This window comes from Stegostoma tigrinum, chromosome 27 (genome assembly GCF_030684315.1).
Source record: "Stegostoma tigrinum isolate sSteTig4 chromosome 27, sSteTig4.hap1, whole genome shotgun sequence".
Classification (NCBI taxonomy): Eukaryota; Metazoa; Chordata; class Chondrichthyes; order Orectolobiformes; family Stegostomatidae; genus Stegostoma; species Stegostoma tigrinum.
In genome coordinates this window covers 17,685,752-18,131,242 of record NC_081380.1, presented here as the reverse complement: position 1 = coordinate 18,131,242, position 445,491 = coordinate 17,685,752, and the positions used below count along the sequence as shown (strand labels likewise).

The 445,491-nt window shown below is 40.3% G+C and overlaps 8 protein-coding genes across 18 annotated transcripts; 4 read left to right on the top strand and 4 right to left on the bottom strand.

Annotated features, from left to right (window-relative positions):
* Nucleotides 1-64,999: 64,999 nt before the first annotated feature.
* tyw1 (tRNA-yW synthesizing protein 1 homolog (S. cerevisiae)) lies at nucleotides 65,000-177,820 on the bottom strand. 3 transcript variants are annotated; one of them, XM_048557258.1, is made up of 16 exons: nucleotides 177,624-177,820; nucleotides 176,157-176,296; nucleotides 175,544-175,678; nucleotides 170,784-170,885; nucleotides 169,654-169,848; nucleotides 168,457-168,750; nucleotides 164,342-164,461; nucleotides 154,106-154,229; nucleotides 135,272-135,324; nucleotides 133,072-133,190; nucleotides 130,824-130,933; nucleotides 129,000-129,177; nucleotides 126,351-126,486; nucleotides 82,175-82,285; nucleotides 77,339-77,506; nucleotides 65,000-66,121 (listed from the first exon to the last, which is right to left on the bottom strand). In XM_048557258.1, exons 1-16 carry the CDS (start codon nucleotides 177,691-177,693, stop codon nucleotides 65,903-65,905), a joined length of 2,274 nt encoding a protein of 757 aa, XP_048413215.1. In that variant the 5' UTR covers nucleotides 177,694-177,820; the 3' UTR covers nucleotides 65,000-65,902. The 3 variants fall into 3 exon arrangements, with proteins under 3 accessions (XP_048413215.1, XP_059511297.1, XP_048413216.1); XM_059655314.1 differs by lacking the exon at nucleotides 177,624-177,820 and having other exon boundaries at nucleotides 175,544-175,709; nucleotides 176,157-176,258; XM_048557259.1 differs by lacking the exons at nucleotides 77,339-77,506; nucleotides 82,175-82,285.
* Nucleotides 177,821-182,536: 4,716 nt separating this feature from the next.
* On the top strand, nucleotides 182,537-190,741 carry sbds (SBDS ribosome maturation factor). The gene is made up of 5 exons (XM_048556712.2): nucleotides 182,537-183,105; nucleotides 184,449-184,578; nucleotides 187,876-188,076; nucleotides 188,900-189,064; nucleotides 190,381-190,741. The coding sequence occupies exons 1-5, from the start codon at nucleotides 182,978-182,980 to the stop codon at nucleotides 190,507-190,509; spliced, it is 753 nt and encodes a 250-aa protein (XP_048412669.1). The 5' UTR covers nucleotides 182,537-182,977; the 3' UTR covers nucleotides 190,510-190,741.
* A 13,315-nt stretch (nucleotides 190,742-204,056) lies between these two features.
* Nucleotides 204,057-269,305, bottom strand: nf2b (NF2, moesin-ezrin-radixin like (MERLIN) tumor suppressor b). The gene is made up of 17 exons (XM_059655456.1): nucleotides 269,107-269,305; nucleotides 256,828-256,956; nucleotides 253,912-254,037; nucleotides 245,508-245,630; nucleotides 242,322-242,405; nucleotides 239,833-239,901; nucleotides 237,491-237,573; nucleotides 236,721-236,796; nucleotides 233,904-234,041; nucleotides 232,080-232,154; nucleotides 227,254-227,367; nucleotides 227,027-227,149; nucleotides 224,223-224,440; nucleotides 221,135-221,237; nucleotides 220,012-220,139; nucleotides 215,584-215,743; nucleotides 204,057-205,502 (listed from the first exon to the last, which is right to left on the bottom strand). The coding sequence occupies exons 2-17, from the start codon at nucleotides 256,915-256,917 to the stop codon at nucleotides 205,446-205,448; spliced, it is 1,767 nt and encodes a 588-aa protein (XP_059511439.1). The 5' UTR covers nucleotides 256,918-256,956; nucleotides 269,107-269,305; the 3' UTR covers nucleotides 204,057-205,445.
* Nucleotides 269,306-269,854: 549 nt separating this feature from the next.
* mrps17 (mitochondrial ribosomal protein S17) lies at nucleotides 269,855-277,848 on the top strand. The gene is made up of 3 exons (XM_048557362.2): nucleotides 269,855-270,841; nucleotides 275,506-275,641; nucleotides 277,154-277,848. Exons 2-3 carry the CDS (start codon nucleotides 275,519-275,521, stop codon nucleotides 277,457-277,459), a joined length of 429 nt encoding a protein of 142 aa, XP_048413319.1. The 5' UTR covers nucleotides 269,855-270,841; nucleotides 275,506-275,518; the 3' UTR covers nucleotides 277,460-277,848.
* A 4,996-nt stretch (nucleotides 277,849-282,844) lies between these two features.
* Nucleotides 282,845-312,185, top strand: nipsnap2 (nipsnap homolog 2). Its single transcript, XM_048557391.2, has 10 exons — nucleotides 282,845-283,000; nucleotides 288,357-288,496; nucleotides 288,584-288,629; nucleotides 290,483-290,577; nucleotides 291,209-291,279; nucleotides 294,223-294,363; nucleotides 300,765-300,796; nucleotides 305,253-305,347; nucleotides 307,537-307,620; nucleotides 311,192-312,185. The coding sequence occupies exons 1-10, from the start codon at nucleotides 282,879-282,881 to the stop codon at nucleotides 311,254-311,256; spliced, it is 891 nt and encodes a 296-aa protein (XP_048413348.1). The 5' UTR covers nucleotides 282,845-282,878; the 3' UTR covers nucleotides 311,257-312,185.
* A 107-nt stretch (nucleotides 312,186-312,292) lies between these two features.
* psph (phosphoserine phosphatase) lies at nucleotides 312,293-331,667 on the bottom strand. 4 transcript variants are annotated; one of them, XM_048557393.2, is made up of 7 exons: nucleotides 331,168-331,562; nucleotides 329,721-329,876; nucleotides 327,879-328,013; nucleotides 327,312-327,457; nucleotides 323,393-323,541; nucleotides 323,147-323,208; nucleotides 312,297-315,401 (listed from the first exon to the last, which is right to left on the bottom strand). In XM_048557393.2, the coding sequence occupies exons 2-7, from the start codon at nucleotides 329,858-329,860 to the stop codon at nucleotides 315,236-315,238; spliced, it is 798 nt and encodes a 265-aa protein (XP_048413350.1). In that variant the 5' UTR covers nucleotides 329,861-329,876; nucleotides 331,168-331,562; the 3' UTR covers nucleotides 312,297-315,235. The 4 variants fall into 4 exon arrangements, with proteins under 4 accessions (XP_048413352.1, XP_048413350.1, XP_048413349.1 ...); XM_048557392.1 differs by lacking the exon at nucleotides 331,168-331,562 and adding an exon at nucleotides 331,569-331,667 and having other exon boundaries at nucleotides 312,299-315,401; XM_048557395.1 differs by lacking the exon at nucleotides 331,168-331,562 and having other exon boundaries at nucleotides 312,293-315,401; nucleotides 329,706-329,820.
* Nucleotides 331,668-339,513: 7,846 nt separating this feature from the next.
* On the bottom strand, nucleotides 339,514-388,642 carry LOC125464785 (sodium/glucose cotransporter 2-like). 4 transcript variants are annotated; one of them, XM_048557623.2, is made up of 15 exons: nucleotides 388,477-388,642; nucleotides 371,151-371,222; nucleotides 370,500-370,604; nucleotides 369,269-369,328; nucleotides 368,691-368,795; nucleotides 368,301-368,406; nucleotides 358,912-358,992; nucleotides 356,447-356,676; nucleotides 354,803-354,938; nucleotides 348,604-348,711; nucleotides 346,932-347,082; nucleotides 346,574-346,742; nucleotides 344,209-344,424; nucleotides 342,449-342,587; nucleotides 339,514-341,788 (listed from the first exon to the last, which is right to left on the bottom strand). In XM_048557623.2, exons 1-15 carry the CDS (start codon nucleotides 388,600-388,602, stop codon nucleotides 341,574-341,576), a joined length of 2,019 nt encoding a protein of 672 aa, XP_048413580.1. In that variant the 5' UTR covers nucleotides 388,603-388,642; the 3' UTR covers nucleotides 339,514-341,573. The 4 variants fall into 4 exon arrangements, 3 of the variants coding, with proteins under 3 accessions (XP_048413580.1, XP_048413583.1, XP_048413584.1); XM_048557626.2 differs by lacking the exon at nucleotides 388,477-388,642 and adding an exon at nucleotides 385,596-385,703; XM_048557627.2 differs by lacking the exon at nucleotides 344,209-344,424.
* A 10,680-nt stretch (nucleotides 388,643-399,322) lies between these two features.
* tbl2 (transducin beta like 2) lies at nucleotides 399,323-416,748 on the top strand. 3 transcript variants are annotated; one of them, XM_048557500.2, is made up of 7 exons: nucleotides 399,323-399,514; nucleotides 402,612-402,742; nucleotides 405,320-405,504; nucleotides 409,889-410,040; nucleotides 410,932-411,058; nucleotides 411,283-411,435; nucleotides 413,387-416,748. In XM_048557500.2, exons 1-7 carry the CDS (start codon nucleotides 399,397-399,399, stop codon nucleotides 413,841-413,843), a joined length of 1,323 nt encoding a protein of 440 aa, XP_048413457.1. In that variant the 5' UTR covers nucleotides 399,323-399,396; the 3' UTR covers nucleotides 413,844-416,748. The 3 variants fall into 3 exon arrangements, with proteins under 3 accessions (XP_048413457.1, XP_048413460.1, XP_048413458.1); XM_048557503.2 differs by lacking the exon at nucleotides 399,323-399,514 and adding an exon at nucleotides 404,561-404,640 and having other exon boundaries at nucleotides 402,632-402,742; XM_048557501.2 differs by lacking the exon at nucleotides 399,323-399,514 and adding an exon at nucleotides 404,561-404,694 and having other exon boundaries at nucleotides 402,632-402,742.
* Nucleotides 416,749-445,491: the final 28,743 nt, after the last annotated feature.

Genomic DNA, 445,491 nt, shown 5'->3' with positions numbered 1-445,491 from the left:
AGTGGAATATCATAAGGATGAAGAGCCGCAGGAGCATTGTTGCCAACAAAGGACCAGAAACTGACAATTTGACATGCATTGTGTGACATGAGGGAATAGTTTACCCAGGAGTTGATACAGGAACAAATGAAGTTATCAGGGTGATGTGAGTACTGAAGCTTACAAGAAAGTGGTCATAGATTGTTGTGTCTGTGGTCAATATATGGGAGTAGGAGCCATTTAAAGTGATAAGGTGAAAGGAATGACCATGAAAATTGGGAGCATACTTTTTATGGAGTGAAAGACTAAAGGAGGACAGAATGGCTGCAACACTAGAGGTGACGACAGACTGCGTTATGATGGATAAGGGAGATTAAAATCATGATGGATGAGGAATTACACAGTGCAGGAGAGAATTCATGATGAGGCTTAGTAAAGTGATAGAGAAGACAATTTTGAAAGAGAAACAAGAGGATGGAATAAAATTATATGCTTGGAGCAGGAGAAAGTGACTGAGCAGTAGAGATACAGACCAACTTGAACTTTGTTAATCAGCATGGTAGTCAAAGAGGAGTAGATTATGCAAAGCATATCCAGATGGAGAGGCCTCAGTAAGCAACATCTCTCATGTTATTAATGGCAACAGCTTTGATGGCAGTATATAACTTTGATAGCGTATTATCAATTTCATATCTACTCCTAATAAAAGATTTTAACTGAATTTTCAGGGAGGGTTGTGTAGTGTCCAATTGTTTGGTTTTTGACTATTCGTGTCTGTTGATTTTTGACTTCTGCTATGTTTGATTGATTATCCCAAGTCCAAACCCCCAGGCTTAAAGTGAACAAATTGTAGAAAGAGCAGGGAGCCTGAGCTGAAACATGGGTTAGACATTTTAAAGCTCTGTGAATAAAACTTGACATACACATAGAAGCTAGACTCATCTCTATATAGACCAGAGGCACAGAACTTCGATCTGAAGGAAGGCCAAGAAGCCCAGGCTGTTTACTACTTCCCTAGACACTGAATGAGTATAATTTACTAGGACATGGCTCACAAAATGAGTGAGCAACATGTGTTGTGAGAAGACTGCACCATATCACAGTGGGCCAGATGGAATTACCAGCAGCCAGTACAAAATGTGCTTCTCTATGTTTTACAGAGACTTACGGAAAAGATGCTCTTCCTCATGAATTTATAAGTTATTACACAAAAAAAGGGTTCAAAGGCATTTATTAGCTTTTGTAGAAATTAAGTATATAATGATAACAATTATTGATAATAATTGTGATGCCATGATTGTGACATAGCACTCTCCCATTTTGCTGCATTTCGTGTTGAAGGTCAGTTGCCCTGCCTCTCATCATTACTTGCTCCATTAATTTTACAGTGTTTTTAAAAATCTATCTTAAAAATGAAGGAAAAAAGATTTAAAATGTTTTAAATGTTGTAGCTGCAGGTTATTTGGTTGGCTATGTTTCAGTTCCAGTCTTTATATAAACAACTAGGATTTTCTACTCAAAATGCTCAGATGTTTGGGTTGATTATTCAGCTAAAGCTTTGCAGAAGTATGTTTTTGAAAATTGAACACCCTAAAATGAGGCATGTTAACATTCTCCAAAGTAGAATTAACTGCCCTGATATTACATTATTGCTTCTATCTTTTGGCCTGAACATTTTATTTTAAGAGCAAGTTTGGTTTCAATAATTGAAACAACTTGGCCCTGTGGTAGCAAGCACATAGTTTTAAACAGGGAAGCTGGTGAGCATTGAGTAATCCTTGTAAAAACAGAAACTTGTTAAGTAGAGCAATGGCAAGAATTTAGTGAAAGGAAGAACTTTATGCAGAGGATGTAAAAGATGCAAATGAATAAAAGAGGCAACAGAATATATAGGCAGAGCAATTCATTACATAGTTAATTTTAATTTCATCCTCTCTAGAGTTTATCAACATTGAAGGAAGGAAGGAAAAAGTAAAGGAGTGTAAGATGATTTTCAGACTATAATAAAGATGGGAAACTTTAACTGTCCTAATATTCATAGAGTCATAGAGATGTTCAGCCCCTTCAGTCCAACTTATCCATGCCAACCATATATCCTAAATTAATTTAGTTGTATTTACCAGCATTTGGCCCATGTCCCTCTAAGCACTTCCTATTAATGTACACATCCAGATGCCTTTTAATGTTGGAATTGTACCAGCCTCCACTACTTCCTTTGGCAGCTCATTCCATACATGCACCACCCTTTGCGTGAAAACATCGCCCCTTAGGCCCCTTTTAAATTTTCCCCTCTCACCTTAAACCTATGCCATCTAGTTTTGGACTCACCCACCATGGGGAAAAGACCTAACTATTCACCCTATCCATGCCCCTCATGATTTTATGAAACTCTATAGGGTCACCCCTTGGCTTCCGACATTCCAAGGAAAACAGCCCCAGCCTATTCAGCTTCTCACTGTAGCTCCAACCCCACAATGCTGGCAACATATTTGTAGATCTTTTCTGAACCCTTTCAAGTTCACAACATCTTTCTGAGAGCAAGGAGACCAGAATTGAATTGCAGCATATTCACTGGGTAAATAACCATATAGAAGACAAAAAGAGTGGAAAAAGCTCTTGAAATGTGTGCAAGAGAACTTTCTTGATAAGTATTTTGATAACACATATAGAAAGAAAGCAGTGCTGCATTTTATGCTGAGAAATGAAGTCAAACACATTTGACTGGGTTAGCATTTGGGGAGAAGTGATCACAAAATCATTGGGATTGGAATAGTTATTGATGAAAGTGAAGAATGAATGATCATGAGGTACAAATCAAAAAAGTAGCAGAGAAGAGAAGTTTATGGAAATGTCAAGTTCATAATTCAGCAAAAACTTAAATAAATACTAAAGTACAAGAAATAACTGAAGTTGGAGAGGTAAAGAGAGCATATGAGAATAGACTAGTCAACAGCGATATGAGTAACTTTCTCGAGTGTGAATGTATTTAAAAATATTTTTACACTGTAGTCAAAGCATGGGCTGGGTGATTAGTGACCAGAAAGAAAATCTGATAGAGGCTGAGGTATTTAAAAAAGTGCATTACATCTGCATTCATGAAAGAAGATGCTACAAATGTCATAGAAAGGAAATGATAAGGAAATTGGATGGGATGAAAATAGGCAAAGAAGAGGGATTTAAAGGGTTCCCATGGAGCCGACTAGGCTTGATTGACTGAATGGTCTCCTTCTGGACTGTCTCATTTTGTGACTCTCGGTCATTCATTCCAGTTCAGTGAAACATCTTCCCCTTGTTCAAGTTCATTTCTCAGAATAAATGATAGCACTACTTTCTTCTTCAATGGGTTATCAAAATACTGATCAAGAAAGTTATCTTGTGCACATTTCTCAGTCTTTTACTCTATTTCTATTCCAGGACATGAGCATACAAACTCGACTGATATTCTGATACAGCACTGAAGGTTTATTTAATTGCCATTTTCAGAAATGACCATTCCAATGAGCGAAGTGAATATCTTAGCATTTTATTTCAAGTTAACCAGAAAGCCCTTCAGTTTCCTGACCAAAATTCCATCACTGTTCTCCTTTTTGAACCTCACAGGGCTAACTTGTGATTCACTTGTTTGCTATTTGTGTGATCCAACCATGCACACATTTGCAAAACCACAAGCATGTACAATATTATGCCAAGATGTGAAGCTCTGGCTAGCAACTCCATTAAAAAAACTAATTAAAATCTAATTTCACAAGAGGAGCTGTTAAAGTCTATTCCCATTTCCATTGAGGCATAGAACTCAATAACAGTTTCAAAAACAAGCAGTTGATCAGCTCAACTGCATCACGACAGATAAATTGAAGCATTGTCAGGAGCTGCTATTGGACTGTGCTGCCTCCTAGTGTCCAATTTGGAACAAGACTGTCAGACTACCCACCTACAATAATGAGCACAGGTATGTGACCAAATCTGCTGGTAAGGGATTAAAACAAATTGCAGGGATTCCATACTCTCAGAAACGTGTTAAACCTTCATAAAAAGAAAAATCAGGCCCAAATGTCAGCTTTAACATATTTATGCACAATGGAATATTCTCCAGGCCTAAGATCGTTAATGGTTAACCCAAGGTGGTAGTGGCAGAGTAGCAGCGTCCAGGCTCCTGCTCCTTCGCTGCTTTCTTCACTCCATTTCTCTTTTCTTTTCTGTTCTTTTCTTTGTACTTCTCTTTTCCTTTGCCCCTTGGTGATTTCAGCAGTGGTGGAACCAACAGCATCAGCAACAGCAGAGAGTTTGGGCTCAGTGGCAAGTGATGGCGCCAGAGCTTGGCGAAGTCCATGTCGGTGGGCCTAGCACAGGACTTGAGGCGGGGGTGGCTGTGGTACTGGCATTGAAGGGGGCGGCTCTGACCTCAGCATCTGTTCAAAGGGATACACGCTTCCATTTGTTCACAAAGGTTGCGGATTCTGATACATTAATTGATTCCGAGATGGCGGCAGGGTCAGCAAAGTGGGCCCAGCGGCGGGTGAAGGAGCCACAGCATGGCGACGTCGACCTTGAAGAATCTGGAGCTGGTGGCAGTGAGGGCCTGAGGTGGTGGCATCGGTGTGGCAAAGCAATGGTTGCAGCGGTGACAGCACAAGTGGCATTGGTGACCCCAGCTCACTGATCGTTGGCATATCAGCAACAAGCGTGATCTGGACATTTTCTTTACCTTTTGTCTCAGTTTCTGTTTCTTTCATTTCTGCTCATTTTTAATTCGATCTGTTGTACTCTGAGATGGAGAGCGGCGACTCTATATACTTTTCACTGTACTCCTGTACTTAGGTACATACGACAATAAAATCTAATCTCATCTAAGGCCATTTTCACCTTGCCAGAGTGTAAATAATGGATTAGAATCTAGATTATTGTTGTTCATCACAAGAAAAATGTTTGCACAAAATCAATATCTTCAAATTAGATGCAGATTAAAACACTGGTAGAAGGATCGTTCCAGATGCTCTCTGTAAAATATTATAAACACATTTAAGTTTGAGACATGTTTGAATATTGCTACACACAGTGGATTCAATCTTCCTGGATGGTGCTCTGCTTAGTACATACATACTGAATAAATGTAGCAGCGCTGATGCTTAATTCGGGTCCTGTCATTCATTAAGTGCTGAAAGGGACAGATGGTAAGGCATTGGTAATGTTACAGGACTAGCAATTCAGTGAACCAAACTCTCACAGTCTTTATTGGAATATCCTGAAGACTAATATGATTCATGAGTGTCACTTAGGGAATAAAATATATTTTTCTTACATTGCCTGATTTCTACATGGATTCAGATCCACAGAAATGCGACTGATTCCTAAGTGCCCTCTGAAATGGCCAAACAAACATTCAGAAATATCAAATTATAATGCCAAAGAAACCAATGAGATTAGATTCCCTACAGTGTGGAAGCAGGCCCTTCGGCCCAACAAATCCACACCACCACTTGGAGGATCCCACCCAGACCCATTCCCCTATAACCCACACACCCCTGAACACTACGGGCAATTTAGCATGGCCAATCCACCTAACCGGCACATCTTTGGACTGTGGGAGGAAACGGGAGGAAACCCATGCAGACACGGGGAGAATGTGCAAACTCCACACAGACAGTCGCCCGAGGCGAGAATTGAACCCGGGTCCCTGGTGCTGTGAGGCTGCAGTGCTAACCACTGAGCCACCGTGCCATCCGAGAACAAGTATTAGTCTATTAAACTATTACTGAAAAGCTTCAAAAGTATTTGTATCCTTCCTTAAGGAGACCAATACTATGTACAATATTCCAGATATGTTTTCACCAATTCCCAGTATAACTGAAATATAACATCCCTACTTCGGTACTCAATTCCCCTCACAATAAACATTGACCTCTATTAGCTTTCCTAATTATTTGTTAAAACTACACAAAGGCCTTTTATGATTCAAGCGCTATGACACCCAGATCCATCTGCAGCTCAGATGTTTAAAACCTCTCACCATCTAAATAATATGCTTTTGTATTATTTTTCCTGACAAAATAGACAATTTTGTATTCTCCCACATTATACTTGATTTGCCACATCATTGCCCACTCACTTAACCTATCCATATCCCCTTGTAGCATCTGCCTTTCTTTTCACAATTTACTTTCCTACCTGTCTTTGAGTCATCAGCAAATTTAGCAATCAGTCCTTCCGTCCGTTCACCCGTCATTTATATGAACTGTAAAAACAATGGTGCTACCACTCACATTGCGAATCTGACAAAGACTCATTTATACCTGCTGTCTGTTTCCTCTTAGCTAGTCAGTCTTCTCAGAGTGCATACTATTCTCTACACTATGAGTCTTTATTTTCTGTGACATCTTTTGATGTGGTAACTTATCAAATGCCTTCTGGAAATCTAAGTCACATTCCATCAAATTCCATTTATCTACACCACACATTTACTCCTTCAAAGAACTCCAATAAATTGATTAAACTTGATTTCCCCCTAACAGAACCACATTGACTCTACTTTATTCACCTTGAATTTTTCCCAGTCCCCTGCCATCGCATTTTTAACAGCTTCTAACATTTTCTCTATGACAGATGTTCGACCATCTAACGTAATTTCTTACTTTCAGTCTCCCTTTCCTCTTGATTAAAGATGAATATTCACTGAATTGTAATGTAGTGGAACTTTTCTAATATCTAGCAAACTTTGGAAATCAATGCAACAATTATCTCATTAGCCATTTCTTTAAGACCTTAGAGTTGGACTTGTGACATAACAGTGGGGAAGGACATCAGGATGAAATGTGCCTTTACTTTGTGCTTTCTCTTACTGACCTCACAGACCTGCTGCAAGCTATGGATGAACGGCAGAAGTAAATCCAGCAGTTCTTCTTGCAGACCTATCACTGATTAGGAACTGCCAGAGAAGACAGCAAAAGATAACTTGATCTGCAACATTGACACCAACAGCAGCCAATTTCACCATCTGCCCAGTCTGCAGAGAGAGACACTACCAGACAGGAGGGGAGGTCTCTCATAAATCAGGTCAACAGGCTTTGGTGCAGCTATCCTGAAATGAGTGACAGCCATTGTCAAAATGTCTCAAGAAGTCCTGCACCATCATGTCATACCTATGAAAGCCGTCAAGCTGTGTCCACAGGGACCAGGTGGCAATCCCACCCCAATATGCCTGAAGGTGTGAGGCTTTTTCATTTAATAGGGATAATGGGAGCTGCAGATGCTGGAGAATCCAAGATAACAAAGTGTGAAGCTGGATGAACGCAGCGGGCCAAGCAGCATCTTAGGAGCACAAAAGCTGATGTTTCGGGCCTAGACCCTTCATCAGAGACGGGGATGGGGAGAAGGTTCTGAAATAAATAGGGAGAGAGGGGGAGGCGGACCGAAGATGGAGCGAAAAGAAGATAGTTGGAGCGGACAGTATAGGTGGGCAGGTAGGGAGGGGATAGGTCAGTCCAGGGAGGACGGACAGGTCAAGGAGGCAGGATGAGGTTAGTAGGTGGGAAATGGAGGTGCAGCTTGAGGTGGGAGGAGGGGATAGGTGAGAGGAAGAACAGGTTAGGGAGGCGGGGACAAGCTGGGCTGGATTTGGGATGCAGTGAGGGAAGGGGAGATTTTGAAGCTTGTGAAGTCCACATTGGGCTGCAGGGTTCCCAAGCGGAATATGAGTTGCTGTTCCTGCAACCTTTGGGTGGCATCATTGTGGCACTGCAGGAGGCCCATGAAGGGCATGTCATCTAAGGAATGGGAGGGTGAGTTAAAATGTTTCACGACTGGGAGGTGCAGTTGTTCATTGCGAACCGAGCGGGCTTTTTCATTTCTTTGCCAGTGATGATTTTATGGAGCTACTGAGGATCTCTTGGTTCAACGGAGAGTGCAAGAGAACATGCCAGGGCGCTCCAGGATTATCCTGAAACTGAGGTATCAAGCTGGTGAAGCTACAAAACAGGACTATTTGCGTGCCAAGCAGCATAAGCAGCAAGTGATATACAGAGTGAAGCAATTCCACAACCAACAAATCAGACTTAAACTCTGCAGTACAACCCCATCCAGTCATGAATAGTGGCGGACAGCAAAACAACTCACCAGAGGTGGAACACAGCAGGCCAAGCAGCATCTCAGGAGCACAAAAGCTGACGTTTCGGGCCTAGACCCTTCATCAGATGAATGGTCTAGGCCCGAAACATCAGCTTTTGTGCTCCTGAGATGCTGCTTGGCCTGCTGTGTTCATCCAGCTCCACACTTTATTATCTTGGATTCTCCAGCATCTGCAGTTCCCATTATCACCAGAGGAGGAGTCTCCACAAATGTCATGATTCTTAAAGATGGAGGATCCCAACACATCAGTGCAACAGATAGGGTTAAAGTGCTCATAAAAATCTTCAGCCTGAAGTTCCAAGTAGATGATCCATCTCAGCTTCCTCCACTGGTCTCCAGTATCACAGATCACAGTCAATTTGATTCACTCCATGTGATTTCAAGAAATGGTTGGATGCATTGGATACTGCAAGTGATATGGGCACTGACAACATCCCAGTTAAAGTACTGAGGACATGTAGTCCAGAATGTGCCATATACCCAGCCACTTTGTTCAGGTACAGCCATCACCCCAACAATGTAGAAGAGTGTCCAGGTAGGCCCTGTAGTCAAAATGTACAACACAGCCAATGTCAGTCTGTTGCCAGCTCGTCAGTCTACTCTCAGTCATCGGTAAAGTGATGGACGGTGTCATCAGCACTGTCATCTTTCAGCACTTGCCTTAGTAAAAGTCTACCTACTGATGCTCGTTTTGAAGTTCAACTAGGACCACTCAGCTTAACACTATCCAGGACAAAAACAGCCCACTTGATTGGCACTACATCCACAAACATCCATTCCCTCCACCACCGACGCTCAGTGACAGCTGTGTGTACCATCTTGTTTGATTGATTGTCATGAGCACTGAAATACAGTGAAAAGCTTTATTTATACGTAGTACAGGCAGATCACAGCAAACAAAGGATGTCCAGATCAAAAAGACTGATAAGCGTACAGGTTACATTGCAGGTTACATCATTTGAGGATAGAGAACATTCAACAGTCTGATAATGGCTGAGAAGAAACTGTTCCTGAGCCTGCTCATGAGTGTGCTTAAGGTTCTGTATCTTCTGCCTGACAGAAGAGTTTGTCAGAGGTCATTACCATGGTGCAATGGGTCTTTGATGATGTTGGCCATCTTTCCACGCCAGCGAGCTGTGTAAATAGAGCCCATGGATGGAAGGTTGGCTTCCATGATCCACTGCAAAAAATTGTTGTAAGCTCATAAGCCAGTATATTCCAAAACATTTAGAAGGAAAAAGGCAACAGATTCATGGGAAAACCCATGAATTGCAAGTTCCCTTCAAAGTCATTCAATACCCTGACATGGAAATATATCACTGTCCCTTCACAGTTGCTGAGTCAAAATACTAGAGAATTCCTTCCCTAAGGGCATTGTGGGTCTACCCACATTAAATGGACTGAAGTGCTTCAAGAACTCATCACCACCTTCTCAAGGCACCTAGGACGAGCAACAAGTACCAGCCCCCAGCCAGCAATACCCACATATCATGAATGTCTTTTTTTAAATCTCTCCCTCCAACACAATAGCAGGAGTGTACACCATCCACAAGCTGCACTGCAGAAATTCACCGAGGCCACATTGCAAACACATGATCACTTCCATCTACAAAGGTAAAGCTGCCACAGTTTTGCCAGACATAGGGCTGCTGTCTCATTAGACAGAGAGAGACACACACACGCTCAGCTGGCAGAAACTGAGGGTCATCACACCTCAGGTGAGGGGAGAGGTTGAGAAGGGGAGTTCTTCATGGTAGCATCAGCCAGTGCAAGAGTTGAACTCATGTTGTTGGTGTCACTCTGCCTCACAAAGCAGCCAGTTAAGGGCAGCAGTAACACGGGAACACCACCAACTGAACGTTCAGCTCCAAGCCACTTGGAAATAAAGCACTGTTTTTCCTTCAGCATTGCTGGGTCAAACCCTGGAAGACACTCCCTAACTGGAAGGGTTATGGGGTCCCTATGCGGGATGGACAGCAGCAATTCAAGAAGGTAGCTCATTACCACCTCTGAAGGGCAACATCCTGTGACACCCACAGCCCACCAATAAACAAAATAATTGTTTCACGGGATTCAGCACATAAGTGCATCCAGGATGTCACTGATGTTCTCTTCACATGAATCCACAAATTTTCTCCTCATGAGGGGACTCAGGGAGTGAGAGCATTTGGATTCAAGCCGTCACTTACTTCCTACAGGTGCCCGTGATAATGGATCGCACCGACATCATATTAAGTGTGCCCTTTCAGCAACCAGCAGTCTTCATAAACTGAGAGTGGCTGAGTGATAGGAAACAAAGTATTTGTGAATGATAAAACAAAGAACTGCTGGAGATCGGAACCATGCAAAAACAAATTACAGGAGAAACTCAGCAGCTCTGGCAGCATCTCTGGGGAGAAAGCAGAGTCAACATTTTGGATTAAGTGACCTTCCGCTGTCTCTGCTTTCTCTCCACAGATGCTGACAGACCTGTTGAGTTTCTCCACCAATTTCTGTTTTTGTGTGCTTGTGAATGGGTGCTTCTCAATCCGAGGAAAGGCTATAATAGGGCTCTCAGAAGTTGAACATTAGGGCTGTATGTTAAAGACCTATAGAGATGAATATAGAGGGAACATTTTGAAAAATTGTAAATGACATAAAAATTGTAAATATTCTCAGTCATGGGGAGGATATTGATAAATCTCAAGGGTGCATAGAACAGTGGAATACACAGAGGTGTTGCAAATTAAACTTACCAGGGAGAACTGTGAAGTGATTCATTTTAGTGAGAAGAACGAGGAGAGGTAATGTAAAGGTACAATTTTAAAAGAAATGCACAGATTGCAGATGGCAGGGCAGTTTGAGAAAGTAGTTAATAAAGCATACAAGGCTCAAGAGTTTATAAATAGAGATGAGATGTTGGGAAGCAGGGAAATTATAAATTCTTTTGAATCACTGATTCACCCTCAACTGGACTTTTGCTTCCATTTCTGTGTGCCACACTTTAGAGTCATTAGGAGTGGTGCAAAAAAAAGATTTACACGAATGGCTCTAGCTAGTAGAAACATCAATTGTGGGAAACAAGATATAACCATACATATGATAGAAAATTGGAAGAAAACTGGAAGTCTCATCAATTCTGGTGTGGTCTGAATGGTTAGCACCTGCATGTTTAAAGAATTTAATAAAGAGATGTCATTGCTGATATTATGTAAGGTTAAAAATCTGTTGGAAAAGAAAATTTCAGAGCCGGTGTTCTCCCGGGAGGAGAGATAATGAAGAGAAGATTTGTTAGACGTGTTCACAATAGGAGAGTTTGGATTGGAAAGAGGAGAAACTGTCCCCACCATTGAAAGGGTTGAATCCAGAAGAAGCCAATTTAAGTTGATTGATTACAGAAGTAAATGCAACACAAGGAAAACATTTTTTTGTACGGACTATGGTTAGGATTGGAAATGTAGTGCCGGAGTGTGATAAAGGCAGATTCAACAGGGAAAAGGCAAAATCCTGGGACTAGACTAATTGTCCTTGGAGAGACCAAGCACAGAATTGATGGGCTGAATGGCATCTTTCTGTGGAATAGCATTTTTGAGTGGAAAGATTTTGAGCCTTATTGAAAGGTCTAAGAAGTCTTGGCTCTTTATAATGAAATGCTATGAATGAATAATGAGACGAGTTCAACATTTAAATTAAAGGAAAGAAAGAAAAAAAGAGAGAAAGAATGATCTAAAAAAAAAACTACAGGCAATAAAGGAGAGGACGATAAAAGGAAAAAACAGTCAAGAAAACAAAATAGCAAAGAGAAGTGTAAAATTAACATCAATGAATTCAAAGAATTAATCATGAGTTATTTTACAGGCACACAAATAACAAAAGGGAAATAAGTGTACTGTTAGTTTTACATAACACAATTTAGTACATTGAAAAGCAGAAACAATGTGCAGTTACTTTGATTTCATTATTTTCTGGGAAAATTAATATAGCAACATGACATTTTGAAGAAGGGATCAAAGAAGACACCTGATAGAAAATGGGAGAAAACTGAAAAACTCATCAAATCTAATGTGTTCTGGATGGTTTACACCTGCATACTTAAAGAGGTTAGTGAAGAGATAGCTTCATTATAAAAGCTTAAAAATCTCAGAGAAAAGAAAATCCCAGATGTTAGTAAATGTTATACAATATATAAAAAGGAAGATAGAACTGGTCCAGGGAAGTACAGATCAGTTAGAATCAGTGATAGCAAAACTAATGGACTATTTATTCAAGGATGTAGTGGAAAAGCAATCATAAACTAAAGACAGAGTGAAAAGCAGTCAGCACAGATTTCAAAAAGGAAGGTCATGCTTGAACAACCTTATTGAATCCCTTATGAATGCAACAGAATGCATAGACAAGAGAATCATTGAATTGTTTTTCTTAGCTAGTATCTAGTATACTGATGACAAAAATCAGACCATGTGGATTCAGGGGACAGATGTACAGAATGGATAGCAAGCCAGTATCAAGACAGAAAGTCTTCTAAGGAATGGATAAGCATGACTGCTCAAATTGGTGAAAGATGGGAAGCGGTGCTTGATTGTGGTGCTAGGATCTTTATTGTTTGTAGTTTATGTGAAGGATTTGGGTTCAGGAATCAGAAGAGCAATTTCAGAATTGCTATCCATAAGAAGAATGTGACAAAAACAAGATGATATTAATAAACTTGTTGAATGAGTGTGTATTTCATGATGCACTTCAGTACAGATACAGGTGAGTGCGATGTGGAGCATTTTGGGAAGAAGATTAAGCAATGTACATACTATTTGGACAATAAGACCAGATTATTGCTCCCCAGCGCATGTAGTTTGGAGAAATTGTCTGGGTCATGGTATTCACCTCAGGAAATGGTTTCCTAGAGTGGGGTGGGGGGCTGGGGGAGCGTGCAGGATCTTAATTTCAAGGGGTTATAGACGTCATAGAATCTCTACAGTGTGGAAGCAGGTCATTTAGCCCATTGAGTAAAACTGACCCTCCAAAAAGCATCCCACTCAGACACAACCCCACACCCACGATCCTATCCCTGTAACTCTGCATATCCCTGGAGACTATGGGCAATTCAGCCCGGCCAATCCACCTAACCTGCATATCTTTGCACTGAGAGGAAACCCATGCAGACACAGGGAGAATGTGCAAACTCCACACAGACAGTCACTGAGGCTGGCATCAAACTCAGGTCCCTGGTGCTGTGAGGCAGCAGTGCTAACCACTGAGTCACCGTGCAGCCCATCCTAAAATGAAATAAAGAAAATACTAAGTATTTATTACAGTCTTAACTGCATAAAAATACTCATTGATGAAAGTCTATTCAATTCATTTTAATCCCCTCTAATGCAAACTGTTGTATTTATAACTCTGCATCAAAGACAGCTAATCCTTTAACTACACATAGAATATGGTGTGTGTTTCTACGCTCTATTTAGAAAGGATATGGAGGCACTGGAGAAGGAGTAAAACAGATTCATCTAAAGATGGTAAAGAACAAAGAACATAGACTTATCAGGAAAGGCAGATTTTACTTTATTCCTCAAGAAGAGGAATTGGAGAGAAACAATCAATAAAGATCTTGAAGCTTCTGAAGTCTACTACCTATGCAAATCTTCGTTCCATTTTGTCTGCCTTCCTCTGGCAAGAGGGAATGAGGAGAAACTCAGTTTTTGTATAGAGAGCGAGACTCAGTGACACTTCTGCAAAATTGTACTGCAAGCTACAAAATGTTGCCTATATCTCCAGCAAGGTCCCAGAACAAGCAAGTGTAATGATCCTAAATTCAACTTCAAAGTCGACATTATGATCCCAGTCAAGACCACAAAATTAAGTTACAATCTAACGTTTCAAGTCGAGATGACTCTTCATCAGAATTTCATCTCTGATGTCGAGTCATCTAGGCCTGAAACGTTAGTTTGCTTTCTCTCCATGGATGCTGCCTGACCCACCGTGATTTCCAGCACTTTTTTTGTTCATAGTACAGATTCCAGCAACTGCAGTAATTTGCTCCTACGTTACAGCCTAGTTAGGGTCCAATAACCTCTTACTTTTAATGCAGGCAAAAGATGACATCCTACAGACTTACTAACACAACAATGCATAAGACTCTACAATTTTGAGCAAACAATAAATTTTATTGGACGATGTTGGAACAGTAATACAATCTACAATAAATGGAGAAACTATTTCTAATGTCAAGGAGCACATGGTAAATACAGATAATAAACTATGAACAAACACTTCACAGTACACATCACTAGCAAAGACAATGCAGATAGGTCCAACAATTTTCCCCAAAATGCTAATGATATGGATGGTCATAAAATCTGATTAAACTTCACAAGTTTCCACGTCACCAATCTTCACTTCCACTAATCCCACCTTGAAGATCCTTTGCCAGACTCTGTCGTAAACTTCATCAACTTACCGCTTCACAAGTTTCCACGTCACCAATCTTCACTTCCACTAATCCCACCTTGAAGATCCTTTGCCAGACTCTGTCGTAAACTTCATCAACTTACCGCTTTCTCAGCTCCCCAGGACTTCTAAATCCCAAGTCCAACTCTTAGCCGCCTACCAATTTGTAAAACTTCTCCCTGAGTCAGCCCTGATGGATGGATCTAGCCCCAAAACATTGACTCTTGTACTCCTCTGACGCTGCCTGACCTGCTCTGTTCCTGCAGCTCCACACTATATCAACTCTGACTTCAGTATCTGCAGTTCTTGCTATCTGCAAGTGAATTATAACCCCAGTGTGAAGCCTCTTCCAAGGATGCCTACCTTGAAGTTGTCGTCCTCCCACCGAGAGTCCTGAAGAAGGGTCCAGGCCCGAAATGGCGACTCTCTTACTCCTCTGATTCTGCCTGATCTGCTGTGTTCCTCCAGGTCCACGCTGTATTCATTCTGATACCAGCATTTGCAGTTCTTGCTGTCTCCAAACTCCTCTTGACTCCTCACTGAATCCCCTAATCAAAATTTATGCAGTTTAGCTGCTTTCCCAGCAGCACAGCTAACTGCAGCACTACTGAAATCGATTTGGCATTTCTCTCCTAGCTGTTCCATCAAGAACTGTCTCAATGACTGCCCTGGTCCGCTTGATCACTCTCCTTTCCTGGGTTATTATATACCATAAATCCATAAACTATAGTCTAGCACTTAAAAACATGCATGACTCCAACTATTCGCCAACAGCTAGCTTCAACAAGCTAGTAATTCCAGTATTCTTCCCTTTAACTCTAAAATTACTCAATTGAATTCAGCAAAGTGTTCCTCGGCTTTCCAAGCCATACTCTCAGCTGTACTGAACTATTGGTTATGCACAAGTTTCTTTTGAGCACTTTACAGCTCCTACAACTTTGTTAAACTTTGGCTCTCCAGAGTTACTCAGACACAATAGGATTTCCTGAAGCATTCCAACTACACAGATTCAGTGTAGTTCTGTTGCCTTCCCTGCAGTACAACTAAAAATCAGGACTTCTAACATGACTCTACTCTCTTTCTCCTTCACTTATTAACAGACCTTCAGTCCAAGCCAGTCCCTTTGGAACATGTATTGAGTGATTCCTGAGCTGTCCTGAAATGACCTGGTGAAAATCTTGCAATAAAGCCCATTCCTATTGCTGGATGGAATCATACATAACAATTCTTGCAATCAAGTATACCCTGATGTTACATCTAGTGGACAACTCTGGCTTGCTCGATTAGAAAGAAATGGCTACAACCAAAGGATGTAATCCCACAGGATGCATAGAGATTCATAACTATGGTCATCGTACAGCCACAGGCAATACAGCCTTTGTCTTGTTTTGTGGTTGCAACTGTGTTGGTAACAGTTGACAAATTTCAGTCATGATCTTTTAGTGAAGGAAAGACGCCTTGAGCATTGCTCATTGCTGAGAATTGCTCCCTAAATGGTTCCTTCAATATATATTGCTTCCTGCTGAAATTTCTGCTCCCTTTCTTTCTCCTCCCTCTTCTTCTAGTAGCCTGTCCTTTTCCGCATGACTTCAGTTCATTCTCCCAGTTACATTCAACTCAAAAAAGGAGGCCCCCACGAAACTACCCACGTCTGAAAATTGCTCGTTTCAGCAAGAGCTCTTAAACAAATATAAAAGTACTGCAGCACCAGTTAGACCACATTCTGTGAACTATTGAAATTATAGGTGAATATAAGAAAGCTCCAAAATACATCAGCAAGAAGGAATAATCCAGCAACTAACGTGCAAATAACCTATGATCCCTTTAAATAGGATTAATGAGAGATAAGTGATGGGTGTTCATGCTGTTGATCTGTCATTTTGAGTTTTGTATGTTTAGGACACAAGATAAACTGAATGCTGATGTTTGAAAATGGGAGCTTAATCATCAAACCAGCATTGTATATTGCTTGACATCACAATCTGTCTACTCTGTATTCTGCCCACGGTTTCTGAGTCCATGCATGCAAATCTCTTTACCAAGATCCTGCCTTGCATTCTTACTGTCAGAATCATTTGGGATACCATTTTCCAAGTTATAAGAGGCCAAATATTATATTAAACATGGAGTTACAATGGCCAATCTGTCTCCCAATATCTCCACATATTTCAACACAAGAAGTTGTAAAACAAAGATACTTGTTGATAAATTCAATCAGAAATTTTGGAGTAACTTATCGACCCAAAGAATAGCTAAGAATGAGGAACATGTTATCACAAGTCGTTGAGGTGAATAGAAATGATGCATTTAAGGATAAGTTAGGCTCATAATCTATACCATGAAATAACAGGATTGTAAGAAAGGAGCTGTGTAAGAAAGAGTGAGTGATTTTAACCTTCATTTACATTGGATGAATTTAAATTGAGAAAAGGTAGTTTTAGGTCTTAGTTCATAGAGTTTTTTTTCTTCCTATCAAAGTGAAATCTCACACTGTTCAACATTAAACTCTACCTGCCAAATGTTTACTTACTCACTCACTCAACATACCCCAATCCCCTTACAGATTTCATATTCCTTTATCTCAACATGCCCTCCCACCTATTTTTGTTTCACCAGCAAGTTTGAATACATTACAATCCTCAAAGCCATTAGTATAGATAGTAAATAGTTAGACCCTTGGACCGATCCTTGTGGCACTCCACCAGTTACATCTTTCCAACTTGGAAAAAGCCACAATCAGATCATCTTATAGAACACAGAACATAGAACAGTACTGCACAGTACAGGCCCTTCAGCCCACTATGTTGTGCTGAACTTTTACCCTAAACCTAAGGTCTGTCTAACCTCCACCGCTACCTTATACTATCATCCATATGCCCATCTACTAGCCACTTAAATACCCCTAAGTGAGGCCAACTCCACTACCCTCTATGGCAATGCATTCCACACCCCTACCACTCTCTGACTAAAGAATCTACCTCTGATGTCTCCCCGACATCTACCTCCTCTCACTTGAATACGATGTCCCCTCATAAAAGCTACCTCCACCCTAGGAAAAAGTCTCTGGCTGTCTACTCTATCTCTGATCATTTTGTACACCTCTATCAAGTCACCTCTCATCCTTCGTCGTCCTAAAGAGAAAAGCCCTAGCTCTCTCAACTTTCCCTGGTAGGACCTTCCCTCCATTCCAGGCAACATCCTGGTAAATCTGCTCTGTACCTTTTCCATGGTTATTGCGTGGTGGAGCCAGCTCGAAGGACCAAATGGTCTAATCTTGCTCCTATTTCTTGTGTTCTCATGAGGAGGAATAGAAGACACCCAATAGTGTTAGAGGATAAGGGGTGGGGCCAGGATAATACAGAGCGTAAACACTGGCACAGACAATGTGAAATAATTGGTCAGGTAGATTGTGTACAATGCTTTGTTTGAAACTCCATTTAAATTGCAGTTGCCTCGTCCAATCAGCAGACAAAAACTGTTGTGAATAGTAATAATAATGAGATGCTACAGAAGTGCAAACAATCAGCACATTGCTGTTCTGATGAGTAAAGTGCACATTCCAAAAATCAGGGCTAAAAAGTCAATTTGATCCTTTGTAAGCTAGAGGAAGAACATCAATTCTGACCTAAAAATTAGGTGCCACCCTCAGTGCCCTTTTTCAGAAAACGTTTAGAAGAAATATCATTAATTATAATAGTTAGTTGCTTAATTCTGTCATTTGAAGTATATTTTAGTGTAAATAGTTTTAAAACTGATACAATTAATGTGGCCTGTTGGACACACCCCATGAGAAGTAAAATTAATACACTCACACAATTCATGCCAACATTTACATTTCTGTTGACATTAATTCAGCTCAACACTTTCACATTAAGTAGCATGGGTTCAATTCCCATACCAGCTGAGGTGACCATGAAGGACTCTCCTTCTCAACCTCTCCCCTCACCAGAGATGTGGTCGTCCTCAGGTTAAACCACTAACAGTTGTCTCCCTCTCAAATGAGAGAGCAGTCTTATGTCTTGTAAGACTATGGTGAATTGACTTGACTAGAAAAGTTGGGAAATCAATTGTGGAGATTAGAGGGAACATGTTGGGATGCAGGGGGACAATAATTATGAAAGGGAGACAAGTCAACAAATAGGGGACAACACGATAGTGTATCAGAGGACATGGGTTACTGCAGGAGAGGATGTCATCAATACCAGGCTTCAATGATAGGGACAATCCAGCATGTTGGTTAGCAAAATTAAGCTGTAGGGTATATTTGGCATGTGGGAAGTCTAGCACTCCCTTGGACAGCATTCTGAGATGTGTTGAGGCTCAGAATGGGAAACTTGTGCAGTTTGTTTCTTGAGTAGCAATACATTTATGAAAGTGTCCTTGTGTTTACAATGAAGTGTCAGCCATGTTTTCTATGCACCCTGAGAAATGTGTTTTTTTTATTCCCTCTTCATTACATTGTCATGATCCCAGCTAATGTTATAACTGAACAAGTCAAATCCCAGACTGAAACCTGGTCCAATAGAGTATAGTCTGATTTGTTTTGGTTCTAACAAAGTGATCTTGTTGCAAAATAGGCATACAATTGACAAAAAAAATGAAAACTAAGTAGGTTAAACAAACAAACAAACAAACAGCTTATAGCACATATTCAAAGATGCTTAAAAATACAGCTAAAGTACAATTCCATTAATCACAAAACCTTTGCTACAGTAAATTGAAAGGAGAAACAAGACCTAGTGTACAGTGCCAAAACACACGTTGTATAGTTTCCAACAATTAATCTGAACTGTTAATAGTTGGAATAGCAAAACTGTTTTGATAATGAATTAGTGAATTTACAGTAGCAATTGACAGTGATAAACAGATTAGAGTTGATGAGAAAGGATATTAACGTGCTTCAGTGACATCCCTGATTTTGAGGTTTCAGTCACAGAACGGAACGTTTGGAATGGCACGGACTGCAACATCAACTGGGCAGCACTCAATTTTCCTTCCATTTAATTGTATGATGAAGGCAGATTGCTGGAATTTTAAAGAGTTTTTTTTTTCTCCAATGCAAATGCCGCTGTTCGTCCATCAGAAATATTGTGGTGTGTGAATGATCTAAATCATAAGATTTGGTTTGTCATCTATGAGCCAGTCTTGTAGCTGCATGATCCTTTTAAAAATTCATCATAAACACAAGGAAAACCAATTGGTCCACTATGCCCATCAAATGACAGAAACCTTTTTTATATCAAGCAACAGTGATATTGCTTTCTCTTTAGAAAATAGTTTGATAAATTTTGATGAACCATGTATATAAAAATAATTTTTAAATTGGATCTCTTTTTTCAAAGAAAGAGAGGCAGATGGATTCAGATTTGTCCATTGGAGGTCATTTTTTTTATAAATACCAGGTGGTAAATTTGGAACAGTGAACGTTGGCCAAACTGATGCGGAATCTACAACGGAGCAGATTCTAAAGGACCTGCTCAGAAAACTGATTTCTTTTGATTTAAATCAGAGATCTCAGAATTTTCTGATGAAATGAAGCAAAAAGGAGTTACTCAGGATAAGTTATATTATTATATACATGAATTTACTGTTAAACAGATCCCATACTTACCATACACAACCCGAGCAATACTGCCCTAGACCATTTCTAACCCCCAGACCTTGACCCAACATCCCGCCAGGACTTGATGACCCGCCAATCCCACACTTGCACACCCCCACCCCCGACTTGACGCCTGAATTGACCTGACTTCCACTCTAGCCACCTGCTAGACCCAACCCAACAACGCCCATTTCACTACTGGAACTGGACCTGTCCCGACCAGATTCTCCAGCCACTGGAACCCATACAATCACCCAGCCATGAGATCTGATGCCATTTACTCTGTCCTACCTGACCCCTACCCAGATCCTATCCCCTTCCTACTCACCTTGCATCCTAACTCCTCTATCCAGCTGTCCCCCTACATATCTGGTACTCTACCACTACTCATATGGCATCATGGTCCTGGCACCAAATCTCTCCCAATTGGCATTCTGCCAACTTGATGCCCTATCCCTCCCCTGTAGGCACCCTTCTCAGTTGAAATCCTACATACCTGATGCCATACACCCAACTTCGCATCCTGGCACTCTATTCCCCCAAGCACTCTAATGCACACCTATCTTATATACTTACTATGAAGTGGCAACTGACAACATTGTTGCATATCTTCAAATTTTAGAACATGGCAGCTGAGTGCTGTGAAAAGGGGTGGCATGGCTCGTCTTGTCCAGCCCCAACAGTTCTGTACTACAAAAGAATTGTCAGAACAGGACTACGGCATTGCATTACCGAAAGAGACCTGTCAGATATGCAAAGCTCCCTTCTTTCATAAAGAACAAAAGTGAAAATAATATCGCCGCGAGTTTCCCCTATTTCTTTAACACTGCAGCTACACATCTTAGTTCTACATGTAACAATCTCATGAAATCTCAAAAATTATACTCATTGCGCTTCTCTTAATCTGTGATCCCCATATTTAGCTTTCTTAATTGATCAAAAGAATTCTGAAATATTCTATATTTAAGAATCTCTGCTAATTGTTACTGGTTAAATTATTCTTTTTGTGCGTATCATGGTTTTATCCCTTATTGTGTTGACTCAAGAGATTAATTTTCAGGCATTTTTTAAACAACTTTAAATGGATAAGAACAATTGCGAGCCTTGTTATAATGTGTTAATAGCTGATTAGTTAATATCTAATAACTACTTCTCTGGTGCCAGCCCATTGATGTAATTATTACAGCTCCATATAGGTTTATTAAGTTTCAGTTTGTTCTCATTAAAAGTTTGAGAAGCATGGGTAATGAAGGCAGTAAAGATAATTTTAAACCAATTGGGCTAATGGACTAATTTGATATTTAAAGCAGAAATATATACATTGGACATTATGTGGAGGAGTCAATATTATTCACTTCATTTAGCACACTTGCATAATAATTAATAAATATATGACACCCCATTTCAAATTGAGAGTGAGGGAATTAAACACAATGCAAATTTGTAGATCTATGACAAGTAATAAAGAAAATAAATTGTTTAACTAATAGTTTCACTGGAAGCCAGAAATTTAATGTTGCATGTGTTTTATACTCATCAAAATTAAAGTTCATCAGACACCAATGAGTTTAGAATGGCTTGTTAAAGATTAAACCTATTTATTATTCAGAATATTATTTTTTGTTTCCTTAATTATTACTTACCATATATGCTGAATGAAATAGTGTAGCATTTCTGTTGAGAACTAACTACTTTGCTGGAGCTTAACTGCAACTTTCTCTGTTCCTGAAAAAAAAAGATGCCCTTGAGTTTAGGTTCCAATGAGTTATTCCCATAATAGGAATAAAGTAAGCAATTGGACACTCACCTGACCAGCCACATCACCAGCGATGGTGTAGAATTTGCTGGGGGAGATGATTATTATGTGGAAATCATTAAGCTTACATTTTTAGAAGAGCAAGGAGCAGTGAGGATAGATTTTAGGAACAAGAGGCAGTTTCAGTATCCATGGCTACTGATCCCCAGAGAAGTCCCAAAATAAGCAGAGTGCACTTTGAGGAAGATATCACATGTCTACTTGCTGTTCCTCCATATCCATCTCCAACTGAAAATTAAATGCTCCACAAGCTGATGTATTCTCATTCAATGGAAGAGGATGTGTGCGTGTATAATGGTAATACATGGTGGTTAAAATGGTGACATCCAAGCTTTTACAACTTAAATTTGTGTGATAGTGGCACATGGGCTCAACCTGTCCTTTGCAGCATTTCTGGTGAGGAGAAGGGAGCAGGGTGAATGCATTGATTGGCCAGTGACATTTCTCTATTCAGCTTACAGTTATGTTTCCCTGTTCTGCTAACTCACAGTCACAGTCACACACACACACACACACACACACACACACACACACACACCTCCTCACTACCACTACGGCTGCGCGGAGTCACGTAATTCCAGATAGTATTTTAAATTTTAAATCTGATTTAAACAGCTTCGGCTATATGTCTTCGAAATTAAGAAACCCAATCTCAGTTCTGTCAGACAACAACTTTTGTTTAAGGGAACGTCAGTTCACTTCCGTCCTGGTCTCACTCATGCACCTGTGCTTTTGAATTGATGTTAAACAAAGCAAAACAAGAGAAAGCTGAAAAGTGTAGTCATAAGCAGTTCCCTTGTTACAGCTTATAATCAGCACTAAAACAGTGGCAGGAACAAATCAGCTGAACTCACTCATTCTTATAAACCATCCCTCTAGCAAGATCATAGCCCCACTATCCAGCTCAAAAAAGGAACATAAACCATATAATTTGTGCAGATTTTAAATTGAGAAGCTGGCTTTAATGCGATGCTATTGAGAGTCTGTGCTGTTAATGACCCACAAATAAAGTCATCCTGATTAAACTCATTTCAGATCATTTTCTTTTGTTTCTTAAAAAAAGACATAAACAACCATTTTGATGGAAGCTGCATCATACAATATCATAACAGATTTCAATCAGCATAATTGTGGAGCTTTAATATGTGACTGTGGGAAATGTTCCCTGGTGGCTTCTGAATGTTTCATCTTTTGCTATCTCAATTTGCTTCAAATGTGTCAGATGTGATGAAAAGATGATTCTGAAGCAGAAGTGCCTGCTGAACCTTTTTATCAATCAAAGGCAGTTGACCCAAATTCAGAGGAGCACTTTGTAAATGACAGCTCTGAGTAAATTGCCAAAAGAGATCAGCCAATCAGAGCGACTCCACCAGAATTAATTTAGTGTAAAATGTTTTGTAGGAGAAAGGAGCTGCCTTGTTTACTTTTACTTTGCTTCATCGCTCATCACCACTTTTCATCTTTTCTAGCCAAGACAGCCAGGCCACCGTCTGCTCCCAAGCCTCAGTCAACAATCCGCTGAATTGCAAGTAACCTTCTAGGTTCAGCAGTTATAGTCAGAGAGTCATACAGCATGGAAACAGACCCTTCCATCCAACCAGGCCATGCTGAATATGATCCCAAACTAAAACTTGTCCTACCTGCCTGCTCCTGGCCCAAATCCTTCCAAACATTTCCCATTGGTGTATTTATTCAAATGCCTTTTAAATGTTTTAATTGCACCCACATCCGCCAGTTCCTCAGGAAGTTCATTCCACACACGAAACGCCCTCTGTGTAAAAAAAATTACCCTCATGTCTTTTCTAAAATCCTTTTCCTCTCACCTTAAAAACATGCCCCATAGTCTTGAAATTCCCATCCTAGGGAAAGATGACTCTCATTATTTTATAAACTTCTGTAAGGTCACCTCTCAACTTCCTACGCTCCAGTGGAAAAAAATGCCAGCATATCCAGCCTCTCTTTATAACTCAAACTTTTCATACCAAGCAACATCCTGGAAAATCTCTTCTGAACTGTCGTGAGCCTAATAATATCCTTCCTATAACGGGATGACCAGAACTGGACACTGTTTTCTGAAAGAGGCCTTGCTAATGCCCTGTACAACCTCAACATAAAGTCCCAACTCCTATGCTCAAAGGACTGATCAATGAATTCAAATGTACCAAATGCCTTTTTCACCACCCTGACTATCTATGATACAAACTTCAAAGAACTGTGTACCTGCATCTCTAGGCCTCTCTGTTCTACAACCGAGGCCCTAGCATTAACGTATACGCCCTACTCTTGTTTCTTGTACCAAAATGCCACACCTCACATTTAATCAGATTGAATTTTATCTGCCATTTTGCAGCCTATTGACCCATTTGATCAAGATCCCTTTGTAATCTTAAAAACCTTCTTCACTGTCTGCAATGCCACTAATTTTGGTATCATCTGCAAACTTGCTAACCATGCCTTCTATATTCTCATCCAAATCATTTGTAGAAATGCAAACAAAAGAGTTCCCAGGGCTGATCCCTGTGGAACACCACTGGTAACAGACCTCCAGTCTGAAAAGCAGAAACAGCACCCAGATGTGCCTAAAATTGAGATGCCAACTTGGTGAAGCCACAATACAGGTTATGTAAATGCTAAACAGAAATAAATAAAAGTAATAAAGTGATAATGCAAGTCCACAAACAGCAGATCAGATCTAAGCTCTAGAGCCCTGCTGTAGCCATCAGTTGTGCACAGTAGTGAACAATTAAACAGCTAAGTGGCGGCTACAACTCCACAGATATCCCCATCTTCAGTGTTGGGGGGTGGGGTGGCAGTGGGGAAGCCCCAAACATTAATGTAAAGGGCAAAGCTGTCACATTTACAACCATCATTTTCCACTAGTGACAATTGTATGGTCCTTCTCTGCCTCCTTCTGACATGCCAAGAGCCAAAGGTACCAATATTCACATAAATTAAATCACACGCGTTCAAGAAATTGCTGAAGGTACTAGATATTTCAAAGATTATGGATTCTAACATCAACCCAGGTGAAGTACTGAAAATACATACTCCCAAACCAGTCAGAGCCGTAGCCAAGCTGTTCCAGAACAGATGCCACAGCAAAGCAGTCTTGAAACATGCCAGGCAGTTCTCAGCCTCTCTCTTTTTCTCTCTCCCGCTTGTTTGCATTTTCTCCAGCGACGTTGTTGTAGTTTGATGTTCTGATGTGGTGGTTTGTGGGCATTAATGTTACCAATGCCATTATACCTGCCAAAATGTTTATTATGCCAAGATCCAGGGATAGAGTTCAGGTATGTGCAGTTTATACAAGGTGTATTGTGAAAATGGCACTAAGAGGAATCATTACATCGTGAAGTCTGGATTGAAAGGCAATGCCATGTCATAGAGACAAACCAATGCACAGAAGCATAAAATTTCATTCATGTACATCTGTTTCTTTAATCTAGCTTTTACCTTCTGCTCCAGAAGGAGTTCTGTGCTCATCACACCAATAGACACTGTCAAACTGGTTGCCAACGTACAAATGCTACTCTCACATCACAGCGTCAGATAAATGAGCCGTGGTGTATTTGTGACTTTCCGACATGAAGGAACCTGTAAATAAAAAAGGCATTTTAAAAGAGAGACAAGTAGTCGTTAAATCAACATCAAATAGTAATTTGATTTACTAACCAAATTATATGCATTGAGTTTTTAAATAAGACAGCTACCCAGTTTACTGCCGAGGAACTGTCTAAAGATGATGGAGCTGTTTATTGCAAGTGACTTTATGGATCGATTGAATTAACCAATAACGTCATTTAGGTCTGATGTCACACCGCTGTGCACCAAATTGACACTGAATAGATGCATCGTTTCTTTTACATGTTGCTAACCTAATATCGGCGTAATTTATATGCTTAAACCAAATTAATGCAATAAACTTGATGCAAAAATATTTAAATGAAGACCTCTCACGAATCTCAAATTTTTAATCAAACCATTCCTTATTTTGTTTGCACCAATTTGAATGGTTACAACAAAAAACCGAAATGAAATAAAAAGGTGTAGAGCTGGATGAACACAACAGGCCAAGCAGCATCAGAGGAGCAGGAACAGACCCGAAATGTCAGCATTCCTTCTCCTCTGATGTGCTTGGCCTGCTGCGTTCATCCAGCTCTACACCTTGTTGTCTCAGATTCTCCAGCATCGGCAGTTCCTACTGTCTCTATACCTAAATGAAACATTAGTTTGGCCTCAACTCGTGTTACTACATTCAGGCGTGGACACCACAGCTTTGGAAGGGTGGGAAGATAATAAAGAGAGTGCAGAGAAGATTCCTGAGAATAAATCCAGGGATACGAGGAACTTCAGTTAGGTCGCAAAAGCTGAGGCTGTTCTTCCTTCTTAAAAGAAGTGCAAACTTGATAAAGGGTATTCAAAATCATGAGGTGGTCTGGAAAGGTTAGAAAGTTGGAGACTGTTCTGATTGTGGAATGATCCAGAAACAGAGAAAATCAGATTAAAGTTACTGGAAAAGAAATGAAAACATGAAAACATCTGTTTTATGCAGCAAGTGGTTAGGATCTCAAATTCACTGTCTTACAGTGTAGTGGAGGGAGATTCAAATATAACTTCCAAAGAGCATCAGATAATTACCCAAAAAGAAAAACAAATCTTGTAAGGTAATGGGGAGAATGCAAGGGAGTGGGATCACATGTTTTGGCTTGCAGAGAGCTGGCGTAAAGACACAGGCTAAATTGTCTCCTTCTGTTCTGTTATCATTCCATGACACTTTGTGAGGTACACCTGATTGAACATATTTCCTTATTTCTAAAATGCTGTGGAAATTTGTTTTGAAGGAAAATTAAAAACCGTATTTGCTCAGTATTTGGGCATGGATTCAGTTGTGTGGTTTTGCTTATAGTGATACTGTGGAGACCCACTGGTGGTGTCCAAGACCGTTGCCTTCTAAATGACCAGCATGGAGCTAAGACACTAGAGTTGTGTATGCGGGCCCATCTAAAAACTTTGAAGGAATGAAATCATGTTGGTAGTGATACTGTAACAGGCAAAAGAGCTGAAGCTCTGGAAGGAGAGAGGGAGGGATCTTGATGTAGGATCCATCCACAAATGATATTTTGTCAGCACCATTCCTATTTAGCAATGAGCCAGGAGTAGAGCCTCAATAGGCTATAATTCAAATGGGTGGTAGTCAAGATGCCATACCATCTCTTTCACCCAGCACGGCTGACAGGTTTGATTTTTTTGAGGAGATAACAGGAGTCTAGGTAAGGTTAGCATAGTTGATGTAATCTACAAAGATGGCAGTAAGGCCTTTGGCAACGTGTTGCATTGGAGTCTGGTTAAGAAGTTAAGAGCTCTTGGTATCGACAGCAACTTGGCAAATTGGATCCAAAGTTGGCTGAGTAATAGAAGGTAGAGAGTAATGGTCAAATATTGTTTTCTTTTTGACTGGAAGTAGGTTCAGTGCTGAGTCTCTTACTGATGGTGCAGGATACCTGCTTTTCCTCGTGGCTCTTTCGAAGCTGAGCAGCCGTAACTGCTTGACTGTATGAAAGTCAAACACATGAGTGGAAGGCAGGAAAGACTGAAATAGTTGTGGGATGGAAAGCAGAAATTCTACAATCAGTCCATCTGTAGTTTCCTTACTGCTAGTTTTCAGGATAGAAGATGAAGAGTGAGCAGAAAAGTTATATTGGGCAGCAATCGATCTTCACTCTCAATGGTACTATACATAAAATAGATATACATCCATGCATACCCATGCATAAAATATATACGCGCATGCACATGGGTAGGGATGTTTGGATTATGTTCCCACTGCAGCCAAATATGTTTAGATAAGCACAAGAATATGCAAGAAATGGAGAGATATGACCAAGAGCAGGCAGGAAGAATTAGTTTACTTTGGTGGCATGTTCAGCACATCATAGGCCAGAGGGCACATTTCACTGCTGGACTGTTCTATATTCTAAAGAGTGGTTCAAGAAGGCAGCTCACCACCACCTTCTCAAAGGCAACTAGTGATGGCTAATTAATGCTGACCAGCCAGCGATGCCCATGTCTCATGACAGACTAAAAGAAAGGCAAAGATGTGGTGGGAATGTCTTCTGCCCATTATTTTCCCTCTCTATGGAAATAAAAATCAGGACCAATATGTGCACAGCAATTTCTCAATTTCTGCTATTTTCCTGTAGTCAGCATTGGCATTTGAAGTTGTGCAATGGAATGGTGCAAAAGGAGTCAACTGGCACACACACACATGTGTGTGCATTTCAAGACTCAGTAAAGGAGGGGAGGGGAAATGAAAGTGTTTTTTTTGTGACCCATTGATCCTGGCAATGTGCACACGTCAGAATTGGTAACACAAACATTGGCTTGCTAGGGCAGAGTCCATTTAGGTGAGTAACATATTGGAACTCACAATTCGGGCAGATTTCAATCAACAAAGTTATTTAGGTTCAGGGCTTAACCATCCAGACACCGCCAAATGGCAACTGCCCCAAGAAACTGGTACAGTAACTGTCTAATCAGCACCACTTGATAAAAAGGTATCAAAGCCTCCCAGAGCATGACCAAGGCAACCTTCATTGATTTGGCACTTCATACTGCTCGCATTGACATTTGGCAGTCGATAAACCCGCAAGCCTGGTTACTCTCATGTTATCTCTGTGCAACCAACCCAAGATAAAACTCATTCTCACACAAAATTTTGGTGTGATTTGCCGCTTCACCCCAAATGTGCTCAGCCTCATCTTGTGATGCTTGGGAAAATAAAACTATTGCCTGACCTGATTCATGCTAATATTTTTCATTCAAAGCTAAGTTCCTTAAAGAAATCTAGAAAGTCTTAATTTTGGTACCATTATAGCATAATACTTGTAATCAACTGGTACATAAAGTCTACCTATTATGTGTGATTATCCTGAGTTGAGATACTAAAGGTGCAACATTTTGTCTAGACACTTAGATCTAATGAGCTTCAGCAAGAGGAAATGTGTTATTTCTGATACAGGCTGTGCAGAATTCATTTAATCAATCTCCATTTATGAAATTAACTAATGTTTCATGCCTAATAAATGTAAACGGACAAAAGATTGCCTTTTTAATACATAAACCATCAAACAAAACAATTGAACCAAGTAAAATACATTCCACTTCAAAATTAGAAATTGGTGTGTAAAACACATGTGGTGTTTTAGTTTCCATAGATTTTCAGTTCTAATATTTTAAATTAACAACTTGGGGATGGTAAGAGCTTGGAGTTCAGTAAAGATTTTCTTATGGTGGCAATTGGCCCAGACTAGCAGGGTTGCTGACTTTTGATTCTCCTTATCTGCATGTTCTGAGATGGCTCTCATTTGAACATTAGTCAGTGTAGCTGAATACCCCAGGGTCCATTAATTTACAATGGCATGGTTGTACACTGAGCAGAATTACTGCCTGTAAAGCATAGTTGTGGGTTCAAATTTGCAGCAATTTAGCTGCTGTCAACAGCGCCACAAATTTTCATTGCTGTCTAATATAGCTAGCACTTACCTTGCTCTTAGATCTTACCTTAGCTGTCCATTTCTGGATCCTCCATTCCCTGAACCCCTATAAACCTCTCATGCTATTTAAATTGTTTCATGCCAGTTGTACAACTATAAATGCTTAAATGGAAAATAGATGCACTGGCCTCAGATCACGAGGGTGTCATTTCCCCTGGGGGAGAGTCAAGAACTAGGCAGCATAGTCTTTAGATAAAGGACTACCATTAGAACTGAGATAAGGAGAAATGTTGAATCTTTAGAACCCTTTACACAAGCTGTGCATGTTTTATCATCAGGGATTATCTAGACTAGGGCTGATAGGTTTTCAGACCGTAAAGGAAGATAGAACATAGAAAAGTACAGCACAGTACAGGCCCTTCGGCCCACGATGTTGTGCCGTGGATTAATCCTAATCCAAAAATAAAATAACCTAACCTGCATTCCCTTCAATTCACTGCTGTCCATGTGCATGTCCATCAGTCACTTAAATGTCACTAATGACTCCGCTTCTACGACCACCACTGGCAAACTATTCCATGCGCTCACAACTCTCTGGGTGAAGAACCTCCCTCTGACGTCTCCTCTATACCTTCCTCCTAACACCTTAAAACTATGACCCCTCATGGCAGTCAATCCTGCCCTGGGGAAAAGTCTCTGGCTATCGACTCTATCCATGCCTCTCATTACCTTGTACACCTTGATCAGGTCACCTCTCTTCCTCCTTCTCTCCAGAGAGAAAAATACGAGCTCAGTCAACCTCTCCTCGTAAGACAAGCCCTCCAGTCCAGGTAGCATCCTGGTAAACCTCCTTTGCGCCCTCTCCAAAGCCTCCACATCTTTCCTCTAAAAGGGCAACCAGAACTGGACACAATATTCCAAGTGTGGTCTCACCAGGGTTTTGTAGAGCTGCAGCATAACCTCGCGACTCTTAAACTCGATCCCCCTGTTAATGAAAGCCAAAACACCATATGCTTTCTTAATAACCTTATCCACTTGGGTGGCAACTTTGAGGGAGCTATGCACTTGAACACCAAGATCCCGCTGTTCCTCCACACTGCCGAGAATCCTGCCTTTAACCCTATATTCAGCATTTAAGTTCCACCTTCCAATATGCATCACCTCACATTTATCCAGGTTGAACTCCATCTGCCATTTCTCAGCCCAGCTCGGCATATTGTCAATGTCTCGCTGAAGCCTGCAATAGCTCTCGATACTATCAACGGCACCTCCAACCTTTGTGTCATCAGCAAACATACTAACCCACCCCTCAACCTCCTCATCCAAGTCATTTATAAAAACTACAAACAGCAGAGGCCCAAGAACAGAGCCCTGTGGGACACCACTCAGCACTGACCTCCAGGCAGAATACTTACCATCTACAACCGCTCTCTGCCTCCTGTCAGCCAACCAATTCTGAATCCAGACAGCCAAATCACCCTGTATCCCATACCTCCTGACTTTATGAATGAGCCTGCCGTGGGGAACCTTATCAAATGCCTTGCTGAAGTCCATGTACACCACATTCACTGCTCGACCCTCGTCAACCTGCCTCCTCAAAGAACTCAATAAGATTTGTAAGGCATGACCTGCCCCTCACAAAGCTATGCTGACTCCCTTTAATCACGCTATACTTTTCCAAATAGTCGTAAATCCTATCCCTCAGAATTCTTTCCAAAACCTTGCTGACCACAGACGTAAGACTGACTGGTCTGTAATTTCCAAGGATTTCCCTATTCCCTTTCTTGAAAAGAGGGACAACATTTGCCTCCCTCCAATCTTCTGGTACGACTCCCATGGAGAGTAAGGAAGCAAAGATCTTTGCCAACGGCTTAGCAACCTCATTTCTCACTTCCCGGAGCAACCTAGGATAAATCTGGTCTGGCCCTGGGGACTTACCAATCTTAATGTTTGCCAAAATTTCCAGCACATCAACTTCCTCAATCTCGATCTGTTCAATCCTGTTTCCCTGCTCCTCAAAGTTCTCATTCACAACAAAGGTCCCTTTCCTTACTGAAAACCGAAGCAAAAAACTCATTTAGGGCTTCCCCTATTTGCTCAGACTCCACGTACAAGTTCCCTGCGCTATCCCTGATCGGCCCTACCTTCTCCCTGATCATTCTCTTATTCTTCACTTCCCAGTAAAATGCCTTCAGGTTCTCCCTAATCCTGCCTGCCAAGCCTTTTTCGTGTCCCCTCCTGGCCCTCCTCAGTCCACTTTTGAGCTCCTTCCGAGCAAGCCTGTAATCCTCTAAAGCCGTGCTAGACCCTCGCTTCCTCCACCTTACGTAAGCTGCCTTTTTCTTTTTGATGAGAAGCACCTCTGTTCCAGTCATCCAAGGCTCCTTAATCTTACCCCTTCTTACCTGTCTCAGAGGAACAAATTTATGCATCACTCGCAACAACTGCTCCTTAAACAGTCTCCACATGTCTGTTGTGCCCTTTCTGTGGAACAATTGCTCCCAATCTGTACTTCTCAACTCCTGCCTGATAGCGTCATAGTTTCCTTTTCCCCAGTTAGATATCTTCCCCTGGTAACTGCTCCTTTCCCTCCCTATGGCTATGGTAAATGTGAGGCTGTTGTGGTCACTGTCACCAAAGTGTTCTCCCACTGCGAGATCTGACACCTGTCCTGGCTCATTGCCGAGCACCAAATCCAAAATGGCCTCTCCCCTCGTCGGCCTGTCCACATACTGAGTAAAGAAACCCTCCTGAACACACCTGACAAAAACGGCTCCATCCAAACCATCTGCACTAAGGAGGTTCCAATCTATATTGGGAAAGTTGAAGTCACCCAGAACAACAACCCTACTATGTTTGCACTTTTCAACAATCTGCCGGCCTACGAGTTCTTTGATCTCCCTACTGCTATTTGGGGGTCTGTAGAAAACCCCCAATGAGGGGACTGTTCACTTGCTGTTCCTAACTTCCACCCATACTGACTCAGTTGACAAACCTTCCTAGGCAACCTTCATTTCTCTTGCTGTGATGCACTCTCTGATTAGCAACGCTGCACCCCCTCCTCTTTTTCCCCCTCCCTGTTCTTTTTAAATATTCTAAACCCTGGAACATCTAGCAACCATTCCTCCCCTGTGAAACCCACGTCTCCAATATGGCCACAACATCATAGGCCCAAGTACTGATCCATGCTCTAAGTTCGTCACTCTTATTTCTGACACTCCTTGCATTAAAGCAGACACATTTTAACCGACCCCTTTGTTCCATCACATGAAAAACCTTCCCGGTAGACTCATTGCATCCTGCTTCTGCCTCATCTACTACAACGCCCCCTCCCCCCTCAGATGTGTAGCTCTGGTTCCCACCTCCCTGCCAAACTAGTTTAACCCCTCCCGACCCACTCAAGCAAATCTCCCACCCAGGGCATTTGTGCCCCTCCAGTTCAGGTGCAACCCATCCTTCATGTACAGGTCCCACCTTCCCCAGTGGCCTAAGTATCTGAAGCCCTCCCTCCTGCACCAGCTGCGCAACCACGTGTTAAGCTGCACTCGCTGACTGTTCCTCACCTCGCTATCTCGTGGCACCGGTAGCAAACCTGAGAACACCACTCTACTCGTCCTGCTTTTCAGCTTCCAACCTAGCTCACTGTCGTCCCTTTTCAGATCCTCAATCCCTTTCCTGGCTATGTCAATAGTGCCAATATGTACCATGATTTCTGGCTGCTAACCCTCCCCCTTCAGAATCTTGTATACCCGATCAACGACATCCCGGGCCCTGGCATCTGGGAGGCAACATACCTTCCAGGAGTCCCGTTCCTCACCACAAAATCTCCTGTCAATCCATCTAACTATTGAGTCCCCTACCACTAGCTTTTTTCTATTCTCCCCCCTTCCCTTTTGAGCCACAGTGTCAGGCTCAGTGCCAGAGACCTGACAACTATGGCTTTCCCCTGGTAGGCCGTCCCCAGCAGCAGTATCCAAAGCGGTATACTTATTGCTGAGGGGAATGGCCACAGGGGATCCCTGTTCTGTCTGTCGGTTCCCTTTCCGCCCCCTGACTGTAACCCAGCTGTTCTTATCCTGCGCTTGAGGAGTGTCCACCTCCCTGTACATCCTCTCAATTTCCCCCTCAGCCTCCCAGATGATCCACAGTCCATCCAACTCCAGCTCCAGTTCCCTAACTCGGTTTTCGAGGAGCTGGAGTTGGGTGCACTTCCTGCAGGTGTGGCCAGCGGAGACGTGTGAATAATCAAGAAAGAGCAAATTGGATATCGCATGAAGATGGAACAAACATTGAGGATCACTCACAAGGGCTTCATGGGTCACATGATCCTCTCACTGCCATTTATTATGGTCTTACTTATATGAACCGCAACAGAGCTGGCTTGTCTTATTTCCCCAGGTCCCTGCATCTCAAAAGGCCCAGCTGGCAAGTTGTAGGGCCTATTTTTTTTCCCCCAAGGCTCCAGACGATAATGGATGAAAATAATGCAGGAGGCTTCTTGCTATCTCTACTTGATTATTCCACCCCCACCTTCCCCAACATCCATTGTTCTAGAGGAAGATGGTTCTGAAAGGGTTAATGTTGGGGACAGCATTTGTCAATTTAATGTCATAAGGATTTGAGCGGGAAAAGACAGAACATCTTAGTATTTCGAAATGGACAGATATGTTATCCACCAATCTCGTCACAGCTGTAGTAACAATATCTAATGCGTCTAAAGTAATTAAAGTAACTTGTACCTGATTACCCTTATGTAATAAACATCATCTCATTTAGGACAACAGCATCTGCTCGCTTAGACTCCGAATGGTTTTTCTGTACCACAGTGAGCCAAGGATGTCCTTGGCTCCAATAGAGGAAGGATGTCCTTGGCTCCAATAGAGGAAAGGATGTCCTTGGCTCCAATAGAGGAAAGGATGTCCTTGGCTCCAATAGAGGAAAGGGTGTCCTTGGCTCCAATAGAGGAAAGGATGTCCTTGGCTCCAATAGAGGAAAGGATGTCCTTGGCTCCAATAGAGGAAAGCAGATGCTGGCAGCACAACCAGAAGTTGGTAGCAGTTGCACTTCAGCATATGTAACTGCTATGCCTGTCCGACCTTGATATGCACATTATGTAGAACAGGGGCAAAACCCTGGTAGTCAATGTGAATCAGATTCGCCTGGCGGAAACTCGGCTCAGGGCAGTTAAAGACAAACATATCTCCTTGGAACTGATCCCTTTCTCACCGCCCACGAACTCAACCTCAAGGCTTCTGCAAGCAGCTGAGGTGTCCACGTAAAACAGGTTGAGACCTAACAAACTTACAAAATTCAGCTCCTGTTACACAACTGGGTCACTGATTGAAGTTTAACTTCAGTCTAAATGGGGAAAGCCACCTCCAGGTGAAACAAGGTCTAGTTGAAGGATGACAGACAGAAAGATGAAATAGAATCTTAGGAGCAAATCATTGCAGACGCTGGAATCTGCACTGAAAACATGTTGAAAATCACAACAGCTCAGGCAGCATCCATGGAGAGAGAGCAAGCTAACATTTCAAGTCTAGATGACAGTTCGTCAGATCTGAGATAGAATCTTACTGCTGGGACAGGAGGAGAAGAAACTGTCATACATGTAACTCTAATTCATCTTTCAACACATCTGACGCAGCAGGTTGTTCAGAGTTTACAGCAGCCCAGAGACAGGGGCAGCTCCAAGATGTCATTGCTATAGGGTTTCAACTGGCTATTTATTGTGTAAGCCTGAGGTTAAGTGATGATATGTATTGTAACAGTTAAGCGGCTGAGCATGAAGCGCACAATACATTGTACTTTCAAAATAGGTTACTGTCAAGCAAAAGCAGTGAAATACAACTGTGCTTGCATAGTCATTGACAAGGAAACAGAGGGCAAGAGCAAGAAGGATATTATCTGGTATAAAGACCTGAAAAAAGTACAGCCATTCCAGCTCCACCCTATTAAGATATTCCAATGACATTCCCATCTATCTCAGAGGGAGCTACCAGTGCCAAACAAACGGGTGCTGATCTGCACTGATGGATCACCCATTTTGATTTGTCCAGTGTACATTCCTTTAGAGACCTCAGAGAAGTGTAATGCAATCCATCAATTTCCTGGACTAGTATAGTCAGACCCAGCCCTGAAGAAGCAGCCAGCTGCTTTCACTCAGACAGGCAGTGACAAAGGTGGCAAGTTAGCAGCAAAACTAAACTGAAATTGAAGATTAATTAAACATTTAGTGGAAAACAGCTGCTTGGGTTTCATAGGTAATAAAATTCTCATTGAGAATTTTTATATGAATACTCTGATATCATTTTCACTGAAAGATCTATAATGATTCTATTTTCAAACTATGTTCCCATATCAGGGTAATTGGAATCATGATGATTAATATCACAGCCAGCTACCAATAACTTTTAAGGAATTCTTAATTCTACAAATAGGTTCTTGCTCTTCAGTTATAGGATTCTTTATTTATTGAGTTTCCAGTTTTCTACCATTAAGAAAATTTTCATTATCACTCTACATTTGCAAACTGTTACCAAGTAAATTGGAATGTTTTAATTACATGGTTACAAGTGAAAATTGCAAAATCATAAATAATCATCTGCAAACTTATGTTCAGTTCTGAAAATGTCATATTGGACTCAAAACTTTTAACTGTTTCACACTCTACAGATGCTGCCAGACCAGCTGAGCTTTTGTTCTGATTTCAGATTTCCATCATCCACAATATTTTGCTTTTATTTAGTCCACTTACTTCCTCTGTATTTGTTCAGTTCTGTAACTCCCGGGGCATTGGACATTGAAGAGCTGAAGCTCCCTGTAATACCATGGCTTGGAGTTCTAATGGCCTGTGCCACCTGAAATAGAGAGTACCTTAAAAAAGGCCTATTTCAAAAGGTTTACTACTGCTACAATATGCTGCACTTTACAGTAGCAGGATTGTTCTAACATTGTCTCAAAACAGATCTTGTTACTAATGCAGTCAATAGATAAATGAGCAGAGCAGTGAAAGCTAGTGCTCATATAGCACTTGTCCCAAGAATGACCCAAAGTCCACCTGCTTGAGAGTAGCCTGGGCACAGGTTACCTCTGGGGCCCCTCAAGCAAAGGAACATTTCATGTGAACACTCATGTGAGTGCACATGACAGTAAAGCTATTTCTAAAAAATTCTTTTCCAATTTTGAGAGGCAGGGCAAATTGTTGTAAAGGATGTTGGTGACGGCTGTTCTAGAGTACTTTGAGTAGTTCTGGTCACCCTTTTATAGGAGGATACTATTAAACTGCAGAGAGTTCGGAAAAGATTTACTAAGATGTTGCCTGCTATGGAGGATTTGAGATATAAAAATAAAGTGTAACTTTTTCCATTGGATGTATAAGGTTGAGGGGTGACCTTACTGAGGTTTAGAAAGTCATGAGGGGCATTGATAAGGTGAATGGCAAGTGTCTTTTCCCAAGGGTGGGGGAATTCAAAACCAGGGGGCATATTTTTAAAGTGAGAGCAGAAAGATTTGAAAAGGACATGAGAGGCAACTTTTCACCTCCCCCACCACCACCCCCCCCCCCCCACCCCCATCGTGGTTCATGTGTAGAATATACTGCCAGACAAAGTGGTGGATTTGGGCACAATTTTAAAAGATATTTGGGTGAGTTCAGAGGTTTGGAGGGATATAGTCCAAGCACAGGCAGGTACGGACTAGTTCCGTTTGGAAGCGTGGTTGACAGGGACAGGTTGGACCAAAGGATCTGTTTCCATGCTCAGTTACTTAAAACACACAGGCTAGAGGGGGGAAAAAAAATCAACCAACCCTGAGGAGGAAGAGATAATGGGAACTGCAGATGCTGGAGAATCTAAGATAACAAAGTGTGGAGCTGGATGAACACAGCAGGTCAAGCAGCATCTTAGGAACACAAAAGCTGACATTTCCAACCTAGACTCTATATCAGAAAAGGGGTATGAATGTTCTAGGCCCGAAACGTCAGCTTTTGTGCTCCTAAGATGCTGTTTGGCCTGCTGTGCTCATCCAGCTTCACACTTTGTTACCTCAGGAGGGAGAGGAGGGTTTTGGTGGTGGTGGCTGGGGAGGTTGGTGGAAATTTAAACATTGAAATGAAGCTGCAAACCTCATTTATAACAATTATTTTATATTTAACCTTAATCAGCTGCATTTTCCACTCCTTGGGATATGTGGTGACTAAAGGCAGATGAAAGCTGCTGAATTCAGAACGTAAGTGTTTTTTTCCCCTCACCTGTAGGATCCACGTAACTGTTTGTCACATTCTACCCTCCACTCCAACATTTTGTGTGAAGCACATAATTAAACACTTGCAGCATATATCAATCAATCCAAATTATTTGCACTCTATTACCTACTTTCAAGGTCCCAATTCTATCACCCACAGTTTAATTACTGTGCTGCCACTGGTCCTCCTCATCATCATTACAGACTATAATAAACATAATTTGCACCATAACTGACCTATGCAAACATACTTTCTTATTATCCCATGTCCTATTGTGCTCCCCTCTAATATCATTTTAGCCTCCCTAACACTGCTTCTGGTCATTGTCACCTTCCTCTCTCTGAATAACTATAATACCAGGTTTAACTCTTCTTAATTATCTGTGGCCACATCAACTCTCACATAGCTTGTGATTTTTCTTTTTTGCTCACACTTACTGAAGCAAGGACTTGGTTTCCTTGATATTTTCTTTAAACTAGGCTGTTCTTGTGTGTTTCGCTTATCTGCATCCAACTTAGGTCTTGCCTAACCACTGTTAGATCTCTTTTCCCTTCTGTAATTTGAGCCTTATTATAACGCAACACCATTGTATTGCTATTTCAAAGCTCGCTGCAGTTCTGTATTTTAATTTCAAATCTGAAAGATGTTTCTTCACCTTTATCATCAGCAGCTCATTACCAAACATTTAATTTAACATAGATAAACCCCTGTAGGTGGGTGACAACCTGTTTCAACCCACAACAGGCTGTCCAAATGGTGAGTTAGTTAAAATTCCCAGTCTCTGAAGGCAGTAGCTCAGATTGAATTTCTGCCTTCATTTTGTGGCAATTTTTCCTCATGGCAATTTAATTTGTCTCCACATGAACAACATTTGGTCCCTTTCGCACTCACTCTGATCCCTCATTTAGCAACCTAAAATACAGAAGAGTAGAAGTTAGTGATAATGGGAACTGCAGGTGCTCCTGAGATGCTGCTGGGCCTGCTGTGTTCATCCAGCCTCACATTTTATTATCTTAGAGTAGAAGTTAGGTGCTTTTATCCAAACACATTTCCAGCAAATTAATTAATCATGGAAACCCACCAGGAATAAACTACTTCTGAAACAACTCCACCATCACTAAGTCACCCATTATTTTCACATGCATAATACTTGATGTTGGTCCTGCTTCCTCAGAGCCAGCTCTCAAGAGTGAGCAGAACCTCTGGCACTCCTGTTTATGTCTGTCAGCCAGGGCTCCCTGATTGGACCAGGTTAGCCTGGCTGACCTCATTAAAACCATTAATTGCCAGGTAAAAAGATGAGGTGCTATTCCTTAAACTTGCATCGCGCTGCTCAGGAACATTATACCCATTGAAGGACAGAAAGGTCAGAGTTGGAGCAAGATTGACAATTGTAGTGACAAACCACATAACGCTCAGGATAATGCTAACAAACCAAAAGAGCTCATTCCACAAAGTGGACATCCCAGTTTGTTTTCCTCACTGTAGGCCACATCATTAGCAGGGAGTACAGGATACTAAAATTGAAAGGTATACAAATCAATTGCTCTTTCACTTGAGTGTTTACATGGTTAGAAGGGAGTAGGGCAAAGGTATTTGTTTGCATGGAAAGGTGGCATTGGAGAAGAAGGAGTTATTGGAAAAAGTGATTTAGCATTGAACCGTGATACTGGAGAGCACGAACAATTCAGAAGAGTGGAAGGCAGTGCTTCTAAAACCTTTTCCCAGTGTGACCTTGCTTTAATGCCCCAGACAATCCGAGAAGTATGAGAGATGTATTTTTAAGTTGGGGAAGGCGCCTTTAGCAGCTTACCGAAAAGGGCTGTTTAAAGGAAACGAACACCAAATTGTTCACTATATTCTCGATGTGCAAGTACTGGTGTTGGACTGAGGTGGACAAGATCACAAGGCACATGACACCAGGTTATAGTCCAACAGGTTAACTTGAAATCACAAGCTTTCCAAGCGCTGCTGCTTTGTCAGGTAAAGAGAGCACCCAGGCATAGAATTTATAAACAGAGAGATCAAAAGATCATACAAATGGAGTGAGTAGAGTGTTGACGGGCTGAATAATAGGTCTCTGCAGGTGATCAAGAGTGTCAGATGGTGTGAATAAAGTGTCAACATTTGAATAACAAGCAAAGGACGGACCTATAATCTGAATCATTGAGGCAGGCAGATAATTACAAAAAAATTAAAAATAACAGTGGTGCTGGAGACAAGCTAAACGACTGGAATAACATGATAGGTATAAGAATCAGATGCCAAGGGCCTAGCAAGTTACAAGTAATCCAAAACCACAAACTAATTAAGGTAGCGAGATCATAACAAGTTATCAAGGTGATGGTGTCAAGACAGAACATTTTACAGAACAGTATGGTGGGGTCACATGTAGCGTGACAAGAAGCCAAGATCACAGTTGAGGCCGTCTTCATGGGTATGGCAAAGCAACCACCAAACCTTAAACAGACCACCATTTGCAGCAAACTACCCAGTCTTCAGGACAACAATCAACACAACATCATACAATCCCAGCGCAGCAACTTCTGCACGACTTATTATATCACCGACATGGAAAATACCATCACACATGGAAACACCACCCACCACGTACATGGCAGGTACTCATATGACTTTGCCAGTATTGTCTAATTCATACATTGCAGGCAAGGATGTCCCAGGACATGGCATACTGGTGAGATTATGCAGATGCTACGACAACAGATGAATGTGCATTGTGCAACAATCAGCAGTCAGGAATGTTCTCTCCCAGTCAGGGACCACTTCAGCGGTCAAGAATATTCAGCCTCTGACCATTGGGTAAGCTTCCTCAGAGATAGACAGCAGTGTGAAATCGGCGAGCGGAAACTGATAGCCAAGTTCCATACCCAGGAAGACAGCCTCAGCTGTGATCTTGGGTTCATGCCACACAACATGTGATCCCACCACACTGTTCTGTAAAATGTTCCTTACTGTCCAACTTCGGCACCAGCACCTTGGTAACTTGTTATGATCTCTCTACCTTAATTACTTCGTACAGTTTTGAGTTACTTATTACTTTGTCCAGACTCTCAGCATGTGACTATTATACCTAGCATGTTATTCTAGTCATTTGGTTTGTCTCCAGCACCACCTTATTTTTAGTTTTTTTGTAATTATCCCACTGCCTTAATTAAATCAGATTATAGGTCATCCTTTCACTTGTAATTTAGCTATTGGCACTTTACTCACACTGTCTGACACTCTTGATCATCTGCAGAGAGCTATTATTCAACCTGTCAACACTCTACTCTCACCATTTGTATGACCTTTTGAGCTCTCTGATTATTAAGTCTGTGCCTGCATGCTCCCTTCACTTAACCTAATAAAAGGGCAGCGGTTAGAAAGCTTGTGATTTCAAAAAGACCTATTGGACTATAACCTGGGGCTGTGTGACACTTCTGACTATATTTCTTTACAACAGGAATCAGACCTTAGTGGTCCGTCTGATAGGTCGTTAGAAAAATGCATAAAAGAGGCTCGTGGCTGTGAACAGCCAATTGGAGCTTCACAGCAGCATCAAAGCTCACAACACCAAAAGCTCAATGCATGAGTACACCTGGGGGTCATGACCCATAATTTGGGAAGTCTTGCTGAAAGGGAAGGCTATACGTTGACAGTTACATCATGTTGGAGGTTTTGGAAATGGCAAAATGGCACAGGATAATTTATTGAAGAGATAGTCAGGTACAAGAAGCTGAGAATAAAGAGAATCCTACCATGGTTCTTAGAATAGAGGAAAGGTAGTGGGTGGGGGTGGAGGAGCTGAACGAAGGAGGATGAAAGTAGTAATGCATAAAATAGATTGTAAACAGGAGAGGGCCCAGCGTAGGGAAGAAAACTCAGTTGAAGTATCAAATGGAGACCTTCACTGCTTACGAATGAACATCAACAGGGATTCATTAAACGTAGCTATTTAGAAAGCATGTAGAAGTGGACATCTGCTGGAGCATAACAGATTCAGGATCCTGTTCATTATAATTTGGCAGCATTATGACATAGCTCCATTTGGTTGTATCATCAAGAGTGGTTTGACTGACCACTACTGACCGAGCTGTCTGATTCCTACAGGACAGTGATGCTGGACTGCATCTACAGTAGATAATGAGGCAACCAATTAAGAGAAAATATCTATTTGACCTTAAAGTCACCATTCTACCAGTTGCAGGTATATCTAACCATGGTGGTATTGATACAATGACCATTGCACACTCCTTGTGGAAGTAAAGTCTCATTTTCACATTAAGGATGCCATCTATCATTTGGTGTGACACTATCAATATGCTAAATAATTACCTTTCAAAAATATTGAACAACAAAAATAAAATTGGCCACACATGCATAACAATCAAAGCACATGGACATCCTGGAAATCAGTTCTCCATAAACAAGAAGCAAAATTAAGGGTAAATTACATAAACAGGAGTATTTACATGGAATTAAGACTTTAATGGATGATAAAATCCTTTGCCCGTCTTTCCCTCCCTCCACCAGGCTTCTTCCTGACAAAGGCACCCTTACCTCTAAAGGGCATCCACTTGACTGCTCTCGCTTCCTTGCATGGTGATCTCTCTCACCATCGCCACCTGCTGTTGGAGTTCGTGTTATCCACACTTAAGATGTGCCACCCCAACAACTACACACAGTGTACAGTGATCACTTACAAGAAGATGTTTGTTCAGCACATTTGATAGCATTATGATTGTTAGAACATTAGTGGAAACATTCTCCTCTCCTTTAACTGATCCAGACAAATGGAGTTGGAATGATGTTTTCAAAAAGACCTTCTCAGCCACTTATTTGTCCTTTACTTTCCATGGGATCCAGGCTCTGGGACAGATCAGCCAGATTGGGGTCTAGGATGTTCAGGACTCCTATAATCAGTAGCACTGTTGCTTTAGTTACTGCCTCCTGACATATCAAAGCTATTCCTTCTTCTCCCCGCTCCTACCCATGAACCTCCTGGATTCACAACACACAGGTCACTCGAGGATTCCTCACTGCAATTTGACTCTACTTGTCTCAAGCTATCACACATCAATGTTTCAAGTTCTGCTTTATGGCTGGAGTCAGCTGCATGCATTCACCAGAGCTTTGGTCAGGTGATTGCCTTCTGTGAAACATTTTGTGAGGCTGCCCTCCAGCTATAGGTTCAACAACGTAAATGTGGCCACCTATGTCCAGCTGCTGGATGTCTGTGGGACTCAGAACCCGAGACATCCTGTAGTTTATTCCAAACTAGATACTCCGATCTCAGAGGAATATGCTTTGGAGATTGGGTGGTCTGCTCTGTCAGTTCTGCTATCATTTAATGTTTTACTTCTCAATTTTCTCAGCCTTCTCAGATACAGCTTCAAATACTTGGCTTAGCCTCATGAGATGTGCCACCATTAACGACCTGGTCATTTCCAGCTGAAGGTGTGGTGACCCCATGGAGATGGCCCATAGGAACTAGGTGGTAAAGCAGGTTCTGAAAGGGATACAAACTACTTCCAGAAAGATGTGTACCTCAAGGATCTGAGATATTTGTAAATGATCTGGATGAAGGCGTGGAAGGGTGGATTAGTAAGTTTGCAGATATTATGAAGGTGGACAGTGCGGAGGGAGGGCTGTTCTAGGTTACAAAGGGACAATGATAAGATGCAAAGCTGGGCTGAGAAGTGGCAGATGGACTTTAACTCTGGAAAGTGTGATGTGATTCATTTTTGGAAGGACAAACTTGAAAGCAGAATACAGGGGTTACAGAAAGATTGTTGGCAGTGTGGAGGAGCAGAGGGATCTTGGGGTTCATGCCCACAGTTCCCTGAAAGCTGCCACCCAGGTGGGTAGAGTTGTTAAGAAGGCGTATGGTGTGTTAGCTTTCATTAATAGAGAGATTGAGTTCAAGAGCCGTGAAGTTGTGCTCCAGCTATACAAAAGCCTGGTTTGGCCACATCTGATGTGTTGTGTGCAGCTCTGGTCACCTCATTATAGGAAAGATGTGGAAGCATTGGAAAAGGTGCAAAGGAGCTTTACCAGGATGTTGCCTGGAATGGAGGGAAGGTCTTATGAGGAAAGGTTGAGAGCTAGGGCTTTTCTCTTTAAAACGAAGGATGAGAGGTGACCTGATAGAGGTATACAAAATGATCAGAAGTATAGATAGAGTGGATAGCCAGAGACTTTTTCATAGGGTAGAGGTAGCCATAATGAGACAGCATAGTTTTAAAGTGAGTGGAGGTAGATATAAAGGATACGTCAGAGGTAGGTTCTTTACTCAGAGAGTGGTAGGGGCATGGAATGCATTGCTGGAGAGGGTAGTGGAGTCAGCCTCATTAGGGACTTTTAAGTGGCTATTAGATAAGCATATGGATAATAGTGCAAGATAGGAGTGGAAGTTAGGTACACCTTAGGTTTAGGGTAAAAGTTCGACACAACATTGTGGGCTGAAGGGCCTGTACTGTGCTGTACAGTTCTATGTACTAAATATTGATAGGTTAAGTAAGCAGGCCAAACATGTGGCAAATGGAGCATAATGTGGGGAAAATGCAAATTTTGGGAGGTAGAACAGAATATTATTTAAATGAAGAAAAATTGCCAAAAGCTGCAACTTAAGACAACTTGGAAGTACTTGAGCATGAAACACAGAAAGTTAGCACACAGGTGCAGCAGGTAATCGAGTAAGCTAGTGGAATGTTGGCTCTTCTTTCAAATGGGTAGTATAAGAGTAGAGAATTCTTACTGCAACTCTACAAGATACTGGTGAGGCCAATTCTGAGCACTGTGAGCAGTTTTGGTTTGCTTATTTAAGGAAGAATGTCATTTTATTGGATGCAGTTCAGAGAAGGTTCACAAGGATGATCTTTGTTGATCAATAGAGGGAATGTCTCATGAGGAAAAGTTAAACAGGTTGGGACTGTATTCACTGGAATTTAGAAGAATGAGAAGTGATCTCATTGAAAACATAGGATTCTTACAGGGTAAATAGTGAGACAATGTTGCCCTTTACGGGACAGTCCAGGGACAGAAGGCTTGGCCTCAGAATAAAAGGACACCAAATGAAGACTGAGATGAAGAGGAATTTCTTCTCTCAGAGGGTTGTGGGGTCTTTGGAACTCCTTGCCACAAAAAGCCGTGGGGGCAGAGTCCTTGTGTATATTTAAGGCTGAGATAGGAGCATTCTTCATCTACAGGTGTTAAGGGAAAGGACAGAAAAGTGGATACGACGAATGTCAAATCAGCCATGATCCTATTGAATGGCGAGGTAGGGTCAAGACACTGAATGTTCTACTACTGTTCCTATTTCTTATGGCCTTAAGGTCTTAGGAAAGACTGGCCTTTTTAAAGAAGAGATATTATGGAGAATAGTCTGTAGAGTGTACTATTGTAAGCATGGAAAAGGCTGGAAGGTACTCAGCCATATGTTTACTGAGGATGCAATATGCAAGGACAGTCATACAGGGTATGATTGAATTATTTGCATTGTTCATTCCCTTCTGGCTGATAGGGGGTGGTGAAGCTCTTGACAATGCAATAAACCTTGCAAAGTCCCTGTAGGATCCTGCTCTCAAAGATGGACCCCTGATCATTGTGAATCTGACAATGAGCACTGAAACTTCCACTCAGTCTGCAAAAAAGACCCTGGCCTTCCAGTTGCTTGCTATTTTAAGACAGCATCTTGTTCTGACGTTAATTTTACTGTCCTATGCCTGCTGTAGTGCTCCTACAATATTGGCTGAAGGAACAGCACCTCGTTTTCCACTTAGGTATTTTACAGCCTTCAGCACTCAACCTTAAATTCAACAACTTTAGGACGTGAACACCGTACTCTGTTTTGAATATATCCCCTTTTGCCCACTTGGATTTCACAAGCTTCAAAATCTCCCCTCCCCCCACTGCATCCCAAAACCAGCCCAGCTCGTCCCCACCTCCCTAACTTGTTCTTCCTCACACCTATCCCCTCCTCCCAGCTCAAGCTGCACCTCCATTTCCCACCTACTAACCCCATCCAGCCTCCCTGACCTGTCCGTCCTCCCCAGACTGACCTATCCCCTCCCTACCTCCCCACCTACACTCGCCTTTACTGGCTCCATCCCTGCCCCTTTAACTTGTCTGTCTCCTCTCCACCTATCTTCTCCTCTATCCATCTTCGGTCTGCCTCCCCCTCTCTCCCTATTTATTCCAGAACCCTCTCCCCATCCCCCTTTTCTGATGAAGAGTCTAGGTCTGAAACGTCAGCTTTTGTGCTCCTGAGATGCTGCTTGGCCTGCTGTGTTCATCCAGCTCCACACTTTGTTATCTCAGTACTGTGTCTGCCTGGGTTTGCTGCTAATAAAAACCTGTTCTATTTTATTCCATTCACACTTGCCTTGCATCTATACTTATTTTATGACATTAGCTCTCTCATTGTCTTTTGCTCCCATCTGTTCCACTTGCTCCCTCTCTTTTTGTTAACAGTATAAGTATTAAAAAAAGTCATTTTCCAGCTCCCTTTCCTTCTGAACAACTTAAAACATTAACTCCATTTCCTTATCCACAGAAGCTCCCAGTCCTGCTGAGTTTCTCCAGCACTTTATGTTTTTATTTTCGATCTCTAGCATCCACCCTCAGTACTTTGCTTTTATTTTTAGTGAGCATATTACACCTGGTACCACATCTGTGCTGATGGAGTAATCTACTGCAGTTATTTTACATGGAACAGCTACTTTCTTCATCACGTTGTGATTGCCAAACCTGAAGCACGTAGAACTCTCAAATTTCTCAACTTTGATCCTTCTCATATGTAGAATTTAGGTAACATTTGAACCAATACACTTCTCACACTGTTGACATGCATCCACTATCCAACACTGTAATTGAATGCATCTGCAACTAAGGCATCCTCTATAGAGCTAATGCTTCTGGCTGATCAGCAACAACGATTTTTCTCCTGAATTTTCAACATCTTGTGTCATTTCAAAGTCTTCTTATTTCATTGAGGACAACTCATTTGGAAAACGATATTTGGAGTTGCATCTGGAAAGTCTGTTGACAGCTCAGTGGTTAGCACTGTTGTCTCCCAGCGCCAGGGTCCCGCGTTTGATTCTACCCTCGGGCAACTGTCTGTGGAGAGTTTGTACATTCTCCCTGTGCCTGCGTGCGTTTCCTCCAGTTTCCTCCCACAATCCAAAGATGTGCAGGCTAGCTGGATTGGCAATGCTAAATTACCTGTAGTGTTCAGGGATGTGTAGATTAAGGACTGGGTGGTTGCTCTGAGTGTTGGTGTGGACTTGTTGGGCCAAAGGGCCTGTTTCCACACTGTAGGGATCCTATAAAAAATATACTCCATTCATTGCTAACACTCATTCTTCTATTGTAGTTCCCCAATTCCTGGCATCACTATTGTCAATCGTTTGGTTCTGATCCTTCTTCCAAATTAATACTCCATTAAGACCTCCAGTTTTTGTTACGACTGTTGAATGTCTCACTTGCATGAGAAAATTTGCTTTTTTTTTTAAAATGGCCTCTGACATCTGTTTCAGAAGTATACTTTTGCTTCTGAAAATTTAATGCTTGTTAATTCTAAAAGTCTACCTATGTTTGTTATCTTAGTCCAATCCAAAATTTTAAAGGCAAATACACAATTAACAATGTCTAAGTGGAATTTTGCAGTCTTGCAGATAGAATATATAACAAAATTTATCAGACGTTGAACAATAAATTTAGAAGGCTGGATGGATATTCTAAATCCCATGCTTCATATATATTTAATAGATGGTCTTTCTCATAAATGTCATCCATAAAAGGTTAATAGATTATCCAAACCTTCCTTGTGGTTTAATTGATGAATCTCCTGCTACAAAACTACTTTACAACTTATCCTGCATTTCTGAGAAGGAAATAGTGCCAAGACCATACTTCGTTTTCTCCTTAGTAAGGATATAATTTATGTCCGCATAGCCCCTTCATTTTTCCATTTATCATAATGTTCAGCTTCACAAAACATTGGCGGGAAATTGACTGCCAATACTTGGCATTTTGTTTCAATCACCCTCCTTGACGTAACTCCGATTAATATCTTCTATCTGGAAGAATTCAAAACTCCAAAACACAATACACTGCTATCAATGTTATTAGAATTCATTGCAATTAGCATGATTGAAACAAGACACATCTACATTGTTAGGAGTTTATTTGACTCTTACCCAGTGCCACATTTGCTCCCTATTTCTACGTGCTCAGACAATTAATAGCCACTGCCAATGAATACAGATCAGAACCCCAAAATTACTTACCCACATATTGAACTTCTGAGCCAGCACTTTTGTTTAAAAAAAAGATAAAAACTGCAAGTCAAGCCTGGCTGACAACATAACTTCTAAGAATAGAATAGTTGAAAGATTCACTGAGAATCACTGGAATGTTGCACCTTATAGTGTGCCAAGGAAGCTTCCGAGAGGCAGACATCAAAGTCCGGAGGAGCAAAGAAAGCAAATTACATCATCTCAGCAGGAGGGCTTCGCTTATGGGTTAATGTTCCAAACTGCGCATGAGGTAAAAGAAAGTGTGTGTTTTACCTTTCCACAAATGCATAAAGTAGGTTTTTAAAAGAAGTCAACTGCAACTGTGAAGGTCACAACTTGAGGACAGCTACTAGACACCCCTGTACTGTACGTGAAGACAACCTACTATATTATTCCAAATCCTGGAAACCAGGCAGCAAGGGAAAAAAACAGGACAGAGTTTCAGCTAACCTGTAATGTCCAGAATCTTGAAACTGACTTCTCAACTAATAGCATTAACATTCCTGGTATCACCCAACGTAATGGTCCCAAAGTTCAAATACCGACACTTCACGAACAATCCAGAGACTTTTTTAAACTAACCTCTCATTTCTAATTTGTACGTACGTTGTGTTATTGTTTCTTTTTGAGCTTAGTAACTAATAACCACAATCTTTCTTCTTTCACTCAAGAAAACATTGCCAAATTCGTTCTTTGTTAAAATATAAAACACAGTAGGCATTCAATGATAATTTTATTTGGTCTGGAGTAAGGTATCCACAAGGGAGCGGGTACTAGCGAGTTTTGAGAAGATTTGTAGCTCAGGTTGAGGTTCTGGATGTGAGTTTGCTCGCTGAGCTGGAAGGTTAGTTTTCAGACGTTTCATCACCATTCTAGGTAACATCATCAGTGAGCTGCCGACGAAGCGCTGGTGTTATGTCCCGCTTTCTATTTATGGAGCGGGTCCTATTTAATTACATTCCAACTTAAGAGGGTAGATGAACAAGGGAGGAACCAGTTGACCCCCTCCTCACCTAGTAAGATAACAATCTACAGCATCTCATCTGGAACTGTAACAACTTGGTGAACCTCATTCAGGCGCTGTTTTGCAACATTACTACCTGTTATCTTAACCTTAAAGTCATTAACAAATTAAACAATGTGATTAAGCAGTCATCAACACTACTCATGCATTCACCTACAGGAAAAATAACAGTGCATTGAAGCTCTGCATACAAAGCATGCTATTTTTTTCAGTTAGCATCTCTTCTGTGAAAGTCAAAGGATCTGTGTATTTCAGTGGGTTATTATTTAACCTGGGCTTTTCTGGTTGTAGACTAGATTATCCCGCGACTCTTAAGTAATTGACGGTGATACTTTCCCCAGATCATTCTTTGTAGAATTCCCTGGATACACACAACATCCTGCTCATAAATCTGAACAATCCAAGTGGAAGACCTCATTATGACAGTGGTTAATGCACACTCAATTGATCTTTTCTGGCTTCAGGCCAAAATCAATCTTAATGCTTGTTATCTTAATAGTCGGGTGGGCTTTTTGCACTTTTGGAAGTGGAAGTCAAAACTTGTTCTTCAAAAATAAAGCACAGAATTGGGAATACATTATTAACTTCAACTAGAGACACCCAGGGCTGATTGAAACCTCATACTTTGGATGCTAGGGCTACCAGGGCTTCAACATATAGATTCCTCAGGCCAGAGGCATCGAAAGCCATGTTTTTGACCTTTATTGGTGTTCACTTGTCAAATAAAGCCGGCACATGGACTGCCAGTCTAGGTTTGAAATTTTGGTTATTAACTGTGCAACGAAAGGTTCTAAATCAGAAACTCATGTGTTAGGCATCTTAGTAACAAAGAGCTGTCACTATTATTTTTATTTGTATGGAGTTTTATTTGCAATGACAGAATAAGAACAGTTTAATAAGAAAAACTAAAAGGGAACAGAAATGGAGGGACATTGTATACATACCAAAAATGAAAGAAATGCAAGTGGAAGAATGCAGAGAAATGGACAGCTAAAAAGTTGTAAATGACACAACGAAGAATTAAATGAAAATGAAAGTGCAGGTAAAAATAAATCAAAATATAGGATTAAGGATACAAGATAGAAAAGAAATGGAACAGTCATAAGACAATGTATTAGAAGCACTTTGGTGAATAATTGTTAAGCAGATATAGACATTAATTTTTACTTTATTTGCTTCTATCACATACATTCCATCATGAAACTTTCCTTCACAATCGGTGCATTTGATGCATACATATTTCTGTCATTATAATGTATAATTTTAATATTATGTACTCTAATCTGATTGACTTGCCATAACTTCCTCACATTACTTTAAACATATATTACTTTCTCACTCTGTAATAAAATTATCAGGATTGTAGATTGATGGTGGACTTTCATTCAACTTACAGAGTTGCTTTTTTGAAGTAAGGGGAAATCTAAGCAATAAACCATGAAATACAGTTACATTAACTAATTGCAATAAAGTGTAAGAATATATTTTAAATATGGAAATCAACATCAACTGATTTATCAATGTGCTAAAACCCTCAACAACATACATCTTTAATGTGAATTGCACTGTCAAAACCATTCTTTTACGCTTCTAAAAACTTAGTTATATGAATATTTACTTTTTTGGCAAAATTAGTTGGGGAAATAAAGAATCTATCACCCATTCACATGACATGGCACACAATGGGCACCTGCTATAAAGGACTTCACAGGCCCAGATCTTCTGGTCCGTGGCAAAGTTGTGATTTATGTTTAAGTCTTTCAAATCTTTTTAGTTGGCAGCAGCAGGGGCTTGCTGCCCTGGCTCCCATTCAGATGCAATGATAAGGTAATTTAAGAAGTCTGTAGCCACGGAGCAGATTTCACGGAAGTCACTACTTCTTTGACATCGTGAGCTGAAGACACACTCCTTGATGTCTGTTTCAATTCAAAAGTTTCAGTTAGTGTTTTTCAGTGTTTGCAATTGCTTTTACATGCATTTCATGTATTTCTTTCCCACGAAGGGGAACAAGTTCTCACTGTTGCTCCTCATTAAATCTTAAATAATTTGATAATTCGTTATTAAAATCCAGTTAATCTTCCCTGTTTCACTAATAAAGCCTTCATTTTCCAAGTCTTTTTTTAGTAATGGGAAGATATCAGATCTAACATTTTGCTAGTGACTTTGCACTGTATTCTTTCCATGATAAAATATTGCTTCCAGCTTTCTGTGATTTAGAAAGCCACAGGCTTGAATATGACTACATGCCAAAGAGTGAAGATACTGATGCAAGGAAAACACACATGACTTTTGAACCTTCTGTTCATCAACCCAGGATCATTATGTGGAGAGGGATGATAATATTAAATTGCATTAAAATTATAATGCTAAATGAAGCGATAAAGGCAAAAAAGTTAATAATTCCTTCTCAACCTGGTTCGTGAGTAAGTACATTCCAATGATTACAACATTCAACTCACTTACGCACTGATTATGGTTAATATCCAGTATCAGTCAGCCTTAATAAACCTGGGCTGTCATGCACATCTGAGATAATGGGAACTGCAGATGCTGGAGAATCCAAGATAATAATGTGCGAAGTTGGATGAACACAGCAGGCCAAGCAGCATCTCAGGAGCACAAAAGCTGACGTTTCGGGCCTAGACCCTTCATCAGAGAGGGGGATGGGGAGAGGGTTCTGGAATAAATAGGGAGAGAGGGGGAGGCGGACCGAAGATGGAGAGAAAAGAAGATAGGTGGAGAGGAGAGTATAGGTGGGGAGGTAGGGAGGGGATAGGTCAGTTCAGGGAAGACGGACAGGTCAAGGAGGTGGGATGAGGTTAGTAGTTAGGAAATGGAGGTGCAGCTTGGGGTGGGAGGAAGGGATGGGTGAGAGGAAGAACAGGTTAGGGAGGCAGAGACAGACTGGGCTGGTTTTGGGATGCAGTGGGGGGAGGGGAAGAGCTGGGCTGGTTGTGTGGTGCAGTGGGGGAAGGGGACGAACTGGGCTGGTTTTGAGAGGCAGTGGGGGAAGGGGAGATTTTGAAGCTGGTGAAGTCCACATTGATACCATTGGGCTGCAGGGTTCCCAAGCGGAATATGAGTTGCTGTTTCTGCAACCTTCGGGTGGCATCATTGTGGCACTGCAGGAGGCCCATGATGGACATGTCATCTAAAGCATAGGAGGGGGAGTTGAAACAGTTCACGACTGGGAGGTGCAGTTGTTTATTGCGAACCGAGCGGAGGTGTTCTGCAAAGCGGTCCCCAAATCTCCGCTTGGTTTTCCCAATGTCGAGGAAGCCACACCAGGTACAATGGATACAGTATACCACATTGGCAGATGTGCAGGTGAACCTCTGCTTAATATGGAAAGTCATCTTGGGGCCTGGGATAGGGGTGAGGGAGGAGGTGTGGGGGCAAGTGTAGCACGTCCTGCGGTTGCAGAGGAAGGTGTTGGGTGTGGTGGGGTTGGAGGGCAGTGTGGAGCAAACAAGGGAGTCACGGAGAGAGTGTCTCTCCGGAAAGGAGACAAGGGTGGGGATGGAAAAATGTCTTGGGTGGTGGGGTTGGATTGTAGATGGTGGAAGTGTCGGAGGATGATGTGTTGTATCCGGAGGTTGGTGGGGTGGTGTGTGAGAACGAGGGGGATCCTCTTTGGGCAGTTGTGGCGGGGGCGGGGTGTGAGGGATGTGTTGCGGGAAATGAGGGAGACGCGGTCAAGGGCGTTCTCAACCACTGTGGGGGGAAGTTTCGGTCCTTGAAGAACTTGGACATCTGTGATGTGCGGGAGTGGAATGCCTCATCCTGGGAGCAGATGCGGCGGAGGCAGAGGAATTGGGAATAGGGGATGGAATTTTTGCAGGAGGGTGGGTGGGAGGAGGTGTATTCTAGGTAGTTGTGGGAGTCAGTGGGCTTGAAATGGACATCAGTTACAAGCTGGTTGCCTGAGATGGAGACTGAGAGGTTCAGGAAGGTGAGGCATGTGTTGGAGATGGCCCAGGTGAACTTGAGGTTGGGGTGGAAGGTGTTGGTGAAGTGGATGAACTGTTTGAGCTCCTCTGGGGAGCAAGCGGCAGAACCCTGCAGCCCAATGGTATCAATGTGGACTTCATCAGCTTCAAAATCTCCCCTGCCCCCCACTGCATCCCAAAACCAGCCCAGTCTGTCTCTGCCTCCCTGACCTGTTCTTCCTCTCACCCATCCCTTCCTCCCACCCCAAGCCGCACCTCCATTTCCTACCTACTAACCTCATCCCACCTCCTTGACCTGTCCGTCTTCCCTGGACTGACCTATCCCCTCCCTACCTCCCCACCTATCTTCTTTTTGCTCCATCTTTGGTCCGCCTCCGCCTCTCTCCCTATTTATTCCAGAACCCTCACCTGATCCCCCTCTCTGATGAAGGGTCTAAGCCCGAAATGTCAGTTTTTGTGCTCCTGACATGCTGCTTGGCCTGCTGTGTTCATCCAGCTCCACACTTTACTGTCATGCACATCTGTTGCTTTCAAAAATAGTTATTTCATCGAGGTCAGAAGCTAAAGCTATATGATTAAAGTTATCTGTTAACAGCATACTTAAATCAAGACCTGTTCAATCACTCAAGCTTGATATGGTTCTCTGCAGTGGCACTTAGAGGGCACCTTGGTCAACATAAGCAAAGAACATGTAACGAGCTTCATTCTTGATTTGCTGAAATTAGAACTCAGAACACTACCAGCAGCTCATATAATTTTTTCTTAAAATTTATGTCTCCTGTAACATTTTTATTGAAATATTGCTTTTGAAAAATTAAGTGAAATACTAAATAATACATACCTCCATAATATATAAACTAGAAATTGCTTGTGCCCTCCAAATCTGAAAAGGGATGAGTGATAGTTCACATTTTAGTCACATTGACTGAAGACAATTTAAAAGTGTTAACATTTTCATTTACCTTCGTATAGGAAGGTAAAGAGGACTCCCGGTTCCTGCCAGCATCGTTTTGTAAATAGTCACTTGGATGCGTTTGAGTGCTCCCGGGTTGACTCACCTGCAAGTACTTAACTGCTTCCCCAATGAGCTCAGTTTGTAAATTAATTGCACAAAGTGTAAAGCTCAGCCTTTCTCTGTCACTCTTAGGTCAGTCATTTCTTTTCATGACTAACAGGGTTTGATTCACAATTTCCATGTGATTTCAGGCCAGGTTTTTAAAGCATTTTTTTACGTTCCACGGATTCAAACGCAATTACGTTTTGTCTGCCATAGACAATTAATAATATGTAATATGTTTGGAAAAAAGTACAAGTATTTTCAATTTCCATTAGGTCCCCGAGCAAGAACATAAAACGAACTGCAGTTGATTTTAAGTAAGTAAATAAAATATGGCAGGTCTTCAAAAAATCCTTTATGCTACATTGATATATTTGAAGCCCCAAGTCTGATTGAATAACCCTGCTCACCCACTGTCCACTCATCTTCAGTTGTAATAAAATCAAAAGCATTCACACTCCTAAAGGCTAAATATACTGCAAAGGTAAAAACATTCAATTAGGTTGATTAATAAACACAAAATAACAGTGAAGCTTATGGCTTTTGTTGTTATTTATGTACAAATTCAAGTTCAAGTGAAGGGTAAACATACATTTAAGCATGAAATCCATCAGTTATTGTACAAATTGTGCTATTTGCTCATGGGCTTTGTGAAAATGCTCACTATTCATCATCATCCACCATAGACAAATCTTGTAATTTAAATAAAACAATTTGATGAGTGTTTCTTACTGATGCGTATTTTGTCTCCAACATGGTATATATACCTGATATGATACAAAATCTAAGAAATTAGGACATGAGTAACATGGTATTGAAAGAACCAATGGATATTTATTACAGATAATATGTCCAAATATCACAGTCACAGGCACGCAAGTATCTGGGCTAATATTAAGTAACATTCAGGAGAGGCATGCTTCCATTAGCATATCATACTTCAGCTGTTGAATTAAGATGGGCGTCTGAGACCTTCAGGTCACATACTACGATTCGTAATCACACCATTAACATTTATTTAATGGTATATTGGCACTAGAGTCAGAGTCATACTGCACAGAATCATACCCTTTGGTCCAACCAGTTCATTCCAAACATAATCCCAAACTAAACTAGTCCCACCTGCCTGCTCCTGGCCCACATCTCTTCAAACCTTACCTGTTCATGTACTTCTCCAAACATGTTTTCAATGTTGTAATTGTACCCACATCCACCTCTTCCTCAGGAAGTTCATTCCACATGCAAACCATCGTCTGTGCAAAAAAAAAGCCTCTTGTCTTTTTAAAATCTTTCTCCCTTATCTTAAAAAATGTGGCCTTAAGTCTTGAAATCCCCCAGCCTTAGGGAAAAGACAGGAGCCCTTCTCCAGAGGGGTTTCATACCACCTCTGAACAGTCACAGTGAGAAAATATCTACAAAGTGATAAAACCTGATTAACAAGATTAACAATCAAAATTTAATGCCACATTTGTTTGACATCTTTCTGGGCTTGCTGCTGGCTTCAGATAATCAACATGTCCACACAATCATCATCACTGAAGTTTTCTTCCTCAGTCTTCTTGTGCATGATTGATGTGCTTGATATCGGCCTGAGCTGGCTTGTGTTCTTTTGCAATAGAACCTTGATCAGTGATTGTATGATTTGGGCTGCTTGCAGATTCTAGAAATTTGTGTTGGTATTCAAGTATTTGTATTACTATTTCTAGTTTTCACCCTATCCTGTGCACATCACCACCTAATTTACTGTGTCTATTTTTCATTCTCCTTGGTCTTTGAAAAAGAATTTCCAATTTTTCAAAATTGTTAGCAGTGGATTGCTGAGAAAGGTCATTTGCACTTGCTTCTGAGCATAACTTGTCCTGAGGATGGTAGCTTCTTCTCCATTAGCGTTGCATGAAAAATGCAGGAGTATAGACATATTACAACAATTGCGTCACTAGCACTGAAAACTAACCATATCAGTTGTGTAGGCTGATGTGCAATTGTGTTGTCTTTAAGCCAAAAGTTTCTGGGTTCAAATCCTCCTTTTGAGTTTGAATGTAATGGTCAAAGCTGACTATACAGTACTGAGGGAGTGATGCACTATCAGAGGAATTTCATTTTTGATGAGACTTTAAACTGAGGTTTCATTGTCCATATGTGGGTACATGTAGTGTATAAAGATTTACATGGCATGACTAATACTTCAAAGAGCAGTAGTGGAATTGTCCCTAGTGTCCTGGCCTATAGTTGCTTCTCAAAAAAGGATCACGCAAAGAAAAGATTATTTACTCACCATTTTATTGTTTCTTTGGAGTCCAAGTTTAAAACTGACTGTTACATTTCACGCAACACTTCAAAAGTACATTGGCTGTAAAGCTATTTGAGGCATCTGTTGGTTCACATCTTTCTTTTTATCATAAATATAGAATCTCATTCGCTCAGATTTCAATTGTTGCTTGAGATTTAAAATAGTCAATGGTGAAGCTCAGGAGAAAGATAAAATATTGGTCGGTATTAAGAGGACGAATATGAATGTTACATGTTTGCGCAGACAATTATTGAAGAAACGTTGCTTCAGATATAGAAGATCAGGAGGATGTCATGTAGCACAGCATGCTTACATCAGCATTTTAAAAACTATCCAAATAGCCCAATTCCCACGTTCTTCCCAGCAAATTATATCTTTTCAATATATATCCAACTCCCTCTTAAAGTCATTATTGAAACTGCTTCCAACATCACTTTTTGATAGTGTGTTCTAAAGCAGAACTCTCAGATTGGGGAAAAAAGTTTCCTAATCTCTGCTGTTTCTTTTATCAATTACCTTAAATTTGTCCACTAGTTACTGACTGTTTTGCGACAGGGCACTGGTCCTCCTCATTTAAACTGTGAAAACCTTTTCACGATTTTGAATATCATTATCAACGATTCCTCTAGCCTTCTCTGCACTAAAGGAAGACAGGCTATTTTCTCTACAATCCCATGCAACATAAGTCTTTCATGCCTGTGCCATTCTAGCAGGCCTCATCTGCAATTTACCTAATGTTTTGACCTATGTCTGTATGTGTGGTTCCCAGAATTGGACACAATACTCCGGCTGAGACCTATCCTGTGATTCATTAGATTTCTTACAACTTCCTTGCTTTTGTAGTCTTATGTTTCATCCATAAATCCAAGTAACCTTTCAATTGTCAAGCTACCTTCAAACATTTACGCAATACATCACCAGTCTCTATGTTCCTGTATCACACTTAATATTGCACCAGTGTATATTGACTGTACTCATTCTGTCTCTTCAACAAAATGGATCAGATATTGTTTATAAAAGTCCTGGGAGCATCAGATGATTAAGGATCAAGAAAGGTTTTCAGAGTATAAATAAGAGAAAACATTTCCATGTTGCAGAAGAGTTGGTAACTAGAACTAGTTAAGAAACTCCTGGCTCTCTTCGACAGATCATTTTTTTTCTTTTTTTAAAGAAGTTAATCAACTCTAGCTCAATCATTGAAGAGCTCTTCAGTGTTATTAACTGAGGAGGTTTGTGCATTATGGGTCATAACTGATCAAGACAAGTTTGATTCTTGTTGGATGCAAGTCTCAGATCACTAAAACCCAGAACCAGGGTTCTTAGTTTAAAGGATAAGAGGTTAACCTTTTATGACTGAGATAAGGAGAAATTTCTTCACCCAGAGTGGTGAGCCTGTAGAATTCCCTACCACAAAGTTGTTGAGGCCAAAACGTTGTGTTTTCAACAAGGAGGTTGATATAGCTCATGGCTAAAGGGATCAATGGATATACGCGAGAGGGTGGGATTGGGATATTGAGCTTGATAAGCAGCCAAGATCATGTCAAGAGGTGGATCAGGGTCAAGGGGTCAAATAGCCTATTTCTGCTCCAATCTTCCATGCTTCTCTCTGAAAATACAGCTTCAGGTGCCTGTGTGCCACTACATTATAACCCTCCCCCACCTCATGAAAACATTATCCCACACTTCATTCAGTATTGTTTCAGGAGATGGTAGGAACTGCAGATGCTGGAGAATCTGAGATAACAAGATGTAAAGGTGGATGAAAACAACATGCCAAGCAGCATCAAAGGAGCAGGAAAGCTGACGTTTTGAGCCTAGACCTTTTCTAGGACTGAAATGTCAGCTTTCCTGCTCTTCCGATGCTGCTCGGCCTGCTGTGTTTATCCAGCTCTACACCTTGTTATCTCTCTTTCAATATTGCCACAGGCACAGCTCCCATTATCAAACAATGATGCATTACTAATTGTGAAACAGTGGTTATAGTAAGGTGTGGGGCTGCAATGACCTTGCAAGGACACAAGTCAGAAAGCAATAACAAAAAATGTGCAATTGTTGCTGAAAATAATTCAGAAAAAATAACATTTGCATGCAAATCTGATTGAGAAAATGATTTCGTTCTGAGTTTATAATGGCTTTGGGATTGATAGCATAATTTTTATTGCTTGCATGACTGGAGAGAGGAACATTCTTATCTGTCCCCTCTGCTGAACATAATATTATTTCACTGACTCTATAGGCAGAAATATTATAAAAAGCTAAATACATCCAAATCCCTGTGTACTTCTGTTAATCATTTTGTCAGTCGTAACTCAGTGGTAGAACTTTGGTTGGAGTCTGAAGGTTAGACTCAAGCTTAGTTCCAGAGACATGAACACCTATTCCAGAATGGCACTTCAATGAAGGAGTGCAGTAGAGCCATGGGTACACAGTCTTTTGCATGAAATAGTGCATTAAGAAGAACCCATCTGTCTGTTGTGGCGGAAGTAAAGAAATCCCACAGCAATATTTTCAGAGTTGGTTCTCCCATTAAACTGGATTAAACATATTCTTCAACTAACACCAATAAACAGATGATAAGGGTATTTATTTCACCTCTGTTTGAGGAGCCTTTCTTTGAATTCAAACAAAAGTTAGAGGGATAGATGTTCCCAAGTGCATTCTCCATGGCAATGTCTTAATAAATGAGTCACTTGGTAAACAATCTGTCCCCTTTCTCTTATGCAACCTAAATAGCTGTGCCCTTCAAATTTTGGTGTTTTTGCATCTGTACTGCTGAGTGTAAGACAAAAAGCTTCAACATCTTTTTCATCAATACTCATATCTGGCAGGTAAAACCCCATTAAAATATGTTGCTCTAAAGCAGTTATCGGTATGATTTATAACTTGCCTGATATTGGTTAAAAATGTCCTCTCAGCCCATTTTCACTCTCCAGTTTTATATAAGGCGCTATTCTGATGTTGCCAAGCACAAAACCAATGTAACAGAAGATAGATGTTCTGCTTAAAAGTTATAATTGTAGCACTTATATCGTTATTTTACGTGCACAATTACCAAAATATTCAAAAGCAACTCTAGGTATATTGCCTGCATTTCCACAAGAGATAGCAAAATACTTCAGCTAATCAAGGTAAGTAAACACAGTCATCTCTTCCGTCTCACTCAGTGTCAACCATTGCAACAGAGTATAAGTCAGTCATACAGAGGATATTCAGAGGAAATAGTTGCTTCAGTTCAACTCGTCAATCAGATATTCTAGACTGATCCAGTCCCATTTGCCACCAAGTGACCCATATCCCTCTCAACCCTTCCTATTCATGGACCCATCCAGATGCCTTTTAAATGTTGCAAATGTACCTATCTCCACTGGCGGCTTGTTCCATATACACACCACTCTTTGCGTGACAAAGTTGACCCTCAGGTCCATTTTAAATCTTTCTCCTCTCACCTTAAACATATGGCCTCTAGTTTTGGACTTCCCTTCACTGCAAAAAAGACCCATCACCCTAAACATGCCCCTCATGATTTTATAAACCTTTATAGAGTCACCCCTCAGCCTCTGATTCTGCAGAGAATTAAGCTCAAGTCTATTCAGCCTCTCCTTATAGCTCGAACCTTCCAATCATGGCAACATTGAGATGTAACTCATCACTTGGTTAGTAACAATTTCATGCTTAGTGCAATGTAACTGTAAGCAGGCTGACCTATCAGCTTGACGTATCAGAGATGATAGAAGTCAGTGATACAAGCGCTTGGGGTCTGGCTGTTCACAATCGTTATCAATTACTTACATGTGGGGGGCAACTGCAACATTGCCAAGCTTGTGAATGATAAAAAAAAGCTAAGTTGTGAGGGGAATGCAAAGCAGCTTTAGATACGCTGAATGAGTGAGCAAGAACATGACAGATTAAGTATAATGTGGATAGTGTAGGAGAAATGAAGGTCGAGAACATTTTATTTTTAAATGGAGAGACAGTGGGAAAGGTTTTGTTCAAATGGACACAGGTGCATTATTCACAAGTCTCTGAAACCAGTATGCAGGTGCACAAGATGAACTGGTTCTGAAGTCATACTAGACTCAACTTATTAACTGTTTCTCTCTTCACGGATGCTACCAGATCTGCTGGCTTTCTCCGATCACAGTATTTTGGCCTTATTTAAAGCTTATTAGGATGCTGCAGTGTTGATGAGGAGTATTTTTTCATGTTTTGAGAGAATCTGGGGCCAGAGATAATAGTTTCAGAGTTAGGGATCACCTGTTTAAGATAGGGAGGGGGTGGGGGTTGGGGTTGGGGTTGGGGTTTGGAATTCTCCCTTTCAATGGGTAGTGAATCTGTAGGCTTTTTTAAAACCACAGAGGGCTGTCGAGGTTGGGTTGTTAAATGTATTCAAGTTGGCGACAGAGATTGAATCAGTAAGGGAATCAAGCATAATAGGGATAAAGTAAGGTGGTTCAGGTTGAGAAATTATCAGATCAGTATAATCTCACTGAATGGCAGCGCAGATTCAATGGGCTGGGTGGTTTACTTCAGACAAGTACCTTATGCTCTTATGGAATATAGACAGTTTAAGTCTGAATACTTCACATGTGCGGGATTGGACGCTCAGTGATAACGAAGGATAGAGTAGCAAACCCTAATAAAGAATGTAAAGGAAGAATGATTAAAAGAAAACCCCAAAAGAGTTGCAGTTGCTATAAATCATTAACAAATTGCTTGGAGAACTCAGCAGGTCTGGCAGCACTTGTGGAGAGAATGCCAAAATTTCAAGTCCGGTGAAAGGTCACTGAACTCAAAACGTTAACTCTGCTTTATCTCCAGAGATGCTGCCAGGCCGCTGAAATTTCCCAATGTCTGTTTTTGATCAAGGTCTAGCACACAGTTATAATGTATCTGATCATGAGAATAAAATCAGAATGCAAGTTCTTTGAAATCAAAGGTATAATTTTTGAAGAATAGTCACCATTGATGACCAATGTTGCAGCTAATTCACACGAAAGATCAAGGTTCCACAAACATCAAGACTTTTAGTGCTGTTAGTAGATGGAAGAATCTTGCTCAATAAAGGAAAAAAGCACCTTAGTTATTATTTTTCCCCCCAAAAAAAGCCACCTGACAGACATTCGCAATGGCTCAGGCACTCCAATACACCCACAGCAATGAAATACATCCCAGGTTTCAAACAAAATATGATCCCACAACATTCTAACTGAAGCATGACACTTAAAAGTTAATTGGGGAGGAAGGGAAATAGGTTTTTAAAAAAGGGGACATGACTGTTATCAAGAATGAATTAATTCAAAAGACTTTTAGTTGTTTAAGTTGTAAGATGTGTAAAGAAATGGTGATTGCTGCACTAGTGTTAATTTATCCAAACATTATAAAGGCATTTGACAGACAAGGTGAAAAAAAGCAACTGAACTGATCCTCTGCCTGAACAATATCTCAATTCAGAAATTTGCAGCTTAATTTTTACATCTTTTATTAGAGTTTTGTTAGTGAAATGCAGCCCAGTGGTCCACTATGGCCCCTGTTGTCTTTCCTCATGCAATCCTCTGCTGTTCAACTCAATAGTTTTGTAATCAGTTTTCCTGGTGCCCAAGTGAATGGGGCAGCAGATATGCCATGCTGCTGCAGGCACTTTGCAACATCCACACCATATTTAAATCCCAGACACTAACCATTTCAAATGATGCAAGTTGGGTACTGCCCTTCACACCGTGGCCCTAAAAGAAATGCCCCAGAAAGGCAAGTTCTCTCCTAGGCTTTCCAACAGGGGCTTGGAGGTGCTGGTGGAAGGGGGTGGTGAAAAGGCAGTGCTTCTGCCTGCTACCCAACAAAGGGGGCCATGCCACGAACTCAAACCATTCACAGCCAGATAGCAGCAGGTTTGTGTACTGTCCTGTGTGATGCTCAATGCACAGCAATGCAGAGAATTATAATGATCTTCTGTTTTCTCTAAGGACAAGGGCTACTACTTTCTTTCTACAACCTCACACACTGGGCCATCAATTATCAACTCTTCCTCTGCACACAACTCAAGTGCCACAGACTACCAAGCTCATTATACCACACATCATATATACTCAATATGCTACCGCACACCTTTCAACAAATTAAGTCTCTTTGTCCCAATGCAGGTAATATATGGACACTTGGTTGAATAAAATACACGGTATTTGCTGCATAAGCTGCTGGCATGCGATAGGTGCAACATTGATGAAGCACAGTGGTGTGCTCCAAGTGTAAAATGAGTGTGTGCTAAGAAAGTAAACTAAGAGCTATAAGATGCACCGTGTGGATGAATGAGATGTCTGCGCATCCTGGTGGGTAAGCAACACGGCAGAAGCAAACCTGGTGTCCCTGTGCTCCCAAGTGATGTTCTGGTGCTTGAGAGTTCATCCGAAAGCAATCTTAATGACCCATGCCGACTTGCAGAGGTGTCCACGTGGCATGCAGGTGAATGTTATTGAAGATGTAGTTATCCAAAGGTTTAGAGAAGCAAGCACAAGCTGGTGTAGACAGCTTGTAGTAGTTTGTTGTAGACAAACTGGCACCATCTGATTTCTCAGGGAATGACAGGAGAATTGGAAGCTGCATAGAATTGAGTCAAGTTTAGCTAATGATGAGATATAAATGCACAGAAGTAGAATAGTCACTGATCAATAATCAGAGTCAAACTTGCTGTTTAAACACCAACGGCAAAAGCAGAAATCTTTTTCTTAACGTTCTGTGTATTTTTCCCCACTGATCTTCACCATATTTTCCCAACTTATCCAGTATTGCCAAAGTCACTCAAGGGAACATAGAATTCCACCCTTGGAAACACAACCTGTACCACAACATTGTTTTTTTTTCCAGAACTACCAACCAAATTTGAGGAAAGGTGAAAACGTGGACCCATAAAACCCAAGAATTGGTCCAACCAAACTTACATAGCATACTGACTACAAATAGGCAGAAGAGACATTCAACTTGTTAGTCATGGAATTCAATCCAGCGCTCAGATATGAAACCCAAATTCTATTGTTTTAAATGAGTTTCAGGACAAAAAATGTCAATGATGTGCGAATTCACAAGTGTTTTTTGTAACCCCAACACTACTTAATGATCACTGCATTTTATTGAAATTTTTTATAGACTGAACATTAAACATAAGTAAATAGTAATTCCCATTCCAATAAATAGCTGCCTGATTTTGCATCACCAATCAAACACTAATGAAACTACTTTGGTTTTATTAGAGGCTGAATGAATGCTTATTCAGAGCAGGGAAAGCTGAGGAGGCAACTGTGCATAAATACCTCACCTACATGGAATTAAATCCAGGCTCTTTTACATTTTCCCCTGAAATATACAAACTTTATACCTCGCACATTATTAAGAGATTAAGACGTGATAACTGATATACCACAGTCAATATGGTGAATTGTCTTGGAAAAATAAGTTTTCTGGTGTATACTGCATACCAGCCTAAAGAACACTTTCACTATTTCACTCTGTTGATGCTCTCAACTTTGATTCTTTTGCACCTGAAGAGCATGCACACAAATGGTGCATTAATGGTACTGTTGGGAGTTCTGGCTGAGACACATTACAGAACCCGACTGAAACAGATATGCTCAATTTAGCAGAGATACCTGATTACATTAACCTAGGGCTAAATGCTAAAAAACTTCAGTCATGTTTGATTATTCAGTCACTCCACACTGCGAGGATCAGTCTAGCTCCTCTCGGTCCCTTTTCTTCAGGGTGCTGTTTGTACTTTGTGTTCCAAAATATAAAGATTTAACCCCCTTGAAAACTAGAAATAAGTAAAATGGCGCTGGTTACATAAATACTAAGGTATTAAAATGATACAAATATCTTAAGCAGAACTGTTCCTCTGAGAATGAGCATGAAACAAAAAAATGCAGAGAATAGTTCCAAGTGTCTCTGTTAAATATATGTTTATGCTGCCAATAACTTCAAAAGTTGCAAGGCTGCTGCTTAAATTTGCATAATAATATGGCTCAATGGGTCCAATTCTGGAGTTTTAAATCTTCTTGTCTACTTATAAGTGCTCTGTATTTCAAATTACTAATATTTGCAATGGCCCTTCCAAACGCTTGCAAATATTACAGGTAAGTAGTTATTATATTACAATACAAACAAAGGATACAAAGTTAAAACATTTTTAAAAATATTATACTTTGTGCTCAAGTGATATGAAAATGGAATTTTGTTTTCTTCGATGAGGCCCACTCTAGGGTTTTTGTGAAAGATGGAGGGTGAAACTGGAGGCAGAACAAAAAAAACACAAGTACCTGTCAAAAGAATGTCCCAACATACAAAGAGCAGGGGCAGCAAAAAATAAATCTAAAAGCGACCAATAACTTTAATAAAAATATTCAACTCTCATCCTTCAGTGCTCAATGTATATCTCCAATGGTTTCAGATACACTGTGTATGAGTACTCCAAGGGAGCCAGACACAAATTTACAAGGTGTTACACACTACTTGGCAATTAACCAAGGATCAGATACAACAAGGAAACTGAACATGTTAAAAAGGAAGTAACTGCAGGGGAAAGAGCAAGGGCATGAGATTAAATGGACAGCCCTTAGGAAGGGCCAGCATAGACAAATTGGGCTGAATGTCACCATTCTTTCTTTGCGTAACTTTGATTATAATTTCAATGAAATACCACCATCAACAATATGAAAAAAATAGAAATTATAACAATTTATTATCACATTCTGTATAGAAGTTATTACAATCATTATAAAGTTTAAAATTTAACTAGAAAATAAAGAAATAGGCCATTTCAGACAATAGTAACAACTTAAATCCTTATCAACTGTTGCCAACTGTGAAGAAGCAAGTCCCAACAGTAAAGGTGAAAGTTATAAGGGACATAATCAAAAACCAGATTTAAGCATGGGATACATTTCAAATTGTCAGTTTGTTCTGGTCTGGGGCACGAAGTCCACACCAGCTTGATGGCTATTTAGGTGCAGGCACGCTAGCCATGGAAAATATTGTGGGCCAGACTTGGTCATCTGGCAAGCTGATATAGGGAAGGCAGGAAATTAAACATCTTGCATGAGAAGTGGACGAATATTCCAATGACTCAGGATTCAACATTGCCTGACACATAAACGTGTTACCATCAAATGTGTGAAGTGTGAAGCTTGCACCATATGAATGTACAGGAAAGCCAAATAACTGTTGCTCCTATCCTGATCCCTATTATCATTCAAGTGAGGTTACAGAGCTGTGTCAGAGGTCACGAGGACAAAATTCAAGGCACAGGCAACTAACTCAGACGAAGATAAGTTCGTGAGGATCCGTCAACAAATGGGAAATCTGAATAAAACAATAAAATGGAAATAATGACAGTAACATTCACAGGGTTTAGATAGTTACACAGATTATGCTGTCATGTACTTTAGTTAATTGATAGTTTGTAGGGCAGGGATACACCACATCATCTTCCTGTGATGCATGTAGGTTCCTATTCTGTGCGTATCTTTGGTAAATTTCTCAACTTACATCAGCTAAAACACCAATATACATTTATAATAAAGAACAATATGAACTGTGCATAATGTCCAGTCAAACAGTCTTAACAACCAGATATGTCCTTCTTTCGTTTCCTTAAGAAGCGAGTATCAACTGGATCAAAACCCCTCTGCTTAGCTCCAAAGACTGCCCAGGATGGTGTCTTCGCCATGTAATCTTCTGCACAGAACATCTTGCTGCTATTGTTCTCCTTGTTTTCTTTGACAAGGTGCTGAAAGTGGTCATAGTCTATCCAAGTCCACCATTCTCCATTCACTCTAAACTAAAATAAGGAACAGAAACCTCTATTAATTCAACTATCCAAGTGAAAAAGACTGCACAAATTTTCAGTGAACCTCTAGTTCAGAGTGTTAAAGATTGAGTTAAAGCATAGAATAGTACCTCCACTCACGTTAAAACTACGTCTCCCCCCAAGGGCTACCTCCACCCTAGGAAAAAGTCTCTGGCTGTTTACTCTATCTATACAACCGATCATTTTGTACTCCTCTACCAAGTCTAAGTTAGCTGATATTGACACATTACTAGAATCTGTTGTGTCATCAGGTCAAGAAATGACAATTATCTAAAACTTTCAACGTAAGTAAGGGAACTAAATGTGGTTTGATCAGCATTATTAAAGGAAATTTCGACTTAGGTGCAATAATTCAAATAACAAATGAGAAAAACTGCTGAAAAAAACTTGATAAAGGAATCAGACTGTGCATCTCTATAATGTTTAATAATTCTTGCCAATCTTTGAGTGCTGTGAGAAGTCAAAAGCTCTGTTAAGATTGTGGGGTGCTCAATGAATGTTGCTTTTGATTATATCAAATTATTGAAATTTATGGAAAACTAGTCCATGAGGTCAGTTGGTTGGAACAGAATAGGCATTGTGCCTTTATCAGTTGTGGCATAGATTGAAACAGCAAGGTTACGTTGGAGCTATACAAAAAACTTTGATTAGGCTACAACTGGACTACAGTTCTGGTCACATGAATAGAAGGATATGACTGCAGTGGAGAAGGCGCAGAGGAGATTCATCAGGCTGTTGCCTGAGTTGGAGCATTTACGCAGACAATGGATAAGTTTGGGTTGTGTTCTTTGGAGCAGAGAAGTTTGAGGGGTGCTTGATTGAGATGGTTATGATTATCCAGGGCATGGACTAAGTGGATGGGAAGCAGCTATTCTCCTATGTTGAAAGGGCACTAACAAGGAGGCATTGTTTTATGGTGAAGGGCAGAAGGTTTAGGGTGGATTTGAGATAATCATCTGTCACCCAAAGGATGATGGGAGTCTAGAACGCACTGCCTGGGATGGGAGTAAAGGTGGGAAATCTCAACTTTTAGAAAAATGTTTGAAATGAGCACTTGAAACGTCACACCATTTAAGGTTATGGATGTGGGCTAAGTGCAAATAGGTTGGTGCAGATTTGGTGGACTGAAAGGCCTGTTTGTGCTGCAGAACTATGGTTCTATATATGACAGCAGAATGAATGCCATGCAATTGGGAACTGAAGAATAATGATGATTTAAAATGGTTGGGCTGAAGAGAAAGAAATAGCTTGATGATGAACCTGTGGGAAATGCACTTCCTGTACTTGCTAATCATTTAATCAAAATGACTTTGTTCAACAATAAATTTGCTTTCAATAATTTTCATAACATTGCTGCTTAGTGACTGATTTGCTGTCAACACATTTTCAAAATGAATCTTTAACAACTGACCAATAAAAATGCAGCTACTTGCGAGGGATAAATCACTTTCATATTCGGGGGGAAAAAAAATTACTCATAGACTTTGCCTTCAAACTTACTCAGCAAACATATTTATTTAATTTAGATCCAATCTAAATACAGATTCAACCAGGAAGAGAGTAATCTAGGAAGTTCATTCTGCACTTCAATTTATTTTCATTTGATTTGCTCTACTGAACTTTTCTCGGGGAGCTTGTCAACTTGTCACTATTAGAATAATATGGATCTCATTTGTTTTGTATATGTTACTTCATCATGAATTCTGTTTCCATCCACCTTTCAATCTTGCAGTGTCATCAGGAAAAGTATTATGAATGCTGCCAAGCCTGATCAGAATGAGATCAAATTGAGCAGGAATGTCAACTAGTCTTTTTTGCTGTGTGCCACACTTGCCAATGTGGCTGCACATTCTTTCAGGTACTGTCACTGCTACTTTATATTTTATCTTGCATCATTGTGTATTCTACAGATCATAAGCTCTAACAGATATCATTTCTCATGCCTTTTCTTCACCTCAATAAATGTCATCCATCAGCATTTATCATGGGAGCAGCTCATTAAATGAAGGATTCAATTTTATTGCCTTTGAAAAATTCAATGAGAAGTACGCAGCATAATTAAATCTTTTTGACTATCAAAAATTATCAACGTCATTACATCTATCCATTAAGGGATTTGTTAACTGCATTAAATATTACCACTCTCCAAGGTTCAATGCACAGCTGTGAAGTGGCTGTTCAAACATGTCACGATTTCAAAATCACTTCATTTCTTTGAATGAAGCAGGATGCCTTTAGATACCAAACATATTTTTAAAAATTAGTTGATGACCGCTAGTCCTGCACACATTATAGCGGGTTTTTCTGACTTTAGGCAATGTTGTAAGAAGTAGAATATCAAATACAGCTGCAAATCAAAAATGTGTCAAATGTATAGTGATATATGACTGGCAGCTGAAATGATAAATCACCCATTTTACATTATTGTCTGAAAATAAAACTATTTCCAATAAACAAAGTGCACTAAAGCTCTGCAGGTGATTAAACTTAAAGGAGGAGGGAAAAATTGGACAAGACTGCACAAGTATGCTTCAATCCCAATTTTATCAGTTATATACTGCCCCTATTTTCAGCATTATACATAACTTTCCTATTTTTATTCAAAATGTCTATCCATGTGTGTAAGAGAAACTGGACAGCTAAATTTTACACATAAAGTGTTTACTATCAGTGATTCAACATTGAGATGATGTTATTTAAAAAACCGAAATAGATACCTTCTGTTATAATTATTGACACAGGAATGTATAATGGAGCTGTCCACCTAAAGCCAGTGTTGCAGCACTATCAACAGATTAACTACAGCAGTTCAGAAAGAATACCCCATTTTCTCAAGGGCAACTGGGAACAGGTAACAACAGTAGTTTTGCTAGTGATGTCAATACTCTGAAGAATGACAAAAAGAAAAGAAACTCACCAAAGAAGAGATAGGCTGAAGGGACAGCAGGTTAGATTTATTAGAAACAATAGTTTCTGGTTAAATTATCACAGTATACTGAAAGCAAATGCAACAGATGGTATGCTTCTAAATTTTCCAAAGCATTTTGAATAAAAAGGTCTCTAGTGTCACACACAGCTCGATTTTGAATCTGGAACTGGAGACTTGATGCCCCAAACACACTCAGGTCCTAAAATGCAAAATGTCTGAATAGACTAGGGGTAAGGGTCCTGACGTTGCCTAGACGTGGGACCTAAAAATACAGAGCTGTTTGAAAAAGGCAAGAGCAGCAGCAGCTGTTTGCTGAAGTGAGTGAACCTGAGGAGGCACAGGTTGGTACCCATGGTGGCCCCAAGATTAAGTAATTAACTGAGAAAATTGCCAAGAGGAGGGGAGAGGTCTTTCCCAGTGCCCAGTGAAAATTATGCGCAGACACAACACTAGTAGAAGAGTGACCAGAATGACATGATTCCAGTGTCAAAAATATTTATGAAGCAGCAAGTGGTAATCAACAACAGGTAACAGGCCTCAAAATCGGCATACAACAGAATGTCATCAAGCTGAGCAGACTGAAAGCCTACAGTACTCCTTGTTGTTAGAGCAAGTAGCCAGTTGCATCACTAAACCACAATGAGGTGGTGGTACTGTGGAGGTCTACAATAGCTCTCATCAATGACATGCTTCAGTATGAGGGAGGCAAGGCTTCATTTCCTCATCTACTAGAATTGAATGTGTTCTGCTTCACAACATGTGCAGTTGCTGATTCAAGATGCCACACAGGTGTACAACAATCCTGGAAATGACCCAGAGCATAAACATTTGAGGTCACGGTTTGATTACTCTGGAGTCCCTGAGTGCTCAGGTTAATGTAGAGAAGACAGCAAAGAGACCCAATAGTCTGGACATGCTCAGTCTCGAGTAGCATTGGCACATTTTATTTGCAGCAGTCCCTCCACTGAGGACCTCCTGATGAGGAGGGTACACATGCTGAAGTTCTCCCATAGTACTCTGTTCAATGTCAGGCAGTGTAACATACTCTTATTTCAACTTCCTCAGCTGATCCTTAGTCATTCACCAGGGTCACCTCTGCCAACCCACCCTCCTCATGTTAAGAATTGACCTCAGTTAAGTCAAACAATATAACCGGCCTTTGTATAACAGCAAAGAATAAAATATGTGATATGCCTGGCCACTTCAGGGGGTTTTCTTGATTGGTTAAGTAAATTAATTTTTCTTCTGCAACCACTAAAAGCTTCCTCTAGGATTATTATTTACAGTCAAGAGCAATGCTCGACTATGCTTTGTCACCTTCTGTTCACAACTTGAAGGGAGTAGGGGTAGGTTTCCAAACTGGGTGTTGAAACCCCAACTGGGATCATGAGTTGAAATGTTGGGATTGTGATCTCACAGGCAGTAATGCCATGTGGCTTTGCCCCCACTCAAACTCTCCAGGCCCTTCCCCCTTCCTCTCATTGGTTTTGGGAAAACCAATTTAAGACTCTCAATAGAGACTAAGCAGAGAAACATTTGTTATGCACTGGGTTAGTGAGTATGCCACATAATTGATGCAAGGTGTTCATCAATTCTAAAAAAAATGATTTTTTAGAACCTGGATAACCAACATTAAAAGATTAATCTATTAGTATTTTAATCATCTCACAGCATTTTGCACTAAAACTCAACATTGAAAATCAACTTCTTGTTCAGGATGATCAATACCAGTGGCCAGTACAAAATCCTGAAATGAGATAGTATTAAAGGGAGGAGACATTGATCAGTATTGTGCCATATACAACTCATCATGGAAAAGTGATAATAAACTGAACACGCAATGCTAACATTTTCTCAATTTTGTGCCATTTTCATCTTTGAAACAATTTGAGACCAGAAGCAACAGACCCATACAAATGGCACTTGATTTGTAAACTCATGATTACTCATTTCGCTTGCAGCTTGCTCAACTTCAAATCTGAAAATACCAATCAATCTGGTCCCAACATTAAGAACAATTACATTCATAAAATGCACAAAGGTCATCAATATAGTAGTTTGATATTGCTATATTGTCATTGCTGTAGACTACATTGGATAACACACTGGAATCCAAAGTAAATATCATCAACACTTTTTGCAAATATATACCTTTATGACCCATGTCAGTTTTGCAGGGTAACCGTCATACCCATTTTCAATTTACATTCATAATTTTTCACTGCAGTACTGTGTCAGGTAAAATTGAAGATTGAGTTCTGCTTGATAGCACATTCTGACAATATAATTTTAGTGCAGAAATCAGTCATAACAATTATTCTAAAACATTAAATGCTGCATTTAACTAATTAGTAAATGAGTTACTGTGAAGGGACATACTTAAATTCATCAAAATTTGATATTCCTAAATTGTAGGCAGCCTCATTCAGTGCATGCCATGAACTGACAAATGCATACTAATGTCTCATCACATATCCGAGCTCAAATTTAGGGGCTAGGTACGCAGAAAATCTCAGTCTGAGTTCATGAAAAATCAAATAAAATCAACTGAGAATATAAAACATTAGTTTTTTTTTAAGCCATGTATACAGTGTTTCTCATAACTTTTTATGTGGGAATTACACAGAAAAATACCTGTGAGACAAGGGTTAAGGTACCAAACCAAAATATAGTGAAAGAATTTTACCATGACTTTGGTGACTGTCAGAGTCAAAAATGAGAATCTGTCCCAATTCTCAAAGATGTTAACAACATCCTGTAATTTCTTTTGCACTTATTTTAAATGCCCTGTAGTTGCTGACTCATTGATTAGTAGAAAAGCTTTCCAAATATGTAGATATTAAATTTCTTTGCAATTCTGCACACAGCTATTAAATTTTGTAATCTTCTCAGATCTAGTTCCTTCAGTCTCTCCTCATACAGAAGTGTCTCATCCCTAATACCCCTTCAGTAAATTTTCTGTGAACCCTCTCTAGGCTTTCAAAGCCTCTGTGTATTAAGGTACATTATACTGGATAGATCCAAGGAGGCTGGTCTAAATAAATAAGAAGAAGCATTCCTACTCCCAGCTATTTTCCACTAGGCTTTGTTTTATGCAAAGAATGCACCCATGAAGAACAGGAAAGAGTGTACTGATTCAGTGCAATTAAAAAACTAAGATTAATGCCATTTTGGTTCAGTTAACTGTGATCAGTGCTAAATCTGTTCATAACTGACTGATGTTCCTTAATAAGAATCACCACAAACAGATCTGAAAGCAAGATAATTTATTTCGGCATGCTGCTGTCAATGGGATGAGTGCTAATGATCAGACTGCACCTTGAAGTTAATCTTCACCCTATTCGACAATCTTGACGCCCTCTCACTGCTACCAGTCAAACTCTGTCCTCTAGCTATTTGGTATAGCTCTACTACACCAGCTACCAGCAGTTCAATACCTCTCCTCCGTTGCCACCAGCTAAATTGTAATCTATCTGCATTCAGAATATGCCCTTCTCATAACATTTGAAATTCCATTTTCTCGGACTGGTTTAAAAAGCTAATCAGATTTAAAGTGAATCAATAACACTGCATTGCAGATGTTTAAATTATACATTCTACCTGATTATTTGTAACAAACCTCTACTTAATATGAAGAAGGGTCTAGGCCCAAAACATCAGCTTTTGTGCTCCGGAGATGCTGCTTGGCCTGCTGTGTTCAGCCAGCTCCACACTTTGTTTACTTAATATTGTCGAATGGCTTAGATTCATGGAGTCATACTGCCTGATAACAGATCCTACTCATTTATGCCAACCCGGTTTGCTAAATTAAACTAAGTCTACTTGCTTGCTTTTGGCCCATATCCCTCGAAACCTTCCCCACTCGTGTATCTGTCCAAATGTCTTTGAAATGTTGTAACTGCAGTTGCACCCACCACTTCCTCTGGCAGTTCATTCCACATATGTACCACCGGCTGTGTAAAAAAGTTGCCTCTCGGGTCCCTTTTAAATCTTTCTGCTCTCACCTTAAAATTATGCCCTCCAGTTTTGAACTCCCTTACCCTGGGGAAAAGCCCTTTGCTTTTTGCCTTAGCTGTGCTCTTCACACAGTCATGATTTTATAAATCTCAATCAGGTCACTCCTCAAACTTTAATGATCCAGAGAAAGAAGTCCATATAATTCAAACCCTCCAGTACCAATAACATCCTTGTAAATCTTTTCTGTACCCTTTCCAGTTTAATAATATCCTTCTTGTGGCAGGATGACCAGAATGGCACAGTACTTCGAAAGTGGGCACACCAACGTGCTGTACAACTGCAACATGATGCCCCAAATCCTCTACTCAATGGTCTGTGCAATGAAGGCATGCGCGCCAATTGCTTTCTTCACCACTGTCTACTTTCTGAAGCTTTATCTAGATCAAGTTATTGAATCAATAAGTTCTTCAAAACACTTCATTCATGTTGGTAACCATGACTCTTTTTAAATAACCCCACGTGAGCTGTTATTGAAGATGACATTTGGAGGCATACTACTTTACGTAAAGTTAATTACAGCTTCCATGCATTCCTGGACTTCATTTCCTTTCATCTTTGTCTGTCATTTTTCAGTCTCCTTCTGTTTTCACTTTGAGCAATGAATTTACATCCCATTAAGCCTTTCCAAAAACTTTCAGATATCTCGAGTTCTGAAGCTCCCTCCCCTTTAATTTTCATATGTATGCAATTCTCAACTCCCACCCTCAAGCGCACAAATAAATATGCACCTTTCCTATGATGTTAATTAGTTACAAGCTAACCTCTTAAAAATTGCGTGCAGAATTTCTACTGGCATCTGAACTGAAGCTGTTATTGTAAACTGTTGGAAATCTACACTATTAAATCCATCCCTTTTTTGAGTATGGAAAGCCTGACTATCCCTTGTGCTGCAAATCCTATGATCTCCTTCTAGGTTACGAACAATGAGAGCACTTCTTCTGTAGCGTTGTGAATTTGTGGGATCAAATTGCTGCAGTATACGTTGTAGATAAGTGCACCAGAGCTGAAGGCCCTCAGGAGAAGGAACAGCAAAATGCTTGCCTTGATTATAAATAGAACATTTTGGAGTTGTCGATATATTATGTATCTGGAATATGATAGATTCTGGATATAGTTCAGAGAATCCCTACAGTGTGGATTTGGCCCATCAAGTCCGCATCGACTCTCCAAATACCAAAACACCCACCCTACCTTATCCCTGTAACCCTGCAGTCCCCATGGCCAATCTGCCTAACCCACACATCTTTCGACCATAGGAAGAAATTGGAGCACTCCGCAGACATGGGGAGAGAATGTGCAAATTTTGCGCAGACAGTCATCCAAGGCTGGACTTGAACCGGGACCCTGGTGCTGTGAGGCAGCAGTGCTAACTACTAAGTTACTGTGCAGGAAATAAAATATTCGTAAAGATTTACAAGAGAAAACAGGCAATGCTAAATGCATACAAATCATTGGTTAGGCTGCAGTTAATATATTGGGTTAGATTTTGAAGGCATAAGGGGGTAAACAACTGATGGTGGCTAAATTAAGTAGGTAGCTCTACCGAATCATCACACATCACCAAACATTAAATAATAAAGTCATTGAATGATACAATCATTCCCAAGAATCTGTTTACGGGGGTGGCACACCCTTTTCTGTAATTAAAAAATGTAGAAATCCAGAGTCTAATTGCTGAGTGAATAAGTAAACACATTAGTTATTGAGACAGGATGCCCTCAGGCACGTCGTTCTGAAATTCAGGTTAGCTGGTGATTTACACAACGAGATTCACACGTAAACAAAGGCATTGTATAGCATAAACACAAAGTAAAATATTTAAAATATAGAACAAAAAATAACTGGGATAAATACTGAATGCTTTGGAAACGTAAATGAAAATCAAAAGATTTTCCTGAAAAAGTAATATTTCAAAATGTTTAGAAAACATAAGCAAATATGTGATGCCAATTCATAAATTTCAAATTAACAAATAGTTCAGTGGCTATCAAAACTTAAAGAAAATCATTTTCTGCTCCATTTTCTATCCCATTACATCAGATTCACCCCTCCAGAATTCAGAAAGAGACATTCATAAGGGTATTAATTCTAGTATGGATAAATACATTTCTTGATATCTGTGATGCAAATTATCTAAATTAACACATGAGAATTCCTAAATGTGTTTGAAAATTTTAAAAATGGACACTAAGATACATAAGAAAGAGAAGCAGGACTAGCCTGTTCTACCACTGTGGCCTATTCCTCCATTCAACAACATCATGGTTGATAGAGAGTCTGAGCTTAATGCGCTCAGGGTCTCGTATCAGCTTGTTTTCACATTTACCTTACAACTTTGAAACATGTGAATTCATGATAAGTTGTACTTAAAATATAACTGATACCATAATGATATTGTAGTAAATAGGGATGATTATAGGCTTTATTTATATGCCTGAAATAAAATTTGACAGATAGTGGCAGGAACCTGCTGCACGGTATTTTTTAATTATCTCTAATACCTCTTAGAAATGTTTACCTTTGAAGATGAACCCATCCTTAACTGTATTATGTATTGGTGAAATTGCACCAGGTTAGTATTCTTAAAATAGATTAAGCTAGATTTTTTAAACAAAAAAACTGCTTTCATTTTCATTGATTATTTTGTCTTTTTGTTTTGTTATGGACCAGGCCAAATCCTCTCAAAACATATTAAGAAGATAGCCAAGACGCTGACTTGTTCTTATGGTAAAGGTATTGCATTACAGATGCAATTTGATTGGTTGAACTACTTAACTTTAAGCAAAATGCACTTTATCTTTACAATATACTTAAAATACAACAAAATAAAAAAATCAGCTTAACAGTAACTCTACGAAATGCTTAACAAAAAGAAAATATATACATATCAACTACGACTCATTAACTGATCCACTATAGCAATATCCCTTAAACACATCCTTGCCAAAGGTAAATTCAGTAAAACAGAACATCTCACGTGCAATGTTAGCAGCAGGAAGAGGACCCCAGCTCTTAGCTTCTAACAGAGAGAGGAATAAGAGCTTCCACATCCAGCTTCAAGACCCCAGCAACTGCTGAAAGCTAAAACCAAAAATCCTGGTTCTGTGGGTGTTAGAACAGGTGGGATCAATTTTTTCAACTTAAAAAAACCTAAGGCCTTACTAGGTTTTTACTTTATTAGCTTTGAGCAGACTGCTTGATCTGTCTCAACCTTTCTTCAAAAAAAAGACAAAAATCCTCTTAAAGCCATTGTTCTGTCACAAATTATTTAAATATATTTTACTTGCAATCTAAACTGTAATCTAATTTGTGCAATTTTGAGCTTACTGCTACATAATTCCCCAATTATAATCAACGCAGCTGTGCTGTATGCCCTTGCTGAAAGTTAACCCAGCACAGTTTGTGAAAGAACACCAATTTATTCAGGTATGGTTTGTGCAAAGTTCAATAAAAATAAAACTACATTGGATTAACCTCTTACAATAAATACCAGCCAGAAGACTCAACACAAACACAAATACAATTAGCTGAAATTAAGTTGCAACTGAACTGATCATAATGCTACATTAGTACATGATCAATTTAAGGTAAATGGCAAAGAACCAAAAAAGTCAAGTGAATGGAGAAAAAAAAAACTCTTGCTTGAGTGTGTGATGGAGGCAGATCTAATTGTACCTTTTAAAAAGGGAATTGGATAAGCTTCTGAAGCAATGAAAAATGCAGGACATTAGGGAGCAGAGCAGTTGAACTGCCCTTGTGGAGATTCGACCTGCCTATGGCAAGCTGAGTGGACTATTTTTAAAAAAACAAATAGGTATTTAATATTTCAATGCTTTGCAAAACCTCAATTGTGGATGTCTTTCCCTTTTGACCTTTGCTATGTCTTTGGCGCAGTGTCAATGGAAAAAACAATCTAAATCAGCATTTTGTTGCAATAGCAAATGCTTACATTTTATTGAATATTATAATTTTCATAACGACCAACACTGCACATTAAGTTTTACCAATAAATGTACATTAGCAAAACAAATCACACATCAAGACCCAAGACAAACTGAAAAAGCTCCCAGAAAATGTCTGACATTGCAATGCAATAGTCATATAAAATCACTCAATGTGTTAGCCATCATGCAATTTTCTATTGTACAAGTACTTATTTAGCTAAATCTAATGTTTTGAGTGTAATATAACCAAATGATGGATAGCTGCAGATCATAAACTAAAACGTAAACGCCACTCACCTTTTTGTGTGCTATAAGAAGGCAGTTTGAATGCTCATGTTCACAAGCAATTTCATAGTCTATGAGAAGATCAGCCAGCTGTTGGACAAAATATACAACCTCGTCGTGCCATGGAACATTAGCCATTGTCAGATTACTTGCTGAGCTTTCGCCACAATATGTCACTCCCTAAAAATTTAAAATATTGTCAATACAATATTCTTCTTACTAAGTCTGTACATCAGAGCCATTAATTTAAATCAATGTATAATTTAAGCTCCACCACTATCTAACAGTTCTCTAAGTAATGTATTTCCAGGCTGTGATGTGAGGGGTGGCAAGAAAACACCAGAATTTTCAAGAAAGTGATAGAGTTGAAAGAACAACATCTCATGAACCTTTGCTGAATCTTCTGCACAGTTGTTATACAATTGTTGTCAAGTGTCAGACTGTCTTTTGCCCAAAGTTTTGGTTTGTGACCCAATGCACAATGGAAACCAAGGGAGGAAAGGATCAGAAGGGGTCAAAATAATGAACTTGGAACAGAACACAGTAAGGTCTTTGTGGGAATGTTATAGGCAAAATTTAAGCACACAAACTACATGCTGTAGAGTAATCAACAGATGAATTTGCCATAAAATGATTAAGAAGACATGGTGTCCAGTCTTCTTTACTCATTTCTCCCCTTGCCTTAAATAACTCTGAAGGTAAAAATTCAGCCAAAGGGGATGAATTTCCAGGAGTCTTCCAGATCAGGATACGGACAAGCATCAGAGGTCAACACTCTCATCACTGCATCCTGGCATTTAAAAAGTTCTCTCATAGTAAGAATCTAAGATTCTCAAATTCACGTATTCTAGGTCAGTTACTGTTTGAGCTCTACAGGAAGAGCTGAACTCCAGGTCGAGTTGGTAGTCTGCTCGGGATCCTCCATCTCTGTTTCCTAAAGAAGCCCATACTACATGAAGGGAAAACTACAGGGCCCAGTTAATCGAGGGTAAGGTAAGAAATAGCTTTAACATTAGCAGATATCTTCACGTTCTCCTTGACCACAGGTGAGGATTGAAAGAATTGGAGATAACAAAGGTAACAACATTGGCTAAAGAAAGGAATCATGGATAATCCAGTTAAATATAGGCTAGTGAGTCTGACATCTGTGGTGGGGAAGCCGTTGGAGTGTATATGCACATTTGAAAGAAAATGGACTAGTTAGCGACAGGCAGCATGGCTTCGTACAGGGAAGATCATGTCTCACCAACCTGATCAAAGTTTTTGAAGAGGTGACAAAGATAATTGATGAGAGAAGAGCTGCCGATGTGGTTTACATGGGCTTTATAAGGCATTTAAAAAAGTCCCATGTGGCAGATTGGTACAAAAACTGAAATCACATCGGATTTGGAGTGGGCTGGCTAGCTGGACACAAAACTGACTTGGTCATAGAGACAGCGGGCAGCAGTGGAAGGGTTTTCAGAATAGACACTGATAACTAGTGACATTCCACAGGGGATCAGTCTTCGGCCCTCTGTTGTTTGTAGCATGTATTAATGATCTGGAGGAAAACGTGGGTGGTCTGATTAGTAAGTTTGCAGATGACACAAAGATTGGTGGAGATGCTGACAGCGTTAATGATTGCGAAAGGATACAACAGGATATAGACAGATTGGTGACGTGGGCACAGAAATGGCAAATCGAACTTAATCCAAACAAATACGAGGTGATGCATTTGAGAATCAAGCTTAGGTGTGGTGTGCATAGATCACAGAATCCCTACAGAATGGAAACTGGCCCCTTGGCCCAACAAGTCCACACCAACCCTCCAAGCATCCCACCCAGACCCATTCCCCTATAACCCCCTTAATCCACACATCTCTGAACAGTAAGGGCAAGTTAGCATGGTCAATCCACCTAGCCTGCACATCTTTGGACTGTGGGAGGAAACCAGAGCACCCGGAGGAAACCCACGCAGACACAGAGAGCATCTGCAAACTCCACACAGGCAGTCACCTGAGGGTGGAATCGAACGTGGGTCCCTGGCACTGTGAGGCAGCAGCGCTAACCATTGATCCACCATGCAGGTCCACACCTCCCTAAAAGTGGCAACACAGGTGGCCAAAATGATTAAGGCAGCATATGGCATGCCTGTCTTCATCAGCCAGGGCATGGAGTACAAGAGTTGGCAAAACATGTTGCAGCTTTATAAAATCCTTGTTAGGCTGCATTTGGAGTAATGTGTGCAGTTTTGATCACCAAATTACCAGAAGGACTTGGAAGCTTTGGAATGCAGGGAAGGTTCACTAGGATGTTGCCCAGTCTCAAGGGCATTGGCTATGAGGAAAGGTTAAAGAGACTAGGATCATTGGAAAGACTGAGAGGAGACCTGACAAAGGTCTATGAAATTATGAATAGGCATAGATAGGGTGGATAGTCAGAGGCTTTTCACCAGGTTGAAGTTTCTATTATAAGGGGGCACAAATTCAAGGTGAGAGGGCCAATGCTTCTCAAGCAGAGAGTGGTAGGAGCCTGGAATGCACTGCCAGAGATGGTGGTGGAAGCAGACACGTTGGCGACATTTCGGAGTTAACAGGGAGGGAATATAAAGATACGGACCGAATAAGGGCAGAATGTTTGCTTTTCAGTTTACTCAGGGCATGACGATCGGTGCAGGTTTGAAGGGCCCGGGGGCTCTTCCTGAGCCGTAATTCGCTTTTGTCCTTTTTCTGAGCAAACTATTATCAGACACTAACCTCCAGGAACTTGTCAGTCATGTCAACAGATTTTTAATGCCTCTGGACTTACCAAAACACTCAATTTGTAATTAAAACCCTCTTCTACCCTGCCTTCTTTAATTTTGGGTGTGCACATGCATGTGTGCCTATGAATGGATAGGCAGACTGGTGAAGCAATTCCTCTTAATTTTGAACTTTTTGATAATAAATCCTATCGTCGATTTCACCTTGAAGGTTTTGTTTGTGAGGGTTCACTTCAAAGATTGGAATCAAAAAACCAAGGTTTGGGGTCATACTTAAGTCTACTTCATTAAGAGATGAGAATAAAAGAAGGAAGTTATAGATCAAATCAATCAATCAATCTTGCTATCTTGGGCTAACGATGGGAAAAGCAACCATTACATAAACACCTTTCACCCTTTGTTTGTGACAGAACATTTGGAAATGCTACAGGGTGATCCCATTTTCAGCTCAACCCAAGAATGTTACAAGTGTTTAACACACCTGTGTCACATGCCTTTATTACTTCTCTATAGACATTGCTCATTTGTTTCCAGTTGGTTACCACTTGCCTAAAACACAAAGGGCCTATCGACCTCAAGCATCTGGACGCAGATTTTACCAAGTGAACTTTCTATTCTGATATGTATCTAGACTTATTCAGCAGAAACACAGAAAATTTGATTTATTTGGCACTGAAAGCAGCACATTAAGTCACTGGGAATGCAAAACCTGTATCAGTAAAGAAAATACATTTATGTGAGAGCTTTTCATAGTGACAAACTTGCCCTGATAACATCAAGGACATCTTGAATGAGAACTGCTCACTGCAATTTTAAGAAATGTAATGAATAACATATGAATAAATCCAATAATGAAAAGAGAAATGTCTCCACCGAGTAGTTAGAATGTGGAACTCGCTACTACAGAAAATAATTTAGGTGACTAGTTTAGATGCTTGAAGAAGGAAACTTGATGAATATGTGACTGAAGAGGGAATAGAAAGATATACTTAAAGACTGAGATTAGACAGAGGGAATGGAAGTACTCCTCAGGTGGAACATGAGCATCGAGAGCCTAGTTTATTTCTAAGTTCTCTGTTCTACACAATGCTATGCAATGTACACAAATATTTTGTCAGTATGGTTCGTCATACAGCAGGCAGCAATGCCTAATCAGAATATTTTATCATTAGAGCATTTTATTCACTCATGGGACATGGCCATCGCCGGTTGAACTGGCATTTGTTGCCCATTGCTAGCTGCCCTTGAGAAGGTGGTGGCGAGCTGCCTTCTTGAATCACTGACGTAGGTAGCCCCACGATTCTCTCAGGGAGGGAATTCCAGGTTTCCGACTCAGTAACAAGTTCGGACAACGAGTGGGGAATTTGCAGGAGGCGATGTCTACCTCCGTCAGTGATGCCTCAGTCCCTTAGATGAATAAAAAATAACTTCATTGACAGGTATTAACTTAGAAGCCTTCAAGTTTTTCTTTTATCCTACATTTAATCAATTGACATAACACAACAAATAAAACAAAAATGACAAATTGGATTGCATGCAAAGGGACAATGTCTAGCCAATATTAATCTGCAAGCTCTGCAAACACTTACTTTTCTAATAAATCAGAAATAATTAATTCATTTCCCAGAGTATTGCTAATGCATAATCAGAGACACATGGGTTTATCATAAAAGAACTGCTATCAGCATAACGTGATAGAAAAACAGAAATAAGAAAATGTTCGCTGATCTCTGAACGCTTCCAGCATTTCCTAATTGTGAACCATATTCCTATTTTATGCTTATGTTTGTCTTTCAAATATTGTGGCTTTTTAATCATGTATTTGTGTTAAAATAAGAAAACTTATTCCAGGTAGCATTCCTTTCTGAACTAGAAAGGAATCCTTAAACAGAGAAGCTGGAGCAGTGAGAAGGCTTGTTCCTGGAAGGAACATATTACTAACGCCATCATATCAAACCTGATGCTGATAAAGGATTGGGGAAGAAGCTAACTATATTTTTTTCCCCACAGAGAATAAACATGCCTTTCTAACTTTTGTCATTAACGCATATATAAGAAACAACTGCATACAACAGTACTTTTCTACGACATCTAATACTTTGGCTTACTTTAACTTCAATGAAGTCAGGTTTCCCAATCTCAATCAGGTCAGCATAAGATCGAAGTTCATCCACATTCCAGGCCTTTACCAGAGTTAGTCTATATACAGTGCGCTGTTTCTGCAAAGTTCAGAAGAGTACAATTTAATGTATAATTCAGCTACCAGCTTTTTTGGTAAAAATATTTTTTTCTCTATATTTAAAAGAAGAAAATCTGTTATTGTCATGCCCCATAATATCAAATAAATCTGTGTCTTGAGCTACGATGCAGGTCTTGGTAAAAGGTCTCGAAATGGATGCACTGAGCTGATGTAGTATAGTAACCCATTTGTTCTGACCCCCATTCTCTGAGACAGAATTCCTCAGTTTATAAGATGTTTCATCTGGCAAACCAACTAGCATACTAGCTTTACTGGAGAAAGCTTCCCTTTATGTAGCCATACTCATCCAACAGCTGATACTTACAAATTAACAACAGCAAAAACAGCAATATTCACAGGCTACTATATAAATAAGCTTTATTAGAATTAGATTTATTGTCACATATACTCATGAATACAGTGAAAAGTTTACAAGTCACCACTTACGGCACCATGTTAGGTACAAAAGGTACCTAGTACAGATTAAGTACAAGTTCATAGGAAAAAAATTAGAGAAATAAAGAAATAAAAAGTCCAGCATTATACACCTTCAAAAGTACAAAATCATAGAAATGAATTAGAAAAAATAATGACATAAAGTTCAAAATAACAAATCTTCCACGATAACACAAGAAAAAAAATTGGAATATTAATTGATACTTAAAGCACTTTCCAAATGGTCGGCATTGCTGAAAGCAAAGACAAAAGAGATAAACGAAGGTAAGAAAATTGAAGAGTTTAGGGCAACAGCTCCTGTTACAAGTAAATAAAGGCATTTGTAACCATTTACGAGAAACTGAACTAGACTAGCCATTTAACTAATGTAACTGCATGAGCAGTTCAAAAGTTAGGAACTCTGCTGTGAGTAACTCACCTATCAACTCCCCAAAGCATGTCCATCATCTACAAGACATACACTGGAGTCTTATGGAATACTCATAACTTGCCTGAACAAGTCCAATTCTGACATGACTCAAGAAGGCTGACACCAACCAGGGCAAAGCAGCTCACGGGATTGGCACCACATCCACAAACATTAATTCCCGTCACTCTGACGCACAGTAACCGTAGTGTGGATCACCTACAGGCTGCATGCAGAAATTTCTAAGTGCTCTCAGACAGCACATTCCAAACCCAATGGCTTCAATCCTTCCAACATTTAATTGGAGGAAATTATTGTTCATCTGGTCCTGGATTTTGATATGGAATCTGCTAATTAGTGGTAGGGAGGTAGTGATGGATGTCATCAGTGCACACCTGGAAACTAACATTGTGATTTTGGATGAGGGTATCATGGGGCATAGTAGGAGGGGACCGAGGCCTGACCTTTTGTAACATGTAGAATGGGAAAGACGACCATTACAAATGATTACATAGCTAAGAGCAAAGCCAGTTGACACCAGTTACCTCCCAGCTAGTTGACAGTGAAAGACATTGCAGAAGAACAGTAAAGTCAACTGTGTCAAAGGCAGCTGACAGGTCAAAGTCACAAAAGGGTAGTTTAGTTTTGTCACTGTCACTTAGGCTGTAATGTAATTTTGATAAGAGCCATTACAGCACAATGAGAAGGGTAGAAAGCTGATCGAAGGGGATCCAAGATAGAATTAAGGGAAAGATGGACACAGATTTGAGAGGCAACATTACATTCGAGAACTCTGAAGAGGAAAGAAAGATTGGAGATGAAACTGTATTCTTGCAAGAATGGTGGGCTGACTTATTGGTTTTACTGAAAATAGGGCTAAGGATTGCTGATTTAAAAGACAGAGGCAACAAGACCTAAAGCCAGGGAATTGTTTCCATTGTTGTCTGACAGGGGGTCGAGGGAGGGGAAGGTGGGTGGTCAGCAGTTTAGTATGAAGATGTTTGAAACGACAGGAAGCAAGTCTCATGTACAAACTGAGTTCAGAGAGTATAAAGGAAGATAAGACAGAAATTATAGAAATTTCAGTTCGGGCGGTGGCGAACATCAAAGGAAGTTTAACTTGGCAGGATAGCGGAGAGAAGGGATGCAAAGTGGTTGACATCTAGCGAATTGTATTGTTTATACTACTGTATTTTTGATTTTGGTCTATTTTAAAGGCAGTTTTAAAAAACAAAGACTGTGGAAATAATCGCCGTACTTTTAAAAATCAAGTTACCTGATACTCGGTGTGAGTACTAACTACATTGTTGCTTGTTCAAGTAGTGGGGTAGGTTTAGTTGCAGACCAGCTTGGTGACATACCGGAGATCTGACCAGCAACATATAAAGCTGATTATCTGTGAAATGGTGATGTGATGACACTGACAAAGACCTTCTACCTGCCAAATGTGCAACTGGCTCACAGGTAGCTGAACAGTTTGTAAGGTGAGTGCTTAGTCAGTTTCTCAGCAGCAAACCTCACTGAAAGCCTTTAGAAAGTCAGTTTATTTTCTATCACCAGTTGCTATAAGCTGTTGCATTCAATAAGTCAGTGACTTTAAAAGTGTGAAACTATCCTTCTGTGTCTCTTGCAAGCAAAACAAAGCACCTGGAAGAGGGGAGATGAGCAAACAGCAAGTCCTGGTAAACCACAAGCATCATCACAGTGGGACAGGGATCTTTCAATTGCCAGACTTTCCCTCCACCCACAACACTCATGTTCTGTTTGTGTCTGCCTGTATGGTGTGAAGGGAAATTAATCACGGGGTTAGAGTTTTTAACTAGTAGAATTATATGTTGATGGTTTGCAATTGTTTACCTGTAGCTGGAATCTATTCATTTCTACTAAATAGTCATTCTTGTTAAGTAGAGGGATCTGGCCATGCTTTTTGTCAATGTGGATCTAAAAAAGTCAAGTACATTAGGGAATTACATGTACTTCTGGAAAACCTTGTAACACTTAGTATCAAAACGTACTGACCCAGTGAGGCAAAACAATATGGCTGCAAAGTCGCTTCGTGCCAAAGGTGTCCATGAGCTCCTCAAACACTTTGAGGTGAAAATGAGGGAAATAGGGAAAATAAAATTAACAAGACAGGAAAGAAAACATGATGGGATCGCTTTTGCATTTCTGGAATGGTGAGCTGCTCTAGTAGGTGTGAGCAAGTTCCAAGAATGCTTGGTGGCCAGGTCAGATCTAGCAGTAGATAGCTAAAATCAGTTTTCTGCCAGACCCTTGTAAGTTTGCTCCCCTTGGACTTGAGGACCTGGAGAAGAGGGACACATCAGAAAATGATCAGGTCAGAAAGAGTAGTTTGTGCAGTTTTGGGTGTCCATAAGGGAGGATGTACTTATACTGGAGGCAGTACTGTCAAGGTTCATCAGACTGGCCCCTAGAACGAAACAAGTGTCCTATGGTTAGACTTTGAGTAAACCGAGTTCATACTCTCCAGAACTTTGAAGAATGAGAGGCAATCTCATAAACATGCAAGATTCTAAACAGCTTGGCCCAGAGGTTACTTCTGCTGGCGAGGCAATCTAGAACAGGGGCACATTCTCAGCATAAGGGATTGATCATTTACGGCTGAGATGAGGAAACATTTTTTTCCCTTTTGAAAATGGTGTAATCTTTAGAATTTCCTACACCAAAGGATAGTGGATTCTTAATTGCTGATGATGTTTAAGGTTGTGATTAACGGATTTTTAGTTTCTCAGGAATTCAATGGATGTGGGAGCAACCATGGAAGTAGAGTTGAAGCCCATGAGCTATGATTTTAGTGAATGATGCCGCATGTTGATGGGCCACATGGTCGACTCCTGTCCCCAACTCACCATCTTAAGTACTCGCATTATTGGGAACAAAGGAATCAAAGGAAGAGGTGAAGGTGCACTGAGTAAGCCAGTAAACATGGTGAATAAGTGGCCAAAGATTAGACAGTGTGAAAATGCTTTTGTAAGTCAAGTGTCTGGAGATTGACAAAATTATGGGTGATCATGAATTGGATTTATTTCAGGATAAAACATGGACAGAACTTTGAATGTGTTGGAGTTTATGCAGGAAATTGCTCAAGAGGACAGTTAGAAAGGCATTGGAAAAAAAAATTTAGTTTGTAATAGAAATATGGATGAGGGTTTTTATTGGTGACAATATTAAATACAAAAACAAAAGTGATGCTGCAGTGGTACAAGGAGATGTTCTAAGTGGCAGATAGGTTAAGAATATTGATATGTATATAAGCTCAGGCAATTAGTACATCCATGTTTGCACAGTCAGGGAATGAGACGGAATCAGGAACTAATGCACAGAGCTATTGGTAGCAACCAGATGGGATGGCTTCTGCCTCGCTGATATAGTGTTGAAAAAAGATCTGACTTATCCATAATTTAATGTTGGACAAGCTGTCAGACAGCTTGTCAAATGCTGTGCAATGAATATAGAGCTCAGTGCTGTTAGAACAAAAATAGAAACATTGCCATTCTGACAGATAATGTTAGAGAAGCAACCAAAAGGAAAGGAAAAGGAAGAGCCAAGTCTAAATCTTTGGCATATTCGCAAAGTCAATTGGTAGAGGAAAGATGGGTTTTGGGGAATTATAATCATGAAGAAGGAATGCAAAAATGAACAGCTGATGATCGATTTGCACAAAAAAAGGCCTGTGAGCCTGGGGGGATATAAACTATTTGGTGATTGAGTTTAAAATGAGACCTAGTAAGATTTTCAGGTAGTAAATCGTGAGGTAAAGATCCAAGGTGGATGTTGGATTCTACAGTGAAACAATGGGCTGAAGTTCACATTAAAACTGGGGCCATGCAGTGGTTTCAAGACTTCCCTCAGTGTGTGGGTGTGATCATGAAGGCTGGAGGTTGGAGCTGGTAATGAGCAGGAAGGAGATCAGATCCCACAAATGGTGGGAGAGAGCTTAAACTCTTAGTGGCAGGTTGAGGAACAGGGCACAACTGTCATTCTCTCCACTAGTGAGATGAGCAAGGTGAGCTGGTGGACTTCACTGTAAATAGGGCAAGTACACTTTGCCATGGAAGACTTGCACGTCATGAACTGAATGTGGTGGTCTGAATCTGACATTGTTGGGTCAGCAAAGGAAGGAGACAGCCAGATGCAGGAACTCTTCATGTGCAGTCACACTTGCTTTATGTGAAAAACGCTCATGCTCACTTTGGCCCATAAGCTGGTATTTAAGCCTTTTTCACCTGTTGAGTTTCCCACCATGTGCTGAAAATAAAAACACAGCTAAAATGGTGTGCATTATCGCAGCTTATTGTAATATAGGTCAAGCCAGGTCCCAAAGTGAAGCCTGCTGCGACAGATTATTCGTTTTAATTTTGCAAATTGATTACTGTGGTAGTCGGTTACTGAATCTCATTTCAAAATTACTCGTGTACCTTTAACAAAGAAACACAAGCGTATCATGCAAAAGTAAAACAAAAGATCTTAAACAGTAAAACCAACATTCTCCTTTTTAGTGCTATCATTTACAGATACTCCACTTCAGTGGAATATCACTCGTATCTTTACTTTTAGATTTCTCACATAGAATCATAGAATCCCTGCAGTTTGGAAACGGACCCTTCGGCCCAATAAGTACACACGGACCCTCAGAGCACCCACCCAAACCCATCCACCTATAATGCACATAAGATGCAGGGATAGCAAGCCAAATCAACTCGCACTCTCACTGGATTCACAATGTCGCAAGATTAAAACATTTAATGACCCAATTGTTCCTAACCAGTCTTGGACAGATTCAAACCACCACATTCAGTTCATGACGTGCAAGTTTATAATTTACATAAAAATAATAATTTATTAATAAGTCTGGCAGAACACAGATAAAAAGCTGGTAATATAATAGCTATAATATAAAGCCCAATCTTCTTTGATCATAATCCCCACTCTCTAAAACAGATGCAGAGTGTTAAGGGAAAAAATTAAACAATGAAAATAAAAAGAACTGTAATTTGCAGGCTCCATGAGCAATTTCAAATGATGGATACCCAGCCATTAGGAAACCCCTGAACAATGGTTTGTTCACAGGCAAGTTGAACATATATTTTGTTGATTTCCAAAGTCACCAGTCAATGTAATGGCTTCTAGAAATATTCACTTATTTCTCAGAGTGGGATTCCTTCCTCTCAACAACTCAATATTCAATAGAAAACCAGAGACAGCAACATACAACACCTGTCTGTGATCATTCTGCCCTCTGCAGAAACAAAGTCTGAACCGTTTCTTGTTCCCTTTCCAATCAGCATTCTGTGGTTGACTGGTTAGCAGCCATCCTCTCTTGACTGACCAATTTAACATCTAACCAGCTGCCAGCTGGAGCAGATCAACAGCTCATTGCTGATTCAAGGAAGTTGCATTATCTTCAAAGATCCCAACAGCAATCATCTGTCTTCGTTTGAGATAAGAGAACAGTCTGATGTTCAAACTTCAGCTCGTAATCTCAACTCTCAGTTCCAAACCAAAGAAAATAAAAATGGCAAGGGCTCTATATACTCAACGGACTTTCTGCATATTAACCAGATACAATTTTCTTGGCCTCCCCCAAAATACACTCAACTAACGTCACTGATTATTTTCCAGCCCAACTCCATGAAATGTTGAAAAAGCTCAAGTCTTCTTTTCAGCTTGAAATGCCAGCGTTGATTGAGACATGTGGCTTAAGGTTCCTTGCAAAAGCTGCCTTTAGTTCACACTTCCAAAATAACATTGACATTTTCTTAAAAAAATCTTCACATACACAAATACCTATGAAAACTTAAATTCTTTTTTCTCCACTTTAGAATTCAAGTTCCAAAATATATTACAAACCATAACAATGGGGGCAATCTAGAATGTAACAGAATGACATTCACAGGGCCCTCTGGTGGCACCATGGTAGTGTGCCTGCCCCTGGATCAGAGGCTGGATACAAGTCCCATCTGCTGCTGAGGTATTTAATAATATCTCTGCACAAGTTGATTAGAATAACAGATCAATTAAAAAAAAATTAAAATAATATCCATAATTAGAGACCAACCATTCCAATAAAATGTGTTAACAAGCAAAGGCAGAAGAGACTAGGGCTATATTCCTGTCAACTGAAGTTAAAGTGGGATTTCAGCAAGCTCAAAATGATTAAAAAAAACAAGGCAAACCTAAACATATAAATAATTACTTGACAGTACAAAACATAAACGTTCTTAAAAAAATAAAGTTTTTTAACTTGCACACATTAGGACTGGAATACTAAGCACATTTGGAAAGCAGACAGCACTTAGTACAGCATGGGCAGAGTGTGTTGATTGGCATTTTGCTTACTACACAAACAATTAAAATGGTATGAGTTTCAGTGACTTTGTGGTGGCACTTATGTAGACTATGTTCCAATGTTTGAGAGACCATAATCAAATTAACACACCCCGTAACCATTCGCAGCAGGCAACATACCGATCATATGTACCCAAGTGTAAAGGCATTGGAACACATTAGATGTGATTTTGCTACTATGTAACACTTAAATAATCCAATCTGCTAAGAACTGTACTAATTTAGTAACAGATTCACAGTGAAATAGTAGAAGCTACATATATTCATTCACAGGGCCCTGTTTTATGCAGATATACATTTTAACTTTTTCATTGGGCAACTACCAATCTTTGCATTCCCATAGCAACACACTGACCAACTGGAGTCAACATGCCTGGTCTGAGAACTAAGACTGTGATAGCTAATTACAAGCAAAATATCTTGGATGCTGGAAACTTGCAATTAAAAACAGAAAACACTTGTGAAATTTAGCATGTGGACCACAGCTAACATTTTGTGTCTGACTGTTTTTCAGGTCTGCACCATAGTTTTGAACAAGTCATATGAGATTTGAAACATTACCTCTGTTTGTCTCTGCACAGGTGCCACAAGACCTGCTGGATTTCTCTAGCATTTTCGGTTTTGACAGTTAACTGCATCTCGATACCAACAATGGCCCAACCCATCAACACCCTATTATCACGCTGTAAACATTAGTGCCTTCTTCGATTTTGTTTCTTGCATCCAAGTCCAAACACATGGAAGATAAATAGCTTCAACTCATGTGCTCTTTAAGTACTGTTTATACATGGCTATTTTGATTGACGAAAGAATATTAAACAGGTCATGATCTGATAAACGTGCACTGATACAGAAATTTGCTATTCACGTTTTGGAAACTGCAGAAGGGCTGTAGGACAATCATTTCAAAGCAAACAAAAATTAGATGTTGGGGCAAAGCTAGGAAAATTATGAAAAATAAATCTGCATTGAAAGTGTCTCAATTCAATGAAGACAAGAAGAGTTAATCAGTCTCCTCCTGCACTGAAATCTGTTCCTAAGTTACACACATTCAGTACATGCTTTAAGTTCAAAATGGAACAATCAATATTCAGCTATGACAACTACATCATTCATTCAAAAGACTGGAAATCTCTGCACATGTTGAGATGGGCTTTTATTTTTCCCTTGCATCTAATCGCTAATTAGCTACACAAAAAGCATTTTTACATATGGGCTTTTCAGTTACATTATTACTCACAGCTGAAATTTCCATATTAAACAGTTGTAAGTCTCTAAACAGCCAGATTATTCCATTAGCCACACTTGATAACTTTAGGTCCAACTTTCTCAATTTTCTATATGAACTCCCCACCCACTCTCACTCTAAATTTATCATGCTCATATTACTTGATTTATTAGATTCCACACTAGGTGATGCTGTCATCGTTAACGTACTTTTCCATGTGTACCCTGTTCTCCATCACATTGCATTCAAAATCCTACTCATTTTCAAGTCTGTCTTCAACTCAATGACATCCATCTCTGCAATAGCTTACAGCCATATATATTACGACATTAAAGGAACTGTGGCAATCAAGAATAGGTTGGTTGAAGAGGTTTACTAAACTTAGACTTGGTTCCTCGTGCTCCATACAGGGCAGTGAGTTGCGAGACTCTGCAACTGGCCTTCAGTCATCACAATGTGTTTTGCTTCCAACCCAAGTGGTGTGTCAATCTTGGAGCACTTCCTTAACTGTACTTAGGCCTTCTTCGGTTTCAGCCATGATCTTCACCAAGCCAATGGTAAACCCTCTGATGCCATTTTTGCAGGACATTAAGGCCAGGGATGAAGAACTCGCCCTGTCAATATCAGTTGTTTGTCTTAAAACTCTACAGGCAACCTTCAATGAATCATCTGCAGTTAATTAGTCCACCACTAATGCTACCACTCAATGTGATACCCAGGATCTTCTGTAGGCAGTACCAGTGAAACACATCCAAGTTACATGACACCAGAAAAATGCTTTTTCACAAAAAAGGGTGATGAACAAGTGAAATTACACAGGATATATGACAGAGAAGCAGGTTACTAATCCAACCAGTCTATGATGGCATTTATGCCCTTGTCTTTCTTCAACAAAATCTACCATTGAAGCCCTTCAGTGGCCTCTCCCTTCTTTGCTTATCAAGTTGTTTCTTCTTAATCTATAATAACCACTTCAACTGCTCTTTGTGGTAGCAAGCTTCATACTCATCACTCTAATTCACTAAAGAACTTCTGAATCCTCTAATGGATTTGACCACAAACTGATGGCTTCTGTTTCTGCTCCTCCTCAAAACAGCAAATACTCCCTCTAATTCTCTCAATCATAACCTTTGCAATTTGTAAGATTCTATTATGGCAGCGCTCAGCCGTCTTATTTCCTAAGGAGAGAGAGAGACCCAGCCATTCATTCTTTCCTACTATATATACACCCTCAATACTGGTATTATCCTTTTAGGTCTTGATGGAATGCTATTAAACCAAAACCTTTTTGTCAAAAGAACAAATTGTGGTAGGGTAAACATATTATCTAACCTAAAAAAAAACACTAAATTACTTTCTTTAAAGAGAGTACCTTCTAACCAAACATCAACTGAAATGCAATGATACTCAGGAGGAATTCATGTTAATTGTTCCAACAAGTTAAGATTTTCAAAGCTTCAAAACATGTTCAATGTCATGGATTTCATTAATAATAATCTTATCCAAAGCCATGTTGCATAAAAATCAAAATATTTGTGGAGAAGCTAAAACACAAGCACGTAAATTCAATTAAATCAAACTTTTGGCAAATTTGACAAAATTCTGATGCTGAAGGTGGTTATAGAAGACAGTCCCATAGTTTCCTTGGAGAACGCATACTACATTTCTGCTACCTGAACAATTCAGAACCTAAAGTTCCTCCACATACCACACAAAGTTTCATAATTTGCACATGGTATACAAAAATATATACTTTTCAAATAAATTATATAAAAGCACAATTGAGATCACTTTTCATTTCTGTGGTTTGCCCACATTCCAAAGTAAAAACCAACACAAAGACAGAAAAGCAGTTAAGATACATCTTCAAAGCAGAATCAAAACAGTGAGCTTCTTTATTTCAATTCAATTCAATTTTCATTTAATTTCAGAGGGGCTTCCTATCTTGCATGCACCAAGCCCAGGTCTCCATGTACCTAAACTGTCTTTATTTAAAAATCGTGCTGAGAGTTAATACATACTCAATGCAACAAAAGACACACTTACTTTATGTGGCATTCTGTAGATATCTTTTCCAGATATGGTTTTACTATTTAAGAAGGGATGATGAGCAAAGACACAAAATGCAAAACATAAGCACAAGAACAAAATTATACTTGGTCAGAAATTCAAAAGGGAAATTGAATTTGTCAAACAAATAAGAGTTCAGAATAAACTTACCAACTTCAAAATTAAAGTAAATCTGGGAATGCGTTCTATCAAAAACGTTACCACTTTATAACATTTACACACAAATAAGAACCAGTCAGTAGCATTTACTGATGAATGTGAAATATTTTTTCTATACCCTGTCAAACACAGGTTATTTCAAAAAATGGTTTGATTCCCATTCTACTCAAGTAGCACCATTCCTTTCAGTACCACTTTCCTTTATCATATGACCTTCTGCATGAATGGAAACAGACATTTCCCAGTGCAGTAATCTCATTCAATCAAAGTCAAATCTTCTTCAGTGCTCGTAAGTTATAGCTAACAGTTACCTTGATCAATATCTGATTTTGGAGGTGAATGATATTTTCATTAAGTGGGTAGTTTTAATCAAGATTGTGATCATAGTATTTAAATCACTTCACTATTCACTGACCTTGAAAAATGATAACCATTCCTAGACATTAAGTGCATCAACGTAGTTCATAACTTAATTTACGATCAAGCTGATAAGTTGCTGGGGTCAAACAGATAAACTTATCAAGTATAATGGGCATGAAATACAGACATCAAGAACTTGCCAAATATCACTAACAAAACCAAAAAGAACTGCAGGTACTGTAAATCAGGAACAAAAACAGAAGTTTCTGTAAAAACTCAGCAGATCTGGCAGCATCTGTGAAGAAAACATAAATCAGTAAAATAATGTTCAATCATATCATCATTGTACTCAACAAGAATTAGGTGGCTCACCTCTTAATTCAAAGTAATGTTCTCTCGTTCTGTGGCATGGAAAGGTGCGAGAAAATATCGGCGAGTATTTAATGTAGGGGAGTTGGAGATGGGTTAACGATCTTCATATATCAAATTCAGATGCTAAGGAGAGCAAGATATGGTTATTCATTTTTAAAGTTTCATTTGTAAGCTTGAAACTTTGATGATGAGAAGGCCAGAGGTTGGTTTATTTTCTTGTATTTTCGTAAATTTTGCTTTCACTCAGAAGGTGGTCGAGGTCTGGAACTGACTTCTGAAAGGGTGGTAGGCAGAAAGTTTTCGTTCATTTGAAAGATGCTTGGATATGCACATGAAGAACTGCAACCTCAAAGGCTATGAACTTCTCCATGGCTGACAGAGATTCTGAATTGCTCTCTCTTGGCAGTCTTCCCTATTTCCTACCAACTTCAATTTTAGTCAAACTTCTTGATGCCATTCATTCAAGTCGCTTGTTAATTTAAACGGGCAACCTCTCTTGCCTTGCTTTGCCTTCAAAACCTAGCTACTGTTCCCAATGTTTAGACCAAGGATGTAATGAGATATTGTGCTACGTGACACCAGTTTCTATAATCCTGGGGTGCCAGGAAGAAACCGAAATGATATCCACTTGGCATTTCTACCTGAAAATGGCTACTTTGGGGATAGTCATTGATCCTCTTCCCCCTGTTACATACTTACTTGTCTGCCATCATTCGTGACTTGATGTGGAAAGACTGCACAGCTTAAATTTGATCTATTATTTATCTCTCTGTAGTATGATGCTTCTGTTGTTTAGCAGACCAGTACTCCTGGGTTGTGCCTTCCCCTGACCAAAGTATTTTTTCCTCACAACCCACAGTATCATGGTCACCAGTACGAATACCAGCATCTCGTTACATTTACATCAATTATACAGGCTTACTTGGAAAATGGAATTTAAATTACTCAATTTCAATGATAGCATTTGAACTCTTGTACTAGTCCAATGACATTATCAGTATTTTATCGTACCACGCAGAGGTGTTTACCGGATAACGCCTTGACCAATTTTATGCATTCATGGAACATAGGCATCATTGGCAGGAACTGAACTGAAGTCCTCAGAACATTACCTGGGTCTCTGGATTAATGGTGCAGCGATAGTACCACTTAGGCACTGCCTACCCATACATATTTGTTTTATCTAAATCAGTGTGCTCTACTTCCCAAGGCTTGCAAATCATAAAATTTTCAGAAATAGGTCACATCTGAATAATGCTACAAAGTTTTGGGGCTCCCTCTTTCAGGTAAAATGATAGAACAGGAGGTCAAAATACCAGCTCTGAATTCTGCCCACTAGCAAGCTTGGGAGGCTTGGTTGTTTATGTTGAAATGGATGTTCAGATTGTCTCACCGGAAAAGAGTTGACAGATGATCATACAAGTGGATCATGTAAGAGCATTTCTGATAACTGCGAGTAGGCAGCGTTAGGAATGTCAAACATTATAAATAGTTATACTTTCAACTGTCTGACTAGAATGCAGTTGAAAGTTATGCATTCTGCCCAGGCACAAGGCCCACGTGATTCATCTTCCTTTGAAGATAAAGCAAAGACAAGAGTCCAAAATAAATCACTGCAGTTTATCAGGGTTTCCATGATATCCTGTAAATTCTCAGACACACAAGGCAGTTTACAGAAATGTGAAGCAGAAAGCAGGGGTCAGAGGAAGCCAATCCTGAGTCTGAAATCAGTTAAATATTGATTCTAAGATAGTAGGAACTACCAATGCTAGAGAATCCGAGATAACTCGGTATGAAGCTGGATGAACACAGCAGGCCAAGCAGCATCAGATGAGCAGGAAGGTCTCAACCCGAAACGTCAACTTTCCTGCTCCTCTGATGCTGCTTGGCCTGCTGTGTTCGTCCAGCTTCACACCATGTTATCTTGAATATTGACTGTTGGTCACCACACAAAATGCAGATGGAAGCTCACACTAAAATTGATGAGATCATACTAATAACAATTTAAAGATGGCTGGAAAGTTCATTTAACTTGGTTTAGAGTGTAGGAATCTCCAATGTAACCTGTAAAGTAAAAGTCATTTCTTCTGATCAGGAAAGAAAAAGGAAAGTTATCAGGAGTTCAGAATAATCTTGGACTGGGTCCTGCAGACTGAAATGCCCACTTAAAGGGCTGTGTAAATCACGGCAAGCATTAAAAGGGGGAATATCTTTTCTGTGCTTTAGAGGTCAAATTTCTATGAAATAACATTTAGTCAGAGTCACTTTTAGCTTTATAGAAAAAAAATGTTAAAATTTGAAATCTTGGCATGTGATAATTTTATTTAGTCATTGGAAATTTAAATGTATTGTTAAAAATGAGCAGTCTCCACTCAGATTGTAATGTTAAGAAACATTAACATGGATGTGACAATTAAAAAAAGCCCATCCACTCAATTTTCCTTCCAAACAACTACAGACAAAAACTTAACCACAGTGGAGCACTCATTTAGTCAGCTAATATCACTGTAACACAACAATACAAGGGCATATTCGAACTCCCAAAGACAAACTGAGCTGTGCAGCCCAGGTCACTTCCAACCTCAAAAGTCAAATTCATTGGTCCCTGGTATTATCTATTGATAAGTGGCTACATTTCAATTGTTGCACATTGTTTTGTTTAATTTTATTTGTATTTATCTGTATGGTAACTATTGTTATGATATAAATGAAACTGTTCTATCATAGGCAAGTGAAGGATTCAGTATTTGCATTAATGGACCGTGGCTACAATACAGAGGCAGACTTTCCAACCAACTCCAATTTGGAAATTCCAAGATTGACCTAAAATGCTAAATCTTAGCTCCAATTCCACCTCAAAAATAGATTTCCTAAGAGTCACCGGCTGAACAAGCTGACCAGGATGTTTGATAGAAACAGCAATGCACAATAGAACTGGGAATAAATTTAACCTGGCAGTTGGACTTAAAAGTAGCAGTGTCAGGTCGTTTTTCCGTTATACGTATTATTGATGTTCAGTTCCACTGTCCAAAACAAGCTGCTACCCTTAATGTTTTACTCTGATTCAAATTTGTGCATAAAATGAGATCATTGGTGTTTAGTGAACAGTTGTGAGGTCAAAACAGAAAATGCTAGAGTAACTCAGCAGGTCTGGCAGCAGCTACGATGACAAAAACAGAGAGTTAGCATTTCAAGTTCAGACACTGAGTCAGAACCAGTTGTGAACAAGTCACATCAGATTCAAAACATTAACTGTCCCTCCACAGGTGCTGCCAGACCTACTGAGTTTCTCCAGCACTTTTTGTTTTCATTTCAGATTTCCAGCATCTTCAGTACATGCCTGCACATCACAAGTGAAAAAAAAGTTGTTTGAGACACTTTGATCCATTGAAGCAAATAAAATTCATAATTTCCAAATCAAAAGGAGAGACTTCAGCTTCTAAATTTGGGGTTGTGCACCTGTTCAATTAATCCTTAGTCATTTATTTACATCTGGTGGGGGGGGCTGCCAATTTTAGTACCTTCCACACTCCACGTTAAGGGTTGAACACAGGGTTGAATGCAAGGATGGTAGCCTGGACACCCTTAATTACACGTTCCCTAAGCTAAAATACATATGACATGTCATATCCAACCCCCTCCTTCTATTTCTTTTGGGCCTTTATTTAAATAGTATCTTCCAAGACGCATCGGAAAGCAATTTACAACTTTTGCAATGGTGACCTTGGACAAGAACAAACTTATTTGATGCCATATTTACAGTATTAGTTATTAGATTTATCAAGAACTTAATGAAGGTCATACACATAACACTTATTTGCAAGGGTGACTCTTGCTTTTCAAAAATTATGAATGTAAAATGTTGCTTTTGTCAATATTTCACTCTTGTTTTTATACATTAAGTAGAAACAGACAATTGAAAAGAAAAAAACTGGATATTTTTAAATCGACCTCTTCAGGTATGTTACGACACATTCTGGAGCAAGTGAGACGTGAAACCAGACCTTCTGGCCCAGATGCTCAATCAATATCATGTGCCACACAAGAACCCTAAAGGCTTGAGGCCGCTGGAAGTCATCTCAGCTCCAGTACATCTTTATAGAAGCTCCTTAGCGCACGTATTTGCATGGCTTAGAAAGGGTGGACGCTGGGAAGTTGTTTCCATTAGGCGGGGAGACTAGGACCTGTGGGCACAGCCTTAGAATTAGAGGGGGTAAATTTAAACCTGAAATGAGGAGACATTTCTTCAGCCAGAGAGTGGTGGGCTTGTGGAATTCATTGCCACGGAGCGCAGTGGAGGCCGGGACGTTAAATGTCGTCAAGGCGGAGATTGATAAATTCTTGATCTCACAAGGAATCAAGGGTTATGGGGAGAGTGCAGGGAAGTGGAGTTGAAATGCCCATCAGCCATGATTAAATGGTGGAGTGGGCTCAATGGGCCAAATGGCCTTACTTCCACTCCTATGTCTTATGCTCTTATGTAATCTTGCATTTCTGTATCTTAGATTTCTGCAATCTCTCCCTACTTAAATAATATACTTCTTTCTATTCTACTTTCCAAAGTAAGCAAGTTCACATTTTCCCATATTGTATTCCATCAATCATTTGTTTACCTACTCACTTAACACATTTATAACTCTTTGCAGACCCGATGTTCTCCTCTGAACATTTTTCCTACCTTTCCTTTATCACATCAAACTTAGCAACCATAAATCCAGTACATTCATCTAAGTTATTGATATGCATTGTAAACAGTTGAGGTCCCAATACTGATCACTGTGGCCACTGCTTGTTGCATTGGCCAATTTCAAGTTGACACAACCTTTGCCTATCAACTGTTCCACCAGTCAATCCATGCTACTATGTTAACCTATATACCACGGTCTCCTAATATGTACTAACCTTCAGCATGGCAATTTTTCCAAATGCTTTTGGAATTCTAAGCAGAGTACATGTACCTGTTCTCCTTTATCTACATTATTTATTAATTCCTCAAAGAATTCTCAAATTAGTACCACATTACATCCTTTTCACAAAACCACGCAGGCATCGTTTGATCGCATTCAGACTTTCTAAGCCCCTTGCTATAACTTATATCAATATGAGCCTGTACGTGAAAGTCTGCCTTGTTTAGTGTGGATGTGTGCATCTTTTTAGACTGTGTACTAATGTGTTAGAACTAGCTAACATTGGTTATTTTACCTGGTAGGAAGTTTTAATTTACATTCATCTCTGATATGAATCAGGGTCAAGATTTTGAAACTTAAAGCCCAAAATTCCAGTTTCCCACCTTTAAAGAGATATGTCTAAGATGCATGGACAATGGTACATTCATAACTCACCTAGGAATTAACAGCAAACCATTGAAGCATTATCCATTGCTTTGATTTGACAGAGGAAACTAATGTAAATGTGCTCAAATATAACACGTGCAACAAAAAAATTAATCTGGGAAACCAGAAGCAATATTTAAAGAGCAAAAGTAACAGAAGTGCCTCAAGATCATACCTTGGATCAAGAACTGAGATGTACTGGGGTTGAATATGGGTAAAAATTGAAAAGTATTTTAAACTAAATTGAGTGTGTCGGAGACAAAAGGAATGAACAATACATTCTCAACATATCAGCAGCTGTACAATATAAACACTACTGCGACTGAGTTTTGTTTTTAAATTTCTTTTGACCACAAAGCAAATGAAAATATTACAGAATCAGTAACTTAATTACAGTTAAACATAGGCTCAATAAAAAAGAGCTAAATGCAATTAAGAATATCTGCTGTCCCTGCATGGCGATGTGTTGTTGATTACAATACTACTGAATAAGCTGCTATAATAAGGCCTCAATACTCATTGCACCAACTGTGTTCTAGATATATTATTTTAACTAATTAATTGTAAAATTACGATCTTATAAACTGAGTTCTGACTTGCTTCCAAATTATGACAGCCCTCTTGGTGAATAATCTATGCAAGACTACATTTCACAATTGCCTTTTTGTAAAATATCTGCTTAACGCAATTCATCACATCCCTTTTGAGTGCATAATATGCTGCTGCATATTTGGTCCCTTTGCAATAATAGTCCAGTTCAAAAGGCAAACATCTGAAAAAATTAAAAGGTAAGACATCAAAAACACTTACAGCACATTTTGATACAACTGAAGTTTAGAGAAAGAGAGATTGGAACAGCTGTAGATGAAAAGATTGTGCTGGTTCATACAAGTTCAATGATAAAGTATGCAATAGAATAGTTAAAGTTTAGAAGGATAACAGAGTGGCAGTTCCAATAAGAGGTTAAGAGTACATGCAGACAGTATTTAAAATTTACAGCACAATGTTCCCTTCAGCACTTTTCAGGCAAACTGAAATCAAAATAGTTCAACACTAAAACAAAACGAAGAACTGCGAATGCTGGAAATCTGAAACAAAAACTTAAACTGCTGGAGAAACTCAGCAGGTTTGGCAGCATCTGTAGAGAGAAAGCAAAATTAATGTTGAGTCCAGTGACCCTTCTTTCAGACGTTTCATTAAAAGTTCAGACCATTTTGTTCAGCTCTTTATCTCTGCGTACTGGGCTAAGCCAAACCATCTTCAGCTGTTTTGTCAATGACCTGCCCTCCATAAGGTCAAAAGTGGGGAAGTTTGCTGATGATTGCACAATGTTCAACACCATTCATGACTCCTCAAACACTGAAGCAGTCCATGTTCAAATCCAGTAAGATCTGGAAAATATCCATGCATGGGCTGACATGTGGCAAGTAACATTTGCGCCAGACAAATGCCAGACAGTGACTACCTCTACATGAAGTGGCTACAAGTGTGGGTCAGAGCTTAGGAAAACTGCAATGAATAATTCACCTCCTGACTCCCCAGAGTTTGTTCACCATCTACAAGGGCACAAGTAAGGAATGTGATGGAATATTCCTCACCTGCCTGGATGGGTGCAGTTCCAACAACACTGAGGAAGCTTGACGTCATGCAGGACAAAGCAGTCTGCTTAACTGGCATTACATTTGCAAGCATCCACTTCCTCTACCACCAATGCTTGGCAGCTGCAGTGTACCATTTACAAGATGCTCTGCAGAAATTCACCAAAGCCCACGACTACTTCCACCTAGAAGGTGGATAAGGAGAGCAGATACCCGGGAAATCCTCTCCAAGTCACTCACTCAGAATTTTTTTTAAAAGATTCATCAATGGGATGAGGGCATCGCTGGCTAGGCAGCATTTATTGCCCATTGGGCAGTTAAGAGTCAACCACGTTGTGGTGGATCTAAAGTCACATGTAGGCCAGAACAGGTAAGGTCAGCAGTTTCCTTCCCTAAAAGGACATGAGTGAACCAGATGAGTTTTTGCAACAGTTGAAAATGGATTCGTAGTCATCATTAGATTTTTAAATCCAGATTTTTTAAAATTGAATTCAAATTCCACCATCTGTTGTGGCAGGATTTGAACCTGGGTCCCCAGAACATCGTATGAGGGTCTGGATTAACTGTCCAGTAATAAGCCATGAAGCCATTGCTGCGTGCCCCACCTCCACCGCTGCCCAACCCCCATACATTGCCATTCTTCTCTCAAGGATATGGTGAGTCAGTTGATAACACATGGACTGCAGCAGTTTGAGAAGGCAGCTCATCATCAACTTCTCAAGGGCAACTAGGGATGGACAATAAATGCTCGCCAGCGAGCGCTGCCCACATCCCACAATGGAATGAAAAAAAAGCAGCAAAACACAACAGATTTTGAAAATTTTGAAAATATTCACTTGATCAAGTAGTATTTGGGATTCAAGAAACTTATACGGTTGATGACCTGTTGTCAAAACTGAATTTTATCAGCTCTAGATGTATGTACATACTTAGGCATTTATATTAAAATGATACTGTATAAAGTGTAGGAGAAAATAATAATGTATTTTTACTCTTTTGGATTAAGTAAACAAGAAACCTAGTCCATTTTCACACTTTGTATCTTTTCAGTTTTAGCCTATATGTATGAGTAAATCAAGCAGCTCCTTAGAAGAAAATGAGAAGATATTAGAGAGGGTGCAATCTGCCAACATATCCATTAAAAACTCTGAGGTTTGAAAATTTTTATCTGAAGACAAATATTAGTCAGACAGCTCTGTCTCCACTAAATTTGTCATCCAAATATCCGAAGTTATTTTCTGCCAATTATTTGTAATTCCAATAATTAATTTTTCAAAACGGCATTCTTTGTTCCTCTACATTTTCTCAAAAGTGGCTAGCACAGTGTGAGCAATTCATCAATTTTCAAGGAAAATAATGTTCGACTACTGAAATCTTCTATTTCATTGAACTACTGACATTTTCAGCTTTTAAGAACTAAGTACATTGCTCTATTTCTCTGTTCAATGTATTTTGCAAGTCTGTTCAGTTGAAAATCCAAGACAAATTGTGCTCAAGTTATCTCTGAATACACTGCAAAAGTTACACTTTTCATTCTGCTCCGCATTGAACATAAAGCCTGACTGACCACAGTAAAGTCACAGAATTTAGAAGCAGATGCTGGAAAGTGGTCTTAAGTAGTGACGCTGTCGACTTGTATTCGTAGATATGTAGAATTTATGCTCAATATTAACACAGGATATGCATATATCAATGGGTGATAGGATCTCATGGCAAAATGGTTTAGATTCTGTACATTTTTCAAGAAACAAAATCTCTACTTTCTCAACATTACTGACTTATTGAAGTACGTTCCAAACTAAAATAGATCACTGAACTATAAGGGAGCCAAGCATTATAATAAACAGGCAGGAAAGTGGAGTTGAGGCCAAATGTATATCTGTCGTGAACTCAGTGAATGGTGACGAAGGTTTAAGGGGCCATTTGCTCGACCTGCAAAGATTTCTTAAAACCTTATGCCATAGTTTGGTATCACTCAGCTTCTTTACTTTCTGGAAACACTTGCTCATCCAGGTATCATAGATATATCTGTTAGAATCATTCCTACCTCCAGAAACACCAGATCAAAAATCTGGGTTGATAGTCTAATACAGCTCAGAGAGAGCTTCACTGCAGACGTGCCCTCTTTAAAATGAGATGTTCAACTGAAACCAGATTTGTCATCTAGGTGGATGCAAGGTTCCTTGGCATCAAATCAAGGAGCAGGGAAGTTATCTCTGGTTTCCAGATTAGAATTTATTAGTCTTTAAGATAGACTATTTGATCATTTTTGTCATGATTAATCTAATAATTAATTTGTCAAGGATGGACTAGCTGTAAGTTAGTTTATTTCAACTAGTAAAATACTTTGGGCCAGAATTTTAGGATAGTTGTTACCACTCAAGCATTTTTGTTTAATGAAGGAAGGGAGTTCCACATTTCTCAGAGGACACTGTGCCCAGAGCATTCTGACATTTATCTTGCAGCATAGAATGGTTGGAGGAAAGGTAAACTATGCTCCCTTTTCACAGCAGTCAGTTGCTGAATTCTGAAATTTAAAGGTCTGGAATGGCACTTTGACATCACCTGTCAAAGGCAAGTTTACTAGGTAAATGCAGTGATAGGGTGGGGGAGGATGGAGTACCAGGTGAGTACAGCGTCAGCTGGGGAGGGAATATGGGACCCCAGGACTTGCTTGCAGAAGATAGGCATTAGGGTGCAAACTAAGTCAGACTCCCGGTGGGATGGTGAAGCTGGGTATGATGCCGCATTAAGGGGTCAGAGTGGCAAGGGGGCAGGGAAGTGACAGTGTTTAGATTAGGTTGGGGTGGACAGGAAAAAATTGTGTTCTGCACAAGGTAGAGAGGAACTGAGTCAGGAGGTGGGGCTGAGGCAGTTGAGGCTGTCAGAAGAGGAGATGCAAAATAAAGTCTGTAATAGGCCTTTGTGCCAATTGCTAAGCGAAGATTAATGGCTTGCTTTCCTGCATCTAGTAATCATAGCTCAGTTTAAACTGATTCTGCTCATGAGATTGGTGAGCAGCTGTATGTTGCAAGTTTTACAATCTGCAGGTTTTGTCACCGATTCTAACATCTGTTGCAATTCACAGGGGTAGTACGTTGGCATTTTCCCTAGTATCAACCTTAGCCAATAATGGAGTCATCATTTTTCTGAGGGCAGATAGGTTAATTTTTGGCAAACACTTTGGACAGTACCATGACATTGCCAACCTCATGAAAAAATCTGTGTGAAACGTGTTCACCATTCTGTCTCATTCTCTGCACCATCAGATTCGGATTTGTAGATTACTTCATTTATAAGCCTCTGGCAGGATTCCAGATGGTGTTTATTGTAGCATGAAGGTATTTCTCATGTGTTGCCTGTCTGTGTTGGAGCATGGCTCTTTGCGGCTGCATTAATTGTTGCTCCAGAGCTCTGCCAAAGGCCTTTTCTCCACATCCCCTGCAAAATGACTGAAAGTTGGGTATTTTGTGGGTGCAGAAGACCACATCTTCCATATGTCCTGCCATGTTGGGATAGTCTCATAACTGCATCAATTGTCGAGATTGTACTTAAGACTTGCAAGTTTCATTAGCCTGTGCAGATCACTTCACAATTATCCCCATAATTTGGAACCTCCGCAATGCCATAGATTTGACAAGTAAAGCTTTATGGAAAGCGTCCATGGGGGTGGACGTGATGCCCAACTCTCCATCTGAAATGTTGCATAATGAACCTTTTCTCTACCTTTACTGACAAAATGGTCTACGGATTCTATAGGCTTGTGTCAAAATGACAAATTCTAGTCAACAAACATCGAAGTTTAACTGCAAAGTGGTCATATCTTTTGGGGATATTTTACATCTTCAGCTGTTAATGCTGACTCAAAGTCTGTAATAGGCTTTTGTGCCATTGCTAAGCAAATATCAATGGCTTGTTTTCTTGCATCTAGTAATCAGGGTTCTGAATACAGTTTAAATATATTAAATTTTGTTAGAAGGACTGCAGTGTCCCAATTTAGGGTATTTTGCGGACATTCTGACTGTAAGTTTTTGACTTTCCCCTCCTTGCTGTCTATTGGGCATTCTTCTTGATCACTTGCCTTACTCAAGTAAGTTGAACTCAAGTAAGCCTCCTGTTAGGGATTTATGAGTTTACCAGCAAAGTGTGATTTCAACAAGCTCAGGTGCTAAAACAAACAAAGACAAAGACAAAGGTTTGTCTCATGGACTTTAGATAAATTAAAGCTGTTAATCACATGTTTCACTTGTGGATTAACTTGCTTCCTGACTGCTCAGGTATGATGAGCCTCATCAGTATGATTATTTCTACTGCTGTTTACCATCTAATAATCAACCACTCGATAGGAATTAACTCCATGGGGTAATTTATTTAAAACCATAAAAGACATTAATATGTCATTTACAGCAAACTGACTGTGTGTGCAGTTCACAGTCATATGCCAGGCTGTGCCATAACATTAGGGACTCCATGCGTTGTGTGTGTGTAAAGGTAAACCCCCTTAAATACAAAGTACATATCTAACAACTACATATGTCCTGTAGGAGTGCTGTGTGCAATCTGGTTGTTGCATTTTTTAAATGCTGTTTCAAAACTACTTAATTCACTATAAAGTGTGTTTCGGTGTCAGGAGGTTGCAAGCAGCATTATAAAAGTTCAAGTCTGTCTTTCTTCATGCACAATTTCATGTGTCTTAATGGCACTTTGCAATCTCAGTCCTGACATGGTTTGTATTGCAATCTAATCCTAGTGACGGATGGCAGCCCCCAGATGTGTCAGAAGAGGGTCACCAGATAGTAAACAGATTAAGACATTATTGGTTCATTTTTTTCTAAAATCCATTCACTCAAATGGACACTGAAACACGCCAACTGCTACTCCAGTTGACATTAGCTAACAATTCAAACCGTGACCAGATTAAAACCTTCTGCCCTAAATTGCTTGTTGCTTCAAGCTATCTTTAATGCAATGATTGCTACTTTCCAACTCACTACCTTACAAACATTATCCTGGCTAATTACATGTAACTTCTAAATCAAGAAAAGTAGAAGAAACTACGAATACAAGTGAATACGAAACTAAGAAAGCAGTTTCATAATCATGTTTTGAGAGATAAACATTCAGTTTCACTTAAGAGGATAAAGCAATAGATGGAAACTTCCAGGTGTGTAGGTAACGGATCAGTGTTCCCATATTTGCAGAAGATTCTGAAACGCCAGGGCAAAAATAAAAATTATGGAGAGGTTCCTGTGTTTAGAAGTAGCTCAGATCAAAACTTAAAGTTGTTTTTCTTATCGAGCTTCAAAATTAGCTGGAGTGTATGGAATTCAGTCAGATTGACTGATTTGGACATTTTTTTCAGGACCCAGGAGCTCTGGCTAACTGTGAATCATATTATACATGGTTACAGTATTAGCAGGCATGTAGCAGCAAGATGATGTGTCTGCGTCTGCTCATTAGTCCCGACTATTGTGCCATTGATCATGGATGACTGGCATGTCTAACATTAGAGACTTTCCAACACAAGTTTAGGGAGCACATTCATCATTTTTCCTGTAGATTTAAACTCTATAGGCAGAATTAAAATTGGTACCAACCTTACAAATGTCAAGTCATGAAATCATCTTGAACAGTTACAGTTCATGTGGTTAAATATCTCCACATCATGAGACTAACCCTGGTTTCCATCAAACAGCAAGAACTATGTTGTGTAATTCATTGAGGACTGTTCTTATTTTTATTTAAATCTTAGACTCTTAATAATTCTCTATTTCTATGTGTTAGATACAAATAAACATATTAATTTAGTCAATACACTGTTGCCATGTTTGTCTCCACTTCTTAAAAGTGGTGGGAAAAGGTGCTGAATATCCCACACAATACAGCACTTAAGAGTAATTGCTTAATTCTGGGCTTGCCATCTCATTTGTGATTTAGCAGAAACTGGTCACTGCTGGGGAACTGCATTTTTTTTAGAAAGAGCACAAGACCAAGGTGTTCAGTCACACATGTTGACAAATACATGCTGAAATTAATCAACCTGGAATGGCGCTTGTTAACAAAAGGAACAAAACAGCAGAGGGTCTCATGAAATTTCTTCTTTATAAATTACTTTGAATAACTTTTGTTTATAACACTGTCAAAATGCCTCAAAGCACTTCTTCACAACAAAATAAGATTGTTAGGCCTTACACTTACCCAGTCACCAGGAAAAAGTTTCAAAATGACACAATTATGAAAGTGGTTGCTTCCCAATTTATGATTTTTCAACTACTAACTAATTCTACAGAGACAATGCATAAAGGGGGTCATGAAAGAAGCTTCTATGCCTGTATTTCGCCAAGTATATCTCCTACGTGACTGTCATGAATTATTACTTAAAATATTATGACAAGAAATGTTACAATTCAGAGACATGTTGTAGAAGCTTAGAAGTATGAAACAAAAATGGAGGAAATAAATGTGTGCAAATAAATGGCACAGAAATATCTACTGATTTTCACAATAAGATGTCAGCTTTGAATTAATTGTAGCGATTTGCCTTGAAGTCAGAAGTTTGTGGGTTTGAGTTCTACATGGTAGAGCAAATGGATTCAGTGGAGTAGGAAGGCAGTGCTGTATTCTGAAGTGCTGCCTTTCAGATGATATATTAAATTGAGATTCCATTTACTTTCTCATTTGAACATAATGAATCTCAAGACACATGAGCGTAGGGAAGTTTTGTTGTGTAGAACCAACGTTTATCTATCAAGTTACATCATTCAAACACTAACTGATGATTTCATTCATTTCTGTATCATGTTTCCATGCAGTCACAAGAAATCCAAGACCATAATATTGGAAGATTCTTTGTCAGGTTATTCTTTGAACTTCTCGGTTCTAATTTGAAGAAAAAATCAACTACTCAAGCTTCCACTTTCCCATTATTCTCATCTGTCATAATGTCGTGAATTTTCTCTGGATCTTTTCCACTGTTTGTTTTCTCTTGTAAGGAGATGCCAAAAATTGCATGTGATATCCCAATTTTAAATTAAACTACTGTCTTAACACAATTTTAAAAATGACTGAAGCTAGCACTTATAGCTCTTTAAATATTCAGACATGGTGCTGCGAGTTGAATCAACAAAATGTTTCAGAAATAGAGGGTGAATGCTACATAGACAACAAAGTGTGAAGCTGGATGAACACAGCAGGCCAAGCAGCATCTCAGGAGCACAAAAGCTGATGTTTCGGGCCTAGACCCCTCAGAGAGGGGGATGGGGTGATGGTTCTGGAATAAATAGGGAGAGAGGGGGAGGTGGACCGAAGATGGAGAGAAAAGATAGGTGGAGAGGAGAATATAGGTGGGGAGGTAGGGAGGGGATAGGTCAGTCCAGGGAAGAAGGACAGGTCAAGGAGGCGGGATGAGGTTAGTAGGTAGGAAATGGAGGTGCGGCTTGGGGTGGGAGGAAGGGATAGGTGAGAGGAAGAACAGGTTAGCGAGGCGGGGACAGGCTGGGCTGGTTTTGGGATGCAGTGGGAGAAGGGGAGATTTTGAAGCTGGTGAAGTCCACATTGATACCGTTGGGCTGCAGGGTTCCCAAGCGGAATATGAGTTGCTGTTCCTGCAACCTTCGGGTGGCATCATTGTGACACTGCAGGAGGCCCATGATGGACATGTCGTCCAAGGAATGGGAGGGGGAGTGGAAATGGTTCACGACTGGGAGGTATAGTTGTTTGGATCTGTAAAAGAAAGGATTTAAGTAGCAACTGGGAGATTTAATCAGCTAAACCCAGATGTAAATTAGGAACAACTTTCTTTCAGCAATGCCACGTCTTACTTGAAGAATACTGTGACAGGTGGAGCTTAAATTAGCATATCACACAAACAATGGAAGCACTGCTAGCTGGGCAAGAAGATCAAAGACAAGATGGTAGAGTTACAGACGACTTGAAAGGAAAAGAATCACTGCATTTGCTAGAAGTCCATAATAATAGTAAATGTTATTTCTGCCTGCACTGTTAACAAGTAATTAAGGTTAAATGGGCAGTGGTGTTGTGGCTTATTAATTGACATCTAGATACCAAAAAAGGGAAGTTGCTGGGCTTGGGCGAGTGAATAATATAGTCAATAAAGTTGCTGCACAAGAAACCTCCAGTCCTTTTAGTTGCTATTTGGCCAGCCTAATTAGAACCTATTAACAACTTGGATGTGTCTCTGATTATAAATTTCTGAGGCCCAAACGCTGATATTTTGTTTTTCACTTGCCAACCTATAAATGACCAATTTATTTCTTCTCCCAGTTTTCTGAATATTTTGAATAATTAACATCATTAATGACAGTCTTCATCATTCACAGATTGGCAACAGGTGATACTGCATGGAAACTAAATCAATGCGAAGAATCAACCGCTTTAAACTATTTTACAATATCACTCATTAAGTCATGAAGATGTGTTCGATCTAATGCAGTCATGACATGCAGTCATGACATGCAGTAATACACAATGAAAACAGGATTGCACATATAACGCAGTTCTGAATTTCAACCTGTTGTCATTACATAATGAACTATTGCAGGTTTCAACTAGGCAATTTAGGTCAGTATGAAGTTCTTCCAAAATCTGCCGTCACTGTTTAGATTTGCTCAAGCATGGCTAGGCTGAGCATGAAGCTCATCCCTTTACCATTTTCTGAACTGCACTATCAATCATAAGTCATGCAAATTTCTTTAAAAGCAATTTATCATCGATCTTTGCTTGGATATCAATCATATGGCTAATTAACTGAATATTGAAGAGTTATTGTTATTTATCATTGACAATTTCAAACAGTGCTAATATAAATGGCTTAGATAAAGAATTTAATGCCATTTTTGGTTAAAATATACTTAACCCAAGCTGTTTAAGGTATACTATTGACTTTACATCCATATTGCATACTGTGAAAACTGCACAAGCTTAGTTTCCTGGTATGATGTGTGTTCACGGCACTTGTACAACAGCAACACTCAAGTCGGATAGAATTAATTTATGGGGCTGTTTCGGGTACTAAGAGTCAAAACATTAATCACAAATTACAGACAATTACTGACAAAAGTTTCAGACTTCAAAAGATTTCAAAAGTGTTCATGTACCAACAGTTGAGTTTGTAAAGAGGCTTCCAATAACAGCTTACATTTAATAACAGGGAAAGTAAAGTGCAACATGGCAATTAACATAAAATTTGTGCAAAAATCAATACAACTTGGAGAAAATCTGATGACAGCAGCATACCAACAGTACAACATGGAGCTACCCAGTGGAGGGGGTGGCTGTACACAAGAACCTCCCAACACTCTACTTTGTAGTGAGATTGCTATGAGGTTTCCCCTTCAGCTGCATTCTTTAATTCTACCCATCACTTATTCTTTGTTCTTGGCTCCGATTCCTCCTCTTTTGATTCCTCACTGTATATCCTTCAAAATCAGCCATCAAGTATCCAATCAGCTGTTCCATTGCTAGCTTCTACTTGCTTCACTGTCACTTATCTCATTCTTAACTTTCATCCATTTGACCCTCATTTTCCTTAAGTCAGGCGGTAAGAGATAATCAGTCTCAACCTTCATTCTTGGTATCTCACTTCCATCTACTTCCATTTCCTTCAAAAAGCTTTATTGTCTTCAAAGCTCAAACATATCTAATTTTGTTGAGAATAGTCCCTCTGCTTCACTGGTACCAGCAATTAAAATATTGACATTTGCTATCAGAAAAGGTCGTAACTGGCCCCTTTCTGCATGTTAATTCTATTAGGAAGATACAAGGTCATAAGGAGTAGGTGCTGAGTAGGCCACTTAGCCCTTCAATATTCTGGTGTTAATATTCATCTTCATTGTATATTGGACAGACACTGGAAGAGCAACTGGAATAGATGCCCAATGTTGTCAGCAAAAGATTGAATCATTTTCCAGATTGGGTTTCATTTGAACTGAGCAGGAAAACTCAGAAGATTTACATTTGATTAAACATTCAGTTGTAAGGAATTAGACCAAAAGGATAATAAAATGTGAGGTTGGATGAACACAGCAGGCCAAGCAGCATCTCAGGAGCACAAAAGCTGACGTTTCGGGCCTAGACCCTTCATCAGAGGGTCCTCTGATGAAGGGTCTAGGCCCGAAACGTCAGCTTTTGTGCTCCTGAGATGCTGCTTGGCCTGCTGTGTTCATCCAGCCTCACATTTTATTATCTTGGAATTCTCCAGCATCTGCAGTTCCCATTATCTCTAGACCAAAAAGATTAGCCTTTATGAAGTACAACATTTTAAATTCCTATTATCAATAAATTCTTACATTTACCTCTTCAGCCTCTTAGGAAGGTTAAACTCCCTTAGCCTACCAATTAGAAGTAATGAAAATGGCCTGGAATAGAAATATATGATCCAAGATATAACATTGCAATGCTGAACAGACAACAGATGTACCTAAAAGGTGCCTGTGTGTATAGCTCACAGGAAAATGTTTGCTCTCAAACTTATTAAAACATTATGAAATCTAACTTTATCTTGAAAATGGTTCAAGGATCCATGCTGTGAACAAAGAATGAAGAATCATGATGCCAATTGTAGTAAGATTGTGCTGACTATGCAAAACAAAAAAAAGGACATCACTCATTTGAGAATTTGTAATTTGTCACATAAAAAGATATACATACTGAGAAACTTATTTTTGAGGACTGCAAAAAGGCAGGATTTTATTTGAAAATATTTGCCAACACCCTAATTTATATGGCCGTAACAGATTTTCAACTGAAGTACAAGTTGTGCTTTCTTTCTTACTGTTAATAAACAGATGGTAGGGGATAAATTAGATGTGTATAGGGGTTTGAAATGATTTTGATAAAACCTCAGTGAGAGACTCCATACACATCCACATCCATAATTAATCCTGCACCACCTGTGCTATGTCCCTTTCTGTAAACAATTACTGTTCTTCAGCACAAAATTAATATTTGTTGAGCCCATTATTTCTCATGAATTTTAGTATGCTACTGCCACCATTTCCAGAGCACTCCAATCAAAAACACAGAATAACCTATTTTATAGCTCATCTCTAGTCGCCAAGACTGTGGTCTTGTACCTCCTCCTTTACACACTGAAATCTGTGTTTATGATGCTCACAAAATAGTGTTAAATAAGGAATTACAGAAAACAGAGATAGCAGCAACAGTGAGATACAGTGAAGTCAGTACATCTTGCCCAAATATGTTAATTACACACTGTAGGGATTCTACGCTGGATGAAAGATGTTACCACGTCATTGTTGCTTGAATGGCATGCATCACAAGTGGGGCAAAAAAATAAAATCACTATAATACCAGAGGACTGAAGGGCTGCTTTCTCATTGGTGAAAGAGACATGACTGGGTGATAAGTCTCACCAGAGGGTCACCATACCTCAGGCGAGAGGCAACCACCTACATTGTGACCTCAGTTGGTACAGGAATTGAACCTAGGCCTTTGGTATCCTCTGTATCACAAACCAATCACCCAGTCGACTGAGCTAACCCACCGCCAGTGCTTCCTGCCCATATACTGCAGGTGCACCTATTAAACAAAGCCTGGATGACATGGGGCTTCTTGTATTTTATTACAGTTATAATCATCCTTCAGGGATGAGCACTCCATTACATTTTTTACTTACACCTTGTGAATGCTGAATAAACTTTGTGGTGTTAGAAAGTGAAGTGACAAATCACAGAGTATACTGCACCTGCCTTGGTTTTGTAACTATAGTACACAAGTAATTGACGCAGTTGTGATCCTCAGACATCAATGGTGAAGTGCTTTTCAATAGTCATGAAAGCACAACTATTGCTTTCAGCCGTTCAACAAGACTATCACCTGGCACATGCCGCTTATCCTCACTGCACAAATGTCATACCACTGCAGAAAATATGACATCAGATTCCTATGTTACTTCCTACGTCATCCCCAAGTAAAAAGTTATTTTTAAGTAACTAACTTGCACATATGACTGAAATAAACTCACTGAAACAGAAATGTAAAAATTGCAAATTTCTCTCAGGATGCAATACAGAACAACTAGTTTCAGATGAAGTGAAGCACCAAGCATCTGTGTGTCCAAACTTTGGCTAGTTGGTTTCCCAATGGTCACTATTGAATGGGAAAGTATCAAGACTGAAATAGCTCGGTGGATATACCAGCTTCAAGCAAATTTTGAGACAGTAATGTAGAAAAGACTAGCTATACGTTGAAAGTTAAATGGTGGAGTGGTAAGGTCACTGGCCTAGTAATCCAAAGGTTCTGACTGATATGCTGGGGACAGGAGTCCAAGTAGGGGGAGGGGCTTAGATTAGTTCACAGGTCGGCGCAATACCGAGGGCCGAAGGACCTGTTCTGCGCTGTATTGTTCTAAGTTCTAATTAATAAATTTCAAATTTAAAGCTACTCTTAATAATGGTGATCTCAAGGACTATCAATTATCATTAAAACCCATCTAGTTTACTAATGTCCTTTAAAAAAGGAAACCTGCTGTTCTTACCCAGCCTACATGTGACTCCAGACCCATAGCTAATGGTTGATTCTTAACTACCCTTAGCAACAGCCTAACAAACCACTTGGTTCAAAGGCAATTAGGAACAAGCAATAAATGCTGGCCTTGCCAGTGATACCACTTCCCAGGAAAACAAAAAAAATCTGTACAGACAATTTGGACAGTCCCAAAAACTAATCTCTCTCATCATTCAATGCTCAGAAATTTCAGAGAGTTTCACTGCATACAAGAAGCCAACCAGCTCATCACAAGTAGCAAAAACAGAAGTTGCTGGAAAAGTTCAGCAGGTCTGGCAGCATCTGTGAAGAGAAATCAGAGTTCACGTTACCATTGAGTCCAGTTCTGAGGAAAGGTCACTGGATCTGAAACATTAATTTGGATTTCTCTTCACAGTTGCTGCATGGTGGCTCAGTGGTTAGCACTGCAGCCTCACAGTGCCAGGGACCTGGTTTCGATTCCAGGCTCAGGCAACTGTCTGTGTAGAGTTTGTACATTCTCCCTATGTCTGCTTGGGTTTCCTCCCAAATCCAAAGATGTGCAGGTTAGGTGGATTGGCCATGCTAAATTGCCCGTAGTGTTCAGGGGTGTGTGGGTTATGGGGGGATGGGATGCTGCAAGGGGCAGTGTGGACTTGTTGGGCCGAAAGGCCTGTTTCCACATTGTAGGGAATCGAATCTAAGCCAATCTAAAAGACCTGCTCAGCTTTTCCAGCAACTCCTGTTTTTGTTTCTGATTTACAGCATCAGCAGTTCTTTTGGTTTCTAGCTCATCACAAGTACTGGTTCTTCCGTTAGTGACTGTTTCGAAGTGCCAATGACAAAAACCTTCGGCAAATCTTAGCTCACATCTACGAAAAGATCCTACGTTCTCTCCTTTGCCATTTCAAGCTATTTCCCAAATGATTCCAAGATTTGTCTTCAAATCACAGGTAGTATTATTCTTACATCTCTAACATGTACCAATTATTTAGCAGCACAATTTTAAAAAAAGGCTTCACTTAGAATGGAGGTTGAATTTCTCAAAGTTTTCTTTAAACAATGGTTCATTAAATGAAGTATTAATTCTCACAGGAATCATTGATAAATCTCAAACTCTAGCTCCATCCTCCAAGTTAAAATTCAATATTACTTGCAATTTTAAATGGCTAAATTGATACATATGTAAATCAAAATTAAAAATTAATTTGAAATATACATGAATGTTGCATGTAGCACGGAATGTTGACTGGCTCCATCTAGTGACAGAAATCAGTCAGTGCAACTGGATGCACTGACTGAAGTGAAGCCAAGACCAAACCTGGAGTCAGAGGTAGGAATTGTTGGGGTTGAGACAGAATGAGGCGGTGAAGAGACAAGACCCATGGTAAATGAGGCAAGGATGGAACAAGCTGGGTGGCAAGACTGGGAGTAGATGAAGTCGGAAAACAAAGCAAAGGACAGGGCCAGGCACTTAAGCTGAGTGACAAGGTCAGAAAGCAAGGCCAATAGCAAAGTAAAGCTCTGCCTGTAGCTGAAAAGGGAGAAAGTGTCTGGTATGTAGGCAACGCAATACTGGATTCTGATGTCAACAGTAACAGAAATCAACAAAGCACAAACTACCAAAGCAGAAGGGTGATGCAAAACAAAATAAAAAAGCTCTGAACAGTAAACTACACAAAAACTAAATAAACTAAAATGGTACAACGTTAAATGAGGACTACTTGTACTTTTAAATGCAACATGATCAGATCATTTATTGGAGTCACAAATACCATTGTTCCAAAGAGAACGGCTTATGCAGTGCTCAATTTGTAACAGCATGCATTCAGTGCATTTCTGAAAGCTGTAATCAAATTTTTAAGCAGGGCAGGTCGGGGGTGGGGGGGGAGCATTCAACAATCCTATATTTCCAGATGTGAAATCCTTTTCTAATTATTTCCCAAGCAATCGCAACAGGGATTTACCTGGCTCCAACGTGAAACAGAATTAGCCTGAACTCAGTACTTCAATGTAAATGAACTCAAAATGCTAAAAATTTAATCCTACATCTTTTCTTCACATATTAGATAGAATACCAGTGTTGCTGGTTCAGCAGCATTAATTACTCATCCCAAGTTGCCCATAAAAGGTGGTGGTGAATTGCTTCTCAAATCACAGCAGTCTCTGGGGTGTAAATATAACCACAGTACTGTTAGGAAGGGAGTTTCAGCAATCTGACCTATTGATAGTGAAGAAACAGCAACATATTTCCAATTCAGTATGCTGTAGAGTTTAGAAATGAATTGGCAGGTGGTGGTGTTACTACGTATCTGCTGTCCATTGCTGGTTTTGGAAGGTCGTATCAAAGGAGCCTGGATGAGTTACTGCACTGCATATTATAGACAGTTCACACTGCTGCCAAGTGGATAGTGCGGTAATCAAGGGGGCTACTTTATCCTGGATGGTGTAGGTACTTGAGTATTGTTGGAGCTGCTCACATTAAGCTAAGTGGAGAGTGTTCCTCAACTGTCCTGACTTGTGCTTTATGGGTGATGAATTCTCTGAAAATTGTCATCTGTACTTCTGGGGGCCTTAAGAATAGGCAGAGATTAATCATCCATTCAGCATTTCTGGACAAACGTGGATGCAAATACTACAACCTTATCTTTGTACTGATATGCTGGACTTGCCTTATGAGAACGAAAACATTTGTGGAACTCCTTTTCCAGTGTTCCACCACCACTTACAACTGGATGTGACAGGACTGCAGAGCTTAGATCTGGTCTGTTGGCCCTGGGATCACTTAGCCCTGTCTATCACATGCTGCTTACACTTTTGGTGTGCAAGTCGTTCTAGTCTGTAGTTTCACCAGCATGACACCTTTTGCTCCTGGCAAGCCCTCTTGCACTTTTCACCAGCCCAGTGGTTGATCCTACACCTTGATGGCAATGATACTGTGGGAGATATACTGGGCCATGAGATTAGAATTTGAAAACTAATGCAATTCTGCTACTGTTGATGGCCCACACCACCTAATGATGCCCAGTTGTGCGTTCCTGGAGCGGTTTGAAATCGATACCTTTTAGCAGCATGGTAATACCAAACATAATGGAAGGTATCTTCAACGTAAACACCAGGCTTCATCCATAAGGACTGTGCAGTGGTCACTCCAACTAATACTATCATGTACAAACGCATCTGCAACAGGTATATCGGTCAAAATGAGGTCAAGTAGGATTTTCCCTCTGGTTGTTTCCCTCACCATCTATTGCAGGCCCAGTCCGCAGTCATGTCCTTCAGGACCCAGAAATGCTACTGTCAAGCCATGCTTGCTAATGAACACTGAAGTCACCACCCAGCATTCACTCGATGCCTGTGCTGCCCTCAGTGTTTCTTCTGAGTGTCGTTCGATATGGAGGAGTAAATTCATCAAACAAGGGGCTGGGAAATATATAATCAGAAGGTGTCCTCACCCACATTTGACCTGATGTCATAAGACTTCATAGTGCTGATGATCAATTTTGAAAACTCCCAGGGTAACTCCCTGCTCGCTGTATATCACTGTTTTGCCACCTCTGGCAATACTACCCTTTCAGCAGTACAGGTCATACATTCAGATTCTGTCGGTGGTGTCTAGGATGTTGGCTGTAAGGTACGAATCTGTAAGTGGGATCTGTCAGGCTGTTGCTTGACCCATGTGAAGGGAAAGCCTTCCAGTATACGTACAGGCACAAAAATGTTAGTAAGGACGATGCTGATGGGTCGGCCAGTTTGGGTCTGTCATTGTTATTTCCGCTGCCTGGGTTGCTGCCGGATAGTTGGTCCGGTTTCATTCTTTTTCTGATGCACAATGGAGATTTGATTACCTCTCTACCTCACTTCGGGGGATTTAAAAGTCAGTAGCTGTGGGTCTAGACTCACATATAAGCTAGAGCAGGTAAGATGTTGGATTTATTTATCACCCTAAAAAACATTAGCGAACTAGATGGGTTTTTGTGGAAAATAATGGTTTCACTGCTGCCATTAGACTAGCTTTTGTTTCCAAAAAAATCCAATTAACCAAATTAAATTTCACAATCCGATGTGGTGGGATTCAAATCTAAAACTCCAGAGCATTAGCTGGGACTCTGGAATATGTTACCACCGCACCACTGGCCACCAGAGTGCCACTCTCAAACACTTAAATGTTTTTCTATTTCATTATTGCTATATCTAGTCATAAAATTACAATCTATTAGTTTTAGGTTTTATTGCTCCAATAGATACTCTTCAAGCCACACTGTCCCAACAGTTTACTTCTTAATTCCCAGAGTAATCCATTTATTTCTGAAGCACAAAGGACAATCATTTATACTTGGGTCATCAATTGCATCTAATTATAAAGTAATCAACTGGCAAAATACATATTCATTCAAAGTAGAATATGAATTCCTCTCCTATCTTTCACTGAAAGATGGCATTCCAAATTATTTAAGCAAGTGCACACCTTTTTGGATTGCACCTAATTAATTAGTGGACTAAAATGGCAACCCTAACATGACAATCAACTTTGTGTATTGTTGCAGCCAAATAATCAACAGGAGCCATGGAATGTGAAAAAAAATCCATTCTGTATGAATACTTTGACGACTTTGTCTTGACTTTGTAGATGTATATTAATGAAGCACGTTCAGCCTTTCACGGTGCTAAGCTCTGGATTCTCCATTTATGAATTATTTCTTTTTCCAGGTTCCGAGATTTATGACTGACATTATGTAATAATGTACAAAAAGGTCAGCTTTACATTCCATTCGCATAACTTAGCTTCCGCACTGCCTATTTTTATTAATGTTAAAGCCTTTCCAAAATAACTTTCACCAATGTAATCTGCAGCTTTGTGACAAAATTTTTTTATACCATTTCCTTCCTTTCCAAAAGAGAGTGATTTCACATAACTTATCAATTAGCAAATTTGTGCTTGTATGCCACTTTCATTCAGACTATAAATATCAGAGGTAGGGAATGAGGACCAAGTCTATGGTGCAACTTGAAGATACAGACTTTAAATTCAACAGACGGGTTGGGGGGGGCGTGGAATGGAAATCTGTAAGGACAATATACTACATTTTTCTGAAGGGGAACAGGGCGGGGAACTTGCGTTATGTACAATTGACAAAAACAGTTGTATTTTACACATCTTGGAATATAGTGATGGATTTTTATTGACAAGAATCTTGTCATACTTGAGCATGGCTAAGAGCTTCAGTAGTGAAGGAGTTAAGGTAGAAACAGATGAAAATAAGTGGCCTTATTAATGCAAACTCTGAATGGCTTCTCTTAAACAGCATTTCAAAATCACCTACAATCTCATTCAGAATTGACTGTATCCAAAGAGGGTTTATGGTTTTAGAGACCAGAGTTTGTCCTTGGCAGCCAAAGAAATGCTTCAATTTTCTGATCTTAAAAGGTGGATATGATGTATTCAAGACAGCACAGAGATGACAATTTGGCAGTAACGAAGTGACTATGCAGTCAAATATGGTTGTCAACATTCCCTTCAGACCCCTTCTGCAGATGAACGGGTAGAATATAAATTGGAGTAAAGAGGAAGCCACATGTAAGAAATATTCAGCAGGTCAAGCAGCATCTATACAGAGAGAGAAATATAATTAATGTCGCAGGTGGATGATCTTTCATCAGAATGATGGAGCTTGACAGCACAACCACCAACAAGGATTTTGAGAAGCGATGAGACCTAGGGGACAGGGTGAGGTGGTCAAAAGGAAAAGGAACAGAAGACCAGGAGATGTTGCCAAAGTGTGATCTGAACAATAGACTATGCTGCAGCCATTGAAATCTGGATGGTGCAAATAATAGATAGTAAAATCAGGTGGGAAAGTTTCAGAGGGAAGAAAAATATTGCCACTGTCAGTCATTAGTTAGTGCTCAGCTGCCGATCTAGACAGATGACAACGGTCTTAATTTTAAGAGAGCAGTGAAGTAGTAATTGCAAACTGAAGTAGTATCTACAATGGTAAGGAGACTAAAAAGATTTATAAGAATTGGGAACAGATGTCAGAGTGAGGGAGTGAGGAGGTGCTCAAGCTCTGGAGAAGTTTGATGATGCACGCAATAGATAGAACCATAGAATGATCTGAGATTAACAAGGAGCTCATTCGTGAGAAATTCAAACCTAAGAACCTGGGAAGAGACAAGATTTTATCACTATTCCTCAGTCAAACAAGAAAGTAAATCAAAGCAGGCATGATAACATACAAAGGAAGAAGAACATGGCTGAAAGTGGAATCATAGGGCCAGATAAATTTGGCAAGTAAAAAATGGAAGATATATCGGTTCAGATCCGAACAAACAACAGTCACAGTATGAACTTGAGATAATACTACAAAAACTAAGAAGATACTAGCCTTTTATTTGTATCTATTCAGTTTTAGACTTCAAATGTGTTCAACTAGGTGCTTCCTGTCAGCTTAATAATTGTCACTTTATTCTTGTGCAAAATATATAGAACAGTAAGTTGACCAGTTGGTGCAAACTTTGATTGGCAGAAGCCAAAATGGACAGTTAAACAGTTCAAGCTAAAAGTACACATTAACGCATGGATTAAAACATTCTACAGTAGAGCATTGTTGGATATTAGGAAATTGGAGATCAATTTTTTTTATGTATTTTAAACTGGTCTACAAATTTCAGACATAAAATTACACAAGAGGTCTATATTTTTTAATTTATAACCGTACATCTAAAAATGATTTTGCTACTGCTGCAGAAGAGGAGTTATGCAAATATTTTGTAAATTAGAGCAGAGTGTAAATATTGGAAGAGTTGGAAGTGTGCAATTTTGACATTATAAATTTTTTCCAAACTTTTATGCATTACAAAAAAATTAAATATACAGGTAATTATTCAATCACAGCATTTATTTATTAAATTGGCAGTTTAAAACTATTCCTTTGGGAATATTTGAAAGAATTACTGAGAAAATTAATAAAAGCAATGGAACAAAGTGAATGCAAGTTATAATATAAAATGATTTAAATCTCAACACCACTTTCATTAGAACTGTCTTCAGAACAGAAATTATTTAGAGTACATACAAAAGTAAAATGCAAACAAATATGGGAGAAAAAATATAGTTAATCTAAGAAATAATAACAATATAGATATTTGAAACAGTGTGCTAGACATTTTTCATTATTTATCCTGGATTTATGGAAACAGCATGAAACAAATTCTGCACATTGCTTTTTAATTAACTGACTAAAGATCGTTTTTGCAGGGGTATTTGAAGTCAATAAAATCCAAACTCATTTACCAAATGAATCATTCACTATGAATTTGCAAAGTTGCTATCTTCTGATTTCCCTTAAGCATTGTAATTAACATTCAATAGAAACCACCATAAAAGTTCTGATCACCAATATGCATACATTACTCCTGTTTGTTCTAAGTAATTATTTTACAGTCCACCTTAAAGATGACAAAACAATGAAACTAGGCAATCGCTTCAGTGCGCATCCACCAGAAGCCCTTCCAAGAAGTGTCACCTGATCAGGGAGATCGTGCAGTCAGGAAAGGAATCCAATCTCAAATTCAAACTGTGTAAACAGCATTCTCCAAATCATCCAACCTGTAATGCTCTTTCTCCCATAAGTAATGGGACCAACTATCTCATGATGTAATCAGAACATTATTAAAAAGGTCATGTTAGCCCTCATGTCAAAACAAGAGAAGTGTTTTCTGCCCCCAGAGCTTCACTCACCCTTACTGTCAAAACCCAAACATATTAGAAGTGCATTTAGCAGTTGAGGTGGGAGAACACATTAGAACTTGAAGTATAGTCGCTGCAGTGCTGTAAGAAATATGGCACCCAACATATACACACTGCAATGCAATGATGACCAGAGGATTTATTTTGTGATTGAGACACAAACATCAGTCAAGGCACGGGATAACTCCTCTGCTCTTCTTTGATGTGGTGCTAAAGAATCTTTCATATCCCATGCAGTCTGGCAGGTGGGGGTCATGGATTCAAATTTTATCCACAAGAAAGCAGCTCCTACAGCGCTGCAGCAGAAAATCATGGGAATCGTGAAGATCAAGAAACAGGCTTGAAATTTTCTGGGGAATGATTAAAATAAAAACACTTTTCCAAAATGTTTTCAGTAGAGCTTTAAAACCAGCTAGGTACAGAGCAGAAGTTGAAAATATTTTACAGAGAAATCACCAGGAGTCAACAAGTTATGGGCAGCTCAGTGGCTAGCACTGCAGCCTCACAGCACCAGAAACCCAGGTTCAATTCCACCCTTGATGACTGTCTGTATGGAGTTTGTACATTCTTCCGGTGTTTGCGTGGGCTTCCTCCAGGTGCTCTGGTTTCCTCCCACAGTCCAGGTTAGGTGGATTGGCTATGAAAATTTGCCCATAGTGTTCAGGGATGTGTAGATTATAGGAGGATGGGTTTGGGTGGGATGCTCGGAGGGTCAGCATGGACTTATTGGGCCAAGGGGCCTGTTTCCAAACTGTAGACATTGTATAACTGTTTAGAAGAAAACTAAGACCCAACGATTATCAGAGAAAAACCTCATGTCAATAACATTCACAAAAGGAATAAAATACTGTTTTTCCCAGGATCTAAATGAGGAACGGGGAAGCCGAAATTGTTGATAAAAGCATAGATTTTATAAATGTTCGTGGACAGGGCTGTTTCTTGCCCAGCCCCACCACAAATTTTTCCAAAAGTAGGAGCAGCATTGAATTGTCCACCTGATCCTGGGCAAGTTGAGGCTCTTATGTGGATATTAATGACCATGTCGGGGCCTCACCCCTACACCAGCTGAATTTAACCTGTCACAAGAAAAGCCCATTTCTACTGTGGGGGCCAGTAGAAGGTATGGAATAGGGACGGTGCCCCTCAACCTATGACAGGATTCTCCTTCATAGGTCATTCACCCTCCAACAGGTGCTCTCTTCCACAACCCAGCTACTCTAGATTCACCATTCTTGCAAAATTCAAGTGAGTTCTCCCTTGTCAGGGCTCCCTAGTCTTGCTTGAGCAACATTTCCATCCCTTATCTCTCATTCCGGTCCCTCATGCTGGGACTACTGTAGTCCCTACATTGACACTGATTGCTGCTGAGCTCAGAACTGAGAGCTCCCAGAGATAGGACTTCTACCCAGAGTGTTAAATAGAATGAAGTAAAAATGGCTAAAGATTATTTCCTATCCTCTAAATAGATTAGCATGCAAAAAGAAGCATATCACCAACTGGAGAGAGATTTAATGCTACTGAAACTTATTACCCCATGCAGCAATCATTCTCTACGTCTACGTCAAGTGCAGTTGGTAACATTTTGGTTCATATTCCAGTTTTCAATTCCATCTGAAAGTTAGCACAAACGGCTACATCAAAGCCAGGCTATCCACAGCTACTAAAAACACAAACTGCATGCTTCAGTTTCATGCATGCAACAGAAATAAATACCACTCTAACAAAAAGGAACTGTTCAATGTGTCCACTCACTAAGCTTTCATAAATGAAAGACATCGACACTACTCTTAAAACAGCAGATTTCATTCCCTTTGAGGGAGCCCTTTGCCACCAGCCAGCCACATACCCATAGGACACAAACACAGTCAGGTTATCCAGGGAGAAGGATGGAAGATGAAGACGCCACCCCAGTAATTAAAACTTAAAGACTGCTCTGTTCTGACTCAGAACCCAGGACTTGATTGTTAGTTATCACAGGATAAAGAATCAATCCCATAAGGGCAAACCCCCACGCCCACCACCTGGATCTGGATAGTGGCCTTCTGGGACTTGGTGGAGCATCCTGACCCACTATAGATCATCCTTGTTATAACTGTAGTACAGGTTCAAGCAACCTGCCTAACATGTGCAATCTTCCCCCAGTGGAGACAAAAGCCTGCTCCCACGTTTCCCGATTGCATATCAAACAGTCCCAATTATGATGAGAATGAATGCTTGGGCATGGGGCCTTTTTCCCTGGGCTATGACCCTCCATTTGCAGAAGACTGGTGAAGTTGATCTGGAGATCAAAAAGGAAGCAATTATGGAATACCTGTATGTTCAGACTGTCAATATATGCAGAAACGAGTTAAAATAATACATGACTAGAAGCTCAAATAGGGAAACTTTAGCTTTGTGAAACAGTACAGTGCGGCACAGTGGCTCAGTGGTTAGCATTGCAGCCTCACAGCACCAGGGACCTGGGTTCGATTCCCACCCCGGGCGACTGTCTGTGTGGAGTTTGCATGTTCTTCCCGTGTCTGCGTGGGTTTCCTCCCAAAGTCCAAAGATGTGCAGGTTAGGTGGATTGGCCATGCTAAGTTGCCCGTAATGTTCAGGGGTGAGTGGGTTATAGGGGGATGGGTGTGGGTGGGATGCTTCAAGGGGCGGTGTGGACTTGTTGGGCCGAAGGGCCTGTTTCCACACTGTAGGGAATCTAGTCAGTACATACTGCTGTATTTGCAACCTGTCTTTCCCTTGCCTGAGAAGTCACGTAGGACAGATGCCAAAAAGCTAGAGTTCATAGCATCTGTACACTCTTATCTTCACCACATTCTGCTTCAATTAATGTATGTCTGGCTGTCTAAGTAACGGCTTTACCTTGCTAAAGTACAGTACAACTGTAGTTTGTTTTAGAGGTAATGTGAACTGCAGATGCTGGAGAATCCAAGATAACAAAGCTCTGATGAAGGGTCTAGGCCCAAAACGTCAGTCTTTGTGCTCCTGAGATGCTGCTTAGCCTGCTGTTCATCCAGCTCCACACTTGGTTATCTTGCAGTTTGTTTTAACTGGTTTGTACCACTAATTCTGCCCATGGCCACATTACGTTTGCACACGGTTTTACGTTTTGTGCACAGTTGATTATATTCTGTATATTATTAAAGGTCGGGGACTGTCCAACGTGATCAGAGTCTCCCTGAACATCCTGTGAGACTGTCATGGAGCACTCCCTGCTGTAATCAAATGCAAGCTTGAATAAAGAAGTGCTACTGCTGAAGCAAGACTCTCGTCCTTGTGGTGTGTCTTTTAGAGTTTGAGAAGACCCCCTACACTCTTTGCAAGAGTGAATATAAAGTGAATATATTGTAAGTGAATATTAATATGGCAGATATAACTGTGACCTGTATCTTGGTGCATAACAAATGTAAATGTAATGTCAATTTTTAGCCAGGAAGATACAAACTTAAAAAGAATTAAAGCAGTCAGTTGGATTTATTAGATCAATTACTGAACATACACAGCAGTTGTCAGTGTAAGATTAAAATTTGCAGGTGGTGAAGAGTGGGCACTGGTAGTCTTTTGGAAAATGTGGTAGCTCGGATATTGGGCAAAATACACGACAACATATAGATAGTTGCATTCTTGTGCAACCTCATGCTATAGAAGATCGCATTGGGGGAAATCGCTATACTGTACAGAAGAAAGTTTCACTATCCAAACAGCTTCCACTATTCATCAATCTCATTTCAGCCAATTCACATTAATGAAACTGCATTATAGCAGAAATACCTGTACCAATAAAAAGCTAATGCATCAAAGTATGAAAACTGAAAACAGAGCTCTTTGATTTGCAATTCAACTCAAAGTAAATCAATAATGATCTTTTTGTCTGTCCAAATCAGAAATATTTTCTTAATGCTGCACTATTTATCAACATGGCACATTGATGTATCCATACATTGCAGTATGCAGGAAACTGTGTTACTTGGCACCGTATCAACAAAAGTGTGCTATTAATCAGGATTTCTGTTATTCCCAATCCCCTTCATAGAGTCATACTGCACAGAAACAAACCATTCAGTCCAACTCGTCCACACCGACCAAGCTAATTTAGTTCCATTTGCCTGTGTTTGGTCCACAGCACTCTAGACCTTTTCCATTTGTATACCTACTCAAATATATTTTAAATGTTGTAATCGTACCTGCATCAACCTTCCTTTGGTAGTTCATTCCATACTTACCAATTTGTCTTCCTGTTTATTGGCTCTACTATCATGTTAAGTTTCTGATATTTGTGTACAAAATCACCCTAAACCCCTGGGCAATAATATTCAATAGTGTCTCACCATTTTAAACACAAACATTTTATTTCTCCCTCTCTTCTTCCTACAAAGATGAATCACATTTCATGATATTATATTCCGTCAGCCAATGTTTTAAATATAATTCACACAATACAGACAGCAAAGTAGATGTGATGGGATGTAGCAAACTCTGTTACACTTAGTGCCTTGATGTTGCAATGTTATAATATCCAGTCAGATAACTATCCTCCATCATGGACAAAACATCACTGGGTCTGCACGTGTGAACTGGGCCGGGATCAGGAATTTTAACATGTGACTGTGCAGGAGAGTGTGACAGATTGTGTGAGAGAGAGAGGAGAGAGTGAAATTGTGCACGAGAGCAGGAGTGAGATTATGTATGAGAGTGAGACTATATCATTCTACAACAAATGGGAGAGACTCACCTCCTTCTGTTACTGAGAAGCTTCTGAATTACATACTGCATTGAAATCAGATACTATGTTTGGGAGCAGGACATGGCACAATGGATTAGGACGACTGTTCATTTCAACGTTCAGAACCTCTCCCTGATACTGACACCCAATTCATACTTTTTATTTTTAAAAATGCCAGCTGGAAACCCACAAGGACATCGAAAACCAGGAAGCTGCATTTACCAGGCAAGTCAACTGTCAGCTCACTTTGTTTCAAAGAAAAGCTGGCCTACTGTTTGGAACCAAATGTTAAATGGCAGATTTCTAAACCTCAAATGTCACTCGAGATGAAACTCAAAAGCCACCCTTTGAAGGAAATTTTCTATCACTGGGCACATGGCCACGTGAGAATGGATGTGCTCATACTGCACTGCACTGCAATGTCAATTCACTGGGAATGAGTGTGAACATTGCACTCAGAGCTGCTTATCTAAACCAGTGAGAGTCTCTGTTCACCTTGGTCTTCAGTTGTAATCGTCTGCTGGGTTCTGGTTTTACTCTGATGCCCTGCTGCGCTGGGGCCCTTAGCTGACCAGCTGCTTCTCCTCAAAGAGGAAGCAGCACCTTGTGTCTGGAGTAATGCAACTCCTCAACAAAACACAGCACCATCCATTCCCAGAACATCCCGTGTAACAAAAGCTTTATTATACATTAGTAAAGTTACATAAATAATCTCCATACCTTGTCCGCCAAGGCCTTCAGGGATTCAAGAAACCTTGGCCAGAAGTCCTTAAAAAGAGGGCGATCAATTTTCTTCAGACTATCCTTTGTACTTGCATCCACGCTGACATAAAGCTGAGTAACTGGTTCAAGTTTTCTGAAGGAAAGAACATATTTGAGGAAATTATTTTATTGAAAACTTTTGATTCAGAACAAGAATTTTTCCCACTATGACCAAATCCCTAAAATTAATTACATATCTATCTACTCTTTCTTTACTTACATTGTTACCAATGGAAAAAAAATGGTTACGATGACTAGAGATCAGATCTATTCATGAATCCAAGTGAAATACCTGGTGGCACCTATTAAATTCCACCATTCAATACGATCATGGCCAGTCCTCTAACTCAACACCATATTCTGAATTCCTCTCCTTTAATGTGAATTCATTTATCAACTTCTATCTTAACTATATTCAGTGACTTGGCCTCCACAACCTTCTGTGGTAGCAAATTCCAAACATTGAGTGAAGAAGTGCATCTCCATTTCGGTTCTAAATGGCCCACTCCTTATCCTGCTATCGTGACCCCTTGTTCCAGACTCCTCAACCAGAAGGAGCATCTTCCCTGCATCTAGTCTGTCTATTTAGTTTGTTAGAATTTTATACGTTTCATTTCATTCTACTAAGCAATGGTGAATACAAATCCAGTCAAACCAGTCACAGCTCACACAACATTCATGTCATTCCTAGTATCTGTCTGTCCAGATCACTTTAAAAATAATTTAAAACACTAAGTCAAGGTCATGCCCTCCAACAGCTGGAGACATATCAGCAATGTAGATGGGTTTGCTGATCAGATGCTAATCACTGCAATCTCGGGACATTATGAGAATGTGTCAGAGAAGAACTCTCAAGGTAACCATTTTCAGTTGCTTTTTATTTAATGACCATCTGTCAAGAAATCTGGAGTGTGACTGTTGTCTGCTAATTGTAGTGTTCAGTCTCTCTCACAAACTGCAGTAGCTGGACAGTGTCTAGAAGTGGGGAAACAACTAACAAGTAACATCCATCCCATGCAAGCCCCAATCCATGATCATTTTGTACTGGATCAGTTATGCAACTATCATGGTTACAAGATGGTTTTTTCCTCATCGCTCAGGAACATTGCCTCATGCTTTATTTTCCTATTCTAAGTGGAATGTGATCAGAAAGGTGCATTTCTCGCTGCTACTCATTTAACTGCAACCTTTACCATTAACTTTATAACGTTCTCCAAAGCTGGTACTATCCATGATTATTTCACATTGGCACCTCAGAAAGTTGTCATCTGTTCTGAAATGGGTTCAAAGTTGGCTCTTGGTCACCAAATGACAAAATTCTAATCCACTGCTCCAGCTTGTGACATGTTAATGACCACATAAAAACAAAAAAATTTATGCTGTTTCAGCATGCTACCTGAACACTTGAGTGAATGTGCGTAATAAAAATTAGAACTCCCTTTGATGAACATGTATTTCTTTCCCATAATGCTGTTCTACACTGCATAAAAGGCGAATTTGAAGTGAAAAATCAATCTGCATGACAATACTGCAGTGGAAAATTTACCTTTCACTTTGTGTATTTATATCAACGACCTCTCAGCCACTATTCAAAACATAAAACTTACAAATCAATTTAACTACCTTTCATATTTCTGATATATTGTCAGATTCTGTACATTAATAGTGCTGCATCAGTTTTATTAACAGTAAAATTACAAGCAGCGTTTCAGTGATGCAAATCAAAACATTAAAATATCGACCTATTGTTTAGAACTAATTCACAAAGTAACTTCTATGACATTAAAATAAAAACATTTAAATCGTCAATACTGTAAATTTGGTGTAAAGATATAATTGTCTTAACTTTCAACATCCAGCCAAAATCAAAATATCCTATATTTGATACGTAACAAATAGTAAATCGCACCTCATTTTAAATTAGGCCCTAAGCTCTAGAGTTCCCTCCGACACCTCACCAGCAAACAATCTTTCTTTCCTCCTATAAGATATTACATAAAGCTCTTTGACCAAGCTTTTGACCATCTGAGTTCATATCTCATTTATCATGCCATATCTTGTTACATTATTTTATTTGAAGGGTGAACTATATTTTGTTAGTCAAGTTCCACCGTCCAACTTTTATGAATTTACTTCATTGCACCAAAAACTTACTGCACACTGTTTTGCCCAGCGCATCTCCAATCTTGCGCATCCAGGATTTTAAAGAAAATACATTCAAAGAAAACTTCCGGAAGTAGAAAGTGTGTATTAAATGTGCACTTTTTTTTGTCATTTTTGAAAATCACTGATGTTTCCAAGGAATGTAACCCCAACAAACAATGGGGCTCTAGAGTACATTAAAAGATATGGTAGAAACATAAGCTGCTGTTGAAGGTGGTATTAAATTGTTTAAATATTCTAATTTAATGAATTAAAAATCAAATAGTTAAATATTTCTCTTCTTTTTCACTGAAGTGTTTAAGACATAGTCAAAGCAACATATCAACAATCTTTTTCCATAAAATTCCACAATTTAAAAATATACAATTTGATTGAAAGTTAAGTTTCCAGAATGGATCACAACTTTGTCTATCAAAGGTTGCTAATTTAATTGATGATTCTCACCTGATTTCCTCTGGGAACTGTGCATTTGTTACCAGAAAAGTGGAGATTTTATTATGGTGTAACAGTTTCACTAATTCATTGATTTTGGGGTACATGATTGGTTCCCCTACCAATGACAATGCACAATGTTTCACCTTCATGCCCTCTGCAAAACGTTCACTCTTTACTCCAGGTACACCTGCAAAAATGACATATACAAGTGAAAGACATCAATTAAGAATATTTATTGTGTATTTGGATTGGTGGATCAGAATTCTTGCACTGGAGGTAAGTTTCTTGACATTTAAAAATCAGGACAACAAATTACACTTTAGTCAATATTTTTTAATATCTGGTATCAAAAATGCTCTAAGTCTATCACACAGAATAAAATAATGTGAGAACTGGATCTAAACTTCAGAGGAAAGCAAAGAAGTTGCAGTAAATCTAGCAAGATTAAACATTAGAGGTGCACATAAGCAATGAGTTAAAAATGAGCTGCCGCGAAAATGGAAGTTACTTGTCAGCTTTCCATTCGTTCTTAACTCCATTATTCAATTCTAATTTGTGTTTTGTAAACATTTCAATGTCGCATGTAACGTCTTAGACTAGAAAAAATGCATTCAGTACTACTTTCATTACACCAAAATATATGCACACAAAGAAACAGAAACAATTCCTGCATTTGGATCCTACTACCACGTGGCCAAAGATCTGTGGGTTGAGAAAAGTCCTGTTCAGTCCAATGAGGACCTACAGCAGAAATTCATAATGCTGAGAAGGTGGCGTCCTCAAATCAGGGGACAGCAAACATCTAAAGATTGGTAACATAAGTTATCATCCAAAATGACAAAATAATATTATTCCTGCAATTCATCAACAGCACCATATAAAAAGTACTGTGTGTAGATTTTGAGCTCTCAATCTCCAGATCAGAGAAGCGCAAAGGATGCAGTCACATATAACCACCATCACCTGTTTATTTCTAAGTCACACACCGTCCTGACTTGGACAAACACTGCCTTACTTATGTTGCCTCTGTAACAGAGTCCTGGAACAACAGCCTTAACAGCATACAAGGATCATATTGACTGGAGTTTATCATTCTGGTTCACAGATATTTCAGGACAGCAATCACCAGCCTCACCAGTGATACCTCCACCCGTGAACGAATTAAAGAAAATCAACAGGATGGATTTTGAAGTGACAAATTCATTCTGATCATGTCAAATAGGAAGCAAAACAAATATGAATTAAGACTTGAAAAACTGGGGCCATTTTTGCTGGAATTCAAAAGATTAAGTTGATGTGAAAGACATTCTTAAAATTAGGAAGAGACGGGAGCAGACTTTTTTGTTTAAAAAAAAAGGCCACTTCCATTATAGGAGGAAACATAGATTTAAAACTAAATGCAGCAGATTTAGGACAGACAGCAGAAGAAGCCTGTCTATTTAGCGAGGGTGAGAGAGGTGTAAGATTGTAATGCACAACTTGATTGTGTGATGGCAGTATAGGTTAATCCACACTTATGCACAAGCTAGTAAAGTGCATTAAGTAAAAGAGAACATCGCACACAGAAAAAAAGCCAAGCCCCTCCCCTAGGATCAAGATCATTGCTCTTCAGGAAAATAATACTGATTGTCTGCTTGGGCTGGATATTCAATGTTGGAAATCAAATGGTGAATACAAGGTAGAGCCCATGGTGAGAATTAGAGGAGAAAGTTTCTGTTTCTTTGCCTGTCTAACTTGTCAATCAATGACACTGCCCATTTATGAAGTGAACAAAAAAAAACTTGCCTATAATTTGCAAAATTCTTTTGGAAAAGTTGATTGCCAACCTTTTACCTTTGAACTGTTTTATCAGGTTCTGATGGTTCTCAATTGCTTCTTTTAAAATCATATCTGCTTCATCCATTTTCCAGCGCCATTCAGTTCCAACTGGATTCGTATGATGTCTGACACAACAAATTCAATATCAGTCAATTATTTATTATATCTGTAATTTTACTTTTCACTCAGTTACCCTTACTTTGGGATACTCATTCAAGTTGTTTAAAAATAGAGTACTCTGGTTCAGTACCATTAACTTCACTGTCTGCATTAGCAGCCTCCCTACAATACAGAGTGAAAATTACTTGTCAAAAACTTCATTAATGATGCACAGATCAATGTAAAAAGTGAGCCAGTGTCATTACACATCACCATCCTGAAAATCACCATGTCGTTCTTTGCCTTCAGTAGTTGGACATATCATACAATCAATAACATGACTGAGATCATAAATCAATAGATCATTTCCTTAACATAGCATGTGCAAATTGACAGTATTCAGCATTTTCAAAATAGATACAATTACAAAATCTGATTGTCATTCACAATTTGCTTCCTTTAAATTGTCTTTCAATATAAATTGATCTCTGAAGTGTTTGCTCACCTTTCCCTCCAACGCCCAAATCAGAATATCGTGGCTATGAAGTTGTATATCAAATTGACAACTGTTGACCTCTCTCACAGGCAGATTCTTTTGTCTTTGTCAGAGCTTCCTACATGTTTTTTCAAGATGCCATGAAGCAATGTCACAGAAAACACTATTTTCGATTACACATTGTTTTCAACTGTATATATGGTCTGTCATTTTACAATGATCCAAGCTTGTAGCAGTGTTTAATGAACGACCTCAGAACTTTCCCCTTCCTCCCTAGTTTAGCTAAACAGTCAACTTATTCGCCTCTCTACTGTCTGATAGAAACCAGAAATCACGTATCTTTTAGCTGATCTTTGTCTTGTCTGACAACAGTGACTGTTCCAAAAATAAACAACAGAAAGCAAAATTCACCTCAAGTACATGTGGCCAACAATGAAGAAGACAGCTGATAATTTAACAGACAAAAAAACAAGTCATTTCTGTTACACTTCCTGTCCCCCTCAATAGACATTACAACAATCAAATGAGCTACAGTCTGGTAGTAGCGGCCTGGTTCACTCAGATGGCTGGATTGCAATGTCGAGTTACACCAACATGGGTTCAATTCTTGTATCAGCTGAGGTCACCATGAAGAACTCTCCTACTCAACCTCGCCCCTCGCCTGAGACGTGGTGATGCTCAGGTTCAAAAGCCATGATGCATCTCTCTCTAATAACAGAGCAGCCCTATGGTTTGGTAGGATTGTGGCAACTTTACTTTCAAGCAGTGTTCCATTCATGCAAAAATAGAAACTAATAGAATGAAACAGAACCATTCATAAAAATATAACATCTTAAATACCATCTCAAAGTGTGTTATGTACAAGGTATTACTTAAGTGAGCACAGAGTGGTCATAGAGGCAAATACGGTGACCATTTCTCTACAGCAGGGCTACATAATTTTTTTCTCAAAACAGTGTCAAAATATGATAACTGATGATTCTGTCAGGCAACCCTTTCAAAAAAACTGAAATTTTAATAAAATAATTCATTAATCCATCTTAGATCATTTATGTTGTGATTGAAGGGCTAGACTTCTCAAATAAATAACCTTTAGCTTAGATTGATAAGCTACTTCCTAATGTTTAGAAGAAATTAAACAGTTACAGAATGCTTTAATTATGTAATTTGATTCTCTTGAAATATTAGCCATTATTGACGGTTGCATCCAGCTTTGACCTAAACAGATATGCTTGCCTATAGAACTAACTGAAACAAAGTTGCAACAATGCAATATTGCTTTGGATCAATGAAATAAGTAGCTAGAATAACTTTGTAACCTAAGTGCAACATTTCCCTTTGTAAGAACTAAGATTTTTAACCAAGCCATGTTTAGCTTTTAGAACCTTAGCACTGCAAAGCAGCTGGATTTTAAAATCAACATCTGCAAAATGAACTTCACGGCATAAATGCAGGTAATGAAAGTGACATCAACATTGCAATGGTAAAAAAAATGGACTTCTTAATATACATCCTAACAACTATATTTTTGTGCCTCAAATACTAGATACGATTATACCTCATTTAGTTAGCACACTAATTTATATCACTTGGTTTGATCCTTGAAATCCATAAAAAACCTAAAAACCTAAGGAAATCAACTAATAATGTGCAACCTCAGTCGCTTACCGCCAGCAAAAGACACATTTATTGGCACAGGCTAGACTAGGAGTTGCCTCCATACAGCGATGGCTTTCAATGCCATAGAATGTGTGTTTGTAACAGCCGCCTCTGCCTCGGAGCATGGACTGTGGAAGTAAAGAAAAAGATGCAACAAATCTCACACAAATCAATCAATATTATGTATGTACATTTAAAAATCAAGAAGAGTAAACACCAGATATCAATATGATGCAAATAGAAAAGATAGGGGAGCCAAATGATATGGTACAGGTCAGGGACTTGGATATCACAGTTGTATACCAGACAATACTAATGAAATGTGGGCCACCAGTTTTATAACCTTCCATCATCTGATTTTATTTGCAGTATTTTCATGGATTGAAAAGACTTTTAAAAGGAAAGGCACTGACATAAAATGGCTAGTGATCATCTGACCACAGGTTAAACAAAGCTCGAATGAAAAAAAATGAAAATTTATTATATGCAGTAATAACTGAAGTTTACACTTTTATCAAGAGGTCATGAAACCAGTCAGGTGGAAAGAAACATGAAACTCTTACTTCTTTAATTAGCAACTATGTGCTAAGTTTCATATCTTGGAAGTCAACATGTCTGTCATTACCCAACTTGGAAATACAGAAATGAGTAGCGGGTGAGTCGATTCACCCCACTTCAACTGTGTGTAACAAAGTGAAGATAGTAAAATATCAATTAAGTGTGCAAAATAAGGACTGGATCAGATGTGGAAATAACATTGACACAACATAGGGTCACTGAGACTTTGAGAAATATCTCAAATTTCTGATAAAATGGGAAATCAGAAGGTCTATCTATAACAGGGAAGTCCTAATAATATTTTATAAAAGGGTTCAACATAGTGAACAGTAGTTTGCCTGATTTTCATGTGCACAAATGTAGCCACAAACTAAGAAATGTAGCCCTTTAATAAAGCTTGATTGCAATTCAAAAGGGTCTGTGTGGATAACACAGAAGCTTTGCAATCTTACTGTCGCCATGAGAGGATGAAAGCCATAAACTAGAAAATTAGGGAAGAAACAGTCCAACAATGTTATAATGAAATGGAAGGAGGAAGAGCAGGAAAAATAAAGAACAAGTTTTTGTTGTCCATAAACCTGTGATTCAGCACACTCCTCATCCACTCTTGCACATTCATCTGCACTTGATATTCTAAATTGCATGATATTAAACTATTACATATCATTTAGCACATTAACCAGGATATTTAATATCAGATCAGCGGACATTTCCTCCATTTAAATATAAGTATTTACAGACCCCACCGTAAATGAATGGTGCTCCCTAGCCACCCAGGTTATTAAGTCGTGGACATCTATTTCAGCCCAATCCAAGTTTCCGATCCCCAATCTCTTCATCAAAACTATCTACTCCCACTGCCACAATATTGCCAGTCTCCACCCGACTTCAGCTGAAGCTGTCTTGCCTACTCATCATCTCAAATTGCAATGGTCTCATGGTCAGACTCTCATCTTCCACTGCTGCAAAAGTTACTCTATTAAAAACTTTGTGGATCCTCCCAATCACTGCAAAACCCTTCACTCCATCACAACCCCATAAGCACTCTCCAATTCTGGCTTCTCGTGCATCTGCAATATTGTTCCATCAACCATACTTCAGCTTTTTACTTCAAAAGTTTTGCATTCGCTCATTCAAATACAGCCTCAAATACAAAAATTGATTGATAATGCTCTTGAAGTGCTTTGGTAATTTACTATGTTTCAATATTCAGTGGCACTAATCAGAAGAAGAAGCTTGGAGATGTAAAATGAAAGGTAAACTGTCCAATTACTGTGCATGTAATGTGTGATGTAAATATTAAATAATTTTTTAGTTTTAAATGCTGTCATCTTCAGATTATGGAAGTTTTAGCTCTAATATTTGTAAAATGATGCACAAAAATATTGCAGATCTTTTTGACTTATTCATTGGATCAAACTTTGTGGACTGTCCAAAGAATTTACTGTAATAAAACAGGTGAACCTTGATATATCTTCAATGATCGGCAGCATTTATTTCTATGCCTTTGTCAAAAAAAACTTCGTGATTGAATGCAGTGTCTCATACAAACTTAAAAGTTATCCTTGTGGATCCATTTTAATAAAATTTATATGAAGAGGAGCTCAGATGAACATAAGTTCTGAGATTCATAATTCATGAAATCAGTTACCTTGGTCCATCTGCACAGCTTCACACCCGAGTGACTTCCTATCAGACGGTATCCTGAAAAATAAAATGACTCACAATCATTACTTTTCATTAATGGTTCCTGGCTCCAATAAACTACCATAGATTCTATTTATTTTCTTGGCAATTTTCTTTCCCAGTTCAATTTCATCTTGAACATCATTTAAGCATGTGGGAGATAGATAAGTTACTTGTAGAACCTTCTCATCACATGTCCTCCCCATCCATAACAATTGTAAAAGTACCAATTTATCGAAATCATCCAATTATAGATCATTAAAAAAAGTAAAATCATGGAAATTTTATAATTAGAATTTTTTAATTTCACTTGTAACACATTGTGCAAGCAAATATTACAAAGTATGTTAGCTACCTCATTGTTATTTTAAAAAATGCATTAGAACAGTTAAGTATTGAATACTTTACAACTAAAAATTGCACATCTCTACATAATAACGAGTGGCAATTTTTGCCATACACTGCTGCTTATTGGGTTATAAACTGAATCATAACAAAATAAAAGAGAAATTGGCTGTGTTGAACTTCAGTGTCACTGGAAATAAAGACATATTTTGTCAAAGCTTTTTGTCCTGCACTCAACTCCAATTAGAAAGAAATACAGAAGTAAAAATAAAAAGAACGCTTGAACTGTATGAAATTGTGGATTGTTTGACAAGTTGACTCTGACTTAATGCCACAGAGAATTTACCGGTTAACAAGAACGGCTTAGCTTTATTTAAACTTCAAACTTGGTAGTTTGAGTCCGGTTGGTCAAAGTATTTGACTTGAGAAATGAACTACAGTATGACTATCACCTGTTTGTTGAGTTGAAACAAGCATAGTGTATACATGTTTTTCCAGTCTGCAAAGAAAATGTCCCAGTGCATAAATATATGTACTTTTCAGTACATGCAGGTGCACCATATTATGAGCCTGACTGACAATCCTAAGTTGGTGTCTGTATGACTTTTAACATGATCAGGATTATTTAACGTGCTATCCAATCATGGAGCCAAAGTGATCTGGACAAGTTCGGCGAGTGGGCAATCATAGCAAATGAGTATGAAGTAGATAATGAGGTTATTCACTTTAGTTGCAAAAACAGGAAGACAGCTTATTACCAGAATGGTGATAAGTTGGGAAAAAGGGGAAGTGCTACGAGACCTGGGTGTCTCAGTATACCAGTCACTAATTAATTAGTGAGCATGCAGGTGCAGATGACAGTGATGAAGAAAATGATGCATGGCAAAAGCATTCTGGTAAAGAAGCTGGGATAAGGGCCCTGAAAAATTGCAGCAAGTTGATTCCACTGGAGCACTGTATGCAGGTTTGGATGTTCTGGCTATGTAGGGAGCACAATGAAGGTTTACCAGGCTGATTCCTGGGATGGTAAGACTGAGACATGAAGACAGACTAGATTGGTCAGGACTGTGTACACTGGAGTTTGCAAGAATAAGAGGGATCTCACCCTATAAAATTTGAAGATTAGACAAGGTAAATGCCAAAAGCAAGTTCCTAATGACCAGGAAATCCATAATCAGGTAACACAGTCAAAGGATTCAGATAGGTTATTTAAGACTGGAGGTGAGCAGAAATTTCTTCAACTCAAGGAGTTGAGCCTGTGAAATTCTCCATTGCACAAAGTAGCTGAGGCCATTACAGTTAAAATGTTTTCAAGAAGGATTCGGATATAGTTCTTTGGGCGAAACAAATCAAAGAGAATGTGGAGAACATGGAAACAGCGTTCAGAGTTGGATACAAAGGTAGCAATTGCTGAAAAGACTCAGCAGGTCTGGCAGCATCTGTGAAGTTAATGTTTCAGGTTGAGTGACCCTTCCTCAGAACTGATGGTAACTAGGAAAATATTGGTTTACATGCAGAAGATGGGGTGGGGGGTGGGGTGGGGGGGTGGGGTGGGGGGGTGGGGTGGGGGGGTGGGGTGGGGGGGTGGGGTGGGGGGTGGGGTGGGGTGGGGGGTGGGGTGGGGTGGGGTGTGGGGTGGGGTGGGGTGGAGGGGGGGGGTGGGGGGGGTGGGTGGGGTGGGGGGTGGGGTGGGGTGGGGTGGGGTGGGGGGTGGGGTGGGGTGGGGTGGGGTGTGGGGTGGGGTGGAGGGGGGGGGTGGGTGGGGGGGGGGTGGGGGGGGTGGGTGGAGGGGGGGTGGAGGGGGGGGTGGGGGGGGGTGGGGGGGGGGTGGGGGGGGTGGGTGGAGGGGGGGGTGGAGGGGGGTGGGGTGGGGGGGGTGGGTGGAGGGGGGGGTGGAGGGGGGTGGGGTGTGGGTGGGGTGGGGGTGAGGGGGTGGGGGGTGAGGGGGTGGGGGGGTGGGGGGGGTGGGTGGTGTGGGGGGGTGGTGGGGTGGTGGGGGGTGGGGGGGGTGGTGGGGGTGGGTGTGGGGGGGGTGGTGGGGTGGTGGGGGGGGGTGGGGGGGGTGGGGGGGGTGTGGGGGTGGGGGGCGTGTGGGGGGGGGTGAGGGGGTGGGGTGTGGGTGGGTGGGGTGTGGGTGGGGTGGGGGTGAGGGGGTGGGGGGTGAGGGGGTGGGTGGTGTGGGGGGGTGGTGGGGGGGTGGTGGGGTGGTGGGGGGTGGGGGGGGTGGTGGGGGTGGGTGTGGGGGGGGTGGTGGGGTGGTGGGGGGGGTGGGGGGGTGGTGGTGTGGGGGGGGTGGTGGGTGGTGGGGGGGTGGTGGGTGGTGGGGGGGTGGTGGGGGGGTGGTGGGGGTGGGTGGTGGGGTGGTGGGGGGGGTGGTGGGGGGGGTGGTGGGGGGGGTGGGGGGGTGGGGGGTGGTGGGTGGTGGGTGTGTGTGGGGGGGTGGGGGGGGTGGGGGGGTGGTGGGGGGGTGGGGGGGTGGTGGGGGGGGGTTGGGGGGGGGGCTGGGGGGGTGGGGGTGGGGGGGGTGGGGGTGGGGGGGGTTGGGGTGTGGGTGTGGGGGGGTGGGGGGTGGGGGTGGGGGCGGGGGGTGGGGGTGGGGGGTGGGGGTGGGCGGGGGCGGAGGGGGTGGGGTGGGGGCGGGGGGGGTGGGGGTGGAGGGGGTGGGGTGGGGGCGGGGGGGTGGTGGGGTGGGGGCGGGGGTGTGGGTGAGGGGGTGGGGTGGGGTTGGGGGGGTGGGGGTGGGGTTGGGGGGGTGGGGGTGAGGTTGGGGGGGTGGGGGTGGGGTTGGGGGTGGGGGGGGTGGGGTTGGGGGGGGTGGGGTTGGGGGTGGGGGGGGTGGGGTTGGGGGTGGGGGGGGTGGGGTTGGGGGTGGGGGGGGTGGGGTGGGGGGTGGGGGTGGTGGGGCACAAGGAGTTCAAAGAGAGAGAAGAGCAGTTAGACAAAGGAGTGGGCAACCACCTGGCTAGGAGGGTGAACAGCTGTTAATGCAGCCTGTTAGTAAATAACAATAGGTATTGTGTAATGGTAGACTACATGATAACAGACTTGGTTGTGGGGTTTGGGGTATGGACTTCGGGGAGCCCTAAATTTGAACTCAAGATTGAGTCCAGAAGGGTGCAGGATTCCCCCGGGACAGAAAGAGGTGCTACTCTTCCAGGTTGCACTGAACTCCAAAGTACTGTGTTGGATGATCAACCATGATCAAATTGAATGGTGGATTAGGCTCAAAAGGCTGAATGGCTAGTTCCTGCTGCCAGTTTCTGAGTCTACTGCCCGTCGACATCTTTGTGAACACAGGCATTCTAAAGGTAGTTTTTAAAAGTTTCACTAGTTTTTGTAATTAGCACATTGTTTTAAATAAAATCCGTGTCAGAAAAATGCATTGCCATGGCAACCTTCGAACACTGATGACAACATGGCTCAGAGCATGCATATTTATGCTTTAGGGTTTGCATCAGTGCTTTGTTAAAAAAAGACCCAAATTGACATGGGCCATCAAAATCAAATTTACACGAATCATACTACTGAGTGCTCTGAATTAATACATTTTTCATTAATAGTCCACAACCATACATAAACAGCAAGTGTTCTTTCTACTTCATTATTGCAGCAAAGGTAGGTGATGGTTTTGCTTTACCTATAGTTTGCTACACAGATGGAGGAAATGGGCACGTGAGCTTGATGATGGAGATGAAGATGAAGAGCAAGAAATGTATTATATCTAGAAGGCAAACCTGTCTGCAAGAGGAAGACTGTACAGACAAAGATTATTCTATTTTGCAATGTTTGAAACAAAAGTTTATTCGATGAAAGGAACAAGACTGAGTCATTATCATCTGCTTCTCCTCATAGAATTGCTATGTAAACTTACCCAAATTAAAAGGAAATCTGCAGTACAAAATTTGGTCACCATTTCCACTATGCTCATTATGTCTGTCTTACTTGACTTCAGTAGTACAATGTAGTTTTGAAAGGAAACAATATGGCCAGCGAAGAGAACGTAATATTTTAGTTGTTTAACTAGACATCTCTGACGACTGAAGGTTAGCATTTGGGTTGTAACTTTACAGAATTATTTTCTATCAGATTTGGTAATCATTTTCTTTTTATAGCTAGTGATTTCTGATTAGGAGTTTTAGATCAATTACAATGGCCCACTTTTTAGAGAGCGGCTTTCGACTGGCGGATTTTTAGTCAACATGACAACTGAGTTAATTGGCATGCTTTGCACACCACAGACATTTCCCATATCCTATGGCTATTTGGCAGATGTAAAACTTTTAATTACATGGATAAATGAGTGAAGTTATTTTATAAACGGAAGGAAATAAGGAGCAAGCAGCGATAAAGGTTAGTGTTGATAAAATCATGACATACATTGCCAGATTTTGGCAGACTCGAGAAGGTAGTTTTAGTAACAATGAGGAGGTGGAGGGCGAAGGGGCAGTGAAGGAAAGGAAAATGAGTATGCGGGTCAAAGAGACACGAGTTTTCAAAAGATTGTAGTAACACTGGAAAGCACAGCAGTAACAAAGGTTCTGTTTGGCCAGTTCTAAAATGCCTCTCTCCTACCTTCTACATTAAATATCTATTTTTTTCTTTAATTTTTTTCCACATGAGAAGCTTCAGCTCACGGGAGATAGCAATCAACTCTAAAAATTGCTCTGTGACGTCCATCACTAATTAGGATTCACCCAATTGATAGTTCCAAGATGTATAAACATAGCCAACAAAATACTCTTCATGGGGATTTCACATGTTCCCAGCAGAGATTGCATCTGAAACAAATAGGATTCCCAAAATTCTGACATGGCATCATTGATAGCACAAGAAGAATATGAAACTTGTAGTTGAAGCGTTTGTTCATCTATACCTAGAGTATGCAAGTTGCTTGTGAGACGTAAATAAGATTGCAACAATCCAAAAACATCAAGCTGCACAATTCAGTACAAACCACACGAGGGTCACATCCCTGATCAAAAGGATTGGAATGGAATCACTAAAGCAAAGGAGGAAGAAAAATAGACTGACTGACCGAGTCATATAAAGCATGTTGAGAATTAACAGAAACAATGACAACAGAAAAGCACACAAAGGTAGCCATCCATACAAACTGCAAAGTGACCATTTGTTTCCAATGATCTTTCTTTCTAAGAACAATGTCAAAATTGCAAAAACTGCCATAGGAAACATTCACATCCTATCACTTGAAATGTTCAACTGTCATCTTTGGATCATTTCCAGATCAAAACTTTTTAAATTAAATTACTGAGACTACCATGTCAACATGGTATGTCTGGTTCAGCTGTGCCAATCATGTAAACATTGGCAGTATACACTTGTTAGTCTCTAGTGCCATTACAATGAAAGCAGAAGCAGAATCTTCTGTAGCTTTGCCAAGTAATCAATTTTGCACATTCATTACCTGCTATATCAAGCAGTAACAGTTACTCAGCTTAAATGCACAGCTATTGTCTGCGTCTACATACTAATTCAAAGTAGATTACACTGACCATGAACTTTTTTGTTGACAATTACAACAGAAAATAAAGATTATCCCTATTTTAATTTATATATTGGTTTCATTATTTCTGCATCATAGTCTATTCAAATTTCACATTGATATTAACCAAATATTTAGCCAGATACTTGCTAAATATGTTGAATGGCAGGACTTCAGAAAAAGATTGATCCTAATTTCCAACTACTTTTACTCATGATTTATAAATTTAAAGCTGTGAACTCAAATTGTGTGCTCACAGCCCATCATACAGCTTGTTCAGTCATGTTTTCTACCTTTCAAAAATATATCGTTAAACTTACTTCTGCAATTCGCTCCTCAAACCATGGAGTTCCATAACCCAACACTTCATTGCAGTCCTTCTCTAAAACTCCTGAACAATGATTTTCTAAAGGCAAGGGTCCTAAAACATGGTCTTTTTTATTTACAGTCACATGTCCTTGAAATATAATCAGTGTTTGTTCAACCTTGTTGGTAACAGCTTCATATTTACCAGGATCACTTCGTGAAGGATGAAGGATAAATTAAGAGATAGTGAACCTTAGGTCTTTAGAAGATGGAGCCTAATGATCCTAACATAGTAAATGTAAACGGAAATCAATCATTGCGCCATGCAAAATAAAAATGTCTTATTTTCTTAACCCACGATTGTCAGGTTTGAAAGGGATACATTGGATAACAACACTTAACAGCTGGTAGCTGTTTGTCGCAAAGAACATCTCGTGTAATCACAATTTCCAGGTGCGCATTCAATCATGCAAATGACTATCAAAAATGATTTGTTCTCATATCAGTCGCAGCTTATTCTAATTCACATTCAGGGAGATAAACATCCACAAGTGCTGCAATATATGTCACATTTGCAACTGGCTGATGTTTTTCTTTAATTAACAAGACTGAGAGATCAGTATAAATAACTTTACCACAAATGTACACTTTTAATGATTGTTTTGCTCTTAGCAAGAGGGTTGTCAGTACTAGAAAATATAAGACATTAATATGTCAGATACAGCTCGTGTGCAGACTTTAAAACAGATTTTTCCTACTGCTCCATAACCTCGATAATATAAATTTGATACCTCCCAGTTAAGAACTGTCAAATATTTTAAAATCATTGAGAACATGGGTAGAAGTGAAAATGATCAAATAGCTGGTGAAAATTTCATTATTGTCTTGGTGACAGTGACAGACGTGCACAATTTACCATCTTATGCTGCAATTGCTGTCTCCAGCAGTCCTTTCCTTTGGACCTGCTACACAAAGGCAGGACCTTAGCATGTCTGGGCAAGTACAGTGGGACCTTTTAAACAGGTCCTGGGATAGTATTATGTGGGGATAAGTACATGAAGGTTTATTGATTCACATTTCCTGACATCTCAGATGGTGCTCTTCCCCGACACAATTTGCCATCTATTTGGGATCCATGTAAGGGCCTCCCAAGTGATGATTGATACACAACAGTTTTAAAACATTTTGTAAGATTTTACTTAGATTCAATGCATCATTATGAGATTATTATCATTTTAAGGAGGGATGAGATCATTTTAATTAAATAGGCAGACTGTGCTCCTTGTGGGAAGCACGAAGGCAAAAAAGAGCTGCAAGCAATCTGCTTTCATTAAATGAGTGAGGAAACATGAAAGAATGTGCAAGTGTGTTCAATTTCTACTTTTTCATCATCACAGAATCCCTACCAATGTAGAAGCAGGCCATTTGACCCATTGAGCCCACACCACCCCTCCAAACAGCATTCCACCCAGACCCATTCCCTACCCTATCCCTGAATTTCCCACCCTAAACACTATGGGCAATTTAGCACAGCCAATCCACCTAACCTGCACCTCTTTGGGCTGCGGGGGGAAACCCACGCAGACAGGGGGACAATGTGCAAACTCCAGACAGACAGTCGCCCAAGGGTGGAATTGAACCAGGGTTCCAGGTGCTGAGAGACAGCAGTCCTAACCACTTAGCCACTGTACCATCCTTATAGCTCATGCCTCCTTCGATAACATTGCCTCTTTTCGATTATATAAAATGAAGATCTTAAACAATCCTATATGTATGCATCTGCATTAGTTGCAGTTTAATGTACGATACATGGTGTGTAAGCTAAAATATGTTTTAATATCATTTTATTGACAGCTTGGAATTTGATTAACGACATATAGGTTTTGGTCCTGTTGTACAAGGGAGTTTAAAGATGAACTCATCACTACGTCTGAAGCCATGGCTTTTCTTTTCTTTAAAAATAAGTATGAAATAGGGAGTTCTGGAATAGCAACGGGGTTTTTTTTAGCATCAGAAGTGTTCAACCAGCATACAAGAGTATAACTGAAGAGCATTAGCCTGTTTTCAGTTTGAAAGATCAGAGGATTGTTCTTGTTTTCGACTGGAGAAGCCAGCACAGTTCAGGAAGCTTTTGGTTTCAGTTTGCATACGTCCTAACTGAAGGATTTGGATGTGTGGTAAAGTTTCTCCAAAAATAAGCTGTGAGCTCAGAACATTATAAAATAATTATTTCAGTCTAAGGATGCAAGTTTGAACATTCCAGATCCAAAAATTTTGTTTGGTTATAACCATGCAGGGATGATCTGAAGCCTTGAAAGACTAAACTCAAGGAAGAGGCTACCACTCTCTCAAGACTGGGACTTGAAAGCAACAGTTAAGTTAAATCTATAAATGCGATAAAGGGAATTCTTCCTGATGTTGCAAGAGTACTGCAAAAGAATATTGTGCATTTTTATTTAAAATCTTCTGAAATTGTCATTTATAAATAGCTCCTTTTATTTTGGCCAAATCTGCAGCATGAATGCTTGTGCTTCAGTGAAAGGCCTTCAGATTAAGCTAAAATAAAAAAGTATGATCTATCAAGCCAGATGTCAGTCTGACTTGTCTAGGAATGATATCAGCTGGAGTTATATCAATTGGTCAGTTGAGAAGACTCTTCCTTATACCACAAGTATGCATGGGTTTTATTATTTGTAATGAATGGGCTGTGTGCTTGGGAAACCTGCCCATTACAACAACTAACATTTATACCAGACATTTAATTACTTAAAATGGTAGACAGAAAGATAACTGAAATAAAAAAAGAGTTCTGCGGAAGTTTTCTTTCAATAAAGGGAAGTGGAATAGTAAGGTTTAGGGAGTGAACTTCAGAGAGGAAGGCCCAAGCAGCAGAAAGTTTGTTACTACCTGTAAAGGAAGAAAATGTAGAAAATGCTGTCCTCAGGGGAACATGGTAGAGAGAGAAGGGCATTAGAGGGCAGGAGGAAATGGCAGCAATGGAATGTGCAAATGATATAAAGAAGCAGGATTAGTTTACTGCAAGTGGAAGGGAAGATGATGTGCATCAACAAGAAAAAAAAAGGCTGACGGGTGAGCAACACATGGTGTAGAACTGTAGTACTTTGAACAATGCAGGTCTGAATCTTCATTCTTTTCATCTCCATCAAAACTTTAGCTGAGATTAGCAGAAATAGGAGGTGAAATCAGAAATATCCTGTGTCTGCTTAATCCACGAGGCAGTTGCCACAGTAGAACTTTGGATGGATTTGAGGAATTTTGATATAAAAGTTATTCAGGAGATGCACAACATAAAAGAACACAAATCAAGCTTTAATTCTACTTCAATAATCTGGCAAGCGTGTAAGAAGGTTTATGTTGAAATAAGAGATAAAGTCTGGAGCTGGATGAACACAGCAGGCCAAGCAGCATCTTAGGAGCACAAAAGCTGACGTTTCAGGCCTAGACCCTTCATCAAAAAAGGGGGATGGGGAGAGGATTCTGGAATAAATAGGGAGAGGGGGGAGGCGGACCAAAGATGGATAGAGGAGAAGATAGGTGGAGAGGAGAGTATAGGTGGGGCAGTAGGGAGGGGATAGGTCAGTCCAAGGAGGACAGACAGGTCAAGGGGGCAGGATGAGGTGAGGAGGGAGGAAATGGAGGTGCGACATGAGGTGGGAGGAGGGGACAGGTGATGAAGAACAGATTAGGGAGGCGGGGACGAGCTGGGCTGGTTTTGGGATGCAGTGGAGCGGGGAGGGGGCGGATTTTGAAGCTGGTGAAGTCCACATTGATACCATTGGGCTGCAGGGTTCCCAAGCGGAATATGAGCTGCTGTTCCTGCAACCTACGGGTAGCATCATTATGGCACTACAGGAGGCCCAGAATGGACATGTCGTCTAAGGAATGGGAGAGAGAGTTGAAATGGTTTGCGACTGGGAGGTGCAGTTGTTATTGTGAACCGAGCGTAGGTGTTCTGCAAAGTGGTCCCCAAGCCTCCGCCTGGTTTCCCCAATGTGGAGGAAGCCACAACGGGTACAGTGGATGCAGTATACCACATTGGCGGATGTGCAGGCGAACATCTGCTTGATTTTTTTTAAGATTTTTTTAAGATTCCCTACAGTGTGGAAACAGGCCCTTCGGCCCAACAAGTCCACAGCACCCTTTGAAGCATCCCACCCAGACCCATCCCCCTATAACCCACACACCCTTGAACACTACGAGCAATTTAGCATGGCCAATCCACCTAACCTGCACATCTTTGGACTGTGGGAGGAAACCGGAGCACCCGGAGGAAACCCACGCAGACACATGGAGAATGTGTAAACTCCACACAGACAGTTGCCCGAGGCTAGAATCAAACCTGGGTCCCCGGTGCTGTGAGGCTGCAGTGCTAACCACTGAGCCACCGTGCCGATGTGGAAAGTCATCTTGGGGCCCGGGATGTGGGTGAGGGGGGTGTTGTGGGGGAAAGTGTAGCACTTCCTGCGGTTGCAGTGTTAAGTGCCGGGTGTGGTGGGGTTGGAAGGGAGTGTGGAGCAGACAAGGGAGTCGCAGAGAGAGTGGGCTTTCCGGAAGGCAAACAAGGGTGGGATGGAAACATGTCTTTAATGGTGGGGTCGGATTGTAGATGGCGGAAGTGTCGGAGGATGATGCGTTGTATCCGGAGGTTGGTGGGGTGGTGTGTCAGGAATAGGGAGATTCTCATTTGGCGGTTATTGCAGGGGTGCGGTGTGAGGGATGAGATGTGAGAAATGTGGGAGACATGGTTGAGGGTGTTCTCGACTACTGCGGCGGGGAGGGGAAGATGCGGTCCTTGAAGAATGAAGACATCTGGGATGTACGGGAGTGGAATGCCTCATCCTGGGAGCAGATGCGGCGGAGGCGAAGGAATTGGAAATAGGGGATGGAATTTTTGCAGGAAGGTGGATTTCACCAGCTTCAAAATCTCCCCTGCCCCCACTGCATCCCAAAACCAGACCAGCTCGTCCCCGCCTCCCTAACCTGTTCTTCCCCTCGCCTACCCCCTCCTCCCACCTCAAGCGGCACCTCCATTTTCTGTCAACTAACCTCATCCCGCCCCCTTGACCTGTCCATTCTCCTCGGATTGACCTATCCCCTCCATACCCCCCTACTCATACTCTCCTCTCCACCTATCTTCTCCTCTATCCATCTTCAGTCCACCTCCCCCTCTCTCCCTGTTTATTCCAGAATCCTCTCCCCATCCCCCTTTTCTGATGAAGGGTCTAGGCCTGAAACGTCAGCTTTTGTGCTCCTAAGATGCTGCTTGGCCTGCTGTGTTTGTCCAGCTCCACACTTTGTTATCTCGGATTCTCCAGCATCTGCAGTTCCCATTATCTCTGATCATTATTTTGAAATAATCTTCTTTCAAATTTCTGGACATTGCTGTTGTACTAATTTTTCAGCTACCACTTGTTTTTAGTTAACCCAGTGGCATTGTCCTTTGAAAGGTAAGATAACTTGCTGAAACTCTGAGTCAAAACTAGAGACTGTCTCATTAAACATTCTACCCAGATGACAGTGGAAAAAGGAGCACAACAAATAAATTTCAATACCAATTAGGAAGGCAATGCATGTTGATCTGGCAAGATTCCGTATCTAATATTTTTTGTCAGCAATGATATATTAAACATTCTAAGTCCATTTTCATTTTTACAAAGGGACAATTTATTTTATCTTGCCTTGTCTTTTACTTCCAAAAGCCAGGAAACATGCTATTGATACAATCTTCAGACAATTCTTCCTAGAACTCAAAATGTTGGGAGAATATTCAATTGTCAAGACGGTTTTGAAAAAGAGGTCATTTGAAAGCACCTTGGAGCAGGAAACCTGATCAGTTTCTTTTCTCTTCTTAGTTCAACTATTGCTGGCAAATGGAACAACAGAAACCATCAAAGCAGAACAGGATTCTGCGAATTAGAAATATAGAAAAACACAGGCACATTCAGAAAATCTAACATGTCTGTAATCTAATAGCAGAATTCAGTCAGTACTCACTTACTTCATCTGGGGATGCTCTGGATGACAGATTCGTCAGCTGATGGAACCTATAATTATCAGTTCAGTGCAATGCAAGGGCATTCATTCAACTCGAGATGCCGGAACCCATGATTACATGACACACAGTTAATTAGCAATCTCTAAGCAACTGGAATTTTTAAAACCAATTTTCTGTCCATTTTTTCTGCTTCCTCTTCCACAGCCAGTTACTCCTGACTACACAATAGAGTATATAATGAAAGAGGATGGTAACTATCTACTGGATATTCAACCACGAGACATTTCAGCCAAACCAAAACCTCACATCAGAGGTAATAAAATGTGAGGCTGGATGAACACAGCAGGCCAAGCAGCATCTCAGGAGCGAGATGCTGCTTGGCCTGCTGTGTTCATCCAGCCTCACATTTTATTATCTTGGAATCTCCAGCATCTGCAGTTCCCATTATCCCTCACATCAGAGGTGTCCAGATATGCAAACATTCAACATCAGCTCATAGCCATTTGGAGCAAGAACCCTGGCCACTTTTCTCAACATCTTGTATCAAGGGCGACAAGATGATTTGTAACACTACATTACTACTCTATTTCAGATGAACGGCTTTATTGAGAAAAATCAAACCCAAGACTTTCAGTATACGATGGTTTAGTAACTGATTGGGTAGATGTGCTCAGCAAACAGTACAGCCTAGAAATATTTCAACTTACAAATCCAGTCCTATACACTACAAAGGTAACTCAAACCACACATACACATCCACTAAGAACCATAACTAGCCACACAGTGAGGTAATCATAATGCAGTGAACTAGATATCAAATTCAGGCTATGAGAATTAACATTTTGTCCCTGCACTCTTTTATTATTCGTATTTTTCTCACCGTTGAAGATCATACATCTTGCATCTATGCATACAGCATTTACTCTCAAGTACTTTATTTGCTGCTCACATTTCTGATAGGGAGCTAAATGCTTGGCTGAAAACATTTCAGAAATGTGCAATGTGTAACTTGTACTTGTTTAATCTGTTTAAAATTAATGCTTAAGATCATCAATTCTTATTTCTTTGTTCCTCTGTGGATTCAAAGTATATATACAAATGATCTAGACTTATTAATTGAAACAGCAATGCTGAGGACATCAAATTCTGATAAGGATTATGGAGTAAGGAAGAAGGAAGGTGCTGAAGTATGGGATAAACATGGAGACTCAGGATTGCCAATATACAATTCCTTGACAGATTATTACGCAAAAGCAAAAGAAGATCAACACGAGTTCAAGTTGTCAAGCCTCTGACAGAGCATTGGAGAAATGCTAAAATACACACACACAAACTTTCTGACTTGCACTCATCAGGGCAGGCACAAGGATGTAATATTTAAAGGGAGCAACAATTTTTACCCCACGAGAAGAGAGTGATGACTGGTCAACAAATAGACACTTCAATGTCAAGAGACTGTTAAGAAGAAACGTGTCAAGGAACTATCGTCTCCCATGCGTTTGTCAAATTTGTTAATACAAAGATGCAATACCTGAACATGTATTTTTTCTTTTCACAGGACAGCTCTATATATATGAATATATGTAGAAACTCAAATTCTTTATTACCAAGTAACGAACTAAGTCTTGAGAAGTTTTGGCACCCTATTATAGGAAGGGCATTAAAGCCATTAGAGTGTAGCATCACTATACAAGATTATACAGGGATGAGAAACTAAGGGAAGAGAAGCACAGTAGGGGATATATGGATGAAGAGAAACATTCAGGAACTAAAGGGTAAAATAATTAAAGCGTTTAATTATCCAAAGCCAGATATAGTAAGAGAAGCTTAAAAAAAGGGGGAGGAATGTATACTGAATATCCCGCATGTCTTCCAAATCAGCAAGATTTTGATCCAACACCAGAGATACAGAGATAGTAGGAATTGCTGATGCTGGAGAATCTCAGTTAACACGGTGTGAAGCTGGATGAACACAGCAGGCCAAGCAGTATCAGAGGAGCAGGAAAGCTTGATGTTTCGGGCTGACACCCTTCTTCAGAAATGGGGATTCTGAAATAAATAGGGAGACAGGGAAGGCGGACAGAAGATGGATAAAGGAGAAGATAGGTGGAGAGGAGACTGACAGGTCAAAGAGGTGGGGTTCAAGCCAGTGAAGATGAATGTATGTGGGGAATTAGGGAGGAATAGGTCAGTCAATGGAGGACGGACAGGTCAAGGAGGTGGGATGAGGTTAGTGGGTAGGAGATGGGGGTGGGGGGGGGGGGGGGGGGCTTGAGGTGGGAGGAATGGTTAGGAAAGCGGGGACTAGCTGGGCTGATTTTGGGATGTGGTCAGGGGAGGGGAGATTTTGAAACTTGTGAAGTCCACATTGCAGCCCAAGGGTATCAGAGTTCCTACGCGAAATATGAGATGCTGTTCCTGCATCTTTTGGGTGGCATCATTGTGGCAATGCAGGCGGCCCAGGATGGACATGCTGTCCGGGGGGGGGGGGGGGGGGGGGGGGGGGGGGCAGAGTTGAAATGGTTCGTGACTGGTAGGTGGAGTTGTTTGTTGCAAACTGAGCGTAGGTGGTCTACAAAGCGGTCCCCAAGCCTCCGCTTGGTTTCCCCAATGTGGAGGTACAGTGGATGCAGTATACCACATTGGCAGATGTGCAGGTGAACATCCGTTTGATGTGAAAAGTCTTCTTAGGGCCTGGGATGGGGGTGAGGGGGGAGGTATTGGGGCAGGTGTAGCATTTGCTTCGGTTACAGGGAAAAGTGCTGGGGGTGGTGGGGCTGGAGGGGACTGTGGAGCGGACAAGGGATTCACGGACAGCGTGGTCCCTCCGGAAAGCAGATAAGGGTGGGGAGGAAAAAATGTCTTTGGTAGTGGGGTCAGATTGCAGATGGCGGAAATGACGAGGGATGATGCGTTGGATTTGGAGGTTGGTCGGGTGGTACGTGAGGACGAGGGGGATTCTGTTTTGGTTATTATTGCGGATAGGGGGTGTGAGGAATGAGTTGCCAGAAATGTAGGAGACACGGTCGAGGGCATTTTTGATCACTGTGGAGGGAAAGTTGCGGTTCTTGATATTGAGAGGACATCTGGGAAGTTTGGGAATGGAATGCCTCATCTCAGGAGCAATAGCGGCAGAGGCAAAGGAATTGGGAATAGATGCTGGCCATTTTACAGGAAGGTGGGTAAAAAGGAGGAATATTCTAGGTAGCTGTGGGAGTCGGTAGGCTTAAAATGGATATCGGTTTCCAGGTGCATGCCACAAACGGAGACAGAGAAGTCCAAGAAGGAGAGAGAGGTGTCAGAGATGGTCCAGGTAAACTCCATCCACCGCCGACGTCGCTCTGCCCACCGCCTTCACAGCCAGCATCTCCACACAAGACAATGACACCCAGCCCTGCCGAATCTTCACCATCCCCCCCAGACCTATCCCTTACTGAGAACGAACATTCTGTCCTCAATAAAGGACTCACCTTTGTCCCCCTCCACCCACACATCAATGAATATAACTCTCGCTTAGACATTGAGCAGTTTATCCGCCACCTCTGCCTCCGCGCTTATTTCTTTAACCGTCAACCTAACCCTCCCTCTTCTGACCCCTTCTCCTGCCTCCAACGCACCCCCTCCTCCTGGACACCACCCCAAGGCCACCTATCCTCCCTCAACCTCTTCATCTCTAATTGTCGTCAAGACATTGATCGCCTCAACCTCTCCATGCCTCTCACCCACTCCAACCTCTCCCCCGGAGAACATGCAGCCGTCCGCTCACTCCACTCCAATCCCATCCTCACCACAGCCTCCAACCTCATCGTTCCCCAACCCCGCACCGCCCGCTTTTATCTCCTTCCCAAAATCCACAAACCCGGCTGCCTTGGTCGACCCATTGTCTCTGCCTACTCCTGCTCCACCGATCGTATCTCCACCTATCTCGACTCTATTTTCTCCCCCTTGGTCCAGGAACTCCCTACCGATGCCCGTGACACCACCCACGCTCTCCACCTCTTCCAGAACTTCCAATTCCTTGTCCCCAACACCTCATTTTTATTATGGACGTCCAATCCCTCTACACCTGCATTCGCCACGCAGATGGCCTAAAGGCCTTCCGCTTCTTCCTGTCCCGCAGGCCCGGCCAGTCCCCCTCCACTGACATCTCATCCACCTAGCCGAACTCATCCTCACCCTCAACAACTTCTCTTTCAATTCCTCCCACTTCCTACAGAAAAAGAGGGTGGCTATGAGTACCCACGTGGGCCCAAGCTATTCCTGCCTCTTTGCAGGGTATGTGGAACAATTCCTCTTCCAAAGCTACACTGGCCCTGTCCCCCATCTCTTCCTCCGTTACATTGATGACTGTTTCGGTGCCGCCTCATGTTCCCACAAGGAGCTCGAACAGTTCATCCACTTCACCAATGCCTTCCACCCCAACATGATCCTGCCTCCTTGACCTGTCCATCCTCCCTGGACTGACCTATCCCCTCCCTAACTTCCCACCTAGATTCACCTTCACTGGCTCTAACCCTGCCTCTTTGGCCTGTCTGTCTCCTCTCACCCTACCTTCTCCTTTATCCATCTTCTATCCGCCTCCCTATTTGTTTCAGAATCTCCTTCCCCTCCCCCCATTTCTGAAGAAGGGTCTCGACCCAAAACGTCAAGCTTTCCTGCTCCTCTGATGCTGCTTGGCCTGCTGTGTTCGTCCAGCTTCACACCATATACTAAAAAATAGATAGTTTGGTTCTAGGAAATTAGACCTGACATTTACTTACTGTCTTGTTTAAGTAATGTTTAGAAGTACAGTAAACATCTAGAAAACAGCAACATGACATAATTAAGTTTGATTTCAAAACTAGAAAGCAAAGTAAAGTAATCGTTTACAAAAAAGTTCTTTACTACAAAAACCCTCCAATTCGATAAAATGGAAGCTGGTCCAGATAAATTGAAAAGATAAGACAATGAAGAAACAATATTAAAAATTGTTCATCCAGATGCTTCAGGTTCTCAATGTTAGGAAAACAAATAGCGGAGCTAAAGCTAAAAATTACTGGATAGCTAGAAATTTTAAAAGGACATTTAGCAAGAGACATATATAGAATCTATGGTTATCACAGCAACATGAAACAAAGTTTGCAAAATAAAGAAGATAAATTTTTAAAAAGTGAAGAGTGCATGAAAATAAAAACTGTTAGGTAACAAATGCCAGTATTCAAGATCAGTTGTCAACATATACAGAGAATGAGAGTTAAAGAAAAAGAATGGCCAATGATAAATATAACAGATTTGCATGGAGGAAAAAAGAATGGTAGGTATACTCAAGACATAGTCTCACCTCTTTTGTCTCAGAATATTGGTGCTTGGAATGAAAGGATAACAAAAGATCTGTAACAAGTAAGCTAGAAATTAGAACTGGGATTCAATGTGGAAAAAGCAATGTGCCCTGATGGAATGCTTCCAGAAGTTAAACTCCCAGCAGCCAGTTCTGGAAGAGGCGTGAAGTCAAATCTTTAGTCAGGTTTAGATTTACTCACTTAAAAATTTAAAGTTCCTGATTCTACAAATTAACATCGGTGCTGTATAAAAAATATATTTTAAATCATTCAACACATTATGAAATGTCTCCAGTAGGACTTAAACCCAGAGTTTCTTGTTCAGACACAGGGAAGCTACAAGGCCAGGCACAAAATAGGCTGGATTTGAACCCTTGGAGACCTCAACAGATTTCTAAATATTTTTAAGTCAAACAGATCAAAAATCCTTTTATACACCACTTGAGCATGTGTAACTTGAATCTAGCCTCGTAGCTCAGAGGTACAGATACTAGTAGTATGCCACAAAAGTCCCTTCCAATGGATTTCTAATGTATTACCTTAGGTGCTTGTCTATGACCTATATCACCTACATTACCTAAAGAATCAGAATCTTAGAGCCATTTCTGGAGGAAAAAGTCTGAGACTAAAACACTGCCAGTACGTTGTTGATAAAATAGGAGATAAATAAGCCAAGATAACTGTTGATAATACAAAATAGCATTGAGTAGTACACACACTTCCTTAAATACAAGCAGATTACAAATTAATACAAGCTAAGACGATAGATCCCAACGAGGGTTGTACGACATAAGATCAACCATTTAATCATCTTTTCTTAGTAAGACTAACAACTATGATGATTAAGTGTATTAATTTTGTGCTGTGTAGTCTTTTCTCACTGCATACTTCATTGTAGATAGTTCTTGACAATCCCCCATGCGAGGGAACGCTAACTTAAGAAATATACAATGACTAGCCTGTGACTATAATTTAGCTGGAGAGCGCGAGAGCTACGAGAGAGCATGGAAGGCAGCTTGTGCAAGAGAAAGCGCACAGCAGTAAGCAGACACACTAGAGAATGCACAAAACAAAAGAATAAGAAAGAGAAAGCGAGAGAACATGAGCAATTGTGAGCACAAGAGAGAAGAACAGCAACAGAATCGGACAGACTGAATTGGTCACAAGAACCCTGCAGGTGATTAACTTTTTTGTATAACACAGTATTTCCTTTTGGCTTTTGAACAAAGAAGTTCCTGAAATGTTTCCAAAGTGGAAAATCATACAGACAGGGTTTCTGATCAAGCAGAAGTAATTTTTTAATAAACATACCTTGTTTTGTAAGTGCAGTCTTAAGTGCTGGAGTAATCATTTCTCTTGGTTCTGCTACTTCGTTTTTTCCAATGGCGCGCTTTGATGTTTTGAGTTTTACTTCTTTGGCTGCTGCCCTCTCCTGCTATAATTGCAGAGGAAATGGAAGTAAGAATTGTTACAGCACAATGGTTCTAGCATACAAACATTAGTAAAAAAGGACATGTTATCAAAGTATTTTTTTGTCTTGCACTGACCAGAACATCAAAGAATGACAACAAATGATAATCACAGAAGAAAAGGTTGTCAATTGATTGGCTGTTGCATTGTCACTGAGGAAGCAAGAATGGACTATAGGCTCCCCAAGTTCACAAGTAATTAAATGGCAGATCTTTGCTGGCAAAGAACCAAGAAAGAACCTAACATACATGGTAGCACACAGAGCTGACAGAAAGACCTACCCATGTCAGTGGTTTGAATATAAAAATACAAATGCAACGTTATCGCAACCTTTTCTAAAATTGGTAGGTATTCTGTAGTTTTTGCTGTTTTAAAAGAAACTACGCCCCCTTATGGCCACAAAGTTCAGCTGCTATTAAACATCAAGTAATGTCAGAACTCAACAACTTGACAGGCGACCGGTCTGAATCTGTTTCCACCATTATTTTGTCACAAAGTGTAATTTAACGTCAGTGAAAGTAAAGACTTTCTGGTTCCAGTGTCAATCAAGGAAGATTCAGTTGTTCAGAGACAAAATACAATCCAAATAACTAATGGTCCAAAGATACTGCTCTTCCAAGTTGTAGACTTTAGCTACAAAGGTATTATCCACCACTACTGTTGTCTCCTCAGCCAACAAGTGTTTTATAAATGAGATGAAAATTAATGCAAAGTTATCATCCAGTTTTTTTCCAAAATATTTTCAAAAGACACACTTAAATGCAAAAGAAAATCATTCCACAGTGGGTGAAAAAACGTCAATACATTATTCTGTCAAAGCTAAATAAAGCTGACAGGGTATTGATAAGCTGTCATGTTAGAAGTGATGCTCCTGATACGAGCACAGATTTTATCAATGTGTCCTTTAATTTTTTTTTGCAAGCAAAGTTGTAAAGAAAAGCTTGAAGGTAAACAAACATTTTTCCCATGGAGCTGACAAAGCATTATTCATCTTCCTCAGGAAATTGTGTACACCACACATGCTCAGAAAACAAAATCAAATTTCGCACAACAAACATAATCCAGATTTTTAATACATCACAAAACACTGATAAAGCTGTCTAAAAAGTAAAGTTCTTTGCAAAATATACATTTATGTTACAAACTTTAAACACCTAAATACAGGTGCTAGTGGAAAAATGGAGGCAAATACCACCTGAAGTCATATCTGTGATCTGGTTGACTCTATACTGATTGCTCAGATGCCATTTTTGAAAAATCCAAAATTTCTCACTGCTATTTTTCTCAGTTTAATTGCATTGCTTTTGTTACATCTTTTCCCTACCTCCATTCTGATAATATTGAATGCGAGTCAGACAGTCAGCAGCCTGTGACTGAAGAGGCAAGGCACCACCTCATGCATATCATTCAGTCTTTTATATTCTTCAGTCAAGTCACTTCTTGACTCCTAAGACCAACACCTTCTCATAAGGCAGCACAGAACATAGAAAAGTACAGCACAGAACAGGCCCTTCAGCCCACGATGTTGTGCCGACCATTGATCCTCATGTATGCACCCTCAAATTTCTGTGACCATACGCATGTCCAGCAGTCTCTTAAATGTCCCCAGTGACCTTGCTTCCACAACTGCTGCTGGCAACGCATTCCATGCTCTCACAACTCTCTGTGTAAAGAACCCGCCTCTGACATCCCCTCTATACTCTCCTCCAACCAGCTTAAAACTATGACCCCTCGTGCTAGCCATTTCTGCCCTGGGAAATAGTCTCTGGCTATCAACTCTATCTCTGCCTCTCATTATCTTGTATACCTCAATTAGGTCCCCTCTCCTCCTCCTTTTCTCCAATGAAAAGAGTCCGAGCTCAGTCAACTTCTCCATAAGATAAGCCCTCCAGTCCAGGCAGCATCCTGGTAAACCTCCTCTGAACCCTCTCCAAAGCATCCACATCTTTCCTATAATACGGCGACCAGAACTAGATGCAGTATTCCAAGTGCGGTCTAACCAAAGTTTTATAGAGCTGCAACAAGATCTCACGGCTCTTAAACTCAATCCCCCTGTTAATGAAAGCCAAAACACCATATGCTTTCTTAACAACCCTGTCCATTTGGGTGGCCATTTTAAGGGATCTATGTATCTGCACACCAAGATCCCTCTGTTCCTCCACACTGCCAAGAATCCTATCCTTAATCCTGTACTCAGCTTTCAAATTCGACCTTCCAAAATGCATCACCTCGCATTTATCCAGGTTGAACTCCATCTGCCACCTCTCAGCCCATCTCTGCATCCTGTCAATGTCCCGCTGCAGCCTACAACAGCCCTCTATACTGTCAACGACACCTCCAAACTTCGTGTCGTCTGCAAACTTGCCGACCCATCCTTCAATCCTCTCATCCAAGTCATTAATAAAAATTACAAACAGTAGAGGCCCAAGGACAGAGCCCTGTGGAACACCACTCACCACTGACTTTCAGGCAGAATATTTTCCTTCTACTACCACTCGCTGTCTTCTGTTGGCCAGCCAATTCTGTATCCAGGCAGCTAAGTTCCCCTGTATCCCATTCCTCCTGACCTTCTGAACGAGCCTACCATGGGGAACCTTATCAAATGCCTTACTGAAGTCCATATGCACCACATCCACAGCTCGACCCTCATCAACTTTTCTAGTCACATCCTCAAAGAACTCGATAAGGTTTGTGAGGCATGATCTGCCCCTCACAAACCCATGCTGACTGCATTTAATCAAGCCATGCTCTTCCAGATGGTCATAAATTCTATCCCTCAGAATCCTTTCTAACACCTTGCAGACGACAGACATGAGACTTACTGGTCTGTAATTGCCGGGGATTTCCCTATTTCCTTTCTTGAAGAGAGGAATTACATTTTCCTCTCTCCAGTCCTCAGGTACGACTCCAGTGGGGAGCGAGGATGCAAAGATCTTCGCAAGTGGCAAAGCAATTGCATTTCTCGTTTCCAAAGCAGCCAAGGACAAATCTGGTCCGGGCCTGGCGACTTGTCAATCTTAATGTTTGACAAAATTTTCAGCACATCAGCTTCCTCTATCTCTATCCATTCCAGCATGCACACCAGCTCTTCAAAGGTTTCATTCACTACAAAGTTCGTTTCTTTCGTAAAGACAGAAGCAAAAATCTCATTTAGGGCTTCCCCTACCTCCTCAGACTCCACACACAAGTTCCCTATGCTATCCCTGATCAGCCCTACTCTTTCTTTAACCATTCTCTTATCCCTCACATAAGTGTAAAATGCCCTTGTGTTCTCCCTAATCCGTTCTGCCAAGCCTTTCTCGTGCCCCCTCCTGGCTCTCCTCAGACTCTTTTTGAGCTCTTTCGTCGCCTGCCTGTAATCCTCTAGAGCTGAGCTTGACCCTAGCTTCCTCCACCTTATATAAGCTACCTTCTTCCTTTTGACGAGAAGCTCCACCAGTCGTCATCCAAGGTTCCTTTATCTTACCCCTTCTTGCCTGTCTCAGAGGGACATATTTATTCATCACTCGCAACAACTGTTCCTTAAACAGTCTCCACATGTTTATAGTGCCTTTACCATGGAACAATTGCTCCCAGTCCATGCTTCCTAACTCCTGTCTAATCGCATCATAGTTTCATCTTCGACAATTAAATATCCTCCCATTTTGCCTAATCCTCTCCTTCTCCATAGCTATGTAGAATGTGAGGCAGTTATGGTCACTATCACCAAAATGCTCTCCCACCACAAGATCTGATACCTGCCCCGGCTCGTTTCCGAGTACCAAGTCTAGAATGGCCTCTCCCCTCGTCGGCCTGTCAACGTACTGAGTTAGGAAACCCTCCTGAACACACCTTACAAAAACAGCTCCATTCAAATCTTCTGCTCGAAGAAGGTTCCAATCAATATTGGGAAAGTTAAAAGTCACCCATTACAACAACCCTACTACGTCTGCACTTTTCCAAAATCTGCCGACCTATGCTTTCTTCAATCTCCCTGCTGCTATTGGGGGCCCTGTAGTAAAACCCCTAACGAGGTGACTACTCCCTTGCTGTTCCTAATTTACACCCACACTGACTCGGTAGGCAGATCTTCCTCAACAATGGAAGCTTCTGTAGCTGTGATACCCTCTCTGATTAGTAGTGCTACACCCCCTCCTCTTTTTCCCCCCTCCCTATTCTTTTTAAATGTTCTAAACCCTGGAAGATCCAGCAACCATTCCTGCCCCTGAGAAGCCCATGTCTCTGTTATGGCCACAACATCATAGCACCAGGTACTGATCCATGCTCTAAGTTCATCACTTTTATTCCTGATACTCCTTGCGTTAAAGCAAACGCACTTTAACTGATCCCTTGGTTCCTTCCCAGGAAAATCCTTCCCACTGGCTGGTCTACCTCTTGCCATTGCCTCACCTGCATCAACGCTCACCTCTGGTATACAGCTCAGGTTCCCACCCCCCTGCCATACTAGTTTAAACCCTCTCGAACTACTCGAGCAAACCTTCCACCCAGGACATTGGTCCCCTTCCAGTTCAGATACAACCCATCTTTCTTGTACAGGTCCCACCTTCCCCAGAAGGCATCCCAATTGTCTACATATCTGAAGCCTTCCCTCCTACAACATACTCATTGCAAATATCATTCTCATTATTCTCTACTGAAATACCTCCAATTTATTTACATCTTTCCTTAAAAAAGGAGACTATGGCTAGACAAAGCATTGAAGATGTGGTCTCACCAATGAATTTTATTCCAAAAGAGGAACTGGACATAAAACAGCATTCCATTAGCTTTAATTACTTGCCGTACCTGCATACTAACATCATGTGACTAATGTAACAAAATAACTAGATCTCTCTGCACTTCAGAACACAGCAGTCATTTTTCAACGTAAACGACACTCCAAATTCTCATTCTTCTTGCCAAAGTAAACAGCTTCACATTTCCCCACATTAAAGTCCATCTGCCAGGTTTTCGCTCAGTTACTCAACCTATTTGCAGACATCAGCATTCTCCTTGTTTCATCTTCATAATATCCTTTCCTAAATACTTTGGTGCCATACATAGACAAAACTTAGTCAAGGAGGTAGGCTTCTGTGGTACCTTGTAAGATACCTTCTAGAAATCCAAATACAAAAAAAAATCACAAAACTAAATCTATGCAGAGGGAGATTATTTGGCCCAGATTCCTGTTGAAACTGACAAAACAAAAATCTAAAAAGATAAGATGTAGCAAGTGTCCCAAGAATTTCTTTTCTAATTGAGTATATACTCAATTTGCTAAGTGTGTAGTTACTTTAATTATTTTTGCATGCGCAGTAACTAGAAAGGATTGACGTATGCAAGGCCGACAGGACAACTGTCAGAAGAAACAATGGTGCAAGGTACAAGAAACTGAAATGGGGAGAAACGGTTATCGGCAGAAGGAGAAAAGTCCACGGCCCAAAAAGGGAGCTGCAGTGAGAGCAGGAATGGGATAAGCATGAAAGAAATCAAAGTTGGCAAAACTTTTATTTATTCCTCAATTTCGGTATTAAAACTTCCAAGGCAGGTCTGGGAAAGGAGCAGCAGTGCCATCTAGTGTCAAGGGAAGCTGAACTGGGACACAGGAGTTTAAGAGTTACAGCACCCCTTAATGTTGAGAATATCACTTCAACATACTGTATGTTAAAATGCCTAAATACCGATTGGTAATCCTCTATGCATGAAAAACTTCACGGGCATTTTATACACTTGGAATTTATAACTATGGAAGCTTACAGCCATTGAGAGAACCAGCAAAAAGATGTTCATTGCATTCTCCAGATAAGACAAGATCATGATGCAGTTTGATATTGAACAGGAATCTGAAAATTGTTGAAAACAACATTATTAGATCAGTATCTTCTATCACGCACGCTTATTAAGTTCATCAGGAAGCAATTCAGTCATCACAGATTTAACACTAAACAATTCAAGTTTAGTTTCCAAGAAAGACAACACAGGGTGAGCTGACTACCGTTCATATTCAACATGAAACATTCTACCTTAGCAGCACCAATTTGGCTCTGTACAATCTGTCAACACTCAGTTAACTGACTAAATTTGATGCAGAGTTTTTCCTGGTTGTGAAGTAATTCCGTTCCTTTGCTTTACACGCCTGCAAGAAAATGCTGACAGAACTGTTTAAACAACCCTCAAAGTTTAACTCACTCAAACCAAAAATAAAATTTTAAAATTCCTAGTTTTAATAATAGAATTAGTCTATATTTGTTCACTGGATGTGGTCATCTCTGACGAGGCCCTCAAGGCAGTGGTGGTGAGCCACTGTTTTGAATCACTGAACCATGGTGGCTTACATTATCGACGGAGCAGTTTAGAATTTTGACTCAGCGGCAGACTCAGAGCAGCGATATGTAGTTTCCAGTCAGGCTGATGAGCAGCTGGGAGAACTTTCAGATGCTTTGTTCACAAAGTGTAGTAGAGGTCGTGGAGTCAGAAGATTGCAGTTGAAGAGTGTTCATGGGTTGCAGCAGTACGTCTTGGAGACGATACACATTGCTGCTATTACACATACGTGGTGCAGGGAACGAACACTGAAGATGATGAATATGATGCCAATCAAGTGGGCTGCTTTGTCCTGGGTGGCATACAGCTTGAGTGTCGTAAGTACTGCCTTACAATATCCAGCCAAGTATTCAACCACATGAATTTTTGCATAGAAAACGGAGTTTCACATTTACATTTTATTTGGTTTCTGGAAGGATGTAAGGTGAATAAAAATCTTGAAAAACCTCAAAAGTTTTCTCCAGGCCTAAAACGCTCAAATATTTCTATAGACGTCACCACACTGATCAAACACAAACATCTTTCAGGTCAACACCAGCATTTTACTTTAACTTCTTTCTAATGTACCTTTTAAAGTAAGATTCTTAGAAAAATAGAGTAAGGCTATCTAAAAACAAAGCAAAATGTAAATAAATAACTACCAAACTATATTAATAGAGAAAAATCTAATATTAGAAGACCAGTTGGACTAAAATATTGCACAAAATGGCAGATGTTAAGTATTCAAATAAATTATTCACAGCAATTTTCGAAAGACATCTATGGACGCATTCCAGACATGACAAATTATGCTAAGTGACCCATAAGTTTGGAAGTGAATAAAAATTCCTATACAAAACCTAAAAGGATTAAGTATTCACAACGCACTTGTAGAGGACATCAAACATTCTGAAATCCTCAGGTAATTAAAGAATATTTTCTCCAGATTTCTACAAATCCTGGAGAAGTATGTGACAGTTGGAAGGTGGCAAATGTAGTTTCAATATTTAAGCCTACATTTGAACTTAGTAATCACAAGTCAGTCAATTTAACAAGCTGACCAAAAATACTTGACTGTCTGCTGCATAAGTGAATATTTGAACAGCTTAGCTATCAAGAGCAATTAGATCACACGTGATGGATCTACAAGAATTTCTTGACAGCATTACTAGGAAAATGGACAAGAATAACATAACAAATCTAATTTATCTAGATTTTCTGGAAAAAATTTGAAAATTTATAGACAGATAAATTTGTTTTGACAGATTTAGTGTATAAAGTATTAAGTATTCTGACTTGACGTAAGTGCTGCTTTACTGGAAACTGTTCTGGGATCACTATGATGACACGGACTTTTAAGTTTTAAAAAAAGGCTTTCCAGGCTCAAAATAACAAAGGATAAAATGGATACACTCACTACTGCCAACTATTACAAATGTGCAGAGCTAGAAAAAAAAAATTACAGCCAAATTCCCTGCTCTTCAGAACCTTCACTCAATTCAACAAACAGATGGAATAGCTAATCGTTGTGGTGATTACATGAAAGAAAACCATGAAACATGCTGAAAAGTCTGCGACTCATCCATTCATGTAAGCAACTCGTTCATTGTAAGACAAGTCTCAGCTTCTGCAAAGTGCTTCAATGGCATTGAAAACTAACTTTCATAATGATGACCGCTCATTCCTTGAGATTTTAATTACCTCAGAATCATACAGTCATACAGCATGGAAACAAAACCTTTGATCTAAATATTCCATGCTGGCCATAATCCCAAACTAAACTAGTCCCAGCTGCTTGTGCTTGGCCCATATCCCTCCAAACATTTCTTATTTATGTACTTATCCAAATGTCTTTTAAATGTTGTAACTGTACCTGCATCTCTGGAAGTTCATTCCACACTAAGAAAAAAACTGCTCCCATGTCTTTTTTATAATCTTTCTCCTGTCACCTTAAAAATATGCCCTGTAGTCTTGAAATACCCGATTCTACTGAAAAGACCCCTGCCATTGGCTTTATCTATACCCATCATGATTTTATAAACCACCTTTAAAAGGTCAGCCCTCAATCTCTTATGCTCCAAAGAAAGAAGACCCAGCCTAATCAGCCTCCTCTTTAACTCAAAACCCTGCAATCCCGGGAACATTTTGGTAAGTCTCTTCTGCACCCTCTCCAGCTTAACAATATTATTCCTATAGCAGGGCAACCAGAATTGGACACAGTACCTCAGAAGAGGCCTCACCAATGTCCTGTACAATCTTAACATAACGTTCCAACTCCTAGACTCAACCGTTTGAACAATAAAGGCTAGGGTATTGTTGTCTGTTTTAATTCGGAATCTTCAACAAAGTTTTGGTTTTTATACTTTTTTTTAAATGTTCATTTTATCTTCCCCTGAATCCAAATTTTTCCCTATTATTTTGGTTTCTGGACATATTTTGCCTATCTAACTTGCAGCTATTAGTTTAGATCTTGCATGTCTCAGTAAATATTTGTACTTCTAATCTCATTAACATGATACTGTTATATGCTCTGACAACACAAAAGCCAAGTCCCCTTTAGAAGGAGCCAGGTTTCGTCATCATAAGTTTCAGTGCAAAAAAAAAGTGCTATTCAATTATCATTTGTAACATGTAGTACATCTAACCCTTTTAACACTATTTTGTTTACACTCTAATATCTCAAATCATCTTCATAGTTCAGTTCCAAATTTGACATAGTTTAGAATGTTTGTTTTTATCTTGAGATTGGAGCAATTCTTCAGTAATGTGCCCATGCATACTACAAACTATTTGGTAACTACTATAAAAAGTTGAACTACATTAAACCTCAATAGGTTATTGCTTTTTGGAACATCAAAAACTTTTTAAGCATAACGAATAATTGCTACAGCAGAAAAACCAAAACAAGATATAACAGCTGTTAGCCAGAGTTTGCAAAAACACACAACAGTCTCCAAGCAGCTTTTCATGATTTAGAGTCATAGAAGATGTATAGCATGGAAGCAGACTCTTCAGTCCGACTCGTCTATGCCACCCAGATATCCTATGTAAATCTAGTCCCATTTGTCAGCATTTGCCCCATTTTCCACTAAACTCTTCCTATTCATATACATGTCCAGATGCGTTTTAAATGTTGTAATCACACCAGCATCCACCACTTCTTCTGGAATTTGCAACAGTCTATAAAAAAAGTAATTACTGCTCCTGGAATGAAGTAGTCAGCTCCAACACTGAAAATACCTCAAAAAAAAAGGGCAGCTCCTACTGCCACAGTTTTTTTTCCCGTCCACCATCTTTCTCTGCAAAAGATTCAGTATTATACCTAAAATCTCAAAGTAACACTGCAAATTCTCTTAATGTGGCTGTGTCAAAAACCAAGGACACAAGGAAGTTTTATGAGCAGCCATATGCATTTTAGACATGGAGAAGAAGTACTAAAGAAGATTTTTCTTTGAACTTTGAGTTATAAATCTCAAGAATGAAATTATTGCAAAGTTCATCTTTGAAAATTTCCTTAACTGGTCTAAAGATAATTTTTCCAGGCAACAACTTTGTCACATAACTCATCCATTAACTAAAGATCTCTGTAAATCAAAAAGGTATGAAAAAAGTTACGCCAGGGCACTTTTCTCCACTTGACAAAATAACGTACAAGACTCCAATTTCTGTTGAAAGCAATTAATTAAATCCAGTTTTCCTGAAGCTTAGTTTAGCTTGGTGCCAGAACTCTAATGGAGTGAGGACAACCCTGGTTAATTATGTCAGTGCTTATCATAATGATAAATGGACCTATACCTTTGCTGCTTTCATATTGTTCATATGATTGCCCAGATCCTCTACATCAAGGACAGAAGTTGATTCAGTTTCATCTTCCACTCCTGATCCTTCTTCACTCGTTGTCTCAAACAGTTCTTCCTGGAGGGAAGAATAGGAATCAAAATAGGAGAATCAGAAACAATTAAAGTTACCTGAAAATCATATGCACCACCAAATAAACAACATATATCCACATGTCACACCTCATCTTTAGTAACTTCTGGTAAAGTCTCATTTCAAATGTTGCAAGCTACTAATCTAACGTCTGTGGATTTCTACACTAAAATGGAAGTCACTATACAATTTGCCAGTTACAAAATTGATGTTAAGTTAATAGACAAGCATTTACTTGTCAATGTTATAGCAGTTGAAGAAATAAATCTATCCAATGATGAAACATTATTGACAATATCATAGACTTATTAGCATCTTCATGGTTTGAAGTTACATGTTCTCTTTACCACATGGCAGAGGACCACAGCTGGTGTGGCAATCTGTGTAAACTAAAAGTAGGTACTTTTTTATTGATTTCCAATCCTGTTCAAATCAATTTCAACAGCACGTATTCTGATTCACAGACACAGGAATGTCCTTTCAAATTAAAGGCAAGATAATGGCAACTGCTACTGTCTAAGCGTTACACATTTCAGACAAAGTGCAAATGAAACTCAATAATCCAAATTCACTGCTCAAGTTGTACTGCTTTATCATTGGCTTTAAAATAGCAGGATTTGTCATCTGACTCGCAAGTGAAATGCATTGAATGGTGCAAGATTCCCAAATTTGCAACGTAATGTACAAACTAAGCTGGTCAAAACAAAGTTGTCTTGTCCATTCCAGACCCATTTTAATTTCACGATTGTTGTTAATCAAGACTGTTGACATTTCTGGCATTGAAAACTATTACAAACATGTTATTCCTTCCTATTTGATTTTACAGAGTTTTAAAATGTTCAATTTAAAATTGAAAAGGTTTCTCCTGTTATTTCTCCTTTTGCATTTTTCCACATTTTCAATCTAACCATTCCTTCTTCCTGTGCCTGATTTGACACCAAATTCTCCACTGCACTCCACCCACCAACCCCCAAATTACACTTTGTGCTCTTTGTCCTCGACACAGAGATCCCAGATGCTCCATTTCCATTTCTATGATGTTATGAACTTGCAACAAATTAATGCACAAAAATAATTAAAAACCTAAAGAACTACAAGCCTAATTATCAATAGATTCCTTTTAAACGTCATGCCACTGCAAAGTTTGACAAAGTTTGTATACCTGGGATGAAAAACTACTGTTCAGACCGCTGACTGCAATTTTATACATGATTGAAATATCTTTCCAAAATGTATTTGTTCAATTTCTTTTTGAAAGTCTGAATGCACATGTATAAAGTGACACCTAAAGACGTTTAAGTATCAACTCTTGTTTTTGTGATAAACAATGCACCCGAAGCAATGATATGCACAAAACAAAACCCAATGCAGGGCAAATCAAGAACAATGCACGAAGCCAGTGAGCTGCAAAACGAGGAATTGAATGGCAGAGATCAGAGAGATTTTCAGCACATGAAACCACGTAACTTTGACAGGAGTCAATGCTGTGCATTAATACAAACAGATTTAATTCAGCAAAATTTGATAACACTATATAATGCAAGAGCTATCATGTTATGCCTTAATATGCACCACAAAATTAACTAAACATTTAAAATACACTGGCAACTTTAAATCTGCATGTATCCAGCTCAAGTAATATGAAAGAAAAAAGGTCTTAGAAATGTTCATCCTTGAATAAATTTTTCATTCACACGAAACTGCCACTTGAGTCATAACAATTTTTTTAAATTAATTCTGTGTTGAAAATGATTACTAATACCCCATTTTTAGTACATTACCAAAATGAAAATTTGAAAATGCTCACTAAATAGATCAATATAGTAGCAAAAGGCCTCCGGAAGGACAAAATGCAGTAACAGCTTCGATAACAAGACAACAGCAGAGTACTGTAAACACAGCAGCCTTGGAAGCTAATTTCTCAGCAAAAGTTAGTGGTGATGAAGGAGTAGAAAATTTATGAAATCTGCTATGGAGATTGCATTTAAAAATCTGTAACACCTGAGGCTTCCTGAGAACGAGGTTCAATTTGAAATAATGTAAGAACAACTGTTGCTGCATCACATCCTTCGTCGCCTGTGGCCACTTCTTCCTAATCACAAATGTCAATATCACATGCAGAGGCAAATGGTGTAACGGTCGTGTCGCCAGATTAGTTACTTCAACCTCAATTTATTGTACTATAGAAATGGTTTAGAATACTACTGCAGTAAATGAAATTCAAATTCAATTTGAAAAAACTAGGAATAACAAAGCTAATCTAATAGTAAAACATGTAACCGCTGTCGACTGTCATAAAAACTCATCTGGTTCACCAACATCACAAAAGCAAATCTGCCATTCATTCCTAGGTTGGCTGACATGGGACTCCAGACCAAGATGTGGGCAATATGTTTGTCTCATCAGCCAAGCCCACATCCCATGAGTAAAACTGTGGTCTTGAAAATGCAAGAGCTCAGAATTAGAGTATAAGGTTTAATGGGGTTGTAAGTGTGGAAGGCTGGACTATGTAACAGAGACAAGGATGGGTAAGACGATGAACAGATTTAAACAGGAGGTGAAATTTTCATATAGAAGGTGATGGGGAGGATAGAAGATCAATGATCAAAAGATGGTAGAAAAAGTTACAAGTAGAAACCTAAGCTACACCATTGGGAATTAAGCCAAGAGTTAAAATAACAGATAAAATTTTGTGACGTTTTCAATATCCAAATGAAAAAGAAAAGAATTTTACGATGAGTGTACCAAAGTTATTTCTTGCAGTAATGAAACCAATGTTTGCTGCAAAACCTTGGAAAAACCAGATTCTTTTAAAGGCCAAGAAAAAGTGATCAGACTAAAGGGTTGTAAATCATTGAGAGAGTATTGGTCAAAGTATATTTGAATTTACTATGCTTGGTCCGTTCATTTACATTATTAATACAAATTGAAAAGGGCCAACACCCCAACATATCACTGTAACATCATACTTGTATTAGTCTCCGATCATAAAGTTAACTCATTTATTCCAACATTATTCCATTCCTTTAACTAAGTTTTCATGAGCAAAATATGAGCAAAGTCTGGGCCAGGTCAATAGTTCATGTCAGGGCCTTGAGTCTTTGAGGCAACAAATGTTCAGACTAATTTGGTACTGTCTCACTGTTGACAGCTTGCAGTGGTCTATAGGACAGCCTTATACACTATGGGACAGAGGGCCTAGATTTAGGGACTCCTTAGTATCTACAGTTTTTGCCCTACCGTCAACATTGAAAGAGGTCAATGTCTCAGGGTCATTGGTACAGGAGATAGACTTTAGCAGTCAATAAGAGTTTCTCCTTCTCCAATGTTTTTCAAGGCTCATTTCCCATCTTAATCAATGCAATCAGGCACTCTGCCAGGTAGAAAATAAGTATTTATTGACAATAAAGCTAATTTTAAGACGTGTTTCCATTGAGAGCTATTGGCAAGAGGAACCAAGCTTGGCAAATGGGAAAAGGACAATAACGCAATTCAGGCAACTGGATGGTACTGAATTTGATGTCCAGTTCAGACTCCCTCTACCTTCTATCCACAAAACTATTTCAATAGAAGAATTTAACTGACAACATAGGAATAGTAATGGGTTCAATGATTCTGCAGGAAATAAATGTTACATAAAAACACAAGCAATATTTGTTCTCTTTACCCAGTCTATACATACTACTGAGAAAATTTAGCAGTACGTGACTTCTCAAATGTAATATAAAACACACTGTTGACTTGGAGTGAGTGTGGCTGTGTGGGGCCCTTGAAGAAAAGGTCTTAACCATTCACAAGCTGCATTAAGATAAGCAGGTTTTAGAAGCCCAGTAACCAAAATCGGAGTTATCATTTATCAATGAGCAAAAGAAAGGGAAATAGCGATGCAAGCCAAGTCCTTCACGAGTATATTGGAGGGCAGAATAGTAAGGGGACCAATTGTTACACTGAGTAGGTACTTTTAATGTGATATAATTTACCTCTTCACTATTGTAATCTTTTATCTTTTCTGGCACTTCTTCATTCTGATTGGCATCTTCTTTATGTTTCTGGTCTTTGGTCTTACATTGCTCCTTTTTGCAGCTGCCACTACATTTGTTTTTTTCCTCTTTGCAGAGTGCTTGTACTCTGCTCAAGAATACGGCTTGCCATTTATCAAAGTCAGCTTCAATACTGCCATGTTTGCTCTTCACTACATTGCAGTCACCTTCTCCACGAGTCATAATACGACTGGCACTCAACATCCACAGCCACATGTCAATATTCTTGCCAACCTAAAACAGGTCATGCACTGCAGTTAGTTGCAATGGTTGATTTCATTGCTGACAGTTAATTAATATGACAAAATGGGTGTACAGAAGACTCAGTTTCAAGAGTTTCCAATTGTGGAATGAAGAAAAAGAGAAAAAAAAAATCAATGCTCAGCTACAAATATAATCATGAAATGGAAAAACATGTCAGGAAAACTACATTTGTAAGTCCAAAGATGTGTGGCTGGAGTCTAATCCAAGTCAGACTGGGCAAGGGTGCAGGTTTTCTTCTCTAAAAGAGCTTTGCAAAAATGCTGGGCTTTTACACCAATCTGACTACTTCACGTTTATTTTTACATGTCTCCGATTTACATTACAGCTGTTTTTAAATCAGATTCAAGTTCTTATTTTCATAGTGAGATTTCAAATCATTCCCACATAAAACATTAAAGTACAATAAAATACAATGTACATGAAAGCCATGGACAATACATAACTATAAAGCAAAAAATGTAATCAGGATGGCTTTCATCTTAGTACTGCATTGCTAGCACCTTTAACCGAACCTTGGAGGTAACAGCAATCCATCTTATACTGTTGTATTTTCACAACATTTAAATAACATGAAAAAGAAAACCCACATAGACAAATGCAAGCAAACTTGATCAGAATGCTAGTCTGTATAGCAAAGGGCTACAGAATCTACAACAAACAAATAGAATATGTCGCTGCTCTCTGATTACCACATGCTTTGCAAAGTGTCTTCCTGCCCTCTACAGGTCATTGGCATTGGTCAAATTGCAACAAAATTGCAAAGGTAGTTAATTCTTATTATATGATAATTGAGGAATTCTGGACATATTTTTGAAGATTGCAGCCAAATGTAAGAGCCCTGAGCAGGTGCAGAAAAACATTCAATATACTTACCGTGTTGTAGTGATTTTCATAAACAGAGTTGCCCAAGCCAAATACTGCATATCTCAAGCCTTTGAGATAAGTCTTGCCATATCTGAAGTCATGCGTTGCATCTTCCAACCACTTACAAAACCAGGCAGCACTTTCATTTGGTTGTCCATCAGTGTATGTGGAAACCATGAATACACAGATAGTTTTACTGTAGACCTGCACAAACAAAGTATTTATTTCTAAATAATCTGATTAATGCAGTAAATACATTTCTGGAATATTATCTCGGCCCAATCATCTTCCCAAATGAGCATTCTGGGTCAAACTATAGTTTGCACGAATTAACTTTTCAAAATTTCTCTCTGAATCTGAGTCTGAAAAGGCTTTTTCTCCAATTCACAGAGGTGGGCATCAACGGCTAGGCCAGCATTTGGTGCCCATCCTTAACTGCCCTTGATAAGATGGTGGCAAGTTGACTTCAGAAACTGCTGTAGTCCACTCAGTATCAGTACAAATGCAATGCCATTAGATGGGGGAGGGTGTTCCAGGATTTTGACCCAGTGATATTAAGAAATTGTGAAGATTAGATAGTAGGAAATTTAGCAAAATAATTAGTTTTGGGACTTTTCTTATTTCAAAACATCTCAATTAGAATTTTTAAAATGTCATAAATTTTAGTCTTGCATGGTTAAAGATTGCAATATTCTGTGTCTTTGGAACAATACATTAAAGCGTTAAAAGTGATCCATTTCTCTCCTTCTGAAAAGGTTGGAAAGTTATTTCAACAGAACTAGAACTTAGATGCGGTTTCAATGAATAATAACCACCATAAATATTATCACGTTACAAGATAAAAACATTGTACATGAAATTAGTGAAGACAATCTCAATAAAATTCCTGCCAAAAAACAATTCATCTTCATTTCGAACTATGGAATAGGGAACTCTTAATGCTGAAACTTGCTGCTGAGACTCAGTCTGAAACCATATTTAGAAACCCACCACAAATGACAACAAACACTCATGTATAAAATAGTAAATCATCCAACTTGCCCCATGCAATGTGACGAGTAAGGTATTAGTTACTCAATTTCATATCATCAGGGCTTTGATTAAGAGCATACAAAATTAATCGATATAAAATAACCAACCTCTTCCACCAGGTTTTCATCTGGATCATATTCCTTCAGATCAATAACTTCCACAGGAAATCCTAGTTTTTGTACAGACTCTGCAAGAGTTTTGGCAAACCTCTGGAATACAAAATCTTTCTGAGAGAAGTCCTTATAAAGTCAACATGTAGAAATTACACTCCGCAAAAATTCTGTCTGGCACTAATTCTACATTGTAGCTACAGCAGTGTCAGTTCAAATCTATGTCACAGCTTCGGGAATGAGCAGTGTCTTCTAATATCTGGCCCAAGCACTTTTCAGCATGTTTGAATCAGAATAGCTAAATCAAATTATTTACAAATCCATTTCTGTTTGCCAAACATAGAGTGAACTTTCTTCTCACTCTGCAACAAAATTATACAGCACATTTAACATACAAAATATACCATGGTGCTTCATATAGGGTGAATAGAACATCAAAAGAGACTGAACAGACAAAGTTCAAACAGAATATTTCTGAAGATGGCGACAACAAGACAAAAAATTTTCAGACAATGTAAAATGGGTGAATGTCTTTCCAAAGGTGGTGAAGCAAAAGGAGAGGTATGTACAGGAAAATTAACAAATAAAAAACAGGGTGCAAGCTGGGGCATGTTTCTAAAGTTTACAAAGGTCAGTTAGAGCAAGACAATAAGCCATAGTATCAGAGATAATGGGAACTGCAGATGCTGGAGATTCCAAGATAATAAAATGTGAGGCTGGATGAACACAGCAGGCCAAGCAGCATCTCAGGAGCACAAAAGCTGACGTTTCGGGCCTAGACCCTTCTCTGATGAAGGGTCTAGGCCCGAAACGTCAGCTTTTGTGCTCCTGAGATGCTGCTTGGCCTGCTGTGTTCATCCAGCCTCACATTTTATTATCAATAAGCCATAGTTGCAGGTTTGCAATGGGGAAAAATTGAGAAACCACCAGCACGAGCACCACCACCCTCACTCCCACCCACCCCTCAAATACTGCAATACTCAGAAGGAACAGCTAATTGTAGATTTGGTTCCCGGAGCTTTCAACCACAGAGGTTTTCATTACCTTACGTCAAGAGTTTATTGTGTGCAATCAACAACTCCATCATTCTATCACATATTTACCAAGGTGATAGAAGGCAACCTGGAAAGGTCTTAATAAATATTCACAAGAAGCCCAAATCTCTCTCTCAACAGTTCGTTATACGAGGCTTTAAGGACATTTTACCATCAAAACAAACCTTCCACTCTAGCATTTCTGATGTCTGTTTTACCCCAAAACCAAGAACTCCCTACCAACTAGGCTAATGAGATATCACCAAACTTACTGTCCACTGGCCTTCCAGCATTTCCTCGATGAAATCAGTTCATTCTTCACTCATCCCCAATGTCTCCTTCACAGCCCACAACAATTTCCAATAATTAAGGCAAAGGTCATGCCACTTCACTCTTCAAGGCCCAAAAACTGCTTGAGACAAAACAGCAAAATGTGCACCTTTCTTGCAATTTATCATACTGTATAAGGTACTTTATATTGGTGAGACCAATCATAATTTGATGACCAATTTTAGAACACATTCATTTGGTCCAAAAATCATGATCAAGAGCTTCTGGTCCCATCATTTTAATTCTCCACCTTGCTCTTCTGCTGATGTCTCAGTCCTCAATCTTCTGCAGTGTTCCAATGAATCTCAATGCAAACTTGCGAAATGGCACCTCATCCTTGAGCATTTTGCAGGTCTCCAGACTCAGCAATACGTTCAACAATTTCAGACTGCAATCTGTGCATCCATTTTATTTCCTTTTTTTGTAGGTTCTGGTCTTGCTCATTTTTTCTTTTCTTTAGTTTCGGACAGTGGTTGGTTATCATTCAACCATTCATAAATTTTTCTCAACGCTTATTTTGTTTCTCAACTTGTCCCACTACCAATCCCCTTGGTATTGCACCAACTATTTCATCATTTAACTTCTCCAGTTTTCCAACCCATCACTGAACTGTCTTTTTTCATGTTTCCCCCTTTGACTTACTTGAAACCTACTATCTTATTAAGTTTTTCCAGTTAGAACAGTACAGCAATAATAATGATCAGGAGGCACATCATCTCCCTTACAACAAAATTAGTGATTGCATTCAGAGCATTTATAGATTTACAACTTTGCAGCAAGTTAATTTAAGTTTAGATCAAAACTCTCCATGAGTAACAGTGTTTTTTGTTTTTTCATTCCTTCAAGATGTGGGTTTTGCTGACAGGACCAAGATTTACCGCCCAACTCAAATTGCCTTCAAGAAGGTGGCAATTAGCTGCCTTCATGAACTGCTACGCAGTCATTTGTTATAGTCATGCCCACAGTGCTGTTGATAAGCTGTTCTGAGATTGAGTCAGTGACACAGAAGGAACAATAATAATTCCAAGTCAGGATAAGGAGTGTTTTGGATCATAAACTACACCCTTGGCTTTCTTGGCGATTGCGGTCTTGCGTTTGGAAGGTGCTGTCTCAGAAGTCCTGAACTTCTGCCTGGATTAATTGTTATTATTGAAAGTTCATCGATCTGAGCATTAACCACTGACCCCTCCACTGATACTTCCAGATCTTTGGTGTATTTCTGTTTTTATTTCATTGCTTCCAAAATTTTTTCTCCAACCTAGATTCCATTTTTAGGCTGAAAATAGTTGCAAGAGAGGAAGCATCTATTCAAACAGACACAGAACCATTATAATGTCAAAGTTCCATGGCAGGGTACTGCTGACTTCGAGCTTGCAAATCCAAAACTTCAGTTCACATTGATATTTAAGGTTCTTACCCCCACTTTGGGAAGTCATGTTTTATTTATTCATGATATCTCTGACTTTTTTGTTCTAGTATATCCTATACTCATATTCTGCTGGATTATAGATCAACAAAGAACTATGCAGGTTACAAACATGCAGTAAGCATCCCAATCTAGTTCAGGGGCATCTTGACTTTCACCGAAGGCCTGGCAATTCACCCTGTCAGATAAGATCAACAAGTCCTATTTTCACTTATAGCTCTTATTTACTTGTCCTCACTGTCTGAATTTTGAAGATTTAAATGGATTCCTCAGTGGAACAAAAATGCAGAATTATCAAGGCAAGCAATTACATCTTTGTCGGCCACAAAGACATAATTAATTGTCTAAAACATGTCCTGCAAGCCAAAACTTCCACGCTTCTGGAGATGAGCAGAAGCAATCCAACAGTCAAAAAACTTGCCTATCCTTGTAAGTTACTCATTGAGCCAGTAAGATTGGGTACACAATGATAACCCCTTGGGAGAGCTATGAACCTGACTAGCTCTGACAATCTGATCAAACACAAAGTTGGTAGATTCTGGAAATCTGAAATAAAAACAGAAAATTCTGGAAATGGTCAACAAGCCCAGAAACACCTAGAGAGAAAAACTGAGCTAATGTTTCAGGCTGATGCTCTTTCATCAGAAAAAAAAGCATGATTTGGAGCAAGATTCAGCCTTTTGGTCCTTTGAGCCTCTTCTGTCATTCAATAAGATCACAGGTGAGCTGGTCGCTGTCTCAACCCGACTTTCCAGTCTGAACCCCAAAGGCATCAACTCCTTTGACTATCAAAAGTCAATCTAATTTTATCTTGGATAAATTCAATAAAATCGCCTCCATTGGTTTCTGATGAGAATTTCTTTTGCATATTTTTGTACTAAAAGGAACATCTCATTTCTAAACCATCCAGTAGCTCTAGACTTTCCCACAAAAGGAAATTTCTTCCCAACATCCTATCCTATCCAAGCCGAAAACATTATATGATCCAATAAGACAGCATCACAACCTTCGAGACAACATGTCTAGGTCCCAAAGTTGGATCAGAACCACCCATCCACATCAGATCGAAAATCATCCACTTGCCTAGGATGCGGCCTTTTCAGGTGCGTGCATGGGAGTCAGGAAATCAGGTACCACACTGATGCAGGGTAGGGTGGTAGTCGGGTGAGTAGGTCCAGTCTGGCCTGCTCGATGTCGGTTCGGAACAAGATTGGTGTGCGTGCGCGTGTGCCTGTGTGTGCACACGCACATGTAAGTAAATCAGGTTTCAAATCAGTGTTTGTGGGGAGTATGGGATGAACAGCTGAGGTTAGTTTGGTCAGCTCCAAGGGAGTCAGGATGGGAGGGTGAGCAATTTAATTCTTATCCAGTCATTACAGCAAGTTCTAATTCTCTAACTTTTCCTGGGTAACTATTAAACTAAGGCATATTAGAACACTCCAAAGTCTCTGATGCTTACTCGGAGGTGATGTCATTTTCAGCGGATCTGGGTGCTGGGTAATTGCTCATCACAAGTTTCAAGTTCCCAGGCAATTTATGCTGAGTCAGCTATGTCAGGACCTCTGCATGCACAACTCCTGTCTACACTGCTGCAACAACTGCCATGATATCATATGAGCCTTTAGCTGATTACTCGCCTGATCAACCTAGATTCAATCTCAGTATTCAGTTGCGTCACTTTCAAACAGGCCAGCAACCACTTTAATGTGGAAACATTCAATACATTTCTACAACTCCAAATGGGTATAAACTATAAATGAAAATGCTAAATGTTATTTTCCTGTCATGAAGGGAATTCAAGCCTACGTAGTTCATCACTACATCCAACTACATATGAAAAATTGGAATCTAAAGTGTACTTTTGACATCTGAAGTATTGTAAAACTTTAAAACTGAGTGAGATGAAAGCTAACGTAAGAAGATTGTTTACTAAAATTTGAAATGCGTATTTATTTTAAAATCCTTACCTCAGCAGTACCCATCTGAGAACCAAAGAAAATCTTCACCCCAGCAACATGAATTTCCTTTACTTTTTGGACTAACTGTCCGTTTTGAATAACTCCGTCAACTATGTTTGGCGCAAAGCAGTCCTCATTTTTCTGCTGTTTAAAATATTTTGCAGCAGTCAACTTCCTTGTTAACAAAAACATTTCATAAGAAACAGTGCATTTTTCATTACATAACTGTGCATGCGCATAATATATAGGGAATCAAATATTTGCACAATCAAAATAACTAAATATTGAAAAAGTGGAAAACAGATGTAACTGCACACGGTATTTATTTTCAAACTAACAAGTTTAATTTTACAAAAAAATGTTTTAAAGACTTTGCTCGGTAACAATAAAGTATTTACAAAAGGATCCCCATTTTTATTTCATTGTTTTGGAGTCTCAGATTAGAGATCAAGAAATGATCTTCATTGATATTCTTTTGATTCATGTCATCCACCACCTCAATGTTAACTGACCACTCAAAGCCACATAACTAATATGGCAAAATAACAGACCGAAACCTAAGTTTCAATACTTTATTGCCTCTGTTACAAATCACACAAAAAGAGCTTTGTAAATTTCTTACCTTGTTGTAGTTTTTACTCAAATACTCAACAGTTACCCAAACTCCTATGGCAACAACAATGGTCGAACAGATATAATGTCTAACATGCCATAATGACAATGCATAATTCTGTAAGGAGTTCCAGGTATCAAAGATGTGAACTAGAAAAGGAAAAGAAAGAAAGGCTTTGTAAAGATCATGCGACCAATATCACTATGAAGTGGGATCTGGTCCCCTCTATGATCTACATTTAACTCCCACTTAAATACTCAATCATATTTTTTAAAATCCTGTCTTAGTCTCTCATCTATTTATTTGCATAACTTCTCTCAATTCACTAGTGAGAATGCTACATTGCTGGAGGTGCTGTCTTTCAGATTAATGCTAAATTAAGGCTATGTCTATGCACTCAAGGTGAAATCATCATTCTGTTACTCAATCTCCAAAGATCCCTCCAATGATCTAAGCTTTTATCACTAACAAAAATCTGATCATTGCATTGTTCATGGACATTTGGTTAACTATCTCCATAGAAGAATGGCTGCAATTCAACATGTATTTCAAAGGCCATGCAGAGTATATTGACGTACTGCACAAAAGCAAATGGATTCTTAATATATCTCTTCTGCCTAAACCCTCCAGCCCTCTGGCCTTATTTCACCCAGCGTGCCTAAACTATCTCCATTAAACTCTCTTGAAATCCTTCCTTCCTTTAACCATCAGTTTCTATATTTGTCTCTCCTCCTTGAAGGCCCTTTTAAAATCTGTTGTTCAGACTACAGACATGAGCATTACTCCTAATCTTTCCTTTGGACTGGCATCAATTCCTCAGGTAAATAACTTTGGACAAGTAAACACCTCAATCTAAATAATTAAGGCAGGGCAAAAGGATATAATTTCACAGTAGTGAGGGAGGGTCAGGTCTTATTCAGAGGAATAAAACAAAGAACTGCAGATGCTGGAATTCTGAAACAAAAAAAACAGAAATTGCTGGAGAAATTCAACTCAGTCTGGTGACCCTTCTTCAGAGATATTAACTTGGCTTCCTTCCCACAAATGCTGCTAGACCTGCTGAGTTTCTCCAGCAATTTGTTTTTATTTCTAATTGAGAGGAATTTCTTTCTCAAAATAGTAACCGATAATTGGACTCACAATTAGAAACAAAGTGTGCAAAAATATTAAAGATTGAGTAATGGGGGAGAGGATTCCATGTGAACAGATTAATCGAGAAAAAGTCAATTATATTTATGACTATCCCTCTTGCAATATTTTAAACAGACACGTTGGAAAAGGAAACAGAGGGGCGAAATATTCGGGAACGAGATGGCACATTGCGAAAGGAAGTGAAGTGTTTGAAGTAAGTCCTTCACTATATGGGGAATAAGGTGATGTTTTACGAATAATTGTAAACTTCGGGCGGCTCTTCCACCCGGAGCAGCAATGAGGGTATCTCCATCAATGGGAACAGGCGGCAGCGGCCTCACTCACCATCGTCCCGTTGCTCCCCACAGCCCGACCGGCAAAGGCACAACAAAACCAGGCTGAGGAACTGCCGCATGACCGCCGACCCGGCCAAGGACCCGCTCGGCTCGGCTCTAACTCAAACACCTGGGTATAAGCTACCGAGTCCGTACCGAGCTCATCACCGAGCACAAAACGCCGCCATTAGACCCGCCAAGCATGCCGGGAGCACTTCTGGACAAAAACAACTTACAGCAGCCCAAACCACATGGCCAAAGAAAGTAATATTGTACTCCTAAACACTCAACTCCAAACATTTCATCAACTGAAACACTCCCGACAGTTAGCTCCAACCGTTTCATCAGCTCGAACTCTATCAAGTTTTCTACTTCAACCACTTTCTAACCAGAAGGAGCTCAAAAGGACATGGAAAGGTGAGTGCAATGGGCAGACGAGTGGCAGGATGTTGCATGAGCCATTGCCAGCTCACTCCATTGAATAAACTGCTGCTTATGCTGAAGGTTGCTGCCACCATCCTGATTAAAGTTAGACAAACCTCAAGGCTTTCTTGGTCTTACGTGGGAGAGGAAGACTTCTACCTGGTCTAACTAGGAGAGTTTCTTGTTGTGAATAAAGTACAGTTTTACACGTCAACAAATAGCTATTACATTGTTGTGACAGACATTATTGCAAAGACTTTTGAGAAAGATCTAATGTTAGAACTAATCCCATTGAGATCCTCAACCGTTCTCCCACAAGTCTAGTATCACAACAATACTTTGATAATGTCTGTTAGCACTCCTTAACATTAATCTTTTCAGACCCATGTACAATATCAGATGGTATTTAAGGCAGAGAAGTAGGAGGAATACAGATATAATACAAAAGTTGCAATTCTAAACAACATGCAGCAGAGGGACCAGCACATACATTTGCAAAAATAATTGATTTGCCAGGACAAATTGAAACAGTGGCTAAGAAAATATATTGCACGGTGTTCTAAGTTTCATAAATGCAACTTAAAGTACAATCACAATTACATTATGTTAAACTTCTGTAGAACATTGATTCGGTCTCATCCAGACTATTGCATCAATTTTGGGTACCAGACTTAAGGAAAGATATGAAAACATTAGAGAGTGCATGAAAAAGAGTCACAGAATCCTCAAGTCCAAAACCATGATCACCACCATCTGGAAGGACAAGGGCAGTAGACATATGGAGACACAACCACCAGGAAGGTATCTTCCAAGCCACCCACCATCCTAACTTGGAAATGTATCACTATATATTTGTCAGAGGGTCAAAATTCTGGAACTCCCTCCCTAATAGTATTGTGGGTCTACCTACAAAGGGATTACAACTGGTCAAGAAAGCAGTTCACCATCACCTTATTGGGGCAATTAGGGATAGGTAATAAATGCAGGCTCAGCCACTGCAGAAGTTGGGACAGTTTTCCTTACAGAAGCCAGACAGGGGATATGACATGCTATTTAAAATGATCAGCAGTCTGTATCCGTAGATATGGAAAGCACTTCTTATTTGTGTAATGATTGAGTTCAAGAGAGCACAGATTCAAGATAATTAACAAAAGAAGAAACAGCAATGTAAGGAAATGGTTTTAGAGATAGTAGGAACTGCAGATGCTGGAGAATCTGAGATTCTTTCATTCTCTAGGCCCAAAACATCAGCCTTCCTGGTCCTCTGATGCTGCTTAGCCCGCTGTGTTCATCCAGCTCTACACCTGTTATCTCAATGTAATGAAAAACTTTTTTTACGTAGCAAATGCTGCAGGTAGTGTTCTAGCCCAGGACAGCTGCTTCATAAATGACCTTCCCTCCGTCAGAAGAGGAAGTGTTCACTGATGATTGCACAACTTTCAGCAATATTTGTGACTCCTCAGATACTGAAGCTATTCACAAACACTCAAGAAGCTCAGCAACATTCAAGACAATACGTCTCACTGATTGGCACTTTATCCACCACCTCCTCCAGCATTCACAAAATGATGGCAGCAAAACAGGCACATCCACTCCATCTACATTTCTTTATTCTTTTGTATTTTGAAGTTATTTTAGATTTTTCAACCCCTCTACTTAGTTCTGGAGACAGCTTGGTCATGGAGGTAGCAGCAGCAGCAGCAACGGCATTGCGGCTTCATCGAGTCTAGAGCATGGTAACAGCTGGGGACCTACAGCAGGGCTTTTGGCAATCAGCAACATCACTGCTCATTGTGGTCAAGAGTATGGCAGCAACTTGAGGCCTTAGTGGTCAGCTAGCAGTCTGGTGCATGGTTTGGGACTTTGACGGTTACAAATTGAGCCCAACGCAAGAAGACCAAGCCTGACAGGGTGGTGAGGGAGGTCCCTAGCATCTGTGGTGGCAGTGAGAGCAAACAGCCTAAGGTGTCCTGGAGAGTGGGCCAAAGTGGAGGTGATCCAGCCCTTGGAGGCAGTGCAAGCCCTGAATGGCTAAGCACTTAAGAGTTGGAATTTTAACTAAATTTCTTTATTTTTCTACTTGATACTAAGAAGACTTGAAATTTTAACTTTGTTACCTTATTTTCCAACTTTTACCTCACCAACAATGATGAAATCATACACTTTGCAATATTCTCATGTGCTAATGTATTCGACCACACATCACAATAAAATCTATTTCTAATTGACTTGAGCACACCAACAACAGTGTGTGTCATATACAAGATGTGCCGCAGTAACTCATTAAGGCACCTTTGAGTGCTTTAGGGTCCTAGATGATGTTATCACTGGACATGTCCTATCTCAGACTGAAATCTGGCTTGATGGATCAAATTTTGTTTTTCCTGCAGTTTAAACAAGGTGATCTTTCAGTGAAACACAAGCCCAAGACTGCATTATTGCATGTTTTAACAATAAAACAAATTTATTATACAAAAGAAATAAAGATAAAATACAATAACCAAACAATTTACATTTTTGAAGATTTCAAAACACAATAAAGACAATAAATAGAATGCCATTACTATACACAAACTAGACCGGATGCCCTTTTGCACCAACAGATGACTTGAAGCTGTGACTTCGTTACCCAGCCATAAGAACTTGATAACCTCTTCGTTGATTTATCATATAATCAAGCATCAACTTTCCCAGCCTCAAATTACCTCTCTGGGGTTTTAACTGGAATTTTTAATAAATCTCCTTACACTGAAGCAACCTATTTTAACACCTACATTTTCTTTCTCAGGAGCAATTACTCTAGATATCCAGGCTTCAGATAAGAACCGTACACAACTGCCCAAACTGAAACTAAAGAATATTTTTTTTCCAGCTGTGAGTGTTTCTGCTAAGTCCAAAACTTCCCAGAATATCTTATCTGAAAATTCAGCGCACTACTGTTTATTTTCACATATACATCTCCCAATGTATAGAAATTCCCATTAGCCTCCAAAACTGTCTCTCTCTAACTGTTTAAAAGACATCAACATTGCTACAAAAATACTTACAAGTTAATCAGCAAGCTTTCCAAGCATCTTTCAAAAATCCAAACTACAAATTATATATTAAAATGCATGTAAATCCCTTACATTAGCAAATCCTTTCCCTTACATCACATCACATTATCCAGTGTGGCAGATGATTGAGTACACCGCACCTGCGAGCTCCTCTCCAAGACATACACTGCCATGACTTGGAACTATCTAACTGTTTCTTCACTGTCCCTGGGTCAAAGTTCTGGAATTCCCTCACTCACAGCACTGTGGGTGTACCTACAGTTAGTGAACACTTTCTCCAGTATAATTAGGGATGAACAACAGGTGTTGATCTAGCCTGCAACATTTTTTATTTTCTTATGGGATGACAAAGTTCTGATATGTCTATATCTGTGTAAGAACTTGGTAGAGGTAAAAATGAGCAAGGTACTTATGAAGAAATTGAATCATTATCTGAAAAGGAAGTGCAAAGCAATGAAGTGGTGAGGCAGCAATACAATGTGCATTGATACATCAAAAAGTCAGCACAGATATGAAAAGCCTCTTTTGTGCTTCAACCACACAGAGATTCTGTGAACTCAAGAAACTCAAAACAGTTAAGTCAAAGTCCCCAACTTCAGCCCAACTGCAACAACTTGAATAGTTCACAAATCTAACAACTGCTGATGGTTAAGTGAATTCAATTTAAAATTATAGAGTTCAATGTTATACAGTTTGAGAAAATGTAATGACAATAATAATTGCATTTCTATAGCATCTTTGATACAAAAAATCGTCCTAACCCAGTTGTCATATGGAAAATACAAGATCAAGCACTCCTACTACAACTGAGAAACAGTTTGTGTTCCCAATGCATGATACCATACAGATTTACCCCACATACCCAGTCACTTACGTCTTCAGACATTTATAAGTCACTGGTGATACCCAAGCCCGTGCACTCAAATAGCCTATAGATATTTATTTCCCAATTCAGCTACACCCTGACACTTACTGCTCACTCACTCACCCACCCAGCCACCCGTAACTAATCATCTCTCCCCCACTTATCAATAGCTCCCACTAGACACTAACCCACCTCCCCTTCAACACCCACTTATCATCCTCCCATCTGATAGTAACCCTACCACTACCTATTACCTCCCCATGAGACTAATCACCTCTCCTTCACTCAATACTCAACCACATTCATCATAGACTATTATTCCACATCACCTCACCCCCCCCCCCCCCCCCCCCCAACGCTAAGCCCTGACCACTCCTACCCACCACCAATCCCGCCCTGTACCAATTCCTCCCTCATACGCCCCCAAATACTAATCCCTCCCCACACCCCCACCATGACGCAATAGTAAAAGCCGGAAGAACTGCAGATGCTGTCAATGAAGTACACAAACAGAAGGTGCCGGAAAAGCTCAGGAGCTCCGATAGTATCTGCGCAGGGAAGTGAGAGTTAATGTTTCAGGTCAGGTGACCTTTCTTCAGAGGACGCAACAATGCGCCATGACCAATCGCGTCCTCCTGTTCCCGGCGGGTGTGGATCCGGGTAGGCGGGGCCCGTCGTTCCGAATGTCATCATCAAATTCAAACCAATTCGCACAGTCCGGGAGCTGCGTGATGTTGGTCTGAGGGTCACTGAGAGCGCGAAAACTCGGCTCGAGTCCGAAAATCTGCGGCCTTTGGCGCTCCCTGAGAGGCAGCGAGCAGCTGGGGCCTGACCCTGGCCGGAGTCGGAGTCAGCGGAGAGGAGCTGGGGCCCCCCCGATTCGATCCAGGTCGCAGGGTGTAGTCGGGGTCCGATTCGATCCGGGCCGGAGGCCGCGGACAGGAGCCTGGGGTTTGTCGCTTGTACGAGGCAGAGAGACGCCTCGGGTTTGCCCTGGGTTGAGCCAGGCTTCTTTTCACAATGTCCATCTTCACTCCCACGAACCAGATCCGCCTGACCAATGTGGCGATAGTGCGAATGAAGAAAGCGGGGAAACGCTTTGAAATCGCCTGCTATAAGAACAAGGTGATGAGCTGGAGGAGCGGAGCGTGAGTATCTGATGGTCATGCAGCTAGCATTGGGAATTTTAAACTTCACTTAAAAGCTTTAATTATTTTAAAGTTTTATATCAAATCAATAATCTCTTTTAAGTGGTTCTTGTGTTTTTATAATCTGCTGGGAGGGATATTCTCTTTTGATCAAATATTCACACTTAAGTATATATTTCTATAAAATGTGAATTAAAAACATAATTTTTCCCATTAATTTGTTTGCCAAAGGTTTGATTTCCTGTTGGAGTTATGACATGGAGGCAGCTGAACCAAATCAGCCTTTTTACCAATGTATTTACAAAACAGTAAAATTGAAACATTCAGAGACTGTCAAAATTAACCCCAATGGTTCCTAACCAGACTTTTGAATAACTAATCCCAAATTCTATGAATAAATTAAATAATAAGGTAATCTTCTCCATTCTGAAGAAGGCTCACTTGAACCTGAAACTTTAGCTGTGATTTCTGTACTCAGATGTTGCCAGACATATGCTGAGTCTTTTCAAACAATTACTGGGTTGATTTTTGTTTTTGATTTCCAGCACCAGCAGTTCTTTTTTTAAAACAAAGTAATCTAACATGCATGTGCTTTAAACCCTGAGCTTTTGTGGCCAGCCCCATTCACATCGAAGATGTACAAATGAGAAAAACAGTTGAGGGATAAATAAAAGAAAATAACAAAACTGGCCCAGATTATTTGAGTGGTTTTCATGATGTATTGTTCCATAGGTGTAAATGATGCCTTTTTTTTGTTGACTTTCTGAACAAGTCAATAAGCGTCAGCTTTACAGCTTTCTCAGATAATGGCAGCAACATTTATAATCCAGTTTTCTATTTCCACAGCTTCTATGAGCTGTTTATAGGAAGTTAGGTAAGGAGCTTTCAAATGTTTGAAATCAAAGGTACTGATCTTGTTAAAAGTTTACTTCTGCTGTCTGTTTAAACATAATGCTCTTCCCTGGTGTCGAAGAGTCTGCAGAATCTTTTGACCAGGAACCACTTCCAGGCCTTGCCTCACGAATAAACAAAAGCTTGCTTGGTCCTTTTAACATAAGCTGTTACCCATAGTCCAAAAGTCATCTTTACTAGATCACAGCTCCAAACCAAAATTTCTAAAAGAATAGAATAGAATAAAATAATGAAAAATCAGTGAGGCGTTAACTGGGTCCAGCATTAAACATCTTACTTGCATCTGGGGAAGAAAAAGGACAAAAGGTGATAGAAATCATTAGTATTTATCTGTGATGGTTTAGGTGACTTGGAAAGGGAAGGATCTTGGTGTTTAATTATATATGAGTGAACACAGTTCTCCTTCTCAACATATTATTATGCATTTTCAGTGAAAAGGATCTCGATGAAGTTCTTCAGACTCACACCGTATTTACAAATGTATCAAAAGGACAGGTGGCAAAGAAAGATGATTGTATTGCAGCATTTCAGACAGATGATCTGACAGAAATATGTAAACAGGTTAGTTTTGATAATCTACTACTTAAATATTCATCAAAATCTCAACTTTTTAATGCATTTGTTTATTGATTTATTGAAATTGACGGTCTTTTAGATTGACATTAATGGTCTGTGACCTTGCAATAAAGTGGAAGAATATGCTCTATTATTTGTTCATGGGATGTAAGCTTCACTGGCATTGCAGTGGGTATCTGTAATTGCCCTCAAGGTGGTGATTTCTTCTTGAACCTCTGCAGTCTATTTGTGTAGGTATACTCCCATCACTCTTAGGATTGGAGTTCAAATTTTGATTCAGCAAATTGTGAAACAACAGTGATGTAGTTCCAAGTGTTGGTGAATGTGGTGCCAAACAAGCAGGCTGCTGGATGGCATCGATCTTGTGTTGCACTCACCCAGGCAATTCCTGACTTGTGCCTTGTTGATGGTGGACAGGGCTTTTAGGAACTCAAGATGAGGTGCTGCAACCTGACAAATATCCATTAACCATTGGTCATTTCCCATCAGTGTCCCTTATTCCGTGAATTAAACTTTACTGTCTGTTTCATCCACAAAACAGACCTGTATCAAATGCTTTTTGCAAGTTCATGTATACACCACTTAAACAGAATTACCTCTTCAAAGAACTTCAGGTTAATATTTTCACTGCTGTTGAATGCAACTCGTTTGATCTTGGCTTTTTTAAATTCATGCACAGGATAAGCACGTCGTTGGTTGGGCTGACATTTAATTGGCTGTCCCTCAGTTCCCTTCAGAATGAGGTGGGTAAGCCACTTTCTTGAACTGCTGTAATCCATTTGGAGTGGGTAGCCTCACAATATTTTTATGGTGAGACTTGTGAATTTTGAATCAGTAGCACTGAAAGAAGAACCATGTTTCCAAGTCAGAGTGGTGGAGGGGATCTTGCAGGTGGCAATGTTCCCATTTATCTGCAGCACTTGTCCTTCCAAATGGTGGTAGTTGTAACTTTGGAAGATGCTGTCTAAGGGGCATTGGTGAATTTCTGCCCTGCATCTTGGAGATGGTACTGCTACTGTATGTCAATTCTGGAGTGAGTGAATGTTTGAGCATGTGGTGCCTGCATATTGTCAAGCTTTTTGTGTTGTTGGAGCTTTGTTCATCCAGGTAAGTGGAGGGTGTCCCATCACACTTCTGACATATATTTTTCTGATGATGGGTCTAGGCCTGAAACGTTAGCTTTTCTACTCCTAGGATGCTGCTTGGCCTGCTGTGTTCATTTAGCCCTACACTTTATCTCTGACTTGTGCATTGTTTGAGCTGGACAGGCTTTGGGGAGTCAGGAAGTTGCTTATTTGCTGCAGGATTCCTAGCCTCTAATCTGCTGTTGTAAACAGTCTTTATATGGCTAGTCCTGTTCATTTTCTCATTGAGGTTAACACCTAGATTGTTGATGGGGGATTTACTAATTGTAATGCCTTTGAACGTTAAGGGACAATGATTAGATTTTGCCCTGTTGGAGGCGGTCATTGTAGTCTTGTGACTCGTATTACTTGTGTAGCTTGTGGTACTTGCCAAGGCTGGATATTTTCCAGGTCTTGATCCATTTGGATGGGGATTTTTTTTCAGTACCTTAGTTTAGCACCATTCGTGACTCCTATGTGAAATCAGCAACAAACATCCCTACCTTAGACCTGGCAGCATCTCAGGAGCACAAAAGCTGACGTTTCGGGCCTAGACCTGCTGTGTTCATCCAGCCTCACATTTTATTATCTTGGAATTCTCCAGCATCTGCAGTTCCCATTATCTCTGATACTATTTTAACCTCACTGCGAAGCCTCTTCCAGGGATGCCTAACCTGAAGAAGTTACCCTCCTCCCTCCCCTCTGATGAAGGGTCTAGGCCCGAAACGTCAGCTTTTGTGCTCCTGAAATGCTGCTTGGCCTGCTGTGTTCATCCAGCCTCACATTTTATTATCTTGGAATTCTCCAGCATCTGCAGTTCCCATTATCTCTCTCCTACCTTAGACCTACCCTCTATCAGGTCACCTGAGGTGGTTAGAACTCAGACACTACGCAGAAGAGCTCCCAAAGATATATCCTGGAACTGAGAAAACTGACCACCAAAACCATAGTACTGATTCCCATTGACTCCTTGATGCCACAGATAATATCAGTGTTCTAACTGTGCTGCAATTTCTCGACTAGGGGTGCAGCAAGTTCTGGAGCACAAGCCTTCAGTTCTACATCTAGAAAGTTGTTCGGCTGTATTGTCTTTGTAGTATCCCGTGCCTTTAGCCATAGGGTCCATTGTATTTGTGGTGTCCCACGCCTTCATGTGAGGGTCAGCTTTACAGCTTTCTCATGCATGTGAGGTGAATCGAATTAGCTGAAGACTGACATCTGCAATGCTGGGGACATTAAGAGGATCCCAAGATGTGTTATCCACTTGCCAATTCTGGCTGAAGGTGGTTTCAAATGCTTCGACCTTATCTTATTCAATAATGTGTTGTCTTGCCCATCTTTGGAGGATGTGGAAATTTGTGGAGCGAGCCTCTCCAGTGAGTTGCAGGAGCACAGATCTCAGATCTGGTCTGTTTGTTGGATCACTTGGCCTTGTCTATCATTCACTTGTTCCTTATGCTGTTTAGCAGGCAAGTGGATTTGTGTTCTGACTTCATAAAGTTAACAGCTCGTTTTTACGGTTTCTGTTGCTCCTACCTGTATGTCTCCATGTCAATTGTTGTAATAACGCATCTGATTCCCTGATGCCCTTTCTGGAAGAAAATCTGCCAACGCTACCTGGTCTGCCCTACATATGACTTGAGTCTCAGCAATGATGTTGACTGTTAACTGCCTTCCTAGGAAATGATGCCCTAGCAATAAATGCCCACATACCATGAACCAAAAAACTTGATCGGTGCATTGCATTTGTCACTTGTAAGGAAGAACAAAATAAGACAGGAGTAATGTTGTTCATTTATGATAGGCACGTTGACTGAGGAATGAATGGAAGTGATCCCATTTAATTTACTTAATGACTCTGGAATTACTTTTCACATTTCTGTAATCATTCAGAAGTAACAGATATTGATGTTTTGGCATGTGGCTCTATTGCAGTAACTACATAAAACTATCTATAGTCGGGAATTTTTCACCCTCTGTCTATTTCCAAGCTGCCTCTGATCAATAACACAATGGTCAGCAAAGCTGTTAAAAATAAATCCTTGTTTTTTATTTTTCTTTTCATAATATTTCAGGATTATTTCAGCTTGAGGACTGGATCCATTTTAATTAAACTAAGCTCAAATTTTTTTGCATATCTAAATGTTTTCTTTGACAGATTCTAGCGAAGGGCGAATTGCAAGTATCTGATAAGGAACGACATGCACAGCTTGAACAGATGTTCAGAGATATAGCAACTATAGTAGTAGAGAAGTGCGTCAACCCTGAAACTAAGAGACCTTACACCGTAAACCTGATTGAGAGAGCCATGAAGGATATCCACTATTCTGTGAAAGCCAACAGGAGTACAAAACAGCAGGTAAATAAAATGTATCAATATTTGAGTAAAATTTACAGAATGTGTTTTGATGGTCATGGTCCTTACTAGTAAGTGAGTATTCCAAAAGTTATTGTAGGAGTTTTGTTCAGACTGAAGAACTACTTTGAATAAATATAACCTGCAGTATTTAAAAATAGGATTTTTATTTTGCATTATCAGACTAGTTTCTTTCTGTCTTAGAAACCATATTTGCTGCTTTAAACTGCTTAAATGCTTTTTGAGTTTTGAAATGCAAATTTGAGAATCTAATCATTGAGGAACTTTTAGTTTCTCACTTTTTAGTTAAATTTTGGAATGATCCACTTCCCTCAGTTTGTCATACTCTTGTTTCTCAAAGTGCAAATTCTGCTAAGGGCTTTTTTTTAAGTCATTCTTAGGATTCAGTGGTCACTGGCATTTATTCCTCTTTGCCCATCTGTTGAATTATTCAGCACATACCATTAGTTTGTGCTTCAGAGGGTACTGCTGTATTGGAGGACCCTCAGATGTCACCAGGGAGACATTATTTGGTCATACATTTGTTATTTGCAGAATCTGACTATATGTTGATTAGCTGGTGATTTGACAGTGTTTAATTGCACTTTGAAAGTAATCAACTTGTTTTAACCAAATAAGTAAAAGTTGAAGATCTAATAGCAATTAAATCTGTGCAACTGCTGTTAAATATCAATACCATATTATAATTAAAATAAAATAATTGTTTGAATTAGTTTTATTATAATTTCCTCTTAAATGGATTGAAATTGTCATAAATTCTACCCAATAAAAATGATTTTAAGTAACTTTTTTATTCTTTATAAAGGCACTGGAAGTCATAAGATTGCTAAAGGACAGTATGAAGATTGAACGTGCTCAAATGAGACTCCGGCTCAGGCTCCCAGTAAAGGATGGAAAGCGTCTTAAGGAAAAGTTGAAGCCATTGATTAAAGTGATGGAAAGTGAAGAATTTGCTGAAGATTTAGATATTGTAAGTTTTATTTCAGTTCTTAGGTTATTCACTTCCACTGATGTTTGAGATGAAAACTGCACAAATTAATCCCTGTGTTAATCAAAATATTTTATTGTCATGTATTTGAAATAGAATATGACTTATTCAGCATTATAGATAAAAGAATCGAAATGTACATACATAGAATTGCATAGAGCAATTAGCAGAACACTGACCAAAATATCTAAATGCTATTAAATGAAAGAAAAATATAAAACAATGGCCCTGATGATTTCAGGAAGTGAAAGCCTACTCAGTTGAGTGAAAACAGAAATTATTTACAGTGCAAACTGCTTGACTGTCTCTGGTTTTAATGCTGTGTCAAAACAGGATTCACACATGAGACTGGGACAGTAGCTTTGAATTGTCAGCTGACCTAGTCTGACCTTGCAAAATGATCAGATTTCAACTCCTGATTGTTCATTCTTAGTCCATGCTAGGAAATATACCTATGGAAATGTTAAGTTGATTCCATGTTGGGCCAGCTGTGGGACTTGCTGCCATCTTGATATAGACTTCCTCTAGCTGCTTGAGCAGAAGCAAACTCTGTAAGAATTAGCATCTTGTATGGAGGACAGCATATAAGGACTGAACAACTCAGAAGTTCAGTATATTTTCCCATGTGAGACATTCAGAAATTAAATTCTCAAGATGAAACATCTGAGTTTTCTTTTCATGTGCAGAGAAAATCTACAGTTCCAAATAAAAAGCAGTTTATGATCTGTGGCAATACCCATGATAGTTCTTTTTGTTTTAAAAAGTGAAGGAAAACAAAAGTAGGAAGACCAAGCATTATATGAAAGGGATAATTTTCTTCAAGAGCAGAAAGTGTCTGAGAAGGGGTGAAACCATTTTGTGGATGAAGGTAGGTTATATTGTGCATGAGAGATGATTGCGAGTTAAATGGAGAAAAGCAGACCAAGGCTTGCTGTATCATCAAGGGGAAATGGAAACAATTTAAATAACTAGCATCCCAGGAGTGGCTGTATCCAGTTGATATTGGTTGAGAGAGATGTGCTATAAAAATAAGAGTTTCTGAAAATTAACATCTTTGCTCTCTAGAAAGTGTATATATAATACTCACTTATTAGGATATGTAGAACTTTACCACAACTGGCTACTCGGGCAGATTAAGCATAATTTACAATCAAGAATGACTTGGTATTGGCAAAGGATTTTGACAACAATAGGTTCAATGTAATAAGAGTTAGCAGATGTGAAAGGTGCATGTAGCTTTCTGCCATCACTTCTATCATTTCTACAACTAGTTTACATCACTTCTGGTTTTACTTTAGGTGTGTTTGATTGATCCTGGTTGCTTCAGAGAAATTGATGAACTAATCCGACGTGAAACAAAGGGAAAGGCTTCCCTGGAGGTTCTCAGCTTAAGAGAGGTGGAAGAAGGAGATGAGAAACTTGAATAAATATGAGAGCCCTACTCATCCAACTCAATAAACTTAGGTCACACAGCTGTGTTAAGTTTCCTTAAACTATGTTTGTACCAGTAAGTATTCACTTGTACACGGTGACCATATTTCTTCAGCAGAAACTCTGAATTAGTGAATTAAATGGCAATTACACTTTTTTTGCCCTGAACCAGTTAACTTTTTTTCTGAAACGTAATTATTTAATTAAAATATGTATTGAATCCCGGAATTGTGCTAATTTTTAATCATTCATTTTAAATGATAATGGAGTCGATCTGCTAAATGAGATTGCTTTGTTCTGGATGAGGATGTTTTTGAATGTAGTTGGAACTGCATTTCTCCAGGTGAAAAGACAATATCTTGTCCCTTTTATAAGTGATGGAAAATCTCTGCAGAGTTAGGTGAGTCACTTACTGCAGAACGTGCTTTCCTTTTACGTGCTCTTGTAGCTATTGTTCAAACCAAATTGGTCCTGTGTAGTTTCTTGTCAGTTGTGATCTTTTGGGCACTGGGGTGCTTAACTAAGGTAATAACATTGGATTTCAAGGAAAGGTGATTTTAAACAAGTGATGCAGTTGTTACATATTATTTATTATACCAAAGCTGAATGTTATCCAGATCACCTGCGTATAACTGCTTTACTTGCTTAAGAATTGCAAATTGAACTGAATTTCACAAACTGACTTTATAATGAGAAGAAGGTGAAAATGGTTTGGTCTAAGACAATGCCCTGAAAAAATCCTGCAGTATTGGCTATTGTCTTAGTGGTATGTTCAGTTTGTTATGTTTCTCTGTAGAGGCTTAATACAGTTGAGTGGCTTACCCAGCCTTGCTGTGGATATAGAGTTAATTAGTCAGTAATGGTGATGCTGAGCCTCCCTTGATTGTGGCTATTTGAAATGCTTTGTCCAGAGTACATTGTGCAGCACCCTTACTATCCTCGGTGATTTTTTTCCAAATGCTCTTCAACGTGGTGTGCTGATTGACTGGGGACTCTGTATTAATCAGCAGGTTTCTTTGCCCATGTTGTAGTTCATACCATGAAATCTCATGCAGTCTGGAGTCAGTGTGGTAGACTCCTGGGCTATCTCTTGATTATATGCTACTCTGCTGCCATCTCTCCTGTGTCTGTTCTCCTGCTGGAATGGATCGTTCCCAGATATGGTCCTTGTGATGTCTGTGATATTGTAAGGCATTATTCTGAGAATGAGTGCATTAGGACGTTGCTTGACTAGTCTAAGAATCGGCTCTCCCAATTTTGGCGCTAGCCCCTGGATGTTTAATGGGTTAAAAGGTCTGTGCTTAGTGGTTTCCAGTGCTTTAGTCAATGCTAAATGGTTTGGCTGATTTCTCCTTGCCAGCAGTTGATAGAGCTTGTGGCTTGGTCAGCCATTTCAGAAGGTTAAAAGCTAACTGCATTACTGCGGATCTGGCCACACCAGCTAAGGATGATGGTTTCATAGTCACCATTCGAGTTTTAAATGCTCATTTTAGCAAATTCAAATTCCACTAACTGCTCCAGAATAAATAAGACCTGAGTCTTTGGTTTGCTATTCTAGTAATAATTGATGCCTACCCAAACTTCCCACTAGCCAAGCAGTTCCTGTACAGCTACAGCAATGGTATCTAGCTGACAGGGTGGAAATTGCCCAGGTATGTCTAGTACATACACAGCTGGACAAATTCAACTCCAAGTAGACTGATGGGGCAATAATGAACAATTTATCCGTAATGTTATGGAAGGTGTCATTAATATCATGAACAAGCAGCACCTGCTAAGTGTTCCTTTTTTTCTTGGTTCTGCCAGGGCTACTCTGAATCGCAGAGGTAGGTGATTAGTGTCCACCCTTGACATTAAGGATGTCTAGCAAAACAGGAGTCAAAGGGAATTTTGAAGGAAGATGGGGTTGTAGTTGGAGGTTGATCATCTCAACACCAGGACATCTCTGTAGGTGTTTCTCAGGATAGATACAGTGTAATTGACTTGTGCTATGACATACCCCTGGAGCAGGTGGAACTTGAACTGAGATCTCCTGAATCATACGGAGGACATTACCACTACATCATGACAGCAATAAAATGACGAGCAGTTCTATCAATTAGTCAGGCAAGACGAGTCTTTCTGCCCCTGTCCCACCAATCCTTCTAAACTCCGTTGAGTACAAATCCAGAGTCCTCACTGCTCCTCATAATGACAAGTCCTTCAATCCCAGAATCATTCTTGTAAACCTCCTCTGGACCCCCTCCAAGGTCAGCACTTCCTTCCATTGATCTGGGGCCCAAAACTGCTCAGTCTACCAAATGCGGTCTGAGCAGAGCCTTGTACAGCCTCAGCAGTACATCCCTGCTCTCATATTGTAGCCCTCAAAATGAATGCTAACATTGCATTTTCCTTTCTAACTGTCAGCTCAACCTGTATGTTAACCTTATGAGAATCATTAACTCCTAAACCCATTTTGTGCTTCAGATATCTGAAGTCTTTCCTCATTTAGGATAGCCTACATCTCTATTTTACTAAAATGGATAACTTCATACTTATCCACATTATATTCCATCTGCCACTTCTTTGCCCATTCTCCCATAGAACATAGAACCATACAGCGCAAAACAGGCACTTTGGCCTTCCATGTTGCGCTGACCTGTGAACTACTCTAAGCCCATCCCCCTACACTGTCCCATCATCATCCATATGCTTATCCAAGGACTGTTTAAATGCCCCTAATGTGGCTGAGTTAACTATGTTGGCAGGCAGGGTGTTCCATGCCCTTAACACACTCTGAGTAAAGAACCTGCCTGTGACAACTGTCTTAAATCTATCACCCCTCCATTTGTAGCTATGACCCCTCATATAAGCTGACATCATCATCCTCGGAAAAAGACTCACTGTCCACCGTATCTAATCCTCTGATCATCTTGTATGTATTTATTAAATCCCCTGTTAGCCTCCTTCTCTCCGATGAGAACAGACCCAAGTCCCTCAGCCTTTCTTCATAAGACCTTTGCTCGAGACCAGGCAACATCCTGGTAAATCTCCTTTGCACACTTTCCAATGCTTCCACATCCTTCTTGTAATGGGGCGACCAGAACTGCACGCAGTATTCCAATTGAGGCCACACTAGCATTTTTTACAGTTGCAGCATGACATCACGGCTCCAGAACGCAATCTGTCTACCAATAAAACCTAACACAACGCAAGCCTTTTTAACAGCACTATCAACCTGGGTGGCAACTTTCAGGGATCTATGTACATGGACACCAAGATCCCTCTGCACATCCACACTACCAAGATCTTTCCATTGACCCAGTATTCTGCCTTTCTATTATTCTTCCCAAAGTGAATCACCTCACATTTATCCGTATTAAACTCCATTTGCCACCTTTTCAGCCCAATTCTGCAGTTTCTCCAAGTCTCCCTGCAACATTCTTCCACACTGTCCACCTCTCCACTGACTTTAGTGTCATCTGCAAATTTACTAATCCATCCACCTATGCCTGTGTCCAAGTCATTTATAGAAATGACAAACAGCAGTGGTCCTAAAACAGATCATTTGAGGCACACCACTAGTAACCGGACTCGAGGCTGAATATTTTCATCAACCACCACTCGTTGCCTTCTTACAGAAAGCCAGTTTCCTAATCCAAACTGCTAAATCTCCCTCAATCCCATGCCTCTGTATTTTCTCCAGTAGCCTACCTTCTGGAACCTTATCAAAGGCTTTACTGAAGTCCATGTACACCACGTCAACTGCCCTACCCTCATCCACATGCTTGGTCACCTTCTCAAAAAAAACTCAGGTTTGTGAGACACTACCTGCCCTTGACAAATCCATCCTATCCAAGTCCTTCCGCAGCCTGTCCGCTTCCTCAACACCACCACCTTTTCTTCATCTATCTTTATATCAGCTGCGAACTTAGTTACAATGCCCTCACTTTCCTTTTCCAGATCATGAATATAGTAATGGTCCCAACACTGATCCTGAGCAAATTCACTAATCTCTGGCTGCCATCCTGAAAAAGACCCCTTTATTCCCACACCCTGCCTTCTGCCAGCCAGCCAAACCTCCTGTCAAGGCCATCACTTTGCCTCTAACATCATGGGTTCTTATTTTGCAGCCTCATGTACGGCACCGTGTCAAAGGTTTCTGGAAATGCAAACAGATAACATCCACTGGCTCTCTGTCCAACTTGCTTGTTACCTCCTTAAAGAATTCGAACAGCTGTATGTGGCATGACCTCCCCTTGATGAAGCTATGCTGACTCAGCCCTATTTTACCATGCACTTCCAAGTACTCTGGAATCTCATCCTTAATGGACTCTAAAATCTTACCAATGACTGAAGTTAGGTTAACCAGCCTGTAGTTTCCTGTTTTCTGCCTCCCTTCTTAAGCAGGAGCATTACATTAACCATTTCCAGTCCTTTGGGCTTCTCCCTGACTCCAGTGATTCCTGAAAGATGACCACTGATACCTCCCCAATCTTCTCAGCTATCTCCTTCAGAATCCAGGGACATATTCCATCTGGTCTGGATGATTTATCCACCTTCAGACCTTTGTTTCCCTCGCATTTTCTTCAGGATTGTCACTACACCCACCTCTGCCCACGAGTTCTTGAATTTCTGGTGATGACAGTATGTATTCCTCTGCCATTCGTTTATACACCATTACTATTTCTCAAGCCATGGTTTCCAGCAGACCGGTCTACTTTTGCGCCTCTCTCTTACCTTTTTATATACCTTAAAAAAAACCTTTAGCAATCTTCTTTTATATTAATAACACGTCATCTCTCTTCCCCACTCCCCCACCATTGTTTTTTTTCCATTGTCATCTGCGTTTAAAGACAATTCTTTGAAGTTTGCATCATATGTAGACAAGGTGGCTTAAAAAAATGAATGTTTAGCATGCTTGCCTTCATTGCTCAGACCTTTTGTGTATAGGAGTTGGAAGGTCATGCTGAGGTTGTACAGGACGTTAAGGCCTCGTCTGAAGTACTGTGTCCAGTTCTGGTTGCTCAGTTATAAGAAGGATATTATTGAGCTGGAAATGGTTCAGAAGAGACTTACCAGGAATGTTGCCGACTATGGAAGGTTTCAGTTATAAAGAATTGCTGGATAGGCTGAGACCTCCCATGGAGCATAGGAGGATAAGAGGTGACCTTATAGAAGTCTATAAAATCATGTGGGGTATATATAGAGTTGTCTTTTTTCCCCTAGGGTGGGGGACATATTTTTAAGGTGAGAGGATATTTTAAAAAAGAGGGCAAATCTTTTACAGAGGGTGGTTCATATGTGGAATGAACTGCCTGAGGAAGTGGTGGATGTAGGCACAATTACAACGTTTAAAAGACATAGAATAGGAAAAGTTGAAGGAAATGGACCAGGAGCAGGCATGTGGGATTAGGTTAGTTTGGGATCAGGTTCAGCGAAGACTGGTCGGACCAAAGAATCTGTTTCTGTGCTCTGACTCTGATTATGACTTCCCAATCCTCTGACTTCCTACTAATCCTAACCACATTGTATGCTTTTGCTTTTTTGCTTTCATGATGTCCCTAACTTTCCTTTGTCAACCATGGTCATCACATCCTCCCCTTTGTGTTCCTTTCTTCATTCATGCGCTGAATTTCTGCTGGCCTCCTGAATTACTCCTGTAAATTCCTGCTATTGCTGCTCCATTATTTTCCCCACTATGCTCCCTTTCCAATCAACTCTGGCCAGCTCCTCCGTCATCTTTGTAGTTACAATTGAGTAAAGGTAATAGTTACTTTTGATTCAAGCTTCTCTCTCTGAAACTGCAGAGTGAATTCTATCACATTATGGTCACTACACCCTAGAGATTCCTTTATCTTAAGATCCCTAATCAAATCTGTCTCATTGCACATCACCAAATCCAGAATTGCCAGTTCCCTACTAGGCTGTCCCCAAGCGGCTCCAAATAAAAAAAAAAATTCAGACAGTCCACAAACTTCTTCTTGGGATCCATTACCAGACTGATTTTCCCAGTCCACCTGTATGTTGAAGTCTCCATGATTACTGTAGTAGTGCCTTTTCTACTTCCTGATTTATTTCCTTTCCCACTTATTGACATTTGGCAGGAGGCCTGTACGTAACTCCCATCAGAGTCTTCTTTTCTTTTGTGGTTCCTCAACTCTAGCCCCACCGATTCTTCTATGCCTTCCAAACCTATATCACTTCTTACTGTTGTATTAATTCCATTTCTTACTAACAAAGCAACACAGCCCCTTCTGCTCATCTTCCTGTCCTTTCAAAAGGACACATACCCTTGGATATTTCATTCCCATTCCCAGATCCCCTCGCAACTACATCTTTGTGATACCCACAATGTCTTACCCCCAATTCCAATCTGTGCTACAAGCTCATTTACCTTGTTTCATATACTGTGTGTTTAAGTACAACACCCTCAGTCCTGTATTGACCACCTTACCTGCCCTCATTTCCTGTGTCTGAAGTTAGACTCCTACAACTTTACATACTCTGTCCATTGCTTGTCCTGGAACCTTTAACCTCTCCTAAGCCCTCCCCAGCTTTTAATTTTATTCATAACTTTCCATGCAAGCGAACCCCACTAGTTTAAAGCCTTATCCACAGCCCTAGTTTTGCAATTCACAAACACTGTGGCCCCAGCCTTATCCAGATGGGGCCTTCCAATTGGAACACTCCCTTCTTCCCCTGTAATGCTCCCAATTTCCCATAATTTCAAACCCACTTCTCCCACACCAATCTGAGCTACACATTTCATTTTGATTTTGTTGATCCTGTTCCAGTTAGTTCATGGTTCAGGTCATAATCCAAGCTTATACTTTTTTTTTTTGGCTTTTTATTTTAGCCCGTAACTACTCCTATTCCCTCAGCAGAACCTCCTTTAGATTTATATTGTTGGTACCTACGTGGAGGACGACAACTGGATCTTTGCCCTCCCACTCCAGTTTCTCTGCAGCCCAGCTGGGATATCCTGAACCCTGGCTTGAAGCAGGCTACACAGCCTTTGGAACCACTGATCGCACCCAGTTAGAATAGTGGTTATTCCCCTGCCTATACTATCCAGTTATAACACCTTTTCTTGGCTCTTGGATAGCTCCCTGTGCTGATCCACACAGGCAGCGAGAATCTGAAATCTATTTGACAAGTTCAAGGGTGAGGCTCCTTCAGTACTACCTCCCGGATCCCTTTACTTGCTGTATTCATAGTTCTTAATCTTTTTTTTTCAAAAAAAATACTTCTAGTTTGTAATCTGTAAATATTTATCCTATTTACCCTCAATCTCAAAGTCAATATAATAGTCAATTTAGCAGCAATTACCAACCAATAAACACATGGTTTTTGTGTGATCTAACTCTGTCTTTTGTGTTAGACTCTGATCCTCTGCTTCAATTTATCCTATTAAAGGGCCTTACTAACCTTTCTTTAGAAAAAAACTAAGCAAAAAGCACCTCCTCTCCACCAAGTTCCGATGCTGCTTCTAAAGTCCCAGAACTATTCTCACTTGGGCTACGTCTTACTGTAGATGTGATCTCTCCTTCCTGTGTGCAACTTACTGATCTGACCTTATAATGAAGGGAATATTGATGAAGCAGCCGAAGATGGTAGGGCCTAGGCCTGTACCATTTGTATATGCATCTTTTCAAATGCCTTGCATTTCCACACAGGCTAATATCCATCACAATTTCCTGCTACATCTTGAAATTCTGTCTTTTTCTAAAACCAAACAATGTCATTCAAAACACTAAGTGAAACAGAATATAAGGGTGAGAGGATAATAATGACTCAGGCACCACTTTCTACTTTGGGCATTGTTTTGGATTTTTGCAAATGATGTCAGTTGAAAAAAAGCTCAGCTCGTGTCTAGAGGAAAAAGCCTTAAGCTTTAGAACATCAGAAAGAGTTCATAGATATGTCATGAATGACTATGCTTTCAAAGGTCCTCCAGTGGCAATTACATATTTGGTCCCAGAACTTCAGATTAATAGCCATTTAAGCATTTAAAACCTCATTCTTTTGGCTTCTGTGAAGTAAGATTCATTTGCCAAATTTTAAAAAAATCTTTGAGGATTTTTCCTCCCCTTGGTGTGTGTTTGTGCATGTTAACTAATTCTGCCCCTTCATGTAATCAGCTTGTTTTGCAACATATGGTTTCAGTTTTCAAGAAACTTGAGTGATAGATCATCTTGTCCAGTTTACAATAGGGCTAGTTTATGCTTTATTAATATTAGAATAAAACAAAATGACTTCCAACCTACCATACAAATTAATAACACTAAATGTATTTTTTGCCATTGTGATACCAGGCATGGAGGCTGAATATCCCAAAGGCTTGGGAACTGTATCAAACGGCATATAGCTTCAGATGTTCACAACAAGTACCGAAATTACCCGACTGGCTTGTACTTTCAAAATGCAAAACACCACAGTCTCAACATTAAGTGCTATTTTGCAATTGGCAAAGTGACACATGCATGTATTGGAAGTGATATCTATTAATACACCAGACCCTGTTGTTTGCAGACTGAAAGAATATATACAGTCTGAATCTGTTTCAACTTAGAACTGTTGAATTGGCTGTCAACTTTTTTTTTCTCTCAGCAATCTTTACATAGCTGGCCTAAAATTTTAACAAAGCTTGGCAGTTAATGATCAATTATCACTAATTGGTACATGTTCCATGGCACTACTATCACTAGTTCCAATCCACTTGCCAACCAATTGGTGCTGTTTGCACCTAGAATAGTGGTTTTCTCGCAAATCTTCCTGGCATACAAGATTTAAAAAGACTTCAACAGAATATATTTTCTTCCAGCAATACTCAAATTCATGTGACCACAGTAGAGACATGAGAGAAACAGTTCACTCTTTCCATATAGTAACAATATGCCATTAGGGAAATTTTGTCTTCACTGCACTTCTGGCACATTTGCAACTGCCTCTCAAAGCACACATTTCCTAAGTATGTGAATTCTCAATAATGCACAGATTTTGAAACCATAGGGGATGGACTGCCAGAAGTGCTGGGGCAGAATTGATGAGAAACATTTTAAAATATCATTTACAGGAAATGTAGAACGTATGTGTCACTCTACTGTAACAGTCTCTTTGTTACTTTGCTGATTTAGAATATAGAACAGGCCCTTCAGCCTATGATGTTGTGCCGACCATTAAAAAATCTTGATTTAGTGAATCAACGGTTCTAACGATCATGTGCTTTACACTGTATGTTAAAATACCAACATAACATTTTTTTGTTTTTTAACTTACAACAGAATCATAGCAGTGGGAAAAGGTACAGTGGCATGAAAGGGTACATGGGGAAGGTGAGGAGAAAGGACAACAGAATATCAGAGGGGCACTGAATGGCTAAAAACTTTAACACAAACAAAATTTAATGGATAGTATGACAGAAGTGCTTTTATCTGCCATTCTGTGTGAAAAAAGTGAGGCCTGCCAAAAATATCCAGAATACATAGAACTCAGAGGTAGGAAATCCAACATTTGGGCTGGCATGTAAATCAAGAGATGCCACTCAATAGTGTTATCCTCAGCTGGTGTCTCTGTTTACACGGGTTTCGGTTGAAGCATACTGGTTTCTTGCTCTCCCATCAATCAGTCTGTGCATTGGAGGCAACCACCCATGTAGGTGTTTGGATGCACATCACAAATGAAAAACCAGGAGAAGCCAGGAACTCTGCCAAGGACATAAAATACTGAGTTGTTGTCCAGTGAATAGCATTGAAAACTAATGCAGATAAAATTGGAGCAATACTTGACTTAAATCCTATTTTGCCAGTGATGTGATCAACTTCACTGCCAATATTGTGTTCATGTTTTCTTCACTTCTTTCTTAGTATCTCCTAACATGATTTGTCTTCCCTCTCCATGCTGCCTTGAAATCCTGCCAAACTAATGAATTACTGGCCTGTGCATGATTGGAATTAGACTGTTGTTAGCATTTAAATTGCAAGTAAAACAACAATACATACTCAGTGGTCTGGATCATTTCATTTTTGTTACAAAGAGGCTATAGATATTCTGAGTGACAGAAGTAAAAGAGCTAGATCTCTTGAGGTGTAATGCAGAAGTTTTCAAGCCATGATTCTGGAATCCACTGTGGTTTCATGGAGAATAGTTCTCACCAACCTATCCATTTTGACTAATAGGAATTCCTAAATTAATAAGAGAAAATGAAAGAGGCAAAAAAAAATTAACAAGTCACTACTTTTCATTCCAGAAGATGAGGAATACACTGTAAAGATATTTATTATGTAATCTAATAACAAATAAGTTTATTCAGAGCAATAATTGTGCTGGAATATACAAATGATTAAATTTACAGCATAGCTCCCCTATCTCCTGATACAGGTGTTTAGGAAGTTTGCATACGTTCTCACACTAACAAACACAACGTATTAAAATGCAGTTGCTACTGCTTACAAAGAAATGGAAATGCAAATTAAATAAGTGTATGAATCCTGATACTCCCAAGACTACAAGGGAGAAAAGACAGCAAATTAATCAAAATATAAAGTTGATTTTAACAATAAAGCAAGTGTAAATCTGACTACAAAGTAAAAACCAATTGACAAACAAATGTCTTTAACATTAAAATGTTATAAAGCGCTTCACAAAACGCAAGGATAAAAGTAATTTATTTATAGGTGTGGCATTGTGACCAATAAAATATACCTAATAAATGATCACCTGTCAATTCAATGGCTTTCAACATTTTCTTCAAGTAATCTCAAATGCAGCGACCATCCGATAATGAATATATTAGTGTGATGATAATTAAAGCAGTATCAAAAAATATGATACAAGTTAAATTCATATTTAGGACAGGGCTTTGTAGACATCAGTGGTTCATTCATCAAAAGACTAATAAAAAATGAGGAATTAGTGTTTGATTTTATGTTTGAATAGTTCAGTTTTTCTCCCCTACTTTCTAAGATCACACTTCTGACTTTGTCTTCTCAGGCGAACTGCTCATTCAGATTGCCAGCACAGACTTGACAGGGCAAATAACCTCGCTTTGGGCTGTAACCAATGATTCCAAGTACAATGCAGAAAGAACAGGCTAGTCATATGAACAGGAGTGCAATTGATAATCATGAGATACATGGTAAAGATGCTGTAATCCACACAAAAAAAAACAATGCACTTTATAATTTTGGCACATCTATTGGCATTGAGAATGCCTTTCTGGAATCCTTGGCATGTTCAATAGCAATCCATTAGATTCCCAACACTGGCATACTGGACAATCCCATTACCTATATAATTTCATTTTCCCACAACCAGTTTGTCTTGCAATTCCCATCGCAGTCCTCCAGTACTTCATTTATTCTATAAATGCCAGTGGCAGATTTCAGGAAGCTAAAGTTGCTTGAAACAACACAACAGAAGGTAACCTAGTGCAGACATTTGAATCCCCTTCACTTTGTTAGTCATCAAAAAATGAGCAACAGTGAAGACAATGCATGGAAATACTGAACAGAACTCCTCACTGTTTTAAAAAAAATCTAGTAAGGACCAACAAGCTCGTGTTTGCTATGGCCAAATATGAATATGATTGATATAAATCCACTTGAAACCTTTTGTTAAAATTTTAGTTTCAAAATGTCTTTTTTGTATCGCATTAACAAATAAAAAAAACTTTAGCTTTGAATAGGCTGTGGTTTCTAATTGAAAAAGTGTTTGAAAACAACAGCTGTCCACCCATTAGCCCCATAATTACATTAAATACAAATTACATTCAGTTAACAGGGAAATTGATCAGTTTTTATTAACTGTGAACCTTGAAATTAAATTGTAGGTAATAACAATTCTGTAATCATCAGCCCAGATGTCTCATATAAAATTTAGTCAATTGTATTTAGTATTTCACTGCAGCATGTAAGGAATTAAATTTAATCAAAATAGTTTGGGTATTTGTACAATTGTTATTGGGAGCAGTTGTTCCATGGTAAGGGAACTATAGACATGTGGAGACTGTTTAAGGAACAGTTGTTGGGAGTGATGAGTAAATATGTCCCTCTGAGACAGGCAAGAAGGGGTAAGATTAAGGAACCTTGGATGACGAGAGCGGTGGAGCTTCTAGTGAAAAGGAAGAAGGTAGCTTACATAAGGTGGAGGAAGCTAGGGTCAAGTTCAGCTAGAGAGGATTACATGCAGGCAAGGAAGGAGCTCAAAAATGGTCTGAGGAGAGCCAGGAGGGGGCACGAGAAAGGCTTGGCAGAAGGAATCCGGGAAAACACAAAGGCATTTTACACTTATGTGAGGAATAAGAGAATGATCAAAGAAAGAGTAGGGCCGATCAGGGATAGCATAGGGAACTTGTGTGTGGAGCCTGAGGAGGTAGGGGAAGCCCTAAATGAGTTTTTTGCTTCTGTCTTTACGAAAGAAACGAACTTTGTAGTGAATGAAACCTTTGAAGAGCAGGTGTGCATGCTGGAATGGATAGAGATAGAGGAAGCTGATGAGCTGAAAATTTTGTCAAACACTAAGATTGACAAGTCGCCAGGCCCGGACCAGATTTGTCCTCGGCTGCTTTGGGAAGCGAGAAATGCAATTGCTTCGCCACTTGCGAAGATCTTTGCATCCTCGCTCTCCACTGGAGTCGTACCCGAGGACTGGAGAGAGGCAAATGTAATTCCTCTCTTCAAGAAAGGAAATAGGGAAATCCCCGGCAATTATAGACCGGTAAGTCTCACGTCTGTCGTCTGCAAGGTGTTAGAAAGGACTCTGAGGGATAAGATTTATGACCATCTGGAAGAGCATGGCTTGATCAAATACAGTCAACACGGCTTTGTGAGGGGTAGGTCATGCCTTACAAACCTTATCGAGTTTTTTGAGGATGTGACTAGAAAAGTTGATGAGGGTCGAGCTGTGGATGTGGTGTATATGGACTTCAGTAAGGCATTTGATAAGGTTCCCCATGGTAGGCTCATTCAGAAGGTCAGGAGGAATGGGATTCAGGGGAACTTAGCTGCTTGGATACAGAATTGGCTGGCCAACAGAAGACAGCGAGTGGTAGTAGAAGGAAAATATTCTGCCTGGAAGTCAGTGGTGAGTGGAGTTCCACAGGGCTCTGTCCTTGGGCCTCTACTGTTTGTAATTTTTATTAATGACTTGGACGAGGGGATTGAAGGATGGGTCAGCAAGTTTGCAGACGACACAAAGGTCGGAGGTGTCGTTGACAGTGTAGAGGGCTGTTGTAGGCTGCAGCGGGACATTGACAGGATGCAGAGATGGGCTGAGAGGTGGCAGATGGAGTTCAACCTGGATAAATGCGAGGTGATGCATTTTGGAAGGTCGAATTTGAAAGCTGAGTACAGGATTAAGGATAGGATTCTTGGCAGCGTGGAGGAACAGAGGGATCTTGGTGTGCAGATACATAGATCCCTTAAAATGGCCACCCAAGTGGACAGGGTTGTTAAGAAAGCATATGGTGTTTTGGCTTTCATTAACAGGGGGATTGAGTTTAAGAGTCGTGAGATCTTGTTGCAGCTCTATAAAACTTTGGTTAGACCGCACTTGGAATACTGCGTCCAGTTCTGGTCGCCGTATTATAGGAAAGATGTGGATGCTTTGGAGAGGGTTCAGAGGAGGTTTACCAGGATGCTGCCTGGACTGGAGGGCTTATCTTATGAAGAGAGGTTGACTGAGCTCGGTCTCTTTTCATTGGAGAAATGGAGGAGGAGAGGGGACCTAATTGAGGTATACAAGATAATGAGAGGCATAGATAGAGTTGATAGCCAGAGACTATTTCCCAGGGCAGAAATGGCTAGCACGAGGGGTCATAGTTTTAAGCTGGTTGGTGGAAAGTATCGAGGGGATGTCAGAGGCAGGTTCTTTACGCAGAGAGTTGTGAGAGCATGGAATGCGTTGCCAGCAGCAGTTGTGGAAGCAAGGTCATTGGGGTCATTTAAGAGACTGCTGGACATGTATATGGTCACAGAAATTTGAGGGTGCATACATGAGGATCAATGGTCGGCACAACATTGTGGGCTGAAGGGCCTGTTCTGTGCTGTACTGTTCTATGTTATTCTTTCATGGGATTTGGGGTCACTGGGAAGGCCAGATTTGTTGCCCAACCTGAACTGCCCTTGAACTGAAAGGTTTGCTTGGGTATTGCAAAGGGCATTTAAGAATCATCATTCCCGAGATCTGTTTTATAAACTGAGTTTAAATTCCACCAGATTCCAAGGTGAGATTTAAACACATCCTCAGAACATTAGCCTGGGTCTATGAACTCTTCGTCTAGTGACAGTACAAAAATGCCATAATATCCTCCCTATCACAAGCACTAGAATTCCAACAGCTAATAGTCACTGAATTGAATGCAGCCAATAAATTGTTGTGATTATATACTTGCAACGACTGTATAAAACATTTATCCAGAAAAAATCTAAACATAAATAATAAAGAACAACCAAAGCATTGTGAAATAACCATAATAGTGTATAAACTGATGAACATCTTTGAAATAAAAAGCTGGACACTTAACAATTCAAACACAAAGTATGATATTGTGCAGTAACAAAAATAAAGATATGAAGAGCAATGAAAATAGTGATTAAAAGCTACTGACGTGCTTCGGTTGAGTAAACTATTTAATTAGTGAACCATTGACAGCATACAGTTGCTGCTTTTTAAAGTAAACAGCAAATGGGACTATGTTTAGTGTTAAAACTGGGAATTGTAAGCACAATTCCGATGTAGTTTTCTGAACGGCTAAAATATGTCTTTGTGTTCAAGTGGGTTGTATTTGCATATACTGAAGCAGTATCAATAACCCCGATAAAAGTAGCAGCTGAAATTCATTAAGAACACATTGCTAAATCCAGCCTTTTTATTGTGTGATGGCTCTGGAGTGCAGAAAGATCATTATCAAATTCCACTTCCCAGGCTGGACAGTCAAATATCAATAATATTATAGTTCTTCTAGAAAGGCCACTTGCGTCTTGGCAGTCACACTTTGCAGATTAAGCTGCAGAGTAAAAGCAAAGACAGAAAAAAAGTCATTCAAAAAGTAATTTTAAATTGTTTCATACACTTTCCAAATATGCAGGTAAACCCAAGTTTTATTCCAGCATTTATATATAGTAAATAAAAACCAGTTCTCAGGAAGAGTGACTCAACCCAAAACATTAACTCTGATTTCTCTGCACAGGTGCTGCCAGACCTGCTGAGCTTTTCCAGCAATTTTTTGTTTGTGCTTATGTATGCTATATGGCCATATATTTGCTACCCTGTATTTATGGCAAGCAACAAACTACAAGATGCCAACACAGGTTTAAATGAAAGAGTTTGCACTCGTACAGCACATTCTCATGATTTTTCAGACTCCCACACAACTATTGGATCACTTGTTGAAGTGCAATCACTATTATTTTGCAAGCAAACCTGTAGTCCATTTTTCACACAACATTCCCTCAAAAAGTATATTTTTTTCAACTATACTCATGTTTTAGTGGCAATTTATTGAAGGAAAAATGTTGAAACACTGGTAGAAAATTCTATATTCTCTTTAATAGTTGTATGGAATTTTCTCCATCCACCTGGACTAATGAATCTTCAAATTAACTTGGCATCCTAAAGACAGCAGTTTTGACCAAGCAGCACCCTGTCATGATGAACCTTGTAGAATCAGACTTTAAACTACAACCTTCTCATAAGATAATTTGTAAAATCAGGAGTAGACAATATGACTCTTAAGCCTTTTCATTCTGATCAGGTTTGATCTTGGGCTTCAACTCCACTTGTCTGCCTGCTCCCCATATCACTCAATTTCCTGAGTGAACAAAGGTCTGTCAATCCCGAACTTAAACATGTTCATTCAGTGGCACGAATATTACTACTGAACCAAACTAGAACATAAAAACCTTCAAGCTCAGAAATGCATTTAACACTAGCTATCCAACTTATAGCCATAAGGGGGCCACATTGTACCTTAGCTATATACCTGTGGGTAGCAGTATTGAAAGATTTTCTCCACTCCAATGAAACAAGACTCTTGCACATAGTCACAAGATGTACTAAGCACAAACACAAATAAGAATTTGAAACAACAGGTCTGAATAATATTTGGAAAATGAAACAGAATATATAAATACTACATACTAACTTTACACAAATTATTCTCACTTATAAGGACGGATATACACACATCAATCTGTGTACTGGCAAGTCCAAATGTTAATAACTTAAAACACTCATAATATTTATGTTGTGATCGCCACTTCCTCCAGCTTGCTGATGGTCCCATTGCCACTTCCTTAACTGACCTTCCATCATCACTTTGATTTTTCACTCCTGCCTTTCCTATCCCACCTTCACTCCTGAATTCTCATGAAGGTAAATGCCCTGGACAGGGGCTTGTGGGAGAAAGGAAATGTGCGTGTCTGTGCATGCATGTGTTTGTATCAGCACAATCAAGGAGAAAGACTGACAGCTGTGAAGGCTGAGAGGGGAGGCAGTGAGCATGAGGGTTGAGGTGAAAGAGGAGAGCTGGTTCATGAGGTGGAGTTGGTGAGGGTTGAAGGGGATGACACGAAGGTCAAGGGGATGAGGTGAGCGTCAAAGGGGGATAAGGTGAAGATTGAGGGGGAGGGAGGTGAGTGCCAAGGGCAGCGAGGTGGAAATGAGGCGAGGGTTGAGGTGGCAAAGGCATTGAGGGGGATGAGCTGAGATTCAAGGGGGTGGTGTGCAGGAGGTCTGGGTTCTGCTTGCAAGGTGAATGATCACCTGGAGGTTAGGGTGGGACGTGGTGGTGAGGAGGAGGTCTGGGCGCTGTTTGCTGGATGAATGATCAGCTGGAGGTTTGACTGGGAGGTAGTGATGAGCAGCAGCTTGTGCAGAATAACCTGTAAAATGTAAATGGAGGCAGTGCCATTAAACTAACATCCCTAATTTACAAACCACCCTAAAACAAAAGCATATGATAAGAAAAGAAAAACAAAAGAAGTAAGGATGCTGGAAATGTGAAACAAAAACAGAGACTGCTGGGAAAATCTCAGTAGGTCTAGCATTATCTGTGAAGAGAATCAGAGTTAATGTTTCAGGTCCAGTGACCCTTCTTCAAAATTCTGACTTCTTTCCACAAGGCACAGTGGTTAGCACTGCTGCCTCACAGTAGCCAGGTTCAATCCCACTGTCGGCGACTGTCTGTGTGGAGTTTGCACATTCTCCCCACGTCTGCGTGAGTTTCCTCCGGGTGTTCTGGTTTCCTCTCAAGAGTCCAAAGATGTGCAGGTGAGGTGGATTGGCCATGCCAAATTTTCCTGTACTGTCCAGGGATGTGGAGGTTAGATGTGTTAGCCAAGGGAAATATGGGATAGGGGAATGGGTCTGTCTGTGATCCTCTTTGGAGGGTCGGTGTGGACTTATTGGTCTGAATTACCTGTTTCTACACTGTAGGGATTCTATGCATGAATTTCTGAATTGCTGCCAGACCTACTCAGATTTTACAGCAATTTATATTTTTGTTTCACACTATAAGAATATGCTTTCAACGGGGGCATCTGCAACCATCTATGAAATCTCACAGGCCACTTAAAACCCTTAAGCAGGTTTTCATTTGGGCTGTTCTGATACAAGCACAAGTGGTACACATCTCTCCACTCTACCCATATGCTGCATCATTTACCCCAAAACTCTCCTCAAAATCTCTGATTGTTCCAATGCACTCCTCTCATCCTTGAGAAACTTAAACTCATCCCAAACTTTGTTGCCTGCATCCTAACTTCATCACTCTTGCGCAACTGATTTACACTAACTCCTGGTTGATCAATGTCTTGATTTTAAAAACTCATTTTATTTTAAATCCCTCCATGGCACTGCCATTCCATAAATGAGTAAACCATACAATCCCTGCAACCAGAGATGTGTGCCTCCTGCAATTCATAATCATCCCCAACTTTAACTGTTTCTTCCCATTGATTGGTTATGTTTAGTTGCCAGGGATGTGAACACTGCAATACCTGCCTCGAACTCTCCAACTCTCTTTTCATTATTAGGAAATCCCTTAAAATCTGTTTCTTTGACTATCTGTCAATATATGAACCAGTGTTGAGTTTTCTGATACAGTGAAGCACTCTAGGTTCTTCACTAAATCAAAGATACCATATACCATGGAATGGCTCAGTGGTTAGTACTGCTGTCTCACAGCACCAGAGACCCAGGTTCAATTCCAGCTCCAGGTGACCCATCTGTGTGGGGTTTTAGCATTTTCTTTGTGTCTGTGTAGGTTTCCTCCCACAGTCCAAAGATGTGCAGATTAGATGGACTATGTTAAATTGCCCATAGTATCCAGAGATGTGCAGACCAGATTGGTTAGCCATGGGAAATGCAGGGTTACAGGGATAGGATAAGGAGTCTCTACAGAGGGTTGGTGTGGACTCGATGGGATAAAAGGCCCGCTTCCACACTGTACGGATTCTACGGATGTAAATGCACATTCTTGTTTTGTTGTACTTTCCCCTTTCTACCAAAGGTGGCAGTGCAGCATATACTACTTCCACATAAAACAGATGTCCACCTGCGCATCTGCTAATGTGGTATACTGTATCCGCTGTTCCCGATGTGGCCTCCTCTACATCGGGTAAACCAAGCGGAGGCGTGGGGACCGCTTTGTGGAACATCTACGTTCAATTCGCAACAAACAACTGCACCTCCCAGTCACAAACCATTTCAACTCCCCCTCCCCCTCCCCATCCTTAGACGACATGTTTGTTCTGGACCTCCTGCAGTGCCACAACAATGTCACCCGAAGGATGCAGGAACAGCAACTCATATTTCGCTTGTGAACCCTGAAGCCCAATGGTATCAATGTGGACTTCAAAATCTCCCCTCCCCCAACCGCATCCCAAAACCAGCCCAACTTGTCTCTGCCTTCCTAACCTGTCCTTCCTCCCACCTATCCCCTCCTCCCACCTCAAGCACCACCCCATCTCCTACTTACCAGCCTCATGCCACCCCCTTGACCTGACCTATCCCCCACTAACTCCCCACCTACACTCTCCTTTACTAGCTCCACCCCGCCTCTTCGACCTGTCTGTCTCCTCTCCACCCATCTTCTCTATCCATATTCTAACTGCCTCCCCCCTCTCCCTATTTATTCAAGATTCCCCTTCCCCTCCCCCATTTCTGAAGAAGGGTCTAGACCCGAAACGTCAGCTTTTCTGCTCCTCTGATGCTGCTTGGCCTGCTGTATTCATCCATCTCTACACCATGTTATCTGTAATTCCAAATATGATCTCTTAACACAACTATCTCTTAGATAAAGAAGCAATCAAAGAAGTTGACTGCCCAGTGAGAAGCAGTCACATTTTTTAGCTTCTTGATGATCCTTTCACAAGTATTTCATGTATAAGCTGTTTTCTTTGCGAATGTAAGTGAAAATTTGTTTTAGGGAGTTTAGTCCATAAGCCATCAATCCTGGTAAACAGTGAAATCTCCTTTTCATTACTGCTGTGATCAATTCCTAGTGGACACTGGCTCAAATTGCATTATCGCCCTCTGACACTGGCCACTGCTACACATTTCCTTCTGGATCCTTTTTAAAGGCCCCTTTGCAGGGCAAAAATCTGCACTTTTGAAAAATCATACTTGCATATGCAGTTTCTGATCCAGTCCTAACTCCTCTAGAAATAACAGATGTCAAAGGGTGTTAAAAGGCTACCAAGAAATCCCATTTAGCCAAACTCAAAAACCATATCTCAGCAAACAAATGGCCAATGGATGCAGCACGAAAAGTTGAATAGATCCTGTCAGAAACCCTAGGACAAACAATGAAGTTTCTGGGTCCTCATGAAACTTCGCAGGATCCTCTTTAAGGAAAAGAAGCAAACATGATTGAATAGGCAACCATTCTGTTTTACACAGCCCACATTATGGGAAATGATACCTAACATTTATTCTGAGGCTTCAACGAACATATTACAAGCTCTCAGTGTCAAGGCATACGGCCAGGAGATGAACTGAATACAAAGGCTAATGCAGAAGGAATCAACAAAACCTAAGGTAGTGAGGTATAAACAGTGAAAATAACAATGGACAAAGAACAGAAACATTGTACAAACTCACAAAAGAAAATTACGATTTACAAGATGACCTGATGGGCTAACATGTTTTGGCTTAATTAAAAATAACTAGAACCAGCTGACAGGTTATCATAAACTTAGCAAAGTGTTAGGACTATTGAAGTCAATACAAGAAAGAACAGCAGAAGTTGACAAAGTCTTGCTTTTGACTTCCATAAAGAGATTAGAACAACACACTTCAGACTCAACCCACATGAATCCTCATGAAATTCTTAATATCAGCAATCTCTTGGTCAATGTTATATGTTATGTATATAATCAGAATAAAAACTATAAGTCAGACTTCCCAATGTTTTACAATTCTCGGGTACGTTTCAAGGAGTCTGAATACAGATCATCCTGGAAAAACATGTCGTCTATTCAGCCTATTAGGGAATAAAAGCACATTAGACTTTGGGTTTCTCTTCAGTTGTTTGCACCAGATGAGCATCAGAGTTGATTGGCATCTCCACAGTTCCAAAATTATCTTTACTTTGTTGTACGATAACTGCAACATGCATCATTGATCACCTTTAATCTCCTGGATGCTTTAAACTTGTAATTCATAGGCTGATGTAGCTTTGTAACTTGAAATATAGTCCCTGACATACATCACAAATTATTAACCATGGTCAATGACTTTCACATTAACTTATTATGCACAGAACAATTATTTTATGAAAAGAGGCAGTGAAGGGAGAAAGGCAACCTGCATTTATGAGAAAAATTAATGCCTCTGCAGTATGAGTTAATGTGGTGTAAACTCCTTGGTACAAAGTTTTTAAACACACAAAGTACATTCAAACCGAATCCAAATTAATTTGGGATGGCAGCCGTACCTCTCATTTACTCCAGCTCAATTATTACTTGAAATCCAGACCTTGCTAGTGAAGTGGAGTGAAGCATTTAACATAGCAAAAAATTGCAAGGTAACGTTCTGAGAATGTTATCAGACAACATTGAGCAATACTAAGAGATAATCGAACAAAAGACCAAAAGCATGGTTAAAGACGTAGGTTTTAAGAAGTGATTTAAAGGAGTAAAAGACAGGCAAGTTTAGGGAGGGAATTCCACAGCTTTGGGCCTAATCTGCTAAAGGCACAGCTGCTAACAGCTGAAGAAAGGAAATGAGGCATGTACGCTTATCCCAACTGGAAAAGTGCATAGATTTGGGGTTGCAGAGCTAGAGTAAGTTACACAGCTAACAAGGGATGAGATGACAGAGATCTGAGTACAAGGATGAGATTTTTAATATTGAGAAGTTATGAGTCTATTGTATACTATAATTTAAATGCTTTATGCGTACAGGCAATGCCCAGGTTGCAAACTCCATTCTGGAGTACGTGTGCAAGTCAGTTTGCACACATGTCAGAACACATTGCAGGACAATGTAAAGCAGCTATTTGTAAGTACAGGAAATGTTTGTATGTTGTATCTATAAAATTAGATCTCTGTGTGCAATCGCATTTGTGAAAAAAGAGCATTTGTAATTCCAGTATGTGTAACCCTAGTATGTCAAAAGTCATGTAGGACTTTGGGTGAGTGGCATAAATTAGGGTACCAGTTTTATCCTAAATCAGTATTATTATACTACCATACTAGAACCTATAAATAATTTTGTATGCTACAGTTTGAAAAAAGGTAAAGATATTTTAGAAAAATGGAACATTCAACAGAATTCAGCAATCCTTACAAGCTAATTTCTACCAAATCTATCACCATTGTAATTTATCATCTTGTAATTTCTCTATCCAGTAAACCAACTAGATACAACGACAGAATATTCTGCACTTTACCAAAGAGTTTGAAGTAGCTAAGCATCTTCTCAAATCCTGGCAAAGTTTCAAAGTGAAGATTTAAGACACCAGTGTCAAATTTAGGATTTATCCAAGGTATCCCTTGTTTGCCTTACAGTATTGGATGTCTCCAATTCTGAAGTTAACAATAGATGAAGAACAAGGTCAACCAGGTGGATATCATAGAGTATGAGTTCCGTAATTGGGGTTGTTCACCTAGTACAAACAGGGAGCCCTGGCTGACAGATAAGAACAGGAGTGACAGATCTTCTGTTCACACTGAGAGCTGGCCCCGAGGAAGCTGGATCAGTGTCAAGGACTCTTCACATGTAAATAAAGGGTGATTTGGTGACAGGGTACCGGCCTTTGTGGATTTAGTTCAATTTTTATGGCTCTGCTTCTGTTCAATAGAAAGCAGTGAGCTATACAGAAAGCAAGAACAGGCAAAACACCATGGTGACATGCTTTGGCTTCCTCGGCAATGAAGCAGACCAAGAAGACAGCTGCATAAAGGAAGTATGTCTCTGAGCAATTAAAGTTTTTTTTATATAAGACATAATAAAAAATATAAAATTAAAAATTAAATTTCTTTTCCTCGAAGAATCAAAATGATGAAATCTTTAACCTTATCTTTACCAGTTTTACTTTATCAAATAATTCAGTGCTATTCTATTTTGACATTTTTAAATCAAAGAATTATCAAATTCATTACACAGTCACATAACATCATTTGCCAACAAGTTCAATATCGTGTAATTCCAGTTGGCAGCAACCTCACATGGTATGTTCGATCCTAAGATTTAAAGTAAACTGCCAAGAATTCAGATCAAATGGCTAGTCTAAAGGAATGCTGGGCTGAGAACTAGATATAATAATCAAATTTCAAGCCAACTATTTATTTGAAAGATAAAAACATGACGATGCTCATTTTGCATAAAACAAAAATACAGAAGTAAAAATGAAAAGGGTATAAGAGAAAAATTCAGAGTATTAAATAGTATAACCATAAATAAGGAAATAATGGTGAAAAAATGGTGGAATTCATATTCATGCACGTTGACAAAAAGCACAGTGTATAACTACAATTTTCAAACATCTTCAGAAATATGAGGATACAATGAGAAAAATGCAGTAAAGAAAATGCAATGAATGTTTTCTGCAAAAGATTTTCAAAAGGTGCTTGATGAGAGCCATATAGGATGCTCATTGATAAAATCTGGGCATGTGGTAGCAGTGTTGCAGCATTTACAGAAATTGCTTTAGGGATAGAAAACAAAACAAGTGCAGTAGTGCTTAAAGACTATTTTTCTGATTGGAATGCTGTAAATAAAACATAAGAGCTCAAAGCAAAAAGTGCGCAAGTTACAAAACCAGCTGAAATAATTAACTTGAATTAATTGATGCATGATTAAACTGAATACTAAGAATGTTAGGTGCTCCAGTTTGGAGAGAATTGGAGCACAGAACAGACAGGACATGCACACTAATTAATTATTCCTTTGTGTTCATATTTACTTGACATAAAGGGGTACAATTCAAACTTTACTGATACTACCAAGTTATACTGGTGAACTGCTATGAAGAATACAGAAGGTTAGAATAATAGATCAATCAAAGTGGCAGATGCAGCTACAAATTATATGAATAGCACAAACTAAAAAAAGCTATGTGTGCATGAGTGTGTATACACCACATTTTTATCTATGTTCATGTATATGAACAAACCTCACATGGTGTAGCTAGGGTTAGTTAAAGGTTACTCAAATTCCAAGGTGAATATGCAAGCTCATAACATACACAGAATCTTTAGTAGGATTGCTAACGATCTAAGCCATCGAGGGCCAAAGGGCCTGTTTTGCGCTGTATTGTTCTAAGCCAGCACATAATATCTGTTTCATAATTAGAAAGGGTATGCAGCTGAAGGTGATGCTGCAAGAACAACATCACATGAGGAAATGCTACACTTGCCCCCGACACCTCCTCCCTCACCCCTATCCCAGGCCCCAAGATGACTTTCCATATTAAGCAGAGGTTCACCTGCACATCTGCCAATGTGGTATACTGTATCCATTGTACCCGGTGTGGCTTCCTCTACATTGGGGAAACCAAGCGGAGGTTGGGGGACCGCTTTGCAGAACACCTCCGCTCGGTTCGCAATAAGCAACTGCACCTCCCAATTGCAAACCATTTCCACTCCCCCTCCCATTCTTTAGATGACATGTCCATCATGGGCCTCCTGCAGTGCCACAATGATGCCACCCGAAGGTTGCAAGAACAGCAACTCATATTCCACTTGGGAACCCTGCAGCCCAATGGCATCAATGTGGACTTCACCAGCTTCAAAATCTCCCCCTCCCCCACCACATCCCAAAACCAGCCCAGTTCGTCCCCTCCCCCCACTGCACCACACAACCAGCCCAGCTCTTCCCCCCCAACCCACTTCATCACAAAACCAGTCCAACCTGTCTCTGCCTCCCTAACCTGTTCTTCCTCTCACCCATCCCTTCGTCCCACCCCAAGCCGCACCTCCATCTCCTACCTACTAACCTCATCCCACCTCCTTGACCTGTCCGTCTTCCCTGGACTGACCTATCCCCTCCCTACCTCCCCACCTATACTCTCCTCTCCACATATCTTCTTTTCTCTCCATCTTCAGTCCGCCTCCCCCTCTCTCCCTATTTATTCCAGAACCCTCACCCCATCCCCCTCTCTGATGAAGGGTCAAGGCCCGAAATGTCAGCTTTTGTGCTCCTGAGATGCTGCTTGGCCTGCTGTGTTCATCCAGCCTCACATTTTATTATCTTGGATTCTCCAGCATCTGCAGTTCCCATTATCACATCACATGAGCAGTTGAGTACAAAGCGTTTGGGTCGAAAATCAACAGTCATCCCCTCTCCCACCCACCTACACCAAAAACACACTCTTTGCTGACCCAAATTAGCAGCTAAATAATGGTTCAACTGTGAGCCATGTATACATCAGAGAGTTAAATCTACTCCACGCAGGTTACCCTTTACTTGCTTTCATTCTCCCTTCACAATTAGATACTATTTCCTACCCATGACACCGACTGCCTTCCCCTGTGTCTGGCTGCACTGTGCCTCGATCCTCCCGACGCCATTAAGCTGAATGTAGATGCTATACACATGTAAAACCCACACAAGAATTAACATACTCATAAAAGAAAACTCACATTACTGAGTGGTGAGTAAGTATTTTCATCAAATTTCATTGTTTCATTGGTAGAGATACCCATGTTAGCATGTCGTTCTTCCAGTTTCAGAGCTTCAATCTCAGTCTTTAGCTCCTTCAGTTGTTCTTGCAAGTGTTTGCTTTTCTCCATGTACTCCACACTAAGGAATCCACAAACAAAGAGAGTTAAGGACATTAAAAAGGTAATTTTATCTCAAAAGACAGCCTGGTGTGATGAGAAAAAAATCCCTGTTGTCGTGAAAAGAAATGCAATTTAGTAGCCACAACCCTTTTTCAATTATTGGTAGTCCCAATTACCATCAGTCTAGCTTCTCTTCTTCCTTGGCTTACTATCAACAAAATAAAACAAAGAACTGTGGATGCTAAAGGTTTGACACAAAACAAGAAATTGCTGGTAAGACTCAGTAGGCCTGGCAGTATCTGTGGGGAAAAAAGCAAAGTTAACATCTCAAACCCTGTGACTCTTCATCAGAACGATTCTGAAGAGTCACTGGACTCGAACGGTAATTCTTTTTTTATTCATTTGTGGGATGTGGGCATTGCTAGCTGGCCAGCATAAATTGCTTGTCCCTAACTGTCCTTGAGAAGGTAGTGATGAGCTGCCTTCTTGATATGCTGCAGCCCACCTACTGTGGATTGACCCACAATGCCCTTAAAGGGGGAATTCCAGGGTTTTGACCCAGCAACAGTGAATGAACAGCGATATATTTCGAAGTCAGGATGACGAGTAGCTTGGAGGGGAACTTGCAGTTGGTATTGCCATGTATATGCTGCCCTTGTCCTAGCAGGTAAAAGTGGTTGTGGGCTTGGAAGGTGCTGTCTGAAGATCTTTGGTGTATTTCTGCGTTGTATCTTGTGGATAGTACACACTGCTGCTACTGAGCGTCAGTGGTGGAGGGAGTGGATGTGGCATCAATTAAGTGGCCTGCTATGTCATGGATGGATGTCAAGCTTCTTCAGTGTTGCTTGGGCTGCACCCACCCAAGCAAGTGGGCAATATTCCATCACACTCTCGAATTGTACCTTGTCAAAGGTGGACAGGCTTTTTTGGTGAGTCAGGAGGCAAGTTATTTGCTACAGCATTCCTAGCCTTATGGCCTGCTCTTATAGCCACTGTGTTTATGTGGCAAGTCCAGTTGAGTTTCTGGTCAGTGGTAACCCTAAGGATTTTGATAGGGGGTGATTCAGTTCTGGTAACACCATTGAATGTCAAGGGCAGTGCTTACATCGTCACTTATTGGAAATTGGTTATAGCCTGCCATTTGTGTGGTGTGAATGTTACTTACCACTTGTCAGCCCAAGTTTGGATATTGCCCAGATCTTACTGGATTTGAACACAGACTTCAGTACGTGAGGAGTTGCGAATGGTGCTGAACGTTGTCACTCATTGAACATCCCCACTTCTGACCTTATCATGGAGGTCATTGATGAAGCAGCTGAAGATGGTTGGGCCTAGGACACTAAACTGAAGAACATATGGACTGAGATGACTAACCTCCAACAACTACGGCCAAGTGCCTATGTGCCACTATTGACTCCAACCAGCGGATAGCTTGTCCCGATATCCATTGATTCCAGTTTTATGAACTCTGCTGTTTTCCACAAATGCTGCCAGAGCTCTTGACTTTCACCATCAATTCCTGTTTTGTTACAATCAACAATCCCTTTGTCTACCTCCCCTTCTCTCTCTCCTCCCTTCACCAATCAAATCCCGCAAAACCTCCAACCTGGCTCCATCTCCACCTATCCACTCATTCCTTCTCTCCTTCTCTACAGCACCCCCTCCCAAACCAGCATAAATACCATTTTTTTCTAGCTGTTTCTAGTTCTCTAGAAGGGTCTTGAAACATTAACTGTTGTCTCTCCACTGATGCTGTCAGACCTGCTGAGCTTCCCCAGTAATTTCTGTTTTTGTTTGTTTTAGATCTGCAGCATCCAGAGTTATTTGTTTTAGTAACCCCATTAACACATATAAACAACAACAGAAATACTTAACGAGTTTTGAGAAGATTTGTAGCTCAGGTTGAGGTTCTGGATGTGAGTTTGCTCGCTGAGCTGGAAGGTTAGTTTTCAGACGTTTCGTCACCATTCTAGGTAACATCATCAGTGAGCCTCCGACGAAGCGCTGGTGTTATGTCCCGCTTTCTATTTATCTGTTTAGGTTTCCTTGGGTTGGTGATGTCATTTCCTGTTCTTTTTCTCAGGGGATGGTAGATTGGCTCCAAATCAACGTGTTTGTTGATGGAGTTCCGGTTGGAATGCCATGCTTCTAGGAATTCTCGTGCGTGTCTCTGTTTGGCTTCTCCTAGGATGAATGTGTTGTTCCAATCAAAGTGGCGTCCTTCCTTATCTGTATGTAAGGATACGCGTGACAGTGGGTCATGTCGTTTTGTGGCTAGTTGATGTTCATGTATCCTGGTGGCTAGCTTTCTGCCAGTTTGTCCAATGTAGTGTTTGTCACAGTTCTTGCAAGGTATTTTGTAGATGACGTTCGTTTTGCTTGTTGTCTGTATAGGGTCTTTTAAGTTCATTAGCTGCTGTTTTAGTGTGTTGGTGGGTTTGTGGGCTATCCTGATGCCAAGAGGTCCGAGTAGTCTGGCAGTCATTTCGGAAATGTCTGATGTAGGGGAGAGTGGTTATGATTTCTGGGCCCATTTTGTCTGTTTGTTTGGGTTTGTTGCTGAGAAATCGGCAGACTTTGTTCATAGGGTACCCATTCTTTTTGAATACGCTGTATAGGTGATTTTTTTCTGCTCTTCGTATTCCTCTGTGCTGCAGTGTGTGGTGGCTCGTTGGAATAATGTTCTAATGCAGCTTCGTTTGTGGGTGTTGGGATGGTTGCTCCTGTAGTTCAGTATTTGGTCCGTATGTGTTGTTTTCCTGTAGACGCTGGTTTGAAGTTCCCCATTGATTATTCCTCGTATCTGCGTGGGATTCCTGGAGATGATCCGGTTTCCTTCCACAGTCCAAAGATGTGCACGCAAGATAGATTAGCCATGCTAAATTGACCATAGTGTTCAGAGATATGTAGATTAGACAGATAGGTCTGGGCGGGATGCTCTGAGGGTTGGTGTGGACTTGTTGGGCCGAAGGGCCTGTTTCCACACGGTAGGGATTCTATAATTCTATCATACCATAATGTTGTGAAGTTGCAGCATCATTTTACTTCAGTCAATGCCAACACAAATATTCAAGATTTACCCAAGTTACTATATGCCTACCACATACCTGAAATCTAGAACTTTCCTCAAAGTAGAAATAAGTTTGCAATGTGAAATAAATCAGTGAATGTGTCAATCTGGCAACATTTAAGGAGCTGTGTGATAAAGTTGAATTTGGCCCATTATGTCTGACTTTCCCTTAAACTCAAAAAAGGAGCTCTCTGAGTTCTAAGAACTGGCTTTTACATACTCCGGGATTATTCCATTTTGCACTATTTGTTAACTGTATATCAATAGAATGAGTAAAACTGCAGTGTCAGCTTCAAGCAATCTAAAACTACCTCCTGTCGACAGAATCACCAGAAGGATCAGGATCTGATTATGAAGTGGAGAAAGCAACTCACGGATGCCAATAGAGGCTGGGTCTACGGAAACTCTCATCTTTACTTACAGTAAATCTGACATACTGATGCTAAGCACTGATATCTAGGAGCAAGTTGTTGAACATTACAGTATTTGTTTCTGTCTTTATTGTGTGCCACACATTTACTTTCTACATGCTGTCTCTCCCAGTCTTCTCCCATTTTCTCATGCTCTCTGTCATATGATTTTAGAAGAAACATTATAATATGCCTATGATGGATTACAATGACTGAACAGCATTCAAATAATTTCTTTAAATATAATGCACCCTCCAAAAGAATGTTTTGGGCACAAAACTGCATTACTTTTTTCGTTCCTTTGTGTAATCCTTAACTATATTACATTCAAGTTATAGCACAGAAATAGACCAGTTCGTCCAACACATCTATGCTGATGATTATGCTTCCATTCTACTGCATGAATACTAGAAAAGCATATCTTTCTATTCTTTTCCCTATTATATATGTATATAGCGCACTCTTAAATATATCAATGCTCTTTACCAGAATTAGTCCATCTGATAACAAGTTACACATTTCTAATAAACCAGTTGCCTTGACTATTTTGATAATAGAAGGCATTGGTCAAGCTGTGTTGGCACAAGGTCTTAAAGCAGTATAGCTTCATGGTAGAAGGTATCAGAATTTGATAATATTGCAGCCCGTTCCATTAGGTGGTGGGTAGAAAGTGTGGTACCAATATCTGGAAGCAAATGTCATTAACTTGGTTGTGTCGTTATCTGTGATAGCCAGGAGATAACACATCTTCACTGCGTTTCCGAACCTTGAGTGGCAACAATGGAAGAAGCAAATACCCCAACGTACCGTTCTCGTTCTATCTCCATAGAGAGTCGCTTCATATCTGTGTCTTTGAAGTCAAATTTAAAAGATCCAGATTCCAGGTTCAGATCACCAACATCAGCTGGTGGATGAGCAGAATATGAAGTGGTCGTCTAAATTAAACAGATTGAAATATTGAGATATCAGAAAGAGTTTTAATTTACTGATCTTTAAAGGAGTTGAGTCGAAGGGTCTGTTTCCCTGCTGTATGACTCTATGACTTGCATTTATATAGTGCCATTCATGTTCTCAGGATATCACAGCCAAATGACCACTTCTAAAAGCTATTTCAGATTTATGGGTAAACTATAAACCATGTCACAGTAATTTTGTGAGTATATTTGTTTAAATGGTGCAAAACATGAAAATGTCAAAGTTCTTCTTTCAAGACATCTGTGAGGATGCAAAAGTAAATATGCCTGTAAACTGTGCTTCAAAAATCTAATGAAAGAAGATTAGTTAAAGCTTTTGTGTTTCCTTTGTTTCGTGGCAATTTGTTCTCTATGGAAAATTGAGAAGACTGAAAGTGAGAGAGACTTTTAGACAATGGAATGGAAATAAATGCAGTACTAAAATAATGAGAGGAGACAAGGTGTTCCAATTTCAATGGGTGGAGGTAAATAATGCAATCAGAAAATAACAGGAAATTAGCCTCAGAAACAATAGGAACTGCCGATGCTGGAGAATCTGAGATAATTTGGTGGAGAGCTGGATGAACACAGCAGGCCAAGCAGCATCGGAGGAGCAGGAAGGCTGACATTTTGGGCCCAGACCCTTCTTCAGAAATTTTAGTCATGTACTTTACAGGATAGAAATTTCTGAAGAAGGGTCTAGGCCTGAAACATCAGCTCCTCTGATGCTGCTTGGCCTGCTGTTCCTCCAGCTCTACACCTTGTTATCTCAGGAAATTAGGCTATTGTGTTTATTTAACTAGCATTTTCTTCATACAGTACATTTTAGTTCTTCTGCTGCATTAACAAGGGATGACAGAAAAAGCACAATACTGTGTATATCAGTGACAATTTCTTAATACTCAGAAGTTACCATCTGAGGCAGGTAAATCTTAGTAGAATGATTATATAATTCATGTGAATGTTTTGATACGTACTGGATAACTGGGTTTTGTAATCTCCAACAGTCTGTGCTTGGCTCTTCTCTCTGCCTCTCTGGCTTCATTTAAATCCTGCTTCAGTTGTTCTGCTTCCTTGGATCTAAAATAAGGACATTTTAAATAAGTCTTTCTTATCTTAACAATTTCTTTGTCACGTTAATGTCATCGGCAGGGCAACACCTCACCAATGCACTGCTCCAAAGAATGGCAGAAGTAGAGATTATGCTTTTAATCTCCCCTCAATCTACTAAGAAGGCATTAAAAAGAACTTCGGACAAATTCACAAAACAGGGGAAAGAAAAACCAAAGAAACTTCAACAAATCATGTTGAATCATTCTTAAGAGCCTGGCTAACATTTGTCTCAAGCCTGCTGCAGTGTTCCAGTGAAGTTCAGTGCAATCTGGAAGAACAACACCTCATTTTCCACTTGGCCCCTACAGCCCTCCGGACTCAACATCAAGTTCAATAATTATAGGGCCTGACCTCTCCTATGTCCTAGGCCCCTACCACACACGCCAGGCCTCGTTATCACATAGCCTGCCATTACACATAAGCTATTGTTAGTCATTAACAATCTCCATTAACAGCTATTCCCCTCCTAGCCAGATCGTTATCAACTCCTTTGTCTGCCCAACTGTTCTTCTCTCTCTTTGGGCTCTACCCCACCCTTCATTACCCTGTGCACCCACCACCTGGTTTTCTGCATATAATCCAGCAGTTTCCTGTCTACCATCAGTTCTAAGGAAGACTCACCGAGCCCGGAACATTAACTCTGATTTTTCTTCACAGATACTGCCAGACCTGCTGAGCTTTTCCAGCAACTTCTGTTTTTGCTCCTGATTTACAGCATCCAGTTTTTTATAGAATAAAAGGACATGGGCCTAGCATTTATTGTTCCCATAAAGACACCTCCTGATTTTGTAAGGCTCATAAATGATTGATGTTTACAGGACAGAAGGAAGATATTCAAATTCACTGAGATAGTACGACTAGCTCAAGTTCTTCTTGATATTACTTTGTTTTCCACATAGGTGAATCAGGCTATATTCAATCAATGACATTCACAGCACCAATGTCCCAATATTGTCTCTCCTGCCCAGAGCTATCTTCAGCGTTTAACAAATGCAGTGAGCCTAAAAGTACACTGTACCTCTGTAGGCCTTCAAGCACTTAATATTTATAGATCAGATTCTCGATATGTTATAGGTATTTTCCCACAACTGAGCCCAAATTTTCCAGGTCTTGTGCTAGGAAACAGAGCCAGCAAAAAAAAGACAGTAAACTTCCCATTCCTTCCACTGCTATCAATGCAATGAACAGCTGCATGAGTAAGAGAGATAATGGGAACTGCAGATGCTGGAGAATTCCAAGATAATAAAATGTGAGGCTGGATGAACACAGCAGGCCAAGCAGCATCTCAGGAGCACAAAAGCTGACGTTTCGGGCCTAGACCCTTCATCAGAGAGGGGGATGGGGAGAGGGAATTGGAATAAATAGGGAGAGAGGGGGAGGCGGACCGAAGATGGAGAGTAAAGAAGATAGGTGGAGAGAGTATAGGTGGGGAGGTAGGGAGGGGATAGGTCAGTCCAGGGAAGACGGACAGGTCAAGGAGGTGGGATGAGGTTAATAGGTAGCTGGGGGTGCGGCTTGGGGTGGGAGGAAGGGATGGGTGAGAGGAAGAACCGGTTAGGAAGGCAGAGACAGGTTGGACTGGTTTTGGGATGCAGTGGGTGGGGGGGAAGAGCTGGGCTGGTTGTGTGGTGCAGTGGGGGGAGGGGGCGAACTAGGCTGGTTTAGGGATGCAGTAGGGGAAGGGGAGATTTTGAAACTGGTGAAGTCCACATTGATACCATATGGCTGCAGGGTTCCCAGGCGGAATATGAGTTACTGTTCCTGCAACCTTCGGGTGGCATCATTGTGGCAGTGCAGGAGGCCCATGATGGACATGTCATCTAGAGAATGGGAGGGGGAGTGGAAATGGTTTGCGACTGGGAGGTGCAGTTGTTTGTTGCGAACTGAGCGGAGGTGTTCTGCAAAGCGGTCCCCAAGCCTCCGCTTGGTTTCCCCAATGTAGAGTGAGCCGCACCGGGTACAGTGGATGCAGTATACCACATTGGCAGATGTGCAGGTGAACCTCTGCTTAATGTGGAATGTCATCTTGGGGCCTGGGATAGGGGTGAGGGAGGAGGTGTGGGGACAAGTGTAGCATGTCCTGCGGTTGCAGGGCAAGGTGCCGGGTGTGGTGGGGTTGGAGGGCAGTGTGGAGCGAACAAGGGAGTCACGGAGAGAGTGGTCTCTCCGGAAAGCAGACAGGGGTGGGGATGGAAAAATGTCTTGGGTGGTGGGGTCGGATTGTAAATGGCGGAAGTGTCGGAGGATGATGCGTTGTATCCGGAGGTTGGTAGGGTGGTGTGTGAGAACGAGGGGGATCCTCTAGGAACTCCACTTTCTGCTGTCTGTGAAAAGAGGAGAAGCTGGGAAACAGAGTGGTACTACCTTCCAGTCAGTAAGTAATTAAAACCCTTTTTTAATCTCTCAGGTTATTTCGCGAATCATTTACATCTCCAGGTCTAAACACTACTTGGGAGATATACCTCAGTTAAGAGCCTTTCCGTGGGTCTTTCAAACTTGTTTCAGCAGGAACTTGCAGAGAGTGAAAAGTATTATCCATACCTGAAATCCCAGTCAAGGTGAAGACAATTCTGGAGATGCTACTATCTGCCCATAAGACAGACTAGTATTGATTGGACTGGGTTTGCAATTACATAATCACCATGTTCCTCTTGACTGATTCTTTAGGATTTATTGTTTTCATAAATCCTTTTCTGTTGTTCATTTTGCAGTTTTTTTTAAGACTTTTTTTCACATTTGCTCTCTTCCTTTTTCTATACGTTCTTACATTGAGATGATCAGTAAATGGTGAGCAATGGTAAAAATGGAAAGAAAAGAAAGCCTGATAACTTAATGCTAACATTCAATTTCAGACTTTTTTCCTTCTTGTGGTGCTTTGAAATAAAATCCGTATGACATTTGTCATTTATCTTCTGCACAAAATTACTGATTCGCAAATGAAATTTAACCAACCTCCGCTCCGAATCTTCCACTAACTTGACAGCTATCAGCTCAGCTTCTCGCATCTTCTGTTCAATTAGACGTTTTTCCTCTTTAGTCTTCAGGGCTGTGACCTCCAGCCTATGCCTCTCCTGCTCGGCTTCTGCAGCCTTCTGAGCAAGCAGCTTGGCTTCCTCCTCTGCGATCTGTGCCTTCTCAGCAAGTAAATCAGCTGTCTCCTCAGATCGGATCTGACAAATACCATTAATTTTTTGAATGATTAACAATACTTATGATAAAACCTAAGACTTTCTGTCTATGGTCAATTTTGTATTTTATTTTGATCACTGCCAACATAACAACTAAAACTGGTTACTTCTGGCTGTAAGGCAGAATGCATGCATTAGATCAGCATTAACATTGTACTTGAATAGGAAGTCATCACACAGAACATTCCATGTTCGAATTGATTAATGGGACCACTATTCAATTTAATTAAAACATCACTTGACCAACGTTGTGAATTTTAATGTTGTAAATGATATCGTGACTCAAATTTCTGAGGGCAAGGATCAATTTTAAAATGAGTTAGTACACTCAACAACTTCTCTTTTGACTCCTCCCACTTCCTACAGACTAAGGGGGTGGCCATGGGCACCCGCATGGGCCCCAGCTATGCCTGCCTCTTTGTAGGTTACGTGGAACAGTCCCTCTTCCGCACCTACACAGGCCCCAAACCCCACCTCTTCCTCCGGTACATTGATGACTGTATCGGCGCCGCCTCTTGCTCCCCAGAGGAGCTCGAACAGTTCATCCACTTCACCAACACCTTCCACCCCAACCTTCAGTTCACCTGGGCCATCTCCAGCACATCCCTCACCTTCCTGGACCTCTCAGTCTCCATCTCAGGCAACCAGCTTGTAACTGATGTCCATTTCAAGCCCACCGACTCCCACAGCTACCTAGAATACACCTCCTCCCACCCACCCTCCTGCAAAAATTCCATCCCCTATTCCCAATTCCTCCGCCTCCGCCGCATCTGCTCCCACGACAAGACATTCCACTCCCGCACATCCCAGATGTCCAAGTTCTTTAAGGACCGCAACTTTCCCCCCACGGTGATCGAGAACGCCCTTGACCGCGTCTCCCGCATTTCCCGCGACACATCCCTCACACCCCGCCCCCGCCACAACCGCCCCAAGAGGATCCCCCTCGTTCTCACACACCACCCTACCAACCTCCGGATACAACGCATTATCCTCCGACACTTCCGCCATTTACAATCCGACCCCACCACCCAAGACATTTTTCCATCCCCTCCCCTGTCTGCTTTCCGGAGAGACCACTCTCTCCGTGACTCCCTTGTTCGCTCCACACTGCCCTCCAACCCCACCACACCCGGCACCTTCCCCTGCAACCGCAGGAAATGCTACACTTGTCCCCACACCTCCTCCCTCACCCCCATCCCAGGCCCCAAGATGACATTCCACATCAAGCAGAGGTTCACCTGCACATCTGCCAATGTGGTATACTGCATCCACTGTACCCGGTGCGGCTTCCTCTACATTGGGGAAACCAAGCGGAGGCTTGGGGACCGCTTTGCAGAACACCTCCGCTCAGTTCGCAAAAAACAACTGCACCTCCCAGTCGCAAACCATTTCCACTCCCCTCCCATTCTCTTGATGACATGTCCATCATGGGCCTCCTGCACTGCCACAATGATGCCACCCGAAGGTTGCAGGAACAGTAACTCATATTCCGCCTGGGAACCCTGCAGCCATATGGTATCAATGTGGACTTCACCAGTTTCAAAATCTCCCCTTCCCCTACTGCATCCCTCAACCAGCCCAGTTCGTCCCCTCCCCCCACTGCACCACACAACCAGCCCAGCTCTTCCCCCCCACCCACTGCATCCCAAAACCAGTCCAACCTGTCTCTGCCTCCCTAACCGGTTCTTCCTCTCACCCATCCCTTCCTCCCACCCCAAGCCGCACCCCCCGCTACCTACTAACCTCATCCCACCTCCTTGACCTGTCCGTCTTCCCTGGACTGACCAATCCCCTCCCTACCTCCCCACCTCCACTCTCTCCACCTATCTTCTTTACTCTCCATCTTCGGTCCGCCTCCCCCTCTCTCCCTATTTATTCCAGTTCCCTCCCCCCATCCCCCTCTCTGATGAAGGGTCTAGGCCCGAAACGTCAGCTTTTGTGCTCCTGAGATGCTGCTTGGCCTGCTGTGTTCGTCCAGCCTCACATTTTATTATCTTGGAATCTCCAGCATCTGCAGTTCCCATTATCTCTAGTATAGTGGGTGTATTTTTTAAAGTTTGCAGTTACTGCTTACATATTACTTTCCCTCACCTGTTCTAAAAGAATCTGAGGATGCTGTAAGCCTCTCAACCCTTCTCCTCTCCCAAAGTACCTCCTGGGGTTGCTGGCTTATGCCCCACTTAACTCTCTCCCAACTCCTGCTGCAATACCAGCAGTGACACTGCTGCTGGTGTCACTGAGTTTTCTTTGGCAACGACCATTAGCTCCTTAACAGACATCTCCACAATAACTGACAAGCCTCTTTCGCATACATTCAGATTCTTACTCTCCTAAACACTAATTAATACAAACACAATTCAATTTAGATTTTGTACATGACTTCCTTAATTTCAAACAACACAACCAGTGAATTTTGAATCACATCAACAGCTGATGGTTATCAGCATATCCCTTCTGCACTGCATGTTACTGCCAAACTAATATGACATAGTTTTCATTACATATATATATAAATTGATGGATATAGATGATATTGTATAGAACCAAGCAGTACAACAGTGAACCCACCAGGGCTTCATTGGCCAGCCTTGACTCATCCTGTAACTGGTAAAGGCGTCTCTCCAGATCTTCCTTTGCTCGTTCAGCCTCCTCCCTCAACTTTTTTTCTCTGGCCAATCTTTGGCGTTCCATCTAAAACAGAAAAAAAATCCATATTTTTAAAATAATTTGCATGCACTGCCAATATTAAATAACATAATTTGTGCCGATTTTATATCTGCATATCTGGATTTCACCTTTTTTCTAGCTTTTTCTTCTCTAGCTTGAGCTTTCATTTGTTGGACTTCAATTGAATCTACTTTTCTTCTTCTCATGAACAGGTCATGGTTTCCAATACACAACTGTAATATCTGAAAAGAGACTTCATATTAACCAGTAGAATGAAAGCACTTCACATCTTTGCACCAAATAACACACACAGATAAATATTTTTCCACTGGCTAATTTCTTTTCCCTTCACAACAAATGCATTAGAAATTTAGGAATGCTCAGGGCAGCTATGGTGAACAATCTGATTAGCATTTTAGGCACATGAAACCAGCCACTCCTTCATCAGGTGTTTGATTTACTTTGGGAATCTGCAGACTCAGTGAAATTTCAGATGTTAACCATATCTACCTAACACCTTGACTTACATAACATTCTAGGTGGCAGGAAAGGAACCAGTATAAGGTTTATAAGCTCTGATGAAGAGTCACCTATATTCAAAACATCAACTTGCTTTCTCTCCATGGAAGCTTCCTGACCCACTATGAACTCCAGCACTTTTTTGTTTTCATAAGGTTTATAATGATTCAGAAGCAACTTTCATTTTAGGTTTCAAATACACATTTTATTAAAATGCATCTCATAAACAAAGCTATTTCATCTCCATGAAGATTAAAAATAAGTTTGAAATGTATTATTTAATCCAAATATTTTTCAATGACTATTCTTACAGAGTCTTTGATTCTCCAAATACTAGAATATCCATATTGCCGCCAAATATATTAAAATATTAAGACAGTAACAGAGGCAAACCAGTTACTTCTACTTCTGAGCTACAATTGAACCACAGGTGAACGGTTGACAAAGTTAAAATGTCAATTGCTGTGGAGAGCACCACATTTAGCGAACACATTGACAAGATTGAGATCTGAGGCACAACAGGATCGGGACTACTACTTTTTGAAACATGCTTGATTTTCCCAATGCTGACTGTCATTCAAGTAAGAGCAGATACCAGAGACTGTAGCTGGTTAAAAAGAAATCTTAGACATCTTTGACTGCATCTCATGATTTCATGACTTTATGTTTTGATTCCATGAAAGAAACTACACAACCATTTGAAGTGGCTTCATGTGGACAGGGCCTGGGAAATGAATATTCAAGGCTATATGTGCTATCGAAAGGACAGACTGACAGGCAGAGGGAGTGGGGTGGCCCTGTTAGTGAGGAATGATATTCAGTCCTTTGCGAGGGGGGACATAGAATCAGGAGATTTTGAGTCAGTATGGATAGAGCTGAGGAATTCTAAGGGTAGAAAGACCATAATGGGAGTTATCTACAGGCCCCCAAACAGTAGTCTGGATGTAGGGTGTAAGTTGAATCAGGAGTTGAAATTGGCCTGTCGCAAAGGTATTACTACAGTTGTAATGGGGGATTTCAACATGCAGGTAGACTGGGAAAATCAGGATGGTACAGGACCCCAGGAAAAGGAGTTTGTGGAGTGCCTCCGAGATGGATTCTTGGAACATCTGGTACTGGAGCCTACCAGGGAGAAGGCAATTCTGGATCTGGTGTTGTGCAACGAACCGGATTTGATCAGGGACCTCAAAGTAAAAGAGCCATTAGCAGGTAGTGACCACAATATGATAAGTTTTAATCTGCAATTTGAGAGGGAGAAGGGAGAATCGGAAGTTGAACAAAGGGAACTATAGAGCTATGAGGGAGGAGCTGGCCAAAGTTCAATGGTTCAGTACCCTAGCAGGGGTGGCAGTGGAAGAACAATGGCAGGTATAAGCAGAAGGTGCAGGATCAGTTCATTCCAAAGAGAAAGAAAGATCCTAAGGGGAGGCTGGGGCGGCCGTGGCTGACGAGGGAAGTTAAGGACTGTATAAAGATAAAAAAGAAGTATAATATAGCAAAGATATGCGGGAAGCCAGAGCACTGGGAAAGTTTTAAACAGCAACGGAGGATAACTAAAAAGGCAATACACAGAGAAAAAATGAGGTACGAAGGCACACTGGCCAAAAATATAAAGGAGGATAGTAAAAGCTTTTTTAGGTATGTGAAAAGAAAAAAAAGGTTAAGACTAAAATTGGGCCCTTGAAGACAGAAACAGGTGAATTTATTATGGGGAACAAGGAAATGGCAGAAGAGTTGAATAAGTACTTTGGATCTGTCTTCACTAGGGAAGACACAAGCAATCTCCCAGATGTTATAGTGGCTGAAGGACCTCGGGTAATGGATGAACTGAAGGGTATTTATATTGGGCAGGAAATGGTGTTGGATAGATTGTTAGGTCTGAAGGCTGATAAGTCCCCGGGACCTGATGGTCTGTATGCCAGGGTACTTGAGGAGGTGGCTCTCGAAATCGTGGACACATTGGTAGTTATTTTCCAATGTTCTATAGATTCAGGATCACTTCCTGCAGATTGGAGGATGGCTAATGTTGTCCCACTTGTCAAGAAAGGAGGGAGAGAGAAAACAGGGAACTATAGACTAGTTAGCCTGACGTCAGTGGTGGGAAAGATGCTGGAGTCAATTATAAAAGATGAAATTACGAATCATTTGGATAGCAGTAACAGGATGGGTCAGAGTCAGCTTGGATTTACGAAGGGGAAATCGTGCTTGACTAATCTTCTGGAATTTTTTGAGGAGAACCAGTGGATGTAGTATACCTGGACTTTCAGAAAGCCTTTGATAAAGTCCCACAAAGGAGATTAGTGAGCAAAATTAGGGCACATGGTATTGGGGGAAAAATACTGAGTTGGATTGAAAATTGGCTGGCTGACAGGAAGCAAAGAGTAGTGACAAATGGGTCCCTTTCGGAATGGCAGGCAGTGACCAGTGGCGTTCTACAAGGTTCGGTGCTGGGACCGCAGCTATTTACAATATACATTATTGATATAGATGAAGGCATTAAAAGTAATATTAGCAAATTTGCTGATGACACAAAGCTGGGCGGCAGGGTGAAATGTGAGGAAGATATTATGAGAATACAGGGTGACATGGACAGGCTAGGTGAGTGGACGGATGCATGGCAGATGCAGTTTAATGTGGATAAATGTGTGGTTATCCACTTTGGTGGCAAGAACAGGAAGGTAGATTACTATCTAAATGGCGTCAAGTTAGGTAAAGGGGAAGTTCAACGAGATCTAGGTGTTCTTGTACATCAGTCAATGAAAGCAAGCATGCAGGTACAGCAGGCAGAGAAGAAAGCTAATGCATGCTGGCCTTCATAACAAGAGGAATTGAGTATAGGAGCAAAGAGGTCCTTCTGCAGCCGTACAGGGCCCTGGTGAGACGCACCTGGAGTGTTGTGTGCAGTTTTGGTCTCCAAATTTGAGGAAGGACATTCTTGCTATTGAGCGAGTGCAGTGTAGGTTCACGAGGTCAATTCCCGGAATGGTGGGACTGTCATATGTTGAAAGATTGGAGCGACTGAGCTTGTATACACTTGAGTTTAGAAGAATGAGAGGGGATCTGATTGAGGCTTACAAGATTATTTAGGGATTGGACACTTTGGAGGCAGCAAGTATGTTTCCGTTGATGGGTGAGTCCAGAACCACAGGACACAGTTTGAAAATAAGAGGTAGGTCATTTAGAACAGAGTTGAGGAGAAACTTCTTCACCCAGAGAGTGGTGGATATATGGAATGCTCTGCCCCAGAAGGCAGTGGAGGCCAAGTCTCTGGATACTTTCAAGAAAGAGATAGATAGAGCTCTTAAAGATAGTGTAATCAAGGGTTATGGGGATAAGGCAGGAACAGGGTACTGATTGTGGATGATCAGCCACGATCATAATGAATGGTGGTGCTGGCCCGAAGGGCCGAATGGCCTACTCCTGCACCTATCGTCTATTGTCTATAACTACCATCTATATTTACTCTAAGTTTACAATACAATAATAAATTGTAGAACAACAGTACTCTGACTGAGAACACCAAACTATGAGTCTACAAAGCCCGCATAATTTTGAACTTCTCTATATTGATGTGATCTGGACAATTATGCTAGGCAGGAGAAAGAGCTGACTAATTTACACCTTTGCTGTCTCAGATGTATCCATAGCACCTCTTGGCAGGACAAGATCACCAACTCACAGGTCCTGAAGCATGCTGATTCCATCAGCATACATCCATTTCTAATCCAACAATGTCTTTGCCTGTTCAGCTACATTGATCTGATGGTTTCTGGCTGCATACACAAAGACTGTGCAGTGAATAGGATACTGGGTCCTGAGATGCTGCTTGGCCTGCTGTGTTCATCCAGCCTCACATTTTGTTGTCTTGGATTCTCCAGCATCTGCAGTTCCCATTATCTCTAGGATACTGGGTCAATATGTCCTAAGCGTCCAAACTACCTTTACCAAGGACACTTGCAAGAAAGATATGAAAAACTCCAAGACAGTTGCTGATGGCTGCGAACTCTGGAGGCTGACTGTGTGCAGAACCAAAACGTCAGTCGGCTAAACAGAGGCTGGCAAATTGTGCATGTTGTCAGCCCACCATCTTCCACTGCAACAAATGCAGTAGAAACTCCAATGTCAGTCAGAAAGGAGCTCCTGAACCACACGGGGCAATGCTCACTAATGCAGAGTTGACCACTGTGGTGCAAACCATCATCTCACAAGACAGAAGACACCAATATTATAAAAATACAAGTTAAATTAATAAGATTATGAAGTCCAAACTTCCAAAGGTGCAGTGGTTAAATGTTTATGGTGGCAGGGCACATGTGTGCTTCAAGCTATTGTGCAATGGTACCTAGCAGCATAAACAACATCAATAGGTATGGTGATTACAAAGTAAGGTAAAAGCTGTAAATTTAACCTGTCACAAACAAAGAAATAAACTCACCAGTTTGTTCACTCGGAGTTGTGAGGAGTAGAATTTGAAAACCTCTGCCTTTTTGTCTAAAGGTTTGATAGTAAACTGCAAAAGCAAAAACAATGTTTGCATTAAATTTGCTTTAATATCAGTTATTATTTTCAAAATGTATTGTTATTTTGGGGGAATCATAGGAGCTTCATTCTGATCTTGCGGTCATGCAAAAATATTCTATGTAGTATATTAAAAAGTGCTTTTAAGTGTTTGAAAACCCCTGTTTCAGGTTAAGTGTTCTTGTCTGAAGCCACTCTAGAATGAATATTGCATTTCAAAATTTGAATTAAATCATGATGCATAACACTTTTTGAATGTTGCACATTTTATGTAGTTATAACTCAATTTCAAGGAATGTAGCAAAGTTATTCTGTTAAAAATAAATTGCATAGAAGTAGTTCCTTATGCTCAAAGTTTTGGTAAAGATCTGTAGCTCAGCTTGTGGATGAGGCTGTTGATTTGCTCACCGAGCTGGCTTGGTTTTGTTTAGACATTTCGACATCATGCTATGTGACATCATCAGTGGAGTCTCCAAAGAAGCAGTGTTATTCTACTCCGCTTGGAAATTATAGTTTGGTCCATTATGGTGAGTAGTGTTTTTTCTGGTTTTGATCTGTATGGATTTGCATACGGGGTCCAATTCTACGTGTCTGCTGATTGCACTATGAGTGGAGAACCATTCTTCTCGGAATTCCCGTGTGTGTCTACGTTTGGCTTGGGCTACTACGGTTACCATCCCAGTTAAATTGATGGCCTTCATTGTCTGAGTATACCAATATTAAGGAGAATTTGTTGTGCCGTTTTGCTTCTAGCTGATGTTTATGTATTCTGATGGCTAGTTTCCTACCTGTCTGTCCAATGTACTGTTTGTGGCAGTTGTTGCATGGTGTTTTGTAAATCATGTTGGCTATGCAAGTTGTGCGAATGAGGTCTTTAATCCTTTGAACTGTTTGTTGTAGAGTGGCTGTGGGCTTACCCATACAGATCAAAACCAGAAATGACACTACTCACCATAATGGACCAAACAGTATAAACTCCAAGCGGAGTAGAACAAAAAGCTTCACTGAAGGATCTCCTAGTATGGTGATGAAACGTCTGAACGAGAGCAAGCCAGCTCGACGAACAAGTCAATAACCTCAGTTACTTATGCTGTTTCACAGCTTTCTTGGAAATGGAAATTAAATTTCATATTTAGGACTTAGGGCTTCCATGTTAAGCTGCAAGGACAAATTTTAAATGCCATTTTTAACTAAAAAACATTGCATATGGGGTCACTTAAATCACTTAATTTGTCATGGAGAGAAGCAAAGTATAAGAGAGCACCAGATAACAGTTAACAGGAAGCTCCATTATTTTGTGTTTGTTTCCCTTCTCGATCTTCACAAATAAACCTATGTTTATTCTGAACAGTGGCTCACATCTTTTGTTCCATACCCAGAAGAATTTGCCTGAAGCAAATAGCCAAATACCACAATGTTACTCCATATTACCTATAAGCAATAACCCCAACAAGCCATAAATCAAACAAAATCCTACTTAGGCACAAAACAAAGAAGTACTTCTTGGTCAATGCAGAATAAAGTACAAATCCCAATTGTGCCCGAGAAAAGCACTCAGAATTTTCACAAAACATTTCCAAAAAGGTTACTGACAGTTAACAGTAACATGCTATGATTTATTCAATATGACTTAAATCCAAACAGAGCAGGAATGTCATAACACAAATATGAATTGCATATTAAATGGAATTTTAGCATGCAGATGTTTGACAAACATAAAGGATCTTGAATGTGTACCTACCTCTTTCTCACTATAGGAAATGTTTCTGATCCCACTCCATGCAAATGACTTCTTTGATGAAAGTTTGTTATCAGGGATGTAGATATGAAGGCCAAGTGCATCAACTCCAAGCAGTAAGTCTGTATCCTTTTTGTTTTGCTTTTAAAATGTTCAGCAACACGGTTATAATTGGAGCATTTATTTTCATGTTGCAATTTAATATTTAAACACAAACAGTCCAAGAGATAACTGTTGTTAGGAAAACTAACTCCGATACCAATATCCACCAAATCAGATGAAAAGACATAATTCAGAAATATTAACACCATATTTCGCTCCACAGATGCAACCTGACCTGTCAAATGTTTAAAACATTTTGTTTTAACTTTAGATTTCCAGAGCCCACAATATTACATAGCTTCCAACTGAATAGTCATTTTTAAAATTCTTTCATAGGATGTTGACATTGCTATCTAGGCCAGTGGTTATTGTCCACCTCTAAATGCCCTTTAAAAGGTAGTGAGTTTCTGTCTTGAAACACTGATATTCTTGGCATGTAGACATATATTACTGTTAGGGAGAGAGTTCCAGGATATTGACTGACCAATGGTGAAGGAACAGCAATACAGTTCGAGCGAGAGCCTTGGAAGGAAATTGGGAGATGGTGATGTTCCTATTCATCTGCTTCCCTGTCTTTCTAGAGGTTAATGGATGAGAATTGGAAGGTGTTGTCAAAGAAGACTTGGTGAGTTGCTTCAGTCCATTTGTAGATGGTACACATGCTGCCACTGTGCAAAGGCAATGGAGTGAATGAGTACTGAAGATTGTGGATAGACTATCAAATAGTCTGCTTCATCCTAAATGTTGTTGAATTTTTGAGTATTCATGGAGTTGCACTCACCCAGGCAAGCAGAGAACCCATTCAATTGCACCTCTGACATGTGCCTTGTAGTGGACAGTGGACAGGCTTGGGAATCAGGAGGTGAGTTCTCACCACAGGATTCCCAAACCTCACCTGCCCTCAAAGTCACAGTATATATAAATGGCTAGCCCAATTCAGTTTCAGATCAATGATAATCCCCAGAATGTTCTGTATTGTTAATGCCACTGGATGTTTCTTCCTGCAATTCTGATGGACATGGTGGTTCAGAAGTCTACTTGCATCAGTTATTGAGGCACTTCCTCTTCTCAACCAAATTGAGAGATTATTCATTAAAAAAAAATTCAAAAATCAAATTACACACAAATTACATCTTCACTTTGCTACAAAAGGACACAACGTTAACCAACAAAGACACTTACCCATCATCATTTACTACAGAGTATTCTGCATACCAAGATAAGCAGTTATGAACGGTAAACTGAATGATATGTCTTTTCTCAATTTCATCTTCAAATCAAACACAAATAAAACATTTCTCTTATTAAAACTAGCCTGACCCATTCCGGTAGTCTGGAATACAGGATACATGTTTGAAAACATACGTGCCATTTTGTTATTTACTTTATAATGTTATTTCTAAGTATTTATTTCATTCATATTTTACCTTGTTGCATTTTCACTTCGTGTTTAAGACCTTACTTAATACTCCACATCATTTTACCTTCATTGATTAACTTTATTTCTTCTATGCTTTACTTTTATTCTCATTAAATCTTTTTACTTTGGCAAACTCAATGCTCCCATATCAAAATTAACTCTACGGATCAATTCTTTCAGTGAATTATTAAAGTAAATCTGTTTCAGCCTGAAAAATGCTCTTCAACAAGGTTTTAGTTTTTTTTAACTTGAATTCCAGTGCAGCTGCTCAAGTTCCAAAGTTCTGAAGAAGAGTCAGTTTTGGATTTGAAATGTTAACTCTGGTTCTACCAATACTGCTGAGTTTCTGCAGCATCTTGTTTTTATTACAGCCTAGTACATTAATGGGACCTAAGAAGGTGATCGTGTGCATTTGGATAACCCTAAGAGTCAACTTGTGTTGTATATTTGTACAGCTTTTCTTTGATATGTTTCTTCAAATAGAGGGGAAACCTATCATAATCCCCTTGCTGTCCCTGTATGGCAATGAGAGAATGGAGTATTCATTCTGTATAGGCAGTCTACTGTATCATTCCATCATGGAGTTATAAGGTTATGGATGCAGCCTTCAGTAACTTCTGAATTTATCATGTATAATGCATTTAACTGTCATACAATTATTAATGGATTGATATTTCTCCAATTTTGTGTTTTGGGGTAATGTAATGAACCTGACATTGTGCAAGAAGATTAAGTTCTGAATCCTGGAAACAGCATTTTGCTTGTATAAGGCGAAACTCAGGATAGCTGGGTGGGAGAAACAAATAGGCATGCGACAAAGTTGCTACGGTTGCTAGCCCATGTTGTCATCATCATTTATCAATGAATACCCTTTGTTCTACAGATATCAATTAGGAATTTTTGCTGGAAGAAGTTACACCACTATTATTCAGTGCTTCTGTGGGTCTCGACTAAATTCTGGCCAAACTTGAAAACTGGTGCTGTGTGCCTTACCCCACCTTCATCATAGACTGATATAGCATAGGCAGTCATTCGACCTATTATCCATGTATCATGTGAGGGGGTTAGCTGAACAGAGACTAGGAAGGCACAAGTTCCAATCAGAAAGGACTTCATCAGCACCTCTGGATTAGGAGTTTGCATTCACATCAGCCATAATCATATTAAATGGTCGAGCAGGCTTGAAGGGCTGAATGGCCTATTCCTCCTGTTCCTTGACTTCATTAGGATTGTCCTTAAATTAGTTTTGCCCAAGCTCATCTCTGTGTTATAATTTTAGTATGGCAACCAATACTTACTGTGATCGGGAAATAGTTTACTCCATACATTTCTAGGTCTTGTGCAATCTTCAAATATTCCATTTCAGCTTCATCTCTGTCAAAAATGATAATAGCAAACATGTAAAGGTACACAAAAGAAATAAGTAATTAATGTTAACTGTATATCCATAAAATGCTCGTTGTATTGAAGACGTGGTGAATAATTGGAAATTCACCTATGCTTGTATCAATGTGATTGCTTTTAATTGACAGTTATAGTTTGCAAATGTATCACTGTAAATATTAGTGAACAGAGGCTCAGCTGCAATATTTGATTTCAGTTACTATTTGCTATCCATATTTTGAAAATTGACGCACTTGCTTCCCAGAATAATAGAAATTTTTGATCAACTTGTTCAGACACACCTCTGAGGGAAGGTGAGATGTGAAGCTGGACCTTCTGGCCCAAAGGTAGGAGCACTAGCAGTGAACAACAAGACCTCTAAAGCATTCTGCACCTGGTATTCCTAAGCAATCTCCATCCATGTACAATCAGGCCTGAATCTGCTTAGCTTCCCAGGATCAGATGGGATCAGACGTTTTCAGATCGACATGGCCATAAGCACCATGGCCATAGTTATTTTACATTCACCTTGAATAATGTAAGAATAACATTTATTGAATTATCTAAATGGGACTTGTAACAATGATATTTCAATGCCACTTATTTTGTTGCTCCAGAAGATAAAATAAACATATAGATTACATAAAAATGTATCCAAGGAACTTTACTGTGAAGCCATGCTCACCTGGTGATTCCCCTGTGCTCAGCATACCAAGCTGTTATTTTTTCTTCCCACATATCTGCTGTCATTTGATATTGCTTAAGGACCTAAAAAGTACAAAATAGAAGTAAATTGTCATTAAGCATCAGGTTTACTGTAGTGTATAAAATTGTTGTAAACTGTTCATGCCCCCAATTATGTAGTTGTGGCAAAAATGCCCAACTGTAAACATGTCAGCACTGGGACCTCAAGAGAGGAGGCCACACGAATATTTGTCGACAAACTCCTCTTCCTCCATTCCCCTTTGATAAGGCTAACGGCACAGCATAATTTTTGCAGAGTGTTTTTGCTTATATTGTTCATCAGAAAGTGTACGATCCTAGATTTAGTCTCCCACGCTGATGCACTCCATTCACAGTTCAACAAAACACCTCCTAATATTGTCATAAATCACTGGGGTGGTGCACTGCAAATCAAGCTCCAACATTCCCAGAATGATCATATATGTGAAAAAATTTTATCATTTACCCGAAGTCCCCAATTTAGTTTGAGCGACGAACTCCGGTTAAAAGAAAATGTTCACCAGCTTTCTGAACTTAACAAGAAAACAGTTTATGATAAACAAATTGTCTTTAACCAACTGCAATTAGGAAAAATGGACTGCTAACTTCTATTTTCTGCAGCTTAAATAGTACCCCGTTTTTTTCACCTCACATTCAGTCAGACAAGACATGGATATTAAAAATGGAAAATTAAAAAGAAATCAGGGAAGCATAGTAGAGCCAGCCTGGACCACATGAATTCATAAGTCATTTCGTTTGGTTTCTTCCAACTTCTTCTAGTTCTTCAGCGCACACACAAGGTTGTTTGCATACAGATGCTCACTTTCATTTACTGATTGAAAATTCATCCTTTTGCGCATTCAAGTGTTTCATTCCTCCTTAAACAGGGAATTTGCTGAAAAAAGTCAGTATGAAACAGCTAGCTACTACTGAGATTTCCAGGTATCTCCACACTGCAGGCAGAAACTGAGATATTGTGGTGCTTTCTCTTTGCAGGGTGGATGATTGTCCACTGCACTGGCCCCATTCAAGCCATTTGATCAGGAGCCAAGCAAAATGTTGCTATCAAGCAGTTATTCCTTTGTTCAGAACTCATTTACTCAGCGGTATCTGTTTCTGCTCTCTCTGATTCAGTGAAAAATACAGCATTGCGTACAAATCATGACGAGTTCCAGTCAGCATGATTTTTAAAACTGTAGCCATCTTTTTGGACAGTCTCTTTGATTTAAAACAATATCTTCCTTTTCAGTTCAAAAAAGTAAGAAAAAAGACATGACCTTTAAATTTGCATTTCCTCCTTTCTTTCAGCCAATTTCTGATGAACATCCTAGATTTGCTTGCGATATTCACTGTTTAAATTTTTTATAACAGCCATTCAGGTGGTACTTTATCAGACAATAATCTGTTACTAAAAATATTTTCAAAAGAATGAAGGTGACAGAGGAAACACGTTTTACACGGTGCATTCTGTCTCACAATGGTACCCTATCTGAAAAGGTGCAGAAGGCGAGTCACAATTAATATTTAACACTGAACTGGATAAATACTTGAAGAGAAAGCATTTACTGTGGAGTGGGAAAAGCATATGAGAGTTGATTTAAATAACTTTCGCTACTGCCATCCATCCTTGTTATATCATTGTATGACTCCAAGATTTCCTTGTGATATGAAGTCCCTTTATAACAATTTGTTAGGCAGGAACTAATAATATTAAGATTTGTATTCCCAACTTCATATTCAACATCATTTCTGTTGGATCTTCCATCTCTTACCGAAAATCAATTTTCACTGAATCTTTGCAACAGATAAAGGAAATCATAAGTGCCCTATGTTTAATTTATAATACTTTTTGTGCAGCATTACACAACAAGAATAAAAAGCTGCAATTAAATTTACATAACAATGTATAGAGCTGGATGAACACAGAAGGCTAAGCAGTATCAGAGAAGCAGGAAGGCTGACATTTCGGGTCTAGACCCGAATGTCAGCTTTCTTACTCCTCTAATGCTGCTTGGCCTGCTGTGTTCATCCAGCTCTACACCTTGCTTTATTAGATTCTCCAGCATCCGCAGTTCCAACTGTCTCTGAATCAAATTTGCATGTTGTAAAAGTACAAGTATGGTGAACTGTCACTATTAGAGTCTTATGATCTGACATAAGATGACATCATCAGCCACCTTGGCAGAAATATCTTCGTCTAACCTTGCTGCCTGTAGTGTAAACACCTTTTTAATAAATTTCCTGTTGTTTTACATTTGGCTTCCTGATCCTTCTTGGAACTTAACAGGAGATTCCAGAACTTACTCTTTTAGGTAATAGTTCATCCTGAGCCAGGAAGCCAGGTTTATGAAAATTAGGATCATAGTCTCCATACTGTAAAGGAGAAAATATAAATATAAGTATTACCACTTCTGTTGAAATATATAAATGCCATATGTTCAATATTAATACACAAACAACACATTATAAATCTTAAAATATTCTTATACTGAACTGGATTTTGACAGAGACTAAATAAATCAATTAAAGCAAATACTGAAAGATTTTTGAGCAATAAGAGATACGGAGAGACAGTGAAAACATTGATTTAATCCAGAAGTAGCCATGGTCTTAATGGCAGAACAGACTCAATGTACTGTATGGCCAATGCCTACTCATATTTCTTATTTTCTGAGTGCGAGATTTGGCAGAGTATTTTTATATATTTTCTAATCAACCTATTTAGAGATGTTACTTACACACCTCTGGAACAGTTGGGACTTGAACTCAGGACTACTGTTTCAGAAGTAGGGAGATTACCACACACCCACAACAGCACCCAAGCCTACTGCATCTAGTATTGCCAAGCAGTCTCCCATCCAAAGGTTTGAGTCTGCTTAACTTCTGACATCAGGCATTTTCAGACTCCCAATCATGCTTTCATTTGATGTTCACATCTTCTACTATGGGTAACTGAACCAAAGCCAGCAATGAAAACCTATGTTTTAGCCATTTAAGTACTCTCAAACTGCCTGACCAATTTAAGTGGCTCATGAATTCAGCATGGACCAAGAATTCAAACTAGGCTCAGCAAAACTCAACCGAGTAACTGAATCATCAAGATGAATCATTTAAGGTGTAATCTTTAATCAGAGCATAGAAAAAAGCTTCAATGACTTCATTTCAGTCACTAATCTGGCGTTTTCTCAAATTTTTAATCAAGATTCTACAATAAGTCACTGAACCCTGCAAGGAGAAAAAGTCAAGGATAATGGGGACTGCAGATGCTGGAGAATCCAAGATAACAAAGTATGAAGCTGAATGAACACAGCAGGTCAAGCAGCATCTCAGGAGCACAAAAGCTCCAAGATAACAAAGGAGAAAAAGTCAAGTCTTGTCATGCTCCTGCAAATAAATTGGAGAAGATTACTGGCTTTTCGTAATCTACACCAATTCTAGATAAAATCCAGTAAAATATCAATCATGTACATGGAATTAACAAGTACATTAAGCGAAGAAAATGCATTCCAAATGCTCAAAAAGGAGATCTAAAACTAGGAGTTGAGTCTTCTTTCTATACTATTATCCCGCTGCAACAGTCAGGATCGAAACTGTATTCCGAAGGAGGGTCACTGGCCCTGAAATGTTAACTCTGGGTTGTGAGGTTTAACTTGCTTACTTGAGGGATCTTGTTTTGGTTGTTACCTGCAGTAAAGTTTAAATCATTGTTTCAGTACCTGATTGTCTTTGAGATTTCTTAACAAGTAGCTGAATCAAAGCTAGCTGGTGGTGATTTACCCACAACAGGATTACTGGTAATAGCTTTCAAAGCCAGATTTATTCATTAATTGAATTTAAATTCCACCATTCCCTCCTTAACAGCATATTTATGTACATACACACGAACTGCAGCCGTTCAGAAGAACAGCTCACCTCTAGCTTCTCAAAGGCAATTAGGGATGGCCAATAAACACTAGCATTGCCAAAGATACCCAGATCCTGTGAACAAATAAAACAAAAGCTGCCACGGTAGAATCTGAATCTCTGTCTTCAGGATGTGAGCTCAGACCCTGTGGAATACCAGTTCAGTGACATTAGCACTACACCAGCATTAGCCAGTAAACAAAATAAATCAGACAGAAACAAAAGAACAAACTGTTCCTTGTTGATTCCCTACTGGTAATGCTCAAGATTAGACTGACTACCTAGAAGGTGGTCCTCTGTCAGGGAGAAATAACCTGTCCACCAGACAGGTCTGGGCAAAGGAAGGTGGAACACGGTTTAAGTTTATTGAAGGGATCAATCAACATCTATTGTGCATTTGCACCAGATTCCTGAAAAGGTGAACCTTAGAAAGTAGTAACAGGAGCACAAAAACAAATTAAACCCTTTAGTTTCAAGTTGCAACCAAGGACAAAAGCAGCACTTTCCCTCACTTCTCAATACACAAAGACAAATTATCAGGTCTTATTTTGGATATCTAGCACCGAGAACTTCATTTGACTCCATGGACCTCTGCCAAATTAGGTCATCTGAATAAGTCAAAATATCCCTTTTATAACCTTAATTAAAATAGCCTCCCTACACACAGAGGTGCTTAATCGCCCAATTAAAAGGGAAAAATACTAATTTAAGACTGTAAAGACATGGCCTTTCTGTTAGGAAACTTCAGCACCTTATGTAATCGCACCTTGACACAGAAAAATGTTACTTCAATTCTTTGAGGAAAAGCAAAAACAATGTGATAGCTGGTGTAAATTTTACATTTACAAATGCAGAAGTGGAATCCTCCAAATTTATCATCTTGCACAAACCTTAGCTTGAACTGCATAAGATGCCAACAACACTGAAGCCTCGGGGGAACAGTAAATCTCTTCATCCAAAATCTGCTTCTTAACCTACAAAAGTGAAAACAGTAATTAGTTCCAAATTAAGAATCTATAATTTGACTATCACATGAGTGATTTTAATTATATGAGTCAGCCAAATGTATTGGAACAAAATAGTTCATAAACTGCACTGGAAGAGAAAAAAAATCAGTGAGGTGTCACTGAAACACAATAAATAATTCTGTTTAATAAGCTCACTCTGCAAAAGTAATTGGAAAACCCATGGCACACATCAACATCTGAACACTACTCTTAATTTGCTTAGATATCATTTTAATCCAGTCATAAATTAAGCAAGGTTTACTTGTTGCAGATATTAATTTGCACCTTTAATTTGTGACTTTTCAGGCTTCTTTCAAGGCATATTACATGCTTTTTTAGCTGAAAAATTAATTAATTTCTTCTCTGCAGCACTGCATAATTCCCAGCATGCAATCAACAGATGGAGATATAACCTGCTCACTGCCACCAACTGCATCCTGCCAGCTGTGACTCTCTGCTTTTATTTTCTTTACCACAGCGATCCCTCACCTCAAATAATAAAATCCAAGCACAATTTTTATGCTTAGTTACTTGAACACAAAACCCATGAAATTATAGAAGTCTTCGGTGCTGAGTGATTTGGATATCATACATAAGTTGTAGAGAGTTAGCATGCAGCTACAGGAGGTAATATGGAATGCAAACAGAATTTTCACATTTATTACTAAGCGAATGGAGTACAAAGCAGGGAAATGTTGTTACAATTGTACAAGTCATTTGAGAGGCTGCATTTGGCCCCCTTACTTGATGAAGGATGTAATTGCAACAGATGCAGTTCAGAAAAAGCTCACTAGATTAATTCTGGGGATGAAAGGCTTGTTTCAGGAAGACAGATTAAGCAGTTTAGGTCTGTACTTGCCACGGTTTAGAAGGATGAGAGGAGATCTAATGGAAATATACAGGATGCTAAAAGGAATTGACAAAATAGACAGAGTGGATGCTTTCCATTCTAGAATGAGAGGTCATAATATTAGGCTAAGGAGTGGCAGATTTAAAACACAGTTGAGGAGGAATTACTTCTCTCAAAATGTTGTGAATCATTGGAATTCATTACACAAGAGTGCAGTGGCCAATGGGACACTGAATAAATTTGAGGAGGACATTAACAGATTTTCAATTAGTTATGGGTGAAAGGAGAATTGGGAGCAGGTAGTAAGGTAGAGTTGAGGCCATGATGGGATCAGCCATAATTGTTTTATATCGAGAAGCAGGCTTGAGGGGCTGAATTGACTACTCCTGCTTCTATCTCTTTTGTTCGATAGACTGGATTCTTTTGTGGCCCTCTCTCCATCCACATCAAAATCTCCACAGTAAGCATAGGCCAATTTCATATTTCTTATTCTCCTAGCCCAAAAATGGATTAATTGCATTCATCACTTCTTGGTCTACTGAGCCAACTTAAATCTATTTGAAGTCTTTTGTTGTCTTGCTCAATATTTGCCAAAACTCCACTTGAGCCATCAGCACCTTTGAGGTGTTATGTTCAAGCAAAATTTCTACTTCAAAGGGAACAAAAGTAGACTCAACACCAATTGTGAGGTACATCACTAACAATCCTGTTTGAGTTTAAGTGACAGTCATTATCTCTAACTTTTTATATCTTGTCAATCCACTAATTTTGTATCTATGTCAGTACCTTTTTCCTAACTTTGTGCAACAAATTGTCCATGACAAAACTTTTTAAATATTTTCTGAAAATCCATTTAGACTGCAGCACTTATTGCCCATGAAATCAACTATTTCCTGAAAAACTTACAATTTTATGATACTTACGTGACTTGTATCACAACCCTTCGACGTTTTTTTTCCTTTCACGTACCTCCCAAAAGTTTTATATTCCAGATATTGATTTTTTTTAATTACCTGATAGCAATCAAACATTTTTAGCCATTCTATTAACCTATACCTTATATCTAAAACTTCTTCTGTCTTTCAAGTTGACATTTTAATCTTCTCCTTTACCCTTGACATTAGTTAAATGCTTCACCACAAATCTAGTTAACTAGCTTGCAAAGATATAGGCACAAAATTTGTTCCATTCAAAGCCATCCCATCAAAACAAATTACAGTCAAACCAAACCTGTGGAATCTGAACACATTCTTCCCACATTCTGACTCTCAGCCATCCATTTACCTTCTTAATCATATTCATTCGTGTGTGGTACTGGCAGTAAACCTAAGATTCACTTTGAAGTACTACTACTTAATCCACCTTGTTACAGATGGAATTCTTTTGCATAACTAAATTGCTTTAAAATATTGCTTCTACTAAGAACTATAATTTTCAGCTAAATCTTTGCCTTGTCCAAATACTTCTGGCACTGTGTGTTCTTATTAGCTATTTGTTTGAAGGACAAAGTTTAATTCTAAAATTACCCATCTATTCCTCTAACGACTGAGTTCCCCAGTATCCTTTCGTTCTCACTTAACTCTTTCTTCCTTTGGATAAACACTTCCTCCAATAGAATAGTGCAGTTTACCCCCAACCACGCCTCAAACTTAGTACGTTTGAGCTTGTCAGCCCAGTGAATAACTCTTCTTTTACACTTGACTGCTCTTGAGACTCTGTTTCCAGAAAGTCCTGTATCATGAAAGGTTTTGTAATACTTAGAATGCTACATTCCCTGAAATTTAAACAAGACTGCAGCTTCTCATCAACTTGACTTCAATGTCAATCTCCTGCAGTATCTCAGCTGCCTTCTCACTCTACTGGTCACTCACAGCTTGACTGCTCTTCTTTGTATAGCCTATTTAAATTTTACCAAACAAAGCATAGTCACACACGCATTCATGATTTTGATTTGCCCTTCCTTGACTGAGTGGAAAAACTGAATACATTTCACTAGCACTTATACTGAACTTGATCCCAAAACCAGATGTATAACTGTAAAATCCGACCAGATTTAGAAAAGGTTCAGTTCTCAGTAATACTGTATCAATGGATACAGTGCCCAAATCATTAATAAGAACTAAGCATTAATATTGCGGGTAACCAAACCATTTCGGTAAACTTCTATGTAAAACAAACTTCCAAGAGAAAAGCAATCATGTGATTTTACGCACACCAACCTGCAGAAAGAAGAGGTGCTGTGTGATTTCCTGGACAAGTTCTTCTTCTACTTTTTCTGGGTAAAATTTGGCCAAGAAATGAAATGTGATTGGATCCTCTTTAGGAACCTCTTGATCCAATACCTGTTTACAGAAATACGGCAATAAATAAATTCCCTTAAGTCACTTAAAGCTGGGTCAACATCTACCTCCCAATTACCGCTCAAAAAAAGGCTCCTCTTCAGATTTTTTCAAGGGCTACTGTATGGTATTCACTGGGTCCTTTTTTCATTCTTACTCATTTATTAAATGTCACATATTAACCACACTTCCGGTATTTGTGATAACAAGGCGTAGAGCTGGATGAACACAGCAGGCCAAGGAGCATGAGAGGAGCAGGCAAGTTGACGCTCCGGGTCCCAGAGGGATCCGGAGCATCAGCTCTCCTGCTCGGCCTGCTGTGTTCATCCAGCTCTACACCTTGTTATCTCTTCCGGTATTTGTGTTGACTTATTGGGTATTGGAATCATACAGAAGCAAAATTAGAAGAATTCATCAATATCTTCAGTAATTACCAAAACTCAATGAAATTTAAAGCACAAAGAAAGCATTAATTTCCACAGTGTCTAAATTGGTACAAGACAGCAGGCATTAGCTAAGGTTTCTGCTTTACAACACCCACAGTTTTTGGTTTTTACAAGCGAACAAGATTTAAGAAAAACAACTGAGACACATTTTTACAAACAAAATCGCCACCCTAAACACACTTTCCATAGAACGGTATGATCACAGCTAATATTTTTCCATATATGCACAAAGCTAGATCATTTTAGCCAGATAATTACAGACTGATTAGCCTGATCTCGGTTGTGGGTAAGATTTGAATCCATTGTGAAGGATGAGATTTCTGAATACTTGGAAGTGCCTGCACAAAAGGGCAAAGTCAGCATGGCTTCATCAAGGGGAGATCATGCCTGACAAATCTGTTAGAATTCTTTGAGGAAGTAATGAGCAAGTTAGACCAAGGAGAGCCAATAGATGTTATCTACCTGGACTTCCAAAAGGCCTTTGAAAAGGTGTCACACAGGAGGCTGCAGGATAAGTAGAAGGGCCTGTGGTGTTAGAGGCAAGGTACTAACATGGGTAGAGGACTGGCTGTCTGGCAAAAAGCAGAGTGAAGGAATAAAAGGGTCCTTCTCAGGATGGCTGCCAGTGACAAGGGTCACCACAAGGGTCAGTGAGGAACTGTGGGCATTCTGGCTAAGATTGCAGATGACACAAAGAAAGGTGGAGGAACAAGTAGTATAGAGGAGGCAGGGAGGCTGCAGAAGAATTTAGCCAGGTTAGGAGGGTAGGCAAAGAAGTGACAGATGGAATACAAAGCAGTAAAGTGTGAGGTCATGCACTTTGATTGGAAGAATAGAGGCTTAGAATATTTTCTAAATGGGGAATAAATTTAGAAATAGGACATAGAACGTAGAACAGTACAGACCCTTCGTCCCAAGATGCTGTGCCGACCTATTATCCTACTAAGATCAATCTACCCTGCATACCCTACATTTTACTATCATCCATGTGCCTATCCAAGAGTCACTTAAAAGCTTCTAAAGTATCTGACATCACTACCACTGTCAGCAGTGCATTCCACACGCCCACTACTCTCTGTGTGAAGAACCTACTTCTGACACCTCCACTTTACCTTCCTCCAATCACCTTAAAATTATGCCCCCTCATAAGAGTAATTTCTGCCCTGGGAAAAAAGTCTCTGGCTATCCACTCTATACATGCATCTCATCATCTCGTAAACCTCTATCAAGTCACCTCTCATCCCTCTAGGCTCCAATGAAAATGCCCTAGCTCCCCCAACCTTTCTTCATAACACCTGCCCTCCAGTCCAGGTAGCATCCAGATAAATCTTCTCTGTACCCTCTCTGAAGCTTCCACATCTTTCCTGTAATGAGGTGACCAGAACTGAACACAATATTCAAAGTGCGGTTTAACCAGAGTTTTATAGAGCTGCAGTATAATCTCACAGTTCTTAAACGAAATTCCCCTGCCAATGAAACCCAACATACTGTACGCCTTCTTTACAACCCTATCAACTTGGGTTGCAACTTTGAGGGATCTATGGACGTGGACCCCAAGGTGCCTGTGTTCCACCACACTGCCATGAATCCTGCCATTTACCCTGTAATCTGCATTCAAATTCGACCTTCCAAAATGAATCACTTCATGCTTTTCTGTGTTGAGTTCCATCTGCCACTTCTTTGCCCAGGTCTACATCCTGTCAATGTCCTGCTGCAATCTACAACAGCGCTTCACGCTGTCCACAACTCCACAAAACTTTGTGTACAAACTTACCCTTCCACTTCATCATCCAAGCCGTTTATAAAGATCACAAAAAGCAGAGGTCCCAGAACAGATCCATGAAGCACACCACTGGTCACCGAGCTCCAGGCTGAATAGTTTCCATCACTACCACCCTGTGTCTTCTGTTGGACAGCCAGTTTTGTATCCAGACAGCCAAATTTCCCTGAATCCTATGCCTCCTTACTTTCTGAATGAGCCTACTATGTGGAACCTTATTGAATGCCTTGCTAAAATCCATATACACCAAATCCACTGCTCTACCTTCATCAATGTGTTTTGTCACATCCTCAAAGAATTCAGTAAGGCTTGTGAGGCATGACCTGTCCCTCACAAAGCCATGCGAGCTATTTCTAATCAAACTGTGCTTTTCCAAATAATCATAAATATTATCTCTCAGAATCTTCTCCAATAATTTGCCCACCACAGAATGATATTTGCCACACTCTAATCTTCTGGCACTACTCCAGTGACAGTGAGGACGCAAAGATCATTGCCAAAGAACTAGCAATTTCTTCCCTCGCTTCCTGTAGGGACCTTGGATATATACCATCTGGCCCAGGGGACTTATCTATCGTCAAGTTTTTCAAAACTTCTAGCACATCCTCCTTCCTAACAACAACCTGTTCAAGCATATCTGCCTGTTTCACACTGTCCTCACAAACTTCAAGGTCCCTCTCACTGGTGAATACTGAAGCAAAGTATTCATTAAGGACCTCCCCTCCCTCCTCTGACTCTGCACACGAGTTCCCTCCACTGTCCCTGATTGGCCCAATCCTCGTTCTGGTCATCCTCTTGTTCCTCACATAAGTATAGAAAGCCTTGGGGTTTTCCTTGATCCGACCCGCCAAGGTTTTCTCATACCCTCTTCAAGCTCTCCTAAGTCCATTTTTCAGTTCCTTCTTGGCTACCTTGTAGACCTCTCGAGCCCTGTCCAATCCTTGTTTCCTCGACCTTAAGTAAGCGTCCTTGTTCCTCTTGACTAGGCGTTCAACATGTCTTGTCATCCAAGGTTCCTTCACGTTACCATCCTTTTCCTGCCTTAGGAGGACAAACCTATCTAGTACCTATAGCAACCACTCCCTAAACATACTCCACAGTTCTATCATGCATTTCCCTGAGAACATCTGATCCCAAATGGAGCTCCATTGTTCTTGCCTAATAGCACTGTAATTCCACCTTCCCAAATTAAATACTTTCCCATACCGTCTGCTCCCATCCCTCTCCATGACTATAGTAAAAGTCAGACAGTTGTGATCACCATCACTGAAATGCTCTCCCACAGAGATCTGACACCTGACCTGGTTCGTTGCCAAGCACCAAATCCAATATGGCCTCCCCTCTAGTCGGCCTATCTACATATTGAGACAGAAATTATTCCTGGACACACCTGACAAAAATCTGCTCCATCCAAACTATTTGCACTTAGGAGGTTCCAGTCTATATTAGGGAAGTTGAAGTCGCTTATTTCAACAACACTATTACTTCTGCACCTTTCCAAAATTTGTCTGCCAATCTGTTCCTTAGTGTTTCTGTTGCTACTGGGGGGACTACAGAAAACTCCCAATAAAGTGACTGTTTCTTTCCTGTTTCTGACTTCCACCCATACTGACTCTGTGGATAAACCCTTATCCTTCCTCATTGGCTCTCTGCTTGCTTTATCTGTCTGTACACTGGCTACCCCATCCTCTGATCTGTAGCTCTGGTTCCCAGCCCCCTGCCAAACTAGTTTAGACCCTCCCGAAGAGCTTTAGCAAACCTCCCGCCCAGGATATTGGCGTCCTTCCAGTTCAGGTGCAACCCATCCCTCCTGTACAAGTCCCACCTTCAGCAGTGATCCACAAACCTGAAGCCCTGCCTCCTATACCGGCTCTGTAACCATGTGTTCAGCTGCGCGCTCTCTCTGTTTCTACCCCCACTAGCTCATGGTCCCAGCAGTAATCGTGAGATTATGACTCTACTCATCCTGGCTTTCAGCTTCCACCTTAACTCCCTATAATCACTTTTCAGGTCCTCATCCTGCTTCCTAGCTATGTCATTGATACCAATGTGTACCACAACTTCTGGCTGCTCTCCCTCCCCCTGCAGAATCCTGAAGACTTGATTGGAGACATCTCTGACAGTGGCACCCGGGAGGCAACATACCATCCTGGAGATAATGGGAACTGCAGATGCTGGAGATTCCAAGATAATAAAATGTGAGGCTGGATGAACACAGCAGGCCAAGCAGCATCTCAGGAGCACAAAAGCTGACGTTTCGGGCCTAGACCCTTCATCAGAGAGGGGGATGGGGGGAGGGAACTGGAATAAATAGGGAGAGAGGGGGAGGCGGACCGAAGATGGAGAGTAAAGAAGATAGGTGGAGAGGGTGTAGGTGGCGAGGTAGGGAGGGGATAGGTCAGTCCAGGGAAGACGGACAGGTCAAGGAGGTGGGATGAGGTTAGTAGGTAGCTGGGGGTGCGGCTTGGGGTGGGAGGAAGGGATGGGTGAGAGGAAGAACCGGTTAGGGAGGCAGAGACAGGTTGGACTGGTTTTGGGATGCAGTGGGTGGGGGGGAAGAGCTGGGCTGGTTGTGTGGTGCAGTGGGGGGAGGGGATGAACTGGGCTGGTTTAGGGATGCAGTGGGGGAAGGGGAGATTTTGAAACTGGTGGCTTGGGGACCGCTTTGCAGAACACCTCCGCTCAGTTCGCAACAAACAACTGCACCTCCCAGTCGCAAACCATTTCCACTCCCCCTCCCATTCTCTTGATGACATGTCCATCATGGGCCTCCTGCACTGCCACAATGATGCCACCCGAAGGTTGCAGGAACAGCAACTCATATTCCGCCTGGGAACCCTGCAGCCATATGGTATCAATGTGGACTTCACCAGTTTCAAAATCTCCCCTTCCCCCACTGCATCCCTAAACCAGCCCAGTTCATCCCCTCCCCCCACTGCACCACACAACCAGCCCAGCTCTTCCCCCCCACCCACTGCATCCCAAAACCAGTCCAACCTGTCTCTGCCTCCCTAACCGGTTCTTCCTCTCACCCATCCCTTCCTCCCACCCCAAGCCGCACCCCCAGCTACCTACTAACCTCATCCCACCTCCTTGACCTGTCCGTCTTCCCTGGACTGACCTATCCCCTCCCTACCTCCCCACCTACACCCTCTCCACCTATCTTCTTTACTCTCCATCTTCGGTCCGCCTCCCCCTCTCTCCCTATTTATTCCAGTTCCCTCCCCCCATCCCCCTCTCTGATGAAGGGTCTAGGCCCGAAACGTCAGCTTTTGTGCTCCTGAGATGCTGCTTGGCCTGCTGTGTTCATCCAGCCTCACATTTTATTATCTATACCATCCTGGAGTTTCACTCGGCAGCACAGAATCTCCTGTCTGTTCCCCTAACCAGTGAATTTTCTATCACTATCACTCTCCAATTCTCCCCCCTTCCCTTCTGGATCTCAGTTACATCCAAATTCCTTTGCTGACAGTTTTAAAGCTGTTATCTCTCATTTGTGGCTTCCCTCTCCTCCACACACCCCACCTCCCCCATCTACAAACTCCTTCTCCCCTAAAAATTAACAGTTTACTCCAATACTCCTTTTTTAAGGTGTTCCAGCACCCTAAGAACTACAGCCATCTAAGGAGGCAGCTCACCACCACCATCTTCTTCATGGCTATTAGTGATGGGTAAGAAATGCTGTCCTACACAGCAACGCCTAAAATCGGTGGACAAATTTAAAAATCTAAATCATTAATAGTGCAGTGGTGACAGTAGAAAATGACCTAGAAGAGGATCTTCATTTGGGTTTGACATTGGTATTGAATTTGGCAACATTTCCATTTCAAACAAAGAAAGCTTTTGGGAAGTTGTGCTTTGGATTACTGATGTAGTTATTGTAAATACTGTCATTAGTTAACCAATTTTTAAAGGTATCTTAAAAGTATAACTATCTAAATTGGCAGCTTGTAACTAGGTTCTGACATGAGGACGTAGCCCTGAAACATTAACCTTAGCTTCTTCTCATTACAGATGTTCCTATTCCTGATGAGTAATTACAACATTTTTTCTAGTTTTCTTACAGATTACACCCCTCACCACCATGTATTATTATTCATGCTCATAACTTGCAATGCTTTTATCAATGGCGCCTAACTAATGCTATTATGGACACCAATAAGTAGGCATGCAGCATATTGGCATACGGTTACAACACAAGATATTATGCATTTTGCATAAAATAACGCAGGAATGCATGCAAGTCCTACAACCTCACTTTTTAGGTAATATTCATCAACCACCCTTTTGTTACATTTTCTGGCATTGTCCAAAGTTGCTATTATGAAGTTTTTAAAACAGTAAGTTATTTTTTATTTTCTTCAATAAACAGTTTAAGATGTAAAACTGGCTTTTAGGGGATGTATTGGTCTAGTTTTCTCATTGCTGAACTATCAATCCAGAGACCTAGGTAATGCTCTGTGGACCAGGTTCAAATTTGAATTCAAGGCAAAAAGAACTGTGAAAGTGAGATGTTCTATGTTCTAATGATGAGTCCAATGCATTGCTGATTGGTGTAAAAGCCCATCTGCTTCACAAATGCCCTTGAGGGATGGAATCTGTCAACCTTACTTGGTCTGGTCTACGTATGATTCCAAACTCCACAGCAACGTGGCTGACTCTTAACTGTTCTCTGAGCAATTAGGAATGGGCAATAATGCTGGCCAAGTCAGTACCACCCTCATATTGTGAATGAACTAATAAAATAAAAAACGTATATTCTATCTAAATGGTCATTTGGTAGTTAGAACTTGAGCATTGATGAGAAAACACATTTTCAATGCTTTTTGCCTTGCACTCATCAGGACATTTCACAAGAATACAAATTCAAGAGAAGCCAATATTTTAATTGCATGAGAAGAGAATGCTCATCAATTGGCAAGTGGGTTCTGTTTGATAGAGGTGTTGCCATGAAGAACACAAAATAAAGCTCACTGATAATTAACTGACAGGAATTATTAAATTTTAAACCAGGCAGATTGACTCTGATTGACCAGGTTACTGCCCTAAGAAATGAAACTGAATGGCTATCACCTATTTTACTAAGGCAAAATGTGTGTGTATGTGTTTCTGTGTGTAAAGATCAGGGCCCCAACAATTAATAAAGGTACCTTCCAGTAAACAAAAATAAGTCACAGTGCTGGCCTGATGGGCAATTCTAAACGGATTGTCAGTGTAATTCCTCACATTTTCAGGAATACCAAATAAATGTTGTCCAATTGCAAAATCACATCTAATGTTAGAAACTGTATTGCTCATTTTGCAAGAAGGAGCTGGTTAGATACAGTCAGTACCTTGCTTATTTTAACTCAAGGGTCATGCTGATACAATCTGCCAGTTTTTGTGAAGTACAGCCTACATCACACCTGCACGGAACTTCATTTACGACATCACTCTGATCTTTTTTAATATAGAATCCCTACAGTGTGGAAACAGGCCCTTCAGCCCAGCAAGTCCACACCAAAAGTCAGAGCATCTCACCAATACCCATCCCCCCAATATGATGGACGGAATGTCTTTTTAGCCTGATAGCAGCATTCTATTAGTAGCCAGGATACCTCAGATTACTCCCTGGAAGGGTGATATCTCAAAAGTTTGAGTGATTGGTGTAGGTGTTTCATGCTGCTAATCTGCAGTAGCAACACAAGTAATGTTCACCAGTAACAGGATGCTGTTGTCAAGTGAAAAGGCATACAAATGTTGGTTTTCCTATTGAATTGATATTCTTGCAAAATATCTTGATGACTGCAAGGTGAAAAGCTTCGAAAAAGTATGTCTTTCTTCAGCAATATCCTATCCAACAGTATAAAAATAATACTCACACTAAACGCAACACACTGTTAAACAAGAAAATAGTTCTTTTTCTTAAAATCAACATCAAATATCTTTGAAAAATCTGTGGATTTCATTGAAACATTGTTCACTTGTAACTTTTAAGTTTCAAGCATTTTCAAATCTGATAAACATTTTCTTGATTTCTGCAGTTAACATTTTTTAAAACAAAAGCTTTTAAAAATACCCTTTTCTCCATTTTCAGCCACGCATATGTGTCTTTTACGACATATCGCAGGCCGAAGAACCAGGTTTCACGCAATCCAATTGTTCGACACACCAAGTCAAATAAATCCTTCCCTTTCCATTTCACCTACAAAATATAAAATAAGACAGTTAAAACAAAACATTCATTTCTTCACGCGAAGAACTAGTCTTGGACGTCACTATGTAAATAAGTAGCTGAAGCAAGTGCAATTGCTCTGTAGCAAAGAGTCCTGACCACTGTGGATCTGGACTTTAATTGAGAAGCTTCCTTATTCAATCCTCGTTGAGAATTAACATTGTTTATTTCACACAAACTAACATTTAAAAAGCCTCAAATATCCTCACAGTGTCCATAAGTGTAAAAAAATTACGTGAGAGCAGGCAAAGCTAACCATACCACCCAATAACTGAACTGATGCCTCACTCATTACCAGATATTCATTTACTAGCAAACAACAGTAATTGACAGCGACTAATTTCTCTCCGAGAAAGAATAATTTTGATAAGTTTGATAAAGGCAAGATCAGTTGTGATCCTGAAGACGACACTGCTTAAAAGCCATAATCATTACCAAAGCTGTAAGCAGTGTGAAACACTTTTACAACATGAGTCTCGTTATTTCCAGAAATGAAAGGGATAATTTAGCTTGGGTGATGGGAATAGCTAACAATGTTGTAACTAGTTCAATTTTTGTTTGACACACTCATTTATTAATGTAGAAGCTTTTCCAAAAATACAACAATTTTGGTGAAATTTATAACAGGTGTCTAGAGTTCAGATCACTATACCTGGTTTCTGTTTACACAGATCTGTAACAAAGTTGGTTCAAACTGACGTGTTACTATATTGTAAAGAGTCAGTCAGTTGCAACTGTGTTACACAGGTTTGCCTGTAAGAAAAGTCAGAAATAACCGCGAAGAAAAGAACATATATTGAGAGAATTATATTAACATTGTGTTTTGAAAGGATGTGCAAGTATTTCAACTATAAAGAGAGACTATAAAGGCTAGAGTTGCCTTTCCTGGAGTACAGAAGCTGAGGGGATCCCCAATTGAAATCTACAAAATTATGAAGGACATAGACTGGTGGGGTGGGAAGAAGCTTTTCCCCTTGGTCGTGGGGTCAATAACCAGGTGAACAGATTTAAGGAAAGGACAAGGGGGGTGTTGAGGGGATTTAAAGAAAAATGTTTTAACCTGGGTGTGTGGTGGGTATCTGGAACTCACTGTCAGAAAGGGTGATGCCGGTAGGAACCATTACAATAGTTAAGTAATATATAGATGAACACCGTTGCATACAATGAAAAATAGGGTTCAAGTAGATTGATGCTTCATGACCAGCACGGGCACAATGGATTCTACAATCACTGTCCTGTACTTTCAACTGTTTAAAATAGTACTATTATAGCCCAGTGTTTGTCCAAAAACCTGAAAAGAATCAAATAAACTTCGTCATCTTAAGTTAGTTATTTCTGATGTTAATTTTGTACTGGTTAAATGGAAACTCTATGTACTCTTTATATAAGGTAAGGAGCACCTATGAAATCTGTATTCAATTTTATGCTTACATTAGATTTCTACCTCCATCCTTATAACAGAAACTGACCATATTAACTTGTAAAAAATCATTCTGTAAGAAGTGCCTGCATTGAAGGAAGGGTATAATTACGAAGTTAATTATATTAGCATCCTCCATGATACACACAGATTTAGGCATATATTATGGTAAAAGATTAAAAAGTATTCATAGGATTTTGATTGTGAATATATTGCTAGTCAGTTCGCACGTGATGCTACCTACACCAAGTCAAAGAATAGGGTTTACACAATAAAAGCAAAGTACTCAATGTTGGAGATCTGAAATAAAACCAAGTGCTTAAGAAATATCACAGGTTGTTTCCAAAATGTTTACTGACCTCATCTCCTCTGGAGATCTTCCTGCCACAGCTCTCCACCAGACAGACCCCTAGCCCACACAGCCCACTTCAGACTTTCTTCCGTAAGTCCACAAACTGAACAGCACTGGCAGATCCATAAGTTCAGCTTTTTCCTGCCTCGCTCAATCTTGATTTCATTTTTTCTTCCTTCCACCTATATTTGTGATACTTCTGAAGCTTTATGTCAGTTCCACAATTTCTAGTTTCCTGCCCCTGGGCACCTTCTCTTCACCATGGATTTGCAATCCTTCTACACCTGCATCCAAAATCAGGAGCTCTATGTTTCTTCCTTGAAAGAAGATCTGAATACTCCAAACCTCATCGTTCTCCTTTGCCTGGCTGAGCCTGCTCTGACATAAAACAAATTTTCCTTTAACTTTCTCCAAGACACAGCTAAGTCTGTCTTTTTGTGGGGTGTGTGGGATTTTGTTTGTTCTAGTCTTACTCGCAATGTCCAACAACTGTTCTTTCTCTGGTACATTAATGATGTCATTGTTGCTACTTCCTAATCTTGCCTAGATTTGCAAGTCAACAATTTCAGCTGTGTTTAACCCATTTTCTGCACTTTTGCCCTCATCTTTTTCCCCTCCCTCCTTGACCAATGGCAAGGATTCCCTTGTCCTCATTTCACATCCCACCAGCCTCTACGTTCACAAGATCATCCATCACTTGCCATTTCCATCACCTCTGGCAGGATGCCACAAGTAAACACATCTTCCCCTCTCCAACAGCATTATACTTTCCCTTCATGACATCCTGGTCGATTTTCAACATCTCTTTAGCTACAGCTCATTTTGATAGGGTCTTGCTGTAGCTATACAAAAACTGGTTATCTGATTTGCCTATGTAGCAACAGTAGATACACTTCAAAGAATTCAGGCAAACTACAGCCACAACAAAACCTGACATAAATTCAAGTTTCCTTCTTTTTACAAGATAAAAACAAACTTTCTCTTTTACCTCACAGCTAAATTCCATCTCTGCATCCATGGTGATAACCTTAACTTTGAAGGTTTTGGGTTGTTTCTTCTTTAGGCCCATGATCGACATGTTGCTTCCAAATCCTTTCAACGTCTTCCACGACTAAATCTGATAATTGAAAGCACAGCAGTAAGGTCACAATCATGATGTATAACTGAATAGTCACATACATTAAATATGTAAAGTTTAACGCATTGTAAGTTGTCTTTACCGACCCAGTGACTTTACTGAATGACTTAATGAGTAGATTCTTGTTGCTATTTCTGCAAATTCTCCTGTGTTTCCAACAATCTTCTGCTGAAGGGAGTGAAAGGACCCTGCAGAAAATCCAGATAATTCTAAATGCCAAATTCAAATTTTGAGGTGATGACCTCAGTAAACTAGACTGGGCAAAAGTGAGAAAAAAAGAGCAAACATGAAAAGTGCATCAGAACCACTTACACCCCGTCTGAGTAAATTGCAAGAGATGGGCCAAAAAGGATGCACTTGATCAGTTACAATATCTGTTCCACTTAAACAAATTACAAATCATGTCAGTTTTATGAACATTAAATAAAAAAAGCTTGTTGCTAGCCTTAAAGCTTGAGGCAGTTTTGAAAAGTAACATTCCAAGGGTTCAACTTGACAGTTCTTGGGCTGAACAAATCAAAAATTAAAAGATTCATGATGGACATCTCTTCCACAATCTCCTGAATAATACAAAGCAACAGCTGTCTGAATCATCCTGAAGGCTGAACATTATTCAATGTCCCAGTGAGATAACTCACCACAAAGTAACTTGAATGTCAGCTCAGTTCAATGTGCTGTGGATTCAAAGCCCTTAGCTAAACACAATTTGATGTAAAAAAATGAATTGTCCGAAATGTCTTTTGATTGAGGTTCCAAACACTTGCTATCGCGTGTATAAAAGTCAAAGAAGTGCAGGAACTTTTCCTTATGTCCAAGACAACATTGATCCCTGAATCACCACCAAAAAAAAATTCCCTCCATTTTCTGAATGCAGGATAATGTTGCACACAAATTAGCTCCAATATTTGCCTCTATAATCGTGTCTGCACAGAAAAACTATCCATTAAATGTAAATTACGATCAGATACCCTGGTGAGCTATATAAATGGAATAAAAAAAGATTTTTTTAATCTGCCTTGATGAGAAGCAATAGCATGTTTGCTATCAATGCAAGGTGAATGCTATAAAAATATACTTTTCCTAACTGGGCTTCTAAGATAAATATTTTGCACAGCAATAATTAGCACGTATATCTCCAGTGTTTCAATAGACAATAGATAATAGACAATAGGTGCAGGAGTAGGCCATTTGGCCCTTCGAGCCAGCACCACCATACATTATGATCATGGCTGATCATCCACAATCAGTATCCTGTTCCTGCCTTATCCCCGTAATCCTTGATTCCACTATCTTTAAGAGTTCTATCTATCTCTTTCTTGAAAGTATCCAGAGACTTGGCCTCCACTGCCTTCTGGGGCAGAGCATTCCATATATCCACCACTCTCTGGGTGAAGAAGTTTCTCCTCAACTCTGTTCTAAATGGCCTACCTCTTATTTTTAAACTGTGTCCTGTGGTTCTGGACTCACCCATCAGCGGCAACATGCTCCCTGCCTCCAGAGTGTCCAATCCCTTAATAATCTTATACATCTCAATCAGATCCCCTCTCATTCTTCTAAACTCAAGTGTACACAAGCTCAGTCGCTCCAATCTTTCAACATATGACAGTCCCACCATTCCGGGAATTGACCTTGTGAACCTACGCTTCACTCCCTCAATAGCAAGAATGTCCTTCCTCAAATTTGGAGACCAAAACTGCACACAAAAAACTCCAAATGCAGTCTCACCAGGGCCCTGCACAGCTGCAGAAGGACCTCTTTGCTCCTATATTCAATTCCTCTTGTTATGAAGGCCAGCATGCCATTAGCTTTCTTCACTGCCTGCTGTACCTGTATGCTTCCTGTCATTGACTGATGTACAAGAACACCTAGATCTCTTCATACTTGTCCTTTACCTAACGTGACTCAATTTAGATAGTAATCTGCCTTCCTGTTCTTGCCACCAAAGTGGATAACCACACACTTATCCACATTAAACTGCATCTGCCATGCATCCGTCCACTCACCTGGCCTGTCCATGTCACCCTGTATTCTCATAACATCCTCCTCACATTTCACCCTGCCACCCAGCTTTGTGTCATCAGCAAATTTGCTGATATTACTTTCAATGCCTTCATCTATATCATTAATGTATATTGTAAACAGCTGCGATCCCAGCAGTGAACCTTGTAGTACCCCACTGGTCACCGCTTGCCATTCCGAAAGGGACCCGTTTATCACTACTCTTTGCTTCCTGTCAGCCAGCCAATTTTCAATCCAACTCAGTATTTTGCCTCCATTACCATGTGCCCTAATTTTGCTCACTAATCTCCTCTGTGGGACTTTATCAAAGGCTTTCTGAAATTTCAGTCCAGGTACACTACATCCACTGGTTTTCCCTTGTTCATCTTCATAGTTACATCCTCAAAAAATTCCAGAAGATTAGTCAAGCACGATTTCCCCTTCGTAAATCCATGCTGACTCTGACCTATCCTGTTACTGCTATCCAAATGATTCGTAATTTCATCTTTTATAATTGACTCCAGCATTTTTCCCACTACTGGCGTCAGGCTAACCGGTCTATAACTCCCTGTTTTCTCTCTCCCTCCTTTCTTGAAAAGTGGGACAATATTAGCCACCCTCCAATCCGCAGGAACTGATCCTTAATCTACAGAACATTGGAGAATGATTACCAATGCGTCCACGATTTCCAGAGCCACCTCCTTAAATACCCTGGGATGCAGACCATCAGGTTCTGGGATTTATCATCCTTCAGACCTAACAGTCTATCCAACACCATTTCCTGCCTCATATAAATTCCCTTCAGTTCATCCATTACCCGAGGTCCTTCAGCCACTATAACATCTGGGAGATTGCTTGTGTCTTCCCTAGTGAAGACAGATCCAAAGTACCTATTCAACTCTTCTGCCATTTCCTTGTTCCCCATAATAAATTCACCCGTTTCTGTCTTCAAGGGCCCAATTTTAGACAACCATTTTTTTTCTTTTCACATACCTAAAAAAGCTATTACTATCCTCCTTTATATTTTTGGCCAGTTTTCCTTTGTACCTCATTTTTTCTCTGCGTATTGCCTTTTTGGTTATCTTCTGTTGCTCTTTAAAAGCTTCCCAGTCCTCCAGCTTCCCACTCATCTTTGCTATGTTATACTTCTCCTTTATCTTTATACAGTCCTTAACTTTCCTCGTCAGCCACGGCCGCCCCTGCCTCCCCTTAGGATCTTTCTTCCTCTTTGGAATGAACTGATCCTGCACCTTCTGCTTATACCTGCCATTTTTGTTCCACTGCCACCCCTGCTAGGGTACTGAACCATTGAACTTTGGCCAGCTCCTCTCTCATAGCTCCACAGTTCACTTTGTTCAACTGCAATACTGACACTTCCGATTCTCCCTTTTCCCTCTCAAATTGAAGATTAAAACTTATCATATCGTGGTCACTACCTCCTAATAGCTCCTTTACTTCGAGGTCCCTGATCAAATCCGGTTTGTCACACAATACCAGATCCAGAATTGCCTCCTCCCTGGTAGGCTCCAGTACCAGCTGTTCTAAGAATCCATCTTGAAGGCACTCCACAAACTCCCTTTCTTGGGGTCGAGTACCAACCTGATGCCCCCAGTGTAGCTGCATGTTGAAATCTCCCATAACAACTGAAGTAATACCTTTGCGACAGGCCAATTTCAACACCCTACATCCTGACTACTGTTTGGGGGCCTGTAGATAACTCCCATTAGGGTCTTTCTACCCTTAGAATTTCTCAGCTCTATCCATACTGACTCAAAATCTCCTGATTCTATGTAACCCCTTGCAAGGGACTGAATATCATTCCTCACCAACAGGGCCACCCCACCCCCTCTGCCCATCAGTTTGTCCTTTCAATAGCACGTTTAGCCTTGAATATTCATTTCCCAGGCCCTGGCCACTTGAAGCCACATCTCAGTCATCCCCACAACATCGTACTTGCCAATTTCCAACTGAGCCTCAAGCTCATCCACCTTATTTCTTAGGCTTCATGCATTCATATGTAATACTTTTAATTTGTTATTCCCCTCACCATTCCTTTCAATCCCTATTTCACTTGGCTGTACTGTACGATCCCTTCTTGAGTTTTCTGCTCCGTTGATTCTGTTGTCTTTCTTAACCTCTCTTATTCTCACTTTCCCTTTAACTTCATTCTTAAATTTCCAGTTTTCCCCTCCCCCCCATTACTTAGTTTAAACACACCCATGTTGCACTGGCAAACCTGCCTGCCAAAATCCTGGCCCCCTCACCTATTAAGGTGCAACCTGTCCCTCTTGTACAATTTATCCTTACCCCAAAACATAACCCAGTGATCCAAAAATTTAAATCCTTACTTCCTGCATCAGTTCCTCAGCCACACGTTCAGGTCCACTACCTGCCTGTTCCTGCCCTCTCCAGCCTGAGGAACTGGAAGCAAACCAGAGATAACCATCCTGGAAGTCCTGCTTTTCAGCCTATTTCCAAGTTCTCTGAAGTCCCGCTGTAGAATGCCCCTCCTCTTCTTCCCGATGTCATTTGTGCCGACATGCACCACCACCTCTGGCTCTTCACCTTCACCCTTGAGGATTCCCTGCACTCTGTCGGTGACGTCCTGGATCCTGGCACCAGGAAGGCAACACACCATCCTCAAATCCCGCCTGTTGCTGCAGAAACCCCTTTAAGTCCCTCTTCCTATGGAGTCCCCATTACCACGGCTCTGCATGATGTCCGAGTCCTCAGCTCTGTCTCTACGCCAATTTTTGACTCGCAGACCAGTCCGCATCTCGGACGGGCAGTGTCATCTGTCTCGACAGTTTCCAAGAGAGTCAACTTGTTTACGAGAGGTACTTCCCCTGGGGTCTCTTGTACTTCATTGATCTGTTCCTTCCTCATCGACATCCCCCTTCTCTCTTCTGGTATCCTCAGTGTAATGACCTCACTAAGGTCCTGTCCAGAAAATTCTCGTTCTCTCAGATGATCCTGAAGTCATCTAGTTTCACCAATTAGCTCATCAGTGGAATGCATCAAACATAGAATGCTTTAGTACAAACAACACTGCAAGTTTATTTTGGCATATACAATGGATGTTTGAGGTATTGAACAATCATCCCAAGGAGGTTCATTGTATGCAATTCCAATTATTTCAGGATACTATTACAAATTGTTCAACAGGAATGAATGCTTGGCTGTGCATGGTATTTTTCTATTCAAATGAACAGCATGATCTGAAATTGAACTGGACTAGTCATGTAAATATAGTGGCTATAAGTCAGAGGCTCGAAATATTGCAGTGAGTAGCTCACTTCCTAATAACCCAAAACATGTCCATATGACACATGTCAGGAGTGTGACGGAAGACTTGCCACTTGCCTGGATAAGTGCAGTTCCAACCACACTCAAGAAGCTTGATTGATACGACATCCACAAACATTCAGCTGCTTCACCACAACGTTCAGTCATAACATTGTGCACTAACTACAAGATGCATGCAGAAATTCACCCAAAATACTTAAACAGCACCTTCCAAACCCACAAACAGTCCCATCTAGAATGGCAGCAAGTATATCAGAAAAATACCATCTGCAACATCTGTCAAGCCATTCACCGTCCTGACTTAGAAATACATTGTTGTTCTTCACGGTCATGGGGTCAAATACTAGAATTCCCTCCCTAATGGCATTATGGGTCTAACTACAGTACAGAGATTGCAGCAGTTCAAGAAGGTAGCATGCCACTGCCTTCTCAAGGGCAAACACAGGGAATAAACACTGGCCCTGCCAGTAATGCTCATGTCCTACAAGTGGGGAAAAAGGGTGCGGAAGGTAGTTACGCAACATTAAGACAGCGACTGACATGAATCATCAATCCTCTAAGTAAATGGCAAATCCTTGATCAAATGGAAACCCTCTGTGACTAACAGCTTGGTTGCTTCCTGGTGCCAGGATCCAGGACGTCACCAACAGAGCTTAATTTTGACGTCTGCATAAAAAGAAATTCAGGCAGCATAAGGCAAATGTTGCAACAAATGTTAGATGAGTTTTAATGTTTAATGCCAGCCTGATATCAATTGGATTAGTCAGATGGTTACATTAAGCAAAAGTATGAGGACTATAGATTCACTATGTTTTCAGTTATGAGAGACCATATATTTTCCATTTTTTGGAATTATAAACAGAAATGGAGATTGGACTGTGATAACTTTTTTTTTAAAAGTTTTGCAACTTGATTTTCAACTATTACATATTGTTGGGCTATGCGATACAATGTTGCTTTTTAGAACTGAAAAAAGAAAAGCTGAGACTTAAAAGCAGCAAGAATCTTTCAATTGTAAGTAATTCTGCCCGTCGACAGCTCTTTGGTTTTGCTGCAGTGTTAAAAGAGCTGTTAAAATGTCAAGAGCAGCAGAGAGTGAAACATCAAAAATCTGCAGACATCATCTCTCTCTCCATGTGCGAAAAAAGACAGAAAACGTCAAAGATTTTAAGGAAGACTTTGTGCAAGAAAAGATATAAGTTCAGTTGATCAACCAATGAATCATGGGATACTGTCACTATACCAACGACTGCATCTCACCACTGCAAAAATCAAAAGGACTGAAAGAGAAAAAGAACTTTCCACCTCGTGGTTAGAGTTTTGAACTTTGGAATTTGTTTACTTTGTGAGATTCTTTCCCACCCATACAGTATATCTTAGATCATTTGTTTTTTGTCTGTCTTAATCATGATTGTGTGTCCATATTCTGAAGAAGTGTCGTTTTGGACTTGAAATATAATTGTTTCTCTCCCCATCGGTGCTACCAGACATGCTGAGTTTCTCCAGCATTTTCAGTTTTTGTTTGGGATTTTAGAAGGTGTATTATGTGCCTAAATTAGAAATCCTTTCTTCTTCCTATTCTTACAAATTCAAGTGAGATGCTGCCACTGAAGGAACCTAGAGTGGTGTGCTTTCACCTTGAGTGGCAATCAGTCAGAGAAATTGTGTTTTGGTGGTCTCATCTACCTCCCAGTGTCTCTGACATCAATCATTATGAAATGCTTCAAGAGGTTAGAAATTGCACACATCAACTCCAACCTCCCAGACTGCCTTGATCTGCTATAATTCATGTACCATCACAACAGGCACTATCTGCCTGGCCCTGGAACATCCAGATAACAAGGACACCTATGTCAGACTCCTATTTATTGACTTTAGCTCTGCCTTCAACACCATAATTCCAACAAAATTCATCTCCTAACTCCAAGACCTAGGACTCTGCTCCCCTCTCTGCAACTGGATCCGTGACTTCCTGACCCGCAGGCCGCAATCTGTAAAGAGAGGTGACAACGCCTCCCCCATAATAATTCTCAACACCGGTGCCCCGCAACACTGCATACTCAGCCATTTTCTACAATCCTTACACGTTCAGGTCTGTGTGGCCAAATTCAGCTACAATTCGATGTACAAATGTTCTGATAACACCACCATAGTTGGTCAGCTGTAAAACAATGATGAGACAGAGCACAGGAAGGAGATAGATAGATTAGTGGCATAGTGTAAAGACAACAATCTCTCCCTCAATGTCAGCAAAATGAATGATATGGTCATTGACTTCAGGAAGCAGAAAGGAGGACATGACCCTGTCTATATCAATGGTGCTGAGGTACAGGTGGTCAAGAACTTCACGTTTCTAGGAGTAAATATCACCAATGATCTATCCCGGTCTATCCATGTTGACCCTTCAGTCAAGAAAGCACACCAACACGACCTAGTTCTTCAGAAGGCTAAGGAAATTCAACATGTCCACAATGACTCCTAATAATTTTTATAGATGCACCATAGAAAGCATCCTGTCTGAATGCTTCACAGCATGGTGTAGCAACTATTCTACCCGAGACTGCAAAAAAATACACAGAATTGTGAATGTAGCCCAGTCCATCAAGAAAACTTGCCTTCCTTCCACTGACTCCATCTCCATTTCCCCCTGCCTTGGGAAAACAGCTAACATAATCAAAGACCCCTCTTACCCGCATTATACTCTCCTCTACCCTCTTCCATCGGGCAGAAGAAACAAAACCTTGAAAACATGTACCAACAGATTTATGAACAACTTGTTCCCCACTGTTACCAGACCTACAAATGGACCTCTCATATTAGAGTAGACCTTTCTCTGCACCTTCTCTGTAGCTGTAACACTGATTTCTGCATTCTGGTCTAGTACCCTGATGTACTTACATGAGGTATGATTTATCTGGCCAACATGCAATACATTACTTTTCACTGTTTTTCCATACATGTGACAATAATAAGTCAAATCATTGGAGCTTTTATACATTTTGTGATGATTGTGGTACAGTCAGGCATGATTATTGGCACACTATTCCCAGTCAAGTCAGAACACAGTATTTGAAGGATTGTCGGAATATACATCTTGCTGTGAAAAACAACAATATGTATGAGCTTATCCATGTAAGAAAGTAAAAGTATTTGTAAGTCAGAAGCTGGTGTAAGACTTCCATGGAATGTTTATCGTTTTTTTAATCAACACAAAATGATCTGAATATTTAGTGAACGACTGGAGAAACTAGTATCGCAGATGCTGAGAATTGATCTTATCGAAGTATGTAAGCTATTTAATGAAGCAGAAAAGTTAAATTTAAAATATTACTTCAAATTAATTAGAAACTTTAATGAGGAGACATGAGTTCAGGGTGTTAAATGGTAAATTTAGAACAGGTATCAGGAAAAAGTCCACTCAAAAACGATTAAGATAAGAAAGGGACTTTTGGGTAGAGTTTGCAAAGAGCCTGGAAATAGGGAAGAAAGAACTGTAATTGCAACTGAATAGGCTAGGACATAACAGGTGGAAAATAATGTGAATGTATTTCTCAAATGGAGAGAGGTTGGGAAGTTTGTACCTGGGTATCAGTATTTCCTCTAATTTTCTTCCTTGCCGCACGGGCCTCTGAGTTCCAAGCACTACAGTGGCTTCTAGAATTGGAAATCAATGCTGCAATCAGCATGTGCAGCCACACAGCTTAGAGGGAAAATTGCTGGGTATCCTTGTTCATGAGTTACTAAATGCTACCGTGCAGGTTCAGCAAGCCATTAAGAAGGCAGATTATATATGGCTACATCACAAGTAGACTTGATTACTGGAATAAAAATGTCTTACTGCAGCTGTATAAAGCTTGCTAAGACCTTGTCTGGATTACTGGGTACAGTTTTGGCTCGCTTATTTGAAGCGGGATTTACTTCTCAGATTAATGCCTAGATGGAAGAATTTTCCAATGAGTGACTAAGGAGACTAATCCTGCATCCCCCAGGGTTTTAAAAAAAAGGTGTGTGATCTCACCAAAATGTATAGAATTTCTATAAGCTCTGACAGGATACATGTAGATAAACGATTCTCTTGAATGGTGAGTCTAAAACCAGGGGTCATAATCTCAAGATAACAAAGTGTGGGGCTGAATGAACACAGCAGACCAAGCAGCATCTTAGGAGCACAAAAGCTGACAATTTGGGCCTAGACCCTTCATCAGAAAAGGGGTTTGGGAAGAGGACTCTGAAATAAATAGGGAAAGAGGGGGAGGCGGACTGAAGATGGATAGAGGAGAAGATAGGTGGAGAGGAGAGTATGGGTGGTAAGGAGGGGATAGGTCAGTCTGGGGAGAACAGACAGGTCAAGGGAGCAGGATGAGGTTAGGAAATGGAGGCACAGCTTGAGGTGGGAGGAGGGGATAAGTGAGAGGAAGAACAGGTTAGGCAGACGGGGATGAGCTGGGCTGGTTTTGGGATGCAGTGGGGGGAGGGGATATTTTGAAGCTGGTGAAATCCACATTGATACCATTGGGCTGCAGGGTTCCCAAGCGGAATATGAATTGCTGTTCCTGCAACCTATGGGTGGCATCATTATGGCACTGCAGGAGGCCTAGGATGGACATGGAACCCTGCAGCCCAACGGTATCAATGTGGATTTCACCAGCTTCAAAATCTCCCCTCCCCCACTGCATCCCAAACCCAGCCCAGCTCATCCCCGCCTGCCTAACCTGTTCTTCCTCTCACCTATCCCCTCCTCCCACCTCAAGCTGCACCTCCATTTCCTACCTACTAACCTCATCCCACCCCCTTAACCAGTCCATTCTCCCCAGACTGACCTATCCCCTCCTTACCTCCCCACCACCTATCTTCTCCTCTATCCATCTTAAGTCCGCCTCCCCCTCTCTCCCTATTTATTTCAGAATCCTTGCCTCATCCCCCTTTTCTGATGAAGGATCTAGGCCTGAAATGTCAGCTTTTGTGCTCCTGAGATGCTGCTTGGCCTGCTGTGTTTATCCAGCTCCACACTTTATTATCCTGGATTCTCCAGCATCTGCAGTTCCCATTATCTCTGGTCATAATCTCAAGAGGTTGGCCATTTAAGATTAAGAGTTGTAAAAATTTCTTAACATAGAGGGTAGTGATTCTTTGCAATTCTCTAGCCCAGAGTGTTGTGGATGTTTAATCATTAGAACGTTCGTGACAGAAAAATCAATAGGTTTCTGGATTCTAAAGACATCAAGGGACATGAATACTGAGGTCATGATCTAATTGAACAATGGAGCAGGTTTTTGATTGACTGAATGGTGTGCTCCTCATCTTTGCTTAACTGGCAGACAGGTTTTAAAGAATTTCTGGATGGATAAATTAATAACCTATATAGTACTTTAAATAAAACTTATGTCGGCACTTCACAGGTGCATTCTATACTGTAAAGAAAACTCTGACACTAAATCTCAAATGGCAATATTCAACATGTCAAAATATGATCAAAGAAGTATATTTTTTTTGGATAAGGGAACCAAAACTGTATCTAGCAAGCCAGATAAGGTCTTAGCAAGCTTTTTAGGAATTATCTTAACAAAGAGACAGTGGGCAGAGAATGCAGAAGATGTTTTACATTGGAAGGCAGGAGAATACAGGGCTTCTAATGTTGAGAGAACTGGCAGCTAATCACACAGCATGAACATTAGAACAGTTAAAATCAGGACTGATTAAGGGGCCAGAATCAGGAGCGGGCAGTTATCTCAAAATTTTGTGGAGGCAAAACAAATCACAGAGATAGGGAGAGGCAAAACAGTTGGAGGTGTTAGGTTTAAAATCAAGCATGAGTTTTATCATCAAGGCATTAGGTCAATCTATATCAGTGATCACAGTGATCATTGGTGACCAGGACTTGATGCAAATAAGGAGATGGCCATCAGAATTTTGGATTACCTATAACATGGGAAGAACATGGAGAATGGGCAGCCGCGCATTAGATTAAATCAAATCTAAAGCAAAGGCATGAAATGGGATTTACAGATGAGCTGAGGCAGAATAAATGTTAAAAATAGTCAATCTTAGTGATGTTGTAGATATGCAATCAAAAGCTTCTCTCACGAACAAATATGATATGATGATTTAGAATTATCAGATCAACCATGATTTCACTGAATGAGGTTGGGAATTGATGGACCCAATGGCCTACTTCTGCTATTATAATTTACAGTGACAATTGCCTGGCTCATTCTGTTCGCCTGTATCCTCAACGTCTTTCCTCTGGCAGTTATGAAATGTTTGACACTTTTTCTTACAGACTTGTGAGTTCTTTCCCCCCACAACAGTGGCCTCTCAAAGCACATGTAGGTGTTTTGAGAGGCGCTTGCTACTTTAAACTGATTTGAGAATAAAATGGAAGAAAAAGGAAGATTTATTTCAATCTGTGCATCATTTATTGTGTGTGTGTTTGGTGCAGTGAGACTTAGGCTCCGCAGTAAGTTGTAAGAAACCATAAAAAGTGTGACAAGTTCAAAGGCAGTTCCAGATGGCTAAAATTACTAAGGTTATTTCTCAATTCGCATCACTGGCCATTCTGGTTATTGTTTATCTCGAGTGGAGAGATATCCACAAATACCGACCTCACAAAATACAAATATGATTCAGATTTCACAATCCAGCACATACTATATCAGGATCAAACAATTCTGAAGGCCTAAACAATAGTTACCCTGTTCTGTCCAACCATAATTGAAAATGTTACCGCAACATTCCCCAGTAAATTATCATCTCATTTGAATAAGTTCATTTTCTTTAGGCTTGGCTCCATTCAGGATTCAGCCAGTGCTCACTGCCGATACTCACCGACAAAGACCGAGCCCCGGGCCTGCAGTTACAGGCACTGCCGTGTGAAGCTGACGGTCAGCCCGGACTGTCCAACAGCGGCCACTCTCGGCCACCGGCACTGAACAATGTCACGGACTCAGCTCTACGAGCGACATCCAGAATCGGTTCATTCCGTCCGGCCCTGCGCCTGCCCAGCACCGCGGCTCCACGGAGCGACAGCGGCCAACTGCAATGGAGCGCACCCTCCCGGTGGGAGGACCGGCCAGCAGCCCAGGCGACACCTGAAAAATTTAGGATAACCCAGTGCGGAGCTGCAGGAACAGGAAAGCTGACTTTTTTCTGATGAAGCGATTAGGCCCGAAACGTCGGCTTTTGTGCTCCTAAGATGCTGTTTGGCCTGCTGTGTTCATCCAGCTCCACACTTTGTTATCTAGGTAAGCTGACGTTTCGGGTCGGGACCCGAAGGATGCTGCTCCCTGGCCTGCTGTGTTCCTCCAGCTCTACACCTTGTTATCTCAGACTCCAGCATCAGCAGTTCCAACTATCTCTATAAAAGAATTGGGGATGCTGGAAATCTCAAACAGAAACTGCAGGAGAAACTCAGCAAGTCGAGCAGCATCTTAGGAGAGAAAACAGAACTAACGTTTCCATGACGGGGTTACTCATTTGACTCTGCTTTCTCTCCACAGGTATTGCCAGACTTGTTGAGTTTCTCTAGGTCTTGGTTTCCACATCACCCCTTCTTCCTCATTCCTCCTACAACTCCCTTCCTTTAATCCCGTAGCAATACTGCCTTCCTCTTTTCTCCAGCAAGACAACTTCACTCCTTCTGTTTTTATTCACTTGTAGGATGCAGTAGTCACTTTTCACACCGTTGACGTGATTAATACCTTCTCGCTGAATATGTATGGAACGTATTTTCAGCCTTCGCTAAGATACCGCACAGATTCGCGATGTGTTTTCTGTGACAGTCCGGGGGAAGAACAAAAAGACGTCCCCCAGCGCTTTACCCGATAATATGTTTGAACTGAAAGACGATGTTCTAATGTAAAAACAAAAGCGAATTTACACACAGCAAACACCCAGAAACAGCAAAATGAATCGGTTCTGGTGAAGTCATTGGACTCGAAACGTTAACTTTCTTCTCACAGATGCGGCCAGACCTGCGTGTCTCCAGCAATTTGTTTTTGTTTTAGCTTTATTACAGCACTATGAATGGTTAGACAATCTGTTTTCTAATGTTGATAGAGAATGCAGTGAATGTCGGTCAGCACACTAAGGATAATTCCCCTGCCCTTAGAATAATGCTACTGGATTATTATCGTGCAACTTTAACATAAAACCTGCTGACTTTTTCCAGCAATTTCTGTTTTTGCAGCAGATTTAACATTTCATCAAAAAAGCACCTCCGACACTGTAGCATTTCACACAATCCAGAACCTTCTGACTCAAGCAAGAACGTTACCACTCAAAAGACAACCATAACCCGCACTTTTGAAAAGAAAGGTAAAATCAAGGGGACTGGGGTGGAATTGAATTTAGATCTACATGTACAATCTTCGTGTTCAGATCATAAGGCCGACTTGCGAACCCATTTTAGCTCCAAATGCCGAGATAACCCGCAACATAGAACATAGGCGAGGACATTGCGCGCATGTGCACACCTCAGGCAGAGGTACCGCGCATGCGCTGCTGCCAGCGGAAGTGTCCGTCTCTTCGAAATTCTCTATCCGGGAGGAGTGGACCCGATCAGGTATGTTCATGGCACATCAAGGTGCTTCTTCTACGTGATTAGGAGGTAGTAAACAACATCGATAAGAGGAAAACATTACACAAAAGTCTTACTTATTTCTTATATTTTGCTTTAAGACCCCAAGCTAATAATTATTGCCGTGCATTATTTGGTCAAATTCTCTTATTCTCTTCTCATGTTATCCGAGTGTAGCAATGTCCGAAGTTCTCAAAATCTTCTGAATTCTTTTATAGACGAAAATGAGAATTTCACTGAATAAGGAAGATGTAACCAATGTTGGTGGTGTTGAAAGGGATAAGCCTTATTATATAACATTATTATATAATGCATTTATTTCGAAGCCTTGCTTCCAAGTACTTCTGAAATCATGATAGAAAGAAATACTAATGTGTTTGAAGGAGAGATTAGTGTGGACCATATGTCCCGAAAATAGGCAGATCTTATCAACCCGAATCCTTCAGCTGGTTAATAAAATGTGAGGCTCGATGAACACAGCAGGCCCAGCAGCATCTCAGGAGCACAAAAGCTGACGTTTCAGGCCTAGACCCTTCATCAGAGAGGGGGATGGGGTGAGGGTTCTGGAATAAATAGGGAGAGAGGAGAAGGCGGACCGAAGATGGAGAGAAAAGAAGATAGGTGGAGAGGAGAGTATAGGTGGGAAGGGGATAGGTCAGTCCAGGGAAGACGGACAGGTCAAGGAGGAGGGATGAGGTTAGTTGGTAGGAGATGGAGGTGCGGCTTGGGGTGGGAGTAAGGGATGGGTGAGAGGAAGAACAGGTTAGGGAGGCAGAGACGGGTTGGACTGATTTTAGGATGCAGTGGGTGGAGGGGAAGAACTGGGCTGGTTGTGTGGTGCAGTGGGGGGCGGGGATGAACTGGGCTGGTTTTGGGATGCGGTGGGGGAAGGGGAGATTTTAAAGCTGGTGAAGTCCACATTGATACCATTGGGCTGCAGGGTTCCCAAGCGGAATATGAGTTGCTGTTCCTGCAACCTTTGGGTGGCATCATTGTGGCACTGCAGGAGGCCCATGATGGACATGTCCTCTAAAGAATGGGAGGGGGAGTGGAAATGGTTTGCGACTGGGAGGTGCAGTTGTTTATTGCGAACCGAGCGGAGGTGTTCTGCAAAGCGGTCCCCAAGCCTTTGCTTGGTTTCCCCAATGTAGAGGAAGCCACGCCGGGTACAGTGGATGCAGTATACCGCATTGGCAGATGTGCAGGTGAACCTCTGCTTAATGTGGAAAGTCATCTTGGGGCCTGGGATAGGGGTGAGGGGGGAGGTGTGGGGGCAAGTGTAGCATTTCCTGCGTTTGCAGGGGAAGGTGCCGGGTGTGATGGGGTTGGAGGGTAGTGTGGAGCGAACAAGGAAGTCACGGAGAGAGTGGTCTCTCCGGAAAGCAGACATGGGTGGGGATGGAAAAATGTCTTGGGTGGTGGGGTCGGATTGTAACACAGGTCCCAAACTCCACTTCTTCCTCCGTTACATTGATGACTGTATCGGCGCCGCCTCTTGCTCCCCAGAGGAGCTTGAACAGTTCATCCACTTCAACACCTTCCACCCCAACCTTCAGTTCACCTGGGCCATCTCCAGCACATCCCGCACCTTCCTGGATCTCTCAGTCTCCATCTCAGGCAACCAGCTTGTAACTGATGTCCATTTCAAGCCCACCTCCTCCCACCCACCCTCCTGCAAAAATTCCATCCCCTATTCCCAATTCCTCCGCCTCCGCCGCATCTGCTCCCACGATGAGGCATTCCACTCCCGCACATCCCAGATGTCCAAGTTCTTCAAGGACTGCAACTTTCCCCCCACAGTGGTCGAGAACGCCCTTGACCGCGTCTCCCGCATTTCCCGCAACACATTCCTCACACCCCGCCCCCGCCACAACTGCCCAAAGAGGATCCCCCTCGTTCTCACACACCACCCGACCAACCTCCGGATACAACGCATCATCCTCCGACACTTCCGCCATCTATAATCTGACCCCACCACCCAAGACATTTTTCCATCCCCACCCATGTCTGCTTTCCGGAGACACCACTCTCTCCATGACTCCCTTGTTCGCTCCACACTGCCCTCCAACCCCACCACACCCGGCACCTTCCCCTGCAACCGCAGGAAATGCTACACTTGCCCCCACACCTCCTCCCTCACCCCATCCCAGGCCCCAAGATGACTTTCCACATTAAGCAGAGGTTCACCTGCACATCTGCCAATGTGGTATACTGCATCCACTGTACCCGGCGTGGCTTCCTCTACGTTGGGGAAACCAAGCGGAGGCTTGGGGACCGCTTTGCAGAACACCTCCACTCGGTTCGCAATAAACAACTGCACCTCCCAGTCGCAAACCATTTCCACTCCCCCTCCCATTCTTTTGAGGACATGTCCATCATGGGCCTCCTGTAGTGCCACAATGATGCCACCCGAAGTTGCAGGAACAGCAACTCATATTCCGCTTGGGAACCCTGCAGCCCAATGGTATCAGTGTGGACTTCACCAGCTTCAAAATCTCCCCTTCCCCCACCGCATCCCAAAACCAGCCCAGTTCGTCCCCTCCCCCCACTGCACCACACAACCAGCCCAGCTCCACCCACTGCATCCCAAAACCAGTCCAACCCGTCTCTGCCTCCCTAACCTGTTCTTCCTCTCACCCATCCCTTCCTCCCACCCCAAGCCGCACCTCCATCTCCTACCTACTAACCTCATCCCACCTCCTTGACCTGTCTGTCTTCCCTGGACTGACCTATCCCCTCCCTACCTCCCCACCTATACTCTCCTCTCCACCTATCTTCTTTTCTCTCCATCTTCGGTCCGCCTTGCCCTCTCTCCCTATATATTCCAGAACCCTCACCCCCATCCCCCTCTCTGATGAAGGGTCTAGGCCCGAAACGTCAGCTTTTGTGCTCCTGAGACGCTGCTTGGCCTGCTGTGTTCATCCAGCCTCACATTTTATTATCTCGGATTCTCCAGCATCTGCAGTTCCCATTATCACTCCTTCAGCTGGTTCCAACATGCGAGAAACTGACCATACAATCAGCCTGTACTTGCAAAATTCAAAGATTGTCCAGCATAAAATATGAGATTGGATAAATTTCCTAACTAAGCCTAAGTTTGGTAAGAAATATGTTTACAACTAATTTAAGATTGTCATTTGGGGTCGCAACGTAGCACATGCATGTACAGGTAACTACATCTGGTCTCTATTTTTGGCAGACAGACATACATTATTTCAACTTTAGACATCAACTATTCTCTAGTTCATTCCTCCGAGTCGTTGTGCCAAGTTTAAATATACATAAGCTTAACCATTAACAGTCAATCACCCTCTAATTGGTGCTTTCTCTATGACAGTGTGTATATCAATGAAACCACTTGTCAGCCAATTAGCATACTTCTCACAATGTTATATAATGTTGTTTCCCTTTACATTGGTTTTGTTGTGAATGTTTTACTGAGTGTGAGACAAAATGATTTGATAAAATGCATCTTTTCTCAACCTCACTCCAATCTTGCTTAAATATGTTTCATGACTATGAGAAAAAAATGAATGTATTTATTCCCAAAGGTTAATGGATGTGTTGTTGAAGTGTGACTTGGACAATGAAGATGTGAGACTTATCCAAAGGCTATAAATGGCCAAAATAGTGAACATCATCTTGTAGAGGGACAATAAGATATATGTAAAGTAGAAAGAAGTATTGCGAGAGGTGTTCTGTTGCTGAAATTATTAATTCTGCACAGAGAACAAACATTTAATAAGTTAAACGTGCTTCAAATAGTACAAGTTGGAGGCAAGAACATAAAATTGCAGTGCACTGACAACAAGGCACTACTTGCAGAATCATAAAATATGATACTTCATGTAAAATCTATAAGTTTAGAATATAGATTTAGTACACACCAAAAAATCTCAAACAATTGTAGTTAGAAGGAACACATTACAAGAAATTGGAGTGAAAATGGAAGTGGATGAATAATGTGACACTGGAATAAGTAGATAACTTTTGTCGTAAATAAATAAACTTAACAGAAGATGGCTGATGTGATCCAGAAATAATTTTGTAAATATGAAAGATGTATTCATAACACAAAAATACTCAAGCCTAGTAACAAGGAAAGAATCATAAACTGCTGTTCATTTTCCTGTCTACCTTGAAAACTGAGAGGGAAATAGATATGTGATAACTAAGACAATAGTTAAAACTTCCATAAATTGAATAAGACAAATAAAGAATACTTGAAATTACGAATGCTGAAAGAACCCCAAGTGGGATCAGTCTAGGTGTGGATGACAGATGTCACAGAGTGGACACAGCTAAGCTGTGATGGCGCAAAAGACATCGGCCTTGAGTATGACAAACAAAAACAGCAAATCTCCTAGCAGGAGTAGTTAGAAGCAGCAGCAATGCGACCACAACCTTCTCTGCCACAGAGTTCCTTATAAGTATAATGTTGGGTTTTAATATATGGAAACTGACAACTAATTACAGAGAGCAAGGTCATACAAAAGGCAGTGAGATAAGGCATCAAGGAAATAAATATTGGAAGAACGTATCTGCTGTTTTTTGAAATGTGAAAAAAACTATGTAAATAAAAGTTGTGTCAGTAAATATTTTTGAGCTATTTTGTGTGATATTACAAAATCTCACTCACTTTAATGCAGGCAGTGTACAAAAATGTCAGCAAGAACCGCCTCTGTCCATGCCAAATGGATTATAGGAAAAGTGATTGGCACAAAAATGCAGAAGACTGCCAAAGTCAGAATAACTAGACTTGTGCTGAATCCATATCTGTTAAAGGTAAAATGAATTGTTTTGAGATGTATAAAATGTTTTGCAAATTAGACAAAGCCAAGGAAAATTTATTCATATTGAACCTTTCTTTTGTTGATTCATAATCTTGAACTTGGTTTTATTAACAATATTATGCCATGATTTAGGCAATATTTTTCCCAATTAATTATTACCAATAGTTAGTACTTCTAAAATCTGTATATCAAGATTTATTGGTTTGTAATCTGAACTTTTTCACTTATTGTTTGGTTAAAAAATTGAGAATTATGTTAAATACCCAAGGCAGTACTTACCAAGGTGTAACAGAATTTTAAATTACTTAAATATTTTACACAGTCTTCACATCACTAAATATTTGACTTTACTTAGTATCCAGTCATTACTTTGACTTTCCTAAACAGATTTTATTTTACTTTTATTTGTAGAAATATTTCTTAGAGAAATATTGTTTTGCATTGTCTCAATTCAATTTTATGTATGTGTTCTGGATGTGAGTTTGCTCGCTGAGCTGGAAGGTTCGTTTTCAGATGTTTCGTCACCATTCTAGGTAACGTCATCAGTGAGCCTCCAACGAAGCGCTTGTGTTCTGTCCCGCTTTCTATTTATCTGGTTAGGTTTCCTTGGGTTGGTGATGTCATTTCCTGCATTGGTGATGTCATTTCCCGTTCTTTTTCTCAGGGGATGGTAGATTGGCTCCAAATCAATGTGTTTGTTGATGGAGTTCTGGTTGGAATGCCATGCTTCTAAGAATATGTGTTTACAGTCACTGTCTATGTTCATGTTTGAAGCGAAGCTCAATCTTGTAGATATCAAGATTTTACTGACTATCTGTAATTTTACAGAATAAAAGGCTATAAGTTTCCAGTCCACTAATTCACATTTGGAAAATCTTGGATCATTCAATAGCAATAAAATAAAGTTGATATCAGTAACAACATGAACTTCAAGCTCTCAGACAGCCATAAAAATCCAACTGGTTCATCAGTGGCCCTTCAAGAAGAAACCCTGAGATAGACCAGTAAATGTCAGCCCTGCCCAGTGGCATCCAAAACCTGTGAAATTTAAAAAAACATGTCCAGCACCTTTGCTAATAAACACACCAGCCGGCAGATAGATCTAGAGTTCTGAACACTTTAAACTTCAGGGCAGCATGGTGGGTCAATAGTTAGCACTGCTGCCTCACAGCGCCAGGGACTCTGGGTTCAATTCCACCCTTGAGCAACAGTCTGTGGGGAGTTTGCATATTCTGCCTGTGTCTGCATGGGTTTCCTCCTAGTGCTCTGACCTCTGGGTTAGGTGAATCAGCCATGTTAAACTGTCCATAAATGTCCAGGGACATGCAGACTGGTTGGATTAGTCTTGGGAAAAGAAGGGTGATAGAGATAGGGAGGGTTGGTGTGGACACGATGGGCCAAATGGCTGCCTTCCACATTGTCGGGATTCTATGATAAACTCTTTAAAAGTAACAATTGGGTACTGTGTGTTTTAATTGCATTTTTAATGTTCATTCTTCTACAGTTTTACAATAAAAGGAAGACTTATTTTGCTCATGATCCAAAAGAACAGTGCACTGTGGGTGATATCGTGCTTCTAAAGGCTTTGCCTGAACGAAGGACCAAGCACGTTAAACACGAACTGGCAGAAATTGTGTTCAAAGTTGGAAATATCATTGATCCAATCACACAGAAACGTTGTGGTGGAAGCAGAATTATTGAACCTGTTAAAGACTCTGATTTAGATACAGGATCCCTCAGTGATCATATGAAGGATTTAGAGATCAGTGGTGTGCAGAATAATTCAGAACATAAAACCTCTGCAGGTTGAACCATAACTAAATATTTCTAAATTTGTATGTATATTTAATAAATATTCATATTGCACATGTTATTCAGAAACAAAAAAAGTAAAGTTTTTTAATGCAAAAGTAGTGTACGATGATTCTGAACATGGTGTGAAGCTAGATGAACACAGCAGACCAAGCAGCATCAGAGGGGCAGGAAAGTTTGATGTTTTGAGTTGAGACCCTTCAGACCTTGACCTGTTGTGTTCATCCAGCTTCCCACTGTGTTATCTCAGATTCTGCAGCATCGGCAGTTCCTACTATCTCTGTACAATGATTCTCTCATCTTGCATTCATGTTTTCCTGCACTTTGGAAGTGATTGGATTTTCTGAAAACTTATTAAAATAAACCTAAATGATTTCATATACTCAACATTCAATGTTTGATTTTATTTATATTCTATATTTTCACAGTCAATTATGAGGTACAACGGCAGGGTTACGGGGATAGGGTAGGGCAGTGGGTCTGGGTGGGATGCTCATTGGAGCGTCAGTGTAGAGTCAATGGGCGAATAGCCTACTTCTACACTGTAGGGAATCCATGATCAAGCTTCTTTGTAAATAAAGTTCTGGTTGATGTTTCATTAAATTCTGAAAATCTGTCAAAATATATACTGTCTAATAACACGGTGTGAAGCTGGATGAACACAGCAGGCCAAGCAGCATCTTAGGAGCACAAAAGCTTGACGTTTCGGGTTGGGAATCCTTCTTCAGAAATGGGGGAGGGGAAGGGGATTCTGAAATAAATAGGGAGAGAGGGGAAGGCGGATAGAAGATGGATAAAGGAGAAGATAGGGTGAGCGGAGACAGACAGGTCAAAGACGCGGGGTTAGAGCCAGTGAAGATGAATGTAGGTGGGAAGTTCGGGAGGGGATAGGTCAGTCCAGGGAGGATGGACAGGTCAAGGGGGCGGGATGAGGTTAGTGGGTAGGAGATGGGAGTGGTTTTTGAGGTGGGAGGAATGGTTAGGGAAGCGTGGACTAGCTGGGCTGGTTTTGGTGTGAAGCTGGATGAACACAGCAGGCCAAGCAGCATCAGAGGAGCAGGAAAGCTTGACGTTTTAGGTCAGGACCCTTCTTCAGAAATGGGGAGGGGAAGGGGATTCTAAAATAAATAGGGAGACGGCAAGGCGGATAGAAGATGGATAAAGGACAAGATAGGGTGAGAGGAGACAGACAGGTCAAAGACGTGGGGTTAAAGTCAGTGAAGATGAATGTAGGTGAGGAGTTAGGGAGGGGATAGGTCAGTGCAGGGAGGACGGACAGGTCAAGGGGACGGGATGAGGTTAGTGGGGAGGAGATGGGAGTGGGGCTTGAAGTGGGAGGAATGGTTAGGAAAGCAGGGACTAGCTGGGCTGGTTTTGGCGTGTGGTCGGGGGAGGGGAGATTTTGAAGCTTTTGAAGTCCACATTTTTACCCTTGGGCTGCAGAGTTTGTACGCGAAATATGAGATGCTGTTCCTGCATCTTTTGGATGGAATCATTGTGGCAATGCAGGAGGCCCAGGATGTACATATCATCCGAGGAGTCACGGGTGGGGGTAGTTGAAATGGTTCGCGACTGGGAGGTGTAGTTGTTTATTGCGAACTGAGTGTAGGTGTTCCACAAAGCGGTCCCCAAGCCTCCGTTTGGTTTCCCCGATGTAGAGGAGGCATCAACGGGAACAGTGGATACAGTATATCACATTAACAGATGTGCAGGGTACATGGAACAATCCCTCTTCCAAAGCTACACTGCCCCTATACCACATCTCTTCTTCCGCTACATTGATTACTGTTTCGGCTTCGCCTTGTGTTCCCATGAGGAGCTCGAACAGTTCATCCACTTCACTAACACCATCCACCCTAACCTTAAGTTTACCTGGACCATCTCTGACACCTTTCTCTCCCTCCTGGACCTCTCTGTCTCCATCTCTGGCATCCACCTGGAAACCGATATCCATTTCAAGCCTCAGAGATAATGGGATCTGCAGATGCTGGAGAATCCAAGATAACAAAATGTGTAGCTGGATGAACACAGCAGGCCAAGCAGCATCTCAGGAGCACAAAAGCTGACGTTTGATGGATCAGAGATCCCTCTGATGAAGGGTCTAGGCCTGAAATGTCAGCTTTTGTGCTCCTGTGATGCTGCTTGGCCTGCTGTGTTTATCCAGGTACACACTTTGTTATCCATTTTAAGCCTGCTGACTCTCACAATGACCGAGAATTTTCCTCCTCTCACCCACCTTCATGTAAAATGGCCATCCCCTATTCCCAATTCCTTTGCCTCCACTGTATCTGCTTCCAACGTGAGACATTCCACTCCCAAACATCCCAGATGTCCTCTTTTTTCAAGAACCGCAACTTCCCCTCCACAGTGATCGAAAATGCCTTCAACCGTGTCTCCCGCATTTCCCGCATTTCATCCCTCACACCCCCTATTCGCAATAATAACCAAAACAGAATCCCGGTAGTCCTCATGCATCACCCCACCAACTTCCAAATCCAACGCATCATCCTCCGACATTTCCGCCATCTGCAATCTGACCCCACTACCAAAGACATTTTTCCCTCCACGCTCTTATGTGCTTTCCACTCTCTCCGTGACTCCCTTGTCCACTCCACACTCCCCTCCAGCCCCACCACCCCCGGCACTTTTCCCTGCAACTGAAGCAAATGCTACACCTACACCTGCCCCTATACCTCTCCCTCACATCCATCCCAGACCTAAAAAGACTTTTCACATCAAACAGATGTTCACTTGCACATCTGTTAATGTGATACACTGTATCTGCTGTTCCCCGTTGTGGAGGCCTCTACATCGGGGAAACCAAGCGGAGGCTTGGGGACCATTTTGTGGAACACCTATGCTCAGTTCGCAACAAACAACTACACCTCCCAGTCGCGAACCATTTCAACTACCCCCACCCGTGACTCCTCGGATGATATGTACATCCTGGGCCTCCTGCATTACCACAATGATGCCACCGAAAAGATGCAGGAACAACATCTCATATTTTGCTTGGGAACCCTGCAGCCCAAGGGTATCAATGTGGCCTTCACAAGCTTCAAAATCTCCCCTCCACCGACCACATGCCAAAACCAGCCCAGCTACTCCCTGCCTCCCTAACCATTCCTCCACCTCAAGCCCCACCCCCATCTCTTATGCACTAACCTCATCTCGCCCCCTTGACCTGTCCGTCCTCCCTGGACTAACCTATCCCCTCCCTAACTCCCCACCTACATTCACCTTCCCTGGCTCCAACCCTGCCTCTTTGACCTGTCTGTCTCCTCTCACCCTATCTTCGATAGCCAGAGACTTTTCCCCAGGGCAGGATTGACTGCCACGAGGCGTCATAGTTTTAAGGTGTTAGGAGGAAGGTATAGAGGAGACGTTAGAGGGAGGTTCTTCACCCAGAGAGTTGTGAGCACATGGAATAGTTTACCAGTGGTAGTCGTGGAAGTGGAGTCATTAGTGACATTTAAGCAACTGCTGGACATGCACATGGACAGCAGTGAATTGAGGGGAATGTAGGTTTTATTTTTGGATTAGGATTTTTCCACAGCACAACATCGTGGGCCGAAGGGCCTGTACTGTGCTGTACTTTTCTATGTTCTATGTTCTATCTTCTCCTTTATCCATCTTCTATCTGCCTCCCCCGTCTCCCTATTTATTTCAGAATCCCCTTCCCCTCCCCCATTGCTGAAGAAGGGTCCCGACCTGAAACGTCAAGCTTTCCTGCTCCTTTGCTGCTGCTTGGCCTGCTGTGTTCATCCAGCTTCACACCATGTTATCTCAGATTCTCCAGCATCAGCAGTTCCTAATATCTACTGTCTAATAACATTTAGTTTGCTATGTCATTTTAACATATTAGTGTAGAATTTGATACAGAACTCTCAAAAAAGTTATTTCTAACATTTAATAATTAACTAGTGGATGCATAATGAAACTGCTCATGATGGGTTGGATTGAACGCGTGCACAAATTATAACAGAACAAAACTGTGGCCAATAGAATTCATCATGGTACGTGTGAAATGACCTGTGTTGGACTTGAGAAATTGAAATATTTTTTAAATGTTGAAAGTCTAGGGTGGAGGAGCAAAAAGATTTTGAGTTATAAACACAAATCACAAAAAACTATTACACTGATATTAAAAAATCATCAAAAATGGCACTGGAATTTTAGCCCTTGGAAAGTAAACATCACATTGTTGTGTTGAAGAAGGAGTCTGTTTGACTCATCATGTCTGCACCAGCTCTCTGAGTAAATGAGTTGAGGGTAGTAAGAGACAGATAAGCATGAGCAACAGGAGATGAGTTAGTGTACCAACTGAATACAGTACTCCACAGGGAATCTGGCCAAGCATTTTATTCTAAAACTATGACCTCTTATTCTCATGACTATGTGTGGAAACATCCTTTCTACATGTACCTTGTCAATTCCCTGTAGCAATCCAATTTCTATTCACTCCTCTAAACTGTAAAGAGTATAGGACTAAACAACTCAATTTCTCTTCATAAGACATATCGCTTATGTCTGAAATCAATATGGTGAACTTCCACTCATCTGCCTCCAATACAACTACATCTCTCCTCAAATAAGGGAACCAGAATTATACACAATATTTCAGTGCGGACTTGTACAGTTGCAGCAACACATCCCTACTTTTATACCCTATTCCTTGAGCAATAAAAGACAAAATTCAAATTGCCTTCCTTATTACATGCATACAACTTGTCTGCGATACTTTAATCAGGATACCCAGATCCTTCTGCACTGAAGCACTCTACAGTTTCTCTTCATTTTGATAATAGGCTGTCTTTCTATTCTTCCAAACCAAAATGACAACCTCACACTTATCCACATTACAATTTTGCAAATTTTTCACCCATTCACCTAACCTACCCATATCCATTTGTAAATTTCTTATTTCTTCATTGCAGCTTACTTCACCTGTTTTAGTGTCATTGTATCAAATAGTGGATCAAGCTCAAGGGGCTGAATTGCCTACTCCTGCTCACAGTTCTTATGTTCTTACCACATTATTACCACCCTTGAACAAAAATAAATAACTTAGTAGCCTTGTAGTAAAATCTGGCGCTCAAAGCAATAGCAATCAGAACTACCTGACTTTTTATTTGGTTTGTATTTTGAACACATAATTGTTAGGGCGGTCGCTGCTTTTGGCAATGGAGCATAAATGTTAAATAAGAGCACCGCGTTCAAATGTCAACAACTTACAATGTGTGCTACATTAACTGTAAGACACTTGAGATGTTTGACTTTACATAGTGATGAATAAGGGGCTATGTCGAAGGGCTGAACTAAGCTGTTTGTAAGGCCCGGTCGTAGGTGAGGGGCGGGTGCCTGTAGCGCATGCGCATGTCATTCGGCCCTGGGGTGAATGTCTCCTCCAGAGCAAGATGGCGGCCAGAGTCCTCATCAACGTAGAGGCTGGTGTGAGTAGGGCCGCAGCCCAGGTACGGGCCGAAGGTCGGCCCTTGGCCACTGCTGTTACTAGCACGAGCACTGCAACAATAACCAGGTCAGTGGATGTAAAGCCTCCCCTCTTCCAAATTCGCTAGAGGTAAACTGAGGTAAAGTTTATGCGGGGCCGGCCCGGCCCATCCCTCTCGTCCAAACACACACAAAAGTCAGGTGTTACGATGTGTTTCTTTGTTTTAATTATTCCTCACTGCAGTTGACAGCGTAACACAGTCAATTCGATGTTTGGTTTCGCAGGCATCTAAATAAACAGCTGGCAGTTAGCTGCAGATATTTTAATTCCTCGACTCGGAAGTTTTTTTTTGAAGACTCACATTTGCGATGTTGCATTTTGTCAAGGTCGTTTGTCTTTGGCAGTTTTAATAACCACGTACAATGTTGTTAGGGTTCTGTTCGTATCGTCGTTCTGTTTAAAGTAAGATAAAATTGATGGTTTGCTATAACAATTATTTCCCGGAATATATTTAATCATGTCTAAATTTCTTCATTCCGGGCAATTAAGAAAGATATTCTTTCGAGTATATGGCACACGGAATGGCATTAGTGTATTCATATGGAAAATAAATAAAGCAGTTATTACCATTGAACATTAGGTCACAGTCTCCCACAACAATGTATTTTTTTGCATGATTTCAAAAGTAAATTTTAGCAGATTTCAGTTTGTGGCTTCAAAAGAAAATTATATAACTGACCTATTTGATTTTGTGCTTTGTGATATGCACAAGCATGTGGGAGGGCAACTTGCATTACATTGGAATAGTCAAGTCAGAAAACAACAAAGTATACATAGGGCTTTCAGTATGAGATGCAAGTACGTAGGCAGTCTTAGTGATGATGCCAATATGTTCAGAAACCTGTCTTGATGTCAGTTATGAAGTTTGTGTGTGAGTGTTTGGTTTAGTTTCAGACAGTTGTTGGGGAGAAGAATGGAGTTGTTAGCTATGGATAGACGCAGCAGGACTGATGGCACAACGGCTTCAATCTTCCCAGTACTTAAATCAAAGAAATTTCTGTTTGTCCAATACTCGATGTTGACTAAGCATTTGAATAACTTAGCATTGGAGAAATTGAGAAAGGATCTGTTGTTTTAGAGCTCTATATCATTAGTGTACATGTGAGAACGATTGTCCTGCTTTTGTTGCTGAGGAACATCAGTCAATTTGTCAATGAGAAAAAAGTGACTACCAAGGACAGATCTTTGGGAAGCAGCAGAGGAAATGGTGTAGAAGCAAAACTATTGCAAATGATATTCAATCTATGATTAAATAGATGGAAATCGAGCCAAACAAGCGCAAGCAGTTGCATGGCTTAATTGATGAGTTATCTGACGTTGCTGTTAATCAGGGTGCCAGCAAAAGATTGCAGGTCCATGTCCTTCTGTGATTTCATAATGTTCATGCAGCTAAATGACAGTGAAGAGGCTTTGAAGAGAATACTATAAACAACTATGTCAACAGCTTCAGACAGGTTGCAAAGGATCTGATGAATGGTTTACCTTTCACATTTGCTGTTAGTAATATACTTGTGTCTGCCACTTTGGGACTCTGTCAAGAATTAAGAAATCTGTGAGATAAGTTTTTGAATTTGGGAGACAACAGTACCTGCCTAGACTTTGGAGAGGAAAGGAAGATCGGCAATGAAACAAAGTTTACCAGAGCATGGGAGTCAAAGTTTTTGTGGAAAGAAGAGCAGCACCTGAAGAGGGAACCATTAATATCAGCTAACGAAGGGGCAATAAAGGATGAGGGTTTCAACAAACATTAATTGAAGATGATCACCACTGTTGTACTGCTACTGAGAGATGAATAAGTACCAAATTTGATGTGAATTTAGATATCATAAACTTCTCTGATAAAACTGTGACTGATTTAATATTGATAATGTAATATGACAAAGTTGAGGTTATTTTTCAAGGGCAGTGCAAAATAAGTTATTTACTCCAGGACACAAAAATCAACAAGAATTAATGCCTTGTGTTCGAAAGGCAGAGAAGCTCGGGAAGGATTGATGTCTGACTGTTTTCCAGTGGTACCCTGCCAATCCACAATACAAAAAAAACTTCTCTGGTGCACAGCTGCTTTAACTATTTACGTGGATAGGTTTTGACCATATATGCGTGGCATGGTCTTCTAATAGGACTGTCAACTACCAAGAACTATAGCAGCATGTAAAATTAGCCCATCTTTTTCTGTAGACATACTGTGGCTCTGCCACTCTACCTCAGTAGATCAACCTGTCTTCCACTTTTGAAGAAGGACACAGAATAACACTGGGCATTGATGCTCAGCACCATTTGAAGGGGATCGACTTGTTGACACCTCATCCGTCACCCTAAAATCTCACTTCGACCAGTTCATGGTCTTGGCAGTGTGTACCATCTACAAGATGCATTGCAACAACTCATCAAGACTTCTTCAACAGCACCTTCCAAAGCTCTGAGCTGTTTCTACAAGAAAGACAAAGGTAGTGTGGAAGTAGCACCAACAGCAAATTCCTTTTGAAGTCACGCATTATCCTGGCTTCGAAATACATCCTCAAACCTTTCTCGCTGTTCAGTCAAAATTCTGAAATTCTACAGGATTACCCTGTCAGGCTGCTTTTATGATACAATGCAGAACATATTTCCCAACATCCTCCTTGGGACACTTGGGAATGACCAGTAAATGCTGACCTTACGAGAGATTTTCACCTCTTGAGTGATTTTTTTAATAGAAAAGGGACCATGCTGCTGATCAGTTTTGGGACAGTGTTATTGTACCTACCTGTGTCTGAACATCTGACTTAAGGTCCTGCCTGACCTGGAATGGTATATTTTAATATATCATGATTGTTTGATTAAAATAATTTGGGTAAATAAGGTGGTGATATAGTGGTGTTGTTGCTGTACTAGTAAAGGTTTAACCATCTGAGGGCATGGTATCAATCCCTCCATAGCCGGTAGTGAAATTCATTTAATTGATACACCTGAAATTGTGGCCGAATAGTGTAGGTATCGGATTTGAAATCTGTTGTGGTCTCCCCACACAGGTTTGAATTTTGCTAAATGCTCTGCAACAAACTTTTATGGCAGAATGGTCATGTTGCTACATCTCCAGGAGAGGTGATGGCCTCGTGGAATTATTGTTGGACTATTAATCTGGCAGACCTGGGTAAAGTTCTTGGGACTTGGGTTAGATTATTACTGTGACAGATGGTAGAGTTTGAATTCTGTTTAACAAAAAATCTGGAATTATAAGTCAAATGATGACCTTGAAACCCTTATCAAATGACAGAAAAACCCATCAGGCTCACTGAAGTCCTTTTAGGGAAGGAAACTGCCATTCTTACCTGCTCTGGCCTACATGTGACTCCAGACCCATAGCAAAGTGGTTGACTCTCAAAAGCCATCTAGACAATTAGATATGGGCAGTGAATGCTGACATGGCTACTGATGCCCGCATCCCGTCAATGAATTAAAATCCAAGCCAGAGGGTCTGTGTTCAACTCCCACATGTCACAGAAATATGCCTTAACATGTCCGAATAGGTTGATTTTCAAAATAAAGGTGCTTTGTGCACCTTTCTCCCATAACCTCTCGTTTGAATTCTTTCAGATGTGCTTTCGTAACTTCCACTAAAATACATTTTTTTCAATGGTTTACTTGACTACAGGACATCCTAAAGCAGGTCGCATCTTGTGAAGTACTTAGAACTGTAGTCATTGTTCTAATTTCTACACAAGGTCTGACAAACAATAATGAGATAAATAACTAGACAATCCATTTAAGATGATGTAGACAATGAATGTTAGCCAGGCAATAGTCAGACCTTCATAGGTTTTCAGCAAGCATTTTAAGATCTCTATACTTTCATGATACTATATTTTTGTAAATACAAAATTTGTATATTTTTTATTTGTATAAATACAGTATTTTCAACATGCTCTTGGAAAGTACTTTGATATGTTTTGCGGTTTAGAGGTGTTAAATATATAGTTATTGAAACTCCTTGTGAATTAAACATTCTGATATTAGACATTTGAATTTTGAGTTCTAAGTGAAAACGTTTGACCTTTCTACACATTTTTAAGTGATCACCAATTTATAATAAACCTTATTTTGAAAACATTGATCTATTCCCTGCCATAAGTTTTGCCATATTGAGATATTCTTCCATGATTAAGTTTTAAATATAAAAATTGTGTGAAGGGGAGCTGAACAAGTGCATCAAGTTTTATTAATGTAGAACATAGAACATTACAGCACAGTACAGGCCCTTCGGCCCTCGATGTTGTGCCGACCTGTCATACCGATCTCAAGCCCATCTAACCTACACTATTACATGTACGTCCATATGCTTGTCCAATGACGACTTAAATGTACCTAAAGTTGGCGAATCTACTACCGTTGCAAGCAAAGCGTTCCATTCCCTTACTACTCTCTGAGTAAAGAAACTACCTCTGACATCTGTCCTATGTCTTTCGCCCCTCAATTTAAAGCAATGCCCCCTCGTGCTTGCCGTCACCATCCTAGGAAAATGGCTCTCCCTATCTAACCCTCTGATTATTTTATATGTTTCAATTAAGTCACCTCTCAACCTCCTTCTCGCTAATGAAAACAGCCTCAAGTCCCTCAGCCTTTCCTCGTAAGACCTTCCCTCCATACCAGGCAACATCCAAGTAAACCTCCTCTGCACCCTTTCCAAAGCTTCCACATCCTTCTTATAATGCGGTGACCAGAACTGTACACAATACTCCAAGTGCGGCTGCACCAGAGTTTTGTACAGCTACGCCATAACCTCTTGGTTCCGGAACTCGATCCCTCTGTTAATAAAAGCTAAAACACTGTATGCCTTCTTAACAACCCTGTCAACCTGGGTGGCAACTTTCAAGGATCTATGTACATGGACACCGAGATCTCTCTGCTCATCTACACTGCTAAGAATCTTACCATTTGCCCTGTACTTTGCCTTCCGGTTACTCCTCCTGTGTTTAATTATTTGGCAGTTCTCTGGCCTTGTTCTCTATGTGAGATAAACTAGATTCATAACCTCCTTTGCCTGGCTTTTTCATATATATATTACGCAGTCCCATTTTTATTCATTCTGACCTTTTCCCTTTCTGTACAATTCTGTAGCTGCCTTTTAAGCATTTCTGAACCTGATCTGATCGTCTGTTGTAGCTAAATACTGTGGATGCTGGAAGCTTTGAAGTAAGAACAAATGTTGCTGAATTGTCATCAGATATGCTAAATGCCGCCAACTCAGTGTCTTTACTGTTATTCCTTTAGAGTATACCTTGCTAAAGTTGATTTGTTGTTTCCCACCAAAACCTAACTTTAAAAGCTGCCAGGATTGTATCACCTTGCATAATGCTACCTGACTGGCTCAACCATTGTAATTATTCATGTTTCTGTGTAGGGCATTATCTGCAACTTCTTACAACAACAGGGAAGATAGCTGGTTTAAATCGCTGTTTGTTAGAAAGGTGGATCCACGCAAAGATGCTCATTCAAACCTGCTAGCTAAAAAAGAAACCAGCAGCCTGTACAAAATTCAGTGTAAGTATTCGCAGTGTTTTTTAAAACTGTTAAGCATGTATTATTTTCAAATTGTTTCTACGTATAATTTTAAAAATTTCTTTTCAGTTCACAATGTAAAGCCAGAATGCTTGGAGAATTACAACAAACTTTGGTAAGATTTAAAAAAAGAATCTTATTCAATTTTTTTTAGCTTAAGCAAACTAATGTTTGGTTTATCTGGGGTATACCTGTTATTCACTTAATGTTTCTCCCATTATAAAAAATCGTTTCACCAGATGCCGTGTTAGTCTGTACAGAGAATTGCATAATACAGCTCCATAATACAACATTTTTAAAGCCCCTGAAATGACAATCAGTCCCTTTTTTATTTTCTTTTTCCAGCAGTGATCTTGGATTGCTTTGTTGTTACTGCAGCTATAAAGAGAAACAATATTTCCCCTTTAGGAAAATAGTTTAATGACTTTACTGCTATTGTTGAATGTGGAAAAACTTGACCTTTTTAGACTACTGTGTTAAGCTTAACAGTACCTTTCTGAGAATAAGATGCATGTGGTGCTTTGTCTTGGTAAAAATAATTCAGCAGGAGGGTGGTGTTCTAAAGCACATTTGTCAGATACATTGAAACTTCACAAAGGCATAACTATTTTATTGTATAATAAATGGAGAACAAAGAGTCTCATCTGTTGCATAGTTAAGCAACCCCTCCTTGTCCTTCTCAACCAAATTTCAGCCTTTGACATTATTGACCACAGCACCTACTATTGCCTCGCTACTGCTAACTAGTTGAATGAGTCCCCACTTTGTTTTCATTTCTATCTGTTTAGTATGATGATATGTGTCTTGAGAAGGGATGTGTCATGGCCTGTTTCTCTTGAAGTGAGAGGGTTGCAAAACCTGCTGTTGAGGTATCTGCTACATCGATAACAGTAAATAGCTTCTGGGTTTCTTTAAAAAGTAGGCACAAAAAAGCTTGAGTAGCTGGAGTCAGGCTCGCACAGAACCAGTGTTTTAGCTTTGCTTTCAGTTGTTGAAGTTGAAATTTTGCAGTTGAAGTTGCTAGACACAGCTCTCTTTCTCTGCTGCTGCAAGAGTCTTGTTGTCTCTCTCTGCTGCTAGATTCATTCTTAGTTTTGCCTTTCCCCTGGAGGAGATAGAAAGCGAGGGAAGTTTTTTTTTGCTGAATTTGCCTTTGCCAAGGGCATATTTTGGAATGCTACTATATTAGAACAGTTGATGAGTAGAAGTTAACTTTTTTAAGTATTTCAATAGAGTTACATTTATGACAAGTTCTTTATTTTTGTTTGTATTTTAACTGTGATGAAAGAATAAAATGCCTGTTGCTTAAAGCCTAGCCTTTTGACCAATCAAATCACATCTGGAACACAGCATTTTTAAACCCGCATCTAAATAAGATGAAATTGAGCGTCTAGGCTTTCTCCTATTTTAAAACGGTTTGGCCTGGTCCTAACACTAGTAATAGCTGAAGAATTATTTGCAATTTATGTTACTTATGGCTTTTGGATTGTCTGGTGTTGCCCAATAATTTACTAAAAGCAATTATTTTCTTTTGCTGTAGTAAGGCTCAAGAATTTTTTTTCCCCCTTTCTAACTCGCTATCACACTTCACCTCCCCATCCTGTCCCATCCCTTGTTGTTTTGTTAAAAATTGCAGTTAATTATAATTTTGATAAATTTGTACAAGTGGAGCTGTGTCAGTCATATAACTGTGCACATGTACAATTAAAGATGGTATCCTAGATGTTTGTAAAATGAATCCTTTACAAGCAGAAGATTTGATGGGTACACAAATCATGCAGTAATTTGGTGACGTGATCTATTTCAATATATGTTCTAAATATTCAAATACCCATCCCAATGCTGATCACAGACCCTTAGATTTTCTTTGTGTGATAGAGATTTTAGCCATTAGTATAAAGCACAACAAGTTAGAAAATTCCTTGAGTTGGAAAACTCATGAAATAAACACTAATTTGTTCTTTGCAGTGTAGAGGTACTACCAAAAGTTCATGCCGACCAAAACTACCCATGTGAACTTGTGGGGACATGGAACACGTGGTATGGAGAACAGGATCAAGCCGGTATGAATATTATTATAATCAGAATAGCAAAGCATAACTGACTTGTAAATGTTAGAATATTTTTTAATCTGCGTAGTGCTGAGATCTTTTTTGTATTCAGTTGCATTAGGAACAATAGATGTTATATGCAGACTGTAATACATTTCCTGTTGTAGTCAGTAAATGTCTCCCTGTCATACGAATGTGATTATGTCTTAAATGCTTACACCATTTTATAATTTTAATTTTGAACTCTTTTTTCTAATATTTATCAAGTTAACCTTAAAATTGTCATTATCAAATTATATTTTATGACATTCAGCGAATCCACTGCTGACTTTGCTTGAAAAATAAATGTGCTCAAAAGCAACTTTGTGTATATCTGTATGTCTGTAAATAATGTACATAGAAAGGTAATCAGTGGTTTCATTTGATTCTGGAATATGATACTAGGCTAGCAAGTAATTAGTTATAACTGTCAGTTTTACTACTATCCAAATATTAAAACTTCACTTTGTGAAGTAACTGAAAAATCATTGCTCACTTCGTACTTTCATTAGCTCAAAACCAGATCACAGAGACAACACACACTGACTCACAAGATGAAATAGAGAAGACTTGCTTTCTGTTATCCTATTTCTGTCTTTTTCAGTCCACCTCTGGAAGTATAGTGGAGGTTACCCCACGCTTACCGAGGTGATGAGTAAGCTCAGACAAAATAAGGTAACACCATTAAAAGGGTGTGTTGTAGTTCTGACGAAGTGATAGAAGATCTTGTTTTTTATAGTCTTTTGTTTATAGTAACACTTATGTAATGTGTATTAAGATATCTATACATTTTACTAGCTTCTAAAAGAAACTGAAAATCCAAATGGAAAATATATCCAAAATAATAGAATTCCTGCAATTGCAATTTTTTTAGCAGCATGAGGAAGTAACAGAATAACTATTTTGCTGAGCTTAGAAATCAAAATTTACAAAGGCTTTAAGCAATTTTGCATCCTCAAATTGATCAACTTTGTGGAAAATGGGGAAAAATTGGAAGCTATGTTTAAAAACAAAATTTAATTTTTTTTATTTCTTAGATGCATTTGAAACAACCAATCCTATTTGGACATTGCACTGTATTCCAACATTTATTTTTCAGCTAAGATTGTATGGCAATGTTATAAATAAGTTATGTACTTCCGAAATAATCAGCCTTTTCAAGAAACAAATTTTTTGTAAGAACAAATGTACAGTTTTTTAATTTGTTGCAATTCAGCATTTTTCAAAGAAGTGTTACTCACTTGGAAAACCTCTGTTCCTGGAAATTTGCAGGTAGATGTAGAAAAATAAGTAATAGATCCCATTGCGTGCGTCTAGGCAGCAAATGGTAATAATCATGGTTACACTGTAAGCTTTCCATCATATCAGTCAGGCTGGTTGATATTCTCATCAGTGAAATTTGATTTTTTTTTAAAAAAAGCATTTGAACAAATTAAGAATACTGTTCTGGCTTAATTTAAGTTTTTAAATTGTTGAATATTTATAGCTCCTCCACTTAACAGCTAGATTGATCAAACTAATAGAAAAGTCAAGTTATAGGACTTTATTAGCATAAGTTCTTTGAATGAATTGAAATGGGCAACTGATTGTAAAACATAGAATCGACAGTTGTGCACCACAACCCAACATGAATGTAAGTGACTTGTTTTAACTGTGTAGAATTTTTCACTTCTGGAAAAGTTTCCTAGTTTTCATTGTTTGCGAACATGAGGATTAAACGTAAGGATTCCACTTTCCCAATTTGAAAGAGATGATCTTTCTTGAATAACAATGACTAGACCCAGTCATTAAGTTTGTGATAATACATAGCTGAGTGATTTGCACATTCCATTATCATAGAAGTGGAGAGTCTATTAATATAAAAGATGTTGGAGTAGTATAGTAGTATATGGCTGTTGTTTTGGAGCGGATTACAGTAATTGCAAAAGAGCAATGCATTAGAGAGATTTAAAATCAAGACCAAGGTTTCAAAGTTGAATGGACGGGCAGGGAGGTGTTGTAGCTCAGCAAGCACAAGGGCAAAGAGCTGTGGTGGTGCCACTTAGCGCATAGGCAGCAGAGATTTAGATGAGCTCTATTTGATGTTGGATGAAAAGTGGGAGGCTAACCCAGAGAGCTTTGGAATTGCCAAATCTGAAGGCAACATAGGCAGGAGTTACTGTTTTAGCAACAAATGAGATGAGGTACTGCTGGGTGATGTTCTGGAGTAGGTGTTCTCAGTGAAGGTCACTTGGGATTAAGTGCAATACCATGGTTTCGAGCCATCTGATTTCAGCTCAGACACTTGTCAGCCAGTGATAAAGTCAGTGACGAGGGGAATGGAGTTTGGTTCTTGCGACAAAGTTTGTAAAGAAGATTTCTGCTTATCCGATAGTAGATGTCGTGTAATTAATGTGTTAAGTCAGAAACAATTGAGTCAACAAGAGTGGTGATGGTGGATTAGAACTTTGTGTTACCCAATGTACTATTGAAACCTAATGTTGATGTCACAAAGGTAGCAGCAACTCCGTGAGAAATGGGAAGGGGCTATCGATGGATCTTTGAGTTTCCAGAGGTGATGGTATGGAGGTGGAAAGAAAAACCGATCTACTGCTGTCAGAATTAGACTTCATTATGTAACGTCAGAATATGCATAATTCAGTATTTTTGGAAACTGGCAATTTAATGAAATTAATTGTTAATTTCAATCAAATGACACATTAAAAGATAATCCACATAGGCAAAGACACCGCAGTCAGTATTTTCATTAAATTAGTTTATGGTATAATCCTTTACTGGTGTGGGTTGCGAAATTTGGTAGTAGGTGTTAAATTATTGGAGAAGATTGAATATATTCATTTGGTTGGGCAAAACTTGATAATTGCTGGGAAAGATGGCACATTTCATCAAAGCTTTTCATCTTTCAGTCATGAGGACAATAGTAAGAAATTCCGAAATAGAAGAATCAACATATTTATACTGCGGAAGGAGAGCATACTGATTGGTTGTCAAGTGGGCTCTGGTAAAGGTGTTGCCATGGAGAATGTGCCAGATAGATGATAACTAACAGTTAGTTGCCAAATTTTGTCTATTTTTAAACCAAGCAAATTCAGTCTGAATTTTCAATGCATTAACCTGAGGAATTAACCAGAAAATGACTGCTACTTATTTTAAGTTAGACTGGTGCAATGTGCCCATATGTTCTTCCTGACCGTAAAGGATAGGACCCTCTATTAACATACGTAGCTTTGATTGCTTGGAAGTGCACCACATCACAAGCTCTATGGACAATCTTAAATTTGTCAGTGTAACTTGTTGTACATTCAGGATTTAATAGATGTTGTCCAATCATAGAATCACAACTTTTCAGAATCGTGTTTCATCAAAATATGTATGCCTCCTGCAATATTGAAAATAAGAATTTTTTTTATTTCCCAAGGCGGCCTATGGCAGTGTTAATGGTATAATTTGTTTCAGTATATCAGTGGTGCAGGATACGATTTTGGAAATGTGAGTTAGGTGCAAATGGGATTCTACAGTTATCGCAATATATTACAAGATGAAATGTCTTGGTTATGATTACATTACCTCACAAGTATGAAAAATAACAGCAACTGAAATTTATGCATTGTTTTTCAGGAGTTCATGGAATTCAGGAAGGAAAGAGGTAAAATGTTACTTTCTCGAAAAAACCAACTACTTTTGGAGTTCAGTTTCTGGAATGAGCCAGTACCTAGATCAGGACCTAATATTTATGAACTCCGATCATACCAGCTCAGGGTAAGGAACGTTTGTTTCTTGCATTTGTTTTTTAGATATATAGGTTTTTGGTGTTGATCGGTTTTGGCAGAATGTGCATTTACTGTTCTGATTGCAGCTGATGGTATGGTTGGATAGGTCAATTCTGGAATAAAATCTGGCCCAATGTGTTTTTTTTAATTTTAGTTAATGTGATTATTCATTGGAGTATTGTTAAACAGAGTAGTTACTAGTATTTTTAATAAAAATATTAACCCAGCAGAACAAAATTTTAACCAATTGTTGTAAGAGGTTGTGTTGGTCTGGAGTCTCATGTAGACCAGACCATGTAAAGATGTTTCCTTCCTTAAAGGACATTGGTCAACCAGGTGGGGTTTTCCTGACAATCAACAATGGATTTGTGTTTATCATTTGGCTCTTAGTTCCAAAGTTTTGGTGAATTCAAGTTCCACCATCTGGTGTGGCAGGATTTGAACATTACTAGGGTTCTGGATGTGCGTTTGCTCGCTGAGCTGGAAGGTTAGTTTTCAGACGTTTCGTCACCATTCTAGGTAACATCATCAGTGAGCCTCCGACGAAGCGCTGGTGTTATGTCCCGCTTTCTATTTATCTGGTTAGGTTTCCTTGGGTTGGTGATAAATAGAAAGCGGGACATGAGCCTCCGACGAAGCGCTGGTGTTATGTCCCGCTTTCTATTTATCACCAACCCAAGGAAACCTAACCAGATAAATAGAAAGCAGGACATAACACCAGCGCTTCGTCGGAGGCTCACTGATGTTACCTAGAATGGTGACGAAATGGTGAAAACGAACCTTCCAGCTCAGCGAGCAAACTCACATCCAGAACTTCAACCTGAGCTACAAATGTTCTCAAAACTCGCTATTACCAGGGTCTCTGGATTAGCAGTCCAGCAATAGTACCACAAGGCTGTTGCGCCTCATATGTTGACAATAGATCTTCTCTACTAGATTCGTCTTCTCCAAGGTAACTTTGCAGATTGATGCTCATTAGCTGGCAATTTTGAATCATCTCAGTATCCAAGTTTAAGACATCTTTACATTGTTTTCTAAGAGATTTGACTTTGAAACTTCAAGAATATTTTAGTCAATGCTTTTGATAAAATAGAAAGGAAAAGAATTTAATGAGCCGTGTTGGTATGGTAAGTGTTCTTAGCACCCATTTTACAAACGGTGACCTTGAAACATTTGATTTTTATCTATCCACAGCTGCTACAACAGCTCGATAAATTGTTACTGTATTTTCCATGTTTACTAAATATATTATCTCCGTTCATGGATTGTTCAGCTCTGAACAATTGCCTTCAGCTTCACCAAATGGTGCCATCTGGCACATGCAGAGAAATGCGTGATTAGAACTGCAACTGGATTCTCAAGGTCAAGCATTTAAGTAGGAATATAAAATTATGTATTGAGCTAAGTCATATGTTTTGCATAAATGTCAGATGAAAATTTGGCAAGAATCAAATGAATGAGAAACTTCATTATTATTTTGAGCTATTTTTAGTTACTATTTGATTGTAAGGATAAGGAAGTTGATTTTGGTGCAAATGTGAAGACAACAGTACAAATGCTGGAAATATGTGACAGGTCTGTCAGCATCTGGGGAGAAATTTAATGATGTAAGAAGTTCACAGAATTCTAATGTGCTCCCCAGCCCTGTCAACGTAAGGATTGGAAACAAAGTCTATTGAATATTAAATGCTTAAGCAGCTCCCACCATATTATAAGATAATAAAATGTGAGGCTGGATGAACACAGCAGGCCAAGCAGCATCTCAGGAGCACAAAAGCTGACGTTTCGGGCCTAGACCCTTCATCAGAGAGGGGGATGGGGGGAGGGAACTGGAATAAATAGGGAGAGAGGGGGAGGCGGACCGAAGATGGAGAGCAAAGAAGATAGGTGGAGAGGGTGTAGGTGGGGAGGTAGGGAGGGGATAGGTCAGTCCAGGGAAGACGGACAGGTCAAGGAGGTGGGATGAGGTTAGTAGGTAGCTGGGGGTGCGGCTGGGGGTGGGAGGAAGGGATGGGTGAGAGGAAGAACCGGTTAGGGAGGCAGAGACAGGTTGGACTGGTTTTGGGATGCAGTGGGTGTGGGGGAAGAGCTGGGCTGGTTGTGTGGTGCAGTGGGGGGAGGGGATGAACTGGGCTGGTTTAGGGATGCAGTGGGGGAAGGGGAGATTTTGAAACTGGTGAAGTCCACATTGATACCATATGGCTGCAGGGTTCCCAGGCGGAATATGAGTTGCTGTTCCTGCAACCTTCGGGTGGCATCATTGTGGCAGTGCAGGAGGCCCATGATGGACATGTCATCAAGAGAATGGGAGGGGGAGTGGAAATGGTTTGCGACTGGGAGGTGCAGTTGTTTGTTGCGAACTGAGCGGAGGTGTTCTGCAAAGCGGTCCCCAAGCCTCCGCTTGGTTTCCCCAATGTAGAGAAAGCCGCACCGGGTACAGTGGATGCAGTATACCACATTGGCAGATGTGCAGGTGAACCTCTGCTTAATGTGGAATGTCATCTTGGGGCCTGGGATGGGGGTGAGGGAGGTTCACCTGCACATCTGCCAATGTGGTATACTGCATCCACTGTACCCGGTGCGGCTTTCTCTACATTGGGGAAACCAAGCGGAGGCTTGGGGACCGCTTTGCAGAACACCTCCGCTCAGTTCGCAACAAACAACTGCACCTCCCAGTCGCAAACCATTTCCACTCCCCCTCCCATTCTCTTGATGACATGTCCATCATGGGCCTCCTGCACTGCCACAATGATGCCACCCGAAGGTTGCAGGAACAGCAACTCATATTCCGCCTGGGAACCCTGCAGCCATATGGTATCAATGTGGACTTCACCAGTTTCAAAATCTCCCCTTCCCCCACTGCATCCCTAAACCAGCCCAGTTCATCCCCTCCCCCCACTGCACCACACAACCAGCCCAGCTCTTCCCCCACACCCACTGCATCCCAAAACCAGTCCAACCTGTCTCTGCCTCCCTAACCGGTTCTTCCTCTCACCCATCCCTTCCTCCCACCCCCAGCCGCACCCCCAGCTACCTACTAACCTCATCCCACCTCCTTGACCTGTCCGTCTTCCCTGGACTGACCTATCCCCTCCCTACCTCCCCACCTACACCCTCTCCACCTATCTTCTTTGCTCTCCATCTTCGGTCCGCCTCCCCCTCTCTCCCTATTTATTCCAGTTCCCTCCCCCCATCCCCCTCTCTGATGAAGGGTCTAGGCCCGAAACGTCAGCTTTTGTGCTCCTGAGATGCTGCTTGGCCTGCTGTGTTCATCCAGCCTCACATTTTATTATCTTGGAATCTCCAGCATCTGCAGTTCCCATTATCTCCCACCATATTATGTTTTTTTTAACCATATGCACACAACAATAGACCTGTAGACTCTGTGCCCAGTTATGTAGATGACCTACACTCAATGCACTTCAGCACTAATTATACATCAAGGAAATACAGACTTTGAGCTTAAGGGGTAAGGAATGTGAGAAAGGTTTGAAAAACTAACAGGGCAGTTCATAATTTGTATGTTTAAACAAAAGTTCTTTAGAACATAGAACAATACAGCACAGAACAGGCCCTTTGGCCCTCGTTGTTGTGTCGACCTGTGAACTAATCTAAGCCCCTCCCCCTACACTATCCCATCATTATCCATATGCTTATCCAAGGACTGTTCAAATGCCCCTAATGTGGCTGAGCTAACTACATTGGCAGGCAGGGCGTTCCACGCCCTTACCACTCTGAGTAAAGAACCTGCCTCTGACATCTGTCTTAAATCTACCACCCCTCAATTTGCAGTTTTGCCCCCTTGTACAAGCTGAAGTCATCATCCTCAGAAAAAGACCCTCACTGCCCACCCTGTCTAATCCTCTGATATCCCTGTATGTCTCTATTAAATCCCCTCTTAGCCTCCTTCGCTCCAATGGGGACAGACCCAAGTCCCTCAGCCTTTCTTCATAGGGCCTGCGCTCCAGGCCAGGCCACACCACATCTCCTCTGCACCTTTCCCAATGCTTCCACATCCTTCCTGTAATGGGGCGACCAGAACTGCACACCGTGTTCCAAGTGAGGCTGCACTAGCGTTTTGTACACTTGCAGCATGACACCGCAGCTCCAGAACTCAATCCCTCTACCAATAAAACCTAAAACGCCGTAAGCCTTCTGAACAGCACTATCAACCTGGGTGGCAACTTTCAGGGATCTATGTACATGGACACCAAGATCCCTCTGCACATCTACACTAGCAAGAATCTTTCCATTGACCCGGTATTCTGCCTTCCTATTATTCCTCCCAAAATGAATCACCTCACATTTTTCCGTATTAAACTCCATTTGCCACCTTTTGGCCCAATTCTGCAGTTTATCCAAGTCTCCCTGCAACATTCTTCCACACTGTCCACCACTCCACTGACTTTAGTGTCATCCACAAACTTACTAACCCATCCACCAATGCCTGCGTCCAAGTCATTTATAGAAATGACAAACAGCAGTGGTCCCAAAACAGATCCTTGAGGCACACCACTAGTAACCAGACTCCAGGCTGAATATTTTCCATCAACCACCACTCGTTGCCTTCTTACAGAAAGCCAGTTTCTTAAACCAAACTGCGAAATCTCCCTCAATCCCGTGTCTCTGTATTTTCTCCAATAGCCCACCATGTGGAACCTTATCAAAAGGCTTTACTGAAGTCCATGTACACCACGTCAACTGCCCTACCCTCATCCACATGCTTGGTCACCTTCTCAAAAAACTCAGAGGTTTGTGAGACACTACCTGCCCTTGACGAATCCATGCTGACTATCTCCTATCAAATTGTTGCTTGCTAGATGATTATAAATCCTATCTCTTATAATCCTTTCCAAAACTTTTCCTACAACAGACGTAAGGCTCACAGGTCTGTAATTACCTGGGTCATCCCTACTGCCCTTCTTGAACAAGGGCACAACATTTGCAATCCTCCAGTCCTCTGGTACTGAACCTGTAGACAATGAGGACTCAAAGATCCAGGCCAAAGTCTCTGTCACCACCTCCCTAGCTTCCCAGACAATCCTCGGAAAAACCCCATCTGGCCCAGGGGATTTATCTACCTTCACACCTTCTAGAATTGATAACAACACCTCCTCCTTACTAACCTTAATCCTTTCAATTCTAGTAGCCCTTAACTCAGTCACCTCCTCTACAATGTTCTCCTGTTTCTCAGTGAAAACAGTTGAGAAATAATCATTTAGCACCTCTCCAATCTCCACAGGGTCCACACACAACTTCCCACTTCTATCTTTGACTGGCCCTATTCCTACCCTAATCATCCTCTTATTCCTCTCATACCTATAGAAAGCTTTAGGGTTGTCCTTTATTCTACTGCCAATGTCTGCTCATGTCCCCTCCTTGCTCCTCTTAACTCTCCATTGCCTCATCTGAACAATCTCGGCTCATCGTCACATAAGCCTCCCTCTTCTGCTTAACAAGAGATACAATTTCTTTAGTAAACTACGGTTCCCTTACCTTATCGCTTCCTCCCTGCCTGACAGGGACATACCTATTAAGGACACGCAATATCTGTTCCTTAAACCAGCTCCACATTTCGATTGTCCCCATATCCTGCATTTTGCTCACCCTTTCTATGCCTCCTAAGTCTTGCCTAATCGCATTATAATTGCCCTTCCCCCATCTATAACTCTTGCCCTGTGGCATGTTCCTATCCCTTTCCATTGCTAAAGTAACATAACCGAATTATGGTCACTCTATCCAAAGTGCTCACCTACCACTAAATCAAACACCTGGCCTGGTTCATTACCAAGTACCAGATCCAGCGTGGCCTCTCCTCTTGTCGGCCCTTCGACTTACTGAGTCAGGAAACCCTCCTGCACACGTTGGACAAAAACTGATCCATCCGACCTACTAGAGTTATAGCATTTCCAGTCAATGTTAGGGAAGTTAAAGTCTCCCATAATGACCACCCTGTTCTTTTCACTCCTGCCCAGAATAGTTTTGCCAATCCTCTCCTCTGCATCCCTGGAACTTTGCGGGGGCCTATAAAAAAACCTCCCAGCAGTGTTACCTCTCCTCTCCTGTTTCTGACCTCAGCCCGTACCACCTCAGTAGACGAGTCCTCATCAAAAGTTCTTCCAGCCGCCGTTATGCTGTCCTTGACTAACAAAGCCACACCTCCCCCTCTTTTACCACTTTCCCTGACCTTACTGAAAGATCTAAACCCTGGAACCTGCAACATCCATTCTTGACCCTGCTCTATCCATGTCTCTGAAATGACCACAACACCGAAGTCATCGAACAGCCAAATCATGAGATATTTGTCTGAAAAATTAAGATCTTGTTCCATTATATATTTGTAAATTATATTTTGACTCTTATTTTAATATTGGTATCATTTTTTTTCAGCCAGGAACAATGATTGAATGGGGTAATAACTGGTGAGTGGCATATTAACACTGTTGTACAATTTGTCCTGTTGTATGTAACGTTCCATTTCCATTGCAAGGTTATTTACCAGTAATGGTTGGAAAATGTTGTCCCATTAACCCTTTGATATTTGTAGTCACTAAAGAATTCCTAATTTTTCTTCAGAAAACTCTCCATATTTAATCAGTTATTTTATGCCTATCCTCAGTTTTCATAAGAATGTTTTTAACCAATTCTTATTATCTATTTATGTGTTCATTTTTCTCATTAACCCTAATTGAAACAGAAAAATTCTAACCTGACTGCACCACAAAAGTTGCCATTTAAACTTTGTAACCAGCTGTAAATACTATCTAATCTGCCCTGCTCCATAAGTTCTCAGTTGTTCACTACCATTGATTCGTTAAGTTCCATTTCTATTTCACTAAAGTAGCTTCCACATTCCTAAAAGTATCTCCTGCAATAGTGATTTCAGGGATACCTTCAGCTTGCACCTCTTCATGGTTTATACCTTGTTAGTCAACAATATCTTCTGTAGTTATGCAGTCAACTTCCAAATGAATACTGACAACAAGCAACTGTACTGCTTCGTTGTCACTTGTGACTCCATGACCACATGCCAAAAGTGATGCCTATATTCCATGTTTGATGTTTTTTAAACGAAACAACAATTTGATTCTTGGGTGAGATTCCTAGGTTGCTGAATTCCATCTTTGTGATATGACTCTTGTTTCAATTCATACCCCTACTAGGAGCCTTTTAATAACTTCGAAAAGTGAATAGGAAACATAGTTGGGGGTGCTAACAGGATTAGGTTATGACAGAAGAGCAGGGGAGCATGATTCTATCATAGTGTGTTACAAGTTTGATTGGTAAATAGTTCCCTTGCATAAGATGTTGAGAATTGCACCTTTTTTGTTACTGTTTCTTGTTAATTAGGTACTTTGGGAATTTTATTAGTTTGCGGCAACTTTCAAGTGCATGTTGTTGATGATGAAATGCCACAATAGATCTATTGTCACTTACTGAATCGGCATCTGTATCAGCCCTGATCCTTGTTAACATTGACATGGCGATGGAAGTATTTTGCTTAAAATTAATATTATTGAGAAATGCAGGGGACCCAATGGTTATCCAGGAATTATCAAGTCATTATAACATTGACTCCAATGCCAGTTCAGAATCGTTTTCATCTACTAATTGTTTATTGAGAGTTTACTGAATTCATACTTTGAGTGTAGTGGGTGATGGCCTAGAAAATGCATGGAAGGTGAGAGTGAATTTTATGTGAGCACCATTATTAGTATGTAAATTGTTTCATAATTTGTGACAAAGAAACAGCCCATGTGCTGTGATTTGTTGGATGATTTGTACTGCTCAACAGAACTCCCAAAAGCTATAATTTGTCATCAATCTCCTTGTGAATTTCAAGAGCTTGTTGTATTTGTGTATTAAATATGAGTTAAGTTTGCTGCAGCAAATTAGAGCTGACCTTTATGTTTATAGCCTGTAATGGAAATATTTGTGTACTTGAAATCCCACGCTGATACTGTGGCCCTGAAAGGAACAACTGAATTGTGGGGTCTCATTCCTGCAAGTAGTATGTGGTTCTTGGGCTTTTTTTTTAATTAAAAAAGCTTGTTTCCCCTAATGTCTCTATTTTATCTTTCTCTCAATCCAGTTTTTCTTCGTGGTTCTGGTTCTGTTTTTCTTTCTGTACCTAATTTGAATCTAGTTCACACTATTTCCTTTTCTGTTTATCCTTAAAACTCATTGATTTAAGGAGATGAAACCAACAAGTTATCATCCACCAAGCTTTCAGGGGCCCTATTGAAATTATTGGTTCGTACTTCCAGCAACTTGCAATCAAAAAATTTCAAACAGGAGGTACATATCGGGGAGACGTCAGAGGTTGGTTCTTTACTCGGAGAGTAGTAGGGGAGTGGAATGCATTTCCGGAGAGGATAGTGAAGTTGACCTCATTAGGGGCATTTAAGCAGTTATAAGATTGGTATATGAATGATAGTATAAGTTAGGGGTGGAGGTTAGATAGACCTTAGGTTTCGAGTAAAAGTTCAGCACAACATCGTGGGCTGTAGGGCCTGCACTGTGCTGTACTGTTCTATGTTCTGTATTCTAAGGGAAAGAGTGAACAGTGCGTCAAGCAGTAAGTTGCTGTGCTGCAACCAATTTAAGACCATTTAATGAGAATATCAGCACAGATGCTCCATTCGTTGATTTCTTGATGACGATACAATTGAAGCATTATATTTGTAATGTATTAGAAGGAGACTAACAGAATTTAACTTGAAGCAAAATTGTAATAATTTGCATATAAATTGTTGTGGAATTGTAAAATGAGTAATGATGGTAATTGAGGACATTTCTCTTGAGATGCTTTATTTTGTCTAGTAGTACTTCAAGATAGATATTCTGAATATTTTTATATTGAGATAAATTCAACACAAGCATTTAACGAAAGTGTTTAATGAAGAATAAAAGAAAATAAACATAAATTCTTAGAAGTTCAGAAATGTAATGTTGTGTGTAGGTAAGATTCCAGAGGCCACAGGTGATATGAACCTTGGAATTTAGTAAGCAGTGGGTGAATGATAACAGTTTGGGTTGGCATAGACAAGTGAATTAGGCAGAGCCGTGGCAGATGTAATTTTGCATTTGGTCATGTGAGGTGACACATTTTGGTACAAAGAATGAAGAAAGACAACCCAAATTAAAGGGGTACAGAAACTAAGAGACTTTGAGATGAATGTTCTCATATCTGTGAAGGATAAATGGAGAAGGCCTTCTAAAAGAAAAAGTGTGAAATTGACAAGTGTAGGGTTTTTATTTCTTCATTCACTGGGTAGGCTAGCAAATATTGCCCATCGTTTTTTTTTTACTTCTGTGAAATTACAAAAGCGAGCAAATATGTAAAACACTGGTTAGGGATCAACTGGATTTTTGTGTTCAGTCTTCAGAGTTATACTTTAGGAAGTATATCACAGTCTTGGTGGGGGTGCAGAAGAGGTTTAATGGAGCCAGCATAAAGACTTGCAATAATACAGCACATCTAGAAACATGTTGTTGACAGTGAAGTGTTTTTGAAGTGGACAACAAGCTCATACAAACAATATGCTAATGATCAGAATTGACAAATTTTGGTGAGGACATGGAGATGACTCTTACGTTTTTTCTTCTGAAAAGTGCTTATAGGCTCACTAAGATGGTAGAGAGGAATCTCCGAAATCAGTTTGACTTGTCTGATAGCACAACACACACTCGGTACTAGACTGGACTGTCACCTTTGATTTGAACTTGGACCTTTTTAGAATGATACTAGGGATAAGGGGCTCTGTTGAGACTATAGAATTGGGGATGTTCTCTTTGAAACAGAAGTTTAAAGGGGTATATGGTGTGGGATTGGAAACCATAAATGGTATTGACGTAAATAAATAAGTTGAATTAGTGTCAAAAGGATTGCTAGCCAGGCAATACAGTGTCATGGTAATAGGGCAAAAGATCCAATATTGAGGTGAATTTTACTCGGTAAGTTGTGTGATCTGAATGCACTGTCTGAAACAATAAGCAAAGTCAAATGAATAATAAATCTTAAGAAATTGAAACAAAGCTTGAAGCGAAAACATTTACAGGGCTATTGGATAAGAACCAAAGAGTGAGTCTTGTTGGATATCTCCGAGCCATCACAAGTGTCTTGTACTGTACCATGTTATGTAGCTATTTCGGTACATAAATATTCACCAAATGTACCTTTTTATTTGTTTAATGGATAAAATTAAAGTTGATGTTTTGAGAGCCAACAGAATTGGATACCAAAATCAGCTAATGAATTTGATAATCGAATGAACTAGAAGTAGGAATCATTTTTCCCTATTTTAAAAAATGAATTACATGACCATAAGTGCGAACTACTTCAATGTTATTCATATTATCCATTCTGCCTGCATCTTTGTTATAAGAAAAATGCACTAAATATCCCTTCCCTTTAGTTTAATGTGCATGTATACTTCAAAGTTGAAAATCTTGTTTTAACTGTTTAAAATTTAATGTTGCAGCTGCTTTTATATTTGAGGATTTTGGTTGGGTGAAAGGTCATTGAGTTATTGAGCCAGTCTCCATTCAGAATTTAAAATACTGTAAGTGTTGTGCATAGTGTTATTGGTGTAAAGCAATCATACTTCAACGTTAATTTATACAAAACTAAATTGATTATGAAAACTGCATGTTGAATAACTTGAAATTTCGTATAATCAGTTTCCACCTTACATTTGAGTTTTCAGAAATCTATTAAGATATTCGTTTATTCAAGAATCAAACATCAGCTTCAGTGGTCAAATCATTCAATGAAAAGAATCAAAGGCTAAGTTCTGATGCTTTAGTTGCTTGAAATAAATTAATTATTCATATGTTTTTAGTTTCATTTAGTTTTGATTCATTTAATTTTCACAGGGCTCGTGCTATTCGATATCGACAAGAGAACAATGAAGCAGTTGGTGGCTTCTTCTCTCAGATTGGTGAGCTGTACACAGTGCATCATCTATGGGGTAAATAAATCCTATCAGTCAGTGTTTTCGTGTTTCTTTGCACCTTTTGCAAAACTTAAGTTGATCATTTTTCAAAATGCAACTTGTCAATCATAATGTTGAAGAAATCAAAAAGATCTTCTCTGATTTTGTTCTTTTGTGTGTGTGTTAACTGCCTAAGGAGTACAATTATTGGCATATGACTCTGAAAGTGGAATAATTTTTTTGCTAAATGGTTAACAGAGCTGAGGTAGTTGGAGAATACCAACTCCACCTGCATCGTGATATACGTTGTTCTTCGTCTTTACGTTGTTCTTCGTCTTTACGTTGCACATGGGATGCTCTGTATTGTGGGAATTTATTTGTTGTTCATTTATTATCAGGATCTAATTTCAACCCAAGTATTCATGGTATTGACCAAAGAAGTTGCTATTGCATTTTCACCTTGCCGAGAGCGAACCCCAACTTTCTTGCCACCAATTCAGTTCTATTATTGAGCACCATACCATATTTCAGTCCAATTGGGTTTATCATGATGTCTGTCTTCTATCATCTCCAGTTGATCCTGACCCCAAACAGTACATTGCTACCTTGTCCTTAGAATCATGATAAAATTCTCCTTGTCCACCTAACCAAATTACTTCTGCCTACATCCTATCTTTTCTTTTTTCCACTCTGACCTTATTTAAAATTTTGTTTGTTTTCTCCATTTTTCACTCTTTCCAACTTTACTAACATTCATGGTTATCTGTCTGTGTTTGAAGTTTCACCATCTGTTTTTCTGTGTACAGAGGGAAGCTATCAACTGTTTCTTTCAGTAGATTCTGCTTTTATGTTTGCATTCTAAATATATATATTTTCCTCTTTTAATGTTATCAGCATTGATAGACTCCATCAAATTTAATGTCAGTGTTCTTAATTAAATTATCCTCCATGTAGTCACAGGTGAAATTAACTTGACTTTCACTTTGGAGAACCACTATTACTGTGTCTTAGAGTGGAGGCTTGGAATGCAAGATGGTGCTATCTTTCATTTTCTGTTTGACCTACCTCTCTGTTTGTGCTGTATTCCAATAAGTTTCATAATATCTTTTAGCATGTACAGTGTCTGCTTACTCCTCCTCTCCCATTGAATAGCACTTGGAATTGTAAATTTGCATAGTTTACTAAGCAGCTTGTGCAGTGTTTGTAACAAGATCAGTCAGATGGGCATCATAGAATATAAGTTCCCTGATTGCTGTTAACCTGGTCTAATTAAGGAGTCCAGGCTGATAGGTATAAACAGGAGTGTCAGAGATTCTGTTCACCCTTGAGAGCTGGTTGGAGGAATCTGGCTCAGTGTCAAGAATTCTCCATTTATAAATAAAAGGTGACATGGTGACAGGATATCAGCCACTGGAGTTATTTCACCTTTCTCCCTGGTAAAGAGGTCACATCCAGTGATGTAAAAAGTGCAGGTAGCTACAAGGACCTGAACAAGCATGTGGACCAAATGAAAGATACAAGCTAGCGAATGGTGTCGGAGGAAATTGTGCCTGGCTCTTGGACAGCCTTTCCACCTGTTCTGGAAACTGTGGGTTATTCCTCTCTGTCAAGTATTGAAGATACCTCTGAATCTGAGCTGGACACAGCAGATGCCTTTGCCTTGATGCCATTGCCACCTGAAGTGGAGAATGAATTTCTTCCAAGATTCTCCAAGTGCAAGAGGCAGGTACTGAGCGTGTTAGAGGCAGATTTAGAGGAACCTGACCCAGTGTTAACACACCCGAGGACAGGTTTCATAAAAAAGAGAACTGGCCTATGACCTTTGACTTAGCCCCAGTGAACATAAAAGAATGAGATCCCTGATTTGGGCTGTTAACCTGGTCCAATCAGGGAGCCCTAGCTGCTGGATATAAACAGTGTCCAAAGTTCTGTTCACTCTTGAGGAAGCTGGATCAGTGTTAAGCACTTCCCACGTCTAAGTAAATAGTTACTTAGTGACAGGATACTGGCCTCTAGTTATTTCAGACTGCTTTGGCAGTAACTGGCAAAATACAATTGATACTTACAGCTTGAATTTTAAAACGATATGACTAATGTTAGAATTCTGAATTGTAAATTTGATATCTTTCAGATCTTCAAATGGTTTTTAATTTCTGTAAAATAATTTCCACAATAGTGTTGTAAATTTAATTATTCATTCCAGATATCATACTTTCTTTTTGAAGCTTACAAGGACTTGCAATCAAGAGATGAAACACGGAATTCAGCATGGCAGAAGCCTGGCTGGGATGAATGTGTATACTACACAGGTATTTTCATTGTATAATTAGCTTACTGTAAACTATTCAAGCTAAACAAGTGACCTGTGATAATAAGATTCCACTTGCTGTTCCCAAGCTGTAATGACCTAAGCATTAACTGTAATAGGGGTGTCACAATTGCAAAATCAGGCAATGTTCATACTTTGGAGAACACAAAGACATTTCCTCATTCACTAGTCATCTCACACAGATCTAGCAATTTTTTTCCCCTCTAATAATCCTTAATTCTGAGAAATGAATATTTTTCTGAGTGCCAAATGTACCTCTTGGCTGCAAGGCGATGTTTAGGGTAGCATTCCCTTTGCTTCAACATAATCAATGTTAAATAAATGACTGAGGTTGATGTTTTTGTTAGTTCATATTTTGAATCGAAATTCTAAGTGTAAGCTCTGGCTTCATTACAAAAAATATAACCAATATGGCTTTTTACAAAGACTGATCAATATTTGTTTTCCTTACCTTCATTACACATTAAGCTGTTTGAAAGACTAAAGAGGAGGAAAATAATGCCTGAAAAATATTAACACTTCTTACACTTGATTACTTGCCTCAGATTTAATAGACTGTACTTGCTCAATAGCATCCTCCTCACTGATATTTAGTTTTCATAGACCCCCTAAAGTATGGAAGCAGGCCATTCAGCCCATTGAGTCCACACCAGCCCTCTGAAGAGCATCCCATGCAGACTCACTCCTCCTATCCTATCTCTGTAAAAATGCATTTCCCATGGCTAATCCACCGAGCCCGCACATCTTTGGACCATTGGAGGAAACCAACACATACATGGGGAGAATGTGTAGACTCCACACAGGCAATTGCCTGAAGGTGGAATCGAACCCGGGTCTCTGGTGCCTTACGGTAGCAGTGCTGCCACTGTGCTGCCCAGTTTAAGTTCTACCAGGACCACTTGGTTCTTGAACATATTGCTGCCTTCGTCCAACTAAAAGAACCTAAACCTAGAGATGAGATAAAGTGAGGTGGGAGTGAACATTCTCAATATCAAGGCAACATTTGACTGAGGATGGCCTCAAGGAGCCCGAACAAAATGGACTCAATGGGAAATGGAAAACTCCTCCACTGGTTGGAGCCAACAGGTGTTCCAAATAATGACTGTCTTAATCAAGAGAGAATTTAACTGTCTCCCCTCAATATTCAACATTACCCCCATGTTGCCTCCACCTGAATCCCTTGCTTTGACATCCTGGGAGTTACCACTGACCAGAAATTTAACTGGACCAGGCCAAATACTTGTGTTGGTACAAGTGCAGATCAGGGGCTAGGAACTCTTTTGCGAATAACTTATTTCTTGTCATATCCATCATCTATAAGCAGTCAGATGTATGGTGGAATGCACGACATTCCACCTGAAGCTGCCAGGACAAATGCAGCTTCAACAGCAGTCAAAAAGGCCCATCCACAACAAAGTAACCCACTGTTCTGAGGAACGGTCACCGGACCTGAAACATTAACTCAAATTCTTCTTCGTTGCTGCTGCTAGACCTGCTGAGCTTTTCCAGCAACTTCTGTTTTTTTGTTCCTATCAGGTCGGGTGCTCCGGTTTCGTCCCACAGTCCAAAGATGTGCAGGCTAAGTGGATTGGCTATCATAAATTGCCCATAGTGTTCAGGCATGTGTGGGTAATAGGGGGATGGGTCTGGATGGGATGCTGCAAGGGGCGGTGTGGACTTGTTGGGCCGAAGGGCCTGTTTCCACACTGTAGGTAATCTAATCTGAAAAAAATTACAGCATCTGCAGTTTTTTTTTAAAAGTAACCCACTTGTTTGATGCTCCATCCACCATGTTCAACAGTCATTTCCTTCACCATCTACACACAGCAGCAGCAGCAGTGTGTCCCATGTACCAGGTGCACTGCAGAATTCATCGCCCAAACCCACATACTCCTCCACCTAGAAAGTGGAGGTAGCAAATGCATAGGGATACTATCACCTTCCCATCCTAGGCGCACACTATCCTAACTTGGAACTATGACGTTATTCCTTCACTGTTGCTTGGACAAATTCCTAACAGCATTGTGGATGTACATACCGCCAAGATTTTGGCATTTCAAGGAGATGGCAACATCACCTTCCCAAGGACACAAAGGGATTTGTAATAAAGGTTGGTATAACCAGCAATGCAATGGCTACATGCTGTGAGCCAATTAAGAAAAAGCACCTGAAACTCCATTATGAACAGGATAGTAAAGAAATATATATGAGGTGATTATATGCACTTCTTTTCTTATGAATTGGAGGCTGTTGTGTCAAAACTGTATTAAATCATTTTACCTTCTGACTGTCAGAAGCAATACACAGTATAGACCCCTGGCTCCAACAGGAAAAACCTTTTCATTGTCCTTCAGATTGTGCTATCATTGCATTTACCTTGGTGGTGAGAGGAATGACTTGAAATTGTACTTTTTATGGAGTCAGATGATTTTGTGACTATTACAACCACAGCTTTCAAATGAATTACGCTGGCATAAAAACACGTAATTTGTCTGTGCAACGCAAGTTTAGCAATGAGATGTAACTTCGTAATTTTCTAGAGATTAGAATTGCATTTCCACTTCAAGCTTGCATGATGTCAGCATATTCTAAATGTTTCTGAAAACAGAGACCAAAAGGAGGCCAGCATTCAGTATAGTTTCTCCTCTGATTGTTGTTATCGCCATTTAAAATTTGGCATTTTTGTGTTGATGGCAGCCAGATGAAAAGTTTTGATAACGTGGTGATGTTTAGACTCTGGAGTCAGTTAGCTTAGTTGGTGAGACAACTGGTTTGTGATGCTGAGTAGTCGCAAAAGTATGGGTTCAATTCAGCAACCGGACGAGGTTACCGTGAAGGACTCTCCTTTTCAACCTCTGACCTTGCCTGAGGCATGCTGAACCTTCCTCTAAACCACCAGCAGTTGTCCCTGTCTCTCTCATGAGGGAGCAACCCTTTGCCTTTAATGTTTGGATTAATAATCTAGAAGCCTACGTTATATTCCTTAAGGGAATTGGATTCAAATCCCACTATAGCAGCTAATGGGAGTTAAGTACAGTTCATACATCTGGAGTTCTTCTCTGTAATGGTAATTGTGAAACTATCAATTTGTTGTTTTAAGAAAATTGTATTTTGTGTACTAATGTCCTTTTAGGGAAGCAAATTTGCCACCTTTACCTGTCTAACAGAATATAGTCTTAACCACCCTTTGAAAAAGCATAGCAAGCCTCAGTTCAAATGCAGTTGGTGATGGCTATCAAATACTGACCTTGCCAGTGATACCCGCATTTCATGCAGGAATCAAATGTTGTTTGTCAGCAACATTGAAGTTCCTATACTGAAATGACTGTTTATGTTCTTAATGTTCATTTGTTCCTTTGTTGAATCTATTGTCCAAATCGTTAGAACAAGTCATTTGTTTTCAGAAAAGACTTCAGTTCACATGTTCACTGTCAAAATTATCTCCAGATAATACTAGAGTTATGGCTGCAGTGTTTAGATTTTGATGTACAACCATTCTTTTTTCGTAATATAGACAAATTAATTACTGGTGGTCTTTTTGTTTTGCACAGTGCCACTCATCCAGCGCATGGATTCTAGGATTATGATTCCACTGAAGATTTCACCACTTCAGTAAAGATCAACTTGCAACACCCTTAAATGAAAGTAAATAACTTGTGTTTTGTCTTAATGCACAAGTTACTGACATGAGTCTGTACTTGTAATGATTTAAATAAGTATTTTAACTTCAAGATCTTTTATTGAATTTGCAGACACTTCTGAAGTGAATTATCAGTTATTAAAAGCAATATATTCTTTCTGAAGCACCAAGTAAAATTATAATGTTAGATGTGTAAAGTCCTAAATGGTTATCTTCATTTTTATTCTTATTTTTGTTGCACTGCCCTCCTCCACCTCTGGACTGAACCACTAATGATGGTATCTTCCTAACTTTATCTGTTCCACTCCTTAGCCAGTGGAATAATTTTTTGAAGACAGTAAATTTAAGGGTTTTTGGGGAGTGTGTGTGTGTGTGTGTGTGTATATGTGTATATATATGTGTGTATACTGTTGAGCAACATCATGACAAGTTATGCCTGAATCTTGCAAAAGGACTTATCAGAATTTCCTTTGCAAAACATTGACTATCCCCATTTAGTAAGGGACTCATCAGTTTTCACAATTTCAAGTGTGGTTCATTAGGGAATTACTTTTTAAAACAATATCAATTTTTGTGGAATAAACTGCTCTTGTGCTGTTTCTTGAATAATAGACATTCAGCTGTGTATGATACAAGAATAGATTATTAGTGTTCTTTTGGTGTTGCTTTATACTGCTGTAGGTGATGCATGTGTAATCACTGTACAAAATTGTAAGCTCACAATTACATTTTTAAGAACTTTGTGTGCTTATTTTTAAAATGGCACCATTATATGTAGTTTATAGGATTTACGATAACTCTGTAAATCTAATTAATGAAAGAAATCTGTTTCTAAGTCATTGGTCAACTGTCAGGCTACAATAACCAATACAGTCCGAGGGCTGTAATAAACTTGATTTGCAACATCTGTGTTTATATTGCTTATTCATTTTAAAGTAAGCAAATGCAGATTTGTTGAAATATATGTTTATATTTCAATATAATGTAGTAAATCATTCACAATATCTTTGTTATAAAGAAACAATGTATTTCCAAATTCCTCCAAGATACATTAGATTATCTCTCAATTTTCGATCATAAAATCAGTGGAACAATTTTGAAAAAAAATTACCTTATCAGAAAAAGTAAATATTCAACAAAGTATGTTAAAAGTGCAAGACATATTTCAACATTTAATGCAAGTAAGTATAAGCAAAATGAGGAGCTTGACACATAATGTGGCCTGATAAAGTAGCTACTTTCTGTTTGCTGTCTGGATTCCAAAGTTCTATAGCCTGCCAAAACTAGCACGTTGTAAGTAATGATATCTGTTCATTTGCTGAGCCGAATAGGGATAGATTAGTTTATCATATGATGGTGCAACACACTCTGAACATTCCCAGTGCCTCAATCCATCTTTCTTAACAGGTAAGCAGTCGTAGATGTTTGTACAAAAAAGGTTGGTGTGACTGTACAAGGATTGTTTTATTAAATTAAAATCTAAATGTGTAATTTGCATCAGAGGAGGTCATTTTAGCCTTTGACATATGCATGATCTCTTTGAGAGCAGTTGTGAACCCATTCTGCTGCCCTGATCTTCCCTTATTTTAAATGCATTCAGGGATGAGAAATGACTGCAATTTGCAGAACTTCACCTTTTGGATAACAAGTCTACCTTGTTTTTTTCCACAACCTTTGCTAATATTGAGGCCAGAAGCAGGCTCAGGAAGCCACCATTCAGAATTGGGACAGTGCTGATCTGACTGCCAGCACTCATCTCGCTGAGACGATGTGCTCTGTTTCTGTTGCATACTGATGCCATGGAGTTCTGCAAGCAGTGTTTGGGGGATGGGGAAGTTGTCAGAACTGGAAGTTGTGGTTGGTGGTTGTTTGAACAGAGGGGAAATTTGATAGACATGTACAAGAACGTGAGAGGGAATTTTATGTTTAATGAGAAGGATCTATTTCTCAGCAAAGTGTGGCAGCCTAATGGTTGCTAAAACAGATTGCTAACTTGGCCAAACAGCAATGGATGCTGGGTAAGTTTCAGTTTTACTTGGCCAATTTACCCAGTATTCCTTGCTGTTTGGCCAAATAAAACTCTGAAATCACAAAATCCACTGCAAACATGGCAGTCAGGTGCTAATGGCGTTAGCAAAATGTAAAAGGCAACAGTTATCCTGGACAGGCATATCCCCAACAACTTATCCTCTGAGCAGTGGGCCTAGACAGAAAGGCACTAGGTCCTTCTGCACACAGACTCTGTTTCAAACTATTAAGTGTATCTTGCTGATTGGCCAGAACTATAGAAAGTTCCAGGAAGCCATCTAAAATGTGTAAAAACAGTTCACCTGCAGACCTTTCTCTGAAATTGCCTGAGGCAGCAATCAGCTGACCATGCAGAAACAGAAGGAAAGAAAGCAATTTTGCAGAGACAGAGAAAGGGACTGCATAAATCTACAAGAGACTGTAGAAGCAGTTTAAGCTTAAGGGGCAAAACAGGATTAGAGATGGTAAGTTTAGTATTAAAAATTAGCGTAAGTTTGTTCCGAATAAAATTGGGACTGTTTTGCATTGATACCGGCTTGTGGTCATATTGATTTGACCACTTACGTATTACAGGACACCTGGGCAAATTCATTCATAAATTCTAATCAGTTGTCTAACTTATTTAGGGAGAAGCAAGACAACAAAAGGGTCAGTGACCAGGAGGTTTAAATTATTAGAGGGGAGATGTGGACAAACCTTTTCATTTAGAGTGTAGTAGGTGTCTGGAATTCAGTCCCTTAAAGACTAATAGAGGCAGAAATCTTCAACTTATTTAAAAGGTATGGATATGCACCTGAAGTCCCATATCCTCCAGAAATACAGACCAAGTGTTGGAAGATTGAATGAAGTTGCGTGGTACAGTTTTCAGTCTGTGTGGACCTAACAGGCAGTGAATACCTGTATCATAAATTTTCTATGTTTTCTAAATATCTGAAGGGGAGGAAATGTGGAAGAGAATGGAAAAGTGACAACATGCAGTTTGCTTTTTGGGAGTATCATTGTGAGGAAAAATGGGTCAACAGCCTTCCATTCTGTGACAGTATCCCTGGTTAGAGTTTTAATGGTACGTTTTCCCAGAAGTGGAAATTGATAAATTAGTTATCACTTGCAACATGTGCAGTTAAATTCTGTCATTACATCTTTGTAGAGATTTTCCCTTCACACTGTGTGTGGTGCACATTATAGTTCATCTTTTTGAAAAATATAAAAGCAGATTCTCAGACTTGTCCAGGAGAGACAGCCCTTAGGTGTTTTTGTGTGCCATTGCTTCTGAGGTATGAATTGGTCATATTGGTTATTGTCAACAGCCTTGACTGGGGGAAAGAATCTCTATAGCCAGACTAGGGTGACCATGACAAATGGAACACAACACCTGAGCAACACACATTGGACTGATCTGTGGTTATAGGCAGCAAGCTCCCAACCAAACATGCACAGAAATAGGCTGATAAAAGATTACATTAGACAACTAGCTAGGAAAGATATGTATTGGGCCATGTCAAATTTGCGTTATGGTTGGCTTAATGTCTTGTACACGACAAGTAATGCACACACAACAAAGCCCTGCCTTGTTATTGGGATAAACCACGCTTGGTAATGACACCATGGCATTTAGTTCTGTGACTTGGGAAAAAGAAAGGAAGTATTGATTTCATGAACAAACATTGCATATTCAGCTTAAAATTTTCCCATTGTGATGTGATTGTCTGCATCAATGAACCTCTTGCCCTGCCCTGCCCTGCCCCCACCACTGTGAAATAGACTAAGATCCATGTTTAGCTAAATCAATATAATGGCAGCATAACTAGCACTTATCGGTGTCATGAATCCAGATTTATTCTCAAGAAATTTCCGTATTTTTAAGTATCATGACAAAATATTCCGATATGGCACTTGCCCTCAGAGAAGCATTATGATGGAGATCAGCCTAGCAAGGCAATGGGAGACCTGCCCACACATTGAGCGTATGCCTCCTGATGATATTGGTGCCATGGAGTTTGCTGTGTCTCTGTGAATGCTGCGCAAAGGTTGAGCTGTTCTCATTAAGTGGAGTTCTCCCAGATTGGGATGAAACAAACCTGAAAAGTGACAGCCTGAAAAAAACAAACATGAACAAATGAGTGCAGCAAGTGGCAAACTAATAACAAATTTTGTCAAATCATCGACATGGAGGGTGGTGAGAGGATGAACCAGACCAATTCTTTCCAACCAGTCTCCTGCCAAGAGAAATGCTTTTATCCAAGAAGTATATTTTGGGACCCGCAATATGCGATCAGTCTCTCTTGGTCGGGCATAAAGTCCTGAGAGGCCCCAGGCCATTTGTTTTTGTGGTAAAGCTCACTTGTTAATTGGTCTTTATATAATTAATTTAAGCAATGTACTTCACAAGGAGCTCAGTTTTAATTGGTCTTTCAGAAACTGGAACCATCAGGGTAGTAATAAAATAACATTGAACTGTGAATAAGCAGAAGAATTATTCAAGACTAAAAATGGAGTCCTAAAAAAGTAAGATGCAATTTAAATGAATAATGTTATCTTTAGGCTGTTTGAATTTAAATAAAACTGTGAATATTTATTAAAGGACAAGTAGTGCTAGAAATATATCAATTGGTAGCTATGATAATGCACCCATTTGAAGTCAAACTTCCTGTGCCAAAACAAATAAGTATAGATATTGTTAATCAACCTATTCAGGTGTATTATGACACACTTTAGGTGAGATTTGTTTCTGGGCGTTATAGGCTAGAGATAAGGACACTATCAGTGCACTCTAGAGCAAGTGGGACTTAAGCCCAGGTCTTCTGGCCCAGAGGCAGTAATACTGTCACAGCAGCACTGAACCCTTGCATGGAATTATAAACCGAAGCATTTTAGTACATTTTTGGAATGTTAATTGATTTATTTCCAACCCCGCCCCAATGGGGTTCTGGAAAAATTGCAGTGGGCAATTCATGCACTTCTTGTCTGAGGATGAAGAGTTCTTGCTGAAAAGCATTCTAGGTCTATTGGTCTTTTTTTTAAGAACTGGCCAACCTACTGTTTGTTTCTGGCATTTTTCAGTTTATATTTATGACTACCTGCACCACAATCCTCATCCCTGCACTGCAGGTCAGAAGCTGGTAATTCTCAAAATGAGGAGTCCTGCAGCCAACTAGCATAACTTCTGGCAAAGACCTGCTTGTGAAGTTTTTTTTAAATGAGAGGCTGTTGCTCTGCAGCTACCAAATGGTTCTGGATCCTCACGAGATTCTTCTGCATATACTGTGTGCTATAAGTGTATTAGAAGAATTTGCAGTCAGTCTGGTTTTGACATGTCATGAATGTACCTTCGGCGGCCATCAAGACCTGGATAGTGACTTGAACCCCAACCTTCAGTTGAGAGAGAGATGAATACCCAATGCACCACGAGAGCTCCCTATTCAGCGTTGCCTTGCTGGAGCTGAGAATAGGACAAGGGAACACATGTATAATGTGTGAAATATCATGCTCAAAATATGGATTTTTTTTGTACTGTGCCTCTCTAGATAGGGAAATGAAGGAACAGCTCCAAAATTATTCATGAGACAATTGCTGTTCTTAAAGGAACTTAATTTTCAAAAATGACTTATCCAATACACTAAGTGGTAGTTTTTGTGATAATATTCTCATGGGACTGTTATAGTAGTTGTAAAAAACTAGCAAAAACACCAAAATTCAAACCACAACTTGGCTAGTTAAGTTCTCCATTGTATTAAGAAAGAAATAATTTGGCAAATTAGCTGCGTGAAGCAACAGGGAAGAGTGATCATAATATGATGGAATTCTTTATTAAGATAGACAGTGATCTAGTTGCTTTGGAGACTAGATCCTGAATCTAAATAGAGGAAACTATGGGGGTATGAGGTGAGAACTGGCTATTAAAATTGGATGCATTACTTAAAGGAATGATGGTGGGTAGGCAATGGCAAGCATGTAAAGAGAGCATGGAAGAACTGCAACAATTGTTCATTTCAGTCTGGTACAAAACTAAAACAGGAAAGTTGACCCAGCCTTGTCTAACCTTGGAAATTAGCAACAGTATTAGATCCAAGGAAGGGGCATACAAATTGGCCAAAAAGAGCAGCCAACCTCAAGATTGGGAGCTGCTTAGAGTTCAGCAAGAAAGGACAAATAAATTGATTGAGAGAGAAATAGAGTATGAGAATAAGCTTTCAGGGAACATGCAAACTGATTGTAAAAGCTTCTATAGATATGTGAAGAAAAACAGGGGAAGATGTAACAGAGAACAAAGAGGTAGTAAACCAATTAATATACTTTGGTTTCATTTTTACGGAGGACAAAAATAACATCCCAAAATATGCTGAAGAATACAACGTCTAGTGAGAGAGAAGAACTGAACAAGTTAATATAGAAATAGTGTTGATAAATTGGTGGGATTGAAGACCAACAAATCTCCAGGCTCTGACAATCTACATTCTGGAGTACAAAGGAATTGGCTGTAGAAATAGTGGATGCACTAGTGGCTGTCTTTCAAGTTTCTACAGACTCTGGAACAGTTCCTGTGGATTGGAGTGTTGCTAACATAACCCGTTACTCATAAGTCGAGGTACAGAGAAAACACTAAATTTTGGGTCAGTTAGTCTGACATGGTTAATAAGAAAAATATTAGAGTCCTTTATACAAGATTTAATAATACACCACAAGGAAAAGTGATAGGATTAGACAAAGCATGGATTTACAAAAGGAAAACCATGCTCCAGAAATCTGTTGGAATTTTGAGACAGTAACTAGCAAAGGGGTAATCAAGTACTTTAACTTTCAGAAGGTGTTCAATAAACTCCAATATACGAGATTGAGACGTAACATTAAAACACATGGAATTTGGGTTAGTGTACTAACATGGATAGAGAACTGGCTGGCAGACAGGAAACAAAAGCATTAGGTTAATTAGCCATTTTCTGATTTGCAAGTAGGGTAATACAGGGATCAGTGCTTGGACCCCAGCTATTCACAATTTATACTATTGGAGCATTGAAGTGAAGGGGCCCACAGTGGACCAGAGTGAGTGGGTCAAGTCCCATGGTGAACTGTAGTGGGCACGGATCGAACCCCACGGCGGACGGTAAGAGCACGGACCAAGTTCCATGGTGGAACCAGCACGGGCATCATGGCCTTGTGCTCTGGTGCCAGCAGGCAACCCCGTGAACCCCAGAACACTGCAAGCAGAGAGCCCCGCTGCGGGCCCAGAACAGTATGGAGAAGGAACCTGCAACAGCACATGGGAAGGAGCCCTGGAGCAGCGTACAGGCAGCAAGTTCTTGACAGAGACCAGTGTGAGGAGGCAATCCTTATCTTAGAACACTATAATGTTAACCTTTTAATACATTCCTATTTTTAAACTTATTTTCAACTCTGTAATTAAGCAACTGCTTTTATTCCTCTACTGTATCCAAGAAATTGTACCTAGGTACTTATCCTAAGATGTTGCCATGAGGCAGACATTGCAAATGCTTTTCACTGTACTTCTACAATGGAGCACATGTGACAATGAAAGGATATTTGTACTGTATTGATTTAGATGGCAGAAACTAAAGGTTACATCTTCAAGTTTTCAGATGACAAAAAGCTGGGTAAGAGGATGATTTGTGAGGAGGATGCTGAGATGCTTCAGTGTGATTTGATTGAGTGGCAAATTCACGGCAGGTGAAGTATAATGTGGACAAAATGTGAGATATTCACTTTGATTGCAAAAACAGGAAAGCAGATTAATATCTAAATAGTGACAGATGAGGAAAGGAGGTGTAATGAGACCTAGGCGTCCTTGTATACTAATTGCTAACTATAAACATGCAGATGCAACTGTACCAGATGCTGGTGAGGCCACACCTGGAGTACTGAGAGGAGTTTTGGATCATTTATTTAAGGAAAGTTATTATTTCTTTGAAGGCTCACTAGGATGATCCCCACTATGAACAGATTGTCTTATAGGGTAAGGTTAGATAGGTTGGGCTTCTATTCACTGGAATTTAGAAGAATGAGAGGTGATCCAATTAAAACAGAGTTCTTAAGAGGATTGACAGGGCAAATGCTGTGAGGATGTTTTCTTTCATGGGAGAGCATAAGACCAGAGGGCATAGTTCAGGATAAAAGGGCACCAATTTAAGACTAAGTGAGGAGGAACTTCTCCTCTCAGAGGGCTGAGAACTTTGGATCTTCTTGCCACAGAGAGCTGTCCGGGCACAGTCCTTGTATACATTTGCAGCTGAGGTAATTAGATCAGCAGGTCATCAAAGGTTATGGGAAAAAGACAGGAAAGTAGACTTGAGGAGCACCGACTCAACCATGATCCTAATGAACGGTGCAGCAGGTTCAAAGGGCCACCAGTCTACTCCTGTTCCTGTTTCTTATGGTCCGAGATGCAGCAGGCAGCAAACGCCACATTAGCTTTCATAGCAAGAGGATTCAAATATAAGGGCTGGACTGTCTTGCTGCAATTATTCAGGACCTTGGTGAGACCACACCTGAAGTATCATGTGCAGTTTTAATTTCCTTATCTGGGGAAAAGATGTTCTAGCTGTAGAACGACAGCATCAAAGGTTTACCAGATTGATTCCTGGGATGGTAGGACTGATGTCTGAAGAGAAACTGGATCAGTTAGAACTATAATTCACTCGAATTTAGAAGATTGGGGATGTGGGGTGGTATTTCATAGGAACTTATAAAATTCTAACAGGTCTAGGGTAAATGCAGGATCTTCCTGATGACTGGGGAGTCTGGAACCAAGCAGTGCAGACTAAAGATAGGGGGGCGGCCATTTAGGACTGAGAGGACAAGAAATTTCTTTACCCAGAAAGCGGTGAGCCTGTGGAATACTCTGCCACAGAATGCAGGTGAGGCCAAAATACTGAATAGTTTACAAGAAGGATTTCGATATAGTTCTTCTAGCTAAAGGGATCAAAGAATACTGTGTAAAAGCAGGAACAGGATGTTGCGTAGCTATGATCATATTAAATGGCACAGCAGGCTCGAAGGGCCAAATGGCCTACTCCTGCTCCTAATTATATTCCCATGTAATACACACAAATGACATTTATTACAGTGAAGATCAAAGACGGTCAATACAAACTCACACAACATGCACAAAGGTAATATATAGTTATTAGATGCGTACTTAAGGTTCTTTAAAGTAGCTCAGCAGAACAATTTCAGCTGGATTAGTGGTGGATGTCCCTCACTTCAGGATTAGATCTCATCATAGTGATGAGAATCATAGTTCACTTGTGTATGCTGCATGTAAATCTTGATCAGATGGGCTAAGGAGTGGCAAAAGGAGTTTATTTTAGATAAATGTGATAGATAAATTTGGAAAGGCAGATCAGGGCAGGACTTACACACTTAAAAGGTTGTAAAGGCAGCCATAATACCATGAGGACCTGGAGGAATACAGCAGACCAGGCAGCAGAGGAGCAGGAAAGTTGACGTTTCAGGTCAGGACCCTTCTTCAGGTCCCAACCCGAAACACTGACTTTCCTGCTCCTCTAAGGCTGTGTGGCCTACTGTGTTCCTCCAGCTCCACACTTATCTCTGACTCCAGTATCTGCAGTTCTTACTATCTTGAAGTGAAGGCAGCGTTTGGTATGCTTGCCATTATTGTTCAGTGCATTAAGTATGGGAATTGGGATGTCAAGTTGCAGCCATATAGGACATGGGTTAGGCCACTTCTGGAACACTCTTTTCTGTCCCTTCTATAGGAAAGATATTGTGAAACTCAAAAGGGTGTAGAAAAGATTAACAAGGATATTGCTGGGGTTGGAGTTTGAGCTGTAGGGAGATGTGGAACAGGTTGGGGCTATTTTCCCTGCAGCATCAGAGATTGAGGAAATGAAAAACCACAAGAGTAGGGGAGTCCAAAAGTAGAGGACATGGGTTTAAGGTGAGAGGGGAAAGATTTAAAAAGGGATCGATAGTGCAACTTCTTCACACAGAGGGTGGTGCACATAAGGAATGATTGGTACAATTACAACATTTAAAAGGCATGCGGATGGATACATGAATAGGAAGGGCTTGAGACAGATATGGGCCAAACAGCTCTACAGTAATTTAGGAAATCTGGTCAGCATGGATGAATTGGATTAAAGGGTCTGTTTCCACGCTTTACAACTCTGACTCTCTAAGACCCTAAATCAAAGTCCACATGTAACAGACTGCACAGGTAGGAAAGACAGTGCTGTCACAGATATCAAAATGATGCAACATTTTTATTCAATCTCTTTTTCCTTTGCTATTACTGTGCTCCAATTTCTGCCATGATTGTTCATTATGAATATTTATTAATAATCACTATCAATGCAAAATAATTTGCCATGATCAATCAGATTCAAACACAGGCCCAAGGGTATGGTGGCATTTGGGAAGGGAAGTACAAGGTTAGTAATAGGAAAAAGTTCGACAAATCAGGCTCCAAAGTTTCAGTTACATTGACTGAAATGGTCATCAAGACTTAACAATGCCAAGTCATGTTTCAATACATGTAAATTTCTTTTTCACCCTGAGATAAAACACCGCTCCTATTTTACAGTGTACAAAATCAACAAGGAAGGCCTAAGAAAGAGACTCCGTCACAAGCTGGGTTTGTATTTTGACAGGTTTTTGTCAAAAGCTATGCGATCATGAAAATAAGGGCTAAACCAAGTGTACCAGGTTCCCAAAGAAGGTAAGAAAGGATATTAGGAACCTAGTTTCTTTACATATAAATATTGATAATAACCTGGCATCCCATTTGCCTGCTCACATTAGACTGCAACACAAGACCATGAAGGATCTTGGCAGTGTAGGTGTCGACAGGATTGTCAATAATAGGAACAGAGTCTAAAACTAGGTGTTAGTTTAAAACAAAAAGGTCACCTAATCAGAACAAAATTAAGTGATTTCTTCTCCTCCTCCATTGAAACTCTCTTCTTGAAAAAGGCCGTGGAAGCAGTGTCTTTGCATATTTTAAAGACAAAAAAGGTAGAAACATTCCTGGTAAACAATGGGGTGAAAGGTGATCAGGTTTGGCAGGAATGTGGATTTGAGTTTGATCAAATCAGCCATTATTTTATTAAATGGTGGAGGAAGCTTAAGGGGCCATAATGACTGGTCTCTTGCTCCATTTATGTTGAATAAATTCAGATGACCCAGCCTCCATTACTCCTAGGGAAAATAAAGCAGAGAATATTGACCCTCAGAGATAAAACATTCATCTTATTTCAGTCTTAAATGAGACACCTAATTTTTAAACTGTCTCCCTTGGTTCTAGACTCCCGCACAGTGGGAAAACATCCTGTCATGTTGCATTAGGATCGCCTAGGTTTCAATAAGGATCATCTCTTGTTATTCCAAACTTCATTGGACATAGACCCAACTTATTCAACCTTTCATCCTAAAGATGACAACTTGATGCGAGGAATCAGTCGAGTGAACAACTTAGAAAAAAAAAATCTAAACAGCCAATACATTTTTGAAAAGGCAAAAATTTCTTGATACCATATTGATCATGGGTTTGTGTTTCAAATGTGAGCATGGCTCAATTCTTCCAAACATACAATTTCACTGCAAGGCATTAGGTTGGAATCACTCTACAGGAGGGAGAGAACAAAAATTGGAGACCCAGCTTGTGACGTTGGCAATTGCACTAACTTAAATCTTGAACCCAGCTACAGGCTGTGTAGAAGCCAGACATTATGTGAAAGATCAAGAAGGGAAGTTAAGAGTAAAAAAGAAATCATTAAAAACTAGAGAATCTCTTCACATTGATCTTAAAATTATTACAAGTCACTTTTCCAGTTCTTCAGTAATTTCTTTAAAACTTGTGACAAACCACTTGGCTTTCTCTTTTACTTGCTGTCGGACAACGTTCCCACCAAATCCGATAAATGCATCCTAGAAAAAGAAGCCAATAGTTTAACCGGGCATTTACTTTTTATAACTTAAATACAAAATGGTTGTTTGTTTAGACTTAGAAAATCAGTCCCAAAAAAGTCAATGAAAAGCTTAAGGTTAAGACTAACTAAAACAGTAAGTTACTCCTTTGAAGTAACAAAGTTCATTCTATGTTAGTACGTACTGCAGGAGGCCATGCTTCCAGGTCTGTGGCTCCATCTCCAATCATAACAACCTTCTTAAAGCCTCTTTCTTCTTTTAGACGAGCTATGATTCGGCCTTTCCCACCAGATTCTGCTGTTGGTTGAGTTTCATCAAAACCAGCATAATCACCTGCGGCAAAACAAGGTCAACTGTTGTCTAAGATAATAAAATGTGAGGCTGGATGAACACAGCAGGCCCAGCAGCATCTCAGGAGCACAAAAGCTGACGTTTCGGGCCGAGACCCTTCATCAGAGAGGGGGATGGGGTGAGGGTTCTGGAATAAATAGGGAGAGAGGGGGAGGCGGACCGAAGATGGAGAGAAAAGAAGATAGGTGGAGAGGAGAGCATAGGTGGGGAGGTAGGAGGGGATAGGTCAGTCCAGGGAAGACGGACAGGTCAAGGAGGTGGGATGAGGTTAGTAGGTAGGAGATGGAGGTGCGGCTTGGGGTGGGCGGAAGGGATGGGTGAGAGGAAGAACAGGTTAGGGAGGCTTGTTACCGCCGATGCTTAATCCCATTCATGAGTTTTATTCAGTTAAGAACTTTACAGTAGAGAGTGTCTTGGTAACTGAATCACAAAAAGCTGTGATGCAATTTGCAGCTAGTGGCTTGAAGGCAAATGAGAATGCTTTATCCTGTAAGGGAAATCAAGTCCAAAAAAGTGGAGAAGAGAACTTGTGAGGTGCGATTCAGTCCCTACCTCTGGGCCCAGGACCTACCTGATCATGACATTAAAACTAAGACTGGGAAGTAGTCCTCCAGCTGTATAGGACCAGTCTGTACCTACTTAAGGATATTATATTAGAATCAGTTCAGAGAAGGTTCCCTCCACTGATGCTTTGGATGAAAGCACTATCTTAAGAGGAAAAGTTGAGCAAGTGGAGTCTATTCCCTATGATGTTCAGAAAAATGAAAGGTGATCTTATTGAAGCATTGTGATGGACTGACAAGATGTTTCTCTTTGCAGTAGTAATCTAGAACTATGGGAAATGGTTTAAAAATTAGGCAGGCAATCTCCAATCTACAATTGGAATAAACCTTCCCGCCCCCGAGGGTCATTAGTGTGTGCGATTCTCTTCTCCAGACAGCAATAGAATCTATGTCATCAAATATATTCAAGGTTGATTTAAGATAGATTTTGATCAACAAAGGAGTTGAGAATCATTGGGACACACAGGAAAGGGATGCTGACACCACAACATTCCTCCCAGATAGTACATGTATGATCTGCAACGTTACGTTACATTGTGTGCTCCCTTTAACAAACCACACATCTTTTTGTCTCATACACAGGCATGTCAATGGGGCAAAATTTACCAGTTACTGGGATGCAAGCCTCTCTGTCCCCAATCTGTCACTAGCTGCTTAGCTTTTGTAACTTACTGCATATATAAAATATGATGAAATGATACGACAAAATATGAATAGAGATGTTCTTGACTGTTCACCACGCTCGAAAGACCACAGTCAGCATTGTCAATTGTACATGCACTAGCATAGATTGTAAATGTTTGTGATGTATGTAAGTGAGTGACAACATGAAAAGAACACCAAAGCACTTAATCCAGAGGGCAAGTCAAATCGTTTGAATTTCCGTCTCTAGAACCTCAAACTACAATGGAAGAGGAGGAAGAGACGGAAAATAAAAACCAAGGAAAATCTCAAACTTCCCAATCAGCAGTTTACAGCTAGCTCCAGGTCATTTGTCTTGACCATTTGACTACCAAGGTTTATGTGGGAACTATGATAAATAGGAAATGTTAAGGATCCATGGAAGAGGGTTCCTGTATACCTTCATATCCAAGTCTAATGATTTAAAAGTTTATGCTAGTCAAATGTCACCCTGATATACTTGGACAATATATTACACAGTGTAGCTGTGTTGAAAGAAAAAAAAAAAATCATATTTTATGGAACTGAAATAATTGTCAAAATTATTAAAAAGAAATGCCAGGTACAGATATTTGCCTCCTTTGCCACTTTTCTCCCGTCGCAACGGCTGTCTTACCTTGGCAGTACGGCTCCACAACCACCAATTGCCTTCATGCAAGTGACAACTATTCGTTTTTGAACATTAAACATTAATATTTGAAGATTATCCAATTGTGGGATATACATGACCAAATCCTGTCCTTACCCAAGAACCAATAACCACATCACGCCCTCATTAATTTACTCTTGATTTCACTGACCAGTTAAATCACCTGCTAACATTCAACAAAGACATTTGGATTCAAAGAAATAACGCACAGGAGTAGAATTTGAGTTGGAATCCCTTTGGAATTGATACTCAAGAGCAACTGGGGACAGGCATTAAATGCTGGCAGTGATGCCCACATTCCAGGATTAAATTAAGAAAACTTCGGAAAATGTCAAAGGCAAAAAAAGTTTCTTTTTTAAATGCAGCAAGAGATAGATAAATGATATGAAATGCAATGCCTGAAAGTGTTGGGATGGTAGACTCAAGCAAAACATTCAAAAGCAAACTTCATTCATACAGGAAAGGCGAAACAAACCGCAGGGTTAGAGGGCAAGCACCAGGGGTTGGGACTCACTGGACTGTTCTCGCAGGGATCCAGCACCGACTCGATAGGTCAAGCATGTTCGACCTATTTTAATGTCAAGAGCAGGCTTGCACTAGAAATGACTGTCTCCTTTTACCAGGTTAGAAGAGATCCCTGTAACACTTGCTATCATTAGGCCTCCTTATTTCCTGCCCTCAGCAGTCTGAATGAGGTGGCTGGGTCGCAAAGATCGGAGTGGTCTGGAGACATCTTCCTCGTACCTACAGCCTTACCACTGCAAGCAGCATCAGCATATTTGATGCAAGGCAAGTCATGCGACCACTGAGAATCACTGCAGTTACAAGCTGGAATAGTTAAGCCTGGAGATAATAACTGCAGAGATTAGGATTTCAGCAGTGGATGAACTGCAGTGGGGCAGAGTCACAGCAATCTTGGTGATGGCCCAAATATATGGGCAGAAGCTCATCTTTAAGGTCTAAAAAGGTCACCAAGTTTCAAATACTTTAATTGACTCTCAGACAGATCCCAGGAAAAAAAGGACAAAATGGATGGCTCAAGAACAGACTTAAAAGCAGGCAGTAAAGATTAAGTCCTCCCTATATTTCTTTGGAAGAAATTGCTGTTCATCCAGTATTTGATGTCAGACAGTACAAGGGGCAATGGAGGTATTGGGATCATTGTACTGAGACAGCTTCGAGTCAAGATTAATTCCTGCACCAACATTACTATGCTTTCTTCACAGCTGTGACGACTATTGACCTGCAAGTAGCACAGTAACTGATTCAAACGTCAGTGGAATTGTTTTTAAGCATGTTTGAAAAAAAAATCTGTTTATATTAACTATAAAGGAATCGACTGCAATTTCCTTGGGTAGCAAGAATTACTGGCCCATATCATCCTTCTGGAAGCAGGACTGGAAGCCACGTGGCAAGACAGAAAGTAGGGCTCCAAGAAGAGCTGAGCGCCGGGGGTGAAGGCAAAAATCAGCAAAGGTGACAGAGACAGAAAGAGGATGACTGAATTAATGCAGGAGGAAGCAGCATCTCTCGCTCTCTCTCAGGAAGAGGTCAGTTTCTCTGTTTGGGAAGTAAGGAGGCAGAAGCTCTTGGAGGTATGCTGCAGGCAGAAACAAAAAAAAATGGTCAAAAAGAAAATAGTCTAAAACCCAAATAATTGGGAATAGACAGTAGCTCAGCCATACTAAAGCAGAAGTAGTCATTTGGATTATTTTGGTTTATGCTTTCTCAAGGAGATTGTAACCTGTTGAGAGAAGAAAGTAATTCTGGTTACAGTCAGCAGTTATTTTCGCTCTCTCTCGAATATTACTAAGCAACAGTTTGTGGTCTAGAAATAGTCAATTACCATTAATCCTTACCATTGAAGTAAAACTTCAGCTTGTTTGCATAAACATTGGCTAAGGGAACATTTATCTGTGTTGCTAAATGGTCCACTATGCTCCTGAAACCACCAGATATCAAGAAAACTTCAACCCCACGTCGTTGAAGTTGACCGACCAGTTCCCTGTTTTGAAAATAAAGGTTTAAGAAATAGTTATGCAGGGGATCAAACAAAACAGATATTTATTGACAGCCATTTTCTGAATTCCATTGCAAGCCTGCTTTAAAATAGGTAATCCTAAACAGAACTAGTTGAGGTTATTACATTTATGTTTCTTTTGAAATAAAGGTGGGGTCCAATTTTCTCATCATTATTAATAAAAGATCCTGAGGTCACTCTTCATTCTGAGCATCCACGAGGAATAGTCCTTACGATAAGGATCACTGCCAAAAATATTTATACACAGCACAGTTGTCATAAAGAGAAATAAAGACATTTTTACCACTATATAAATTACTTCCTTATTCTCGTTGTAATTTTGTTATTTCTGCAGTAACTCAACACCAGAATCACCTTTAACATTTAGAGTTTATCAGTAGCTTACTTTATGCCCTCCGTTAAACATGGGGGGTGATCAGTTAGGAGCTTGTTCATTTGCTCTCGTGAAGGTTGTATTATAGATAGACGCTCTGTTAGAGCCTTCTTAAATGAGACGGCCCCTCCCATTGCATTTCGAGTCCTGTAATAAATATTGAAAAATATGAAGTTGATTGGAAAATGCCACGGCATGCAACAACATGCTTTGTGACAGATAACATTCTTCATGAAACTTTGCAGCCACAATTTTGCTCATTTTTCAAACACTGCAACCTGAGCAACCAATTCCAGTACAATGAGATCTGTAAAAGGGTAGAAGCAGCTTTAAGTCTCTGCCTCAAGGCTGAGGTACAAATCCAGTGATGCATTGAGCTACCTGCACCCTAAAAACAGAAAATCAGTCAAAGTAACTAATAGAGGATGACAAAAACTCTGGACCAACTACTTCCAAGGAAAACTGGTGATGGAAACTCAGAAAATTAGCACCAGAAGGCTCAGTCAGAAAGGCACCAAAATCCATCAATCCTTTGGTCAGGAGCATCCAGAGCCAAAGATGACATGTTGGAGGAAGTGTACATCATCCAAAACTATCCCTTCCAGTTCGTGACAGAGTCTACTAATCCAATGAGCGCTCTACATTTGTTTCATAACCTATCAAACGTCAATGAAACCAAGTCATCCTTGATCCGGTGGGAGGGTGGGGACTACCAGACTCTGTTACCCAGAGACACAGAGGTTGGGGTTGTTCATCTTAGAGTGGAGAAATTACAAGGGAAGTTATACAAAGTGTTCAGAATGACAATAGGCTTCCACAGATTAAATAAGGAGAAACCGTGTTTACTGACTGAAGAATCAGTAACTTGTGGACACATTTTAAGTAATTCAAAAAGAATTAGCAACAGAAGTGTTTTGTTGCAAAAAGAAAATTGTTAGGATCTGGAGTACAATGTGCATCCTAGGTGCCAGTAATGATGCTGTCTCATTACATTTCTCTACATTTTAGCCTTTGTAATGTATACAATAAAGACTCATTTTGATGAGCCAGATGTTTTCAGATTTATAAACAATGACTATTTACACTGTTATAAGATCTTAAGCCTGTACATAACCTTGGCACAGTATTACAAAATACTTGTGACTACAGCCACAACTGAAGGCGAAGCAGGTACATTTATACTGAAGCATCATACACTGTGATGCCACCTAAGTGCTTTAAAAGTATACTGCTTGTCTGGGTCTAGTTTCTACTCCATAACACACTACCCAAAAAGGAAGCTCATTTCTGAAGAAGGGTCTACCTGAAACATCAATTTTTCTGCTCCTCAGATGCTGCCTGACTTGCTGTGCTCTTCCAGGTCCACACCACATTTTTTAGAATTGCAGACCTAATGGAGAAGATTGGGACTAACTGAATGGTTCCTACAAAGAGCCTGTCCAGCTGTGAATGGCTTTTCTCCCACCAAGTCCATCTCAATGATTTGGCTGGACACTAACCTCCCAATTCTACAATCAAAAGCAGCTGATTTCTTAGAACAAATATCAAAACTATTAATTTCTAACTCATTTGAGAATAATGTCATGACATATTTGTGACTTGACAAAAGGCTGTCTTACTAGCTGCAACTTCTGCACCTCAAAAACTACCTTGCCTTATTGCCAGTTGAGTATATTTGCTGATGACATTGTTACTCAACATTGAAAGCCTTTCAATTAAGGTTCCTGGATAACCACAAGTTGGAGGATCAGGATTTATTTTAAAAGGGCAGAATGTAAGATATACCACAAGTTGGGTTAAAGACTGTTCAACAGAGGGAAAACAATGGCCCAGACAAACCTGTCAAACACCTACATTTCTGCTACTTCATCACCGACACCACAGAATGTTGCTAGTTCATCAATTCCTTCTTCTTTAATGACTGTACTGTCAACATCAAAACAGACTGCATCAGCACTGCGAAGAACAGCTTGTGTTTCAGCAAGTGTAGTCATATTGCTCTACAGGTTCCTGTAAGTCCAGAAATAAAGAAAAATTAGAATCCTATACAGGGAGAAGCTAAGGTGACTAGACCTTATTAATGCAGAGTACAACCACAAAATAGAAGTTGACCTCATTTATGTCAGATGGTCATCCATTACTCACACTTCTCACTCTATTGGATGAGTAATTGCAGTCCACAGTAGAAACAAATTTTAACTATGATCCTCCCATCTCAAAAGTTATTTTTAAACCAACTTCTTTGGACTTGGAGTCAGTTGTACAGCACAGAAATAGACTCTTCAGTCCACTCATCCACACTAACCAGATATCCTAAATTAATCTAGTCCTGTTTGCCAGAACATGGCCATTTCCCTCTAAAACCTTCCTATTCATATGCCTTTTAAATGTTGCAATTGTACCAGCCTCCACCAATTCCTCTGGCAGCTGATTCCATGCACACACTACACTCTGCATGAATGTTGTGCCCCTCAAGTTCCTTTTAAACCTTTCCCCTCTCACCTTAAAAAACTTATGCCCTTCAACTTTGGACACCCCGACTTTGGGAAAAAAAAGAGAGACCTTGGCTAGTCACCCTCTCTAGGCCCCTCATAATTTTACAACCTCTACAAGGTCATCCCTCAGCCTCCGATGAAAATAGCTCCAGCCTATTCAGCCTCCACCTACAGCTCAAACTCTCCAACCTGGCAGCATCCTTATAAATCTTTTCGGTACCTTCTCAAGTTAAATATTTTTTCACATAGCAGGAAAACCACAATTGATATGACATCTTTGGGGCAATTGGAATTTATACCCAGACATTGTGAGACTGATGGTTGCAGAAATGACACATTCCAAGATCCAGGACTACAGGTTGAGGAACTCATTAAAGCTTGGGACAGCTGCTGCCAAGACACAGTGGGGAAAGATCACACATTAAGATCTTTCTGCCAAAGCACAACTGGGGTCCATTCAGTTGCCATAGCCCCTGACTGCCTCAGTTGTATGCAAATACCAATGTATAAGAAATGAATGCTTTGGTTTTATTTTGGAGCCGTAGGGAATGCCAGATTCCAACACTTATTTGTAATCCATGTTCAAAGTCTGTACAGGACTGCTTTCATAACTTTGTATGTGCATAATTTTTTAAAAAGACAATAAAATAACCTTTGAAAAAATTACAAACTCTATTACTCCTTGAGTTTCACGATTAGCCATGTGAGGTAAAGAAAATTGGACGTTTTACTATCACCACCTAAAGCAGCAACATGCGAAAGTTCATACTGCCACAGCAACTCGGACTGAGTGAACTGTAACTCACCACCAGTTCCCTGCAACATCCTCCTGTGTTAGAGAGAAGAATGGAGGAGCTCCTATCTTCTCAATCAGTTCCGGCGCCCACAACAGACTCACAATCCAACTTTACCTCGATAATTTAGTAATCTCGGTTTCTTCGTCCCACTAAACGAACAGTGCGAGGGTACAAACCGTTGCCAGAAAGATTACTTGCAATACACGCGTCCGCGAGCTGGCTGCTGAGCTATCAACATGTCCTACACCCTATTGCACCATTCACCCACCGACAAACTTGCGCCTTCAAAAGCGTGGCCACTCTACATGCACTGCAACGTCTCGGACACAAGACTGCATTTCACTCAGCGTGAAAATCCTTACGAGATTTTTCAAGCTGTTGGAAAATTTAATGTAATTCCCTTCACGTACAATTCAAACCCGTCTCTCGACTCCCTGCCCTCCGGAGAGATCACAGGATGCGACGTGCCTTTAATCGGACCAGAACCAGCAGCCTGTATAGCCAATGGGCGCTCCCCTTACGCGCTGGGAGCCTGTCCACTGTAGGTAATTAAAAGGGCAATATCACGTCCCCACTTGGGAACATCCCCACTCGTGGACCCCACCATGTAATGATTTTGTGTTAAAAAAGAACATCCCTAGCTGTTTTGATACCATCCTCCGGAAAATGGCAGAAATACGATGTTGCCTTGACAGAATTATTTATTTCAGAACCAAATCGATTGACGAAGTTTGTGGAATGATTTTTACAAACTAGACCAACACACTATTTTATATCATTGCACAGTGAACATATCGTGTCGTAGAAGAAATAAGGATTAGTGAACCGTGAGGGGGATAGCGATATACATCAAAAGAGCATAGACTGGTGGGGTGAATAGGCGGTGACAGATGCAATTCGAAAATTAAAGTAGAAAATATTGAAGAAACTCAGTAGGTTGAGCAGCATCTGTGGAGAGAGAAAGCAAGCTTAACGTTTCAAGTCTGAAGTTTCGTGGGTGGCACAATGGCTCAGTGCTTAGCAATGCTACGTCACAGCCCAATGGAGCTTGGTTCAATTCCACCCTCAGGTGACAGTCTGTGTGGAGTTAGCATGTTCTCCCCATGTCTGTGTGGGTTTCCTCCAGGTGCTCCAGTTTCCTCCCACAATCCAAAGGTGCGCAGCATAGGTGGATTGGCCATGCTAAATTGCATGTAGTGTTCAGTGATGAGTAGATTAAGTGGGTTGTAGGTCTGGGTAGAGTGCCATGAAGGTCAATGTGGACCTTGTTGAGCTAAAGGGCCTGTTTCCACACCACAGAGATTCTATATTTAACTCTTCTTCAGAACTGATAATACAATTAATTTTGCTAAGATGAATGGGCAAAGGCAATGTAAACTATAATGCAAAACACTAAAAGGGGTTCTGCAGCAAAGGGACTTGTGGATGCATGTACACACAGTGAAGATAGCAGGGCAGATTGAAGAAGTGGTTAAAAATCTACAGGAATGGTAAACGTAGAGACCTTGAGTATAAAAGCAAGGACACAATGATGAGTCCTCATAACATTTTAGTTCAACCTCAGATGAAGTGTTGTGTTTAATTTGTGAACATCACTCCTTTAGGAAGGATGTAAATAATTAAGAGAGGCTGCAGAAAAGGTTAAAAAGAATTGCTGTGAGAATGACAAATTTCAGCTACCTGTACAGACGGTATTGTTCTCCTTAGAGCAGACAAAATTAAGAGGATATTTGATAGAGGATCACGAGGGTTTTAGAGAGAGCAAACTTTTTCTTACGTCAGTGGTGGGCAAATTATTGGAAATGGCTCTGACAGACAGGATTTATGATCACTTGGAAAGGCACAGTTTGATTCGTGATAGTCAGCTTGGATTTGTGAGGGGTAGATCATGCCTCACAAACCTTATTGAATTCTTTGAAGAGGTGACCAAACATGTGGATGAAGGTGGAGCAGTAGATGTGGTATTCATGGATTTAAGTAAGGCGTTTGATAAGGTTCCCCATGGTAAGCTCATGCAGAAGGTAAGGAGGCATAGGATTGGGGGAAATGTGACAGCTTGGATTCAGAATTGGCTGACCCTTCGAAGACAAAGGGTGGTAGTGGACGGAAAATCTTCAACATGATGTTACAAGTGGTGCACCACAAGGATCTGTTCTGTGTCCTCTTCTATGTGTGATTTTTGTAAATGATTTGGATGAAGGAGTGGAAGCATGGGTTACTAAATTCACGGATGATATGAAGGTGGGTCACGTTGTGGACCATGTGGAGGGCTGTTCTAGGTTACAAAGGGATAATTGATAGAATGCAGAGCTGGGCTGACAAATGGCAGATGGAGTTTGACCCTGAAAAGTGAGGTGATTCATTTTGGAAGGACAGACTTGAAAGCTGAACACAGGGTTAATGGAAAGATTCTTGGCAGTATGGAGGAGCAGAGGGATCTTGAGGTTCATGGTCACAGTTCTCTGAGAGCTGCTACCCAGGTGGATAGAGTTGTTAAGATATGGTATGTTAGCCTTCATTAATAGAGGGATTGAGTTCAAGAGCTGTGAAGTTATGCTCCAGCTATACAAAAGCCTGGTTTGGCCACATCTGGAGTATTGTGTCCAGTTCTGGTCACCTCATTACAGGAAAGATGTAGAAGCATTGGAAAAGGTGCAGAGGAGACTTACCGTGATGTTGCCTGGAATGGAGGGAAAGTTTTATGAGGAAGGATTGAGAGAGCTAGGGCTTTTCTCTTTAGAATGATGAAGGATGAGAGGTGACTCGATAGAGGTGTACAAAATGATAGATAGAGTGGACAGCCAGAGATTTTTTCCTAGGGTGGAGGTAGCTTTTATGAGGGGATATAGTTTTAAAGTGAAAGGAGGTAGATATCAGGGAGACGTCAGAGGTAGGTTCTTTACTCAGAGTGGTAGGGGCATGGAATTCATTGCCAGAGAGGGTAGTGGAGTTGGGCTCAGTAGGGGCATTTAAGTGGCTATTAGATAGGCATACGGATGATAGAATAAGGTAGTGGTGAAGGTTAGATCAACCTCTGGTTAGGGTAAAAGTTCAGCACAACATTGTGGGCAGAAGAGCCTGTACTGTGCAGTACTGTTCTATGTTCTATCTTCAATTTCCATCTGATGGATGGTTTAAGAACCAGAGGACAGCAATTTATGGTAAGTGGCACAACATGAAGAAAACTTTTCTTCTGCACTGTGTGGTTAGCATCTCAAATGCGCAATATGTGAGTACGTTAGTGGAGGTAGATTCAGTCATGTTTTTCAAATGTTAATTGGATAGTCAATTGGATAAGCGCCTCAATAGATAAGGGAGAACCAGTGGAAGTGGTGTATTTATATTTCAAGAAGGCTTTTGATACAGTCCTACATAAGAGGCTAGTGTGCAAAATTAAAGCATCTGTGATTGGGGGTAACATACTGGTATAAATTGAGAATCCATTGATAAACTAAAAAGAGAGTGAAACTAATTAGGTATTTTTCTGTATGGCAGCCAGTGACTAGTGCTGTACTGCAAGGATCACACAAGTGCTTGTGTTGCAACTATTTGTGATATATCAAAATAACCTGGTTGAGGGAACCAAATTCAATATTTCCATAAAACAAAATTAGGTGGGGTTGTGAGTTGTGAAGAAAATGCAAAGAGACTTTGAGGTGATCTAGGCGAATTTAGCATGTGGGCAAACACATGGCTGATGCAGTATACAGTTGATAAATGTGAAGCTATACATTTTGGTGTAAAAAACAGAAATGCAGAGTCTTATTTAAATGGTGATATATTGGGACTTGTGTGCCCTCGTACACCAGTCGATGAAAATAAGTAGGCAGGTACAGCAAATGGAAGGAAAATGGTACGTTGGCCTTCATTGCAAGAGGATTTGAGTTCAGAAGTAAGGATGGCTTACTTCAGTTATACAGAGCCTTGGTGAGACCACACCTGGAGTATTGAGTGTAGTTTTAATCTTCTAACCTAAGAAAGGATGTACTTGACATAGAGTGAGTGCAGGGGAGTTTGACTAGGCTGAGGTTGGCAGGATTGTTATATTAGGAGAGGTTGGGGTTAAACCTAGCCTGTGTTCATTAGGGTTTAGAAGGGTGAGAGGGGATTTAATTGAAATGTATAAAGTTTCTAACAGGGCTGGATAGACTCGATGTAGAGAGAATCCTCTCCTTGGTTAGGGAGTCTAAAACAAGAGAAATTGTCTCAGGATACAGGATAGACCATTTAGGATTGAGATGAAGTAACATTTCTTATCTCAGAGAGTGGTCAACCTGTGTAATTTTACACCAAAGATGACTGGGGAGGAAAGGACTCCGAGCCTCTGTGTTTCTGAAAAGGTAGTAATGCGTTGAGGGTTAGGGAAATTAGATTGCCTAAATCACTCTAAAGTGGAGTCAGACATCAGACAAAAGCACTGCTGCAGAAATGGAAGCAAGTGACTGTCAGGCAACAGGGTAGGGGAGTCAAGGAGAGATAAAGGAGGAGACCAGGCAGACTTTTGTCCATTCCAACGGGTACAACATACCAGATATCTTTGACATTATGAGAAAAGAACACATGGAGTATTCGTGAAATGTTAATTGTGGCGCTGTGGAGTAGGAACAATCCAAAGAGAGAAGGAAAGAGTAGATTTTAGTTGTAAGGAATTCACTAATTATGGAGATAGATAGCTACATCTGTAGTCATGATTAAAAATCCAGGAAGGTGCATTGATGCAAAGATAAAGGGTAGTTCAGAACAGAGAACCTTGGAAAAGTACATGCTGGGGGCAAGATTCAGCATTCTTCCACCAGGTTTGGAACTAATGACATTCAGGAAGAATAGGTAGAGCCCTACTGAGGAAATCCAGTGAACTGAATAAAAGTACAGAATTTTATATGCTAACTGACATTAGGATTGACAGATGAAGATTAAGAAGTTGAATGCTACGCTGAACAACCAGTATGGGAAAAAGATATTCAAGATCATTTAAACTCAAGTTTAGAAATCCAACCAATCACTGCTGAATCTGGTAACAGCTGGGATCTAGTGAATTCCTAGAGGAGTAAAAGGAGAATAGAAGTATACTTAAAAGGGAAATCAGGGGGCAAAAAGGAGACATGACGAAGCTTTGGCAAATAGAATTAAGGAGAATCCAAAGGGATACTATAAATACATTAAGGGCAAAAGAATAACTAGGGAGAGAATAGGGACCTTTAAAGATCAACATGGCCATCTACGTGTGAAACCTCATGAGATGGTTTTATATTAATGTGTTAATGCAAAGACTGCAATGTTTGAAATTTTAGCTTTGTTTCTTTATTTTTCAACTTAATACTAAGAAGGATTGAAATATTTATCTTTTAACTTAACTCATTTTTATGCTATACTAAAAGTGACTGTAATGTTTAACTTTTAACTTTGTTACTTATTTCTTACTACCTTATTCTTCAGTTTTTGTACTGAGGTGCTTGTACCAAAGATGGCACCGTGTGTGATGACATTGAAACTTCTCACTGCACTCCTGTACTTTTCTACTTGAGTACACATGACAATAAACCATAAATTTAATCTAAATCTATTTCTGTAAGATTCTACAGACCTACAATCCCCTGAAATTCCTCTGTTCCCCAAATCTAGTCACATTGGATATTTATACCCCGCCTCCTTAAAAATGCTCCTTAAAACCTGCTCTCTAGTCAAGCTTTTTGTCATCTATCCAAATGTAAGCTTGTGTAATTTAGTGTCAATGTTTGTTTGATATTTGTTCCTGTGAAGCACGTTGGACATTTTATTATGTGAAGGTGCATACTAGTGTTGCTAAACATTTACCCATTCACAAGTCTATCACCACCTTTTTGTCAAGGGCAATTAATGATGAGCAAAAGTGTTACCTGATAGTGATGTATCCATCCCATGAAATATTTTGTTTTAAATGTCGACACAGATTATGTAGCTACAGGGCTCACTTAACTGACAGCACTGAGAATTGTACTGTGACTGAATCATTTTATGATTCTGAGGTTCGGAATATTTAACAAGTTGGACCAAAAGGTCTGTTCCATGCTGTGTGGCTCTATGGCTCCATAACAGGAAATGAGCCAGAGCTGATTAGAGTGGTAGTACTAGAAAATGGCTAGATGCTGGCCATTAAAGGTTATATTAATAATATAAGGTTTAAAATAATGATTGAGAAAGACAAAGGTATGACCAAAACTATTAGATAAGGAAAAACTAATTTTGAGGGGATTGAGATTGGATTTAGGGAACATAAATTTAGGTAACATAAACCAATAATGAAATATTACAGATGAATAAAATAAAAAGTACAAATTTTAAACAAATTGAGAAGAAATGCATAAAATGGTCAGTCAATATGACCCTTGGTCTGGATGTATTTTACCATGCAAAAACAAAGAAGTTGGGCAAGTGAAAGAAAAGCCATTAAAATCCAGGTGAATAGATAATAAAATGTGAGGCTGGATGAACACAGCAGGCCAAGCAGCATCTCAGGAGCACAAAAGCTGACGTTTCGGGCCTAGACCCTTGAAGGGTCTAGGCCCGAAACGTCAGCTTTTGTGCTCCTGAGATGCTGCTTGGCCTGCTGTGTTCATCCAGCCTCACATTTTATTATCTTGGAATCTCCAGCATCTGCAGTTCCCATTATCTCTAAAATCCAGGTGAATGTAGCTTAACTTCAGTAAGACTGAATATTCAATTCTTTGTTCAATAGAAAAATATACAGAAACTAGATCCATAATAAAGATTTAAAAGGGAAGTTTAATGCTTTGCAATTTGATTGAATTCTTCAAAATAGTAACAGAATGAATAGAGAGAGTAATGTTGTAGATGTAACCTATTTGAATTTTCAAATGATTTTCTATAAGGTAGTGCATAGTACTACTGTAAGGTCAGAGTGTGGAGTCAGAGGAGAGGCAGCAAAGTGGATGGCTAAGTGTCTGCAAAATAGTTTTCTGAGAGTAGTGGTTAATGGATGCCAAAAGCTGGCAACATAGCTCCCATATGGATTGGTGCTAGGATCATCAATTTTCACCATTTCCAAGAATGGAATTGAAAATACCTTCAAAGTTTGTGAATTTCCCCAGATTAGGAAATGCAGATTTTAAAAATGCAAGAAATTATTAATAAAACTACTGTATGACAGTTTATCAGAAAATAAATTTCAATAAAGGAAATGAGATGATGCATTTCGGTACTGAAGGTAGTGATGTAGATTAATAATAACAAAAATTGAAATAGCACTGAGCCCCAAGTCTTGCTCCTAGAGTAATGGAGTTGAAAAGCAGGCAGTCATTGTTAAGCTTGTTTTAAAACAATGGTTAGACCACACTTTGACAAATCTATACAGCTCTGGTCTCTATATTGTGAAAAGTGATGAAGCTATTGATAAAGGGACATGAAAGATTTGTAAGGATTCCAGGACAGAAAGGTCATAACCATCAGGAAAGGTGGAATGAGCTGACAATCCATTTCTCCAAGAAACAAAAGGCTGAGAGTGACTTCCTAGGGATCGTTAAACTTAGGAAGGGACTGGACAGATAAACATGGAGATGTTTGCACTTGGTAAGCCTTTAAAAAATAGGGCACATAAATGTAAGATAGTCACAGAGAAATTTAGCAAATTTGGGAGAAATGTATTTATTCAGAGATAAGTATGTGGGCCAATTGACCACAGGGATTTTTGAGCACTTCAGCACAGTTACATTTAAGTGGAGACCAAGATTAGCATTTAAACGTGAAAATAATTAAGAGGTATGCAGAGTTGGTATAAAGGGGAGGGGAAGATCTGGAGCATAAATGTTAGAATAGACCTGTTGGTTCAACAATCCTGTTTCTGTACCATTCTCTCAATATAACTTTATTTTTGTTCCTTTATTCATTAACAGGATGGGGGTGTCACTCCCTAAGCAGCACTTATTGCCCATCCCTAATTGACCAGAGACCAATTCAGAGTCAACCACAATGCTGTGGGTCTGGAGTCACATGTAGGCTAGACCAGGTAAGGATGGCAATTTTGTTCCCTCAAGGACATTAGTAAACCAGATGAGTTTTTTTTCCCCTGACAATTGACAGTGAATTCATGGTTATCATTAGATTCTTAATTCCAGATATTTTAAATTCAAATTCTACCTTCTGCTGAGGCTAGTTCCGAACCTGGGTCCCCAGAATTTTAACTGGGTCCCTGAATTAACAGCCTAGCAACAAAACCACTAGGCCATCACCTCCCCATTTATGATACTGAGTACTTCAAAAAATTTGATTCATCTGTTAAAACCTAAACTTAATGAATGAATAAAACAGAATCATCCTCTGTTGCCACAGAAATATTAACTTTTTATTTAAAATGTTGCTTTTTTTGTTCTTGGTATCAACGAAAACAGTTGGAATATCATCTCACTTTTTGCAAGTAGTTCTTTGGGCTTCCAATGATGAACTGAGCAATTTGAATAGTGGTTCTCAGATAAGCCGGGTTGGTTTTCAAATGAGATTTTCTCACCTGGTGTTTAGATTCAGCCTCAGTGGGCCGCCACATATCCATGAATTGAAACCAATACCAAGCAGGAAGTGAAACAAAAACAGAAATTGCTGGCAAAACTCAGCAGGTCTGACAGCATCTGTGGGGAGAAAGCACAGATAATTGAGTCAGGGTTCTGCTGAAGAGTCACCAGACTCGAAGCATTGACTCTGTTTTCTCCCAGCAGATGCTACCAGACGTGCTGTGCTTTTGTTTCAGTTCTCCAGCATCTGCTGTTCTTTGTTTTATGTTGACCAAGTGCTGACGTGACATTCAGCAGAAAGCCAGGAAGTTTTAAACGTATAGATTTGTGTGGACTGCACGAGCCAAACAACTGACTGCCTAACCCACTGTGTAAGTGGGCTGAATTTCCAAGTCTGACAGCTGGGGGTATGGATGATCATTTGCTGCTAATGAAGTGGCCACAGCCCACCTCTCCCACATTGTGTGCAGAGGCTATTGCTGCAGGTCATGGGTGATTAGAACCAGTGAGAGTGTACAATATGTTTATGAATTGACTGCTGGGGCTGCTACTGTGTGGGATGCCAGCATGTATTTTTTAAAATTGAATAGGGGAGAATAAAAAGGCCATCTCAAATAAAAGCAGAAAGGTAAGGAAAGTTAGAAATGCAATGGCTTTTTAGAAATACAATTTCCAGCACCTGTTGTCATTTTCTTTTGCAACAGTATCATCTTCAATGGAGTGGAATGGGAAAAGGAAGCCCAGAGGATCAAGAAATGGGCTGTTGCATGTCAGGCAATGTTTGTGAGCTGGCTTGATGGGACAAGGGATGGTTGAGTTTCTTTGTCAAACAGAATGGAGGGGAATGAATAAGGGACACTAATTATCATCAGAACATTTGCAGAACTCAAGTGCTATTCCAAGTATCATTTGTCTATTTAAAGTCGTATTAATTACAAGATACGAAACTGTTTAAAATTAACCAGAATAAAGAAAGATTTGCATGTGCACAGTGCAATTCATGACACCATGAACCAAAGTATTTTGCAGCCAGTGAGGTAATTTTTAAACAAAAACGGAAATTTTTGTCACTGTTTTGGGACCAGCATTTGGAGTAACATTAACACTGCTTTCTCTCCACAGATCCTGCCAGAACTGCTGCACGAACTTTTGATTTTGTTTCAGATTTTCAGCATCTGCACTTCTTTATTTTTTTGTGGAGTAATTTTGAAATATAGTCTCTGAAGTTAAGAAACATGACAACTAAGTTGCAAAGAACAAAGTTTCATAACATGCAATAAGATAATCTATTTTAGTCATGCAGATAGTGAGATAAACATTGGAATTAGAAAATAGGGAGAACTTCAATTTTCTTCTTAAAAGGTGCCATGGGATCATTTCTGTCCATGTGAGATGGCACAGGTGGCTTAGTGTGATGTCTCATCTGAAAGACAGCATTGAATTGTGAGCCTGGATCGTTTATTCAGGTCATAGGTCCTACGAAGCCAAGAATGTGTCTTCAATTTTTGGATTTCTTCCTCAGGCTTTTGTTTCTTATGGCTTTCCATTCATGCAATATAAGTGAAGGGATATCCTTTACATGTCAGGTCAGAAAGGACCTGCATAGCTGCTGTTGTTTGCTTGTCTGAGTTTATCTTGAATAGCCATTTATCTTGAATTTTGGGGGCTTCTTTGACCCTGTTAGTGAACTAATATTTGTTTTGTACATTGGAAATAAGTTTGAGAGACAGGCTGAACATTGTTCAAAAGTGTAGGAGCACCAGAAATCAAAGACAGAGATACAACATGGACACAAGAAACAGATGTAATGATTATCTTGGAGAAAAGCTTGTTCAAACCTTGTTAGCAACAGTGAAATTTTTATATTAAGAGGCTACAGTTCTAAAAGACAATAAGCATATTATACTTTATTTTTTAAGCATAAAAGCCCCACAGAAAGAGTGCAACACACATCATGATAATGGCATTTATATTAACGACATTACTCCAGACCCTATTCTCACTGATATCTGTCATTTTCCTCATTTCTTCTGCCTTCTCCTCTTCTGTTGGTTCTGGCACTGACTCTGAGCTAATTCCACAGAACCAAGTGAAGCAACGGCTAAAGAGATTCTTTTTTTGTTTTGGTTCTGCAAATGAAACAAGCAAAGAATGAATTCCACAAATATCGCTTTTTAGACCTAAATTTGAACATTGGACACACTAAAATTCCCATCCCCATTTATAAAGCTGGAACGTTGTCTCCACTTACGTGATGCTTCTCGAATCCAAAATTAAAGTACTGGTCTCCCATTATACCCAATTTTATTGCATTCGGCTAATTCAACTATATCCTATATCCGGACCTTGATCATTTAGCTTCTATTCATATTATAAAACCTTCTCTCGTCTTTATCACTGACCCATCACATGGCTCAGATGGCACTTCCATAGTTCCAGCAATGTAGAAGTACATCATGTTCCATGCAACTTTAACTTTTTCTGTGTACAGAATCTTCAGAATATTTCTATATACAGATAGCAATCTGGCTGTTTTGAAGATGTTTGTGGTACATCAACTCAATGCTTTAGCTTGTAGCTTGATCCACATTCGCTGTTGTGTGTGTAATCATATTCTTTTGAATCTTTTTGTCTCATTTTTTAGTGCTGTGCTTGCATTGCGAGTTATATATTTAAATATTCATTTCACTCAGTGTTCAAAAAACATTCTCCATAAATTTCTCACCCCTTCTTTAATTTAATCTTGTTACTTTGTGATATTAGCAACATCTTATTTCTGGAGTTAGTACCTGTTGTCACTAGGTGCTTGTCAGTTGTGCCATTTTCTGCTTCTACTTGTGTTTTGATCTTTGGTTTATTCTCGTCCACAATATCCAAATCAATTCTTTTCTCACAGCTGTAGCGGAGACTGTAGACCAGCCGATGTAGCTGCAAAGTCAAACAGCTACTGTTAGTTTAAGTTGCTTCAGTCACTAATGGTCATATTGCATTATGCAGTGTGTTATCCTGTATATTAACTCATCATCCAAAACACTCACTGGGCAGTAATAAAGCTTAAATATTGCCGGAAAAAACAGACCTAACTCTGAAATTTTCATCTTGTAATAACCAAGACAAATGCAAGAATGCCAAATTTCAGATGCCCACAATAATTTATACTACAAGGGGAAAAAATGGTGAATAGTTGCCAAGTAACCATGTTTCCTGAGGTATTGCCAACGAGAAAACAATAGAGCTAATGGGTAATTCAAAAAAAACATAAGCTTGATTACATTTCTTTTCCCTGCAGTGAATGGGAACATATTGTATTCATTTGCTGTAAGTCAAAGGAATATATTCAAGCACTGTTCCTTTTTTGAATTATCTGTATGCATGGGAAGACTATAGGTCCCTGTTGCTTTCTCCAATGGGAACATCTTAGTCAATCAGAGGAATTCATACAATAAATTGGCATGCTTTTCCTCTTGTTGTATAAAATTGCTTTGATTAATGTTTGCATTCTTGTGTTTATCCTGATCAGTGCAAGATGTAAAGTTCTAGTAACATCTCTCACTTCCATAATATCCTTCTAAAATTGCAAGCAAAACCAGAGCAGAGTAGTCTTTCGACACTCCAACTATGCTCTTACTCAGGTTTGATAGAAATTTGTTATATTTTGACTTGTATACTCCTTTCTTTTGTCTTAAAACTCAAGTGTTCCATTAATAATTTTAATGGCCTTGTCTCCTTCTGATGCTGTTTACACTATCTTGTGAACTTTACCCAACTTTTCCCCGTAATTGTTACTGTTTTGAACTCTTTCCACGTTTTGTATTCATCTACTTCTATCTTTGTCACTCCCGCTGTCTACCTTTTCTGCCTTTTATTCTCTGTTTATATTCCTGTACGTATATTTGTATGCCTTGTGCTCTAGCCTCTTCTCTTTCTTCCTTAGAGTTCTCTCACCTCCTGTGATACCTTCGGTATTGTGACAATATACTGGGCTTCTAAGCTTAAGACCAAGCCTCATGCTCAGGGGTCAGAGGTTCAAGTCCCACCATAGCATCCAATGGGGGGAGAAAAAAGGTTGGAATTGAGAACCAGTCATGGTAATTGTGTAACAACCACTGATGTTGTAAAACTCCCTGTAGTACACTCTTTTATCTATGGGGAACACAAATCTGCAATTCTTGCCTGATCCATAGTAATTTGATCAGCTGTTGACTGCCCTCTAAAATGGCCTTGCAAACCATTCATTTCAGGGGCAAACAGGGATAAGCACAAAATATTGGCTTTGTGAACAATACCCACGTCTCATCTGAAAATGAAATGTAAACTCTCAGCCTTCTGTTTCTCTCTTTCCTTCCCTTCGATTGTTCTTATTTGTCTCTTTGTCTCCCTATAATGTGTACAATTTTTCAGGAAGACCTTTGAAATGAGAAAGAAACAGACCAAGGGCTGAAGTGAAAGACGTTGACTGATACAGAAAGGAAGGGAAATGGGGTGAGAAAAGGTATCTTCTCCTTGTTATAATCTGGTAACCACCAGATATGTATTTACCAGGACTCACATGTTTCTCTTCGATTGGTGGAGTGCAGACGGAGATGATGAGCACTAGCATACACGTGCAGCTGAACAGGATGATGGCGAAATGTAGGTAGTGGATTCCGCAGAAGATGAAAGGGCAGGACGATGGGAAGATGCAGCTGCCTGTGCCATAGACAAACTCAGCAATCATCCGGCAGAGGCCCATAGCCAGGCCACCAATCAAACCCCAGAAAGCACCCTGCAGGCATAATGAACAAGAACCCACTCAACTCGTATTGAATATATTAGCCAACAGGTAACAAGTAATGGATTTACTGATGTTTATGGTCTGTGTGGAGAATTGGAAAGTATTGAACTGTTTACACACTTTTGGAGTATAGAGGGTTGATTGTCATTAATTGCTAGAATACCTGCACTTGTGCTGATGGTTCCCTAGCAACCCTGGCTGGGTTTGACTTCTTCTTAAAACATCTGAAGAGTCAGAAGAAGAGAAGCAGCTGTAAATTTCAGAAGATGGTAGGTACACACTCTTTCTTTCTCCTGTTAAAATTTGGCAATCTGATTAAATACCCTCCTCAGTATTTTTAGTTACTGGAAAACCTGAGAAACTGAGCTGTGACCACTTTGCAAAGAGTTGGAATCAGCTTGATTTCTATTTGAACCAAAGCTTTGTTTACAAGATCTTCTGTAGTAATATATTCCATCAGTATAGGGCTGTCAGTAACTTGAACTGAAAACAAAAAATGCTGGAATCACAGTGTATCAGGCAGCATCCATGGACAGAAAGCTAACGTTTTGAGTCTAGATGACAGTTTGTGAGCCTGAAATCACAGGCTATGGAGTGGGACTTAAGTACATTGTGCCATTCAGCACAATCTTGTAGGGAATTGCTAGAATCAACTAATTGTATTATTGGAGTTTGTCTTTGTGTTAATGAATGGTTAAGCATGGGAATGCACAAATGGTTGTAAGTGGAGCTAAGATCAAAAGCTGGCAAGTTTATTGTAGTTGGTGCAATCTTTGGAGGTAGTTTGCCAGTACTTTATTTCATATAAACTATTTGTGATATGCTTTGGGACAGAAAAAAATAATTTACATGGTTTAGTTACTCCATATGTTACTTGTAAGGAGATAATCCTGAGATTCTAAAAGCAGTCCTGAGGGATTACTTTGAATTTGCTCAAAAAATATTCACGTCATCCTTGGCATAATCATTGGAGGGTTCAAAATATGCGTTACTGGGCCCTTCTTCATGTGACCAATCTTAGCTGTTGGGTTGGTATATGTGATGAATATACCCCGGAGACAACCATGGGACAAAAATTAAAATAACTAACATAGAGTATGGTAGCTCTCAGATTTACAGGAACCCAGGAAGAAGCTCAATGACTTAATCAGAACATTGAGGGTGACACAGTACAAAACTTAATTTAACTTCATCTGCAGATAAGTAAAAACCATAGGACACATAAAATTAAGAGAAAAGAAGAGCTTGCCTCCTCAGCTACATGCTAACTGTCCACATTGTGAGCCATTTATTCAGCTGGCCTCCAACTTAGCTCTAAGGCAGTCACTTATGCAGGATGAAGTGATTGCGTGTATGATCCTCCTATTACAAAATAACTGGAGGGGTGGATACATGTAGAGAAAACATCTGTATTCTTTAGCTGAAGAATACCTTCGTTCTTCCTTATCACTTGTTCACCATCTTTCTGCACTTATTTTACCTGCAATATGTATGAAAATATACACAATAAACCCGTTCATTCAGGTTCACTGATAGATAGGAAGAAAAGTGTTGCCTGCCAAAACTACATAAAAATAGTTTGCTGATTTGTTTTAGCAGCAGAATCAAGAGGAAAAAAAGTAATTGCTTCCATCAAATCTGATATTTCAGTCTAACAGTGTGGTAAATTAAAACCCTGGAATACAACTTCTTCCTGATTTGATGACTTATGCTGGTAACTTGTCCTTTATTGACATAGAATGTTTTTGTCGGGTGAAATTCTGATTGAAATGGCAGGATTTCTGGACAACAGTTTTTATCTTCATTCCCCTGACTTGCAAGTAGGCAACACTTTGAATCTATCACATGTTCTGCCAACAGCCAATTTCACTTGTGGAGGAATGGAACTTTGGCATATATGATTTCAAAGGATCTTATTTCAAATTCTGGTCTGCTTCATTAGAACTATACTACTCCTTCCCTCCCAAACTAATCAGAGTTTTGGATCCCTTTATCTGCATCACACCTGCCTTGGGAGGAACTTCACTTTGTATCTAACCTGTGCTGTACCTGAACCAGGAACTCTGTTGGACAGTAGAAAGATTAATATGAAAATTTATTTCATAAATTGCTGTCAACTTAGATCAGAAAGGCTTCTTACTGGTTCATTGACTCTCTTCACAAAGACTCCTAGCAGCACCACTGCACCAATGGGTGGTGCTAGGTAGCTCGTGATAGATTGGATGTAATCAAAGAGTTGTCCACTCTGTGCTGCTTGAACCACAGGGATCCAAGCAATGCTGATTGCAACAATACAAAGAATCCAGATCCTGGGGAAGAGAAGAAGCATATGTAAATCATACGTGTTTCAATGGTTGAACTCCCATTTACTGCTTGTCAGACGTTGGCGGAGAGAAATGGTGAAACACGTGCTGTTATCATTCGGAATGGCCCATGTGGCTCCATTAATTTTTAATGGTCTTCTGAAACTGTCCTAGGCCCTATTAATGAATCCTTACCTGCCAACAATCATCAACTCCTTGTTGCTGGCCCCCTTCCGGAACCTTGCCCAGATGTCCATGGTGAAAAGTGTACTGCTGCTGTTAAAGATGGATGCTAGTGAGCTCATGAGAGCAGCCAACATCACAGCAAGCATCAAACCACGCAGTCCTGTCCAGAGATACACAGAGAAATTAAATCAGTTGTAGGGCTGGGACATTGGGGAAAGTGGTATATGTATAAAGAGTGAACTTAATACAATACTCAGGTGGATACGTTGTGAAATCATGTGATATCCAGTTGTATACACAGGGGAAGAGAAAAATATGTAAAGAAAACAAGCTATGGAACAATGGGATCTGAAGAGAGAAACACTGAGAAGCTGTAGGAAAAACAGAGAAATCCCTACAGTGTGGGGACAGGCCCTTTGGCCCAACAAGTCCACACCGCCCCTTGGAGCATCCCACCAGACCCGCACACCCCTGAACACTACGGGCAATTTAGCATGGCCAATCCACCTAGCCTGCACATCTTTGGACTGTGGGAGGAAACCAGAGCACCTGGAGGAAACCCACACAGACACGGGGAGAATATGCTAACTCTACACAGGCAGTCACCTGAGACTGGAATTGAAACCACCACCCTGGTGCTGTGAGGCTGCAGTGCTAGCCACTGAGCCACTGTGCCACCTGAAGATGTCAATGTTGTATATTGTGGGCAGTTAACCAATAACATTGAAATGTATATATTTATTAATTCACAAGGCCAGCATTTGTTCCCATCTCCAACTGTCCCAGAATTGAGTGGCTTGCTAGGTTACTTCAGAGGGCATACAAAATTCACTCCCTTTCCTCTGGATCTTCAGTCACACATGGGCCAGATCAGGTAAAGGTGGCTTATTTCCTGAAGGATATTGGTAAACCAGAAGGGTTTTCATGACAATCATTCAGGTTCCGCGGTCACCACTACTTGCTTCCAATTCCTGGTTTTATTGAGTGAACATAAATTTGTGTACTCCTGTTGTCATGAGACTTGATCCTGTATCCCTAGATTATTGGCCTGGACATTTAGATTACAACTCAGTGACATTTCCATCACACAATGACCGTCTAAAATACCATGTGAACAAGGATGTAATAGGAAATGTTGTAATGGTGGCATTAAGCTTGAATTTTAAGTATATGTGAATTATTAGAGAGGTGGGAAGGCTGAGGTTACGAGCTCTGTATTTGAAGTCTTTTGAAATACTGAATGAAATATGAGGCAGAGCATGGTTTATCCAGTGTGAATCTGTGCCATTCAGTTTAGGAATAAACCAAATTCCGTCCTTGGTCTTGGGTTGAGTTTGCTGATGGTAAGGTATGGGTTGTGTGTTACAATTGGCTACAGTGACCTTGCATTAGGGTTTGACAAAAACTTGCTCCTGATCACTGTACAATGATCCTCTGCTAGAAAGTGCTGTGCCTGTCAACATTGAATGAGAAGGGGATCAGTGTCAATCACTATATTCCCTGTAAAGGAATAATGTCCCTTGAACATGACCATTTTGGTAAGATACTATGAGATGGTCATTGCCCCTGCAGCAAGTCAATCATATGCGGGAGTAGGAAAGAAACAACTAGAGAAATCAGTGGGATAAGTTCTGAATCAATCACAGAGAATATGCAGGAATAGGAAGTCTAGATTACTCACCATTGGGCATCAATGCAACCACCAGTTTTGGGTAGGCAATGTTTGAACAACCAACAGAAGTGCCACAGATCTTTTCACATTCCTCTGGCACAACGCAAGCAACCTCATCTATGGGAAAAAAAGATTAAATCATTAGAATGAACTGCATGGGTTTTCCAAATTTTCCCCAAATTACAGTAATTTCTTCTAAATCGAAGTGTTTCTTAACTTCTTGCTTTATAGCTCTGTCATTCCTATAATAAGTTTTCATGGGCACACAATGTAACACAGTACGAGTTTTTTTTAAATCAACCTGATCAGACATGTCACAACATACTCCTGGGACAGGCAGGCTCTAAACCAAGATATTATGGTTCAGAGGGAGCGGTCCTATCACCTTGCCTCTCGACATCTTAAACCCCATTTTTGTACAGAAATTAGTTAAATAATTAAATGTATATTTACTTGTGTTTTCATCTGACACAAATTAAAACTTATTGATGGCACTGAGCAGATATTTTGACAAGATATGGAGGTACTGTCAACAAAAATAAGGTTATAAGTGGAAAATAATTAAACCAAAAAGTTGAAAGTAAATGTTCTGAAGATGGAAAGTTACCTGCAGGGATCAAATCCAAATGGGATATGCTTAGTCAAGAAAAACGCACAGAGACAGGAATCAGCAAATGGAGGGAAATGATTAACCGAAAGCTGAAATAATTTTCTGAGCTGATGTCTAAACTAGGGCATAACCTTCTTGAAAAGGGGATGCCCTTCATAGCTGAGTCTTAAGTTGTTTTACTTAATGCTTCCCACTGTACATTTTTTTAAAAGTTTCTAATCAACTAGCTTGGTGAAATTATTGCATAGCATTGGAGCAGGTAGGATTTGAATGCATGTCTCCTGGCCTAGAGGTATGGACACCATCCCTGAACCACAAGAACCTTCTTAGTGCAATTTCTTTTTTTCTCCTTCATTTCTCTATATTCAGAAGTGCTCTTGCATAACAGAAGATTTGTCATCCCCATCACCAAATCACCCATGGCATTTTTTTCACCCATTAACTACCGTTTTCCCACCACCACCAAGTGAATTATCCTCGTTTTCCAATTGATGATTTTATAGGCAAGGCCCATTAACAGTTGTGAATTTTCTCCTGATTTACACAACTATGGTCAGATGTATATTGTTCTGGAGTTCCAAGTCTAATTTTTTCTGGGATCAGCTTATTGGAAATCTCATGGTATTTATGTCTGTCTATTTATTTCCTTCACAGATGCTGTCAGACCTGCGGAGCTTTTCCAGCAACTTCTGTTTTTGTTCCATGACTTACAGCATCCGCAGTTTTTTCACTTTTTATTAAGGGAAGATTAATTGGTGTCTCTGCAGTTAGATTGAGTGCACTAGGCTGGTTTCCTGGCAACTATTCTGAGCATGTTCATTTGATCCCTTTGAGGTAAATACTGTCTGTAAAGGCTGGCAAAGGTCCTGTAAAATCATATGGCTGCACCTTTGTTGGAAAAAGCGACAGAAGTTAAAAAGACAATTTTCTGACTAATACATTCACAAGCTAGCGACCAATGAGCATGGGTGATTAATTTGATCCATCTGAGGTGAACAGATGCCCAATGGTATACAGTTAGCCACCAAAAAGCTGATGGAAATCCCTGAACGTATCAACCTTGGTGTCAATGTTATCTCTCTGTGGCTGCACATGTTGCCATACCTTGTGGTTGATCTTCAGTTCACCAATTGCTACTCCTGGGACTCCCTTATTTGACGTGTTTTGCTTTAATGTTCTGAGTCTGTTTTGGCCCTTTAAAACATTCTCACAGACCTGATTCAAGCCACAGACCTCTGGTTGTGAACCTCTGACCTAATGAACCATACTAGAATGGAATAGTGGCTCAGATATTGATCAAATGTCTGCATTAGTGCAGCAGTGTAAAGACCACTGTCCCATCACATATTCTCAGGTTAGATACAGCAGTTTACATAAAGAAAAAAATACTTCACTGAACACTCTCAGGTTTGGGAGAGCTTGGGTTAGATACTAAGTGAATTTCATTCTAAACTGTAGGAGTAGTGAGGCTTACTCTCACCCTCAAAACCCCTTTTTCTTGTTTCCAAAACAGTTTTCAGGGCAAAACTCCGAATCTTCTATTGTTATGTAGTCAGCATGGAGAAATCTAATGAGAATGTGTGATTACAATCAGAACTATAGTGATTTAGATTTCAAATGCTCAAACCGGTGTCTACCTGCTGCATCAGGAACTTAGCTGTGGAGTTTCTAGAATGAAGATAGATCTGGAAATACCAGAGTTATTGGCCTCCTTCTTGAAAAACTTCACTCCATGAGGCAATGCTATTGGAACTGGCTTGCCAGGTTTTTGATAGGATGATATCATTCCAAGTCAAAGGTTGAAGAAGATTTTAATTCTTAAGTCTTTCATGAGAAGGGGGTTTCACTGGCAAACTCAGTGTTTGCCGCCCATCCTTAACTGACCTTGAACTAAGTGGCTTATCAGGCCATTTCTGAGGGCAGTTAAGAGTCAACCATTTTGCTGTGGGTCTAGAGTCACATGTAGGCCTGACCAGTAAAGGATGCAGATCTTATTCTTTTAGTGAAGCATTTGGGTTTTTTTTACAACAATCAATGATAGATTAATGGACAACATTACTGAGGGCAGCTTTATATCCCAGACATATTAGCAGGGATGGTGAAAATTGAAACCGTGTCCCTAAACCATGTGCCCTGGCCTACAGATTACTAGTCTAGTGACATTACCACTTCATACAATTACAATATCATTTCCCCTTGCAAATGTCTATTCATCAGCTACCCTCACTTTTCTTTCAAACTAGCAAATTGCTATAGTGTATCTTGTGGACAGTATACACTGCTGCTCCAGTTTGCTGATGAATATTTAAGGTGTTGTATAGGACACCAATCAAGAAGCCTACTTTGTTGGTGATGTTGAGTTTCTCGAGTGTTGTTGGAGCTGCACCAAGCGAATTGAGACTATTCCGTGACACTCTTGTCTACTACCCTGTTGGACAGATTTTGAGGAGTCAGGAAAGGAATTACTCACCACAGAAGTCCCAGCCTCTGACCTGTTGTTGTGGCCATTGTATTTATATAGCTGGTTCAGTTAAGTTTCTGGACCATTGTGACGGCTAGGGTGTTGAAAATGGGCAATACAGAAATAACAATGCCACTGGAAATTTTGAGGAATTTATTATCTTCTGTCTTGTCAGAAATAGTCTTTGCCTGGTACCTGTGACTAATCAGCCCAATCCTGAACGTTGACCAGATCTTGCTGAATGTGGGTATGGACTTCTTCAGTATCTGAGAAAGCACAATATTCAGTACCATTCTTGATATTGTCAGCAAACCACTCCTGATCTTATATGGAAACAACTGAAATTGATTGGGTTTAGGACAGTATCAATAAACTCTTGAAGTAATATCCCTGGACTGAGTTGATTGAGTCTGAACAACCGCGGCTATATTCTTTTGCCCTGGGTATGATTCTAAGCAATGGTGAATTTCCCCTCTGATTTCCCTTGACCTTAATTTTGTTAGTCCAATTTGATCCTGCACCTAGTCAATTACAGTTTTGATACTACGCCTACATTTTCACTTACCTGTTGAATTCAGCTCTTTTGTCCATATTTGGACCAAGTGTCGAATGAATAACCTGAGTGGAATGCAAACTGAGGAGGTTATCAGTGAGCAGGTTACCAATGCGCAAGTGCTGCTTGATAGTACTGTTGAGAACTACCATCACTTTGATGATGATTGAAAGTAAACTGATAGAATAATAATCGACTGGGTTGGATATGTCCTGCATTTTGTGGACAAGGTGTACCTGGGCAATTTTCCACATTGTCTGGCAGATGGCAGTGTTGTGGTTGTGCTGGATCAGCTCGGCTAAGAGTGTAGCCAGTTTGCAAGCACAGATCTTCAATGCTCTGTTGGTATGCTGTAAGGGCCTAATCACTGTCGCTATAAGCCATTTTTTGACATCACATGAAGTGATTCAAATTGGTTGATTTACTGGCATTTGTGATGTTGGAAACTTCAGGATGTGGCTGACATGAAAGATGTTCTTGGTAGTTGTAGATGAAGGTGTTTGCGATTGTTTCAGCATTGACACTTATGCTGGATTTTTACATCACTGAGGATCAGGATGTTTGTGGAGCCTTGTCCTCCTGTTAAATGGGATAGATTCTGAACAGATCTAGCAAATCATGACTGAACATCCATGAGGTGCTGTAGGCCATCAACAGCAACTGAATCATAGTCCAACACAATCTGTAACCCCATGGCCTGACATATCTGACGGGTCTATAACTACCATCAAGCCAGGGGCTTAGTGAAAAGTGCAAAAGGGCACGTGTGGAGCAGCACCAGGCATACCTAAAAATGAGACATTTTCTGAAGAAGGGTCCCAACCCGAAATGTCAAATTTCCTGCTCCTCTGATGCTGCCTGGTCTACTGTATTACTCCAGCTCCAGACTGTGTTGTCTATCCTTAAAAATGAGATGTCACCCTGATGAAGCTACAGTACAGGACTGCCAAACAACATGAACAGCAAATGATCGACAGAGCTAAGTGATTCTACAACCAATGGATTGGAGTTAAGCTATGCAGTACCACATGCAGTTGTGAATGGAGAAGGAGGCTCCAAAAATACCCCCATTCTCAATGATGGAGAAGCCCAACACATCAGTCCTAAAGATAAGGCTAAAGCATTCATAACAATCTGCAGCCAGAGTGCCAAATGGATGGTTTATCCCAGCCTCTTCTAGAGGCACTCAACAACACAGATGCCAATTTTCAGACAATTCAAATCATTCCACATGAAGAAACAATTTGACCACTGTATAGTACAACGGTTATAGGCCTCACATTATTCTGGCAACAGCACTAGATGTATGCTGCAGAACTTACTGTACCCATCGGAAAGCTGTTCCAATACTGGCATTGACTCAACCGTATGGAAAATTGCCCAGGTATGTCTTGTACACAAGAAGCAGGTTAAATCCAACCTAGCTAATTGCTGACTCATCAGTCTACTCCTGATCATCGGTAAAGTGATAGTAGGTGTCATCAACAGCGTTATCAAGCAGCACCTGCTTGGTAATAAACTGCGCACTGACACTTAGCATAGGTTCTGTCAGAGACTCTTAATTCCTAACCTCATTACAGTCTTATTTCAAACATGGATGAGAAAATTAATACCAAAGGTGAGGTGAGGTCAGAGTGGCTGCCCTTGATATTATGGCTGCATTTAACTGAGAGAGGCATCAAGGAGCCTGAGTAAAACTGGAGTTAATGGGAATCTGGGGTAAGGTCACCAATTTTGGAGTCATACTACGATCCAAAGATATAGGGGCAGCATTAGGCCACTCAGCTCATCAGGTGTGCTCCACCATTCAATCATGGTTTATATGCTTCTTATGCTCTTGACCTCTCTCCATAACCTTTGATCCCATCATCTATCTATCTGTCTCAGCCTTAAATACACTCAATGGCTTGGCCTGCGTAGCTTTCTGCAGCAATGAATTCTGCAGATTAACCCCCCCCTAGTGGCTGAAGAAATTCCTCCTCATCTCAATTCTAAGGCCTTCACTCTAAGGCCATGCCTGCAGGTCCTAGTCCCTCCTAATAGTGGAAACATCTTCTCCACTTCCACTCTGTCCAGGCTCCTCAGTATTCAGGAAGTTTGAATGAGATCCCCCTCATCCTTCTAAACTCTGTGGAGTACAGCCTCAGAGTCCTCAACTGCTCCTCACATAACAAGCCCTGTGAAATTAAGAGGATAGCCTTCTAGCAGAAAAAGAGATCAGCTTTTGTGCTCCTAAGATGCTGCTTGGCCTGCTGTGTTCATCCAGCTCTACCCTTTGTTATCTCGGATTCTCCAGCATCTGCAGTTCCTATTATCTCTGTTTATCTCTACTGGTTCCCAGCATGACAACAGTAAGACACACATTAACTTGCCTCACCACCAGAAGTGAGCTAGGGCAAGATTTCTGGCTGTGGCTCTGAGCAATTTTCACGACAGTGAAGGTTGCAGTAGCTGATTCTTTTACTTTTAGAGGGAACGCCTTAAAAAGTCTTCTGTATGTATAATTTAATACTCCACCAATGTTGGTTCGTGGGTTCATTTTCAAGAATTCATTGGCTCAAAGCAAGTGATTCAGAAAACTTACTTGGGTAAAGTACTCGACTGATCATGCCTGGCAAGACCATCAGATACATGGGTAAAAGCTTTATGTAGCCACACAGGACACAACCAGCCTTCACATGTGTAAGGTTCCTAGCAGCAAGACAACGCTGGATAATGACCTGGAGAAAAAGAGTAAGAACCTCTTGTTAGAAAATTCACAAAAGAAGAGATTCAAATTTCTTTTCTTCAAGAATTCAGTATCATCTGTGGTGTCAAATACTCCTAGCATATTATCAAGTCATTCTAGATTAGATACAGATTCAAATTCCCTTTCCATTACCCTGTCAATCAGTCTGCGTTGAGATATAGCGAAGATTAGATAATAGTCCTTTTACCCTAACCATAAAACAGAATGACCCTGATTTTGGAAGAGGAGCCCTGTTTTAACAGTTTGATATTTTCTCCACCATCCACTTCCTAGCCTCACTACCTGAGTTTAGCAATTCATTGTCAAATTTGTTTTTTTTTAAGTGCTTCCTGCTTTTGCCCAGTTTTACCCTCCACGGCCAATGAAAACATACCTCTCAGTGGCTTCTGAATTCTTCGCTGCACAAGCTCCCAATTTTTCAGGCTTCCATAACCCATAATTCATAAATCACTCTGCCCCAACTGTTCAGATTTTTAAATTCTGACCTTCCTGTTCTTGTTTATCACCTCTGTTCTTTGCAGATGGCCCCCCTGTTCTTAGGACTCATCTGTCACTCCTGGCCACACCACTCCCAGTTTTATCCCTGTCTTTCCAGGTCGACAACTTATATTTCAAACCATAAAACACAATATCTCCTTTATCTTTTAGCAAAATTAAAAACACGCTCACAGATATAATTCATACTCTCCTTTAAGTAGAATTAAATGATCTCAGAAGCAATCCAAAAGGATTCTTCACTTCCAAGGATTTATTTCTGTTGTTTTCCTTTCACAGCCTTGGACCTTTTAATCTTAGAACTGCCTTTCACAGTGTATTTCTCTTTCCCCAGAGATTCTTCCTCAGGCACAAGCCAGTTGCACCTTTAAGAATCATTTTAATTCCATATGAAGCCTCTTCAATCTGAGCACAAGTTCCCAACCTCTTTCCTACCTGGTGAAGAACAGCATCTTACTGCCAATAGTTGCTCTCCCTCTCTAGAATCGTGGGAGACTAACCTTGCGTGTGAAACTTTTAGGGATAATCTAAATGTTCTGATCTCAAAGTCTATCCCTGTGGCAGCTTGAATCACATGGATTGTCTATCCAGGTAGAAATGCTGCTAAGCAACTTGTGAGATCCCGACTCTGTTTTATCTTGGAAGTAAATGGTCACTTGGAAGTACAGCTCTTTATAGCTCAACATTCTCAACATGTTTCTGAGACTTTGGAAACTCATAGTCTATCCACTGTTAATGCACAGGTTCTCGTTATTGTCTTCAAATATAAACACTTAGCACCTCCTTACCAGTAAAACTATCTGAGCCCTTTTTTATTTCTAACAAGCATACCTCTCAGGCTTGTCCTTAATACGAATTGTAATGCATGCCTGGTACCCTGAGATTGAGTACAAACCCAGATCCCGAAACAGCAAAATTACTACTGCAGGGTCTTTTATGTTTCTTTCAAAAGAACTGTGATTCAAAGGTCAATCACTAGCCTACCTGATCACTACACCAGAACCACACTCCAACAATAGTAATACCGAAGATTAACCCTGGCCAGGGTAGATCACCATTGACAGCATCTTGCAGAAGGTTGTATGAATCAGCACGAGGAAGGTAGCATTTGTCAGATATGTTATAGCGGAGAGGATTTATTGAATCATGAAGGCTTGGCACAGCTCCTTTATACTTGTTGAATAAAGCCTGATAGCCTCCAACTTCATGGAAAGCTGTGGAAGACGGCAGAGGAATCAACAGGTTAATGCTGGAATCTTTTTAGACTCTCCTTTAGATTTCAGTTTTCTCTGACTAGGAATTAACTTTGTGGCTCTGCCATGTACAACCTCTGGGCCCTGAAAGTCTCTTTTTCTTTTATTTCTCAGCAACCAGAACCGAACAAAATATTTAAGGCACAGTATACCCTCGGTTTAAGATGCCCAGGTAAACTTCACTATATTCTAAAATTGTTTCTCCTTCGCACCTGTTTTTTCAATCTTCTTTGACATTTTTAACTTGTCATTATTTACATCTATTGTCAGTGTTGGAATTAAGCGTTAGCATTTGATGTGTGTCAGCAAATTGTGTCGTTGCAATTCTCAGCTCTACGGTTCCCACTCAACAGGCTTCCTCACTTTGCCTTAAATCACTTAACAAATCTCTATCCTATCCTTCATCCCAGTTATTATCCATTCCACTTGGATTTGGTTGTGTCACCTACAACTTTAAAGGAGACTGGTAATTTGATCCTTGCGGATTTTGACTCTTACAACCTTATATCTATTAGACCCAAGATGTGCTTGTGTTCTCTATGCCTTAATCAATGCCTTACTCCTTTCAATTGCGATGTTAATACTACAAGAGATGCTGACAAGACATTTCCATCATGTACTGCATTTTTCCCACAGTAAAGGAAAACATATATGCCATGAAGAACAATGAGTAATGCATTCTACAATTAGTCTGCTGTCTATCATTCTGTTTTGAGGCTGGTTGCTCAATGTGATGTAAATACACTACTGCCTATCTTGATAACTACACCCAAGGTAACCTCTTTTGCAACCTCCATAGGACCTAAGTGCTGATTTTTAAAAGCTTTCTTTCAACCACTAGCAGAGATCAAATGAGTTTAGTTAGCATCCAAGATCTGGATGCTTTCTTGAAAAATCAGGCATCAACAGCAAATTGGTCATTGCATGGCATTCGTGCAAACCAATGGCCACACAACAACTTTTAATTGCTTTTTTGTCCAACAGTCAACATGGAGCTAGAATGAAGGATGAATGCATTTTAGGCAACATTTGTTTGCAAGATGTCAAAAATCTGTTCAAGTCCAATTGTTTTCAGTGAAAAGGGCCCAAAAATCTTGAGCCATGACAAACATCAATGGTCCGAAACAAAAATGATTATCGTGAATGTAGTGATTGTAACAAGACCAGCTAGCTGAGCCTCGTCCCTGATTGGGGATGTTAATCTGATCCAATCAGAGAGCACTGACTGACATATAGAAAGGGTGAGCGTCAGAGATACTGACACACTGGTACTTGACGCTGTGTGATGCAGAACTATAGTCAACGACTGCTGGTGTGTAAATAAAGTGTGACTTGGTGATGTGTTACTGGTGTCTGTGGAGTTATTTTTCAGTAAAGTGATGAGTAATGTTATTGTTGTGCTGGCATAGATAGGCTGCAATATGCGCTACTTGTGAGGCAAAATAGTATTTCTTCCTTGCTCTCAGTTTTCGCCCATCCTCTTCTTAAGTTGCTGACTCTTCCTGGTTCCAGAAAAACTGGTCACCCTCTGACACCCCACCCAAGCTCTAATCGGAGTCCAGATATGTCAGCAGGGTACTCAGTTGTGAAGAGTATCACTAATCAGTCAGAAGCCAACTGGCTCACACGCATTTTTCAGGACGGTTCCTTGATTAGGAATTTGAGCTCTGGCTGATTTCCTTTGTCCCAAAGCTCCAGGTTTGATGGTCTGAGTGCATCAGTCCCTGACCTGAAGAAAATTAGTTAAGACAATGTTACATGATGGATCCTCATTTTGGTGAAAGACACACCTGGCTGGCTCCATCCTCTTTCCTGATAGGTATCTATTGAGCATGTTTATCTAATCTAATAGAGGTAAAATACTTCATTATTCAACAAGAAGAGACTCTTGCTTAAACAAGGCAACTGGGTAAAAGATACACTGGTATGTTAGGCAGTCTTAGTAAGATTGAGGGATGTCCTCAGTGTTACATCTTGCTTATCTGAGTCCAAAGCTGTTCCCTGCCTGATTCCATATTACTTCATCATATTGGTCAGTGCTTAATGTGCTCCTCAACATTAGACCTTATACAACAGAAATCTGAGTCATTCCACTTCTGTGTAGCTCAATGACTTAATAAGTGAAACTTGGTGAGACATCAAGGGGCAGTTTTAAAAATCTTTCTTTCTGAAAGGCACAAAGTGTGACTCACTTACAGTATCCCATTAGTACAAAAGCTCCAGCAATGATCACAAATGTCTGCACTGTATCTGTGTACATCAGGGCAGCCAGGCCTCCTAGAATCAATTAGAAATAAGTGTTAGTTTTGGACAGACAGGACATTTTTATTAACATTATGAGATGGCATCCAAACTACCCCTCTACCACATAGCATGCCAACTCCATCTCTTAATCATCCTCACTTCTTAAATAGGGTATTACATTTGTTTCATGCTGCATAATGCATCAAAATCTCTCCCCTACCACACTGAATCATTAATGCACCCTCAAATGAATACTCTTACTCCTCAACTTCTCATGTTGTCACGGTCTTCTAGCATTTGTTACATCAACTGTCTGCTACCATGTAGGAGGTTCCTTTCATGTCCACTGTCTATTCTACTGATTGTTTCTCCAGAAATAGGCTCCCAGTATCTGGAAATGACACACCACAGGGGGATAGTGGGTTCGCTATGGAGGAACAGACAATCGAGCTCAAGGGGAAATGAGGGGAATTTGCTAGTAGATGATGATAAGTTTGTTGGGCCCATGCCAGCAGCAGATGATAAACATTATCTATAAGTACTTTAAAAGACCCCGCTGCCACTGAACTCCAGGCTGTCTTTGTTTTGTCATTCTGTCTGAATGCTGTACATCCTCTTTTCCCTTTCATCCACAGTCTCCCACAATGAAACATCAGAGAAGTGGGCAATCATAATGGTGATGACAACAAGGAGGAGTAGGAGGTGGAAGAAAGTCTCAATTAGTTGCTAGGTGATGATGATTATAAATCATCTTTTACCCAGTGGGCAAGGGGCAACTACCTCAGCAGCGATCTCTGCAGTATTCTTGTATTGTTCTTCCAGCCTCCAAAAATCACAACATCTTCACAATGTATCATTATTTTCCCATGCAGAAGTTTAGAGACTTTCACCGGAGGAATCTATGTAGTGGTGATGGAGAATACTATCCAAGCTGAATGACAGTGAATAAGGGATTTAGAGTGGATGAGCATTTTAATGTTTCATAGCAAAGGCTGCAGAGACAGACTCCCTTGGCTTTAGAAGCAGTAGATTCTTATTTTGTTGGGCCTGTTCTATAACGAATGAATATGGCACCTAGATGTAAGCACTGAGATCAGTCTTCCATGATGTGCAGCATATGATCTCGTTCTTCACTTGGTGCATGACGTCATGTTCTGTAACACCAAGAAAGCTTTCTCCTTGCTACAAAGATCAATGAAGCATGTGATAGCATCATTCTGGTCTGTCATAGTTTCCCTGTATCAATGTCCCCGACAAAATGGTCTCTCCCCCTCACCAGAGGCACAAACTGAATCCCTGGAGACCATACAGCTGAAGCTTGAATAGGCCCCGAAATCCAGTCATCATACGATTGTGGTTGGTCTGTGAGAAGTAGCATCTCAGGGATTTCAACATTACATTATCTATCCTTTTTGGTAATGATCACCACGATCTGAGGAGCTAAACTGGACCAATGTGATAGAGCTGTGGGTCAGTGATAGTACAGTCAACTCTGAGCCAGAAAACTGCAGAATTCAGGCCTTGAACACTAATAACTACGTAGTCTAGCCTAACACATCAGCACAATGCTGAGGAAATGCTGCATTATTGGATGTGTAGTCTTTTGAAAGAGAGGGTAGAATAAGCATCTTCTGCCTTGTCAGGAGGATCTGCTAAAAAAATCTCATAGCACTACACTGAAGAAGGCAGGGAGTTCTTCCCTGTCTCCTGGTGTTATGAACCCATCTGACATTAATGGTCAGACAGCATGGAGAAAAACTACAAAGGTAACTTTGATTTACAGTATTATTGTATTTACATTCTATTTCTTTTAAAAATGGACAACCTGGCTGAAATCAGGCCGAGGCTGATCACAGCTGTATTTTCAGCAGCTTCTGAATCCCATGCATTTTACAGATATATCAGGTAAATCTGACACAAAGGGTTCAGAGATGAGCTGTCAACTTCCAACCAGTTCTGAATAAAGGGGCACATCAAGACACGTTATGCTGTAATGATCACTGGTAATTTTTACCTTGGCACCTGACAATGGCAAGTCTATTGGGAAAGGTGAAGCTATAATTGTTGGTTTAGCTACCTTCTAATTAGGTCATAAGGTCCTAAAATGTCTATCTTTGTCATATAACTAATATTGTAGCTGGGTGAATTGTTTAAAAATACAGTTCTGGGAATCTAACTCATTGTTGTTGACCTCCAAAGCAATCGCAGGACTTCAAGCCAAGATGACTATGTGTCCATATTATTGGTTGGAAAAGAGCGATACTTCACCTGCAAGAAGGAAAACCACTGAGTCCAGCTCACCACAAAACTATCATTAGGCACTGACGTTGGGAAGTTAGGACTCGTGAACTGATTGTTTTTCAATAGCCCTGGATTTACCAAAACTTGTAATTTATAACCTACTTCTTTCCCGATTTTGACTTCCTGAATTTCCAGAGTGCTTATGTGCCTAAATGGAATAGCAAAGCAATTCTTTTCATGTTAAATGTCCGTTAATCAACTTTATCTTTGATTTCATCTGAAAGGATCTTGCTGTGGGAATATTTCAAAAGCCTGAAACTGAAAATCTGAGGTCTACCTCAGTCAGGGATAGGAATAGAGGAGTAAATCAACCAATATCTCTCTGACTCTGGCTTAAGAGTGGTAAAGCAATTATAAATGTAATGACTGAAATTTATGTTTACCTCCATTCCCCCTTTGTCTGTGACAGCATTGAGAGGTCACGCCTAGGACTTGATTTATTAAAGTGAGCCAATCAGATGATTAAAAATACAAAAATTTGACCACAGTACAAAATTTAAAAACAAGCCTGAACTGGATTGAGGAATATCAAATGGAAGCCAATAGGAAAAATTCCGTGGCTACGATTGTTTCAGACAGGACCCAAAGGAAAGCCTTTTTGACCTGAGGTTAGAACAAGGGCAAACTTTGATGTGAAGACACTTTTTGAAGAAAGGAAATCTGACACTGATATCCCTGCGTACTGATCAGTTGAAAGCAGTAGCTGGAGAGTAACAGTTAACATTACCTGACAAAGTCAAAAGAAATGAAATGCTCCAAATGTTGTTTGAGCATCTTATTCTCAGCCCATCTCTGGAACAGTTAGACGGAGGGTTAGAGCTTGGAAACTAAATATTACTTCGTCGTCCAGCTTCAGTTGGGAAAGTTGAGGACGCAGCTGGAGTTTGAGGACAGAAAGAAAGAGAAGGACAGGACTTCGAGCCCTGAAAATTGGAACTGGAATTAAAGGTCAAGTAATAAATTAAGCAGATAGAAACTACTAAGGGAAACCTTATGGCCACCTCTCCTGTAATACTCTCCCTGCTCCAGAAAAGAGCCTTAAATACATAATGTTTGCGACTAAATTTGAAGAGGATGAGGGGGCAATCCTTTTTCACCACCCCTGAAGAGCTAATGGAACTGCTGCGATGACTACAGGAGATGTGGACTGTTATGATTGAGAATCAGTTAACCCAGGAAAGCTCCAGAGGTAAATTCCAGGCTGACCTCTGAAGCATCCCTCAATTATGAGCTATCATCTTTGCTGCATGTAAGTTGATCCCAGAGGCCTATCACCAGCAATTCTTGGAAGCTTGAAAGAAACGCAAGCAGAGCTATTTGGAGTTAGAAAGGTGAAAGCATATCACTTTCAAAGGATGTGGGTGGTTCTGTTCAATTACGGTGCATCTGTGATGAATAATGGGGCTGATATTAATGGAAGAAGGTAAAGATTGCATCTCCCACTTCCCCCTCCGCAGTCTGGGAATGCATTTGGAGGAACAGCAGATACTGTCAGCTAAGGATGCACCTCAAACAGTGAACAGATAAACCATCCCCTAGAGTATTTGAAAGATAAACAGAGTAAGCTAGGTAGGAGAGACCCTCTGAAAGAAAGGAAAACCCAAAGGACGGTGCAAAAAGTCCTCCTACAGTTTGTAAGGAGGCCCAACATGGCAGGGTGCCTCTTGAAACAAAACAGGCCACCCCAGACTGAAATGCTGGAAGCTAAAAGAGAAGCCCGTTGAACTTATAGAAATCCATGAGTTCACTCCGGAGTGATGTGACACAATGGGGGTTGCAGAACCTGTGCTGCAGCATCTCGGCACCCAGTAGAGTTTTCTCTATGTGTGGCCAACTCAGGAAAACTCCCAGAAAGCACAAAGAGTCCTACCCTTATGGGAACGGTGTCCTTATATCCTGTCCCAGAATGTAAGCTTTGCTAAGACACAGTGGGACTACACAATTCCTCACATCAGGGAGGTTTTATATCTTCTACCCACCATCACACCATTCTCTACCCTCCGCCAGCACCTCCACAAAAGGGGAGTGGGTGGATTGCGTGTGTCTCTATCTGTCCATGGAGTGTGTACCTACAGTATGGCTAAATCTTGGATGGAGTGATCATAGGGATTATTTCAGAGCTCCTGGGAATAGGAATAGATTTCCTACTCAGGATGGTCTGCCACAGGGGCTGAGGGGTCTCATACTCATTCTGGATGAGTAGTAGGCCAGGCTGGGCTGAGATTCTCTTTCCAAATTTATAGAGGTACCAGGCTCTTAGTTGGTGAGGAAACTGCCTTACTTCGATTGAACAGATATTCCACGTGAACCAGGGGATCCCAAAAAATATGGGACAGAACTAGGATACAAAAACAGCCCAAACCAGGCAGAGCTTTTTAAAGGAAAGAGCAGAACATCTATCGAGCTGACACCTTTTACCCAAATTTAGCAGGAAACCGAGGAGCTTCTAGATAGGCACATGAATAGTGATGGAAATGCCTCACAGAGTGAAGGGGATGCAGGTAAGTACAGCCTGAACCAATCAGCCACCTGGGGGCAGTACTGTCTCAAAAAACATGAGAAAGGAAGAGGGGCCAATGTAACAGAATGGAAAATGTTAATGCCCCTGAAGTTCCACTGCACTTGTGATTGCGAAAGGGGCAGTTTAAATGCAGATGAATCAGAATCCGACACACACTGAGTATCTACATAAAGATGAATATATCTGAGGATACCAAACAGTAATTGTTTGAAAGAAGAGACTGGAGGATCTCTCAGCTGGAAACTTCAGCTCAAAGACCCAGTTAATACCACTGACCTAAGAACAATGGAATACTTTAATCCACCCATCCCCACTCAGGAAATGGAATGAAATCCATGGGGATCTATCAGGGTCTACCAACTAATGATCCATGATGCTTATGTGGGCAAAGCCGTACTAATAAATCAAAATCCTTATCAGCTTATCACCTTAGTCCTAGGATGGAGTGTTAGAGTAATATAATCAAATCCTTGAAACAAAATTCATGAGAAGATAATTACTTCTCCTCTGCCTAAATGTTTGTTCCTTTTTACCTTTTTCTTTAAGACAAATGAGAGAATGATGTTCCTTTTTACCTTTTTCTTTAAGACAAATGAGAGAATGATTATATTCCTTCTTGATTTAAGTCCCTCTTCTCCTCAAGTATGTTTTTAAAAATTGCGATAAAATTAGTTTCTGTCATCAAGGATGAAGATGTATCATGGCCAGGGGCTATGTGAAGAAAGTCCACAGAAAACTTTATTCTCTTTCATATTATTACATTTAAATTCTGTTCCTTTTAAAATGGACAACATTGCTAACAACATAAAATGACCAAGGCTGATCACATGATTGAATTTTCAGCAGCTCCTGAACCCCTGCATTGTACAGTACTTCCAGCTAAGGCAGATACAAAGGACTCAGAGATGAGCTGTTTGCTGACAAGCAGCTCTGTACAAAGGACAAACATTATGCCCTAATATGATAAAACACTTTTACGGTTACCTGGTCACTTCTAAATGGAAATTCTAATGGGAAAGGTAAAACTATAGTGTTACCTTGTCAAGCTTAGGCCATCTGTATCTGCCTGTCCTTCTCATATGACAGAAATTGGAACTGGTTGAACTACTTAAATGTTCAATTCTGGGAGTCTATTTCAGTTGCTGTTTGACCTCCAGAGGGACAGTAAGACTCCAGGCCATGTTGGCAACTTGCCTTAGACCCTCCATTTCATTGGCTGGCTAGAAAGAAGCCTATACTTCACATGCAAGAACGAAAAACTAGCAGGCACAGCTCACTAAGGAAACTACTACTTGACCCTGACTTCCACGAAGTTCTGCAAGGAAATTGATCTTTCCTTTAAGACCAAACCTTACAATTAGTAACCTATCCTCTATCGTGTCTTCCTTACCTTCCAAAGTGCTTTTGTTCGTAAATAGACTAGCAAAAAAATTTGCCATGTTCTGAATGTTTTGTTAATAAATCCTAACTTTGATTTCAAATTAAAAGATTTTCCTGTTGGTTTACTTAAAAAGTTTTAATTCCAAAAAACAGGGTTTAGGAAACCCCTGTGGTTTACCTCAGTAGTGATAGGAGGTTAACCTTTCAAGTTCAGGTTTGATCCTGATAAATCAACACTACAGTTCCTCCAAGGCCAATAATTTCCAAATTATGGTTCCCAGAAATGCTCATAGTACTCCAAGTGTGGTCCAGCTACAACCTTGCATAGCTAAAGCATGAGTTCTACCCCTTGTATTTCATTACTGTATTGAAGATCAGCATCTAGAATAACAGGGTTGGGAGCTGGATGACAGTGGGGAATGTTTTAATTTAGAGCAGTTTTTCTGAAGTTTAGGTGGAATTTTTGTTGCAGTTCTGGTGATTATCTCAACACCATCATGGTTCTGCTGAAAAGAAATGAAACTGTTTGTCACAAGGTATTAAGGTTTCTTCCCACAGTATAATAGTCAAAAATGTAATATTATTATAAAGGGAAGGTGTACGGTTAATATTAGAGCAAGGATATTGTCAATTGGCATTCCAAAATATTCCAAGCAATCCTGTAAAAATTTAGAGAGCCAAAGGGTGAAAGGTCTCAAGACTAATTGTAATAGAACACGATTGAGGAATTTTAATTGCACAGTCATTTATGCTTTTGTCAGTGTATGTTAAAAATTAAAAGAGGAACATCTTATTTGAAGATATTGCTTAACATGTTAGTTTTATCAACCGAAACAAATTGCTATTTTGGAACAAGTGCAGCAAGGTTGTCCATTTGTTGGACACAGTGATATGAAAATAGTAAATGGCTATGTTCCTCTTATTTTGTTCTTTCAACCATAAGTAACATCAATTCAGCCAAAAACTCACATTAACACTGGGGATGGAGGCAGTAACTTGAAAATGCAATGTTCCTAAAATAATTTGCTGAATTAATGCACTATGGAATAGAGAAAACTAGATCTGATTTTGTTAATAAATCTCTGTGGGCAGTGTGTGGGCCTCAAGAAGGCAATTACAATGTTCTCACCAACGGCCTCAACATGACAAACTTTGTACACATAGAGATAACAAAGTGTGGAGCTGGATGAGCACAGCAGGCCAAGCAGCATCTTAGGAGCACAAAAGCTGGTGTTTCGGGCTTAGACCCTTCATCAGAAAAGGGGGATGGGTCAAGATTATGAAATAAATAGGGAGGGAGGGCGGACTGAAGATGGATAGAGGAGAAGATAGGTGGAGAGGAGAGTATAGGTGGGGAGGTAGGGAGTGGATAGGTCAGTCCAGGGAGGTCGGACAGGTCAAGGGGGCGGGATGAGGTTAGTAGGTAGAAAATGGAGGTGCGCTTGAGGTGGGAGGAGGGGGTAGGTGAGAGAAAGAACAGGTTAGGGAGGCAGGGACAAGCTGGGCTGGCTTTGGGATGCAGTGGGGGGAGGGGACATTTTGAAGCTTGTGAAATCCACATTGATTCCATTGGGCTGCAGGGTTCTCAAGTGGAATATGAGCCGCTGTTCCTGCAACCTTTGGGTGGCATCATTATGGCACTGCAGGAGGCCCAGGATGGACATGTCATCTAAGGAATGGGAGGGGGAGTTAAAATGGTTCGCAACTGGGAGGTGCAGTTATTTATTGCGAACCAAGCATAGGTTCTGCAAAGCGGTCCCCAAGCCTCCACTTGGTTTCCCCAATTGCTTCTAGTAACTTTCTAAATGCTGACTATGTACTCCCAGCCTAGCAAGTAAAGAGTAAATCCAGATTTTTCTGTAGAATCAAATAAAATACCTTTTATATTTTGAACCAACAAGGATTTACAGCGATAAGAGTTATCTAAATAATGGTAATTGATTTAGAGGAAAAAGGAAAATGCTTAGAATGTTATCCAATAGGTTGTTATCCTGTCAAAATCCACATTGGGAGTTTCTAAGAGCCACGGTTCATTTGCAAGGTGGACATTCAAATCACTAAAGACTGATTGTGCCACATAACTTGTTCATCTGTGGGAAGATTGTAATCAAGCCGCATTTGATCCTGTCCCCATCAGTGAAGCACTGCAATAAGAATCACTTGTCCTGAGAATGTTCAATATTTAATATTGCTGGAAGACTTAAGTTTAAAAGGATTGTGGAAAACTGATGTATTTCAAGTTTAATTTATAGTTTATTGGAATAGTATATTTAAAAGTCATAATTGAAAGTTCACTGCGGACTTTGGAGACATTTTATTAAAACAAAGATTCTTATAATTTATGTGACTGGTGATAACTACCTGTTTTGCTGTTGACCCTTGCATGGGCTTGGGGAGGTTTTATCTGGATCTGTTGGGAAAGAATATGGTGCCAGCTGATTTCTTCATTTTCTGAAACTATAACTCTTTGTTCTTTTGAAATAGTGATTGAAGATCTCAAGAATGTATTTCCTGAGCAAGCTATGTCTGCAAGGCTGATGAGACAACCATTCATGATTAATGATTTTGCCCATATGTACCAGTAAAGTAAATTGCAGCATTGGCCAAAGTGTGTGTTTTCAGAAAGGCAATCTCTACGGAGAAATCCATTTTTCATTTTCTCTTTTCTCGAATTGAATGCGTTTGCTTGTGTGTTTGGGGACTAATTAGAGGAATAAGCATTTAAATTTCTATATTATTTCCTATGTATTTTATCCAATTATTGCATCTTTATTGATTAACTTCTTTGATAATCAACTCCTAACTGTTTGATTAAAACCCTAGTTGATGGACCTTGTTGTTTGAAACCAGATATATTAAAGGTATTTAATTAGTCAACTTGATAGATGAAAAAATGTTTGATTTTATGTGTGACTCATGGAGCCATGGGACTGGAGTGCTGATGCTCTCCTCCAACCCCAGCTATACTACACTGAATATTGTTAAATACAGGAACCATTTTTTTCTTCTTCCAACATTTAAGTTTTTTTCCTGTCTCCGTCTGGCCAATTTTTGCAATTATCATGTTCTCAATTTCTTAAGTGCCAATTGAAGAATTGTTCACTTAAGCAGGATATTCACCTGCCTGACCTGAGCCTACCTGTCACAGTGTAGATGCAGGTAATAATTAGCAGTGCAATTACTGCAACATAGATGTTCCACCCTAGAGCTTGTTGGATGAAGATTGCTCCAGAGAACATGTCCACCTGTCATAAAATCAGATGAAAATCAATGAATAATGTGAATTGGACTGAAATGAAAGAGGGAGTTGTATTATCAGGCCTGGATAAATCAAAAGACTGAATAGCCATTAAGGTATCTTAAATTCAGAATAATGCATCTGGCCAACAGATAAAGAGAAAACCTGAATTTCAGGAATTCATAAGAAGAAATTTCTCCATAAGGACATCTTTGAAAGAGTTGATCTCCTCTTCAGTGAGTTTTTGTAGAGACTGTCAAGCAAAAGTGATGAAAATGCGAAAATACTCACTGAGATCTTGGTAAATATGTACAGAAAGAGAGAGATGAGAGAGAGGTAGAACCTGATTCGATTTCCTCCAAACCTCTTCATCAGGTACTGAGGCATAGTGATGACCTGAAAAAGAACACAGAATGTTAAGCAATGGGAAAGCATGACCGTCTGCAATTTTCCTCCCTCTTCAGATAGACACTGAATCAACTTAGCTCTGAAACAGGCAAGGCAAATAATAGATTATGAAAGACAAACAGATAAAAAAATGTTTCCTGGAGACATTAGTTGGGACCAGATGTTGAATTATGCTTGACATTCTAGTAGCAATTTTAATTTTGGCGATAGTGTATAGTAGGTCATATCGATTGAAGACTATGGTAATGACATTCAGGAGAGGCACATGATAATAGATAAAATGATAGCTCCAATTTTATATTAACATCCAAAGTTAAATGAACGCTACAAGTGGCATCCAACATTAAACCCTCCTCCAAGTTATCAGGTGATACAGTGTATTAGGTAAATTCATTCATCATCTGGACAAAGTATGATACAAATACCGAAATAGTGCCATGTGAATAGAATCTCATACTCACCCCAGCTGTCAAATAGACTGGGACAAACAGCCAACCCAGGAGTAACACAACAAACAGGGCCTGTGGGAAGCAAACCCAAAATTAAATAGGGCAAATAATTTCTTTATTTGTTACTGGCAGAGCCAGGTCGGGTAGGAATCTGAAGCAGAATAAAACTAGAAAACGGCATGAGAGGTGATGACGTATATAAGAAACTGATACACAGTTGATGCCATTCCAGGAAAAGAATGTGTTTGAGAACAAATCAAAACAATGAGTCTTGACTTCAATAGCATAAGATATGATAAGTTTTGAATCTAACGTCCAGAGGAAAATTGGTATCGATAAAACACTGAGATGGAGTCTAGTAGCTGCCTGTAAGGGAAGTATCCTCTACAAAATGACAACTTCAATTAAATGTTATTAACATAATGTATTTGCACATGGAATGTATGTATCTGATCCCTAGGGTCCAGGAACACTAAGGAACCATAATACCAAGATTTCCGGAAGATGAAGGACATGTAATATAATTGATCCTTAGGTATTACAGATGATGTAGAAATGCCAATGAACTTAGTCAGTGAGGATCATTAGTAGTAATATTGCAGAATCCTGAAGATTGGGGATATTAATGTGTTTGATTGCTGGTAATGTGAAGAAAGTAACATTCATATTAGCAAGTAATGTGGGAACCTGGGGACAGTGATGATTTGCAGTAATATTATCCAAAGATCAATTTTGGGTCCTTCACTCTCTTCAATTTTAATAACTGATCTAGACCCTGGTGCTGATAGCAGCGTAATAAAGTTTGCAGATGATATAAAATCTGACAACATAACAATAGTGATTATGATGGTTTTATGGTTTAGGTTGGCATAGACCAAATGCTAAAATGTGCAGAAACATAAGCAGTTAGTGTTTAACATGAAGAAGTGTGAAGTAATTGCACTTTGAGAAGACAAATATGGAAAGACAGTATTTGATAAATGTTAATGAACAGCTTCTCTATATGATCTCTATATATACAAATTCTTAAAGGTGAGACAGCAAGTTATGAGACAGCAAGTTAATAAAAAAAAGCACTTTAGATTATAAATATAATATTGTGCCCTCCAGCAGAAGGAAAAGAATCTTTGTATGTCGAACTGTAGTGATGATATAGTCCATCTTGGGGAAATATTTAGAATCTCAAAGACACAGTGATCATGATTCATAAAATGCAACAAAGTGATTATTTCACTGCACTTACATTCCACTCAAAGCCACCTACAGCCAGGCCCTTTGCTGCCCCTGTACCTGCCAACCCAACAAAGTGTCCACTTCCAATGTTACTTGCAAACAGTGAGGCTCCAACCTGGAGGAGGAATGGAGAAAGAGAAAGACTCTAAGTTTCTTTAAGAACAAAACCACCTCATGCTGCACGATTGAAGTCTTAGTTAGCAAGAAGAGTTTAAGGATTCCAAAGGGTATCAAAAAAAGTTAGTGTTGTAAACTTTAAGTTCAGAAAGTCTGATACAGTCAACTCCCATGTAAATGAGGCAAAGTTGAATGTCGTAGATATCTCAAACTGGTTGAGTTGATTTGGGGGATGCACACCTAATGGGGTAATTTCTCTATCTCCTAATAGCCTTGGAAGTTACTGCTGTTTCCACTCTTATAGACATGAAGTTTAATTCTCACTTGATTTACAGATGGATTAATCAATTACACGTATTTTCATTTCCATAGCTGCAGCCTACCAGCCAATCTAATTGTTTCTAATTTCCAAAGTCCAACATTGGTCCAGTTGTAGACTGAAATTGATTTTAATTTTCTTAAGATTTCAGGTTAACGGTAATTTACCTTTCTATATTTTAAGCAGACGTTGTCAAACAAAATTAATAAAATAAACAAAACTCACAGTGTACCATTGCATGTTCCTCCCGGCTAAGAAATATCCACCAACGGTCGCACGATTGGTCCTACACATGGACTGAAAGAAACCCAAAATACACAGATAACAGATCAGATTCATTTCAAGTCATTATTCATGCATGACCTTCCTTCCCTGGTTTGGACAGGAAAGTCAGAAATTAACAAGAGGCAGTTGTGACATTAACCACTAACCACGTTCAGAGACCATGCTGAGCAATGATAGGAAAGGAATGGGGAAACTGGTAAACATTGTAACACATTGATCTTTATTTCACTCCATTCTATTCTAGTTCACATGTACTGTCACCAAACTTATTCACCAAGAATAAAGCCAGAAGAGGGCAGGGTGCCATTGACTCAAGGATCAATTATACCTTTACTTTAAGAACAGCAACTAAGCAATAGGAGCTATGTTGTAGTAACATCAGATCCCACAGATCTGGAGCGTAAGCTTGTAAGGCTGTAGCAGCATGTTCTCTCTTCAGAAGTTTCTGAAGGTGAGCCCTAGATGCTGTGAAATCAAATCATTCCAAGGAGTCTGAAGGCCAAGCAGCATCAGAGGAGCAGGAAAGTTAGATGTTTCGGTTCACGTCAAACTTTCCTGCTCCTCTGATGCTTCTTAGCCTGCTGTGTTCATCCAGCTTCACACCGTGTTATCTCAGATTTTCCAGCATCAGCAGTTCCTACTATCTCTATTCCAAAGTGTCTCTTGGTTTGGGCCTGTTAAACCTCGAATCTGTAGGGAACAAAATTTGCTGGTTGGATCCACTAAATAAGACAGCAATAACTTGTCGAATGCTTTGCTGACAGCTAATCCAGATCATCATATTCCAGTGAGCTTGATGTGTGTAGTAGGGAAAGTCTTTAACCCCTTTAACTGTGTGATGAAATTGTCATTGAAATAAACAGATTACATGTCCAGTGCAGATTTCAAGACAGATAATTGTCCCTTTATATATGTGAGACGCAATAAGTATCTGAAACTTAGAAAGACTGTTAATGTGATGTCACATGAGATATTCCAATATCAAATTAGGAGCTGAATAGAAACGAGATTAAAGTAGCTAGAAGGGAGATAACAGAGTGGGAGTTAATGGCAGTTTATCAGTCCGGTTCAGAGATTGGTGTGCCCCTACCAGTTTCCTGTTCTGGAGCCATTTCTGTTCACGAAGTATGTCAATCATTTATATATGCACTCAGCAGGTGTTGAAATTTGCAGACGATACCAAAATAGGAAGTACAATTAATATTTCAGAAGAGAAAAAGAAGCTGTAAGGGGATATTGATAAGATGTGGAGGGGGAATGAACAGGTCTGGAGTGTGATAGATATGATTTATTTGCAGTAGATGAAGCATAAATACACAGCTATAAAAACTATTCGACTAGAATTGTTTTGTTTTTTCAAGAGATATGGGTGTCACTGTTAAGGTCAGTATTTGTTGTCTTCCGTCATTGCCCATGAGCTGTGGACTCTTGGAGGGCAGCTGAGAGCCAGCCACATTGCTGTGTAGAGTCATATGAAGACTTGACCATGAAGACAGCAGACTTCCTTTCCTAAAGGACATTATGGATTATTACAATCAATGATCAGTTGATCAATGACCCATATTTATTGCCATTGTTGCCATTCTCAATTTATTAAATGAATTTAAATCCCAGCCAAAATGGGATTTGAACCCATATCCCTGGAGCATTGGCTTGTCCAATGATATTAGCACCATGCTGTGCTACTTAGGAGTACAGGCTCAGAGCATATTAAAGGCAGCACCCAAGAAGCACTATAGATCTTTTCACAAGAATTATACAAGCCAGGAGATAACGATGATCCTATATAAAACACTAATAAGACTTCAGATAGAATACGGTGAACATTATATGCCTCCATACTACAGGTAGAATATTAAAGTCTTCAAGGGTACAATATAGATTCACAGTGTTTGGTGCAAAGAAATACATTGGAGACGAAATGTTTGAGTCTCAGTTTTAATGTAATACAAGAAAGATTAATGCACAACTTTTAACCCTTTTGTTCGATATATCAAGGCATCTGAAAAATGGCAATGAGGGCATGATCTCCACATTAAATGTTGGCAACCTTCAGTTAAATTAAGGCCAACATAGTGATGAAAAGCCAATTCCAGGTCAAGGCCAATATCACAGTCACCTCATCTGTTTGAGGATAAATACCCAACCGAGGCCAGTTGAGGACCAACCTCCAAGTTTGGGCCATTTAGGTTGAGAGTTTTTTTTCAATTCAAATTCTCTACTGGTGTTAATTAAAATGCCTAAAATTTTGAAATTCTGTGCATGTGTTCCCACATATTTTTGTACTCTCCACTCCTAATGACAGCCTCTTGGTAATGTCAAGGCATTCTGCAGGAAGGTAGCAAAAAAAATCGAAACATTTCCATTTATTTCCTCCATAATAGACCATGCAGATGACGCCACAGCAGGTTTCCTTTCAAAATGAAAATCTGTTCCAGGCAGTAAAGATGTGGAGGTGTCAATGTTGGACTAGGGTGGATAAGGTCAGAAATCATACAGTACAAGGTTGTCGTCCGACAGATTTATTTGAAATTACAAGCTTTTGGAGTCTTCCTCTTTCTTCAGGTCTTAGTGAGAGAAGTTCAAAAAGCACACAATTTATAGACAGTCAATGTGGTGTTTTATAAATTTCTACTTTAGAAATAAAATGTGTCTGACTCCAAACCCAAAACACAAACAGATTCTAATCAAGGCTGTACACACCTAACATGCATTGGCTGACTGAAAATGTCACCTCTTCTTTACACTGATAAAATTTTTAGTCCCATCAAGGCAGTGACTTGAAGGAAATTTGGAGAATTACATGTACATATTAATCAATTAAAACCTTCTAACTGATTGACGTTTTAACAGCATTTTAGGTTTGCTTAGTACATCTCGCACAAGCAGCTGAAGGAGGAGTGAGGCTCAGAAAGCTTGTGTTTTCACTTAAACCTGTTGGACGACAACCTGGTATCGTGTGATTTCTGACCCAGTCAGTAAACTAACAGAATAAACAAGAGCTTTGATGTAATGTTCTTCTTCAACTTCTGGCTTATACCGACAATTGCGCTAAATTACCATGCAATTAAAATTCCTCAGTAATTTTCCTTTGTAATTATTTGGAGGGCATTTGACTCTTGTTCTGTAAACTTTTACAGGGTCAGATGGAATATTCTGAAATGTAGTTTATGAGGGCAATGACCTTACTCTTAAGTTAACCATATCGCTCTTCATTCACAAAGAAACGACTATTCACCCTTGCACTGCTTACAAGATCAAGCAAACTCTTGGGGAAATCAGTTTTCTTCCCTTTTGAAATAAACTCTGATATTAAGGCAATAATTTTATGTAAGTATTAGGAGAATATTGTGTCAAATTTGGTTCATTTGTATTATTGCAGGGTAACTTTTAACCTATTTTGCTTTAAACGTAAATACACAGACTCATGCTAGTTATTAACCTAGACTGATGCTTCATGTTGAATGAGGTATTATATTGTTGGAAGTACCACCTGTTTTGTTCAGGAATCAAGTTAGGCCTTTTTTCAGGTTTTACACTGCAACGTAGGGCTGAAGTGAATGCAAATCTTAAGTTTGCAAAACTGCAAGTGTAGCTGCAGCCTGAAATGTAGGCAGAAACTTTCTTGCATCACCTCCTCCAGTTCTCTCTCCTATTTTGGATGTGACAACAGTTCCTGTAGTCGATTCCAAGCTAATTCACCCAAGTCGCCATTCTTCATGGAACAGACTAGACCATAAAGACCAGATTTTCTTCATTGAGGTGGTAACATGTTTCAGGAAAATTTCATGTTCCCTTTATTTAAGAGACACACTTGCAAGTAATTTTCACTCTGGGAATGTAGAAAGAGTAGGCATGGAGTTGGGTCCCTCGATTCTGAAAGTACTTTGTGGTTGGCCATAGGAGCTAGCCAGTGCCATAGCAGCGTGGTTGGATAGCACCCTTCAGTTCATCTCATTTCAATGCATTTGCAAACAAGGGTTTCTTCCACTAGTTTTCATCTTTCACAACCCCTCATGCCCCTACCATGGACCCTCACACTCCCTATACTACTTCTACACCAGTCATGTCATATCCATGCCTCCATGGCATCTCCAAAGTTGGTCAACTCAGATCTCAGGAGTCATGTGATTAAGAAAGAAATTCTAATGCAGATCTCACTTATATACACTTGATTCTAAAAAGAATTCACATACATAAAACCTGTCTGAAGCTTTCAAAACCTTCCAAGGCTTCAGTCTGCTAAAGAAAGCAAACTTCTAATCAATAACTACTTCCAAGACAGTTAATGTTTTAGTAACCTCTTCAAACTGTCAATAAAATGTAAGCTCAGCCCCTGACCGAGAGAAGTGCTTTTGTAGCTTTGAAACTCAATCAAGAACGCTTAATGACCTCAGTTAGAAGAACAGCCCTTGGGAATAATCAACAATGAACGCAATGGAAATTTCAGGAACAATTGATAATAGCTTTTCTTCAAAGCAGCACAGGTGGACTGTTAATGAAAAGGGTTATTTTAAAATCTTACACAGTTCTGGCTTGTGTTTTTATGTTTAAAGGGCTTGGTACTTACAAATCTCCTCCAGATCATAGCTTTTATCTGCCCTTCACAAGCATTTACATCTACTCCATAAACTTGTGACTTGCATCCTGAGGTTTAAGGGCCTTGGAACAACAAAATTTGAGCTTGGCACTGAGTATCTTAGGGTCATACAATACGGAAACAGACCCTTCGGTCCAACTTGTCCATGCCAACTAGGTTTTCCAAACAAAACTTGTACTATTCGCTTGCATTAGGGCCATATCCCACTAAACTTTTTCTGTTCAGATACCAGCCCAAATGTCTTTTAAATCTTGTAACTGTACCTGCTTCTGCCACTTTATCTGGCAGTTCGTTCCACATTCGAACCATCCTCTTTGTGAAAAAGGTACCCCTTTTAAATTTTTCACCTCTTAAATCTCGAAACTATGAACTTTAGTTTTGAATTCCCCTGCCCGAGGGAAAAGATGTTTGCTATTCACCTAATGATTTTATAGACCTCTACAAGGTTACCCTTCAAACCCCTACTCTCCAGCGAAGAAGGTCCCAGCTTATCCATCCTCTCCTTATAACTCCAAACCTCCAGTCATGGTAACATCCTGGTAAATCTTTTCTGTGCTCTTTCCAATTTAATAATATCCTTCTTATAACAGGGTGACCAGAACTATGCACAGAAATCCAAAAGTGGCCTCACCAATGTCTTGTACAGCCACAACGTGACATCCTTACTCCTGTACTCAATGTTCTGACTAATGAAGGCAAGTATGTCAAATGGTTTCTTCACCACCTTGATTGCCTGTCACACGACTTTCAAGGAGCTACGTACCTGCACCCCTTGTTCATTCTGTTTGACAAGATTCCCCAGGGCTCTACTGTCAACTATATAAGTCCTACCCTGGTTTGCCTTGCCAAAATGAAACACATTGCATTTGTCTAAATTAAATTCCATCCGCCACTCCTAGGCCCATTGGCCTACCTGATCATGATCCCATTATTCTCTGAGGTAACCTCCTTTACTGTCCACTATACCACCAATTTTGGTGTCATCCACTAACTTATTAACCATGCTTCCTATATTCTCATTCAAATTGTTTATATAAATGACAAACAACTGGGGACATAGCACTGACCCCTGAGGAACACTGCTGGTCACAAGCTTCCAGTTTGAGAAACAATCCTCGAGCAACACCCTCTGTCTCCTACTGCCAAGCCAATTTTGTATCCAATTCCCTAGATCCCATGTGATCTAACTTTATTAACCAGCCCACCTTGCGGAACCTTGTCTAAGGCTGTGCTAAAGGCCATGTAGACAGCGTCTAATGCTCTGCCCTCATCTGTCTTCTTGATCACATCCTCAAAAACCTCAATCAAGTTTGTGAGGCATGATTTCCCATGTACAAAGCCAGTCTGGCTATCCCTCATCAGTCCTTGCCCCTCCACATGCCTGTAGATCTTGTCTATTTCAAGTAGCCCTGCCGAATTTAGGTTGTCCTCATATATGATTCATGTCAAACCACTTTCCCCAACAGACAACAATGGGATTCTTAGAAATGGAAGCAAGATGTCCATATCTGGGACAGATCTGCAATGTTTAAAGTCTCAGGATTCTTCCTGATGCTACAAATATCCAACCAAAGCTGTGGTGGGACATTCAACTGCACAAGTGCCCCCATTTCTTTCCTTAAATTGTATCACGAGCTATATGCTTCCTAATTGCTTATTATGTGTTTCAATGTTGTTATGAGATGTGCCTTTGAGGAGGATTTGTTCTGTCATTTTTTTTTGAAAGCAAGTGTTATAAACTTGGAGCTGAGTTGTTTGCTCTCAATCCAGCTAGCTTTGTGTTTTTTTCTGAAGTTGAACAATTGAAGCAACATGAAGAGTTAAGTCAAGATCCCACAGAACCAGGATTTTAGTTTAACTTTCAGTTGCTGGTGAGGTTTGGAAGCTGCTATATATCTCTTCCTACTACAGCAAAACACCTGAGTTCTCGCCCTCTTTCTGTCACTCAGAGTTTTCTCTTAAAATTCTTTCCTCCTTGACTATAGAATAGTAGTTGAGACAATCTTTTTTATTGAATTTGCCTCTGCCAAGGATGTATTTATGAGATGTTACTTTCTTGGAACAGCTAATCAGTGGTAGTTAACATATATATTATCTTGTTAAGTATATTGATAGAGTTAGAGTTAAGCTTTTTTTTCTCATTTCGTCTGTATTTTAACCAAATATGAGAAATAAAGTGTGTTTTGCTTCAAGCCTGGAAGTTTGAGTAATTAAATTGCATCTGGAACACAACACCTTCACTTGCCTTTAAAAATAAGAAAAAGTTGGGAACTAGGCTATCTTCTTAAAATATTTTGAGGGTGTTTGGTCTGGTCTGTAACATTGTGAACTGCATGAATGCATGCCGGGGCAGCACAGGGCATTGTTAAAAATGAGGTGCTAATCTATTGAAGCTACAACATTGGCAACTTGCAATCTAAACCTGAGCAGTATGGATTAGACAGAGAGTAAAGCAATCCCACAAGCAACATATCAAATAATCAGTGATAATGGGAACTGCAGATGCTGGAGAATCCAAGATAATAAAATGTGAGGCTGGATGAACACAGCAGGCCCAGCAGCATCTCAGGAGCACAAAAGCTGACGTTTCGGGCCTAGACCCTTCATCAGAGAGGGGAATGGGGTGAGGGTTCTGGAATAAATAGGGAGAGACGGGGAGGCGGACCGAAGATGGAGAGAAAAGAAGATAGGTGGAGAGAGTATAGGTGGGGAGGTAGGGAGGGGATAGGTCAGTCCAGGGAAGACAGACAGGTCAAGGAGGTGGGATGAGGTTAGTAGGTAGGAGATGGAGGTGCGGCTTGGGGTGGGAGGAAGGGATGGGTGAGAGGAAGAACAGGTTAGGGAGGCAGAGACAGGTTGGACTGGTTTTGGGATGCAGTGGGTGGAGGGGAAGAGCTGGGCTGGTTGTGTGGTGCAGTGGGGGGAGGGGACGAACTGGGCTGGTTTTGGGATGCGGTGGGGGAAGGGGAGATTTTGAAACTGGTGAAGTCCACATTGATACCATTGGGCTGCAGAGTTCCCAAGCGGAATATGAGTTGCTGTTCCTGCAACCTTCGGGTGGCATCATTGTGGCACTACAGGAGGCCCATGATGGACATGTCATCTAAAGAATGGGAGGGGGAGTGGAAATGGTTTGCGACTGGGAGGTGCAGTTGTTTATTGCGAACCGAGCGGAGGTGTTCTGCAAAGCGGTCCCCAAGCCTCCGCTTGGTTTCACCAATGTAGAGGAAGCCACACCGGGTACAGTCGATGCAGTATACCACATTGGCAGGTGAACCTCTGCTTAATGTGGAATGTCATCTTGGGGCCTGGGATAGGGGTGAGGGAGGAGGTGTGGGGGCAAGTGTAGCATTTCCAGCGTTTGCAGGGGAAGGTGCCGGGTGTGGTGGGGTTGGAGGGCAGTGTGGAGCGAATAAGGGAGTCACGGAGAGAGTGGTCTCTCCTGAAAGCAGACAGGGGTGGGGATGGAAAAATGTCTTGGGTGGTGGGGTCGGATTGTAGATGGCGGAAGTGTCGTAGGATGATGCGTTATATCCGGAGGTTGGTGGGGTGGTGTGTGAGAACGAGGGGGATCCTCTTTGGGCGGTTGTGGCAGGGGCGGGGTGTGAGGGATGTGTTGCAGGAAATGCGGGAGACGTGGTCAAGGGCGTTCTCGACCACTGTGGGGGGAAAGTTGCGGTCCTTGAAGAACTTGGACATCTGGGATGTGCGGGAGTGGAATGCCTCATCGTGGGAGCAGATGCGGCGGAGGCGGAGGAATTGGGAATAGGGGATGGAATTTTTGCAGAAGGGTGGGTGGGAGGAGGTGCATTCTAGGTAGCTGTGGGAGTCGGTGGGCTTGAAATGGACATCAGTTACAAGCTGGTTGCCTGAGATGGAGACGGAGAGATCCAGGAAGGTGAGGGACGTGCTGGAGATGGCCCAGGTGAACTGAAGGTTGGGGTGGAAGGTGTTGGTGAAGTGGATGAACTGTTCCACTCCCGCACATCCCAGATGTCCAAGTTCCTCAAGGACTGCAACTTTCCCCCCACCGTGGTCGAGAACGCCCTTGACCGCGTCTCCCACATTTCCCGCAACACATTCCTCACATCCCGCCCCCGCCACAACCGCCCAAAGAGGATCCCCCTCGTTCTCACACACCACCCCACCAACCTCCGGATACAACGCATCATCCTCCGACACTTCCGCCATCTACAATCCGACCCCACCACCCAAGACATTTTTCCATCCCCACCCCTGTCTGCTTTCCGGAGAGACCACTCTCTCCGTGACTCCCTTGTTCGCTCCACACTGCCCTCCAACCCCACCACACCCGGCACCTTCCCCTGCAAACGCAGGAAATGCTACACTTGCCCCCACACCTCCTCCCTCACCTTTATCCCAGGCCCCAAGATGACATTCCACATTAAGCAGAGGTTCACCTGCACATCTGCCAATGTGGTATACTGCATCGACTGTACCCGGTGTGGCTTCCTCTACATTGGGGAAACCAAGTGGAGGCTTGGGGACCGCTTTGCAGAACACCTCCGCTCAGTTCGCAATAAACAACTGCACCTCCCAGTCGCAAACCATTTCCACTCCCCCTCCCATTCTTTAGATGACATGTCCATCATGGGCCTCCTGCAGTGCCACAATGATGCCACCCGAAGGTTGCAGGAACAGCAACTCATATTCCGCTTGGGAACCCTGCAGCCCAATGGTATCAATGTGGACTTCACCAGCTTCAAAATCTCCCCTTCCCCCACCGCATCCCAAAACCAGCCCAGTTTGTCCCCTCCCCCCACTGCACCACACAACCAGCCCAGCTCTTCCCCTCCACCCACTGCATCCCAAAACCAGTCCAACCTGTCTCTGCCTCCCTAACCTGTTCTTCCTCTTACCCATCCCTTCCTCCCACCCCAAGCTGCACCTCTATCTCCTACTTACTAACCTCATCCCACTTCCTTGACCTGTCCGTCTTCCCTGGACTGACCTATCCCCTCCCTACCGCCCCACCTATACTCTCTCCACCTATCTTCTTTTCTCTCCATCTTCAGTCTGCCTCCCCGTCTCTCCCTATTTATTCCAGAACCCTCACCCCATTCCCCTCTCTGATGAAGGGTCTAGGCCCGAAATGTCAGCTTTTGTGCTCCTGAGACGCTGCTTGGCCTGCTGTGTTCATCCAGCCTCACATTTTATTATCAAATAATCATGCTGTTGTTTTATCACATCTGGTTGTGAATCGTGGTAGACAATTAAATAACAAATAGGAGGCAGTGACAGCACATCCTCAATAACAGTGGAGTTCAGAACATTAATCCAAACAACAAAACTCAACCATTTTCAGCCATCTTCCAGTAATCCATCTTGGATGTTTCCCAGGTGCTCACAGCACAGATGCCAATCTTCACCCAATTTGATTTATTCTGCATAATATCAAGAAATGGCTGAAGACAGTGAATATAGTGAAGGCTTGTTCCCTGACAACTCACAACTGTAGTGTTAAAGATTTGACCTCCCTAACATGCACTCTTTACTGAGGCATAGTGGAATAGCAGGGACTTGGATTCAATTCCAGCCATGGGTGACTGTCTGTATGGAGTTTGCACATTCTCTTCATGTCTGTGTGGGTTTCCACCAAGTGCTCCAGATTCCTCCTACAGTCCAAAGATATGCAGGTTATGCGGATTGGTCATGGTTAAAAAAACCCATGTGGGGCTCCAGAGATGGGGTGTGGGGGCAGTCTGATTAGGAAGGGCAGTGCACACTCAATGAGCCAAATGGCTTCTTTCTGCACTGTAGAGGTTCTATGAACTAGCTGTGCCAATACAGCATCAGCATCCACACAAAAATTTGAAAACTGCTAAGATGCACCCTAGCCACAAAACATAGGACAAATTAAATTCTGGTAATTACCCCATGCAATAGGGTTAGGATTAAGTTTGACCACCAAGTGATCGAAGCTGTCACTGACAGTGCTATTAAGCAGCAATTATTCAGCCACAGCCAGCTCACTGACAATTTGTGTTCAGCAAAGATCATTCAGCTACAGACCTCATGACAAACTTGTTCCAAACATAGAAAAAAGTGCTGAATTCAAGATTTGAGGGGAGAGTGATTGCCCTTGACATCAAGGCAACGTTTATCTGTGTATGAGATCAAGGAGCTCTTGCTAAACTCAAATCAATGGTTGTGGGGGTAGAAACTATAAGATCATAAGGTGGAGGAGTAGAAGTAGGCCATTCAGCCCATTGAGCTGCTGATAGCTGATCTGATTTTCCTCAACATCACTTTCCTACATTTACCCCATAACCCTTGATTCCCTTATTGATTAAAACTCTGTCTGTATCAGAATTGAATATATTTAATGATCAAGTCTCAACATTTCTCTGAACTAAAGATTCACTACTCTCTAAGAAATTCCTCATTATCTGTCTTAAATGGGAAATCGCTTAATCTGAGATGAAGTCCTAGATTTTCCCACAAGGGGTAACAACCCCTCCACATCTAACCTGTCCAGTCCCATAAAATACTTGTATGCTTCAAGAAGGTTGGCTCTCATTCTTCTAAGTGCCAGTGAGTACAAGCACAACCCACACAAACTCTCCCGTAAGACAATCACTCCAAATTTCGGATCAGCTTAGTGAACCTTCTTTTGACTGCCCCTATTGTGGCCCCAGCACTGATCTCTGTGACACACTACTGGTTACTTGTTGCCATCCTGAAAATGCCTCCTTATCGCAACTCTGTCTTCTACTGTTAAAATCAATCTTCTATCCATGTTTACATACAACTCTAACGCTATGAACTCTTTTTCCTCGTGAGTAGCCATAATGTGTGGTACATCATTAAACACTTTCTGGAACTCCAATTACGTTACATCCACTCCTCCACCTTTGTTTACTTGCTTGTTATGTCCTTAAATAATCCAGTAAAATGTTCAGACATGGTCCATTGGTAACTCTGCTTCATCATATTAATATTAATTATTCCTACATGCTAAACTATTATATCCTTTATAACAGACTCTTAACATTTTCCTAATAACAGACATTAAGCTACCTGACCCTAGTTACCTTTCATTTGTCTCCTTACCATTTAAAATAAATCGTAATACCTTGGCAGCTTTCTAATCCTCTGGAACTTTTCCAGAGCCTGAGGATTTTTAAAGATTGCTTTCAGGGCAAGGGACTTGATGACCTATTAGTTTATCTAGCACTTTTTCTCTAACGATAGTAGTTGTATTAGTTTATCTAGCACTTTTTCTCTAACAATAGTAGTTGTATTTATTTCCTTTCCTCCTTTTGCCCTCTTTAAGTGTAATCTTGGAGCACTATCAGTGTCTCCTATTATGAAGACTGATACAGTGTTAATTAACTTCCACTGTCATCTCCTAGTTCCCCATTATTATTTCTCCAGCCTGATTCTCTAAAGGGCCTATGGTTACTTCGGCCTCTCTCTTTTTTGTTATTTATCTAAAGAGCTCTTACTGTCTGTCTTGCTATTACTTGCAAGTTTACCCTCAAAGTTTATGTTCTCCCTTTTTCTTGCTTGTCTTTTGGTTGGTTTTAAAACCTTTACGATCATCTGGCTTATGACTAACCTTTGTTACATTGTAGGCTTTTTCTTTCAATTTGATACTGTCCTTAACTTCCCTGGTTAACCATGGTTGGCTTATCCCTTACCTCTTCTCAATGGGATATCTTTGTTGTGAGCCTGAATATTTTCTTAAAAGTCTGACGTTTTGGTGTTGCTACTAATCTCCTTTCCCAGTCCACTTCAGTTAGCACTATCCTCATACCTTTGTAATTGCCTTTTTTTGAGTTTAGCACAGTCGCTTCTGACCCAAATTCCTCATACTCAAGTCCATGTTAAACTCTACCATGTTATGGTCATTGTTTCCGAGGGAAACTTTTACTCTGACATCATTTATTAAACTTGCCTCATTATACATCACCAGATCCAAAATAGCCTGATCCCTGGTCTGTTCTAGGAAAGTGCCCCTGAATATAGACTATGAATTCTTCTTCATGGCTACCTCTGCCAATCTGTTTCAATCTCGATAAAGATTAAAGTCACCCATGAATAACGAACCACCTTTGTTACATGTCTTCATTATCTCTGGATTTATTCTCTGTCCCACCATGTAGCTATTTTTAGGGGTACTTTAGGTTACTCGTATCAGTGTCTTTATCCTCTTTTCATTTCTTATTGCTATCCGCGTTGGTTCTTCATCTTCTGACCCTTGATGATATTTTACTATCATTGTTCCTTCCCCTACTAACAATTCTACCCAACCACTCTTTTCTTCCTGCTTGTCCTTTTGAAATGTCACATACCCCTAAGTATTTAGTTGCCAGCTTTGATCTCCCTTGTAACCATGTCTCTATAATGGCTATATTATACCCATTAACCAGTATATGTTCGGTTAATACATTTGTTTTGTTCCGAATACTACACACAGTCAAGTAAACAGCCATTAATTTTGCCTTTTTACCATTTTCTTCCTTTGATCTGATTTACTGCTGTGTTTCTCTATTTGCACATTCTATTCCTTCCTATCCCTTTCTGAGTATTGTTATCCAAATAACTGCCCTGTAAAGATGCCACTCCTTTTCCTTTGTAAGGCTATATTTTTCCTCTCCAAAACTATCCCTCTAATTAGTTTAAAGCCCTATTTACAGCCTTAATTATTTAATTTGCTCGGACACTGATACCAGTATGGTTCAAGTGAAGATCATCCCACCAGAACAGCTCCCTTTGACCCCAGTACTAGTGCCACTTGCCTGTGAACTGAAAGCCAATCCACCCACAATCTTTGAACCACATATTTAACTCCTTGACTTTATTTACATTATGCCAGTTTGCCTGTGACTCAGTAGTAACTCTGAGACTATTACCTTAGAGGTTCTGCTTTTTAATTGAATTCTTAACCATTCAGGAACTTTCAGCAGAGTCTCCCTCCTGATCCAATCAATGTTACTGGTATCAGTGTGGATAGTGACTAATGGATCTCTCTCCTTCATTTACAAGTAAGGAAATGTCCTTAACCCTGGCACCAGGCAGGCAACATAGCTTTCAGGACTTCCACTCAGAGAACAGTATCTTTGCCCTAATTATACTTTTCCTACCACTGCTACATCCATATTTTCTCCACCTCAGTTGAATGGTTCCCTGTACCCAGGTGCTGTAGTCAGTTTGGTCATCCTCCATGTAGTTCCCAGTCTTGACTGCACAACTTGCAAGAACCTCATTATTGTTGAACAATTAAAGAGGCTAAGGCTTCTCAATTTTAACCCCAAAGTCCTCAAACCTGCTTCACCTGCAGGCACATTCTCCTGTTCCTTACCACAGATCAATTTTGAATTACATAGCTTGACAGCTGTGACCACCCTCGAGAGTAAAATTTTCTGGTATCTTCACCTCTCTACTGTGGTGCAATGTCTGTAGCTCAGACTCCAGATTCTTAACATGGATCTGAAATTCCTTTTGTTGTAAATGCTGACTATAAATCAGTTTGTTCTGGATCGCATCAGTGTCCAGTATTTCCACGTGTTGTAGCAGCAACACATCACGTACCCTGCCATCACTGTCATATATATGATGTAATTTATACATTAATTACCTTTGTTCCTTACACTTTACTGTGATGATACGCTATTTTTATAAACAAAAAAAAAAGCAATCACCAATATCAGTCTAATACTGAAGCAATTACTTTTTTAAAAAAAAGAAAAATACTGGAGACCCAAACACAAACTGAAGACCTTATCTTTATTCTAAAAATATTCACCAGTCCTACTCACCAATCATTACTTTTCCGCATGCTTATTGTTATGTAACTTGTGGCATCTCTCAGACACTGGTCTCACTGCAAGTCAGTCTCTTGATCTATGCCTTTTATACGCTCCTGGTCACCTCTCAGTCTGGAGAATTTACTTCTTGCAGTAAACCATAATTAAAGCATGTCTATCCCTTTTTGCACTGAATTTATATTTTAAAACAAATTTCCAATGGTATACTCAATAAACTGACTTGGCCTTTGTCTCACTCTGCTGAAATCCTGAGCACACTAACCATGACCCTTACTGCCATGTGATGATAGAATCCCCTTTCTTGTATGGATCTGTTCAGAGACACTACTTTTTAGCGACAGTGATCAACACTTCATTAGACAAAGGAATTCTGCTGCGCTGAATTCTAGTAGCAAAATTCTAGTCCTTCAGTCTGGCTACTTTAATGTACTTAAAAGCTTCTGTCCTAATCTGATTTTAAGTCTGAAAACTGAACTTGGAAACTCTCCAATGCTTGAACCAGACTGTCACTAATAGTTATTGTAATCAGAGCTTATCAACTTAGTCTGCAGACATCATTTCAGGAGTTCCTCAGGTTACCAGCCTAGGCTCAAGCATCTTTAGCTGCTTTTTATTATTCATTCTTGGGATGTGGATATCACTGGTGAGGTTAGTGCACGGCTATTCCTAAATTCCCTCCAGAAGGTCATTGATGACATTTTCTTCGTCATAAGGTCAGTTGAGGGCACATTTGCAGATATTAACAGTGTTCATTACCATTCACAACTCAGGGGGTCATAGGGTTTTAACAAAACAGGAAAAGGCCCTTCAGCCCATCATCTCCCTTCTGGTCACCAAACATATATCTATTCTAGCTCTCTGATGAAGGGTCTAGGCCCGAAACGTCAGCTTTTGTGCTCCTGAGATGCTGCTTGGCCTGCTGTGTGCATCCAGCCTCACATTTTATTATCTATTCTAGATCTATTTTCCAGCACCTGGCACATAGCCTTATATAGGGTGGTATTTTAAGTGCCCATCTAAATACTTCTTAATGTCTTGATGGTCCCTGCCTTGGCCACCTTTTTAGGCAGTGAGTAACAGATATCCGCTACTCTCTGGGTGAAAATCTTTTCCTCGAATTCCATATAAACTTTTGTCCTTTATTTTAAATCTACGCTTCCTTCTCATCAGTCCCTTTACCAAGAAGAAAGGTGAAATAACTTCATAGAGGTCAGTATCTTGTCGCCAAGACACCCTTTATTTACACATGGAAAGTCCTTGACACTGATCCAGCTCCCTCAGAGCCAGCTCTCAGAGTGAACTGATGCCTGACACACTTGATTGGCAGCTCATCTGCCAACATAAAAATGCAATCCCTCCATCACCAAAACACAGTGCAGTAGTTTATTCTATCGACAAGATGCACTGCACCAACTCACCAATAATTCTTTGATAGGATCTTCCAGACCCACAAGCAACCATACAGAACGGCAATGTCAGTTAATATATGAGAATACCACCAACAATCTGTTCTGCTCCAATACACAAACTACCTTATTGTTATTCTTTCACTGTCACTGGCTCAAAAACATGAAACATTCTTCTAAAGACACTGTTGGCATACAGCCATAGGCCATAGCAGTTCAAGAAGTCAGCTCACTCCCACCTTCTCAAGGGCAGCTGTACTCCAGTGTGAAGCAGTGGTTCTGTACCCGGTATGGGGCAGCCAGTCTGTAGCCATTATTTGGTAGTTGAATGGTACTCAATATGAGACCAATTTGGAGTAGTGAATCGATACTAAATCTCATCAGTGGATCTGTGCCAAATTTCAAGCAGTGGATTTTCACATAGAATGGGGCAGTTGAACCCTACTTAGTGTGCGGCAGTTGTTCTGCACTTGGTATGGGCCAGTGGAACTGTTATATAGTGCAAGGCAGTGAATCTCTACCCACATAGAGGGCTTAGTGATGTTTGCAATGAAAACAATCTGTCTCTCAATGTCAGCAAAACCAAAGAACTTTTCATTGACTTCAGAGAGAAAGGGAGAGAACACCACTCCATCTACATCAACGGAATTGAGGTTGAGACAGTGAACAGCATCATGTTCCTCGGAGTGATGATAACTGATGGCCTTTCCTGGACTTCCCATGTAAATATGACAGTCAAGAAGGCACAACAATGCCTCTTTTTCCTCAGTGGCACAGGAAATTCAGCATGTGCATAAGTTCCCTCACCAAATTCTACAGATGCACCATTGAAAGCATACTGTCTAGGTGCATAACGGCCTGGTATGGCAACTGCTCTGCCCAGGACCGTAAGAAACTACAGAAGGTGGTCTGCTCAGTCCAGACCATCATGGCAGCCTACCTTCAATCCATGGACTTCATTTACATGGCCTGCTGCTGTAGAAAGGCGGCCAACATCATCAAAGACCCAGTGCACCCTGATAATGATGTCCTACAACCTGTTCCATCAGGCAGAAGATACAGAACCCTGAACACATGCATCAACAGATTCAGGAACAGCTTCTTTCCAGCCATTATCAGACTGATGAATGGACCCGAGCCTCAAATAATGTAACCTGCAATGTAACATGTGTGCCTCTAAGTCTTTTTGATCTGTACATCCTTTGCTTGCTGTAATCTGCCCGTACCACTCACAGACAAAGCTTTCCACTATATATCGGTACATGTGACAATAAAATCAAAATCAAATCAAATTGTAATGGGGCATTGGAGCTATGCTTAGTAACTAGGCAAAATGATCAGGAGAGCAGCAACGAAATGGGGAGCATACATTTCAATAAAACATGACCAACCATGTAAAAGTGGATGCTTAAGCAAATATGTTCATGAAGAGCACAACCCAACAGGGTGAGGCAGCAAACACTTACCCATAGTCCTACACCAATGACCAAAACAAAGTACAGGACAATCACAGCGATGTCTGCAGCATTGTTGATGGCCACTGTTTGGTGGACTGGAGATGCAGTAGATGTCGGAATCACAGATGTCTCCATATCAGCTTGGTCAGCAAAGAGGAAAAGTAATAAGCGTCAAAGAGGCTACTACAATGTCTGACAGGATGAGGGACAAGCCTATTAATACGGGACTGGTAAGTAATGATTGAACCAATCTTATTTAATGAGTTACTGAGTGCTGACAATCTCACTTTTCAGAACCAAGTTCCTCAGGAGACTTTCCATTAATTATCTTTCCAGTGCATTCTATCAAATAGATCTGGATGAAGGAACCGTGGGTGCTGTTGCTAAGTTTGCTGATGACGGAGGTTGGTGGAGGAACAGGTAGTATTGAGGAAGTGGGAAAGCTGCAGAAGGACAGCTTAGGATAGTGGGGCAAAGGAGTGACTGATGGAATACAATGTTAGAAAGTGTCAGATTATGCACTATGGTAGGAAAAATACAGGCATAGGTTATTTTGTAAATGGGGAAAGGCTTTAGAAATCTGAAGCACAAAGGGACTTTGGAGTCATAGTTCAAGGTTCTCTTCAGGTTAATATGCAGGTTCAGTTGGCAGATAGGAAGGCAAATATAATATTGACATTCATTTTAAGAGGGCTAGAATACAAGAACAGAAATGTACTGCTGAGGCTGTATAAGGCTGTGGTCAGCTGCCTTTGCAACATTGTGAGCAGTTTTGTGCCCCGTGTCTAAGGAAGGATGTGCTAGCATTGGAAGGGGTCCAGAGCAGGTATACAAGAATGGTCCTGGGGATAAAGGTCTTGTCATAGGAGGAATGGTTAAAGACTCCGTGTGTGTACTCAGTGGAGTTCAGAAGGATGAGCTTGGGGAGGGAGTGGATCTGTTTGAAACTTACAAGATACTGAGAGGTCATGATAGAGTGGATGTGGAGAAGATGCTTCTACTAGTTAGAGAGACTAGGACCCAAGGGAACAGCCTCAGAATGAAGGGATGAGCCATTAGAACTGAGATGAGGAGGAATTTCTTCGGTCAGAGGGTGGTTAATCTGAGGAACTCAGTGTTGCAGAGGCTGTGGAGGCCAGGTCAGAGTAGATTTGAGATAGAGGTAGATAAGTTCTTGGCTGGTAAGCAGATCTAGGGTTATGGGGAGAAAGCAGGAGAATAGGGTTGAGAAACACATCAGCCATGATTGAATGTCAGAGCAGACTCGATGGGCTGAATGCCTAATTCTGCTTCTATGTCTCATGGCCTTAGTTGATAAATACAGCACCTTCTGTGGTATGAAGATACACTGATCAGTAAGTAATCTATATACTTGCTGACTTAAATTATCTCACTCCATGTGATATTGGGATGACATTTATATAAAATGACTAAGTCAGGGTCAATGCTTGCTATCAGGAATTGTATTAACATATTGGCCTTTTTCAGCAGACTAGAGACAGATGATACTCAGAAAAGCAATTTTCCCTGACTGTTGGAAAATCCAATCTCTAAAGCAGATCTCTTAAGCAATAATCAACTCTGTTCTGCAAGATCTCCAGAATGTGGTGGCCTAAGAAGTGCAGTTACACAAGTTAAGAAAAGAGGACTGTGTGTCAACTAAAGGACACTTTGACTGAGAACTTGTATATTCATGTCCTCCTCAAGGACTTCAGTGCAGCCATCAAGGCTGACCCCAGCACTGTAGCAGTGAGGGAGTGGTGCATTGTCAGATGTGTTATCTTTCAGTTGAAATGATAAGGAAAGACCTTGCCTATCCTCTTAGATGGGCTATTTTCAAAGAGGAGTAGTGGAGTTACCCTGGTGCCCTAATTAATATTAATCCCTCAATCAACGTTACAAAATCAGATATTCTGGTTGTTACCACATTTATATGGGAGTTTGTTATGTGCAAACAATCTGCCATGTTTCCTAAATTTCGAAGATGCTTCATTGGCTGTAAAGTGCTTTGGAATATCTGATGGTTTTGGAAGATGCTATATAAATGCAAATCATTCTAATTTTTAGAAGGAAATAATTCATATGAATGTACCAATTAGGAGCATGAGTAGGCCATTCAGCCCCTTGAGTCTGTTCTGCTATTCAATAAGACCATACTCAATCTGATTGTAACCTCACATCCACATTTCCACCTACCCCTGATAACTTTTCAACTCCTTGCTTGATAAGAATCTATCTCTGCTTTAAAAAATATTCAAGGACTTTGATTTCACCACCTTTTTAGGAAGAAAGTTTCAGAGTCACATGATTATCTGAGAGAAAATAATTTGCCTCATCTTGCTTTTAAATGGGTGACCCCTAATTTTGAAATGTGACCTCTAATTCTAGATTCTCCCATAAGAAGAAACATGGTCTCCACACTTAGCCTTTTAAAACCCTTCTGGAACTTATATCTTTTGATCAAATAACCCCTTACTCTTCTAAGATGCTAGGAACTGCAGATGCTGAGATAATAAGCTGTAGGGCTGGATGAGCACAGCAGGCCAAGCAGCATCAGAGGAGCAGGAAGGCTGACATTTCGGGCCTAGACCTTTCTTCTGAAGAAGGGTCTAGGCCCGAAACGCCAGCCTTCCTGCTCTCTGATGCTGCTTGGCCTGCTGTGAACATCCAGCTCTACACCACCTTACTCTTCTAAACACCTGCAGGTGGAAGGCTAGCCTGAATAACCTTTGCTCATAAGGCAATAGGTCAATTTCAGGTAGTTTTTTAGAAAACCTTCTCTGAACTATCTCCAGGACATCGACATTCTTCCTTAATAAGGTGACAAATTCTGTGCACAATACAGTCTCACTTGTCTCCTGTATAATAGAAGCATAACCCTCCCAACTTTTGTCAATTCTCATTGTGACAATTGATAACATTTTCTAATTACTAGCTTTACTAGTAAATCCTAGCTTTCCTAATTACTTGCTAAAATATGAGTTTTAACCTTTGTGATTCATGCACATGGACACCCAGATCCCTCTGTGATTCAGAGCTCTGCTATGTCTGACCATTTAGATAATGTTTCCTTTTTATTCTTTGAAATGGAGAATCTCACATATCATACCTTATTTGCCAATCTTGCCCCACTCACTTAACCTAGAAATAGAGGATGCAGTTAAAGAATAAAAAGTTTCCCTTTTCAGATGCAAATATTTCTTTTGCTCAACAGGCCAGTATTAAATTAGAAAATTATGAGTCATAAAACATAGAAACAGACCCTCAGTCCAACTCATCCATACCACCCATGTTTCCAAACTAAACTAGTCCCACCTGCCTGCATTTGCCCTATATCCTGACAAATCTTCCCTATTCATGTACTTATCCAAATATCTTTTAAATGTTGTAAATATATTTGCATCACTATTTCCTTTGGCAGTTCTTTCCATACATTAGCCACTCTATGTGTACAAAGGTTGCCCCTCATGTTCTTTTAAAATCTTTCTCCTCTCACCTTAAAAATATGTCCAGTAGGTTTGAACTCCCCATCCTAGGGAAAGACATTTGCTATTCACCTTATCAATGCCCCTCACGATTTTATAAACTTCTATCAGGTGACCCCTTAACCTCCTATGCTCCAGAGATAGAAGTCCCAGCTTATTTTTAAAACTCAAACCCTCCATTGCCTGCATTATCCTGACAAATATCTTCTGAACGCTCTCCAGCTTAATAATATCCTGAATGACCAGAACTGGACACAATACTCCGGAAGAGGCATTGCCTATAGAACCTGAACAAGACTTCCTAACTCCTATACTCAAAGGACTGAGCAATGAAGGTAAGTATGCCAAACAGCTTCCTAACCGCCCTGCTTGTGACACAAACTCCAAAGAATTATGTACCTGAACTCTCAGGCCTTTCTGTTCTACAACACTACCCAGGGCCCTACAATTACTTGTGTAAGTCCTGCCCTTGTTTGTTTTATCAAAATGCTTTATCTCACATTTATCCAAATTAAACTCCAACTGCCACTCCTCAGCCCATTAAACCAATTGATCAAGATTTCTTTGATTCTTAGATAACCTCCTTTACTGGACACTATAGTACCAATTTTGGTGTCATTTGTAAACTTACTAATTGTGGTTCCTATATTCTCATCCAAATCATTTATATAATGACTAGCAAAAGTGGACCCAGTACCAATCCCTGTGGAACACTGCTGGTCACAGGCCTCCAGCTCGAAAAACAACCCTACACCATCATCCTCTGTCTACTATCATACAGCCAATATTCTGCAGAATTCTCTTCCTCAGAAAGCAGTGGAAGCTGGGTCATTAAATTAATCAAAATAGAATTAGATTTTTCATAGACAGGGAGATAAAGGTATTGGGGTTGGACAGAGTTGAGGCCGCAACCAGATCAACCATGATCTTAGAGAATGGTAAGAACAGGCTTAAAGGGCCAAAGGACTTTCTCCTGCTCCCACGTTATATGTTTGTGCAATCTTGCAGTTACGACGAGGAATTCTGAATGGTGTGCTATCTTCTTGATGGTAGGATGAAGAATATCATTAAACAAATGCAAAAATTTCTAGACAGAGAGGGAAATGGAAAGATTCTGGTCAAGTTTGGATCCATATGACTTGGAAATATATTCAAGGACCTAGGCAGTAGGAAAGCTGGACATGGAGGATTGTAATCTCTGGATGTATACAATCCAACAAATTTGAGATTACAGAAGGGAAGATCATGAAGATGGTCATGCAGTGAAGAGCTTATGAAGAAAGGAACAGTTCACATTTTTAGTGCACTAGAATACTTTCTGGAATGAGTGAAGACAAAGGGACAGCCATCATGACTCAAATGTCCTTTCAAGCGGTTAAGCAAAACTTTCAAAAATAGAAGCTCTGAATAAAAGACTTTAGCTTTATTTCATGCTACATCTGATGTTCAATGACCCATATTGAAAGTTGCTTGATCTCTGTAGTGAAACTTTATCAATCTATCTCAGCAGTTTGTTTTAGGTGTGCATGGTGTTTCAACTTTTTATATAATTGTACATATACATTTAACTTTTCACAAAAACCTAATGATGCTGATACCACAGTTTTGCTTCACTGCATAATTTGGCAGGATTGCAGAGGCAACTCAGGATTGATGTACTTTTAATTAACGTAAAAAATAACTGCTGGTAGTTGAAGTTTAATACAAGATCAGCATTATGACAGGTTCTTTTGCAGTTTCTCGAAGATAGGCTTTACAATGTGGATCAATGTGCACAGTGGACTTTGTGTCCTGGTTCAGAATAAACTCAATTACTGAAATCTCCTTTTTTTTGAATAGGAAGCAGTTGTTGAGAATAAAATCTTCATGCTCAACTCATTCTCACTGGCTAACTGTCCACACTCAAAATCACAAGGCACTAATATCATAATCCCTAGCTCATGAGAAATGTTTAACAAAAGTAACTTTTCCATTGGAAACAGAAAAAACGTTTTTGATTGAACATAGCCTTTTATGTCAATGTGATTTTATTTAAGATAATGACTGCAATCTTTAGATTCTACATCTCCGTTCTATACCAGTTATTGAAATAAAGCTGACTTTTTGTAAAGTTGTGTTTCAAGGATGTTCATGAAATGAATACATCCCTTCTGAGGAAGGGTCACTGGACCTGAAACATTAACTCTTTTTTTTCCTTCACAGATGCTGCCAGATCTGCTGAGCTTTTCCAGCAAGTTTGTTTTTGTTCCTGGTTTACAGCATCTGCAGTTTTTTCAGTTTTAACATCCCTAACATAACTAGTCAGTGCAGCATCCTGATAGTTGAAACTTTAACACACAGATAGAGAGTCAGAATATGCTAACTGGGACAACTGTAAAATCAATACCCAGCTTAGGTGAATTATTGCGATGATCAGGGATATTGTTCAGCTGACTGATGAGTTGTTCAAGATCATTTAACCGAGCAATGATCTCAGTAATAAGGTTGGAGACTTGCTCGCCGAGCCCTGCTATTACTTAGCAGGGTAACGAAATGTCTGCAATCAAACACACTGGCTTGGCGAGCAAGTCTGCAACCTCATCCACAACCCGAGATACTAATCTTTAGATCGCAGTAACAGTTGTGACTTCTTGAAAGAGATGCAGAGCCCACCAGCAATTGTGAATAATAAAGTCAATAAGAATAGTGATACAAAAATAGAAACATACAAAGAACAAGATTAGGTCTCTAGGCCCTTTAAGCCTGCTCTGGCCTTCAATAAGATCATGGCTGATCTGATTTTTACCTTCAACTCTACACTCTTGCATATTCCACTGATAATCTTTCATCGCCTTGGTAATCAAGAATCTATCTAGCTTTGCCATTGAACGTTTTTAAAGATTCTGCATCCACCCTCTTTTGAGGAAGACTCACAACTTACTGAGAGAAAAAAATGTTTCCTCATCTCTGACTGATTTTTAGACTATGATCCCTGGTTCTTGGTTCTTCCACAAGAAGAAGCATCCTTTCTTCATCCAGCCTGTCAAGTCCCCTCAAGATCTTAACATGTTTCAATTAAAGCACCTCTGATTTCTCCAAATTCCAGAGGATACAGGCCCAGCCTGTCCACCCTTTCCTCCCAAGGTAATCCATTCATTCTCAATGATTTCAGCAGAGAGGAAATGTTGATGGATTTGATTTGACTTTTGTTGCTAAGTTGATATGTTTCAAAAGGTAATTATGGTTGCAATGAGTGAACCAGGTGAGTGAAAATTGATACCTTGTTGGCCCAGAAGGCTGAAGCTTAATGATTCCAGGGAGCCAAGTTGAAGAGTAATCAGCAGATGTCCATGTCTTTTATCAATTGAAATCAGGATTACAAAGTTTAGGAAGAAAGTTGGTGTGGTAAGATCATGTTTGGGATCTATATAGAGTGTAGGCCATAATGAAGTCAATGAACATCAACAATCTTCACAAAGTATATACACTTATATACAGGACATGGCGCGAGAGGACATCTCTGGAACCCTATGTACTTGGATCCCTTTTATGCGTGGTCAGACATCATCATGAGAAAACCCTGTATGCACGTGTTCAGTAGTTATTATGAAAATAAAGATGTATTTAACTCTTTCCTCCAAACATGGAAGGGAGAAAAGCTTGACAGATGCAATCAATAGACAAGATTGGCATTACTAATGAAAGACAAGGACACATTTGAAGAAAACTGCAAATATGTAGATGAGGGAAATTAAGAGAAGTGAGAGCTAGGTTATGGCTTGAATTAGCCTTAAGACTGCATTGGTTTAAAATCTTCAGGTTGGGCTTTGCTACCACATCTTAGTTAAATTTAATACAAAAGAATCTATTTAGTTTTCTGGAATTGCGTTCTTTTATTGTCAAGAGAACTGCTTTATTACTTAATTCAGTTAAACCTGAATTCTACATTCTTTTTGATAGTGTACACTTTCCCTTTTTAGGAAACGTATTTTGTTTATATAGCATCTATTTGCATTCTCAGAATGCCTTCAAATCCAATGAATTTCCTTTTAAGTGCAGTCAATATTATTACATAGTCAAAATAGTTAATGTTGTTCACAGTTTACACAAATAGTAAATAAATCACAAATAGCAAATTGGATGAATCATCAGTTATGAATTTGTCTGTGATACAAATTTACTATAGCATAGCAATCCAAGGAAAGGTGAGGGAAATTGCAGAATAGATTAAGGGACTGGACAGATTGGTGGCAGATATTGACGAATGCAGGGAAACATGATTAGATTAGATTCCCTACAGTGTGGAAACAGGCCCTTTGGTCCAACAAGTTCACACCGCCCCTTGAAGCATCCCACCCAGACCCATCCCACTATAACCCACACAAACCTGAACACTACGGGCAATTTAGCATGGCCAATCCACCTAGCCTGCACATCTTTGGACTGTGGGAGGAAACTGGAGCACCCGGAGGAAACCCATGCAGACACGGGGAGAATCCACACAGACAACCGCTTGAGGCTGGAATCAAATCCAGGTCCCTGGCGCTGTGAGGCTGCAGTGCTAACCACTGAGCCACTGTGCTGCCCCAAAACATGAAATAATATATCTTTAGCAAAAGAAAGTTTACAGGAAAGAAAATGAATGGTGGCATTCTTAAAGTTGGAAAAGTGAAGTCTAAAGTGGAATAGTGAAGTTTCCTTTCTATAATATGCTCAGGACTGTTTAAAGGTCTTTATCATTAATAGATCGATTTAGAAGTGTAGTCACTATTCCTACGTAAGCAAATATAGAAGGGAATTTGCATATATCAACATTCCACAAATAGCAAGTGAAACGGTTTCATTAATTTACGACATATGGGAATTGATGTCAAGCCAGCATTTATTGCCCACTCCTAATTACCTTTGAGAAGTAAACAGTCAGCTGTCTTCTCAAACCCATGTAGCTTCTGTGTGGTGATACACTGCAGTCCTGTTAAGGAGTGACTTGAAAGATTTTAACCTGATGAAGGAATGGCAACCTGTTACCAAACTGGACTGCACTGCAAATGGAGGGCAATTCACAGGTTGTGGCATTCCCATGTACCGGCTACCCATGACCTCCTAGTTGGTGGAGGTCACTGATTTGAAAGGCTGGAGAAAGAATCTTGGCATATTGCCGCATTGCACCTTATCAATGGTTACACTGCTGACATTGAGTGCCCATGCTAGAAAAAAATGAATATTTAAGATAGTGGAGGTGCTAATCAGATGGGCTGCTTTGTGTTGGATGGTATTAAGCTTTTGAGTATAAGTGAAACTGTGCTTGTCCAGGCAAGTGTTTTTTTTAAATTCACTTGTCGAGCATGGACGTCAATGGCTGGCCAGCCCTTTTTGCCCATCCCTAGTTGCCCTGCAAAAGGTAGTGGTGACCTGCCTTTTGAACCGCTGCAGTCCACATGCAGGAAGTTGATCCACAGTGGCCATTAGGGAGGGAATTCCAGGAGGACACCATCACCCTCTATCATCTTATATCCTCTTTCTCCAATCCCTTCCCCAATCCCCACCATCACTCCTGACAGGTGGCACATTGGCAAAAAATATTTAACCCCCAACAGAAATAGGCTGTCATGAATGTATCAGCAGCAAGGGCAGGAAAGGTTCAGCCTGGGATTGGAGGAGCAGCTCCACACTGATTCTGTCTTTTTCATGTGGGTAGCTTTTCTCCGATTTTTTGCCAACCCCATCAGGATTGAATTTCCCAAGTGATTCGAGAATGTCTAGGGATGAATTTACCCATCACTACCATATATTTTGAGATCTGAGTGGAGCAGTATTCAGCAAGTGTAGTACCATTAACTGTCAAGAGAGGTAATTGGACTCTCTCTTGTTGGAAATGCACATTGTCTTGCACTAGGCAGGACAAATGTTCCTTGTATAGAGCAATATGCATTTAAAGGGAAGCTGAGCAGTCATATAAGGGAGAAGTGAATGTAAGGTTTTGATGTTAGATTAAGATTAGATAAAAGAGGGAGGTTCAAGTGGAGCATAACTGCAAGCATGCTTTTTCTGTGCTGCATATCATCAATCAGCCCAAGCCTTCATGTTTTTGAACTGCTTTATTACTTGAGGAGCTCCAGACAAACCCTACGGTTATCATCGAGAGAATCCTACCTTGAGGAACAATAGCAGCAATGGGGCTGAGATTATTGGTATCCAACAAACAGAACCATTTACCTTATTGCCAGGCATTACTCTGGCTAACAGACAGATCTTTCACTCATTGCTTTTGATTTTGATTTTATAAGATCTTCTTACTGCCACATTGTCTTGAAATCTAGGGCAGCTGCTATCACCTCACTTTAAACATGTCATCCTTTTGTCCATATTTGTGTCAAGGCTAAACTGAAGTTGAAGCCAAGTGTCCCTTGCAGGGCTGACACAAACAGTGCACCTGTGACCAGTTTATTAGTTAGTGCCAATGATAGTAATGCTTATGTTTGAAAGAAGGCTGGTGGGACAGTATTTGGCCAGTTAATATGTCTGCAGCATTGGCCCTTGGCCCTTGTGTAGAATGCAGAAAGATCTTGCTGTTCATTTTCAGTGTTGTGGGATAATTTACATCTTGTGCTATCCAATACTCATGACCAACTACATTTCTGACTTGTAAGAGAAAGCAACACCTGCTGTTGGTGGATATGTGATCTCAATACCAATACTTAGTGAAATAGAAATTGGTGGAAAAACTCAGCAGGTCTGGCAGCATCTGTGGTGGGAAAGCAGAATTAATGTTTCAAATCGAGCGAAACCCCCTTCTGAGCTAACAAGGTGTAGAGCTGGAAGAACACAGCAGGCCAAGCAGCATCAGAGGAGCAGGAAGGCTGATGTTTCGGGCCTCGACACTCCTTTTGACTCTGTTTTGTCTCCACTGATGCCACCAGACTAGCTGAGTCTTTCCAGCAATTTCTACTTTTGTTTCTGATTTCCGCAGTTCTTTGGCTCATCAATATTTACATGTATATGTATATATAATTAGACGTTTTTGTGCATTTGCTGTAAAATAATATTAGGATGGAAAGAAAAGACTTCTGTCCATATTACGTTTGTTTCTGTAGACGTTTGTTTAGTACATAAACATATGAAGTACATGTAACTATGTTGTGTGAGATATGCACGAAACAGTTTACTCTAAAATGACATTTGGCGAATGTCACCTTATCAACATCCGTGCCTGATCTGCAGTTTCTTTTCGCAATACCATCTCAATGCACATCCACGTACAATTAGAAGCAGCTGTACAGGCCAACACTGCCACGACCACAGTCGCGAGTATGCGCAGGACGAGTTCCAGTCATGTGCACACTGACTCCTCCCTCCTCCCAATACATCGTACGCACGGACGTCATGTACGCACTGACGCCTCCCCGCAGTACGCATAAGCGCTGATCTTGCCGGGGAGCCGACGCGGGGGTGGGGAGGGCAATTCATGGAGCCATTAGCCGTCATTGCTGTCTCCCTGCTGCTCGGGGCGCTCATTTACTTCATTTCAGCGGCGGTGACTGGATCGCGAAGGAGCTTACCGCAGGAAGGCAGCAGCGTTGAGGGTAAGGAGCCGGTTGAGGACTGGAGAACCGAGGGAGCGAGCCGAGGTCTGAGAACAGGCCGCCGCATTGCTGCTGTCAGCGCCTCCTGCTGGCTGGCTGGCTGGCGGAGCTCCCTGTGAGCTCCTTTCATGATGTGTCAGGGTCCACATAGGCATAGTCAGGCTTCAGTCAATCACTCAATACAGAGCAAACTAGGACAATTACTCAAATCAGACGCAAGCACAAGCAAAAAAACTTCATGATAGACTGCTATAGGAATCATTGGCCCGAATTATCTATTGCTGCCAAGCTCCCTACGCTTACTCTAAACAGGCCTGAAATTGCTCATGTGCTATATCTCGGAATATAACCTCTTGAAAGAATTCATTGTCATATATATTCGGCTGAATGACTGATGTGCTTTCTCCTCTCCCTCTAGAGAGTCTCCTCCCTTCATTGACCACTTGCACACCAGCCTCTGGATACAACCCCCCGATTTTCTTGGGAAAATTCTAGTGTGATTTGATCTGTTGAATGTTACCATCTGTTGCCTTGCCACGTCATGTTTGCGCTATGCTGAGGTGAATCAGTTTACAGGTCTGGTATGAGGGTAATAACCTGCTGTTGTTTAGTCTTTTCACATCCATCCCCAAATGATCCAGCCAATGAAGTACTTCTGATGTGTAGTCAGTATTTTTAATATTGGTAAAGGTGGCAGACTCTTTACACAAACAAAATTGGTTTGATGGTAGGAAACGAGAGTTTTTTTGTACTGAAGTCCTACTGTGGGGATTGGTTCTGCATCCATTGTTTTTCATTTGCATAAATGATTTGGATGAGAATTTAGGAACCCTGATTAATTTGCTGATGACACCAAAATTGATGGTAAATGGATGGTGAAGAATGATGTGGAAGGATGTTATTAAATTGAGAAGGGTACAGAAAAGATTTACGAGGGTTTGAGTTATTAGGATAGACTGGCAGTTTTTTTTTCCCCTGGAGTGTCTGAGATTGAGCGATGACCTTCAAGGTTTATAAAATCATGAGAGGCATAGATGAGATGAATAGCAAAGGTGTTTTCCTTAGGATAGGGGAGTTCAAAACTACACGGCAAAGGTTTAAGATGAGAGGGGGAAGATTTAAAAGGGACCTGAGGGGCAACTTTTTCACACGGGGGATTGTACATCAATGGACTGAATTGCCGGAGGAGGTGGTAGATGCAGGTATAGTTAGAGTATTTAAAACACATTTAGACTCTTGCATAATTAGGAAAGTGTTAGTGTTCTGGGCCAAACGCAGGAAATGGTTTAGTATGGGAAACATAGTCAGTGTGGATGCTTTGCACTGAAAGGTGTGTTTCTATGCTGTATGACTCTGACTCTGTAACTTTCCACAAACAGGAAGAAGAGAACAGAGAATTTGACACTAATTAATGAAGAAGATCATTTGGCCAGTGTTAATGAATACATTTGGCATAATCTTCCTAATTTATTGAATACAATTTAATGCAACTTGCCCTGTTTTCTCCCCACCTTCATCTGATTGTTTATATTTAGTTACCACATAATATCTCTGGAATTTTCATCTCTGCTGTTCTGCTCGGACGTATTCATTAATTTTGTTTTAAGAAAAAATAATTTATTGTTAATACTGCTGATTCAAGACTAAATACTATTTAGAATGCAAGGAGAACTGGCAGTAAGTTTCCAGAGTGCAGGGCATCTTTGACACACACTTGAAAACAGAGACTGTACCTCAGCTTAAACAATTCATCTGTAAGTTGGCAGCTCGCAAAATGTAGCATTGCCTCTACTGTGTAGAATTATTGGCCTCGCTGTGCGCTCAAGTATTGGAATTCAGCTTGAGCCCATGACCTCTGACTTTGAGCACAGCTTACAACAAAGGCCATCATAGACTGAGCCTCCACCACAGTCCACCTGATATTGTTTCTTCCCCTGGAGAAATGTTCCTAAACTCTTCTGCATCATTTCAACCAAATAAGGTAGTGGAAGCAAAAGCATTTGTCTGGACATATGTATGCTTGCATATGGTTTAATGTTATATTAACCAATGTTATTTCCTGTGTCACAATTTTGATTGAATTTTATATCAACAGTTAACATGGTAACTGCTTTATTAAAACCTTGTAATAGGAATCTATACACAAGTAGCTGTCTGTTATGATGTGGTTGCATACTGCGTTTTTTTTGAGCCTGCAGCATCACTTGGAGCAATTAACAGTGGGCATTAACCAGTATTACACACCAGAATTCTATGCAATTTATCAGCTGATGTTAATTATCAGGTATCCAGCAGTTCTAGGTAAATAGGTTTAGTTCCTGGGATGGTAGGATTATTTTGCGAAGAGGAATTGAGGAAACTGTCTGCATTTCTTAGAGTTTCAAAAAGGTCATCTCTTTGAAATTTGCAAAATTTTAGCAGGACGTGATGAGATGATTCCCTTGGCTGGTGAGTCTAGAACTAGGGGAATCTAAAGCTTGACAGAGTTGGGAGGGAAAAAGATGCAATGCTGAAATTAGCTCACTGGTGATGTGTCTCTAGTGGGTGGACACAGACATTACAGCACTTGATGGTGTTGAGAATAATCCGTGTTTAGCTGCACAGTTTTATGAAGTTTTTAGGGTTCTCTCTTGTTTGTATGCTCAGAACCAACAGTCAATCTTTAATCCATTGAGTGCCTTTTGGTGCTTTTTAAAAAAAGGAACAAGAGAATGAGAAATCCAAATGAGTGCCAGCTTTATCATGTGTTAAACTAATATTTATGGTGATTGTTTCATTTATAGAGAATATGATTTATTTATCTTTATGCCAGTATTTTCTATAGAAATCTCACTTCAGCACTTAATCGCATAAATTGGATAAAGTCAGCTACAGGCCTTTGTCCATGCTTCCTCTTTTAAAAAAGTTGAATTCAAATTCCACCATCTGTTATGGCAGGTTTTGAACCTGGGCCTCCAGAACAACAGTCCAGCGATAATTCTACTAAGCCTCCCTCTGATTGAAACAGAGTTGAACACTTTTTTTTGGTTACGGATAGATATTTAGTTTACCTGTTATAAAATATCAGTGAACTGAAGCCATCTGTTCTTTTATTCAGAGGACAGTAAAGTCAGTAATGGAGTGAGTGACAGAAACACAGCATCAAAAAAGCAAAAGCTACAGCGTCCACGTAAAGAAAAATTGCAGCAGCACGTGTTTTCCCATCCATTGCTGGCCACTTCTTTAAAGGTAAGGAACTACGAAGGTATATCATAAATCAGCCACCACACTACATACTTCACTAGCCATCTTAGTAATAAGAATTGCATCTGAGATGGGGAGAAACAGGCAAAATCTTAGTTCACATCTGTAGATCAGTAACAACTTGCACTTGTGTGGTGTCTTTCAGGTAGAGAACAAAACATCCCATACCTACCCAGAGGAGCAATTTTTAAAAAAAATTTCTGGTCTTCACATTTATGTGGCTGAAATGTTTTCAGGACTGTACACCACACGCAGCAACTAATACAAAAGCAAAATCTGTAGCTGCTGAAAATCTGGAATTTAGAAAATGCTGGAAATACTCAGCAGGTCAGGCAACATCTAAGGAGAGAGAAGCTGAGCTAAATTTTCAGATTGTGGTGATTTTCATGTCTGAGGCTAGATAGAAATGAAATAGGTTTTGAGCTAGCGGAGTGTGGAAGAACAAATGGAAGGTCGATGATTGGGTGGAGGACCTGCGTACAAAAATCAAAGGGACAGGTAAGGGGTATAAGAAATAACAATGTATTGTAAAGAAACAGATGTGTGTGAATGTCACCTATCTGATTTGAAATGAAGGAATGACGAAAAAAATTAGACACACTGAAGCAGCAAATAATTCCAAAAAGAATATCTCTGTTCAGTTTGCCAAGCATGACCTCTGAGATTTGCATCATTTGTCGTTTTACTTCTTCACTTTGTTTCCATTCTGATTCTTTCTCTCCTTTGCCTGCTGTAATGTTCCTATGAAGCTTGAGTAACAAAACATTATCATTTGCGTTGGCTTGCTGTGGCCTTCTAGATTCTACATTAGGTTAGATCATAACTTCTGCCCCTATACTTTTGTTTCATTTTTGTTCATTAATATTAGGTTTATTCTGTTTCCACAGGTATTGTCTGACCTGAATATTTTTGGCATTTTCTATAGCAACCAGTACTGTGCAGGATGTTGTCTTCATGCAATTGTCATATGTCTTAGATTATTCATTTTTCAAACTATGTTCACCATTTCTCTGAATTGCTGTTTGAAGAGCCAACCATTGGGAAACTTTATCTAACACTCAGACACAGTTCTGGTGTGGCTAAAATCACACAATAGGATTTCCCTCATTAAGCCCAGATCAATTTTATAAGGATAGACTGCTCTTTGAGTTCTTTCCAGTATGACGTTAAAGAGCCCTGAGAGTTACTCCCATTCTAATCTCTGATGTTTGCCACCCCAATGAGCTTGATCTGAGTCAGCCATTGGCAGGCATTGGTTGCATGTTAATAATCGAGCAGGGGAAAAATAATAAGTGCCAGATTTGTACATTCTTTCCCACCTGGTCAATTTTAAGTGCTAGCTGTTTGAGATGTTCCCATCTGGCTGGTGGAATACAGTTTTGCACCCTGTTGAGTTAACAATGAACCTGTGCTTGCAAAATTTCTCCTTCAGCAATTCTGGCCCTCTAGTTCCACTCTGTTGTGTCACTAACCCTGCATGTATGGGCCAGTGACTATCTGATATTGAATCTGGAACTTCGAACTAACAGCTTTTAGAGATACTGGAGGAAATTTTCAATGTTAACCCAGGAAAAGTTCCTGTTAGCCCTATATATTTTTAACTATGCTAGAGGAGCATGAAGAGCTCTGTTGTGGTATTGGTCATGCACTTTATACTTCAAAGTTGTTGCATGTTTAGGTTTATTGTAAACATCTTGGCTTCAGTTTCTATCATAAGCAATCTAGGCATCTTACTTTTATGGGAGTTGACTCACACTGCTCTCTCTCTGTCTCTCTATCTGTTTGCATGATCGTGTAACCCAGGGTGTGACAATAATAGCCCCTTGTGATCTGGACATGGTATTCGTGTGATTCGCATGTGTACTTCTTCAAATTATCCGAAGGTGAAGCAAATGAACACTTGGTGCTACACAAAATATGAGCTGCTTTATTTCACAGTAAGATGAACATGCAGAACGCCACTTACTTCAATCTGTATAGTTTATCTTTGCACAATAACTTAAATTAAAGCATGTTGTACTACCCACATCAGTAAGTCATCCTGCTTGACTCAAAAAAATAAATCTTTGAGCTATCCTTTAACATTTATAACTCATCAAAAGCTCTCTAATAATCCTGACCGCCTCTTGGCTTTCTGGTTTTCAAACCTGACTGTTTTAGTTTATTTCTGTTGCACTCTTGCTTCCAGTTATTTTTTTAAGGAAGGAAGATCTGTTAGATCTCCAAAATGTACAGCACCAGCTACTCCCAAAGCAATAGGCACGAATTTTTGAGCAGAAACTAGCATGTAGCAATCCAGTAGGCACGAGATTTTTATTGAGCAGAAACTAGCATGTAGCAATCCAGGAAACACCATTAAAGTTGGTCTTTTAGCTACTTAATTGTCTCTCGTTCCCACATCTTTTGTTAAAATTATGCAATGAATTTAAAGCACATTTGGAATCTCACATTTTTTTGAAACCTTTTCCATGCAACAAAGAAAGATCAAAAGATCCTGAAGTATGTATGAGAAATGTATTTTTAGTGACTGTGTTTTGATTGAATTGTTATTTTGCTTTGAAGAGTCACAGTGGGAATGTCAGCTGCCTGGATTTCAGTAGCAATGGAAAGTACTTGGCTTCCTGTGCTGATGACCGCACAGTGCGAATTTGGAGTACAAAAGATTTTCTTGAGCATGAGCATCGTTGTGTCCGCTCTAACGTCGAACTTGATCATGCCACACATGTGTGCTTCAGCCCTGACTCCAGGTAAAATGTGATATTTCTAACCGTAGAACAGAAGCAAATCATTTTTATCAAATAGAAGAAGGCCATATGGCCGGCATGAATGTGGCTATCTGAAAGAACAGCTCACCTATTACCACTTCCCTGCCTGCTTCCAATAACCCTGCTCACTCTTCCTTGACAGATAATAATTCAATTTCCTGTTGAACTCCTCCTCCTCTCTCTCTCTCTCTCTCTCTTCCTTCTCTCTCTCTCTCTCTCTCTCTCTTCCTTCTCTCTCTCTCTCTCTCTCTCTCTCTCTCTCTCTCTCTCTCTCTCTCTCTCTCTCTCTCTCTCTCTCTCTCTCTCTCTCTCTCTCTCTCTCTCTCTCTCTCTCTCTCTCTTTCTCCCCCCCCCCCCCCCCCCCCTCCATTGAACCTACCACATTCTCAGGCAATACATACCAGGTCCTAACCCTGTTGCATTGAAATACAACTCTCTCTTCTGTTGGCTTTGCTTTCTTTGCGAATTACCTTGTTCTTGATCCTTTAGGAACAGATCTTCCCTACCTACTTTGTCCAGGTATTTATTGATTTTTGAGTACCTTGATTAAATCTCTCCTCAGCCTTCTTTTCTTCAAGGAGCATGCTCCCAGTGTTTTAACTCTTGTTTCTCACCTGGAAACTATTTTCATAAACCATTTCTGCAATGTTTCTAATGCAGTCACATCCTTCCTAAAGTGTGGTATCCAGAACTGAATCCACTGCTCCTTTTAAGGCTGAGCCAGTGTTTTGTACTTGCTTTTGTACTCTCTTCTGCTGTGAATAAAGCCTCTATTCTTTTGTTAACCATTCTCTCAACCTATCTTGCCACCCTCAATGTATTTTTTTTATATAGAATCCCTACAGTGTGAAGTACATATACATCTACTACCCTTTATCCTGCATCCCCATTACATTATAACACTTCGTAAAATTGTTTCTTCTCATTCTTTCTACTGAAATGAATTGTTCTGCACTCTGTTGTGATCCCATCTGCTGGTAATTTTGAATAAGTCAAGAATGAAACCTTGTTTGATAGGTCATATCTTTAATTTTTGCAGTTGGTTACATGGTAGTTCATTATAATACATTCACACATCTGTAGATGTTCTTTGACAACACAAGTTTAGCACACAAAAGACAGAAAAACAGGGACAATAACAATCAAAACTATACACAGCCAGAAAGATCTTAACATGAATGGCAAAACAAAGTTTCAACTTGTTCTTCAATACTATCCTTCTACAGACCTATTTCTGAAAAGATAATCACTCATATTTCAACTGTTTAACCATGTAATTTCCTGACTGTGCTGTTTATACTCCTTGTATTGCAGGTTTGATTTGATTTATTATTGTCACATATAGTAGGCACAGTGAAAAGTTTTCATGCAGTACAGGCCGATCATACTGTACAGACTGCATTAGAGAAATAGAACAGAGCAAATAATACAAATGTTTTGGCTGCAGAGAAGGTGTACAGAAAGCAAGATCAATTTAAAATTTGAGAGGCCCATTAAGATGTCTTAATAGTGGGGAAGAAGCTGTTCTTGGATCTGGTCGTACGTGTATGCAAATTTTTATATTTTCTGTCTGATGGAAGAGAGTATAACTGGTGTGAGAGGGCTCCTTGATTATGTTGGTTGCTTTCCTGAGGCTGTGGGAAGTATAAATGGAGTCAATTTATTGGAATTCTGGTTTGCATGATGGACTTGGCTGCCTTCATAATTCTCTAGTTTCTTGTGGTCTTGGGAAGAGCAGTTGCCATACCATGCTGTGTTGCATCCAGATAGAATGCTTTCCATGGTGCACTTATAAAAATTGGTAAGAGTCCTTGAGGACAAGTCAAATTTCCTGAACTTCATGAGGATGTAGAGATGTTGTAGTGCTTTCTGGACCATTGTGTCAACATGGTTGGGCCATGACAGATTGTTGGTGATCATCACTCCCAGGAACTTGATGCTCTCGACCATATTCCCCTCAGAACCATTGAAGCAGGCAGGGGTGGCCCTTCGCTTCACTTCCTGAAGTCACTGTTGGTTCCTTCACTTTGCTAACATTGATGGAGAAATTTTTGTCTTTTCACCACGCTGCTAAGCACTCAGTCTCTTTCCTGTATTCTGTCTCTTTGTTGATTGAGATCCACCTCACAGTGGTGGTGTCATTAGCAAACTTGTGAAATGGAGTTGGAGCAGAATTTGGCCAGTCATGAGTTTATAAGAAGTATAGTAGGGAGCTGAGTACGCAGCCTTCTGGGGCGCTGGTGTTGAGGATTATGGTGGAAGAGATGTTCCCTATTCTTACTGATTGACATTTATGGCTCTGGAAGTTGAGAATCCGGTTACGGAGTGGGGAGATGAGACCTAGATCTTGGAGTTTAGAGATGTGTTTGTTTGAAATTATAGTGTTGAAGGTAGAATTGTATTCTCCTTATACTGCTAAGATAGTTTGTATATTTCCTTTCCAAGTGGCTGGGCATGAACCTTTTGCAGTTTTGATAGCTGAACTTTGAGTTCTAATAACTTCAAGACTTCTATCCAAGCTTTCTTGACTTACAAGCTCCACAAGCTTAAGCACTTTGGCTAAGGTGACGAGTTACCCTGAGCTAAAAGCTTGATTTTTCCATCTAGGAGAAGCTGTATTATCTTTTGAATCGAGCTCCTGAACTCAGAAGCCAGAAGTACTGGGTTCCTGATCTGTTGTAAGCACAGCAGTATAAACATTCCATTCATTAACACTACAGGAGTTCTGCCAGGCAGTCGACCACAGTCACATACTTAAGTGCATCAATTCCTAGAATGTATCAGATTACCAAATGATGATCTGGCCATTTAAAAAATATGAACAACATGGAACTGACCCAAATATATCTGCTCTGTTTTAAAATCAATATCCTCATTGATGATAATATATTTATTACATACTCTTCGTTATGTGCATTAAGTTTTATTTGCCATGTTCCCTTCATTTCACTAATTTGACTTTGTCCTTATGAAACTCTTCACTGCCTTTCTCACAGTTCACAACACAGGTTTTGAATTATCTGCAGATTTTGAAACTATACCTTCTGCGCTAGAGACCTGATTGTTACAGTATTTTAGCAAGAGCATACATCCTAACTCTGACCTCTTGGGAGCTCCACTACAAATCTTCTGTCAGCCTGAAAAGCAACCTCTAGCTCTGACTGTTTCCTGTCATTTAGCCAAATTCACATCCGTGTTGCTTGCTGCTCCCCCTGTTATTCCAGAAGCTCTAACTTAGAAAGCTATTGTGTGACACATTTCCAAATACTTTATGGGATCCCGTGTTGCATGCATACTGTATCAGCAGAATTATCCTCATCATCCTTCTGTTATACCTGATCAAAAGGTGAAGCATGTAATTTAAATAGTTTTGCCCTGTCTAAAAAAATTGTTGTTGTGCTGGCTTTGCTTAATTAACTGCATTTGCCTGGATAACTTAATTTTGTCCTGAACTAGAGGTCCTTGAAACCTTGCTACCAGTTACACTGATAATTGGCCTCCAGTTGCTGGGCTTTATTCTCTTATTTGAACAAGGGTATATAACACCTCTGTAATCGTGATTATAATTTTGAAGGGTGTAATCTCATGGACTGAAACTTGCAGCTTGCGCTGCTGCAGCTGTTACACCTGTCATATGGTCATGGCGCATTGATGGCATCCCTACAGCTGGACTGGGAGGCCTGGATTCAAGTCCCACCTGCTTCAGAGATGTGTAAAAACAACTCTGGAACAGGTTGCTTAGGAAAAATGGGTTAAGCGTTTTTAAAAAAAAAAGGATGCTGGAAGCATCTCGGAGTACCACATGGCGCAGGACGTGCACTCGATAGAACTTAGCTGTGCTGTCGTTCATCTGTTATATTAGAAGTTATTGCTTAAAAAAGCTACTTGTCTTCTGACATCACTAAAATATAGGAAAGATAAATTAAATGTTTTAATTAACCTTTATTACTTTAAAACTGAAAATTTCAATTTCTCAGTTTATCATACTAACTCCCTAACTTTGAAATAAGGAAAACGAAGCTACAATATTCACCCAACAAGCATGTTCCTGAGTTGTTAGAGTTTTGATTACTGCTCATTTTTCAATGGTTCGTTTGACATGGCATTTATCATTTTTATGTTATGGAAAGAAAATTATTTTGTTGTCCTGTGCATAGCAAATAGAAAGTCACGTGCCAATTATCTAGGATTGAATCACCAATTTGGTGAAATTAGAAATAAACATAATTTGTCAGTTTACAGGTGGTTGTTCATTACTCTGATACCAGGTTGTCTTCAGCCATTGCTTTGCACCACTTCTGAATCTTAGTCCTTGAGTTGCTAGCAGTGTATTAATGTGACTTTCTTTTAAATTCTGTCATAACAGAGCTTTCATTACGTGGCTGGCAAACGAAGAAACTATCCGTATTTTTAAAATGATCAAAAAGGACGATGGTACTTTCACGTTCACTGCTGCACCCGAAGACTTCCCGAAGAAGCACAAAGCTCCAATAGTGAACATTGGAATTGCAGAAACAGGTGAAGGCCAGTGACACTGGTCAGGGTTCATCCACTGTGGCTTGCTTCACTAGTTTGAGGGGTCATCCAGTGTTGATTCACTCATTTTTGTCAGAGATGGGAGGCTTTGACTCAGAATCTAGTACAGTTCATATTTATTTGTTTGGGAGCATTTTGCTTCTAATGGAAAAGCCAGCCTGCCTGTGTGACATCCATAGTTTTGGTTTATTCAGCCAGTCGGGAGTTATTGAAGAGTGAAGGAATTAAGGGTTCTGGTGAGTGGGCGGGTAAGCAGAGCTGAGTCTCAAAAAGATCAGCTATGATCTTATTAAATGGCAGGGCAGGCTCGAGGGGCCAGATGGCCTACTCCTGCTCCTGGTTCTTATGTTCTTATATCATAACTCTCAAACCAAAGGTATGAGATGGTTATCAGATAAGGAGATAAATTACTGAACTCGTTCATGATTTGTAGGTTGAGAATGCAACACAGCTAAATCGTTAACACTTTATCTATCTATTGTCTCGAAATTCCTTCCTTTATTTGCCTGCCTTATGCCTTTCTAAGCAAAGTATTTCGAGTAATTTTCTTCCAAAATCCTTCGTGTTAAAATGGTCAGAAGTTCTTCAGTTATGACTATGATCTAGGATGACTTGCCATACTCCCCCTCGCCATAGTATTTAAAGAGGTATTGTCTGTATCTTCTGATGTCCTGATTGAAATTGTAGATATTCTGCATTAGAAAAATACAGACGCAGACCCATGTCACTTGGTGAGACTTGGATTTTGCATGTATATTATTTTAAAAGTATGGTTACGTGTCGAAGATGTAGTGAGATGCGTCCTTTGTTGCAAAATAACTATAAATATAATGTGAAATATACTAATGATCTCTATTTTAATTTAAATTATAGGAAAATTCATTATGTCTGCATCCAGTGACACAACCATTTTGATTTGGGATTTGAAAGGAGAGGTTCTGGCTACAATTAACACTAACCAGATGAACAATGCATACGCCACAGTGTCTCCTTGTGGAAGGTTGGTGTCATTCACTTTTTGGTATTAAGTAACCAAAATCCAGTAGTGATACCATTCAGACAGCGAAGGCCAACTCAACAAGATCCATTGAGACTGACCAATTGCCACTTTGCCACCAGTGCCCCAGCCAGTGATTGAGCTGTAACTTTACATATTGTTAAACTTAACCACCTGGCTTCTAAAAACATTATTTGATGATGTGTGTTTCATTTTCATTTCTGCAGGTTTGTGGCTTCGTGTGGCTTTACACCAGATGTCAAAGTTTGGGAAGTGTGTTTTACCAAGTCAGGCACATTCCGCGAAGTGGTGAGGGCCTTTGACCTAAAGGGTCATTCAGCTGGCATTTACTCATTTGCTTTCTCCAATGACTCCAGAAGGTGAGACCCTGTTGTATGACTTGCCTCATACACAATTGGAAGAACAGGTTACTATTTACAAAGATGCACCTCACAGCTGTCCAGATTTTAGTGGTTTTTGTTATATATGCTTACATCTTTCAATCAAATTTATTGAGAACCAGGTATAACACTGCAGTGACCAAGAAAGACAGAATTCAGAGAAAGAAAATGACCCTCAAGATCACTTTGTTCACGTAATGGTTTTGAGAACTGTAGAACATATATGATTTGTGATGCTGCAATTGAGCTTCAAGAACCCCATGACCCCCCACCCACCAGGCTAACTCAGAGAAAATACTCAACTATTTGAGGGAAATTTCAGGGAAATTCTTCTGATTCCCATGAGGTGATCATAAGAGGAGACCAATGAGTCATTAGCTGCAAATTATAGTTATATATGTGTTACAGTCTTGCTTCCTATCAGCTGCAATATAAGTGACAGTTCAAAACCAGCTGTCTCTTGAATCCTTGCAACAAAACCGTGCTGAATAGAGTAGATGGTCACTTATCCCTCTGTAAGTATACCACTTTCTGACAGCTGTACTGGGTATGTATGATACAACTTGTATGCATTTTTCCTGGTATACCTTAACCAACCTGATTCAAACAGTTTATTTGAATGAACAGCATCTGCTCTATAGTTTTCTAAAGTAAAGAGAACAAGCTGCCTGTGCTGGAAAAGCTCAGCAGGTCTGGTAGCATCTGTGAAGGAGAAAACAGTTAACGTTTTGGGTCTAATGACCCTTCTTCAGAACTATGCTGTTCTGTCATGGGCATCCTTAACAGAGTCTGATTGCCATTGTCTTTTCACGTTGAAGGTTCTAACATTTACCCTTACGTTTGGACCTTATGCAGGCTTGTAGGTAGTTCTCCAATGCTACTGTCCAAATAATTAAGGTAGTGAAGAGCCGTGACCCTCTGACTGCTTCATCGGAGATTCCACTAGTTATCAGTCCAGACACAAACCTACTGTCAACAGTATCAAGGCTCTGTCTGTAGATTTTCTATCTATCTTAAAATTTACTCACCAATTGCACAGCATAATGTCTTTATTGTGACATTGTCTGGCACCTTTTCAAAACTTTGGAAAATAGAAGTGTACAATTTCAACTGAATTACCTACATCCACCAGCCTAAGACATTCATCAAAACAATTCTACAGCTTGATACGACGTGGCCACTTTACCAGAAATCGTATTGAGAATCCCTGTTCAATCATAATTCCCTCACAGAGCATCTCTAATGATTGTTGTAGGAACTTTCCAGCAAACAAAGCTAGTAGTTATGTAATTTTCAGTTTTTATTTTGTCCTCCTTATAGATATTGGTACCATTGTTGAATATTGTTATTGTGCCCAGACAATTCTTGAACAATTATTATTTGAAACAGACCAAATAAATTAGGTAACGATCCTTAGACTATGGTTCTCTTTTTGCTTTGGATAAGAGAGTCAGAGATCACACAAAGACCAGATCCAGCAAGTGGAAGGACGAAAAAGTGACTTTTGTTGCACCAGGTGATTGTCTTTCCTTAGTTCATATATTCTGGTAATGCCAGGATAGTCATTAATCTCTGGAAAGCGGGTGGCTTCTATATTTAATTAACTGCCCTATTTGCTGCTTGCATTTAGAGCAATATTGACAGAAGACCTGTGATCAGCTTTCCAATAGGTTTATTGTTTGAATGAATAAGCATGATAAAAGGGAAATATAAAGGTAATATGTTTTAACCGGTGAGTTGATAGTTGGTAACTGGCTGGTTGGAATAAATCGTTACATAAAGGGTTCAGAATGACTCGCTAATATAAATTATTAATGATTACATAGAAGTTTTTGAAGTTACAGAATTCAGTTTTTACTGGATTGTAATTTTTTTATATAAAAGGGAAAATGCAGATATTGAAATATTTTCCAATTTGTTTCCATGACAGAATGGCAACAATTTCTAAGGATGGAACCTGGAAGCTTTGGGACACTGATGTTGAATACAAACAGCAGCAGGACCCCTATTTGCTGTACACGGTGAAGTGCGAAGTCTCTGATCCCTGCCGAATCGCGCTTTCTCCTGATGCCAGGGTGGTTGCTATCTCCAGTGGCTTCAACATTACAGTGCACAATACCAAGACGAGCAAACAGGAGGAAGAGTTTATAAATGTGCATGGGGAGGAGATTACTGGCTTGGCATTTGACACCAACAGTAGATTTTTAGTTTCATGTGGTGATCGTGCAATTCGGGTCTTCCACAATGTGGTGGGCTACCGTGCAGTTATTGAAGAGATGGAAGGCAGGCTGAAGAAAGCAACAAATGAAGCAATGCGAGAAAGATTACAACAACAAATTGATGATGCTCAGAAAGCATTAGAGGCAGTATATACGAGGAAAGAGTAAAACCACAACAAACTAGCATTGCTTTTGGGTTTGTGTTTCTGGACCTCCTCTGTAAGCTCTGAGGAAAGTTTGAGGTTTCCGTTCAACTGTGCACTGTTTGTACACAAAATAAATATGATAGCCCATGTGTTTAGGTTCTGGCCATCACTAAATGTCATTTTCAAGTACAAGTGGACTGAATCTGTTTTGTTTGGAGCAGAATTTCTGCAAATGAAGAAAATAGAAATTTTCCCTCTACCTTAAGATGGTTCTCGTTTTATTGCTTTCTGTTGTTCTGTCACAATCAGCATGCGAGATTATGTCATAGATTTAGAAATTGAAAATCTTTTGAGATCCATTGAGGTCTTGGTTTTATGTTTCAACGTAATGATGGAATGTTGTTAGTTTCTACATAACTCTGCACCATTAGTAAATTGTTCTAAATGAAACCCAAAAACTTTGGATGATGGAACATGTGAATCTAAACATAAAATACACTAAAGTATCTAACTGATCCGGCTGCAACAAATAGAGAAATCAAGTTAATTTTTTGGACCAGTGTCCTTTTTATCAGAGCTGAAAAAGTTAACAGTTGAACAGGTTTTACTTGATTAGAGGCAAAGAAAGCATGGGAGGGAAGAAGGAACAAAAAGGATGGGATGGAAGGGATGATGTTGCAAGGCAAAAGCAAGTGTTAATGTAACTAGAATGAAACAAAAAGATGCAATTATTCTAGTTCTATATGCCAGTATTACCCAAAGCTGCTGTGTGATAAAATGGAAATATCAGTTATAATCTGCTGTTCAACTCTGTGTTGAGTTTTCAAAGGCTTCTGTTATGTTTCATTAGAACAGTATAGGGAGAGCTTAGAATGGGAGCAGAGCAACAAATCATAGAATTCCAGGTCATGCCTGCAGACTAAATAGAAGTTTTCACCTAAAATGATCAACTTTTGTGTTTACTTTGCCCAATGAGAGCAGACCTGCATCAGACATAGCAATTACAAGATGCCAAACTGGAAACAGTACCAGTAAAAGATAACAAAGTGTGAAGCTGGATGAACACAGCAGGCCAAGCAGCATCTCAGGGGCACAAAAGCTTTTGTGCTCCTGAGATGCTGCTTGGCCTGCTGTGTTCATCCAGCTTCACACTTTGTTATCTTGGATTCTCCAGAATCTGCAGTTCCCATTATTTCTGTTACAGTACCAGTAAATTGCTTTTTCACTTGAAATAACCTTTTGGGAACCTGGACAAAGAGTTGGAAAGTGATAACATTACAAACGTTGCACCTGCGATTTAATGTGACTCTGTCTTCTGAAGGAGAGAGTGTGTTGGAGGCGAGGATAGAGGACCAGGGTACAGCAGAAAAAAGATCCCTTTTAAAAAAAATCGAAAGGAATGGAGAATGTGAAGGGTCTTCTTTGTGGGATGTTGGCATTGCTGGCAAGGCCAATGCTTATTGCCGATCATTTGTTGCCCTGAAGAAAGTGGTAGTGAGCTGTCTTTGTAAAACCTGTGGTCATTGAGGTGTGGTACATGCTCAGTACTGTTAGACTATAGTAGTAACCATTTCCATCTCTCGTAATGCTGTAAAATTTGACTTGCCACATGATGCAAAATTTAAACTTCATCAGAAACAAAGGATATGACTACAAATTATACAACACATTGCTGTTAAGTAAAAGAATTTGCTCCTTTAACAGTGGGTAACTAAATAGTAACTAACATAATTCGGAATCAAGGATTTCAACATTCAAGGTGAGTGGTTTACACTAGGATAAAATCATGTTGCCAAGCAACTGATGGCTTATGATATTTATGATATGCTAAATATTTCTTTTCTTCATTGACCCTGAATCAATAGTACACTCACTTTTGAATGCTGCATGTTGCAAGTGCCATCTTTTAGTGAGGTATTAAATCGAAGCCCTGTAAGCCTTTTACAGGTGAGTGTGAAAGATTTATTTGTGTTATTTGATGAACAGGGGCTCTGCTATTTCCTGGCCAACTTTTATTCCTGGACTGGCACCTAAAACAAGTAACTGGGTTGTTCTCAAGTTATTTCTTCATGCGATGTTGGGATTGCTGGCTAAGTTATTCATTTACCCGTCCTTAATTGTCCTTGAGAACGTCTTGGTGAGCCACCTTCTGGAACCATTGTAGTCCATATGATGTTGGTATAGACAGGCCCCAATTTATGAACATCTGACTTAGAAGTACTCTTATTTACGAACAAAGTCCCATGTTAATTTTAAAGATTTGACATGCAAACATTTTCTGTCACAGTCAGCTGTTGTATATTATATTGTGTTCTGACATGTACACATTCTTGAACATATTCAAGAATGGAACCCATTCATAACTTGAGGATTGCCTGTATATGCATACAGCGGTTAGGAAGGGGTTTGCAGAATTTTGACCCAGTGACTGTGGAGGAACAGTAGTAATGTTCTGATTTTGGAAGTTTGTGGCATGGAGGATAACCGTAACAGCTGGTATTAATGTGCACCTGCTACTTTTGGCCTCTTGAGTGGGTTTCGAAGGTGCACTTGTAGGACCCTGGATAAATTGCTGCAGTGTATTTTTTAATTGGATGTACTGCGACTATTACGTCGGTAGTGGAGTGAATGTTGGCAGGGGTGGCATCAAGTGGACTGCTGTGTGCTGGATAGTGTCTAGTTTATGGACTGTTTTTGGAGCTGCAGATTTCAAAGCAATACTTTGTAAGGGTCTGAAAAGGTTAATGATGAGTTCCATTTACTGTGAAGATGTTGTGTGGATTCTGGAGATCAGCTTAGGATTTTATAAAAATAAAAATTAAAAACTACCATTTGGGTCTTCCTCAAGTCTATAACAATGTTTCTTGCATTCATATAACTTGTACACAGTTGCTGTCTTACAATAAACTACATTTTGTTTGAGACAAGAGCCTCTTATTAGACTACCATGTGGTTTTCCTATCCTGCACTAAACCCAGCAGACCCTGTAGATCTTTACCATATAACAGAAAATGGTAGCAGCTATGAACTGTGCTGATGTTAGAGTGTGGGCCAGAGTACAGAGTGAAATTTTGCTTGATAGATTATAGTTTCTTTTGCATTGAACAAAGTAGTCTTACAATGAAACAAAAGCGTACAAAGGTGCAGATTTATTTTTCATAATAAAACATGGGTTTTTTGAAGAAAGAAAACCAAGCTATGTATTTAAAACACAGTTTAAAAAATTTCAAACATCTTGCAAAATTGATACCCAGCTACTCCCTAACACCATCACTTCATAATTAATCAAGATCCAGTGAAGTATTTCTTTCCTATCAAATCAATATGTTGATTTAATAACTTCTTTTCAGTTCTCGTCCCGTGAGTTATGAAACCTTTAACTTTGACTTATGCAATTGAGATTTCTAACCAAACATTCTCAGTTTGGGACTTTAACAACAATGGATTTCCTAACTGCATTGAACAAACTCCTTTTCCTAGGAGAAACTAACCTTTACATCTAATTTGAGTCAGCTCTCTGAGCTGAATTCAAATTTTTTAAAAGAAATAGGCATATGGATGATGATGGGATAGTGTAGGGGAAGGGACTTAGATTAGTTCACAGGTCAGCGCAACATAGAGGGCCGAAGGCCCTGTTCTGCGCTGTATTGTTCTATGTTCTAAAACTAATGGACTTTTTTCCCCACTTCTGTTGTAAAACCACAGTATAATCAAACTTCTACTAACACTCCAATAGGTTTTAAGCTATCTGTCCTCTAAAATCATCTTTCTGTAAAGATTGACCTAGTTAATTACTAATCACCTTTATCCAATTAGAGCAGACTCATATACCACGAGGTTAAATCCAAACTCCTGAAAACATGATTGCAATATATATATTACACATCAGAGATAATGGGAACTGCAGATGCTGGAGATTCCAAGATAATAAAATGTGAGGCTGGATGAACACAGCAGGCCAAGCAGCATCTCAGGAGCACAAAAGCTGACGTTTCGGGCCTAGACCCTTCATCAGAGAGAGCTACCTGGCATTACAATGCACATCTATCAGCGAGCTTAGCTTATACTACATGATGAGTGTTGCTCATCAACAATGAGTAAGTTATTTATCTTACAACAAGGTAGCAGTGGCTTCCATTTAGCTGCCTCCTATAGTGGTGGAGATCTGAAGATTCTCAAGAGATAGCTTTAAGAAAGGTACTTGCGCAGATAAGTTTGGTACCCTACAGAAGAGAACTTCATGGTAAGATTTAACAAGACAGAATCTATAGCCAAAGTGCAAAGATTCATGGGCCAATGATCGTTTGTTTGTTCACTGAACCCTTATGTTCCAACAGATCATGAACACCCACTGGAATCTGTGACTGCCTTGTTTTGACTAATGCTCCAACTCCAAGGAGTTCCTAGCACACACCTATGGCTAAATTTGAATTTCCTTGTAGACAAGGGGACACTTATGAAAATTGAATAGTTTACAGATTGTTTGTTTGTTTACTTCTTTCTTCTCAAAGTACAGGTCAAATTGCATGCTACCATCATAGCGGTCGGGTACCTTAAGACACTGCCATAGAAAGGGGAAAGCGAGGGTTTACAAGAAGCAATTTGAAATTAGGCCACAGATTGATAAATGAAAGTGAGAAATGACAATTTGGAAACCTAAGCTGAAAAACTGTAATGGAAGAAGAATCTAGAAGTCTGTTGAGGCTGCAGAAAAGGCAGAAGATCAATTATATAATGGCAGTAAATGTGGAAATCTGCCTAAATTGCACCAAGCAGGACTCATCCCTGGAAAAAACACTCAAAATTATGAGGGATTGCTGATTACAGTTGTATACAGTGTGAACCACCTAGACAAAACTGTCAAAAAGGGATTTAACTAAGAAAGCTGTGAATTCTGTGAGCACTTAAACAAAGCTATGATCAGAATAGGAATTGTCATTAATGTGCAGGCAACACACTCATTCAGTAAAGCTGTATAAAAAGCATGAATTCTTGCTTTCTTGCATACCTCCATTTTGACTGTCGAAATGCAGCACACAGTAGCAGTATAGCTATGCTGCAAAATGGAAAGCCTTTTAAATAATCACGTTGGGAAGGCATGACAGCAGAACTAAGATTACCATGAAGATGTAGTTTAAGAAATGGGCCAAATAGAACACAGAATTGGACATCTTGGAGAAAATGGTTCTTAATATACAGATTAGACAACATTTCAGGAGCTGAACAGATTAATGCACCTCTGTATGCAATTGGGATTATAGCTGATGATGTTACAGCTTGGTAAAATATTTTTTAGAAGCAACAGGTACCTTTTGTTAAACTGCTGAAAGCCTTTAGCAATTATTTTAACCTTAGAACAAATACAATTCTTGAAGGAGCAAGATTTAATAGAAAAGTCCCGCTTCTAGGAGAATCCATAAGTAATTTCATGAATGATATCTACTAATTAGTGGGAAAATGAGTCAGTGGAGATTTAAAGTCAGAATTTGTAGGGGAAGGTGTTGTTACTGATAAGTCTTTGTCAGAAACATTGCTGGCAAAAGAAGATTTGTCTGTAGAGTAAGCCATTCAGAAGATGAATAAAGCAGATATTCTAAGGGGCACAAACAAATCTAAGAAGAAAAGATCAACTTTGTCATAGGAGATCAGCAGAATCTATTCATTAGGAACAATAGCTCTAAATACATGTATGAAAAAAAAACCAACGCAATGAGTGGTACAAAAGCCAGACATTACTAATCACTGCCTGCTGTGTGAAGTAAGGAAAACTCACTGGGACGATTTGTTCCCAGCTATTCATAGATGACGTTTTATCTGCAAAATAATAGCTCTCTTTCAGAAAATATGCTGAAGTTAAACACAATCAAGGAACAGTCAGTAATGGAACAACAGGCCAAAGAACATCCAGTTAAAGAATAAACAATCAAATACCTGAAAATTTCATACAGCTACCTAGACTCATGGCAGAAGCCAAACAGAAGACAGCATTCACTGAGATTAACTATGATGGCATTAAAAAAAATGCTTTTGATAAGAGACTATGGCCAATAAGCCATAATTGACCTATCAAAAATGCTTTAGTTCTGAGATAATTAATTAATTCTGTCATGTTCCATAATACCAAGTATAATTAAACTTGCTCTGTTGTCACTTTCAAAATGTGCTTCTCTGAAAAAAAACTATTTCAGAATGATTTCATATCCAGGCTATTGGCAATCTAGTCACGAGCTAAGTTTTACTTGCAGAACCCAAACTGGTTTTTGCCGGGTAAGTTCTACTTGATAGCATTGTCAATGACCCATTTACATCACTTTAAGGAATCCAGTATAGACTGATGTGACAGTAATTGGGTGGATTGGATTTGTCCTGCATTTTGTAAAATTATCCTACCATTTATTTAATATCTGTTTATGTAAATATCTGCATCATTCTTGTAACATTGGCTATTGTGATGACACACCAGGTGTCTCCTCAGTGTTCCATGAACTAAGAACTTGTTTAAATTGGTATGCAGTCCCAGTTTAATTTTGAATATTTCAACTTAAAAAAGAATGACAGCACAGCTTTCTGTTTCTCCATTGGTGAAAAGGCTTATTACACAACTATTAATGAAAGTTGTCAGTAAAAACTGATAAACATTAAAATATAGATGAAAACATTTAAAGTAAATATAAAATTTAAATATAAATATAACAATAAAAAATTCCATGAGCTCAGTCTCTACTGTCATTGCAGGTCTGGCTTGCTTGGAGATTCTCTGCCTTCAATGAAGGGATTGAAACTTGAGACCAGATACAGCAGTTGCAATAATCTCCGTCCTTTAACAATCAGAATTTTGCCTTGTAGGTGAACTCAATCAAGCAGCTTCAGGGAGTGAGTGAAAGGCCTTCTTAATACAGTCTATGCTACAACACTGACTGACTGGATTCCTTTTCAGCAGAACAGAGGGGACTTTGGGTTCCTTTCTTTTGCACCTCCTGGTGTCAGACAGAATACCTAAATCTCACATACTGTTGACAGTTCAGCTGAGAGTGATGGCTGCAGCTGAATTGCAGGTTCTTCTGAGATCTCTGCACATAATGATTGTTCACTGTCAGACTTTTTATATAGTTCAAACCTTAAATTGTTTTAATCTCAATCTATTTACCAATATTTTCATATTAAGTATTAGATCACCCAGATCTGTACAATGGACACAAATGTTACCTTTGCGCTGAGGTAATCAATTTTTTAAATAAAATTGTCTCAGCATTTAACATAAATGGCACTCAATCTTTCAGAATCTGACAGCATATGAAGAGCTCTTCATGTCTCCAGGAAAACTATTATCAATGAGTTTCTTTTTAACTCTAGAAATGTTCATTGAGTTGCAAAAAAAATGTCACACATGATTCTTGAAATTGGTGCAACCTGGTTTTCCAATGCACAACAAAAGTTGTGAGACTTCTGGAAGCCATTGCAAAAGGTTCCTTGTGCCCATTTTTAAGACAGACTCGTTTGGCTACCAGAAAATATGAGTCCATGTTTGTGACATTACTCTTTAAACATACTTAATTAGCCACACGATATTTTGGGGTATCATAATGTACACAAAGATACTATGTAAATGCAATTTCTGTTTTAAGTAAATTTGAACCCTCTGCAACTTCACAGTATTCCTGTTGTTCTTATATTGTTATTGAACTGTTTCAATGCCATTACCTCTTCAACCCATTCATATTTTGTTGATCTAACAATAGTTTGAATATTCCCCTTTTTAAAAATAGTGCTTATTGAATTAGTCAGAGGTTAATTGGTCTTTGAATGAAGTAAGCAGGTTAATTTTCTATATATATTTTCTAACAATGCTTTTCAATAGTTTTATTTATTCAGGCTTAGTTTGAAATAATCTTTTGGATTTACATCAAGCCATTTAATATTTTAAATGGCTCCTCTTTCAATATATTAGTATCTAGCTTCTTAATTTGGGGCCAGTAATATATATAAATGCACTCCCTGCAGTGCCTGCTCGTTTTTAATAGTTTGCTGATCAAAATTTGAGTTTCTTGAAAAGTTTCGGTGCTCTGTACAACAGCTGTTAAGCCTCAATTGATATCTTGAAGTTCTTTTATCATAAATGTATAAGTTGAATTATATCAGACTAGAGACAGTGTTCTTGGTCATGTTTGTTACTGCAACATCGGTCATTATTTAGCATAACAGCAGATGGAAACCCAGAAGAATGGATAGCAAAGTGTTTACCCATTGGCACCTGCAATCAACTGTGCTGTAGTTAGTGAGAATACAAAGGAACCATCTTCAGCCTTCTGCTAAGGCACAGCCTATATTGTGTCTGTTCTATTGAGCAGAATGTGTTGCAAAAACCTACAGTCAAAGCCCAATTTGATTAAAAAAATACTTTTGGCTACCCAAAAGGGTAGAATTCTGGTATGTTTGTTTTTGGATCACAGCCAGCTGTGATATGACCCAGATCAATACTAGCAATGTAGAGACTTAGCAGTCTAACATCAATAATGGGTTCAATAATTGAATTGACTGTCAAGAGTAGACAGGATCAGACCTCCCCTCAATATGTAGCAAGAAATATTCGCAATATAAATGAACAATGCAGCCGGTAAGCACATGCTTTTTCAGACTTTGATGTTTAGGATTCATAAGCAGCATGACAAAAGTGAAGCTGGTCAGCCTATCTTTAAAGACGGTCACTGAAGAAAGGGGTCAACTATGTGTAAAAAGATAGTGGCGTTGTCTCAAACTATATCTATTTATTAATGGATTAACATTGGTAAATAGTTTGTAACATTTTATTTAAAAATGTATTGAAAACTCTCTAATATCAGGATCTGACTTCGGCAAATTTTGTTTCAAAAGTTTTGGTAAGTCATTTACATTTAAGACAAGCAGTTTCAAATGCTAACAGATGATACCCAAACCCAACTTAACCGACCTCTCTCTTACAGTTGCTCAGTATCAGACTAGATATCCAAAATGCATTGGGGATTAGCAGAAATCTCTTCCAACTGAAAAGGTGGAAACCATGTATTTGGTCCCAATCCAAACTTCATTCACTAATGACCAACACCATTCCTTCCCGTGGCAACAGTCAAAGATTTAGCCAGTCAAACTCCCCTTGTCAAATATGGCCTGTGTAATATTCCAACTTCATTGGTTCCATCACTAAGACCAGCTATTTACATAGCTATAACATCATTCAACTTCACCTCATCTCAGTTCATTTGTGCTGAAATTGCGTTATGCTTCACTATTGCTGTAATCTCCAGTCTGACAACCTGCTATGATATCTGTGATTGTCTAATCCTAGTTTCTTGTGCATCTCCAATTTAAATTTCTTCATCACTGGTGCCGAAGCTGTTAGCCACTTAGGCTCCAGGCTCTGGAATTCTCTCATTGCTCCACCTTTCTACCTTGCTTTCTTCTTTTAAGATACTCTTTAAAACTTCTTTAAAGCTTTTAGCTATGTCCTATTGCCATTTGTGGCTCAACATCGTGTTGTTTACTTATGCTCCAGGAAATGCTTCGGAATGTTTTGCTACAATAAAGATGCTTTATAAATATAAGATAACAAGGTGTAGAGCTGGATGAACACAGCAGGCCAAGCAGCATCAGAGGAGCAGGAAAGCTGACATTTCGGGTCTGGACCCCTCAAAAAGGGTCTGAAGAAGGGTCCTGATGTGAAGCATGAGCTTTCCTGCCCCTCTGATGCTGCTTGACCTGCTGTGTTCATCCAGTTCTACACCTTGTTATTGCAGATTCTCCACCATCGGCAGCTCTTACTATCTCATTTATAAATACAAGTTGTTTTCGTCACATTGTGAAGGTCAATTACAACATGAAAAATGGTAATGTCTGAATCCAACACTGGAACTGTATTTTTTCTCTTAAAAATTGGAATGCAGTTCCACTACAATATGCAGAACAGACTCAGAATGAAGGACGAAAGGAAAAGGTAGCAAGGAAGATAATAATTATTTACAATAAAACGTGATTGTGAATGTTCTTGCTTGTTGGTTTCCTCCAAGATATGTTTTATACAGGCACTTTGTAATGCAGCCTTTTTAAAGTTGCAGTCTGACCACCTTGATTCCAGTGTTCATTTGTAAATCCTCCTTTAGGGTTTAGGGTCAAAGTATGCTTTTTTTTTTGGCAAAATTGTCTTTCCCATTTTATTAGAATTCTCCCTTTCCCTGTTGAAACATTCAAACACACTGGAGACTAGGATATATCTCATCCCACACAGTGAATCCTACAATATGACTGGACTTTGATAGTAGCCCTGGTTGCATGCTGCTTTCTTATCAGCAGATGATTGCTCATCAGATCAGCATCTTCCACCTACTTGTTGTGTTCTTCTATTCACATGTTGTTGACTCTTCTTCAGTGACATTCTTATGGCCTGCCTAATGTGCAGCATTGAAATAGCAGATCATAGACCTCACAACAGCTTCCTCTGTTATGGAGAAAATCACCAGAGGTTGCATTTTTGCCGCATGGTAATATTCCTTTTCAGAGTATATAGAAATTCCCAATGTCATCCTCTCAGATGAGAATCTCCATTAGTAAAATACCTGTATTGGATGGAGGAGGTGGTACAGACCAATCCGATATTAAAGCCCACACAGGGCAAGATTCAAATCATGGCCATCGTGGTTCTCTGCAGTAACCTCGCCATTGGGCTTCTGAACTTCACATTGATATTTGCAACTCATATTGTGCTGGATAGTATCAATTCTGGTGTCTTTCAGACATAGTAAATTAAATAGAGTTCTAATTAATAAATGCAAATTAGGGTACTTTGGGGTTAAAGGCACTTTTGACAAATTGAACTTTGGAAATGCTGCAACAATTAATTCCAAAATCTGTCAACAATTGCCACTGGCAACAATCAAGAAGGAAGCTGCAGATGTCTCAATTAAAGGGATTTTGAGTTGATTCAGGCAAGTATCTATTTAGCCACCTTATTGCTTATGGATTTTTGGCCTGTTCCTGGCATTGTTCACCTATTTGAGCTGAATTCAACCCTTGTGCAGCAATTTTTCTTTTGGTGCAGCAGGACAATCTCTGCTCCAGGGCATTCTCAAGTCAGTATTAGTGCATTATTTGTCTACCCATGCAAGTGGAAGATTTGGAAAAGTAAGGGTCCTGTGTAGAGATGTATAGCTGCTGTGAGAAGAAATGGGGAGAGAACACTGCAACATGCAAACACTGGAATTATAGGAACCTGGCTTTGAGAATAGGATAACCAAATCTGTCAATTGTATTCCTGGATGCTTCAGCAATTCAACTCAATTTAAATGCGATTTTTCCAATTGGCATTATATTTCTTTAATCACCAGTAAATGGAAATATTCAAAAGAAAATAAGAAACCGTTTTAGTGCTCCAGTTAATCATTTTTCAACAATGATTCTCCCAAGCTCCCCTCAGCATTGGCCTGGAGATTAATGTTTAATTCTTGATGGCCTCCTGGAGAGTCAACATCTATAAAAAGGAAGGGTAGTAAATATCTGGAAAAAAATCAATTCAATTAAACACACAGTAACCTTACGTTAAAAAGAAAAATTGAAGGGAACTTTCGATGAACCAGGCAGAATCTGTGGAGTCAACTGACACAATTGGTACTCTTGTGTGGATCTGTCAGAATTCACATCTAAACAGATTGAGAGGAGTGGATTACATGTGGATTACATAAAGAAACGGAATGCCCTCTTAAAGGCTTTAGGTTGTTAAATTGATGTGATACCAGCAGATATAATAGAAGGGAAATTAAAGAATGGTACGTGGATTATTAAATAAGGAGGAGGGGTTAGGGGTGGGGTGGTGAGTACGAGGAATGTAAGATTTGTCAAGTAAAATATAAAAACAAAACTTGGTGAGCAGATAATTCAGTTATGAGCTCATGAAAGTGCCTAGTAGAAGGAACTAAGCAGGTTGGCATGAAGTGCACATTCCAGGTCACCATTCCAGCGGGTTCCCATTCTCGTGAGCTAACATGGTTCTTCTCCAGTATAACCTTCAAGGAACTGATATGCTGATTTACCCATTCCATACTTACCCTTTCTTACCAGGGAGCAAATAGGAGCCACACTTAAACATTGAAGTGTCAGTTGATGTTAAAGGCAAAGTGCCCCTGACAGAAAGGTAAACTGCTGCCCATGTGAAATCCCATCAGGCTTTGTTGGGTGAGCCCAGAAGATTAAAAACAGAGAGATCAGGGAGTGCACAGAAAATTGAAGTCACTGAGCATTTGTGGCCATGACTACAATCATAAAAGATATGCACAGTGAAGAATTTACCTGTCTTTGATTCTATAATGTAGGGAAGACTACACTACAAATAATGAATACTGCATACTAGATTGAAAGAAGTACCTGTATGTTTTTGTTATCTAGAAGAAGCATTGGGACCCTGTGCAATGGTATCAAAGAGATGATTTTGTTTTTTTGAATGGGCAGCTATTAGATCAGAATATCTCAGCAATGAAGAGGAGGAGGCAGAATGCTGCCAGAGTGAACCAGAGTAAGATGGCAGTGTTAGTTGGTTCAGAATACTGAAAGGAAACAAAAGGGAGATCGTACTGGAGATGGTGGACATTGAAAATGTTGCTCTGTTGGTTGGGTAGGGCGATGGTTTGGGAGATGAAGACAAAGGTGGTAATTTTGGGGATAGGGAGACAAGCTCATGAATGAACTATGAGTGGAAATATGGGAAACAAGAGAGGGAATCTTTTACGATCCTTGTCTACTTTGGTGAAGGCTGAGTGAGAGGAGGGTGTCTTGGAAGCCTGCAATGTAGAAGATGGTGTGCTGAGGGGAAGCAATGAAGACTAAGGAACTGTGAGAATTAAATGTCATCTTTCCAGGATGTGAGGTAGGAAGAAATATATTTCAGGCAATTGTGAGAATTAGTAAGTTTCTAATAGAGATCAGTGGAAGACTACCCTTGGAGACAGATGTTAGACAAATAATAGATCATCTTATTTGTTAAATACAAGTGACAATAAATCATTCAATTCAATTGAATTCAGATAAGGAGAAGTCAAGGAAGGGAAGGAAATTTTGAAGATGAGCCTCATCAAGATAAGGGATAGATTCTACAATGAAAGGCTCTAAGTCAGTATGAGGGTAGGAAACAGTATAAATATAGTCACTGATAGAAAAGAATTATTAGTCTAGGGAGAACAATTTAAAATTAGAATAAAGAGTATTCAACCTACGACATCCTACAGATTCTAACCAGGTCTCATATTGTTTCCGGTAGCAACATTTCTTTTAATCTGGAGAAAGTGACTTGAGGTTAAGCAAGTGCAAATCAATGTGAGAATAAGTTTAACTAGGTGGAGGAGGGTGATGGTGGCTACTCTGATGGGGACTGGATGTGCCGGTCAGCTATATATCCAAAGAGAAATTTATTACAGTGGCAGAGAATCTCATAAAGTTCACACATGTAAGTGCAATATTTGACTTATTGTAATCTGGTAGCTCTCTATTCCCAAGCAATATGTAATTATCAGAAGCAAGATGGTCCACTGTCCAGAATCCTGAAATTAATTGTGTCATAAGCTCTACTCTTAGCATATAAAGGAGATGGGTTAGCTCAGTTGACTGGACAGCTGGTCTGTAACAACATAGGTTCAATTCCCATGCTGACTGAGATCAATGTGAAGAACTGTTCTTCTCAGTCTCTTCCTTTGCCTGAGACCATCAGCAGTTGTGTCTCTCTCTAAGGGATGAGCAGCTCTATTGTCTGCTAGGAATGTGGCAACTTTAGTCATACTGCAGTAGTCTTGATAGCTGTATTTTTGAGTTAAATCTAGACTAGTGCTGAGTTAGTGAATCGATGGGATTAGGTGTTAGATTTCTCTCAGTGGTAGCATTCTTGTCTCTGAGTCAGAAGTTGGGAATGCTAGAAATACTGTAGGAGCATGAACATATAATTTAAGTTGCTGTTCAGATGTTAAACCATGTGTGTCTATTTAAGTATAGCTATAAAACGTTCCACAGTATTATTGAAAGGCGAACAGGAAAAATTTGTTGTCCTCACCAATTTTTGCTGTCAACATCACTAAAACAGGTTATCTGGCCAGATTTATCTCTCTTCTGGAGCATCGCTGGGATCTCTCTTTCCCTTTCATTATTGTGATGAAACATAGAAACAACACAATGATTACTAACTAATTAACTATGAGGCAATGTCATACACTTTTTGAGATCTTGTATAACTGCAAATTCTTTGTTCCCTGTGGATATTTTCAGTCCATCTTCTCAATGTTTTTCATGTCTCCTTGGAAATTTGCTTCTGTTAATCCTAGCTCTACAGAAGTATTTAAATTTACCCATCAAACTACTGTGTAGCTTGCCCCTATTCCACATTGTATAATGGTCACTGATAATTTTGTCTGTGCCATCCTCTTTGGCTTCCCTATTTCCTCAACACATAATTTGGAAATTTTATCCTCATCTATAAGTCCCTTCATTGTCTTATTTTGCCCCTACTGTGGCCTTTATGCCACTGCTAGTATATGTTGATTTTAACCTAAACCTCTCCATCTGCTATCTCCTCTACCGTCTCAAAATCTCTTCGAAGCTCCACTGCTTTAATCATATCTTGTTCACCCCACTGATCCTTCTCTCCCTATTGCTCCATTTCTTTTAGGGATATTCCCTTATATAAAGAGAATCCAAGTTATTATAAACTTGGTAAACCTCCAAGTTGCTACTGACTCTGAAATGACCCATCATCACTCCAGCACTCACCTGGTGGCGATCCTGTAGTGCTGACCTGTTGCATTGCATTCCTGTTGTATTGAGCCAACAGGTTATATCCCTGAAGTTACAAGGTCAGGTTGAGAGACTGCATTTCTTTTGAGCTGTGTTGTGCATGAGTCGATTGGTTCAGACCTCAGTCTGACTGATGGTAAGGGGTGCTACCACTGCTAATTAACTTAATTATGTCTTATCTATAAAAGAACAATTAACTATTGTAAAACATTCCAAGGAGAATAACACCTGATAGCAATCCTGCTGTCAAATATGCCATTTTCAATCCTACCACAGAGATGAGATTTACTTGAAGGCTGCCACACAAAATTTCTTTATATAGGCCTGATGCCATGTGATCCACAATTAAAAGAGTAGCTAAATACTGGTTCAAATAAGGACAAATTAATTACTCCACCCGCTGTACAGTAAAGCAGACCACACCGTGACATTGATCAGAATTGTTTATTTTGTATAAGAATTCACAACGCAGGAAGCCATTTGCAACCAAAGCATGAACATACTTTACAAGAAGGCAATGGCTGGGAGAGCAGACAGGAGACAGCATTGTCCCTCACTTCTGCAACAAACTGCGACACATAAACCAGCACAATCAGCTCTATAGCACAGTTACAAGTCAGGGCAATCCTCGCAGAGAGGGCATAACTGACAATACTGACAGCCATCCACATCTTTACAATATCAAGCACTGCTGGTCAGGAGCAGTGCGTTAAACAACAAGTTCAATGAGAGTTTCAGACACAGAAAGGAAATGTTTCACATTTTAAAAAGTCCTGTAACATGCAGCATAAATTCAATGAATCAGAAGGACCTGGGTATTTTGTCCACTTTATTGCACAGTAATAGAAATGCTTGCCCCAGACAGTTCTTTAAACGAGGCAACACTGATCTCGGGCGCAGCCTCTGATCTTTTTTAGGTTGCCAGTTACAGTGTCCCTTTTGTTTGACCTACATGAGCTGTGTTGAGTAGAAACGTATATTTTATTTCCCCTGGGTGAATCTTCCGTTTTAGAGCTCTCAACCAAACTGGGAGCGGGGACATGATGAAAGGTTAAACAGTGGGCCATGCTGCTGGATCCTACTTTTTACACAAGTTGAGTCATTTGTCCATATCTTGTCTGTGAAACTTCAAAGGCCATCATCAGTGTTGATGCTGCCAGATTGCTTGGTACCCCATTCTTAGCAATCCTTGCTGATTTTAGATTAACATGGCTTCTAGTTTGGCCTACATTAACATGCAACCCTCACCAAATAACAATACTTAGAACCCCGTTTGAACATGATTTTGTTTTGATAGCCATGTTCTGCTTGATGCCAGTCAGTTGATTGAAATTATCTGATGCTTAACCTATTTCAAGCTGAATTTTCATATTGCAGTGTTGCTTCATTCGAATAATTGGGTGGTTCAAATTTCTGGGAGCAGTAGATTTTGCATTATTAGGAGACAGCAAACCCTAAAACTTCCCTGAGAGTTGTACATAGTTGATGTATAGGTGGAATCTTGAATTTTAACGCAGAGAGAGGAGTGTAGTTGTAGGCAAGTTCTCAGTAAGCACCAGACCACGTGGGTTGGTTGGCAGCGGAACACCGACTAAGTAGTCTAACCTCCCTGGCAAGCAACATTACTGCCACTTGAACCTTTCTGAAAAGGCAGAGAATAGCAAGGCTTTGACTTCAAAAAGGTTTGTAATAGGATATCAAAGTGGACATGTGATCATTTCCTCATCCAATAAAAGGCAAGCATTTCTTCAACACTATCAAAGGCAAACTCCTCCCCGTTGATTTTCTTCTAGCTTTAGATCAACAATTCCAGTTTATAAACTCAGAAAATAACATTCAGGGCCTTTTATTTCTGTTTACCTTTTTTTTGCTCTGCTTCTTTATTCACTATTTATTCATTTGAAGGTGGTCTCAAGACAGCAAGACATTCAATTTATCTTACTGCCGGTAGCAGAGATTTTAAAGATACCGGGCAATTTTTTTTGAGATAGGAACGGGTTACTAGAGTAAGGCTTTCATCTTTTTATGGCTGATGCACTCCTGGGTTCACATAAGATACATTTCTTATGGTTATCTGATGGAGATCTGGAATAATTTCTCATGATGTGACTTTATTTCATGAGTGCATGAGATTGTTTACAGACCTCAAGACGAAATCCATTTGCACAGGGTTTTTTTTTGGGGTAGCAGTCATCAACCTATGGATCAGCAGAGGTATTCACGTCCAGACTTCCTCAGTTAATTCTCATGTGGTACTTGAATTTTCACTCTATCCAATTTGGTATTCATTATGGTTCAACATTTTGTTAATTGGCAGTGATTTAAACCAATTTTTTGTGTCCTTTATTTCAAAGATACCTTAAACTGAAGTGGGATTATTTTCTCAATTAGTAGAATGTGTCCTCCATGGTCATCCATTAAGGCCAATAATGTTTTAATTTGAGGCAAGATTACATCTTCGGCCTCTGAATCAAATCGACATTAATGTGATACCTCATAGAGTAAAAATTGCACATTGATTAGACGCTCACCACATCTTGCAATGAATAATGGTTTGTTTGGATGTCTGTCCTAGAAGTGACACGTTTATTCTGCCTGCTTGGTCTCAATTCACTGTCCTCTGGAGGGTGCAGCCTGAAGAGAGATCATCTACCAATTATAAACTATTTTCTTGTTTTCAGGTGCGCATCCTCCACTCTCATCCACACATTCCCTTAATAATTTCAGGCCATTTTATCTTACCTTTTCTCAGCTGACAAATTGCAAACTTAAGTCTCACGTGGGGCTTGCCTTGATAGGAAACATAAAAGGAGAACAGCCTACTTTATATAAATGACAGTGTGGAAGCACATGCTAGGTGAACCTTTCAGATATCAGAGTACCAGAGTACACACCTCCTGCTTAGAAAATCTCCCTCATGGCCTTTTTGTCTCAGGATTTGTTTCTCTGATAGTTCATCTCAGGGCAATTAGAAGATCACGTCCTTAAAATGAAGATGCAGGCTCTATTAAGAGTCAGTAATCGCCCTCCTCTCTAAGCAATTGACCCGAACAATGGTTGCTTGTCATTGAGTGTGATATGAGCAGTGTGGCATGAACCCTGTGATATCAGTCTCATGATATGTAAGGCCTGTGATATCAGTTTGGGGATATGAGCTTTGCAGTGTACATTAAATGATATCAGTCTTGTTGTATGATCATTCTGATGTCACCTTATGGTATGTGAGGTTTGTAGTAATAGCCCTGTGCTTCATGCATCCATTCTATTCTAGATCAATAACCACACAATAGTTGGCCATTAGCGATTTTCTAATATAAAGTAAGAATCAAAGCAGGTTGGATTGTTGCTGAAACAAGTGAGTGCCTCAGCAAAAGGAGTTTCTTCTTCACATCAAACCCTCTACCAAACAGGAAAGAATGCATCCTAACATTCATGAGGCAACATTCTGAATAATGAGATAATGGGAACTGCAGATGCTGGAGATTCCAAGATAATAAAATGTGAGGCTGGATGAACACAGCAGGCCAAGCAGCATCTCGATGCTGCTTGGCCTGCTGTGTTCATCCAGCCTCACATTTTATTATTCTGAATAATGACACTGAACATTTTACTATATTTCTGAGAACTTTTGTTTAAAAAGTGAGGTTTTCCTCCTAAAACACCTTGAGGTGCCCAGGCTCTGCGTTGCAGGACCATAGCTTTACATTTTTAGATAGCCTTTATAGTTGGTCACTCTGGGCTGTGTACTTTGTAAATTGCATGGAGAAATTGATGACTGTTGCAATGTGCAGATAGCTGTGCCTGCCTTTCCTGTTACATTACTCATCAGCAGCGCACAGTTACAATTCCTTGATATATCCTATAGATGATGAGGTATGTTTCATCCAGCAGCACTGGCCTTCCATCTTTATGTCATTGTTTGTGGCTGCTTGCCATTGTCCATTTAGGAGAATGTAATGGTGTGGTCATATTTTTCTTCGTGCTAATTGATCGCATAATGTGCAGCTCCCTAACATGGCCCTGCAAGTAGACAATAGGGACACTGTACTTTTGCACAAAACAGTTGTTGTTTGTATTTAAATGAGAAGGAAGACTTGTTTTAAGTAGGTATAAGTGTTTTGAAATCTGCACTTCAGATCATTGTCCATTGAAGGAGAAAGTGGCAGGGACAGATTGAATCACATGCAGGATTCTCCATTACACAGCAAGTGACTAATGTGAACACCTTAATGATCAATAATTATCTTCATTCTATTTTTACATTTAAATGACAATAGTTGTGCAACTCTGAGAACAACAGAATAGAATGACAACTAATCAAAACTAGTCATTAATTTAATACACAATATTAAATAATATTGAACACTTGGATATTAGCTCTGGGTAGCCCTCATTGAAAAGTGATTAATGCTTCCATCTTGGACCAGTGAATAAAAAGTACTGAGCCAGGTAGACCAGAAAAATCCAACCTTTTACCATTGGACTGTGCTGAGTTAACTGATCTGTGAAGAAGAGCTGAGGAGATGAATGGGTCTCTGTTGCCCTTCTCAATCTAATTTCTCACAATCACCTATAATTCAGACTCACACATGAAGATTGGACATTTGTGTGAAGTCAATGAGGATGCCCATACCTTATGGAAATTGTAGCATCGCACATCAGTACCAAAGAGGGGTAACTACAGTCAGGTTCAGCTCTTTGAAAAAAAATTTAGAGACTTAAATGTTTTAGAAGAACAGGTTGATAGGGGGAAGCAAAGTATTGCGGAAGGAGGCTCATGTGGGACAAAAACATCAACTTGAACCAGTTGGATTGAATGGTCTGTTTCTGTGCACATTCTGTTTAATTCTATGTGTAAATGAATAAGATCTCATTCATAACTGAGCATCTGTAGATGTTCAGATCCATGCTTGCAGATAAGATATTGGTCTCTCAAGTTACTATCTGCTCATTCATATTCTAGAGCCCAAAAACAGGGTAAAACAAATTATTTCAAAATTAATTTTGAATTTGGCCATTCTCTCCTAAAGTGAGCTCCCAACCTTATCTCTTCCACCTACAGCTGGCCCCTGTATCTGTCTCTGTCTCCAAGTAGCTTATAGCTAACCCTATCCTGCCCTCTCTGACAGATACAGAACTGACTGTGAACCCAACCTTTTTAAAAAAATTGGTAACTCTCCCACTCCTTTCAGCAGTGAAGTCTGACGCTTACTGCTCCAGTGTTGTTTTCCGAACACTGTCCTTTCCCCAACCCCAAGCATGCCTAGCGCAGGATTCTAATTCTACCTTTTTCTTTCTGGCTCCCAATCCTACCTTTGTCTCATGCAGTGAACCGTAAAGCTAACTGTTCCAGAAGTGGCTCCTAAACCTACTACTCAATCCTGCAGTTGATTATCAGCTCTAACGTTTCCTTTTGCAATGGGCTCTTAACCCTTAACTCTCCCTCCTGCAGTCAGCTAACTAACTCTCCTGACAGTGAAATCCGAACCCCCCCCCCCAACTTTCTCTGTCTTCTATGCTGAACTCCTAATGCTACCACTGTCTTCCGTGAAGACTAAATCCTATTGTTTTCTCCTGCAGTAGGCTCCTAAATCACATGGCCCCCTCTCCAAAGGGTTGCTTAACCATATTCCTTGCTGCCCAACAAGAACTTAACACAGACACTTTGTCATTACTCCTGATGCAGCCACTTAGAGCTCTGGGTTGTATCTTTCCAGTTGGCATATTGTACAGTGTAAAGCACAGCAGGGAGAGGATGCTGACACATCTGCTGTTGTCCAAACCTATACACATCACCAAAGTGACTTGGAGAATGATTCGTAGCTGTTATTGTTGTAAAAAAGTATTGCTTTCAATGGAATAGTTTGTTAGTCACAGCCTTCACAGCCACGTGATTTCAGTGCTGTACAGTCACTGAGAATATGAGTTAACATATATCTATGATTTTCAGATTCTCACATGACAGTGGAAACCGTAGCTGTAAGCTGTAACAGAAAAGTCTCCGGGGGCCAGAGAAAAATACTGAAAGGTAATAACTGAACAAAATAATAAAGGAATCTGAGGGGAAGGGCAGCAGAGAACAGTGGGTAATGGACATCAGAGAGGATAGTACAATGGACAGTAAAGTTACGAGAGATTTGGTGTCACTGAGAGTCCCGGGCAGCAAATCTAACTCTGCCCTGCCCTGCCAGCTGACTTTATTCACTGATCCAATCTTGAACATTTTGCTCCTACAAATTGCCCCTGGGACATTTTCCAAGCTTGTGCTTTTCACTGACCGGCGAGTGGACGGTGATGAAGGTGATGTGGGGCAGGCTCTCATCCAGCCCATCCTGTGCTTCTGCCAATTTAAATTGTTGATTTAAAAAAAACTACAAATCTTCCAGTAGCAGAGTTGTTGTCATCTCCAGCTCTGATACAGATTTGAATAACAGAATGTTTAAGGGCTTCTCCAGTGTACATTGTACCAAATGTCATTACCAGAGATGTGTTTAGAAAGTGTGATGGGTGCAGGTTGAAACTCCCAATTTCGAAGCAATATTCTCACCAGGCTTTTACTTTTCAAAATACAGAGTTTGGACATCACATTTATTTTGAGACAGTTAAGCCAAAACCAAACTAATCACAGACACAAGACATAACACTGCTTTTCTTAGGCTAACGTGCAAACAATTTGTTAATTGGTGAATGTAGCAGGTTCTCAAACCCAGTCTACAGTTGTGCTATACATGTGGGGCAGACTGGAGCTGAACTGAGCGAGACTTCATGTCTGCTCGGTCACAGGCTGGAGACTTTCTCATGAACATTCAAAAGCAGCTAAAATACCAAACATCAGGTAATTGGCACAGAACACTGGCTTTAAACATACAATAAAGTCTTCAAGCAACGCAGGGTGCTAAGTCAGGGCAACAGGTGAATTTTGAGATTCTAATTTGTGAGCTTAACCAAAGAGTGAGTCAGATCTTCTCAATGTGCTTGGTTGATGTGGGTGAAATGACAGAACCCAGCAGTTTCTTGATGAAGAATTTTTTAACTCAGTGATCTTGGATTCTCACTCTCTCCCTGTGGTTTTCTTCATGCATTGTAACCCTTGTTGCAAGAGAAGAAACAAACCTTTATATCCACTCGACCACTAGCTACCCTATGCTAGGAGACATCTTGAAGGAAAGGGACCAATCAGCCTATTTTTCAGAAGCTCACTGAGACAGGATTTGGGAGGGTGTAATGAAGTCGCCTGCCAGGCTTCCCACAGATCCTACTCCTGACTGAGATCTTGTGCATCTTTACCTGAAACTAGCATTATGATGTGAAACACCACTCACTTGCTTAGCTGGCCGCAGTTAGATTTGTTCTGCCTGCTTTGTACAGTCAAATCACTAGGTTTATGCTCAGCGGCAGGATATTTTCACCTTAGTGCTGTCCCTACCCAGTGGAACCACTGAAAAAAGAGAGCACACAGGGGATCATCAAAATCTTGATCCTCAAAATAAATGCATGCATTTGCCAACAGAATATTTGCAGTGCATAGTATGGTGAGGAGGTAGTAGTGGTAAGAAGAGATTGTAGCTCCTAGAGAACTGGAAAATTAGTCCACTGAATCTGCTGCAGGAAGCTCACCTTCATGTTGCAATGAGGGCAGGATTAGGCTTGGTTTATTTGTCGGAAGTAATGGGCAGATGTACATGTGTAGCACTTGGTAATTTATGATACTGATCACTGTGGGTTACTGGACTAGATTTGATTTGCTTTCCCACTGAAGGGGATTGATAAACCTTGAGTTTTCTGCTGACCTCAACACTGCAGGGACAGTTTATAGTGATTTGTAAAATTAACAGTACAGTAATGTATTTTCATTAAGGTTTTATGCATTTGTTGCCAGGAAGGAGATTGAGAGGAGGCCACTCTCTATGAATCATCTTACCAATAAATACTGCAGGCAACTGAAGAACCAAAGCCCAGAAACAATCAGCTCGGCCTTGACTTCACCTAAACCAGGGGCAATTCCTTTCAATAGCCACTCTCAAGAATTGCAGAGTTAGGGCAGGAGTATCAATGTCCTAATTTCAACCCAGCATCTCCTCAAGTTCTAGGTGTGCAGAATTCATTCTAACATGAATTAAGTTTTTGTAAGGAGTTGTTTTGTAAAGGTTAAGGAATTGTCTCAGGAGACTCTGTTCTGGTTTAATGGGAGCTGCATCTGGTTGGATGGGAGTGTGTATGTTATGACACTGAAGCAACTGTGTGTGAGATTATAAAGTCACAAAAACTTCATTCAGAAAAAAAAGTCAGAAAACAATGCAATTAGACAGCAGGTCCTTCTATCAATTTGTATTTGATTTGGGATCTGTTAGGATTAGAATCTGAAAGAAAAGCTATTTAGTGGAATGGAACAAAAGGTGAATTCGGGAGAAAATTGAATTGCTAAGCAGGTTTTTGAAAACTGGAAAGACATGAAAATAAATGCAGAAAAGGCTGGAAACTGACAGACGGTCCATCAGCACTGACTACAGAAGCAACAGTTACGACTGCTCAAATAATATCACTTCATTGGCTTACTGTGATGTTGTTGCTTTCATATCATTACACTATTTCCCCAAACAAACCATGGCAAGATGTTCAAGGATTTGCAACGGGTTAGCAGTTTGACATGTTCCAATGTGACAACTCCTTCCTCAGTGATAACTATCTTTCTACCAATTGATAAGGTATTTCATTATATTTTATGTGAGGGCTTTAGGGGCTCCCAAAACTTGTGTTTTGAGTGGGGTCACCACTGAGATGTCAACTAAGAATTCACAGCCCAAGCTCCAGCATCTACTTCTGTCTGGAGCAGGGTTTAAATCTTAAGCCTCCGGACTCAATGAGAATGGACTACCAGATCAAAGACATTAATCTTTGATCTTCAAACATTATCTAACAGGTTCTACTGCCAGGCCCATTGCATTTGGAGAGAAAAGATCCCTGTGCCTCTGGCAATTTCTATGTGTTTGCATGATCCGTAGTCTTGTTGGATTTATTGAGGGCACCAATTTAAATATGCTCTTTATATTTTTTCTTCATGCACATGGAGGACACTAGCAACGGGTGAACACAGAGTGAGGTGTACAATGTTTCATGTGGAGTTGCTTTTGGTCAATTTTCATGGAATCCCAGAATTCCTACAGTGCAGAAAGAAGCCATTTGGGTCATTGCGTCTGCGCCAACCCTCTGAATAGCATGCCTCCCAGATCCACATCCCCCCAAATCCATCTCCATAACACTGTATGGGGTTTCCATTACGGCCAACCCACCTAATTTGCACATCTCTTGACTCTACAGGGGAATTTTTAACATAGCCAATCTACCTCACTTGTACATCTTTGGACATTTTTCAATGTCCTACAAGCATATAAACAGCCACTCATTTTATTAATTTGCAATGATGATGAAGGAATAAGTAGGAGGAGTGGCATATCTTACAATGAGAGGTCGGTTGTGTAGCTGCATAATAGTCAAATTTGGATCAAAAACTGCAGGAACTGGTCACCTGATGAAATGCAATACTTCAATGATACAACTCATCAATCAAATGTGACAAAAGCATTCGCATTTACTTTCCCACCCACCACACCTCATAACCGTTACCTAACAGATCTGTAAAACTGCATTTGATTTGCTAATTGCCAAAAGTTTCCTTTGATTCATAAACTGTGGAGTGTTTTGCCATCAAGCCAGTATGACTCCCAAAACAGTTCAAATATTATCTAGTTACTCTTTCATGCCTGGTGTTTGTAGATAGCTCTTTAAAACAATCCTCAGGTTATATCCTTTTGATGAAACTGTCTAATTTTAAAGAAGTCTGCTTATGACTAATAGTTGACTATCCCATGATGCTGTAGACTCATGCAGGAGATCCCGATCCTCCAAATTATTGGGAGAGGAGCCCATAAAAGAAAGCTTGGTGACTACATGGTAGCTGGTTTCAATTTTTCTCATTAATTCTTCAAACATGCTCAGCAAGTCACACAGATAAGCAGCTTACCGCTGAGCAAAATGGGTGCACAGATTCTTTTTGTGTACACACCCTAGGCAAATACATATATTCCCCTTTTCTTTCTGCAAATGGCTTTCAAGACAATGTTAAAATGATACCAGGCAGCCATGATGTGGAGGTGCCGGTGTTGGACTGGGATGGACAAAGTCAGAAGTTATGTGACACCAGGTTGTATTCCAACAGGTTTGTTTGAAATAACAAGCTTTTGGAGCACTGCTCCTTTATCAGGTGACCAAGAGCACTTCAGCTGACAACTGAGCAGCGCTCCTAAAGCTTGTGATTTCAAATAAACTTGTTGGACTATAATCTGGTGTCATGTGACTTCTGAAGATGATACCAGGGAGCAGGACTATCATGTCTGCAGCCCGTCACCACTGTTTTAAACACAGGCAATATGAGAGAAACATTCTCTTCAAATGAATCAGATGGATCCTGAGGGAAAATTTTGGGAAGCATCTAACACTTAGGATGAATAATTGGACAAACAATGAACAAACTTCTTGTATGTAATGATTCTCATGTCCTCAGATCATCACAAAGCACTCATGGCCAATAAATTATCTTTGAAGTCTATAATTGTCAAGTAGGCAACTGGGGTAAATTTGCCATAGTGCAACAAACTGCAATAAGATAAATAGCTAATTAATCTGTTTTTGATGATTCTGGGACAAGTAACGCCATGAGATCTTTTACATCTGTCTATTTAGTACCTCTTTCAAAAAATGGGGACACAATTTGCTCAGTAATTCTCTTCTGGCAGCCTAGATTAAATGCTGAAATGGTAGCGTGAGCTTTAAACCTAGGCCATCTGATAATGAGGTGAAAGTTGTTCAGGCAAATACTTAAAGGCTACAAATAAACAGCAGCAAGAGGGAGACTGAACTTAAGTGTGGAATCTGCTGTGGAATCTATAAATTTTGTATTTTACAGAAGTTGCATCAATGTTGATCTTAGCATACATACTTTATATCGTCTGCATAGATATAGTTGTGAATCTGTAGTGCTACATATACAGATACAAGTAGTCCCTCAATCATCATTCTAAGTATCAATTATAATTATTACAATTATAAACATCGCTCTAATATCAAAAAAGCTCTGAAGACAGGGGGCTTAACTGTTAATGCAGTTGTGACTTCACACACTATGCCCTGTATTGGTGAGGTGTTTAGCTGTAATTTGCTGGAGCCTCTGAATCTAGGGAATTCGTTAGAGATGATCTTCCTGGTGACCTTGACATAGGTGGCCACCACTAAAACAATCCGTCCCCACACGGCTCCTTGGTCATTTGCCTTTCTGGTTGACTTCTTTAACCTAGCTGGTTCTCCTCAGAGGTTTGCAGAAGATTTTAAGTCCCAAATGGAAGGACTTGGACATTAGAATCACCAAAATGCTAGCAATAATTTCGGATGATTTAGTGATTTAACAGAAAACTGGCTATGACCCAAACTCCCTTGGAAGCATACTTACCCCTCTCACTAATGTGGCAATTAAAAAGAATATATAATTAGACTGAATTCAATGTGCAGCCTACATTCTCACCTAGGAATCAGATAAATATACATTCAAGCAGAACACAAAACTTGAGTAGAGAAGTGTACAGATTGCACTTTATTTGCATCATACTTGGCATATTATTCAGAAGGAATCATTTAAATTTTACAGGTGGGGTGAAGCAGACAGGGATAGAAGTCAAAATGATTCTGTATGACAAGTCGTTAATAGGGCTCCTATAGAGAGCACTGTTAGGACTAATTATAGGGCCACTGGTGCAGCTATTACTGGAAAGCTCTGTAAATCAATGATTGATGCAGCAGTGTTCCTGTTATACATTGGGCTTAATCATCTCACAATCGTTCTCTTCCCTTTCCTCTGCCAAGAACTCAGGCTTGACCTTGCAGATACTGTGTTGGATGAATTATACAGAGCATGGGAATTATAGTTTTCATGGCCTCCTCCAACTTTAAAGCAAAATCTCATCTGATTTATGTTTTATCTTTAACATACAAAGCATCCCAATGCACTTCAACATACTGACAGCATACCTTATCATTATTCAATGTCATTATGTTTTCAACTGCCCTGAGCTTCTCAGTGGTGTTAATAGCCAGTGCTTTAGTGAGCAATTCTCGACCTCTTGCATCCATTTTCTCTGTCTATCCACAGATTGAAATAATATTAAGTGAACTGCAACAATGGTAAATCACATTGACAACTGCTTTGCTGCGCATTCCCTGTCATAAGCTGAAAGTTGTGTCATACCCCTTGGTGATTGTAAGTATAACATCAGTTAAGATCTTAAGCTTTAGGGAATTCTATCAGAGTAACAGGCCACCCACTTATGACAGAGATGAGGAGGAATTTTTTCTGTCAGACGTAGAAAATCTTTTGAATTCTTTGTCACAGGCAGCTGTTGAGGATGTGCCATTTAAAGACTGAGATATTAAGTGAAAATCAGTCTAAGGGAATCCAAGATTATAGGGAAAGACAGAAACATGGAGTTGAGGGTTATCGGATCAGACATGATATCATTGAATGGCAGAATAGACTTGCTGGGCCAAATGTTCTACCTCTGCTCCTACGATTTACATCTTATATCTTTATAAACTGTTTCACCCTCTTGTGCTATTGTTTCCTTTCCACTGGAAAATGGTCAATAATGTTTGAGCCGGAAAGTTTTCTGCAACTTATATTAATGGTCTGATGTCTTTACAGTATAATACAATTGACGCAGGTGATAGTTTGAAAGGAAGGTATGAAAAAATTCATTCAGCATGTTCAAATCCCTCTGTGATCTCCTCATCCTTATATACTAGTGCGTCCTGAACTTTTTCCTAATGTTATTCCATTTCAAATCTTGAAAATTGTTGTGATCCCTTGGTGAGCAGTATAGGGGGAGGACAACTGGGCGAAGAGAATCTTGCTGCCTTGGGCTGGGAATTCCAAAATTACAGTACATTATCCTTCAAGCCTGCTGTATACTTAAACCTTCCTTGTGCTTTGTAGCTCATCTATTGATTATTGCATTTCAATACTCGTGGACATGACCACCCAGCTCCATTGCTATACTAAAATTTCCCAACCTCAATAAGAAATATTCTGTTCTTCCAACCAATGTGGATAACTTCACACTAATTTGCACGATATCCCATCTGGGATGTTGTTGCCCCTTCACTTAACCTGACCGAATCTGCTTGAAACCTCCTTGCATCCTCCTCATAACTTACATTGCCACTTAGAGTCATTGGCAAATTTGGAGGTAAAACAGTTCATCGTTGCATTCTAATTACTGATATAAATGGTGAAGTGCTGTGGTCCTGGCACAGATCCTAGCAAGAGCCTATTTCCTAACAATGAACCATTTATTAACATAGAACATAGAACATTACAGCACAGTACAGGCCCTTCGGCCCTCGATGTTGTGCCTACCTGTCATACCGATCTCAAGCCCATCTAACCTACACTATTCCATGTACGTCCATATGCTTGTCCAATGACGACATAAATGTACCTAAAGTTGGCGAATCTACTACCATTGCAGGCAAAGCGTTCCATTCCCTTACTACTCTCTGAGTAAAGAAACTACCTCTGATATCTGTCCTATATCTTTCACCCCTCAATTTAAAGCTATGCCCCCTCGTGCTCGCCATCGCCATCCTAGGAAAAAGGCTCTCCCTATCCACCCTATCTAACCCTCTGATTATTTTATATGTTTCAATTAAGTCACCTCTCAACCTTCTTCTCTCTAATGAAAACAGCCTCAAGTCCCTCAGCCTTTCCTCCATACCAGGCAACATCCTAGTAAATCTCCTCTGCACCCTTTCCAAAGCTTCCACATCCTTCTCATAATGCAGTGACCAGAACTGTACACAATACTCCAAGTGCGGCCGCACCAGAGTTTTGTACAGCTGCAGCATAACCTCTTGGTTCTGGAACTCGATCCCTCTATTAATAAAAGCTAAAACACTGTATGCCTTCTTAACAGCCCTGTCAACCTGGGCGGCAACTTTCAAGGATCTGTATACATGGGCACCGAGATCTCTGTGCTCATCTACACTGCTAAGAATCTTACCATTAGCCCTGTACTTTGCCTTCTGGTTACTCCTACCAAAGTGCATCACCTCACACTTGTCTGCATTAAACTCCATTTGCCACCTCTCAGCCCAGCTCTGCAGCTTATCTATGTCTCTCTGCAACGTACAGCATCCGTCGTCACTATCCACAACTCCACCGACCTTAGTGTCGTCTGCAAATTTACTAACAAATCCTTCTATGCCCTCATCCAGGTCTAATATTCCTAATATCCGCTTTCCATCTTTTAAGCAATTCTCAACCCATACTAATACATTGCTTCAAAAGCCAAGCACTTTAATTTTGTTTCCTAAACTTCTGTTAGTATTGTGGCAACATGACTGGTTAAATGAAATGCTGCCACCAATGAACCTGAGTGGATCTCTACACACAAAGTGTTCTTAGCATCTGACTGACTGGCATCAGGAGTGACAATAAAATAAAGTTCAGACTTGGTGGAGAGCTTCAGGGCTAATGGAAATGGTAAGTTAAAGCTAGTTGCTGATTGGGCTCAGGTTTTACTTGGGAAAAGCATGCAGCTGCCATGTTAAAGTGGCATGTGGACATGGAGAAATGATGAGGGTTGTACAAGGTAACTGTGCATTCAAGAATACATTTTAGGTTATCGTTGTTTTAAATACATTTTGCTTTTGCAGTTATATATAGTTGCAATTTCTGAGGTGAAGTGAGAGTAACTGTCATTGACATTAAGGCAGCATATGACTGACTACAGCATCCAGGAGCTACAGCAAAACTGGAGTCAATGTGATTCAGGGGGAGAAATCTGTATTGGTCATACAAAGGAAGATGATCCTGGTTGTTAGATTTCAATCATCTCAGTTCCAGGGCATTTCTGAAGAAGTTTCTCTTGGCAGTGACCTTGGCCTAACCATCTTCAGTTGTTTCATCACTGAACTTCCTGTCAGATTTTAGGATGTTTACTGATGATTGCATAATTTTTCATTTGAAGTGCATCAGATATCTACCGCTTTCCTCTGGCATTCAACCTGCACTGAATCCTCCACTGTCAACCTTCTGGGAGTTTCCATTGATCAAAAACTGAACTGAAACAGCCATATAAATACTGTGACTAAGTCAGAGGCTAGGAATTCTGTTTTCTCCAATGCTGTTCACTACCTACAAGGCACTAATAAGGAATGTGATGGAATACTCCGCACATACCTGAATTCATGCTGCTCCAACACCATTCAAGCAACTTAACCATCCAGGACAAAGTAATCCACTTTACTGACATCCTATCCATCAACTTGAACATTCAGTACCTTACCCATCTACAAGATGCATTGCAGTAAATCACCAGAGTCTCTTCAACAGCAGCTTATAAGCCTCACACATCTACTGTCTATATGGACAAGGATAACAGAGACATGGGAACTACACCAGCTGCTGATTGGGAACTTTATTGCTATTCTTTCATTGTTGCTGGTTCAAAGTCCTGGAAATTCCTTCTTAAAAAACTTTGGCTTATTTTTCTCTTAGGTTTTCAATGCTGTCTATGAACATTATGTCAGCTCTTATACAGCTGTATTTCCCATTTTTCTTATTTCTTCACTCAAATGTACTTATTTTTCCAGATGTTTGCCACATGGACATTGGCATTCCAGGATTTGATCCTGAAACCTCTACTTTTGCATTGGAAAAATAATAAACTGAAGAGTACCTTTACCCACTAGAATAGTTATGTGTCCCTAATCAATTAAAGGACATATTTTAAGTCAACATTTTACATCATAAATTTTTTTTTGCTGTACTTATACTGGTACCAGGAATGTGAAACTCAGTTAAGTGGAGACATGAATAAAAACTGTGGTTATTCTCCTTACAGCAGAGGGAGTTAAGAGTGGATTTTATGGAAGTGTTTAAAATCATGAAGGATACTAGATTAGATTCCCTACAGTGTGGAAACAGGCCCTTTGGCCCAACAAGTCCACACTGCCCCTTGGGGGATCCCACCCAGACCCATCCCCTATAACCCACACACCCCTGAACACTACAGGCAATTTAGCATGGCCAATCCACCGAGCCTGCACATCTTTGGACTGTGGGAGGAAACTGGAGCACCCGGAGGAAACCCACACAGAGACGGGGAGAATGTGCAAACTCCGCACAGACAGTTACCCAAGGCTGGAATCGAAGCCGGGTCCCTGGTGCTGTGAGGCTGCAGTGCTAACCACTGAGCCACCGTGCCACCCCATTGATTAGACAAGTAAGAGGAAACTGGATCTGGTGACAAAAGAGTCAGCAGCCAAAGGTTACAGATTTCAGTTAATTGCCAAAGGAACTGGACAGTAGCAGATTCATAGACCCAACAAAAACTCGCTGTAAACGTCTGCTGCTGGGCAAGGATTTGAAATATTGAAACATAAATACTGCTATCTGCAGCAATCACAAGACATAATTACTAAAGGCCTCCCACAAGGAATCTTGATGCTGAAATAGGCATCTTTGTGATTCACTGTTTATGTCCTTCTGAAATAATAAAATTGGAAAAGCCCTTAAGGTTTACGTTATTTTATAAGAGATGATGAATACGATGGGAAGTGAACAGTGTGTGGTTACGGGTTTGTATTTTGAGTAAACTGAAAATCAGGATCATGTTCCCTAAAAGATGTGGAACAGATTTGAGATGGACTAGGTAGCACCTTTTAAAATGTGTCACTAAGTTACTTCCCACAAGATGTGGTGACTGCCCCTGGGATGTGTACTGAACTGTCCACTTTTATTTGTCTTTATTGTGTTTATCCTGGTG

Bases quoted from the DNA above. Each gene is read 5' to 3' on its own strand.
- tyw1 (XM_048557258.1), bottom strand. From the start codon at position 177,693: ATGCGGCAGTTCCTCAGCCTGGTTTTGTTGTGCCTTTGCCGGTCGGGC. The intron at 154,230-164,341 runs GTATAGGTCCAT...CTGCAATTATAG, and splicing joins ACAATATGAAAGCAGCAAAG to CAGGAGAGGGCAGCAGCCAA. The intron at 135,325-154,105 runs GTATGTTTATTA...TTTATTTTTCAG, and splicing joins GACTGCACTTACAAAACAAG to GATACCGTCTGATAGGAAGT.
- sbds (XM_048556712.2), top strand. From the start codon at position 182,978: ATGTCCATCTTCACTCCCACGAACCAGATCCGCCTGACCAATGTGGCG. The intron at 184,579-187,875 runs GTTAGTTTTGAT...TTTCTTTGACAG, and splicing joins TGACAGAAATATGTAAACAG to ATTCTAGCGAAGGGCGAATT. The intron at 188,077-188,899 runs GTAAATAAAATG...TTCTTTATAAAG, and splicing joins ACAGGAGTACAAAACAGCAG to GCACTGGAAGTCATAAGATT.
- nf2b (XM_059655456.1), bottom strand. From the start codon at position 256,917: ATGTCGATCATGGGCCTAAAGAAGAAACAACCCAAAACCTTCAAAGTT. The intron at 236,797-237,490 runs GTGAGCATGGCT...CATTTTTGACAG, and splicing joins GAGCACAGGGGAATCACCAG to AGATGAAGCTGAAATGGAAT. The intron at 215,744-220,011 runs GTACGTTGGGGT...TGGATTCCTTAG, and splicing joins ATGGAGATAGAACGAGAACG to TGTGGAGTACATGGAGAAAA.
- mrps17 (XM_048557362.2), top strand. From the start codon at position 275,519: ATGTCAGCAAGAACCGCCTCTGTCCATGCCAAATGGATTATAGGAAAA. The intron at 275,642-277,153 runs GTAAAATGAATT...ATTCTTCTACAG, and splicing joins TGAATCCATATCTGTTAAAG to TTTTACAATAAAAGGAAGAC.
- nipsnap2 (XM_048557391.2), top strand. From the start codon at position 282,879: ATGGCGGCCAGAGTCCTCATCAACGTAGAGGCTGGTGTGAGTAGGGCC. The intron at 283,001-288,356 runs GTCAGTGGATGT...GTTTCTGTGTAG, and splicing joins AGCACTGCAACAATAACCAG to GGCATTATCTGCAACTTCTT. The intron at 305,348-307,536 runs GTAAATAAATCC...TTCTTTTTGAAG, and splicing joins CACAGTGCATCATCTATGGG to CTTACAAGGACTTGCAATCA.
- psph (XM_048557392.1), bottom strand. From the start codon at position 329,860: ATGACTACACTTGCTGAAACACAAGCTGTTCTTCGCAGTGCTGATGCA. The intron at 327,458-327,878 runs GTAAGCTACTGA...TTTTCAAAACAG, and splicing joins TGTTTAACGGAGGGCATAAA to GGAACTGGTCGGTCAACTTC. The intron at 323,542-327,311 runs GTAAGGATTAAT...GTTTTGCCGCAG, and splicing joins GCTGAAGTTTTACTTCAATG to GTGATTATGCTGGTTTTGAT.
- LOC125464785 (XM_048557623.2), bottom strand. From the start codon at position 388,602: ATGGAGACATCTGTGATTCCGACATCTACTGCATCTCCAGTCCACCAA. The intron at 369,329-370,499 runs GTAAGTGCAGTG...TGCTTCCCACAG, and splicing joins TAGGTGGCTTTGAGTGGAAT to GCCCTGTTTGTTGTGTTACT. The intron at 344,425-346,573 runs GTAAGAAGCCTT...TTATGCCTGCAG, and splicing joins TGAAGAGAGTCAATGAACCA to GGTGCTTTCTGGGGTTTGAT.
- tbl2 (XM_048557500.2), top strand. From the start codon at position 399,397: ATGGAGCCATTAGCCGTCATTGCTGTCTCCCTGCTGCTCGGGGCGCTC. The intron at 399,515-402,611 runs GTAAGGAGCCGG...TCTTTTATTCAG, and splicing joins GGAAGGCAGCAGCGTTGAGG to AGGACAGTAAAGTCAGTAAT. The intron at 410,041-410,931 runs GTGAAGGCCAGT...TTTAAATTATAG, and splicing joins CATTGGAATTGCAGAAACAG to GAAAATTCATTATGTCTGCA.